Raw genomic sequence first — 576,716 nt, 5'->3', positions numbered from 1 at the left:
CCTGGTAACAGGCAGGTGGGTAGTCACAATGGAGCCAGGATGGATTTTATGTGCTGTTCTTGTGTGGAATGTTACCACCCACCACAGTTCTCACTTGCTGGATCATGGTGTGCTTCTGGAATTCCATTGGTTCAGATCCTTGCTGGAACCTGCACACTAAGATAGTTGGACTTACTATTTTTTTAATAATATGTTCTCAACTGCTGTTCCTGATCTCCATCTTGGCTCAGCATGCCAACTTCATAACAGTGGTGGTCCTGCAGCTAGGAGGTGGGTAACTGCCCATAAAAATCCCTGAAAGCTGAAAACACAGCAAACATTTGGAGGAGGTAGTATTTTTCCTCTCAACATGATGCTTAGTTTTCTCTTAGGGCTTACACTCTGTCCTTGATGCCCTCAAAAGTTTTCTCCTTTTTTCCCCCATTCAACTAATATTTATTTAATGCATGCCACATCAAGAAATGTTACATATGCCTCCCATTCTGTACATTGAGGCAAAATAAACAAAATTCTGATTTCTTTGAATTATAGATTTTTATCAAAGTGCTCAGCAATCTTGGAAGATTGACAGGAGAGGTAATGGTTGCCTGGCAGGCCCTTCCCTTTCAGCCTGTGCCCACTCCATGGACCATCACTTCATCTGATCTGTTACTAGAAACATCAGCTTGCTATGTCTTTTTCTGCCCTCATTCCCCAAACTTTCCATACCAAGTAAGTTCAGCCCCCTCTGTTTTTCTGCCCTTACATCCTGCCTGGTTTAGGGGGAGAATGAGAAAACATTACATCAAGAACATAGTTGGCCTACATATCTAAATTCCCAGCGCTTGAGAGGAGGAGGCTTGGAAAACAAGGGGTTCAAGGTTATCCTCAGCTACTAAGTTTGAGGCTGAGTTTTGTTGCATGAGACCCTGTTAAAAAAACAACAACAAAAAATCCAAAAGGCTATAGTGAGCCCCCAAGATCCCTTTTTCTGGGGACTTGAAGCTGGCAAGGATCCTTCTGACTAGGGATCATGAAGATGGCTCAGTGGGTAAATTGCTTGCTATGCAAACAGTTCGAACCCTTGGTGCCCACATAAAGGTCAAGTGTAACTGTGAGTGCCATAGCCCCAACACTTCGTGAGCAGAGACAGGAGGGTCCTTGGGGCTTATTGGTCATCCAGTTTAGTTAAATGATGGTTTCCAGGCTCAGTGAGAGACCCTCTCAAAAAATAAGGTTCACATTGATAAAGGATTTCCAGTGTCTGCCCACATCCCGTACACAGATCCTCTTTGGCATTCTGTGGTACATATCTAGAGCTCAGTGGGTCTACGTGAATAGACTGGGTTAAAAACTGTAGTCTAAAAAACAAAACCCAAAACTGTAGTCTAAAGTGGAGTCTGTCTTGGTGTCAGCATTGGTCAAAAGAGTAGAGTGGAAGGCTCACCCAAACATTGACTATAGGGCCAGTGAGATAGCTCAAGCAGAAAAACACTAGACCCACAGGATGAAAACAGAGAACTGACTCACAGACAAGCCTCTGGTTTCCACAGTTGTGTCATGACACACTGATGGCTGCACATTCACACACATGTGGTTGTATAATAAAGAAAAAAAAAACTAGACTTAGTTACATGGTGTTACTGAGACTAAAGCACTCATCAATACTGAGTTATAATACATTCTTCTTAAAGGAATGAAATTAGTGTTGGTTGTCATGTCTGGGATGGCAGAGAAGAAATAGGATAATGCTCACACCTGAGCCATGAGGATGCTATCTATAGTCGTCAGATATGCCAGTTCAGCTGATGAACCTTCTGATGAAAGTACTCAAAAGAGTTATACTGTCCCCAACAGTCATTTTCCAAGTGGGAAGAATCTCATTTTGCATGCCAACTCTTTTAGATGGTTTCCTGAAGGCTCTATGTGATGTAATATGTGCAAAGTTCTGCTTATTTAGTCAATAAAATATGTATTTGAGACCTACTATGTGTGAACCCCTTGGATTACAGTAAGACAAACATCTACAACCAGCTGATTATCATCTGCTCTTTTAATCTGCTCTTCTGAAGGTGATAATGATGCCACATTTGCTAACTCCAAAGATAACTTCTAACCCTCTGCTCTCCTTGAGGTACTCACTCCTTGGTTCTGAATGAAACACGCTGTAGGAATTCCTTTGTGCTATCCAGTCAACACCCTTTTTCATTTTCCAAGCTGCCTCCTCACTCCACCCCATCCCTCTAATAAAGGTTTTCTGTCTTTCTGTGATGCCTTTCCTTCCCGATGGCTCTAACCGCTATCCAGGAGTCAAGACTGCTTACCGTATCCATATGGTTTATCCTTTTCTCCCTCCTAGGCCTCCCCTTCTTTTCCCTCCTCTTCATTCCCCTTTACTTCCTCCCTCTCTCTCTTTCTGTCTTTCTCAAGGTGGTCTCATGTAACCTAGACTGGCCTGATTTTGAACTATTGATCCTCTTACCTCTAGCTCCCCAGGACTAGGATTACAGGTGTGTGCCACTATGTCTGTTGTATGTGGCACTAGGGATCAAACATGGAGCTTTGTGTATCCTAACAAGCACTCTAGCAACTGAGCTGTATTCCCAACTCTCTTTTCCTCTCCCTCCCTCCCCCTCCCTTTTCCTTCTCCTCCTCTTCCTCTTTGAATACATAGCCCAGGCTGATTTCATCTGTTAACTCTTCCTGCTGGCTCTAGCCACACTTGAAGGATTCTGCCTTGGGGCCATGATGCCATTTCCTCTAGAATGCTCTCCCATCATATAGCTGAGTTCTCCCTTACTTCCTTCAGGTCTTGACTTAAATGCCCTGAATGATGAAGTCTTTAAGCCACTCTATTCCATCCTGAGGTTTCCTGGTACCGACTTCTGAGCTTTGTTTTCTTTCATTTTATATGTGTGTGTATACATACATACATACATACATACATACATACATACAATACATACATACATACATTTATATGAATACAAATATACATACATGTATGTACATGAGCACACACACACACACACATGCTGATTTAATTTCCTTTTCTGCCTACTGATTTCAATGTTAAGACCGATGACGTTATGTTTTTGGAGCAGGGAGTTCTATTTGGCTCACTGCTATATCACCGCCCTTTAGAAAATAACACTTGGCTAGTAGCAGGCACTCAGGAAATATTAGTGGAGAGAATGAATTAGAATCAATGGTATTTTTAATTTAAATACTGGGGCCCCAGGGACTGGGATTTAATTGGCACAAGGTACAACTCAAGCGCTGATGTTTCTTGAAGGCTCCCCAGGTGACTATAATGTGGAGCTGGGGTTGCCAACCACTGCTTCGCGATATGAACTCTGTGTTATTTTTTGCTTTCTTAGAGCTTTACGTCTGTGGCATATGCTGTTAGATTCTTAGAAAACCCATTCATTTCAAAACATAAATTCAGTGAGTGGTTCTAATAAAACTGGTGCTGCACGGGGTAGCAAATGAGGGTTTTAATTGGAGCATCCTATTAGAGTGAGTGTTCTGGACATTCATCTCTGTAGAATCTTGGCTGAACTTGGGCTGGGAGGAACAGGTCCCATATTACAGTGTTCTCTGTGAACTTCACAGATTAACTTTAGATTTTTAAAAGAGAGAGGGGCTGAGGAAGCTGTACACGTTTTCAGCCCCTACCTCACGCCTGCCTGCTCACTGTCTAAATTCTGCCCATCTCTTGAGGTTCAGATCCTGACTCATCTTTCTTCTGTGCATGACAGCTCCTTCCAGGATGCTCGGCACAGTCACTTGGCATCCAGCCGGTGTGTTGAGCAGGTGAGCCTGCTGCCGGGGCATCTTATGTTTTGTTGTTCCTCTCCATTTTTCCTCTCAGACTAGAATAAACTTTCTCTAAGGACACCAGGGCCATGCTTTGGACGTCTTCGAGTCCCCAACAGTAGATGGTAAGAAGGTACTGATGGATGGCTTAAACTAGTCCTGTTTACGGTATGGACAGCATCATCTGAGAAAGTTTGCCTAGGTGAAAGGATGATGTATCCTTCATAATGAGGGATTATCTCTTTTATAAACACCCCAGCATTTTTCATTTTGGTTTATTGTTGATATGTATCATTCTCATTTTTTAATTTTTTTTTAAAAAAAGCAACTGAGTATATATCATATGAGATTTAAAACCCCAGGATTCCAGTAGTCTGTTTTAAAAAATGTGCTCAAGAAAGTCCAGATATTTGGCCTTATTTACAAAATCAGATACAAAGGGATAGAATTGTAATTGCATCGTAGGCCTACTAAGAGGACTTGGCCAAATGAGTCATTGAGGGGATTTTTAGGGTTTCCCTATCTATTCCAATGAGTTACTTTTCTCCTTTAAAAAATATATATATGTTTTGCTTTTTAAAGATTTATTTATTTAATGTATATAGGCATTTTGTCTGCATATATGTCTGCACACCAGAAGAAGGCATTGCATCTCATGTTACTATAGTTGTAGGGGGTTATGAGCCACCATGTGGGTGCTGGGAACTGAACCCAGGCCCTCTGAAAGAGCAGCCAGTGCTCTTAACCACAGAGCCGTCTCTCCAGCCTCCCGAGGTACTTTTCAAATAGAGCCACATTATCTCGGTGACATTCTTCGTTTCAATAGCCTTGGAGAGTGGGTAATGTGATATACTAGAGCCAGAGAAAGGCCTGAAACTAAGCACTTAACACCTTTATGTCCTTTTGAAGACCACTGCTTAAGGGAAAATGATATCATGGTGAGACGGGAAATGTTTCAAAGCTATAAAATGCCAGAACATGATCTTCATCTGGTTGGTGGTGAATAAGAAACCGCAAAGAAAAGTGTATTATTGTATTCTTACACTAAGGGGTAAGGTTATCAGAGCAGCTGTGGATTGAGATTTTTCAGCCGAGGGGGGATTGGATGGTTGAAACCTCTATCTTTTCATTGTTTTGTCTAAGACAGAGTCTTGCTGTATAACCTATATAAGTCTCAAACTTGCCATCCTCCTGCCTCTCCCAGTGGAATGCTTGGGTCAGAGGCACGTGTCACTTCACCCAGCCTTCACATGACCTGGCCAGCAGTGGTCACAGCTTCTCGGGAGATCTCTGGGTGACCAGCTCTGTACCCAAAGAGGTAGATAGATTGGCATCCCCTCACCCAGAGAGAGGGTTCCAGAGATTGAAAGTCAGGAGCAGCTCTGCCACTGGCATTACCCTGCTCCTATTCTAACATTTGTATCAACAACCTGAATAAAGGTGTGGGTGACATGCTTCTCCCATTTGCTATTGACCCAGATCTGGAAGCATAGTGACCTCATTTCACTCCAGGAACCAGAATGGAAATTGAGGCCAAGCCTCACAGAAGTCAGCCAAGGGCTCAACAGAAGATCCTGTACTCAGGTCTGGAAAAGCCAACTGTGTTTATTATGGGATGGCCAGGAGCCTGTCTCAACACCAGCCCTCATGGAAAGGATTTAGTGCGTCAGTGTGGTGTGCCTCTTAGTAAGGTCAGTCCCAGGTGTGTGTGGCTGGAAACACAGCACCGAGCCCCTGCCCTCACGCCCCACATCCAGCTTGCACTGCTTGGTGAAACCCGAGGTATAAGGCATCTTATCCAGAAGAAGGGCCCAAAGTAGTCAGTGGGAGAGAATTCCAGGAAAGGGACTTGCTGTCTTCCAGGCCCTTCCCCTTTCCAGCCTGTACTTCTTGGCCTCTGTCACAAGCTTCCTACCCCTTCTCAGGCCCACCAATGTTTCTCCACCAACTTCATCCACCTGCACTGTCTGCCCTTATGGTCTGACTGCTAAGCATTTCTATAGAAAAACAAACAAGCAAACACCTAGGCTGGGTGTTAGGGTGTATGCCCCCAAATTCTCGCACTTGGGAGGCAGAGGCAAGGGAATTCCAGCAGGTTCCAGACAGAAAAATCCAAGCTACAGCCAGATCCACCCAGGGGCTTGCAGTGATGTAACTGCTGTGGAGTAAATCTCTAAAGCCAGCAGATGTATAGGCTAATGCTGTAACTGGACAGTCTGGCCCTGGACCACACCAGTTACCATCCCAGCATCTGTCCTAACTCTTGCCATCCCCTTCAGCTCCTACCACTGCCTTCTCCTTCCCTCGTAGGAAAGAACCTTAGTTGGTGTTCAGAGAGAGAAGCCCTAGAAATTCCCCCACCAAGTTCCCTCTCATCACAGACTACCCATTTCCACACCCAGTCCCCATGCCTTCCTTCTCTCTCCTGTCACCAGATAGTTTATGGCCCTGGGGACTGTCTCCTCTGGCTTTACTCGGATCACATCTGACAGGAGGCTGCCTTTAGCCTTTCTGTGTCTATGGGAGTTTCCTCGCCACTCTTTAATTAAGACTGCTTTGCCCTTTAGCCATAATCACCAAGTCACTTGAAAAATTGGTCCCTCTTTGGCTGTTCCCACTTCCTGAATCTCTCATTAACTCCTCAGTATGCTATCAGGTCTGATTTCCAGTGTACACTCTAGTGAAATGCCCCTGCTGTGTGACTTGTGGGGACCAAACCTAATCCACTAGGGGCTTTCCCACACACCATGGGCTATGAGTCTCCGTTCTCCGGGACTCTGTGAAGCCACTTTCTTTGGGGCGCTCCTTCCACCTCCATCTTCTGCCAGAGCCCCTTTCTAAGGAGGCTTGCAGTGAACTTTTGCAACGACCTTTAGTGCCCCAGTGCATTTGTGGAGATAGGATCTCATTATGTAGTCCAAGCTAGTCTCACACTCCTGATCCTCCTGCCTCAACCTCCTGAGTTCTGAGATTGTAGGCATATGTCTCCTTTACTTGTTTTGATTGGGGTTTGTGCTTTGCTTTATAGAGTTTTTGTTTGTTTGTTTGTTTTGGTGCACACTCTGCCCTCCCCCTACAACCCCAGCAATCTGGGGCCTATCCTCAAACTTTATCTACTATCTGTGGACCAATTGATCACTCCTACATCTGTGCCATCTCTTGAGCTCTGACCTCCATGTTGTCTCCATCTGGGCAACCCTGGCTCCTCTAAAGCCACATGTCCCAAGCTACATTTATCACATTCCACCTACAAACCTGCTCTTCTTCCTCTGTCCCCTAAGTTGGCCAACACCCTGATCACATGGCACCCCTTAAATGAGGAATCTAGACTCCTCCCTCATCTCTGTATTAGTCTCTGTAGTGTGATGTGACTTGACTTGCTTGAAGCTATAATCCTTTGTATGACCAATTAAATAAAGTATTCCAGTTGGCTTTACTGTATAAGACTAACTTTTAGATTATTAGACGCAACAAGGGTCAAAGCTAGAGGAGCAGTTCAGTGCTGGGAATTTTCTTCTCCCTGTTCTGTCTTTTAAAAAGATATGGAGAGCTTGTCAGCCATCTTTTTCAGTAGGCATCAGCAGGGACTGGAGGACCAATGACCCAAGACTTTGTAGCATCTAATGGCTCTTCTAACTTGCAACTGACTCCAGCACTTAATGGGTCCCTCTATTTACTCTGTCTACACAACTTTACCCTAACAATTGCTAGACTCCTTGACAGCTAAGGAGTCACAGTCCCAGAGGCAAGTACTTTTCCTAAGGGGATTCAGCCAAATGGACAGGCTTCCATAGGAGACCTGCTATTCCCAAGGCCCACTTCTCTTAGGATGCCAGTGTCTTCCATTTGACATTAGAGATAAACTTCTGTTCAATTGGTTGTAACCAGTTGTGCTTCCTCATAACAGAAAGAAGCAATTCTGTGATTTGGAGCTTAAATTTGGAGTTCAGGTTCTCCACAAAGGGGTTCCTTGCTTACTGGATGCTACTCTTCTTCCATTTCTGCAACGCTCAGTCCACAACATCTATTTTTCAGAGGCACTGGAGAAACATGTGAGGAAGGGTTGGAAGGGTTTTAATTAAATGAAGGTCCTAGTGTCAGAGGATCCTAGCTGTGGCTAACATTTGTGGTGGTTTTGATGAGGCTCATCTTCAGTCATCCTTTTTAAGCTGGCAAGAAAAGAAAAAGACAGAGTATATAGGAAAGACTTCAAGCATAGAAAGGAGACTATATTATATAATATATATATAATACACATGTATATGCATATGTATATGCATGCAAATATTTATACCTCCTTTAATTTTTTGCCTTTAGACATTTATTGCCAGACACAGTACTGGTAGAACACAGAAGCCCAATTTAAACAGCATATAAGCAGCAACCTTGGAGACAGCATAGGATAGTAGCCAGGAGAAAGGACAAGGGGGGGGGGGGGACAGTTGAGTCTGGATCTGAAATGGAGGCTGCCAAGGCTGGACTCAGGGGTCAGCTATGAGCAGCTATTTTGATAGGACTCATTAGTGGCTGTTCTTAGCACTCAAGGAGGACTCATCCTTTTCCAGACTGAGTATGCAATTGCTTTCTTCTTTCCTCATCCCATCCTAACATCATTGCTGCCGTATACCGAGAGCTCGCTCTGCCCGTGGGCCTGAGGGACTGCCTTGGCCCAAGTAATTAAAGTTTGCAATAATTCCTTACCCTACAGATAGACAGAAATAACCAACTCCTCCAGCCTTCATTTTCTCAGAAGCCCAGGTAAAAAGTGTCAAGTGTAGGGGGGCGGTGGGCAGAGGGGGTTGGTAGAGGAATAGAATGGATACAGGGATAAAAACCTGGAGTGGATCAGCAAAAGCTCTATTCTCTCTCTATCTCTCTCCCTCTCTCTCCCTCTCTCTTCCTCTCTCCCTCTCTCTCCCCCTTTCACCCTCCCTCTCTCCCCTTTACCTTTCCGTCCCCCTCCCTCCCTTTCTCTCTCTCTCTCTCTCTCTCTCTCTCTCTCTCTCTCTCACTCTCTGAGTGAGGCCATACTTTCCTCACTCTCAGAGGGAAGTGATGATCGTTAGTAATTCCTGAAGACTCTTTTCTCACTTGGAAAAAAGTCAACAGCTGGGTGTGGTGGCACCCTTAGGAATGAGGAAAACCAGGAGTTCAGGGAATCTTTGGCTACAAAATGAGTTTGAGGCCAGCGAATTACATGAACACTTGTTGCAAAACTAAAGTGAGAAAAGAAAATGTATGTGCCAGGAATGGTATCATAACATGTACCTGTAATTCTAGCATGGTGAGAGTCTCAGGCAGGAGTTCAAGGCCTGGCTGGGCTACATAGTGAGACCCTGTGTCCAAACAGCAACAAAACCAAAATAAGCCAGTGTAATGGTCCATGCCTGTCACCTCAGCACTGGAGAGGTGGCAGAGGGATCAGACAATCAAGAGCTGCTTCAGTTATACAAGAAGTCGGGGTAAGTCTGGACCACCCTGTGTCAAACAACAACTAAAGAAAACATCCTAACACGGAGTTGTTTTTGCTTTTTTGTTTTGTTTCGCCATAATCATACCACTCACCTTAGTCCTTCTTGCTTCTCTGTAAAAAAAATACCATAACTGATGTGGCTTGGAAACAACACAAATACCTATTTCATGCTGTTCTAGTGCCTGAGACATTCATATCAAGTTGCCATGAGACAGGGATGGTCATGCTGGTTGGTGGATGGAGGTGTTCTTTTGTTTGTCCTCAGAAGCTACAAGGGATTCTCCTTGAGTCTTTCACAGCAGATCCGTGATTGTTGTGAATGTTCAGCTGTTAAACCCAGTCACCTCAGAAAAGGCCCACTCCTGTCAGTACCATGGGGCTAGGTTCCCCAGAAGAACTTAGGAGAGAACCACAAGCATTCAGACCTCAGCCATTGAGAATGTCCAGTCCTTTCCCGTCTCATGACTAAAGACCCAGTCACACGGGTAGTGGCTTGGATGTCACTGGTCCTGGATGAAAAAATTCTTCTCAACTTAGCTGCTCATGAAAATACCCCATTTGTGTTCAGGATAATTTCTATGGATAGTAAAAGATTTACAACATGAAAAAAAATATTCAGTTCCTTTCCACTAAAGCTCTCCTCCTCAGACCTTAGAGATCATCTCTTCTAATTTTACATTTTATAAGTGAACACATCCAGAAAGGCGAGGCAGCTGTCAAAGGGCCATACAGCAAAGATTCCTGCAAGATGTTTCCTCACTGCCCCAAATGGCAAGATACTTGGCACTTGGCGTCTAAAAAAAATTATAGTTTCATTTCCAAGAGGGCTATTTTTAGCCAAGAGATTCATTCACCTTGGAATTTTTTTAGGAGGGAAAAAAATAAACAAGTGCTCTAGATTTGTCCTTTTAAGCCAATTTAAAAAGTGTGCCTTCTCTGATGTTGAAACTGGCAGGCTGGCATCTTGCAGACAAACTGTTCTGGTCGGCTCGGTTAGTTGTTATCCCAAACGCCAATCTGACTCATGGGTGAGATCATGAGAAATCTGGACTATTTTTCTTGATGACTTTCTCTTTCCTACTCCAATTTTCTTTTTTGGTATTTGGCTGTGTAGGATATCCATGCTGGGCAGCAGGCAGTAGAACTTTGAAGAATGTTCTGAGGGTGGTCACTGCTGTCCTATGAACCATAAACGAGCCAGGGTAGGTGTGGCTGCCTTGACCCTATGTGGTTTTGGTGCAGGAACTTAAGGATGTGTGTGTGTGCATGTGGTGTTCCTGTGTGTGTGGTGATGAATTTCTGTGAACTCTTGTTTCCTGGGATTTGAGTCCTCCTAATAAAATGGACCGCTCTCATTTAACAAATGTGTATGGATGAGCTGGTGAGATATCTCTTTGTGGAAAGTGCAAGCATGAGGACCTGAATTGATGCCCCAGTACTATTAAAAACCTCATTGTAACAGTGCACATCTGTAATCCCAGTGCTGGAAGCAGAGGCAGGGGAATACCAACTGCCCACTGGCCGGGCAGCCTAGCTGAACCAGGTTCAGTGAGAGACCTTGTTTCACAAACTAAGGTGGAGAATGAGTGAGGAAAACACCCAGATGTCATCCTCTGGCTTCCACATGGCATGCAAACAAAAGTGTGAATACAGACATGTACATATATGCCTCCATCCCCAGTGTTTATTTAATGAATGCACTTCTCAGTGTTGAGACACCTTGGGAACGTCTATCAAAATAAATTAATAAACAGTATACCTACTCGGTTGTATTAGGAATGATGTTAGGTGTGGCAACCATTCGACCACCAAGTTTTAATGCCACTTATGTTAACATAACAAAATTTATTTCTCAGCTGGGCATTAGTGGCCCACAGGATAGTACTTGTGCTTATTGGACAGAAATAGTATGTGCCATAAACTTCAGCACTCAAGAGAAAGGCAAGAAAGTCTGGAGAGCATGAAGAAGAATGAGCCCTGAACCTTCCAGCCAGTGGGAGGGGCGCTCTGCAGCCCTCTGAGGTAGAGAAGGCAGGCTATTTGCATTTGTGAGCCCAGGCTTCTAGTCCTGTGTTTCATGAGTTGTTCAAGAAGGCTCACTTCTAGAGAGTAACTCTGGCGTTCTTGGCCTGCCACCTCCAAATCTTGAGAGAGACTTATTAATTTTGAATGCTCGGCCTTAGCTTAGGCTTGTTTCTAGCTGGCTTAATAAACTTAAGTCAACTCATTTCTATTAATTTATGTGCCTCCCTGAGGTTGGTTTAACTCCTCTATGAAGTGTCCACCCTGCATTCTTGCTTCCTCCATGTCTGGCTGACTGGGCCCTGGCTGCCCCCCCACCCCCATTCTCTCTGCACACCAACTCCATCTATCCCTCCTCTGCCTAGCTATTGGCCTTTCAGGTTTTTATTAAACCAATCAGGTGCCTTAGGCAGGTGAGGAGAACAAATGCAACACACCTTTACATAGTTAAACAATTATTCTATTCCACAACTAACTCAGGAGATTTTGTGCTGGTTAAGGAATGCAGTATTCCCATGGGGGGCAGAGGCACTGTTCTGCTACTGTCTGCTCACCCTAGTGGCCAGAAGGAGTTATTTACCCCGCCAGTCTCAGTCTGGCACTGAAGCTGAGGGGCAAAGTACGGAATCCTCTAGGGCTGAGGTGATCTTGGAATGTATCTTCATGTTCCCATGGTCCTTGATCTTTCAAAGGGACCTTACACAGGTTTTAATGTGGGATATAAAAAGTGAACCTGATTCTGCAGCTGAACTCATCTCCTTACTTAAAAACCATTTTCTTCTAGTTATTTTTAATGATCTCCAGGAAAAGAACTCTTTTGCATTTATGTTGACAAGTTCATACAAGCAAGTGCCTGCTGATCCTGCATTTACAAGGTGATGGCTGCTTTTACTGGCTAGGTTACCATTTGTGTTACCTAAAAATAGACCAGTGAACTGTGCTAAAACACTTGGCAGATTCCATTAGGAAGGGCACATGATAATGTCATTGGCTCTGCAGTCTGAAGGCTTGGCTCACTGAAGCCACTGTCTGGTTGTACCAGGAGAGATCAGTCTTCCTATGAGGACAAATGCAGATGTCACTGAGGGCAAAGTGTCAGAGCTATGAGGTAAAATTTTAAGGTTGGACATGTCAAGCCCTTCTTGATTAGCACTGTTTGTAAACCCTCAGTCTCTTGGCTACCCTAACAGTCCAGGCTGAGACTTTCTTCATGCACTAAATATTGACAGAGCTTCTACTCTGTGCCTGGGAGTCGGGCTGCAAGTTTCTGGGCCCTTGTGGAAATCAGGAAACCAGTAAAAGCATAGGCAGTGAAACAAGGGAGACTAAAGGCTTCTTTAAAAAAATAAATAAATAAAAATCAAAGCAGCTTAAAGACTGTGTAGCATGGTAGTGAACTGTGAGGGTTCACTACCGTGAGAACAGGTCACTGGCTCAGAGGCTAGGACAATGACGAGTAGTTAGACACTGATCACAGGAAAGGGAGAGCCGAAGAAAAAGGACAGAAGTTCAAGGACTAGGACTGGGGGGAAAGAGTACGCACTACAGTTGTCCTCCCCAGTCCTTCCACTCACAGCAGCAGACCTCTTCATCCCCATAGCATCCTCCTCATTGCCGTAGCAGACCTCCCCCAGACTCCATCGTTCTTCCTAGCTACTGCAGAAGTCTAAGCCACCATTATTACCTCACTCCGCCCCACTCCATCCCCACTCCCTGCCATTCCATCCATTTTCCTACTCACTTCATCAGTCCTCCATGGTCTTCCCACTTGCCACTTCAGTCCTCCCCGTCACTGCTGCAGCCCTCCTATCCCTATCACTCTGTTGGCCCTTCGCTGCCACTCTGCTCATTATCGAAGGGCCAATAGTGGCATCATTGGAAGGCACGAGCTGTGAGCTAATGGTATTTAGGTGGCACTGCCTTGGTTTGGAAGGTAAAAAGGATGTCTGTGTGATGAATCGCATTCTCCAGCAAATTAAGTTTCTCCTTGCTCTAACACATGCAGCTCTGGAGGGCTGCTGGTTGGTCTTTACAGGGGTTTGATTTTGATATAAAGGAGGCATTGATGAGCGCAACCAAACTTGAGCACCTGTTTACAGACAACTATTTGGAAGCTGGCAGAGCATCAGGCAGTCCTCTGTTCCTCCAAACCTCAGTGCTGCCCACTCCAGGCATGCTCTGGCCAGTGGGGGTGCTCTGGCTTTCATCAGATCACTGGGGGGCCCATGTCCCATTGTGCAGGAACCTTGACCATTGCCTGTCAGATCTCTCTAGTTAAGAGCAGCCCTGTTGTTAATAAATCTTTGAAGTCCTTTGCCTTTGCTGGGCTTTTTATGACGCATTAGCATGCCAGGATCATCAGGGTTGTGGAGTTTGGACCTCCTGCTGTTTCTGCTGTCATAAACAGACAGTGGTGACTGTGGTGAGGGCTATGTTCTGGGGTTGTGAGTAGAGGAGCTTTAAAAACAATTCTATTTGCAGGCAAATGTGGCTAATGATAGACTAGGGAAAACAAAATAACTCTAACTCTGCAACAAATGCTTGGTTGTTTCCTAAGGCCTGCACTTTAATGAAGTGTAGTAGGTAATGAAGGATGATCGAGAAAGGCAAGAGCTAGCTGAAGAAAAGGGTAGACGTGAGTAAGAGAATCTTAATATTCTTGTTGTTGTTAGCCTAATAAAAACAAAATCAGGCCAACCAAAGCAAAGCAGTACTGACTCCTCCCTGACATGAGCCTGGGGATGGCTCATGTGCCTGCACCTGTTGTTGGGCCTCCAAGGAATCAGTTCTTGACCACTGGGACTCTCCACTTGACTGGTTTCACCCCAGAAGACATTTGATGATGTCTGGAGACATCAATATTGGCTGTGCTGGGGTAACTATGAGTGGAGGCCCAATATGCTGCTGGCTGTGTGCCAATATAAAAGATGGCTCCCTTGAGCCCAAAACAACCCATGCTTTGTCAACACTGGAGAGGCTGAGAGCTGCCCATCATGGCCTGTTGCTCTGGCCTAACCTTCAGTGCAAACTGCTCTCCCTTCAAGTTGAGGATTTCGGCTTTAGTCAAAGTCTGGGAGGGCCCTAGAAACGGCCTGCTACCTAGGCTCATAGCTAGGCCTGCAGGTGGATAAAGTGACTTTCCTAAGTCCATATGGCTATTTAGTCACAGAGTAGGCTGAATGAACTGGAAAAGACACAGGTAAGCCTTTTACTGAAAGCCAGGATGGATCCAGGGAGCAGGCTTACTTGCCATAGTTGTTCTTTTGTTATAGTTATAGGAGAAAGCTGGAGGGGGGGGGTTCCCAAGTAAGTGGAGGTCCCAACGTAAGAGACCATGTGGGAGAGCATAGCAGGTTCCATAGTAGGTGAGGGTGCAGAGGAAATAACACGCCAGGCAGCAGAACTTATGTGAAGGTTATTTAGAAGGGGGAAAGAGGGGGAAGCTTAAGAGACATAGAGACACCAGAACAGAAGGGAAGAGAGAGAGAGAGAGAGAGAGAGAGAGAGAGAGAGAGAGAGAGAGAGGAGAGAGAGAGAAGGGGGTGGGGAGAAGAGCAAGAGCAAAAGAGAACTTAAGAGGCTGGGGTCTGTCTTTTAAAGGGATCCTTTACACCTGCCTGCAGACTAGTACTCATGGAACCCTGGGCTGACCAAGGTACTGCTTGAGTGCATTCTGCCAGGTGATGGGCAGGCCAGCATAATGCCTGAATCCTTACAATAGTGCTTGCAGCACAAGCATGAGAACCCAAGTTTAAACTCAGAACCTAAATAAAAACCTGTTTGTGGTGTGTGTTTGAGATCCCAGAGCCAAGGAGGTAGAGGTAGGAGTGTTCCTTCGGCTTGATGGTGAGCCAGCCTAGTTTACTAGATAAGCTCCAGGCCAATGAGAGACCTGCCTCAAAAAGCAAGGTGGACAGCTCTAAGAAACAGCATTCAAAGTTGATATCTGATGTTATTGGAGATTTCTTGTCCTGCCAGGTCCCACCACTGCTTCAGCCTCAAGTAAACACGCAGATGCCATATTAGTTATTAAACTGTTGGTCGATGGCTAGGACTTCTTATTGGCTAGCTCTGTCTTAACTACTAATTTATGTATTTCTACATGGCCTTATCTTACCAGAGAATGCCTGGCACATCCTATCCTCCCAGTCTCCAGGTTATATACTCACCAAGTCTGTCTTTAGGTTTCTATTGCTGTGAATAGATGCCATGACCATGGCAACTCTTATAAACATTTAACTGGAGCTGGCTTACAATTCAGAGATTTAGTCCATTATCATCATATAGGGGAACATGGAAGCACACAAGCAGACATGGTGGTGGAGAAGTAGCTAAGAGTTCTACATCTGAGACCTCAAAGCCTGCCCCCAGTGACACACTTCCTCCAACAGACCATGCCTCCTAACAGTGCCACTCCCTATGGACCTATGGGGGACAATTTCATTCAAACCATCACAGAATCTCACCCTCATTCCCTCATGAGTGTGCATTGCTTCTGGGGGGGGAGGGGATTCACTCCCTGGCACCTCCCAAGGCTGCAGCGTTCCCTGGAGAGATTGAAGAACCCCAGAGCAAATTTGGGAGCTGTGTTTTAGTGATCCCCAGAAGAGAGGCTAAGATCCATCATTTCTGCTACAGTCCTGGACTCAACGATTGTGTAGGCAGGAGGAACAAAGCTCACAGTCAGGGGGATGATAAGTACAAGTAATGCAGAAGGAAAGAAAAGATGATGGCTCAGGAAGAATTAAAGCAGGCCTTCCAGAGAAGGTGGCATTGAAGGAGCAAGAGATAGACACATCCCTGTCACCGGTATCTTCCCCGATCTCGTCTCTAGGATGGCGCATGTAATGCTATGGAGTGTTGTGTGAGTCCTTTCTTTCCTGTGGGTCATCATGCCCAGTTTCTCTTGTGGTCAGCATGAGGACCTGAAGACCAGCATGCTGTGCTCCTAGCAGTAGCACCCCTAATCCATTCATCTTAAACTTATGTAGCTAGGAGTCTTTTGCCAATTTCCGGGGCCTGCACATCTCCTGGAGCCTGCCCTTCTTCAGATGGCAGCCATTGCTGGTGAAACCTGGCCAACTTGGGCTTCCTGACAACCACCCATGGGCAGGTTCTCATGGTTTATACCAGTGCTTCTTACTGAGAAGTCTAGAAGCAAAAAGGCACAGAGCATTCTGGGGCTGCCGGGAAGACACCAGTCTTGCAGTTGAAGGTCATGTGCCTTCCTTTGGGGACTGCTGCTCTTCAGTCCCCACATGGAGCTCATTTTTCTCCTGGATTTGTTCTTTTACATCAGGATTTCCCATCCTGGACCCTGGTGATTTCTGGGGCACATAGTTTGCTCCCCTGGCACCCCTGGTTTTTTGAGACAGGATTAGACTTGGTTAGTTTTCTGTTATATTGGCAAGACACCATAACCAAGGCAGTTTATAAAAGCAAGTGTTTAATTTGGCTTTTGGCTTCTGAGGGTTAGAATCCATGACGGTGGGACAAAGGAACAGCTTGATCCACAACCCCTAGGCAGAGAGAAAGAAGAGAGGGAGGGAGGAGAGAGAAGGGGGAAGGGATAAGAAGTAATGCACTGGGAATCTTTTGAAACCTCAAAGCCACACGCCTCCCTCCAAAAAAAAAACCAAAAAACCAACAACCCCACACCTCCCGATCCTTCTCAAACACTTCCACCATCTTCAGACTAAGTATTCAAATATATGAGTATTATTCAAATGTATGAGCCTACGAGGGCCATTCTCATTCAGACCACCACAGTCTCCCTGCATTTCTCAGGCTGGCCTTGGCTTTGCAATCTTTCTGCTTCGACACCCTGAGTGCTGGCTGTATAAACATTAGCCAGTATACCTGGCCCCAGGTAGCTGCTCATTGCAGAATTGCCCGTGCCTTACCCTAAACTCTGCCCACCATGACTATGCTTCTCCAGGGACTCACAAAGTGTCTTCAGATAAAACCAGATACCCTGGAAGGCAAACAGATAAATAAATCACCCTAGGCTTTTACACAGCACTCAGCTGGGAGCCTTGCTTAAACACAGATTCAGTAGGCCCAGAGTCCATTGCTGTTGATCTCTAGGTAATGCTGGCATTGCAGTTGATTGGTTGGTTGGTTGGCTCATGCTCTGAGGAAGAGAGCCCCCCACTACTGAGTGGAAATCTTTGGCAGGACTCAAGGCTCAGAGGTGTCTGAGAGAAAGAACTGCTAACTTATTTAGTCTCCCTGGTTCCCTCCAGTTTCCCCAGATGGAGGACATCTGAGGCCCTTGCTGCCCATCCCCCGCTGACCCACCTCCTGCTGGATGTCTCTTGTCCTTTTTGTCTTGGGAAGGCTAAGCTTTTCTCCAGGGGTGACAATAAATCATTTTCCTTTGATGCCCATCAGGACCTCACTAGGATCTTCTCCAGAAAGCCCTGTTTGCTCTTTTGAGTCGTATTTTTTTTTTTGAAAGGGGGGAAATAGGAAGGAGCTTCCTTGTGGAAGACCAGAAAGCACAGGTGAACTCCTGGGAGGTCTAGAGCATCTCTGGGACAGAGGAGAACACTCGAAGATCCGGAAGAGCGGCCACAGCTATGCAATGGAATGGGGAAGGCTTGAAGCAGATGGGACTGGAGGGGAGGGCCCTTTTTACGTACCACTGAATCCCAGGAATTCTGCTAATGAAACTCTCTTCAGCCTTCTAGAAATGCTGTCACTTTGCCCATTGTTATTTTTAGCCATTGTCTGTTTCCTATTGTTAGGAGCAGTGAGAATTCTTCAGAGACTTTTTCTGTGTGCTTTAGCTAGAAGGTTGGAGGCACTGTGGGGAAAATAGAAGTGGCTAATGTCCTGAGAAACTCCCTCAAGAAATAACTCAGTGTTCAGAGCAAAGGGGACCTGGCTTCAAAGGTGAGTGGTGGAGTTCCTGATGGGGACTGTACGCTCACATGTGGTCACTGGCTCTGTGAGGCCTGTGCACTACACATCACTGTACGTGATGGCAGATTGTGGGAACTTCCTCCTTACTGTCCCTCTGGGACAATATATCCCAAATTCTAAAATGCAAACTGGTGTGTTGAGGAGTCCCATTGGCTGACTTGGGGTGCTATATCTTATGAGCCCCACATGCAACAAGAATGCAACCCCTTGAAGCCGGGCAGTGGTGATGCACACCTTTAGTCCCAGCACTTGGGAGGCATAGGCAGGCAGATCTCTGTGAGTTCGAGGCCAGCCTTGTCTACAGAATGAGTGCTAGGATAGGCTCCAAAGCTACACAGAAATCCTGTCTAGAAAAATAAAACCAAAACCAACCAAACAAACAAAAAACAATGCAACCCCTCTGTTTTCCATTAGGTATAGGTGCAGAAGGAGAGTTTAGACATGTTTGAGTGGGGTGGGCAGGAGGGAGAGTGGTCAGCGTTTCCCTGTTGAAATCCCAGGCCCCTCATGATGGCATGTAGAGATAAGATCTTTGGGAGGGGATTAGGACATGAGGGTGGAGCTCACACTAGTACATCATTGATCATATAAGGAAAGACATGAGGAAGTGGTCTCCTTTCCTCTCCCCTCTCCACCAGTAAGGGCACAGTGAGGAGGCAGGTTTTTACCAGGATCTGTGGGCCCTTTGATCTTGAACCTCCAGACTCCAGAAGTGTGGAGGAGCTGACTGTTGTCCTTGAGCCACGAAGTCTGTGGGACTGCTTTGTGATCACAGCTCCTGTGGATTAACACAGGCAGGAAGATGACAGGTCTCCAGGTCTCTAAATGCCATCTGTGCAAAGAAGGGTACTGGTCAGAGCTCTAGTGTTAGTCTGTTGAGAAACAAGGGGAATAAAATCGATATAGCAAAGTTTTTCCTAATGCCACATAGTTGTTTTATAGAGCAGCACTGTGAGCCTCATTGTGGTTTTCCTGCTTGGAGGAGATTAAACTATGAAAGAGTAGTGTTACTCAGTCGTATTTGTTTGGTATGTTTATTGCAAAAAAAAAAAAAAAAAAAAAAAAAAAAAAAAAAAAGAAAGAAAGAAAAGAAAAACAAATAATTTTGTTCCAACGATAATTTATAAAATTTATTTTATTGGCTTGCAAAATCCAGATGTGTAGAAATCATGCCATTGGGAAGTTGGAAAAATGGAAGGGAGACATGATGAGAACATGAACTTAGGTGTTATAGACTGGAAGGAACGGCCTGGTGGGGGTGGGGGTGGGGTGTGTTTGTGTGTGTGTGTGTGTGTGTGTGTATGCGTGTGTCAGGCTCTTTGTGGGTACCTCTGAATATGGGCAAAGCAGCAGTGACAGGAACTTTTAGAACATCTAGAAACTGTGGAAGGAATAGATCTGGCCACAGATGGAACATTTGGGAACCATAACCATAAAAGCATTAATGTCTGCTGTCTGAGGATCCGGTGCTATGAGCTCCAAGTCTAAGATTTTATTTAATCAGTATGACAGCCCTTTGAGGTTAGTGTTGTTGTTTTCTCTGGGTTACAATTGATGCCAGAAAGAAATAGGGTAACAACAGTGTCCTCTCACTGAGCTGGAGGGAGGGTTCAAATATGGGACTCTGGGAGCATAAAACTTGAGAGCACACTAGGTCATTCTGTTTTTGTATTATTTGTTTGTTTGTTTGTTTGTTTTGGTGTTTCAAGACAGGGTTTCTCTGTATTGCTTTGGAGCCTGTCCTGGGACTAGCTCTGTAGACCAGGCTGGCCTTGAACTCACAAAGATCTGCCTGCCTCTGCCTCGAGTGCTGGGACTAAACGCCCTGCTCTAGGTCATTCTGTTATGCCCCTATCTAATTTGATTCTGGGCATGGGTGAGATTTGTCTGATGAGAGAAATGGAAAGAGGGAGTAGGGCGGAGACTAAAACAATTTTTTAGAGCCTTCAGAACCTCCCCATATCCTGTTACTTACCAATCTTCGGAAAGGGAGAAACACTGTATATAGAGATCATTGACTGGTCAGGGAGCACTGTTTTGTGTAGGCTCCATTCCCATTGGACAGCCTAGGATCAGCATCAACACACACACACACACACACACACACACACACACACACACACACTGTGTAGGGGCAGTGCTCTGCTTGGGACAAATAATCAAAATGAAGTGATTTTGAGAATTGCGTAGATGGCTTGACTGATAAGAGCCAAAAGCTTAAAGTTTCCAATGCAATTAAGGGCCACATTACTGTCAAGCTCAGGGTTGCTTGGGTAAGTGGGAATGCCCTGCCTTCCCTGGTCTTGTGTTGGGCTTTGGAGAACTCCTGGGAGAAAATCAAGAGGAAACATGTCCATGTGGGGGAGTAGTACTCAACAATAAAAAGAAACAAGCTATGGATAGATGAAACAATATGGACCCATCTCAGAATGGTCATCCAAGTCAAAGAAGCCAAACAGAGCAGGTCCTTTCAGTATATACTCATTTGTATAAAGTTCTGAAAACTTTAGGCTAGGGCCTGCAAGATGGTGTGACAGGTAAAGACACTGCTGCCAAACCTGACAACCCAAGTTCAATCCCTAGAAACACTGAATTGACTCATTCAAGTTGTTCTCTGGCCTCCACAGGTGTAAACTTGGTACCCTCTCTACCAAATAAATGTTTAAAAATGAAAATTAATCTTTAGGAGCAGGGAGAAGGCAAGCATCTTCTGGGAGATGGGGTTGGGGAAATGGCACAGAAGGGGGTCAGAAAAGGAACATGGGGAACTTGCAAGGTATGGGTGGTTCATAAGTTTGTTCATTACCTTCATGATAGCTGCACTGATAAATACATATACTAAAAGCTAGAAGTTGGACCTTGGTGGTGGATACTGGTCTGTCATCCCAATTTGCCCCGGCCTGTAACAAGACAGAATTCTGATCAAGTCTCATTTATTGAATATTACCACAGGGTTTAAGTAGTGGAGAAATGAGGGAATGGGCCAAAGAGAGGATGTGAGGGAGACAGACTATCCTTCCAAGCAGAATGCAGGTGTTCTGCTATAAGACACATTGCTATACGATAAGCCTGCAGCTGGGACTCTTTCAGGGCCAGGCTGCATCATATGCTTAACAGGAAAACAGTCATAGGGAAATGGAAAATTACTAGTATGTTAGCATCTAAGGGAGTAGTAGGAAAGATGGCTGTTAAGATGCTAACTTTACTCTGGGGTTCCCCACACCAATTCTTTGGAAGTCTGAAAAAGGAGGCTTATAAGCTCAAGGCCAGTCAGGGCAACTTAATGAGAATCTGAAAGAAATAAGGAAAAACAGAAAGGAAGAAGCTGTCCAAGTTAGGGTGTGTAGTGTTGTGATAAAACTCCATGACCAAAAAGCAACCTGGAAGAGAAGGGTTTATTTTGCTTAAACTTCTGCATCACAGTTCATCACAGAAGGAAGTCAGAGCAAGAACTCAAGGCAGGAACCTGGAGGCAGGAACTAAAGCAGAGACCATGGAGGAGTGATCCTTATTGGCTTACTCCTCATGACTTATTCAGCCTGCTTTCTTATATCATCCAGGACTACCTGCCTAGGGGGTGGCACCACCCACGGTGGACTGGACCCTTCCATACCAATGAGTAATTTATAAAATGTACCAATGACTTGCCCACAGGTCAATCTGGTGGTGGTATTTTCTCAGTTGAGGTTCCCTCTTCTAAAATGATTCTTGCCTGTGTCAAGCTGACATAGAAACCAGCCAGCACAGAAACTGAGAGAAGAATTCAGTAATAGAATATTTGGCCTAGCATACACATGGCACCCTCACTTCAATCCCCATGAATGCAAAAAGGAAAGAAAAGAAGACACATCAAGTTGTGTGATTCAAGTTGGCTTTAATGCACAACAATGACACCTCAATAGAGTTCTTAATAAACCCCCAAACATGCTAGAAAGATGGCCAGCAGGCATCCCTTAGGACCTGGTGTGTGTTGATGGTTGGATTCCAGGGTGGAGAGTCTGGAAGGTAGGAGCAGAGGCTGGCAGAGGGACAGCACAGCACAAAACTGGGGTCTCTGGGCTAGGACAGCCCATAAGAACTGCCCTGCATTGTGCTCTGGGAGCCAGGATTTATATTCCCACATTGGAAGCAGCTACTGAAGGCTGTTCTCTGACAGACTGTGGCCCAGGGTTGTGAGTGGATGTGCTTCTGGGCATGGGTATCAGTTGGAACACAGTCTGAGTGGGTCTTCACCACCTCTCTGGAGTCCAAACATTGAGGTATTTATGTCTGTTTTTTGTTTTATCAGAGGGAGAATTAGATATGGTTCATTCCCACATGGTAGATATCACAACTCCCTTTAAGTCACTTGGTGATACCAAAAAATGTTGCCCTGCCAGGCTATCTGCAAAAGGTGGCATGGGAAAGGCAGCTATGTTGGCTTCTGAGCCAGCGTTTATTGAGCTAACCAAGGAGGACCCTCTTGTGTGTTTGGTGACAGGCAAGGGTAGTCATGGTACACCTTTATCAAGTTTCACCTTCTGTGATTTCAGTTACTCACATGTAACTTCTTGTTGAACATGTTAAAATTCATCTTTGGGGGTAGGATAGAAAAGAAGGGGGGGAGAGAGAGAGCACATCCATATAACTTTTAGTGTAGTTGTTATAATTGTTCTGTTATTAGTTACTACTGTGCCTGATACACACGACTCTTTACCAGAGGTATGCATGCATGTGTGCATGTATGTATGTGTAGAGAAGTGTATTTACTGGTACCACCTCCATGAAATGGTTGATTTGTAGATTCTTACTTCTTACCCTGCTGTTGAAATGGCAGGTACTTCTCCTTTTTCATAACTGAAAGTCCACGATGGCACAGATTGCAGATTGTCTGGGGGAAAGCACTCACAATATTTGTTTTTATTTCTGCAAAGCAGCTTATGCTTAAAAACATTTCCAGCATTGCGCGCCTTCAGAAGTTTGCCTCTTAGAAACAGGCTTTTAGAAAGTGGGCAGACAGGCTTGTCTTTCACCCATGAGATGTTGCCTCTAAGCCCCGCACCTGCACTGCTCTCCAGGTCCTTGTAGGGTGCTGTGACCACAAAGATGCTTGCCGCTGTACTCTCTTGCATGGCATCTAGTTGTATTCTTATGTTTCAAGCAGTTAAGTAGGGATTACCGTGTGCCAAGCACTGCCCTCTGTCTCAAACATATTAGCCCATTTAACTTACTCTTTCCAACAAGCTCGTGGAATACATACCTTTTAATAAATGAGCAAGAAAGACCTCTGACTTATGGACTTATGAACTATAAATTTGGAGAGTCACATACTTATACCCACTTAGCCATTTTTAATCTACCTTCAGGAACGAATATCAGGATTTTTGAAGGCTCTCTTATGATTGGGTTAGCTCCTATAATACCAAACCTGCATAAACTAAAGATCATTAAATTTACCTTCAAGGTGTCTGGGGAATACATAAACTTACATAAAATTTATCCATTTTTTTTTTGTCAAGTCGTTGAGTACCATGATTTCTCCAAATGTTCAGCTCCAGAAGGTTTAAGGACATTTTCTTTATCCCCCTGCTTGGGTACCAGGTCATTGTCTATGGTGTGCTTCATGTTATCAAATAATTTAGAAGGCTCAGGAAGTTTCCATTCTTCCACTCAGTCTTCCCTTTGCACAGAGTTAGAGTAGCGGTCCCTGAAAAGCCAAATGAAGGTGGCCTGGGAAGAGCAGGACCCCAAGATAGTTGTTCATGACCGTCTGTTTTCTGTCAATATGATGAAATACCTCAAGCTAGTATTTCTACAGAAGAGCTTTATTCAGCCCAAATTTTTGAAGATTCAAGGGTATGACATTGACACCGGCTCTGCTCTGGTGTGGGACTTATGGCATCACAATAGTGCTTCCAAGAGGGTGGTGAGAGAGGAAGCCAGGCATGACCTATCAGCCGGTTTTACTCCTTTATAACAACTTATGCTAAGAACTAACTCAGGGAACCACGAGCCTCTCTCTGAGCATTACCTTAATTCCATCGAATGAGTGTTCTCAATGCCCTGGGCACCTCCCAACAGTCTCTTCAAGTTTCCAACATGTAGATCTTGGAGGGACAAACCACATTTAAACCATAGCAGTGTCACCAGGATCCTAGGGACCAGTCTGATGGTGACAGTCACTTCCCTTTCCAGGAAAGGCTCTTGTAAGATGGGAAAATAGAGCAGGTGTGAGGGGAGATGGGAAACATTTGTTTTGTAGACATGGCAAGGGAAAGAGATCTAACCATCCTTCTGATCAGAGAAGAAATGGTTATGGGTCTAACTAAGAAGGTCCTAGGTCTTATAAATAAATCATTTTATCAACAGGAAGTGCATCATAGACATACAATGATCTGGTACCCAAGCAAGGTGGGAAAGAAAATGTCCTTAAAAACTTCTGGAGCTGAACATTTGGAGAAACCGTGATATAAAAACAAAAAAACAAAACAACAACAACAACAAAAAAAAAAAACTGGACAATTTCAATGATTTTATGTAAGTTTAGGTATTTAGGTCCAAATAACATCTCTGAGACACACTGCTTCTGGGAAGTAAGACCAAACTGGGTGTGGGACTCAGTCACCTGAGAGTTTGAGAAAAACTGCATTTGGAAGGTCTTTTTTTTTTTTTTTTTCCCACAGACAAACCAGCCTCCAGAAGCTAAGTGTCCCTATGCTTCTTAGAGAGGGGCTGGAACCAACCTGCATACGGCTCCCGAATGTGTGGCCAGGACCTGGTGTTGAACACATCAAGCCAGGAACAAATCTCTTCAGCCTTGCCTGCCAGCCTTCTGCCTAGACATGTGAGCTTAATTACTCTGTGGCTCTCTGGAAGCAATGCTGGCTTGACCTTGAAATCTCTGAGCAGGCGCCAGGCCCTGCTGGGTTTGTGAATGCCTCCTGTTGTGGGTACAGTGACCAATTGGGCAGCTTGTTTCTTGTAGTTCTACGAGATGCCCCATAGTGACAGGACATTTTGCTTGTGTCTCGTATACCAGCCTGGGCTTCTTCCTTAATGACTGATGGTGATACCCCTTTGGGGATTTGGCCAAATCTGACTTTCTTCCTCTGGCTCCCTGAGCCGCTTTTTCCTCAAGGTCATCACTTGTGAAATAATTACCACCATGTATGCAAATAGTCTGCTTTTTCCATGAATGGAGCTGCTACTTGGGTGGGAAATTGTTTCTTTTACCATGTGATAAACATTAAGGGCTTATGGATGTTCATTTACTGATGCTTCATGGCAGCTGTTTTAATTGTCATAATTTTTTATTCAAAAATTATTTTAGATGTACAGAACTCTCACCCAGATAGTAAGAGTTGGTCCTGGCCCCATTCTGTTTATTTATTTGCTCACCTTTGAGGTCCTGGGGACAAAACTCAGGGCTTTGTTGTGGTAGACTTAGTGCTGTGCCACTGAATGATACCTCTAGTGTGTTTCCACAGTGGTTAACACATTCGTTACACCCCATCTGTCAGAGCCGAAGACTGGTCTTGGTGCATTTTTCCAAACTAAATTCCATACATCATGCAGATTGCATGACTGTCCTTTATCTGTCCTAGAATCCAGTCCAGGATCCCACAGAGTTCTCTTCATGGTTTTATAGCTTAATTTCAGAGTATCTTACCTCAGAGCATTCAAAAGACAATAAAGATGGAGTAGGGGGATGGAAGCTTCTCTTGCAGAGAATACATCCTTAGAGTAACTATTAAACAACAATTAAATCTTGTCATAGAGTTTTTCATTGGGCTAATTGCTCAAGTTGGGTTTGATGCTATCACCTCTGTTTATTAATTTTATGCCCTCAAAAAAAAAAAATCTGAGTTTTGCTTCTCACTTCTCTCGTAGCATATTAGTGTCTATATTTCTCATATATGAACATTTCATGTTTGTGATATATATTCACACCTGTCAGTGTGCCTGAGTGCCCACACCTGTCCACACTAGCCTTCCCTTCCATTTTGAATCTTGAAATCCCATTTGGGTTTTCAGACATGTGGGGCTCTTCAAGAGTCAATCATTGTAATAAAAGGTTTACCTTTACAAAAAAGCTAGATTAGACATCATTTCTTATTTGCAACTGCTATTAGTACCTCTGTTGTTAGGTCTTACTTTTGAGGAATATAGAAATCTTTATGTGAAAACCTCAGCTTCCCCGAGCTAGTTTCTCCAAAAAAGCACATTTAAAAGAAAGTGCAGTAGAGAGGTGTTCACACCAACTAAATATATTGTAGTAACATAGTTTAGATTCCTTTTCCAGATGTTGAAAATGCTTAATATAGGACCAAAGGAAGGGTATAATTTTTTTCAAAACACCGTATTCTTTTTTTTCTCTCTAAGGCCCACAGAGATAATTATATGATTGGAAAATTATTCCCAGGAGGCAAGTTTAAAGGAACCAAGACCAGCTACACCAGAGGAGAGGAGAACAAGGGGTGGGTGAGATAATGGCCTACTCCTCCCTGGAGATCAGTGGTTCTCAACTTTCCTAAGGCTGTGACCCTTTTATACAGTTCTTTATGTTGTTGTGACTCCTCACCATAAAATTATTTCATTGCTACTTCATAACTGTAATTTTGCTACTGTTATGAATCATAACATAAATATCTGATATGCAGGATATCTAATATGTGATTCCCAAATATGTTGCAACCCACAGGTTGAGAATTACTGCTGTAGAGGAAGAGGCAGGGAGAGGTACATACATAATGTTTTGTCTTGGTCAGCCCTGGACATGACAAAGGCCAGCATTTGTTTGAAAAGCTTTCAGTTTTAAGGTTTAATATGCAAGGCCAATGCTAATAATTTGATTTTTTCCAAGATACTATGTCTGGAGTTAGGAGAAATGCACCCAGGGAAAATATCAACACCTCATGATAGCTTTGTGTTTCCAGAAGCCTGGCTTCCCATAAAGTCAGTTAATTAGGAGAAGTGGAATGATACACTCTTGCTTCCAATTAAAAGCAAGGCTTTATTACAGCAAATGACGTTAGCAATAACTGGTACTATTAACTTTGTATTTAAATAAGGCATAAACTTTTAAAGACTTTTTAAAAGTACAAATAAGGGCTAATTGGGTACCTCTCTTTCCCATTTACAGTTCTTGGCAACAATTTAATTGAGTTTTGTTTGTTTGTCTCCCAGGTTAAATAAAACTGACTCACTCTCAGTCTTCAGTCTATGTGTGTGCCTGTGTGTATGTGTGCCCGTGTGTATGTGTGCCCATGTGCATGTGCCTCTGTGTGTGTATGTGTGCCCGTGTGTATGTATGCCCATGTGTATGTGTGCCCGTGTGTATGTGCCTCTGTGTGTGTATGTGTGCCTGTGTGTGTATGTGTGCCTGTGTGTGTGTGCCTGTGTGTATGTGTGCCCATGTGTATGTGTGCCTGTGTGTATGTGTGCCTGTGTGTATGTGCCTCTGTGTGTGTATGTGTGCCCATGTGCATGTGCCTCTGTGTGTGTATGTATGCCCATGTGTATGTGTGCCCGTGTGTATGTATGCCCGTGTATATGTGTGCCCATGTGTATGTGCCTCTGTGTGCCTCTGTGTGCCTGTGTGTATGTGCCTCTCTGTGTGTGTGTGTGTGCCTGTGTGTATGTATGCCTATATTTATGTATGCCTGTGTACCGTATGTATGTGTGCCTGTATTTATATGTGCCTGTGTGTGTGCCTGTATTTATGTGTGCCAATGTGTTTGTGTTCCTGTGTGTATATATGTGTTCATGATTCACCCATTTTGAGATTTCAGGACAGCTAAACATTGAAAGCCTACAGGTGAATTTTCACATTGGGCCATACAATCCATTTCCACTACAAGCTGCCATATTCCTTTTCTGTCCTCAGGTCTTCTTCCCCTGGCCTTCTAGTCTTGGGTAGAGGTACAAAAACCTCTTTTCCCACTCCTTCAGTAGAGCATGGACCAGTTGTACGAGCCCCAAACATTCTCCCCATTCCCAATCAGTCATTTATCTTTCTACGGGTGGGTCCAAAGCTCTGACTTTATCTCTTCTAGGGGTCACCTACCTGACCCCTGCCATCTGGTGTTTACCAGTTATTTGCTTTCAGCCCTTAAGTTTTGCTCATTAAACACCCCAGTTGGCAGGCTTGTGGCTCCCCTGCAACTTTTACAGCTTGGCCTTGGGTACAGGCTGCTTCCAACAAAGCCTGAAGGTACAAAGTCTTGACATATTAAAAACAAACAAACAAAAAACAAAAGAAGGTCATACAATTTTCATTCAGGCTTAAAACAAGTTGTCCACAGTTCAGTGGGGGGTAGGACCATATTCGTTCTTTGACCTTTTTTCTTCCTCCCTGTCTTTTAATAGTACTTATGAGGATGCTTTTAAAAAATTACACAGGGCTAGTTAGAGTGATGACTTGGTGGTTAAGAGCTCTTAATGTGCAACCATGAGCGTGGGTTTGGATCCCAGCACCTATATAATAGATTCAGTGTGACCTTGCACACCTGTAAGCCCAGCACTATGGGAGATGGACTAGGGCTTCTGGGGGTCACAAAAGGGGGCCATCACATGTCTTCTATCACACTCAACTTTATTCCTTTGACACAGTCTCTCCCTGATCCTAGAGCTTGTGATTTTTTTGACAAGACTGGCAGTCAGCAAGCCCCTCTCAAGTATTTCGGTTGCAGTTATGAAAACACAAATAAAAACAGCAAGATTTTTTTGTCCATTCTGCTTGGTGTCCATTAATCAACATCTTGAATAGTGCCCGACAGCAGTAGGCACTTGAGCTAAGTTTTGGAAGTTTGCTTTGCATTGTGTCCTGTCTCTTTGCTTCCCACTGCCGAATTCCTTTTATTACTATAGTTTCACAACAAGCTTTATTTAATGGGCATAAGACCAGGCTTTCTCTTTCATACTTTTTTATGGTTATTACATTTTTCCTAGAGGATTTTTCTAAAAGCACTCCTTATTGGCATTTTAATTGGATTCAAACTGAATTTACAGAAGGGGAATTAGTTACCTTTAAATTTGTTTTATTTTGTTTTTTACTTTTTTTGAGACAGGGTCGCGCTATGTAACCCTTCTTGGCCTCAAACTCACTATCTAGACCAGATGGGCTCAGACTCACAGAGATCCATCTGCCTCAGTTCAGGTTGGCCTAGAACTTACTATGTAGCCCAGGTGGGCCTTGAATTTGTGGCAATCCTCCTGCCTTAGCTTCCTAAATACTGAGATTACAGGCATGAGCTACCTCACCTGATTTCAACCCTTTAACCTAAAAAGAAACCTAACTTAAAATTTTCATCCGGGGGCTGGAGAGATAGTAATCCTTTTGCCTTAGCCTCCTAAGTGCTGGGCTTAAAGACATAAACCTCCACTCCCAGAGCCACTGTAATTTTCATATCTATATCTATCTATATCTATATATAGATAGATATAGATATATATAATTAATAGTTTTTATATATTATCTAATCCGTGATTGTGTTAAAATTTCTATATATATATATATATATATATATAATACATACATACATACAGTATTTTATAATATATATTAGGCTGGCATACAGTACAGGCTGTGGTCTGGGTAGTCCGACAGTGGTTATCTCACAGTGGAAGGCCAAGAATCTGGTAGCTGTTCAGCACTTTCTGGTGCTGGAACATTAGAGAGTTCCTGGAGAGCTGCTGATCTTGGAATCCCTAAGAAGTAGTTCTAATGCAGGTGAAGGTACGCCCCAAGCAGCAGGGTAGATGAACTTGCACATAAGAGTGAGGGCAAACAGGTAAGAAGCAGAAGCTTCCTTCTTCCCAGTCCTTTTATGTGGGCTGCCACCAGAAGACGAGGCCCAGAGTTAGGTGGGCCTTTCTGCCTCTTATAATCCAAACAGGAAAATTCCTTACTGGCATGCATGGCAGCTTGGGTTTCAGTTGATTCTAGATACAGTCACATTGATGATCAAGATTAGCCACCACAAATAGTGATTGATGAGGAGTTGGATGTTCATAGCAAGGCCAGGTTGGTCCAAGAAGGCTATCTGGAGGTGATGCCCAAGTCAGGCAGAGAAGAACCAGAGCCTGAGCTCAGCCAGGTTCTTGGCTCCTCTCTGAAGATTGCCTTCCCTTTGTTTTCCAGGGATGTGTCCCTCTTTGTATCTGAGACTTGAACAGAATGATCTGTTTAGTGTCTGTAACTATTAGTTTTCTGTTGCTGTGGTAAAACACCATGACTAAGACCACTTACAAAGAAAATGTTTCATTGGGCTTATGGTTTCAGATAGTCACAGCCCACGATGGTGTGGTGGTAGGAACATCTGAGAGTCTGTGTCACACAAGCAGGAGGCAAGGAATGTACCTGCTAGGAAGTGAGTCCCTTGAAATGTCGAGTCTGCCCAGGATGGTGCACTGCCTCCCACAAGGCCACACCTCTTCATCCTTCCCAGACAATCCCACTGGCTGGGGGGCATGCTCAATCAATCCATGATCTCTCATCTGTGTGCGCACACCTGTGTGTGCACATGTGGAATTCAGTGTAAGAATCCTCTCTCACCAGTGGGATTCAATGTAAGGATCCTCTGACTATCTCTCTTCCTCTTAATTTTTGAGATGGGTTTCTCACTGAGCATGGAGCATGGAGCTTGCCATTTCATCAATGGACTCCAAGGATCTTCCTATGTTCTCCAGCACCACAGTTGCAGAGGTGGATGGCCAGGCATTTACATGGATGCTAGGGTTCCAAACTCAGGTTCTCAGGCTGTAGTCACATGGTAGTAATGGGAGTGGGCATTGGGATTTCAGCTTATGATCATGGGGATAGAAATGTTCAGTCATTTATTATTGGAATGACACATCCGAGTTTCTTTATTGGGAATCCCTGGGGCCAGATGTGGTTTAGAGCTCAGCCCTTGAGGGATCTTAGGAAGACCATGTGGCCGGATCATGTGCTTTTTTTCAAGTGAATTATGTTGCAGCAGTCCAATGTAAGATGACTATAAGGGCCAGGTAAATAGAGATTAAATGATCCAGCAGTTCAGATCAGATAGACCCAGCTTTGCTGCTAAGTGCCTTATGAAGCAAACAGGCCAAAGCTATTTGGACTGGGGAGTTGCAAACAGATGTGTGCACCTGCCTCAGTGAGGGCCTCAGTGATTCCAAGCAGATCTCCTAGAAGTGGGGGTGGGGGGGATCAAGCAGAACTGTGTGTGACTCCTTCTCTCCCCTGGAATTTGTTAACCCTTAAGATCCCAGGCCTTGAGGCTTTTCAGCTAGAGAATACCAGCACCTTGTACCAAACATCAATCCATGTTCCTAACACCCACCCCCCCATCCCCCACCCCCACAAGTCCTCTGCTAAACCTCTTTTCTGTTTGTCCTTCAGTGCTCCCAGGTGACCCAGGACAAAGGACTGGCTACACTTGAGACCACATAGGCTGAGAGCTCTTGGGGTGGGAGGCAGCTCTCAGCTTGCTATCTTCTCCAGAAAGCTGAAGAAAAGTACTTCAAAGGACTTCAAGGGACTTCCTAGGCCCAACTCTGTTTTCTCCTCTGTGGAGAGTGAATAAATGCTTGGACACGTTGATTGAATGTTTGCTCTACTTGAGAGAACTGGATTTCTTTAAGAAAAGGGTGGTTAGCCAGGTCACTATGGGGCAGAACTACCCTTTGTGAGCTTTGTGTTGAGTTTACAGACCTCCTGGAGGCAATTAGCATTTTCAGTTACCCAGCCCTGTCAAAGGCATCAGCTAATTGTTTCTTATGTGTAAGGACTGCTGGGACCTAGAACTCTCTGGGGTTTAGGATGCATTTGTCCCCTAATAAAGTTACACGTAGCCATGAGGTGTATCACTGTTCAAATGGGTCCAGGCTGTGTATAACTATACAGAGATATGTTAAAATTTTGGGGTTTAATTTAGTCCCTACATTTCTCCTCTCCTAGCAGATCCTGTAGAATGCTGTCGTCATGGTGGGTCTTATTTACAGATTTCTGGACACAGCCAGGTGACTTTACCCTGAAGAGGTTCCCAGAGAAACTTTAGGCATTTGTTTCTGGTGTAATGATCTCTGGGGCAGGCAGACTTCTGGGAAGTTATGTTTTCCTTGTGAGTCTAGTTTAGCATAGTCTCTGTTCAAAACTAAGGCAGGCTTGTGTTTTAATTAATTAATTGATAATTATTGAATTGCTCTGATAGTCAACACTGAGGCATCTCTGGGCAGTGACTTGGCTTCCATGGCTTTCCTTATGAAGGGGGACAAATGCCCCACAGGCCCATCAGAGCTATTTAGGTGATGGCAAATCTATCAGACACACCACTCAGGTCACTGGAGATCTTGTCTTCTTGTGCCCACAATTAGTCATGCCCTGACTTTTAGAAGGAGCCAAACCTCAGAGGTAAGTCTAGTAAAAATATCATTTGAGATCAAAAATAAGTTCCACTTGGATATGAACATTCCTGAGGTGGCTGCACAGAAGTAGGGCCCTTTCCAGGCACTTCTGGTCTTCCAGTTGGAGAGAACAGTCCATGTAGGGTTATGTTCCCTCCATCCCAACCCATTTTGGCCAGCTTTTCTCATTTAGTATCAGTTTACCCATCTGATAAATGGAAAAAGCACATGGGTTATTGGATAACCTTGTCCAATGCCTGATGCCTGGAATATACTAGATCTGTTCCAGAAATGCTTCCTGTCCTGCTGCTGTTCAGGATGGTCGGTGTTACCCTTCTAACAGATGACTGTTGGAATTAAACAATCAAGCATCTATTTTCTGCAGGCCTTAGAACCCAACACACACACACACACACACACACACACAAAAAAAAAAAAAAAAAAAAAAAAAAAAAAAAAAAAACAAAATAAACCAGCAGGGCTACAGTGCCGGCAATGACATCTCTCCCTCGCCCAGCTGCAAGGCCCATACAAGTTCTTAGCTGTGGCATCTCTAGGGCTGTCCTCTGGCTGCTGCCTCTGTCCTTGCTTCTGTGTCTGGTCTCTTTCAGCCTTTCTTGTCAGTGAATGTGGCATTGCATGACAGGAACACCTGGATGATACAAGCTAAGTGTCTTCTTCCTTGGTCCTTAACTTGAGGCCATCTACAAAGACACTTCTTTCAAATGATGGGACATTCACGGTTCTAGCAAGTAAGATGTGGGCACTGGAAGGGACCGCCATCCAGCCCTCTGAGTGCCAGTCCCTTTTGGAGGCCATTTTCTTTCAAACCACTACATTTAGCAACTAGAAACACCAAAATGCCACCTTCAGCCACAGCCTGTCAGGGCTTGTGTAAATTCCAAGGAGCCAGTAATCATTCCTTTTGTGTTATTCCAGGCTTCTAATCCTCTGATGGGAGAAAATGGCTCTTCTAGTCTCTTCCCAGACTGGGCTCTTGGCTTTTATTTATTTTTACTTCATATGTTGATTTCTGTTTATTCTCCAAAGTTCCCCCTCAGAGCTGCTGAGCCCTCAAGGAGCTCTTTCTGGCCTTATCTATAAAGTTTATCCTCTGTTCCAGGGTGTGTTCCTTCAGGGCCCACCTAGTCACAAGATTGAAGAGATGTCCAAAATCTCAGTTGTCAAGGTCAATGATATTTAAAAATGCCAGCATATTTTTTTTAATCAAAATAATGCAAATAGATTTCTGTTGAACTTCATGTGTATTTGAAACATGAGACCAAGGAGCTGGCAAGGCAGCTCTGTTGTAATTTAGAAAAGACATCGTGCAACAGAGCTTGTGTGTGGGGAGTGAATAGGAAAAGGGGGAGGGAAGAGGGGAGACTAGCCTCTGGGGACAAGAGCTACAGAAGAGTGGGAGAGAGGAAGAGGGAAAGAAAAAAAGAGAGGTGGGCAAGACCCTTTAAAGGGGAATGTAGTGAATGTGCACAGGTGGTGCTCTTAGTGCTGCAGCTGAGGGTGTATCCTGTCAGAACCCCAAGGACAGCACAATACAGGTGCCTAAATACTAACAGTCTCCGCTGGTAAAGCTGCTTCCTACTCAGCCTCACTCACTTATATGTTATCCCAGCTCTGCCCACAGCAAGTGAGCTGGGGAATGTAGCTTACTGGTAAAATACTTGCTTAGCATGCAAGATGCTCGGGGTTTGATCCCCAGTGCCATATAAAACTGGGTGTGTAATACTTGTCTATAACCCCAACACTTGGGAGGTTGAGGCTGGAGGATCAGAAGTTTGAGATTATCCTCAGTTATATGTTGAGTTTGAGTTCACCTTGTGCTAATTGGAGAGCCTGTCTCAAATAAAATGCAGAGCAAAAACATATAAACAAAACATTCATTTCTTTTTAAGACTTATTTATTTTTGTTTTATGTATTTGAATGCTTGCCCGAGTGTGTGTGTGTGTGTGTGTGTGTGTGTGTGTGTGCGTGTGTGTGTGTGTGTGTGTGTGTGTGTGTGTGTGTGCTGTGTGTGTAGAGGCTGGTGCCTAGGGAGGCCAGAAGAGGGTGTTGGATCCTTGAAACAGATGGTTGTGAGAGGCCATATGGATGCTAGGAACCGAACCCAGGTCCTCTGAAAGATCAGCAAGTGCTCTCTTAACCACCAAGCCATCTCTCCAGCCCCTTACTATTTAATTCTTTGTTTTCTTTCAACTTTTTGCTCAAGGTCCCTTTCAGTACTGGTCTTGACTCACACAACCATAGGTGTTTATTTATTTGCATGTTTTCCCTACCACTGCACCACAAACTATGCAGGCAGGGACAACCTCTTTTAATTTGTGTGGGGCCTCCATGCCCAGCTTTTGCTCCCTCCTCCTTGCTTGGAGAACAGAAATAGCGCTTCACTGGATTCAGCCCAGTCAGTCAGCAAAAGCATTTGCTGAAGGATGCGTATTTTACTGACGATTTCATGGGGGAAACGGGAGCACAGCATCTTTGGAATCCTCCCGGAGACGGTTTTTGATTCTCTTGCCCAGAGTTCTTCATTCCTGCCAGCTGCCTTATCTCCTCCTATCCTTCTTATTTCCACAGCCTCTTAAGATAGAAAAGGAGAGAGAGAAAAATCAGCATTCTAGGGCAGCGCTGGGTTTGTACAGCCTCTAAGCCAAGCAATTGTTCACCTACCCTTATTCCTCAAAATTCCTGAAAGGTGGCAGGTATGGCAGTGGTGGGGGGATGGGCTTAGTTAATTATACTGCCCCAATGGCTCAGTATTGCCCCCTAGACTGCCTTAGAGTATAAGTGGTGAATGAAAGCATGAAGGAAAGGATGAAGCCTGGGCAAACTGGATGGGATGGATGCCTGGGGGGAGGTATTTTTTTTTCACAACAGCTTTTGGTGTTTTTGTTGTTGTTGTTTCTTTTGTTTGTGTGTTTTATGTTTTCTGAGACAGGGTTTCTCTGTGTAGCCCTGGCTGTCCTGGAATTCACTTTGTAGATCAGGCTGGCCTTAAACTCACATAGATCCACTTGCCTCTGCCTCCCAAGTGCTGGGATTAAAGGGTGCACCACCTCGGCCTAGCTCACAACAGCTTTTGTTTGTCACTTTTCAGAAAGGGTCTTTTGATGTTACTCAGATTGGTCTCAAATCCACCATCCTCTTGCCTCTTCCTCCCAGGTTTTGGGACCACAGGGTATGTGCTGCTTCAGCCGGAACCCAGCTTCCTTCCCTGTGCTTCTTAATTGAACCCAAAGCATCTTCTGTCTCCCTACCCATAAATCCTGTGATCCATGAATACTGGCTAATAGAAAACCTAATGGTATCAGAGTAACCCCTACCTCCTATGCTGGGAGAGAAACTCCCAGCCCCACCTTCACAAACTCTCATGATACTCTCTGTGAGTCAATGGTTTCATTGTCATTGTAGCATCCCTGAACCCCAGGCCACAGAGATCTGACCTTCCTGTGTCAGTTTGTAGAACAGGGTTGAGGGTTACAACTTGATCACAATCACTGAGTGTCTTCGTTATGTTTCTACCACCATGGTAAAACACCTGACCAAGGCAACTTACAAAAGAAAGGGTTCAACATAGAGCTCATAGTTACAAAGGGTTAGAGTTGATGACTGTCATGGTGGGGAGTGTGCCAGCAGGCAGGCAGCTGTAGCTGAGATCTTACATCTGGTCCACAAGCATGGAGAGCTAACCGAGAAATCTCAAAGCCTACTCCCGATGATACACTTCCTCCAACAAAGCCACACCTCCAAGTCCCTTTCAAACAGTTCCAGCAACTGGGGATCAAGTATTCAAACATATGAACTTTCTCATTTAAACCATGACAATGAGCATAACTTACCTGAGGCCCTACCTTCTCCTGGCACGGAATTGGTCCTTTATTAAGAATGACATGACAATGACACCTCCCCAACCAATAAATAAATAAGTAAATAAATAAATCCTATCTCAAAGTATATTGTATGAAAATTTCAAAACATAACTTTTGAAAATTAAAAAAAAGAATGGCATGGACATTATTGTAGATGCTGTCAGACAAAGCTGAGAAAATAGGGCATGATGTAAGAAAGCTAAATAATCTGGAATCTTGCTCTCTGACAGCCTTTGCTAACACACGCATTCCACTAGTTACCAAAGGGTCAAACTTCTTTTAGCCCCAGTATTAAGGAGGCAGAGGCCAGCTTGGTCTATGTAGTGAGAACCTGGCTCAACAAAATTTCTTTACTGATGAGGGAGGGGGCTTATGAAATCTCACCCCTGTTTGAGGAATGATTGGCAGTTGCTGGTTTCTGGGCCAAGGAGAGTCAGTTTTCTTCAAGGATGCAGGGATACAGGCATCCTCTTCAACTTGTCAGACATTTTCATTTTCACATGTCTCTTTGCACATAAATAAATAAAGGGAGACAGAGAGAGAAAGAGAAAGAGAGAGAGAGAGAGAGAGAGAGAGAGTTCTTTTGAGTTGGGGAGTAAATTTCTGCCTATGCAACTGTCTAGGCTATTCTTTGGCCACTGAGCCAATGGGATTGTGTGAGGGGGTGCCAAAGGGCATGGGCACAAAGCCAATGAAGCTGCTTCTTGGGTACAGAGAGTCCCTCTGAGATACCTGTATTCTGTGTCAAGGAGCATGGTGACCTTGGGACCCAGTCAGGGTGCTTGAGACAGTGGTGTCATTCCAGGGTCACAGTCCAGAGCCAGTCCTTGTCTCCTTCCTCATTTCCTAAGTTGCAGGAGATGGGAGCTGCCAGTGAATGGTGGGGGATTTCCTTCTGTATATGTTTTTCTTATTGGTTGATGAATAAAACACTGTTCGGCCAATACAGGCAGGAAGATAGGTGGGACTAGAAGATGAGGAGAATTAGGCAGAGGGCATTCGGAGAGATGCCATGAAGCCAGAAAAGGAGTAATAGGTCTGAAATTCTCTGGTAAGCCAAGACCATGTGGAAATACATAGATTAATATAAATTGGTTAATAGTTAAGATAGACCCAATAAGAAGACCTAGCCATCAGCCAACAATTTATAAAAGAATATGTATCTCTGTGTGCTTATTTGGGGCTGAAGTGATGGCAGGACCAGGCTGGAAAGAAAACTTCAGCAATAAGTATATGGTTTGAATACATATTTTGTTAGGCTCTGACTCTATCTGGGTACCACAGGGAGAAAAGGGAGGAGAGCGGGACTAGGTGGAAACCAGTGCTAAGCACCAACTAAATGCTAACAGTTAACATAATAACTTCATTTACTCCTTGTGACATCAACGTGAGTCATTATTATCCCCTTATTATGATAGAAAGAACAGGGCCCAGGAGCTAGGGGCTTAGGGTGTCACCAAGGCTACCTGCAGCCCTGAGCCATCTGCCTCCAGAGCTCAGGCTTTGGTTTGTGGTGGGGCTAGAGAAGATGGTCTATCATTGACCTGCTTGGAGGCTTGGTGCTGTTTGGCATGTACGAGCCTGCAGGTTTCCATGTGTTCATCCCCTGCACATTGTAGTGTACTGCCCATGGGGACGGAAGTCGTGTTAGTGAGTTTCATTTCCTACTTGTATGATACAGTGCCCTGGCAAATGCAACTTATGGAAGGGTTTATTTGGCTCACAGTTCCAGTCCATCATGATTGGAGGCAGCTGGTCCCACTGCATCTGTAGTTGGGACGAAGAGGGGGAGATGAATTGGTGCCTAGCCCACTTCTATGCTGTCTGGGGCCACACAGCCCGTGGAGTGGTGCTGCCCACATTCAGGGTGGATCTTTCTACCTCCATTAACCTAATACAGATATTTTATCACAGGCGTGCCCTGAGGCATACCTTCTAGGTGATTCTAGATCCAGTCAGGTTGGCACCCAGTATTAATTAACTACTAGGGAGTATGAAGTCTGTGTGAAGGGGAGTTTTGGTGAAAGAGAAACACACATATATGAGCCATATTTTGTACCATGTTAAAGGTACAGGGGAAGGAAAACAGGGACTGAAATCAGAGCATTCTAAGGAAGGTGGGTAAGGAGTCAGTTCAGGAATGCTTTTCAGAGGAGGCTGTTTTCGAGCTGAAATTTGAAGGCAGAGAGGCGTGAAGCAGCTCGGAGTGTGCAAGGAATTCACTCGGTCCATGATAGCTGTAATGGAGGGGCAAAGGGCAGAGTAAAGAGCTCAGAAGTGTGCCCAGTTTGAATGAAGATGGGGCAACCCCTCCTCCGCTTTGCCAGACTTTGGTGTTGGGCAGTTTTAGTTCCCTCCAATCACATCTGTTCAGAAACGATTAAGTGGAAAATGTTGGGAAGGAATTTTTCTGCAGTCACAGCAGCTTACAGGATCCATGGTAGGATTCTGAGAATCAGCTGTGCAAGATAGAAAAAACATTTTTTTGGCTTCTGAGCCCGAGAACAGCCTGGGTGGGAAAAGAGGTTGCAGCCATGAGAAGCGATCCATGAAGTTGAATTTGCACAGCACTCTTAATATCGTGGTGAACCCTTGCACTGTCCCACCCTAAACCAAATCCTTCTTCATCCAGGGTACCCAGGCGCTACACACTGCCCATTACTTTCCTAATCTGTTTCATTTGACAGATGCACAGTATTGAGGTGCTTGTGGTAAGTCACTCTCACTACTTAATAATGAGTGGGGTAGGATAGCGCTTGCATTTAGTCCTCATATTCAGGATGCAGAGGCCAGCCTAGTTTGCGCAGTAGGTACTAGGCTGGCTGAGGCTACACAGTGAGACTCTTCTCAAAAAATAAGTAAAATAAAAATAAGTAAATAAAAATGGGGGGAGGGTTGGGGAGAGGGAGGAACTTATGAAGTCCCTCCTCGTCTGAGAGACTATAGGCAATTAATGGCTTCTGGCAGAGGGAAAATTGGTTTCTTCCAGGATGCAGGCACTATCCGTGTTCTGGTGGGTATTCCCGCACCCACACACATCCAGGCAGCACTAAGTAGAAACAGAAAGCACATGGAGTTGGGAGTTAGAGGTGGTGGCAGGAATGGGTGGGAATGGGTGGGAATGGAGCGGGACTTGATCAAAACACATTATATGCATGTGTGAATATTTGACAAAATATTTTTTAAAATAATAGGCCTGCGGCCTAACTGAACTTTTCCTGGGGGACACTACACACATGTCTGCTCCACCCTGGTGGGGAGCCCATGACGGACCAAAGTGCAGATACCAACAAAGTTCAGCTTGGTGAGCCATGAGTTTTACTGAGGTCACTTACAGGAGCAGGAATGACTTGAAGACCACTCCATCACCAAAACCCAACCCAGCATGGGTGACAGCTCACAGCCTGGAAAGCTGTTACACACTGCTCAAACTTTAGCGCCCCTTGCCAGGTTGAAGAGTGTCTGTTCTAAGTGACTCTTCAGTGGGTCTAATCCACTGGTTCTCAACTCACTGATGCTGTGACACCTCAGCAATCCCCCCTCCCCCACCATAAAATCATCTTCATTGCTACTTCATAACTGTAATTCTGCTACAGTTGTGAATCATAAGGTAAATATGTGATATTTACAACAGTCTTAGGCCAACCCCCGTGAAAAGGTCATTTGACCCCCAAGGGGCTCTCTACCCACAGGCTGAGAACCTGGTCTAAAGCTTTCCCAGGCAGGTTTCTGCTTCTTCTGGGCAGCTGGTCTAATCTCAGAGTCTTCTTTACAGCTTGTCTTAGGGTCTTTATAGCTTGGTTTGTCTGAGAGGGACGCTCAGCATTTATCATTTAATCTGGCCAGGAGGGGCCTAGTGAATCTGGCAAGTTTTCGGGACTTCCTGAAGCTATGTAGAGTTCTTTACCTTCCTATTAAAGGAGCTTCATGGATGGATGGAATATTTCAGTCATGGAGGAAAATGTTATGTAACACTCCACCTCTTCCTCTGGTTCCTAAGGTTCTATCTGGCCCCCTATTCTGCAGTGATCTCAGGGGGTGGGGGTGGAGGTGGGATAGGGATCCACCTGTGACTAAGAACTAGGCCACCATGCACAGTAATAGTCACTTCTCTGTAGCTGGAGTTTCTTTCCCATCTGGTCCTGCCACCACTTCAGTCCCAAATAAGCACACAAAAACTTATATTGATTATTACACTGTTGGCTAGGGCTTCTTACTGGCTAGCGTTGTCTTAATTATTCACCCATTTCTATTAATCTATGTATTTCCACATGATCTTGGCTTACTGGAGAATGCCCCGACCTGTTACTCCTTTGCTGGCTTCATGGCATCTCTTTGTAGCACCTCTCTGCCTACCTTTCCCAGAATTCACCTCGTCTCCTAGTCCTGCCTATCTTCCTGCCTCTATTGGCCAAACAGTGTTTTATTCATCAACCAATAAGAGAAACATATATACAGAAGGACGTTCCCCCATCACTTCTCAGAAGCTCCACTTGTGTTTGAGAATTAAGGCTGGTAACAGCGATCTATGGGTATGAACATACATGTGCAGAAGGCAGTTTGACAGGCATATCACTCCATTTAGAAAAAACCATAGAAGTTGCTTCCCTGTTTTGACTGCCCTATGACTTCCAAGCCATAGGGTTTTGTTCTGGATTACATACCAGGCTCCATCTCCCTCTGATGGAGCAGGCCTTAAATCAAATTGGAAGGTTGTTGGTGTTACCCAAGATAGGTGGGCCCCTGCTGCCCAGGCAGGCATATCCTTGCTTTGCATGTTGGTGTTTTAACAAGCAGGGGCCGTAGCCAAGCAGGAATGCTGATGACAGTTCTCTACCAGAAGCCTGGTGGCCTCTCCCTGCCAGAGTAAGCAATAGAAGTGGAGGGTCCCTCTCAGATTAGTGAAGTTCAGAGAAGTCTCTGAGCAGATGCCCGGAAGAAGCAGTACCAGCTGAGCTACCTGAAAGAGGCCTAGAGCAACTGGGGTGCGGGGAGAGGATGTTCCCCAGCCTGTTGAGCTCCTTCAGGCTGTGCAGTGCGACCCAGTTCCCAGCTTTGTGAAGTGTCACCCATGCTTGGTGGGCTTTTGGGTCATTTCTGCTCTGTAAGTACACCCTCACCCATAGTCCTATGAGTAACCCCACGGAATCCCAAGTTCTAAGCACAAAGGAGATTTATTTGCCCAAGAGGGACAGAGGGCAGAGAATAAGACACGCGGAGGAAGAGGGAGAAGGGAAGGGGACAAGAGAAAGAGAGCAGGGATGTTTGAACTGGGATGAGTGTGTGTGTGGTGGGGGGGGGGTGCAAAGGACTGACTCTGGATAGAGGAGACAGATGACAGATGTGGCCCATAGGAAAACGGCAGTTTATAAAGGTAAAATGGGAAACCCCATGTTAGGATCCAGTGTTTAATTTTAATTGGGCATTTTAAGGTGAGTCAAAGGGGGCTTTTGATTGTTGGACTTTAATCTTTGATAGCTGGACCTTGGTAGTTGGCCTCAGGAGGAGGGAGTGGCCAAATGGGGGAATAGACCTTGGTGGCTCCTTCTAGGAATGTAATCTCCCCCTCCCCCAGCAAGGCAGAGGAAATGGGGAGAAGGAAAAGGCCTATCAGGCATGTTTGCCATGCTTCCGCTAGTCAGAATCCCTTCAATCCATACTCAGGTCTGTTATGGGTTCCCTATCTGGAGTGAAGTGTGTGTGTGTGTGTGTGTGTGTGTGTGTTGTGTCTCCCCATACATTTTGTCAAACCCCCCCCCAAAAAAAAACAAGGCCCCAAACTTAAAAGTAGTGGGATTGGCAGTGCAAATGTGCCAGCAACATGAAAAGGTGGAGTGCAGTGCAACCATGGGAATGTAGCTATTAGGAAAAGCACAGTATACATAGGGCTCAGTACTCTTGCGTTGTTGACCATCCACTGGGAATATTGAAGGGAATTCTCTACGGGTGAGCAGATACTGGTGGAGCCCCAAGAGCTTAAAAGAGTACTGTAGAATTTTTAGGAGTTAGTTCCCTGCGATAGAATACCACTTCCTGACTTCCAGGGAGGTAGAGATAAGCCTATGGCATTGCAGAAGGTACCCATTCAAGCTGAAGGACAGCTGCATGGAGGCAGGAGGAATGGACTTGAGGGTGTGAGATGCCAGGCAGATGGGGAGGAGTGCTCCACACTGAGATGGGGGATGGGCCCAGAGGAAGTGAGAGCAAAGAAGATGCTGCCTGACTTCCGCCTGCAGAAGGGAACAGAGGAGGACTTGGAGGCCAAGGAAGGAGTTTGCAACCATGAGGGCCTCCTGACAGATGAGCAGGAGGGGCCCCTGGGTTAAATAGTTGGTTTCCTTTGGTTGTAGGTGTAGGATTTGAAGGCTCTGCCTAAGTCCCGCCCCCTTCCACTGGGCTCCTTGGGTCAGCACATGTCCACCTTGCCTTGCCCTGCAGCTCTCCCAGGGCCCATGGCAGGGACTGTTTGATATTCTTCCCATTTTATGAATGAGGATACTGAAACAAAACTGTTTAATAGTCATAGCAAGAGGTGGATGAAGACGGTTAGAGGAGGAAGGAAGCAAAGAGGGCACAGTCAGCTTATCCTAGTTTGCTGGTCTGGCAACGCCAGGGTGCCCTTTGGCCCTGGGGAAAGTACTGTTGATCTCCTAGACTGAGTAGGGAGAAGACACGGAACCACTGTGATGTGTTGGGAGTACTCTTGGCTTATGTCCCAGTCCCCCGGGGGCTGCTGTGTCATGGCTCCCAGCCCCTCTATCTCAGACAGTTATCAGGCTATACCTGGGTTTCCCTAGACTTTGCTTGAGAGTTGACAGGTGTTTGTCCTGGAATTCTCTGTCCTCTGTGCACAGACCCAGCACCGAGCACATAGTGGAACCCCCACCCCATAAATATCCAGTAGCCCTAACTTTTCTGTGGCCAAGTTGAAGCTTAGGTAGTTTACTTTCTCCTGATTTATTCAATAGCACACACACACACACACACACACACACACACACACACACACACACACACACACACACATCTGCTCGCACCCTTGCAGCTTCAATCAGTTTTATTTAGAAAATCCAGTAACTTTTCTAATCTTCCAAAGCCTATGCCCTCCAGGATAGGGGTGAGGAGGGGGTGTTCCAGTGCTCAAAGCAGCTTTGATGTCACACATTTGCATCTGGGAACGGAGCTCTGGTCCTCTCTCACTCTCTAAACCATTGGGGATGACAGGCAGATGTTTTTCTAATAATGAGAAGATGTGCAGGCGCCAACACACGAAAGTAGTTTCCAGTCCATAAGTTAATTAGCAAGCTGGGGAGCCCAGATAAATAAAGCTTTCTATTTCCCTTCCTGCAGCCTAAAATACCAGATCTGGAGGTTCCCTCCCTGTCTTCTCCTCTTCTCTGAGCATCAGGAATGAGGGGAAGCTTTTAAATACCTAGTAATTTGTGTGAGGGGGAACTGCTTCCCCCACAGCCTGTGTTCTGGATGACACATTGGCTCTTGGACGTCCATTCTTAGCAACTCACTGGCTGATTCTCCATACCCCCTTGCAGGATTTATTGAAGATTATAGGAGATAGGAGAGTACTACTAATAAAGGACTTAGTGGATAAAGATCCCCACCCCATTTCACCCCACCCCACCCTACCCCTGCACCCAGATATGATGCAGAAAAAGTAAATATTGAGAACAAATTAGTCAACAGTATTGTTTCTCTGTTGTACAGATGGGAAAATTAAGGCCTTGACAAATTAACTCCTATAGCTGTTATGTGAGGAAATGGGTTTAAAGCTGGGTTTGTCCAACAGCATGCTTCATATCTTTATTATTGAATGTATTTTACAGTTTAAGAAGAGGCATATCTTTGCTTGTGTTCACAGTGCTCAGGGTGGACTCTAGGACCCTGTGTATTCTAGGCAAGCACTCTACATGGAGTTACACCCTCACTCTACTTCTGCTATTCTAAAGGATCTAAGGATACTTCTCTAACAAAGGCAGCCCAGGAAGCCTCTCTCAGATGCTGACTTGAGATGGACTCAAGTTGGATGCTTAAGACAACTTTCTTGGTTTGTGTCATTCTTGCTATGATGAAACACCATGACCAAATGCTAGTTGAGGAAGAAAGGGTTTATTTGGCTTACACTTCCACATGGCAGCTCATCACTGAAGGAAGTCAGGACAGGAACTCAAACATGGTAGGGACCTGGAGACAGGAGCTGATGCAGAGGTCAAGGAGTGGTACTGCTTACTGGCTTGTTCCTCTTGGCTTGTTCAGGTTACTTTCTTATAGAACCCAGGACCACCAGCCCAAGGATGGCACCGCCCATAATAGGCAGGGCCCCCCTCCATCAATCACTAATTAAGAAAATGCCCTACATGCTTGCCGGATCTCATGGAAGCTCCCTCTTCTCTGAGGACTCTAATTTGTGTCCAGCTGACATACAACCAGTCTGTACAACAAAAACAAAAACCTTCCCACTCAGGGTCCCAGTTTGTCCTTTCTGGTTCATTAGCTGTCTCCTCCCTATACCTTTTAATGTTTCAAATTTTACCTCATTGATCTTTTGTTGTTGATGTTCTGAGAAATAACACAAATGGGCCCTGCTAGTAGTGTTTATCAGCAGGTAGCACATCCCCCCCCACCCCCAGATTTCAGAGAAAAAGAGTATAAGGAATTTTTCCAAATGTATTACCACAGAAAGAACTGTGTTTCTTCAGGAAAAGAAAGAAAGGAAAAAAAAAAGTCCCCAGAACTGCAGAATGGGAGACTTGGATTGAACTAGATTGTCCCCCTAGTTGATGGCGTGTTTACCAATCCTCAGTGTCTGTTGCTAACTGTGCTGTGAAACAAGAGACATGTGTTTTTAATAGAATTGCAAGTTTTATGCCTTGTTAAAAATACCCACATGGATGCTGGCTAGGACTCTGGCGGGATGCTGCGGAGGGGCTATGAATTCCATTCCCAGCCTGCTAGGACAGAGGAGAGGAAGTGGAAGGATGGCCTGTGCCCTTCCATTTGCTTGACTGTGTAGAGCCCTCCCTGTTCTCTTTGGAAATGACTACTGGCCTCCAGCCGAGCTCTGCAGCCCACCCCTATGTGGAACAGGATGACAGAATACTCATTTTTTCACTTCCAGACAAGCTTTTGCTGTAATTGGGAAGAGCATCCATTGGACTTTGTGGAAAGCTTAAATTACAGGGTTTATAAAGATGTGCAGCCATGTTATGACTTAACGGAATATTTTCTGAACACTAGGGATGAGGGAAAGGGCCAGAGCCCACAGTAATTGGTCATCCTCATATTTCCCAGTGTAGCACGTGTTACTAAAGTTCTTTGAAGGTGTTCCTTGACTTCAGTTGTTAATTCTCTCTCTCTCTCTCTCTCTCTCTCTCTCTCTCTCTCTCTGTGTGTGTGTGTGTGTGTGTGTGTCAACTGTAGAAAAAATATAAAAAATGAAGTAACTTTAATTTTACCACTTATAGATGCTGTTCACATGAAGTGATTTCTTTTCAATACTTGTCCTATGTGTCTCATATATGGATACATGACTAGAATGTTCCTAAAATTATGGTTCTATTCTATAATTTGTATACTGTTTTTCTCCAGTATAACAGTATATTGTGAACCTCTTCTCATGTCACTAAGGAATCTTTGAAGTATGTCTTTTAAAAATTAGTGAGGGCTGGAGTGCTTGCCTACCATGGCTGAGCCCCTGGGTTTGATCTCCAGCACCACATAAACTTGGTGTCCTGGCAGACATACCAGACAAATCAGAAGTTCAAGGTCATCCCTGCATTTGAAATCAGCTTGGGATACAGGAAAAATTTTCTCAAAAACAAATAGTGTGTATGCCCCTCAGTCCAGTGACTGTCTCACAGTGATTTAATGAGTATGCTTTTCCTCAAGTATTTTGTCGGCAAATTTTTACTCCTATAGAAAGTGTCTTAGTAGCCTTCTCCTTTGCTTCTAATAATGGGAAGTGTTTCTTTTGCTTGACTATCACTGCTGCCCCACATATTAAAATATAAACATGTTCTAGCAATGTAAGTCAGATTTCTTTTGGATGCAGAATTCCACATGTTAAGAGCCACATATTGTTTCATAAGCAGGACTGAATTTAAGAAATAATAGCAAGTAAAGATGGGAGAGAATGTTTGGGTAGTATATCACGTTGTGGGTAACACCTGGACTGTATCATGTGGGTGAAGAGTATAAGTCACATTCCTTCCAGAAGTTTACTATCTGTCCTGCAAGGAAGGATGAGAGCATAGCACATGGGAGAATAGTGATGAGTATGCACTAAGAGGAGACAGAAAAAAAAAAAAAAACAGCTGGCTTTAAATAATATCTGGAATTTAGGAAGATAGAAATCACCTTGTATTGAGTTCCAGCACATATCAATTAAAATTTCCTTACAGTAACTCTGCCTATGTTCCATTAATTGGGCTTTTCATATACACTATATCCACACACAATAAATAAATGTGAAATCAATTTTAAAAAGTGACCAGCTAGATGACTCATTGTCATTTACCTCCAATCTCGATGGCCTGAACTTGACCCTGGTATCCCATGGTGGAAGGAGAGAATAAACTCTTGAAGGTTGTCCTCCATAAGGTCTCTGTGACATGCATGCACACACTAAATCATAAAAAATTTTAAAATATTGCATTTGGTGTGTGTGTGTGTGTGTGTGTGTGTGTGACAGCACACACACATAGGTCAGAGGACAGTTGTGGGAGTGGTTCTCCATCCTACCATGTCAGTTGCAGTCACTGAGCTCAGTTCATCAGGTCTTGGCAGCAACCACCTTTACCAGCTAAACCATTTCATCGCCCCCCTAAAAATCTTAAATAGCAAATAGTTTAATAGGATTATAACATGTAATAAGACTGGAAAGCTGGGTATTGTGTCTTACATCTGTAATCCCAGCACGTGGGAGTCTGAAGCATGTAGATTGCTGTGAGTTTGAGATCAGCCTAGACTACATAGCCAGTTCCAGGCCAGCCTGGACTACAGTAAGACCCTGTCTCAAAGAAAGCAAGAAATACTGTGAGTTCAGTGTGTTTGCAATGGGAGAAAGACAGTATCTGTTGAAATAAATCAGTACAAAGGGAAAATATGGGCAGCCAGGAGAGATGGGAAGGGGTAAGTGTTATAAGAGAGGGACCTCTGGTGGGTTTGTTCACTGGCAGGTCCCATAGAGCTGGAGGGATGACTTCGTGTTCCATAAATATTTGCTGCATGAAGAATGAATGAATGAATGAATGAATGAATGAATGAATGAATGAATGGAGTGACAAGTGTATTTGCTGTATGCTCTAGAGTATTTGGGAATAGCTGATGCAGTTGTGACTCTCAGCTCTCTTGATGAGAAAGGACATAGTGTAACATATGAAGAAATAACCTCAATTAGGTGGAGTGTGTCAGTGCACGCCTTTAATCCTAGACCTAGGGAGGCAGAAGCAAGTGATTCTCTGTGAGTTCAAGGCCAGCCTCGTCTACTTAATGAACTACAAGCCACCCAGAGGATGGTGAAACTTTGTCTGAGAGGGAGAGAGAGAGAAAGAGGGAGAGGGGGTACTGACAAGACAGCTCATCATGGCATTCGTGTTTGCATTTATATAGTTACACACAAGTAAGTTAATACAGTGAGAAAGTTTTAAGGATAGAAGTAACCTCAGTCTATAAATAATGAATAAGGTTCATGGCAGCGGGAACAGAATCTGACCTGCTTGTGTATCTGTCCCAAGGGCTGGACCACTGTGGGTCCCACTGGAAGAGGTGGCACTGAGGAGAATCAGCCAGGTGGGCCATTTGGCAGGTGGGCATGTTGGGGGTCAGGAGCAACTTCCTGACTTGGGCAGAGTATATGGCAAGAACCTATGGAGAGGGTGTAGTGAGAAAGCTGACTTACTTAGAAGTAAAGCAACCTCCACACCCACTTCTCAGACCCGTGCTCCTTGCTAAGAACTGAGTTTGCCCTGCCACCTGTCAAGTTCAGGTGATAAAATGCTAATACCCAGGATGACTGAATTTGGAGGTCAGAAAGGTGGTGACTTGATCCAGCAGGACTAGGAACCTTGTAGCAGGAAAGGACACCAAGATACCCCTTTCTGCAGCATGCATGTACACACCAAGGAAAAGCATGGGACATTGATACTGAACTTCCAGCCTCAGAAACTGACTAAACGCACTAGTCTGTGGCAACTAACGTACACTCTGTAGGAGGACAGGAGGCAGACTCATTCCCACTGGGAGACTGCTGCCAGTGTCATATTTGGTCCCAGAAGCTTAAAGCATCACAGCGCTGATTATTATTATTATTATATATATATTTTTTGCAGATTTGAAACATGATTAGTCCCCTTTTGTGCTCCTACTTGGTGGCCCTATCTCACCTCTTCGTGGCAGTAACACCAGCTAAGATGCCCTCATTCTTAGATGGGTGTAACCCTGCCAGTATCGGGTGGCAGGAAAAGCCCTGCCCATATAGATTGTACTGATTGTGTTCAATCTCTTCAATTTTGGTCTGGCATTTTCTACCATATCTTTTGCAACTTTTTTATCTAAATCCCTGGCCCATCCCTGCCTGGCCCTGTTCCACTCTGATTTCAGATACTATTCACCCACAATTACAAATCAAAATTTCATATCATGGGAGTGGATAGTAGCGGGACAATCATGGTCACTGAATACCCTTTACTTTTGGCATCCCGTTCCAACCATAAATTCCCCTGGGCCTAGGGGAGGCCCACGTGGCAGGAACTAGGGCATTTGCTTCTCTTTGGCTGTCTTCTAGGCTTGAATTATGCTTATTTTTGCCCCTTAAGCTTCTAGAACCCTCAAAAGATATTTTAAAGGGAAAATTGATGCTTGGGTTTCAAGGCACAAGGAAGTACTGTCTCTCAACGTCATTTCTAAAGCCAGGCTGCCTTGTACAGTGTATGCAACCATCAGATTAGGGGAGTGAGGTTCCCTAAGTCTACTTCACAGACTGAGCTACTAGTGTGCAGTGCCGTGGCCCCAGTCTGGACTTGCAGCCTGCTATCAGGCCGACATCAGTTTGGAATCAATTATTTGTATGTTATTCCATTCATTCTCCCATTATTAACAAACAAAACAAAACAAAAACAGCAGTAGGGGAACCCCCAAGCTTTGGTGTTCTCCTTGGGTCTCCCTTCCTAAATGTCTCTGAGTCCCAGTTTCCTAAAGTATAAATACAAGAGCTCTGTGTGCCTCGCTTCATCACCACTGTGGTGGGGAAGTGGATGGCTTCTGTCGTAGTTAGGGTTTCTATTGCCGCGAGGAGACACCGTGACCACGGCAACTCTTATAAAGGAAAACGTTTAACTAGGGGCGGCTTCCAGGTTCAGAGGTTTAGTCCACTATAGCCATGGCAGGAAGCATGGTGGTGTGTAGGCAGGCATAGTGCTGTAGAAGTATCTGGTAGTTCTCCATCTGAATCTGCAGGCAACAAGAAGAAAATGAGATGCACTTCCTCCAACAAGGCCACGTCTACCCCAGCAAGGCCACAGTTCCTAATAGTGCCACTCCCTATGGGCCTTTGGGAGCCATTTTTATTCAAATACTGCAAATTGCTTGCAAAGTGGCCAGTATAGCATCTGGTATACAGGGACTTAGCATTTGTAATGAAAAGTATGAGTCACTAGCCATTTCCAGGGCTAGCCTGTGGGATTAACTATTGTCAGAGGAGCTGTTTTGATCCCCCCCTAGGTATTTAAGGGGAGGCCATAGCAGCTAAGGGTTTGTCCAGATGCTGGGGACCAGGCACACCATTCATCTGTGACAGACCTTGGCAGAAGGATCTGGACTGTTCTTTTTGCTAAAACAAACCCAGGAAGCCTCATGCCTTGTGGTTTTGCAACAGAACATTCTATCCAGCCTAATTAAAGGGCAGAAGGTACTCTGTCCTACTAAACCAGAAAATGTACAATTCCTGAGCTACTGTGTATGTGTATGTGAATGTTAAGGGTGGGAAGGTTTGAAATACTGGGGTGGGTCTTATGAGTTTTCTTAGGGTGAAATGTCATTGAGCTCTTGCATAAAAATCTGCATCACTTAGATTCATGTTACTATAATAAAATACCTGGGATGACTGAGTAAAGATAAACTGTTTATTTTTATTTATTTTTAAATATCCTGTGAATTACATTTAAATTTGTAGTGTGTGTGTGTGTGTGTGTGTGTGTGTGTGTGTGTGTGTGTGCGCGCGCGCGCGCGTGCATGCGCCTTCACCTTCATGTGAATATCAGAAGACAAATTGTGGAAGATTCTTTTTCCTGGTGAGCCCCACTGGCCCCAAAAATCATTTACTGCTCACAGTTTTGGAGGCTCAGGTCTGGAATGGAGCGGTCCCTATTGGTCTGGGCCTCTGGTGAGGGAAGCCACATACTATAAAGAGAGGCTTGAATGAAAAGGAGCCCCACAGTGGGCCTGGGGACTTCCCATTAGGCTCCATTTCTTCCAAGTTCACAACATCTTTCATACCACTTCCCAAGACCAGGACAGTCCCTGTGTTTAAATGGCTGTAAGACCCAGAAAAAAAGCAAGCCCATTGCTTGAATACATATGTGTCTAAACCCAAGGGGATCCTTAAGGACATGCACAACCAGTGCATGGCAGAGGATGCATTTTCCTGGTGTTGCAGCCTGCTTTCCCCGCCTTCACTGTCCATGCAGGGAGGGAGAAGCAGATCACTCCTAAACTGTGACTAAAGATGAGTAGCTACTGCTACTTGTCACTGTTTCCTTTGACCCTGAACTAGTCCTGTCTCATATATAAGTCTCAGTGTCTTCTAAAAAAACGCACCAGTTGGGCCCTTTAAGCTTTAGGACTGCACATGGTTTTAGCAGATCCATCAGGCATAGCTGTGGCCTGTGGTCACACTATGCCTGGAGCAGGAGAGGGCTATCTTATCTAAGGCAGCCTTGCAGCTTGACTCTCTGGGGTCTGAACCACTCCTCTCTAGTTCAGGCACTGGCTGCCACCCTCAGAATGAGGAGGTGTTTGCCCTTTGTAACCCTTAAAAATAGAACAATAAATAGACAACACTTAGAACCTTTGAGTCTTGAAGTCAGTAATTACCTTGTGTTCCTGAGGAATTGTACATGTCAGCCTAAGAGAGAGGTTGGCAGTGAGCAGAGGCCATGGCTGTGGGGGATCAGAACTGTAGTTTATCTTTCCAAATCCAGAGTCCAGTCCTGGCCTGGGTGTGGTAAGACTCCAGGGGACTTGCAGGGGAACCCATATCCCGGAGACATACTTTCATCTTCCTGTGATGTGGATGGTATCTGAGCACAGCTGATCCCAGGCAGCCCATCTCAAAAGTATGAGTTGCAAGAACCATTTTATATAAGCTCATGATTCCATGGCCCAGGAACTTGGTAGTTTGGCTAAGCAACTTTTTGCTAGTTGGGATTCAGCTTGTGACTGCAATGGTCCAGAGAGGAGGACTTGTTCTTATGTGATAGGTCCTGGTAGGGAGAAGTGGGCAGGCCCAGTTTAGCTGACTCTTCTGAGGTGGCTAAGCAGCTTTCTTCTTTCTCCCTGTGGTCACAAGGCTCCCTCCCCCCCTTGTATTTGCTTTCTTCATGCAGTCTCCTTAGCCAGGTCACCATAGCCTTCCAGGGCAGCTCAGCGCTTAATAGAAAGATGGGCTCACTTCTGCTCTGTTCCATTGATGCAGCTGTCACAGAGCAGCTCAGCCTCAAAGGGACAGAAAAGCCAGTTTTATATCTCTAGTGAGGAGTGATGTGTGTACACATAAGGGGAGGTACTGATGACTTCATCTTTGAGAATAAGGTACACTGGGCCATGAAAGATGGAAAAGTAGGAGCCAGTGGTCATATCATGGGTAATGAAGATGATGTTGCCCCAGTGCCTCTGAAGGACACATTTGATTTGAGGGTGATTTGAATGGCAATGGTCCCCATAGCTTCATATATTTGAATGCTTGGTCCCCAGTTGGTGGAACTGTTTGGGAAGGATTAGGAGGTGTGGCCTTGTTAGAAGAGGTGTGTCAATGGGGGGTGGGCTTTGAGGTTTTAAAAGCCAATTCCATTCTTAGTTAGCTGTCTGTCTGTCTGTCCGTCTGTCATTTGCTTGTAGATCAGATGTAAGATCTCAGCCACTGCTTCAGTATCTTGCCTGTCTGACGATTGCCATGCTCCCTGCCATGATGAGATATAGCTATATGAACTCCTTGATTCTTTTACCCAGGAAGTAATGTGGACACATCTAGCTCCAGAATTCTTCCCTTATCATAGGCTTACTTCATTCTCTCTCAGGGAAAGGAAGTTCAGGTGATTTTTCTCATGAGTGCTGATTGACTACTTGTGGCTACCAAGAGCATAGTGGCCAGAGAATCTCTGAGTCACAATTAAGACTCAGTGATCATCAGCACCACAATGTAAGACCCCTTGAGCATCAATCAGTGCCAAGATGTAAGATCCTGTGAGCATCAGTGGCATGATATAAGACCCCATGAGCTATGATGTAAGACCCCGTGAGCATCAGTGCTATGATGTAAGACTCCATGAGCATCCACACTATGATGTAAGACCCCATGAACATTGGTGCCATTATATATTGACCATGCCCCTCTTGGAAATGGGATTGTGATGTGCTATCACCTGTACTATTCAGATTTATTCTATACCTAAGTCTGACCAGGCTATTCTTGTCTCAGAAAGGAGGCAGGAATATTAATTGGTGCCTTAATATGCTACATGGTTTTTCATATTTACATTTCTTCTGTGTGTTTGCCTACAAACTGGTCTTCAAGGCCTGCCTCTTCCTTGGGCTTTGCTAGGCCCCTCCAGCTTCTAGATTACCACAACCTTAGGCTGTGTGGGGTTTTTGCCATTAGAGCCCACTATACATTAGTAATTATCTTTATGTCTTCATGATAATTATTAGTAATTATCCTTTTGTTTTGTTTGCTTGTTTTTTGTTGTTGTTTTTTGTTTTGTTTTGTTTTGGTTTGGTTTTTGTTTTTTGAGATAGGGCTTCTAGGTATTGTTTTGACTCTGGAACTAGCTATGTAGACCAGGCTGGCCTCAAACTCACAGAGATCCACCTGCCTCTGCCTCCTGAGTGCTGGGATTAAAGGCGTGTGACACCAACACTCAGCAGTAATTATCTTTTATCTGCATTATAATTATTCCCAGTTGGGCTGCTGGGCTATTAGGTTACTGAAGTCCAGGGTTGTAGTGAGATATTCACTTTGTCCCCATCTTTGGCACAGACCACATTCATTGCGGGGGGGGGCAGGGGGGGGATGTTACGTGGGGGAACTAAGTCTGAGGAAGAGGCACTGGGAGCTCTCTTGCTTGCAGCACAGGGACAAGAGACCATCCTGAGACATCCTTGGGACCAGGAACCTGCTGGTGTTCATCTGTCTATGTTGTAAGTTATTTCTCCCTGAATAAACATCTATTCGGTCTATTTGTTTCTCCTGATTCTTATTAAACTTCCATACAGGGTATTTCTTGGTATCCATTTTTCTTTCTTTCATTCTTTCTTTCTCTCTTTCTTCCTTCCTTTCTTTTTTTATGCCTATACAAGATATTTTTTTATTTAAATTTGAAACAAGCTTGTTTTACGTGTCAGCCCCAGTTCTTGCACCCTCTTATCCTCCCCGTTCCCCCCACCAACCCCCATTCCATCCCCTTTCTGCTCCACAGGGAGGGTGGGGCCTTCCATGGCGAGTCTTCAAAGTCTGTCATATCATTTGGAACAGGACCTAGGCCCTCCCCCATGTGTCTAGGCTGAGGGAGTATCCCTGTATGTGGGATGGGTTCCCAAAGTCCATTCCTGTACCAGGGATAAATACTTGCCCATTACCAGAAGTCCCATAGACTGTCTAGTACTCCTAACACCCACATTCAGGGTGTCTGGGTTGGTCCTATGCTGGTTTCAAACCTATCACATCAGGGTCCATGAGCTCCCCCTTGTTCAGATCAGCAGTTTCTGTGGGTTTCTCCAGCCTTTGCTCATCACTCCTCCCTCTCTGCAACTGGATTCCAGGAGTTCGGCTCAGTTCAGTATGTAGCTATGGGTGTCTGCTTCTGCTTCCATCAGCTACTGGATAAAGACTCTAGGATGGCATACAAAGTCATCAATCTCATTATCGGGGAAGAGATTTTAAGGTAGCCTGTCCACTATTGCTTAGATTTTAGTTGGGGTCATCCTTGTAGATCTCTGAACATTTCCCTGGTGCCAGATTTCTCTTAAAACCTATAATGGCTCCCTCTATTATGGTATCTCTTTTCTTGCTCTCCTTTGTTCTTTGCTTGACTCAGTCTTCCTGCTCTCTCATGCCCACCTGCCTTCCTCTTCCTCCTAATTCCCTCTCTCTTCCCCCATGCTCCCAATTTACTTGGAAGATCATGTCCCTTTCCCCTTCTCCAGGGGACCATGTATGTCTCTCTTAGGGTCCTCCTTGTTTCTTACCTTTTCTGGTGGTGTGGATTGTAGGCTGATAATCCTTTTCTCTATGTCTAAAAACTATATGTAACAGTATATACTGTGTTTGTCATTTTGTGACTGGCTTGCCTCACTCAGGATGGTTTCTTTTCTAGTTCCATTGTTTTGTTTTTGTTTTTTCTACTGAGTAGTATTCCATTGTGTAAATGTACCAAATTTTCTCCATCCATTCTTCAGTTGAGGAACATTTAGGTTGGCTTTCACTATTTGCAGATGATATGATAGTTTACTTAAGGGATCAAAAAAAAATGCTACCAGGGAACTCCTACAGCTGATAAACACCTTCAGCAAAGTAGCAGGATATAAAATTAACTAACAACAACAACAACAAAAAAAAAAAAAAATCAGTAGTCCTACTGTATACAGATGATAAAGAAGCTGAGAAAGAAATCAGAGAAACATCACCTTTTACAATAGCCACAGACAACATAAAATATCTTGGGGTAACGCTAACCAAACAAGTGAAAGACCTATATAATAAGAACTTTGAGTCTTTAAAGAAAGAAATTAAAGAAGATACCACAAAATGGAAAGATCTCCCATGCTCTTGGATAGGTAGGATCCACATAGTAAAAATGGCAATCTTGCCAAAAGCAACCTGTTGATTCAATGAAATCCCCATCAAAATCCCAGCACAATTCTTTATAGACCTTGAAAGAACATTCCTCAACTTTATATGGAAAAACAAAAGACCCAGGATAACCAAAACAACCTTGTACAATAAAGGAACTTCCAGAGGCATCACCATCCCTGACTTCAAGCTCTACTATAGAGCTATAGTCCTGAAAACAGCTTGATATTGGTGCAAAAATAGACAGGAAGACCAATGGAATCAAATTGAAAACCCTGATATTAACCCTCAGACCTATGAACACCTGATTTTTGACAAAGCAGCTAAAATTATACAATGGATAAAAGAAAGTATCCTCAACAAATGGTGCAGGCATAACTGGATGCTAACTTATAGAAGACTGCAGATAGATCCATATCTATCGCCATACACAAAACTTAAGTCCAAATGGATCAAAGACCTCAACAGAAATCCAGCCTCAATGAACTTCTTAGAAGAGAAAGTGGGAGGTACCCTTGAACAGATTGGTACAGGAGACTGCTTCCTGAACATAACACCAGTAGCACAGACACTGAGATCAACAATTGATAAATGGGACCTCCTCAAACTGAGAAGTTTCTGTAAGGCAAAGGACACGGTTGACAAGACCAAATGGCAGCTCACAGACTGGGAAAAGACATTCACCAACCCCACATCTGACAGAGTGCTAATTTCCAAAATATACAAAGAACTAAAGAAGCTAGTTACCAAAAGACCAAATAATCCAATTTAAATAAATGGGGTACAGAACAAAATAGAGAATTCTCAAATAGAGGAATCTAAAATGGCTGAAAGACACTTAAGAAAGTACTCCAACATCTTTAGCCGTCAGGGAAATGCAAATCAAAACAACTCTGTTTTACTGCCATCAGAATGGCTAAAATGAAAAACACTAAGGATAGTTTATGCTGGAGAGGATGTGGAGAAAGGGATACCCTCCTCCACTGTTGGTGGGAGTGAAAACTCGTACAGCCACTTTGGAAATCAGTATGGCTGTTCCTTAGGAAAATGGCAATTAGTCTACCCCAAGATCCAGCAATTCCACTCTTAAGCATATACCCAAAAGATGTGCATTCATACAATAAGGACATCTGTTCAACTATGTTCATAGCAGCATTATTTGTAAAGTCAGAACCTGGAAGCAACCTAACTGTCCCTCAACTGAAGAATGGATGGTATTCATTTTTCTGACCCAGTAAATTGTCTTATATCCTGATGCTAGTGACTTTAAACAAGCATTAGAAGATTTGTTTTTTTGAGGGAGGGTCTCATCTACCTGAGGCTGGCCTGAAACTCACCCTGAAGCCCTTGGGTTGGCCTCAAACTCATGGCAATCCTCCCAGATCAGCCCCTTAAGCACTGAGATTCTAGGCATTTGCCATTAACCAACCAAGAGAGGATGGAACTAAACATCTGGAATCTATTCTGCAAACAGGTGTTTATGGCAGAAACAGGTTTATACCCACAGGCTTGGCTCTGTGAATGCTGCCTGGAGTGTTTGTCTGGACTAGAAATAAGGGTCCCTGAGGTGGGCCAGTCCTTGGGTACTGGTTCTGGTTGAGGTTGTTTGGTGGCCACTGTGAATGATGTGTTTGTAATTTGTTGGTGGGTTTCATGTTGTCTAGGCTTCCATGGCCCTTGTTCATTCTTTGAATTACTGCTTTGAAATGCTTAACTCAGTGTTCTGGTATTAAATCAATACATGAAAGAAACTCCAGGCCGTCTGAGAAGGAAATAGTGTAATTGGGGTAGCAGGAGAAACTCAAAGGTTTCTGGTGTGAGAACTGATGATTAAGTGGCTGTATTTCCAACATCACATCTCTGAAGGAAAGACCTTGTTTCTTCTTGCCTCTGGAGCATGACTGCTTACTGAGTACCCACATTTTTGTATCTGGAACCCAGAACTGAGGAAGGAGATGTAGCAGTATTCTTTCAGGTCACGTGTTGCTATGTAAGGTTTCTCTCTTTGGGCATATAAAAACCTCAGAGAAGAGTGTAAACAAACAGACCCTACAGTTCATATTATTTATTCCTAATAAAGGAAACAAGTGATTCTGTGGAACCTGGGTAGCTCCAGGGACAGTGGGGCTAGGAGAGAAAGTCAGTTCAGGGCAAGGCTGTGGCCTGTAGGGAGCTGAGCACACACTCAGTTGGTGGTGTGCTTGCCTGGCATGAGCAAAGCTCAGGGTTCAATCTCCAGCATTGTGTGACAGGGTGTAGTGATATAAGCTCTTGGGGAGGAAGGAGGATGAGAAGTTCCTGGTCACCCTCTGCTAGTGTGAGGCCAGTCTGGAATATGGGAGACACTGTCTCAAAAACAAAACCAAATCAGATCTCTAGCAGAGGAGGACTTGATCATTTTAGTTTCAGATTTAACACTCACATGGCTGATACATTTGGGAAGGGTCATAGTTCGCTGGATGCTCCACAAACAAGTCATGCTTCATCCTGGTCCAGCACTGAGTGGGTCACTCCAAGTCTCTGCAGTGTCACCTTGTGTGCACCCAAGACCAAATTATAATCAGGATATACTTTATGATCATTAAGAATCATGGGCAATTAAGGTTATTCTTAACATGAGAAACTGCACAGAATCTTAAAAAATGCCATCATCGTCCAAGGAAGACGAACTTATATATAGCTCAGCCATAGTGTGGACTGAATTTCATTTTATTGAATCTCTGTAACTGGTCATCTCAAAGCTCTTGAAAAGCCACTTGGAGACTCTGCTTACCACTTGCCGAGAACAGCAACAACGCTGTTGAACACTGGTTTGTGAGAATCCACAGACACAGGGCAGCATGCTCTGTGCACATGGGATCTCATCTCGGCATCCTGGATTAATGGGAGCCTCTGATGTCATCATTAAGAAAACACATGAAAGGGGCATTTCCTTTGTCTCTTTGTTCTGTTGGTTTGATTGGATTTAATGAAGCCATTATTGAGAAGGAAGATATGACGTTTCACTTTGATGTAAAGAGTGTTGACTGGCTCATCTGGTTCTGTGTCCCTGGCCTGGGCAAACTCTGTGGGGCACAAGCTGAAGGAAGGATGTCCTTTGGAACATTGTTTATTCAACACTCTTGCCTCAAACACATGGCTGGGGACTGCCTGTTTGTGCTTGGCTCATCTTTTCCCCAAACTGGCTTCCCTTCATAGTTGTGTTTACTTTAAACACACACACACACCTACACACACACACACACACACACACTTACACACACACACACACAGAGAGAGAGAGAGAGAGAGAGAGAGAGAGAGAGAGACTATACACCTCCTTTCTTTTGAAGAAGATGCTTTTGGAAGGACTGACTAATTTACTGAATGCTTATGTACATTCAGTTGTCTGTTTTAAAATGCACCTGTGATTTGTTTTAATCAGATGTGGTAAGACCTGTAGATACAGAGCCGTCTGTCAAGAGCAAGTTTATATTCGGGCCCCTTGGAGGCACAGCATGCTTCTCAGAACTGTATGGGAGAAGTACCAGTTACTCAGAGAGCAGAAGGATGGAGAAGGGAATTATCTTTGTGGCAAGGTATGGCCAAGCAGCTGGCTCAGGAGAGTAAGGCTGTCCCTAGTACCTGGTCCTACAAGTGAGTAGAGCTGGAAGTAGCAAGTGAAAATTGAACAAAGGAGGGGTTATGGCCTCTTGACCAATCTCTTTAGATAAGAAAGAGACTGCTGTAGGCTAATGATTTAAGGTCTGTAAGGACTGAGGACAATGGCCTAGGGCTGAGACAACACAGCTGTCTCCTCACACCAAGGAGCCTTTGAGAAGTTTTCTCAGTCTTTCAGAGACCTTAACTCAGGCAAAACTGGATCCTTGGCTTCTATACAAAGAATCTTAAAGCAAGCCAATATGAAAATGAGTCTTGCTTTGTTTTAATTGCGCACGCACGCGCGCACACACACACACACACACACACACACACACACACACACACACGCGTGCACCATTAGAGGTGGCAGACAGTGGCAGATTCCTGGGAGCTGTAGTCACAGGCAGTTGTGAGCTGCCCAGCTTAGTGTTGGGAGCAGAGCTTGGGACCTCGGGAAGAGCAGCATAACCACTGAGCCATCTCCTCAGCCTTGAGTTGGCATTTATTTAAGGCATTTAAAAAAGACATTTTTAATATAGATTTTTTTTTTAAACACAAGGGTTAATAAACAGGCACTGGAAGAAATAAGACACACCTGAGACACGTGCTTGGGTTTTGAAGATTTATCATGAAAAGGCTGTTGGGGAGCCTAAGTGAGGTCACAGTGTGGCTCCTGACAGAATCACAGTTGGTGAGTCTAGCCCACAGAGATGCTGGAAGGCAGGAGATCTCTGTGTAAACAGCTAACTTTAACTTCTTTTTTGAGATTCCTAGAACACGCCTGGGAAAAGGAATGAGGGCCCTACTCAAGTCATACACTGGCTGGCCTTAAGCCTGGATATTGCTACAATAACGGAGTATCTATGTATGACAGGAATATTATCTTCATGCTAGTGACCTTCACTGCCAATGCTGTTAATGTTGAAATTCTCAGCCCGTGAGAGGCCTTGTTAATTCCAGGGTGAAGGGGCTCCTTTCTCTCCCATGTCCTCAGAATTTCCCCCATATTTCTGCTTACCTTAGAAGTGCCGCCAAGATGCCAGCCTTTAAGACAGTGGTTCTCACCCTGTGTGGGTCACGACCTCTTCAGGGTCAAATGACTTTCACAGGGATGCCTAAGACCATTGGAAATATCAGGTATTTACATTATCATTCATAACTAGCAAAATTAGTTTGAAGTAGCAAAGAAAACAACTTTATGGTTGGGGGTCACTACAACAAGAGGAACTGTGTTACAGGGTCGCTGTTATGATAAAGCGTGAGGAGCCTTGGCAGATTCCATGGCAGGGAGTGACCAAGGCCGGGGACAAACTTGCCAGGCAGACAGCGCTTAAGTGAGTTTTATCAGAAAAGGAAGGGGTGGGGGGTGGGGGAAGAATAGAGGTAAAGAGACACAGATACAGAGAGAGGACAGAAGAGAAGAGGGACAGGAAAAGGCCTGTCTATCCCAGGGGAACAGCAGGAAAGAGATCCTAAAGGAGAGGAGTGAGAAAGAGCCTAAGTCAGCAGAGGCCTTTCTTTTAAAGGGGTCCTTTGCTGATCAGCCTGAGTGCATTCTGGCAGGTGACTGGGCAGGCCAGCATGATGCCTGAATCCTTACAGTCGCAACATCAGGAAGGTCAGAAACCACTGCTGCATGCTAAGCAGCTGGCCTTTGCAGCTAGTCTAGTCACCAACCCTTCTAGGTCTCTGTGAATGTGTCATGCTGAGCCCAGACATGCACTCTCGGAACACCAGTGCTACCAACACAAGGGGAGTCCATCTAGGCTGGGAGAAATGTTTAAATGTATTATCACTTGACCGTTGCCATTGAACCCACAATCATCTCTAAACCTGTTTCTCATGAGGTCCCTGCTGAAGAGAATGGTTGTAGTCTCCCTGGCCACGGGATCCAGAGAGTTCCTCATTCCTTGCTACCACTGTATTAAATAATATTCTTTTAGGTGTCAGTAGAGAGAAGATGCCCTGAGACAGATTTCTGGTGAGTTTGCCTTTAGTTCCTCTCTCTGTGCAGAAACTGGGACTGGAGTTTACAAAGCAGATGAGCCAATCCTATTGTCCTCCCCACCCCTGGGGCTGCTGCGTGCTGAAAATTCTGGACTCTGATAGTTTGGGCCTGGGATCCTGGTGAAGCTACAGAGAGAGGGGCGTGGCTAATCACCTGTAGAATTTTTCCTAGATCCCTGAGCAATAGGTCCAGTCCTTTCCACCTACTACAGTCAAGGCAGTCTGTGTCCTGTTCCGTTCCTGTCCCGAACCCCACTTCTCTTCAGGAAAGCCATGGCCTCTTGGCTGCCCCAGGGTCTCTCCTGACAGGCCTGTCTTTTGTCCCTGTACCCAACAGAGCTCTGGGTGTTAATTTGGAGCAGCTGTACCCCAGCTACTGGTGGGCATCTGGGAGGGCAACAGTGTGGGAGGGATGCCTGACAGGAAAAGGCAGGAGCCCTCCAAGGGACTAAACCACCCAGAGAGCCCCTTTCAAAGGCTCTCTTTTGTCTAGAAACCACTGTCTCTGCAAGGCACCACAGCCAGCATGAGGCCTGAGACAACTCTGAGGTAGAAAGTGTCTCACTTTGGCTCCTCCCACCTCCTTGTGTCTTTTACTTTTAATATCCAATCAGGCCTTCTAAAGGCAGCTGGTGCCCACTGACTGAATGGCAGCCTGTCTATGTATGTATAACTTATCACATTAGTGGAATTCAAGGGTCACTGTTCCATATTGTATATAGGCCAGGAAAAAAGGCTAACAAGGAGGGCATAATGTGTGTACCCATGCCTCCCCTGAATTTGATCCTCCGTCTTTCCAGCCAGGGAGGGGGGGGCAAACTGAGGCAGGGGACTTGCTTAGGGAAGAAGGTCTGGTGTGGGAAGCTGTGGGTCAGGCTCTCAGGAGGCGAGGAGGCCTTGATGGATGTAGAATAAGCCACCTGTGTGGCTTGGCAGAAACTTTCTCTTCTCATAGTCCAGAGGTCAGACGCCTGAGATCAAGATACCCGAAGGTTTGGTTTCTTCTGAGCCCCCTTTCCTTGGCTTTAAATGGTCATCTTTTCCATGTGTCTTCTGTCACCTGTGTGAACGTCTGTGTCTCTTTCTGTGTCCACATTCCCTTCCTAAGGACACCAGTAGACTGGTACACTCTGTCAGGCTCTTACACTAAATTACCCTGAGAAGGCTCTGTCTCCCACATGAGTGGTACTATAGCCAGAGGTCCAGTATGATTTTGTTTGTTGGTTTGTTTGCTTTAGTGAGGGAGAGAGCACAAATTCAGCTAGAACAGGATAGTATGCTTGTATACACACACACACACAGACACACACACAGACACACACACGCACGCACGCACGCATGTACGTATGCACGTATGCACGCACACATGAGGGAGAGAGATAGAGACACAGAGAGAGACAGGCAGACAGACAGACACACAGAAGACAGACTAGAAGAGGAAGAGAACTCCACAGCAGGGAATAGTAAGGTAACGTTGGGGGGGCACGTGTGACTAAAGAACAGTGATGTTTGTGTGTGTACGTGTGTGTATGAAAATGTCATAAAACATTATTTTGTACACTCCCCCCAATTTCTTTTTCACTAAAAAAACGATGGCTCAGGTGGCCAAGAATGTGTGAGAGTGGCGTCTGTACAGCAATGTAGTCAATGGCCCCTTCTAGACAAACGAAGCAAATCTGCTGGAAGAGAACAGGAGGTTGCCTTGTCATCGGAAACTCCAGGGGCCAACAGCACAGGGAAGGAGGAGCTGGGGCGAAGCTGACCAGCCCAGCAGTGTGAGGTTTTCCTACTGCGTCTGCTTGCACAGTGTTCGCCCACACAGTTGCTTCTCGCTGCTCTTACTGGTAAATGGCTGGTGCCACTGTTGTTTGATTTTAAAAGCTTCTGGGTTGCAACTCGGAGCTGACAAAGTCCTTCTATTAAACACACTTCCCCATGTCTTTGAGGGAACTGTAGTACTCTGCCTTAGCCATGGCAACACCATAGTGTTCTAGGGAAATACAGTTTGAGAAGCACCATGCGATGCAATATCTCCAGGCTGACTCTCACTAACCAGAGACTTTGGGAAGAAGGGATGTTCTGATCACTGACAGAAAGAAGAAAAGAGAGGCCGGACATTTACAGTCTGGCTTCCCTGTTTTTCATTTATTTACTCATTATAATAGATTGTCTTCAAAAAATGCATAACCCTCCACCAGGCATAAGTGATGCTGGAAAGACTGGGCTTCTGTTCCTACTCAGGCTACTGAGTTGTTAGTTGAGAAATGTGGTTGAGGGGCTAGGAATGAGGCTTATACTAGAGTGCCCAAGGCCCTGAGTTTGACCCCCACTATATCAAGAAAGAGACTGGGGAAGAGAAGGAGGGGGAGAGAGAAAGGAAGTTACAAACCACAGAATATACTCTAGCTGTTCAAGCAGAGAGTCTCTAGCAGATGCAGAGGGGGAAAAAAAAAAAAAAGCAAAATGGCTGCTGTAGTTTGACTCTTGAATGTCCTTTAAAGGGCTCTGTGTTGACTGATGGCTTGGGCCTAGCCCATAATACTATTAGGAGGTGGTAGAACATTCGGAGGTGGACTGCAGTGAGAACACAGTGGTAAATGGGAAGATGCTCTTGAAGGGTGCGTGCGGTGGTTAGAATGAAAACTGGCCCCATAGTCTTGGGCATTTCAGCACTTGGTTTCCACTGGTGGCACTATTGGGGAAGTTTAGTGCTGTGGCCTTGCTGGTGGAAGTATGACCTGGAGGTGGGCTTTGAGGTGAAAATCCTTCCTCCGTTTCCAGTTTACTCTCCGCTGCTCCGTGCTTGGAGTTCAAGATGTGAGCCAAAATGGACTCTTTTTTCTACAAGTCTCTTTTGGTCATGGTACTTTATTAGAGCAAGAGAAAAATAACTAATGCAAAGGGGATATTGGGACTGCTACATTTCCTTTCTTTTTGGCTTCCCAGATGCCATGAGGTCAGCAGCGTTGCTCTACCATACACCACATTTCCCCATCATAATATGCTGCCTCACCCCAAGGCCAAAGCCTGTGAGCCAACTAAACATGAACTGAAACCTACAAAACAGTGAGTTGAAAAAAAAAAAAAATCTTTCCTCTTTTTAAGTTAATTTCCCGAGGCATTTTGTTACAGTGATGAAAAACAAAATTAATGTGATTGGCCCTACCTCGGATACCCTCATTTACCCCTACCCTCCACTCTGTTCCCATACGAACTAGTGCTGCATAAGACACTTCTATGATGGCTTGGTCTGTTTTCTGTTGCTGTGACGGACCACCTGAGGCTACGTAAGTGTGAAGGTTTGTTTAGGCTCATGCGTCTAGAAACCCCAGAGCATGGCTCCGGCATCTTACTGCTCTGATGATGTGTTCTTACTGTTTCTGCTGGTGGGTGAGCAGAAGGCCAGTGGACCAAGAGGTTGCAAGATGAGAGAAGAGATGAGAGAAAGCTAGCAACCCACCGCTCCCAGCCCAAACAACCCCATTATTGCTCGTTTCTAGGTCATTCCTCTCAGTGTGGCATAACAAAATTTTCAAATAGAAGTACCTTGCTTGCATAAAACTTCCCAATGCTGCTTTTCCATGCTGAGAGGAATTAGTGTTCCCTGTGTGACCTCATTGATCTGTTCCATAGAGCTCTGCTGGCCCATGACGGCAATGACATAGTGTCCCCCACTGCTCTGATTAAGTCTCAATAGGAGTTCATTGAAGACAAATGGTAGGAAAAGGTCTCAGCCACTGTTGTCTCAGAAGATTGTGGAGCGACCCATGCTGAAATGGCCTCCACAACAGACAACCATCTTCATACCTCTCACTTTTGATTGGCAGAGCCCAAGTCATATGACTGACTATAGTCAGGCAGTAAAGGAGGCTGGGAAAGCAAGTTTCTGGCTTCTACCAAAAGCTGTGTAGCTTCATGAGAAGGAGAACTTGCCATCACATTTAGGAGGAGTTGGGTCACCAAAGAGCATAGCAGGGACCCCACCAAAAGCACCCAGTCTGACTGAAAACCTAGTATGTGCAGAGCTCTGAGTTCGAGTCCCAGCACCCCATAAAACCAGTGTGGTGGCTTGTGGCTGTAGTCTCAGAACTCAGGATGTGTAGTCAGGAGATGTTCAAGGTCATCTTGGCCACTTAAGTTCAGGACAATCAAACAAACAAAGAAGATGGGTATGTTTGAAGGGAACAGAACAGACATTGCTGAGAGTTTGGGGTGACCAAAGAAAGGTTTCTGGAGGATTCTGATTGATGACTGAGCTCATCTTGATGGATGAAACTGTGTGTGTGTGTGTGTGTGTGTGTGTGTGTGTGTGTGTGTGTGTGTGTCTGTGTGTCTGTGTGTCTGTGTGTGTGCACGCGCCTGCGCACGTTGTATATTTGAAGGCCAGAGGCTGACATTAGGTATCTGAGCCATCTCCCTAGACACCCTCTATTTCATTTCTTCTAAAGAAATTTTATTATAAAAGTGTGACATTGAGGCTAGAAATCTCTCTACAATGAGTGTGTGCATATTTCTGTGCTGTCATTCAAAGGTGACCTCAAGTGTAGTCAGTCTGCCCAGTACTTTGCAAGCTTTTCCAATCTCCTTATCTGCAAATATTTAGAAAGTATTAATAGCAGTGTTTTGAAATAGTATTTGGTTAATAACTAGTTATTAATAGAATAATAATAGAATGAGAATATTTTTAAGACTGAGAAGTTGGAATCTGGGCCCTACCTCCATCCCTGTGGTAGTTTGAAAGAAAATGTCCCCCAAAGGAAGTGGCACTATCTGGAGGAAGTTTGTAACCATGGAGGCAGGTTTTGATGTCTTATATATGCTCAAGCACTCACTCAGTGTCACCCAGTCTACTTCCTGTTGCCTGCATATCAACATGTAGCAACTCCTTCTCCAGCACCATATCTGCTTGCATACTGCTATACTCTTCACCATAATGATAATGGACTAAGTCTCTGAAACAGTAAGCTACCACTTCAATTAAATGTTTTCCTTTATAAGTGTTACTGTAGTCATGGTGTCTGTTCACAGCAATATAAATCCTAACTAAGACAGTCCCTGTGTATGTTTCTTGGCAAGATTTCCCCATCTTAGTTCTGTCACTTAGGAATTTCTTCAGGTCAGAAAGCCATCCATCACTCTCATTCCCAACCTTACCCTACCAAGTGGCCATCAGTGAGTCCATGGGTCCTTCTTACACTTTCATCTCCAAGGTCCCCTGTCCAGGTCCACTTGTATTGCACCCCTGAGAGGTTCCCTTCCCACAGAGCCAAAATAATCCCCTTACTGCTCCAACCTAACATTCCACTCATGGTGACCAATGAGATTTCAAAGCAGTATCCTTATTGTATGAGACTTCCCAGTGTTTGTTTTCTGTTGCTGGCACACAAAGCTTAGCCTTGCTGAGGCAGCCTTGGCTACCTTGCACTGTGGACTCCTCCTTGTCACTGCTGGCTAGCCAAAAGCCACTATGACCTTCCAGTCATGCCTTGAGTATGGCTTTATGCACCTAAGCCTCAGGCCTGGGTAGAGAGCTTACCTTCACACTGCTGGTTTGTTCTTATCTGTTAGGCCTTAACTTAAATGTCACATCTTCTGAAAGACTCATCTTGTATCAGCCTGTACCCTACTTTCCTCAACCTGGAATTTCCTCTATGTAGTTTCTTGTTTATTTATCTTCTATCCTTATCACAATAATCTGTATGCTTTGGGTTCTGAGGAAGTTCACATCTTATCAGCCTTTTTGAATTTATACCTATCACATCTGGCCCAAAAGCATGTAATAATGCTTCCTGAAGGAGTGAGGCAATTTGGCCCCATGCCAGGACTCTGCTCTCCTTTGAGAAGCTCTTTCTCTGCCTAGAGAGGCTACCACTGACCTCAGACTTGGCCCAGGCTGTCCTATCCACAGTAGACTCTGAGGATCTATAGGCTATGAGTTGTGCTGGCCTACGCTCAGCATGGTGACCAATAAGGAATGACATCTTATGTGGGTAGGTGAAACCAGCCTGTGTCTACAGTTACCTCTTCCAGTGGTGAGGACCCCACTCTCTGCTGCATGGTGGGTAGGAAGTCAAACAGGCTTCCCCAGGTCTCTCCTGTAGATGTCTAATGGAACAGAAAAAGCATTGGCCTCCAAAGTAGGAGCATGGTGTTGGATCACTGCTTCCGCCCCTGCCTGTGTAACTTAGATCCTTCTTTTCCTTACCTGTAGAATGTGAGGGACAATCCCTGATCCATGTTCTCCAACAGGACTGTGGGAGTGAAATTTGTGCCTTCCCAGGGCCAACTATTAGTCCTGGGAGCGTACTCCCCTGCATGCCTTGTCTTCATTAAGAAAGATGGGACTGCCCTGGAGATGAGAGAGCCAGATCAATACAGTTGCCTAGACAAAGTTTCTGCATGACCCAGCAGATCAGAGTGTCCTGGAGCTGGACCTAGGGAACCATCTACTTGAGGATGTAGCTTGTATGCTCCCCTGTGGTCTAGAGCCTGGATTTGACCCTAAAAGAACCACCATTTAAATAATGGACAGAAGAAGAGCTAGCATTGCAAAGAGCAGGTGCTGACTCTGCCTGCTCACTCTGGAAGATGACTTCAGTGAGACAGCGGCTGCTGGGAAATTCTTTCCCCCAGTACCATGTATCGCCCTTTGCAAAAATGCCAGCCTGCTATTAAAGCTGGGCTCTTGTTTTAAGTGCAACTAGGACATAGTGGCTGGCTGGATAGGTCACAAAATCTAAAGGTTTTCTCTTTGTTTGTAAGGCAGAAATTTTAGAGCTCAAAACTAATGACATTTTGAGTAGGATTTTTTTGGGGGGTGGGGGAGGTCAGGAGGAAGAGAATTTGGTTTTGCCCCCTAAAGGAAGTTTAAGAGTACCTTCTAGTCTATACCCACAAGGTGCTAATAGTACAACTCCCGACTCTTTGTGATAACTGAATATATTCTCAGACAGTACCTCTGAGAACAATATCCCCTCCAGCCCAATATATACACTCATGGAGAAATGCTGCCCCAAGGGCAATGCTGTACAGGGTAGATGGAAAGAATTCAGAGGAGGAGGAAAGCAAGCAGGGTGCTGGGAGCTAAGTGCACAGAGAAGCACTTATGCAAGCCTCTGGGGCGCCTGGCTGCAGCGGAGCCTGTGCGTTTGCACAATGCTTGGGTGTGGAAAAGCTGATTGAGACCACACCTGATGTGATGCTTCTTCACTGACCTGGCCTGAGAAATTCTGAGGTCACTGTGCTCCTTGGCTGTGAAGATTAGTTTGTCTTAATAAAGGGGATGTCCATGAGCCCAGGATGGGTTTATAAAGTGAGTGGTGATAGGGGCCATCGGGAGGGCTAATACACATGCAGCATGCTCAGCCTCCAGTTCATAGCTCTCTAGGAATTATTCATTCATTTCCAAGTCATATGGTATTTATATTGTAGCTGTTATACAATGTGTCTCGTCATCTATGCTCAGTATATGGCTGTCGCTTTTGATGTTACAGATCTTACTTGATTTTTATATTTTAATTTATACTATTGCACCTTTATTTTTCTTTTGCGTGTGTGTGTGTGTGTGTGTGTGTGTGTGTGTGTGTGCGCGTGTGTATGTGTGTTGCAGTGGAAAGGTTTACAGGCACTTGTGTGCATGCATGTGGAGGTCAGAGAGCAACCTCAATTGTCCTCTGGAATGTTGTCCATCCCTCTCAGACAGAATCTTTCACTGGCTTGAAGCTCATGAAGTAGGCTAGACTGGCTGGCCAAGAGCGTGCCTGTCTCTGCCTCCTAGCATCGGGATTATAAATGCACACTGGCCAGGCAGTGTGGCAAACACCTTTAATCCCAGCACTCAGGAGGCAGAGATAAGCAGAGCTCTGTGAGTTCAAAGCTAGCCTGGTCTGCAGAGTGATTTATAGGACAGCCAGGGCCACACAGAGAATCCCTGTCTCACTGCACTGATCCCCCCCCCCAAACAGAAAACCATACATGATGTCAGGCTGGCATTGTCACATTGTCTGGAGATTAAACTTAAGTCCTTACAAGCTCTTTACTGACTGAGCTATCTCCCATCCATGTATATCTAAATATTAATTAACATATGGTTATATTTGTATGAAAAATTTGATGTTCACAAGCACTTATGAGACAGATGATATGATACCCATTTTACAGATGGGAAAAGTGTTATTTGGAAATATTTAGCGTCTTTCCTGGGTCACACAGCCTGTACAGGGATGGTGGTGGAACTCAGCTCATTAGACCTTCAGGACCATAAAGAGTGGTTAGAAAAAAGAGGTCTTTCTCAGAATTTTGCTTCCGTCGGCCAATTTAGCAACAATCTTTGCACCCAAGCATTGTTTTTATGGAATAGACACATCTGGTTTTTAATAGATCTGGTCTCACCCAGAGTCACTTAGACACAAGAGGACACAGTGTTTATCTTGCAACCCTTTGCACCTCAAGTGTGGTACAGAGAGCTGTGCTGGCTAACCACCTGCAGCTTGATTTTCTTTGTCGTCTCCTGCGTTCTTCTGGCAAGACTCAGAGTTTGAAGAGGAGGAGAACTCCTCATGCCTCTTAAGGAATGGAAACTCTATCTTACAGTTTAACTCTGTGGATGAATTATCTCTTGCCCTCTAATTTTAGACCCCAGGAGCAGCAGCTGGTGTGAGAAGGTGCCTGTGTCAGTACTGGCACTCAGTGTACACATCCCTCCTCTTTGTGCAGGGCCTAACTGGGTTAGTGTATGATTCTGATATGATGGGCAGCCCTCAAGCGCTGGGTCAATGCTCCATGCTGCTGTAAGCATGAAGCAGCTGACAAATACCTACTTCAGGAAACTGAGTGTGGTGTGTGTTTGTATGAGTATGTAGGGTGTGGGCACATGTGCTTGTGTGTGTGTGTGTGTGTGTGTGTGTATGAGAGTGTGGTATGTGTTTGTATGAGTATGTAGAGTATGGACACACATGTTAATAACATGTGAGTGTGTGTGTGTGTGTGTGTGTGTGTGTGTGTGTGTGATATGCTTGTAGGAGATCTCTGCCTGGTAAATGGGGGCTCTCACAATCAGCATCTTTAGAATTTGGAATGAGCCTCTGAGTGAGAAAGTCATTAGCTGTATCATAGATTGTATCTTGAAATTATTTATATTTGAAAATGTGCCATGTATTCTTACTCTAAAAGGGAATAGAGCTTTGAGGCAAAGAACAAAGGAGTGGATGTTTGGGTGATAGCCTGCCTTGCTGAGTCTGCTGAAATAGTTGATTAGGCAGCCTTCAAAGGCTGCTGTGTCTTCTCAAGGTTGTGTGTCTCATAATTGGTCGAAGGCAAATTCCTTTGCTTTATTTCCACTTGAAAGGAAAACGCATGCTCTCACCTGCTTGAGCTCCCAGGTTGTTTTCCAGCCTAAATTGCTTGGCCTTTTGGCTTTCAGACTGCTGCTGTGTCTCCATCACTGGTGCTGGTCTGTAGGTTTGTGCTCAGGGGCCCAAAAGCCTTCTCAGGGTGGCTTTTGCTACAGTTGCTGTTTTGTTTTACGTTTTTGAATTCAGAAAATGGCTGTGGTTTGGACATGCATGCCTGCTTAAGAGTCCCAGAATGATAGGGCTTCCTGGTTGCTGGGCAAATTGGGAGCCCATGACAGCATACAGCCTGCCAGCTCGGGATTGGCTTTATTTATGTTTTTCATTCTCATTGAGGGGAAATGAACCAATTTAAAGTATATACTCCAACAATGCTCAGCTCACTCATGGTGCTTTGTAACTGTCACCCCTGTCTGGTTCCAGGACATTGTCATGGTGCCCCAAGGGAGACTGTGTAAAGTAGTCACCTCCATTGGCTGCTTTGCATAGCCCAGGGTAGCTCTAATCTGCTCTGTCTTCATGAGATTCAAATAGTCTGGCTATCACGGAAGGGTACACTATATGACCTTTTGTGGCTGGCTTCCTTTATTTAGCATAGGGCTTTCATCTGTCATGCGGTGTCTGTTGGACCTTCTCTCCCCTTTTGGCCCAATTGTGCTCTGTTGTATGCATAGAGCCTATTTTGCCCATATATTCATTTGTTGCTTGGTGCTTTCATTGTTCCTACCTTTGGGCTGTAATAGACAGTGCTACTGTGAGCATCCCAACATGAACACGTGTTCTTTGGGTATACACTTAGGAGTGTATACCTGGTATATGCTCAGCCCCATGGTAGTTTTGTGCTTTAACTCTTTGGGGACTTGGAGCTGGTGTTCATGCTTTACACTTTGGTCTGCTGTCCAGGCTCTGTTGGAATCATGAATTCTAAATGTTGGAAAGAACCTTTTCACTCCTTTCCTATTGTAAGAGTCTGAAACATGTCTCTTAGAAGCCCCTCCATCCTCTCCACACAGTGCTAGCACAGAAGATGCCTGCCTCCCTTGGATGTCTGTTTCACCGATGGCCAGTCCTGTGATGGCTGACAGTAGCCCTGCCCCACTGAGGAGTTTCTATCTGTAATCTATAATAGACTTTGGGGATTTACTCACAGCTGTGTTTCAAGGTCAAGAAGGAGTGTGTAAGCTTCGTTGGCTCTTTAAAATTCTAGACTGACCCAATGTGGTGTCTTTGAGCATTTGGATGTTTGCTGGGATGTCATCACAGAGTGACTGTAGCCTTCTGCAAATTGTGGATACCCAGATACCAGGACAAGGAAAGGCCGTGTTTCCCTGTGTTCGCCTATGAGAGGACAGATTCGAGGCTGAAGTTATTTGGAAGAAGGTGGGAAGAAAGAAACATGCAGATCACTCCCACTGGCCCTACTTGTCCTTGGTCTTGGACATCTGTGGTTAACTGCAGATACCAGAAGAATTTGAGTGTTTGGTCTGGGGAGAAGGACACTTCTGAGGGAACTGAGAAAGCCCTTGATAGTTGCATAACTTATGGTGTTGATAGGGTTGGAAAAAATAAACCAGGAGCAGCTCTTTAAAAAAAAAAAAAAAAAAAAAAAAACATTTATGAAGTAACATAGAAATGTGCAAATCACAAACTTGTATCTACATATGAAATGTAAACTATAACAAGAGGAAGTAGGATATTGGTTACCTTTAGGTGGGTAGAGCCTGGAAGGAAGGCACAAGAGCTATCTATCCATGAGCTACTGCCATGCCCTGAAAAGCTCTTTGTAACGTAACTAAATCTGCAGCATTATTTAATATCTGTCCAGTCAAGGAGAGAGAAAACCTGAGGGCTGGAAGTGATGCAGTCAGCAAAGCACTGTGTTTGTAAATGGCTGTGGTGTGGGTCTCCTCAGCATCCTCTCCCTATTCTTTGAGAATTGAGATTGCCCTTGCTCACAGTCGGTCCATGTGCTGTGGGTGGTCTGTCTGGCATACTCTCTGGTGCCAGAAGCAGGCACAGAAGTCAGGGATAGCTAAGTAACCAGCATGTGATTCAACTCACACAAAAAGTCTGCCCTGAGATGTTTTCTAGAACCATTGGGAAAGAGATACCTGCTTTCGACACGTTTTACACACAGGGTTCAGCTGTCAGGGCTTCCTTTGACACCATGTGCAGAGTGCCGGCTGGGCTGGAAATGAAGCCAGTACTGAGACAGAAAGGTTAGGGTTAGGGTTAGAGTTAGTGTTAGGATCCCAGGTACAGGGTATCTAGATCCAGCTAGCCTGAGCATAAGCCAGAGTAATTGCTGTTTACTGGCTGCAGATGCAATATGAACTGCTGCTTGAAGCTCCTACCCTATAGCTTCTCCACCACAAAGAACTGTACCCTCAAAGTGTGAGCCCAAATAATCTGTCCCTTCCTTAGACTGTTTTTGTTAGTTTGCACATCGCTGGGAAGGAATACCTAACGCACCCTCACAGTCTTTCCATGTACATGGATGGGTGACACCCCTTCTCTGCTCTTGGGATGGGATTTCAAAGTCCTTGCCTTCAAGGGCTTTTGCTGGTTATAACAGGTTAGTTGCACAGGTTTTAGATACACTCAAAGGTAGCTTAGTTTCTTGGTGACTCCTGCTGGGTGGGCACGGTGACAGCTAAATGTAGGAAGCAGGTGGAAGGGAAGGGGAAGAAGGGGATTTTCAGAGTGACCACTGGCTCGTTGGAGAGGTGGTCTGAAGGGACCAGTCCTGCAAGTGTGCTGATGTGGCTCACACATCGGTTTAGCCTGCTGTGTTTATTCGCAATGATGGTGGGGGGGTGCTTGGGACTGTCACTGGGCCACTGTTCTCTTCCACTCTCCTGGCACACAGATCTTGATTCTTTTTAAATATTCAGTGTCTAGAACTTTCTGGGCGCTCACACAGCTGATGGTCATCAGGAAGCGCCTAGCAGTGGCTTTCCATGACCCACATCACGGGAACTCCGCATTTAAAAGTTCCCTGTAGTAAAGTGCACAAAGGTGTTCAGAGATGGTTGTTCAGAGAGGGACTGCTCTGATTGGCAGGGACCCTAAATCATGATCATGTAGATAGAGGTAGCGCTGACAGACGCATGTGTCTTGCTATATGGATTTTCAGCTATTTACGGGATGGGAAACAGTCTTCAGTAAAATATTTAGTGATTTATGAGCAGTTTGTAAGCCAACACGGAGGGTATCATCAGAATAATCAATATTCATCGTGTTTGGTGTATCCTGCTGTTACTGTATCCAGAGCTGCTGTATTGTGTGAGGACCTGTGCGAGCTCATGTTTGGCTGCCAGTAACCTGACCTAGTTCCAGGCAGAGTTTTTGTGCTGAATCTCACAAGTCTGCCAGCAGCTCTGTGACCTTGTTTCAACGTACTGTCCAGACTTCTTTGACTAGTGTGCTCACCCTGATGTCAACAGCTACAATATGACATAGAAGGAACTTCTACAAATCCACAGGGAGAAAAGAGATTTCAGATCTTGAAGTCACTTTGAGGCTAGGGTCATGTTATCTTGTGTGACTAGAAGGAACATGGAGATGAGCCTAACAATCACCTTATTTTATGCGGCATAGAAGTAACCTGCTTATACAGTGGTAAAAGGGGCCACACCCCAGGTCTAGGGTACTGTATAAGCAGAAGGTACACATAGCTACAGCCTGGCTTTGGGATGGTCTCAGCTGTTTCACTGAACTTCAGGGAAGATTTGGATCTGAGTAAGGTCCTTCTGGTAGCATGGATCTCTGAAAGATGCTAAGCAAAGACATTTAATAGTTTTACTTTTAGTTATGGTTTCAAATTCCTCCGCCCCATGTGGCTTATGGGAATGTAATACAGATGGGGCTTTTTAGGTTTTATCTCGTTCCTTACACATCCTCTGGCAGAGACTAGTAAGCAGTGAAATCTGAAAGAAAAGAGCGCCAATAATTTATAGCTGGATGTATCTTCTTTTGAACTATATCCCGACCAATAGAAATTAAAATCAGTACTTGCTTGAGGATCTATTTATATCAGGTACTTTATGTAGATGTTCTTATTAATTCTCACCACCAACCTGAGTGAGGCAGATATTGTGACGGGGCCAATGTTTCTAAAGAGGCAGCAGAGTGTATTATGTATTAGTTACTTGTCTCGTCGCTAGGACAAAATGCCTGATAAAAGCAACTTACAGGAGGAGAGGTTTGTCTTGCTTTACAATTGGGGCCACAGTCTATTGAGGTAAGGCCAGAACAAGAGGTAGCTGGTCACATCGTGTCCCTGAGAATGTCCCTCATAGGCACATGTACCTGAATGTTTGCTTCCCAGTTTGCTTCCCATCATGATGATCATGGATTAATCCTCTGAAACTGTAAGCAAGTATGTGTGTGTACATACATGTACACACAAATATATGGATATATGCACACACACATATATATGCATACATATGTATACACACATGTGTATATACACATATACACATACATATATATGTATATATATATATATATATACACACGTGTGTGTGTGTGTGTGTGTGTGTGTGTGTGTGTGTGTGTCATGGTGTTTGTGTGTGGAGGTCAGAGGACAGCTTTCCAAAGCCTATTCTTGACCCATCCACAGTGGAGGTTCTGGGGATTGACTTCACATTATGAGGCTTGGCAACAAGTACCTTACCTGGTAAGCCCTGTCTCCTCTTTATTCAGCCAAGGCCCCAAGCCCTAGAATGAAACTGCCCACATTTAGAGTGAAATCCTCCCACAATATTCAGTGATGTGTTTCCATAGTAATTCTAATTCCTGTCAAGTTGAGAATCAAGGTTAGCCATCACATTGAGTCAAGTAACTTGCTTACAGTAACCCAGGTCTACAAGGATGATTTCAGTTATCCTTAAGCGATAATAGTCCCAAAGAGCAGCAGTAGGGATGACATTCTTGGAGGTACAGAGGTGGAAATGACAAGGTATGACATCCACAATGAGTTTAGATCATGGGAATTTTTCCCGAATCATGTCATTCCAATGAGAAATGATAGTCCATGTGTACTAGTTACTTTTCTATTGCTCTGATAAAATACCATGACCTAAAGCAACTTATTTTGGCTTATGATTCCAGAGGGCTAAGCGACCATCATGCCGGGGTGTATGATAACAAGCTGTGGGCATGGTAGCAGAAGCAGGGAGCTGAAAGGCCACATCTTCGACAACAAACATAACATAGAGAGAGAGAGAGAGCCAGAAGTGGAGCAAGCTTATCAATTCTCAAAGCCCGTCCCCCAGTGACGTCCTTCCTCGAGCACAGTTCTACCACTTAAACGCTCTCGCCAGCCAATGACCCAGTATTATAATAACAGCCTATAGGGACAGTTGTCACTCACATCAGCACACCATCTCGCCCCAGAGGGTTAAGCTTTGAACTCTTTCTTCATGTCTGCAGGGTCTGAAAACAGAAGGAATTTACCTAAAGTGAGGAAAGATGTCACCGGGAGCGTTGTGTTCATGTTGGATTGTGCATTGTGTTGCTTGGGGCTGGGGGGGGGCGCACCTGTGTTGGATCTGTCCCTGTGAAGAACACAGGGAGGCTGGGCAGCTTCTGAAGGCAGCGGGCAGATTCCTGGGGAGAGGGTGACCCCATAGCTCCAGTTCACCTTACAAGCCTTGTTCTGCACTTTCTAAAAATACTCCTGACAAACAGCTAATGGGCGTTTTGGCTGAACAGCCCTAAACCGCCACTGCCATTTCGAATGGAATGCTTCTTCAGGCCTGCTCATTTCGATTTATATGATTAGGATGAACTCAGCCATTCCATAAAACTTCCCAGCAACCTAACTCACACGGGCCCTTCAAAACCAATAAAGCGCGTTTTTTGCATCTTTTAGCAAGTGCGCTTCGTTGCTTATCAAAAATGAAATGAACCAAAAGCTTCATCAGAAAACACACACCTGCAGTCACCATCTACCATGTGCAAGAGCAGGGACCCTACCCCTCTAAAGATCGGTTGGTTCTGGAATTGAAGAAGAAAGGATGAGTGATTTTTTGAAACTGTACAATTGCCACAGGATTTTATTTTGTTTTGTTTTGTTTTGTAAAGCACATTTACAATATATATGAAGAAACTCAAAGTGCATGCATTGTTACCCCCAATTCCATTTCTATAAATCCATCTTGAAGAACCAAGTGAAAATATAGTTTTATATTCATCAAAGCTTCATTTTATGGTATTACAAAATGGGCTATAACCTGAAATCCCAGAAATAGAATTAGCAAGATAAATAATTTGGTGGCTTGTTCACTGTAGTATTACCAAGTTACTAAGGTCTTTGAAAAATTATAGTACTATTAAAAAAATGTCTTCAGATAAAAGCAGTAAAAATACATCCTTAAAAATTACATTGATGGAAGTTGGGCGTTGGTGGTGCACACCTTTAATCCCAGCACTTGGGAGGCAGAGGCAGGCAGATCTCTGTGTGTTCAAGGCCAGCCTGGTCTACAGAGCAAGTTCCAGGACAGCTTCCAAAACAATAGGGAGATCTTGAAAAACCAAAAAATAAAAAAAAAAAAAAAATTAAAAAAAACTTACATTGATGGGGCTGGTGAGATGGTCCAGCAGTTAAGAGCACTGACTGTTCTTCCAGAGGACCTGGGTTCAGTTCCCAGCAACCATATGGCAAATCACCTGTCTGTAACTCCAGTTCCAGGTAATCTGACGTCTTCACACAGACACACATGTGGGCAAAACACTGATGTGCATAAAATAAATTAAAAATTCCAAAATCATGATTATCTCTTGGTTCATGAGATTAGGTTGTTTTATTTTGAATCTATCTTGTTTCTGTTCTTTCCTCTCTCCCTTCTTTTCTTCCTTTCCTCTATTCCTTTCTTCCCTCCCTTTCCTTCATTTAGCAATGAAAATTGACTTAGTTAAGAATATCTCTTTGTCTTCGATGAAAAACTACCCATCTCAGAATTTTCTTACTATCTTGTATATGGGCACCCGCAGCTGCATAGTGAATTCAAATCTGGCTCTTGCAGGGTCAGAAACAGCTGTGGGATGTAGCTTGTTGTAGCAGAGAAGGACCAGACCCTCATGCAGTAAAAGAGGCCTCAGAATAACAGACTTCTCAGGCAAACCTTTCTCCTTGATGGTAGAGCTGTGGGGAGCACACTAGCTGGCCCCAGTACCGCCATTTGTGGGGTCCCTTGGAAAAGCAGTGGGTCTGCCACTTTCTAGATCCTGGAAGATCTACAGAGCCCAACAAATGTGTCCCAACCAACTTCCCTTTCAATGTTTGCTGTTCCTTGCCACTCTCCCTCTGCCCTGGCATTCTCATGCTGTCTGTACTTCTTCCTTAAGGGAAACTTCAGGTTTATAAGGGACCTGGTTCATTCCCTCAAATACACAGTCATTAAATGAATGGTGTATTAACTAGTGAATACTGAACCTATAGCTCTACCCAGAGATTGCTACATTTTCAAAGGGAGGAGGAAATGACCTGTAGGTCAGAGGATGACCTCCCTCCTACAGCTACAGAGGTGGGGTTATGATTTTGTAGCAGTGAGACTCCAACGAGCCTAGTTTAGCTCCTGAGGACCAAGACCAAATCAGAGCACTCTTCTAAGTACAGGGACAAAGTCACTTACTTCCCCCTGAGCCTTCATGACTTGACTTGCTCATGCCCACACACATCCACCAGACACAATATAGTTTCTTTGGTGGACCACTGTGGAGGAAATGGTCCTTAGCAATGCATCAGGCAGAAGCTGCCCTTGAGAATCTGCGACTTGTGCTTGTTGTGGTGCTGTACAGAGTTTCCTTCCTTCCTTCTTTCCTTCCTTCCTTCCATTATTATTTCTCAAAATAAGACCTTTCTGTATTTGAGAATCAATTTCACATTTAAAAATGTGTGTGTGTGTATGCGCGTGCACGCGTGTGCACACACACACGCTCACATATATGTATACACTTACATGAGTATGCATATGTAGTGCCAGCTAGCCCCTGGAATCCTCCTGACTTTGTCTCCCTAGTCCTAGAATTATAGTCTCATGCCACTGCTCCTGGCTTTCCATGTGGGTTCTGGGGATTTAAACTCGGGTTCTCAGGTTTGAGCAGCATATACCTCCCCACTGAGCCATTTTTCTATCCCATAGTTTTTTTAAAAAGTATTTTCTTAATTTCCCTGGATCCTGGTATTCTGGCATAGCATCAGTTTGCCAAACCACAGTAGCAGCAGCTCACCCTCAAGGGAGCCCAGACCGGAGGACTCTGTGCTTCTGAACGGATTTCCATTCCAGGAAGTGGGAGGAAGCCTGGGTGTGACGTCAGAATTGCCTACCCTGAGTCCTTGCTCTGTCACTGGCAGGTTGTATGAGTTTGACAAATCCACTAAATTAGTGTTTATTCAGTTTTCCTTGTGATGATCACATACCTGAGAAGCAGCAGCTAGAGCAGTGGCTTTCAACCTCCCTGAGGCCACAACCCTTTAATACACTTCCTCATGCTGTGCTGACCCCAGCCATAAAAAATTGTTTCTGTTGCTGCTTCATAACTGTCATTTTGCTACTGTTATGTACTGTAATGTAAATATCTGTGTTTTCTGATGGTCTTAGGTGACCCCTCTTAAAGGGCTGTCAAATCCCCACAGGTTGAGAATTGCTAAACTTAAGGAAGGGAGGGTATTTTGTTTTTGTTTTTTTCTCATAGTATAAGGTGTAGTCTCACTGAGGGGAAGGCATGGCTGCAGGACTGGCTCATGCCTGTGGCTGCAGGTGTGTGAGGCTGCTTGTTCACATCTGGATGAATCATACCACAGAGACAGACAGGACAGGAAGCAGGGCTGGACTGTCATCCTCAGCCCAGCATCCTCTTTACCATCCACTTCACCCAGCTCTACCTCTTAAAGGTTCCTCAAGCACCTCAAGCAATGCCACCACCTACAGCACCAGTAAGCTGGTGAGGAGACAGCTTATGTACAAACCCTTAGAACTTGCAAATCTGTAGCCTACTGAGGCCTCTTTCTTCATCTGCACTATCTTCTCAGAGGACTTGGACAAGGACCAAAGTTGATGAGAACTGTGTAGTGTACTTAGGATAGAACTGGGGTGTTTGATCGGCATTTTATGCTGGTCTCTGAAGGCATTTGACTGTCTGGCTTCCAGCTGAAAGTTGTAAATCAAATGATGGCTATTCGTTCTGTTTACCTGTCTGACAGACATCCATCTGTGCATCCATTCATTTAGTAATTACTCTACATGCTATTTAGTAGTCCTGGGTTAAAAAGTGTGTGTGTGTGTGTGTGTGTGTGTGTGTGTGTGTGTGTGTGTAGACAAGGTCTCACTATGTAACTGTGGATGGCTTGGAACTCCCTATGTAGACCATGCTGACCTTGAACTCATGCAGATCCAATTACCTCTAAGAGCTAGGATTAAAGGTGTGTACCTTAATGAATCCAGAAATTCTTCCCAATATGCATTTATCTCTGTCCATCCATCCTTTCTTAGGAAGTAGTGAGTAGTTTTTCCCCTTGGTGAATTTCCACATATGTTCTTTGATCTAGACCTACTTGTTACCTTTAGCATTGACTCTATAATACATTTCCTGTTTGGTTACCTCCCACTGCCCCTTGTTGACTATCATCTTCTCAACTAGTGTGAGCATTGCTGTAGTTGTCTGATTTTAAATTCTGCATGATGCCTAGTGTATTGGAGATAATTGATGCTTTGCTCTTGGAATGAATAGCTAAAATTGTTTCTAGAAAAAGGTAACTCTTTAAAAAATGAGTGGGGATGCCAGCAAGTGGCATCGGAGTGCTTGTAGAGCAATTGTTGGCAAAAGGAGCATTTGCCTGCCCCTTCACCTAGGCATCTCTGTATTTTGAGAGGCTAGTAGGTAAGAAAATAAAACAAATGCTTCTAGGTCCTGCAAGAAGTAGGCTAGGCAACATTAAATGTGGAGGTTTAGGAGTGTGCGTGCATGTGTGCATGCTTGTGTGCATGCATTCTCTCTCTCTCTCTCTCTCTCTCTCTCTCTCTCTCTCTCTCTCGCTCGCTCGCTCGCTCGCTCGCTCCTAGACTTCTCATTTTCTTCTTTAAGTGTGTAGGGCTGGTCTCCACAGTCCCCAGGGTCTGGCTTGGCCTGGGGCTCTTTGGGATAGCTCTGTGCCCAGACTTCCAAGTGTTTTTTTCTCCTTGCCTGGGTTGAATTATGGTGTGTGGTCTCTTAGAGGCTAAGACTTTGTTATCACCTTAGGCAGTCCTAATCGTGTTCCTACTTTCCAGTCATTCCCATGCATTGACAATTTGATAAGGTCCCTGAGATTTGGTGGTTTGAGTTCTTTTAAAACTACCATCAGGGGAGATACTGTGTTCACGAAGGTGGTTTTCCCAGGCATGGCACATCTATAGCAGGCTGAACTTTGTGATGTCCCCAAATGTGGGGAACTTGGCTGCTTAGTTTGCATAGTGGGATACTTGGTTCCCTGTCTTGCCTAAAAAATTAAAGATTAACAAATAAAACTAGGCTACAACTTACCTCCTTCATGTTTACTGGCCAGTGACAGGAGAGTCATGAGGTGGTATCTCATGTTGTTAGGTGAACAATCACAGTGAAAATATCCTTCCTGGCCCAGCCAGTGCTCAAGGGAGAATGTTAATTCAGTTCCAAACAATAAGGAGAGAGAATAGCTTACCTAATGAGTATGTTTTGATATTGAACTCATTTGAATGAGTCATATAGTCTTTAGCTCTTGACATTTAATACCTCCTCCAATATTATCTTGATGTTAATTCCAAAAGAAAAAAAAAAGAAGGAAATATTCCACCCTCTGTAATTTGAATAGGAAAGGATCTTATTGTAAAGATACTGCATTCTCTCTTTTTTTTTTTTTTTTTCATTTTTCTATGTATCATTACTAAAGCTAAGAACACATTCAAATAATTTCAGAGGACTTTTTGCAAACTTATAGAAAAGATTAACAACGCTAAAAAAAATCTTAAGAAGTTTCTGGAGCTGGATATAAAGATACACTCCTCTAATCCAGCACTCAGGAGGCAGAATCAGGTGGATCAATGTGAGTTCAAGGCCAGTGTGGTCTACCTGTGAGTTCTGAGTTACTTTTTGGAAACCCTGTCTCAAAAAAAAAAAAAAAAAAAAAAAAAAAAGAGGAGAAGGAAGAGGAGAAGGAGGACAGAGGACTTCCTGGGCTGAAGCAGGTAACGGCACCTGCTTCATGAGCTGAGTTTGGTCCCTAGAGCTCACATGGTAGAAGTGCATAATGGCACATGCACTTACATACACAATAAATAAATACATGAAATGTAAACAGAGGAATTCTTAGTTTTTCTCTATTAAAGGAAGCAATAGATTATGAGTCATTTCTGTTTTTACCTTCCTTTCTACATAGTTGCTCCTGAGTCCACATGAGTCTACAGAGCCTCACAAGGTCTCTGTAGAGAGAGGAGTATGGCAGATGGCTAGGTTTCCCCTTTCCCAACTTCATATTCCATAGAAAATGTACTGAGGGTCCTGGACACTCCCATTGCTTTATATCATGTGTTGCTGTGACTTCGTTTTAATATTTATTTTTTGAAACAAAACTCTTTAACTTTTATTGTGTGTGGGGGGGACAGAAAGAGGCAGAGAGAGAGAGAGAGAGAGAGAGAGAGAGAGAGAGAGAGAGAGAGAGAACAATGTGTTCTAGTGTGTCTGTGTGAGAAAAGGCTAATTTTTGGAAGTCTGTTCTCCTGGTGTGGAGTAGGTTTCAGGAATTGAACAAGGGTCATCAGGGTTGCATAGCAAGTTCTGTTTTTATCTGCTGAGCTATCTTACTGCCCCTAACATTTTACTTTGATAAGTCATCTTTTTGATTAATAAAGAAATTCACACTGAGGGTGGTAGCCCATGCTTTTAATACTAGCACTCAGGAAGTAGAGGCATGTGGATCTCCATGAATTTGAGGCTAGCCTGGTCTACAAAGTGAGTTCTAGGACAGCCAGGGCAGTTATAGAGAAACCCTGTGGGGGGGGGGAGAAGGAAGGGAGGGAGGGAAGAAGGAAGGGAGGGAGGGAGGGAAGAAGGGAGAAAGGAAGGGAAAGAAAAGAAAGAGAAAAAGAAAAGAATTCACTTCGTTACAGAAAAATTAAAAATGTAATGAACTTCAAGGAGGGGGGTGATGATCAATAATCTCAGTGTCAAGATAAAAACGTAGTGAATACCGCCTTTACCTGTGTCTATATACAGAGGGAGGGAGAGAGAAGGAAGAATGTTTGAAAGCCATTTATTTTGCTCATTGTTTATTCTCCAGTTTCTAGAATGGCGCCTTATACACAACATGTGCTCAATAAAAGTTTGTTCAGAAAGTAGAAATGGATTCTCGAGGACACTGCAATGTCTCACAGATCCTTTCCCTGGGTCTGTCTCTTTATGCCTCTTGGCTTCCACACAACTTCTTAGTGTCTATTCAGTTTCTAGGAAGGCATGCAATTGACCTTTTAGTCTTCCTGTAACCGCACTCTCTCCTGTTGGGAGAGTGTTTTGTTTTTTAATAGAGAAAGGGTTGCTTTCTGTTTCATGTTATATACCATGTCACCGTGGTCTGATGATGCTCCTGATACATTTTGTAGTAGGATGTTCCTAATCATGCAAACAAATCTCTATCAGAAAATACAGTCTAGGAATCAGCAGCTAAACTTCAGTAGATTTTATTCGCAGTTGCATCTCCTGCCACTGCCAGAGTCTGAGAGAAGAGAAAAACCAGTGAAATTGGATACATAGAGGCAAAGCGGAGGGCCCAGAATTAAGCAAGCTGCCAGAGACTGCTCTCACAGCAGCACAAACAGCCAAATATAGGGTTCTAAATAGAGCTGTGCACTCCCGATGGGTTGGTCTGACTGCAAGTCAGAGGCGGCTGGTTGAATTCTGGGCATCCTAGGCAGACATTGCTGCCAATCCCCAAAGAAACGTGAGAGTGACAGCCGACACTTGGGCTAAAACAGACGCCTAGGTGCAGTGAGGACAGGATTTTTATGGCTTTGCCCTCCTGTCCTCTGGGCTTAGATGAGGTGTAGGCTACTGAGGGCTAACTAGCACTGATTCACGTGTCTGTTCCCTTAGCTGTTAAGGAAGTGTTTTAGAAGATTGTGTGGCTTTGACTGGGATCAGCAGGAAAGGTGGTTCATATAGTAATGTCTGTTGTGGGCATGGAAATGACTGCTGTCCGTTCCCTGCATTAGAGACTGCTGGAAGAATATCTCAAATGTCCACCTTTTGGGATACACTTTCTCAATAAGTGAGGACTCCCCCTCTCCCTTTGAAACAAGTCTCAATATGTAGTCCTGGCTGTCCTGGAACTCTCTATATTGACCAGGATGGCCTTGAACTTAAAGAAATCTAGTCCCTGCCTCCGAAGTGCTGGGATTAAAGGTGTGCACCATTTGTTTTCTTATGTTAGACCTTGAGGTGAGATACAGTATCAAAGTTGTTTTAATATGCATTTCTCAGATGGGCTAAGGATGGTAAACACCTTTTTATTTATCTAAAATTTTAAAAGTCACTTTAAAGTGGGTGTGGTGACATATACCTTCAATCCCAGTCCTTGGGGAGCAGAGGTGACCTGACCTCAGTTAGTGTGAGGTCAGCCTGCTCTACATACAGAGTTCCAAGCCAGCCAAAGCTACATAGTGAGACCCTGAATCAAGAAGGAGGAGGAGAGGAAGAAGAAACAAGATCATAAATGCCAAATCGGTTCAGACGGTGCAAGACCGAAGTCACCAGTTAAAAATGATGCACTAGTGGGGTGGCTGACCCTAGACTACAGAGGTTCTTCCTGGAGATAGCTCATTGGCAGTATTCCTGGTAAGTGCATTGACCCTGTTCAGATGTGCCAATTGAGAAATTTCATCCCTTTCCCAGACTGGGCAACAAGACATTAGCTTTGTTACGCCCACATCATGAGACCACCAGGAGTCCGAGTTGGTATGCAACAGCAAAGTGCCTTTATTGTAAGCTGGAGCTTGGGCTCTCTATCCGTTCCGACACAGCGGTTGAAACAGGGAGAGCATTTAGCTCAGCTATGGCAGGGTTTTTAAGGAGTAAAGGATGGGGACATGGAGGAATTCAGGGTTCAGATGGGGGTTGAACTCCTGATTGGGCAGGAGTGAGGTAACAGAAGCCTTGCCAAACAGGGATGGTACTGATGTTGCTGTAAGGAAATTAATTGGCAACTTATATACAAGTTAAGTAAGCTATTCTTAATGTTTTGGAGCATCTAGTACTCCTTGTTTGTCTCAATTCTGGTTGGTCCCCTGCAGGGTACAGTTTGTGGCTTTTCCTGGTTATTGTAAGGGTGAGGCCTTAACATGGCTGCACCGATGTTAAGTTAGGCCTCTTCAGCGTTTGACCTGTTACAGCTCTTTATTTATTGTGTTGGTTTGATTTAGCTGCCATCTTGAAATGAGAGTGTCTGGTTCAGGAGACTTCATGCAGGAACTGACCTCACACATTATCTGGCCTTGGTCACATCTGTTTGTGCTCCATTCTTCCTCTGGGAAGTGGCTGGATAGATCATGAAATAGTCATCAAGCTGTTTCAGAAGTGATCCTCTCCTTTTTCAAAACATAGCATGGGATTGCAACATCCATAGCTCAGGTGCTCCCAGTGGGTCTCAGGGCATCTCTTCAGAGGCCACACAGTGGGTCTTTTGGACTCCCTCAAGAACTGGCTATTGATCCCAGCTTTCTGCTCTCAGCCTGTAGGCCATCTTTCTGTGAAGGCTGTCCCTGCATATAAGCATTCACAGAAAGGCATGGTAGGTGGGAAAATACAGAGATGAAATTTAAATCTCTCCAGTTTGCTGCTTGCCAGCAGCTCTGATCACATGCTTGGCCAGGGTGGGAGTTGAAACCAAAGACTCAGAAAAGGTTTCAGGTTATGTGTGCACTGCAATTCCAGGTGTGGCTAATGCAGGTCCAGGTGTTAGGTTATCTGTACATGGCAGGGACAGACTGTAGGTGCTCTGTGCTGTGCAGCCCTGCTGGGCTGGTTTCATTGCCCCTGCGAGTATGTAGAATGAGTGGACTGCTCCATTTTTTATCATCTTGAGTACTCGTTCTCCAGGACAGTAGTTCCCAAGCCTGGAAATAGCGCTTGGAATAACCCTTGAGATGCAGCAGGCCCTTGTCAGCACTTATTAAAACAAGAAACAGCCCCAAGCAAGCAAACAAGACACAGCGACTCGTTCCTTTATCTGGGTCTCTTAATTTCTAGTCACTTCTTCAATCCCTGCAACACCCTTGGAGGAAGAATTTATTATGAAGATGCTTCCTTGCTTGTTTGTCTCCTGGTGGAACTGATTGTGCTTTTTCAATATCAGCCATGATGTATTAGCTCTAATCCCTTGGCCCAGATCACTGGCACATAGTAGACCATAATAGTGGGCAAGAGTAGCTTATTTTTCAAGAGCTGGATTGGCTAATGAATGAGAACATGAAGCTCAGAGGAATGGGTGATTCACTTGGTCCTAAGTCTATACACACCCCTCTCCATCCTGCCCAGCTGATTCCAGAGTAAAGAGAATAGCAGTGTGACCCTCCTGTCTTTCACCTCCTGGTTAGCATGGCCTGTGACCCAGGTTCCCTAGCTTGCACTATAGGCTAATTCTCAGAACCAAGCTGAGCGTAGCTCCTCCTGCTCAGTGAGGCTCTCACCTGGATGAGGTGAAGCAAAGCATTGGTTAGATAATTGCTGTGTTGGGTGTGGGGAGGTGGCTGAGTCAGCATAAGTGCTTGCTGTGCAAGCTTGAGAACCCTGGATACCTCACCACCCTCATCAAATGCTAGCATGGCACTGTGTGTCTGCAACCCAGGGCATGCTGGAAGCTTGGAGGAGACAGGTAGATCTCTAGATCCCAAGCCCAGGTCAATGAGCTCCAGCTCGGTAAGAGTCCTTCCTCACAAAATAAGCTAGAGGAGATGGCTCACAACTATCTATAGCTTCAGTTTTAAAGGTTCTGGTGCTCTCTTCTGACCTTCGTGGGTATGAGTTCTAACATATTTGCAAACTAACATGTACATACACATTCACACAAAAATAAATTTTGAGAAAAGGTGAGTGAAAAGAGACCAAGGAGGACACTTCTTGTCGGGCATGGTGGCACATGCCTTTAATTCAAGCACCGGGGAGCCATGGGGAGGTGAATCTCTGAGTTTGAGACCAGCCTGTTCCACAGAACAAGTTCCAGGGTACTCGGGGCTACACTGAGAAACCCTGTCTTGAAAAAACAAAAATAAACAACAAAGGGCTCATGCCAACCTCTTACCTCCACAGTCATGCACACATTCATGCATATGTACCTGCCAGCCCACATGCACACAGACACACGAATACATACTCCTACACAGGGGAAATGAATGAAAGAATGACTTTGTCCAGTTGACTGGGTTTGTAGCGTCCATTACCTGTTCTGTGGCTCACCAACTTGCTGTAGTCATCCCCGGGGCTGTACCTGCTTGCTCAGGATGAAAGGTCACTATAAACAACCAGCCATTGGAAACTGGGAAAAGTCATCTTGCCCTTTCTGTGCAATGGCATTGCTTGTCAAGAGGCCTCAGGAACTGACCTTTGGGCCACTTGGGCCAGTTTGCCATCATCAGCCCCCACTACAGAAGACCCTGCTTTTGCATTTCCAGTCATGGCTTCTCTATCACATGGGAAAGTTGCTGTTCTTGTTGGAGCACTACCACAGAGGGCACCAGAAACGCCACTCATCCTCCTCCCCTCCCCCACTCAAGCTCCCTCAGCTCACCTATGTATCCTCCATCCTGATCTCTGCTAACTCCTTTGCAGAAAGCCTGGGATCACCCTTATGTCTGTCAATGAAAAATGCTGAACAGCTGAGATCTGCAAAGCACTCACTGAGATGCAGGGATGCTCAACAAGAAAAGAGCATTGCTTATCCCCATGACACTCACATTCTAGTGAGAAAGACAGATAGCACACAAGATCTCCTAAAGAGGGATTCTGGGATGCAACCAGAGTGGAGTGAGGCGCTGCTTAGTGAAGGTTGACATTTATGGTCGTGTGCTTGGGGAGCTCTGTGTGGTTCTAGGTTCAGATAGAGGGAATAGCAGGCATGAAGGCCCTGAGGCTCGAGCAATTTCACTGCATTCAAGAAAGAGCAACAAGCCAGGGATGTTAGTACATATCTAGAATCCCAGCTCCCAGAAAGCTGGGGCAGGAGAATAGTGAATTTGAGGCTAACCTAGACAACATAACAAATTCTGTAAATTCGGGCTACTTATCTTCTCTAATAAAAAGTAAATAAGTGAATAGCAAAGGAGGTATTGTCCCAGTATATTCCTAGCCAAAGGGGATGTTTGGTTCCTGGTAGATGCCTGGTGGCCAACTGAAAGCTGAGATTGGAGAGTAGTGAGTGGAAAGAGTTAGTCAAGGGTAAGGCTACCTAGCTTTTTGAAAGCCACTATCAAGATAGCAGGTTTTATGCCAGGCAGGCAGGGAGGACACTTGGTGGCTTGAATGGTAAGAGAAATTATGTCACTGAACCTCTTCCATTGTAGAGAGCTCACTGTGTGGAGTGGCGGGGGCGGAGGAGGGCCTCAAAGAGGCTCAGGTAGGAAGTGATGAGGACTTGGCTTGGAAGATGTCAATAAGGATCATGAGACGAGAGCAGACTGAGGGTGCATTATGAAGGCAAAAGCTGTGAATTTGAACACTGGCTGGGATAGAGATCCTAGGTCACACTCCACGGCCTTCTGTGTAGGCACCAGACCACAGCCTCATTCTGTTTCTGCAGGGCCCTGATAACCTTGTGATGGCTTCATAAGCAGCCAGCACCACAGGTCAGCAGCACTGAGCCTGGCTTGGGTGCAGAAAGTCTTTGTGAGGGTGGGTGGTCCTTCATAGCACACAGCTGTCATCAAGTAGTTAAGATGCCACCCCTGCTTACCTGAAGCCAGGTTGCTGAGGAGGTGGCAGCAGCATGACATTCAAGCACTCCCCCCTCCCTTTCCAAGAATACTATTGGGAGAGTCACTCAGTGTTCCCTGCACACTCTGTGCCTCTCTTCCTCGGGAGGGTTCTCCCACTCTCTTGCTCTTTCTTTTCTTATCAAAAAACCCCTTCCTAGAAGCCAATTCCAAATACTCGCTATGCCTGGTAGCACACGACAGGCATGGCGAGGAAGGGCATTTCCCATGTCGGGAGGAAGTGGTGGAGGTTCAGGTGGGCAGAGAGCTTAGTGAAGTCCCAGCCAAGTCTTGCTTCCAATCCTTGCCACAGTGTTGCAGGACAGTTGCTCTGCTGAGAGAAGCTGCAAATTGAGTCTCTTGCATGGAAAGGGCTTGTGTCTGGGTGCTAATGTGTGCCTCTACCCTCCCCCTGCCGCCCCTGCGAACACTGGGAGGGTCTGGCTACCAATCCAAGATCCATGATTTCTACAGGAGTTAGACTGGGTTCCCCTGAGAGAAAGAAACAAATGCATTGTGAAATCCGTGCAGGTGCTTTTGGGTAAGAAGGGGATGTTTGCAGATAGTTTTCGTCCTTCAGCCTTCCGTGTCTTGACGCCCTGGTTCCACTTGAGTGGGAACTGCAGGGTTCCTATTACCAGTGTGTGCCCAAATCCCAGCTTCATGTGCCATAAGCACTTTGGAACTTGCCTTGAACTCTGTATCTCAGGCTTTTTATTTTCCTTGAGGAGGGGTTTAAATGGAGGCTGCAGTCTTTTGCAAACTATAATTGGTTTTAAATTGTAGGTTTAATAATGATGATGTTGGACTTAATGTGTTGCCTCTCAGGCTCAGCTTGCAGTCCTTGGCAACCAGCAACTCATTGATCCCCATGCTCCTCTTAGGAGGGGCCAGCTGCTAGGACCCAAATCCATCCCAGGATAGGATAGAACTGCAGGGAGAAGGGGACAGATGCCTGCCTTAGTCCTGGGACACTAGGCAAGGAGGTGAGGGCACTGGGGTTGTGCTGGCTGGATATTTGTGTTTTGGGTTGCCTTCCTCGTCTTCCTCTACCTTTGGGTCTCCTCACAGCTCATTAGGAATTCCAAGGGCAGTGAATAGAGGATCTCAAATTCCACCATGTGTTTTCTGGGCAGAAGACTTAATTGGGAGAGTGTATTAACTTTAATTGGGTATCATCAGGCTTCTGGCTGTTTTCTGTATTTTAAGGAACTTTTTCTCATTTTCTCTTCCTATGGCCAGTAGAGCATGCCTTTAAAAGATTAAAACTGTTCTCCAGTCTCTGTGAGTGAAGTGTGCTCTGGCTTTGAAGTCAAGAGCCTGGATTCTGATTTTGGTTTTTCATGGAACATCTTAAATTCGCTCATCTTTCCCGACTTCCTTTCCTCACTGGGTGGAGGAGTAGGTTAAGTTATAAGACCACCTAAGTCCCTCCCAGGGCATTCCATGGATGACTTCAGTGTTTCCTTGAGACAACACTAAGGACTCCTAGGATGACAATTGGCATGGTTCAGAAGCCAATCAAAATACCAATCTACACATGTTATACAACAGACTAACCAAGGCTTGGACGAGCAAGGGCTTGTTCAGCGAAAACACAGAGTTTATGTTATAAAAAGCATAGTAAAGGATGTGGATGTTGTGTGATGTGGGGTATCTTGCTGAAAATTACAGGCAGCAGAAGCAATGACCGGGCGGTGGTGGTGCATAGGCCACACCCTTGGGATAAACCACAGACATTCAGAACTTCAGGTCTGGTTCCCTGTAGAAGATGAGCAGATCCTTATGTCCTTGACTGCCTTTTGGTCCCACAGTGTTTCTGGATGGCTTTTGATTTTGTTTTTGTTTTTGTTGCAGATAGGAGTAAATTATAACATGGGAAGGATGAGTGGGAGGCAAAACAGAGACAATGAGCCTGAAGACGTTTCTGTGGGCTTTGAAGTCTGTGGTGGCCGTCATGACCGGCGTTATGGAGGAAATCGGGATTGTAGCGTTTGAAGGCAGCACTACAAGATAGCCCACTTTATACAGACGTGGTCTCCAGTAAAACTCATCATGGGCACACTTCATTCCTGAAGCCCCTCAGGCTAGACACCACTATCATGTCTCATTCATGGTGTTTGTTTCTCTCTAGACGGTGGGTTGTACATTTTCTATGGCTAAATAAGCAGCAGATGCTAGCAAGTTGTGTTCTCTTGAACATTCATAAAAAGGGATGGGATGTAACATAACGCCAGGTTCATCAGAACAGAAAACATGGCTCTTTTTCCAGAAACTCTGCCCAGTTCTCACTGAGATACGATCTCAGCTTCACAATGACAGATAGCTGTAGCTAGTGAAGGTGGCCTGCCTGTGACAGAGAATGGGGAACTGCAGCCTGCAATAGAGGCTGTGTATTTACTGCCTGTGAGAGTTAAATTTGGTTATAGAATTGGGTCTGAAAAGAAATGTCTAGGTCTTAGCTATAGAAGACTATTGTCTTTGGATTTTTAATTTTTTGAGGGGGAGGGGACAGAATCTCATTATGCCAGGCTGGTGTCAAATTTACTATAGCTAGGATAACCTTGATTTTCTAATCCTGCTTCTGTCTGCTAAGTGTTAGGATTACAAGTGTGTGCAGTGCTGGGAATTGGACCCAGGGCTTTGTGCATGCTAGGCAAGCACTCTACAAATTGCTCTATTCCCAATCCTTCAGACTTCTCTAGAAGGACAATGGAGAATGGCAGAAACAGCTTTTGAAGAGGGCAGATTTGGACCCACATGTTGGATACTTCTAGGTCGTGGGGTTTGCCTGTCTGTAGATTGTGATCGTGAATTCATCTCTGATGTGAGACACTGAGAATGAGGTCAGGAGTGAAGATGAGGCTGAAAGTATGTGAGGAATTTTCAGAGGGTTAGTTACATGCTGTGAGAAAGAGTCCAAAGCCGTCTTCTCTCAGAGGTTAGGACCACTTTCAGCGTGTTCATCCGTGCCTGTCCAGCATCCATCAGTGAATGTTACCACCACTCACAAATGTTTGGTTAAAGCAAAGGATTGGGAGTTGAGGAAGAACTCATGTTAGTGCTGCCCAGCCTTTCCCTTAGGTTCCTGTAGATCCTGTGACCACAGCAAAGCTGTTGGCACCATTAGCCCCGGGAGCACTGTCTAACAGAGCACCTCCCAGAAAAAGAAGGTAGCAGAAGGATACTGATGTCAACAGGGCCAGAGACAACACATAAGATGGTATAGCTGAGCAGAGGTGGATTGCAGGATGACAGTGTCACTCACAAGGATGGTCTTGGGACCACCCGTACTGACCTAGCATGGATAGTATTGCTAGGTACCACCACTGGGTGTCTATGATGCCTCATACATGAGACCCTTCCTTCCTCCCATGTGGAGCTTGGAAGTAGGCAGGGCAAAAGAAAGACAGGCATATCCTGCAGCCATTAGTAGTCTCATCAAGTAAAGCCAAAGAAAGAAACAAAGTCAAAGCACTGCTACATATGGTTTAGCATTTTCTTTCTACAAGTCACATTCTTTACTGAGGGGTGTGTGTGTGTGCGCGCGCACGTGCACGTGTGTGTGTATATGTGTGTGTGCCACGCGCGCTCTCTCACGTGCTTTGGAGCACGTATGGAGATCAGAGGACAACTTGTAGGAGTTGATTCTCCTTCTACCACATGGGTCCTGGGGATAGAACTCGGGTTGTCAGGCTTGGTGACAAGTGCCTTACCCACTGAGCCATCTCATCAGCCCACATTTTATTTTATTTCCCATCCAGTCACAGTGAAACAGCTCAGTAAGTTACAATCCAGGGCCCAAGACAGCTTAGTGGCCACCTAAGGCACTCTCAAATTCCTCCCTGTGAGTTCAAGTCTTCTTATGATGTAAAAGACAACAGCCAAGTTGGCTTTGTTATTAGCTGAAGCTGGAATTCTGCTGATGACCCTGGAGTGGGTGGGACAGCACCAACCATGTGTGTCCATTTTCCTGCCCCAGTGGCCAGCTGTTCTGAGTAGTCATTTTCCTGAAGGTCTGGGGGAGGAACCAGCCAGGACTGTGAGACTAGCCTCATTCCCTGTGAAGTTCTCTGCTCTCTGGGGGTTGAATTCTTGTTTTTACTGTGTTGTTAATTCTAGCTTCTGCCTGTTTCCCTAATTCACTCCACGTGTTGGGATCTCTCTGCCTGGCCAGGAGCCATCTGTTTGTCCTGTCTGCCCAGTGTTGGTAGCTCTTTGGGAGAGCTTTTAAAATTCTTAGGTGCCATAGTCAGGGTGGCCTCCCCTCCTCTCAATCTTCTGGCTTCTAAACTTCCAGGACCTTCACTGCCTGATGCTTTTGTCTCTCTTATCCTGACACCCATCAGGGCTCAACAAACTATTCCATCCATGAATGGCTCCATATACATTGGAAGGCCACCCACCATAAACCATACCAGCCAACACTGAAAAGAGCGGGGATGATATCATCCCAGCATGAAGACATGCAGTTAGGTTCATTTAATCCAAAGAGAAAGACCTTGGGGTGGGAAATCTCATGCAAATCCCAAATTGGATCTCAGCTAGCACTTAGTGTTGGGGAGGCCCATGGCACATTTGATGTACTTGCAATGGCTGAATAGGCTCCAGATCGAAGACATGAGAGATGGGGGCCTTGGAAGATATTTATCCCCACACTTGGGCCCTGGACAGTCCTGTCCTTTGCGAGTTCATAGCCACATGTTGTCTTCAAGTGGGAAGGAATCTCTAACTTGGGCTTTTCCAGAATGTGTTCTTTCCCCTCCAGTCCTCCTATTTCCTTCCTTCATCTTGACCAACTCCTTTCTCTTCACTCTTAAGGTAGAACAGTGGAGAAGGTGGGCAAAGAGGTCTGTTTCAGGATTCCTTTTGAAAGCCCAGACAGGATACGGCCTCTACCTTAAAAGCTGAAAGATAGAGTGAGTGCTGCTGGTCCTGCCTCCCCACATTCCATCATTCTCACTCCTTCTTTCCCTTCCTCCTCATGCTCCTCCTCCACTTCTTCCCCCTCATCCCCAACAGGTGCTCACCCATGATGAGCCATTAGCTTTGCCCCCATTTTAACCCCATTTGCAGTACTCCGAGAACCCACATGGTGAACACCCCCACACCAGCAGTCAGCAGAGTCACCCACCTCCCTTTGTCTGCACCCACCCACTCCCCCACCTCTATGGATACCATTGTTGTTATTTCTGGATGCCTGGGAGGGAACAGCATGATCGAGCTACTGCTGCGTAATGACAGTGTATTGTGACCACCCTCCTCACAACCTCAGCCGCGCCTTAAAAAGAATGCGTGCAGCAGCTGTCGTCACACGCTATCTCTGAAGAGGCTGGGGAGAAACAGAAGCTTCCCAGTGGGGAAATCAAAAGAGCCGTTCTTTATGCCTTCATCTAAAACCTTGCTGCAGCCTGATTTGCCAATGCTCTTCTTGAAGTTCATATCCGAATGTGTGGTCTATGAAAGTTAGTAGGTTGTTCTCAGAAGAGAATGTGATGCCTCCAAGTGTGCTCAGTGGCCTAGCATGTATTTAACATGAGGGAGGCACCTAGGGTCATTATGGAGACATTTGGGAGAAAGTGAGATGTGGGGTAGATGTGACATTGGTTGTCCCTTGATAGTGTGTATGCACACCAAGAAAGGTCTCAGTCTCCACTCTGTCCACACATGTTCCTAAACACTTAGCACTTGGCACAAAGTAGCCACAATATATACTTGGTGGGTAAATGACAAGAGAGAAGAGAGAGAATTCTAGAAGTGGGCTATAGAACAGCAGCCGCATGGGGGTAGGAAATGGGGTAAGGTTGGGGATAGGCACTATAGGGTAGACAGGTGGGATCAAAAGGTAGGGAGCCTTGAGCAAAAGAATGGAAAGTTCAGCCATGGGGTTGGAGGTTCTTAATTTAGAAGATAGTATGAGAACACAATGAAAAGCCACTAAGATGGCAAAATGGTCAGAGCAGGGGCGGGTGATGTCATTGGTGATGGGGCGAGAGAAGAGCCACATTCTTCCCTGTGGGGTGTTAGTGGTGTGAGCAGAGGAGTACCAGGGGTTAGAGAGATATTCCAAGCCAGGTAGAGTTTGTAGGAAAAGAAAATGAAGGAGATAGCGATAAGCAGAAGTTCGGCATCTTCGCAGAATGGGAAGGCATGTTTGAATGTCTAGATTTGGGGTTGTCATGGTCATGTTCATTGGCAGTGATGCCTGAATAACCTTCCTAAAGGTAGCTGGAAACAGTATGTTGAAGTTTGGGTGAGAAGCCTTAGAGAGGAACCAGGGAGAGGCAAGGGCAGTGGATTGCACTGGTATATTCACTCAGGTATCTGAACATACTTGAGATAAGGTGGGTCAGCTACAGGGATGCTGGGGTCTGTAGTTCTTCAAAAACTGAAGACCAAGTTCATAGACAAGTTAAAGTTTACCATGGGAGGGTTTGAGGAAGACATTAATGTATGGACCCAAATAATTCTTCATCCAGTGAAGCCCAAAGAAGCCAAAGTTAAGTCAAGTGTAAGAGCTGAGATGTTCTGGAAAATTTCTGACTCAGACTTCTGGGAGTCTAGACTTCTGGGTTAATAGGCTACTGATGTGAATCTGTGTACACTGTCTCCAATGTCCAGTTCTCTGCTGTACAAATCCCATGCTTGGTTAAAAAAAATCCCATTGAGTATTAATTTGCTAATTCAAGTTTTCTGGTCCCATGTGTTGCTTCTCCCCTCCTACAAGTAGCTAGATAAGTTAGCTACTTCAGGTTCCTGGTGGTAACAGATAGATGAGATGTCAGGAGCCATTGTTCCAAAGCGCCACAGCTCATTCCTGTTCACACAGAGCAGATGGGTGTCTGTCTACTGTACAACCTACTGACTTTACATTTGAAAATCATGATCTGAGTAATAGAATGGACTGATATTTTTGTGAAGATCAAATGGTGTTGGTGGTAGTGTTAATAGAAGAGATAACTATAGGGTGAATTCTAATTGGTCTTAATAATACCCAGAATCAGATATCAGATGGAGTAGAGGCTGAAAGAACAGAGAATTAAAGGAGCCAGTCACCAGAGTTCTTACCTCTACCAAATCCTCAGACAGAAAAGGATTGAGCTTTTATCTCCTCCCACCTTATAGTCCTCTCTACACCTGGCCATATCAATCACATCCTGTCTCCACCTCTCTAGTGCTGGGATTAAAGGTGTGAGCTCTGTTTCTCTTTTAGACTAGTTAAATCTCATAAAGACCAGCTTGGACTTGAACTCTGGATCTTCCTGCTCCACCTCCCAAGTACTGGGATTATAGGTGTGTGCTAGTGGCAACTCTACCCTCTGATCTTCAGACAAACTTTACTTGTTAGAGCACAAACAAAGTATCACCACAGATAACCATGTTCCTTTGGGTGTGTTGGACTGAGACCATCAGCTAAAAACTGTAACATGAGTATAGCCAGGCTTAGGCAGTCACAGTTTCCAGACCTAACCCTGGGAAATCCCTGCATGGCATCTGGATTAACTATGTAGAATCTAAGGAGTCCAGGCAGGGCTCAACTGTTAAGAACATTGTTTTTACTGAAGTTCTTAGCACTTATATTGAGTGGCTCACAACTGTGTGTAATTCAGACCCGAGGAGTACAAGGCCCTCTTCTGGACTCCACAGGCACCTGCGTTCATATGTACTACCCACATAATGAATAAGCACAAATCATAAAAAGGGATTCCAGCTGCATTCAAACATCAGAAGTCACCCCCAGCAGGCACAGATTAAAAAGAGTACTGAGGACAGGGCTGGTGCAACTGGACAACAACAACAACAAAGATTTGCCCATGGTACATGTGCTAAAATACAGGAGGCATAACATTTATCGTTTTGATCTACTCAATTCGGTGGCTTGAAGAAGCTTCACATTTCATACTGTCATTGCTATCTCATTCCAGAACTGTTTCATCATCTTCCAAGTGACACACTCCACAGTTATTAACTATTCTCTCTCCATGTCCCCTCTCCAGTTATTGGCAATCACTAATTTGCTATTTGTTCTGTAGATTTGTTTATTGTAAGTCCTTGGTATCAATAAGATCATACAACATGTTTCTTTTTATGTCTGGTTTCTTTCACTTGACGTATAATCCATGTTTTAGTATCTAAATATAACATTTCTTTCATGATTAAAATAGTAGTCCCCTAAGGACTAGGCATGTTGCTCAGTTAGTAGAGGGCTTCCTAGCATACATTTGGTTTCCTGCATGGCATCAACTGGACATGGTGATGCATACCTGCTATCCCACTGCCAAGGAGTAGAGCTAGGAAGGTCAGAAGACCAAGGTCATCCTCTACGACATATCAAAACTGCCTCAATATACAGACTGCCTCAAAAAAGACAATGCCACTATATGTAGTGCAATATTTTGTCTATCCACTCATTGGCTGGTGAATCTGTTGGGTTGTATCCACCATTTAGCTATTGTGACTAGTGTTGCTATGGGCTTAGTGTACAAAGCTGTGGTTTTGCACTTGTTTTCCATCCTTTGAGTAGGGAGCCAAGGGATGGAATTGCAGGGTTGTGTGGTAATTCTGTTTAACTTCCTGAGGAATTGTCAGACTTTTCCACAGTGCCTGCACCACGCAGTACATGCCCACTAGTGACATAGGAGGGGTTCAGTTTCTCCTCATCATTGCTGGCATTTATCTTTGTCTAAAAAGTTCAGTGCCCTGGGCTTCTTCTTTGAGGGACAAAGACCAGCCCCAGTTTGGGAGCAACATCGGTCTCAAGACCCAGTTCTGTGATGGACTACCTGCCACCACAATGGTGACTGATGGGGAGAGATGCCTTCATCTAGGTGCCCCACGTTCGGCTTCCAAGTCTTGATTCACCACCTCACCCATCATACTCCCAGCCCAGTCACACTGTTTCTTGCCCAGCTCACCATCTAGAAGGTTGGGAAGTACAAGCAAGGAATGCATATGGATGTTTCTTGTGCCAGAACAGAGCTTTCCTTCTCTTCAGTGTGACTAATCAATACCAATTCACCGTTGTCCATCAACTGTGATGGATGTGTGTGTCATGTGGCTGCTGAGGACAGCTGGCTGAGCCATCAATCAAAAGCTATCAGATGGGAACACTAGATAGTATCAGGGCTGGAGAAGAAGGGGTTTGAAATGGAGACTTGAATCTGAGAGCCAACCCAGACTTCCTTCCAGCTCCGTTCCCAGGTGGTAGCTCCCTCCAGATGTTTATACTTACTTGGCCTGACACAGGCATGTGTAACCCCTCTTCTGCCCTCTCCTCACCACTTCCCCTCAGCAATGCTCCAACTGGGGATAATTTGACTTGAAGTCAGGGTGGAGCTAGGCTGAGTGGATAATTAAGAATGTGATTTTTAAGAAGTGCCTAGGGGTTATTTGAAAGGAGAATGTCTATTTGGGTCATACAAGAGTTACTGGGTATATGAGGGAAGCAACTGACACTTCTCCTTGTTCGTGGAAGCTGGGGTCTTTAAGGATGGCCCTTAGTAGCTCAGGATGAACCTCGCCAGCACCAGTATGTCCCTGTTGAGTCCCTGTGTGCCAGGAGCTGCAGCTCTTGAGTCTGGCACCAGACATGCAGGCTGATGATTCCAATCATTACCCATGGCACAATCAAGTGTGCTGTGTGTTCTCTCTCGGCTATAGAGTGCTGAACTTAATGGCTATGCAGTTTCCTGATTGGAGTAGACCAAAGAGAGAGAGAGAGAGACTGATGAACCTCAACAAAACAACAACTGACCACAAAGAGCAAATGGTGTTTAGGCGCCACACTGGAGGGAAAGAATTTAGAGGGAAACCACTTTGGCAAATTCTTCACATAAGTTTTAATGATATGTGTATGATCTTAAATATAACTTGAAATTAGGAACATGGAAACTGAGGAGTAGAGACAGAGAAGGAGCAGTGTCAACAAGAAAAGACATGTGCCTCTAGCCCACAGAGACCTTGAGCCAGCAGTACACACATCATATCTATTGTAAAAGAATCAGAAAACAGCAAAGAAGTCCAACTCACACAAATACTTAACCAGTTGCACCCAACAACATTTGGCTCAGGGTGGAGGTAGCCAGTATCTAGCAGTGGTCAAAACATAGACAGCTAAAGGGGCAAAGCAATCCTCTATAACAAGAAACAAGTTCAGTGTGTGACAGGGCTTGTCAGAGTGTGAATGTTTGATCTGTAACCTCAAGATCAGGCCAGATCAAAGGCATCAGATTAGGTAATCTCAGAAGGTGTTCTGCCTTCTGGGGCACTCTGGCTGTGGGACATCAAAGAGAGGAGTATCCCGTGTGACACAGTGAATGTCAGTCAACTTCTGCTCAGGAAACACTCACCATCTGTGATAGTTAATGTTGCTTGTCGGCTTGATAGGATCTATAATCACTGTCTTAGTTACTTTTCTATTGCTGCAACCAAGGCAACTTAAAAAAGGCAATGTTTACTGGGGCCTCATGGTTCCAGAGGGCTAGAGTCCACGATCATTATGGCAGGAAGCAGGGCAGCAGTGAGCATGTATGGTGTTGGAGCAGTGGTGGAGAACTTATATCGTAACCTGAGAGGGAGGGAGGGAGGGAGGGAGGGAGGGAGGGAGGGAGGGCGGGAGGGAGGGCGGGAGGGAAAGTGAGCATACCAACTATGAAGGGATGGACTTTTGAAGCCTCAAAGCCCACCCCTAGTGACACACTTCCTCCGATAAAGCCACGCCTCCTAATCATTCCCAAACAGTTCCACCAATTGGGGGTCAAGCATTCAAATATATGAGCCTATGGGGGCAATTCTCATTCAAACCACCACAACCACGTAGAAGACAAATCTTTTGGCACATCTCAGAAGAGGGGGTTCTCAATCAGGGTAACTGAGGTGGGAAGAATTGCCCAAACTATGGGCAGCACCATCCAGGCTGAAGACTCAGGCTGAATTAAACAAGAGCAAGCTGGGCCCTGGCAATTCATCTCTCTCTCTCTCTAGCTCCTGATTGCAAGTGCACTTTGCCCAGCCGCATCCCATTCCTGCCACAATGATGGACCATACCCTCAAACTGGGAGCCCTTGGTTCTGTTGGGCATTTGTCATAACAATGAGGAAATGATCTCATGGTTATCCATCACTCCTTCCCTTCTGCTGGCCTACCTGGGGGTCACATTGCTTATGACCTCTTTTTTTAGTTTATTTCTGTGTTCTTGTCTATGTGTGGGTGTATGAACATGTGTGGCAGTGCCTGCAGAGGCCAGAGGAGGCTGTTGGAGCTGCAGTTACAGGTGGATGTGAGCTGCTGATGTAGGTGCTGGGAATTGAACTCTACTGAGAGCAGCATGTGTCCTTGGCCGCTGAGTCATCTCTTCAGTCCCACTGAACGAAGTCAGGTAGATGGGAAACAATACGACTGGTGCTCTTTTTGCCACTTTCCCCTTTGAGATTTCAAAATGGTTTGGGGACTGGGGTCACTATTCCTCGGTGCAGCTTCAGGCTGCCACTCTCTGGTTGCTGTCTGCTCTCACCCTCTTTATCTCTGTCTTACCCCTTCAACCCTTCAGGCCTGAGCCCTGAGGATGGGCTCATGGGTTTTTGCTCTAGACCAGATGTCTAAAACTCCTGGAATACTTACCTCAGGGAGAGAGGAGTTTCAAGTAAATCTCCTTTTGGTTTATACAAATTCAGGCATTTTGACGTTTCTGGAAGAAAGCTTTTGTTTCCTCTCAAATGAACTTTACCTTCTCATTAAAAATAAATAAATAAATAAAAATAAAAATGGGGTGGTGGTACAGGATAACTCAGCTGTTAAAGCCACTTGTCACGAAGCCTGACGACGTGAGTCTGATCTTCAGGACCTGCACAATGGAAGGAGAGAAATGATTCCCACAAGTTGTCTTCTAACTTCCACATGCGAGACATAGCACATGAGCACGCACCAAATACACCATAAATGCAATAAAAATGTACACGTGTCCGCATGCTCACCTGACCCACATTTCAGACACATATTCTAGATGGTTCTGCCTCTCGCTGTGTTTCATCTTGCATTCTTCCAGTGCCCTGGTGTACCGGTGCCCTATTTTCGGCGTCACCTTGTGAGATTGCTATCATTGCTTTAGAAATATCTGAAGGAAGCAGGCAGAGTCTCCTCTGGCTCATCTATTGATGGCTGTCTCTTCAAGCACCCCTCAATAGTGACATCTGGCATCCTTCCAAGCTGCCACGTCTCAGGACCACTGACCTTGCCAACGTGCTTCTGACGGTGACTGGAGAGGGAACTGCAACTGTTCCTCCATAATGGTGCCCATTCGACTCAGTGGTGGCCATGTGTCCCTGTGGATCTCAGTCTCTGCCTTCCACCTTAAGTCCCAAATGAACAACTGGGAGAGCACTCGTTGTATATTTAGTAAACCACGTTAAAAAAAGGTAATCTAACTTATAATGAGGACAAAAAGTAATTTCCTCCCCACCACTGTGTGTTCTCTTTGTCTCCCTCCCACCCCTCCTTCCTCTCTCCCTGCATCCTGCTGTATTCTCTGGAAAATACAGCTTGAGTAAATATGGCCCTGGGGAATAGTGGATGTGAGAAAGCTGTGTAGCCTGGGCTAGAAAGCAATTAGTTGTTCCGGAGCAGTCTCTAAGCAGGCAGAGGCACATCCCTGAGGCAAGGAGGCAGCAGTGTGGCTTAGTTCTGTGTTGGGTGGCTTGCTATCAGCATGCTGTGTGTGCTGCAATCCCAGGAAAAGTGGTTGGCAAAAGCAGAAGCCACCACTTACCTTCGCAGTGGCCCTGAGTCTGTGAGTAAGAAAGGGAAGGCCAACGTGGACTGGGACTGTGGATGTGTGCCTAACCATGAGCTGTCTGTCATTCAGACTTAAAACAGTAAGTTAATGTTCTGTATGCTTGGGTTTTGCTGGACACTGCTTTTTGTTTAAAATGCAAACAAAACCAAACTTTGTTAATGGCATTATTTCCCACACCTCGAAACCCCAGGTGTGCACATCTGAGAGATGCTAATAGGTAGGTATGAAAAGCAGAGATCTGTGTTCAGAGGCTCCGGTTGAATAGTTTAAGCCTTTAATAACTTTCTGCAGCACAGGACCTCCAAGAGTCTTCCCTCAGAATGATGGCTTCACAGAGACACGAAATATATAGCTGTTCTCAAGAATTATCTTGAAACATATTTGGTAGAAAATGTTCTGGTGTTGTCTGACATGTCCCTGCTCCCAGACTTTGATTTTCCCCCTCTTTTTCTCTTTCTTCATTACATTCCTTTTTTTTTTTTTTAATTGAGGTAGGACTCCATATAGCCCAAGTCTTCTGTCCTCTTGCCTCCAGAGTGCTAGGTTACAGGTGTGTGATCTGACTTTCACTCTCTGTTGTTCTTTCAAAGCAATTGACTCCTTGCTTTGTATTCATTTCTCTGTTACATTATTATTATTATTTTATTTGAAGAAATTAACCCCCTTTGCCCTATGGCTTTAGACAAATATACCCATCCTCTTGAAAAGAGATGAGGATTCTTTTAAAGTTTTCAGTTGGCCTTATCATCAACAGTACTAAGGAAGAGGAAACTGAGGCCCAAAGATATGAAGCCAGGGTCTGTGACCATTTTGCTGGCCAGGGCTGAGTCACTCAGCAGGGTTTCCCATAGGCTGGCTTAGTGCCCATCCTCAGGTGCTTGCTTTTCCATTGCAGCATCTTCTTTGAGCCTGAGGACTCCGCTCCTCATTTGTCCTTCAGTTTCTTCTTAATGCCCCCCCTCGTGTGTGTGTGTGTGTGTGTGTGTGTGTGTGTGTGTGTGTGTGTGTGTGTGTGTGTGTGTGTTTGGGGCAGGGTTTCTCTGTGTAGTTCTGTCTGTCCTGGAATTCACTCTATAGACAAGGCTGGCCTGAAACTCAGAGATCCCCCTGCCTCTGCCTCCCCAGTGCTAAGACTAAAGGTGTGTGCTACCATGCCCAGCTTAATCCTTAATTACTGAGAGGATTTGTCCAGGTCTTTTACGTCAAGTACTATTTTGACAGTTTTGCACTGTCCAAAATTAAGCTGAGAGACCCCCCCTCCCGACAAGTATCTTTTGGGTAACTTATTTGAAAGCAAGGCAACAAGATGGGAACAGGTAGACCATTGCTCTGAAGCTTCTTTGCAGCCTGTTTTCACCGGGTGTCCCACACCCAGAGGTTTAGCCCAGACAATAGCAAAAGGATAGGGAGAAGTGCCAACTGCACAAAACCCAGAGCTGGTCTGGAATTAGGCCTCGTCACAGGTGAGGTAGGAGGGTCTATAGTAGAGGGTCCTGGCACCAGCACATACAGCTCAGGTGAAGACTGCCCAACCTCCAGAGGCTGGTAAAAGTCAGAAGGGAAGGCCAGCAAGCAGCTTGTAGCACAGCATAGTCATCCACTCAGGTGACAGTGTGACATCCCAGATGTTACTGTGAGAGCTTTCTTGAGCTAGACGAGGCCTGGGCAGTTAGAACTAGGGCCAGGACCACCATCAGTGATGGGGCTATATTGGTGCTAAATTAAAGGGTATGTTAGAGTGGCTCTTCTGTCTTTCCCACCTAATGTCTCAATTGCACCAAAGGTCCTGGTAGTACTAAGCAAGGTCAGGTACTCAGAAGGGCTCCATGTAGGAAACAACGATGGCCAAGACCCAATAGCACACTGTTCCCCATCCTATCACTTGTATCTCTTATGTTCGCTGATGCTTTTACAAATTCTCTAACTGCTTAGCCCCATTCCACACAGTGTTAACAGTGCTGACCCAACAGCCTGGATATTGTGGGACTGGACTAACTGGGCTGAAAGTAAATGAAACTGGCTCTCAAGGATGCAGATGTGTTTCCTTTGAACTTTTTTGCCTGGCAAACACTGAGCAGGCTCCATTAGCCTCTCTGAGGGTAGAAGAGAGGCTCTGAGTCCCATGGAGTTCCAGAGTTCCAGGCCAACAGTGACATTTCCAAAGTCACTAGCAGCGAGTGATTCTCAATTACCACTTGTAATTTGGAGTTTCAGTGTTGGAGAAGGACACAGATCAAACATTGAAAAGTGCACATCCTCCAAGGTAAAAATAGGAGGGAAAGTCAATACTGACTTAATTTTGACTAATAGTACCAGGTTTCTGTCCAAACCGAGCACTTGAGTTTTATTTTTATAGCTTTCCTCCTTGTCCTTTAAAACCCTGGTGTATTCTGAGTCACTGAAGATTTGGAAGAGGGCAATTAATTTTTAATGCACAATGCAGAATTTGGAAGAGCCTGACTCCAGGCCCAGCCACAGTGGCTAAAGGAAGAGGTCTTTTGACTATTAGCGGAAGTTTGCTGTCACTGTGTTCATCAATAACATCTTGATTCATGTTGAACACTCTCAACTAAACGTGACCTCCCTCCAAGGGGCTGGATCTGGATTTTATTATTGTTTTGTTTGGTGTTGTCTCTCGTGCCTGGACTCATATGAGTCTCCGAGTAAAGTCTCTGTGACTCATCTGTCTTGGTTGGTAATTTCGCTGAGACTTATGAGTGCTGGCAGATGGATACAGGCTCTTCTCTACTCAAAGATGAAAAGCATGTCACTGAAAGTATTAGGCTGGAGAAAAAGCTTTGTGATCTCTGCATATTCACAAAGAAGGGGAAAGTAGGTCACGTTTGGAGCCTGTTCTGTTTGTGGGAGTAAAGAGGATGAAGAAGGAAATGTCAGATAATTTGGTTTTAGCGTAGCTTCTTAGGACAATCCAAGGGGTCACAGGCATGGGGTATGGCACCACTGTGGCTCTCTGTCCTCTTACAGGTTTATAGCAAACCTTTCCAAGCCAGGCTCAGAAACTGTCACACAATGGGCACTAATACAGCTGGCTGAATAGGATTCCCTATATATTTCTTTCAAGGAGAATTTCCATTGGCACTTAGACAGGTTTCTTTATTGCAAGAAAGGATCTGAAGGTGTGTCTCATTGGGCCAGGAGAACTTTCCCTACCCCAGTTCTAGTGTCCCATTCATTGGCTGTTGTTGACTGTTAGAGGGGATCAGGAATGAGTGACACCCAGAATTCTCAAGGAGCTCAGAGGGACTCTTACTCCCATTGCATTTGGGGTCATGGGATTTCTCAGGCTACGCCATCCTGAGGAAGATGCTAAGAGCAAGCAATAGTGGCTGCAGATCACCCTGCCCTAGACAGAGCCCACAGCTTGGAGCTGTTTGTATACATGTGGGGTTCGAGGGCCACTTAGTTCAAAGAGCACCAAATGTGGACAGTTTCTCAGCAGCTTTAGCAGAACCATCAAGATAACCCATGTTCTCTCAGCTCTAGGGTTTTTTCTAGTCTTTTCACTTATTTCAGTGTTTTGTTTTGTTTTTTTTTTTTTTTCATTTTTAATTGCCCCTCTTTTTTGTGGGAGTTGTGGTTTGAAAATATGCATGCTTTTTCTTCTTCTTCTCTCTCTCTCTCTCTCTTTTAAAAGAAGAGTGTGTGATTGAGTCATTAGGGAAGCTGGCTATTTATGGAAACACTGCAGTGATGTAATTTGTAAAAGGAAGAATCCTTTGGCTGTGCACATGAGCAGGATCTTGCTGCTTGGGGATGAGTCTAACATATTTGCTGTTCATAAGTGAAGAACTTTCATGACATTTTGTAGTTCTATGGCTCTGCATCAGACACAAGAGGAAACCGTGCTACAGGGGCTGTCTGTTACTACTTTAACGTGCATATACCTGCAGAGAGCTCTGGCAGACCCCAGTCTCTGGATGCTGAGGTGTGTTTTCTGGTTTATGCTATGCATAGCCGTCTGTCATCCCCAAACTCATCATCAGCATCGTTAGCATCATTGAACCTGTGCACACTGCTCAGGGAGGCCTCGGAGTGATCAGTCTGTTATATCCTAGGCTCACAGAAAGGAAGGTGTTGGCAGGTACCAGGGCCACCGGAGTTGATGTGATTCTGCAGTGTGGAGAGGCAGAGGAAGTGAGCAAGCCTGGCAGGTCTGCTGTTGGACTGGCCAGGGTCCACAGGCACAGACTCTAAATCAACAAGTGGGCGAGCACAGGTAGTGTATCCAGCTCCAGAGCCGAAAGCTATGACATCATTTCCTCACCATCAAGAACAAGAGTGGTAAACCAAATAAATTGGAGAGGAGAGCATCTCTCCAGGCCAAGGTCAATTGTTTGCCAAGATAAAGTGACCCTTTCACAGGAGTCACCTAAGACCGTCGGAAATATCAGATATTTACATTACGATTCATAACAGGAGCAAAATTACAGCTGTGAAATCTCAACAAAAGTAATTTCATGGTTGGGGATCACTACAGCATGAGGGACTATATGTATTAAAGGGCTGCAGCGTCAGGGAGTTTGAGAACCACTGCTTTACAGGGAGGCTGGCATGTCACTCATTGTCTGTGTGATCTTTGCACCCCCACTCTGCCTCAAGTTTTTTCAACCATTTAGTAAAAGTGTTAGAGTTTATGGGTGTCTCTCAAATGAGCTATTTTTAAGGCACCAGAACTCTTTCTTATGAAACACTGAGACAGAAGCCTGGTGTCTAAATCAACGAAGGTGGTTGCGCATTGTTCGGTTAGCACTGGGGAGGAGTAAGGTTGGGGCTAGAGCCCCTAGCTACTTGGTCTCTGTATTACACATCAAGGTGAATTTTGGACACCTTAGGAACAACCCTGGAAGATGCTGCATTGAATAACATGTTAGAAGTCCACCTATCTCAAAAGATTGTCAAACAAGCCTTTGGAATTAGTGTTGCCCTTTGCCATAGTTTCCTAGACCCCTTCTGGGTTTGCAGAATCCTCATATCTGCACATAGTCAGGCCTCTTTGTCAGTCAAGAGTGAGCCAGAGGAAGGAAACCACCAGTGGGAGAGGGCCCATACTACAGATGACTGTGTTATTTATCTATGGTCTGCTTGAGCAGGCCACTTAGTTGCCAGGTCTTTCTGCCTAGCTCCATTGTGTTCAGAAACGAAGGACTTGGGGGCATCAGGTCCTGAGACTCAGTCTCCTGGGTGAGAGAGTGAGAGCCACTGTGCAGCAACACATCAGTAATGCCAGAGCTCAGCCTGTGCTCGTACCTCTCATACACAGATACCTAGGAAGGAGAGGAAGAGGGAGGTGGGACTTGCCTCTCTCTGCCTGCAGAGACTGTAAGCCGGCTCCAAAAGCAAGTCAACACTGGAGGAGTTAGTAGACTTCTCTTTAGTCACAAAGGTTGTTTGGGGCTTGTGGAATCACAGGACACTAGGATCTCACTTAATTCTAATTGTATAGTGGAAATGTTGAGGTCTTTTGGAGTATTCTGTGTAGTTCATTGAAGAAAATTAACCCTGAAATTTGCTGTACCAGGTGGTGACAGCCCATGACCCCCGTTATTCAAGAGGCTGTGGCAGGAGGATCTGCTTGAACTAGCAAGTTTAAGGCCAGTCTGGGCAATTCAGTAAGACCATTTCTCAAAGATAAATAAATAAATAAAGCCTGCAACAAGGACTCAGTGGTAGAGTACTTGCCCAGCATGTGTGGGACCTGAGGCCCAGTCTGAACTTCAGTATTAAGTCTGGATTGTTGTCGAAGCTCTGTTCTTCCATCCATGTCTTTGGATAAGTCACTTGGGATTTCTGAGTCTGGGTTTACATGGCTGTTAGTAGGGAGCGCATCTAACCATGGTGGGGGCTACAGACAGAATGTTGGTGTAAAGGTGTTAACAGTGGCCATCAGCTAGACAGACAGACATCAGGAAAGGCTAGACTACTGCCAGGGAATGTGAGTACAGATAGGGCTGTGGGAGTGGCTGTGTTGAGACTCCTGTTTGGCTTAGTAGCCCTTGGTTAAATCCCCCTAACAGCTCTACTTCCAGGCAGAGGGTCTCAGTGAGTTCCCCTCAGCTGCAGAGCCTGCCATGAACTGCTGGGGCTTTGGGTGCTTGGAACCTGGAGGCTATTCACCTGCTTTCCTTCCGTTATGTGTACTTGGGAGGAAAGGGGTATGTGCTCATGTGAGGGCAGATGCCTGCAGTGTTCAGAAAGCATTGTACGATTGCCTGGTGGTTCTGAACTCCTGATGTGCCGGAAACTGAACTTAGGTTCTCTGGAAAAGGAACAAAACATTCAACTGCTGAGCCACCATTTTTTCCAGCCTGACACCCAGAAGCCTACTGGTCTTACACAGAGAAGCCCTGTCTCAAAAACCAAAACAAACAAACAAACAAAATACAAAACAAACAAACCCAGGAGACCATGACAGCAAGAAGCTAAAGGAAGAACAGAGGCAGGAGAGATGTCAGTAACAGACTTGGGGAGAGAAAGAGGCCCTTTGCAGAAACTAGTCTCTCTTTCTCTCTCTCTCTCCTTCCCTCCCTCCCTCTCCACTCCCCCAACCCCCATCCCCACCACGTGGAGATGAGAAGATGACATCCGACATCATACACAGAAGCCCAGTCCACTTTAGAGTCAGGGTTTCTCACCAGTTAGGCTAAACTGGCTGGCCCCTGAGTCCCAGCCGTCCTGATCCTCTGTTTCCACCTCCCCAGGACTGAGGCTACAGAGGTGCATGGACACACCCAATTTGTTACTTGGGTTCTGGGGACTGAATCAAGTCCTCATGTGTGTAAAGCAAGAACTTCACCGAGCTGTCTCTCTTTCTCAAAGAAGTAGTTCCTACAGGAAGAACCTGTAGAAAACACACAATAAAAGAACATTAAAAACAACCTGGTGTTAGTCTCTCCTCCCAGAATTAATGTTTTAGCTGCTTTGCTCCCTGACTTTTTGCACACATCAAACTTCATACACATAGACATTTAAACATGGAAAAGGACCCTCCTCAGCTGAATGCTCTTCCGTGTTTGAACAAATGGCTGATGATGCTAGGGCCGTCCTGACTCAAATCGTTTGCCAATTTCCCCAGTGTAAAGACTCCCACCGGTGCTGCCTTCAAACTACCAAAATGATGTCAACCAGCTTGGAAACTTCCTGCAGATTTCACAGTCAGCTCTTGGGAACCAGCAGGAGCCAGCTCCAGCCCGCTGCCAACTAAATTCTCCTTTCTAATTAGCCTTTCTCTCTTGCAAAAGTCTTTGTGTCTAAACTTTAAAAGTTGTCTTTTGCAAATTACTCCTTTTTTTTTTTTAAGTCAAAATTGCTTTTCTTTGGGGAATTTGGGATCGTGTCATATTCTGTTCAAATGAGTGTAAATATATCTTAATCAGAAGAGGAATAATTTTCTCGTTCCATTCCATAACTCTTTGCATGTGTGGGAAGGAACCTATACTTTTTAAATTAGATATCAGTAGTAGTTTACAATAAAACAAACAATAGATGGACATGTTCAAGGAAGAGAGAACGGGGTAGCCTGGAACGGGTTCTTTGGCCCATTATCTGAGGATATGTGACGTTCTAAAGACATTTCTCCTTCCTGGTTACTTCTCTTCAGTCCAAACACCTCAGTTGTTCCTCAGCTCCCCTGGCTTTCTGAGGAGCTCTGTCCCCCTTTCTGGTTTTTCTGGTGAGATCAGAGCTACAACTGTTTGGCCCAAGTAAAGCTTCCTAATCAGATCCACATTTTCCTGGTCAAATGGGAGCTGGAGCTGGGATTCGGAAGGAGTGGAGAATTCACTCACAGAGAAGTAATGTGGGGAGCCAGCTCCTCTTGGCTCTGGTGCGAGCTGTTGGCCTTACATGAAGTTGGTGGACTAGCTCATCAGTGTCCGAAGCTAGATGGAGAAGTTATTGGTGCCAAAGGTCTCCCACGCTGGGCTCTTAATTGGCCTCTGTGAGCTGAGCGTTGTGTGGGCCTCTGATAACGAGCCTGGCTCTCCCAGGGCCAGTATCCTCAGACAGGAGCAGCTGACTCAGGCTTCATGAATGCAGGGAGCAGCATGCCGCAGGCAGGCTTTAGGGAGAGGGTGGTCGATTGCCACATAAAGAAGAAAGACTTGGCCATTCCCTCGGTTAGTGTAGCCAATGTGCACAGAGAAAGGCACACATCTAATCTGAAGTCATGACAAGAAAGCAAAATTTGGACTTCTGGGGTATCAGAGAAAGGGCTGAGCCAGCATGGGTAAGGAACTTCTCTACCCCGGCCTCTCCAGTAACCCTGATCATCTTCGACTGATTTCCTTTGTCTCCTTTCCTATCAACCTAATCCCAAGAGGTCACCAAGGGCCTGGGCAACTTAGTGATGCTTGAGGGCCCCACACCCACTCTAGGTTATATATCACTGTCCTCTTATGTGCCTACTACCAAATGTATATTAAAACTCTTTAGTGTGTGGGGCATCATGTATATGTATATATGTGTGTGTGTGTGCTTATGTGTGTGGCAACCAGTGAGGCTTTGGATATCTTCTACTATTAATAGCCATGTTATTGTTGTTGTTGTTATTACTATTTGAGACTGGATCTCACCATTTCAGTTAGATTTATTGGCCAGCCAGCCAGTGATGGCAGATGTCATTCTGTAAATATGTTTCTCATACTGATTAATGAATAAAGCACTGTTGGCCAATAGGAAAGCAGAAGAGGAGACTAGGAGACTAGGAGGAAAGAGGAAGTAGTAAGGAGAGTGAAGATGGAGAGACTGGGGAGATGAGATGCCTGTCCCACTCCCTGGTAAGGTGACACCACGTGGAAATACATACATTAACACAAATGGGTTAATACTTAAGACAGAGCTAGCCGGTAAGAAACTAGTACCTGGCCAACAGCATTATATTAAATACAGAGTCTCGGTGTGTTATTTGGGGCAGGCGCGGTGGCGGGACCAGACAGCGACAGGAGGAAAAACCTTATTCCTTACAAGACAGTGCTGGGGTTGTAGACATGTGCCACCATGCCTGGATTTTACACAAGTGCTGGGGATTTGAACTCAGGTTCTCACTCTTATGCAGTAAGCACTGTATCCATTGAAGAACCTCCCCACCTCCTAAAACATTTTCTTAATAAACTCCAACTTTCTTTCCTAAAAGGAAACAGAGCTGGAGAGATAGCTTAGCAGTCATGACCACTAGCCGCTCTTCCAGAGGACTCATGTCAGAAAAAAACTCTAGTAACTCTAGTTCCAGGGGATCTGACACCCACTTCTGGTCTCTGCAGACATCAGGCATGCACATGGTGCATAGACATATATGCAGGCAAAACACCCCACACATAAAAAAAAAAAAAAAAAAAAAAAAAAAGAGGGGTGGAAGACAGAAACACACTGATCAACTGTTTCTGAAGTGGCCTGGAGAGCTACCCTCTCCCTTTGTCCTCAGCACCACACCCTTAGCTTAGAAGTATGTCTCCCCTTAGGCCTGAAGCTAGTCTTCCAGCAGGCTCAAGGCTGTCCTGACTTCATAAAGACATCCCATCTGACTCTCTGAATACTACCCTTTTGAGTCACTAAAGTAATATATGTTCATTTGTATCTACAAAATCCAGAAACACAAAGTGAAAAACTACTTCTTTGAAATGAAAAGTTATAGTAGTAAGTATTGTTCCAAGAGATTGCTTACCTTTTTAAGCAAACTTGATATCCAACCTAAGCTACTTGTTCTTATGGTGAGTATTTCCCTTACGGATGCTTATCTAAGACAAAGTCACAAATTTGGTTGTGTCAATCTCTTGTTTAAAACAAAACAAAACTATAGTACTACCAGCTCAAACCCCTTGTCTGTGTAAGAACAGCTGAATACAAGTATAACCTACCCCTCCACAGTAGGAGACCCTGCCCACTCCCTTCGTCAGCCTTCCTTACTTGGTGCACGAATGCACTGCTCACGGACTTCCCCTAAGAATCCCGTACCTTAGCTTGTGCAGTTACTCCATTCTCTACATCCTGTGAGGTTCCTATGTTATACATTTTAAAAATATATTTATCTGATTATGTATTATATATACATACATACATACATACATACATACATACATGCATGCATGCAAGAACTTTGTGTGCATATACAACTACACACAAGAACAGGGCATCAGATCCCATAATAGATGGTTGTGAGCCACCATGTGCTTGCTGGGAATTGAACTCAGGACCTTTGGAGGAGCAGTTAGTGTTCTTAGATTCTGGGTTACCTCTCCAGCCCTCCAGGTATACATTCTTTATGTGCATGTACCTAGGAAAACTGGCAACTCCTGAAGGTAAAAGCAGAACACACCAAGCCTGTACTTTTCAGTAGATTGTGGTCATGCCTGGCTCAAGGTAGTAGGCTGCCAGCAAGTATTTATAAGAGTGAATTGGCCTCTGTTTGGTATGTCTTCTTTCATCCTCTTGTACCCATGATTAATCTGTATTGCTTTCCCATCTTCTGTGGCTGGGGTTCATCCACTACTTGAGTTGTGCCTTTGTTGGAGGATTGAAGATGTTATTATTTCCTAGTGGCTTTTCTGTACTGTGTAGAAATCTGAGATGTGAGCTCACTCTTCCAGAGTCAGTACTGTAGAGATAAACTGTCATCCGTCGTCATCTCAACAGGTGACTTACAGGTGTATGGAAATGTATTCCAGAATAACAGTCATGGGTTCCAGGGAGAGAGGGCAGGGGAGGGCAAGCACATGTGGGTAGGGTGAGTATTAATGGGTGTAGATGGCTCACTGGTCTGCCCACAGCCTCAGGGATCCTAGGCTTAAAGGATGCCTAAGGGATTCTGGCCTGTGCCTTTTCCAATCTCTCTCTCTCTCTCTCTCTCTCTCTCTCTCTGCCCCCCCTCTCTTACACACACACACACACACACACACACACACGTGTACACAAAACGTGTAAGACAGTTCTAGACGCCGCACGCTGGTCTTGTGGTACTGAGGATATGTAAATGCGGGCTTTCTGCAGAGGAAAGAAATGGTACTTTATTTTCCATTCTTCATCAACAAGCATGAAAGTAGAGCTATTTTGACTTAAATTCAAAGAAAATGGAAAGCCGGTGTTTGCAATGGGCTGGGAATCAGTGCCTTGCATCCACCATTGGGAAAGAACTAAAGGCAGGTGGGCCCAGCTACAGTACTGCACACCACAGAGTTTGAGTTTCCAAGCCCATTATGGACATTCTCTTTCAAGAGCAGCTTTAAAAAGAGAACAACGTGGGAAGCAGGGTGTTTCTCAGATACGAGTTAGGGAAATTTAATCTTAAGGTGCTTTCGCAGCAAAGATATCAAGTGGTTCTTTATTGTTCACACATCATCAAAGTCCTAGCTTCATTTTCGTTCTCACTCTGTCACTCCCTACACTAAGCTACAGCTCAGACTGGTACCCTGGTGGCAGGAGCCATTGCAGGCATCTCACTCAAAGGTAGCCAAGGAGGGATCCATTGAAATATCGTGATGTTAAAGTTACTTTTGTGTGCTCTCGGCCTCATATGGGCAGTCAGCCCCTCTTGCTCTACCCAACCAGTGGGTTTGTGGACAACCTATGTGCCACATCAATTACCCAAATCTCCCATTAAGAGTACAGACGTCTGTCTGTCTGTCTGTGTGCCTTCACTGCTCCAGTTCTTGTTAGCCAGAATCTGGATTCTGAGGATCAGGATTGGATCTGGCCAATCCAAAACAGGCCTAGGTGATCCCGAAACCCAGTCAGGCTTCTAAAGACCATTTTAGATTTTAAGTTCCTGGGAATGAAGACATTGCTCTATTTATTGTGTTTGATAAATATTTGTTGGGAGAAATAATGACTCCCTGCTCTCTTAACCAGTGTTTATCTTGTGGAACTCAGGAAGACAGAGTCCCACAAGGCTGAGTCCCACAGAGGCAGAGGCGTTTCTTTCCATCTTCCTCCTGGTCTTGCGACTCGTGGGAAAGGACTTGAGTGGAAGGTGTGATGGAGAGTCTTGAAGAACAGTGGGAAGGCAGGCAAATGGCAGAACTAAGGAAAGGAGAGACAGTGCCTGAGCCTGCCAGGCAGGGCCAGGAGCATCCACACTGGGGAGGAAGCCAAGTTCTTAATCACCTCCTTAGGCGAAAAGACTAGAGATTTCTAGTTGAGAACAAGTCTTCAGGTATTTTCACATGATTCCTTTAGACTCTGTCTTGGCATGGTCTGCACTGCACATCTCAAACAGAATGAGGCTGCACTTGGAATGCTCCAACCAGGCACCTGAGGCACGTTGGAAATGCTTCAGTGGAACTCAGTGGGTGGCAGGTAATGGCCATCTTGCTAATCTTGTAATTCCCCAAATCACTGGTGGACCTAAAAGCATCTACTTCCCACAGCTCCTCTCTCAATAGGGCTCAGGGATGTTGGGGTTAGCCTTCTATCCATGAACTTAAACATAGAATGTACCAGGTTTCCTATATCCTTTCCCTAAAGGTACACCTGAGAGAAGGTACTTTCTCTAATGAAAGAGTGATATCATGGATAACAGGCTCTGATCGCTGACTGAGCAACAGGTCCCCTCTCAATCTGTCCCCTCATCTGTGTAGCCGGGGAGGCTGCCATAGGGCTGCAGGGCTCTGGAAAAGGCTGGTGCTTTCTAGAATTTCTGCAGCATAAGGCTTCTCAGTGGGGCTCCAGGTCAAGGGTGGAGAAGAGAATTTGCTTCTGTTGACTTTGCCCTTGAGACTTTGGTCCTGCCCCCTCGTGCATTGGCTTCCTCCGAGCAGTCACATGCACCACTGTGAGTAGATCAAACCTGCTGGTGAGTCGCCGCTGTGTGAGTACTCAATTGTCTCCTATAGTTACACCAAACCTGGAAGGTGTCAGTCTTGGTCCATTTGTGCTATACCAAAATATGAAGAAATGATGAATTGTTACTCTTTGGGAGGTTCGGGTACAAGTAAAAATGCCAGCAGAGTGCTGTGCTCTGTCACCATATTCTCTGGAAGAGATGAAGGCTCTCATCTGTAGGGACAAGAGTCCTAACCTAGTTCCATCCTGCCTTTTAATGTAAAGGGCACCACCCCATCCATGAGGGCAGAACCCTTAGGCACTAACTTCTTAATTCCACCCCAAGCAAGATTCACTTTCAAGATTAAGATAGGAATTTGGAAGGGATACTTTGTGATCACATAGTGTGTCCTTAATACTTTAAGAGCATACAACTCTGAACTTGGAAATTAAGCGAAAAAAAAATTTTAACATTAAAATTAAACTATAAGTATCACATATATGGTAAAACATACCACCCAATATCTAAGGTGAAGAAAAATACCAAGGAAAATATAGAGAATCTAAAGCTACAATCACGGTCATCTAGGGGTGGGGAGATAGGCTGGAGTGTGATTGTGCCGGTAAGAGATATAAACCAATCTTTACTGATTCGACCGACCGTATATGTGGTTTGGGAAAAGTGGACTGAACAGAAGGGGATGGTTAGTATGGCCCAGGAAAGAAACTTGCAGGAGACAGGAGCCAACTGATGTTTTTCTCTGTGGTGTCTCTTAAGAGAGAAGTCTCCACTAAGCAGACCGTTTGCTCCGTGAAGTGCAGGCTGCCTGAGCTGCCTGAGCTGCCTGAGCTGCCTGAGCTGCCTGAGCTGCCTGAGCCTGGGCCCTTCCTAGACTCCTTGCTCTGAGGTTTGCGTGCTCCACATCCCAGTCCTCAAGGGAAAGCTTGTGCGGATTGGGTCAATGCAAATAGTCTGCCCACTTGGTAATTGTATTTCCAATAGAAAAATCAATGAGTGAGCTTTCTTGCTGGTAACTGTCTACAGGAAATAGATGGGGTGCCTTTCAGAGTACCCAGAGAATTTGTGCTTTAAAGTTGAGGGTCCTGAATGTATGGGTGGGGCACAGTCACAAGGTGAAGTCAACTGATGGCATGACATGTCCTTAGCCTGTCCTTGGTTTTCTTCGGGGGTCTCTTCTAGTTATGCACATACATCTACATGCCTTAACAGGATGCTAAGTGAAATTAAAAGAAAAGAAAAAAACAAAGGAAAAGAGAGGAATATGACTGTTCTTAGGTTTATTATAGATAAAAGGGGGTAGAGACATCTGGGAGAGCCCAGAGTGGACATGAACGAACTGAGATGTGCTTTGTTGAGAGACCCAAATGCACACGTTACACACACACACACACACACACACACACACACACACACACACACACACACACACACACACAGGCCACCTAAACAGGAAAGGGCAGCCCAGTCTCTGGGCTGGAGCCAGTCAGGGCAGGGGGCAGGGTATGCCTGCCAGGAGGGCACTGTTACAGGTTGTGCCTGGGGGATGCAGGGAGAACCTGGTGGTCAGCTTCCACTTTGACATATCAAAGGCATATCAGCCTTTTGTCCCAGGTTTGAAACCTAACTGTAAGCTGCAGTGGTCCAGGCTCCTCACTTTCACTGACCCCTGTATGTTTATGGGAATGCCCTATGTGGAACATTTTTGAATGATTTTCAGCCTTGCCCCTCTGTTTATAAGCTCGCCTGCTTCATAGCGTCTCTACATACTTTACACACATTGTTTCTGCTACACTCCTGTTAAAGGCCAAGAGAGTGTGGGCATTCCCTGGGGGCCTCTGAGAGTCGAGGCTAGAGCATTGCACCTTCCACAGCCATTCCTTCTGAATCCTTCTGAGTTCACAACTTGAAGGGGTCAGATGGGGACTCATTGTGTACTCACTCCCGGGGACACTGGCTTGCCTTGTCCTTGTCTGAGGCCTTTCCCACAAGAAGGCCTGGGAAAGGGGCCTGCTTCCCAAAGAGCTGTTCAGCCGAACCTTTCTGCTCCATGATCTTTGGGTTTCCTATGAGGATTCTTTCGGCACCAGGCCTTCCGGCCCTGACCCCACAAGTGAGCAGTCTGGGAAGAGAAGGGGGTGGGGAGCTGGTTTCCACAGCACTTAGGCCCATGCCAAGGGGGAGAATTTGTGGGGCCTCAGTAGGAACAGGATTTCCTGTGGACCAACCCTCAGGCGAGTTCTTCCCCACTTCTAGAAACCTTCATTCTTCCTGCTGCTCCAAAGAGCTTTTATTCTGTGGGATATTTCTCCTTGTCTCCTGAAAGCACTGGGCTGGGGTTGTAGGCACATGGATATAAAACCACCCCTGGGGCTCCCTCCTCCCTCTCTCTTGGCAGATACTCAAAGTCTGATAAAGCAATTTGGCCCATCTCCTCTGTAGTTTAAAACTTCCATGTGTTGTGTATATGCTTCTTAATGAGCCTAGCAACTCTGTTCCTGCTAGCTCATCCCCATCATCCTGGAGGATGCTGCAGCTGGGAAGAGATGTCATTAAGCCACCTCATTTGTCGGATTAGGAAACTGAGGCCCAAAGATTTTAACTGACTTGCCTGGGGACTACAGTTAGCTAATAGAATGCATTGCTGGCTGTTAGAAATATTTGTGCTGTTAATTAACGATGAAGTCAGATCCTGTGTAGTTATAGGCTAAGAATTTAAATACGGTAAACAGGTTATATACCCAAGTTCCAAGGATAAGAAGTATGACAAATATGGCTTGGGAGATGACTCAGTGGATAAAGGGCTTGCTGTACACATGTAAAGACCATGGTTCATATCCCTAGGACACTTGGGAGTGGCAGCCCACCTGTAATTCCCCATTGCCTGGAAGGCAGACAGGGGACCCCTGGAATGGGATGCTCCAGTGAAGAGTGATTGAGAAAGACTGTTAACATGAGCCTCTGTCTACATATGCACTCACACGCACATATGCATGCATACATGTAAACAAGCATGCATGCACGTACACATTCACCATGTGCACATACACAAACTGGAATTAAAACAGAATATCTAAAATAGTCACTTGTATCAGAAGGAACTTGTAAAAGAAATGTCCTTTAAAATGAAGATGCTATCGCAGTGTGATAAAGGGAACTGATGATTGTGTAGTGTGTGCTGATGGTGGGGTCTACAGTGGGTTGGTGGCATCAGGGCTGTCCAGGCCACAAGATGAGGACAGCATGGTCTGATTGTAAAGCAGTTACTGTGGCCTCTGGATTGTCTGGCTATCAACACAGAAGTTGGTTCTATTCCAGGTCCCTTGCCCGGTCAGCAGAGTCACTATTTAAATGGATGGAATTGTCATTGCAAAGCTGTGCATGTGATGTCATGTATTTCCTCCTTTCCAGTCTTTATGTTCTTTGAGAACCAACATATCTGAGCTGTAAAGTAATTTATCCAGAACTGGCTAAAACCTGGTCTTCCAGGAAAAACAGCTTTGGACAAGATTCCAAACTCATTTTCAGTATTTGAACTCATGGCAGATATATTTTAGATGAAGGTGTGGAATGGTAATCATTCCTAATCTTAATTTTTATCTTCCACTGTTTATTTTATGTATGTGGATATTGTGCCTACATGTGCATCTGCTGTACCATATGGGAGCAGTACCTGAGGAGGATGGAAAAGAGCATTTTATCCCCTGGGCCTCGAATTTAGACAAATGTGAGCCATTATGACAGCTGGGAATTGAACTCTGGTGCCTTGGAAGAGCAGTGTGCTAGATATCTGTACATCAACTTGGCACAAGCTAGAGTAATTTTGGAAGAGGGACTTTCAACTGAAAAAATTCTCTTACCAGACTGGCCTCTGAGCATGCATCATCTTCTCAATTAGTCCTTGATATGGGAGGGCCCAGTGCTTTGTGGGTGGTGCCACCTCATGGTATAAGAAAGCAGGCTGAGCAAGCCATGAAGAGCAAGCCAGTAACTACTCCTCCATGGCCCCTCCACCTGCAGATTCCTGCCTTGAGTTCCTGCTCTGACTTCGGTGTTGGCCTGGGAAGTGGAAATAGAAGCAGACCCTGTCATCCCCAGACTGCTCTTTGTTAAAAGAAACCCTAACCAGGACAGGCAGTAAGCACTCTCTACCCACTGAGCCATCTCCCCAGCCCCCCAGCTGCTTTCTTACGCTCAACCTGGAGAGAAAACATTCATGAGCATACCTGATTTTCCCTCATCCCTAGTACTTCATTATATTTAATATAGATGGGATCTCCAACTATGAGAATCTCAAAATAGCTGCCAGATTATACTTTTTTATTTTATTTTATTTTTTTGTATTCCTTGAGGTTGATCACAATTAGAAATGGAAGGAACTTGGACCTGTCTTGGGGGCAGTTTCCTCGTCTGTGGAATGGAACACTGGATGAGGTACCTTCAAGATCTCTACCTTCTATGGTTTATATGGGAAGACCTCGCTCATCCCCAGAGCCCTAGCATCAATGGGGGAAAGTCTAGCCTCTCAGAATCTTTCCACTGCCATCCTTTGCACTATATGTGGCTCACTTGATAGTTGTGGTCTCTTCCTCCAATGGAGCCTACGAGTTCCATCTCTCCACACCAGCCTGGTGTCAGGGGCACAGCCCATCAGCCTGTCTCCATGTAGCCCTGCAGACTGATAGGAATTGGGCAGTAGCTTACTCTGCCAAAGCAGAGTTGAGAATGTCTTTGTATTTACTTTTATGCTAATTTCTTAATCCATTATGGACTTGTCGTAATATCCAAGACCACACGATGGTATGTGTAAACCAGCAGAGGAATTAAAACCCTCCTTTCTTTTCTTTTCCAGTGCCCCTCCCAGGCAAGGCAGTAACTCAGTAGCTGTTAATTGACAGTGAGGCAGAGCTGAAGTTGAGCGATGCAGGGTCACAGTCTATGTCTGCAAGCCTTGTGTTCACAAAGGATCCTTCTGAAGTATAACAGTATCTAATTAATGAGGGCTAGACAACGTAGAGACTTATGTCATATGAAGTTTGGGGTCTTTTCTCCTCAAACACACGTGAGTCTCTGGCAGGAAAGGAGAAGGAACAACATGTTGGAAATAGCGTTCTGTGTCATAGTTTCTGTCTTTTTTTTTTGTTTGAGACATGATCTCTATATGTAACCCTGACTATCCTGAAACTTGCCATGTAGACAAGGCTGGCCTGGAACTCACAGAGATTCATCTGCCTCTGCCTCCTGAGTGCCAGGACTAATGGAATGTGCCACCACATCCAGCATTATTGTCTTAAAAATTAATATTTTATTTTATGTATATCAGTATTTTGCCTGCATGTGTGTGTGTGTGTGTGTGTGTGTGTGTGTGTGTGTACCACATGTGTGCCTGGTACCCAAGGGATGGAAAAGAGGGTGTCAGATTCTCCTAGAACTGTAAGCTACCATGTGGGTGCTGGGACTCAACCCCTAGTCCTCTGCAAGAGCAGCCAGTGCTCTTAACCACTGAGCCATCTAGTCTCTGTCTTTTGTCTCTCAAAGATACCTTTCTTTTCATGTTTGGGATAGAGGTCTCATCCCCAAGGAATGGCATTCCAAGCCTCATTCAGTTGCCATATCCAGGTCAGAGCCCTGAGTATCTGCTGTTACTTAAATCTCTCCATCTATTCTAGATATGACTCCCTGGAGTCAGCCTATCAGATTCACAGATCATCCCAGGACAGGTACAAAATAATTACCATAAAACTTCAATTTATGAAAGGGAAGATAGGAATCATAAGGGCTGTTGTCTGCAGCAATGAGCAGATCTCCCTGTGCAAGCAGGGCAAGAGCTCGCACAGGGTCCAGATGGCAGCTCCCTTCTCAGGAAGGTAGTCACCTCTGTGCACTGCCATGACCCTCATCTCCATCTGTTCCTTATCCTTTATGCCCACCCCCTTTTTGGGGCCTCAGGAGGACACCTTTTCTGGGGACCAAATATTCCCTATGCTATTTTTTGTTAATGTAAGTGTTAATGTAAAGAGTTTCAAAACTACTCCATGGGCTAGAAAGCTATCAGTGGTTAGGAGCATTGGCTGCTTTTATAGAGGAGCTGGATTGAGTTCTCAACACCTACATGGTGGCTCACACCATCTGCACTTCCAATTCTAGGCGATAGGATGTCTTCTTCTGACTTCAGTGGGTATCAAGAATCATACGGTATACATGCATATATATATAAGCAGAACACTCATACACTCAAAATATATCTAAAACAAATTTAAAGAATGAGCTTCAACACTAACTAAACCATCACTACTCTGTGAATCATCACACACATGCCACATACACACAAATGCCACACATACCATACACATATATATACACACATACACCCACAGACCCAAACACCACATACACATGTACACACACACCAAATATACACATACCACACACATACCAAATATATGAAGTCTGGGGTCTTTTCTCCTCAAACACACGTGAGTCTCTGGCAGGAAAGGAGAAGGAACAACATGTTAGAAATAGTACATACCACATATACATAGGCCACACACACACACACACACACACACACACACACACACACACACACCTATAGGAATCAAGTTATTCCAGGTTGTTGTAAACCAGATTGGAGGTGTTTAAAGCAAACGATTCCCTCTGGATGTCAGTAGGTGTCTCTTCTGTATGCTTCTGGTTGGTTCTGATGGGCTGCATTCTTCCTTTCTGACTCCAGAGTTGCACCCATCTCCCTAAGTGGTAGCATCATGACAGGCTGTGTTTGGCGTTGGCAGTTGAAACAGCAATTTCTGATGTGTAATCTCATTTTTTTTTTTCAAATACTCTTAAAACTCTTGGCTAGTAGGGCCCAGCTCACCCCCTTTCAATAAGACTGGTTTTCATCACACTATAAGGGTCTTCAGTATGGGCATCTTTGGGAGTTTATGCTGCATGCTGAATGTCCAGAATGTCTTCCAAGGCAAAGTGATGTGTCTATCCATTTGTTGTATTATCTTCATATGGAGTTGACGTTCTCTAGATTTTACTACAGAAGACAAAGCAGTGATCTAATTTTGTTCCTACCATTTTCCATAACTCCACCACTCCTGTCAGCACAGAAATGGCCATCCATGGCATGGTGGTTGGTTTGTTCAAATATTTCACATTCCATAGGTAAGCCCAGCACTATCCAGTCTGGAGCCTCGAGTCCCTGACACCTGCTTCCTGGCCTCTTGCTCGGTCGGTCCCCTGGTTTAGGTTCTGCTACTTTTAGCTCTTCTACTCCTAGGTTCCTGTTGTTGGTTATTTTCACTCTTTATTCTTCGAGGGCCTACCACCCAACTCCCAAAGAAATACCCACCATCTACCTTTTACCTTTGGGAGTTTTCCTTTTCTTACTTCTGTATATCTTCCTTTCACCCTGGCTCCTGTCGCTGCTATTGTCTTCCTCTTCTTGTCCTTGCTCCTTCTCCCCTCCTCCCAGGTTTCTCTATTTATTCTCTCAGCTTGCCAGCCCCACCTGTCCCTCTCCTGCCTCACTGTGGCCCAGTCAGCTATTTATTAGAACAATCACGTGTCTTAGACTGGCAAAGTAACACAGTTTCACAGAGTTAAACAAATGCAACTTAAAAGAATGCAACACATCTTTGTATCATTAAACAAATGTCCCACAGCATAAACAACTGTTACACATCTTAAAATAATATTCCATAACAGGTACCAAATTCTGTTTCTTTCTTTCTTTTTTTTTTTGACGTTTAATCAAACTAATCATTGGGTTTAGAAAAAGCCAGATGAAGGCAATTTTGAAAACCTGGAGCTGGAGTTTTCCTTTCAGTTCTGATTCTCTTTCAAAAGGCCTTGGCATCAGCTACACCCAATGATTTCTTATTCCATTGATCAGCTTTATGCTACATAGCTATCCATACCCACACTCAGTGCTGTGTTTCAGTTGAATACTTTGCTTCTCCCATAAAATAAAGGGAAGGAGGGCAGATATCAGGTGGACAGCCACAAGCTTGTGTTTATTTGTCACAGGGAGCCTGTTGGTGGCCATGGGACAGGATCCCTCTGCAGGCTGGGTGCTGACCTGGGTGAGGACAGTGGCTGGACTATCAGAGGCAGGCAGCATGCTGATAGAGAAAGAGGAAAGTCAGGGCTGCCCGCCCCCCCATATTCCATCACAGCGAATTTGTAGAGAGGTCCTGGATATGTTTAAGAGCACACGTTCCTAACGTTGAGATGTATGCTTGTGTGACTTGGTGTACACACAGTAGGGTTCCCTGTGCTAGCACTCTTGATAGTCCCACTGAAAGGAGACGGTGACAGCAGCTGTGAGAGAGTCACCTCTGACCTAAGCGTGGCTATTGGTTTCATCTGAATGTGTAGAGTCACCGGCAATCATGAATCTGTGCAGTCTGTAACTATTCATTTATTTTTATTATTTCGAGACAGGGTTTCTCTATGTAGCTTTGTAGATCAGGCTGGCCCCGAACTCACATAGATCCACCTGCCTCTGCCTCCCAAGTTCAGGGATTAAAGGCATGCACCACCACCACCAGCTAGTATTCAATTTTTTAGGCCAACCCCAAAGCTGCCTTCTCTGGAGAAACATTTTCTTTTTCTTTTTTTTTTTTTTTTCCAGACTTAATTCACTTTATTTTTCTTGTATAAAACCCCTTATGTGGTGGCAACAGCTGAAGCCTGGGTCCTCTGAACAGAGACTCTGATATGGACTTTCACAAGATGATCAGTGAATTCCTGATAAGGAGACTTGGTGAACACAGTCTCTTTCCAGAGGTCAGGGGTCAGGTAGCTGTAGGTCTTAGAGATGGCATCAAAGGTGGCCTTGGCAAAGTTGCCCAGGGTGGCAGTGCAGCCCCTGGCTGATGTGTAGCAGTCATCAATACCGGCCATCATCAGTAGCTTCTTGGGCACAGGAGCAGAGACGATGCCAGTGCCTCTGGGGGGCAGGGATGAGACGCACCAACACAGAGCCACAGCGGCCTGTCACTTTGCATGGAACAGTGTGGGGCTTGCCAGTCTTGTTCCCCCAGTAGCCTCCCCTCACAGGGACAATGGGAAGCGTGGCCAAGATGATGGCCACTCGGATAGCTGTGGCTACCTCCTTGGAGCATTTAACACCAAGACCAACATGACCGTTGTAGTCCCCAATAGCGACAAAAGCCTTGAACCTGGTCCGCTGGCCAGCCCTTGTCCGTTTCTATACTGGCATGATCTTTAGAACCTCATCCTTAAGAGATGCCCCCAAGAAAAAGTCAATAATCTCGGATTCCTTAATGGGCAGAGAGAAAAGGTAGATCTTCTCCAGGGACTTGACCTTGATGTCCTTAACCAGGCGGCCCAGCTTGGTGACAGGGACCCACTCCTTGTCTTCGGCTTTACCTCCATGAGCCCCACAGCCTCGACCACGACCGCGGCCCCTGAAACCGCTGCCGAAGCCTCCGAGGCCTCCTAATCCTGGGCCCCCGGGTCCTCCAGGCCCTCCCACTGCACCAGCGTCATCCGCCATTTGGTGTTTTCCCGAAGTAGAAGAAGCTAGAGAAACATTTTCTAAGCTTCTGAGTGAGAAGATGGGGCCTGACCTTTGCTGATCACGTGCTACACTGTGGCCAGTGGCAGCAATTGTGCCTTCCTGCCAGGGTTAGGGTCTTACCCCCTCAGAGTTCTGCATGGTGCCTGGCATATAAGTCCCCTGGGGAAGGTTAATCGAATGCAATTGCCAACTGGCCTTCTCCATCAGAGAAAATTCTCACCTCCATCCCCATAAATCTAGAAAAATGATTCCTTTCACTCTCTCCTCTGAACTTCATTTTCTCTCTGAGAAAGTCAATAAAAAGCTGTGCCATCTAGGGTGGAAAACATTCTCCAGCCTTCTCGGGAAGTGACCTAACAAGGAATAATAACAAACAGGAGACGGTGTCAGTAATAAACGACCTTATTACTCGGTCCCCCAAAAGAGATTTCCAATACTGTGTATTTTGAGCTTCCAGAGAACCTGAGTGTCAGCTATTAATTGGTTCCAAATAAATCAAAAGCTTAGCAAATACCATCTACATAATCACATGGCTATTAAAAAGAAAGGTAAGATCAAAGATCATCCATCCATGTACTAAGACTGAAAGTCTTCTTTGGCCAAAGTAAGTTAACGCCTTTTCCTGCTTCTCACAGGCATATTAAAACCATATGAAAAAAATCAAAGCACTCCTACCCTCCCAACCTGCAGGACGTGCCTTTCTTCATCGTGAAAAGGAGAAAGATAAGCTAAACTTCTTCCACGTTCTCTCCATCTCTACAGAGATGTCTTCAAATGCGGGGACACTGTCCTGTTCATCTGTGTGTGTGCCCTACCTCTGCTCAGCGCCTGTCACACTGTAGACTCAATAATTTAAAAAAAAAAAAGTTGTAAAGATCCTTTAAATTAAATTTTAATGGCTTGTGATTCAAGGTGTTAGTCACAGTTCAGATGATTCCATATATAAAAATAGACTGTGTCATCAGCAAGACGCTCTTTAAATGACTGATTGAGGCAAGCCAAACTCAGGAGTGGAGGCTTTTTTTTCCTGGTGTCACTTTGCATCCATTCAGGAAGTATTCACTAAATATTAAGATCCAGGCCTTTAAGCCATTATAAGTCCTTTACTGGATATGTTTAAAACATGTGGATGTTTTATAAAGAAGGGCCAGGAGTGGGCACATATCTTTAATCCAGCACTTGGAGGTAGAGGCAGGTAGATCTCTATGAGGTCAAGGCCAACCTGGTCTACAGAGTGAGTTCCAGGACAGCAGGGTGGCACAGTGAAAGCCTCTTAATAATAATAATAATAATAATAATAATAATAATAATAATAATAATAATAATAATAAATTAAATTGTTGAACGAATCAGGCCTTGAACTTGGCACTGGGAATATATTATCAGTAAGGCAAATGTATTATCACACTATAGAGTAATTGCAGGTAAAAGATGTTGCCGTGCCCGTGGCGACCAGAGTATCAAGCTGGAAGAGGGTGTCAGGATTGAAACACTTAACAGACCACCATGAGAAGTGAAGAGGAAGCTGCTGCCATTTATTACAGAGTGATGGGCTTATATACCCAAGCCAGGGGATGGGGATGGGCTAAGCATAGGAGAAAGTCATGTACCACCCACACCTGGAGCCAAGGCACAGGCACTGCACACGGGAAAGTTATGAGAACAACCTTGTTTTATCAACCTCGAGAGCACGGGAGTTCTATGGCTGGGTGGGGAGGAAGAGAGGTGTAAGGGACAAGTGCTTAAATTCCCCAACAAGATGTTAGGGGCTGGAGGAAACTGAAGATTTGGGTATTGGGTTAAATTCCTTCCCAAAGCCATTCTAGAATAAATGGAAACAGTATAGAATACTTCCTTAACAGAGTCAACAGAAGTTGCTGGCAGCCGAGTACACAAAATAAACCATCCCCTAATCCAAACCATGGCTCCTCAGCAAAGCTGGGATGGTGTTTTTCCCTGAAAATTTAGCCTGGCTGGGGCCAGGAGAAGTGTCCTCCCTCCCTCCTCCTTTCCTTCCTCCATTCCTTCCTCTCTTCTTTTCCCCCTTTTTGGTTTTTCTGAGACAGAGTTTCTCTGTGTAACCCTGGCTGTCCTGGAATTCACTCTGTAGACCAGGCTGGCCTCAAACTCCTAGAGATCCACTTGCCTCTGCCTCCTGAGTGCTGGATTAAGGATCTGCACCACCACTGCCGAGCCTGGGTCCTACTTTCTGAAAGTGGCAAAAGTATGAATTTGGAGCAAGTATGCCGTCTGGAATTCTAGCTCCATCTTTTTGTGTTCTAACTTCCATCTTTTGTGTGGATTGAGTAGAAAAGAAACCGTCCTGCCACTAGATGGAGGTGATCACAGAGGGCAGAGGTATGGAGCCAGGAGAGAAGGCAGGGCTCGGAATCACATCTCTTCTCCTCACTTTAGCCATCTTACCTGATCCTGCATTCCAGTTCCTCCCCCATCAGCCTCCCCCAGCTTTTGAGACAGCATCTTGCTGTATAGCCTTGACTGGGTTAGAATTCTCTGCAGCCAGGCAATCTTCCTGCCTCTCCCTTCTTCCTGAGCCCTGGAACTAAAGGTGCACCCCACCAAGCCCAGCTAAATTCCCTTTAAAACATAACCAGGCACCAGCGAGATGGATTCAAAGGTAAAAAGCACCTGCTGCCTGAGCACGCTGGTGACTTCAATCCCCCAAACCCACAATAGGGGAGCACTGACTCCCTAAAGTTGTCCTCTGGCTCACACACATGCTTATATGTATACATGCATACAGAGGCACACAGGCAAGCATGCAGTGTATGCACACATGTATCAATACTGTTCTGGCAGGTTTTGTGTCAAGTTGACACAAGCTTGAGACATCAGAGAGGAAGGAGCCCCAGCTGAGGAAATGCTTCCATGAGATCCAGCTGTAGGGCATTTTCTCAATTAGTGATCAATGTGGGAGGGCCCAGCCCATGGTGGGTGGTGCCATCCCTGGGCTGATGGCTCTGGGTTCTATAAGAAAGCAGGCTGAGCAAGCCAGAGGAAGCAAGCCAGCAAGCAGCACTGCTCTGTGGCCCCTGTATCAGTTGCTACCTCCAGGATCCTGCCCTGTTTGAGTTTCTATCCTGACTTCCTTCAAGGTTTCTACCCTGACTTCCTTCAAGGATGAACAGCAATGTGGAAATGTAAGCTAAAGAAACTTTCTTCCTCAACTTGCTCTTTTTGGTCATGATGTTTTTTGATGCAGCAATAGAAACCCTCACTAGGACAAATACTAATACTAGCAAACAAAATAAAATTTAAATTTTAGCTACTTAGGCCAAGTGTAGTGGTCTACACCTATAATCCTAGTACTTGGGAGGCAGGAGCAGGAAGCCACTTTGAGACCAGCCCTCAAAAAAAAAAAAAAAAAAAAAAAAAAAAAAAGCAACACAACAAAAAACTAAAATGAACAAAAAGAAAACAAACGAACAAAAAACAACAAAGCTGGAGATGCGGCTCATGAATACAGGTTTGACCTTGGCCCTGAGGACAGTCCCCAATACTAAGACGAGCATAACTACTCAAAAGTGTGTGTGAGACAGGTCTCAGTAAAGAAACTAAGGTTACAGCTTCTTTATCAGGAAGAAGCTTTTGTTTGTTTTCGGAGACAGAGTTTCTCTGTAGCAGCCCTGGCTGTCCTGGAACTCACTTTGTAGACCAGGCTGTCTCTGCCTCCCAGGCACGGAGATTGAAGGCGTGCACCACCACACCCAGCAGGGAGAAGGCTTTTGTTTGTGACTATCCAAAGGCACCTGGAAATGTCCAGAGCAGAGGAAAAGAGGAAACAGACTGGACACAGCCAGGGCTAGGGAAGGGGAGAGTGGAAGAGAATAGGGGACACGGTGAGATAGGAAGAGGTAGAGAATAGAGCAAAACAGACAGCAAAGGGACAGCAAAAGCTATAAAGTGGGATGGGCAACCAACTGGATTATAAGGAGGAAGTAACTGAGCTGAGGGAAGGACCAGGATGCTGGCGTGTACTTTGAGATGTAGAACAGGTACTTGTGATACTAAGGGGACCTGGGGGCCAGCATGGACTTTGATATTCTGATAGCCACTACAGGTGTGTATCAATGAGTAACCAAAGGAAAGACTCAATGCTGGCTTTTATCAGCTTGTACTAATTAGACCAGCTTGGATTAATTTCTGGATATATGGCCAGCCTGAGACCAAACAAAAGGGAATGATGGTTGTAGAGGGAAAGAGAGAGATTGGGGGGGGGAGGAGAGAGAGAGAGATGGGGGAGAGGAGAGAGAGAGACGGGGGAGAGGAGAGAGAGAGAGACGGGGGAGAGGAGAGAGAGAGAGACGGGGGGAGAGGAGAGAGAGAGAGACGGGGGGAGAGGAGAGAGAGAGAGACGGGGGGAGAGGAGAGAGAGAGAGACGGGGGAGAGGAGAGAGAGAGAGAGACGGGGGAGAGGAGAGAGAGAGAGAGACGGGGGAGAGGAGAGAGAGAGAGAGAGACGGGGGAGAGGGAGAGAGAGAGACGGGGGAGAGGAGAGAGAGACGGGGGAGAGGAGAGAGAGAGAGACGGGGGAGAGGAGAGAGAGAGAGACGGGGGAGAGGAGAGAGAGAGAGACGGGGGAGAGGAGAGAGAGAGAGACGGGGGAGAGGAGAGAGAGAGAGACGGGGGAGAGGAGAGAGAGAGAGAGACGGGGGAGAGGGAGAGAGAGAGAGACGGGGGAGAGGAGAGAGAGAGAGAGAGACGGGGGGAGAGGAGAGAGAGAGAGAGACGGGGGAGAGGAGAGAGAGAGAGAGACGGGGGAGAGGAGAGAGAGAGAGAGACGGGGGAGAGGAGAGAGAGAGAGAGACGGGGGGAGAGGAGAGAGAGACGGGGAGAGGGAGAGAGAGACGGGGGAGAGGAGAGAGAGAGAGACGGGGGAGAGGGAGAGAGAGAGAGACGGGGGAGAGGAGAGAGAGAGAGAGACGGGGGAGAGGAGAGAGAGAGACGGGGGAGAGGAGAGAGAGAGAGACGGGGGAGAGGAGAGAGAGAGTTTAATGTAACAAGAGAAGCAAAGGCATTCTCAGGTGCTTGGCAGTAGTTTAAGATGACTTGGAGCAGAAGTTATAGTTTTGTAATAACACTTAAGAATCCCTCTTCCCTGGATGCACAGGTGGAAAATTGTGTGCCACAAAGTCTTCATGTTAAAATTGTTTGGAATACTTTATGAAGCTACTATCATAGGTAGAAGGCCTACAACAACCATAAGTCAGTTTTATTTGGGGATATAGATCCCATCTATTTCAAGTTGTACACTCATCTAAAATAAAAAACCTGTTGTGAACTATTTTAACTGGGCAAAGATGTATTACATTTGTTTATGCTAAAGGATATTACTATGTAAAGATGTGTTACTTTTATTCATGCTGCATTTGTTTAATGATGTAAGGATGTGTGTTTAATTATGTAAATATGTGTTACATCTATTTCTCCTTGCCTGCTTAAGGCACCTGGTTGGTCTAATAAAAAGCTGAATGGCCAATAGCTTGACAGAAAAAGGAATAGGCAGAGAGAATAAATAGGAGGAGAAATCTAGGTTTAAGAAGAAAGGATGAGGGAGACTCCTGGGGCAAGAAGCCAGGCAGATGGCAGACAGACACACAAAGGAGTGAAAGATATACTTAAGAAAGGTAAAAAGTCCTGAGGCAAAAGATAGGGAAAGAAAAATAGGTTAAGTTAAAAGAGCTAGCCTAAGCTAGGCTGAGCATTCAAAACTAACAATAAGTCTTTGGGAGCTGGTTAATGGTCCAAAAGAAAAAGCCTGGTACAAGAAACACACCCTGGCCTCAAGCATCTCTTGTGGGCTTACTCCCTGTTCTGCATGGCTATACTAAGTGTGGGTCTCCCACCACATCCAGTAAAACTATAGCATGTAAAATGTTGGCCCTCAAAAGATAGAGATCAGGAATGGCCATTTACAAAACACAAGTACTGTCACACTTCGTGGCTGCTCTTTGCAAGCTTCAAAAGCCTACTCTTTGGAGATCAGTTACCCCATCAGGGAACAGATATCGTGGACACAGAGACCAATCACAACAGCCCCATCAATTTTTATCTGTTATATATAGGTCTCCAATTAGATTCCCATCTCAAGCCAAATAGCCATGATAATTTAAATTAATTTTGAGTGGCTTGAAACTGACAGCCCTAGCATTAAACTAAATGCTTTTGTTACGGAGGTAATTTATTTACATGGTGATGGGAACTACCTCCTCTCTTGGATTCCCTTTCAAGAAAATCATTCAGTCTCAAAAGAGGTGACACACTTAGAAAGGGATGAAAAGTGGCCCAGAATCTTCCTGAGTCTTTCCTGGGGTCTCCTTGTGCAACTTCCTGGTTAGATACATATTTGATGGCATATTGAAGGGAGAAGTGGCTTTTTATTTCCCTATCGATCAAGGAAGTTTCCTGGAGAGGGGCAGTGTTCCAGAGGGTCTCTGTGTGTGTCTCTGTGTGTGTGTGTGTCTCTGTGTGTGTGTGTCTCTGTGTGTGTGTGTGTGTCTCTGTGTATGTGTCTCTCTCTGTGTGTGTGTGTCTGTGTGTGTCTGTGTGTGTCTCTGTGTGTGTGCGTGTCTCTGTGTGTGTGCATGTGTCTCTGTGTGTGTGCATGTGTCTGTGTGTGTGTGCATGTGTCTGTGTGTGTGTGCATGTGTCTGTGTGTGTGTGCATGTGTCTGTGTGTGTGTGTCTGTGTCTGCCTGTGTCTGTGTCTGCCTGTGTCTGTGTCTGCCTGTGTGTGTGTCTGCCTGTGTGTGTGTCTGCCTGTGTGTGTTCATGTTCAATCTGTGTGCTCAATGTGGGGGAGCTACACTAGGGATAAGCATGGAGAAAGGAGTTTATAAACTTAGTTTATAAACAGTCCCTGTATCTGACAATTATTCATGGGCCTTTCTCTCAAGGCTGGCTATTTTAACTCCAAGTTTTTGTTTTTCCTCTTCCTCTCCTAGGTGTGAATGAGCCCAGGCACAAAGCTGTCACTGCTGAAAACACATCTGATTTCCATGTCATTTGCATGACCCCTGCAGTGAAATGAACCAAGCAAGGACTTGTCAGATACTTCCTCCCCTCCCTTGCTGAGCACTCCGGAGCCATTGTTCAGTGTTGTTTAATTGTGTCCTGTCCTCTCTTGCCAAGGCAAACATCACTGTCTCTGAGGAGGGATCCCCAAGCTTGTCAGCTGGCCTGAACATGAACATGGGCAAAGCTGATGACTGTGAGCATTCCCAAGGGGCATGGACCGCTGTGGGGTCCAGTCTCCAGAAGCAGGACCTCTCATGATGCTGGTGTCTGGGAGTGTGCACCATGCCCATCACCCAGGACAATGCCGTGCTGCACCTGCCCCTCCTGTACGAGTGGCTGCAGAACAGCCTTCGGGAGGGTGGGGACAGTCCGGAGCAGCGGCTCTGCCAGGCAGCCATCCAGAAGCTGCAGGAGTACATCCAACTGAACTTGACTGTGGATGAGAGTGCGCCCCCCCCTGATGACAGTCCCCCAGAGATGGAGATCTGCACGGTGTACCTCACCAAGCAGCTGGGGGACACTGAAACTGTGGGGCTCAGTTTTGGGAACATCCCTGTTTTCGGTGACTATGGTGAAAAGCGTCGAGGGGGCAAGAAGAGGAAAACCCACCAGGGTCCGGTGCTGGACGTGGGCTGCATCTGGGTGACGGAGTTGAGGAAGAACAGTCCAGCAGGGAAGAGTGGCAAAGTCCGGCTTCGGGATGAGATCCTCTCCCTGAATGGACAGCTGATGGTTGGAGTTGACGTCAGTGGGGCCAGGTAAGTGGAAGATCACCAGCCAGCATGTGGCCCATTACGCCTTTTTTTTTCCCCCTTAACTTTTTATTTGGGTCTGAACCTATAGGCTTATGGGTTCTCTGGCAAGAGGCCAGTGGCTTTTATCCCCTACAGCAAAACACACAGAGTCCTAGGCTTCTGTTGCCTCATAACATCCTCGCAGTTACAGCAGATGACAAGGAGACTTGGTTTTTCAAAGCTTGCTTCCAAGAAATATTATTTGTTGAGCAGCATCTGCTGTAGTGGATATCTGTCAGTGAGTAGCTCGTTGAATACCTGAGTGGTTTGTCTTATTTTCATTTTTGGTCTATTCATTAAGAGCACCTAGATTCAAAACATTTCCCTTTCCACAACATTTGGGGTAAAAAGGTAAACACTGTGTGAAACTATAAGCAACATCCCATTGAACTAGACTGTGTCATTTAGCCCAGCGTCTCACTGGCAACCAGAAACCCAAGGCTGTGGTCCTGGATGTGTTTCCTCTGCTCATCACTGCACCCAAGATAAATGATAACATAGGTATTTTATTGGGGAACAACTTAACACAGAACAATAAAGAACCACCATAGCCTTTTCTCTGCCCTTCCAATGTGATCCCAAGAGAGCAGAGCGCTAGAGAGCCCACTCATGCTTACCTCTTTCTGTTCTGCACCTGAAGCCACGCCCAAAGGGGTGTGGCCACTAACACAAATATACTAACAAAAATGTCACAATTCCCCTTTTGGTCTAAAGAAGGTTTTAACCATTGCACTTCACCTATGACAGGCACAGGACTCCCACAGATTCAAAGCACAGATGCCCATCCTGGCATTCTTGTGTTTCCTACCTATGCTCCCTGCCCAATACTGTATGAAGTTAAGACAGGACAGTTGTGTTTCCCTGGTGAATCAGCTTCGTAGAACGATTGTCAGGTTCAGGGATAGGCTAGATGGACTCCTAGCATTCTGAACATCTATCATAGTTACAGTTTACCCCAGTGAAAAGATGAAGACTGAAATCGGCCACAGCGAAAGCTTCAGGGTGGAGTCGAGACCACTCCATGCCCGTTTTCAGTTGCCACCCAGTCCATAGTACTCAGAGGTCCCTACATGGAGTATTGTCACCAGGGCTTTTGTGGGGTTGGTCATGTGGGACTGACCTTGCTCATCTAGTCTCTAGTCCCTCTAGTGGCAAGTTAATAACTGGCCCAGAGCTCCCACACAAACCACATACAGTTAGTAGAAGCTGTGTGGCAGGTGTAACCCATGTCCCAGATACATGGGTTACATTGTCTAGGATGCACAGGGTATCCCAAGGGCTTATGTGTTGCCTCCCAGGGCTGGTCAGAAGCCAGTCTTTTCCTTGGCATGCATGTGGATTGAATGCCTCAGACCTTCTGAGTTCACGCTCTACAGAGCACCTGGAGTCCTAAGCACCCACTGCCTCATAACAACCCAGATGTTAACAGCAGAAGACAAAGAGAACTAGCTTGGTACTTTCAAGGCTCACTCCCTGTCCCTTTTTATTATTAATTTATTTTACATTTTAATTTCAGTTTTCCTTCCCTCCTCTCCTCCCATTTCCCCCACTTTTCCTCCTCCATACCCCCCAACATTCTACCTGTTCCTCAGAGGATAAGGCCTCTCCTAGGAAGTCTACTAAGTCTGTCCCATTGTCCCATTGAGGCAAGACCATGGCACCTCTCCACCCCACACACCCCTGTGTCTAGGCTGGGCAAGGCATCTCTCCATATAGAATGCACTCCACTGTCAGTTTGTGCATTAGAGTTAGATATTGTCCAGCTACACCATTGTCATCTATATTAAGGGAGTCTAGTTTTAGTTCTGTCTTGTGCAGGTTCCCCAGTTGTCAGACCTGAGTCAGTCATAACTCACTAGCTCGGGTCAGCTGATTCTGTGGGTTTCCCCATCATGGTCCTGACTCCTTTGTTCATATTATCACTCCTCTCTCCCTTCGATTGTACTCCAGGAGCTCGGCCCAATGGTTAGTTGTGGATTTCTGCATCTGCTTCTATCTGTTTCTGGAAGAGGGTTTTAGCTTCTCTGGTGTTGTGGCTTGTAGGCCGAGTATCTTTTGCTTTATGTTTGGTATCCACTTGTGATTGAGTACATACTATATTTGTCTTTGTGGTTCTGGGTTACCTTACTCAGGATTTTTTTTTCCAGTTCTGTCCAGTTGCCTGCAAATCTTAAGATGCCATTGTTTCTTACCACTGAGTAGTATACCATTGTGTAAAATGTACCACATTTTCTTTATTCATTTTTCAGTTGAGGGAAAACTAGGTTGTTTCCAAGATCTGGCTATTTCAAATAATGTTGCTGTGAGCAAATGTTCTTGTGTGAATGTTCCTCACATAAATGGAATATTTGATAGTTTGATGTCTAGTTTCTTGAGTTCTTTGTATATTTTGGAGATTAGCCTTTTGTTAGATATGGGGTTGGTGAAGATCTTTTCCCATTCTGTAGGGGGTCATTTTGTCTTGTTGATCATGTTCTTTGCTTTACAGAAGCTTCTCAGTTTCAGGAGGTCCTTTCTTAATTGTTGCTTTCAGTGTCTGTGATACTGGTGTTCTACTTAGGAAGTGGTCTCCTGTGCCTGTGCATTCAAGTGTATTAACCACTTTCCTCTCTGAGGTTCAGTGTGGATGGATTTATATTGAGGTTTGGGTTTTGTGCATGGCAATAGATATGGATCTATTCGCATTCTTCTACATGTTGACAGCCAGTTATACCAGAACCATTTGTTGAATATGCTTTCTTTATTCATTTTTATATTTTTAGCTTCTTTAACAAAAATTAGGTGTTCATAGGTGTGTGGATTGATAACGGGGTCTTCGATTCAGTTCCATTGGTCTACCTGTCTATTTTTATGCCAATACCAAGTTGTTCATACTGTAACTCTATAGTAGAGCTTGAAGTCAGGGATGGTAATGTTCCCAGAGGATCCTTTATTGTATAGTATTGTTTTGGCTATCCTAGGTTTTTTGTTTTGTTTTGTTTATTTTGTTTTGTTTGTTTTCCATATGAATTGAATATGCTTTCAAGGTCTGTGAAAAATAGTGCTGGGATTTTGATAGGGATTGCATTGAATCTGTAGATAGCTTGTGGTAAGATTGACATTTTTACTATGTTGATCCTATCTACGCAAAGGCAAGGGATATCTTTCCATTTTCTGGCATCTTCTTTAATTTGTTTCTTTAAAGACTTGAAGTTCTAGTCATACAGATCTTTCACTTGTTTTAGAGTTACCCTAAGATACTTTATGTCATTTGTGGCTATTGTAAAGAGCGATGTTTCTCTGATTTGTCAGCTTGTCATCTGCATATAGAGGGCTACTAATTTTTTTTGAGTTAATCATGTATCCTACTATATTACTGAAGGTGTATATCAGTTGTAGGAGTTCTCTGGTAGAATTTTTGGGGTCACTTATGTAAACTATCATATCATCAGCAAATAGCAAGAGTTTGACTTCTTCCTTTCCAATTTGTTTCCCCTTGATCTCCTTCTGTTGTCTTATTGCTCTAGCTAGAATTTCCAGTGCTATATTGTATAGATATGAAGAGAGTGGAGAGAGAGCCTTGTCTTGTTCCTGATTTCAGTGGGGTTGCTTTTTTTTCTCTCCCATTTAGTCTGATGTTGGCAATTGGGTTACTATATATTGCCTTTATTTTGTTCAAGTATGTTCCTTATATCCCTGTTTTCTCCAATACATTTATCATGAAGGGGTGTTGAATTTTGTCAAAGGCTTTTTCAGCATCTGATGAAATCGTGGTTTTTTTTGTTTGTTTTGTTTTGTTTTAGTTTATGTGGTAGATTACATTGATTTTTTTTGTATGTTGAACCATCCCTGCATCCCTGGGATGAATCCTACTTGGTCATGCTGGATGATTTCTCTTATGTGTTCTTGGATTCAATTTGCCAATATTTTGTTGAGTACTTTTGCATCTATGCTCTTGAGAGAGATTGGTCTGTGATTCTTTCTTAGTTGTGTCTTTGTGTTCCTTACCCTTTTTGAAGAACTAAAATGTACCACTTGCTGAGCAGCATCTACCAGAGTGAGCACCTGCCAGCCAGTATCTGACTTAGTGCCTAATCATGTCTATATGAGAAGCTTAACCCCTACCACATTTAACTTGCCCAAAATGATATAAGTAAGAGACAGAACTGGGGTTTGAACCCAGATAAATCTACCTCTACAGTTTGTACTCCTAGCACCAGGGTATTGCATCTATAGTCCTGTAGTCTGGTGCATAATTTCATGGATAGTTTATGGCTGCATTAAATACCTCTTTATTATAACCACAAACACCAGAGGAAAATAAAACAAACCAATAAAGGCCTCCTACCTAAACCAACAAGGAAATAAGCCTTTTGTCTTATCTTCTAAAAGGACTTAGACAGATGAGACCTGTTTTACATTATTATAATGAAATGCCTAAAGGAGACTACTTGTGAATGAATTTACTTAGTTCATAGTCCTTGAAGTTTAATATTAGGAAGCCTTGTCAGTTTAGGCTCCAGTGAAGGCCTAATGGTGGATAGTGTTGCCACAGGAACATGTTTGTCCACAGACAAGAATCCAGAAAGAGACAGAGGTCCTACCTTCCCTTTACAAGTTATACTCCCAACTGACCTAAGTACGAGCTTCTCATTTGGCCTCATCCATTAGTCCATAGCACCTGCCAATATTACCACACTGACCACAAAGCTTCTGACATATAAGTCCTTGGGAGACAGACCACACCCAAGCCATAGCAGAATTCCTTTGGCCAGTTTATACTGCAGCTTGGAGACCAGAAACAAGACTGGGATCTTGGTACAGTTGTTTCTCAGGATCTGAGAAGAATTGTTTCCAGGATTTTCAGTGAATACCAAAGTCCAGGAATGCTCAAGTCCTTCATATAAGTGATGTAATATTTGTGTCTAAAGAATGCACATCCTTGTGTGCACTATTATCTCTTGACTAATACAACGTAAATAGCTGTCAGCTATTATACCCTGTTGTTTACGAAACAGTAACAAGGAGAATGCTTGGTACAAATGCAAGTGTTTTTCCTGTTAGTACTTCAGTACACAGTTATTTCCTCTTCAGATGCAGAGCCGGTGTATATGGGATTTTTAAAGAGCTTTCGAGTGTTTTCAAGATGTTTTCCGCCACTCGTTATAACTGACAATTTCGACTTTGCTATATGGGGATTTGTTCTGAGAAGTGTGGAGTAGGAACTAGTGTGCTACTGAGATTCCCATGTACCTCTTCAGATTTTGCCAGCCTATTCACCCGTATGTCTATAAGCGAAGTGTTCCAAGGGCCAGTATACCAACTTCATATCTTTCTACTAACATTATAAATCATATATAATATAAGAAACTTTGGGACATCTTGTCTATATGTCTTAACTTTGCCTCTGACTTCCAAATTGTTTTATGTGGTGGTATAGGCTGAATTGTACCCTCCCACAATTCTTCTGTTGGAAGTCTTCGTCTCCAGTGCCTCAGAATACAAACGTGTTCAGAAGTAAGACACCTGCATATGTAGTTAAGATGAGGTCATACTGAAGTGGGGGTGGTTAATGCAATGTGATTGTTGTCCTTCTCAAAAGCTAATTTGGGCACAGGCATGCAGGGGAAATGACATGTCAAGATGAGTTTTACTGTCACATGCGAAGAATTACCAGGAGCTAAGACAGAAGACTGAAGCAGGTTTGTCCACAGCATCAGGGGAAGCTGGCCCTGCTAACCTCTCGATCTTGTACCTCCAGTCTGTGGAGCTGTAAGATTTTAAGTTTAAGGCAGGCAGTTTGTGGTATCTGGTTACAGCAGTGCTGGGGAGCTAACTTAGGCAGTACTTACTATTATGTAAAACTCTCTGATAACTTGACAGTACTGTGCATGTTTTAGAGGACACTTTTAAGAGTTGTGTGCTGAGTGTGGGAGGGACAGGTGCAAAACAAAAGATGAGGTCATAGTTGCTTATTTCAAAATTACACACGTAGCCATGTGTGGGTTTGACCGCCTTCTTGTATGGAACCACACATCCAGCATGGAACCCAGTCCGGGGAGAGCCTCCTCTGATGGCCGGTACTGCTGTGCTCCACAGCTTGCTTCTAGATGCCCCAAGAAGTTTTTGAGGGGTGACAACTTCAGAGAATATCCTGGAAGAGTGGGGTATATCAGTCACATGTGAGATAACCCCCCACCCTTAGGAGAGCCTCTGTTTATAAGATTCATTGTCCACCATTCTGGGAAAGATGGGGTTTTCAGAAATGTTCCATTTACTTCGTTGGTGCAGAAAGAAATGGGGAAGGTTTTTAGATTAGTTCCTAAAAGGAATGTTTTGTATCCCTAGTCACTCCCTCCACTAGCTCACTCTCAGTAAGTAAACCACATCTATTCCAGGGGGACAGATTATCCCAAATTGGTAACAAAACATGGAATTAATTAAGATGGAACCCACATACCCAAACAAAAATAAATGACTTTTCTGAAAAGTAAAAGATCCCATGTTTCACTTTTAAAATGTATTTTTTTCAGAAGGTGAACTTTGGAGAATTTTATAGGTTAGTAAATGTGAACAAAGCACAGTGCAGAGGACACAGGCCATCTAGGGAGTAGCTCTGGCTTCCAGAAGCCTTGGGACTGTAGGCAAGCTCCCTTGGCCCAGGAGGCTGACTCTCTTTTCCTAATAAGAGCTATGTGGTGGGTGAGAGAATGACTACAGAGCTGGCACAAAGATGATACTTTGTCCAGAGTATCTTTTAGCACCCCACCCATTTAGCCTTGAGGAACCTGAACCCACAGCAAGCACATGCCACAAGAGAAAAGGCCTTTGAGTTTGAAAGAATGGCAAACTCTGCCACAACTCCTCAGTCACAACAGACAATGATGGTGATGGCACGATGGTCCCCTTTATCCATGGGCAGTCTCTAACCCTATACTAATGGACTATTTCCTATACATACATATTCAAAAGTTAGTAAGTATTAAGTGTAGGAAGAGGTTAGTCACCACATGTCACATTAAAATAGAAGGATCATAACAAACTACTGTAATAAGTTATGTGAATGTGTTTTCTCTCTTAAAATATCTTACTATGCTGTATTTTTTTTAGCTTCTTGACCACAGATAACTGAAGCCATGGATTAGTGGTATTGTGTAGCTGCAATGGCCTGGGTGCTGGCCGCTTAACTCAAGGGGACACTGTCACATGCAGACACCGGATCTCCCAGTCCTCCAGTCAGATAGTGCCTGTGTGTTCTTGGAGTGTGAGGAATCCATATGGTACTGTTGGGCAAATGTGGCCCTGGCATACTTAGGGTAACTGACTATATTACACAGGAGCATGCCATGCAATAAAGACTTGCTGAGTGTCAGTCCTAGCCAGAAGCAGCCTTCAGTCCCCTCTGCCTCAAAATCGTGTGTAAAAATAAATTTAGGGTTGGTACAAGCTTAGACTCTGGTTACCCATGGCAACCTTGAGTTCTGTCTGGATTAAAGCAGATTTAGGCAATGTGTCAAGAGGCTACGAGATAGTGTTACTTGGAGAAATGACTGCAGGTGGTGATGTAGTGGGGGGGCATCTCCAGTTATAGCTTTATAATATGGTCCCTGGGGCCACTTACAGCACAGGGTCTTGTCTCCCTGCACATATACCCAGAGGCACCTAGTGTTCCACACAAGACTATATATATATATATATATATATAGAGAGAGAGAGAGAGAGAGAGAGAGAGGTGGTCACCTTGATGACCCAGAGATATTAAGGAAAGGTTAAATTATACTCAGCATGCTCTTTAGGAAGCCAGGGAAGCATGTGACACACTTTAGAAAGATTTCCATTGCAGAAGGTTAAAAGGAAAACAAGTTTCGGCATTTAAAATTTAATTATCTGGAAAATTCGCCATGTGGAACAGCCCATTTCCCCAAGGATACAGGGCGAAGAAAGTGGTCCATGACCCATGTCGGTGCTCTACTTCATTCTTTTCAGCCTGCTTTCTTCTCATGCTAGTTCATGGCATGACTTGGTTTCTGGAAGCCTTCTCAAGTTGATTCAAGTCCTATTTTCTTGTACCACAGAAGAAATTGAGGCTCAGAGAAGTGCTTTCCTGAGGTCATGGGTACTCCGATCAAATCTGTGTCTGATTGTAGAACTTTTTTCTTCAGTCTATGTAAATAATAACACATGGTGCTAGGATAGTTCTCTATGGTTTATGATCAAAACACACAGAAAATTTAAGTTTTTCTACATGATTGACAAGTGAGTGTTGATTTCATCTAGAACCTTCCATCTGAGTGTAGTTTGTAGCAGCTTCATGACAAGTGTCATTGAGACGGTTGGGGAGAAACAAGTTTGCTTTTCCTCAGCTCCCAACTGCCACCCTGTCAAGGCAGTGGAGAATCTGAGAGCCTTTGTCTGCCATCTTGTGGTTGACATCAAGCAGTGTGTGAGAGAGAAAGTGCTGGAGGTTATCTGAGCTGAGCTATGCTGTTCAGGTAACAGTTATGGCCGTCAGGGCTCTCTGTAGAATTGCACCATCTGAACCACTGAACAATGAGAATGTGAACAGGACACTGTTCTCCCAACATTCACTTCTGGCTCCCAGGTTTCCACAGAAAATGAGACACGGAGTCATGTGACCCACCCTGCTGGGCTCCTCAGGACTGATGGGGAGGGAGTTCCCCAGGTTTATTTTTAAAACTCCAGCCTCTGAGAACCAGTCTTTTTAAAGGGAAGTCGGTAACTGCAGTTTCTAGCACTACACTAGCTAATGGGGTGAGTTCTTAGTGAAAGCTGGCGGTATTGGTACATCTTCATCCACAGCCATTTATTGAGTGACCTAGGGCCCACTTTTTGTTCTTTTGAGACCACAAACTCACTATGTAGCAGAGGCTGACCTTTAACCTGAGTGCTGAGACCATGGGTGGGTGCTGCCACTCCGGCTTTATGTGGTGCTGGGGATTAGACCCAGGCATGCGTGCCGCATCCCCTTCGCTGTATCCACTTGCTTTTATGAAGGAAGAGATGCCATGAAAGGGGAGACTTGACATGATACAGCACCCCATCCATACATGCTTTCTTTCACCCTAAACATCAACTGCCCTGGTACCTGAGTCAGCCGCAGACTCCGACCCAGGTAGATGGAAACCCCAGTGTCCCGCTTTTCCACTGTTAGTCTGTCTTCTAGGAACTGCTGTCATTAGAAAGCTCAAAGAGAACCTGGCCTGGGGGACCATGGCAGATTCCATGGCCAGCCACTGAGGGTGACAGGGAACAAACAGGCCAGGGAGACAGAGCCTCAGTGAGTTTTATTAGAAAAGGGAGCAGGGAGGAAGGAAACAGAAAGGAGGCCAAGAGACACACAGAGGACAGGAGAGGGAGACAGAAAAAGTCGTTTCTGCCCCAGGGGAAGAGAGAGCTGGAAGAGAGCGTAAGTGAGCGGGTCTGTCTTTTAAAGGGATGCTTTGCACCTGGGCTGACCAGGGCACTACCTGAGTGCATTCTGCCAGGTGACAGGAGCCAGCGTGATGCCTGAATCCTTACAGAAAGTATAAGGGGAAAAGCATCTGGCATAACTGAACTGTCTGACATCAGATCCTCTCTCTCTCTCTGAGCGTTTCAGAGCCAAAAGCAAAAACAGGAATGTTGTCTTCTGCTTCATCTTTCATATTTGGATGTTGAACAGGTTTAAGCATTTATATTCTTTCACTTTTTGGTACCAAATGTCCCCAAATGACTTTCATTTTCCTTAGAGGGTCTTTGAACCCTCTAGGTTCAAGCTTTGGTACCCCAGTCACTTCCTCCCCTTCTTAGATACAGCACAGCCTTGCTCACAGAATTAGAAAGTCAAGACGCATGTCTTTCTGGGTAGCTTCACTAAGGGCAATGAAACCTGATGCTTTTAAGGACCCAGCTGTGTACAATTTTTTAAAAAGACTGGCCAGGTGTGATAGCATACACTTTTAATTCCTGTATTTGGAAGGCAGAGGCAGGTGGATCTGTGAGTTCCAAGGCCAGCCTGGTCTATACAGGGTGTTCCAGGACAGCCAGAGCTACAGAAAAACCTTGTTTCAAAAACCAATCTAAAACAAAAACAATTGAGCCTGTAACCTCTTAAGTACTTAAGACCCTGAATTGAAATTCCTACCCCTGTGGGGGGGGGAAAAAAAAGAAAACATGTTTTAAATACGTAAATGGATATCCCCATACAGTTCTTTGAATATGATTTTCCTCCAAAGATTTTTGACTATGAGTTTGACTTGAATTACTTACATATTTGAGAGACCATGACTACTGGTGACTTTTTGGGTAGCCCACTCTAATAGTGTTGAAATGTCCAGAGTAATGTAATATGGAGGCTTGGGCTTCTCCATGATGAAGAGGGATGGATGGATGCACAAGATCTGTGGTGATAGTCTCATCCCCCACCCCACCCCACCCCCAAACAGAAAAAGGATGATCTCATTTACATTATCTCCTGAACTTAAATTTACCCCCCCCCCCTTTGAAGAGGAGGACTATTTCCATGGCTAAAGTACCTTTTGACTCAGCCCTTGCTCTGGGTATGAGGTTAGACAGTGTTAAAGGAATTGGTACTTAATTAGAAAAGCCTAGGCCTTTGTCATCCCAGGTGTATGTTCACAACTGCCCTGAAGGAGACAAGGACAGCTGTAAGGGAGGGGATGGAGGATGAATATACTTAAAAGTCCAACCCATGTAGACCCAGTCTCAGTCAGAGGGGGGAGCCGTGGCAGTCCAGATATGACTCCTAAAAGAATTGAGTACAGAAGACACTGGGAAAAGGATATCCTGGTGGGAAAGCCACAAACAGATGACATGTGTGTCACCCCAGTCCTTGTGACCTCCCTGGGAAGAATCCTGACAAAGCACACAGAGTTCAGGGTTCAGGGTAGAGGAGAATTTATTGTAGAGCAGAGCTCACTCTCAAGGAATGAGAGTGCATGGTGGGTAGAGGCTGTTGTCCTGAGCTACATTTCAGGCAGGCTTTATATTATGTTTGAGACAGGGTCCCACTATGCAGCCCTTGCTGGCCTGGAATTCACTGTGTAGACTAGGCTAGCCTCAAACTTAGACTTTTCCTCCCAAGTGCTAGAATTGAAAGCCTACACCACCACACCTGGCCTATACTATTACGTTTTATCCTACATACATTAAATTGTAGTCATGCCATGCTTTTTCCCCTCCCCCAACTCCTCCCAGACTCTCCCCAGCAGGTTTTCTGAGGAACTTTGTGCTATTGAAGTGATTAACAGGCCTCTTTGGATTGTCTCTTGCAGAAGGGACAATAGTACATCCTCGTTCTTTATTAGAAAGCCTCCTGATATACAATAATCATGTAAGAGTCAGGACTCTTGGAGCCCTGTAGATGGCTAGCCATTAAGTCATAATGTCCTGCCCCCTTCTGGGACCACAGTCCTATCTGTGGTCCCATTTTCTACAAAACATTCCAGGCCTGCTGTTCTAGTCCTTTGTTTTACAAGCCCACTGTCCTCCAAGACTGCTAGTATCTAGTTATCTAACAGAGGGTCACCTGTGTCAATTAAATAAATGTGTAGAAAATGTGTGACTTTTTTTTTTTTTTTAAAGAAGACTGGTTTCACTAGCTAACCCTCTCTAGATTTCTGAAACACCCTACAGAGACCAAACTGATCTCAGAGAAAAACCTACCGTTGCTTCCAAGTGTTTAAGAGTTGAAGGCATATGTCATAGTGCTCTGCAAGGGTTTTATTTTTATTTATGCATTTGTATGTGTATTGCCCCGTGTGTTCAGGTGTCAAGGAGGCCAGAAGAGGGCGTTGCCCCTACAGCTGGAGCGGCTTGTCAGTTGTCTGGCACAGGTACTCAGAACCAAGCTTTGTAGTCACACTTGAGACCTCTGGAAGTGGCATAACTACTCTTAACCACTGAACAATCTCTCAGGGGAGCTTTTACTTTGAAAGATTTTCACTGAATCTTGTTTAGTCATTTTAGAGCATGTTCTCTACACAGTTCTCAACCTGTGGGTCGTGACCCCTTTGGAGGTTGCATCTCTGATAGATTCGTAACAGTAGCAAAATTAGTTAATAAATAGCAACAATAATTCTATGGTTGGGGGGAATTGTATTAAAGGGTCGCAGCATTAGGAAGATTGTTTTAGAACAACGTATTTTCAGAGTTATTAATTCATTCCTAGGATATCCAGTTCTACCCAGGCCACAGGTTTTTATTTATTCCAGTGCCAACATTGAGACAGCATTTAAAGAACAGAATCACGTGTGGTTCTGTTCCCCTGAACCAGATCGTTTACTGTTTCCCCGGCAGGCTAATCTGTGACCATGTGTATAGCTTTATCAAACTGACTCACTGACAGGCTTCATCTTCCTGATTCCATCTGCTCTGTCTTCTCTAGTGTGTATATTTCCAATTACCTTTCTCGACTGTTTGCCATTCCTCCTGCCTCTGCCTCCTAAGTACTGGGATTATGGTCAAGTACCACAGCACCTACCTTAATCTAGATAGGTATGGTGGTCAACGATTTAAGTGAACATGTTCTTTTGGTCGCTGACTGATTTCAGTGCTATACTTACCATTTCATTTGAAATGCCTTTGAGTCCGCCTCTTTGGTCATATTCCTTAGAATGAACATAATTGTGTCCAAAGACATTTTCACTAAGTTATTTTCATGAATTGTTTACTGGTTTATTCTACAAATAATGTGTGAGTGAGAGTGTCACGAGCATTTCTAGGTTAGGCACCCTGGTTTATGTGATGTCTCCTTAATAGACATGTGGCTTGATTTAGAGAGAGATTGAGATGGGATTTTGCTTTGTAGCCCAGGCTGCCCATAAATTCAGTACCCCCCTGCCTAAACCACTAGAGTTCTGGGATTACAGGTATGCCCCCTGGCACCGGCTTTATGGTTTTAACTGGTGCTTACTTGATCATGAGGTTTAACAATCTCCATTAGAAGGCTTTAAAGTCATGTTCCCCTGTTTGATTGTCTAACAGGTGATGTAACTGAACTACTGTCCTTTCCCCAAGGTCCTGAACATTGGGTAAGCATTTAGAATAGTTACTGGATTTAACCCTTGTACCCTAGATGGTTAAAATTCTTCCCATATTACTGCTGTCTTGAAGGTTTTATTTATGGAGTATACAACATTCTGCCTCCATGCCAGAAGAGGGCACCAGATTGTTGTGAGCTACCATGGGTTACAGGGAATTGAACTCAGTACTCTGGAAGAGTAGTCAGTGCTCTTAACCTCTGAGCCATCTCTCTAGTCTCACTGTCTTGAAGTTTTAAGTGGTTTTATGGATGGGAGCTGTCGGGTTCTGCTTGGTTGACTTTTCCTTTTGTTTTTGTGGTATTAGGTTTGGAATCCAGAGCCATGCTCATTCCAGACAACCCCCCCCCACACACACACACACATACACACTAAATTAGTTCCCCAACCTCAATCTATTTCCTCTGTGACCTTTCCACTTTACTCCTTACATTGATGCCATCTTCCTAAAGACCCGACACTCTCCTACCAATTTTATTTGTATTTTAAAATTCATCGTCATAATTTAAACTTTAACTAGCATTTGTTTAACTGTGGGGCAATAAAATTATGTTAACTCTAAATTTCAGTGTGATTATAAAAAAGATCACTTACTAGCAATCTCTTTCCCCACATGAATTTGTGAGGCTTGGTTTATTGTGACTATGTGTGTATGCACACATTTTACTTATGTCTGTCTCTGTGCTAGCCACACCATTTCTGTGTTGTGCTGTATCATTTACTGAAGCTGGTCTCCTCCACCATCTGATGCTGAAATTTCTCTTGATACTTTTTGAACTGTTTACCTTTTATACTTTCCAAATGTGGTCCCTAAGTCATGATGCTGAGTTTCCTAAGGCCATCCTAGGGGATTCGATCTTTTTTACCATGCTCCATCCTTCTAGGTTCAGTCAAGTCCCCCCAAGAGATCTTATCTCTCCCCCATCTTGTAAACAACTGCGCTCTACACCAGCACTTTAATCCAGGAATGGGGAAGAGGGGTTCAAGCAGATAGGCAAATTTCTAAATGTTTCACACGCCTCCTGTGCCCTCATACCCCTGAGACTGAATTTGAATCATCTCAGTCTCATGATTAGGTTGTGTTTCATAGCTTAGGTGACTTTAAGAAAGTGAGATGATCAGGGTGAATCTCACCAAATCACATGCACACTTCGGAAGCACTTGATCTAGAAGCAGAAGAGATAAGGAAAATGCTGCCATTCAGCCTGAAGGGAATGGAATTTTCCAAGTGAACAGTCAGGGATGGTACTTTAATCCTACAAGTGTGAATAACTGAATCCTGCAACAACCAGTGATGTTGGGGGATCCTGGGCTTTGATGACGACATGGTTGGCAGCCCTAGGCAATGTCCCACACTAACCTTATGCCATGCCCCACACTAACTTTATGCCATGCTGAGCAGACCCTGGCTACACTGTAACTTGATCTTTTATCTAAGAACAGGTACTAAGGACTAGAGAGCTGGCTCAGCACTTAAGAGCTTGGCTCCTTCCCCAGAGAACCCAAGTTCAATTCCTGGTACTTACATGGAGACTCACAACCATCTGTAACTCCAGTGCCAGGGGATCCAGCACCCTCTTCTGGCCTCTGAGGGTCCAAGCATGCAGACAGACAAAGCATCCATGTACATTATGTATATATTATGTACATCCAAACACAGTATATATTGAACACATTAATGATGGGCATTTCCCCCAAAACCTCCGCATGCATGGCATTTGTTACACAGCAAGAGAAAAGCACTGCGAGTCAGTAGCAATCCCCCTCCTGTCTTTACCCACCACTCTCCATGTAAGAATTCTGCCTCCCTCTTGATGACATCTCCCTGGGAATGAGATCTGTTCTGGTGTTTTCTCTGCAGCTGCATCACCTTCCATCCTGCTGTAAGGGCTACACAGGGGAAGAAGGCCATTAATGCTGACAGCCCAGCATCAGCATCAGAAGCTTTGGTTTAGACCTTGGCTCAACCTTGCTAAGCTTTGAATCTCACTTTTAAAATGGGAATAAAGCTTTGGAGAAAGCACTGAACATACAGTCATTGTTGCCAGTAATTCCTTCTGAAGATATGGCTGATGTGAGAGGTGTGGGGGGGGGGGTCAATGAGGCAATGCTTAGGGATCTCATGGAGAGTGATGCATGAGACCCTCTAGAAACAGTAGGCCATGGGTAGTAGAAAAATGTTCTTTGAAGCACTTGCCCTTCCTGCATGCATTTCCCAGTATTCTGGTCCTTTCTTCCTCCACTCTCCCCATTCCAACCAACCTTTGCCTGTTGGCCATTCCCCCTGGGGCAGATAACCTTAGTCCCACCTGTAGACTTGCCTTGGCATCCAGATTTGTCTCCTAGGAGTTTGGAGTTGAGCCAGTGAGGCCAGACTGTTTGATGGTATAAACAGGCTGAAAAGTCTCATGGAAGATGCCTGGAATCAAGTCCCAGAAGCAGCTGGAGCGAATCATGCACCAGTCACAGAAGGGCAGATGAGCAGAGAAAGCCAGCTCCTTTAGAAGGACACACGATTGGAAAACAGGGTTGAGAGGGTTCCCAGAAAGGACTCTGTGCTGTGACATTTCTGTGTCCCCAATAAAAGATGTTTTGCAAACAGATAAACCCCTGTCAGAAATCGCTGTGGAGTCAAAGCTGCTGCTTATTCAACCAGGGACACCGTGCCCAAGCGCTAAATCCACGTAAACACAAAAGAAAATTAAATTGCCTTTTCTTTTGGACTTTTTCCAGAATCTGTCAGCATAGTTAAATTCCCAGTGGCCTCTGGAGGGCACTATTTAATTAAGTTTATTTTGTGGTAGTGTGCAGGGCACCAAACAAATGTGGTAAGAAACTCAGGTTTGTCCCCATGCTGCCTGCCATGTGGTGAGACCCTGCAATCCCATGTGTTAGCCAGTTGCTAAGACTCCTCTGTTACTGTTGTACCTTAAACAATGGTGGTCCCTCTGCCATCTGGCACTTGTAGATTGCTTTCTAGAACAAGATGGCTCTTGTTTCTACAGGCGTCTTTTTAACAGGTGCTGAACAAAAGCTTTTCCTTCCTCTGAGTTTCAATGAATGGAGAGACACAAGGTTACAGCTTGGTCTTCAGTTGGTCTTCAGTTACTTGATGGAGGGAGACATAATTTGTGTGTTTTCTGGGCATGTATTCCTTTTTAGTTAGGAGAAAGACAAATTACCAGAGCATGGTATAAACAGAAGGAAGAAAGTGTTCGCTACGTGGGATAATTGCCTGTGTGCCCACCACCCCTCATCACCTCAGAAGGTGTGGCAGCTCCTGCCTCATACCTTTAATTCCCCAGGGCATTGTGCTGGTTTCCAACTGAGCTGATGGCTGAGAAATGGGAGCCACAGCAAGGGGTGGGGGTTGCTTTTTCCGTCTGTCCACTGCCACCAAGGCGGGAAGGTAGTAGTGAGGGCCCCTGGCTGTCTTAACTGACAGTTCTTCACTAATCCTGAAATAGCCAGCTCCCTCCTTCCCTCCTCAGTCCTCCCCCTTTTCTTCAGATTCTCTCCCTTTTTCTTTCCTCTGCTTATAATGTATTTGAGGAAAAAATTATGTTTGTCATTTGATTTGAGGTTTGCTGACCAGCAAGCCTCTGGGCTTCTCCTGTCTCTGGCTCCCATCACCAGGACTGCAGGTGCATGCTGCCACGCCCAGCTTTTTACCTAGATTCTGGGGATCAAACTCAGGTCCTCATGCTGAGCAGCAAGCATTTCACTGACAGCATCATCTTCCTCACCCTAGACAGCCTCTTAATCTCTATTTTTAATCCATGCAAGGATGTTTCTTGGCTACTTACTGTGTTTTAGTTTAAGAGCACATTATACCCTACTGGTGTTCCTGATACACTGAGCGCCTGATTTTCTGGGACATGCCTTAGAAAACTGCCTTCCCCTTTTAGAAACAGTAGTGATCAATAATATGAAAAAAATTTAAGGGTAAATGTTTGTTTTACACTAGCTTTATTGAGGTATGCTTCACTTCCTATAAAATATTTCCTTTATAATGTATGCTTACAAAAGTGAGTGTTGCATGTCTAATTTTAGGACATTTTCATACTTTGCCAAAGAAACTATAATAGCTATCACTAGTCATCCCCAGCTCCCTCCTCCTCTGGGTCCTTGGAAACCACCACTGTTTGTTCCTATGCATTTACAGTCTGTTCTGGAAGTTTTGGGTATGGGGTCTGCCCTAGCCTGGCTTTCACTTACTTTGATGCGTTTGGTGTCCATCTACTTACTCTTGAGGCCTTCATGTTTCAACTGTTCTATGGTATATAAGTGCATATTTGTCCACTCATCCATCAGTAGATGGATGCTTTAATATTTGGGTCATCCCCAATTTTTTTTCACTTTTTTTATTTCAAAGAGAGAGGGAGGGAGGGAGAGCACACACCACAGTGTACCTATCACAGGGTACACGTGGTCATCAGGATAACTTCTTTCAGCTCTCTGGAGTTGGTCCCCTCTTTGACCGTGGTTCGGTGATGCTCAGGGCTGTCTGGAGTGGCGGCAGAGCCACCTCACTGGCTGAAGTGTTAGTGTTATCGATACCACAAATGTGCACGTACATGGCTTCCCTACACAAACCTATGCTTTCGGTTCCCCTGTGCATATGTAGGATATATGGGAGTAGAATTTACAGGGTTTCGTGAGATGGTATCACAGGGCTCCCTTTCTGAAGAACAACGAAACAGTTTTGCAGGCTCACTGTACTAACTTTCCAGTCCCACCAGCAACAATAAGCACTCTCATGCCCCGTGCTCCTGTCTTAACTTGTCACTCACATCTTCTTCTAATTTTTTTTTAAGTTGGGGGGGCAGGAGCTAGTGTCTTAAGGCAAGATCCTGGTAATGTAGCAGAGGCTGGCCTTGAACTCAGTCCTCCCATGTCAGTTTCTCAAATTCTAGGGTCAGGGACAGGAAAACCTCTCTCTGTTTTCGATTTCCAGTGATGCTGACGTCAAGGCCATGTCTTTAGAGAAATGGTAATGTAAATTTTAGCCCACTTTTTAAAATTAGGTTAGTTACCTTGATGTTGCTAAGTTGTAAGGATTCCACCAGATGTATAATTTATGATTTTTTTTCCCCTCAGGTGATAGAGATTTTAAGCAGTTGCCTCTGATTGTATTCAAGAGTCACCAAAGGACTGTTGAATACAATACACAGTTTATGTGTGGGGAGGGAAGTAGGAATCAGAGGATGGCCTGTGAGAGTCAGCTTTCAGAGGCCCTGTCCTCATTTCTTCAGGTCACAAACTCATAGGACCAGCAGCTGAAGGAGCAGAGCTAGGTCTAAACCCTTCCTGTTACAGCTCATAGCACCTACCAGCCCTTGTATTGTCTCAGGAGTGAAGCTTTCCCAGATGGTGCACAGAGGCCTGAAAACAAGTGAGTGCATGATTGCTTCTCCCATCATGTGGGCTCTGGGGATCAAACTTAGATTGACAGGCTTAGTGGTCAGTGACTTTGCCTCCTGAGCCATCTCATCAACCCGGGATAAAGCTGTTCTTGCAATCTAGTCAGAAGGATGATATCTGAAGATGCTCTCAGAGAACTGCCAGACAGGTTGGAGAGAGCATCAGGGTAACCCTTCCCTGGGGATGGGTGAGCCTGGGGTCCTCCAGCACTGGTGGGCCTAGGGACTACTAGTGACAGCTCTTGACCTTTAACTGATTCCAGGTGTTCTCAAACAGAAAATTGATTTCTATCATTTTATCCAGCGTTCTCCTTGCCTTTCTAGAGTGGGGGATTGCTTTAGAGGCCTCAATCTTACCATTACAGAAACATGTTCGGAGTAACTGAAGTGCACATGCACACACATGCACGCACGTGCACGCACTCGCGTGAGCACACACACTCGTCCAAAGTAGGAAAAAGATCTCTGCATAAAGCCCTTCCCTATGGCCCTTATTACCTGTCACCCCAACCACCACAGGGAAGCAGTCTCTAGGTCTAACAGAACCTTGTTGCAGAGCCCTTCCCTATGGCCCTTATTACTCTAATCACCATAGGGAAGCTATACTCTCTCATCTAGGACCAATGAGGATTTTCTTGTGTGTATGTTTGAATCTATTTGTTCTGTTTACCACCAAACCACTCTCTTAAACCATTTAGTGCAATGGCTTTCTTACTTGTCAAACTGTTTTTAAAATAGTTTTTGTTTTGCTTTGGTTTGGTTTGGTTTGGTTTTTTGAGACAGGCTCTTTCTATGTAGTCTTGGTTGCTCTGGAACCTGCTATGTAGACCACGCAGACATCAAATCAAAGAAATCTGCCTGCCTCTGCCTCCTCATTGCTGGGGTTAAAGGCCTTCACCATCACACCTGCCCTTAAAGAAGTTATTTATTACCTATTTGGGGCACCCATTGGTCTTTGTTGGTCCCCTCCTAGAATCCCTGGAGCATTGATCCTAGTCCACTGTTTTTCCCAGGCTCTTTGATCAGCAGGCTGGAAGCTGCGAGATGAAATTGGAGGTTCTCTGGTGAGGCATCTGCACTGTAGCCAAATGTGCTATTTGTACTCTGAGGGCCGTGGGTAAAGCACTGGCCTCCTGGAGACCTCATTGTTTGTCCTGATAGGCCTTCTCAGAGACTTGCTGTAGCTGGCCTAGCCCAGCTGTGTGAGTTCATCCTGAAGTTGTATCTCCTGCGGAATTGTCCCAGGGGAAGAGGCCTTCCCTGGTGCTTTATGAGGTGTGAGGCAGTGTTCCCTCCCTGTGCTTTCCCTGGTCACAGCTCGTTAACCAAAAGGAAAGATGTTCTAGGGAAGATGACACTAGAGAGAGGAGGTCATGGTGACAGGAACAGGCCAGAGTGATTGCCTGGGAAGCGAAGAGGGGTCAAAGTGGTTGAATTTAATGGTATGAAGAATAAACAAAGGGTGAGAAAAACTGAAGATGGAATGAACATTTTGGCCAAAGATAATTGGTTCAAAATAATTACTAAAAATGAGTAAAAACTTTCAAAAAATAATTTTAATTTTTACTGAAAATAGATTTTTTTTCAAACTGTTCTGATTGGTTGACCCTGTCTTTTTTTTTCTTTAAAGTTTATTCAAAACACAGTCTTCAAGCTCACTGAGGTGGCTGACCACGTCCACGACCAAAGCCTCCTCTAAACTGGAATTCAGTGGCTGAGCCAGCCCCAGCCTCAGCTTTCTTGTCAGCACCAGGGGACACAGCGCTCCTCCTGTAGGTGTCCCTGTCTGCCTCCCCTCTTGTGAAGCTTGCAGGTCACTCACCCTCTGGACCTTTGGGCCGAGGCCTGCCAGGTTCAGGACTGCTATGGCGCAGGGTGGCAGGCACAATCTCCAGAGGCAGGTGGAGGTAATCTCGGAGATACTGGATGCCCTCATTCATAAGATACCAATAGAAGTGTCTCCAGGCAAACTGCTCCTTCACATAGCCTCGTGACTTCAGAGACTGCATGGCCTTCATTACATGAAGGTTGGGCACGTTTTTGTCTGCCAGCTCCGGATGTTTGGGCATATGGACATCTTTCTTGGCAACCATCACTCCTTCCATTAAAAAGGAGTTCATAGATGGCAATCCAGTTCTTCTTGGGCATCAACATCGTGGCGGCTACAGGGTCCGAGATGGAGGCCGGACTGGTTGACCCTGTTTTTTAAAGAAATATAGAAGACAATAATACTAGAATCAAATCCAATATACTATGCATGCATTTTTCTATATTTCAGTTTTTATTCATTTTCTTTTATACGTTCTCTATAATTTATTAGGATGATGAAAGCTCTAATGTGATGGTTCATCAGGAAATAAGTGTAGATTTCAACTATGTGATCTAGCAATTATAAACATATTCCCTAAGGAAATGAAAGCAGAGGATTGGATGTATAATTGTACACCAATGTTTATATAATTAGTCACAATTATCAAAAGGTGGAAAATGCCCAACTATCTGAGTGAATATGAAATCAGAATGTGTATAGACATGCTGTTATGGTTTGAACGTGAGATACCCATCACAGGCCTATGTGCTGAACGTCTAGCACTGTCTTGAGAGATTGTAGAACCCTGGCAACATTGATAGGAACTCACTGGCAGACACTGCCATTAAGGGCAGGCCTTGAGGATGTAGTCTAGCCTGTTTCCAGTCCTACTTCCTGATCCACTAAGATGTGAGAAACCTGGCAGCACATTCTCACTGCCATAGACAGTGCCACCCCAACCAAATCCAACCACCATGATTTTATAGCCACGGTGGACTGTGTCTTCAGAACTGTAAGCAAAAACAAATCCTTCTCATAAATTGGTGTTTTAGGTGTTTTGCCATAGCAAAGATAAAAGAACTGATGTGCATTCCTATTTAAAACATGTTAGTTTGCTAGGGTTTTTCAGTACCACAAAATGGGCGACTTCTTAAACAGAAATAGAATTTTCCTCACTCCTGCAGACTAAGAGTTTAAATGCCAGCTGTAGCACTGAGTTTCTTCCAAGGCCCCTCCCCTTAACTTACAAATGGACATGTGCGTGCGCACACACACGCACACACACACACACACACACACACACACACGTGTGCGCGCTTAAATGTGTTAAGCTAGATATCTATGACAAATACTATATGGTTTCATGTGTGAAAGAATTTGAATAGTAAATTATGGAAGTTAGAGTGAGGGTGGGCTGCAGTGGAGATTTACCATCTCATAGGCACATCTCTTAATAGCATGATAGAAACGTCCTGCAGATGGCCATGTGATGGCTGCACAGTTGTGGGAATGCACATATTGGCACTGAACCACAAAATTTGAGTGACACCTTTTTATGATGTGTATTTTACCCTAATTTCAGCATGTAAGGCATAGCGCCAGATTTAGCAGTTCATGCCTGTGACCCCAGCACACCAGAGGCTCAGACAATATTGTCAGGAGTGCAGGATTAGCCTGGACTACCTAATGAACCTCTATTTCAAAATAAAAGTGCAAGCCTGGTTGTGTGAGGGCTGGTTAGAAGCCCCAGGTGACTAAAGCCTCTGGGGATTGTAGGTATCATTACCCTCTGGGAGATCTCCCCCCACATCTCAGCTGCTCCTCAACATCTATAGGCAGGTCTGACTAATCCAGGGATTCAATGTTAATGACCTTAATAGCTAACCATCAGCTGCTATCAGTTTGATGTCCTTGAAAGTTTGTGTTTTAGCCTCCCAGGGCCTGCCTACCTGACTAACAAGGTAAGAGCTTATCTAGGGAAAGTTACATGAACCATCTCCTCACCTTCAGAGTTTAAGTTTTTATCAATGAGACTAGAGAAACAAGAGCTACATAATCTTGGGTTGGGTTGCCGTCTCTATCTAACACACACCTAATAGATGCAGAAAACTCCAAGCCGGTTATAATGGTGCACACCTTTAATCCCAGCACTTGGCGGACAGAGGCAAGGGATCTCTGAGTTTAAAGCTATCCTGGTCTACATAACAAGATCCAGGATAGCCAAAGGTGCACAATGTGACTCTACTTCAAGAAGAAGTAGAGAAGGAGGAAGAAGGCAACAAGTGTTTATTGAATAAAAAAAAAAGTTCCTTTTAAAAATGAAAATATGTTAGCTTTCTGTTACTATGATAAACATCTTAAAATGTCAACTCTGATAAATAGGTTGCATCTTTTGGCTCATAGTTAAGTTGGCCCTATTGCTTTGGACCTATGATAGTACACATTGGTGGGAGCCTGTATCAAAGAACACCACTCACCTCATGACTCAGAAATAGGGATAAAAAGGGGTGTGGGGAAGAAACCTTTCTGTAAATCCTACCCCTTGAAGTTTCACAGTAGTGCTATGCTGCAGACCAAGATTCATGGGCTTGTGGGGACATTTCAGATCCAAACTGTTTTTGGGTCTTAGTTTGCACACCCCTGTCATAGTCCCAAATTTTTGTTACACAATGAGAATTAAGTCCATTGTACGTTTCTTCATCTTCCCAGTATGCAGTAATGTGTATACTTTGTTTCAGTAATCATAGGTGTTAGGTAAGGTGGTTGCATACCTGCAACCTCAGAAGTTGGGAAGTAGAGACAGGAAGATCAGGAGGTCAAGGTTATCCTGAGCAACATAGTGAGTCTAAGGGCAGGCAGGGATACATGAGATTATTGCCTAAACTAAAAGTCTGGGTGGACTAGGTAACCCTGTTTCTAGGCAACCTGTACCTCCTCTATATTTCGTCCATATTTCTGGCAGGAGCATCAGTCACTGAGAATGTTTTCATAAACCCTCTTGGATTCTAGTGTGGCATACCTATAATTATCCACCTCAAAATAAGTAGAAGTATTGTGTTAAGTGAGTTTTCATCTGCTCTGGTGACATAAAAGGTTTGTCATTGGCACTGCTAACTCTGCAGTCTGACTTGTGCATTTGGAAATGGAGTAAAACATATCCTTAGAAAGAAGAGCTGGTGGCACTCCTATGTGCTCACTCCCTTTTCCCATATACACCACTAGTAATTTTATTGAGGTTTTTTTTTTTGGGGGGGAGGTGGACCCTCACAATTTTTTATAAATTTCCATAGCTTAGTCTATCTACATCCTTATTTCTTTCACAACGCCTTCTACCAAGATAGATCTCTGATAATCCAAGTAAGGTGTAGGCAAAAGCTTTATCATTACTTGTAGAAATTCTGTTTACAGAAGGTTGATTTTTTTTTTTTTTTTAAACAACTCATACCCACTCTGGGAAGAGGAGAGAAACTCTATTGGACTTAATTCCCATGTGTAATATAGATCTGTATTGGATTTTGAAACAGAATGCTGTGCCTGGAGCCCTCCGCATAGAATCCAAACACACTGTGCTGGTGTGTGCTCTTAAGAGTCAACTAGTCCAGCACTCACTCTTGCTGACTAGACTGTAGCCCCGCAGGTGAATGGTCTCCCTCTAGATAAATCCAGTAGGAGCACTCAAACCTGGAGCCCCTACGTGGGGGCCTTATTGTCACAGGACCATGAGCTCCCACCTGCCAACAAGTATGGTTTTTACGTTTTTGAAAGGTCACAGAAAACTTGAGGCAGAAACCATATATGGCCTGGAGATCCCTTTTCCAGGAAGGTTTGACAACCCCCTTCTGCATGTGTTAGACATCAGCTTTCACAGCTTTCCTCTGCATGCCCTAAGAACCCTTAACAAGAAGTCTGAACATAAAGCTGGAGGCTGAGGAAGGTTTCTTTTGGATTGATTAACCAAGCTGGAGCATGATTTCCAGAAGTCCTGGGGTTAGTGCAGCCACTTGAACTTTGGTGATGCCTGGGCTGTGTAAAGAATATGGCAGCCATCTTTTCTGCTCAGGAGGTTCCTCTAGGACACAGGGCATCAGTATCTGCTGACTCACTTTTGTGGAGTAGGACTGCAGCTGCCTGAGCCTCTTCCATGTCTTCTCCTGCTCTCTCCTGGTCCAGGGTCAAGAGAAGGCATGGCATCCCTGGGGTAGCAGCTGGGCCTGTGACTTCCCCATCTTTCCTGGCTCCTTAAACTTCTGAAGGTTCTGGAAGCCTGGAGGCTGTTTGCCAGGAGCCTGTTCACTGTGCCAGGTGTAGCTGAGATGGTCATAAATGGTCACAGCAGTACCTTACTGATGCCACTTAGGCACGTGATTACGTAGCTGCATCCTGCAGAGAACCTGATTGCTTTATCTTAGCAGTGCTACATGAAGGATACTAGCTACACCTGAAAGTCTGCGAAATCAGTGGGACTGGAGGCCGAGGCAGGGAGCTGGGCTCCTGGCTTTCCCCGGGCTCCAGCTTGTCCTTACACAGGTTGGATACTCCTGGCCCACCTCCATTTGACTTCGATTTCTTTCCAGTTGCCTGGCCCACTGACCTGAGAAGCAGGAGCCTAACACTGACTATTCACCTAGTTCCCACGATCATGTGGGATCCCTGTCCCAAGTCCATCACATGTGTTGTCCTCACTGGTTCTGCTTCTGTCATCACACCCAACTGACCAAAGCGAAACAGACAAACAACCTTCAAAATAAAAAGAGGTCCAACCAGAGAAAGTGGGATGAAGTACTAAGAGAAAAGAGAATGAGACTCTGCACATGGTGGTGCACGCTGTGATCCCAGCACTTGTGAGGGGGAGGCAGGGTGCTCAGGAGATCAAGGTCATTCTTAGCTGGAGATAGTGAGTTCAAGGTCACTGAGCTAGAAGTGAGTCCCCTGAGCACTCTGTGTGAGCACACATCCCACAGGGGAGCCAGCCTGCTCTCTGGAATCAGAGTCCAGGAGACTTTGAAAATTAACTCCTGTTTCTTGACTTTGAAAACCAACAAGAGCCCATCTGTTGATTCCCAGTACCTTCCATGTTAGAAGGAGGGAACCAACTTCCATAAGGTGTCCTCTAGCCTCCACACACATGTCACACATGACGAACACACACCATACATAAATGAAAAAAAATTAAAACCCCAACAGAAACAAAGTTCAAAGGACTAGACAGCCTCACAAACATGCAGATAAATATTCTACAACTTGTCAGGCATTCGTCTCTAAACATCAATTAAATAGAGCAAAGCCAAAGGGGCACAAGTTGTGTCTATGTCCTTCACAAGCCAGGGTTCTTGGTAGTTGGTTTTCATGGACATAGTACTCCATTATCAATGCAAATAGACTGAAAGACCCCTGCCGCTTTCATGTGCTAGCACAGTAGGGACCTTGTCCTCAGACATGAGCTGTGATGAAGGTAAGGCTGTGAACACCTGGAGGCCTTGATTATTTGAGCTTGCATCACTACTTCATCTTCCTCAGTTTGGGAAGGCAGGAATAGACAGACTCAGCAGCCCCAGTGTCTGCCTTGGAGATGTCTCACCAAACAACCTTCCTCCAGCCACCTCAGGTCACTTCACCTGAGGGGACCCTTGAGTGTTCTCAGCAGAAAGAGTTTGGGACCCCCTGCTCTGGGGACAGGACTTTGTGTACTCCCTCCAGTGGTATTTCCAGCTGCAGAAAAACAGGAACAAATCATCACATTTGAGTTCCTTCGATTAGCTTTCAATTCCCTTCCCCCACCCCCAACCCCAGAGGTCATCTTTGAAGACCAGTTCTGTTTACAACACTATTGGAGTCATCATTTATCATTGTAGCTCCCTTGAAGAAGACTTGGGAGTTTGGAGCGAACAGTGAAGACAGATGTTTGCCATTGTGTGCTTTCATTATTTTGACCTTAACAATGGCCAGGGAAGAGAGACATTGGCTTTTAAGTTACAAATAATTGAGCAAAGGGAAATGTGGTGAACAAAGGCCACAGGTTTTAAGAACCCAAGGCTGTATTAGGAAGCCCATGACTCAGAGGTTAATATTGATGCTGTAATCATGAGCAGCAAGTTAGAGGTTTATAATTCAGATCTACTGTCTAAAGGACAGAGCCATGAAACCTGAGCTTTCGGGAACAAAGAGAAATATGATTTATAGTCTCAAGAAGTTCATTTCATTATGATAGTTGCTTGGGGGCTTTGTGGTGACTCCTAAATGCTTAATTATAAGGAAGCTTGAATATACTAAGACTATTTGTATCATTCTCCACACTCACCCATGCATCCAAAGAATAGCTGTTTTCCTACTTTTTAAAGTGTGTGTGTGTGTGTGTCAGTCCATGCAGGCATCCATGAGTGCAGGTGCCTACTGAGTCCAGAAGTGTCCAATCCTCTGGTATTAGAATTACCAGCAGTTGTGAGCCAGCTGCGAATACCAGGAACTGAACTCAGGGTCCTCTGCACTGTTACGCATGTTCTTAGCCACTGAGCCATCTCTTCAGTCCCAATGTTCCTATTTTTCAAAGGATTTACTTGTCATATTTTGCCATCAAAATAGGAAATATTTTATAGATCTGTTGAGTTTTGTTGTTTTGTTAGCTTGTTTTTAGGTTGTTTGAGCCAGGCTCTCATACAGTACCCTGAAATTCTTTATATAGCCTAGGCTGGTTTCACATTTACAGCAATCTTCCTGCCTCAGCCTCCTGGATACATGGACTGCAGGTAAGTGTGCCTTTCATGCCTAGCTATTGAAATTTCAAATTATAAAGCAGTATATATTTGATTCAGGGAAGCAGAAAAAAATGTATCACCTGCCATTCCACTATCCTATGATCAGCACTGCTAATATTAGGTGAATATTCTTCTAAACAGGACACTTACATAGTAACAAATACAGCAATTCTCCACTTACAGGTAGGGCTTAATGGTCTTTATGCCTAAGGTCATGGACTATCACAGATGAAATGTGTGACTTTGGGCAGTGTTTCAACTCTAACTTTTCTAAAGAAAACACTATCATGATCAAAGGAAGATGTGTATGTGAAGACTTAACCACTGAGTCTGACAAACTATGAGCACTCAACCAATGTGAGCTGTTACTAACGTGTAACTTTCTCCTGTCACTTTTGAAAACATATAAGTTGATATGCCTTGTGGTAATCTGGGAAGACTACCAGTTTTCCTTCATGTCGTTTCTGTTGTAGCAAGGATTTTGCATATATTTGAATCTTTTACACAAGTGAGTTCTGAACCCACAATTGCACTCATTGTTCAAGCAAATGCTTGTGCACATTTACAGTTAGGTGCCAGCACATCAGAGCTCACAGCACTGCTGCAAGGTAATTGCATTATCCTCAGTTATAAATGAGAGAACGCAGACCAGCAAAGGAGATCAGAAACCCAAACCTCCTCCTGGGTAAGGCTCTCCCTGACACAGCCCAGGGCCCAGTCAGTAGCACATCCTTCCAGGGCATGGAGGCAAGTCTAAAAACAGCTTCCTCCACACGTGTCCATGTGGACATGCTTGTCATGGTGCATGTGTGTAGGTTAGAGGACAAATTTATGGGGTCTGTTTGTTCCTTTTACCCTTATATATGTGGGCTCCTGGAGTCGAACTCAAGTCAGTGGGTGTGTGCAGCAAGCACCTTTACCCACTGAACCATCTCATTGGCCCCCAAAGTTCCATCTTTTTCCACTGTATTTCCATCACTGTGAGGAGGGGGTATAATGATATGTTTTGTTGCTTCCTTGTGGGTGAAAAGATAGCCAGATGAAAGTGATGATACTTGTAACATGATAAAAGACTTTTATTAGGCGATTTAATGAGTGGCTACTCACTTTTACTAGCGATTACTACATCTTACTAATAGCAATGGTATCACTTAGGTTTTACTACTATGCTTTTAGCAATGTTTTCATGACTGATGACTCAAGGCGCTTCCACCTCCCTGGTACCTTAACAACTTTTCCTGGTTTCACTGATGTCCTCTCCCCCCAGTTCTCCATCCAGAGCTCCATCAGATGTTGCTTGCTACCCTGCCCCTTCTGCCCACAGAGCTCTAACTTGCAATCCTAGTTAACTTACATGCCCTCCTCCAGACTCTTTCCCTTAGACATGAATCTACACGTGAGTTCATCATCCCTTAGGTGGTGATATGTGGGTCCTTTGTAAAGGACCATTGGTCAACAACATGGTTTTGAAAGGTTGAGGTAACTCTGAGGCTTGGAGAGAAAACTGGGTTTTTCATTTGACGGAAATAATTCAAAGCTTTACCTGGTATTTTGCTCTCACTAAGTAGACGCCTCTCTAGTGGATAGAGAGTAATGGTGGACCTGACTGGAGGTCCTGGAGTTGGAGAACATGGAGTGATCAGGAACAGGAATCTGATTCTTGAGGTCAATTTGGAAGGGTTGAGAGTATTCCGTACCTATTCGATTATCTCCTTAATGTGGTTTACTGGCTTGTACCAGGAGACATTTTGATATATCATTGTAAGAGAGCAAGTCAAGGTGAAACACACAATTGAATGGTAATTGCTTAGGAAGGAGGGTCACAGTGGTTGAACTTAATGATGTAAAAGGAGTGATCATGGAAAGAGAATTGTAAACTTGGTAAGGAAGGTAAAGTGAAGGTGAGGGGGCTTCAACTCACTTGAAAAGAGAATGACTAACCCTACCCTTGTAGGAAGACATCAGTGAAAGTCAGGCCACAAGGCTATTTTCAAGGGTTCTGGTTTCTAACAAGGTATCATGCACACGTGTGTGTGCGCGCGCACGTGTATGCGCGTGTGTGTGTGCGTGTGCGTGTGTGTGTGAGTGATTACTTACCTATAAGTATAAAAAGAGGTTTTTTTTTTTTTTATAAAAACCAAATAGGAAGTACAAACTAATATTACCAGATTTAGTCAATAAAAAATTGCATGTGATATTAGGGAGTTAAAATGCAAATTATGCATTTGCGTTCATACTTTAAATGTAACTGAATCTCTTGTATTTTATTTTGCAACACTAACATGAACCCATGTGGGGGGGTGGGGCATCTGCCATGCTAGATGTGTCTGTAGGGAAATAGGACAGCCTCTGGGATAGTCTGTAACTTCGGATCTACTTATGAGTTTCTAGCAGACCTTTCTCAGTGATGTAGTGCTCACTATTAGAGCCACCTGGAAAGACTGGGCATGGGCCAGGCCTGCAGTCGCGCTTTGGCTGCAATGAGTTTTCTGTCAGATGACAATTCTCAAGGGTCAGTCGAAGTCAAGTAGCTCTGCAGTCTGGAACATGTTTTTGTTTTGTTTTGTTTTTGGCCCAAGGAAAGAGGAGCTTGAGTATGTGGTACAAGCAAGGGAGGTAGACATGAGAACAGGGACCCACACTGCCCAGGTGGGTCTGAAGAGAAAATCAAGTCATCTCCTATAGACAGGAATGCTTATCAGTGGGTTAAGTCTGGGTGAGATTCTGCATCAGGCCAGGTGTGATGGCTCACATCTGTAATCCCAGCACTTGGGAGGCTGAGGTAGGCAGGTCACAACTCCAAGGCCATGAGCTACATAGTGACGTACTGTCTCTGTGGATGACATAGTGAGACCCTGTCTCCAACAAAACAAAACAGATTCTATCGGGTTAGTCAGAGTCAGAGGGTTCCTTCAGTCAGGGGACTCATTAATTGCATAGTTAGTAAATAGTTAAATGGATTTAGGACATCTGGTAGCAGTGGGCAAACATTTCTCACAAGTGAAAGTGTCACTGGAAAACTTCCAGTGTGGGACATGAGGGGAAATTCTGGAAGCTAGAGCCCAGCTGAAGCTTTGGCAAGATGCAGTGATGGATGGAGTGAACTGGGCCATAGTGGGATAAAAGAGTGGGGGGTGGAATTTAGGAGATAATGATACCTGAGTCAAGGCTTGACATGGCAGGAAGTGGGGTACCCTATAAACCAGAGTAGCTAAGTATAAAATGAGTAGAAGAAAAGAGATTTGTAAGGAGAGGATATGGAAGGGTGGGGCAGGCTTTGGGCAGGGACCCAACAACAGGGAAAGAGCAAGAGGAAATGGCTTCTGTGCACAAGGAATTCTGTTATCCCATACACACCATTTATTGAATGCTTATCACTTGTGACTGCTGAAGCAAGAGTTAAGTACCACTCCAAATATACCCCCATATAAGATCTCTTCCCAGGATTTCAGTTTACCTGCAACTCTTAAAAGCTGGGGATCACTTACCAAGAAAATCTTTGTAGTGGTCGTGGTGTGGGGGTTGACGGTAGGCAGGGGTTTTCTCTGAGCTGAGCTGAGTGTTGAAAGGTAAATGAGTATTTTTCCGAGAGACCATGGTAGGTGACTGTCACATACCTGCCTGAGCTGATTAGCTACTTGTTGTTATCCAACATTGATGGCTTGAAACTGTTGGGAAAGATTGAGAATTGTGCATCTCTTGACCCATGACCCCACTACCAGGTGTTAAGTTAGTGTGAAAGCCAACCCTTGATGCCTGCCATATGTGTAGTGGGTCATAGCAAGCAGGTGCAGAGGCAGTCCTAGAACCTGCTTTGCTATGTTTGCCGTCATCTCCAATGAACCTCTTTCCAGCATACTCACTCAAGCATGCTCAGCTGTCCCCTGAAGGAAGAGTCACCAGACTTGGTCATTAGCCCCAGTAACAGGGCCGATCATTAGGGGGCCCTGGTCTGTCTGTATAGCCAAAGCTGGCTCTTGTAGCCCAGGTAGCTATAGAGATGTTTACTGACCTTTCTCACCAAGCCTCTTGACAATCTCAGGTTCCACAGATGAAGAAAAGACTTGTGACTTCCAGTTTGGTGACCATAGCACCTTCTGCTGCAAATTTGGATAATGATAGTTCAAGTGCTTGCTGCAGCTACCAAGGGTTGAGCCCTGACAGGTATCCGTCAAATGTTAGCCCACAGCCTCTGGGGCATAGAATGTGTGTAGTTGGCATTACTTGAGAAATCAGTCTGTTCCAAACCGTTTTAAAGAAAATTCCAGATGAAATGAGTGTAGGGGAATACTCCAGGCCATCCATGGGCTTTGGGGGTGGATGTACAGCTAACCTTTGCTTAGATAATAAGAATTAAGCCTGTGTAAATAGACTCTAGAAAGTGAAATTTCAGAGATTCTTTTACATTAAGGTATGTGAGTTGCTTGGTTTCTTTCTACATCTATACTTAAGAACTGTGGTACTGTCACATGGGTTTGGAGATAATTAAAAGAAAGTACAGGGTCTGGGCATGTGTGTAACTCAGTTGGTAGAGTGCTTGCCTAGCATGCACAAATCCCTGGCTACAATCCCTATCATGGTATAAACCAGGCATGGTGGTGCATGCCTATAATACATGGGAAGTGAGTAGAGTTCAAGGTCATCCTGGACTATGCAGCAAAGTCTCAGGCCAGTCTGGGATAGCTGTCTCAACAATAAGCAAGTAGAGAATACATCGGAGAGTTTAGCAAGAAGCCATGGTTCTTTCAAATTAGATTTGTTTGTTTTGTGTGTGATAGAGAATGGGGGGCATTCCTGAATTTATTGTGCTTATCTTTGTACCTGATTTGTATAGGCATCTAATAAATTCAGGAATGAATATTAAACAAAAATGGCTGGCATTCATTCAACCAAAAGTCACCAGAGACGTGTATGCACTAGGCCCAGAGATGGGTCTTTGGAATAAAATGATGAACAAGGCTGGAGACTAGTTAAGTTTTACACTTTGTCATATATAATACACATAAAGCACCCACGTTTTCTGACTGTAAAGACAGAAACAGAAAATGTTGTCATCAGATCTGGAGCATGGGGGAGGGGAACAAATCTCCCTCTCTCTGGTTTCTGTTAATGTGATTTATGCTCTATCTAGGAATGCAGCCTTTTATTTGACTGAACCAATTGAAGTCTCCAAGTCACAGCTGCATGTCCCTTTTCTCCCCTGCTCCATTTTTCATCAGCATTCTTACAAGCATTCTTTGGTTTGAAGGTGACTGAGACTCCAGGTTAGGTGGTTGCAGGAGGGGGCAGTGGACAAGGATTGAGACTGAAAAACCCACCCATGACCTCCTGGCTCTTGTATTGATGCCTTGGAATAGGCATAAAATGCTCCCAGGGAAGGACCACAACACAATAGAAATTGTCGTTAAGGAAGCCCCAGTGAGAAGGACCCTTTGTTCCTGTGCTTAAGTTCCCCTAAGGTCAACTTGGACTTCCTTTAATTGGCTTCAGGTTCCCATACCAAACTGGTTTCTCATCAAGACTACTTTCCATGGGCATAAGCAGAGCCACCAAATACATGTGCCCCTAAACACAGATCTGTTGTGGCAAGACCATATAGGTATTGGCAAAGCCATGCTCGTCTATCTCCTACTGTGTTTATGCATAGGTTTATACTACAAGGGTTGATGGAAACTCCTCCTGTTGGCTTTGTATTGTAGGAAAAGAGCAAAAGGAAGAGGCTGAATGCTTGGATTCTTAGTGGCCTTTAAAGGGCTCACAGCATAATTTCCTAGCTAGAGCATTCTTTGTGCTTTGAACTGGTAAGTCCCTGGGAGAGTCTGGTCTGCATTTAGGAGGATATATGTGGCTGCATCCCAGGTCCCATACCAACTAGATACCAGAAGCAACCCTCCTTGCAGTTACAACTACAGGAACACCTCCAGACATGACACATGTCCTTTGTGTAATAAGGGAAAGATGCAAAGTAGGTCCTAGGTGTGACTCCAGGCTAACTTTCTAAGACATCATCCATAAACACTTTTGTACTTAATGCCCCTTCTTTGTAAAGCCCACATGGAAGAGCTTGACTGTGAGAGTGGGAAACACTAAGTAACCCACTAGAATCTGGCAGGTAGTAGTTGTGATCTGGACTTTCTCATTCCCCAGTATCTCTAAAGGGACATAGAACCCTCAGAGATGAGGTTTGGAGAGATGTGGTGAGAGCCAAGTAAGTTACCATAAGTTTATTAGAAAATTAGTGATGGACTGCTCAAAAGAGAGGTAGCAGTGGGCTGGGGGCCAGGGTTGGGGGGTAAGGAATGCTTTCTACAGACACCAGAATGGTCTTTGCATGTTTGTGGGTAACAGGCTGACTCGTATAGCGAGTTAAGGTACCTCACCAAAGGTCTAGAATCAATGGGTCTACCTGATGATGGAAATGGCATAAGAAAAGAATTCTATCCAGAGCACTGTGTGACAACTAAGAACAAGCATGATTTTCACATGGGCTCTAGGTCCCATATCCTAAACTTACCAGTGTGTGGCAAGACTCCACACTGCCAATCTTAAGGCCCAGTTTCATTATCTAGAAACATAGATGCCAGTAATTGATGTTCCACTGTAGTTTAGATGGTTAAGTGGGGTGGAGAAGACTCATGTGTTAAAGACAATGGCCCTAGACACTAGGTTCTGTGGACCTTTAGGAGGGGCCAGTATGTAGGAACGTACTTGGTCATACCCCCAAATATTGAGAGAACGAAGCTCTTCTGTGCATGTGTCCTGGCCAGGAGGAGCTCAGTTTTCTCCAACTAACACTTCCCAGCAGTGCCACCCCCACCAAAGGCCTAAAAGCAACAAGTCTATTCAGTCGTGGACCAGTAAAACCAATCTTTTCTCTTGAGAAGATAATTCCATCAGTTATTTTGTTAAAGTGAAGCAAAATTTACTTCACCAGATTATGGATAAAGATTCCAAGCCTGGAATAAGACTTTAATGAATTAAAATGTGTGTGGGGGGCTCTAGGAGAGAGCTTGAGATCTAGAATACAGACAGTGAATGCTGTGCTTTTAGCATTTGGTTCTGTTGTACTTCACTGGAGATATCTTCACTGGAGATATCTGACCGGGCTAATCTCCAAAATAGACAAAGAACTCAAGAAACTTAGTCAGCAAAATATCACATAACCTTATTAAAAAGTGGGGTACAGAACTGAATAGAGAATTCTCAATAGAGGAATCCAAAAACAGCTGAAAGACACTTAAGAAAGTACTTAACATCCTGAGCCATCAAGGAAATGCAAATCAAAACAACTCTGAGATACCATCTTACTCCTGCCAGAATGGCTAAAATCAGAAACGCCAATGACGGTTTATGCTGGAGAAGATGTGGAGAAAGGGGAACATTCCTCCACTGCTGGTAGGAGTGCAAACTTGTACAGCCATTTTGGAAATCAGTATGGTGGTTCCTTAGCAAAATGGGAATCAGCCTACCACAGGACTGGCAATTCCACTCTTAGACATATACCCAAATGATCCACATCCATACAACAAAGACATGTGTTCAACTATGTTCATAGCAGCATTATTTGTAATATCAAGAACCTGGAAGCAACCCAGATGACCCTCAACTGAAGAATGGATAAAGAAGATGTGGAACATCTACACACTGGAATACTACTCAGTGGAAAAACAATGGAATCTTGAAATTCACAGGCAAATGGATGGAACTAGAAGAAGCCATCCTGAATGAGGTAACCCAGTCACAAAAAGAACATGGTATATACTCACTCATATATGGATTTTAGACATAAAGCAAAGGATCACCAGCCTATAATTCACACCACCGGAGAAAGTGTAGGATACAATGAGGAACCTAATTTCCTCCTGAGCATATTGGGAGCAGGGGGAGGGTGCAGTGAGTAGATATTGGGAGTTAGGAGAAAGAGAAGGGGAGGAAAGGAGAACATGTGGGACCAGGAAGATTGAGTCAGGGGGACGAATAGACAAGAACAAAAAGAGATGGCCATAATAGAAGGAGCCATTATAGGTTTGAAGGGAAAACTGACTCTAGAGAAATGTCCAGAGACCTACAAGAATGACCCCAACTAACAATCTTAGCAACAGTGGAGAGGCTACCTTAAATGCCCTTCCCTGATAATGAGATTGATAACTAACTAGAACCATAACTAACTAGCCATCCTAGAACCTTCATGTAGTAGATGTCCTATAGGCACCACAATTTCCTGTACTATATGCATGGAAAAATCCCAAGTTATCTTTGGATTGGTTACCATTGCAAATGGTTCAATGCCTCTCTGGGAATCTCAAAGATAAGTGTGGATGTCATCTTCCCGGGACAGTTTCTAAGGAAGAAAGAGACAAGCAATGTAGGCATCTCTTGAGTTGTCACTCACTCATCTATCCATATACCCCACACTGACTGAAGAACCTTTTGATTCTGGGCATCATGTTTCTATTGACTCTACCTAGAATGCCAGTGAATCACCACTCTGCCCATGTGTCACCTGACTGGGGAGGACTGGCATTGTTAGTTGATGGGCACTTCGTCGGAATCCTGAGGTTTCTTCTTGGGCTTTGCTCAGCATCAGCCGCTGACACTGGCTTTGTATCTATGGAGAACTCATGGCCTAGATGTGGCTGGGGATCTTGGTGATCTTCTGGGAATTTCCGTTTGCTGTTTCTCTCGGGCTTTTTATAGTTACATAAGGTTTAGATCTGCTAGCAAAGACTTGTATAATGATGCCTCTCTGTTTATAGACTCAGGATAAATTGTCCTAATGGGAAATATCTGTCTTTAGGAGTGATTTGGATCAAGGCTTTTTATTTTGTGTTTGTGAACAGTTCATCTGCCTTTCTAAAAATCGTTTTGATGTCTGCTTCATTCATGTGACTTGTCCCTTGCTGATAAACAACAGGACTCAATAAACCTTACAAAGCCTGTTTTGATCTGAAAGTAGCTGGCACTGGGAAATACGTGACCCAACCATGTTTGTTCCCATGAATGCCATATCAAACGACACCATTGGATTTGAAAACTCCTAGAGGATGTTGGATAAGAAGCCAGGAAAAAAATGACCATAGGGTTGTCCATCAGCATCCTGGGAATCTCCTTTCAATTCAGTTGTCTTAGGATCTCACAAGATGATAAAGTGATATTTACCCATCCACTATGTAATGTTAATTTTTTAAATGAATAATTAGCAGTTCTTCAGGATTGTTTATTTTATGGTTTTTGTTTGTTTGTTTGTTTGTTTGTTTGTTTGTTTGTTTGTTTTTTGCCTGTGCATGTATCTGCACTGTGTGGATCTGTGGTACCTCTGGGGGCCAGAAGAGGGCACCTGCTTTTGTGGAACTGAAATCAGTTGTGAGCCACCATGTGCTGCTGGGAACTGAACCCAAGTCCCCTTCAAGAGCATCAGGTTCTCTTAGCTGCTGACTCATCTCTCCAGCTCCCAGTTTCTTGTTAGGTTTGTTTGGGTTCTTGAGTTCTGTAAACTGAAGAATGACACCCTCTGTCAGGGAATGAATCCATCCCTTCCATGGTTGTGTTGAGAAGCACTGCCCAATCCTGCTCCTCCCATTCCAGATCCCACCCCTGAGAGAGCCTATAATGGGAGGTTCACCCCTGGAGGGCATACATACATACATACCTGTATGTATGTATGTATGTATGTATGTATATGTATATATAATTTTTTCTTTTACATATCGGATTGATCCCAGTTCCCCCTCCCTCCCATGCCCCCTACCCCCCTCCCATCTCATCCCCCCTCCTCACTCCACAGGGAGGGTGAAGCCTTCCAGGAGGGATCATCAAAATCTGTAAAGTCATTTGGAGTAGGGTCTAGGGCCCCTGGAGGGCATTTAAAGCTCCCTCTTCATGGCTTCTCCTCATGGTTTCTGTTTTGCCTCTTCCCCTTGAACCACCTGGGAGTGCTTTGCTTGGATTAAAACCTGGACTTTAATTCAGCTTGATTAGATTATTGTATTTGCAGAGTTACCCACTACTGGGCTACCAGAGAACATATTTTTTACCAGGTTGTACTAGGAAAAAAAGCTTTGATTCTCTAGACTGGGACACTTGTTTTTGTTGTCAGTATCCCCTCCCACTGACCGAAGATGACAGGAGAGTGTAGTGTGGTAACTGATCACACCCCTTTGAGTCAGAGACTAAATGGGTTTGAACTGGGACTCCAGCATTTCTAGCTATGTTACTTAACCTCTCTGTGACTCAGTTTGCTTTATGTTCTATAAAACTAGTAATTACTCCTACTTCAGAGATACTGCAACCTAAATGAGATAGACAGTATACATAAAGTAGAATGGGCACAGTGCCCACATAATAATAAGAGCTTAATAATTCACGATTATCAACTGCTAAGTTGATGAAGCAATGCTTTCTGTATGCTTAAACAGTTTACATATGAGTGAATCCATGAAATATACTTATGCTCAATAACCGAGGATGGGTGTATTCTTAGAGAATGCAAGGTCCAGGCTGGGTAGATCATGACATTTTCTCACGAGTTAATAATATTAACCATGCAAGCCTAGTACCTTTGCTCTCACATTTGATGGAATAACTGAGAAGCATTTTTGCTGTTCTTCAGTGTACCTTCTGCCTAAACATTCAAGACTCAGGGTGGTGGCTGATAAGTGAAGATTCTCAGTGATGTATTATGAGGCAGTTATTACGTCAAGCTGGTATTAGGATAGGCAAACCTTCTTTATATGTTACCCGAATTCTAATGGTGTATTTAGTCTCTTAACTCTCCTGTCCTCTGCAGAGATGAAGAACAGCTGGCCTGCATCCTCTTTATAGGAGAAGACTGTTATGTTTGCTTGGGGCCCTTTTTACTCACAGACTAAACAACTCCAGGTCCTTTAACCTTGCCTCATAGGTTCTATTTTTCTGCCTCCTTAATCATTTTGGTTCTCTTCTGGAACTTTTCCTGTGTCTCTACATCTTTTAAATAAAGGACCTCAGAAAGAACATACTCCCTTGTAAGAGTGTGTCTGCTGTCAAATTCGTTATCACAGACTTGGGGGGCCGCTGTGAGCTGGCATTTTGGCATTGTTCCACCATTGTGAACATTCTAGTAGTGTGTTGCCTGGTTCCCATCAATCCACCAGGCAGATTCTTAGTTGGCCTGTGACCTGCTTTGATCACTACTCTTTCAGTTTGTCTTGAATTGAGACACCAAGCACATTTGTGTCTGTCCCCAATGATTATCGCCCCCAAGGATACAATTTTGTAATCAGCCATCATGCCAAACCCCCAAACTGTATTTAATGAGCCATTTCCTTAATGTGTTGAAGCTGCTTTGGAGTTTCTTAACATACCAGCGAATCCCTTTTGGCTTCATGTTATTTGTAGTCTCTGGGTGTCCACAAAAAGATTTCCAGTATTATTGAATCCAGACCCAAGATAAAAATCATGGTGTACACTTCAAGTCTGCCTTTGTTTACTGGGCCATTGATCTCTTTTCCAGCCAGGAGTGGAGCCTGAAGAGGGAAAGACAGGCCGGTTCTTCTCTTTCTGACAGGCTGATGAGAATGTCATATGTTTTCCAAAGCTTTCCTGAAACTGAGACATTATGCAGATGTGGACAAATTGCTAATCCCCCAGCTCATACATGCTCTGGACTGATACTTAGTGGGGAAGAGGGGAAGAGGGTATTTATTTGCATCATCCTTGAAACTGTAGACTACTTTAAACAGCACTGACTTACCCATCGTAAATTCTGTACCAGATTGAAGCCATGGAGAAAGCAAGATGCTGACCTGTGAAACTCAACCAGAATGACACTCAAAAAGGGAAAGGCATCATTAGAATTATTATTAGAAAATTGTTCAAGTTGAGCTTAGCTCCCATGAAACGTCTTAGATATTGAGATGTCATGGAATGAACGCTAGTGGCAGAAGAGCTGGAAAAGGGAAGGGAGGGAGCATTAACCTCCATGATACCCCAACTTCTTACACTGTGGGTCATGACCCAATCATGACAGAATGTGGGGGTAGTGGAAAAATTAGAAATAGTAAAAGGTTTCTAATGCCCAGTGGCCAAAACCAAATTCAATATCAAATCTGTAAAGAATCTGAGGGGGTTGCCTGTGTTGCTTCTTGCGAAATCAGTGTATCTTTGTTATTCTCCAACCCTACTACTATGCCTACCCCCACTGCGTGCGCGCGCGCGCGCACACACACACACACACACACACACACACACACACACACACACATAACACAGTTCTTCTGGAGCTGTTCAACTTGGGTTTTTCTTTTTTAGAGGTCTTTTCCTAGGACCTGTGCTTGCCTATCAGGCTCGATTGACTGGCCAGCAAACCCCAGGGATTGCCCTGTGTGAGTCTCCAGCTCCACTTAGGCCGTCATGTCTGCTTTTTTTTTTTTTTTAACATAAAGGCTGGAGGTCAAACTTAGGGCCCCTTACTGGGACAACAAGTACAGTACAAACTGACCAATCTCCCCAGCCCCGAATTCTTGGTTCAGGTTGTACATGGTAACATGAGCACTCTGTGCTGTGTGTGTCTTCATGCCACACAGTGACGACTCTGCTGAAACACCTCCCCTCAGACTATTTATGTTAGGAACTTCGGTGTTTTGACTACACAAAGCTTCCTGCTTGTCTAGTAATGTAATGGTTTAATTGTAGAAAACAGGCAAAATTTTCCTACAGTCATTTCGTAGAATATAAGCATCAAATTAGTTCATCTTTGGATTGCATTCTATTAGAATATTTGATTTTAAAAAACTGCTGTTTACATTGCTAAACTGAGTTTCATACAAATCATTAAATGAACAGGGATTGGAATTAGGACAAAATTTCTAGCAACTTCTGAAATGGTCCTAAACTTACTTCTGTCATCTTATACTACATTTTTTGTTTTGTTTTTGTAGAGCCAGAGTCTCACTGTATAGCTTTGACTGGCTTGGAACTCAATATGTAGACCCGGCTGGTCCCAAGCTCACAGAGATCCACCTGCCTCTACCTCCCGAGTTGCTGGAATTAAAGGTGTGGGCCACCTTACTTGTCTGATTGTGAAGCAGCATTCTCAGATGACAATTATAAAATATCAGTTAACCCTGGAAAATTCTAAGGATGCCATGTCCTGAAATAGCAGATTTTCACCCAAAATTTAGTAAATAATAATAATTTGGTAAAATAATTTAGTTTATAAAAATAAACCAGCATCTCATGTCAATCTTCTTTCATTTTTCATAAATGATAAAATTACATGTATACCAAAGAGTGTTTTAAATCAATTCATTTATGTGTTATCAGTACATGTTTGGTTAACTTATCTAACATACACTTACATATCCAAGGTGTGTAACAGTTTCCCAGGCTAAAGAGTTGCAAATGGAAAACGTTTACAAAGTTTAATTGTCTGGAAACAAGATGACGTTTGTGTAGAGTGGAGATGCAGCAGCCTTTTCTGAAATCGTGATGTCTTTTTGAGGAACTGGTCTGCAAAGCTGGCCTCCAGGACACACACCCTGTTCCCGGGACCTCCACCAGGTGGTGTTGGCTACAGGAACTCCATTTTGAGATAAACTGTCAAAGGAGGAATGCCACAGCCTGGCATACTTGCCTCTTTCCGGTTTCTCTTGTGCTGTCCTGAATTAAGCCACTGGGGGTAATCCGAGGGCTGGTATTAGTGGCGATTATTTACTGCGTGCTCCCGGGCAGCTCCTGGAAGTGGGCAGGTTTCCAAACCTGGCTTGACATAGGCCGGCCTCTCCTAGGCTCTAATTACCCATTCCAGTGGAAGTAATGGTACTGGGAACTTCAGCCTTCTCTGGCTTCCCCCATTGTAATTAATTGCATCGAATTCCAAAAGATTTGACCGTTGCAAAACTCATTTACTTTCAGGGGCTGCCGGATATCCCCACACAGACTGATAGCTTGAAGACGCAGATTAAGTGGAGCTGTGCAAAATTCTGATACAAACCAAGGAGCTGGGAGGGTGTGTGCCTGTCTGTGCAAGTCCCAGGGGGAGGCATAGGGCTGCAAGTGAGCTTGTTTATGCTGACATTCCTTCATTTAACCTCAGGAGCTCTCTATCCCTAGCTCAACTTTCTGGGAGCACGAAGTTGGAGTCCTCCAGAGCCAGGTGAAATGTGTTTTGTTTGAGCAGAAGTTCCTTAATGGTTTGAGGTTTGGCACAGCAGTGCTTTTACGTTTCAACAAGTGTTAGGAATGGAAACTTAGAATAAAATACAATTGTAGTTTTGAAAAGCAATGGAATGACCGGGGGAGGGGGGCTCCCCTCAGCCTTCTCTCTTACTTAAAGAAAAGCAAACATCAATTTCCGAAGTCATTCTTGCATTCTCATTAGTTTAAGACAGGAAGCCTTCGGTGGGTGTGACATAAACAAGTTGGGCTCCTGGGTCGGGCTTCCTCATCAGTTTGCAGCTGGAGAGATGGCTGCGCCGCCCAAGCCCATTCGGGCCTCTCGGGGGATGACTTGTTGACTGAGGCCCAAGAAGGTGGGAGGGGCAGGCGAGCGAGCGGAGAAGGTATAAAGGAAATGCTTTAGCCGTGCAGTCACTGGCGATTGTAATTCAGGGGTGGTGAGTTTGGTTATTCCAGCAGAAGGAATCTGATTTGGAGTTTCTGGAAAGTTCTCTGACATCCCATCTGGTAGGATAATTGTGATTTTAGTTGGGGGCTTCGCCCGCCCCAACAAGAAGCCAGGCTTCTGATGGTGAAGCAGAGTGGTCATAAAATGAATGGTGTTTGAAGCTGCAGCTTCTTAGAATGTAGAACTTAGGCCGGGAGGTGGGGGTGTATCTGCGTGCTGGGGGAGTAGGGGAGCGTTTTCCCAGTTCACCGCAGGAAGCTCCCATGCACTAGATGTAAACAAAAGTGTCTGAAAGAGAAACCCCAAACTCCAAGCAGCCCTCGGGGCGGTTTCCTTTTCCCTGCAGAGAACAGGGTGAAAGGGAAAGGGAAAGGACTCTGAAATGCCATGGAGTTTTGACAAGTGAGGAATCAGGCTAGGATTGTGTTACAGTCTTTTCATAACCCCCTCCACCCGCCGAGCAGGGAGGGGTCCTCCCCGCACATCCGTAGCCTGCCCGGGAGGAGCGTTGGTGACGCCCTGCAGGAGCTAAGCCTCGGCACCACACCACCGGACAGCCCAGGGGACCTGGGGAGGGCAGTGTCCCCGTGAATCCTGCCTTGCCCCGCCCTGCCCCGTGCCCCGGGCTGCCAGCAGGTGCTCGGGCTAATGATGGGTCTCTGAGCCCCATCGGATTACCCAGAGGCCAGCTGCTGCTGCCCGCAGGGCCCCCGGAGCTGCGGAGGAAAGAGGTCTGAGAGAAAGCTTCCAGAAGTAACTTCGAAACCGGAGGTAAGAATCAAACGGGGAAAAAGCCCAGGCCTTGCGATCTGATCCAGACTGCGATGCACAGTGAGATGAGATTCGCCAGTGTGGGAATTTATCCACAGCCTCCCAGAATGAGTGGCCACCTGCCTAGCTTGTGGTTTTCTATTGGGAGTTTGCTTGCCTGCGATGGTTTGTATTCAGCCACGATGTAAGGAGGCAACAACGTGTGTGTGTGTGTGTGTGTGTGTGTGTGTGTGTGTGTGTGTGTGTGTGTGTGTGTGTGTGGTGTTGCGGTTGCATCAACACCTTCTGTTGGTCAGTACTACTGTTCTTGGACCTTCCTCCTGGTTTTTGGTTAGCTTCTAATTACTTTTGGTAGAGCAAATTTGTCCCCTCTCCTGAGGGATGTTTCCACACACAAAGCTGTCATCTCCTCTGGGGACAAATCTTTGCCCCAAATTACTAAACAGTGTGCTTGGACAATAGCCCTGTTCCCTGATGTGCAAACTCTTGTGACTACCCAGAAGTTAAAAGTTTTTTTTTTTTTTTTTTTTTTTTTTTTTTTTTTTTAAAGAAGGCTCATTGGAAAGAGGATAGCACTTTATTGCTGTTGTTTTGGTGTTTGTCTGACTTTATTGAGACAGGGCCTCCCTCTGTATGTAGCCCAGGCTGGCCCCAGACTAATGGCTATCCCCCTACCTTAGGCTCCAGTGCTGGATTCTAGATAGTATAGTTGTGAACTATCTCCAGCTGAAGATGTCATTATTTTGTATTGCATAGTCCTGGTGAAGTATGCTGTTTACAAGCACTAAGAGTGAAGTGACTTCAAGTGATAAGAGTAAAGGAGGGAGGAAACTGTCATCTTCAGAGAAGTGGTTCTTACTTTAAAGCAAGGTTTGTTTATTTACGTACATGCACACTCTGTCTCCGTGCACACCGGAAGAGGGAATCTGATGCCATCACGGGTGGTTCTGGGCCCCCATTGATTGCTGGGAACTGAACTGAGGATCTCTGGAAAAGAAACCAGTGAACTTAACCACTGAGCCATCTCTCCAACCCCAGAGAGCCTGTTTCTAAGAATATAAGTATTTTCTTCTATGCACAAAATGGGTCGAGTTGAATATGATAGGGATAAAAATCTATAAAATACAGTGCTATAACTCTTCTATAATCCTAAACTCACATTGTAGGTGAATTGTAAAGTAAAATAAGATGGCAAGATTGTCAGACCTCCAATTATATCTATACTGGCTGTAGGAACAGCTGTAGGACACTGGGGTGACATTCAGAGCTTTGTGGAAGGGGATTGTGTTGGGTTGTATAGAAATGAATTAGCCAGGTGGTGGTGATACATGCCTTTAATCACCATGTGGGAGGAGATATCTGAGTTCAAGGCCAACATGATCTATAGAGTAAGTTCCAGGACAGCCAGGGCTACACAGAAAAACCCTGTCTCATGCTTCCCCGGCCCCCTACAAAAGTTCCTAGATGGACAAAAGCTACAGACAGAAATGGGATATTGGGGGAAAAGTGATGGGGAAGCCAATATGGACTGAGTTCCTAAGGTTTGTCCCAACTTTCTCAGCCTGCTCTGCTGGGTTTGACTGTAACTGTTGGGAGGCCCATTTAGGCAGCCATCATCCTCTTACCTATAGTGAAAGGAAATTAGTATAGGAGGAGCAGCTATTCCAAGTACACTCCCATAAGTTACCCAGCATCCTATCACACATGGTAGATTCTCTTCAGCTCTGTTGCTAATATCTGGATACCCCAGGGCTCCCATTCCTCCCTGTCTCCCAGACATGCTCTTCAGCCCTGCCCTCACTGGAATATCATTTCTTCAGAGCTGTGGCCTGGCAAATGTGCCCTGCCTTCTTAAGTGGGTACCCACTCCAGAGTGCTGTTTGGGCTCTTCCAATTCTTGCATGGCTTCCAATTCTTATTCTGGCATCCATTTGGAAGCCTGAGCTATTCTTTATTGAAGTATACTCATCAGTAATTTTAAGTCACTGATTGATTGAGACTGGCTATCACTATGTCACCTTGGACGGCTTCAAAGTTGCTATGTAGACCAGACCGGTTTCTGTTTCCTAAGTGCTGGAATTGAGGCATTCGGCCACCACACAAGTCCAAGAGTCACTTACTTTCATAGAACTAAAAATTAGGGGCAGCAACCATTACCTTACCCCTCACCAGCTGTATAGTTCCTGTGACCCAAGGTCAGCCACTTTAAATGTAGCCTACTCATTTTAAGTGGTAGGTGCATCCTGCCCACCCTATGGTTCATCTTTTTTGTGGAGCCTGTCCTGCTCTGATTGTACTCTGGGTTTGCTGCCTTGAGGAAAGCTGGGCACATCAGTAGTGAGATTGACCTGCCAGAAGGCATGATGAACTGAAGGAGTCTGGGAAAGTTTTCAGTTAGGGGAAGGAAGTAAACCCTCAAAGACTACCACCATCGCACTGTCCATGTGTCCCTGACCATCACCATCGCAGTATGACCCTGGACCACCACCATTGCACTGTCCATGTGTCCCTGACCACCACCATCACACTGTCCATGTGTCCCTGACCACCACCATCGCAGTGTGTCCGTGTGTCACTGTACTGGGGATGCATTCTACCTCTTTCTCATGGGCATATCTTTATCATCTGAATTCCACCAAGCCATGCCTATGTTCTGTTCCATAAGTGCCCAAGAAAACATGCATATGAAGTCAGTGTTTTGATGGGAGCCTCAAGCCCTGACTGTCAGGGTGAACTAGGTTTGAACTCCACAGTAGAAATCCTTCCCCTTCCAACCTGGAAAGTGTTGTTCTTCCTAGACTCAGTATCTGGCACACAGGTCAGCTGTCATCCTTCTTCCTGGTCTTTTGAATCTATTTCCCCCTCTAGGATTTTCTCCTCTGTCCTTTCATGTGCTTTGTCTTTGTAATTAAGATTTATTATAATACATCATGACAAGATTCGATTGTCCATGTTTCTTAGTAGCCTTCTGATGAGCTATCTCAATCTGGAAAATCTGCCTTTTGGTTTCTAGAGGTTTTTAAAAAATAAGAGTCCCCTTCCTCTCTCCTGGAGCACCATTAATCTGGATGAAGTTTTTATGGACTGAATCATTAAACACTTACCCATTCTATTACATTTCCTGTTTCCTTTTTTTTTTAAGTTCTACTTCCTGGGAAATTTCCTCATTGTATCTTCCACACCATATATTCCATTTTTAAGTCGGCCATCAAATCTGTAAATCCCAAGGTTCTGAGTTGTCTCACAATAACCTCCCGTTATTGTTTGAGGGATGAAAAGCAACTCCACTCTGCAGGTCTCATGACAGCATCTTTGAAGTACTTCTCTCCTCCCTGCATTGTTTCTGTTTCCTCTGATTTCCCCTTAGCTGTTTGTTTTGTTTTTTAAGCTCTTCCATGGTAAAGGCTTTCCTAAGGAGTTAGATGATCCTTGACCCATTCTTGAAATGCTAATTGGAAAGTCAGAATGGATGGGGTTGATTCTGAGGAACATTTTCTTTTAATTAAGGAGACCAAGGGCAGTGTCTCTGAACACACAATGCCTGGCACAGTGCACTTTCCATATGTGTTTGCGCAGCAACTGAGCGAGCAGCATAGCATCTTGCCCAGGCTAGGAGCCAGTGATTGTTCATCTCTTTATGTGACTTGAGAGTGCATCCCTCTTGAGGTGACAGACCTTCTCTTCCTATGCTTGTTGGTCCCTCGTCTACCAGCTATGACAGGTGATTCCATGGCTGGAGCTGCTCTAATGTCACAGAAGAGCCAGCAGAGTGCAGGTCTTCACCTGCAATCTAGGATTAAGGAGAGGATACAGGGATCCCAAGGCTTCATATACTGACCCTCAGCCAGCCTACCTGCATTTGGGGGTACCCCTGTCTGGTTGATGCATGGGACTTCTACTTCCCAGGGTTCCCTGGGGTGCTGGGGATGAAGGCCAATAAGTAGGCTTCCAGGCTTTGTCCCCAGACTGCACTAGGATCAGCTTCTGGAAGTTGGGTACCACCGGTTTATTACTGCTGGTTTATGTGCCTGTCAGCTTCTAAAAACCGCTACAGGCACTCTTTCCCCTTGTTTGCTTCATCTTAATTCATCTTGCCCCCCATCTTACAAACTTTTACAGCAGTATAGTCCCCGCCTGATGTGCCCAGCTTCGCTCTGAGAGTTTCCTTAGTTCTTTCCCTGTGTGTATGTCCTACAGGTACCTGCTGGGGTAGATCCACAAACAGGCCACACTGCACATTGTACCTGAAGGTGCCCTAGGCTCTAAATGGGTTGCTTATTGGCTGTGTGATTTAGAACTGATCTCTTACTAGATGGAGCACAGAACAAATGGTTCCATGTTTGTGACTTCTGTGAAACATGTTCCTGTTCATTTGTATCTTCAGCACCCCCCCCCAGTCAACTGTGAGGGGTGGAAAAATCATGTGATCATGAAAGTGCTGTTCTCTGAGATGCTCAGCCTATCCTGTCAGGGTACCTTCATTCCTCAACCCGACCCAGAGTCAGAAAGAGGAAAGGACTCCCTGGGTGATGAGGTGTGAAAACAGATCCCGTGTGGAGTTTGTTCATTTCTTAAAGATACAAAATCGTGCTCTTTGTCATCTCCCACATGTGGCTGTTTGGAAACACTGGCCTCTAGCCTCCAACCTGAGGGCAGCATAAGGGAGAAAACCATTGCTGAGAGCTGGAGAACTTGGCTGGAACCTGCCTTCTCCTCATCCCCTGTCCTCTACGTAAGCCGTGGAGATTTATTGCTGCATCACCTATCTCTGAAAGGAGTTCAAATGGGAGCATCCTGTTTTCTCATCTCTTACATTGATTCCAAGTAGGGTTCTCCTCAACTCAGCCTCTTTTGTAGGTAGATGAGAATAACCTAATTCTCTTGCCATTCCAAACGTAACAGAAACTATATTGAGACACTTGGGAGTGGGGAGAAGTTGTTTGTTGCTTTGTAGTTGAAGTAAACCCTGCCAAGGGCCAGTTTGAACTTCCCCCTGCTTTCACACCATGTGAGTTCCTCTGTCTTCATGCTTGCTATTTGCTTTGCAGACTTGCTGGCATTTTAAAGATGAAATAAACTCTAGAAATGCATGGTGGTGTCAGGAAGAATAGAATGGAGAAGAAAACGACTGTCATTCTGAGTTTTCCGGTTTGACTCAAGTGGCAAGGACACTCTCTATTTTTATGAATGAAAGGCCTGTCTGAACAGTTCCATTCCTGATAAAACCTCAGCCTGAAGGGAAACCCCTGCACTGCAGAAGTCACTATACCACCATTGTCCTGTTTAACATCGTGTGTCTTGTTAAAGCAAGACTCTTAAGGAAGAAGACTGCTTCATACTGTAATACAGCTAAGATTTTTGAGAGTGCTAGTCACTGCCAGGCACTGTTATACTGTCACATGTATGGACTTGCCTCCTCTACATGAGGATCTTAGTGTGTTTTAATTTATTAATGTGTGTATGGGGGAGTAGAGAGGTAAACACGTGCCACAGCACACATGTGAGGTCAGAGGACAGGTTTTGGGGTGAGTTCTCTCCCACCTTGTTTCTGGCCCCCCATTTTGCTGTAGGAGCCGATTACAGATGCATGCTGTCCACTCTGGCTTTTAAAGAGGTTCTAGGATGGACCTAAGTCCTCAGGTTTGCATGGCAAGCCCTTTTAGCCACAGAGCCATCTTGCCAACCCTGCATTATGAATGATCTTGAGAAGATGTGCTTATCCCCATTTCACAAGGCGCTCATGCTGATGTTCAGAGAAATGGTTCAAGGTGGTCAACACTTCGGTGATGGTGTCGAGATCCCATTGTCAGCCTCAAGCAGAGCCCATCCCGCACTATGCCTTACACTGTGTAATTTGTCATATCCTAAACACTCATACTATCTGATGTTCAGCAGGAATTCCGCCACTGTTGTGATTGAGTAAACACCAGGATTTTTTGTTATTATAAACTCTTCAGTTTTAATGGCAGTGCATTTCCCTATGGAGTAAAAGGCCATAATCTAGCCTATCTGGCCCTTCCTCAAGAATTATGTAGCACTATTGTATGGGTTACAATATCTATGCTCTCTTGAGAGGTGACCATGCAACATTTTACTGGTTTAGCTGTTTTTGGTTTTTGAGACAGGGTCTCATGTAACCGCCGGGGTGGCTTCCAACTCCTGACCCTCCTGCCTTCACTAGCCAAGTGCTGGGATCACAGGCACATATGTACCCTTCTTTCCATCCTTCTGGCTTGTCTCCACCTCCCATATACCACCCTTAGCAGATGACCTCATCCTCATCCGAGATCCAGATTCCCATTGCTTGCACTAGAACCCCACATGAAAGCCTATGGCATCTGGAAACACAAATAGTTTTGGAACTGTTTCCAGGGGTCCCTGTTGAAAATTAAGCATGAATTGGCAGAGAGTTGCTGTTTGGGATATTGATCCCTGAAATGTGTCCTGCCAAGGGCCATTTTCCAGGTGTTTTCTCATAACATTTCTTATTACACTTTTTAATCTAAAGATAATATATCAAACTCATTCATTATTTGTGACTTTTGGCTGACTTCTGAGATTCTTTTTTTAATTGCCATCTGATAGAAAATACAAATGGAAAAACTCATTTGTGTGCAAACTTTGAAGTTTGAGATCTTTGGAATTGGGGGGCTCATAGAACTTGGAGGATAAAGGGAAATAATGAGATGATTTTGCTTCATCGATGGATATCTTGACAGTTTCACTTTTTGGTCATTTATAAACACTTTTTTTTGGTATTTTATAAGCAAACACACTATGCCATAGGCTATTAAAAGTATTCCCAAGTTACTTGCACTTCAAGGTCTCATTTTAGCAAATTTAGTAATCTGTGATATAATAGCAACTGTTAGGTTCATCATATGGTACAGTCCTTTCACACAGTGTATAATAATTTGAAAAAACCAAAACTGTGTTTATCTTGGGATAGAGACATGGCTCTGTGGGTAAGAGCACTTGCTCTGAAAGCATGTGGACCTGAGTTCAAATCCCCAGCACCACATAAAAATCTGAGCATGACTGTGCATTTACAACCCTAGCATTGGACAGTAGAATCAAAGTGTGTCCCCCAGAGCTCTCTGTCCAGCCAGCACTGCTGAAACACTGAGTTTCTAGTTCAGTGAGAGACCTTCTCAAGGCAGTAAAGCCTTGAGTATTGGGGACAAATAAAGCAAGGTAGCCAGCATCCTCCTCTTGTCACCACGTGTGTGCATGGATGCAAGTACTTGCTCACTCGTGTGTGGACCCCTCCTCCCACACATGTCCTAAACACATCTGAAATACGCATTATGCATATGGCAGACACGTGTGGCTTTCTTCTCCCTCCCTAAACCCCAAATTTATTTTCTGTTTCCCTCTGTACCAGAAGAATCGTGCTTACAATCTGTAACATTGGGATCCCTCACCTTTAGCTTCTGGCTGGATTCAGCCAATAGGACTCCAACTGGTAGAAGATGGGAAGCAAGAGGATTAATGTGTTTGCTACCTACTCATGGTCTTCTCCAACTTACTGGGGTTCTGACAACAGCTCATTTCTTTCAAGTCCTCAAGGGCAGTTCACATTCATGGCCCCAGCTCCCATCTGGTCTGGTAAAACGGATTCCTTCTCCCCATGACTTTCAGATCCGGAGATGCTCAACTTTGGATGCTATGCCCTGTCCGGCCCTTCTGTGAACCATCCCTGTATAAAACTGTTTGAATTCAACACTTTTGTGTGCTTCTGATTCCTGGACATTGACTGATATATCTCTCTTCCTGATACATACATACATACATACATACATACATACATACATACATACATATATTTTCTTTTTTCAAACACAAGGTCTCACTGTGTAGTCTTGTCTGGCCTGGAACTCACTGTGAGACTAGCCTGGTCTTGAACTCTCAGAGATCATCTGGCTCTGACTCTAAGGTGCTAGGATTAAAGGCACATGTCACCCTATGGGGCCCTACTGTAATCTTCATTATCAATTCCTTCTCTAAGATGCTGACATCATTGGCTTGACCACATCTGAATGGAATTGTATCTTTTCTGAGAGTTGCTTTGCATCATCTTATTTCTTATTCTTCTCTATTAGATTCTAAGTCCCAGGTTGGGTGGGGGTGAAGAGACTTAGAGAAGTATATCTAATATGCTGTTTGGCATCCAGTGGTCATAACAATTTATAACTCCTGAGGTCAAATAACATATGTAGAGAAGTGCATGATTTGTGGATGTTATATATCTGTGAGTGTTAATGGATTTCATAACCTGTCTGTGTATTCTTATAGTCATTGGTTCACTATGCAGTCATTAATGGCCCGGGGCCTGCTGGAAGTAATACAGTGTGCTAGGTATGCAGGCTCATGTCCTCCAGAATCAGGGGTCTTTTAAAGGACTAGAGTACTAGAAAATTCAAATAGAAGGGATTCCTACAGCATATCTAACCCTATTTCCTTCTTCCAAGTTGAAATTCAGGTTGAGAAGTTCAGAGCTTTTTGTCTGGAGCAGGTTTAGTAGATGGCAGAGATAATGCCAAATTGGGTATCTCAACTGCCCTGCTAGTCTTTCCCCACCTTGCCTGGTCATTTGTGTTTCTGCTGCAGCAGCTGACCTGCATCAGGTGTCCTTAAAGAAGCCCCCACTGCCATCCCTTATTGCTTTCCCTCTGTGCTGCAAATGCAAACCAGGCAGTCATGCTCTGAGCTCATAAACGGGCCTAATGGGATACAGACGGTAGATTCCAACCCAAGCTCTAGCTAGTGCCATATGCACACTGCTGGGAGAATATTCAAACTGATCCGTAGCAACTCTTGGACATACCTCCCCACTTTCAACTCGGAGCAGCGTTTCAAGTGAGTGCATGAGGTGCTGGGGTTGGATTGGGTGAGTTAGAGGCTCTGCTAAGGGAAGCCGGACTCCCTGCACTCGTCTGAAGGGGATATGGTCTCTTTCAGCTAGACCAGGGCTGCTGGCTGAGGCTATCCCTTGGGGGCAATTGTAAGTGCATGTGCTTGCACACACACACACCAGCTCTATAAAGGAACAATCGGATTTTTATGGGTCCAGAAACCATAAGGAATCTTAACTCTCACTAAAACTAGAACCTTGGATTGTGAAACTCATTGCTTCATGTTAGTTTAAGGTAGACAGGAAAAGCCTTTCCTAATAAACAGAAAGAAATCAAACTAGGTCAAACTAGGTAGGCCACTGTAGGAAAGCTCATGTCTGCAAAGGTAAGATTACCCCTCAGCTCTCCATGCTGCCCTTTCCCGTGTGGAAGTCAACCTCAGGCCTGATGGCAGCCTTGCCCCACACCTGTGAATCCTGAGTCAAGGAAGGCAGAGAAAGATGGAAATGTAAGGTTCTCATGTTTGCACAGCCTGGTGTCGCCTTTGTAGATCCAGAGCACAGGCTCCAAGGAACAGTCTATACAGTTAAACCAGAGGTATAAGATGGGAAGATACTGTATCCACATACAGTTACACTGGTAGCATAAGGTGGGATGACACACTGTATCCATGGGTTTATCACTCTGTGAGATGTGTGAGGCTAGGAAGTCCTGTGCTCCTAATAACTTAGCTGTGCCAGTAGACATTAGGGAAGATTGTGTAGCATTTCTGTCTTGGTTTTCTCAACTGTAGAGAAGAGGTTGGCCACTCCATGAGTTAGCATAGGAACTGAATTAGGGTACCTCATGTGAGGTCTTCAGCATTGTGTTGGCCATGTGGGTTTCTGAAAGTGTAAGGAACAGTGTGAAATGAAGTTAAGTCATTTACTGTGCATGCCTGGACATAACGGCCCTGCCCCAGAAGATTACCATGAGAAAAGAAAGAATTATTTCACGTTTTAAGTCTACACAAATTCCCTTCTCCAAAAAGAGCTTACACTTATTTTGGACATCAAAGTATTGTTTGGGGAGCACACATTAGTCTGAGGTGATCTTAGTCATTACTGTTTGAGAGGAGGCCTACTGAGGTAATAGTATTTTTAAAGTGTGAGGATGGTTTAAAAAAAAATCTAGGAGTATTTCCAGGCCTCTGACCTCACAGGAACAGGTGTTGGATTTCTTTGTAAATAAGACTTTTAAAGACCATTTTAAAAGGGAACGAGTTAAGAACCTTATTTAAGTACCTTAGATCAAAGTGAAAAGGGTATGTCCTGAGAAGTTCAGAATGAAACTGTCATCACAGGCATAGGTGTAAAAATGCTACTGACACTGAAGAATTAAATAAATGTCCTATAGTATGGCAGCTGGAGATCCGAGAGGCCAGCATCTCAGTTGGCATTAATTTATATGTTGATGTATTTATGCATGCACTTTACATGCATGTAATTTGTGTATTACTATATAAAGGTATTATTATAAATCTAACATAGTAGAACATTTATACCCAGTGATATTCTTTCATTTGCCTCATTTATCTTTAATCTATTTATCTCGTGGATGGGACACTAGAAGATGATGTATATTTTGAGTCACCTTCTGATCCAGTGGAAATGTCAAGAAATATTTGTATGATGTAGTACCGCTTTGGCTCATTGCTTCAGTAATTTCATTTGTTTCTCGTTTGAATTTTCATGGTTTGCAAAAGCCGAAGCAAAAATACAGTGAACAGAAGAATTAGCAAATTAAAATAACTCAAATAAAGCATTTCGAAAATTGGTGAGGGACTCTGTTCTAGGAGTGGGATTGCTGTCTGCGGTCACCTTGTACCCGGGTATGGGCAGCGTTTGGAGATGCATTGAGTGTTTTAGTTACTGTTGTATGTGGGCAGTCCAGACTGGCTGCTGCTGGTCACAGCATGGGCAAAGCAATGTCATGGGTATGCAAGTCCTCTATGGAGACAGCACAGGTTCATCCTGCCAACCTGTGCTTTCAGTGCTACAAGCAGGAGAATGTCCCCGAGGAAACATTCCCGTTTAAGGACAGTGCACACTGCGGCTCTTGTTCCTCCCACGTGGGAGTGTGGGCGTCTGTCCTCCCAAGGGCACCTTGCCAGTGAGTCGTCATGGTCAGGCAGGGGAATTTCAACTGGCGGGGTGGGGGGGGTGGGGGGATATGTCCAGAAAGGAGTCACCTCATTGAAGAATTTTATCTTCTCATTAAATACATTTTCCTATAGATAAACTCAAAATACATTAAATTCCAACATGTCAGTCTCAACTAATTTATCATGGACTCTTCCTGCTCCAAAGCAGTTTTCCTGTATCAGTGTTTAGAGGAAAAAAAAAAAAAAAAAGAGGGGGGAGCTGTTTTAACTAAACAGACTATGGCTGCCCCAAAGCTTATAATACTGGTATATAGTTCAGAATTCTCTGGAAGCAAAGCAAGAAGGGTCTACATAAAAATATCTTCAGGTTCTGTAAATGCACAACCACATGCACATGGGTACATTTTATGTGTGTGTGGCCATTGGGGAGATAGAGAAAGACTGAGATTTTTGTAATCACACTACATGATTGCACAATCTGTAGAGTAGACCAGAAGCTGGGGCTTCAGAACACGGATGGCACAGTCCTCAAAGCTCCATACACAGGGCAGAAGAGAAGAGAGAGGCTGGAGCTGTGCATGGTGTCTGTGTTGGGATCTCACGGACGGTGCCTCCTTTGGGGTGTCTCAATCCTTCCTCTTAAGATCTTCAACTGCTTTGAGGTCTGCCACATTCTGGGTAGAGTAGGGGAAGGGGGTAGCTTTATTAAGTCTACTGACTTGGACATTATCTTAGCCTAATGTGGTAGTACATTTTCTGTAATCCCGGGATTTGGGAGGTGGAGACAGGAAGAGTGTTGATTCCATGTGATTCCATGCCAGCCTGGACTACTTAGTGGGTTCTATGCTAGCCTGGGTTCATAGTGTGTGGCTGTATCTATATCAATAAATAAGTGGACAAAGTTTCATCTCATCTACAGTGTACCATCATATGAGCATCTGTACTGGTGTTGAACTAAACAGCTGGGCCCATAGCCTAGCCACAAGGACCTATAAGATTAACCATCACAGTTTAGATTCTATATGTTGAAGAATGAGATGTAAATAATAAAAACACTTTGTAGGTTGATAGAGGAAACCCTAGATTTAGCCTTTGAGGACTCTTAATGACTTAAAACAGAACATACAATAATAATATAGCATAGTCTTGGCACAAAGATCTAATGGACATACCCATTTTGTTATACTCCTTGTTGGCTCAAACAGAAAATGATAGTTGTAACTACAATACCTTCATCCTGGGAACTCTGTTCCATCTCCTTCCCACCGAGTGTGTCACCTTTCCATCCAGATTTCCAACGGTTCAGGTAGATGTGCCACCTGGTAATAAACAGAATTTTTGTGCATTTTAATTGACACAAATGTTATCAGACCATACCATATCACACTTCTCTGTTATATCGCTTTTCATTTTAGATCTGGATGTTAATTGTTTTTATTCCTGTTGACTTTTTTTAAATCTCTAATTTCTGTTTTTCTTGCTGTGATTTTTTTTTTTTTTTTTTTTTTTTGGCTTTCATGTAGAAAGCATATAATTAGATCTGCACTCTAGAGAAAAATTTGAGATGGATTAAACTATACATTTAAGTAGATTAAAAGTCATGGTGGGGATTAGCACATTCTTATTACATGCATATGTAATCCCCAAAGACATATAGGTCACTGCACAGTTGCTCTGTTGTTGTGACCAAATACCTAACAGAGATAATTTCTAAAGAAAGAGAGGTTGCTCTGCTTCATGGTTTAAGAGACACAGTCCATTAGGGCACAAAAGTATGGTGGCCTGGGATCCTTGTGACAGTGGGAGCTCGACCCACAGCTTGCTGTGACTTGGGGGGACTGTGAAGCAGAGAACTGGGGCCAGAAGTGGACTGGCTGTCACCCTCAAAGCCTTCTCAGCAACCCATGTGTTTCAGCAAGGCCCCACCCTCTAAGGTTACACAGCCCCCTAAAAAAATGTTGCTATATGCTAGAGACCACTCTAACAATCCTATAGAAGACATTTCACATCCAGATGACAGCTCACTGTTGGGCTTCTGTTCCCGTGCGATAGTTTGCTTCTGTATAAATAGCATCTTTTTGTTTCTTTAAGATCGGATCTCACATAGCCCAGGCTGGCCTCAAACTTACTAAACATCCTATGTAGCTATGACTGGCCTTGAACTCCTGCTGCTCCTGCCTCCACTTTCTACATTCTTGGATTCAAGGGGCATGCCAACAGGCTTGGCCTCTCACCCCCATCAATCCCTGTCTTCTTCCAGGCCCTGCAGTAAAGTCATGTAATCTCTCACCTGCAGTTTTAGACTTGTGCCTGCACACTTGACTTTGGGTGTCTGTAGCAGCCTGAAGAATGCAGTTCATCTCCAGACCCAGGCTTTTTATACCCAGCAACGTTGTAACATCCTTAGGTTAGTTCCAATTGTGTAGAAGTTGGAGTTGATAATTAATGTAAATAACTGACTATAGGCCTCCAGTACCTTCTAAATCAGTGGTTCCCAAACTGTGAGTCATGACCACTTTGGGAGTTACATGTAAGGTACCCTGCATATCAGATATTTACATTACAATTCATAATAGTAGCAGAATTATGGTTATCAAGTAGAAACAAAATAATGTTATGGGGGTGACAGGTTGAAAACCACAGCTCTAAATGGTAAACTGTAATTTTATTGTCTACAGTTGAGCAAATTTCCCAAAGTATAGAGGCTGGCTATGTGCCAGACCACAGTGGGGCAAACCAAGTGACATTCGGTCGTGGACAGTGACCAGGTATAGCCTCAAGTCTGTCTTCCTCCCCTCCTTCCCTTCCCCCTCCTTCCCTCCCCCTCCCTCTTCTCTCTTCCCTTCCATTCTCTTCCTTTTGTCCTTTCCTCTTTCTGAGACAGATTTTTCACTGTATATCCCTGTCTGGCTTGAAACAGTGTAGACAAGGCTGGCCTCAAACTCACGGAGATATGTTTGTCTCAGCCTCCTGAACACTGGGGTTAAAGGTGTGCACCACCATGCTTAACCCCAATCTTCTTTTACTTTTTTATTTTAAGGCAGAGTTACACTAAGTAGTTAAAGCTAGCCTTGAATCTATTCTGTAGCCTTAGAAGACCTTAAACTTGAGACCTATATCCTCCCAAGTACCTGGAATTCCAGGCTTGTGCCAACGCGTTCCTGCTTAGGCTTCTGGATTCTGTTGCCAGAATGTAGGGGCTCCGGCATTTTCGCCTGTCTGGGTGCAGTGATCGGTACCTCCCTGTGTCAGCTATGTAGCAAATTGTAATGCGTATAGGGGGTGGGGTGCTCAGTGAGTTGTTGTATGTACCTGGTCCAGCTGGAGTTTTCAATAGGTGTTAATTATTATTGTGGCGTGTGTCACTACATTTATACATTTCTGTCATTTTGAAACATCTCTTCTCCATAGTGTATGGTTGGGACCAGTTTGCACCCATTATTGCTTTATCAGAAAGTCAGTACCACTCTTTCATAATTTTAGAGTGCTGTGTTTTGTACATTGCAATAACACCACTTCTGGTCAGGTCCTGCCTAATGATCTCACCTCATGTCAGGGGAAAGGAAGAGTTGTCTCACAGAAACTTGTTTTGCAAACTATGCTGAAAAGCCTCCTTTAATACTGAGATGTCTTACAGCTATAATCTACCCTGGCCAACTGAACTGGTTTGTATCTTGGTTTTGAGTCAGAGAGAAAATACCATGACTGTGATGTGTGTGCTTGACAAGGATCCCAGAACCTCCCACATGATGGCTCCTGTATGGACTGCAATGGGTGCCTGGGAGTGATGCCCTTGCCCCTTCTCCATTTGCTGGAAGTGCTCTGGGCCCGTGCCTCCTCCAAACGGCTGGCTCCATCTCTTCCCAGTGTCTATCACCCAGCCTGTCTTCTAAGAATTTAGCTTGAAAAGCACCATTCTCCTATTCTGAGCCTTGAAAGAACATAATTATTTCAAGACCATGGGCAGAGTAAGTTAATGGTTGCATGGTGAGCAAAGAACAGGAAGTGCTTAGAAATCCAAAGATCTTGTCCTTTTATGGTTGAGGGGCTTTGGTTTACTGGAATTTGGTAGGTTTGATTGGAACTTGGTATGTCTATATTGTCAAGCACAGCTCTACCCTATTGGCAAACTATATTGACATGGTACAATCTAGCAATGACTACAGGCCTGTGATTGGACTGTACCACATAGACAGGCATTCACTGATGCTGGCTCGCTTTGTATTCTAATTCCTGTCGGTGCTGGTCTGCCCAAATACGTATTGAGAGTTCACAGTTCTCCTCTGAGATGACCTGGTCATTTTGATTGTTTTTTTCTGCATCTCTTTCCAGCAAGAAATGCCAAATAGTTGGCATCTCAAGAGCAAATAATTATTCTTGAGAATGGTTAACCACTGGGGGAAATAGCTCAGTGGTGGAACACTTAACCGGAAGGTATGAGGTCATAGGTTCTGACCCAAAACAAAACAAAGGAGAAAAGGATGATCAAATCAAGCCAGGTATGGTGTGCATAATTCTAGCCCCTGGTATGTGGAGGCAAGAGGGTCAGGAACTCAAAGCCAGCCTCAGGCAGACATGTCCAACTTCTTGACAAATGACATGATATTGTCATCTACAAAGCCCATAGTTCAAGAGCTACATGGTAGAGTTAAAAACTGCCTACAGAAATTAAATTTTTTTAATTAAAAAATGAAATGAAAAGTCCTCAATGTTTTAGGTAAATCTCCAATCACTCATCGCTGGTCTGGGCCACATGCCGCATGCATGCCACAGATTGGAACTTGGCTTCTGTGGTGCATTGGAAGCCAGCCTGAGTGTATACCAACAATGGGATGGTCAAAGCAACTTTGGCAATAGACAAACCAAGTCCATCTACTTGTCGTTCTTCTGACCCATTCTTCCTTGGCAAAGCCTACACCACACGTGCTAGGCCAGTCCTTTTCCTCTGCAATGTGTCACCAACCCGATACAGACTTTGCACATTGTCCCCTGCCTGCTTACATTTAATCTTTTGAGATCTATAAGAATTAGTGGGGTTTTTTTTTTCTTTTTTGAGAATTTCAGATGTTATCTTCTTTGTCTGTGTATCTTCAGTATGTATAGATTAGAAAAGCAACCCTTTCTGATAGGGTTAGAGGGTACCTTCAGTGCCTAAATTGAGATGATTCAAACCCTTATTTGAGTTTGGTTCTACTAAAGACAAGGTTCTAAAATTGTACATCACTTCCCCAGAGACATCTCATTTTAGAACACCAGTATGGTAATGAGCTTTTTGTTTTATACTAAACTCTATTGAGATGTGGCCAATTTGAGGGCAGACAATTACATGACTGTTTGAATCTCATGTGTCCTCTAACTCATCCGTGCCTCAGTTTTCTGCCTGACATTTATTTCAGCACAGCCTCTCTGGCCTTCTCTATTACCAGATGAAAGCAAAGGTTGTTCAAAATTCTATGCAGTAATGCTTTCTCTTTTATGATTTTCCAGGGTGGTTTTCATCTGTATCCTCATTTGCAAAGATCCAGATCTGATCAGTAGTGGGAACTGTATTTTGATTGGCTATTGGAGATGCATTGCTCTGTAACTAAATAGTTTGTTCCCTAGAGTGGTGGGCCTGGGCCAGAACATGGCCTTTATGATTTTATGGGGCCAAATGGAAGCTGTGAATGTCCTGACAACAGATTGAGTAAATATAAGCTCCCACAGTCTCAGAGACAGCGGTAAGTAGGTGGATTGCTGGCACATAGCTGAAGGTTCTCTGTAACCCCATGGTCTATCTGGCATTCACCATCATGGCTGGATTTAGTTTGCTTTGTAAATTAGAGCTATTCTCTCAAAAATGCAATTTTTACAATGCTGTTCCTATCATTTTATTTTTTTGTATTTAATAGTTCTTCACTGTGGATGTGCAAATACTCATCCTAAGAGCAGTTCTAGAACAATCTTTTCTCATCAGACTTTCTTGGATCATCAGTCCTCAAATGATGACACAGAGACTTTATTATAAAAGCTTTTTCACAACTAGATATTATAATTCAAATTAACTTTTTAATATTATTATTAATCGTACATTCTGCCATGTGGCTTAGTTACCTCTCCTCAATCAGCACTTCTGATTTGCTCTGAGTCTGCTGGCAAAAATGCACATCCGCTTACCTTGTTTCCTCCTCCTCTTCCTCTCTCTGCCCAGAAATCCTGCCTATTCTCTCCTGCCTCACTATTGGCCACTCAGCTCTTTATTAAACCAATCAAAAGGGGCCTTGGCAAAGACACACTGCTTGACAGAATTATCCAGTAACAATTACTGAGACCCAGCTTATTGTAGAACACTATTCTCCAAATGTTAATGTTGTCACCTTCACCAGAAAAGCTGTGGCTGCTTACAAGTGAGCCCCCCCAAGATTGCTTCCATTGACTTTTGATGTCCTTCACAGAAGATGGGAATGTGGGAGCCACAGAACTCTAACCTGAGATGCCAGGCATCCCCTTCTTCTCCAGGACAGCTCTATATGTGGTTTTGCCTAATCTCACATGGCCTCCTGGTCTCTAGAGGTGCCAGGATGGAAGGGTAATTTAAGGAGGCCCCATCTATGCTGGGGGAACTTTTTGGTGGTGCTCCTGCTTTGAACTGGATCGCTAGCTGTAAACTGTTCTTGAAGCCAGGAAGAACTCCTTTGCTTCATCCATGGTCTCTTTCCGCCTCCTTTTTCTTTTTCCTCCTCTCTGCCTACTTTTTATTTTTCTCCTCTTCTCCATAACCAGCTCAGTTCACTTAGTGTGAGGTTAACCATCCAAACATGGACAGACTACAGCAACCACACCCCTGCAAAGACAAATGACTCCCCCCACTCCCCCAGCCCCAGCAAGCACTAACTGCCAACAACTCTTGAGCTGGAGACTCCCTGAACATTTTTGATCTATGGTTTATGGAATCTATGGAACTGTAACCTGTGAGTGTGGCGGGCTAACTGATTATGAAATTACAGGTCATAGGCTAGAACATGCAAATGGCAAAATCAAAGGTTCATAGCCCTCAGCAGTCAGGGCAATGCCAATCCCAGCATTCTTTTGCTACTACACCATGCAGCATCTGTTGTGGACAGTGTTAGTGGTAAGGTTAGCCTTAGGTGAAAAATGAGAAAAGGTGATAGACTCAAGGCTAGTTAGGGGAGTGGGCATCTACATGCCATCAGTGAGAGTAAACTTTGTCACAGGTGTTTTGTCAATACATATTAAAATTATGCTTAGCCTTTGACCCAAGGCTCACCTCTCTAGATGTGTGCTAGTAAAATGCTTGAGTTTGAACACGGTCCCCCTGGAAGGGTTTGAAACAGGGCAACATGAAAATGAAACATTTACCAGTGAAGGAATAAATAAAATATGCTAAGCCTGAATTTCTGAATGCTGTATGGCAGTTGTCAGAGAAAGAAGTAGGTTTCCATGAGTGGGATGCTCACACAATTATCAGTGGTGGAAAGAAAAGCTAGGTGCAATCCGTGACTGGTTAATAACAGGTGAAGTTGGTGTTCTCATACGCTATGTAAATTTGTATCCAGAAAGAAGTAGGGGAGAGAATTCAGTTGGAAAGGAAGCATACAGACACGAACATATAATAATGCCTTTGCTTAATGCACATCAGTACACTAACCAACTGTGCTCTACGATTGGTAGACTCAGAGGTTTGGTTTCCAGATGTTTGCCTGCAGCACTCCCTTCTGACACCCCTTCCTCCAGCACAGGGCCTGTCACCCCTACTCCCTTCCTCTCTTCTCCTCCTCCAGTGAGGGTCTACCAGCAGGAGAAATCCCTCCCTTTGCCCTCCTACCCTTCTGGGAGCTATGGGTTGGCAAGTGCCCAATAAATGCCCCGAGGCAATCTTCCTTCTATGAAGGATGTTGGTAGATGTGGCCCTCTGCCACATCCTGGGACCTCCCTGTGGACCTCTTGTATAGTCCACAGTGGACTACCATTCTCAAGTCGGAACCAAGTAACACCCATAAGTGAGCCCAAAGGTATTTCTACACCCAGTAGACCTTGGAAACAATCTGCTACATGCTTCCTGGGTAAAGGATCCCATGGCTGCAATCTTTCTAATACTTAGAGCCACATCTCCCTTCTGTGCTGGAATCCTTAATGTGCCGGTATGGACCACGCTTGTTCTTAATGGGGACTGCTGTATAATAGCCACACTCATAAGCTCTGAAAAGTCTGCAAGGGTTCTAAACATGGACTTGGCAGGGTTTAAATAATCTGCACAGTCAAAGAAAGATTACACATAGACTGTGGTGTGCAGGGAGAGGCCCTAACAGAGTAGGGATTGTGTCAGAAAAGTGACTGGACCTTCAGAAATGCTCAGGGCATTAACCACCCAGAATCACTCTCTACACTCTCTAGAAGAGGGACTCAGGGTAGTCGGCAGAGGCCACCATGAGGTTCTCTTAGTGACCGCCAAGCTGATGCACACTTACACCATTTTGACGTGTCTTGCTTTTGCCAGGGAAGCAGACCCACAGTGGGAGGATGGCGTCGTTTCCGATAGGAAGGGTTTGGCAGCTGGGAGGCCCCACTCCTGAGCTCTGCAGACTCGGCCTCCCTCCCCACACTGTCCTTGCTATCAATTGCACATTGTTCTGAACAATGGAGGTGATTTTTCAGTAGGAATCTGACAAAATGTAGTTTAAAAAAAAATCAGTTCCCGTTAGGGGACGAAGTCAAGGCCACCCCAGGCAGAAATGCAGAGGGTCACCTGCACGTGCTGTGCCTCAGAGCCTCTCTCCTCTAGTTCAGTCATCAGTCTTAATTTTTCCCCCTTACATTGTTTCTAAAAGGAAACTAAAATAAGTTGGCCTACCAAGGGCTAGGCAGAGCTTTGAATGAAGGGTTGCTTGGCTGAAAGCCTGTGAAGGCAGGAGAGCCATTGTGCATTGTTAATGTTAGGCAAACGCTGGGTGTTTGGGAGTACATCAGAGAGAAAGCATGTCCACATCCAAGCCTGGGACCCAGGGGTGCAACCATGTCAGCCCATTGAGAACAGTGAAATCTGAATGGGGCAGTGGAAGCTTGTGGAAGCTTCTCTGACTAGGAACATAGGCATGGTCAGTGCAATATACCAATATACCAGCATGTGTGTGGTATGGGTTTAGTCGTTAATGTGGGGCGTTAAATGAACTTGTGGAGGTAGGCAGGCCAAAGGCATGGTTCTCAGACCATCTCCCCAGCACCTCATATACAGCAGGTAGCCTGTCAGAATTGTTGAGATGACTTTTCTCAACACTTTACCATTCACTCAGAGAAGCCACTGGCCTTGCTCTAACTATCTGATCCCTGGAAATCTTTATGAAAATCTCCACAAGGGACAAGAAGCTAATGTGGACTGATCTATCACAGTGCCTAGTGTCTCGCCATTCGGCAAGAGTGCTCTGTTTTCTTGCAGATGGATAAACATATGTCAGACTGAGTGGAAATATTCAGAGTTTGAGACCTTCATGCCTTGAACTTGGAGAACTTTAGACTGACCTCCAAGTGTGTGTCTCAGTCTCTCCTTCCTTGGCTTGTGTGACCCTCCTCCCCATGTCCCCCATTCACACACATTCTGTGAGTTGTTCTATTGTTTGTCTTTGAAAAGATTGAGTTATGCATCTGTACAGAAAAACCCCGGAGCTCTTTCCTCCTAGTGCTGTAAAGTTGCCATTTAATGAGGCGTTTAGAAGGCCACCCAGCCTCTTGAAATCTGAAGTGTCACACTGAGAGATTGTTACCAACAAGTATTTACACTGGAGCCACAGTTTTAACTCTTTTGGCAATTGATGAATTTACTACGAGAGCCAATAAATCCTTGGACAGATGAAGAACATATTGGAGGGGGGTGGAGCTTCTGTTTGGGCCATTTTCTTTTGGAATGCTTTTAACACTTGGCCCTGGGAGGGTTGTGTCCTTTTGTTAAATGTTCAAATCAGCCATTTCTGGGGCTGTGCAGAATGGCCTGTCAGGCCAGCATGGAGAATGTGGTTAGGTTGTCCTGGGCCCTGATGTGTGCAGGCCTAACACTGCCATAGAGAGAATGTTTGAAAATGTATTTTCTTAAAAGGTAGGAATCAGGTCCTCAAGGCTGAACTGAGTGTCATAGGCTGTGGAAGCTGAGGGAGGAAAGTTCCTCACATGCCCACATTGTCTTACATCTTAGGAAAAGATAGCACTTGTGAGAGTTTGGGAATAGGCCTGGCTGTGGCACTTCCAGGCACTGTGAAAGGCTTTTCTCTATGGACATAATGTGGAACATTGCCTTCTGAGTGCCGACAGGCCTGCTGTGTTCTAGTTGTTTGCTTGCTTGCTGGCTTGTTTGTTTCCCAATGGCATTACCCTGTATAGCCCAGGCTGGCCTCACACTCAGATACTCGGTCTCGTCTCCTAGGTGCTTGCTACCACAACTGACTTGTACCACCACAACCACTTTACATTCCATATTCAAGGGCAGAAATCCAAGGGGAACTTAAGAATGGCATCATTTGGTAGAACTTTCCAGAAGAGAGTGCTGTTTTCTCTCTGAGGTGGCCAATATGAGAGCCATTAGTCCCATGTGAAATGGAACTTGCTTGACCACGTAATTGAATTTTGTTTTTATTTATTCTGTGCATCGCTAGGGCTCAGACCCAGGGCCTCATGTATGTTAGACAAGCATTCTAGTGCTGGTGTCAGCTTCTCTGTCTGAGAAGGTGTTCTAGAGGAGGCATCCCTGAATGTAGGCCACCCCATCCAAGGGCTCCAGCAACATTACCACTGACCTACATCCCGCCTGATGATTGAATTCTGATTTAAATAGCCATGTTTGGCGATTATCAATTACTGTATCTGCCAACACAGTCTTCAGAGTATAGTGTTTTCTCTAAAGGTCTCTGTGATAATCCTTTGATTTTTCACAGCCTGCTCACGAAGGATACAAATTTGCTAAGTAGTCCACTCCTATTAGGGAGATACGGCTCCAGAGAAGACAAATGAATGGCTCAGAACAGAGACCAGCAAAGCCAGGAATAGAGCCAGGCCCCTCTCACCCAACTCCCACCTCTTTCAGCCCCTCTGAACTGACTTTCCACATTAATTGGAAGTACTACTTAGCAGGGGACCTCATCCACCCAGAGAGAAAGCTTGCCTAACATCTGGAATCTTGGCAGTGGGCCATGCATTTAATCTTCTGCTTTAAAAATCAAACAGGCTTAATGAGCAGCAAGAGTTGGGAAATCCCTCTGGACCCTTAAATCCAAGGAGGGGTTTCTCAGGAGCCAGAGGAAGTGGGCCAGACAGGTAGAGCAAGTCCCTTCCCCTCTGGCCTCAGTTGCACGGCCCTGTCTGTGGAGTTACAACAGAAATGGACCTGTGGTTCTACTCTGCTATCCCCAATGCCCTGTAAAGAGACCAGACCCCAGGTCACATGCCATATACTGGATAATCATGATTTTATCAGTGCCTCTGGGGCAACCCTGTTAGTGTGCCTCTCACTGCTACTGCTGCGGTCCAGGCCAGAACCCTCAACCTCAAGTGCTTTAATTGGTTCCAGCCCTCCCCTTACCCTCTCTCATTTTTGCTACTCCATCTCATGCTTGAGGACTGCAAGAAAAGCTAAGTGATGTTTCTGTTTCTGAGGTGCACCTGTAGCCCCCCAAAAGATGGCTTTATGGGCAAGATACTGGAGTGGTTTGGAACAGTGCCTATTTACCAGCACCATCAGTTCTCAGGAATCCCTGTGGAGATTTAATGCCAGGTTGGCTTTTTCCTCTCTGCCTCCAGTCACGGACATCCCCACTCTGGGTCCAGGTCATGCCAATATGTGCAAGGGAGCCAAAGACTGGCAAAGTAGATGCTGCAATTAACGGACTAGATAATTAGAAGAAAAGTTTGTCTATTCATTGGAGTTACTCACCATCCTTTAAAGTCCTTGACAAAACTGATTTCTCAATCAGCTCTCAGTATCTACCTACAAGGGCCATAACAGGTAATGGGAATATGAGCTTAAAACAAATTTCAAAGAGCCAGGTGTTGGTGGCACACGCTTTTAGTCCCAGCACTTGAGAGGCAGAGGTAGGTGGATCTCTGTGAGTTCGAGGCCAGCCTGGTCTACAGAGTAGGTTCCAGGACAGGCTCCAAAGCAATACAGAGAAACCCTGTTATGGAAAAACAAAATTTTTTTTTCAAAGAACATGCATTGACATTTATTTACTTTATTCATTATTTAGTAATGAGCAGTTACAGAATTTATCATACACACCAGGACACTTATGGGAGGGAAAGGAGGCACCAACAACTACCCTTGGATAACAGCAAGGCAAGCATCTCCCATGTGCTTGGGTTGATAGCAGAGGTAAAGGAGGCTCCACATTGCCTGTCAGGAAGCTCACAGCCTCTGGGGTGGAGACAGGCATAGGATACCTATCCTACTCCAGAAAACAGATGTGAAAATGATGTTCAAGGGACACAGAGAAGGGAGGGTTTTGCAAAGGGAAATTGACCTTAACAGGCACTTCTCTTGAATCTACTGGCTAGAAAGGACTCCTCTTGGAAGTTGTTTGTTAGAACTTGGTTGGATCAACTGTTGGTGAATAGATGAGGTCTTCCTGTATTCACACCATGCTTAGGCTTAAAACTGAATACACATTGTGGGGGTAGGAAGAAGGAAACACTCAACAGGTGAGTAATTGTTTTATTTTCTAATTTTTTTCTTTGATTATTTATTTGTTTATTTTTAAAGGCAGGGTTTCTTTGTGTAACAGTCCTAGCTATCCTGGAAATTCACTCTATAGACTAGGCTGACCTTGAACTCAGAGATCCTCCTGCCTGTGCCTCCCAAGTGCTAGGATTAAAGACAGGTGTCCCCACTGCCCAGCTAAAAATTAGTTGTATTATCATGTGAGTGTATGTGGGGGTCAGAGGGCAACTTCTGGGAGTTGGTTTCCTTCTTCTGTTACAAGTGATGGGGATAGAACCCTCAGTTGTTAAGCTTATTCAGCAAGCACTTAATCCACTGAGCCATCTCCTCAGCCCTGAGTAATAAGTTTTAAAGGGTCTAGATGACTTAGTAGTAAATGTGGTCAGTTATTCTGATCACTAATATGGCAGTGAGGTTGTGTCTGTTCTTACCCTGTGTCTGCTTTACACTGAATGCTGTTGAGAAACTGTGTGTGTGTGTGTGTGTGTGTGTGTCTGTGTGTGTGTGTGTGTGTGTGTGTGTGTGTGTACACATGTGTCTATCTACTGCAAAATTATGAAACAACCCCAAAAGTCTTCTGAGTAGTTCTGAGTAGTCTTGGCATTGGCCCCATGAACTTGTATAGACCACAAATTCTCAGATCTAGTTGGAGATACGTGCATTTGAGCTGAAGTTTTGACTAGCCTTTCATTCTCCAAAGTGCTGGACTTTGTGGCCTGCAGCTATGTCTGGCTCATTCTTGAATGGGTCAGAAGCCAGGCATCGTGTAGAGTGATTTCAACAGTGGTCTCTGGCCAAATACTCCTAAGGCCAAGATGTATGGAGAAGATTGGGCCTGCCTGACTTATGTTTTCCTATCTCAGCTTCGACTTTTATGCATTGTACTAATAAGGTCATAATAATTTTAAAATAATTTGAAGGGGAAAATTCCCCTCAGTCCTACCACCCAATACATATTAACTGTAGTTTGTTCTTCCAAGTTTTTCCAGACCCCTGTCTGCCTGCTCACTTATAATAACATGGTAATTATAGTGTACTCTGATTTTTATTTTGTTCTGGCTTTTCCATAGCCCAGTATTAAGTTTGGAGTGAGCTGGTGAGCTCAAAGTAGTGAAAGATAATGTTCTAAGTGTGGTTTTATCTTCAGCCCAGTGAATCTGTAATGATGTTTGAAAGAAATGTCCCGGAAAGGGAAATCAGAGGTCACTAGAATGCTCACTGCCTTTCTGGGGTACATTACCTCATTGCCCTTCCCTTGTTCTGCTAAGAGCAGTGAACTGAAGGTTTATGTCTCCAGAAGTCTACATGCAGAATGCCTGTCTTTAAAGGAGAAGAGGTCTTTGGGGAAGTGATAAAACCCTAAAGTGGGTTGATGCCTGTGGTGTTTTGAAAAAAAAAAATGGCCCTCAAAGGTGGGGGCACTTTTAGGAGGTGTGGCTTTGTTGGAGTAGGTATGGCCTTGTTGGAGGAAGTGTGTCACTGATATGAGGTCTCATGTATGCCCAAGCCAGTCCAATGCCTCAGCCCACTTCCTGTTGCCTTCTGATCAAGATGTAGCCAGCACTATGTCTGCCTACCTTGCCATGCTTGCTGCCGTGGATGATAATGAACTGTACCTCTGAAATTGTAAGAGAGCCACCCCAGTTAAATGTTGTCCTCTAAGAGCTGCCACAGTCATGGTGTCTCTTCACAGCAATAGAAACCCTAATAAGACAATGCTCTAAGGACAGCTGGTGAGAGACCTTTCTACTCTTCCTGTGACAATATAGTGAAAAGACAGCTAGGTAGTTAGGTGTAGTGGCGCATCTATAATCTAGCACTTGGGATGTAGAGACATAAGGATCAGGAGGTCAATGTCATTTCCCAGCTATGTAGACAGTTTGAGGCTAATCTGGATATGTGATACCCTATCTCAGCATCCCTTTAAAAAGAAAGAAAAAAGATGCTTATGATGAGATATTTAAGGCTAATTTTATTTGTCAACTAGACATAACTTAGACACATCTGGGAAGAAAGTCTCAATGAGGGATTCTTTACATCCATTAGCCTGTGGAAATGTCTTAGCTGTCTTAATGATATGGAGAGTGGGCAGTACATTCCCACTGGGGCCCTGGGCTGTATAAGAACAGAGAAAGCTAGCACAGTACTTAGCATGTATGCATTCCTTTCTCAGTGCTCACAACTGTGGACTGTGGTGTGACTCGATGCTTTGTGTCCCAACCCTGTCTTCCCCGAAATGGTGACCATGGCCTGGAATTGTGAACTAATGTGGAGCCTTTCTCCTCTAAGTGACCTCTTGTTGGGGATTTTATCACAGTCACCGAAATGAAAGGAGGATAAAGGTCCTCTGTAAGTGTCTTGGTCTTTGCAACTTCTAGAGCTGAGGGATTGTCCAAGGTTGATAAGCCCCCAGATGTATGGTATTTTGTTATAGCTGCTTAAATAGAACAAGAAAATGACTTTTCCTCATTTCCTTGCTTGTCTTCTGATGAGGTGAGTAAGACCAAATTTCTTCTAATATGACTAAACCAATGGGACAACTTTGATTTCTTTTTTTATTTTGTTTTATAAGACAGGGTTTCTCTGTATAGCTTTGTAGACCAGGCTGGCCTTGAACTCACAAGAGATCCACCTGCCTCTGCCTCCCAAGTGCTAGGATTAAAGGTGTGTACCACCACCACACAGCTGGGATGACTTTACATTCATTCTGTCACCTTACAGAGACATGTTGTATACTCTTCTTTTTACTCAGCCAAGAAATAAACAATCCCCTTACACACACAGATACACCACACACACACACACACACACACACACACACACGCTGACACATACTACATCCACACACAGATGCACAAACCACATAGACACAATCACACACACACATACTCACTCACTCTTCTTCCCTTGCCCTTTTCGTCCTGTATGGCCACTGTGTTGATAGCAGTTTGACAAGGACTTGTTGAGAGCTGTTTCTACATTCTGATGTTCAACTTTCTCCATAACTGTGGATCATGGGTACCGTTTTCATGCCTCTTTTAGGGAGCTACCTCTGTGGATCAGCCAAGTATTGGGAGCATCTACATAGTCACTATGACTCTGAGCAGCATCCTGGTGAGATAGAGGTCGGCACTGTTCTATCAACGGGACTGTAAATAACCACCTTTTCTTAAGTTCAGAGGCATGTAGCACATGTGGGACCAAGTAGCATCCATGGAAAATGGAGGGACTTGATAGTTTATGTCAGCTAGTTTCCTGATGGTAAATCTTGACTATGTAAGCCCATTCTAGGTGTTTTACTGCCTTGACGTAGTTGTAGCTGGTATCCGCATTTGGGTCTTTTCTTAAACCCAACTGCTTCAAGTCAGTTTGGCACCTGCTTAGGCTTGCCCGACTCATCCTTATTTTGTATACTTTGTATTTTACACAGCCCTTTACCCCAAATGAGTTCATCCATTCAAATGAACCTTGTGGAAACCTAGTGTATGACAAGCCCTGTTGACAGCGACTGGAAGAAAAAGAACAGAAACTCAAAATCATCCATGGCTACAGAGAAAGTTTCAGGTCACCCTGGGCTACTTGAGACCCTGTTTCAAAAAACAAACAAAAATAATCAGGGGAAATTATCAGGTCAGTATCATTCATTCAGTAAGGAAACATTCATAGAGTGCTTGCTGTGGATAAGCCTGATCTTGGTTGATGCTAAGAGAATAAGATAAATCTGTCATCTTAGAGCCTTTGAAATGGGCTTAAATCTGTAAGCATGCCTGCACCCTGCCTGAGAAAACTATAAGTACTACTTTTATGGCTTAGTCACTGAGCTGTGGAAACCAGAGTCTAGATAGCTCAACCCAGCATATCTGACAGCACACATCACTGGAAAGATACAGATAGGAATGCTGGAGACAAGCACACTGAGTATAGCTGAGATTTGCCTAAGTGCTTGAAAGCAGTAGCCCATCTGAACTGGATGCTGCCGGTTGCCTTGTAAATCAGCCTGTGGAGTTAGGAGAGTGAGTCCGCTTACACTCGGAGGGTCTGTTTGCATCAGCATGCCTTTCTGAGCATCTTATGGACGATGCTAAGGTCTGCCACCATCCTGAGAAGTAACTGGGTCCATTAGACCATGGCCTTGTTCCTCATCTGTCGTGGCTTCAGCTGCCCTAATGTATGTAGGGTAAAACAGCAGACATTTGCTTCCAGGTGGTCCTGGAATTGGGAGTGTAGGACAGAGATGCCTGCATGGCTGTTTCTCATGAGGACTCTTGAGGGTTTGCAGATGTTTGCCTCCTCGCTGTGCCCTCCTGTGCCAGGGAGGGAGCAAGCAGGTCCTTAGCATCAGCTCCCACAAGAAGCTCATCATGAAGTCCACCTCTGTAACCGCACCTAACCCTAACCCCCTCTGGAAGGTCCTCCAAATGCCCTCATGGTGGAGAGGAAGGTGTGGTCTGCAGTGCTGCATTTTGGATTTTCCTTGAGAGTCACCAGCATCCTGAGTCTCCATTCAGCACACTGCCCAGATTCTTGTGTTTCCTTCAGACCTCCTCCACACTGTCAGCTGTCTGCTCTCTGAGTGCCAGTCAGTCAGAGTCACCCATTAAGTTCTGTTGAGAGAGAAGTAGGGTTTCTCTAGCCAAACCTCCAAATCTTCGAGTTGGAGGTATAATAAAGGTATCTGGTAAATATAATTGAGTGACATCCTTTTCCCTTTTGAAAAATATGTATTTATAATACATGAAGATATTCTATATTTCTTTAATTTTATTTTCTTTGCTGTGATCCTTATTTCCCCTTAAATCTAGGCAAATACTAGGACCAGGAGTTATAAGAGTATTAATTATCAGAGGCATGTGGTTTGAGATGGCTTCTTGACATCAGTTTTAATTTTCTGTGAATATTAAAAAGTGAGTGAGAACACTTTCCCTTGCCATATATAGTAAGATATATAAACCCACTACCAAAGTAAGGTCTACAGAAAGCTTTGATGACATAATGCTACATGAAATAGCATAGTTAATGTACTAATGAGATGAGATCTAATATGCTACTAATAATATAGTAATATGTGAAATAACCATTAGTATTTAGCTTATTTAAGTTTCATACATATTTAAAATCACATTGAAGGGATGGGAAGATGGTTCAGTGATTGCTGCTCAGTATCTATCAACATTGGAGCTCAGATCCCAGCACCCAGGTTAGGGAGCTGTCAAACCCTGTAGCTCCAGCTCCAAGAGATCTGATGTTCCCTTTTGGCCACCGCAAGAATATGTACACACAGGTGTATTCATAACACACATACATATAAGATAAAGATACATTTATTTTTTAAAAAATCACATTGAAAATTTAAATGATATTAATCGTCAATATGCTTTCTCTATCCAAACTGAGAATTGATTTTTAAATATTATAAATCCGTTTTTCAGGGATTATGCATTTTCTTCCATCCTGATTACTTAAAAGATGGCAGCTTTTATGTCCTTGTGTGGTCCTGTCTTGGGCTTTTTATCCAAGACACACTCAAATAACCCTGGCATGGTTCTCTGTCATCTTCTGATGGAAAATAACTTCCATTTATGGATTATCACAGTTGTTTTTCACATAAAATTCACTTCCCCCTCCCCAAGAGCCCCTACAAGATAGATTCCTTTATCCCATTTTACCAAGAGAACTGACATCCACAGAGGTTGAGAAACTTAGTGACAGCTCATGAAAGGTCAGGTCAAGATTCCAGCCCAGCTCTGAAGCTCCAGACTCCCTAGTTTTAACCAACATGCCACTTTGTCACCAAGAAATCCAGCCCTTGAGATGAGACCATTTCTCTGGGAATAATTCTGTAATTTTGTAATTTTTAAATTTCACAAATCTCTTCTCCTTTAAATTATATATATTTGTACTGAATCAGAAACAATATCCTCCCCAAACATTAGTTTATTGCCCATGGTCATCAAGAGTTTATTCCTTGTTCTCAAATACAACAGTTGCCTCTTGGTTGTTTATTTTTTCTATTCTTTTGCCCTTTGGTCTTTTGGGGGGGCACCATCCAGCTTCCAAATTAGTCACACATGGAGAGACCTGTTATTACTTATAAATGTCCAACTTTAGCTTGGCTTGTTTTTTGCCAGCTTTTCTTAAATTAACCTGTCTACCTTTAGCCTCTAGACTTTTGATGGTGTACACCTTTAATCCCAGAACTCAGAAGACAGAGGCAGATGGATCTATGTGAGTTCAAGGCCAGACTGGTCAATAGAGTGAGTTCCAGGACAGCCAGGGCTACATAAAGAAACCCTGTCTCAAAAAGAAAAGATTATTCAGTATCTTTCTCTCCTGTAAACCTTAGACTCTTACTCCGTGTCTTGCTATGTAGCTGGGTGGCTGCCCCTGATGTCCTTCTCTCCTTTGCTATCTTGCTCCTTTCTTCCCAAGTTTCTCCTGTTCTTTGTTCTCTCTGCCTGCCAGGCCAGCCTATCCTTTCTCCTGCCTCAATATTGTCCCTTCAGCTCTTTATTAGACCATCAGGTGTTTCAGAAAGGCACAGAATCACAGCTTCACAGAGTTAAACAAATGCAGCATAAAAGAATGCAACAAATCATTAAACAAATACTCTACAGCAGCATAAACAAATGCAACACACCTTAAAAAAATATTCTGCAACACCTCTTTGTAAGGGTAATTTTAAGGAAGGAAAGCTGATATAGCCTTTCATTTTGTTTACCCGGAACACAAACCTAGTCAGTTGGTGTGCACTGGCTCGTTCTTTCTTTCTCTGGTTTTTCAAGACAGGGGTTCTCTGTGTAGCCCTGGCTCTCCTGGAACTCTCCATGTTCAGAGACCTGCCTGCCTCTGCCTCCCAAGTGCTGGGGCTAAAGGCGTGCACCTCCTCTGCCAGCCACTTCTTACTCTAAAGACTCATTCTTCGTTGGGCTCAGATTTTAGAAGTAGGAGCTCTCAGCCTACTTGTCTTGGCAACCTGTTCCTGGCATTTTTCCTTGGCTTCTTTCATTCTCTTGGTTGAAAATTTAGCATATCCAGCAGCCCCCTCCTTGATTTTAAGTGTTGTTTCTGCAGAGCAACAAATTAGTATTCTGCTGCAGGACAGGGGGGGTTAAGAGACTGAATTGTGGGCTTTTGTCTTAGGCTGCTGCTGTTGTTATAGCTGCTGTTGGTTTTTGTTTTTCCAAGACAGGGCCTCTATAGATAATGCTGGATGTCCTGACATTCACTATGTAGACCAAATGGCCTCAAACTTGGAGATCCATCTGCCTCTGCATCCTGTGTACTGGGATTAAATGTGTAAGCCAGCATATCCAGCCAGGTTCTGGGTTTCTAACCTCCTTTGTTAAGGGTTTTCTGGCAACATATTGGCATACATCATTTTCCTTAGAAAGCCTGAAAAGTTTTAGGGTTCTGATAGCTCTTTTGGGCCCCAACCACAAAAGCATGGTCATACCTGTCAATCAAGCATATCCTTCTCTCCTTTTATTACAATAACCACTACATTGAGAACATTCAGATTTGTGGTGATATATCTTACTTGAACAAGTATAGCCTGTCTGGGAGTCAGAGAATGGAGCTTGCCACTAGCTAACCACAGAGGTCTGTACAGATAGACAGGAAGTGAGGTAGGTGGGCAGAATCAGGATATAAGTAGGGAGAACAGGAACTTGCTCTCTTGTCTGCTAAGATGCTAAGGAGGTAAGGTGCTCTGTGGCTTGCTCCTTCTCTCTGATCTCTCAGCATTTCCCTCTGTCTGACTACAGGTTTTTATTATCTAGATCAATGAAGAATTCCATTTATATTTTGTGCCCAACGTGGGCATCCACAATGTATCTGGAACAGGCTTGCACTTCCTCGCTCCAGTTCTCCTTGGTCTATAACAAGAATGCTCCTTACTCAATAGCAGGTGCACTCTGTTGTGGATCAGGATGCCTTACTTCATGGGAAGACACTGTTTGTTATTCCCACCACTGATTGGGACCACATAACCCTTGTGCTCCTCATCCAGGGCACCAGCAGCTCTTCCATGGCCATTCGCTTGTTATAGAAGGTAAGAAGCTCCATCATCCACTTCAATGAGTTTGACAGCAGGTGGCAGGGAAGGAGATATTTAGCTTCATCTTTACACAGACAACAGCCGGGGAGGTGCCATGAAACGGCTTTCTTTTTTTTGAGTCATGGTCTCTCTGTAACCCAGGCTGTCCTGAAACACACTTGTATAACCAATCTCTCAGCCTACCAGATGCTGGGATAATAAGTGAGAGCAATCACAGTTAGTTAGATTCAGTTTCAGAAAATGTCTGGTTCTTAGACACTATACTGGGCTGTCTGTATCTATTACCTAGTTTCATTCTCTGTACACCCTTTAAGGTGCAGTGAAGATCTTCAAGTCAGGGTCTGAGAAACTTGCCCAGAACAATACAGAACATACCCAGCAGCTTGAAGATCTGCCCTCTGTGCAGCCAGCCCTGAGGCCTGTTCACATGTGGCCCCCTTGGCTGCAAGCATGGAGCCTGGGAGTCCCGGATGGACTGTGTGCAGGCACCGTGTTGCCAGCTGGCATCTGCCAAGGTTCCAGTATCCTTTCGTTTCTTAGTGTTCTTTGCTAAGCCTAGCCAGGTCTTTCAGCTGCCAATGACAAAAATTCCTAGAGCCATTTTAGGCAGAAAAGGTTATATTAAAGGATGCCAGGTGGTTCACAGAATTTCTGGGAAGGGCCAGGGACTGGACTGGTATATTGTGGAGCCAGAAAAGGAGCCAAACCATGCCATTTTAGTAGGAAAAGCATGCCTTGACACTGTGCTCAGTCCTCAGGACTTCATGGAGAGATGGCCGTTATCTCCAGCTGCTACAGAAGGCCAGGGTCACAGTAGGAACCATCTCCACTCACTCCCTTTACATTCATGTCACATCAGAATGCAGTGCATCAGATTGGCAAAAAGGAGAGTCTCTGCCTGTGTTGTGGCTGCAAAGGAATATGGGAAATGTGGGGTTTGGGGCTAAGTAGGGTTGAGCTACACTTAATTCACCCCTGTCTGGTTCCACAAAACCAGATGGGGCTTTTCCGTGTTTGAGATGCTCTGACAAACCAGCACAAGCAGACCTACTTCCTAGATGTGGGCATCTAGGAAGCCCACAATCCTGACTCAGAGATTGTACTATCTCACTGTGTGGATGGTGAAAAGGGCAAGGCAGCTCTTTCTCAAGGTCACCCATCCCATCCATTCATGAGGGTTCCATCCCTGATTCTTAAACCCCTCTCCAAATCTCACCTCCCAGGGCTATTCACCACCACCAGGGTTAGAATGTCTGTATTTTGTCTCTTTTGAAATGAAGATACAGAGTATAGATCGTTGCAGGCAGGTGATACTTGTGCCTCAAGGTCTTGGCCCCAGTGGCCCTAAAGTGCCAAGCTTACATGCACTCATCCTAAATGCACCAGACATCCGTTTTCATGCTAGGCTAGGTTGTCCTATCTCAGCTTCTCTGTACAGGCAACAGAGGTCCTAAGCTAATGGTCCCTTGCCACTTCATCATGGTAGCATTTTCTGGAAAGAAGCTTTTGTCTCAAGTCTGGTATGCTAGCTGGTGTTCAGCCTTAGCTCTCTCTGCTCTCTGAAGTTCAAGCTTGTGTTTGCTGGGTCCTTAATCTGAGGACAAGGATAACAAACAAGTGATGAACAGGCCAGCATCTTTGTTACTCATAAGAAATACATTGTATCCTTTAGACCAGTTTCCCTGGTGGTTTTGAGCAAAGCATCACTGGTAAGATTCATGGTCTTAGAGTAATAGAGACAAGAGGGGAATGCGTTTGTTAGAACACAGGAAACGAAGGAAGCAGAAGCTAGTCACCCAGGACTCTGCTGCTTAATGAGTCTTTCCAACCAACTCTGCAGTCAGTAAAAGAGAGAAGACTACAACCCCAGGGACCTAAGAGTTACTGGAAGAAATAAATGCCCAAACTTAGGACATGGTGTCTGATGTGTAACTTTACAGTGTTAACCTCTTATCCCCTTGAGAAACCGCAGCTCCCCTGGGTGGGGCCTTTTCCATCCCACTCCCATTCCCACCCAGGTCCTGCTGCCAGCGTGGGTTTCTGCCTCTCACTTTGGTCATTTTGTGGTAGTTTACATCCCTGGGTCAGCCAACAGATTAAAGTTTTTAAGTAATTCAGAACGGGTTGGGGGGGGGGATACTTCTATTTCTTTAACACCTTTGATGGCTACAACTAGAGTTTAGCGCTTACGTAATATCAGAAATAAAGCCATCATCAAGGATTTCAATTTGCATTTTCTGGATGCCTTGAAATCTTGATTTTTGCCAAGGGCTTGCAATATGTGTATTAATTTTCCTTCAGGGTCCACTTAGCAGCAACAATCTGCAGACTCATTTGCATTTTAATTGGGTCATTCTCCATCCTCTCCCTGGCTCTGAGCTTCTCTCTGTACTGCTGAGAGCTGGAGCCAGATGTTGTCACTGCATCTGGGTGACTCAAATGCCAATGTCTGTAACTCTTCAGTAGCTTCCAGCCAAAGGATGCCTGAATTAAAAAGCTGAGGAAACTCTAAGCTCAAATGTCATAGGTCCAAGCAGCCCTGCAGAAGTAAAAAACTTAGGCTTCTTTTTCAAATTATGATTACTAGCAATAAGGCTTGACTGCATGGTCCTTCCCAGTGAGCCATACTCAACAACTCTAACTTGAGGATCTTGCTTTGAAAAGGAAAATTAATACCAGGCGGTGGTAGCCCACGCTTTTGATCCCAGTGCTCAGGAGGCAGAGACAGGTGGATCTTTGTGAGTTCAAACCAGCCTGGTCTACAGAGTGCCAGGACTACACAAAGAAACCCAGTCACAAAAGGAAGAGAGGAAGAAATAATGAATGAATGAATCACAAGAAGAGGGTGCATGTCTCAGAGGACAACCATAAGACTTTGGAAGGACAGACTATAAATGTGAGAAAGGTGGATGGAACGGAATAGGTGCCATTTCCCCAGATGAAGAAATCAGACGATAATTCAGCCAAGGTCCTATTGAAATCGAGGCTGTGACAGGACCACTTCCTAACACAGGGTTGACACAGAAAACTGGTGAAGCAAGCCTGAATTCAGGCTAGCAGCCTCAGTGATTCTGACATTACTGTGCTTGTAGGGAGTGGGGTAGCATGAAATATTTATAATAATAAGCCTGGAGGGGGTTGGTGGACCGGGAAGTTAAGATCAGCAAAATGTAGGGCATGAAGAAGGCCTTGAGTGGCAAATACTCCCCTAGTCCTCACTAAGAGTCAGCACTTCTGAGATGAATTGCTGTTTGTTTTAGGAGCTCCGATGGGAATGTTCACTCGGCAGCTCACAGGACACACTTACCCCGAATAGGGTAGGAATGCTGCCCCACACAGAATTGTAAACACTGGCACAGTTTTGCTTTCCTTTTATTCCTCAGCATGGATCTCAGGTACAACTTTGCAGATGATGATGTTGTGGTGTTAAAAGGTTGGGCACACCTGATTGGGGGTGGGAGGCATCCTTAACCATTTCTTTACAAATAATAAAAGGCTATAAAGGTACTGGGTGCTTGTAGGGCTCTGTAGTGATAGCTTTGTTGTGGGAAAACATGCTCTGAACTTGATTGCCACTTGCATATGTGTGTAGGTGACAGTAGATGCCAAAGGTTCATATTGATGACTCAATACCTTAAATGTTGAGGCAGGTCTCATTGAACATGGAGCTTTCCATTTGGACTAGTCAGGCTAGCCTGCCTGTGCTGGGTTCTGGGGATCAGATTTCCAGTCCTCATTCTTACACAGTAAGCCCTTTACCCGCCATCTGGCTAGCCCCACAGATACATTCTGACCACTAGATAGCAGTTAACCGGTGTGCAGACAAGCTAGTGGGACTTACACCTCCTTCTCAGAGCTCCATTCTGTCTTGAGAGCAAACTTGACTTCTCACAGTGCGCCTTCAGATCAGGGCTTTGTTCCCATGCTTCCGGACACAGCTTTGTTTTTGGTTTGGTAAGGTTTATAGGACAGGATTTTATGTATCCCAGGCTAGCCTCAAACTTGCTGTGCAGCTGAGGGTGGTTCTCCACTTCTGATCATCCTGCTTCTGCCTCCTGGAGCTGGGATTTCAGGTGTGCGTAACCAGACCCAGTGTATGTGATGGTGAAGAACACACACATGCTGGGTGAGCCCAGCCTTTGTGTTTAAGGAATGTTTGTTGCAGGTTGGTTTGCTGGGCTGGGTTATCAGAAGGGTATGCTGGGGAGCTGTGGAAAAGCAAATGAGAGCTTTAGGACCTCATGTACTCCCCAACGGCCATAAGTGTTCATGAAGTCCAAAGACTGAACCCAAGTACCCGGAGCTTTTCATGGTGGAATTTATGTATGTGTGTGTCTATCTTGTCTGTCACTGTTTGCACTTAGGGTGTTTTTCAGATGTAGAATCCTGGTTTGCAAAATATAAGGCCTTAATTGTTCTAGAGCAGGGGGTTGACTGTGGGTGCTCTGCATAAGGCACAGAGCAGTTTTGGTGTTGCTTATCCAAGGCTTGGTTCCCTATGTCACCCTCCATAGTATGACATGGCTTATCAGTCCAAGGAGAAGGCCTTTGTGTGCCCTCAGTCAGATGAAGAGGCCTGACTCCTCCCACTGACTCCGCAGTTGTCTTTGAGTCAGAGGTGTGTACACCTGTCTTGTGTTGCCTCATACCCGGGGTGGGGGTGGGGTGCTAACTGTCCCAGCCCTGCAGTCAAAGCCATGTGAGCAAGGTGTGGTGGTGTTTGAGCCCTTTGGATGTCCTAATCCAGGTGCATCTATTTTTAGGCTGGGTAAGGGTCACTTTTGCAAGGCCAGGACCTGCATGTGTTCAGTTGTTTTCCTAAGAGATCCATGGGTGTTTGTGGGTTTAAACATTTCATTCAACCTCAGATAAAAGTTCCCTGTTCAGGGCCTCTGAGTAAGGGAGGGGCTTCAGGCTTGATGGGGGCAGATTACATGACTGAGAAATAGTCTCTTACCTGAGTGTTCATCAGAATAAACAGAGGGCTTTCTGGAGATTGGCACCATAGCAGATACTTGATACTTGGCCGTGTGTGTGTGTGTGTGTGTGTGTGTGTGTGTGTGTGTGTGTGTGTGTGTGTGTGCATGCGCGCGCGTGTGTGTATATGCGCGCGTGCGTGCGCGTGCGAGAAGATTGGCACCAGCGTTTGGGCACAAAGGGGCACAACAGCCAGCTGTGGAAATCGGAGGATACCGGGGGAGGTAGCAAGGGAAAGTGGAGTCCAGGTACTTGGTGGCCATAGTCAGGGTTGCTTAGTCCGTCAGGGCTATGGGATGGGGTAAGTAGGGTATGTGTGATTGTATCTGGCTCTAGCCAGGTATATAGAACATATTATAAACATATGACCACATGGAATTAGGAAGGAAATAAGAAATATGGTCAGTCCCACTGGAGAATATTCATAGAGATAAGAAAAATGATGGGAGGTTTTCTTAAGAGTATAGGGTAAAGGTGCCCAGGAGTGATAGGGGGCCTGTACTGGCTGGTTTTGTGTGAACTTGACTTAAACTAGAGTTATCAAAGAGGAAGGAGGAGCCTCAGCTGAGGAAATGCCTCCATGAGATCCAGCTGTAAGGCATTTTCTCAATTAGTGATACATAGCGGGAGGGCCCAGCTGAAGATCATTTTACTCTTGAGACGGAAGATGCGGCTCACTTCCTCCCTGCTCTTGAGGGTGGACTGACCCAAGAAAAGACTATATGTCTGTCTGTGCAACTCTGGGCGAGTGTTTCACGTCTCTCTTCCAGGGAAAGCTCTGGTGATGTGTGGTTCTGTTCTGCCCTTGTCAAGTACCCAGTGGCCTGATTGGAGCTGGCAGCCCCTCTGGGAACCGCTCAGTGCTGACTTCTGAGTCCTTTAACACTGCTGCTCACTGAAAGTTCCGTTTCTCTTTCCCAGTTTCCCTGTTGTCACTTTCAATTAAGCCAGGAACTTAGAGAGCCAGGAAAAGCCACGTGCAGTCTGGGTAGTGAAGTCCGTAAGTTAGAATGGCAGAGAGGAAACGGAGCTGTAGCGTCACTTGATCAGTGCATACAGTGTAACCACAAAGAAGTTCTAACAGTTTTGTCTCCTTGTCTCCGAAGCTCAGCAAAATGTTAGTTACCATCCCATAGCTAATAAGCAGGGCCTGTTCAGTCACTCATAGTCACTTGGTGAAGCTCACCCTTGTCTGTTTTGTTTTTTGTTTTTTTTTTTTTTTTAAGAATTTCTAGAGAAGTTATCCTCTATAGTCTTAGCAAAATTAATCATCAAGCATGTATTTCCAATATTCACCCTTCCCTAACACTGTTTACCCCTCCTTCATGAATACCCTTCACGCACCCGAGGGTTGTGTTTGCTGCTTGAAGGCCTACATGGTCCTTTTGTTTTTGTTTTGACTTTTTTGAGACAAGAGATTGCTCTGTAGCTCCCACTATCCTTGAACTCACTATGTTGCCCAGGCTGGCACTGAGCTAGGTCCCTTCTGGGTGAGCCTCAAGGATGGCTGGCATTGTAGTGGTGTCCCCCAGCACACCTGGCTACCCACATTCTCAGTTGAGTACAAACCAGAGTGGCTTGATCCTAGGTCCTGCCCTCCTCCTAAAGACTAGCAGTCCCAGCAGGTTCACGCCTTGGCTGCAGTTTGATTGGCAGAATTTGTATTGTTTCTGGGCAGCAGGCACACTGCTAGGCCCTTTGTTTTCCAACTGTAGATAAGGTTTAAGACCTGGAAGCCACTCTAGCCTCATTCCCATGGGAAATTGCCTCCACTTATTTCTAGAAATTCTTCTTGTGGGAAGGAAAAGGGGAGAAACAAATAAGTGATTGTTTGGAGGTCTATAGAAAGAAGTCGAAGTACACAACCCCACTTCCTCAACAGCTTTAGAAAGCTGCAGGTTCGTGAGTCAAGTTCCCACAACCACAGAAACATCCGTGATTCTGGAAGAGTCTTCAGAGGAGAGATGCTAAGTACCTTGAAAGTACAGCTCTGAGCTCAAGCATGTCACGAAGTGGCCTGTAGCTTTAGAAAGGGTTCCCTCCACCCATCCCCACTTGAGAGAGAGAGGCTCTGGTACCTTTTGATCATAATGGAGCTGTGGTAAACTCAGAAAGTTGAATTAGCTTGAGATCTGGAAATTATAGCCTGCATGTGTCCATAGGCTGAAGGTCTTGAGTTCTGCCAAGAGCGGTTGCTTCTCTTGGACTTGTGGAAGAGCATAGGAGGTGTGGGGGTAAGGAGCCACAGAAACTGGTCCAAGACAAATTATTTTTTTAAATAATTTATTTTGATTTTATTTGCATTGGTGTTTTACCTGGATGTATGTCCGATCTTAGAGTTACATATAGTTGTTAGCTGCCATGTGGGTGCGGGGAATTGAACCTGGGTCTTGTGGAAGAGCAATCAGTGTCCTTAACTGCTAAGCCTTCTCTTCAGCCCCAACAAATTATTTTTTCACTCACAGAGGTTTCACAAGCATTTTTACCACCCATTTGCAGCAGTCATAAGGGAAAGGGACCTTATTGAATGCATGTTCTATGCAGGTTCCCAAAGATGTTTGCTCCCCACACCCCCTACAGTGTATAGTTCCTCCATCTTCTACTTGCTTCACTTCAAATCTGGTAGAATGTCAGATATGTGTTGTTTGTGGGGAGGAATGCTGGGGACTAAGTAGGGCTGCTCTTCTGAAGTTAGATGTCTTTCTCCTTACCTAAAAGAGATTGGTCCTCTTCAGCACAACTGAAGGAATCCCACCTATCTTTGCTGATCTAATCTTCATGAATGGGCCTTGGTTTTGAAAATCTGGCTTAAAGATGGCCAATAGTCCAGAGGACAGCTGTCTTCGTCAAGGACTCAGGTCCGTGGGTCACAGTTCCATTCATTTCCTGCTCATTTACTCTCCGTGTGCCTAGTGTGACCCCTGTTATGTCTCTGTCTTCGCTCAGAATGGATTCTTGAATGAGGGGAGAAGGCAGAGAGGAGCTAACAGTCAGAGAGGTTGAGGGAACAGGTGCCCGAGGGACTGGGTGGGGCAGGGCTTTTCTGAGTATAGTTGATACTGATGTGGGCAGGTTGGGGCAGGCTTTTCTGTGTACAGTTGAAGTTTAAACTAAGTACCGTGTGCAAATGAAGGAGAGGTCCAACAGCAGACGAGGATGTGGGAGAACACTGGGAAGCTCTCAGCGTGCTTGCTCCAGGAATATTAAGAAGCACTGTGCAAACAGGCGGCAGGAGTGGGAACTAGATGGCAAAAGGAGGTCTGGGAATAGCAGTTAACGGATGAGCCAGTCAGCAGCACTTTCCAAACTGATGTGTTCCCAGAGTCTTTCTTGCATAGAGGATCTATGATATTTTATAGAATCTATTTTTAGAAAAACTAGATTAAGATCATTAGGAAAATGAGAGAGAGGCCTTAAGACTGAAATTGAAAAAGACAGCAAAACCAGGGTGGATGAAATGGCGAGGGAAGCACTTGCCACCAAGCCTGATGACCTGAGTTTAATTCCTGGATCCCATGTAAAGGTAAAAGGAGAAAATTGACTCCACTGAGTTCTCTTCTGTTTCCATAAGCACTCCATGGTGGGTGTGTACCCAGGCACTTGTTCTACAACCTCGATGTGCATGCCATACACACACGTGCGCATACATGCACACACACACGTGCACACACACACACGTGTATACACACACGCATGTGCACGCGCGCACACACACACACACACACACATATACACACTAAAATTTAAAAGGCAAATGATGAGTTTTTTCTATATTCTTAGGAATATGCAGAGTCCTGAGGGAAAACAGATGAGGGAATGTTTTCTTAAATGTTGCCCCAGCATTTCCATTACAATGAATGCCAGATGGCCAGTGAGATGGCTAAGCCAGAATGCATGTCACCAAACCCGAGTTCAGTCCCCAGGACTCACATGTTGGAAGAAAAGAACCGATTCCTGCAGGTAGTCCTCTGACCTCCGCATTTGCACTTCAACACATGCACACATACCAATAAACACACAAACGTAATTTTAAATTTTTTAAGCAGATGTGTCAGAGGAAAGCACTTCCCACCCTAGTGCAGAAGGCATGTAGAGGCTGCGAACCTGGCCATGTACTGGGTGACTCAGTGAGTGTTTGGGGAGTTTGAATCTCTGTGTTAGAAACTGCCTACAGTTCCCTGGTGATGTCTGTTGAATTTGTACGGCCCGTGTCACTCTTTCACTTGATTTTCTGCACCTTGTCAGCACTGATGCTCATAGCTTCTAGAGTGGGAAGCAGTCATAGTGCAGTGTACTGTAGAGTTCTGAGAACCCATGTGGCATATGCTGTAGACAAGGCTATGTTGTTGGAAGCTGCCTTGTGTGTTGTGAGATACTTAGCAGCTTCTTTGTCTTCTACCACTACATACTAGTAGCAACCTCTCACTCCATCCCAGTTATAACAACTGAAAAACATTTGCAAATGTGGCAGTCAGAGTGTTCTTTGTTAAGGACCACTAGTGATGAGTAGTATAACTTAGTGATAGAACACTTGCCTAGTGTGTGTAGGTTTCTTTTGCTCAAGATTTTAGTTTTGTGTGTGTGCATGCATGCACATGTTTGCACATGAGAGTGGGTGCTCATGGAGGCCAGAAGAGGGCATTGAATCCAGAGCTGGAGTTACAGTGGTTTTTAGGAAACAAGACCAAGTCCTCTGGAAGAGTGGTATGTGGTTTTAACCCCAGGGCTGTCTCTTGAGCCCCAGTGTGCATGTTTCTGAATACAGGAGTTGGGCTAGATCAAGGATGGTCTTAGTGCTGTGTGAAGGGATAGAGGCTTTATCCTTCAGACTGTGGTGTATCAGTAGAGCATTTCAAACTGATCCCATGATCACCATCAAGTACCTGAGGAAGTGAGGATTATTAGGAATCAAGGCCCTAAAACATGAAGAGGTACAAGGAGGGAGGTAGAGCTGACAGGATTTAACTACCAGATACACAGAGGGAAGAGTCAAGGTGACTCATTGCTTGAGTGACAGGAGTGGCAATGATTAGAAGAGGGAACAAGGAGCAAGAACCTGCTTGAGGAAAAACATGGTGGATTTCATTTTAGAGTATGATGAGTTTTGATATCTAGTGGCAGGAGACAGAGGCTGGCCAGAGCTTAGATGAGAGCTGTGAGGGTCAGTGCTCACTCTTAGATGCTATAACTATGGAGACAGAGGAGATAACTCTAGGCAGCTGGAAAGAGGGCTGTGAATGCTGGTCAGAGTACTGAACACATCCACAGCTGAGAAACAGATCTGTGTCCAGTGAAGGACCAGTAAGATGGCAATATCAATCTGCCAGATGCTGCCAGATGTGAGGGGAGGCAGGGGGCAACATGCTACTTATGGGCTTAAGGAGAAAAGGAAGACTGGACAGATGGATTTTTTTCCTGGGTATTTGTAAACTCTGCATTAGGGCAGTAGTTAGAAGGGAACTGAGCCTAAGATTGCAGGCCAGGGTTCTCCCAGCTTACACAATCCAGGGTGTTCCCCAACAGCTTCTACATTATTGCCTCCCATCACAGAACAGGGAAACAAACAGAACTTGCCTGCTTACATATCATTCTGTGAGTTACACTGGGTTGTAGTGTAGAGAAAAGATAGGCAAACTTCACTGCTATTGTTTCCAAGGCTCTGAGTTTTATTTTGTGACACAGGATAATTTTTTCATTTTACAATTTTCATAATAAGCATGACAGTTCTTCTAGAACTGAGAAGAACAGCCATGAAAGCGTTAGTGAAGAACTGTTGTACAAACATCCCTAGCAGCCATCTCCCGAACTTGGTTTCTCAAGACTGAAACTCTGGACAAGACTTGGGAGATACAGGACTAGGATCCCAGTACTTGAGAAACAGAGGGAAGAGGATATGTAGTTTGTTGTCTGCACATAAGCACATTCTGTTTATCCATTCATCCAAGGATGGATGTTCCCACCATTTGGCTGGTGTGATCAGTGCTACTTTTATGTAAGTGTGTTGAGGTATGTTAGTGTGGGTGCAGATGTATGTGCACATGTATGCATGTGAATGTGAGGCCAGGAACCCTCAAGTGTTGCTCCTCAGGCACCAATCACCTAGGTTGCTTTGTTTGTTTTTTGGTGTGTGTGTGTGTGTGTGTGTGTGTGTGTGTGTGTGTGTGTGTGTGTTCCTAAATGTATGAATATAGTCATCTCATTCCATTTAGTGTTTGTGTATATGTGATTTCAGGGCTGATCACTTGGTAGTAGATGAGCAGTTAGGGGGCCAATCCCCAGGGAAGACTTCCTCCCCTCTCAGCATCTCTTAGTTGCTGTGGTCCTGTGTGTGGATGAAGCTCTGAGATGTCCCCCTTCCATGCTAAGATGTCTATCAGTGTTGTGCTCATTTGGGTCATGTTTAGGCAGCCATATTGTTGAGGTATCATGAATGCAGCTTCTATGTCAACTCTAGGAGATATCACATGGCAAATCTCCCAGTCCCATAGCTCTTGCAATCCTTTGAAGTCCCATATTATAATTTCAGTGTTTACACCAGGCAAGTTTTCTTACCTCCCTGGGCCTGTTGTCATACTACAGTGAGAAGGCATGAGGAAGTGGTCTTTAGGGTCCCTCCCAGGTCACTAAGGGTGAGAATACAGTAGTTCCAGATCTCAGGAACCAAGGTAAGTTCCACACTACTATCACAGGAAGTCAATGAGGACTCTTCTCAGAAGCCAGGAAGAGCAAGGTGTCTTGTGTATGGTTCTTGCACTTGCCACAGGGGCAGTGTTATGAATAGGCACAGCACAATTCCCTTGGGAGCAAAGTTGCATGCTATACATTATCCAGTGTATGGTGAGAAAATCTGAAGAGGTAGGAAAACTGGTTTTACCATAGATTTTTGGCAGTCCTCACAAAATGATAGAATATTCAACAGACAGAATTTACTCATCAGTGTGACTGAAGAACACGCTGACCCCATTTCCTCCACTGCTTTAAAGCATAAATATAAGGACCAGGTTTCCTTCTTATAGTAATCTCAGTGTGGGAGAGAGGTGCTCCCAAAGAGGGTGGGAAATCCATCACAGTCAGCTCTCCAGCCCCTGGGCTGAATGTCAAACTCAGGGAATTAGATGTTTGTCACATCTGACCCACCAGTGAAACAACACAGGCGATCCTGATGTGGGTATGTCTCAAAGATTGCTGGGCTATGAAGAGGACCAGGATTTACTTGAAGCATCTGTAGAAAAAATAGTGTCTTTTGGAGAGACTTTTGTTTTTAGATCTGGTCTCTATTTTGTTGATCTGGCTGTCTGGAAATCACTACGTAGTCCAGGTTGGCCTCAAATGCAGACATCCACCTTCATCTTTTGTTGTTATTACTAAAATATTTTTAAAATTTATATATATATATATATATATATATATATATATATATATATATCTGCACGTAATGGGCATGGGGTCCTCTAGAACTGGAGTTAAAGACAGGTGTGAGCTGCCATGTTGGGCTCTGGGAATTGGACCCTGATCTTTTAAGAGAGCAAGTCCTCTTAACCACTGAGTCATCTCCCCACCCCAGCCCCCAATATGCTTAAATTTTAAAAGTAGTTTTGAAAATTGAAGAACTTCTGAATTGATTAAAAAGGTTATGACAATATGTAATTGTAGTGGGGGTGTGTATATTGAGTAATACTCTAAAATAAATGGATACACTAAAGAAGATGGAAGCTGCAAGTCTTGACTTTCTGGAAGTGTAGCACAAGAAGAGCAGCCAGTAAACAAAAGGCTCCTTCCTTCTATCACAGCCTCACAGTGTGGCTGGCCAGAGTTTTGTTCTATTGCATTAACAACCTGCCACTTCCTTTTGAATGGTTGGTGCCCCCTTTCAAATCTACCACTAAGGTCTTGGGGCTACCAATATCTTTGACTCTGGGTGGACTACTAGAGACCCCATTACAGCTAATTTCCATATAGTAGAAATCATGTTATGTATGTGTTGGTTTGGGGGAGTTTATCTTTTAAAGTTTTTATTTCCTGATAAAGTGGGGAGGGGGGAGACTTGCCACTGCTGGTTTTCTAGAAGATACACGAGTGTTCTGATAGGCCATCTCAGTATCTGATAGAGGGTCTGTGATAGAAGATGGGCTGAGCTGGATTAGAAAAGTGGAGATTTGTTGTCATGGAGACAAGTAGTCCTCCTTTACCAATGAATTTCATTATAAAATAAACTCCACTTTCATATCCATTTGAACACAGGATTTTTTTTTAAAAACTCCTTTCTGTGTGAGAGTGCATGTCTGAATGTGTGCACACATGTGTGTATATGAGGTCTCTCACTGAAGCCCAAGTTTGCTGTTTCAGCAACACTGGCTGGGCAGTGAGCCCCAATACCCACCTGTCCCTGCCTCCCACCCCAGCTCCAGGAGTTTACAGATGTGTACCACTGTACTGCCTTATACATGACTGCTGGCAATCCCAACTCGACTTCCCATGCTCACCCAGCAAACATCTTACCCACGGACCACCCCCTTAGTCTTTTAAAGCTCAAAATATAATTAGCTCCTTGGGAAGCCCTAGGTCACTGGATGGAAAGTTTCTCAGCTCGTTTCCTGGTGTCACATTTTTAGTGGCTGTGAAATACACACTTGGTATATTTTTGTTGTTTCCTGCCTGAACTCTTGACTCTTACCTCTGTGGTCTGCATCCACCTCATAAGGCATCCTTTGCTGAGGGAAGAGCTGACATCCAGTAACTGCTGCCAGGGACTGGTTCACCCCTGGACCAGTGGTTTTAAGAAGCCCAGGGTTTCACACACTGGCAGAGAGCCCCTTGTGGCTCGTTCCCTCACAGCCATAATTTAGCTGGATGCAGTCATAAATGAAGAATGATCTGAGCGCCGCGGGTGGGTGGGGCTCCGAGCTCAGCAGGTGAAGCCGGAGCAGACAGAGTCTCTCTGAGCTCAGCAGAGCATGGAGCTCTGGCAGGAAGTCGGAGCATGCAATGGCTCAGCTCATGTTTTTGTTGATAGTTAGTAACCCTCCATGAAGACCTGAATGGAAAAGGGAAAGAAAACACGGCGAACTTTGGCAACTGGCCTGGGCAAGTGTCTGCTGGAGCCCAGGGGAGAGTGTTCACCAGCTCACGAGGCAGGTAGGACACAGGCATGAGAGCCCGTGTGTGTCTCATTCCTTCCCCAGCCACAACTTTTGACTCCCAGCGGCTTATGTATTTAAAAAATTATGTATTGGAGAAACAAACAAGAAATGACATGAGAAGACGTAAGCTAAACTGTGCTGATACTTGCCCACACAAGTATTTCTGTTACTTGTCTGATAGTCTCAGCCTAAGGATAACTTTTAAAAATGAATCGCATAAAATCATGCAGTGTTAAAGTTAAAAAGCCAGTTTTTAAATTGGCAGGTGATAAATAGCAGGCAAGGGTTTTGAACAAATACTTGGAAGATAGTTGACCAGAAATAGATTTTCAGGCTTTAAAAAAAAGAAAAAAAACAACTTGCTACATTGTCATAGTTCAGAACCAAAGAGGGGCTTGCTAATTCCTTCTGGCGTTTGTACTCCAAGAGGTGAATGGCTAACAGCTGGGGATATCCAGAACCTGCGATCCAGAACAGAACTCCAGTGAGCAGGAGTTGTGGAGGCAGTCCCCCTCTGCCTAGACTCAGAAAGGGAAATGGGTGAGAAGATACAGTGTGGATCCTGGATGTCTGTCAGAGCCAGGGCTGGATGGAGGGCTGGCAACTGTCGCAATGAAGTCCTCACGCTCAGAAGCAGGGAATGATCTATTGGGGCCAGCCAGCCTTGGCTGCAAACCACACAGGAAGAAAATTGAAACGTTTGATTTGTGCCTCCTGTGATTGTAGCCGAATTTCAGAACATCCTCTGTGGGGTGGAGGCATGTCTCTGGTGATAAAGAGAAAGAGAAGGAAGCAAAGCCCAGGCCGGCCTGATTTACAGAACCATTTCCAGACCTTGCTTCTCTGGAGTCAGGGCTGAGCTGACCTAGGTCCCCTCCAGTGAAGAGGAAGGAATGCCATGAAACTTAAGCTGACCCCGGGTGGATTAGAGGAGACCTGAGAGGCTGCTGTGAGGGGAACCTCCGGGTAGATAGAGGGCTTCCACCTGGACTAGAAGCTCTTGGCTTGGAACTTTGAAGGCCTATGAGCCACCAAGCTGAGTCTGAGAGGAAGCCTTGTGAGTTGCTTTGGTGGCTGCTGACTGACAGGCTACCCTCCATGGCCTGTAGTGGCCATGTTTTGTAGTTTTGCATTTTAGGCCCAAGGAAGCTGGTTAGCTGGGTAGGCACACAAGGCACATCCGATCACTGTCCCTTTCTCGTGTCTCAGCATACCACAGCTAGCAAATATGGAAAGAGGGAACAAGGAAACACTTGGAGGCTTGCTTCCAAGTCCTACCTTCCTGCCATAGCCTTGCTCTGTTGTGCCTGGGTTTTTCTTTCAACCTTACTGCAGCCCAATTCTGCCCCAAGTACTGTGAGGGCTAACTTAATCTGAGCTGGGAAGCAGGCCTTTTCACAGGCCCCATTATGGAAGCAGTTGAGCCAACAGCTGTGGCCCAGGGGCCAAGTCCAGCTTGTTCTAGCCTGTTTTGTTTTTTAATATGGCCTGGGAGTTAAGAATGTGTTTGTACATTTTAAGAGTTGGAGAAACAAGAGAGATGTATGGGCCTCAACACCTGAAGTGTTTACCCTCTGACCCCTTAGGGGAAAAGCCTGTCTTCTTATGCCCGTGTTTCTCGCTATTCTTGAACAGTGTGTATAGCTGATCAACGTGGCTCGTTATATGTTCAATACTTTGAAAAGGCTGTTTGGGAAGCGGTTTCTTGGTCTGTGTTAAATGGCACCACTGCCTCCAAAGGGGGTGTTCAGGGGTCAGAAAGTTGAATGTTTGGCAAGGAATCTAATCAGTGGCAAAGCATGTCAGTGGAGTGTGTGACAATGACTGGATTTCCATCTCTCTGTGGTTTGCCAGCCATAGAATCAGCCACGTGTTGGCTGAACTGTGGAATCCCAAATCAGTGCTGGCCAGACTTCATCTCAGGATTTGGTGCTAGCACTTAAAGGTGCTTACAGAAATATTATGTGTGTGTGTGCGTGTGTGTATGCACTAGGTGTAAGAAGTTAGCTGCATATGGTTTCCCCTTTAGAACAAGGTTTCCTTAGGAATCCCTAAGAGCACAGTGTAAGCCTGCCAGCCTTCCATGAACGTTCAGTTGTCTACGTCATACAGTATTTCATTGTTCCTCCCATTTCTAATAAGGGAAAAGGAAAATCCAGTGACCTTGCTTATGTTCAACTTGTGTCAAATTGCAGGCGGGGATCCAGAGCTGGCCTCTGTGACTAGCTCATTGTGCACTGCAGACACATAGGAAATCTTTCATTACGAGTTCCCAGTGTGAGAAGGAAAATGAAATGCCTGAGATTAAACTTTTTTTCACCAGGACATTTCGGTCACCCAACCCTCTCTGGCATCTGAAAACTGAATGTTGTCAGTAAAGAAGGGCAAGGTTGGGGCTTGGCTTGACAGATGAAAACAAGCGAGGAAGCGTGAAAATATGAACAGGACGGTGAAAATATGAACAGGATGGTGCCTCTTAGGAGGTCAAGCCTGGAAACAAGATGGCACCGAAACCCCTGAGGAGCAGGTTGTTGGAGCCAGGAGGGGTGGGTCATTAATCCGCCATGGGAGCCCGCAGAGCCTCGCCTGTGTTTAGCAAAGGGGTTGGCTCTGAGTCGGGAGATTAAGCAACCTGCTGTTCCTGTATGCACTGGAATTTCAGACAGCCAGAAACCTATTTGCAGAACTGTTGCAACCCAACCTGGAAGCCAAGCCACTGAGTCGGGGTGCATGAGGGTTAGCTCAGAAAGGCAGCTGCTGTATGGCCATTCTTAGTGGGGCAGGAGGAAGGGTCTACTCCTATTCCCAGAGGGCCTCCTTTGTGTGGGCGACCCTGTACATGCCAGAGCCTTGGTCTGCCTGATTCCTCAGGGTCAAAAGGGGCCTCTCCACTTTCTGTCTTAAAGACGAGTAGGCCCTGGAAGCCATGAGTGGCTGAGCCAACTTCCTTCACGGTACTGAGTGTTCAGCTGAGGCATCTGTGGCTTCTCTTTGGCTATTTAAACAGGACTGAAATCTGACATCTATTTAGTATCATATATGTATAAATAATAAAATCCTCTTTGAAAAAGATGAATAAACCTACAGGAGAGGAACAACCAAGCCAAATAAAGCTGATTTTTGAGTTCATGTAAATTTGTAATCTGTAAGGGAATCAGCAATGTCACAGCCCAGTGGCTGGCTTTGTGTCCCCCAAACACATGTCATCCTTTTAAAGATGAAGACCTCCCAATGTATTTCTGTGTTTTTCCTGCAGTAGGGATGAGAATACAATGTGAGGCCCTCCAGTGGGGAATCCATGACAGCTCTACCTTCTCTTGGGAGATGGAGAACAAGATGGCAGCCTTCCTGCCCTGACATCCACGCCATGACACAAAGGGGAAGGCACTGTGTCGTATACCACAGGCTAGATCTTTTGGTGATTCTGTGGCCTCCACAGGCATGTCTGCCCCAGGTTGTCTTGTTTACTCCACCAGGTGAGACTGAGCACAAGGGCACACTGACATTACCTCTGCAGTGAGTCAGGCCCTGAAAGCAGGTGACCTGGGACTCTGGATCTGCCTTCTCTGTCATGATTTCTCCCTGAACAGTCAGTTCATCTGCATTTCATGTGACAGGACCCAAAGTGACTCCTTTTGTCTAAGAAGATCAACCCAGCATCAACATTTTAGTAACACCAGGGTTCAGAGGCTATTGGGTAGATCTGATATGGGGTACAAGAGGACCTTTCTCTTTTGCCTTTCTGATTTCAACACTAATTCCCCTCCCAATGTAGAGGGGAACCAAGTTGCAAGGTGACTTGGAGAAAGACACAGAATGACCTGTGATAGTCGATTTGGTCATAAGCCTCTCTATTTCAGTCAGACTTGGACCATGGGGCAGATGGAACACAGTCACAAGCTGCCTTTACAGGAGTGGATGGGCCTTTCTTACATTGTATTTTCTCAAGCCTAGATCTTACAACAACAACAAAAAAATTTAGGCTTTTACAAGCTCTCTACCTCACTTCTACAGTTACCAGTTGATAATCTCTATACAAACCAGATACAAGTGAAGTCACCGAGGTAGGGTAAGCCAGAGGAAACACAATCGTAGCAGACTTGACTCCCCTTGAGTGCCACTCACCCCAGAATCTGTGGTGATATTCTTAATGGGACAGCAGCCTTCACTCCGCCTTTTCCACCTATTTCTGTCCCTTTGGGGGGAAGTGTTCTTACGTTGTCCTGCCCTCCGGGCCCACCACCAAGAAAAGGGTCTGCCTTCCAAGGGACACATTTGTCTAGCCAAATTCCACTTTTGCCTTCAGCTTGTAATGTTTAGGCTTAAGTTAGACCGCTGCCTGTGGGCAGAGTATTAAAGCATTGACGGTATCTTGTAACAGAAGCAAAAGCAGTTTCAGCAAAAGAGCAATAAAGGCATGGAGGGGAAACACAAAATGACGCCTAAGTGCTGCAGAGAAGGTGGCAGTGAGAAAGGATGCCACTCCAATTTGTAACACAGCCTGCAGCTTGCTGGGCTTCAGCTGGTCCCTCGGGCGAGCCAAACAGTTACAGAGTAAGGGAAATGAAGCATGGAAGCTGACAAAGAGCCCTGGGCATCTTGGTTGGGGGGGCTTTCATTGGGATCCCACTAGCCTGGCAAACTTTGCTTCCAACTTCGTTGGCAATCCTACTGTTTTCATTGAATCATATACAAGATGTTCTATTTTATTATTATTATTCTTTGAAACTCTCATAGATGTGTACAATGCATCTTAGTCATACCCATCCCCTCCTGGATCCCTCGTATATTTCTCTTCCAGATTTATGTCCTCTTTTTTTTTCCCCAGCCCACTGACACAAGAAATTCTTTTTTAGTTTATTGGTTTGCTAGTTTCTTTGGCCAGATGTTTTGTAGAGTATAATGTAGCCCAGGCTGGCCCCAAACTCCCACTATAGCTAAGGATAAACTTGAACTTCTAGTTCTTCTGGCTCTACTACAAGAGCTAGGATTACCCAAAGATACCACCACACCTACCTATAAATAGATATTCTAAATGAGTTTGTTAGGGTGGCAGTAATTTAGTGTCACATCTTAAGTGTGAGTAGAATCAATTATTTCAAAATCTTAAGAGGAGAAATATGCCAGGCCTGGTACTTAACTTCGAATGACTTAAATTTGTTGCCAGTAGCACTCCCAAAGAGGAAGACAGTCTGTTACCAATTTTAGTTCTTTTTTCCAATGGGCTCTTCATCCAGAAACAACCTCTAGGTCATGCTAAAATGAGAGAAGTCTCAAAGCCAAGGTACCATGCAAATAGTCACCTTTCTAAGCCAGTGACAGTGACTCCTCTGGTGCTAATTGGTGTAGTGTGACATACCATGCCACGCTCTTGTTATATACACATTGACTCTCCAGCCACTTCCAACTCTGACTGTTGTCAGGTTATATTGTAGAGTGCTCTAGAAAAAGAGAAACAAGAATGGGTATAATTGTAAGAGTGAATTTGAGATGGGCACATGTGATCAGCCACAGTAGCCATCTGCAGCATAGAGCCAGGGAAACCATCAGACAAAACAAGAGTTCTATAACACAGCCCACAAGCTCCAATAGTGCTACTGGTGCAAGTCCTCATCCAAAGGTTAGGATCTGGAATCTGAATCCATGATAATCGAAGCCAGAAAAGAGAGGGAGAAAGACAGAAAGGGAGAGAGGGAGAGAGATAATGGAAGGGAGAAAGGCAGACAGACTGGAAGAGAGGCATGAGCAAATGTCATTCTGTTATTCCTCCTACCCCTGTCATGGAGTCAGAAGAGTATCCCGAGATCCAAGATATTTTCAGTCATCCTGATCCCACATCCATCTTCCCTGGCGGAGAGGGGGACCACAGACATTTGTAGCTGCATGCTTCACTGATTCTCTAGGTGACCCTCAAGCCAAATATGATGACCCAAATTAACCACCCCAGGTTATTAGCCCTAGATAATATTATCATCAGTAGAGAACTAGATAACAGTTTGTAACAACTCTGTGATGAACCAGCCACAGGGTGTTCATATGGTATGGGTTGGAACAGCTGGTCTTTTCATAGGGATCTCCTAAGACTATGGGAAAATAGATACTTATATTACAGTTCATAACAGTAGCAAAGTTACAGTTATGAAGTAGCAATGAAAGTAATTTTATGGTTGGAGGTCACCATAACATGATGATCTATAAAAGGGTCACAGCGTTAGGAAGGTTGAGAACCACAAGTTTAGAAGTTCTTTCAAGTGAGCAAACTTGGAAAAGGCTAATGTGAACACTATCATCCTCTGTGTGTGTGTGTGTGTGTGTGTGTGTGTCTGTCTGTCTGTCTGTCTGTCTGTCTGTCTGTCTGTGCACATGTGTGCGCATGTATGCGCATACATGCACATAAATATGGAGAGAGATGAGCTAGAGCCTGAGGCTATTTCACAGTACTCCCATGGACCTGGAGCAGGGCTGTTATCATATGTAAAAACCTTTACGTAAGTCTGTGTCTAATCCATAGTTCTTTCTTCTCTTTTATAAACATATGGCCGAAGCACCCCTGTGATGTACTTTTTGTAGAATGTCTTTTTGTAGCTGCAGCTTGTTCTGTGGGAGTTCAAACCATGTGTCAGAAGACTCCCTGAGGCTGGTGGGCTCAGTTCTCCTTGGCTTCCATGGCACTTGGGGGGGGGGGGCGGGAGTAACCGACAGAGCAGTTTGAGATGCCATGGGTATATGATTCTGAAACACAGAGACAAATCAATTTGGCTTTCCCTGATAACGAATCATATTTTGAGAACCACAGTTGGCATGGCTAGAGGGAGAGTCATTTTCCCTTGGTGAGAAAACCACCTAGAAAGGATGCTTATGGTCTATGAGACTGGGAGCCTGTCAGCCATTGCTCTGTTTGGAAATGACTATGCCAGAGGACCAGCCTGCTCCTTTGAAGTGGGATTGTTTGGGTTGCTCTGTGTAATGGTGTTCTGAGAGCAGCATGGCATCTCTGCTTCAGAAATAACTAGAAGCCAACTTTGGATTCTTGATGCTCATTAAAACACACTAGTACTCATCTGTGTTATAGGCTCTTGAAGAGTGAGCCAGGTGACCCAAGTCTCCAGGGTTAGTGCAGCAGCTCTCAAAGGAGGAAATGGTTGGATGAACTGATAGGGGTGCTGATCAAATGAAAACAGGGGTAGCATTTGCTTCCTTCCTTTTGTACAAGATCCTAACCTTCTAGAGTCTATTAAGAATCTTAGAGGTGCAGGGGTGGGAAGTGCTCTGAACCTAGAAAGGGGACTATTTGTTTATTGTCATCCAAACATAGCTCAAGTATAGTGTTTTTTGAGGCAGAGACAGGCACATCTCTGAATTTGAGGCCAGCCTGATCTGGATAGTGGTGAGTTCCTAGCCAGTCAGGACTACACAGTGAGGCCCTTGTTTCAGATAACTGTTTCCACTTACGGTAGATGCAGGCAATACACAGACACAGTGGATGCAGGCAATACACAGAAACATCGAAAGTGGTCACGTCTTTTGTCACCAGTAGTTATGGCACATAGTACTTAAAGCAAGTGTCTCAGTACCATCTATATTCATTCCTACTTTAATTGTCAATTAGGTCAGGGTACCTGTAATCCCAGCACTCTGGAGGCTAGGCCAGAGGCTCTCAAAGTTTGAGGCCAGGCTGTATATACTGGAACCCTATTGCACAGGGGTAAGGAATCTGCTAATAAACTTGCTGCCATATCTTCAGATTTAATGTGGGAACAAAGTAGCACATTTGGGTGATATATAGTACTATACATTTTTAAAGTATTGGTGGCATTGTATTTCAGTTTAACTGGTTTTCTTTGTAACTCTATGTATTTTACATGTTTAAATATATCCGTTGTTTCAAGGGGACTGGAGAGATGACTCAGCACTTACGAGCGCTTACTGCTCTTCCAGAGACCTGAGTTTGGTTCCTGGCATCCACATTGGGTGGGTCACAACCATCAGCTAACTCCAGCTCTAAGGGCTCAGACACCCTCTTGATGACTCTTGTGGTACACACACACACACACACACACACACACACACACACCCTTTTACATACGGTTTTGAGACTTACTAACCAGAGAATTCAAAACAAAATGTGGAGGGAAAAAAAGAAGGCTCCTATCTTTAGCACTAAAACTGTTTGATGTGTGCTTAGATTTTCATTTGTGGGGCCAGAAAACAACCGAGGACACGGTGTTGGGTCCTAGCCTATCAGTCACCTGAGGAGCTTAAAAAATAAAGCATGCAGGTTTGTTTAGTGAGTCTAGGGTGGGGCTGGAAATTTCTGCTTTTCTAAGAAGTGTAAGTAGCCATGGTATGGCCTACAGCAATCCAAATGAAGGCCTGGCTTCCAGAACTTCAGTCCCAGTAACTTTAACGTACTTCAGTGTGGGTAATAGATCACTTTTAAGTGGAGATGTCCTAGCATGGGGAAACATTGGAGGAAGCCCAGCAGTTGTTGTCACCTACTTCAGAGGACATATGTTGCCTCATTTGGAGCCCAGGGCCATGGCCAGCCTGAAACACTGAGTGACTGTGCAGTTTGTAAGGTAGGATAGCAATGTGTACACGCGTCTCCCGATGTGACCCATGAAGCCTACATTCCCTGCTACAGCTGCAACCTCAGGTTTCTTGAGCTTTTCTGGACAGGTGTGGGCCACATGAGCTGTGAACCATGAAGCAATGCTTTTCTGCAGCTGGTTTCCTCCACCCACCTGCCTGGAAGAATGCAGTGTTACCACTAAACCTGCTACATGTGTGCTGGCCAGATGCTCTTCATAGGCCTATGGTGCATGGCTGTTCTCCTGAGGGGTGTTTGATTAACCTTGTCCTTAGATGATACAAGCTGTCTGTCTCTATATGATATAGACTTAAGAGTAAGGTCCTTTGGTGGCAGGGAGTGGGATTGAACTTCCATACCCCAAGCAGATCTAATAATACCCCAGAGTTCCCAGATATGATGAGCCATCTCCCAGGGGTGTGCTACTGGCTTTGGTGAAACTACTTAGGTCTTAGTCAGCTGTGTCTTCACAGTGTGGCTATGGATGCAATTTTGTTTGTACACCAGAAGTTCTCAGCCACCTCAAGACAGATCCCACAGATACTAGCACCAGCAAATCCCAGCCTGGTTTACCTACAGAGACCTAAAAGAGAGGAAGACTTTCCTGTGACTACATGCTTCTACCGCCTGCCTTTCTCCGTTGTTAGTCATCTTTAATTTTTTCTTCTCTGGAGAGAGATCCGTAACTATAAAGACTACACATGGAAAAGGTCTTCAGGTTTGTTCCAGAAATCAAGATTTAGTGTCTGTTGGTATAGCTAGGGCTGAAGAATCACACCAGGATTCTCAGTGCTTAAACTGCCTTTACTTAGAGTCCCTTGCGAGTTTCCGTCCTACCCAACCACATTTCCTTTCCCCTTATTCTTCCTTCCATGTGGATTGCTCTCCTGGGTGGGTTCTGGGTGTTGCCTGGGCACCTGGACACCCTTATTGTTCACTTGATTCATTTGTTTATTCATTGATTGTCTCTGAGGGAAAGGAGTTGGGGAGATGGGGCCCTTATAATGTGATCCTTACTATTCAACCATTTCTACTAATAGGGCAATTCCGCATATCTCCAGGAGACCCCACAGCTGAGAAACACAGGAAGCCCACTGCCCAGCAGATTGTCTCTGACAGATGTGCTGTTTTGAAACCATGTGCCACATAACCATGTTTCATTAATGACCTTATCACATGTATGAAGGGGTCACTGAAAATCATATTCTCTAGTGACATAGTAGCCACCTTACTTTGAGTAAATAATGATGTCCACACAAATACAGAATTATGAAATGATGTATTGCACAGAACAAAGACAAGTTAGGTGATTTTTTTTTATTTTCAACATTGATTTATTTTGTGGGCATATGTGTAGAGTAGACCATGTGAAGGTCAGAGGTCAGCTGTCAGGAGAGTGAATCATCTCCTTCATTTACGCAGGTTCTGGGGTCATATCAACCTCAGTTGTCAGGCTTGGAGAACTTTCACACTCTGAACCATTTTACTGGGCCCAAGCAATTCTTGACTGTACAGATCCCTGCAGGAAGAGTTCTTAGGTGTCACATGTCCCTAGTTCCCAAGAACTGTTCTGAGTGTGGTTGCCCTCAATAGGCAGTTGATGAGATGGTTTGCTGGCCCTACACTATGGCTCTGGGTGGGTCTAGAGCCCTCACTGTGCAGATGAACTCTGCAAGAGACCATTTCCCAATGTCTTTATGGCACTGTCTACTTATCCCCAGTGAGTAATGGGTTCAGGGGAGATTTCATGTCTTAACTATGCTTTTCTGTTTTGCTTCAACATTTTACATAGTAAATGTATTATTGTACAGTGATGGTTTTTGTCAGTTAAGACTTGCCAAACTATTCACTTAATTAGCCAAATCTGGAAACCATTAACTGTAGCTTCATTAGCCCAGATGCAGATCCCTGTTTCTATGGATGAGGAAAACGGGGCTTTGAGGGCGAACTGTCACTTGGGAGTGCCAGGATGAAATAGTAGAGGGTATGGGGTTAATATATGAAGAGTGTGAGCCTTGGGGTATCTTATTCCTGAGTAGTATAGTAGAATTGTGATGGTCAAATGCCCACACATGCAGGTGGAGTAGACACAACCCAAGCTTAATCCTCCATTCTAGACTCAAACTCAAGTAACATTAACCACCTTGACGTTCCTGCAGCTGACAGGCTGTGACACTTGAAACACCCATTGGGCTCTTCTTATATGATTGTTTTACTCTTTAGTACCTAACTTCCTCAAGTGAGAAGGGGAGGAATTGTCCCATGTGCATCACCTCCCATAAAAGATAATGTGAAAAGCAAAACAGTGGCAAAATTACAGTCATGAAGTAGCAACAAAATAACTTTATGGTCAGGGGGGTCATAACAGCACAAAGTCAAAGCATTAAGAAGGTTGAGAAGCATTGCTCTATATGGAATCTCTGAAGTAATACTTTCTTAGGACTAAGAGCCTGCAGGGGGCAGGGAGAAGGAGTCAAAATTCCCATGGAAACATTGCCTTCTTATTTCCTGGTTACATTGGCTTTGTCAGCCATTGATGAATCATTTCACACCCTCTGCCCTTTTTGCAGTCACTTTCCCACCACACTCTAGAGCAGATCCTGCAGGTGAGCAAGTACATACAAGTCCCAGGACGTTGTTCTGTATGCCGGAAGGCAGTGGCTGTCTTTCTTCCTACCTCTTCTCTTGCCATAGGTGGCAAAAACCTTCCAGACCTAGCCTTTTGAGAATGAGAGAGGTTTGGACTTTGTGTCCCAAGTCTGATTTGAAACCAGACACTTTTTAACATCTATGCCAACCTGATGCAGATGTTCAGTAAACATCCCCCTAAAATAAAGCTTTATTCATCTCTAGAGATGGCCAGGATCTCTAGATGCTAGTTCATGGTAATTAGCCTCAGGAGTTGAGTATCCACTGTCTCCACAGAGTTGCACAGTTTAGAGAGGCAAAGTTAAAAGAGAAAATGTGCATAAAAGATGAGGAATGAATTCAAAATGAAAGAAGATGTGAATTGCTCACATAATAGATGCACATGCTGATGTAGCCGAGGTCATCTGATGAGCAGCTATAGGTTGGAATGGTTGGGAAGGAATTCCTGAAGGAGGATGTTCTGAGTTGAACTGTGATTGTTAAGCGGGTGAGTGTGGGCAGTGTGAAAGTGTGGGACACAGGAATGGTGCTACCTGAGTAGCCTAAGCACTGAGGAGGAGAAGGTGCCTGAGAAGACAGCATCCTATCACCTCGGTGCTCACAGGTTGGCCGGATGTGTCCTAAAGGGGGAAACAGGGGAGACTGAAAAGACTTCAGCAGAACCAAACAAAAGATTGTATTAATATTTTAACACAGGAGAATTGTGTTCTGGGTTTCCATCATTTTCAGTGGCTCTAAAGGTTCATAGGAGGAGCCAAACTCAGAGCTCATTGATAAGGCTGGTCCTACCAGCCAGCTTGCTCTGGGGATCCCCATTTGTATTAGTTATGTTTCTATTGCTGTTATGAAATACCATGACCAAAAAATGCATAGAAAAGTTTATTTGGACTAACAACTCCAGAGGTTAGACCCAGGCAAGCAACAAGAGCAGGAACTGATGGCCTACCATCGGGGCTCACCATTGGGGCTGAACCACAATCACAGAGCAAAAGGAGCACACTCAAGGCTTGGAAACCTTAACGCCCACCCCCAGTGGCACAGTTCTGCCAGCAGGGCCTCTCTAAGCCTCCTCAAATAGCACCATCAGTTAGGGACCAAATATTCAAATACCTGACATTATGGGGGTGGGGGCATTTATCATTTAAACTACCACACTCTGTCCCTATCTTCCAAGACTGGAACTTTAGGGAGGCTCACCCAGCATTCATGTGAGGATCAGGATATCCAAACTCCGCCTTGTGTTCACACCAAGAAACACGTTACCTGACAGTTTCACCCTCATGTGTTACAATGTACAACAGCAGGTCATAACACAACAGTTTTGAGGTTACAAGCATCAAACGATTAAAGGAAAGATATGACTGGATGTTATAGATTCAGGATTTGAGACCTCAACACATGGGCAAAAGGCAAGAAAGGTTTGGTGGCTAAAAACATGGTCGAGGTCATTCTCTCCAGAGTAAGCGGCCGTCATCACTTCCACTGCACCCCACAAGATAGAATGTGTGAGGCCAGAATGGAGGCGAATTCTGTATTATTTTCAGTCCACTAGTGACATGTGGAGCTTAAGTCCTTAATTCAGGGAAGGATTGGAGTCTTTGTAGTTTGAATCTCTCGTCAAGTTGTCAGTGAAGCCCTATTGCTTAAGCCAGAACCGCCTGAACCTCTGAGGGTCTTGTTTAATACATCCTGGAGGATAATAATCTAATCCAAGAGCTTGGGGCCATTACCAGACTCCAGAAAACCCTAGTCTTGTGGTTTTCTTGAAAGAATGTTCTAGAATCTCTGTGGGAGGATTGAGAACGTGAGCTCCAGGTGGTTGAAAAAAATTAGTCACACAAATCAGCAAAAACAACTCCATGGAATACAATTGGTTCTCATTAAGTGGATCTGGTACATAAATAAGGACGCAATGTGCCATCCATGTGTGGAACCCACTAGAGGGAGGCCAAAGTGAAGCTTCCATTTACGGAACTTTAAGAAAATCATTATTAGGATATAACTTAAATTAAGTTCCTAGGCGGCATCAGTTCCTTCAGTTATATAAAAGATTAAATAGGGGAGAGGAACAGTGGCTGAGTGGGTAAAGGTGCTTGCAGCCAAACCTGACAACCTGAGTTTGACTTTCCAGGACCCCACATGAAGGGGATAACTGCCTCTGACCTCCACACGGGCAACGTTGTGTACATGTGTCATGTATATGTGTGCCCACATACAACTAAAATTTTAAAGCTTAAATGGGGGTACCTCCAAAACTGAGATGATATGCTTCCAACAGGAAAGAAATGATAGCAACACCTTTCTAGCTACATTGTCCTATAACTTCTGACTGGTACAAGTCATGTAAATTTTCCTCCACACATTTCCATGATACACATGCATCCAGGCCACAATATTGTATGGTATGCAGCCATTGGGAATCTTAATGTTCTAATTAATTCCTATTGCTGTGGCACATACAGCATAGAAAAGGGTTTATTTGGTTTACAATTTCAAGACCATGATTTCAGGGAAGTCAAGGCAGAAACTCATGCCACAATCAAAAGTAGAAAATAAGCACACCCTTGAGGGATTGTTCTGAGCTAGGTATCATACCTCTTGTACTGTCTAGGACCCCCTGCCTCGGGAATAGTGCCACCCACGGTGGACTAGGTCCTCCCACATCAGGTACTAATCAAGGCAGTCCCCCCATAGGCATGCCCATGGCATGGCCTACCTGTTGTAATTGCTAATGGAGAGTCTCAGTGAGTCTAGGTTGTGTGAAGTTGATAGTTAAAGCTAGTACTTAGAACAATGCATTTGCAATTTGTCTGTGTGGTTTTATGTATCGAGTCTGTTCCACTGTACTGCTGTGTAGTAGTCTTGTGTGTATACACATGCCACAGTTGGTTTGTCCATTGATTCTTTGAATGTGTGATTACACCATACAGATATCTGTTGTGATTGCAAAGAAGGTATTTATTCTATACCTTTTCTCTTCTTTGTCTCTTGGACAAAGATAGGTTTTCTTTCATATGTGGTCTCTGCATTTAATTACACTAAATTGACATTTGCTTTTTGTTGTTGATTTTAATTGTTTTTCAAGACAGGGTTTCTCTTTATAACAGTCTTGGCTGTCCTGTCCTGGTACTCACTCCATAGACCAGGCTAGCCTCGAGCTCACAGAGATCTGCCTGCCTCTGCCTCTCAAGTGATGGGATTAAAGGTGTGTACCACCACTGCCCAGCACTTTCTTAATATCTCTCAAACACTGAAAAAAAGTAAAGTATTTGGATGAATATAGTTTATTTTTGTTTTTGTTTTTTTACTTTGCCTGCAAGCATTATTAGATTTTTGTCTGTTTTGAATGTAGATTTTATTTCTTTCTCTCACTACACTTTGAGCCAAGTTTACACTCTCCTTGATTTTTATTTTTAAAGAAAGTGCTAGTCAGTATGAGCCACTGTTCTGACATTATACCCCTTTATTAAGGTGTAATTATTAACCAGAGATGCCAGAACTTCAAATCTTTTTAAACAGTGTTCAGTTTAAAATTGGACATGTTCCATTGAAAGTCTATGGTAAGGGTTTTGAAATATTGACACCCACACAGTTATATTGTGAACACAGCACTCGGAAATTCAGGTTAGAGCTGAGAGCGGGTATCATGAAAGAGGCTGATTTAGAATAATTACGTGATGGGAGCGTCTGAATTTGTACCCTTTGATTTATGATCTGACAGACGTAACGTTTAAAGAAAACCTCGGATTTCACAACCTCAGCTGCGGGCTTGTGGGATGCTGATCACAGCATAAAGATCCTCTCTGAAGACTCAACGACAGCCACAAGGGCTGGTGAAGTGAACTGGCTGCTGCTTTTTAATGAGGAAAGCCTTACATTACAGCAAACTTAATTTAAAAATGGCGGTTCGTGTTATATATAACCACATTTCTTGCAATTGGGGAATGGATCTGTAGACTTTTTTTTTTTTTTAGTTTTTGATTCTCTCTCCCCCCTGCACATGTGTGTGTGCACATGCATGTACACACATCTCTGTGCATGTGTTTGTACATGCATGTGTGCAAATGTGTATGCTTGTGTGTGTAGGTGCTTGTGTCCACATAGCACACATGTGGAGGTCAGAGGACAACTTTCAGAACTTAGTCCCTTTTTTGTTTGTTCTTTGAGACAGGGTTTTTCTCTGTAGCTTTGGAGCCTGTCCTGGCACTTGCTCTGTAGACCAGGCTGGTCTCGAACTCACAGAGATCTGCCTGCCACTGCCTTTCGAGTGCTGGGATTAGTGGCATGTGCCACCACCACCCATCCACTCAGTCCTTTCTTACCTTTGTAGGTTCTGGGGAATGAATACCAGACTATCAGGTTTGCAGAGAATAACTTTTACCCACTGAACCATCTCACTGGCCCAACATTCTTTTACAAATACCAGATTTTATTATACTCCATTATTACCCAGAAAAATGCAGCTTCATCAAAATATTCTAATTTTTTTTAAAAATTCACAACACAAAAATATGAAAATAATTATTTTGGGACTTAAAAAAGTTAAAATTCCTCTGGAAGGGAGGAAAGTGAGCAAATTTCTAAGAAATGTTTTAAAGCTAAAAAGTGAGGAAGGATGTGTTCCCATCAGTCTGTGAATTAGATGTTAAAGCTCTAGTAATTAAGACAGTATGGCACATGGCTCAAAAAACAGACCTATGGAGTCAAGACAGGCCCATGTATATTAGGAAATTTAACATATGGAAATTCCATAGATTGAAATGAGTATCAGTGACAGAATAATGAGTAAGCGTTACTGAAATAATTAGCTCTAAAATTTTGTGGGGTGGGAGTATAACGTTCAATACAGTCTTAAAACCTACAGAGAAATAAATTCCAGATGGACTAAGTACTAAACATGAAGCAGTCTGTAAAAGGAGGAGATGGGCATGTGTTTTCTTTTCCAGGGCTGGGCGGTCTTCTTCAGTGAGGCTGTAAATGCAGGAGGCATGAAGTATGGACAGCTGTAAGAGGTTGGCAGTGCACATGGCAAATCGGGATGGTTTGAGGTGATGGAATGAGTGGCTCCTGTTGGACTCAGTACATTACCCCCCACAAACATCTTTTAAAGAGTAGTTCCCAGGCTGTGTGGTTCTTCCGATGCTCGCCATCATGTGTTGGCTCTGGTAAACACACACATAAATATAGCAGCTACAATTATTTTAAAATCCATTCCTTTCTCACTGTGATTTGCATTTGGAAACTGTGCCCTCCCCCAATCTCAAAATGCTTTTGTGATATTCTCTTTGTTTTAAAACATGTCACCTCTTTATTATGGTGGACACTGTGACTTTGTCTTCCTGTCACTTTTAATTACTGCCTGGTGTAGAAGGTAAAGAATTCAGTTCTGTTTTTAAATGACCAGTGACTACTGACTGACAATGCCTCAAAGTACACTGCATTCCAGGGAGAATGTGGGGGTGCACATGCACATACTGGAGGTTTCCAGAAGACCAAGAACTCTCCTGAGGTGTTCCCGGTCTTGATTAGCATGATGCATGTATAAAACCTACTGGCAGCTATGTTGTGTATGTTGGGGGTAGAGGGGACTCCATCATCAGGGCCAGGCACCAGGTATGCTACAGAGGTTCAATCTGCACAGGAGCCAGATAGCAGTGGCATAGGAGCCCAGCTGTGGTCCAGAAGCTTATGGGAACTCCTGCTGAGCCCAGCATGGGGTTGGTTCAATGTGTGAGCCTGCAGAATGCCACCTCACAAGTGGCTGGCTTGGTAGTTGCCTGGCTTTTCCCAGCCCTGTCACAGAGTTGCTGCTCTCTACCATGTGGTCAACTGCCCAGCATTTCATCCACTCCATGTAGGGTTGGATGAAGAAGTCACTGTCAACCATTCTTAAGAGATGCAACTTTATACTGTCTGCTTTCCGTCACTCATCATCACTGTCACCCATTTGAAATGAAGCAGCAAAGGCCAAAAGATACATAATTTCTTTCCATTTGTTACAGTTGTTTTCCTAATCACTGTTTACATATTTCTGCTTGGTTGTTGTTATTTCCTTCCTTCCTTTGGCTGATGTTGAACAGTTTGTTCTTTTCATAATTCCTTAAGGTTTTTTTTTGTTTTGTTTTGTTTTTGTTTTTTTTTTGTTTTGTTTTGTTTTTTGTTTTTTGTTTTTTGAGAACCCCTCTGTTTTCTGAATTGGCGTTATCACAGGAGTCTCTCTGGTAGAACTGGTTTTTTGTTTCCACAAGTTTGGATTGGTTGAAGTTCAAACTTTTAATTTCTTTTAAGATATTTTCTGATCATCCTTTAGATTTCTTCTTTCTTTTGTCTTTGATTTTTGAAACAGGATTTTTCTATGTAGCTTTGGAGTTTTGTCTTTGTTTTTTTAATGGCCATGCATTTGTGAATTTTCCAGTTTCCTTTTTTCTCAACATCTGGCCTCATCCCTGTGTGACTAGATAAGATACTTGATATGATTTTAATCTCCACAAATGTGTTAATACTTGTTCTGTGGTCTGACACTTGTTTCTGGAGAATAGTCCCCATGTTCTTGGAGAATATGCATGCTGTAGGAATGTTGGGTGTAGTTGATTGGGTTTGTTTGGCCCATGGTAGTGTTCAGATCTGCTGTTTTTTCTTTGACTGATCTGTTGTTGGAAATGGCACATGGAAGTACTCTATTGCAAAGCTGTTCAGTTCTCCCTTTAGAGCTATTATTTATATAGTAAGTGCTCTAGTATGGGGCAGGGGAGCAAGACAAAAGAACAATGAAACTAGGAGGGTTTTTTGTTTGTTTTTTGTTCAATTCCCAGAACTGACATGGCAGCTCACAACTGTCTGTAACTCTGTTCCAGGGGATCTGATGCCCTTATACAAACATACCTGCTGGCAAAACGCTGGTGTATAGAAGATAAAAATAAATGAGTAATTTTTTAAAAAGATAGAGAAGAAAGCCAGGTGTGGTATCTCATGTATTTAACCCCCAGCATTCAGGAGGCGGAGGCAGGTGGATCTCTGAGTTCAAGGCCAGACTGGTTTATATAGTGAGTTTCCTATTAGCCAGGGCTAAATAATGAAGCCCTATCTCAAGGATGGGGGTAGGAAGAGAGGCAAATTCAGCAAAAAAAAAAAAAAGAAAAAGAAAGAAAAAGAAAGAAAAAGATAAAAATAAAGATTCTAACAAATGTGTGTGTGTGTGTGTGTGTGTGTGTGTGTGTATGAGAAAGAGGAGACATTATCATTGATATCACAAATAGAAATAATACAAAGATAAGAGTATGAACAGTCTATGAACAAAGCCAGGCTGGATAGTTGTCTCAGCATTAAGAGGGCTGGCTGCTTTTCCTGAGATCGGGGTTCAGGGTTCAGTTCCCAGCACCTGTGTTGTGGCTTAAAACCATCCTTAACTCCACTTCCAAGGGATCCAGTGCCCCCTTGTGGCCTCTTCTGGTACCAGGCACACAAGCAATACCTATACATACATGCAGCCAAAACACCAAGATAAAAATAAGCAAATCTATTTTTAAGTGTCTATGTACAATTCTGTGTACAACAAATTGGAAATTAATTTGTGGAAGGTGATGTCCATGTTCTTTTGTTTACAAGAGCTTGACTCATTATAGCAAAGATAAGGAATCACACCCAGGTATCTAACAGTGCATATTGTCAATGTGCTATGTTTGTATACAGTGGAACACTACTCAGCCTTTAAAAAGAAAGGAAATATGTCACTTACGACATGGATGAACTTGGAGGACACTGTTTTTAATTAAGCCAGACAAAAGGCAAATAGCTCATGATCTCATATGTGGAATTAAAAAAAAAAAAGTTGAACTCACAGCTGCGGAAAATAAAATGGAGTTGCCAAGGGCCGGTAGAGAAAACATTGGGAAGATGGATGTTAATGGAAAAAGAAAATACAAAATTTCTTTTGGATAGAAATAATAAATTCTGGAGCTCTATCTTGCACCATCGTGAGTACCACTGATGTATTTTATAGATGGACATTGACCAGATAATAGATTTTAAATGTCTTCTGCTACAAAGGTTATGACTCAGTGGACTACTCCATTAGCATGGGTTTCCCACATCACGTGGGAATCACGTTGTTTATATAATATAAATACAGTATTCATCATGCCTTTTAAAAGTTGAAAAATAATAGGAATCACAAAAATAAAAAAAAGGAAGATGAAGCTGGGAGGTGGTAATGGCAGCGCATGCCTTTAGTCCCAGCACTTGGGAGGCAGAGGCAAGCAGATCTGAGTTCGAGGTCAGCGTGGTCTACAAACCTACACAGAGAAACCTTGTATTCAAAAACAAACAAACAAAAGGTGAAATCAGTTCATTTTCCCATCACTCATTTAGTAAACTAGAGGCCTTCTGTTCATTCGGTTGGCTGGATCTCGACTGCCCATTCCCCCAAGGAATATCACATACACTTCCCATCATACAGAGAAAATTCTCAAAACTGTCAGGGTTCAGCAAATTCCTGAAATTGCAGCTTTCCCATCTTTTAACACTCCCTCCATGGGTGTCTCTCTGGACCAGGTGCACAGACTCCCCAGAGTCTCGTCCACTCCCAGTGTCCCACTGATAGACTAGGGATAGACAGTTTTTTGGTCTACCTCCCAGATTTCACGGTTGGATAACGATACTGCTAATAATGACACCCAGTCTTTCAGGCAAGGTCTGGGCAGGACCAGTGCCAGAGTCTGCCACACTTAACTAACAATATTAGCACTTCAAATGCTGTGAGAAAATTGGGGAGTTGCCACAGTATTAAGAGTGCTCTGATAACTTGTCAAATATGGTAAAACAATGGACAAAGAAAGGACAGTCACAGCACAGTTTAGCTCCCTCAGTAGCCTGTAAAGGCAAGAAGATAGGCTTTCACACCTTCATTGCTCTGCAGCAACTTCTTCTGCGTGTTTGGTGAGGAGGCTAAAATAACAGCTCCCTCAATACCTCCTGACTCTCTGAAGCAATCAGCAATCACTGAGTGGGCCTCACTCTAGGCAGCAGACAGCACAGGCTCCCCACTCTTGGGCAAGCGGTGCTGGTAAGTTGCCAGGGGCTGACAAAGACCTTCCAGAGGTTTGTGATACTGTTCAGGGTGATAATGGGCCACACCTTCATTGTGTGAATGAAAACCAAAAAATAAAATTACGGCTTAAAGATTTCCTTCTGAAACAAAATGACTTGGGAATCGAGGACTGAATGTAAGAACAGATGGTCTTAGGACACAGACATCTGGTCATATGATCAGCTCTGTCCTCCATGTGTGGGGGGGGGGTCTCTCATTGTCTGATCTCAAATAACCCCACCCACTTAGAAACTTTCACCTACTGAACATATTGGGGGGGGGTGGTCAGCGGTTAGACAAGAAGTGCCCATGATTAAAGTTATTGAGGAACATGATGATGTCTGTACATCATCTCTCTCAAGATTCTCCACCCCCAACTACACATGGGAGTGCACATAAATAATCCTATTACTTAGGGTATAGAGACAGAAGGATCAGCAGTTGAAGGATAGCCTAGGTTAAATGGTGAATGGGAGAGTAGCCTGGGCTACATGAGGCCTGTCTCAAACAAAAAGTACCTCTAAACATTTAAGTTAGACTCACCTCGTTAAAAATTTGGACTGCAGGCCATCATGGTGACTCAGTAGGTAAAGGCACTTGCTACCAAGCCAAGCCTGACAATCTTTGTTGGCTCTCTGGGACCCACACAGGGGTAGGAAAGACCTGATGGTCATAATCTATCTTCTGACCTCTGCATATACCCACACATTCATGCACATACACTAAAGTAAAAAAAAAAATGTAAATAAAGTTGAAATGTTCTCTATCATAGCCATCTCTTCTTCTGCTCAGTGTAGCTGCTGGCTGTTGAAATGGAGATGGTACCCCTGTGTAGTGCTAAGATCCCCGCTTCCCTGATAAGGAAATGCTTCAGGACCCCCAGGAGATGCCTGAACCACAGGCAGCACCAAAGCCTGCACATGCAGTGGGCACATACACATTTAATGCTTGTTCCATCATACACACTTACCTTTTACTCTCCCAGTTCAGAAAATGACAGCAAAAGTAACAGCTGTCTCACTCTGTCTTTGTAGCTATGTGGATAAAAGATTCCTTCTTAATTAGGATCTTAATCATATTTTTATTTCTTTGAGGTGAGAATATTCACTGTCTTGTTTGTTGCTTTTGAAAGAGGATTTCTCTGTGTAGCCCTGGCTGTCCTGGAACTCACTATGTAGACCAGGCTGGCCTTGATCTCTCAGAGATCCACCTGCCTCTGCCTCCTGAGTGCTGGGATTAAAGACGGGTGCCACCACTGCCCAGCTTTATATCTAAGAATGCATGTTGCAGCTTTCCTTTGGAATTGCTGAATTTCCAGCCACTCCTTGAACACTTTGGAGCCATTAATTAAAATAAGTGCTATCCAAACACAGCACTTCAATGCTACTAAGTCTAATAACTGGGGTGGCTAAGCCACCACTGGGTAGGTAGCATATGCGGCCTAGATAAACCAGACAAAGGGGTGATCTGTATCCTGAGCAGGACAGAGTAGGGTGGCTAGAGATTGCAATTCTTAGAACAGTGAACAGTTAAAACAAGCAGTTCTTTTCTAGAACTTTTCATTTAATATTTTCAGACTGTAATTGAATGTGAGTAACTGAGCCCATGCAAAGAAATCACAGATAAGGGGGGCTGCTGTCTAATTTGAGCTTTGATTACACATCACAGCTGGAAACTTTCTCTCTCATCTTGTCATTTAGACATTGGACACGATCATTTTAAAAACAAACCAGAAAATCTCGCATAATTAAAGTTCAGAAATTCCTGACATGGAAGAATTACGACAGCAGGCGTGGGTTTTCTGCTATTCATAGTATAATACCTAAGTAATCTTTTTTCATTATAAAATACAAACTTCTAATGTGTTCAAATGTTACATATTTAAATCCCAGACCATGTATCATTTTTGCCCCTATAGAATATTCTCAACTCACTGAAGCTCAACTCAACTCAGTGTACATCATTCATGAAAGGGGGTTATGTCTGTGTTTTAAAAGGACTAAAAAAGAATTGACATGTTCGTAGAGTAATACATTTAAAATGGTTTTGTTTCCATATAAAACACGACAGAATCGTGTTAAGCAGGTGTGCATCTTGTTGTGTAAGCTCCAGTACACACATGTTCACATCTGGAGATGCACCACACACTGGATAGAAGCTCCTCTTCTGAACACAAGATCGGCTTCTTCCAGAAGCTCTGAGGGAAGCTCCTCCTCCTGCCCCGTGCCTACTGGTTGGTGCACGTTCTAACCTCCCCCTTTCCTCTCTGTGACCCCTCTGAGGACACTCTGCATTGAGTCCAGCCTCATCCAGATGATCTCATATTGATCCTTAATTACAACTTCTGAGACTCGGCTTCTGTCCCATTCTTTTTCTAAAAGCTACATGTATTAATAATGGGTTTTATCATGACAATGTCATACATGCATACAAGGTATGCATTTCACTCTTGTTTACCCCTATATTCTCTAATTTTGTTCCTCACTCCTACTAGCTGCACCCTGCCTCCTAATAATCCCCCATTCTATTTTCATGTCCCCCCCAAAAATATCTGGAGTCCACATATGAAATATTTTTCTGAGTCTGGATTATTTTTGCTTACTATAATGAGTTCCATCTGTTTTCCTGTAAAGTATTAATTTCATCTTTCTTTATGGCTAAAATAATACTCCATTGTAGATGATACCACACTTTTACCTGTCTCCTGATAGATACCTGGGCTGATTCTGTAAGGTGGCTCTCGTGACTAGTGCTGCAATGGCTTACACCCCTACACCTGCTTATGCCTGTGAATCTGGGTCATCCAAAAGCAGAGGCGGCGGCTGCCCATGCCAACATGGGTTTCTTCTAGAGCTGAAGTATGACGTGTCTGCAGTTGTCTTCTCTGAACACACACTGTACTATCTGTCCATTGCAGTATACTGAAGTATGTACTATGAAAACAACGTTTTGGAAACCCTTGCCTCAGGAAAATTTGGGAAAGGCCCTTTTGAGAGACAGGTAAATCATACAAGGCAAAGTTCTGAGAACAGTTCTGACTGTAGGTCAGAGGTGGGTAGAGGTGCTAACTCCCCACTCCTACATACACACACACAAACACACACACACAAGTGCACGTGCACATCTGACTGGTTTGTGGCAGTCACCTTTGTCAGTGTAGGTTAGGCACATAGGTTACAAAATACCCTGGCTGGGATGGCCAGCCTGCCAGACCCCACCTTGGGTTCTAGGCCAATGCTAATACATCTAGGACCAGCCTCAGAGTTCAAGTGAGGCCAAAAGGCTTGTAGTTTCTCTGAGAGTTAGGAAATCAGCCTCTGGCCAAATGGCCATGAAAGCAAAACCAAAGGCCACTGTTACTCTCTTTCTCTCTTTGGCAAAGAGCAAAGCTGCAACTAGCTTTACCGTGTGCTGTTGTCTGCAGTAGTCATCCGCCACACGTGTGCACACACAACCCTGTCATTCCAAGCACTGTGACCAGCATTCATACAGCCTTAGGACTTCCGGGCTTCAAGTGTATTGTTAAGGTCTCTGTCCTATGGTGCATTTGCCTCTTAAACACTCTAGGTTTGAAACCCTCTTCTGACACTGTCCACTCTTGTGAACTTGATTTCTCCAGACACCTTTTTCCTGAGATGTAGTCCCCTTTGCCCAGTTCTTGCTATCTTCTGGGAGGTTCTGGCCTGGACAGAGACAGCAGATACATTGTTGACTTGTGATTATCTACTACATTTCTGTTGGCATCAATGTGCTAGGCTAGGAAACAGTTTAGCCTTCCAGCATCCCCATTGCTAAACCCTGAAAAGTTGATCTCTGGGGTTAAGGTCTTGCTCAAGGACCCAAGTGACATTGCTGAGACCCAAGCCAAGGGCCGTCTTGCTCCAGATGTTTTATTTAGATGAATTTTCATAAAGCCAACTTTTTGTGTGTGGTTCTTGGGTTTCATATATGTTGGGTAAGCTATCTACCATGGGGCTATAGCCCCAGCTTTTCAAGCTCTGTAGGAGCGAAGCATAGTCCAGTCAGAAGCAGCCCTTTGCTCTTGAATTTTTCTGGCTACATAGCCAGTGAAGGAAACCCCATTGTATTCATCCAACTTTTCAAAAATGCCTCTGCTACTGCTCAGGTTGCAGGGGAGACAACCCTTTATATGGGGTTGGAAACCATGATGCAGGGTTCTTTGCATGCCCCAGCTATCCTACTCCTGGGTATCCACCCACGGGAGGTGACTGTACGCTTGTGTTCTTTGCAGCGCCTGTGACAATAGGTGAGATGTGGGATCAACATGTGCATGGAAAGCATGGTGCATTTTGACAGTGGGATATCGGCCATAGTGAAGAATGAATTGTGATGTTTTCAGGAAAATGAATGGGACTTAGAGGTCATCATAGAAAGCAAAATAAGTCAGAGACAAGTATTTATTTTCACTCAAGCATGGAGTCTGTTTGATTTTTAAAACAAATCATAAAGTAGTAGTTGGGCTGTGAAAAACAGGATACAGGGATGTGGGGGAGGGTATGAGCTAGGGTAGTTGGGAGGGGGAATACAGTCGGACACGATAATACATGCATGTACAGAAGTGTCACAGGAAACCCAATTCATACATACACTCATTTTGTTAATTGGCAAGTATTTTCAGGGTTTTTAAAAAAATTTTCATACTTTTTTTTAATTCATTGAAAACTTCATATGTGTACATATATCTTAACTTTGTCCTCTACTAACTCCTCCCTACCCAGAAGTTAACAGTGCTGGCTGCTCCTCCAGAAGACCTAGGTTCAATTCCCATTACCATGTAGTGGCTTACAATCATCTGTAAGTTCCGTCCTAGGGGATCTAATACCCTCTTCTGGCCTATATGGACATTAGGTACACACTGTACAGGTTCATTTCCATCATTTGTTTGGAGTTAGGTGGGTTTGCATCCTGGCTAAATGGCCCTGTCAATCTTGGAAGTTTTGGTTTTCTTCTCACATTGGAAAAGTGAGCCATAGTTTTTACCCGGTAAGGTGTCATAGATTAACCCAAGGCTCTGTGTTCATAGACTTAACACAGGTCATGTTGTTTGATGTTAATCAGTTCTGATCCCTACCGGTTTCCATGGTTAAACTCACTGTGTGGAGCACGTCTAATGCAAATACTGGCAAAAATGAGCTTTGTCTCTTCAACATTGGTGCCCGCACATCCTGCCATTGAAGGCTTGTGTGCTCTGTGTGTGTGTGTGTGTGTGTGTGTGTGTGTGTGTGTGTATGCACGCATGCATGCTCATGCATGCGCTTCACACACAGTTGCTTTAAAAATCCCAATAAAGAGGGAAAACACAAAGACATTTATATTCTGTGAACAGAACTAAGACCCAGAGGCCTCCAAGATTTGCACACTATCAGAACACAGTTCCAGCTACTTGGTGGATGCCAAGAGTTTACCATCATTCTCCCCACATCTGGAAAGACATGCTTTATCTGTTTTTCTAGGCCAGAGTTCTGTTGACTTGGCTTTCTTGTAATCAGAGGCCTCTAAACCAGCAAGAGTCCTAATGGATCACAAAGATGGATGGTCCCACAGGGAAGGGGTCCAGCTTCATAGTGGCATCCTTTTCCCCAGGGAGGAGGACCACAAGCTGGCAATCAGTCTGTGTGAGCCTTGGTAGATTATAGGACCTGTGAGCCTAGCCATGCCTGCTGGAGAAGAAATGAAGAAGAAAACAGAAGGTTCTATATGTGCAGAAAGGATTCAGAATTAAGCGGGATGTCAGCCAGAACATGTAGATAAAGAGAGTGACCTTGCTCTTCTTTTTGTATCTTTTCTGACTTCAAAACAGTGAAAGCTATTCTGAAAAGCAGCCTGCAATATTTGATGGAAGTTGTTTTGACATAAGTGAAACCAGGCTTGGCACAAGGAGAGGGCAGACTCAGGCCAAACCCATGGAGCGGACCCTGGAAGGATGGAGACAAGCTGGAGCAATTGTTTCAAGATGGCTCTGGACCCACTTGAAAGCCAGGGAGCCAGAGGGTGCAGACATTTCGTCAATGTCTGAATTACTGTGTGAGAAACCTTGTATGGCCCCCTGAGACATACAGGCTCGTGAGGTTCCATCTTCTCTCAACCCTGAAGAAGGGAGAGGGACAGTGTGGACTTGGGAGGGAGGTCGTCTGCTGGCTGCCAGCTGTGGCTGGTTGGGAAAATCCCAGCAGAAAGGGAGATTGTGGCACTTGGTCACAGAGTTTCTAGCACCTTTTAAGAATTTGATAGATGTGGCAGGGAGAGCATGGGACTCGTCTTCACATGAGGGGGTAGAAGGGGGCGTGGCTCTACACTAGAAGATAAATTGGATGTCATCTCTTAAAAGTTTAGTTGTTCTGGGGATTGATAGCAGCCTCTTGCAAGGGAAGATCAGGGACAGCATCCTATGTGGAAAGTCTAGGAATTAATATAGGATGCAATGCCTCAGGGCCGCAGATTGCACAAAACCCTTTGAGAAAAGCAGTCTTCACAGGAGCTCATGGGTGTCCTGGAAAGGGCCAGGCTTCCATTCCCTTCCTGAGAAGTTGACTGGAGTCACAAAGACACACGGCATCTATGTGAAGTCAACTTATCACTGTGGGACGTGGGCCTGTGAGATAAAGACCAGTCACGACCTTGGGCTGTGTGGACTCCCACGACTGTGCTGCTCTCCTCCAGTTGTTTCTCTGCAGTGCCCCACCCCTTTATTTCTAAAAGATACAAAGGGAATTGGGAGAACACAGAGTCTGCTTTGGTGGAATGTTACAATGTCTCTGAGTTTGCAGGGGATAGAGTCGAAGCAGAAAAGAACACCTCTATACTCGATGCTGAGAGCCACAAATGTCCCAGCTATCTTAAAGGCTGATGCCCCCAATTTAATCAGGACACTGTAGACATTGCATATTGAATAGACTTCAGATACACATTGACTTACGTTTCTAGCCACTGGTGCCCCTAAAGTGTTGAGCTTTCATAAGCCTGGTGTTAGGAACAAAACCAATTATCAACCAGCTATTTTGCCCATTGTTCTGCTGTAAGTGAAGAGCTGTGGTTTTGCCTGACTGGTGGGATACTGGTTAACCTGCTGTAGGCTCATGAATGATGAAGACAAAAGAAATGAGGCTTCTGGGTCAAGAATGACAGACAGTTCATTGTTCATGGGAATAATAGTATACTAATTCTTACTCTGTTTATACTCACTCTCGCTTATTGCAGTTTGTGTTACCCACGGCCACTCGTTCTGAGAACAGTAAATGGCAAGTTTCAGATATAATTCATAATTTTAAATTGCACACCATTCTCAATAGCATGAGGGACTCTTGAGCCATCCCACTCTGCTTTACCCAGGATGGGGACCTTCCCTTTGTCCAGGGTGATCATGCTGTCTCTATAGCCAACTTGCTAGTCATTTAGCTGACTTGGTCAGTAAGTCAACTATTGTGCTAAACAATTGTGTTCATATAGCCCCTATTTCCCTTGATGGTAAACAAAAACCACCAGAGCAAAATTAGTGATAATTCAGATGTGTCAAAGAGAAGCCTTAAGTGAAGAACTAATAATGGGGAAATGTATGTAGAGAGAGAAAAGCCTATAGAGCAGGTACCGTCCCTTAGTTAAGCATCCACTGGGAAGTCTTGGAATCTAGGTTACCATAGCCAGTGTTAGTGCATCTCCCCTGTTTTCCCAAACCCTGGCTTCCCTGTGGGTAGCATACGCCTTCATCCATAGCTGTCACTTAATTTCTACTTCTTAAATGTGTGATGCTGGTAGGTTTTCTTAGAGAAGGTTGTGGAATCAGTGAGTCTTGTCCCTCAAATTCAAGCTGTCTGACAGGGAGTACCTAAGACAGACTACCACGAGCAACTGTGTCCCTTCCCCTCTGTGGATCTGTCTAAACTTGCCTCCCTGTGTTTCCCTGCCAAATCTTCCCCGGGAAATTAATTACTATGTATTTAACATTTCCTCCCAACCTACATTTCTTCAAAGCCTCTAAACAACCTCAGAGAGTCCTCTGGAATAACTAGGCTTTAGCACGTTTCCAAAGAACCTTAGGGTGACAACTCAACCTCCATTACTTCTGAGGAGAAAAACAACCATGGGCAAAAACAATTGATCTCCATTTGTCTAATATAAGAGTGGTTGTTAGAACCCAATTTAGGGTGTGTGTGTGTGTGTGTGTGTGTGTGTGTGTGTGTGTGTGTGTGTGTGTAGTCTTACTGTGTCCAGAGCTAGCCTGAGACTCACTTTGTAGCTCAGCCTGGCCCAAAGCTTGTGCCAATCCTCTTGTCTTGGCCTCCCAAGTACTAGGAATACAGATATGAGCCTCTGCTACAGGCTTCTACTATTGTTCTATGTAAGTCATATTTTACACTGAGGATATGGCTCAGTGACAGAATGCATACTTAGCAAGTACATGGTCCTGGGTTTCATCCTAACTCCAAAGCACAAAAAGAAAACACATACCCTTTAGACACTGTCATAGTAACTCATGTATGAACAGCCTCCTTTAGTCAGGACTTGCTTTCATCTACATTGAGTGTCTGGCATTCTGAGATGAAGTAGGAACTTCTGCTTTGTTGAAAAGTATTGAGTTATATAATTGCTCTAGAGTTCTTAAGTTACATGATATTTCGTGAGCAGTGTCCATTCCTGGATATCTAAGTTACTATGGAGAGAGAGAGAGAGAATGTGTGTGTATGTATGTGTAAACCCATAGCTACCAAATACCTAAGGTGATTTTCAGGGGTACCTGGAGATTATTCCTTCTGAGGGATTGAAAAACCATCAATATGTCCCATCCTGATAGTATCACTATCTCCAGGATAGGGGATGGTTGGACAATGTGTGACTTCAGCCTTCTAGTTTCTGCCTATATTTGCCTGTTTTACCCATATTTCCTCATATTTCTTGTTGAAACTCCAGGCACCTTTATTAGAGTGTCCAGTCTCTTACTTGACCACTCTTCCACCATCCCCATCTACCAAAGAGCAAAGTCTCCAGAACTGGACAGTGTCCAAGCTTCAGTGCATAAGACACCTGTATAGATAAGGGGATGAGGAGGTGACTTCAGAAAAAAATAAGAAGGGAAAGTTCTAGAATCAGAACTTTGTTCCAAGGGAGCTAGATATGGGCTGTTCTTAAGGTGCCCATGTCAAAAAGTCACAACTGCCTGTAACTCCATCTCCAGGGAGTCTGATGCCCTCTTCTGACCTGCACCTGCACACACGCACACATGCACAGACACACTCACACACAGATAAACACATACACATTTTTTTTGTTTTTATTTTTCAAGACAGGTTTTCCTTATGTAGCACTGGCTGTCCTGAACGATCTCTGTAGACCAGCCTGGACTCCAACTCAGAGATCCGCCTGCCTCTGCCTCCTGTGTGCTGGGATTAAAAGCTTGTGCCACCACTGCCCAGCTACACACAGTTTAAAATCAAATGAAATATAGTAAAACTTCATTATCAGATATTGTTGGGCTTTCTTCATTTTAAAGTCATCCTAAGAAAGTTAAAATAAAATTTTAATTGAATTAATACTTTTATTTTCCAAAAGAAAATCTAAATTTGGGGAGTGGAGGATCAAGGCACTGTCATAGAGAAGTGCCTGAAAAGCCCCAGACCTTTTTTTGTGAAGAGGAAGTCTATTTCTCTAACCCTCAAACGTCACTCATCCCAATCAATTTATCCTTTCTCAGCTGCAGCACCAGAGTTTGTTCCCAGCAAAGCTCAGGCCCAGGCTGGTTGCCCCACACAGCTGTGCTTGGAGGTGCAGACTGGTGGGAGGCACTTGAGCTGTGAGTGTGTGGGTTCATGCCTTTGTCACTGATGATTCTCATGGGACCAAATCGGTCACCTCCAGAGCTGACTGCTACACAGTGAGACCATTCCCAGCTGTCTCCCTCTCCATATGCACTCACTGGCCCTTCTGCCATGAGTTAAAACAGCACAAGACCCTGTGAGATGGGCCCACCCAACCTAGAACTCCCCAGCCATTAGTATCCTGAGCCAAAATAAACCCTTTTCCTTTATGAAGAGCCAGGGCTCAGATTTCTGTTAAAACAACCCAAAGCTAAGACCAACTGATTTTGGAGTTCAGTGTAAGGTTTCTAATGCCTGAAATGGAAAGACAGCTAGGTCAGTAAAGGGCTTGCTGTGCAGTACAATGAAAAGAAAATTATCGGGCCTGGTGATACCTGTACTAGTAATACCTATACTAGGGAGATAGGCCTCAGTGCCTACCTAGCCTTCACAGTGACGACCAGGCCATGAGACTTCCTGCGGGGAAGAGGTTGGAACATCACCTAAGGTTGTCCTTGGTCCTTCACATGTACACAAACACATATGCATGCCCAGCTACACACACACACACACACACACACACATACACACACACACACACACACACACACCTGTAATGTAATAGAGGAGGCTTGAATGCTTGAATTGTGGGAAAGCACTGGAAAGACTAGGTAAGTCATCTGGATGCATATAGATAGAGAAGATGGGTCTGTTAGATGTAAGGTGATTTAAGAATTCTAAGGAAATTACCCCCTAGCCAAAGTGTCTTCCTCACTGCCTTTTTATGGGATCCATAATTCATTAATTATCCATTGTCTTTGAGATGACCTTACAAAAGCCAAAGTCCAGGAAGGAATAAAACAGCCTGTCTCTCAGTTCCTTTACCATGTCAAGGTGTTATTTATTGCTAGGAAGCCAGAAGAAGGCAGAGAGGTGTAGCAACCCTGAAGATAAACTATTTTTGGACTTACAGTTTCGCCCAGCACAGACTCTGTAGAACAAGTGAAATGCCGTGTCCATCACCACAGATCCATGAGACCCACCATGTCCATCACCACAGATCCATGAGACCCATGAAAGCACAAATGGAAAAAAAGATATTTTAGCTCTTGTACTTCAAAACAATGGATCAGCCTTTTTAGCACTAAAGGAAATATCTGTGCATATCACACACACTGTGTGTGTGTGTGTGTGTGGGTGTATGTGTGTGTGTGTGTGTGTGAGAGAGAGAGAGAGAGAGAGAGAGAGAGAGAGAGAGAGAATAGGGTTGAACTCAGTGCCTCACACATATTCAGTGAACATTCTACCATGAACAATATCCGAAATCCTCAAGGCGCTGATCCGACTATTAGGTGTTGGGAATCCTTTGGGCTAGACTCTAGCATATTCCTAGCAAGCTAGCCACTGTGTCTTCACTTTCTGTCCCCAGCATGTTGCTGGCATAGATGCCCATGGTGAGATGAAAGATGACCTACTCTCCTTCCCACCTGCTGACAGCTCAGCTTTCCCACCCAGTTTTCCCTGGTGACAAAAATCACAGGAGGGCATCTTAACATCTGCTTACCCAGCATCCTCTTCTCTTAGGAGCCAATACTGCCTAGTTGGGGGGGGGAGGGGGGACAGGTGGCTTGATACACTTCCAAAACCTCTTTCTTATTTCTCACTTACTGAGGATGCAGGATGCAGGTCACAGAGCCTCTGGCCCTTGTTGTTGTTGTTTGTACACATAGGAAGGCCAGAAGCAGGTTGGGTTTATGAAGGATTAATTGTTGACACTCTTTGCTTGGAAACAACAGTGTGTAGGATTTTCCCCAGGGTTCTTTGGGGATCTGTACATCTTTATCTTCTTGGGAAGTGGAGGGTCCAACCTGTCTTCATTTCCTGACTTTGAGGAAGTCTTTACTGTAATGATCTGAGGTCCAAATGCCAACCAGTACTTACTTCATCTCTTCATGTCCTTTAAGCTCTGGAGCAGATGCTGTTTCACCCTTCACATGGTTCTCTAAGATTTATTGTCTCCTGCTTCTTCATGTTTGTCAGCCCTCAAGTATATGAGAAGGTGACTGGATATGACCTGCCTTCTCTATTTCAAGGGACTCCCTACTCCTTCAACTCTTCTTGGTTGGTGGTTTTCAACACTTTTCTTTGTCCTTGTCAGCTTTGTTGATGTCTTTTTCTCCTCTTAATATGATGCCCTGGAAATGCAAGTCCATGTATCATGTGAAAAGCCCAAACTAGGGCAGTTAGCAAGGAAAACCCTGCACACAACTGCCAATGCTTCCTTAACAAGCCACGTATTAATACCCCGTCCATGCTCAGCCTTGGGTCTGTCCTCACTTCATCTGCTACTAGACAGAAGTCCTTACAGTACTGCTCATTTCCTTTTCATTCTAAGACCAGAATTCATATTTTCTCCAGCCTGTTGTATTGCTTTTTTTCAACCCACTTTATTTTTGATGTGTTATGAGTGTTTTGTCCATCTATATGTATGTAAATCATATTCATGCCTGGTGCCTTGAGAAGTCAGAACAGCATTGGATTCCCTGTAACAGGAGTTATGGATGGTTATGAGCCACCAGGCAGTGCTGGGAAATGAACCCAGGTCCTCTGCAAAAACAACAAGCGCTCTTGACGACTGAGGCATTTCTCCAACCAGCCTCCACTATCTGTTCCATACTTTAGGAATTGTTACTCATTGGCCACTACAGATGGAAGCCTTGTGTAATTCTAATGCAAGAAATTGCTAGAAGAGTGAAGAATATTTTTTGTCCAGCCTCTTTTCCTGCTTAAATACGCATAATCATGTATACCTAAGGGACATAGAGTGACATTTTCAATATGCACCATAATGATCAGATCAAGGTAACTGGCACCCATCACCTCCAGTATTGGCCATTTCTCTTGGAACATTTAGAACACTCTTCCTAGCTATTTTGAAACCTACAACTAAATGATGTCAACCATAGTTGCCAGATTATGCTACAGAGTAGTAGAATTTACTTATATTAGAATTGTCTTTTGATTTTTTTTTTATTTTTATGTGTATCAGTGTTTTGCCCGGATGTGTGTCTGTGTGAAGATGTCAGATTCCCCCATAATTGGAGTTGGTTGTGAGATGCCACATGGGTGCTGGATTGAATCCAAGTTCTCTAAGAACAGCCAGTGTTCGTAACTGCTGAGCCATCTCTCCAGCCCTCAAGAATTTTCTTTCTTTTTTAGGGACTGGACGTAGAGCACAGAAGTAGAGTGCTTGCCTAGCATACATGAGGCCCTGGATTCATTCATCAGTGCTGTAGAGCAAACAACACACAAAGAATCTTGGTTTTTTTTTTTTTTTGTTTTGTTTTGTTTTTTTTTTTTAATACTATGTTGGGATTGGCTTTGTTATAGAAAAATCTGTTCTCAGGCCACTGATTCTAGGAAAGATAAATTAGAAGTTTCTAGTCCATGGGATCTTTTTGCTTGAGGTATTGGCAATCATTTCAATATCCACAATGGGATATAGTGGAGGCTGGAACTGCTCCCTGGGAAGCCCAGTGCCTCAGTCCCTTAGCCAGGTTTTTGGTTACCAGGCCCTGGCTGGATGCTGACACTGTACAAGGAAGGGTTGGGGTCTGACCTCGCATGTCTGTGTGTTGCAGTTACCTGGCTGAACAGTGCTGGAATGGCGGCTTCATCTACCTGATCATGCTTCGGCGCTTCAAGCACAAAACCCACCTGACTTACAATGGCAACGGCAGCAACAGCTCAGAACCAGGAGAGACACCTACCTTGGAGCTGGGTGACCAAACTTCCAAAAAGGGGAAAAGAACAAGAAAGTTTGGGGTCATTTCCAGACCCCCTATCAACAAGACCCCTGAAGAACCCAAGAGCGGCAGTGGCTGTGATGCTGCTGATGACCCCAGCTCTGAGTTGGAGAATGGCACAGACCCTGAACTTGGAAATGGCCATGACTTTGAGCTAGAAAATGGCCCACATTCTCTCAAGGATGTGGCTGGACCCCATCTGGAGAAGTCTGAAGTAGACAGAGGAGCAGAACTCAGAATTCCAAATGCAGAGGCTCCTCTGGGTACCAGCGATGACAAATGTCATGTCTCAAAGAGTGGGAAGACAGACTTCCAGTCCAGTGACTGCCTGGCACGGGTAAGGTGCAGTTGGGTTTAGAATCGGATCTTTTTTTTTTTCTGAATATGCATGCCTGCCTGCCTGCCTGTCTGTCGTCCATCCGTTTGTGTGGGTTCATGTGTGTGAAGGCCAGAGGACAGTGAGAGGTATCATTCCTCATTGCTCAGGTGCCCTCCACCTTGTGTTTTGAGATCAGGTCTATCAGCAGCCTGAAACTCACCAGACAGGTTAAGCTGAGTAGCTGGCAAGCCCCTAGAACCTGCCTAATTCCCATTCTCCAACATGCTACCATGTCCAGCTTTGTATGTGGATTCTGGGCATTGACTCTGTGTCCTCGTGCTTGCAAGGCAAGCACTTTACAGCTATTTCCTTGGCCGTAGAATCTGAATTTTAACATGAATATTGTTGAAACTGCCTTTCAACTTCAAAAAAAAAAAAAAATAGACCTAAGATAGCCTTGTACTTAGAAGCCAACAAACTCATGGAGATAAACGATCAGAGCCTTACCAACAACAGAAAAAGTTCAAGTTGTTTTACCCCACTTAAAGAGCCGGTGAAGTGATCCTAAGTGGAAAACTGAAGCCTTCTGTGGTAACATTTGAGCTCTCTGAGGCCCAGATAAAGCGCTGTACTGCCTGGCTGTTCATCACCACGGTCACAGAGAAATTGCTACTTGAAGGCCAAAGATTCCTAGTGGCAGTTGATAATGCAAACATCCAGGCTCAGCGTGACACAGGAAGGGTGGCCGACACGGGGAAGCATCTGCTTTTATTTTTAACAGTTCAAAGCCAGTGCTATTTTATGAGATCATGTTATTACACTGGTAAATTCCAGTGGCACACAGAAGTGTCTTAGTGAAATCTCATCTCAGTACTTTCTCTGTCATGGCTGAGGTCAGTCTTTGTAGAAGTGAGAGTAGACTAGGGTGGGTGGACTCCATCTCAGATTGTCTCCACCGGTATCCTTTCTTAAGAGTTGGGTTTCTGTAGGGCGGACATGCCTGAGACATGAATGCTCCTGGCAGAGGGTGCTATGGAAGTAATAGCTTCCCGAGTGGGTGCCGACGGGCTGCTCTGACTCGGAAAACACCCGAGGGATGAAAGGCAAAGGCGGAAGAGAGGTGTGGAAAAATCGTGTTGGGGTTTGGCTGCCGAGGAAATGTACCCTGGGAGTGAACAGGATGCCTCATGAGGCTATTTGGTGCAGTTACTTCTATAGTTTGAACCAATCCGTATGCAGGATTCAGAAGGCATAACCACTCTCTCATTCACAGAAAGCCCTAGAGGCAGCATTTTCTGTGGATGAATGGAGGGACAAACGAGAAGAAAGGCCATGTTTCTTTCTATCAGTGCTTTCTCTCCATTTTATGGGGCTCCCCAGGAGGTTTAAAGTTTAAATATGAGTATAGAATATATATATATATATATATATATATAATCACCTGAAGACTAAGAGCAGTAATAGCACTAATACTCTGGATGCTCTGACTTGCTGAAAGTCCCTTCCCACATCGTGATTAGACTGAATCCACCCAAAGCGTAAGATGAAAACTTTCAGATAGATAGTGTTGGCCTCCTGGGTCATTTCAAGTGTTTGAGTTCCAAATGAGGTTGAATCTCACAAACAGTTCAAAAAAATAAATGGTTTTAGTATCCTAGGACATGATGGGAATAATTGGGGATGATTTGTAAAGAAGAAGAAAAGTGAAAAAGAAAACGTATAGCAAGTCCCCAACCCCCACTCACTTTAATTGAAAAAGAGACATAAAATTGAATTTCTGGGTTAGACTGTGTGTCACAGTCCCTCTTGCCTACCTTTTGAGCTCAAGGTCAAATGACCCAGAAGGTGTAAAGATTTTAAAAATGCAAATGCTCATCTATTACTATAGGGACATTTTTAAAATTACATTTTGCACATTTTTTTTCACTTGGGATGGGAACTTCATGCCATGGCACAGGTGTCAAGGTCAGAAGACACTTTGAAGGAGTCAGATCTCTCCTTTCCACCATGTGGCCCTGGGGATTGAACTCAGGTGGTCAGCTTGGCAGCAAGCACTTTTGCCCACTTTGTCGTCAGCCCTTCAGCTGTATGGGACCATTGTTTCAAACCACACCTTTTCTAGAAGGGGAATCTGTCACCTGCAATTGGAGCTTTTTCTAGGGATCATAAGGCACAGGATGATGGTTGGCTCTGGTGGCACTGTAGGTGTTGAAAAGTGAGAATGGACTACACCCCTTCTGGGATCATACTGTCTATCACCCACCAACCCAGAAGTTTCTTTGCTGGTGTTTTCTCAGGCTCAAGGATTGATGAGCTCTTCACAGCTCCCCCCACTCCACAGCAGCCCTTGACATAACCCTCCATAAAGGCTGACGGGGTTCTTGGGCTGTAGTGAGTGGGGTTTTATTTTTACTCCAGCATAGTTGAGACCAAGGTCACACTAAAATGGAATTTCCAGAAAATATCTACTTACCTCTTAAGTCTTTGGGGAGGGGAATTCCATTGCGTTTGAATAATAGGAGATTTGACGTGTCATTGTAATTCCGTTTCTGCTTTATTAATGATTTAATATATCCACAGAGACTTAATAGGTTACTGGAAAGGCCTACAATGCCCAGTCAGACCATTTTGTTTGGCAGTTTCTTCTTTTTTATTTATTCTAAGAAAATATGACATTAACATAAATCCCAAGCCATTGTTTTCCCATTCTGCTCTCTTAGTAGAGCAATGGGAAATACTTCCTTTTAATAATTCTGGGTTTTTTTGTTTTTTTTTTTTTTTTTTTGAAACAGGACTTGTTACACACCTCTAGATGGCCTGGTTCTACATAGCTCAGGTTGACCACGAACTTCATAGCAGTCCACCTGCCTAAGCCTCTCCAGAGGTTACAGGTATGAGCCACCATTCCTGGCTGCAAACATTTTAATTTCTAAAAAAGATATATTACCCAGGCCTTTAATCCCAGCACTCGGGAGGCAGAGGCAGGGGGGTCTCTGAGTTTGAGGCCACTATGAGCTAAAGAACTAGTTGCAGAACAACCAAGGCTACACACAAAGAAACCCTTCTTGAAAGATTAAATAAATATTAAAATTGGTATGTTTATATAAAATAGTAACTCAAATAATACATATATGAGCAGATTATTCTTTATAAAATGCAAAACTTGGGCCTGTCTTCTAAAACACAAGAAAGTCCCAGCACATAAGACAAGCAATTGTAGAGATAAGTTCAGGGTAATTTTACAGAGCAAAGTCATTCAAGAAGATGGTTACTTGTGTCTGTTTACCTAGAGCATGTCTTTTTGTAAAATGCCAAAATGCATACATCCAGAGGCAGGTTAGGTGGAAATTCTACCAGGTCAGCCAGTTTACTTACGACTACTAGATATGTCTGTGGATACAGTGACGTAACCCCAGTAATCATTATTTACCCTATGCAGCATCAGACCTCAGGCAGGTACCCCAGATCTGCGTCTGCAGGAAGAGTGGGACATCTCCCATGTGGCCACTGATTGGCACTGACCAAGATTCTCTTCTGGTAGCCTCCAGTGTCACTGGGGGTCATATTGTCCTTTGTGGTCCTATTTCATAAGCCCAGGTCTACATCTCCCCTCTCCTTCTCCAGCCTTTCCACCAACTGCCTGCAGTATGACTCCGGTGTAGATATTTCATCTTGTGCCAAGATTTAATGCAAGCCTTCCCTGAACCATGAGGTCCACCCCAGTGGTCCAGTCTTGCTTAGTCTTATCCAAGATTGGGCGACCATCTATTCTGGGTTGTCTGGGATGTCCCTGTTGTCACTGCACATGCTAGGAAAGCCCTCTTGGTAAAGTCTTCTGAGAGGCTTCCCTCCCTCCTAACATCATGTCCATCCCAATTGCCAAGTCCTGTTAACACTGGTTTCCCTGAAGCTCTCCTAGTCCCGGCTACTTTTTATCCCCGCTGCTAGAGCTCATGAGTTCAGGCAGGTGTAAAAAGTTGTCTCCTACCCACTACCACTTGACCACTCTTCTTCCCATCACCCAATATATCTTTGAGGGACCTTTCTCAAGAGCAAATCAAGTACACATATACACCCACACTTGCACCATAGTTAAGCCCTTTGGGTGAGTCCACAGTGATGTCCAGATACCTTAGTATAGCATTCAAGGTTCTTATTCTGATTCCATACTTAAATCTGTGCCTCAGACTCCCTTGTTTTGTGCATGTATACTGTATTTTATAATATATATTTATACATTTACATTTATATGACATATCATTTTATGTAATATTTATATATTATATGTGAAGTATAATAGTGTTGTATATTGTATTCTATAATACATTAAAATATATAATATATAAATATATATTATGTTTACTGGGTTTTTAAAAATAAGGTAAAAGGTTCACATAGCCAACTGAAGAGGTTCAAAGCCCTCAATGCCCCACCCCCAACACAAGAGTTTCCATTTCTATGGGAGCATGTGCACCCTGACTTGGTTCATGGATACATTCTCCAAGCCAGAGACACTTCAAGGCCCATACAAGGCCCATTCATCTCGCACAAAGGCTTCATCTTGAATGTGTGATCCTTTGTGAACTCAAGCTTCTACCCTTTCTTGGTGGATGGGGTGCAACTGGAAATTCCAAGCTCCTGGTGTTGTGGTTTCCAGGGGCCAGGCCTGTGCTGAACTTATTAGGGTTTCTTAGTACATCTTGCCACCACTAAGCTGGCTAGGATTTTCAGCACAGGTGCTGGCTTTTGCCTTAAGTCATTGTGGATGCTACACTCTCTGCCAGGTATCTCTTCCTCTTTCCTCTGGCTCTTAGATCACACCTTCCTGCAAGAGACCTCTGTGGCCTTCTCATCACCAGGACACTCTGCTCTGGGCTCCTGCATCGCCCCACTGATCACCCTACTGCCTGCCCATTGGCACATCACATTTAAACACAACGTATTCTGATGACTATTTAGCCTGTGATATCCCCATGTTCCTATTTTACTCTGAAGGACGGGGCCTTATATGTCTTGCTGGCACCAGTTTAGTTCAATGACTTGTAAATGAAGTGCTCTGTATGTCCTTATTAATGAAGAGGCCCAGGGATGGAATGATGGCTTCCATTTCTGTCCACATCTCTGTGACCTCCCAGCTGCCTTGGCTCTTCCCTGGACTGTTTTCTTGCCTATACACTGAGCACTGTGGTCTGATGACTAAGCCCTGACACTGTGATCACACATTTTTTATTTCTTACTGATGGTCTCAAATAAGTAGGGATAAGCAACTGGTCTCAGAATAGGTTTGCAGTGAGGGCCAAGACATTTACTGCAGTGAGATTCTGTTTCGATGATGTGTCTTCTCACATTTGGGGCAAAGATGCTGTTTTAAAAGGCTGTTTTGGCTTCCAGGAGAAATTAGGACAAGATGCCACATGGCAGCTCTCTACTGTGCCACCCTTTTTTAGTAAATAAATCTCCATGCTGACCTCAGGAACAGTACTGCATGTGTGAACTCACACAGAAGTTGTGGTTCACAGGAGAGGCCAACACTCCGACATTGTTACAGAGGGCCACAGCAGCCTATTTTTCATAGTTCTGCTTTTTCTCCATAAACTCAGAGTATCATTGCCCTTTAAGCAATTATAATAGAAAGCTAATGCCCAAGCCATGTGTCTAGATGGGGCCTGTCTTGGAATTCTAACTGATTCTAGAGCTACATTTGTATCTATGTGCTGATCACTGGCAAACAACAGTCCCTTCTGGAAGAACCTCTTAATGTTTATCTTGGTGGTGCCCAGAGAACCCTAAGATTTGTGGATAAGCACTCCAGACTGATGAATTTCTCTACTCTTAAGGAATATTGTTGTTCTAATTGCTAGAGAATCCTCTTGGTAAGTGAACTAGACTGGATTCCCATCTCAATGGCATTTACAGCATAGAATGGGCTATAAAGCAATAAAGAAACCTACAGAATACCAGATAATGACAAGTACCATCAGTGAACCTAAATGAAGGTGAAGAGAGAGGTGGCAGGACAGGTCACTGGCAGGGATAGTTGATATCAGGTGTCAGCAAAGGCAAGCTCCCTAAAGAGGTGGTATGTGAGCTGAGCTGTGTCATAGAATAACAGCTCTGCAAGAAGGTCCCAGGAGAACCAGCAAACACAGCTGCAAACAGCAGGAGCAATAGGGTGTTCCAGGAATGAAAAATGCCCTGGGAGAGGACACAGGTTAACAGGCTAGCTTCCAAAGGTGTTCTGTACAGTCCAGAGGATGATCTATGATAACAGTATTATTCACTTTTCAGTAAGTGAGTTGGTTAAGTGCATAGCCAGCCAAAGTAAAAGCCCGCATAGCATTAGATGGAGAGTAACAAAACATCACTAAAGTGAGCTCTCAGAACTTCCAGCAGAAATGAAATGGGGAAGCCCTCTTAAGGCAGCTAACTGGAGTTCCCAATAAAGAGAATTCAGAGGAGATTAGTGTAACGAGTACGGTTTTTCTGCCCGCCGCCTGGTCTTGTCCTGCCGCCATGCCAGCCCCAATTAACACACAGAGACTCTGTATTTGATATTATACTGTTGGCCAGTTACTACTTTCTTATCGGCTAGCTCTGTCTTAAGTATTAACCCATTTGTGTTAATCTATGCATTTCCACATGGTCTTCTTACCCGGAGCCAGCTGCAGCATACTGCTCTCTCCAGACTCTCCATCTTGACTCCTCCTTCCTACTTCCTCTTCCTCCTTGTCTCCTAGTCCCTCCTATCTTCCTTTCCTATTGGCCAACAGTGCTTTATTTATTAACCACTATGAGAAACATATACAGAATGACATCTCCCATCAGATTAGTGGTCCCCCAAGAAAAGAAAAAGTGGCAACAGATAGCAATAACCCCCTCAAATCTGGAGCTCACAGTGTCCTGTGGAAACTGGCTGGGGAGCGTTGAGAACCTCTGCTGGAGTCGCCACGGCTGAGCTCCCAATGCCTGACCTTTTCAGCTTTCCCTCCCTGCTGTAGGCATTTTCACCCCCATGGGTAGACAACATTAATGGTTTTTGGAATGGGTTCACTTTCTAGATGTTCTGCTACAGTGGTAGGGTGGCCATCCTATCCTCAGACAAGGGACCATGGAAGACACTTGGAGATAAACCTGGTTCTAAATAGGGTGGAACAAATCCCCTTCGAGGACTAGCTCCTCAGTAGGCTCAAACCACCCATGACAGTTTACCAATGTAATGTATACTATGGAAGGTCCATCCATGTCCACCAACACAAAGCGTGAACCTCATTCCCAGCCCAGGGCTAGCTTAAGACCCTGAGGGGACTAAGCAGTGAATGTCATGACCTGTCCTTCTAAAACATTTCCCCTGGCTGTGTAGTAATGAATGTTCCTGAAGAATGGATAAGCAACCAGATGATGAGCTTGTGACCACTCAAGCCAAATATGCTAGTGGCTTTGAGAGATGGGGAAGAGAAGGTAATTATGGAGTCTGCTTTGGAAGTAGACCCTACATGTCTCTCACGTGGTTCAGATGTGGGAAATGACAGTGAAAACCACACATAGATTTGGATCTGATACATCCTCTGCATCAAGCAGATGACCACCCTTTCCTACTGAGATGGGAACTTGGAGTAGGAAGGGAAGAGTCTGGTTTTGACCCTACTGAGGTATGAATTAGATACCAGAGTAGAGTTGTAAGCAGGCAGTTGGAAATACATTCAGTATTGTTTTGTTTAAGGAAACCTGTTTGCTTTTGACCAGTACTGACTCTCAACAAGAAAAATTAAAGATACTTACTTTCTTTTTAACTAAAGCATTGCTTTAATCCTGGACAGCTAAATTTCACAGCAACAAGTGCACAGTTAAACTGATAGCATTTTCTTCTTTTGCTTGTCTTCACCTAAACTCCTAGAGTAGACTGGAGGGGGGGGGAGAGCAAGGAAATGTTGATTAATTTCATTGGATAGCCCCTTATAATTTCTACTTTTGATTGTGGGGAAATGATCTTATTGAATAAAAGTGAAGGAAGTGGGAGGCAGTAAGATAGTTCCATTGGTAAAGTGCTCGCTAGACCACATGAGGACTTGGGTTTGGATTCGCAGCACCGTGTAAAGGCAGTCATTGTACGTGTCTCTAACCCAGCGCTGGTGGGACAGGCGGTTCCTAGGGCTCACAGTTCAGTGAGTCTAGCCAAACCAGTGACTCCAGGTTCATTGAGATCCTATCCAAAATATAAGGTGAAGACAGCCAAGAAGATACCCAACAATGACCCCTTGATCTCCACATGTATAAACAATATACATCTCCTTCCAACATTCACACCACACACACACACACACACACACACACACACAAACACACACACACAAACACACACACACACACACACACACACACACACACAGAGTGAAGAAGTCTGGTTTTATCTAGACTAGTTGAAGTGGGGCAAGAAACAGTTGGCCTCTTGTACAGACTTTCATTTATAATCTGTGAACCATTTGTATTTGTTACATGTTGCATGTGGAGGTCAGAGGACAATTTCTGTGGGGGAAGGGGATCCTTGCCTTCCCCTTTTGAGGCAGGATCTCTCTTGCCTCTGCACTGACTACTCACATTAGCTGACACCTGAGCTTCTAGCTGATTCTCCCATTTCTGCCTCTCATCTCACCATAGGAGTGCTGGAATTACAGATGCACACCACCGTGTCTTTTTTTTTTTTTTTTTAACATGGATTCCAGGGATCCAAAATTGGTCTTACACAGCAAGCACTTTAACCCACTGAGCCACCCCTTGCCCTTCCGTGTTCTTAACTAGATGTGTATGCTGGGTTCGAGAGCTCATGGAGCATATGAATGGTCTTCGTGAAACAGTCAGAGCTACACGTTTAGGCCACTCCAACCTCTGTGGCAGTTGTTTCATATGTTTGTTTTTTAAATCATGGGTCCTACATTTTGAAGCATTTAAAAATGAGAAGGCACAAATCTAGTATCTAGTATTCTCTGCTCTGTGAACCATAGCTACATGATCTCTTAGCACAAGGTCTGCAAGATGGGAAAGATGATGACATGAACTAATAATGGGGGTAGGTAGATACATATTTACAACTCTGGGCTAAAACCAAATGAGTTTTACTTTTGAGTCCATTACTCTAGTAATGCACCCCATTGCTCTCTGAAAGGAGAGCCACAGGTTTCCTTGGCTGGAGGAGAAGGAAGGGTGTCTCACCTGCTAAAACCCAGAGAGGAGGAAGGAAAGCCGCTGTCTTACTCTTCTGAGCCTAGGGAGGCATCCAAGAGGACTGATGGGATGCTGGCATGGGAGACGCAGATGAACAGTATAAAAACTGACCAGCACATCCTGAATCAGTTCCTTGCACACAGTGGTGTGTGCAAGGATGTCAGATCTCCTGTGTTGGGGCTATTACAAGCTGCTACCTTGGCAGTGACTCTGATTCCAAGGATGACTTTTGAAAATAGCTGGGCTATGGGAGATGTGAAAGCCAGGGAAGGGTGTTTCTGAATGGAGAAGAGGAAGGTGTTCCAGAGGTCAGAGGCAGCAAACCAAAACTGTGGCGTTCGGAGAGCAACAGGGCCTATTGACAAGTTCATGAACTACTGTGGTAAGCCAGTGACTTCTGAAGTTGCATTTGGCCAGACAGGCTGCATTTGCCTGTGGTCAGTGGATAAAGGAAACAGTTGGCACCGCGGCATGCTGCTGGAATGGTGACGCCCCACCAGGCAGTCAGCACTGTACAGAAGTGTAGGACCTACCAGGTCTCTGCCTGGTAATAATTTTCCCAGACATTCCGATTGCTGCACATCAGTGGTTGCTCAACATCTGGGCCTTTTACTATTCATACAGTTTCATTTCAGTTTCTGGCAGTGTGTATTTTGGGTTTTCGTAATGCTCAACATTTTTTCTGTTTTGTAAGCAGCTATGGTGGGCAGGTTGCCTGTTTTCCAGGGGGATGAGAGTTTTGTTCGTACAGGATCCTAATTGTTCCCCTGAACCTTCATGATGGGTTAAAAAGGTAACCACTGGGGACTGGCTGTGACTCATGGTCATAATGCTAGCAATAATAATAATAATAATAATGACAATAGTAATAATAGTCGTACATACATTCATACATACACACACACATACATAACTGAGCCTAAACTTTAAAAAATCACTTTTAAAGATGTTTATGGGTCTAGAGAGATTGCTTATTGGTTAAGAGGGCCATAGCTCAGTTCTCAGAACCAACATCTTGCAGCTTACAACTGCCCGTCTCTCCAAATCCAGGAGGTTTGACACCTTCTTCTGGTCTCTGTGGGCACTCGTATATATGTGCACCCAGATAGACGGCAGACACACACACACACACACACACAAAACCTTTTAATCTCTTTTAAGATCTTAATTTAATATCTCTGAACATTGAAGTGTCTCAAGAAATGTAAACATTTTGCAGGGAGCATGTTCATGTGTTTAGCATGAAACAGGGATTCCAGTGGAGAATGAACCAAAGCTAAAAAGCAATCAGCAACACTTACAATCAGGGCTTAGAGAAGGTGTCAGCCTTGGATGAAGGACAGATTTTGATACGGGTTGAAGCATGATTTAATGACTAAGTAGATTCCAAATTGATGCTGCCATCTGCCCTGTTGACCAACACTCAGTATTAAATTCATCAATCTTCTGTTTGGATTTTCATGTGTGTGTTTTAAGGAAGTGTGAGATTCAATTCTGTTTGTTCTTACATGGTTGGTTGTTTTATATGATTAAGTGATCCTGGTCTGAACATCAAAAATCCAAAGTACTCTTGAAATCCAAAAGTTACCATGACACCATAAGTGGAAAATTCCACACTGTGACCTTTGCGACAGGTCACAGTCAAGATGACAAGCTAGATGAAAAGTATTGAATGATTACCTTTAGTCTACATAAGGTACATATAAAGCAAAGGAATTTTGTGTTTAAGTTTGGACTCCAATCCCCAAATGTCTCATTTTTCATGTGTAAATATTCCAAAATGTAAAGAAATATGAATCGCTTTTGGCCCCATGCATCTCTGAAGGGTAGTCCACAAAGTAGTATATGGTTCCCTGACAACATCTGTCATGCATCTATCTGCTCAGCCTCACCTGTTGCCATGGATGGGTCCTTGAACACTCTACAACAAACCTCAAAATAGTAATGGCTCTCAACTTAGAGCCAAGGAAAGTTATTTATGTATTGGGTGGTTATAATTGACAGAGTATCCTTCAAACTACTTGAGGTTTCCTGGTACCCAAACCTGAGCCAAGCTTTCTTCCTTTCACCTTTCCAGTATGCATTTGCAGCTGTACATAAGTAAAAGAATCCCAGATTAAAACAGTGTTTGTCTACACTGTGCCACCTGCATCCCAGATGGAAGATGTGTTGCCCACAGGAGAGCGCCAGTAACTGGGATGGCTGTTTAACCAATTAGAATTCACTGAAGCTAAAAACTGGATACTTGACTGCCACCACACATTTTCACTCCATAGCCACATATGGACAGTGGCTCCCTATAGAATGACAAAGGCAGAGCATTTCTATTATTCTAGAGTGTTCTATGGGATAGCACTGACAGCTAGACTTTGGTCCAGTCAACAGTGGCCTTTTCTTGTGTACTGACTTGTGATAGATGCCTGGCCTGATGTGACAGGGCCACCCTCCTATGTCAGTGCTGTATGTGTGTCAACATCCTTCATGCATGCACTTTCTCTTCCAAGGAGGAAGTTGGCCGGATATGGAAGATGGAGCTACTCAAAGAAACAGATGGGCTGGGAATTCAGGTTAGTGGAGGCCGAGGATCAAAGCGCTCACCTCACGCTATCGTTGTCACCCAAGTGAAGGAAGGAGGTGCCGCTCACAGGTGACTAGATCCTCTCCCCCATCCCTCTGCCTCTGTCTTCCTCTTCCCCCTTCCCTTGGTGCTGGGCTGGGCACTAGTGCTTTTCACTTGATCAAAGCTCATCCTGCTGGAGCCTAGGAGGGAAACGGGCAAGAGCGGTTCTAACTGAACACATCTCTGAGCACAGGAAGTGGCTCGTTAGGGAGGGCACTTCAGGGTAGGCCCAACCATGGAGCAGATTTGATTTCCTTGTACTCCCTTTTAGATTAGTTACTCATCCCAACTCTTGGAATGCTGGCACCCACTGAGGTAATGTGTAGTTACTTATCAAGAAAATGCCCCTGAATGAAGGAACATCATGTTCCTGACATCTGAAGTCCTGCGAGTCTGGGACAAATGACTCAGGAAGTGGTCCTGGTTCAAAAATGCAGCCACCATGCAAATGTGTCAGATCTATCCGGGTTTCCCACACACTCACGTGTGCTTGAAGTCACATGTCTCTATTGCACAAGAAGATGGGGAAAACTTAATGTGAATCTTCTCCATGTAACCTAAAATGTATTTAAAAGGGTACTTTTTGATCTGAACAATTGTGTGAAGTATGTGAGGGGCAAGGTTCAGCTGGAGCACCCATGAAGAGAAGGTTATCTGAGTATGAGGGATATGACCATCCTCAAATGTCAAGTGTAGTGTTTGCCCTGCTATTGCTTCCATTCATATGGGGTATCTACTATTTACAAGGCATGGTAGAGCATGCACACATGTTGCCATGGCCACATGTGTACATACAGTAAGAGTGCAGAGAATTGCACGGATAGGGAGGTGACTATCTTTTATGTAGTCTGGAATTTCTTCAGGCAAGCTAGCCAGATTCCAAGAGGGATATGATGGGCCAAAGCAAGTATCAAGTCCCCAAGACTGGGGGGGGGGGTCTGTCTCATTAGGTGTAGTTGAAGGAGCTAGAGTTGTGTAGACTAAATGACAGAAAACCAGCAGACTGCTTCCTGCCCTTTAGCAGGATGCTAAAAACTATGAGAGCAGTAACATTAACTACAGCTGTCAATTATCCAAGTGTTACGAGAGTAAGACCTTGGATGGTTTTAACCCAGAGGAGCATCATTAAACTTCCTGAATGGCATTGCTGATAGGCCGTAAGGAACTCTTAGCAGCTAGCTGTTTTCTCATTAATGCTATGTCTTATGTTCTGCTCAGGTTGGTAATTGGGAAATTCCTGTGCTCAGAGAGAAGCTTTACATGGGAGATGCTCTTGTCACTTTCCCATCGGGGCTATGGCTAAATCAGTCCCATCAATTCCTTTTCACTCTTAGCCTGGAGTTGTATGTGTCTCTCTCTGTGGTATATGACTCATCGGTGGGGCATTCTAATTAATAACAGGAAATGAGAGAAATGGAATTAAAGGGCAGAATAAGGAGAGGAATGGGCTGGGACGTTGTGGTGGTGTTGTGAATAAGTAACCCAGAACCAGACTTGTCTATGCCTGGTCCTCCTCATCCCATAGGATCAGCCCCCTACCCATACACCTCCTTGAGACTGCGGTGCGTCTCTCCCTCGTGACTTTCCTGTTCCCTTTCCTTTTCACTATGCTAAATCACTAGTGGGACTCTAAGCATTGCTCTACTTTAGGGACTTTTGAATACGGAAGGCAGAGACTGCCGGGAGTCCCTTGTACCTCTTGTCTTTTATTAAATCCTACACTCATTTAAAAAAAAAAATATATCGTGTGATCCAAACAGGGAGGAGGCAGCAAGAGAGATGCTTTTGAAGGCAGAGAGAGGGGAGGTGGAGATGAAAGGGGAAAAGCTGGTGGGTTCACTGGGAGGAAGCACAGAAGAGAGCCGAGTGGTCCTAGGAGGATGCAAGACGTGCAGGTTTCATGGCAGCACCTGGGTGGTAGTGGCAAACCACTGAGCCATGGTCTCTGCCTCACCATATTTTCTGTCTGGGTGTCAGGCTCCTTTTCGGTCATAGGGAACCAGGCCATCATCGGGCCATCTCAGTGGAGCCCACTGCAGAACCCGCACAGTGTTCTAGAGTTGTGTGCCCTGAGAGCCATGACTTGCCCTGCCCTGAGGGGACAGTCCAGTGACAGCAGAGTCTCCTGCCAGCCAATGAGAGGAAGTCCAGAACCAGCCCCAATTTAAGTGAAAAGAGTTTTTATGGCCATAGAACTGGGCCAAGTCTCAAACCTCTAGCAATAGCAGTTGGACAGTTTATTGTTGTGACTGATCCTTCTGCTTATGTACTTTGTCTGTGGGGACCCCAGGGTGAAATCAGCATTGAGAAACTCTGTTCAAGGTGCTGGTGGGGTAGGGCAGTACCGACATTCACCACATAGCATTGGTCCCCAGTTTCCCAGAAGGAATCCTGCCTCTGTCTGATGAGAGGCGATAGACCAGTGAAGGGCTGCAGGTGGGCTTAGCGTGTCTTGGCTCTGTCTATGCTTGGCTTAGCCATGGCCCTGAGCTGATGACAGGGAAGATTAGGGAAAGAATGACTTGACTCTCTTAAAACCCGAGGGTCTTAGTTGCTTTATCACAATAATCATCCCAATGAAGTGTCTTTGACACTGATGTCAGAGATGCCTAGGAGTGAATGCATTACTAAGGGGCCATCAAGAATCCTGGAGATTTTCACTCCTCTCCTGGGAGTCGGAACCCTAAAGTTAAAGCAGCCCCACCCCAAACCATCTTTGGTTGTCACTGCTTCCTGTTCTACCCAGTCCTAATTGTCCCTTCTCATGACTTTGCCTAGCTCCTAGAAGATGACCCTTCTCTAGCCCCGAATGTCTTGACAAGGGGTTTTCCCCCCCTCTGCATTTCCTCAGGGATGGCAGGCTGTCCTTAGGAGACGAACTGCTGGTGATCAATGGTCACTTACTGGTCGGGCTCTCCCACGAGGAAGCTGTGGCCATTCTGCGTTCAGCCACTGGGATGGTCCAGCTGGTGGTGGCTAGCAAGGTAGGTTGTTTTTGTCATTCTTAGTATTTATAATGATGGTATGAAATTGGGTGTGATTGAGCCTTTCCTGTGACACACAGATAATATGCATGCTTACAGCTTAACCTTTGGGCTACGTGGTGGCCATGATTCCCCAGATTAAGTACATGTGAAGGCCCTTCCCTGAAGTACAGTCAATTATTTAAGTTATTGAAGATGGCTGTTGCTAGAAAAGCCATGGTAGAATGAAGAAGAAGGTGAAGAAGACAAGGTACAGATGCATGGAGAGTAGCATGGAAGGAGGATACTGGATGGATTCCCTTTTTCATGACTGTAATGAAATACCTGAAATAATAAATAATTCAGAAAAAGACAAAAAATTATTTGGACTCATGACTTGAGTCTGTGGTGAGCTGGATCCAGTGCTGGCATATGACCAGGCAGAAATGTCCTGGCAGAAGTGTGGTGGGGAGAGGAAAGCTGTCCACCCCATGGCAATTAGGAACTGAAGACACCGAGGCCTGAAGAAACCTTTCAAAGGTTCACACCCAGTGAGGCCCACCTTTCCGTTTCTCCCACCTCCTGGTACTCCAATCATGAGCCCATCAGTGGACTCGTCCATTGATCAGGTGAGAACCTGCAGGATCTAACACAGCCCTGACTCTCACCTCTGACCATTGCACCAAGCACCAGACCTTCGGCATAGCTTGGGGTGGGGTGGGGGACAGACATAGGACACTGGACACTTCATAGCAGTGGGGATGCTTCTTCTAAGGCCAGAATGAAGGAAGTCTTGGGGATGTCCATGGGCAGCACAGCGGCCCTGGTCCTATTGCCCTTACAATGCTGCAGCTGGAGGAAACTCTGTGCCTTCTTTGTCCAGCCCCCTCCATCTTCCCTTTCCAGCTGTATGGATAAGACAGTAAAACAGATTGTCCATGGTGGCTGCCATCTTGCAGAGGTCATGGTGCCATCATCGGTGCCTGGCACACAGCCCTCTGTCTGTCCCATTCTGCCCCCCCTTCCTGGTTTTCACTGTATTCGTGGGATCGTGAAGACCCCTCCCCCCAGTTGGGGCTTTGTTCACCTGTGTGTGTTAACATGATGGACTGCATCTTAGGCTTGCGGCATCTGCCTTCAACCGCTAGAGAAAGGCTGCTGATGCCACAGCTGTGCTGAGGGCAGGAGGCAATCACTCCTTTCTGCTATATCCTTTGTCTGCTGTTGAGACTATTAAAGAGGCTGTATGACTCAGGAGTGAGTGAGGTGGACCCTTGCGCTCTTTCTGCCTCTGATTGGCTGGCCGGGAGAATCGGTGTGAGGCCACACATATCTTAACTCTGCATAGATGCTGTTGCCAGTTCTCTAACTCCTTTTCCAGCTTCCCCATTTTTATTTGGAGTTTGGAGTCTGTAGGTTTCCATATATTTTTTCTTCTTAGGTTACAAGATCTATTGCCAGTTTGAGCACAATCGGTTCTCCATATCCATGAGTCTCTATCCATAAGCTCAACCAATCTCACATGAAAAGTACTTACTGTAACAATCACATCTTTAATGAGCACAGACTCCTCCTCCCATTATTGTTCCTTAAATGATACCGTAGCTATTTAAAGAATATTCTCATTGTATTGACAACCTGGGGATGATTTAAAGTGTACAAAAAGATGTATATAGACTTTATACAAATACTATACCACTCTGTAGGAGGGATTTGAGCACCCTTGGGCTCTAGTGTCTGTGGGAAGTCTCTCACAGGTAACAAAAGTATATATATGATTCCATTTTTAGCTATCTGAGAAAACTGCCTGTCTTCTACCTTTTACCACAAACCTCTAACTAAAACATTAGATTTGCATAGGCACAGCCTTGGTGAAGGCTATGAGCCCCAAAGACAGCTGTCTGGTAGTCCTTCCCTCCCTATAGAGGTTCCATGAGCTCTGGGAACTTCTGTAGGATCCCTTCCTAGGGACAAGGGAGAATAACCATCCTGGGGGGTCCTATCCCCCTGCTGACCACGCCTCAGTGGGGGAAGAAGTGCTTCAAGGGAAAGAGAGACCACCTCCTCACTTTGCCAAGCAGATGGGGAGTTTGAACGCATCCCTAGGTCTTGCACACAGTCCTGTGTTTGCAGCATTTGCATAGTCCTCGGCCAGGGAGCAACTCGAAAGTGTGGGTTTCTGCCCAGGATTGTGCCATGTACCATCTGTCTTGGTTAACATTTCTATTGCTGTGAAGAGACGCCATGACCACAGCAACTCTTTTCAATTAAATACATTTAATTGGGGTGGCTTACAGTTTCAGAGGTTTAGTCCATTATCACCATGGTATGACACAATAACATGCAGGCAGATGTGGTTCTGAAGGAGCTGAGAGTCCTGCATCTTGTCTTAAAGGCAACAGGAAGTAGTCTGAGTGTCACACTGAGTGAAGGAGACCTCTAAGCCTACCCCCACAATGACACAATCCCTCCAACAAGGCCACACCTACTTCAACAAAGCCATACCTAATCATGCCACTCTCTATGAGCTTATGGGGCCCAATTACACTCAAACTACCATAACATACATCCTCATTTCCATGCTGCCTCTTTCCCCTACTAAATTTCAAAGGTGAAAAGGTGGAGTGTCTTTTCCTATGCTAAGCTGTTATCCACAAACACAGAACAAACAGGAGATAAAGATAAAATACGGTCCACTACTGACTGGCTGGAAGAATCTGTGAGACCACAGATATATTAGCTTTGCAAAGAGCTATGCTGTTGCCATTCAAGGGACATTCACAGGACCTCAAAGGTGGTTCCCAGTGATGTCACACCCTCCACCCTGCCCTGCACCTTAAAAGAAGAAAGGTGGAGTGTATAATGGTTGCCAGATACTAAAATCATCTCACTAGATTCTAAAGCAATCCCTTAAGGCACATGTGTGTTCTTTATATTCAAAGGTTTCCATTTAAATCCCAGTGGTTCTTTAACTTCCCCCAAGGACCCAGGCAGTAGACAAAAGCAGGTTTTCTGCCAAGTCCGGTGGATTGTGAAATGTCTGCTGTTTCCATACATCCAGCTGCCCTAGAGGTACAGAAGATAAAAAGAATAGCAGCATGGTGTCAGAAATAAATAGCATGTTCCTCCCAGAGGCTTTGCCTTTTGCAGGGCATGTGCTGGAGTCCTGCAGGGCTGAGCAACTTTCAGGAACCAAGTCTCAGTTGACAGGCTCTTGGGCACCTGACCCAGACCTCAGGGAACACCTTTCAGTTCGTGCCATGTGTCCTGTTTACACTCAGGTTGTCAGCTGTCCAGCCTGCTGCTGCTGCTGCTGCTGCTTAACCTTGTCCCCAACTGTCTGGAAGGAAGGAAGGAAGGAAGGAAGAGGAGCATCCATCTTCAATCTCCTCCTGGCATCCAGCTGTTCCTCCTCTTTATCCAATCAGAATAGAACAGCCAGAAGCTTTGTTTTGTATTCATACCTGGGGTATGAAGAATTGGAGAGTTTCTGTCATAATTATAAATAGTAATAAAAAAATGTAAAATCTTACTAATCTAGAGCTAGGGAGCTTGTCACAAGACTTTAAGGCATTGTCTGGAAGTGTCATTACTCCACATGGAGAGAGTACCAGTTAAGTGCTGCCACAACAAACAAGTTGTTAGCTAGTATCACAGAAAAGGCCTGGATGTCTGTGCTGCCAAGTCAGGCTTGCCAGTGTCCTGGTTAGTGTTCTGTCAACTTGACTAAGTCAGGGTGCTCTGGGGAAAGAGAGCCTCACATGAAAAAGAAAATGCCTCCATAAGATTGACCGGTAGGCAAGGCTGTGCCAACATTTTCCTGGTTGATGTGGTAGGGAGTGTCACCCCTGAGCAGGTAGCCTTGGGTTCCATAAAGTCAAATTGAGCATGCCATGGAGAGCAAAGCCAGGAAGGGGCATTCTGCTATGGCCTCTGCTTCTGTCCCTGTCTGCAGGTCCTTGCCCTGGAGTTCTAACTTCTCTTTGTGATAGACAGTGATAAAGACATGTGAGCCAAATCCTTTCTAGCCCAACTTGTTTAGTCCTTTTTTTGTCTTTGTTTTTCTTTTTCTTTTTTTTTTTTTTTTTTTTTTTTTTTTTTTTTTTGAAACAGGTTCTCTATATATAGCCCTGGCTGTCCTGAACTCCATCTATAGACCTGGCTGGCCTCTCACTCACTGAAATCCACCTGTCTCTGCCTCCCAGGTGCTGGGATTAAAGGTGTGTACCGCCACACCAAGCTTTTAGTTAATTTATTATCACAGCAATAGAAAAGAAATACCAGACCAGCCAGGGTGATTTTGGTACTTTTTATTTATTCGTGTTTGTGTGTGTGTGTGTGTGTGTGTGTGTGTGTGTGTGTATACGTACATATGTGCAGGTACCCGTGTGTGTGTGTGTGTGTGTGTGTGTGTGTGTGTGTGTGTGTGTGTGTGTACGTACATATGTGCAGGTACCCATAGAAGCCAGGGCATGTACCCCTGGAGCTTACAGACAGTTGTAGGCCACCTATGTGGGTGATGGAAATTGGCCTCAGATCCTCTGAAAGAAAAGTGTCTTCTAAGTTACTGAGCTGTCACTCCAGCCCCGTTTTGATATTCTTAATGGCATCATGCAGCCAGAAAGTTCGCTTTCATACTCTTTATCTTCATTCTTGGTTTTAATTGCAATAAACTGTAAACCAGTGTCCATTAAATCTTACATAGAAAGCACAGAGGTGATGATGCTTTAGCCATGCTGCTAATAATAGTATCCACTCACTGTGGTGTCCTTTACCTAGAAACGTGTATGTGTATGTGCAATGTGCATGCCCATGTTTCCTTTTCGAAGAGACAGAGTGCATATTGAAGGCCATCCCACCTGGACTTATATGCCAGCTCCACCCTGAGAAAAGCTGTGTTGTTCTGGGCAAGCCATTGCATGTTTAAATCCTAGCTTCCTGTCTGCATGAGATCAGGAACTGCCTCTAAGGATATCACAAAGCTTGAAGGAGGCCATGAAGTCCTAAGCAGTGCCGCTGGCCAAGGGGGGCAGCAGAGGAGAGCCTCCCTGCCTCTTTGTCATATAAGAGCCCATGTAGTCTCTTATATGGCTATTCCACATGTTTTAATTTGTCCGTTCACCGGGCAGCATACTCCAGACTCTTTCCCAGGAAAGGTACCATCTCAGTTCCATTTTGCAAAGCCATGACATAGTCTGTCCCACAGCTTCTCTGTAATTTACTCACCTGCTAGCTGCTCCTCCTCCTCCTCCTCCTCTTTCTTCTTCTTCTTCCTCCTCCTCTTCCTCTTCCTCTTCTTCCTCCTCTACCTCTTCTTCCTTTTTTCCTACTCATCTTCCTCTTCTTCCTCCTCCTATCCTTTTTCTTTATTTCCTGTTGATGGTCCAACTGAGCAGACAACATAGAAGAGAAATAGACTTACCTTTTCCCTAATGACTTAATTTCCTCAGAGACAAATGGTACAGTGTTCACAACTACTTGGTATAAAATGATTGTTCTAGGCCTAATGTGTTTGCCTAAAGTGAATGTTCTTTACATCCCTCAAGGTCGAAATGTTATCCATTGAGCTGGTGACAAACATTGCTGACTTTAGATGCCAGATCACTAAAAACTGGTCACGTCTGTTACAACTTGATAACTGGTTTTGCTCTCTTGTCCTCTATTCTATGGATAGTCAAGCAATTTGATGGTTTAAACTTTGCAGTACGTTCCACTCCCTGTGAAGTGGCTACAATGAAGAGATGAGGAGAAAGCCATACCATCTTTCTGGGGGCCCAGGGCCCAGCTCTTCAGCGCTGCCCATCGCTGGCCTTGGTGTCTGGTAGCCTTTGTAGGAAGTGTGTCTGGCTCCCGAGTGTCACAACCATCTCACCTGTGTCCACACCTATTCTACCATCTCTACACAGGAGCAAAGGGCACCTGTTGGGATCTGAACATAATAGAGACTGCGTCCATGTGCTAGTATTAGTCTTGAAATATTGTTCAGGGACTGCTTTCATTGAAAAGGTATCATTGTGTCTTCAAGTTGGCTTTTTGATTCTGTAAAAGACTCTTTACTGACCATATGCAAGTAAGATAGCCAGCTGGGCATCAGAGCTTTGTGTTAGGCCTGAGGATAATTAGAAATGGTGGGTGGAAGTAATAGGGACATGGTGGGGGTAGGGAGAAAGACAAGTGAAATTAGATTTGTTACAAGGTTGAAAGAAACAGCCAAAGCCTGGAGACGAAAGGGCAGTCCAGTGGTGTATGTCAACCGAAGCAAGGCCCTCCCACATGCTGGGTGAATGCCCCACCATCAGGCTGCATCACCAGCACTAGGCTCTCCAGCCCTAAGAGGGGCTAACAGAGTGCATCCCGAGATGGTCCTTATGGTGCAAATGAGTGTATACACTCTCCTGAGTAGGCCACAGTCGTGAGTGGTCCAGGGAAAAGATGGTAGGTGACACCAGGACTAGAAATGATTTGAATGGAGTATGAGGCTAGAGGAGAGTTCAGGGAGGCTTGGAGCACTAGGTGGAGGCCAGTTCTTTCAGCTGTGGAGCTGCTCATAAGAGGACTCGAGTCTCCTGAAGAGTGACAAGAGAGGCTCATGGGCGCGCTAGCCTCAGAAACACAGATTCTTTGGGAACCACAAAACTTCTCTGGCTTTAAATTGTGTCATCAGCCCTGACATTGATAGTGGCACCACATGTGTGGGCCATAAACCCCATGAGCTCTCTGGGTCAGAGCTTGTGGCTGGCCCTGTCACATTGCCTTCCATCAGCAGCTGGTACCCAGGGGGTAATTCCTGGGCCTTTCGTGTATCCTCTTAGGAGAGTTCAGCAGAGGACCTCCTGAGGCTCACGTCGAAGAGCTTACCTGACCTGACTAGCTCAGCGGAGGACATGTCCTCCTGGGCTGACAAGGAAGACCAGGAGGCAGACGTGGAGGATGAAGAGGGGACTGGCTCAGGAGCTGTCCAGGGCATGGTAAGTGAGCCTCTGGCTGTTTGCAGCACTATGATGATGCTCATCTGAAGACATGGGTGACAGAATCAGAAGAATGTGGCGCCTTCCCTTAATACTTTTCTCAGAGTGTTCTGGAAACGTCTGGAAGGGAGATGCATTTCATTTAAGAAAATTGAAACTGGAAACCACAGGCTGTTGAGTTGTGTATGTATTTCGGCCTCTAGAATGCTCTTTCATGTTGACGAAGACAACTCTTGCTACTTCTTGAGGGTACTTGAAAACAACTGAGGGTTTAAATACAGACTTCCAGATTTCTACTTGAAAGTGGAAGAAACCACTCAGATGAATTAGTGTAGAACACACCTTTGAATTTTAACCACACCAGGTCACCCTCCCAGCTTACAACGCTTCTGTACATGAGACTGCTCAGTTACTACCTGGCACACACAGGAAGGCATCCTACGACAAGGAAGCAATATGGATTCCTGGTCTCTTTCTGTCTCAGAGGTGAAGAATGTGTCATTAAATGAGTTCTTTCTGCTCTTGAGCCAATCTTTCCGCCCTCTCTGGGCCCTCAACTTAGGTATCATGGATAAGGAGTAGGTGTTGGAAAATGAGATCTGCTGGTCCTGAGGCCTTCAAAAGTGAAATGAACAAAACCCTGTATTACTCGTCATAGTTACTAGAAAACGCTGTTGCTTTTGAGGGGAGGAAAAATGTTGCTTTTTCCTAAAAGGAGAGCTTGCTCAGAAGGCCCACCCATGCAAGTGGGTAAGCTGACCCTCAAGAACCTGGGTTGAGGATTGGGGGGCAGGTTAAATAATCCTGTGGCTATTCCTTCCTCTACATAGCATGGTGTCATTTGATGGCCTTCCTTGGCTTTCAGCAAGAATGGAAAACGAACTGCTTTCCGCAGCCTCCACAACTCCTCTGCCTGCCTGTCAACTCTTTGCACCAGCTTCGTCATTAAGTCTAAGCAACTGTGTTCTGCCTTTCCATCACCCCTCATGGCGGCTTTCTGTTTTCATGCCCCAGGACCTGTGCAAGTGCTTTTCTGTCTGTGGAAGCCTCCATGTCCAGTCGAGTTGGGCTCCTCTCCTAAACTTCTGACTTCCTCAGTGGAACCAAGAACACTGTATTCACACACACACACACACACACACACCCCGCCTCTGAGCTTACTGTGACTGTCCATGTGCATCCTCTGTGAGCTGCTGGTCCCAGATTTTGTTTGGCAAATACCTGTTGTGATGTGTTTCTCCTGAGAAGCTGTATGAGGCAAGGGAACCTGACAACTGGTCTGGCGAATCTGTAGGTCATGCATCTGGTTTAATTCTAAAGCATTAAATAGTTTTAGAGGGGAAGCTGGGGTGTGGCTTTGTTGGTAGAGGCTTGCCTATGTGTGTGAAGCCCAGATTCGGCTCACCAGCACTACATAAACCAGGAATGATGGTACAGTCCTGTAATCTCAGCACTTGGGTCAGAAGTTCAAGGTTATCCTTGGCTATATAGTGACTTTGAGGCTAGCCTGGACTACATGTTTTGTTTTCTCAAAAATAAAACAAAATAAGTTGTAATACAGTACAAGGTGAAGCCCAAACACCACTGGCAACTCCATGGCGTGGCACCCCAGGAGGCTGAGCTTTCCAGAACACACATTCATAGAAATCCTGCCATTTGCTACTCTGTATAGGAAAAAAAAAAAATGAAAACAAGATCTACCTAGACTTTCCACCATTACATTGTATATTTGTCCAACAGTTGACCCCAGCACAGCAGTCTCATAGAATGGTGATGTAACAGCTGGTGTCATTGGCTTGGGAATAAGTCTGGGGCCTGAGCATCCCACACCTTGTCTGTGTCCAGTGCACCCACCCTCCAAGGCCAGACTTCTCCCTGCGATGCCTCCCTTCTTGAGTCTTTTTCAGCTGTGCGCTCACAGTAGTGTCCCAAATTTCTTGTCACCATAGTATATGGGGAATGGCATGTGTGGCTGTCTGCTGGCACACTTCCAACCATAGTCCAGCTCCCATGTTGACACCTGTTTTAACCACACATCCTCCTCTAGAGAACATTCCCCATGCTCTCTCCTCCCAAGCCCACAGTCCAGACTGGAGCCCCTGCTCAGCAGGTATCCAGGAGCCTCTCAGCCAACTTCACTGGGATCCAGTATACTCAGCCTAGGCAACAGGGGACTGGTAGCTCAGCACACATCACCTTCGGATAAAGCCCCAACCACAGTGTCCATAGTAGTTCCGTGTGGGAGGTCACAGTCGCTTTGATGCCCTACACTTCTATGTTGTATTCTCTTGAAAAAATCTCCAAGTAATTATTTGTGACTTTTTCCTTTTTTGAGTTTTTCAAGACAGGGTTTCTCTGTGTAGCCCTGGCTGTCCTGGAACTTGCTTTGTAGATCAGGCTGGACTCAAAATCACAAAGATCTACCTGCCTCTCAAGTATTGGGATTGGAGATGTGCACCATCACTGCCCAGCCCTATTTGTGAATTTTTATACTAAATATTGCTATGCTAAATGACCCTTTACTTATGTTTAATATATTATATTACATATTTTTGAATTTTGTATAACATTATGATACTCATAAAAGTCCTTTTCTAAATGTAATGATTTAAGTCATTACATGTCATTTACATGGGTCTTTCTGATTATCAAAATAGCATGTCATCATATGGCTGTTTTTTACCAAAAATAAAAGGCAAGTAGGCATAGTCATGGTGATCAAAGACAGCAACCTTACCTTCTGTTATGACTTTTTTAATTGACCTGTTTTGCTTAAGTCTATATGGATCTTAATTAACTTATACAAACATGCTTATGAAATTATTGTGGTCACAAACCTAAAAGTGAGTGTTTCCTGTGTCATTAAAGGGTCTTCTAAAGCATGGCAAATGGCAAATATTCCAAAAACATAAGCATGTCTTATTCAATTCATATTTCTCCTATGTATACTTAATTTACTTTAAAGATAGGATCTCACATGTATACCTCCAGGCTGCCCTTAAACTCACGGGGATCCTCCTGCCTCTGCCTCTGACTGCTAGGATTAAGGCATGCACTACCATACCCAGCTTCATGTTCAGTTTTTAACACAGGGACGAAATCTATGCAGAACGTATTTACCACAATTTTTTCTGTATATTATGATTCTTCTTTACGTAGCATGTAGCAGATAATGCTAATCCACAGGGTTTTCCAAAGAGATTACACACTCAGCCATACACATACACATTAATAAAAACGTAACCTAAGCCTCCGTGGAGACCTGAACTCTCGGGCTTCTGGAAGATGGCACCACCATTGTTCTGGTGTATGCTGCAATCTGTGGAGAAGAAAGCAGGCACTAAAAAGAGCCAAGATGACTCCTTCTGGATGTGCTGTACTTGTGCCTTCTTGTGAGTTATCTATACTCCATTGTTTCTTAAAGACCAAAAGTCATCCAGGACCTCCACCCGCTGGGGGCACCCCAGTTATCTATCGGTCTGCTGAGTCCAGCTCCCCTAGCAATTGACACCTCTGTCATTTATTTTAGTGACTGCTTCTGACTCTGGGGAAGGAAAGAAATGCATTTTTCCCCTTATTTTTAAGCCATGGGTAGAGCTCCTGGGGTTTCCTCTGTCCAGCGAGCTACCTTATAGTCAACACTTAGCTTGATGATGAAGAAATAAGTACTATCAGCAAAGTAATGGTTCATGGTGTGGCCCCCAAACCAGCAGCATGAGCACAATCAGGGAACTTACAGAAATACATATCTGAGGGGCCCACACAAAACAATCATTCCACCAGTGCACCACACCCAGCCTCCCACGAATCTGTTTAAAATCCCATTGATTTAGATGAAAGTTTCAGGACCTCGGCCTTGACATGAGGACACACCCTTGTTGCTATGACTACTACTATGCCATGCCCAAGCATAAATAATTACAGTTCATCTGGAAAAGGAGATCGTCTAGAAGTAGAGGATGTCCATGCTTGAGCCCTCCAGCAGAGTGGATCTTTCTGGAACCAAGGAGAATGAACAGTGTCATCAACATGACAAGGCATTATGGGGATGGTGACTTGAGTAAAGTTTATCTCCTTCTTGTATTTTTTAACAACAACAAGAAGAATTTAATGGAAGTAATCTCTGCCATATGCACAGTTGTCTCAGCTCAGCTGGGAACATCCAGCCTGTCAATCAGGAGACCTTGGATCTGGCTTCTCTTGGCATTGAGGGAGTTGGTTCTGGGATGGCAAGTTTGGAAGCTCTTAGAGGTCACTAAGGTGATCAGGGCTTGGGAAAATTGAAGAACCTCACTTAGCAGAAAAGATCGAAGAAGGCGGCTTGACCTTAGGAGCCTATAAGTCAGGCACAGCATTTGATTCCTTTTGTTACTGGAACAGCTGTAGAGATGAGACCCTAAAATTCTGTGTCGTAGGTAGCTACTTCTCAAGAAAGAAGTGGCTGTCCTGAATGCATTAGGGCTGGACATTTGGTGAGGTGTCTGCTCTAAGTGTCCCAGACATGTCTGGACATTCAGAACTTACTGGAGCATCTAAGTGTCATTCCTGGTTGACTTAGGTTGCCATAACTGGTAAACTGTTTCATCTTTGGGACCTGAGCTAATTTTTTTTTTCTGGTGAATCTGGAGTCTCAATAAAATGATGAGTACCATGTGTGTGAGGCTGAGCTTAAGGATGTCATAACAAGGAGGCGTGTTGTCAGACTAGAAGTCAGAGCCTCACAGAGTAAGTCTGGGAATGTGGAAAAACCTAGTCCAGGCTCCCTGGGCTCCTGTAAGAGGAGAAAATGTCCTCTTCCTACAGCCTCGAGGGTCATATTAAGACTTGTTTCTCTTATGAACAGCAGCAGGAGGTGTTCTGCTCCCAGAGTCCCTCTAAATCCATGGCCTCTGCAGGCAATGCTTAGCAACTCCCACTCTGGTCTTCCTAGGCAACAACTTCCCACTTCTGTTGCTTTGGGATTCACCTCTTCCAGGAAGTCTTCCAGAATGCACACGTAATACCCGTCTGGGGCCTGGCATGCTGTATGTCTGCATTATCCTTCATGGACCTTAACACAGATTGTCATGACACACTTACTCATGCATGGGGCAGCTTTCTTAGTGCCATTGTCCCTCTTTAGTGGCAGACCCTGGAAGTGGCTGTGCCAGGTTTGTCACTTGTCTGTTCCTCGTGCTTACTCTAGACCTTTCCCGTGTAGAGAGGACCTAGATGGGAGGAGAGATGGCACACAGGTGGCCAGTCCCACATAGTAGCTGGAGTTCCCACAGTGCCCCCTAAAGACCTCTGATCAAAAAGACTGCTCAGCTCCACTGGCTTTGCCAACTTCTGCAACCATCTGTGAATTTAAAATGGGCATGGCTCAGTGAACATCTGTTTGTGTCCCAAGACTGGAATCCCATCTGCCTTCTCTGTTCTGGGAATTTCTGCCTAGACCAAGCATGCAGGGAGGGGAAACAGGGATTGTGTAAGCATCCCTTCCATTAAAAGAGCTAGAGTTTTGGTAGACCCCTTTCCTTCTGCTTGGTTAAGAGTAGGGGGAAAGCAACTGGGCAAGTTAGGACTTGATATTTAACATGTTAACAATAGCGATGAAGGAGTAAGCAGTCTGATAGAAATGGGTGATGTCCAAGTGAGTGTGGATGAAAAGACTAGCCAAAGGCCCCAGGAGTGCAAACCTCCAGCTGTAGAGGACGTGGGCTCTGGGAAAGAAAACAGTAACATGGCATGCCTCTGAGGAGCCTGGAGATGAGGCTGGGCCATACCTCTCACGTTTTAGGCTAGAAATTCTTGATGAGAGAGACCACAGATACCAAGCTTACCCTCCACCCCACCCTCACTTGCCTCCTCCCATCTCCACCTCCCCCCAGCTAAGGCAGCCAGCCAATTGGGAAAACACAGAGCCTGGGAGAAAGGGGGCCACAGAGTGTTCACACACTCTACAGACATGCAGGGACAATGCTGGGGCCCAGGACTCTGGGCTTCCTGAAGTTTGTAGAAAGCAAAAGTTCAGGGCTCTATGACCATGTGGTAGAGTGGCAGGAGCCTCCCTCCCGAGCCCCCTCCCCCCCCACCACCTCCCTGTGTGGGACACACAGTCTTGAGGAAAAGATTTTAGACCCCTCTCCTTCCTGCAGTTTAGGGGTCAGGGAGTAGAGTGTTTGCTGTGTGCATGGGGGACTTGGAAGCCTGATTCCTTCAGGGGCACACAATTACACATTGTGCTCCTGCTGTCTTTGCAGATACCTGTCCCTGCAGATAGACTGGCAGTGTGCTTGTGGAAACTACTGTGCCAGCTCCAGCATGGGCTGGGCCGGATGCACAGCTACCCGGATTGCATGTTTTTCTCTGTGTTCCCAGCTATGAGCTATCCCACCTCTCCTCCCAATCCTGGACTTCCCCAGGTGGGCCTCCGTTTACTCCCATGATGTAAGGAGTACTTCCACTGGCTCAGGCACAGATAGAAAGCTGTGTGAAACTCAGTGCGCTAGGCAGAGCTGCCAAAGCCAGATAAGGAAAAGAAGGCTGCCATTAACACTGGCCTAAGAAAATAAGAGTTAAATTTGGGGGTGGCTTTGGTTTCATATTTAAAGAGATGAAGCGATTAGTGGAAGAGAACAGAGATAAGAATAATTATTTGCCCAGGATGAATTGCCCGGAAAGCTGCTCGTGTTTGGAGTAGACTTGTTCTTGTAGCAACATTTGCAGGGACATGCTGGAACTCGCTACCTGGCTCTGTGCCTCCTTCCCGTCCATGCAGTTTGCACTTCTCAGGAAAGTAAGCAGCATGTGCTGTTCGTATGTAAAAAGTGAACGTTGTGCCCTGTATATGGGGCTTATAATATAGGGGTCTCCAAAGGGGTGTGGAAATACCAAGAGGAAAATATTAGGATGTTTAGATTGTATGCTTCTTGAGTTTTGATGTTTTTATCTTTTGTTGTTGTTGTTGTTTGTTTTTTGTTTTTTTTTTTTTTTCATTTTGTAGTAGTGATGTTTTTGCCTTTTGAGAAAGGCCTCTCACCATGTAGCCCTGGCTAATCTGAAACGTGCTGGGTAGATCATGCTGGCCTCGAATTCATTCTTACCTGTGCTTCCCAAGTCCTGGGATTAAAGACATACACCACTATGCTCAGCCCTCATTTTGTTTTTTAAAAAATTTTATTACATTTTATTTGGTGTATGTCTATGTGTATGTGTGTACATGTGTATGTGTACTGTTAAAGAAAATACCATATGCAGTCAGCTTTAGGGATGATAACATAATGGGCCACTAAGACCTGTAATATATATATTACATGTTATAGAACAATTTATAAAATAGCATAATGGGCCACCAGAGTGATGTATACATATATAAAACACATGTTATAGAATAATCTATAAAATAACGGACCACTAGAATGTGTAATAAATATTATATATTACATATTATAGAATTTGTAGAAAGAAGTTCTGTCCCACCCATTCCTGCAGCAATTTAGTCCCAAATAAACACACAGAGCCATATAATATAAACTGTTTGGCCAATGGCTCAGGCTTCTTCTTGGCTAGCTCTCTCTTAATTATTAACACATTCTAATCTGTATATCTCCATGTGGTCTTGGCTTACCAGTGTTGCCTGGGTCTCTTGCTTCCTCAGTAGCTGTATGGCATCTCCTAAACTCTGTCTACTACCTTTCTCTGTCCCTGTTTGAATTTCCCACCTGGCTAAATCCTGCCGACCATTGGCAGAAACGGCTTTATTCATCAACCAATAAGAGAAACATATATTCAGAGCATACAGAAGGATAGCTCCCATCATAGAATAATCTGTAAAATAACATAATGGGCCACCAGAGCATTAATTAAAGTGTCCATGCCCGTCTGTTAATTTCTTTTGTGAAAATTATATTGTAAAAGTCAAGAGTTTTTATCACTTTAGAGAAGTGGCTTCTTGTGTTTGTGTGCTCTAATACGTGGTTTAAAGACACCTTTATTACACACCTTTTCAGCATCAGTACCACTGCTCTGTTTGTGTCTGCTGAATTTAAGCCCTCTGGGAACTTAAGTCTTTGGTCCATACATAGAGGGGAATATAGACAGTAAAAGGAAGGGGGCAGTTCCCAAGCAGAAAATGATAGATGGAAGAAAACATAACTCATGTGAGCTTTGGGAAGCACCTGAAATGTACATTTTTTTTTTTTTAAAACTGCTCATGGATGCAATCCTGACATAGTCTAACCTTACCCCAAGACAGGAGATCCCTTCTCCGCCTCCCTTTCACTTACTGTGATTTTGTTTTGTTTTGGTTTGGTTTGGTTTTGGTTTTTTGGTTTTTCAAGACAGACTTTCTCTGTGGCTTTGGAGTCTGTTCTGGGGAACTAGCTCTTGTAGACCAGGCTGGTCTCCAACTCACAGAGATCCTCCTGCCTCTGCCTCCTGAGTGCTGGAATTAAAGGTGTGCACCACTACTGCCCGATTTACTGTGATGGTTTTTAAGAAAGTGAGTAGTCTTAGGGTCAGCAAGATGGCTCAGTGAGTAAAAGCCCTTGCTGCCAAGCCTGAGGGCTTGGGTTCAGTCCTGGCGCTCCCACGGTGGGAGGAAAGAAGTGACTCCCCATGAGCTATCCTCCAACTTCCACTCATGTGCTGTGACACAAGCATCACACACACACACACACACAGGCTTACAAAATAAGTACATGTAACTAAAAATATTCTTAAAGTGACAACATCATCTTTGATGGTTCTTGGATGCATTGGATAAATGAGACATGGATGCTGGAAGCACAAACCTCACCAAAAGCTTCTCTGGGAACCAGAAGGCAGGCAGAATTTCTTGATTTTTTTCTAGTTCTAGCCCCATCTTATGCAACATGGTAGCACAGAGCCTGGGGAGTCAAAACAAAGCAAAATAGCAAAAGGTCAGAAGGTCTGCTGTGGAATTCGGGGCAGAAATTTCTCAAAGAAACAAAGATGCTCAGGACCAATAGAGTTCCCCCACCCCATGGTGAACTTGTGTGGCTTTTTTGTTTGCTGTTTGTTGGCTTGTTTTTCTGGCCTTGCTGTTTACATAAGTGGTGGTTTAGCTCCCTGGATGACATTTGCAGAAAAAGAAGACCATCGTCCTTGTTCTTAAGTTAACTTAAAGTGCTCCTCCTCACATTTCCTACCTTCTAGGATTCTACACCCCTCATTCTTTGGAATTATTATTGTTCCTCTTGCTGTCTATCACCTCTGCTTTTTCCCATTGCTGATTTTGAATATTTGTTGGCTCTTAGCACTCCAAGTCAGAAAAAGTCCGCTTCTGATTCATGACTTGTCAGTAAGGTGTTCTCACTCTCTAATACACATGTGCGCTCTCTCTCTCTCTCTCTCTCTCTCTCACACACACACACACACACACACACACACACACACACACACTTGAAATGATTTCCTCTTGAAAGATATCTATTTACTTAGCAAATAGTTGTCTCCCTGGACAGACGTCTCTAATTCTTCATAACATTCCTCCCGCCCATACTATGCCCAACCACAGAAGTGTATCACGTGGCCTGGCAGGCGCCCACAGCCAAGCCATCGTATGAGTCACCCTGCTCTAGCCAGCTCTGCATCTCCATCCACACAGTGAACATTTTCTGGTGTGCTTCTCTCCTCTTACAGCATTTGTTATAGCCCAGCGTGAATTACTGTTATTTATGTACATTTTACAATCTCCACTTCTGCAATAATAAATACCTAGGAGCCATATGGTATATTGACCTCAAGAAGACAGATGTAACTTTCTTCTTCTCCTCCTCCTCCCTTTCTCTCTTCCTCCTCATTCCTCTTTCTCTCTCTCTCTCTCTCTCTCTCTCTCTCTCTCTTTTTTTTTTTTTTTTGAGACAGGGTCTCCCTATCTAGGTTTGGCTCTCCTGGAACTCACTATAAAGAATAGACCAGCTGCTTCAAACTCAGAGATCCCCACTTGCATCTGCCTCCTAAGAGCTAGGATTAAAGACATGTACCAGTATGACGGCTATAACTTTTTCCAAGGTGGATGGAATAGTATTTGATTATTTCATGAGATTTCCACAAACTTACTCACAGAAATGAATGGCATTCCAGTGTAAAACTGTAACACAAACTGTCCAAAGATCACCAAGAAGTCCACTGAGCCAAATACTCAGGCTGGGCCTTTAGTCCAGTCCAAGGAATAGGACTTCTTTTATGAGAATTGTAGTCATAGATAGCTTTGCAGTTGAGTGACAGATGCGGTTTCTGTGCTGGAATCCTTGGGCAGTGAAGGGGAGGAGGACAACTGGATATGGAGGTCTTTGCTGGCCTCACTGAAAAGAAGAGACCAAGACAATGGAAAGGTAAAACCTGAAGTGGGTAGAGGTGGTTGGTGGGGTGGTGTCAGCCTGTCACTGAGAGGCTGGGTTCTTGCCACAGTGGCCCCTTGGTGATAGGAGGGTTAGGGAGGGGGGCAAGATGAGGATGAAGTTTCTGGTCTTCGGTTGAAACTTAGAAGAAGGCAGGGTTCCTCCTGCGCAGTATTGTAATAGGGTTTTATTCACCTTTGACAGGCTCCCATCATGACCTTTCTCATTGGCTGCACCCTCTCCTAGAGTCACTGTTCTTAAATGCTCTGTACTCACAGCCTGTGATACCCATAGAATTCTCTGTCATCACCCCCCTGCCCCAAGAAACTTCAGGTCCACAAGCTGCCTCTCCTTCCTTTGTCCCCAAGCCATTTTCTCTCCCATCACCACCAGGGCCAACACAAGAGACCAAGGACAGACCTTTCCCTTCCTTCCAGGCAGTGTGCTTCTTAGTAAAGCCCTGACCTGAAACCACCTTTAATGATGCTGAGAAGCCCCATGATATGTAGCAAGCATTCCCTTTCAAGATACGTAGGCTTTACAAATTCATGGGAGTCTCTTATTAGTGTCATTTTAAAATGGAATTTTTGAGATAAGAGCAGGCAGTTTGGGTAAGTCTATGGCCTGCTCAGCTATCTCCACACATCAGTTCCTCCCTCTACTTGCTGAGGCATGTTTTCTACAGATGCCCACGTTTCTTCAGAGCGGTAGGTGGAGAGACGGGGGAGGGGAGCAGAGTGTGCCTATGCCACCAGATGTAGAGTCAGCAACTATGAAGGCCAGGTGACTGACACTTCCAGCTTTGAAGACCAGTCACTGTTCCTCACCTTTGCCTTTGTAACGTCAAAGCAGCCACAGGCAGTAAAGAGACCAAGGACAGGGAAATGAGGAATCCATTGCTGAGCAGCCATAGATCTCCAGCAGGAGTTCGTTGAGCCCTGGGTGATAGCTGGAGGGCCAGAACCCAGCCTCTCTTGCTGTTTCCCATGGACTCCATAACATATCTACAGTTTCCTGTCAGATTCTTAAAGACATGTCCTTAGGACTCTGGGTCAAGTCATGTAAACTCACAACTCTAGGAAACAAAGAATTTGGAATACAACTCACATTGGTCAGTAAGGCCCTGAGGGTGTTATGCACGGAACCTAACAGTGAGCCAGCATTGGACCACAAAGAAGCCCTTCTCTTTGCCTGAACCTTCTGGATTGTATTCCCAGTCAGAACCAGGCTTTGTGTAGTATCGCAATCCATGGGAGACTGGGAGGTTTGTACAGGAGCGTGTTCGTGCAAACTGACGCTGCTGAGCTAGAGAGAGACCTTTCACAGCTCATCCACCACTTTCCTACCAGGCTGCTTGTCCCCCTCTCATGTCATTTGCTAATATATTCATCCATTTTGTTTTGTTTTGTTTACTTAGTTTTCAGTGCTGGGGATTGAATCCAGAATCCATGCTCTGCCTAGCCTATGCCTTTTTTCTTTTATGTTTTTAAATCAGCACTTCCATCATGCTTTTTGAATCTCTAGACTATCACCTGTATGTATACACACACACACACACACACACACACACACACACACACACAGTTCCCACTGTTCTTTTGCTCTGAGTTCAGGGTAAAGCTATCATGGTTGGGTCAGATCCCGCAGTGTGGGAGCTGTCCACCTTTCACTTCCCAGGCCATAAATCTAGAAAAGAGTTCCTGACCCCATGGGTTTCTCACCCACAAGGTTATAGGGACACAGCAAGCCAGGAACAAAGCTTGTTTGACTGAGAATGTTGGTATGCTTGTGTGCTACCATTTGAATTTTTTGATGAGAGGACATGCCAGTTCTCCCTGCCATCATCGATGCACTTAAAGAATTGAAAGTCCCTGAGAGCACTGCCCTCTTTATAGGCAGGTCATACAGACATACCATAGGATCACACAGGGCTAATGACTTGATGACATTCCAGGGATCTTAAAGGTGACTTCCCTACCACAGGTTTCTATGTAACCAAGAAACTTATTGAATTTGTATGCATAAAATCATCTAAATAATCCCCAACACAGTCCTTTAAACCCGTTCAGATTTGCTGGGGTATGAGGGAGGTGGTGAATGGGCATAAACAGGCTCGTACAGAACAAGGGCAATTTTATTTCACTCACAGAGCCACAGCTTGGATGTCTCCATGGACATCAGCTGTAGCCCTACCCCCAATGCATCTGAGGGTTTCTGAGCTGTGCACACTCCCTGTGCTCTGCACGTACGAGAGCACATGGGGATGACAGATTTGTCTCTCTACATTTACTGCTTTTCTCATCAGTCCCGGGCTTTTCTCTTGGATGGAAAGCAATGGTCCAGCAGAGGGATAGTCATCTTTTAATTTCTGTATGCAAGTCACAGGCTCCTTGCCACTCCCACCCGGTGCTGATTAAAGTGTGTGCAAGCGCACACTGTTGCTCTGATTTCCTCTGTATGAATGGTAATTCATTTTCAGCCCTGGCCTCTTGGATGGCCATCTGGTTCTCTTTTGGTCACTCACACATCTGCCCCAGAGATTTGGAAAATGGGCTTCATTTAGCAGCCTTCAAACCATCTTCCTGTGACTGAAGCATGAAAGGGAAATCATGTTGTTCAGTCCTGTGCAGCCTGGCCAGTGGGTGAACCAACCCCACTTCCCCAGGGATCTAGAGCTGAGATGTCTTCTGTCACATCTGCAGATTCCTTTTTTGTCTCTCTCTCTCTCTTATGATGGGAACATTAAAAACCCTTTTTTGTCTCTCTCTCTCTCTTATGATGGGAACATTAAAAACCCTAGTGAGAACTGAAAGCGACTATTTCTCCTGAGGCTTTCCTTGGGACCAGATATGCTTCAATGGAAAAGCTGGAGATAAAAGTCATGTTGTTTGTTTGTGAGGCCTCTGGAGCCAGCTGAGGAAGACAGATGATGTCTAGGAGCCAAACATTAGATGAGTCACAGTGTGTTCAAGGCAATCTCATAAGTGCTTCACACAGCATCTACAGAGCATTACTAAGTGATAGACTTCAGCTTGAACCCAAGGGCTAGTTCCTGGGTGACACTGAGTAGCCTCCTCTGCTCCCACAAAGGAAACCGTGGTGCCCTGTTTTGTCTTGGTCAAAAGGGAGACTTTAGGCAGTTTTACAGTAAGAGAAAAATGTCAATGCAATTGTGATAATCAGGGGGAATGCTGACAGACCTAGATTCCCTTTTGCAGATTGTAATCCCAAAGAGGCTAAGAATCCATTGGAAGTAATTGTCATCACCTTTGAGTCAAAAACAGAAACAAAACATAAAAAAAAAAAAAAAAAACACTTAATGCCCTTCTTTGGTCTCTCCTACATCTTATTTTGTTCTGTCTTAGTAATGAGGTTCTTGATGTTGTATGCAGAAAAATGATTGGTTTTCCAATATCTATCTGCAGATAGGGCCCTGAGCCAGCCCTGCCCTGGTGGTCCTTCAGTGCCTGCCCTCATGCCCATCACCTTCTCCTGGAGATTGATCTTGCCTCAGATTTCAGTGTTCTGGGGTTTGAGCAGAATCACTTTCTGCTATACACTTTTAGTCAGTAATCGGCGGCCTCCGGTGTTTCAGATCCTTCCCCTTTAAATTTCTTTTTTACCTCCTGCTTCAATTTCTTTTCTTCTTTCCCAGCCCTGCTTTGCCCACATTCAGATGCCTTTTCAAATATTTCTTCTGTTCCTTTGGCTTTTGGCTCAGATGTTTTGTTGCCAAATACTGATCTAGATTCTACCCTGCAGGGTTCATTGTTGTGGAGAAGTAATCAGTGAGTCCTCCATTTGATAAAGCAGGCATTGCTCAAATGCATTTGAACATCACTACCAGTAGAGAGCTACAGCCCTGGAAATAGCCCCTGTCCACCAACATCAGGTCTGTCCTAGGGACACCCTGCTGATTCCCCCTGTCCCTTTCACTGCCTTTGGGGTTATAATTGCATGCCTTTTTTAGGCAGCTTCCATGAGGGCAGCGTCAATAACTGTATCTCTCTTTAATTTACTCAAGTTGTTTCATGTTCTGAACATCTGTGTAACTCCCTTGCAAATCTACACATTCTGGTCTCTGATAAAGCACACATCCCAAAGCTTCTTCCTAAAAACTTTCATCTCCACTTTTCCAATTTTCTCTCTACTCTGTGTATATGTGTGTGTGTGTCCGTGTGTGTGTGAGTGTTTGTCTGTGTCTGTCTGTCTGTGTGTGTGTCTTTCTGTCTGTGTCTGTGTGCGTCTGTGTGCGTCTGTCTGTGTCTGTCTGTGTGTGTGTGTGTGTGTGTGTGTGTGTGTGTGTGTGTCTGTGTGTGTCTCTGTGTGTCTGTGTGTCTGTGGTTTCAGGGTGTCGGAGATGGAACCTGGGACAGTGCTCCACCAACCCTAAGGCAGATTCCTTTTGTTGTTAATTATTTAGATATATGGTGTTCTGCCTGTATGATGCCTGTACCACCAGAAGAGGGCACCAGATTTGTTGGCAGCCAACATGCGATTGCTTGGAATTGAACTCAGACCCTCTGGCTCTTAACTGCTGAGCCATCTCTCCAACTCCCAGGCAGACTCCTTAAATCTGTTTTTCTCACACCTAGGAATATCCAGAGTGAATGCCCCCTTCAGATGCCTGTTGGAGAATGATTAGGCACTTATGGGGGTGCTGCTTCCCACAGTCCCAACTTCCCTCACACCTGTTCAGTCTGTTCTCTTAGAGCTCATCTTGTCTTCAAAGAAAATGTCTTTTTTGCTGTAGCTAATCCTCATGTCTTTCTTTTGGTTTCTCTTTTCCATCACCACTACTATGAGGGAACACCACAGTGTGTTTTCAGGTCGTTGGAGTACAGTGCAAACCTGGCTGGCTCTACCTAAATGTTCTGGGATTTAATTTATAATAAAAATTGCTTTCTTTTATTGTACAGGGTTGTTTTGGCTATCCTGGATTTTTTTTTCCATGCAAGGTTGAGGATTGTTCTTTCAAGGTCTGTGAAGAATTGTGCTGGAACCTTAATGGGGATTGCATTGAATCTTTTTATTGCTTTTGGTAAAGTGGTCATTTTTGCTATTTTAATCCTATTGATCCATGAGCATGGGAGATCTGCCCATCTTCTGATATTTTCTCCAATTTCTTTCTTCAAAGATTTTTCTTGTCATATAGGCCTTTCACCAAAATAATTTTATATTTGAGGCTATTGTAAAGGGTGTTGATTCTTTGATTTTGATTTCTTCCTTGGCCCATTTATTGCTTGTATTTAGGAAGGCTACCGATTTCTTTTCTTTTTTCTTTTTTTTTTTTTTTTTAATCTTGTATCCTGCCACTTGACTAAAGGTGTTTCTCAGCTGTAGGAACTTCCTGATAGAGTTTTTGGGGTTGCTTATGTATACTGTCATATCATCTGCAAAAAAAATGATACTTTGGCTTCTTCCTTTCCAATTTGTATCCCCTTGATCTCCTTTAGTTGTCTTATTGCTCTAGCTAGAACTTCAAGAGCTATATTGAGTAGATATGGAGAGAGTGGACAACCTCATCTTGTTCCCGATTTTAGTAGAACTGCTTTGAATTTCTCTCCATTTGGGTTAATTGGAGCATGTCCGGATGTCCTTGGGAAGGGAAAATAGAAGAGATTTTATGAGTGGACTGAGGGACAGGTAGGGATGGAAACATAAGTGATCAGGTTCGGAGGTAGGGGGAGAGTGCTGAAAGAGACTGCTGGAAATAGGGGGGAGCGTTTGGGGGTCAGGTAAAAACCAGACACAAGGGAATCTCCCAGGAAACTACAAGGGTGGCCCCAGCTAAGACTCACAGCAATAGTGGATAGATAAACTGAACTGGCCATCTTCTGTGACCAGATTGGTATCTAGCCTGATTGTCATCAGAGAGGCTTCATCCAGCAACTGATGGAAACAAATACAGAGACTCAGAATCCTCAAAAGAGGGGGAGGAGGGATTATAGTAGCCAGAGGAGTCAAGGACACCACAAGAAAACTCACAGAATCAACTAACCTGTGCTCAAAGGGACTCAGAGTTTGAACTGACAACCAGGGAGTCTGCATGGGTTTCATCTATACACTCTGCATGTTTTTTACAGCTGCATAGCTGGGTCCTCTTATGAGACTCCTAACATTGAGAGCAGGGGCTGTCTCCAACTCTTGCTGGCTTTTGGGACCCTACTCATATTGGACCACCTTGTCCTACCCTAGTACATGGGGAAGGGCTTAGTCTTACTGCAACTTGGTATGCCATATTTTGTTAATACTCATGGGAGACTCCTAAACAGAAACAGGAGTGGATTTGGGTAGGGGGTGGGAACAATGGAGGAGTCTGGGAGAGTGACTAGGAAGAGAGGAGGGAGAGGAAACTTTGGCCAGGATGTTAAATAAATAATTTTTTAAATTGCCTTTTTAGCTCTTTAAGTTTGCAGTAATTTGATGGCAACCCCTGCCTCCATGTTCAGTCCCCAAACATGGCAACTTTCCTTTTGGCTTCCAACTTGGTCACTGTAAGGAGTATGGTTTTTCTGCCCACCGCCTGATCTGGTCCCGCCGCCACGCCAGCCCCAATTAACGTGCAGAGACTCTGTATTAGATATAATTCTGTTGGCCCAGTACTAGTTTCTTATCGGCTAGCTCTGTCATAAGTATTAACCCATTTCTATGTATTTTCACGTAGATCAGATTATTCCTGTCACATTCCTCTCTTACCAGGGAGAGGCGGCTGGCGGTTCTGCCTTCTCCAGACTCTCCATCTTGACTCCTCCTCACTACCTCCTCTTTCCTCCTTGTCTCCTAGTCCCTCCTATCTTGCTTTCCTATTGGCCAACAGTGCTTTATTCATTAACCAGTATGAGAAACATATACAGAATGACATCTCCCAGCAGGTCACTACTTAGTTTGAAATTAAACTTGCTGTGTCTGTAGATGTGAGGCTGAAATGAACATTACTGCCGTCTAGAACTTGTCATGTGCCATAATCCATCAAATCTAGAGATACTCTGAGGCCTACCGGTGTGTGTTTTGTCCATCCAACTAAAACTTCCCTTTACCATCCCTGAGGAACTTTTGGGTCCCTGCTAGTGTACATGCTGAATCCTCACACTAGTCCTAGCAGTCATCTTACTCCTTTCAAAGTAAATGCAGTTCTTTTTACTTTCCATAATGAACAGCCTTGAACATCAGCACTTTATGTCAGCCACAGTAGATGCCACATGCTTCTGCTCATACACTTGTATATTGAATGGGAAGGTATATATTCTTCGAGTGGCATTCTAATGGTCCTCCCTCCCTTTTGTCTGGTAGACACCCAAGAAGCTTCTGCTTCCCTGCTCTATCTCAGGCGTGAACTGGGAGGGAACATGGGAATGAATGCTCCAGCTTGGTCCATTTTCCTTCCAAGCCGCTTCATCTGACGTAGGGCAGTGGGGCATTCCAAAGGCCCTGCCTTGCTTCCTTAAGCCTGGCTCTTTAAGGACCCTTGGAGCTATCCCATGACTTTGATGGACACAAAGTTAGGCTTAGTCATTCCTTGCCCTTAGGAATCTTCTTCCTCAGAATCGGCCCATGGCAAAGACATACAACCATCACTTTGTCCTTGGTACCTGTACCCAGCTCAACCTTCCTTTTGTGTCTCTTGCCAGGGATACTCTGTGGGAAGCCTGACTTGTAGGGGTTCTGTCAAAGTGGGTTGCTGCTCAGCTTTCTCTAGTCCTCATCTAAGAGTCACGTAGATCAGATTATTCCTGTCACATCCGATTGCTTATCGCTTTCCAGGGAATGTTCTCATATTCATTCATATTCTTTCTCCATCCCTCCACTGGTTAGTGTGCTTTTGAGAGGGAAGCCTGACTCCATGAATCAGAAATCTACACAGTAGATTCACTTCTCTCCTGCAGCCCCATATTTCAGATGTGGACACTGCTTCTCACAGTAATTGACATTAACTACTAATAAAATGACACACCAGGATGGGTACCTCAAGCTGGGTTCTCTGTCCACCTCCCTCCCTGCAAAACCTGAAGCTAAAACTGCTTTTTCATTAAGAGAATTTCTCAGATGCTAGGATAGGTGAGGGTCTGAAAGTTGTGTTAGGTTCCAAGAGTATAACGGAATTGCCTTGCACGAATTAGAAATTGCTGGAGTGAAGGGAGGGCTTCCAGAAGAACATCTTGCTAATTTATTTCTAGAACAGCTACAAATTTCATTTTTAGAGTGGGATCCTTTGTTATGTGAATTTAGAGCAGGGAATATGTCCAGAAAAAGGATTCTCTTTACTTGGGCATTTTCATACAATAACTCAAGACTAAGGGAAGGCCCATTGTAGTCAAAATTATACTTTGTACACTGCTTCCTGCTAGAACATGGAGCTAATGTGTCTCCAAAGCCTACTTCCTTTTCATTGAATCCCAAGCCATATAATCTGACAAACAATTTTCTGTTAGGGGAGGAAATTACTCTATTGAAATCCAGGACCCATTTGCTTTGGTGTAAATAAAGCTTGTGTTGGAAATTTAACCCGGCCATGTGGTATTGGGAGAGAGTGCCTGATTTTTCATGAAAGGATCATGTCATCTTTTCACCAGGCTATTTACCATGATTCAGGCCTTCAGAAGGGCAAGTTTGGCCTTTTTGGTCTTTTGTCATGGGTGTGACCCAATACACATTGGCTCCTCAAAATTGGATTCCTCAGCATCCAAAACAACCAAGGAGGACCTTGGATTCCTGATGCCCCCTCCCTCTACCCGGCAAATGTACTAATACACCCAGCTAGGTTTTCTTTATACAGACCAGCCCTGTAGTATCTATGGCAACACAAAATGGACTAACATTCCTATGCTAATACTTCCAGAAAGTCCTGAAATAAGTCTTCATTCCTGCCTTGATCTCAACCCTAAGTCCTTTAAAGTGAGTTGTGGTGCATCTAGATCCATTCATGTTTTAGCCATAGTTTACCATAAGATTTCTTTGGCATCAGATATATCACAACTTGTAAGTCATAGAAACTAAATGTCATTTCATTCTTTGTTGCATTGGGAGGGGGGTTGGGTAACATTGTTCTTTTGAAAGCTTTGATTGACCATCTCTACTTTGAAATTGCCCTCAGCTTCTGCAAAGACATGCTCTTTGCATCTTTCTGGCATCTCCAGACTTTAGATCTGACTTTGTACATGTATGTGGTCTCCTAGAACTCAGGACTCATTTCAGATTCATCTTCACATGCAATCTGTTGTGGACCTTGAACATTATGAGCAAAATAGTATTACTTAATAGTCTCTGTTTTCTTTCCTCATCTGTTAGAAGGGCACATTACTGCTTGCCTTGGGAAGCATATTCAATGGAAAAATGAAATGGTAAAAAAAAATGGACTGAGGGAGCCACACACTTATGCATCTTGACTGTCCAAATTATTGCATTAGCTATAGTATCTTAGGATGGGAGGAGCAATATCCTAGTAAATATGAAGCTGGAAATTAAGGACATGGGGTCTCTGCAGTGCACTGGGCAGCCATGAGCCAGCCCTTCTCATGAGCTCAAGAGTTTGTGTGTCATTTCCAGAATCACTCTGATTCTGTGAAAGGCCTGGGAATGTGTTGGAATGATGGAGGAGAGCAGAAGAAATGTACTCCTAACTCCAGAAATAAGGCCTTGGGGGTGGTGGGGGGAATCCTTCTTTGACATAAGCATCTCTACCCAGCTGGCTGTTGCTTTGGGTACTGGCCTCCACCCATCCACTAGCCCCAAAGCCTTCATGGACTTGCAAGCAGAGAACACCTTTCTCTTTAGGTGAGCCATGAGCCTGAGCCTGCTCTGGGAATTGCTGTTCACAGTGGAGATGGCCACTTTCCATGCCTTTTTCCTCTCTCTGAATAATTCCTGTCTGCATGTTTCTTGGTTCCCTGTTGTCCAGATGGTTCTTTGTACTGGGTTTGCACCAAGGTCGGGATTTGAGGTTGCCAAAGGCATTCATCCCTCTGGAGAGCCTATAAAATAACCTTTAGGATTCCCTTCATAATCTAACCCTGGACACCTGCCAGTCCCTGACATCGTAAACTAGTGAGCCAAATTTGCTATCGTTGTTTATTATGGCAGGATTTGTTTTCCTTCCCAAAGCCCCTTCCAAAACTTTGCCCACAACTTTTTATTCTCTCATCCTATAATTCATTCTTATCTGAAAAGATACTTGAACCTAAAGAAGGGAATTTGCAAACATCAGATTAAATAAATCAGATAATTAAATAATCAGATAAAGTCAATATAAATAACCACCTGATGAAAGAGGACTCTTTTGGAAGATCGCTCTAAATGCTTTTTTTTTTTTTTTGATGATTTACACACTAAATTAGATATGTGCATGCCCTTTGCAACTTTGTGTGCAATTCTTAGCATTGAGCTTATCTATTTTCATGTGAGGCTTTTCACACACCCCCTTTTAGAACCTCGAAGGAAAATAAAATTGTAATGTTATTTGATATAGCTATTACATTTTAAATTTATCCCTTGAATTTGGTAGGGTCGTTAAATGTTCATGTGCATGTGTATACATATACCTACAGGCAGGCGTACATGGACATGCATGCTTGCAGGGGCCAGGGGTTGCCACTGGCTCTCTGTTGAAGAAGACAGCCACTTTTTGTTTGTTTTAGAATTTATTTTGATTTACCTGTTTCTGAATAGTTTCTTGAATCCATTCAACTTATTTCTTGAGACGCCCTCTCTCAGAAAACTCCAGAGACCTGTCTCTCTCTCTGCACACCCCTTCCCTCCCCCTTTCCCAGCCTCTCCTACCCTTTCGTGCTCAGGCTACCACTCTCTGCTCTTCCCATGGGCTCTGGCGATCTAAACTCAAGTCCTCAGGCTTGCATTAAGGTGCTTTATTGATTGAGCCATCTCCCCAGTACCTTCCCCCCCCCCCAAATTTTAACAAATACTCTCAAATACCTGAGTCTCCTATTTCAATCCACTAGTGTATTTTTTAGCACGGTTAGCTTTTCTGGAATGCCTAACACTACGACCTATGGAATGATCTTTCCTAAATCGCTTTTTGGAATCAGATGCACAACAAGACCTACAGACATCTGGGCTGACTGATCCTTCCACAGAACCTAGATAGTTCAGAATCCGGCGTGTAGCACATAGGACACTGGGTGGACTGAAGGAAATACACTCAAGTGGCACATAAGATTTCAGACGAGCCCCCAAATGCAACCAGTGCTGATTCCGACAGAGCCTGTGCCAGTAGATGTAAACGCCAGCATACGCAGTCCATACACAGTCCATAATACTTGATAATAAAGGACTGTATTACTACTACTCATTGACATATTGTCCACACTACACTTTTTATCTTCATTTTAGAGTCAGTTTCTTATCTTAGCAGGTGAATGTAAAATGTTGTACCTTGCACTGGCCTCTCGACTATCCAGAGCACCCCATCCCACCCCAGCCCTAGTGATTGGCCTAGATCATGTAGGTCTCACACTGTGCTCTTTGGTATTTCCACAGTGGCAAGATTGCCTTAAACTGCCATTTTCAGAACATAACCCTGACTGTCACTGACACAAATCACAATTTTAGAGACAGGTTTGGATTTTTGGTTTAATGTTTCCCTGTGGTAACCTGTATCCTACAAGACGATCTAACCCGTAAACCAGGAGTCCAGGATTCTCAATCTAGCCTTGCCTCTGGCTACCCTGGGGTGACCTTCACCAGGTAAAATGGGAGCAGAAACAGCCTCAGGGGTCCTTTCCAGCCCGAAATCTCCCTGGTATCTCTGAGGGGACACTTGCCTGCTGGTGGCACACTGGTTAATCTAAAGGATGGGGCCTTCATCCTGTTAAGACATTTCTCTCACATGACATCTGTATGGCTGCTTCTCCATCCTGGCTGAGGTAACTCCTCGGAGGCCCAGCCTTTCCCATCAGCTCTGTGCTCTGCCTTCTAGATGCCGGAGTCAGAAGAATCCCAGGACGTAGGCAGCTCTGAAGAGTCCAAGGGGAGCTTGGAAAGCCCCAAACAAGGCAACAGTAAAATGAAGCTCAAGAGTCGTCTCTCAGGTAAGCGGCCACCGTGCCTGTGGAGAATGAGAGGAGCTAGCATCCTCAGGAACAGGGAACCACCCTATTAAAAGGATGAACACTTTGGGGAGATAGTGGTACGAGGCTCAGGCTGGCCTGTAGCTTGTCAACTATCCCAGGCTGGCCTGAAGTCACCATCCTCCTGCCTCAGCCTCCTAAGTGGAGAGTTAACAGGCTTACACCTAGGGAGATGAGCCCTTTATCTCCTTAAAATTTCAGAACTGTTTTCCTCCAGTGAGGCATACTCTGGCAGAGCAGCTACGTTAAGCCTAGCTGCCCACGTGACTATTTCTTTTGTGCCATCACAAAGTGTGTGTCAGTGTAGGTGTGTGTCTGCTGAAGCTTCAATTTCCCGAATGTTTAGCTCGTTTATCTTACGAGGGTCCAGACGACCCTTTCAGTATCAACTCTGGGGTGGCCCATATTCTCAGCATGCACATGCCCCCAAAACTCCCTCAGCTGCCTAGAACAAGTGGCGAAAGGATTTTATCTCACATCACATTTGCATCTCAGCTAAGCACGAGGTGAAATGGCAGAAGAGGTTGCAACCTTCAGAACTGATAGATTCCATAGTCTACGTGTCCTGGGTACCTCCCTTGATGGCCTGACCTGGGCTCCAGGGGAGACAGCAGAAGAAGGCACACATGACTTTCATGGGTCCTTTGCACTCTGCCTTGTCAGATACTTTTTCCATCAAAAATTAAATTTCATGACTGTGTTCATATGCAGATGCACAGTGGGAACTGGGAATATCGCTCAGTGGGTAAAGTACTGAGTTCAGATCCGCAGTACCCACTCAAAAGCTGGGTTTGGCACTTCTGTAATCCCAGCACTGGGACAAGGACAAGGGTGTGGCACACACAGGTGAAACAGCAAGCGTCAGGTTTAGCAGGAGACCCTGGCTCTAAACACAAAAGTGAAAAGGAAGAGCTCTGGCCTTCACACGCATACAGAGATGCAAGTGAGCTGCATACACACCAATACACCACACACCCAACAGGTTTCACATGCACATAGCTCCACACACATGCATACACTGAACTCATGTACACATCTACCACACATGCATTTATGTGCACATGCATGTAATATATTCATGTGCACATCTACCACACACATGCATATAATGTATTCATGTGCACATCTACCATACACATGAATTCATGTGCACATCTACCACACACATGCATATAATGTATTCATGTGCACATCTACCATACACATGAATTCATGTACACATCTACCACACACAGTAAGTTAAATAAGTAAATAGTGCACAATAACAGAGGAAGACGCAGATTGTCAACCTCTGGCCTCTACACACACTGCATGGACTTGCATCCTCCCACACACCTGCATACACACATGCATATAACACATACTGACATGGGAGATATGTACTGAATTGCTCAACTTTTCCTGCATTTTAAAAATGTATGAAAGTGCTTTTATGGTCTCCAAATGTAGCATGGGTTCCTGGCACAGTGCCTCCTGGCCTAGTAGATAACTTGGTTCCAGCTGCCACTCACGGGCGTTGGGAAGGGGAGGCAAAACTTAGCTTTGAGCCCTTAGCAGTTGGTAACATTGCATCCTTAGGCTGTTTTTAAACCTCCCTCAACTTGCATTCTAACAGCTGCCCAAGAAAATTGATACCCTGACTTTGAAACATTAGGTAATGTTTTTGTTTCATCATGTATTTATTTATTGCTACAGATGTGTGTGTATGTCATGCACAAGCGGTGAGTAGACTTGCGCATGCCATGGCACATGTATGGAGGCCAGAGGACAATTGGGAGTTGGTTTGCTCCTTCTACTTATAATTGAACTCAGGTCATCCATCAGGACTGCACAGCAAGTGCTTATACCACTGGGACCCCAGTCTTAACTCTCAGAAAATTACCCAACACAATGCATAGTGTATTAACGTCTCCTATCCCATCATTTTCTTCCACACCCAGATCCCAGGCAAGGAAAGGGATGGTGCTGCCAATGTAGAGTATCTGGCCCCCATCATCTGGCCCTCTGCTGTGTTTATTCTCAGAGAAGATAAATAGCTTGGGACCATAAAGTACATCTCTGCTAAAGCTCTATTTACAAAAATTAGTTATTTTGGTTGACAATTGGGAATAATTAGGCAGCATCATGTTAGGTTGATTTTTTTTTGGGGGGGGGTGGGCAGGAAGGGATGGTATCGGGTAGAGGCTAGAAGGCTCCATGGCATCAGGTAGAATGCTCTTACATGGAGGTAGTAAGCAGGTCCCCACCAGCTGAGAGAAATGCTTTAAATCCCATGTGTACAAGGGCAGACAGGAGGTAGTGCTTGGCTTGGAAGAGTTTATCCACTGTACTCAGTCCCCAGGGAGGCTCTCTGAGTTCTCAGGAGATACAAGGATCTTTGAAACCGACTGCAGTTACATTCCTTATTTTATAGATGAGATCAGAGTGGCTAAGGAAGTCCCCAAAGGTCACTGGGTTGGAGCCAGGAAAAGAGCCTATGTTTCAGACATTTCTTCCCACCACTGACTTCCTCAAGACAGTGAAAGGAATTCTGTACCCTACAGGGAGTATGGGAGGGTGTCTAGATTCGAATGGGGGTGGGTGTAGCTCGGAGACCTTCCAGATGTCTGATTTTTTTTTTCCTAACCATACTGTCAATTTGGAACCAGCCACACCTTTAGCTGATAACCAGTCCAAGGCTGGCCACTGTTTGCCACAGGGGAATCTTCCCTTCTTCTCAAGCCATCTAAGCCTGTGATAGGGAAATGTGGAGCTGCGGAAGAAGTGTGCACAGGCATCAGTTGAATGTGTTCAGTTTCCAGCTCTGCCCCTGGGACAAGTGGCCTGGGACCAGTGACTTCTTTATCTGTGAAGGGAAGGTTACACTATGCATTTATTCTCTCCGGAGATAGGAGAGCCTTCCATGCATCTAGCCTTCTGGAAGACTGATGAAAGAATGTGGTTGGCACTGCCACTCAGAGCACGACAGCAGTGAAACCTTCCCTCAGAAGCACCCATTCAGTGTTTCTACTGCTGATATCATTAGTTACTATGGTCATTTTCATTTTCATTCTTATTGTTCTTGCCCCTTTCCCAACTCCAAGGGAAACAAAAGTTTGAATGGCCTCAGACAGGAAGGCCTTCATGAGAGCCTTTAGTCCCTAGGGAAGGCAACCCACACACACACATGGTGATGGCCTGGACAATGGCACACAGTGGCAGAGTGGCTGGGAGTCTCTCTGGACTGTGGTGCTATTGGATGCACCCAGATCCAGCAGGATAAAGGAGGGCTGAGATACGGGTAGAAGACAGGAGGCCAGGAGGAGGAGAATGGGAAATTTTCCAGGCAATGGGGGCAGTGGGGTGGAGGGAATGAGAAAAATGGGGGCAACTTTTAATCCTCTCTCTTTGAACGGCCTAATAAAGTCCAGTGGCAATAATGATTCAGTCCAGTAAAGCTTAGAAAAGATTACATTGGGGAAAAACTGCAGGCTGCTGAGTTGAGAGATGATGGTATACACAAGGCTGGGTGAACTCACGATAATTACATCCCATTTCTGGAAATGGGTAGAGAAAGGAGCACATGAGCATAGGGCAGATTCATAGGGGAGGGTGGGAAGTGATGAGACTGGCAGCTAAAGAATCTTGGGGCTTTGACAGCACTGTGGACCGGCTGGCTAAAGACTCTTTCGTATAGGAGTTTATTTCTAGTGGGAATGTGTGTGTGTGTGTCTGTGCCCAAGGAGCAGAGAGAGCTGTGGGCTCTCTGCAGCTGGAGTTCCAGGCACCTGTGAGATGCCTAATGGGAGCGCTGGGAACCAAGCTCTGGTCCTCTACAAGGACAATATGTGCTCTAACCGCTGAGCCATTTCTCCAGCCCCACATGGGAGGTCTTAATGCCATGGGATCCACACTTGTCTGCCTTCCAGACCTGGTTGTTGTTTCATATTCTTGAATGAGTCACTGTGGTATTCACATATCAGGGTATTATCAGTGGAAGCTACTGTGTGTGGTTTCTCTCCTGTTGATGACAAGCGCCTCCCTGTTGACCCAAAAGGAATTTTCTTCTACTAAATCTTACTCAGATGAGTAAGCATGCCAAGAAAGATTAATCTGGCCCATGAATTACTAAATTATGAATTATTTAAGTGTGTGTATGAGGTTCCAGCCATTTCCATGAGGGCTTTGCCTAGTCTGGCTCCAAAATGACTAAAGCAACATCATTTGTCATTTCACAGAACATTTTTCTAATTTTCTAGCCCAGGCTTTCCTTCCTGACTACCTCTTTTCTTGCCAGCAGGGATCGCCTTTAATTTCAGTACTTTTGATTTATCCGTGTTAACCTCTTAAGTTTGTGATCTTTTTAAATGCAAAATTTCCTTGGTTGCATAGGGATTTCAGATGTTTGAAAATCTACTTACAAAGTTAATGTGTAGCTTTTGAAAAGTTCAGCCTTAAGTGGCATCCATTAATTGTATCAGCACCCTGTCATTATTAAAAACTAAGCAACATGTGACTTTGTTTGTTTGTCTGTTTTGAGACAGGGTTTCTCTGTATTGCTTTGGAGCCTGTCCTGTCCTGGAACAAGCTCTGTAGGCCAGGTTGGCCTCGAACTCACAGAGATCTGCCTGTCTCTGCCTTCCAAGTGCCATGATCAAAAGCATATGACACTAACGCCCAGCTAACATGTGACTTTTAAAAGTCTACCATTATCTCGTCTTATTACATGAAAAACTTAAGAGAAATTTCTAGGTGGACATTGGACCCCATCAAATGAATCAATTCACAGTCTAGGAGCTAAAGATGCAGTGTATGGAGCTGGAGAGGTGGCTCCGAGCTTCAGGGTACATACTGATCTTCCTTCCGTTCAGTTCCCACTGCTCATGTAAAGTGACTGACAACAGTCCATAACTCCTCCAGGGGTTGCAATAGCTGTCTCTACTGGCTCCTTCACATGTGTACATCTACCCACACACAGACACACCCAAGTACACATAATTAAAATTAAATCTTAAAAAAACAATCTGTAAATAGAAGGCTTTTTTTCTGTCTAGCTGGGTCCCTCTTCACCGGTTTCTCTCTGCCCACTGAATCTCCAAAGCCACTTATAAGATGACCACACAGAGTCTTAACCTATATTTATAGTTGTTTGGCCAACCATGAACTAAAATAGAACCTTTGCCTCTAAATTGTCAGGATATTTTATTAAAACAAACTAAACTTAGACTATATAATATCTAAAATGATAGAAAAGAAACTACGACACCATCTTATCTTGTGTAAACATACTCCACACTCCTTAAAGCAAGCACCCTGCCATTAATTCATAGATGACTACATCATACTGTTAAAATTATGACTTTCGTATTTGCCAGAAAATACCATTAAAACAACATAAGGCATAGATGTGGAGACATAGTTATAATTCATAGTTCCAACAAAGGATTCATAATGTCACATATTAAAATTTAAAAACTTCCTAAAATCAGTGAGAAAATCTAATAAAAGAATGGACATAAAATTTAGGCAGACACTTTAGAGAAGGGGTCAACCAATGCCTATGTATACAGAGGTGTGAGCTCTTCAGCTGTCAGTGGAAGGAAAATTGAAAACCACATTGTGCACCCAGGAGAATGACTGACATTAAGCCTGATGGAGAGCAGAATGACATAGGGAAGACAGGGTTCATCCTGCAGATAACAGCACTGTAGAAGGAAGCGTGCCAGGAGCCAGCACTTCCACATCTGTGTAGCATTGGGAAGACCCTTCACAGGGGGCATGCGTGAGAACACAATAGCTGGAGTCTTGATCCAGATTCATCAAACTATAGCCCACAGATGTATACGTGGCTCAAAATGCTTTCTACATTTCTAGTGGGTTGTTTAAAAAAGAGTAATGTGTGAATAAAAACGTACTACGTGTACCAACACGTACACACATCACTACTCTTTCACATCCAAAGCTGGAAAGGAGCCAGTGTCCTTCAAAATAGAATGCACAAAGTGCAATGTGTGTTTATACAATGAAATGTTATGTAAAATGGAAATGGACAAACTGTTGACCATAAACAGCATGGTCACATCTCATAAATGAAGTATGTTAGGAATTGGCAAGATGGCTCACAAGTAAAGGTTCCTAACCATAATGCTAATGACCTGAGTTCCAATCCAAGTACCCAACTCATGCAAGCTGTCCTCTGACCTCTACATTACATACCATGGCATACATACCAACACATACATACATTACACAAAATAAATAGAAATATAGTAAGTGTTAAGAACAAGGAGCTCTATACACAAAAAGTACATAATCACTAATATAGAGTTCAAAAATAGGCAGAGGTGACCAGTGACATTTAGATCTTAGCATTGAGTGAGGAGCAGTCAGTAAACCAAGGGGGTTTTTAAGATTCTGGTTAATGTGTCTTGATCAGTGTGTTAGAGGCCATGTGAAATTTCATTGATGTGCTTTTGTTATACTTAATAAACATTAATTAGAAATGTTATTTAGAAAGTCACTACTAAGCCAGGCACAGTTGTACATACCAATTATTTCAGCACTCAGGTTGGAAATCACAAAACACAAGAGAATTCTGAATTCTAAACCAGCTTGCCTGCAGAGCAAGACCTATATCAACTGTATATCTCAAAAAAAAAAAAAAAATCAGTATTGTATGTGGAGAAAGCACCCTCCCAGCAGTGAAACCATGGCAACCAAAGTGATGCTCCTCCATCCCCCAATGACCACCTGCTCACAGCTCCCTCCCTCACTGATTTATCACTGTTCCCACCACCCCTGCATTGGACTCAATGCACACATTGCTCCTTAGGTAGTCTTGTCACTTCAGAAACTCCTAGTTTCTTTGCAGCTCAGCATCACTTTCTTTGAGCACAACAGGCTAATGCAGAAGCTGGTGGCAGGGCCTGGGCAAACTTGGTCCTTTGTGCATCTTCAGCTCCAGACCTTGTGAAACCATGTAATGATTGTAAATGTGATGGTCAGGCCTCTCTGTTCAGTTAATATTCTGTTTGGTTCTCATGCCATATCAAGCCCTGCCTTCACCATTTTTTGTTGCAGGAGGTGTCCACCGCCTCGAGTCTGTTGAGGAATATAATGAACTGATGGTGCGCAATGGGGACCCCCGGATCAGGATGCTGGAGGTCTCCAGAGATGGCCGGAAGCACTCTCTTCCCCAGCTCCTGGATTCTACTGGGACATCACAGGTTAATCCCGAGCTGTGGGGCCTTTGATTCACTCAGTCACCATTGCTTGGTTAGAGACCAAAGCACAGATTTGCAAACCCTGTCTCCAAGATTGTGTGTGTGTGTACATTTTATCTTTCCAAAGACCTCTGTGGACCTGTGTTCAGAAGAGCTACCCACTGATAATGGCTATGAATATTTGGACCTAGAGAGAGCGCTAGACCTTTGAAGAGAATGTGGGGTCTACCCAGAAAGATTAGAAAGAAGTCAGCTCCAGGATTGAAGAAAGTAGGAAATATCTCTTAATAGATCTCAGCATCTTGGTTCTCTTCATGCTGTGTGTTTTGGAACTAAGAATTGTTCTCAACTGCCAGGAGACAATGGCGTCTCAGAGTCTGTGGCAAACCACCATTGCTTATTTAATAGGAGCATCATGTGTCAGAATAACAACTATGTTGATGAATGCAAGCATGTGTGCCTGTACCATGCCTAGGGTTCCTACCTACTATCTGGTGATGACTCCAACAGCCAGGATCAAGGTCACTATAGAAGGCTAAAGTAGGTGGTTAGCATTAAAGAGCCTGTTCCTGTCAAGAGCTCTGTCTCTACAACCCTGAATAGGGGTTGGGGTTCATCCTCCATTATCTTGTACCTGATTCACTGGAAACTAGGTGACAGGCTCACAACTAACTTGGAAGGAGGCTCAGTCTCTAGGTAACTTGGGGTTTCTTTAAGTCCTGGTACCATGAGCCAAACAGGAAATAACTAGTGTCCCCTGCCCCTATCAGAAAAACAGGGCCAGAAGAGGAGGTTCCAGTAGCAGTGATATCCCCAGTATCACACTTGGAGACTCATAGGTGATGGGAGTCCAAGGGTCTTGGACCCTTACTTTTAGTGTTATGATTATTCTACAGGTGGATCAACGGAAGCTCAAAATGGCTAAATATTTTACTCAATATTGTCAGAATCTCTGAAGAAAAACTCTAGTCAGGATCAAGTATTTATGGCCTTTGTTTGTTCTGTCAACTCTTACCTGATGGGGGTGGAATGGGTAAGGCCATGTGTCAAAGTGGGTGCTGATTGGATTATTTTATGTTGAATTCACTCCAAGGCAGATTGAGATGGGAGAAGTGTTGAAAGAACAAGGGATAAAGAATTTAATAGGATCTGTTCAAACTCATCTAGACCAACAACAGGAAGGAGTCAAGTCTGTGGCTTCCTTGGAATGACCCATTGGGCCAAGGGAGCAGAGGAAGACCAGGAAGTGGTTGTAGAACCTCAGTGTTGGGCTGTTGGAGGGTGAGGGAGAAGCCAGGGTTTCCTTCCATCATGACTGAGTCCTCACACAGGTTCATGTTTATAGCCCAGAAATACCCATCTAGCCAGGCCCCCAGAGTCAGAAAACTCATGATGGAGTAGAAAGTCTTACCAGAGAGTTTTCCCATCTTTAGTTTGTCCTTTCTCTTATCTTCGGCCCTTCTCTTTCTCTCCCAGGTTTTATACACACACACACACACACACACACACACACACACACACACATTTTTTCCACCACTAAAAAGAGCTGCCCAATGTAGAGTTACTCTGTAAAACTTTGGGCATAGGTGTAAGTAGTTTGTGCCTGTAGCATCCAAGATGGCAGCTGCATATGCCTTAGCTGGAGCACACACTGGTGGAGTTGAATTGAGTGCATTTTAATCATAGTGAGCCTTAATCCCAACATAGAGCCACTGGAGGCCAGTGGGTAGTGCATTATTAGATAGCACAGGTCTACACGGTACAGAGTGACCCGTTGGACTCTCAATCGGCCACCCGGAGCACGTAGGCCTTTGGCTTCTGCTTGTTTCCAAGAGTGGTAGCATGAAACACAGCTGAAGACTGGTGGTCAGAGAATGGGGTCCCCAAGGGGATCATACATGAACCTCTGTGTTCGAGGGTTGGCTGGCAAACCACAGGCTGTGTCTGGCGTGCTCTGCGGTGGTTTCAGTAAATGGGCGGTAACACTGCCAAGCCCACATCATTTATTTAACGAGACCAAGTCTGGGAGGCCCAAGTTACTGGCAGATATTCTGTCAAAATGCAAGTCTAACTCTTCTAAGCCGACAGGGGTGGATGCAAAATACCCATGGCCAGAGGGAACATCTCATTCCTACATATGAATGAAGCAGATACAAATCAAGGGGGAAAAGTATTTTTGTGATGGCTCTTTTCTCCTATTAAACATGAAATGCTATTTTCCCCTTATGGTATGATATCTGTGCCACATAAGACATTTATTATTCTAAGAGAGAGTCGGAAAACTAAAGACTGGCTTTAGCAGTAGTTACTTAATCTCTTGATTATGTTATCAGTATGAATTCTGCTGACACACAAGAATATCATGGGTGAGGGCATGAAAGGGGGGTTGAGGTTGGAGCTGCTGGCCAGAAGGGGGAAGTGTGGCTTATGGGAAAGTATTTGATTTTTTTCCAAATACGAGGGATTAAAGCTGAAATGGCTGCTGTTTCTCAGCAGGGTATTTTATGTGGAAAAAACGGTTGTCTGGGTTTGTGGTTTATAGTTTATAAGAAACATGGGCTTGCTGGGTTTTTGAATGAGTAAATTAACCTTAAAATGATGAGATACATTTTAAACATGATTTTGAACTTGAGTTGGGGGTGGGAGAGATTTTCAAGAAGAGCCCAACCCTAGGGTGGTGGTCTTTGTTCTCCTGACTCTATTCCAGAAGGACCTGTGACATATGGCCGAGGACAGAGTGACACAGGTGCTTGGGGTCACTAAGCAGCCCTTTGTGATGGGGCAGGTATGGCGAGACACAGCAGTGGGAGACCATTAGAGTAAACTTTCTTTAAGTCAGCAGCCCACAGATGGGACCAGTGGCGAATCACTAATACAAAAGACAGCTGAGATTTTTCAAAGTTTCTTTGTATGCCTACACCTGCAGCTGGGTGAGTGAAAATACCTGGTCTTGCCTTGTGCTGGCTTTCAGGAGTACCACATTGTGAAGAAGTCGACCCGCTCGCTTAGCACCACTCACGTGGAATCTCCTTGGAGGCTCATTCGGCCATCCGTTATTTCCATCATCGGGCTGTACAAAGAGAAAGGCAAGGTGAGCTAGTTTCTGCAGACTTTTGCCTTCCAGGTGAGTGGTAGTGTGTTCCTTAGGTAGTTCATTTTCGTTCTTATTTTGGTTTTGTTTTTACATTAAAAAATAACAGCTATGAAGAGGGATAATATAACTTCCCTGGTGTTCCTTCTTGTGACCTTCACAGTGAGAGGCTGGCACAGCCTTCTTGCCCTATTGATATAGGGAGTTGCCAGCCCCTCAGGAGATACTGGGTGGAAGGCAAGGATGGAAAGAATGACCTTCCAGTCTTTTTGGTTCTACTCCCAAATCTTTTCCCCATGGAAAGAAATATACCACCAGCACCCTTAGAGAATGTCCCCTCTATTATTCTGAGTGAAGCTCATTGCTTTGCTGTTATATAAATGTAAAAATAACTTGATGTTATATCAATATTAAAATATCCACATCATACAAAATGGAAAGACTGACATAAATATGGCAACCACAAGGTGTAAAAGAGCTTACAGAGCCATTTTGCTCATCAGTAGGAAACTGATTCTTGGAATCAAAAGACTGACAAATATTAGAATTTGATGTTCAACCTAAATCCCTTCCTTAATATGGCACAAGCCTAGTGCACTACAGCTTGATCTGAGGAGGGAAATGGAGAAGGAAAACTTGAATTTGAAACTTGTTGCCTAACTAAACTCTAAGCCTGAGTAGAAAAGATACCTTGGTCAAATACTACAGTGGGAATGATTTTTGCAGTTAAAGTCTATAATGTCAACTTGGACTCTTGTCCACTGTCTGCTTTGAACATAGGGCCTTGGCTTTAGCATTGCTGGAGGCCGAGACTGCATTCGAGGCCAGATGGGGATTTTTGTCAAGACCATTTTCCCAAATGGATCAGCCGCAGAGGATGGCAGACTCAAGGAAGGTAGGCGGGAGTCTCCTGGTGATCTGTAGTGACAGCCTGAGTCCTGAGTCCTTGAAAGTCTGGCCCCTTGCCTGGGTGCCATGGCAGCTGACGTTGTGCTCTTGAGAGTGTGCTAGAACTGGCTGAATCCAGCACCTCCTCATCAGGATCTTGGGCAGACCACGTAACCGAAGCTCCGCTCTCCTGGGCTACTTGGAACAAATTTGGAATGCTAAAACCTACCTTGAAGTGTTTTTTTTTTTTGTTTGTTTGTTTGTTTGTTTTTTTTTTTTTTTTGTGGGGATGAAAAGAGATGTATATGAGAAGTGGCTTGATGTTTGTGTTGCAGTCTGTATATATTAACTTGGCTACGTGGTTAAATACTGGTCCTTGCTCAAATTGTGTTCCTTAAATATTGCTGAGAATTTGACAGTTCAGTCTTACCTTAGCACTGATGGGAAAACAGAGCACTTTAAAAGCTATTTAATGTCTTGCTGTTGGAATCAATACTGTGTAGCTGGATCCTAACTGGATGCCTTTCCATTCTCCATAGTGTCTACCATGTTATCAGACATAAATATAACTGTCAAGTGATTTTGGGTGTAGATTAAAGTATCACTGAGGTTTAAGTTACACCTTTCAAATACAATTTTGAAATATTTCACTATACCTTGTAGTTTTTGGTCTTTTAAACATTTACAAAGCATATCTATGTATTTAAGCTATTTCATTAACTGTATTACAAACCTATAGAGTGGGTATTTTAGAGTAAGTCTTTTATAGGCCAAGAAACCGGCACTCAGAAATGTTCAGTAACTAGAAACCTGTTCCCTCACTGTGCAACACTGGCTGGCTGGAACTCTCTGTGTAGACCACGCCTCTAATTTGCAAAGGTCTGCCAGCCTCTGCCTTGTACATGCTAGAATTAAATGCATGCATCACCATCCCCAGTTATAGTAGTTTCTTACAATAATGATACTCTTCTCATTGTATATGTTTGCATATCTTAGAAAATATTTATCTGAATTAAGACTGTTTACTTTCATGAAGCAAAATTGCCAGTAAATTGTGAACATAAATTTGCATAACCCATTTTCCCCATTCCTTTTAATGTGCATTTTTTCATCTATAAGAGACATTTATTTATTTTGGTGTATATATGTGTATGTGCAATTGGGTCACAGTGCATATGTGGATATCAGAGGACAAACTAGACGAGTTAGTTCTCCATTCCCACACTGTGTGCCCCAGGACTCAAACTCATGTCATTAGGCTTGGCAGCAAGTTCCCTCACCCATGGAGTCATCTCACTGGCCCAGTATCTGTCTTTCCTGAGATGATTATCAGGATATTTCTCTTTACCTTTATAAATGATATGACTTTTCTTCAATTCTGTTGACTCAAAGTGTAGTGACCACTGTGTTTTACAGGTTTGCTTCTTTAAAAAAAAAAAGAAGTGTCCTGGTTTTAGGCAGAGCTGTAAAAGCCTTCCTGTAACAGTATGATTTGACTACTTCTTGGGCAAAGTATTTATCTCTATCTCTCTGAGGAAAAGTTACTCCAGGCACTATTGGTATCTGGTTTCAGAGCAGTGTAAAACTCTAGTAGAGCAGTCTTAGGATGGATGTACCACCATACATTTGCTGTGAGATTGGTGGAATGAAGCAAAATAGATAGGGGAGAATCAATCATCAAGAAAGGTTGACGAGTCTCCTAAATACTATTTCTTCGTATGTGTTCATTTATGAGAAAAGTAAGTCCCTGGGCTGGATTTCTAGCCTGTTGAGTGATGCGCCTTAAAAGCTCTCCTATAAATTACAGGGGTCATTTCAGAGTTTCTGCCCTGTGTCCAAGTAGATACACCTTCCAGATAATTGAACAGTTGGTGATGCCAGGCAATTTTTAAAGGGAGAATATTTCACTTATAGTATGTTTTGTGCAGTTGCATTAAAGAGAATGCATGGGGCATTGCTACATTTCTGTACCTCATTTAGAGGGTTCCCAACCGCATGACATGTATGATTTTCCACTGTTTGACCTGTCTTCTTGTGCACAGTCTCTCTCCCCTCCTGCACTGCCAGGCAGAGTCTGTGTGGGTTTTTTTTTTGGGGGGGGGGACATCTTTTAGTGTTTGATGAGCTGTTATTCCAAAACACAGCCCATATCATAAGAGTACAAATGAGAAACATGTTCTCAGAAGCCAATACAGTGTCCACATCTGCTGACATTCCAAGAAGGTACTATGAGCATCATGGAAAATGAACTGACTATAGACAGTCACCATTATCTGAGTTAAGGAGAAGCCAGTGGGCATTGCACATACATTCCTCACAACTTAGCATGCCCCTGCAGTCAGTTGTCATCAGCCTGCAGTAATGTCTGAGGCATCCTAAAGAAGCAGCCCCCAGGACCTGCCCCAATAAGACATCCAGACTATTGCTGGAAGCAGGTTTATCAATTCTCAGTCATATCTCAGCAAGATTTTCTCCCTACTATTGATTTAAAACCTATTCCATGTTGAGTCTCTGGACTTGGATAGCTTGTCTTTCTGCCAATAGGGAAAAGTGGCTTCCCAAGCGTGCCTATGTTCATGGCTTCTTTGCCAATCATTTGTTTTTAAATAAAACTACTTAAAACCTAATACTGCAGTTTAGACTCTGAGCATAAGATATTTCTTGTCAAAGGTGCCAGTGGTTAATTATCAGGTCTTCAAGTTTTCTATGGTTGATTTTGGCTTCTGGTGTTGGTTATGATTGGTTAGTTTGTTGGCTGGTTGATATTTCATACTTGTTTTGTATTTGTGTGTGTTGTGGTTTTTGTTGATTGATTAGTTTAGTTTGGGATTTTGTTTTCTTTGGTTTTGGTGATGATAGTGGGTTTTGGTTGACTGGTTGGTTGGTTGCAGTCGTTTTTGGTTGTGTTTTTAGTGCCGACAGTCTTATTTGGTAGCCCAGGCCAGCTTTGAATATTATTACCCCAGAGAGCCTTGGTCCTACTTTCTCAGCCTGTCCAAAGCAGGGATCCCAAGTGTGCCCTACCAAATACAGCCCCACAATTAATTAAATATTGATTATAGAATTATTCCTGAATAATACAAATTGTTTTTTTTTTTTTTAATTTGTCTTCATTATCCCATTTAGGGGACATTCCTGGGAATGTTAGTTAAAATGGATCAAGACCATAAGAGTTAAGTTCGTAGGGTATGCCATTGTAGTTCAAGCCAAGCAGAGTCCAGTAAATTAAAGCTTAATGTACTTTCTTGTTCGGTCTCTAGGAGATGAAATCCTAGATGTAAATGGCATACCAATAAAGGGCTTGACGTTTCAAGAGGCCATTCACACCTTCAAGGTAACAGTGTCCCCTTGGATCTCCTTTGACCTCTTCCTTTTCTTCCCTTCTGGATTTTGACTGTTCCCACTCACTACTTGCTTTGCAGCAAATCCGAAGTGGATTGTTTGTCCTCACAGTGCGCACCAAGTTACTCAGCCCCAGCCTCACACCATGCTCCACTCCCACACACATGAGCAGGTCAAGCTCCCCAAGCTTCAACACCAGCGGGGGACCCCCAGCAGGAGGAGGCCCTGATGAAGGTGGTTCTTCATCTCTGGGGCGGAAGGCTCCTGGACCCAAAGACAGGATTGTTATGGAAGTCACACTCAACAAAGGTACCATTGAGCGCTCCTCACTCCCTGCTTCCTCCTGAATAGCAGTCCAGGATCTGTTCTTCTGTTCATTTTTTTAAATCAGTCGTTCAGAACTCCCTGCTGTCAGCAGCAAACACCGATCTCTAAGCAGCAGGGGTAGTCAAGAGGAGAAATGTTTACTCTTTTTACAAAAGGGGGAGGGCATGCCACCAGTCTTAAAAATTGTCCCCAGATGAATCACGGTGTGTCAGGGACTTGTGTTAAAATGAGTACTTTAAATCCAACCTTCCAAAATTGTAAATACTAGTCAACACTAGTAACTACAAATCACAGGTTCCCAGCAAAACCTGTTGCTTTTTCTCATTTCTCCCCTCCCCCACAAGTACTTACTGTAGAAAGACAATCCTCAATTGTAAATAACCAAGAAATTAGTTGAAGGCCAGCAAAATCTAAAAGGTTTTATATTCTGGATAAAAATATTAGTCATTCTCCAGCTATTTCCAGAGACAGATTTGAGGAAGTTCTTTAGACTAAGCAGAGAGTAGAGCATGTGATAACTTGAAAAGCAGGATTTACATTCTCGTCTGAACCACACTACCAGCTTATTGGTCTGGATAGCTATTAGCACTGTGTAAAATGCTTGCACGTTTTCTGATTACCATGTAATGTTTGCTCCTGTTATCTTCTGTGTCATACCTCTCCCAGAGCCAAGAGTTGGATTAGGCATCGGTGCCTGCTGCTTGGCCTTAGAAAACAGCCCTCCAGGAATCTACATTCACAGCCTTGCCCCTGGATCAGTGGCCAAGATGGAGAGCAACCTGAGGTTGGTTACATCCCTGGCATTACACAGTTCTGGTGTGATCTAGAGTTGTGAAGACACACAGTATTATTTGCTTAGACACTGGCAGGGACAGAGAGAAACATACAGCCCAGATTGGCTTTGAGCTTAATATATAGCCAAGGATGACCTTAAACTTCTGATCACCCTGCCTCTACCTCCCTAATGCTTTATAGGTGGTTTACTTAATTTTTTCTGTGGAATTCTAATATTATGTCCAAGACTAAAGTTAATAACATCTCCAATGATGAAAAGCTCACATAAATCAAATTTGGTTGAATCATAGGACTTTGAATCTTGGTTTCTCTGATGGTTTTAATTGTTAATTTGACACAATCTAGAATCACTTGAGGGTCTCAATGAGGGATTGTCTAGACCAGGTTAGCCTGTAGGCATGTCTTGGGGGAGGATTATATTATCTTATGTTAATTGTGGTGGGAAGTCTGCCCACTGTGGGTGGTGCACCATTACCTATGAAAGGGATTCTGAATTGTAGGAAAGTGGCGAAAGCAAACCCAAGTGTGTGCTCTTGACAATAGATATGACTAGGGGCTTCCGGTTCCTGTGTCTCAGCTTCCCCAGTGATGGAGTACAACCTAGAGTTGTGAGCTACATAAGCCCTTTGTCATATATTGTTTTGTCGGCATTTTATCACAGCCGCAGACAACAAGATGAAAGCAGCTTTCTGCCCTGCTTTGTTGTATTTGGACTCAGAAGTTCAGGGTTAGAATTTTGACAGACTATAACTCTATATAGACTATCTACGGCTACTTCAATATACTCTTTCACTCTTTATTCATTTATGCGAAATTCATCCTATAACCTAGAACTGCTTATATTGGTTCAGTGACTGGATGCAAAAAAAGCCTTGGAATCCTGTGCGTGTGGGAGGCCTTGTTAGTGGTTTATGAACTTTTTCAATAGCTTTCTTTCATTGCCATTTGAGTGACGATGACTAGAGTCACTATCTGTTGTCTAAAATGATGGACCATCAGATTTCTTGACTCAGACAGTTGAGTTATATAATCAGCACTCTGTGTACACAAGAAATCTTAATAGTCTTTTATACAGTAATTGCAGTGGCTGGTGCCCACCTAAATATCACAAAAATGTGCACATGTTACACAAAGCACTCTGTATAAACAGTATCACCTTTCTCCCTCGTAAGCATCTAAGTCCTTTGGCAGTTGAAGAATCATCAAAACAGCATTCATTGGTTGCCATTTTGGAGGCTGTGTTAATAGATTATATTACATTTTTCGTTAATCATCAGAGTGAACTTCCATATGAAAAAAAAAAAAACTTAGCAAATCATCCAGAGTACATTAAAGAAAATATACTTTTAGAACCCAAGGGGGAAAAAATCCTTTAATGACATCCCAAGTTGATGTTTCTTTCTTGAATGGTTCCATATGCCTGGGGCGAGCCAAATGAACATTCCTCAAACCCCATGTAAAGGGTCTTTGTTCTCTCCTGCTGAGCACACTCGCGATAATTTCAACTCAAAATAGGCAACTTGTCCTAAATTTCTCATTTGTTCAAATTTGAAATATTTTTACAAATTCTTAGGTAACCTTGGAGCTTCAGATATTTCCTCCTTTGACTATATTACAATAATCATTTCAAGATGGTAGGAAGAAAGATGAAACTGATGGTGATCAAGAGGCTATCATGTGATGATTACACAGACCTAAGCTAACTCAAGTGTGCTGTATGTGTGTAGTCTCTGAGCCTTTCTGAAGTGTAATTATATAAACCTCTCTGTACAGGACCTCACATACAGTAGGTGCTCAATGAGTGGTACCCTTCATTGTTGCCTTTTCCCAGTTTTATTTAAGTTTACTATTTCTGATAGTGGCCTTGGTCAATTTAGAATATGATGTTTATATGAATGTATTGCTTTTTTTAATATGTGTATAAAGATGAGCGAATGCCATGAAGTATTCAGAAAAGATTTCATATTTTAAACCCTTTCCTGAAAGAAAGCTATCTTAGCTTTTATAAATCTGACCGTTGCCACTATGTGTTATTATATCTCCTTCTCTAGCCGGGGAGACCAGATCCTGGAAGTGAACTCAGTGAATGTGCGCCACGCAGCTTTGAGCAAAGTGCACGCCATCCTGAGTAAATGCCCACCAGGACCCGTTCGCCTGGTCGTCGGCCGACACCCTAATCCAAAGGTGAGGAATCTGTCCCTGCTTTGAGTATGGGACAATGGTTTAACTGCTTATTCAGCCAATGACAGCATTCATATCTGAGCCTCTCTGCCTTAGTGAGAGAGGTCACCATGTTTGGGGCTGGGTGTCAGCCTGTGACTCATGTACAAGGGAAGTGAATCTTGGATCTGGATTTCATCTTTACTCTGGAAAATTTTATTGGAAAATATTGTGGAGGTTATTTGGTGAATGTAAAATCTGATCTTGTGGAAAGTAGGACTCTGAGTAACCTCCATGGCTTCTTAGCTGCTGGTAAGATATTTAAACCTTTAATCCCAGCACTCTGGAGGCAGAGGCAGATGGATCTCTGAGTTTGAGACCAGCCTGGTGTACAAGAGCTAGTTCCAGGACAGCCTCCAAAGCCACAGAGAAACCCTGTCTTGGGGGGAAAAAAGAAAAAAGAAAAAAAAAAGGGGGGGGAAGGAAGGAGGAAAAAGAAAACAAACCTGAACATGCCAGGTTAGATCATCTCTGTAACCCTTTGAGGTTTGGAGTACTTGGGAAGATGGTTCAATGAACAAAGCAATTGCCTTGATGTGAGATTAATTACCTAATGGCTCATTGAGCTTCTGCTACATTGATGGATGAGATTGTAGTTTCCTGAGAAGAGGCCTGTTGCCTGAAGTTCATGGAGTCTAATGAAGATTTCACAAATATACCAGTTTGGGAGCATATTTGTGTTTGGGAGTGACAGCAATCGCTTATGTCAAACTTTCAGTCACCCATGCCCCTGCAAAGACAACTGTTGTGTTAAGGTGTGAGAATGTTAAACAGATGAAAGACCTGAACTATGTTAAAGAGATGCCCCCTCCTGACCTCAACAGACGCTGCTTCTGTGTAATTAAGATCTGAGAGCTCACTAACATAAAAAAATAAACAAAATCACTTTTCAACTGTTGACCCACAAAGACTATTTGGTCATCTCTCCTCTGTACAGTTACTTTTAAAAGTTTTAAGTAAACCATAGATACCTCAGCAAGTTCAAAACCCACCGTATCAGATAATTTTTGTAGAATATATTAGTCAATGTAAAAAAATTAGTTTCTAAAATTATGACCAGATTGTATATAAACTCAAAAGGCTCAGAACATTAGCTCTTCCTGAATCACAGCACAGGAGATGTGGTATTATTTGTAGTATTGTCCTGAGTGGTCCCAGGCTCCCGAGCATCTTAGACTTTTATGACATTTTATACCTATGAAGGCCGCATCTGCAGCAGCTGCTTCTTCCTTCCTCCCTCCCTCCTTCCTTCCTTCCTCCCTTCCTTCTTCCCTCCCTCCCTTCCTTCCTTCCTTCCTTTTCCTTCTGTTGTTCTTGTGTTCTGTCTTTTTGTTTTTTCAAGACTGGGTTTCTCTGAATAGCCCTGGCTGTCCTGGAACTCACTCTATGACGGCTGACCTCAAACTCAGAAATCCACTTGCCTCTGCCTCCTGAGTGCTGGGATGGAAGGTGTGTACCACCATTCCACATCTGCATCTTCATGATGGCATCCTTTTAAACACTGAGTGGTCTGAGTTTGTAGTATTGGTCCTGCCCTATGAAGATAAGTGCTGACAAGCTGTAAGTCAGTGTCTTGGTCTAGGAGTGCGATGGCAGTGGTGATGCTAGGACAGAGATCCCTTTGGACTGATTCAAAGACAACTGCACTGGTTTTTTATTTATTTTAGTTCTTTTTCTGGATTGTTTTGTCTACATGCATTCTAAAAATGTTGTGTGTGTGTGTGTGTGTGTTGATTTAGAATCTGTTCTACTTTGTAAAAATCTTTCTGCTGCTGTCCCTGTGGTTCTCTCTGGGTCACATTTAATGACTTTTTGCTTCGTGATTCCAGCAAGTGAGGGAAGTTCCCAGCTCCTTCCTCCACTTAAGACTCCAACATCCTCATCATCTCTTTTCACACTGTCCAGCGTGCTGTAGTCACCCAATGCCTGCCACCCCAGTGACATTAGAATGTAAGCCACTATCCTCAAGGCCCAGCTATCTCCCAACATCATGTGGGTGGTGATTTGCTCAGAGTCTGCTTCATCTCAGCCCAAAAGCTATTTTGCCATCACGACCCATATCAAAACACTATTTCAGTGCGCAGCCGAATCGTCCATGTAGATGGGTGGTCTGAGACCCCCATTGAATATAACAAATGGATTTGTTTTCCCAGCCACAGTGTAATGGCCTGGGATATGCCAGAGATATGTCCAGCAAAACCACACTTGAGTGTTGGAACCGTTTTCATGTTTCTTCCTAGGTCAACATGATGTTTTTGGTCGTCACATGATACTATATTTTTCTTCTGGTCAAGATTCCATCTTCGATTTAATATATTTTCGTACCACTAATTCAGCATTCCATGCCAGGAAGACATTTTGATACAGAATATATACGCTGCCTTAGGTTTTGTGTGGTTCCAAAAGAAACACCACAGCATTTTCTTCTCTCCTGCCTCTCATGATGTGTGGAGCAGTGGCTGCCCGGCTGGGATATTCAAACCTTCCAGGTCTAGACGGCTAAGGTTTGGACTTGTTAGGATAGCAGCTTCCTGCTCATGTTGAGTAGGAAAAAAAAAAAGTGGGAGGGGGTAACAGAAATCGGCTTTTCTCCCACTCAGAAAAACAGTGGCAAATATTGAAAGTTTGTTTTCGAGAAAAACGCCATCGTCGATGCTGACATTTTCCCTGGCTCATTTGTCCTATTTTTGTTTTGTGGAGGAGTGTATGTGTGCCAGCCAGTGTGCATAAGTGTGTGATTTTATTTCCTGTGAGTCCTACTCTAAAGTATTACATAAAGGCCACGGTATGATTATGATTCATCTATTAGGGTAAACCCTGCATTTATTAAGACAAATCTACATTCTTACCCGAATAAGACTTACGTTAAATATTATTTTAGTATACAAAATTACCATCCTTAATTTAAAATATTCTTACCTTTGAAACAGAAACTATTTTAATTATCTTTTGAAATAGGATCATAGTTTGGTATATACCAAGCTTTATAAAGAAATTTCCCCTGTCATACAGGCACAGGACTTGATTTCAGATTCCCACCACCCACGTAAAAGCCAGGTACTACAGTATACCTCTGTAAACCCAATGCTGAGTGGGTGACGCCAGACGGGCCCATGAAATGAGGTCATTCAGCCTAGCCAATCATTGAGCTCTGGGTTCAGTGAGACTCTGCCTCAAAAATAAGATGAAGTGACAGAGTAAGACTTGCAGTGTCAGCATCTGGCCTCCACATGAACACACATGTGCGCATACACAGGGATTTTTATCCCTTTTGGGTGTGTGTGTGTGTGTGTGTGTGTGTGTGTGTGTGTGTGTGTGTGTTTTGCTTTTTTGAGACAGGCTTTCTCTGGCTATCTTTGCCTCTTGAGTGTTGGGATTAAGGGGGCATGTTCCACCAGCACCAGGCCCATAGAAATATTTTTAAATAAGAATAAGTTGAAACATTTTTGAAGAACAGAATAACAATGGGGAAAGAACTCCCTGGATGTACCACTGCATTAATAAATACAGAAAGAATAGACTACAATAATCATTTTTAAAATCTTCAGAGTAGTGATTATTTCAGCAAAAAGAAGTAATGCTAAAGTCAAAGATGGTGAGAAAGATCCAATACTTTGTATGCTAACTAATTAATTAATACTATACATACAGGCACTCTATTGCACACACAAGGGTGAAGGATGTTTTCGTAGTCCCAAACTATCTCCATAGAGATTACTCACTGATGACAAAAAATTCCAGCAGAGAAGTCTAGCTCATTCCAACATAACTAAGAGATCAAAGTCATCATATCCAGTTGTGGGGTGCATGGCCCCTGAGTGACTGAAGGGGAAACCACTTCTGTGGCCTTTCTGAACAAACAGCCAAGAGTGAGGCAACTATTGGACAGATCCTAACAGAATCTTCTGACTGTCTCCTGGGCTCCTTCCCAATACCAGTATCTTGAAAGACAAAGACTCTGTAGTGAGATATTCACTCTGTCTGCACCTGTTGCACTGACCACACTCACTGGGGGTGGGGACAGGTGCACACATGATCTGGGGGAACTAGGTCTGAGGCAGGGAACCAGGAGAACTCTCTTACTTTACCAGACGGAGACAGAGAGCATCCAGAGGCATCCTTGGGACTGGAACCTGCTGGCGTTCATCTGTCTCTGTTGTAAGTTATTTCTCCCTGAATAAATATCTATTCAGCCTGTTTTTCTGGATACTTATTATTCTGCATTAGACTCAGTCTAGGTTCAGATTTTAGAAGGTGGAAGAACTTGGGAAGCAAAGGCAGGCCAATCTCTGTGAGTTTAGGGCTAGCCTGGTCTACATGGTGAGTTCAGGATATCCAGAGCTACACAGTGAGCCCTTGTCTCTGGGGGGAGGGGGGAAGCAGCTGGAGATGCATGTCAGGTGGGTCCTGGATGGCCAGAACCCACCCTCCTACAAAACAAAGAAACTGGGACACAGGGATTCACAGCAGGTCCAGAACAAGTTCAGTGGCATGGCTCCAGAGCCTAAGTCCTTTGTTACTGTGCACACTTAGTGCAGAAGGAAATTGGAAGGGAAGTCCCAGCCTCTGCATAGGCTGGTGTCACACTCTGGGAGCTAGTTGCAGCCTATAGAAACTTGTGAGTAGGACTTCAGAAGAATGAGGTTAGAGCGATAGCCAAAGCTGGAATATGAAATGTTCTTGAGTCAGTCAGAAGCCCCATGGTGATTTGATAGAGCGGCTTTGCTCCCAGGAGATTCATAATTACGAACTTACAAGCAAAAGATCATCATACCTGCACCCTGCAGGTGACTTACCAGCAGGAGAAGGAGTACTTCACATGTAGTGAGGCATTAAAAGTTAACGGATTTAGGGGCCTGGAGAGATGCCTCCACGGTCGAGAGCATCAGTTGCTCCGGCAGAGGACCCAGGTTTGGTTTCAGCACACGCACACCAGTTCACCACTGTCTATAACTCCACTTGTAGGGAATCTGGTTTGAGGGCACTGGGCACACACATAGTGTACATACATACATGCAGGCAAAATATCCATATGCATAAAATCAGTAAATTTTTAAAAATAGTGAAGGGCTGAAGAGAGCTCATCCATTGAAAGCATACAATGTTCTTCTGGAGGACCAGGGTTCAATTCTCAGAACCCACATGGTACCTCACAACTGTCTGTGGCTCCGGTTCCAGAGGAATCTGATGCCTTTAAACCAATAAGTGTTAAATAATTGTTTTTAAAAATTTGTTTTTAAAGAAATAGTGAATTTAGGCAAATAGTATAATAGTCTTATACTGTTCTTACATTTTATAGATGTTTTGTTTTCTAATATATATTTTTATTTTTGTGTAGGTGTGTTGTGTATGTATACATGCCAGGGTTCACATGTGCAAATTACAGGCCAGCTTGTGTTAGTTGATTCTCTCTTTCCACCACACTGGTCCCAAGACTTGAAACCATGCTCTTAGGCTTGTGGCAGGCATCTCTATCTGCTAAGCCAACTTGCGATCCCAAGGTTTTTTTGTATCTATTTTTAATTTTTAAATTTTATTTATTTAGTGTGTGTGCATGCATGCACGCATGTGTGGGCATGTACATATCATGGTACTGTGGAGAAGTCAAAGAAGAGCTTGCAGGAGTCAGTTACTCCCTGTCATGAGGGTCATCAGGCTTGGTGGCAAGCCCCTTTATCTGCTGAGAAATAACACTGGCCTCACCTTAAGTTCTTCACTAAGGATGAGAACTAAGTATTCTAGAGAAGGACAGATACAGTGAGTTTGATAATCTTCGCATATAAGTGCAACCCGGGACCAGTTGGTGGGCTCGTTGCATATACACTGTTTGAGGCAACCCCTCAAGCAGCTGGACTTACATGTTCTGAGTTACTGTTTCTAAGAAGTTCCCAGTCTCTGACCTTCTGGTCCTAACGCCTTTTATTGGGATAAAAGAAATCCATAAATACATCTAATTTGTACTTTCTTCTGAAAATCAGGTTTCTGAACAGGAAATGGATGAAGTGATAGCACGCAGCACTTACCAGGAGAGCAAAGAAGCCAGCTCTTCACCTGGCTTAGGTATGGTAACGCCACATTCTCATTCACAATTGAGAAGAGGTTCTCTGAATTCACTACCACTCCCAGCACCACCACCCCCCACGCAGTAGCATGAGATTCTCTGTAATTACTAGGGCTAGCGACAGTTGCTGTCAGACAGATTGTATGTTTCTTCTGGGTTCCTCCTTTTGATTTCTGCACTTATTTAATGTGCTTCATTAAAGACCTAACCATGCATGCTGCTTATATGAGTTTCAAATAGTTTGAAAAAGTAAGTTAACAACCATTCACAAATCTCATTTGAAATACACAGGAAGAGGAGATTTGACACCAAACTGAGTGATTTGATATCAGAGTATTATCCATCCAAAAGCTGAGGTTTCTTTGTGTGGATTTAAAAGTTTCAATGCAAACTGCCTCCTGTTTGCTGCTGGAGGCAGCAAAAAATTCTGAAGTTTTTTCTCCTGTGGAAATTTTCAGGCAGAAAAGAAAGGACTGCAAGCCTCCTCTGCATTTCTTGCTAACTTAAAGCATTCTTTCAAGTTTTAAGACAGTTTCCTCGGTGCACAGACCTAGGAGGAACTCTACAGACGTTGCTGGATTGGCTAGAGACTTCTCTGACATTTAGACTGATACTCTGGAGGAATAGGCACTCAAAGATATGAGTTACTGGATGTCAAAGGAAAAGGAACAGGATTTGGGACAACCATGAAATCCCTGATGATTTGCATCCATAATTAATATATTTAAAGTGGACTGAGCCATAATAGGCTCTTTATTTGGCCCGAGCGCCGGGTTCTCTTATCCCGACAGTTCTACTTGATCAGTCAGCAAAGATCTTTTTTTTTTTTTTTTTTTTTTTTTTTTTTTAAAAGCCGGAATTCTCATGCCCTAAATCTCTTTTGCCTGTGACATGTAATTTAAAGTCTACAGGCTGAGCTCTTCACCCTTCAGCTAAAAAGTAAGATCGACATCCAACCACTTCCCTAGTTCTTTCAGGAGTTTCTTGGATGGGGTTCATTGGTTCATTCATCCTTTTGGCCATTCGCCAAGCGCCGAGTACTTAGCCAACACCAGGTGCGATGTGCAGGCAACACCACTGCTTGGTGGGCTGTGGAGCAGTGGGGAAGGGAGATACAAAGATCACTCACATTAAACTGTGCTGTGTGCACGGACACTGAGGTGTGAGCCAGATAAGACCCTCGGTGATACCACGGAGGAGGAGGAATCATAGCCAGGGTCCTGCAGTGTGAGCAGTCTTGAGTGAGAGAAGGTGGTAAGGTGGGAGGGGGTGGACAGGTACCCAGATAGACGAGATGTGGGGGTGGCTACCCAGGTAGGCCATATGCATGCTTTCACCTATGCATGTAACACTCAGGCAAAGAAATTCTGTTGAATATGTTTGCTGTGTCTCCCCCACATCCCTGTGTGTGTGTGTGTGTGTGTGTGTGTGTGTGTGTGTGTGTGTGTGTGTGTGTTTGGGGGTTTCCTTAGTAAAATATGTGAGCCTGCTTGTGACTTGAGATTAATGGTTTTGTAAATCCCTCCCACACAGGTACTCCCTTGAAGAGCCCATCTCTTGCCAAAAAGGTGAGTCAAAAGGCACTTGGAAACCACAGACCAATTTTTAGGAACTTCTCAGTCAAGTCCCAGACCCCGGTACTTATTTCTGCAAATGAACCTTTTGCCACTTTGTGGCAACCACACCAATTTGAAAGCCAACACCCAAAGCTATGTTTCTCTTAGTAAGTATTCATCCAAGAAAAGAGCAGAGCAGAAAAGTAAAAGCACGAACCTTACAAACTGTTCCCTATGTAATAAAGACAGTGTGGATTGAGAGAACCTGCAGCTGTCAGGACTCTGTGGGACATTCCTCAGCCCCACTGGATCAGGATTCACTCTGGGAAGCCCCCACCATCACCCCACCCTGCCCCGCCCTGCCCCACCCCACCTCACCCCATCCCACCATCGGATGTTTCTTGAGTTGGCTGGGCCATATGGCTTAGTTTTTCCTTCTCCTTTCCTATCCATTCTCTCTCGCACTGGTTTTGTTTTGGATTTGCTAAGATGATTGATAAACTACTCTTGTGGAGGCTGGAGAGATGGCTCAGCAGTAAAGAACACTGACTGCTCTACCAGAGGACCTGAGTTCAATTCCCAGGACCCACATGGCAGCTCGTGGCTGTCTGTAGCCCCAGTTCCAGGGAGTCAGAGACCCTCACACAGACACACATGGAAGCAGAAGACCAACACACATAAAATTTTAAAAAGTAATTAACTAAAAAAGACAACCTACTATTCTGTTTTTTCCTGGTCATTGCTAAAAAGTTCCTCCATCTAAAAACAGTATCTGCCTGTGTTAATGCACTGACTATTGCTCTAGCCACCCTACAGTAAATGGAGATGGGTGGTTACTATCACAGCCGTTCCCAGTGATCAGGGATTAGAACAAAGTGCCCCTGGAAAGCTGGGAAGTCACTAGCATTGCTATGCTCAGCTCTGGTGTATCTCCCTAGACTCCAGCCTGTTGTTTTTCCAATAGGACTCTCTCCTCTCTGAATCCGAATTCTCCCAGTACTTTGCTCATGATGGGCGGGGCTCCTTGTCAGACTTCGTGGTGGTTGGCTCTGAAGACGAAGACCATCCTGGAAGTGTTTGTGGCATCTCGGATGATGGCAGCCTGCTTCCTGGACCCTCCGGTGAGCACAGAAGCTCTAGGGAATCCTGAACTAACAGCGCAGTAAGCAGTTGCTAGTCCCCCATCCCTACTGGAGGCCTTGCCCAGGATAACAAGGAAGCAAGGAGAGAGAGCTGAGTAGAGGCTGCATCTACTGGGCAGTGGTGACCAACTGCTCAGGCAACAGTGAGTTGCTCCACACACATTCTTAGCACCAGTGGTGAAGATAGCTTATCAGGTCCCCTCACATGCTATTTACAGCATGTCGCCTCAAGTTTCATGGCATCAAATCAGAGTAAGCAACCTGAGGCACTCAATTCAGGGAACCCCCAGCAAATCCCAGATCTATTCCCTCCCTAGGCTGTAAACTTAATTCTTAGAAAACAGCAAGTTATATATGTGGGACTGGGACTATTAGCAAAAGGTCACTTCCACCCAAATGCCCTTGAGTTTCTCCTCAAATGAGATCATCTAACTATATTGAGCTCTCAGACTTCTGTCAAGGTTTCTTTTCATTCCTAATGTTTGAGCTTCAGAGAGGCAGACAATGGCAGCTGTGACTTATGGGAGCCGCCGCTGGATGTGCAAATGGCAAGCCTGTACTTTCCACTGTAGTGTGAACATAGAGCATGCCAAAGATCGGCAGAGTCTCATGCATGCTGTGCCTCAAGCATGCCCTTCAGAAGCAGACAGCTTGGGCTATAGATAAGGAGGGACCTCAGGTGTTGAGGGGACACAGGAGGAGCATGCTGCCTGTGTTACCTGATGGACAGGAGTTCTCAGCATTTGGGCCAGACCCTCAACAACTTGGGAAAGAAAAATGAAGCTAAACTGTAGATTCTCCATCCCTAGAAAACTCGCCATTCAAGTTAAATAGCCCAGGGTGAGGAGATGGGTAAAAGATGACTCAGTAGAAATAAGGATGAGTTTGGATCCTAGAAGCCACATAACGGCAGGAATCAGGAATCTCAGTACAGACAGATGAGAGGCAGACAGGAGAACCCTTGGGTGTTTCAGGTCAGCCAGCCTGCCATGTGCAATGGCAAAACCAAGGCACCCTGTCTAAAATGAGGTGGAAGGTGAGGACCATGTATAAACATGTGCCTACTCACCCACACTCACACTCAAACACACACACACACACCTCTCGAGCACAGATATGCATGTGTATATATGTATCAATATGTACATTTACCTGTATAAAAATGGGAGTGAAGAATAAAAAGAGAAACAATAGGCTGGCTGCCCTCACTGTTTGTTTGGACCACAAGAAACAATGTTGTTTACATGGATGTCCAGTACCAGAAGTTATGCCTGGCATGTGAATTCAGAAGTGATGATGTACAGTGATGGGATTGTTTTGTTTGTTTGTAAGTAAAGCAGACTTTACTCTTGATCAGGAGGTTGTGCTTGGAAGAGCAAACAGTGAGATTTATTTCTTTAAGGTTATAAAGTCAGGCCAGATTGGAAAGCTGTTTTTTTGTTTGTTTGTTTTGTTTTGTTTTGTTTTGTTTGTCTGACTCTTCTGTCTCCTCCCATTGTAGTTCACACAGGGAAAGCCAGGGCCAACAGCCTTGTGACACTTGGAAGCCAGAGGACCTCTGGGCTCTTACACAAGCAGGTAACAGTTGCCAGGCAAGCCAGTCTCCCCGGAAGCCCACAGGTCCTCAGGAACCCCCTCCTCCGCCAAAGGAGGGTACGCTGCTATGATAGCAACGACGCCAGTGATGAAGATGACTTTGATGGTGAGGATGACTGCATTTCACTCCCAGGAGTCCTCCCAGATCCCAGCAAGCCTCTGGTAGAGGATGACACTAGGCCTGCCTTGACAGCCTCTTCCAAAAGTGTTGATGTGAGCAAGCAGGAGGAACGACCCCAGAAATCACTGGTCAGCAAGGCCTGCTCTGTGCCTCTCCTTGGCAGCTCACTGGATCTAGAACACAGCATCCCTGATGGAATGATGGGTACCCCTCCAAAGGCAGCCAGCCTGCCTGGCTCTGTAGAAACTCCCAAGAGTGGGCCTGGAGGTCCTGGGAGAAAGGAACTGTCAGGGTCAAGAAGTTCACCAAAGCTGGAATACAGAGCCACCCAGAGCCCAAGGAGCCCAGAAAACCCCATATCCCCACCACAGAAGAATGCAAATCTGGTGTCCAGACACAAGCCTGTGGCCAGGATCAGCCCACACCACAAGAGGTCTGACACTGAGGCCCCAAGTGGAACAGCCAATGGACTGTGTGGTCAGGACTTGAAAGGCCAGGCTCTGTCCATGATAGATACTGTCACTGGCCATCAGCCAAATGGGACTGAAGAAAAGGTAAATGACTCACTTCTGTGTTAAGTTTGAATATTGTGTGAATGGCTACAGAGTGCTTTGTAAGGCTCAGAGTAAACTGGATGAAAGGGTGATGGTGATGGCAGGATTATCTTTCAACGGTCACTTAATGGGTGCCCATTGCTATGGTGGCAGGCTGTTAGTCATGAGATCACTCAGCCAAAGAGATGTGCGCACTCCCTCGCAGGGCACAGAGCCAGCAGTGATGATGGGAAGGCACTGTGGAGTTGCGGGGGGGGGGGGGGTAAATCTCTGGGCCTGGGGCCAGCTTCCCTGACTAGTTGCCACAAGTTGGGTGATGGCATGCCAAGTCATTGAACCGTCCTGGGCCCATGAGGCAGGGGTTGCTTTCTGCCTTGGTTGGTTGATGTGTGTGACCAGCAGGTGTCAGCTGTCATTCTGTCCAGCTGATGAGGTCATGAGGAATCCTTGATTACTTTTAACATCCTTACAAGGTTCTGCGTGTGATTAGAGCTACGTAGACCTTTCATATCATGTGAAGCCAGGCGTGACAGAGCATGCCTGTAATCCAACACTCAGGGTGGAGGCTGGTGGTTTGAGTTTGAGGCTAGCTCCAGCTACATAACTAGGCCTGTCTCAAAGGAAAAAAAAAGAAACTGTCACACTAAATAGCAAGGCCATGTCCATTCCAAACTTACAACCCACCATGGTGGACACAAATTAATTGGTATAACTAACTGTTCATATGTTCATTATCTAATTGGGGGATTTGTTTGTTTGTTTTTGTTTTTTAGTATGTCCCTTCTTGTTCAGTCTCTGAACAAAGAGTCTGAAATGATTTTAAGGCCTCATTAATGAAGATAGTTCATTGTGATTTAATGGGCCTAGAAAATACAAAGTAGTAAAATCTGTATGAGGTAGAAGTTTTTTGTTTTTTGTTTTTTGTTTTTTTTTTTTTTTCTTAACCTTACACATTCACATTTTCTCCTCTCCTCAAAAATTTTATTATTTTATTTGCTAGGGCTGGAGCGTGGGTTCAGCTCTTCCAGCTATCCCAAGTTCAATTCCCAGCTACCATAGGTGGCTCACAACCTTCTATAATAGGATCTGGTGCCCCCTTCTGGCGTGCGGACAAACCTGCAGAGTACTCATGCATTAAAATAAATCATTTTTTTTTTTTTTTTTTTTTTTGAGGTTGTATTTACCTCCAAGCAGTGCATGCCATTAGTGTATGTGTTCTTTCCCTTTAGAAAATACCATCTGGGCAGGAGGCGTAGCTCAGTGGCACAGTGCTGGGCCTGCACAAATACACGGTCCCAGGTTCCAGCCTATCCCTCCCTACACACTAGATCACCATCAAATTTTAGACAACCGTAGAAGGGCCAGGTTAGGATTTTTATTCATAATTATGCATATTTATTACAAACTGTTCTTGCCAAATATAGTGTCACTTATCTGTCGTGCTAGCAGTTCTGATTAGACAGTGATCCTTGGTTAACACAAACACACAGATATAAACGGGGGGGGGGTATTTTTTAATTTTATTTACTGGGGGCATATCCTGTCTCTGTCTCTCTCACACATGTTCTCCCTCTAGCTCTCACTCAATCACACATGTGCCATGCTGTCACTGTAGCAGTCCAGAGGCCAGCTTGTAGGACTCAGCCCTCTCGGGTCTGTGTAGGCTCAGAGGATCAAACTGAGGCTGTCAGCCTTGGAGGCGAGTGCTTTTACTCACCAAGCCAGCCCAGCCTAAGATTTCATAATTCTGAAGTATCTGCAGTAAGAACCTTTGAGGGGCTGGAGACATAGCTCACTGGTTAAGAGCACCAGGTACTCTTCCAGAGGTTCAATCCCCAGGACCTGCGTATTTACTCACAACCTTCTGTAACTTCAGTCCCAAGGGATCTGATGCTCTCTTCTAGCTTCCAAGGGTGTGAGGTGCAGAGACATACATCCTGGCAAACACTCATACACATAAAACAAAAATAAATAAAACCTTTAAAATGGGCAGGAGAGAGAGGTGGCGGTAGGGACACACCTTTAATCCCAGGAGGGAGAGGCAGGTGGAACTCTAGAATTCAAAGCTAGCTTGGTCAACAAAGCAAGTTCCAGGACATCTAGGGCTACACAGACAAACCCTGTCTCAAAAAAAACAAACAGCTTTTTAAAATGGAGTTGGAGGGCGGGGGCTTGAGCACTATTTTTATGTAAAATGTTTTTCTTGTAAAAATTTTGGTTCTAAGCTTTGATTTTATATATATATATAAAAGAATACCTCTCACTATAAGACATCTCAGATAAGAGAGGCCAGTATCTTCTCTTCTAAAATCTTTTGTGATGTGGTGGTTGTTGGTGCGTGCGTGCGTGTATGTGTGTGTCTGTGTGAGTCTGTGTGTGTAGGTACTCCCTTCCACAGGCCTATACATAGGTGAGGGAGGGCATCAGCCCCCCCCCCATATCTGCCTGTCTCACTACCTTGAGACCGAGTCTTTCACTAAACTGGAGCATTTTCAGCCAAGGTGGCAACTGTGAGTAACAGTGACCCCCGCCCCCATCCCCCAGTCCAATGCTGGGGCTACAGGCATGAACTACTGGCCTTTCACATGGATGCTGGGATCTGAGCTGAGGCCCTTGTTGTGTGCACAGCAAGCAAAGCACACTTCCGGAGCCTTCTCCCGGTCCTAGTCAGAAGTTTGTATTAAGGTAAAATTCATATATAACAGAAAACTGTTTTAAAATACACAATTGAGGGGCACCCCCACCCCCACTTCTGTCCAGCTGCCACTCTTCTGCTGCTTTTGTTTCCTTCCTCCCTTACCAGTAAACAGAAACTCAGTGCTTCCCTTAGCCGATGACTGACACTTTACAGAATGAGTTTAACAAGAGTCGTGAGAGACGTTATACCTTCCCACACACACTTGTGTGCACGCATGCACACACACACACCTACCTATCTCCCTAGCTACCTTTGGGCCACTTTATGATGCACCAACTCAATGGATGAATTTTGAATAAATATGACTCGGCTTCTTAGTGAGTTTTGTGCTGAGTATTCCATAGACAAAGGGAAGATAAAGTAATTGGCACTTGGCCTGAAGGAAATGTAGAAATATCACAACCCGTGTTCATTTCATCCAGTTTGCCCTCTCCCTCACTAACAAACTAAGGCATTGATTCTATAGTCTTGGCTATCCTAACAAAATCTTAGAAGGTACCTCCCACCTTATAAACCTTACCTGCTGTTTTTATAGCTATTCTCATTTATCCATCTTTTCTTTAAAACTTTTGAGATTTGGAAAGTCTTTTTATCCCCATTTGAAAGCTGAAAACACTGAGGCTTAGGGATGAGAATCCAGAGCCTGGATGGAGCAGCTCCCAGTCTGATTTCCCTCCACTGACGATGCTGACTGAGGCACGCTCCACTCCCAGACTGATCCTCCTCTACTGTCTTAGGATGCAGAAACCCTGAAAAGCTATTAACATGGCTTCTGCTTCTCATTGTGCCAGGAACTTCGGGGAAATCCCACCCCGGGGGACAGATCTGTCCCCACCAACTGTGGACCAGCCAGTACCCCATGCCACCCAAACACTGGACTCCCCACAGAGAGCCTGCAGGGAGCTGCACCAGGGTGCGGGCCACACCCTGAGACTGGTAAGACTGTTATTGTCGGTTCCATTGAGGCACAGGTAAACACAAATCCTGAGGAGAGTATTGCAAGAAGATCATTTTGAGAAGGGAAGAAAAACCACTGAAGGAAATCAATATTTAGATGTGGACTTCATGATGTGGACATCACTGTCCCCAATCATTGTGCCTAGCACCCCCCCCCAAAAAAAAATGCATTCCACCTTGAGTACATCCATGTTTGGTCTTCATTTTGTGACATAGATGAGACATAAGAAGTGCCCCCCCAACCTCCATAGTCTGCTTGTATGAATCAAGTGTGCTGAGAAACGGCAGTAGAAACCTCCACAAGGAAAATAAGAAGAAAATAAATATGTAGGGAAAACTACCCAAGTGTGATAGAGACTGACTGACAGCATGGAAGCAGAAATCATGGCCACTTACATCTCGAGATTTTTTTTTTTTTAAAGTCAAGCTGAATTAAGTGATGTTCCTGCTTTCTCTGTGGAAGAGGAAACTTTTCTTAGTGGCTGGTAATTACTGTAATGGCCTGATAGCTGCTGAAGTGTTGGTGATCTGTGGTAATCGAAAAATTGGAAAGCTCCCTGGTCAATCAATGCAGTCCCATAAAAATTTTTATTATGTTTTATTTATTTTGTATGTGTGTGTGTGTGTGTTTGTGTGTGTGTGTGTGTGTGTAGATAAGGGCATGTATTGGTATATACACACACCGAGGTCACAGGACAATTTGACAACTTCCCATAATCCATTCTCTCCTGGGAATTGAACTCAGGTCTGAAGGCTAACAGCAGGTGCCTTTACCAACTGAGCCATCTCACCAGTTCATGGATGTCCTACAAACTTAAATTTGGAGCTGTAGAATATCTACCTCATGCTTTTTTTTTTTTTTTTTTTTTTTTTTTTTTTTTTGAGACAAAGTCTTACTTTGTTGCCTTCACTGACCTGGAACTTGTAAGCACCACAGTCAGTCCTGGGAGCATGAACCACAGGCACACCCACCACACCTGTCTTCTACCTACACACTGTTGACTACTCCAGGAAAAAAAGGCAGACCCCCACCCAGAAGCACTAAATAGGTCCTCCTTCCTCAGTCAGTGATGAGTCCGTTACCATGGTTTCTGCTCCATCTTTCAGGTTCAGTTCACAATCACCCACTATTGAAGACATGTTAAAAGGGCAATTTTCATTAGCAATTTGACATTACTGCTAAGCTTGTTAACTTAAATGGGGTTCCATTTGCAGAAGATGAAGTTACATGGAGACAGTTCAGAATGTCACCTGTCAAAATAGGTTTCATTTGAGACCGTGCCCATGTGCATCCTAAGAGAGCACATTCTGTAGCACGATTGTCCGGATGTTCTCCTAGGATCCTCCATTGCCTTCCAAATCGAAGAGGCAAAAGATTACTTTAATGCCAAAATCAATCTCCTCCTAATTTGAAACAGTATAGAAAATCTATCCACTCAAGGAATTACTCTAGACAGTCGAATGTTCTTAGTCCTGAGGGTTTGTGCTTTGAAGAGGTGTTTATATAGGCAGGCTTTTTGGACCAGAGAGGCATTTAGTCTCCCAGCCAGAGAGCCAAAGATAAGACATCTGTTCCGTGTTCCCTGGTGCTTATCCACCTGTTTGTCTGTCTGTGCTTCCAGCCCTCTGCAGGTGTTTGTCTCTTCCCTCTGGACTTCCCACCAATAATAAGCCTTAGGGAAAGGAGCAAACAATAAATACAAGTGCCAGGAACTGGTAATGTTTAATATGTAACAACACATGTGCTATATTAACGTATAAATCACCTTGAAACATACCATTCTGGTTATCATTTAGTTCTCACATGCAGAGCCTGAGAGAGTTGAGGTGATAATGCTCTGGCGCCCTCTAGGGCTTTGGAGGTATACCTGAAGTGTTTGACCCACATTGTTACCTGATTCCTACAAGTTTAGCGCTTCTGTCTTTTTGTATAATTTCCATTCTTTCTCAGTTCAAGGGGACAGCAGAGACCCTGACTATTGGGCATGGCCTTGCTTCCTTCTAATTTTATCATAAATAGCTTAACCGCTTTCCAGTGTACAGGAAAGATATTCTTCAAAATCTAACTTTTTTTTTTGAAGGGAAAGATCCCAAAACAGGTAACTCACAAAAGGAGGCACTGTTCACCTTTAAAACAAAACAAAACAAAAAAATTTGTGGGGCTGGAGAGATGGCTCAGTGGTTAAGAGCACTGGCACTGGTTGTTCCTCCAGAAGACTTGAGGATCTGGGTTCAATTCCCAGCAACCACACCATCTCACACCCAGCTCACAACCATCTAAAATTAGATCTGATGCCTTCTTCTGGCATCAGGCATACATGCAGAGCACTCAAACATAAAATATAAATAAATATTTTTAAAAGGTGTATGGCATGATACTCAACCATTTTTTTAATTGTGTTTTTTGGGCCCATGAAATGGGTGCATGCTGCCAAGCCTGAAGACTTGAATCCAGTCCCCGGGACCCATATGTAGGAGAGGACTGGCTCCTACAGGCTGTCTGACCTCCACATATGTGCCATGGCACCATGTGCCCACACATAAATAAATAAGTCTTTAAAACCCTCCCTCTCAGAACATGTCTAAAAATGATACAAGAAGCACATGGATGTCAAATCCAAGCTCTGATAGAAGCAGTAGCTCCTAGCAAGTCACACAGATGCCTGCCTCATGGGCTGGATTCTTAGGCGTCTATGGAGTTTCTCAGTGTATACAGTTCAAAGCACTGTGTATAAAACAGTGTGTACTGTGTGTGAGAGAGAGAGAACATATGTGATTTTCCTAAAAAGAATCATATATGCCTGTATATACCTAGCATGTAATAGGCATTTGGTAAGGTCTGTATAGACAGTTTTCCTGAGATGGCTCAGGAAGGAAGATTGATGTCGTTGTATGCAGGATCACACCACCTGACTATAGCTACACTAGCCATGAGGGCTGACCTACAGCCCAGGCAGCCATGCCTGGGTCTCCTAGTTAACCACTCTCAAAACCAGGAACAGAGGCAAAAACCTCCAAGGGCTCACCAGACCTGCTGTGAGAAACGCCCTGAAGAGGTGTGGGGAGTGTAGATACTCTACTTGTTGCTAGCTCTATAATGAAATTTAGATGTCTTCATTACAAAAGTTAGGAAGTTGTTGACCCAACCAAGAAGGAAATTTTAACGTTGCCAGAGCCCACAGAGTATATCTCCATTGCTATTCTTCTGTGTGTCCTGTTGTATGTACAACAGGTAAAGTGTCACCTGTAGTTGTGTGCTTTTTCTTTTCTTGGCATGCTACCTAACACACTTCTTAGCCTGAGATGCCCACAGAAGACAAGCAGCTACCATGGTAACAGTGCTCCTACATGACAGGTGTGGCATGGCAGATCCTGCTGAGCCCTGTTGACTCAGTTACACTGCAGCCTGCTCTACGATGAAGCTGCACCCACATCCCAGAAGCCTTCCACCCTGGGATGTGCCCATTAGTGGCCATTTGATGGGGGTTCCAAGTGAAGCATTATTCTGAAAGGCAGTGCAAGGGTTGCCTACAGATGAGTTCCTATCCCTCAAATAAAACCGTCTGAGGGGCTGGGGATGTGGCCCCTGTTGGTGGAATGCTTTCATGAATGCTCGAAGCCCTGGGGTGCATCCCCAGCACCCCATAAATTGGTTGTGGTGACTTACACTTAGGTAATTTGAGCACTTGAGATGGGGATCAGGAACTCAAGGTTGTCCTCTGATATATAGTGAGTTCAAGGTTAGCCTGGGATACATGAGAACCTGTCTCAAAGCAAGCCTCTGAAGATACACCATTTGCAGTAACTCAGCTCACCAACAAAAGCTGCACAAAAATTTGCCTGTTAGTAAGTGAATCTGAAACTGTTCAATGGCCTTTGACAGCCAGAGAGACATGGATCACAGGTTAGATCCCTGAGCTCACATAGTGAAAAGCGAGAACATATCCATCCCTACAAGTTACACACACGCACACACACACACACACACAGTGTTCTTTTCAAAATAGCCTTTGAGTCCCTTCCTCTTGTCACATTGCCACTTTCCCCTGTGTTTGGTGTCAGTAGAAATAAGGATGTTATGCTTAAAGGTTCATAAGAATAGGTATGGTGCTTGCCACCAAAGACGACTACCTGAATTCACTCCCAAGTACCTACATGGTAGAAGGAAAGAAGTAACTCCTACAAGCTGTTCCTCTGTCCTGCACATGTACACCATGGTCTACACACACACACACACACACACACACACACACACACACACACACACACACAAATAGATGTACTACCAACCTTTAATCCCATCGCTCAAGAGACAAAAACAGATGAATCTTTGAGTGTGAGGCCAGACTGGCTAGTCAAGGCCTCATAGTGAAACCCTGTCTTAAAGAAAAGTGAGAGCCAGGGATAGAGTTCAATGGGGAGTGCTTGCTTGGCATGTTCAAGCTCCAAGGTTCAAACGCTCAGTGCCACCAAAAAGGGAAAGAAATGTAGTTAAAAATCCTATTATTCTGTATGTAGCTGAATTGGTCGGTAGAGTGCTTGCCTAGCATGTACAAGGCCCTGGATTTGATCCCCAGTTCCACATAAACTGGGCACAGTGATGCAGACTTGTAATCTCAGCACTTTAAAGGGGTCGAGTGACAAGTCCAGATGTTCAAGGCCATCCATGACTACATAACAAGTTCAAGGCCAACCCGAACCTGACTTTATCACAAAAACCAACTGATAGCTGGGCGTTGGTGGCACACTAACCTTTAACTCCAGCACTCTGGAGGCAGAGACAGGTCGATCTCTGAGTTCCAGGACATCCAGGGCTACACAGAAAAACCCTAACTCAAAAACCGAATTGATGATTTCATAGGGGAAATGTGAGAGGAATTTAACATTTGGGGTAACACTTCTCAAACCAAGACTTCTTATGGGTGTGAGCCTGTTCTGCCACTGCAAAATGACACATGTCAACATGAGATTACCCTAAGTGAGTGCACACCGCAAGGCTTTCTGAGGGAACACCTCCAGGACGGAACAGCTCTCAGAACTGCTCTGGGACTTGACTTCCCTGTACCTCAGAGCTTCCTGTTTTATGTGCCTTTGCTTTCAAATGTTCTCCTCCTAACTTGGACCAGACTATTCCTCTTGAGCCCCTCTCAAGCTCCCGCCACTGTTGCAGTTTCCTGGAATAACTGGACTTCAGATCTCCGGCTTCTCTGAGCCATGTCAAAGGCAGAGCTAGAGCCCCATGTCAATGGAGTCCCCACCTGTTACATTCTGTCACTCTCCTTAGCTCCGTCTGCTGTGTTAAAAAGCAAGCCCTTTGGCTAAGTGTGCAGGCACAGGCCTGTCTGTCATGGAGGCTGAGAGTCACGAGGGTCAAAGTGGGGGAGGTCAACCAGGGCTCCACAGAGAGACCATCCCAAAGTGCAAGTAGAGAAAGTAACCTTCTTGGGTTCAGTGGTTTGCCTGTTGGTGCGTCTGAGGCTGAAGTCGCTCATGATTGGACAGATGCGAGGATGGGACAAGACAGGAAGCCTCTGCCCAGTCTAGGCCAAAGCTAAGGAATAAGACCTCTCTATTTCCCGAGCTTCCGCCACCAGAGGTGCTCAGGATAGAAAGCCAAGCAAGGGGTTTCTGGTATCTCCTGTGTGAAAGCAAACAGAGAGAAATGGGCAAGTTTAAATGCCTGTCCTGCCTGTTTGTCTTGAGTTATTTTAAGGCCAATTAAATCAGGGTGGTGGTTGTTAGCTGTGATCACTCTGCAGTTTGAGAGACAAAACCAGAAAGACCAGAAGGTCTATATATAGGCTATGGAATGTCTAAGAAACAATAATGAGATTATTTATACCTTTTTAGACCTCTAGAGGGTTTCTGTTTGCTTACATTTCCCCTTTCATCTCCCCTATCACTCTATACAGAACGGGATGGCTCCTCAGCTCCCCCTTCCCCAGGGAAGAGCAGGGAAGTTTATCATGACTCCAGGGAGACCTCCACCTTCACAGAGCAAGTCAACCAGTCTGTGTCTCCCAGGACCACAGAACCTGAGTCCCAGGGCATATTTAAAGTGAAACCAGCTAGCAAGCAGAGCCTGTCTCCCAGGGAGAAGGCCTTGGCTCCTCCTGTCTTTAGAAGGACTTGGGCTGCACCTGGGGACAGCTCTCCCGAAACCAGGAGAGCAGCTGTCCCCATGAGCACAGGAGCAACACCAGCTACTGCCATCTCTCATGTCTCCCTCGTGTCCCAAGAAAGGAGTCGAGGTCCCAGCAAGGCCTTGGAAAAGACGGGACTCTGTATACCTAAAAGCTGGAAGGACGGTGCTCTGCTTGAAGATACAGCTTGTGTGTCTGGGAAGACGTCACCTGTCAGCCCCTCTCTGCCAGTGGCTACTGACAGCACCCTGTCAGGGAGCAGAGAGAGCCCTGTGACAGACACTGACAACTTCATCAGGGAAGCGTCTGAGGCAAGGTCACAGTCCTCTCAGAAAACCGGCTGCAGGGCTCACCCAGGCATTTTTGAGGACCAGCCACCCGAAGGAGCCGGGGATGACAGTTCCCACCATGCCCCATCAGTCGGGAGTGAACAGGCATCCTCCCCAAGGAAGGCTGGGGACACAGGCCCATCCCCGCCCCCACAGTGGGCCTCCCAGCCTTCCGTTTTGGATTCCATCCATCCTGACAAACATTTTGCTGTGAACAAGAACTTTCTGAACAACTACTCTAGAAATTTTAGCAATTTCCACGAAGACAGTATCTCCCTCTCGGGCCCGGGGGACAGTACAGAGCCATCGCTCTCATCCATGTATGGTGATGCCGAAGACTCGTCTTCAGACCCTGAGTCTCTTGCTGAAGCCCCACAGGCAGCTGCCAGGAGCAGCTGGTCACCCCCCCATCCCCATGGGTCCTCTCATCAGGAAGGTACCAGTGAGTCTGAGGATGAGCACATAGAAATTTGCTCCACAAGTGGTTGCCCTGAGACCCCAGTGACTGCCCACCCCCCTGCCCAGGCTTCACTGTGTCGAGTTCTACCCCTACAGCACAGTGCCCTGAGTGAGCCGGTGGGGGCCTCCTGTGAAACCCAGACCTTACAAATGTCCGTCCCAAGCTCTTCTCAGCCAGTTTCCTTCCTGGATGTAAGCTCTCGGGAGCACGGGCCATGGGTGGGCCCGAACACTTCACAGAGTCACAGACCCTCATGCACGGAAGGAATCCTGGCCACCACCTGCATGAGCTCAGTCATGGCAAACAGCCAGCATTCAGACATGATCAGCCCTGGTCACAACCTGCCATTTGCACTTAGGAACCCAAGTGTGGTAAGTGGCTTGGAATGTGACCTGTCGGCTGAGGGAGTCCCTGTCGAAGCAGCAGCAGCTAATGTGACACACAGTGTGTATGCTGTGGGTGCCGAGGGCCCTAAGAATAGAGAGGCTGTTTTGGCAAACCTATGCGATGCCAAGAGTAGCATCCTGGACGACTTGCTACAGAAACCAAAATTGACCTCCAGGAGGCCCATCATGGCCTGGTTTAAGGACCTGAATAGAAATAGCCAGGGTACACATTTGCAAAGCAAATCTGAGAAGGAGCAGTCCTCAGCGCTGGCCACAAGCCCTGGATACAAAGCCCAGATAATGAGCGCCAGCCACAGCAAGGGGGTGGCTGTGCTTAAGAGTCCTCCTCCACTGCACAAGAGTCAGGAAAATAAAGACCTGCCCAAGAAGAGTCCAGTGGAAACACTAAGTAACTGTCAGAAACCCAAGTGCGGCCCTAAGCTGAGGAGACTGAGTGGCAAAAGCAAAGCTGGTCCCGAGACTCCTGTGGCCACTTCTGCTAAGGCCGGTGGGACTGAGCACAGGAAGAGCTTGATTTCACCCCAGGCCTCCCATAAAACGCTCTCCAAGGCGGTGTCACACCGGCTCCACATAGCTGACCAGGAAGAGCCTACCAACACTCTTGTGGACAGCCCCCAGCTTCCCCAGTGTGTGCCCCAGGGCAAGCCACCCCTGGCTGCCTCTGGGTCACCCAGGACCTCAGCATCAGACACAAACATCAGAGCCTTCACTTCATCCCTGACCTCCCCCAACACTGTCCCTGAGCACAGTTCAAGCAGTAGGTTCCACATGGCTGTCTACTCAGAATCTGACACAAGTTGTCCAACCACCTCCAGGTCCCCTAGGTGTGGAGCAGAGGGCAAGGTTCCCCATGGTGACTCTGGGTCAGTGAGTCCCACAGCCCCAAGGAGCAGCCTGGCCTTGGCAGGGATCAGACAGAGCAAGCATCCCACACCCAGCCGAGTGGACTTGGTGCTGTCAGAAGCAGCTCAGCCCAGGGGAGTCAGTGAGAAAGGAAGTGAAAAAGTTGATAGTGATCTTCTAGAAAGGACAACCCAGCTGAAGATAGTTAACATTTCTCCTGAAAGAATGCCAAAGAATGCAGGTGGTGACAAGCCACCTGATGGTGACAGACACGGAGGGTTCCTGACCCCGAGCAGCTGTCAGGAAAAGAGTGGAATCAGTCTCCGGCAGTCAGCAGGGTCAGTCCCAAAGCATCCACCCTCACCTCCCTCTCAGGCCTCCCAGGTAGAGCAGGAAATGCCTGGGTCCTTCAGCATGGCCAAAACAGCCTCCTCTCCACAGCTGCCTGCTAAAATGCCAGATTCCTCCCAGGGCAGATCAAGTCAGATGCCAGCCTCCCTAGGGATGCCCAAGAATGGTGTACCCATAGGCCCCGGGGGAGAGGAGCAACCCTACTTCACACCAAGGCCAGCCACCAGGACTTACTCCATGCCAGCCCAGTTCTCAAGCCACTTTGGACGAGAAGGTCATTCCCCACATAGCCCAAGCCACTCGCCTCAGGACCCGCAGGTCCCTGTGATGACTGTCACTGTCTCTGAGGCAAAGGCAGCCAAAGGTGTATCTAACGGACAGGGTGTATACAGTGTGAAGCCTCTGCTGGAGACATCAAAGAACCTGCCACCCACGGGTGGGGGGGATGCCAGTGCGGTCCCTGGCATGAGTTGCCTCATCACAGACAAAGGCAAAGCCACCAGGAGACTTCACTATTATGAGCACAATTGGCCCCATGAATCTACCTCGTTTTTCTCTGTGAAGCAGAGAATCAAGTCTTTTGAGAACTTGGCCAATCCTGACCGGCCTGCAGCCAAGTCTACCACATCCCCATTCTTATCTGTGAACTCCAAGCCTCCCATTAGCAGACGGTCATCTGGTAGCATCACTTCAGGGAGCCTCAGCCACCCCAGTGATGTGACAGCACGGTCACTGAGACGAAGCTTGAGTTCCTGCAGTGAAAGCCAGAGCGAAGCCAGCAGCCTTCTCCCACAGATGACCAAGTCCCCGTCCAGCATGACACTGGTGGCCTCCAGGCAGAACCCACCAGAGACCAGTAACAAGAGCCCCAGTTCAGACCCAAAGAAATCACTTGTCCCTGTGGGAATTCCCACCTCCACAGTGACTCCAGCCTCACCCACAAAGAGGAACAAGTCCTCGGTGCGCCACGCCCAGCCTTCCCCTGTATCCTGTTCCAAGCTCCAGGAGCTGAGAGCCTTGAGCATGCCAGACCTGGACAAGCTGTGCGGTGGTGAGGATGACTCTGCCAGCCCAGGCTCTGTGCTCTTCAGAACCCAGCTGGAAATTATCCCCAGAAGGTCACTCGGTTCCCCGGCTACCTCTCCAGCTGGCTCCCCAGCTAGAGGCCAACCAGGCCTTGATGGACCAGCCTCCCTTTCATGTCCTATGAATGGTAGAACCAGAGTCTGCCCAGGAAGAAACAGCCCTCCAGCCAGTGAGCCTGAAGTATCTCCTGAAGCCAGGGAAGGGGATGAAGCTGTGCCAGCCCTGCCTTCTGGAAGAAGCTGGTGGGTGAAGTAAGTATCTACAGTATCCTCTTAAACTGGCCTGCATTATAAAAAAGTTGCAAAGGTAATAATCATTTTACACATCCCTAGTCCATTAGTAAGAACTAAGGACTTAACCCCAGATTCAGCTGAATTGATTCCACCAATGTTCTTTTCTATTTCAGAATCCAATCCAGACGACATTGCATTTTCTTTCTTATGTTTCTTTGTTGTTTTTCGAAATGGGGTTTCTCTGTATAACAGCTCTGGCTATCCTGATTCGCTCTGCAGACCAGGTTGGCCTCAAGCTCACAGAAGTCCATCTGCCTCTGCCTCCTGAGTCCTGAGATCAAAGGCATGCACCACCACCATCCAGCCACACTGCATTTTCAGTATCAGTTCTGGAAGCATAAAAAGCCCCAGAAGCCACATAAGCTGCCAGTGTGTGGCTCTGAGTAAGGAGTGAGGGGAGGAGGGGTGGAGCAGGCTGTGCCTCAGGCAATCCTGGGCCTCTAGATTGTGGGAAACTCTGAAAATTTAGTATGTTTCACTAGGCCCTCTGATTTCTAAACGTGTAAGCAATTGTCTGCTAAACTCCTACCCTGGTCCCTTAATATCCTAGAGGGATCCCCAAACTCACTTCCCACAGTCAGTGAAGCATATTCATGCTGGCTATGGTTACTCTGGAGTGGGAGTTTGCCCAACAGGCTGGAAGGTCAAAAACACCCACAACACAGCAAGACCTTTCAGATTAGTCCTTCCTTAGGAAATGGAGATGTTGTCTTTTAACCTTCTTCAAATGTATTTTTCACTTAGTTTGAATCAACTCCTTGCATCATCGAGGGACCAGCAGAAATTACAAGCCGTTTTATCACTAGTGGGGTCAAAATCTACCATCTTCACTCTCATTCAGGAAGCGAAGGCACAATCAGAGGTGAGTGGATACCAGGGATGAAACAGCAGGGAAGTATCGCTGGTGTGCTGGGGACAGGTGCCGGGCTCAGTCTGTTGCCTCATGTACTGCCACTGGCTTGAGGGGCTGGACCATGCTGCGATGTGAAATGTTAAGTCCCCTGCAGCAACTGTTGACCAGCCTCTACCCCTCGACAGAGCCTGTAGGAGAAATGCTGGATGACCCTGTAGCTCTGTCCTTTTCAGTGTGGACATAAACTAGTAAGGGGAGCCACCTGGTGGTAAAAGGCTCACACTATTATAGCCCTGCTTGTGCCCTGGAGTTTGAGTTGCTAAACCCCAGTCTACAGGACCAAGATACAGAATTTAAATGAACCAAAAAAGAGCATGAGTTCCCATCTAAAACACTTCTCAAGGTAGTAAGAAAATGAACCTGGACAGATGAATGTTTATACACAAAAAGGCAAACAGGAATGACTGATAACACTGTGGGTTACTAATGACATCTGCAAACATTATTCCAGCAATTCCCTGCCCCGACACCTGGTACCATCTGGCCTTACCATCTACTGGACCAGGATGGCAAGGAGATGGGGCAAGGGAGGGGAGGAGGGGTAACCGGAAACAAATACCTGTTAGTTCCTACTGTATTCAGATCCTCAACCTACTTGTTAAGATAAGTACAGTTGGGACCAGGGACTATCGTCAGTTGGCTGCTACACACCCACACTTCGGAGGGAGTGCACTGTTTATCTGGTTTCCCAATGCAGTCCCAAGTTCCTCAGGCAAAACCTGACCTGACCATCAGCCATTAGTATACTTGTTTCCCACCACAAGTTAATTTAAATAAATGAAACTTTTGATGACAACATGCCCATTTTAAAATATGCTGTCCCAGCCTGGCGGTGGAGGTTCACACTTTTATTCCCAGCACTCGGAAGGCAGAGGCAAGCAGATCTCTGAGTTTTGAGATCAGCCTGGTCTGCAAAGCTGCACAGAGAAACTCTTGTCTCGAAATACAAAACAAAACATTAAATTAAAAAAAAAAAGGAAGAAGAATAAAGAAGAAAAAGGCTGTCCCTGTTCTAGGAAGAATGGACATTGAAGAGTGTTCACACCCAGAAACTGTGCCAAGAGCATTCATTAAGCCACGTGCTTCTGTGTTTGTTTAGAAAGCCTAGGGGCCAGGGTCACCTTTCTGTCCACTGGTCCAGGTGGTGGAAGTCTTCATGACTTAACAACAGAACACTTGTCCATCAGATTTCCCATCAGCTGAACCCACGATGGTTTTCTGCTCCCTTCTCACCCGTTCCTCAAAGGTTATTGTTAGCTTTCTCTTGTATTGGTGTACTTGAGAACATGTTGAAGCCCTTGATGATAACTTCATGAAAAATCAAGCAGTGTAGAGCTTTAAAATGTTAATAAACCATGTCTAAAATGGGATGAAGTCAAATTTCAGAAGTTAGCCCACTTACATGTAATCTGTCTCAACATCTTTTGACTGATGTTTGAACCAAGACAGTTTAATTTTTTAAAATCTATTTCAAATTTTCAAAAAAGATCAGAAGTAAACCATCACTTTTGAGAACATAGCAAAATTTGAGCCCAGCCTGGGCTATATGAACCCTATCTCAAAATAATATATAAAATTAGTAGACTTAGAGAACTATGGCATAAAGCATTCCCTGTGCAACAGAGTAGTGTATTGTGGTCAATTCCGGGAAGGCAGCAATCTTCCTTAAATGGCTTGAAGACTTGGAGACCCAGAGAATCTCCTGCGTCTACCCTCATGTTCCGCAGCTGTAGGGTGGATCTTCAAGACCTTGCACAGAAGCCTGCCTGGGATGGACATGAGGAGGATATGCTACCTCCTCTGCCATTTCTGGATTAAATGGAGAACTACTAAGGGTTCATGTCAAGCACCTCCATGAGACTTAGATTGAGTTTCTCACTTTGGGTACAAGGAATACAAAGTAAACTGTCTTGTTTTTCCCCTTTAGAATAAAGAAGACACTTGTTTCATAGTCTTGCATAAAAAAGAAGGCTCAGGTCTGGGATTCAGTGTGGCAGGAGGGGCAGACGTGGAGCCAAAATCAGTCATGGTAAGTGGTCATGTTACAAGGCTCTTGGGGTATCCATCTATAAGCAGCAGCATTTGATCAAGACACAACAAATTCCAATCCGACATCACCAAGTTTGGGTGGAGCATGGAGAATTATATGTTGTGTTTCCATTGTCAAAGATCAGTGTTTTTACACATAGCTAATGTGATGTATAGGCCAAATGCAATATATGTCAGCATAATTGTCTATCTTGTAGTAATTTGTGTTGAAGCACTAGAAATGAGTCAAGTGCTCACAATAGTAATAATCTAGAAAATCATTTGGTGACCTTGAGGCCATTTTTACTGGGCAAGCCTGAGTCTTATCTGTCTTTATTCTTGTTACCCTATGGACATGAGTAACAAAAGTGGACATATGGGTAGATGCTGCTGCAGAGATTTGTAATCCCAGCCTGCCCACTGATGAGTGAGAACTTTTTGAATAGAAAGCTTGGCATGAAGCTCCCTGACCATGGATTTGAGGCTACTCTCTATCAATCAGTTACCAGGGTTGTGAGTGAATTTGTTCTTTTCCTTTCTGACCTAGGTCCACAGGGTGTTTTCTCAGGGCGTGGCTTCTCAGGAAGGGACTGTGAGACGAGGGGATTTCCTTCTCTCCATCAATGGCACTTCCTTAGCTGGCTTAGCCCACAGTGAGGTCGCCAAGGTTCTACACCAGGCACAGCTGCACAAACACGCCCTCATGATCATCAAGAAAGGGAATGACCAGCCCAGGCCGTCCCTCAGGCAGGAGCCACCCTCCACCAATGGAAACGGTCCACTCCCCAGAAAGATCGTGCCACTGGAGCCTGGGACTGGTAAGTCCTCACTGATAGTGAGCAGAGTGTGAGAGCAGCAGGCTGATAAAGCAGACTGCACGAGGACTAGACTGAACCAGCAAGATCAAATAGGCTAAACCACTCTTGTAACAGGATTCAGTGTTGAAGATTTCTGAACAAGGTGCGTCCTTGACAAACATCAGTTGGCACTGTCACTTATTCTTAGTGGAATATAAGGAAATGAAGGAGTAAGCATGTTTCTGTGCTTGAAAATAGACGCAGCCCTCAAGTGCTTAGGAGGGGCTCAGAGGAGATTCCCCTTCCACTGTCCCCGCTAAAACTCGTTCTGTCCCAAACCCAGGCTCCCCAGCCTTCTGATAAATCCTACAAATTCCCTTAGCATCCTGTCGCACTGTCAGTCTCAAGCACAGATAGCCCCCAGTTCAAGGTAAGCGGGCCTTTGTTTCCTCTTATTATCTGTCCTGACAGGGCGGCCAAATGCCTCTGCTCAGTTTGGTTTGGATGTGGCCTGAGCTATCCATAAAGGCTTTGCTGGAGATGCTTTAAGTTTGATTCTGTTAAGTACACAGAAACTTCTTTTGTGTAGATGCTGCTGTAGTCCTCAGCCACGGCCATGCTCACCTCTGTCCAAGCAGGCACCATCTGAACCTCTTGCTGTGTTCAGTGGGGAATCAGCTAGCTTGTCCAAGGAGACCCTGAGCGCTCAATCCTGATGGCTTCCAGAATGTGACCCACATGAGTTCAGTTACCAATGACTGTCCCACTGTCACCTAAATGCAAGATTCCTGGGGCACTCAGGTGCATCTAGCTTGAGTCTGAGCAGTGTCCTAAAGCTGCAGCACCTTGAGGGCTTGTTTCCACTCACTGCTATTTCATATTGCATTGCAGCCTCCCTCCACTTTGCAGTTAGCCCATGCCAGACTGACAGGCATCTATCAGATAAGGGTCTATCTGGACACTGGAGGCACCTGGACAGCTGTTTAAAAACCCTACTGACCAGAAAGTCCCCTGCTAACTGAAAAGTCAGGAGAGTAGGGACAAGGCATGAGTAGATCTACAATGCTGCCAGGTGATTCCAGGCGAGAGGCCAAGTTCATTGTGAAAGCCTCCTCTCCCCACTTTTAACAGCAAGTCGCCCATTAAAAAATTATACTGCTCACTGTGGCTTATGCCTTTAATCCCAGTATTCAGGAGGTAGACTGAGTTTGAGGTCAGCCTGGCCTGCAGAGGAAATTCCAGGGCAACTAGGACTACATAGACTGTATCTCAAAACAAGCCAAAAAACAAATGTATGTGTATACATATAAATATATGTATACACACACACACCACTTCCAGTATTAGTAAATGTTTTTCAGACCATGCAGATTGGCATTAAACTTGTATTAAGGAACTGGCAGTGAGGCTGGCTCAACTGTAATCCTAAGGATTACATTAGGTAGTTTCATTTGTGGTCCCTCTCCTACCTTTGAAGCAGCTAAGTGCACCTTTCCACTCCACTCCATAGTAGACATAAGGGAACTAAAAGGCAAGTATACAATTCCTATTGAGTCCCAGCCTGGCCTTTCCAAACAAGCCACAGAGCTGATATCACCATGGAAACACTTCTCCCCGCCACAAGAGCAAAATGCCAATGAAGGACGCCAGTAGGAGGGAGGCAACCATGCCCCCCCCAAGGATGTTGGGTTTCCTCTCATAGAAACACAAAGGGTAGAGGGCAAGGAAGGAAGCCCCACCTGGGTCCAGGGAGCTTCCCAATCAATTATGACAGTCTCTCATGAGCCAGGCACTTTAATGCCTTTGCTTTCAATAGCAGATGGTGACATTCCGTTGCTATGGTAACCAAGGTTGGCAGGAAATCGAACTGATTCACTGAGTGTGACTTCCACCCTCACCGGGATGTGTGTCTCCAGAATGTGAGGCTTGACAAGAGCAGTGTGTCCTCTGGGCATCTCTGCCTGGGAGAGGAAGCATTCTCTGCCCTTGCAGGAACACATAGAAATCAGCAGATGTGAGTCCAGAAGGCCACAGCCAGGCAGGGGGCTCCCTCCTGGGAGGTCAACCCTGATGCTGGGATCACAGATTGTAAACAAGTTTCCAGCAGACAAGATTCGGGTGACCAGAGTCCAGGTGCCCGAGGCAATGCGTTGGTGGTGGGGCATCGGACAGGCGGCGTGTTGAGCAGCCTGTCATTTTCCTCATGACAAACATCCTTGCTGCAGGGAGAAACGGAGCTGCTCACGACGCTCTGTGTGTTGAAGTGCTGAAAACGTCTGCAGGGCTGGGACTGAGTCTGGATGGAGGAAAATCATCCCTGTCTGGAGATGGGCCCCTGGTAATTAAAAGGGTGTACAAAGGTAAAGTATACGTCCGTGGAAACCCATCCCTTCTGCATGGGAACTGAACGGTTTCCCAGTCTGCGGTGCTTTCGCCACGCTGGGACACTGGGTTGTGTTCTGTGTGTATTAAAATTTCCAGGACCAGGTGGGTACTGAGGTGAGCACTTTACCAAATACGCCAGGAAGGGCACCAAGTACTAACCAGGATTTCCAGTGATTTCAAATGCTAGACTACAAGAAAAGAAAGGGGGTGAACAGTGTTGAATGATTTCTTCATGAACTTGAAATTTTCATTTTATGACCTAGGGAAACTGGGCTGGGGGGGAATTCTGTTTTGGATTTTTTGCAGATGTGTAAATGGTATGTGTATTGATGTGCATGTTTGTGTGTGTACACACATACATGTGAAGGTCCAACACTGATAGTTTTATTGCCCCCTTTCTATATACTGAGACAGGGTCTCTGACCGAGCCCTGTGTCCCCGGTTCTGGAAATCTAAGCTCTGGCCCTCACACTTGCTTTTATCTTTAATCAATCAGAAATTACATAATTGTATGACTGATATCAGCACATAAGTAAGGAATCAAGTCAGGAGTATGGTTCTTAGTTTAAGATTGGTTGGTGAATGTATCTACTTTTTTGTTTTGTTTTGTTTTTCGACAGGATCTCTCTATGTAGCTCCTGGCTGGCCAGGACTCCGAAGTCTACCTGCCTCCCTGATCTCCTTCAGTAATTATATAGCTACTCTGTAACCTCTCCCCACTCCAAACACATAGAATTAATATGAATTCTGCTTTAAAAGAAAAGGTTGCTAGGCGGTGGTGATGCACACCTGTGAATCTGAGTTTGAGGCCAACCTAGTCTACAGAGAGTTCCAGTACGGCCAAGGCTACAAAGAGAAACACTGTCTCAAAAATATAAATACAAAATAGGGAAGAGAGGCAGAGGCAGAAGGCCAAAACTCCCAGTTTGTGCACCCCCTCCCAGACAGAAATAAGCAGGGAATGCTGGGTTGTTCCTTTGTAAAATTTCTCATCTGAAGCAGAACCTCCATCATCTGGTCACAAGACCATCCCTGTTCTTAATCCTTAACCTGTTACACTTTGTTCTGGTTCTATTCTCAGTCTCAGTGGAACAGTTGTAAAACATCTCCAGTCAGGCATAGTGGGCTCACATCTGCAGTCCCAGCACTCAGGAGGCAGGAGCTGTGGCACGTCTGAGGCCAGCCAGGACTACATACCAAGACCCTGCTGGCAAACAAAACAAAATCAAATTTCCATGCAAAGTAGACATGAAAGAAGACATGTACAGAAATGAAGTATACAAGCCCAGGAGGAGCTGCGCACCTCCTGGTTCTGCAGGCTGCAGATGTAAAAAGACTGGGGCTTGTGCCCTGACAGCGTGCTTGATAGTTCACAATAGCATCCAAGACAAACTGTCTCTTCCTCTGACCCCATGTGCAAGCAGAAAACAGGCTTGAATGGAGTCAGCTCTATTATATGTACTACACAGGCTTGGCAGTACTACGGTACAGGAAACCCCCATACTCACCCACTCATTACACTGACAGGTAGAACAGAAGAACAGGGAAGCACGAAGCCAGTCAACTGTAAGAGTACTCACAAGGAACCGCTCCCAGGGGAGGAGGGCGAGATGTGTAAGGCCATCTGTGAACTCATACTGAGAGCCCATTAGAAACTAATGACTGTGCCCAGCTGCTAGCCTGCTTTTAAATACCACATCCGCTGGCACCTTGATCTTGGACCCGCCCCATCTTAAACCATGAAGCTCGCACTGGAAAGCAAATAACCAGTGACCTGAGATTAATGATTACATTGTCTGTGCCTTAAAACAAAGTGAGATAGTGTTATATATACCTACCTCCTGGATTCCCATCCTCCCAGGTACAGACCAAGCAGTGAACGGTGTGTAGAATGGAAATAAAACATACCTCAGGCCATCTCCCAGAGAACCTTGCCAGCCTGACAGATGGGCATTTATCTCTAGTCCTTTCTCTCCTAGGCTGTATCCTCAGTGTGTGTGTGTGTGTGTGTGTGCGCGCGCACGCGCGCGCGCGTGCTCGCATGCAGCGTACAAGTGCATGGGCCGATGCTGTTGGAACATCTGAAGCTATAACATCCAGTTATTGGTGGTTTTAAGCCACCAGACATGGGTGCCAGGAAGTAAACAAGTCTGGATGAGCAATAGCAGCACTCTGACTTCTGAGCCATCTCTCCAGCACCTTTTTGTAACAGTTTGTGTGAGTCATTTCATGAAAGTCAGAGCACAACTTTCTCAGTATATCACCTTTACCCACTAAGCCATCTTGCCAGCCTTAAGGACCAAAAATGGCTTTCAGAAATGTACATCTGTCCAGTCTTTGGAGCTGAGGTTTCTAAGAAAGACAAGGTTTGCTCTCATACTTCAGAGGTTTTCTTTCAATGGTGACATTTCTTCCTCAGTGTGATCTAGGTATCTTTGCAGCAGGGAGGCAATGGAGGTGAGTGTTAAGTATGCTCTAACTTCCACAAAGTTGAAATAGAAATGTGGAAAGTTCTGCAGGGAGGTGAGCCATCAGTTAAGCTGTGTCCATACTCTCCACAATCTGGTAACCAAGTAACCACTGGAGCTCAGAGGGTGACACAGACAAGTTCAGCATGAGGATGTTGATGCTCTAGTTTTTCGTTTCCTTTGGCCAACTCTGCGTTTCAAGTTTGTTGTTTTTAAAGTGATTTTACTGATTGAGTACACAAGACTTTATGCCATTATCGCAGAGGCTTCGAATGACTCATTTGAATGAGTAAATGCTACTCTATTCCAATCAGGCAGAATTTAGCATCCTTATCCTTTCTGTGTCTCATATAGCTTGTGAACAATGACTACTTTTTTTGTTTTGATTTGTTTGATTTTCAAGACGGATTTTCTCTGTAGCCTGTCCTAGAACTTACTCTGTAGACCAGGCTGGCCTCAAACTCAGAGATCGGTCTGCCTCTGCCTGCCGAGTGCTGGGATTAAAGGTGTGTGCCTGGCACAACTACTCAGGAGGAAAAAAACTTAAGGATTTATGCAATATCAGGAGTTCCTCAGGGTCACACCAATTTGTGAACCTTCTTGGCCAGTTCATAAATCTGTTCCTTCACAAAATTAGACATCAACTTGAGCTGGTGGGGATGCACTGGAGAAGGGCAGAACCCTCTGAGGCAGGCCCTTCCCTGGAACCTGCACGTAACCCATGATGGCAGTGATCTGGTAGCAAAAGCCAGTGGTTTGTGGTTCTTCAGTCTAGAAACTCCATTTGAATCAATGCATTATATCCTCCCTGCTTATATGGGAAGGGACTGCTCTACAATTATCATGTATTATTCAACTTAACAGCGAGATTCTCTCACTGAAACTTGTAGATTCTCTCACTGAAACTTGTAGTTGCATTTTTGAAAGGATGCAAGTGCTAACAGTTGACTCTGCACTTGTGGCAGGCGGTGCAGCGGAACAAGCTGGAGCAATAGAAGCTGGCGATGAGATCCTTGCTATCAATGGGAAACCTTTGGTTGGGCTGGTGCACTTCGACGCCTGGAATATTATGAAGTCTGTTCCAGAAGGGCCTGTGCAGTTAGTGATTAGAAAGCACAGGAATTCCTGAGTTTTAACAAGAATCTCCTTCCCCAGATACACTTCTAGCCAATCAGAGAGACCTCTTTTAATGAGTTCTTGAATCAACAAACAGCTTGGACAGATATCCACGACTGTACTTTCACATGAAGCCTGAACTCTGGAAACCTCCTACCTGGACCACCAAGGCTGGGCCGTGTCACTTTGTTCCGTGACTGCCACTCCCCTACATTTGCAGTCAGGTGAAGAGCTAACCTCTTCCCCAATACCTGTCTACACCTTTTCATCCCTTTTGCCACCTCCCAGCATCAGTCCTGGTAAGCAGGGACCAGAAGGGTAACACAAATGCCCCAGCTAAAATGATGTATGTATGTATGTACATTTATATAATTTTATAAGTAAATGACATAGTGCTTTTAGGTACGTACATGCAGTGGAAGGCAGAGCTATGGGTCTATGTATGTTACCCTGAAAAAAGAGAGACTTAAAGAAAATGAATTTATGACCTAATAGTTAGGCAGCGCTCAGGAATTATGCACCAGTGAAAAAGATGAGTTTTAAAAAGTGCTATTTTTTAATGAACGTAATGTATGGTGTGGACTAGGAAGTTGTGCTCATTTTCTGTTTGAGAGCGAAAGTCATAAGGCTGTTACAGAGTGACAGTTCTGGTGAACTGCAATAAATGGCTGTGAGCTTCACTGCTCGGGAGGAGGAGGAGGTTCTAGCCTGAAAGCACCTTGCATCTAGTTTTCAAACTTGCATATATGTTTGAATTCAAGACTGGTCAGCACACGAGCAGGCAAAATTGTCAGTGTTTCTGTTTGCACACACATGTGTCACCACCTTCAAGGAAGTTTTGAGAGTTAAAACCTTCAACTAGCAAAAGTAGGCAGGCATTCTGTGGTCCAAACTGAGGAACTTCTAAGTATCCTCTATGGAGATTTCCTTGGATTTTTCCTTTTCCCCACCAGACCAAAAGCAGTATAGAATTTGCAATCTGGCTCTCTTCCCCAACGAGCTCTGCAATGGCTCAACTTTTTGCTAGTTTGGTTTTTACTGTTTTGCCCTTTGCCAAAAGTGGGGTCCCACAGACTGTTCTGACTCAAGTTGCCTATCCAGAGCCTTCCTCCTCACAAAGCTGGCTTTTTCTTCCTTTGCACTGACCCTTATTTTCTTAAATCCCAAAGCCTCACCAGCTTCATTTACCAAACATGGAGAAAAAAAAATGGAAAAACAGGGTGAGTCACTCTCAAGGAAAAGGACTATATGGTGTTTACCACCCAATCCTCAGGTGGTGCCACCCAGTGCTGGGGTCTTGAGGGCTTGGGTGGAAACTGCATTTGTCAATCCCACATGCATGATGCTACAGTTTTGTTTAACCCACAGCTGGGTCTAGGGAAGACATCAGAGGTGCTTGAGCTGTTGCCTTTGTACATCATTTTTCCTGCTGGCCATCTGTAGAGTAAACCCAGAGAGGGTCCTCAGATGGGCACAAAACAATTGGCTCACTTTCAGCAGGTTACACAAAGATAACTACAGTCCAGGAGTTAGCTAGAAAAGCCTGATTTAGCATCTACTTTTCATTACAGTTACAAGTAGCATACTATAAGATGTCAGTGCAAGGTGCATGCTAAGTTGTTGTTTAAGTCTCTGGGGTCCGTTTCTGTTTTCTTACTTGAATGATAATTTTGAAGTCAGCACGAAAAACTTTTTTTTTTTTTTTTTTTTTTTTTTTGCTCCACTCCTTTACAGTCATGCCTATTAGAAAAGTCCTCTGTGATCAGAATAGGACTTTCTGAATGTTTCCAAGGAGGATCTATGGCTTACCACACACTGTTTAGTCAGCTTCCTGGCTAACAGTGGGAATGTAAAGGGACGAAGCAAATGTTATCTTCGACCCTGAACTAGAAAGGTAATTATTTGTCTTCAGTGTTAAAGGCATGATGAGTACTGCTAATTAGTTTAATAAAGCCCCACACAGTCCTACAGTGAACACTAATGGTATTGTTCTGTCATTCACAGTAAGCTATGAGGGTAAAAAGTCATGACATGTAAATCGTAGTCGTAAGAAAATACCATGATGGCTCAAGTAGCTGGGTTCCATTTCCACCCTCACACATACTGCATTGTATGCTTGACTTAATTGGCACCACACCTGTTGTACATTATACGTTATTCTTTATTTATATAAAATGCCTTATATATTAAGAGTAAGTGCAATAATATGAAATGGCCTGTACATTTAAAAATGTTGTCGCCAAGTTATGTAAATCCACATCTCTATAAACAATTTTTTAAGTAATTTTCAAAAAATAAACACTGCTTACTACTTGATTTTGCCTCATTATTTATGCAATGAGTAACACTAGGTTTTTAAAATGTGTTAATTTATCACCTACATTGGTAAGGGGTACAGAGGCAAGGGGCCTTGGCTAGCTGTAATATCTGTTTATGTCTACTCTGGCCACTTATTCCCACTACATCTGGTCTTTAACGATCCTAGTGACTGCCTCTCTCTCCCCTTCCATCCACACTTCCTCACACAACAGACATGCTAACACTAGACCCTGCTGCACTGGCCTGTCCTGCCAGCCAGTTCAGAACCTTCCAAATGGCCATAATCATGGTACCTATGCCTGTTACTACAGACAAATCCCAAACCCACAATGAAAATGGCCACAAATCCCTGATTTCCAACATTCCCTGGACCTTCTTTGCAGCTCAGCAATTATTTGCCAGCTTTTCTTCATTGTTCAGGAAAGCATTCTTTTCCTGTCTTCCCCCTCATACCTTCATGGGGTCAAATAAAAACCATTTTATTGAATGCCTACGAAGGAGGCGAGAATATAGATCCTCAGAGTGTAAGGTTCTGGTATGCAGATACTCCTCCTCTCTTGGCCTAAGGGATGAATTCAACAATGCTGAACAAACTACACAGAATCCACTGCTGACAAGTCCTGGGCACATGGCAGGCTTAGAATTCTCCTAATTTTGCTAAATTAGGGCGAAAAAAAAATAAGCAAACAGACACAAACACACTTGAGAACACACTACACACTTGAGAACACACTACTTCAGAGAAGTTTATTGTTTGACTCACCACTTTAGATGTCTTGGATCTGTCAGCTTAGGTCTGTGGCAGCACATACACCATGGCCAGGGATGACTACCACATGGTAGCTAGGAAGCAACAGATGAGAGGACAGGCCCCAAAATTCCCTTCAGGGGTATGCCACCTCCCAACAGGGCCACAGTGGCAGCACGCCTTCAGAATATAGGCCTCTAAGATTCAAACCAACTGGGCGTGGTGACAAGCAGTGGAGGCAAAGGAATCAGGAGCTTTAAGGTCATTCTGGAGAATGTCACACATCATGCAGAGTGTGGGGCAGCAGCCCCACACAAGATCCTGTCTCAAAAAGAGATTGTTCAGGTAAAAGCAGACCTAAAGACCTCAGACCCACTCTGCCAAAACAGAAAGATGCTAGCTAGAGAAAAGGTGCATGAGGCTTCATCTCTTCTCTACAAGAATTCATATGTTAAAATAGCAGAATATCATGCACATTAAATCCTGTACAAAATCATAAAGCAGGAGGAGCAAATACAATCCCTACAGACAACGGGCACACATGAGAACTGTGACTCCAAACCTCAAAATGAGTTCAAATACATTGAAAAATAAGACATAACACATGGCTGAATAACCACACGAAAATAGAAAAGTACAGTGTTGGGTGGCAGCCAGGCATGACGAGAGTCCATAACCTCATCACTGCAAGCCCGAGGCCAGCCCAAGCTACATAGTAACATCCTGTGTTAAAAACAACTGGGGAGCCGGGCCACTGGTGGAGGCCCACGCCTTTACTCCCAGCACTTGGGAGGCAAAGGCAGGAGGATCTCTGAGTTCAAGGCCAGCCTGGTCTACAGACTAACACTGCCTTGAAATATAAAAACAAAACTGGAAAGATGTAGCAGTCCTAAGTGCTTGCACATATGTGGTCCCACACTTGTAATCACAGCTCTGAAGAGGTGGAAACAGACAGGAGGGTTCCGAGCTTCACAGCAAGGAGATCAAAGATGATAAGTGCTCCTGAGGATGACAAAATAAATAAAAATAAATAAATAAATCTACATAGCTCAGAAAAATGTCAGGAGAGTCATTTAGAAGCACCCATTCCCAATGAATAAAAATGAAACAATGCCTTAAAGAGACAAAAAGGGGAAATGTCTAAAACCCAATACAAAATACAGTAAAGAAGAACCCCAGGGAAAGTTGCAAGCATAGCTCACACCAGTCAAACTGGAAAGTGCCGGGTTCAAATGGAAGACCTTGCTTCAACAGAGATGGTGGAGAAAGATTGAGGATGACAACGGGTCCTTCATACACACAAATGCACACACCTCCATGCAAAAAACAGAAGCTACGTGGTAGGGCTGCAGTATACTAAAAAACAACCTGCCTGAAACTGAACAGAGAAAAAAGACTGAGACACCCACCACTTAAAGGAACTTACTATGTATACCCAGAACCAAAACACTCTGTAGTAACACTGGGAGAACTATCCAGAAGGCATTCAGACAACGCATTACATGGAACAAAATATCACCAACTGCCAAGGTTTGACAAAAATGCTTTATGCCAAAAAGAACATTCATAAGTTACTAAAAAAAAATTTTTTTAAATTCAACTGACTTGCCAGTAAAGGCCACAAACTCCTCCATATAAAGTTAGTTTGGAACTACATACAAACAAGTTTGGGACTACATTCTACAGGAAGCCCTAGGAAGACATGAGCAATTGAGAACAGGTACAATGATGAGTGGTAAGGGTATGCACCTGGAGAGAGAGTGCCAAAGTATGAGTGGAAAGAGAGCAGTCTTATAACACAGATGCAGCAATTTCCAAAAGTGAGGGGAGAATACAGCTACAGTACATCTTGACCAATCAGTGCTAGACTAGCATATACAACAAGGTCCCTGGTTCAAGACTGCCAAGAAACAAACTCTGCTCTAAAAAAGACGTAAGTGTCAAGAGAAAAAAGCAAATAAATACATACTACTTTAATTTGATCACCACTAGCCTGGACCAGATTCTTGATATAGACAAGACAAAGAAAAATCCTACAGCTCTAGACATGAAGCAAAGTATCAATAGAAAGTCATGAAGTGTTTTTTAAAACCGTTGGTCAATGTAGTAAAATACACATAAAATGTACCAATTTCACCACTGGAAGAGTACAATTCAGTAACATCAAGTGTATATCTAAGAGTGTTGACACCATCACCATCTCCAGAATGTCATCATGCTAAACTCAAAATGTTGTGTTTTACACATTAAACACATATATATACAAGATTGTTTTTTCCCTCTAAAAGCAATAAATCACAGTAAAAGAAGTTAAGTATGTGAATAAAAGTACAAATTGTGGCCTTGAAGTACTATTTCATGGAAAAAGAATCCATGGCTTGTTGGAGACACTGATGATTCCATATAAGGGGTAGGAATGTACAAAGTAAACCTAGAATCTCTTGCCACACCAAGAGGTCATCAAAAGACTACTGGACTAAGCAATAAAAACTGAAGATCCAGGTTTGGAGAGATGGCTCTGTGGGTAGCATTGTTTGCTTCTAAAGCCTGTTGACCTGAGTCTGACCCCAACATCTAAGGAAAAAGACAACTCCTAAAGCTGTACCCTGATCCCCACATAAGGGTGACATGCAGACACCTAAGTTCTCTCCCCTCCCCCCCCCCCCCCGAAATAGTAACAGAACTGTATTTTTATTTTTTTTAATCCAGGGTCTCACTATGTAACTCTGACTGTCCTAGAAATCACTATGTAGACTGGCCTCTTGCCTCCTGAGTGCTGGGTAGAAGGCATTTGCAACCACATCCAGGCAGTGTTTTTAAAAGATCTTTGAGAATTTAACTGTATAAAAATAGGAAACTTGAGTATTAATGAAGATAACATGTCTGCTGCACCATACTATAAAAAACAACCAAGAACTAAAAAATAGTTATGATTTCACTTATATGTGGCCTCAAAAAAACTAATTTACTAGGACAGAAAATAGAAAAGCAGATAGAAGGCTGAGGTAAAATTAGAAGTGATTAGTGAAAGGATATAATGTTCCAGAAGTGAGTTTTATTGCACTGTGATCAGAGTTCATAGCAAGAATGCAGTTCAAGGGCTGTAGATGTAGCACAAAGGAAAACACAAGGTAGCATGCACAAGGAACTGGGTTCAATCCCCAGCAGCAGGAAAAAAGTGTTTCCAAGCCACTGAAGCATTCACCATTCTCACCAGAGGAAAGGAAGCTGCTACCTTAGGTTCATTTACTCTTTCCACAATGTATACACAGATCAAAACATAACATTACACCCCACAAATACAAAAAGTGCTTGCCAACTACAGGTATATAAATAGGTACACAGTTCATTTCCAAAAATAGTTTTTTATGAGCACAGGTAATGTACCCATGGAGGCTAGCACTGAATCCCCCTTAGTTACAGATGTTGTAAGCAAGCGCCCAATATGGGCTCTGTGAACCAAACTCTAGTCCCCCTGCCCAGCAGCAAGCACTCTGAAGACCTAAACCATCTCTCCAAGCTTCTGCCGCCATAACTTCTTTAGTGAGTATCAGAAAACCACTCTTCTTGAAAATAGGCAAGGAAACTCTAAGTGTGTACCCTACTCTCTGTGAAGCGTGCTAGAAGATAATGGAGATATCAACCTGAAACACATATCCTAGCTCATGATGGCAAGAACAACCCAGGCTACACACAGTTTCAGGGAAGCCCTTTTGCAAAAGGAAAGAAAAGATTAGGGGCAAACCTTCAGATGGGGCCCAGAGTGTTGCCTAGATAACGTTCCCACAGGGAGAGGGGAAGGTGGAGAAGAAGACAACCAGAAATCCAAAGGTAGCATGTATGTGCCTTCTCATGGAAGTACACACCACCACTAATGAAAGTCTCACCAACACAAGGAAACCAAAACCTGACAGCTTCCAAAGCAGTCCCAGTTCCCAAGATGCAAAAATCAAAGCATGTTAAGTTACACCATGTAGATGCTATCAGCAAAATCTAAACTTCGGAAACCTCCAAGGACAAACATTTCAGTTTCAAGAACAACTCTTTTTCAAGAGAAAAATGGGAAACATTCAGAGAAGAACCTATAGATTTAAAGAAGTTAAAGATCTAACAAGTGGAAAAAGAAAGTTAAAGACACACCAGATAGAGCACTGAACAGCTTCTCCCAGGGCTATCCCCTGACCCAAATGACAGTTTTAAGGGTATCTGCCCAAAATTAACTTATTTTTAAAACTTTAACCTTATCTTTAATAAAACACTTGGATATAGGTATGTTCAAATCTGGCATCCAGGGCACCAGGCACACATGCAAACAAAACACATACATGATACACATTTTTTTTTAAATTAAAAAAAAAGGAAAAAATTTTCAATGATTCCATAATCAAGCACTATATACTTTCCTGATATTAATGAGAGCTAAAGGAAACACCAACCACACCAACTCTAAACTGAGAAAATCGCCTGGTAGTACTGGCGCACGCCTTTAATTCCAGCACTCAGGAGGTAGAGGCAGGTGGTTCTGAGTTTGAGACCAGCCTGGTCTACAGAGCGAGTTCCAGCACAGCCAAGGCTACCCAAAGAAAAAGCAAAAAGCAAACCCTGAGAAAACCAACTGTATCAAAGACAGGGTTATGTCCTGGAAAATGAACACAAAACAAGGCTCATTAGAAAATATGGGTGAAGGAGAAACCAAAATTCACAGAAAAAAATGCAATCACCAAAAGACACTAACAACACCCACACCCACAATTAACAACTGGTTAGTTCTGCCCTAAGAGCTAGGCAAAGGCCAAGACTGATGATGCCCTCTACCTAATGAGTGCAGAAGCCAAAATCCACATTACTGGTGGGGGTGGTATATCAGCAAGGATCTTAGAAACAAACCAGCTGGACTTGATATATTTCTGATAATTATTCTTCCATGCAGTATATTTCTGTGAATTTCTCCTACAAAAAAAAAAAAAAAAAAAAAAAATCAGAGAAATATAAAGATGTATGTATGCACAAGACTATTTCTAATAACCAGACATAAGAAAGAACCTCACTGACAGAAGCTAGGCAACACAACAGAACCACTCAAAAAGACAATGTTTACTTGAAGTGCATTACACACAGTGATACCTGGTGTCTACCCACTATTCTATTCTGAGGATAAATGCACAGTAAAGTCTAACATCAGACTGAGAATGTGGGCACAACCATGTTACCATCCACACCTCCCTGAAGAACAGCAGGCAATGTTAAAATAAACAATACCACCACTTGTCTATGATGAATTTACTAAGATGGGCTTAGAACTCCAGGCCTTGGTGGATTAGGATGAACTACAAAATGAAAACAGAATGTAGTGCTTTAACTGGCAACAGCTTTAACTTAATACATGATGGAGGTGCCAAGGTTGGAAATTAAATGAACTTCATAAAGATCTCACATAACTTATGACATACTTCCCAGGCTACTGGGGCAAGTCTGGCTATGCCTGGCAGACAAGAATCCCATGACCAGCAGGCTGAGGGACTCCATTCAAACTAGTCCCATGCTTCCTTTTATGGGAGTGGGAGTGAGTTGAAAAGGTACTTACGATCATATATGCACCTGGGTTGGAGAGACACTTCAACTATAAGGACACTGGCTGTTCTTTCAGAGGACCGAGGCTCGATCCCCAATACCCACATGACAGCTGACAAACTGACTGTAACTCCAGGTCCAGAGGATTCAACACCCTCACACAGACACACATGCAGGTAAATCAATGCACATAAAATAAAAACATGTAAATCATTTCTTAAAAATGTTCTACCCACCTACTCACAAATAATAAAACTCCCTATATGACAGAATAAATCACAAGTCCTACCTCAGCAGAGCAGTGGCAGTCTTGGCCCTCTAACATATTCATGCTTCTTCTAAAAACAGCCAATTTCTCACATCCCTGTAATTTAAATAAATTACACCAGCATGTCCTTTAAACTGCTTTGACGACTTTTTGGATATCTGCTACTCTGGATCTGTCTCTCAGAGAAAAACAGCCTCCTCATAAGTGCCCAAGTAAAAGAAAAAAACTTCAATTGGACGCCATCCCTGTTTGTTCAGTCACTTTGGGATCAAAAGTTTAAGTAGCTACTAGAGGCTGAGACAATCATCTTCTGAGCACTAGGGATAAGATGTCACAAGGGCTCCCCACACAGCTTAAGACCACTGCATTGGTTCATCAATTAAACACTGAATGCATGATAAAGCCAAAAGGAAACAACAACTGTTCATTCTTAGACACAATAGACACACAGGCCTTATGAAATGCCACTGCCATTGGCATCTTGGGCTAATAGCTTTTAATTTGTTACATTAACCGCAGGAATAATTATTTTCATTAAAGAACCATCATTCTTGCTTTTAAGAGGTTTGTAAGAGCCGAACATGGGGTTGCACTCTAATCCCAGCATTTAGGAGGCAGAGGTGGGTAGATCTTCTTTGAGCTCAAGGCCAGCCTGGTCTACATAATGAGTTCTAGGACAGCCAGATGCAGAGATTAAAAAAAAAAAAAAAAAAAAAAAAAAACCATACAAAATATAAAGAAAGCAAGTCTTTGATGGGAAAATTTTCCCTTCTGGATCTGAAGCCACTCACAGGCTGAGCCAAGTATAAACTCTACCCTAAGATACACACAAATGACTGTTCTTGGGATTATCTATATTAATGCTGAAGCAAGTACCTTAGAGATTATCTATTCCTTCTATTTCTACTTCTAAAATCCTTCAAGAAAAACAGTAAAATCTTCACCAAATGTGGGGCTAATGAGCTGGCTCAGCAGGTAAGACCACTAGCGGCTCTTGCAGAGGGCCTACCCCCATTCAGCTCCCTACACCACATGGAGGGTCACACCTGATGTACTCACTCTTCTGGCCTCTGGCAGGCACCAAGGACTCTACATCCATACATGCAGGAAAAACATACACATAAAATAACAAAATTATTTTTTTAATTTATTATTTTAATTTCAGTGTACTAGTGTCAGTTTTCAGTATCCATGTTTAAAAACAAACAAAAAAAAAAAAGCAAAACAAAACAAAAAAAAACCTACCTTTATTGCTAGTAACAGTGTCACTGGGAGGGAAATGGGTTATTTTAATGTCTTTCCTCATGCATCATCATAAAAGGGATGGCAACAAACTATTACCCAGAGTCAGCTGTGTTTCTCTAATATTTTACTGCCACTGATTTGTATTGTCAGTGACAGCAGACTGAGTTTCTGCAACAAACACCATCTGTGGCTTGCCAAGTTTAAAGTACTTCCTATCTAGCTCTAAAGACCGTGTACCAAACTGTACACTTGAAATGTTGCTATGCCCCACTTCAAGCTTCACTTGAAGCAAAGGAAATGACAGATCAAATGACATGCTCGCTCTGATTCAGGCACTTTCAAGATCATAGTTTATTTATTACTTCAGATAAAAAGATAGTATACATATTAGGGAGTCCCTTAAAATTCAACTCTAAAGTTAATATGCATCTAGTATTTTTGCATCAAAGTTAACCAAAAGTTTCTAGACACCTGAAAGCCCCACTATTAACATGAACTATGGTAATAAAAAATTTGACATTTAATTTGTTCAATGTATAGTATTTACATTATGAAACCAATGGTACAGAAACAGTGATAAAGAATAAAATCAACATTAAAAAGCAGAGGTTTGTAGTCTTACGATGTGCTAATTATCATAATTGTATATAAAATTAAAACATAGCAGAGCTTTCTGTTACAAAATTCTTAATCATCTGAGTTGCAGTCATTACTTGCTACCAATTTACATGCAACATCTGCTAGGACTGATATCTGATTTTTTATTTTTCCCCTCAAGAAAGGATAAGTGGATAAATGATATTTTGGAGCAGACATTAATTTACTTGAAAAAGTAAAAGAAAAAAGAAATGTACTCAAGATTGGTACTGGTCACAAGCCTCTTTCCTACAGAAATCATAAAAACAGGCCTACAGAAATCATAAAAACAGGAAGAGTCAAAAAAAAAAAAAAAGTTCCAAAAGAGATGCACAGGCAGAGTACCATGAGGGGCACAGCTTAGAAAGAGCCCTGAATGAATCACACATCATCTATCCTTCAATGATGAGAGGTCTATTTTGCCATCAAATAACAATGAATGACTGAGGCAAGTGAGGGGCACCAGGTGCACAATGAAATTTTGCAAAATACTAAGATGAGGCAGAGGTGGCCAGAAGAAGGGGCGATTCATATAATTCAAACTATATACAGCATAAATGGAATGCAGCCCATCTCAAACTGGCTTTGTGAAACAACTGGACCTTTATGATTTAATAGCTAAAATTATAACAGGTGCAATCATACAATAGATTTACACAGGAAACAAAATCCAAGGGGCATTTTATATTACCTATTTACTGTGCTGTTTCAATTTAAAAATAATAATTTTGCTAAGTATACATCTCAACTGAGGTCTATGTATAAAATGTCCTAATAGATACAGATATTTACCTTTGGTGAGTTGAAGGCCTTGTTGTGACTTGTCTGAATTGTAGGTAGGATACCAGGTGAATGTGCACATGTGGGAAAACTCAAGCTGAGGTAATCCAAAAGCTGTGCAATGAGGTGACTGGAGGTACTCTGATAGTCAAAGTACACCAGAAACCCCAACAGGTAACAGTGAGAATGGCAACAGGGAATGGAGTGCCAATATGGCAATAAAGTTGATTAGAAACAGAAAGAGGAAGGCCTCTCGTACCAGCAGAATCCTGCGTACATACAAAAAGAAATAGCCACCCACCATTTTGTAGAACAAAAGCCAATTATTAGTGTGGGAAAGTACAAACTACAGAAAACCAGAAGTCAATAGAAGAAAAGCTACCAGTTCACATGAGAAAAAGGAAACATTCCACTCTGACAGTTACTTGGTAAACGCAGCTACCACAGCCCATAGAACTTCATTGGTATTGGCCTTCAGACACTCCACTTCTGGGTCTAAGTCAAGAAGCTGCCGTACTCTCTTGGTGGCTAAATCATACTGCTCGTCCAGAAGAGGGGCAAAGGCGTTCTCCAAAACATCTGAGGCATGAGCTAGGTAAATGAGGGCCAGCAAGCGCTTGTCCATTCGGTGAGGGTCATTTACCCATTTGTCAAGAACTGCTTCTTGTACCTTCTTGATGAGGCGCTGCTTAATGTTGTTATTGGTGAGAGGATGTGTTGTCATGTCAAACAGGAGGAAGTTCTGTTTCTCTGTCGTCAGTACACCCTTTTCTACCAGGTTTTTGGCTAATCGTTCCCGTACATTTCTTAACTGATAGTGCAATTTTAATGGATTCCACGTCTCACCTAAATAAGAATGTTCCAGAAGTTAGAATTATAGGTATTACTTTGCTGAACTATAACATCAAAAAATGAACTACTATTATGAGCATGTTTTTTTGCTGGCCTGGTCCCATAGCCATGCTAGCCCCAAATAACATATGAGATGCTGTATTAGATATAATGAACTATTAGATAAGCAAAAGAACTTTGATTCTTGCTCCTTCCCCACTAGATCATCAAGTCCCAGTCTGGACCACTGCATTCCAGGCACCTATCCCATTCCCAGGCAAAACAGTAATGAACCAAATATTTTGTTCCTGCCTGCTCTGGCAGGATGTGGGGCACAGACTCGCCAGGCAGAGGTGGAGGCGAAGGCTCTCAAGTGTGGAAGCATCATCAAGTGTGGCTACATGTAAAAGATGGTCCTACAATATAAAAGCAGCACAAAGCCCAGAGCAACCCTCAATACTACAAAACAAACAAACAAAAGGGCCAGCCCTTCCCCCCCCCCAAAAAAAAAACAAAGCAGCAACTTTATCCCTACAAACTACCAATGATCAACAGACAAAAGGGAAATGGAGCCCTGTGACTGTATGTTCTCCTGACACTGCCACCAAAACAGTCTGTAAAGACGGCAAAGTTTATGTGAACAGGGATTTTTAAAAGTATATAAAGTTGACCCCTGAAAAGAAAAAAAATTTTCTAAGTTTTTTGTTTTGTTCTGGAGATAAGGTTTCTGTGTGTAGTATTTGCTGTCCAGGAACTCACTCCATATACCAGAGGCTGACCACCAACTCAGAGATCTTCTGCCTGCCTGCCTCTACCTCCCCAATGTTGGGATTAAAGGCACATGCTGCCACCACCACCCATCATCAGTTTTAATTCTTAAGTGTGTCACCTAAAATCACTTCCTTTTGAGACAAATACTTAGTTAAAATAGGCATTTCCCATTAAAAAATACTTTATTTTCAGCCTAGTATGGTGGTACATGCCATTAATCTATAACCTCCTCTACAGAGTAAGTTCCAGGAGAGCTAGAGCTACACATAGAAACCCTCTTTTTTTTTAATCCTTCACAAAATTTAGTAACTTTGTCTATCATTCAGATTATATGCAACAAGATTATATGCAGTAACTGTATTTCCAAATGATCACCAATGAACACAGAACTATTTCTGCAGTTTGGGGGGGGGGGGATACCAAAGTACTTTTCTAAACCACAACACATTAAAAACCAACCCTAAGCACCGTCCTTCAGTGTAAAGACTCAAAGGCTGAAGTTTTACAACACTAAGAGAATGTATATCACTGAAATCAGTAACATGGAACTATTTAAATTTTCAGTTCCTCAGCTTTGCAAGCCACATTTTAAGTATGAAAAGCCTTTAAGTGGCTACCCATTAGTTACTCACTAGGCAAAACAGAACACTGTTATATGAAAGACTAGTGAACTGTGGCACCTGGAATGTATTTCTGTTCAAATGGCCACAGAAATTATTTTGTCACCTAACAGTAAAGAATATCCTTGACAGGAGCTCAGTAACAGTTTAACTCTCATATTAAGAGCACATGATGCTCACACAGCACTGGAGTTTGCTCCTAGTATCAGGTACCTAACAGCCAGCTGTAATTCCAAATCCCCAGGGAGAGGGATGTCTTATCACCTCCTTTTCCAGGCACTTGGTATACATACAGTCAGGTACACACACACATAAAAATTAAAAGACTATCCTGGACAGCAAAGCAATCCTTGATGTTTATTATTAAAAAAATATGGGGGAAATTAAAAGACTCTTCAGTTACTGGTCATAAAGCATTAAAAAATATGACTTTTGGATAAAACCTAATGAGATACAGACCTGCCCCAAGTACACTCCCTAGCATGTCTTAAGGAACAAAAAAGCACAGCACAGCAGTCACTCTGACTCAGTCACCCTGCCCAGTCAATGGTCAGAGATCAAAATGGCTAAAGCAGCTGAAAGATACAAGGCAGAGTACAGAAGGTCTAGAGACCTGCACAATGTTCTCAAGTCTCAGAAAACTAAGCCACACATGTTGAAGTAAGAAACTGCAAAGCTAAGCAAAAAGCTAAACAATGCCAGGAGTTTTCAGAGAGCTGAGTAACCTTGAGTACCAACTAGCCTGAGGGGAACACTTATTTGACTGTCCAGGACACAAGAGGACCTGAAAAACCACACTATAGGAACAAGGCTGAACTAGCCTCAAGGCCTGTACTATCCAAGCTTTAAAGCACAATGCACAAGTCATTTAAATGTCTGTCTGACAAAGCAAAAGCCAACACTCCCCCCACCCCAGGGGGAGGGAGACAACACTGAGATTGAATTCAGGACCTCCCTCATACTAGGCAGGCACCCTGAATTTAAATCAAACACTCCTTGAACAAAGACAGCAAGTTCAGAATTTAACCTAATATTCACAATGTTGAATGTTTAATTTTAAAACAGTAACATGTTAGATTTGCAACAACAAAAAAATGGGTCCCAAAACTAATGGAAAATGGAAATGGCCAACCAAATCAAACATGAACAAAAAATAACAAAGACGAGAAAATCAGCAGACAAGGATTTTAAAGAGCTAATATAACACCTACATAATTTAAAGGAAATGAGCACAAAGTGGGAACTACTTTTTAGAAAGAATAAGCTATCTGAGACAACCTTTTATTACATTATTTGGCATGTATGTGTATGCACACATGTATGTGACTCATGCCACAAATGTGGAGGTGAGAGGACAGTTTTTGGGTTTTTTTGTTTGTTTGTTTCTTTCTTTCTTTCTTTGAGACAGGGTTTCCCTGTATTTCTTTGGAGCCTGTCCTGGAACTAGCTCTGTAAACCAATAGACCAGGCTGGACTCAAACTCACAGAGATCCACCTGCCTCTGGCTCCCAAGAGCGAGTTCTTTCTTCCTTTCCATTGGGTCATCAGGCCTGGCAGCAAGTACCTTTAATTTCTGAGCCATCCCATTGGTCCATAAAAGAACCATTAAAATGTAGCAATTTACTTTGGAAAAGGACTTAATGAATATGATTAAAAAGTTAGTACTATGAATTACGAATAAGTAAGGCCATTTTGTTCATTTAAAGAAAAACATTTCAAACAAAAAGTCACAACAAATCAGTGCCTGCAAGCACATATGGTCTTAAGCATGCACACACAAAAGCAAGTTACTTCATAAGGTGGTATTTACAATGCTCTTGGGAATCACAGTACCAAGAATATAAACATTAAGACTTATTTCTAACCTTTTAGGAATTACAATTAATTGAGAGAAACCTTCACAATTTAGTGGCTAGAATAAAATGGGAATAAGGTACTAAGTACAAAATGAAGCATTAGAAATGACTTAATATTAAGGGTTATCTTTAAGAAAATTAGAGGAAGAGGCATTTAAGCTACATCTAGACTTCCAGAAAGAATAAACATTTAAGAACAGAAGAAACAGCACCAGTACACAACAGCGATGATCTTCTCTCAAAGGTCTTGTAACTTCCAACTTTTAATCAATCCCTCATCTCCCAAAGTGCCTATTTATCACCTGATAGTTTGGGGTTTGGATTTTATTCTGTTTCCTAATGCCAGTGTCAGGAAGACAGACAACCCTAACCTAGAATCATACAACATGTATTAGCTAACTGTGGAAAATTCAAGCTACTATAACATTAGATGATAGCCACATTATGTAAAATACTTAAAAACCTACACTTTAACTCTACCATTAACTAACTATGCATACAGTAATCTGGAAGCTATCAACAAAACACTTTCTCCTAGCAACACTAGCTAATTCAGTATTACTGACTGAATAAGCTTACATTTTCTCAGAACTGCAGTACAACACAATTGTGTTTTAACAGTATGTCCAACAGGAGAGGTCTCACACTCACACGACATCTTGACCATCTCAGGGAACCAGGCTTGGCAGCAAGTGCCTGGTTATCTGCTGAGCCTTCTCACTGGCCCACTCTAATCCTTCTGAAAAGGTTTAATACAAACTCTACTTCCTTTCAATTTCTAAGTTTCCTCAGATTTTTTTCCTTAACCGCCAAACTTTTAGAGTTGTAAGTATTAAATTATTAGACACACACACAGGTGGTCTCCGAATATACTTTAAAACTGCTTCATCTGCAAGTATCTGCTTAAGTTCCATAGCATCTATGTCAGTATCATGCAACACTGGCATTCACTCAGTACACCACATACTTTTCTGTTGCTGATACTTCTACAGTGCAGGATAGGTGTCAAATCCAAGGTTTTGCACATTCTAGATCCTTTAGGACTATACCTCTGATGTGGACCACTTTGAAACAACTGAAATTTGAAAAGGAAAAAAAAAAAAAAAGTTCTCACCACCAAACCGGCCACAGACCTACATCCTTAAATTCAGACTGGGAACGCAGCTCGATGGCTCAGCGAGCAAAGCCACTTGCAGCCAAGCATGACAATCTCAATGCACCCCAGGAATCACATGGTGAAGGAGAGAGCTGACTCTTGAATACTGTCCTATGACCTCTACCCTGTTATACTCACCACCACCATCCCACCCACCCACACCCTCTCCCCCACCCCAAATGAACAAAAAAAAAAAAAAAAAAAAAAAAAAAAACAACTCATAGTTAGTAGCTGGCCAGCTGAAACCTGGTCCATTTGAACAATAAGGAGCAGGTGACTGTTTTTCCCCTGGGCCTTGCACATGGAACCAAGCACTCCAAGCACTCCATCACTAACCAGAACCACCGTTCCCATACCAACAATGTGCTTTGTTTCCTCCTCCCAAGCTGGATCCCCTTCTTTCATGTCAACATGGAAGCTCATCCTAATATATTCCTGATAATAAAATGTTAACCACAACATCTGGCATTTATAGCCAATCTAAAAACATGGGGCATTGTCTAAATATTTTCTTCATGGATTCTGACCTAATCCAATGGATAACCTACTGTACTGGGAGAGAGCTTATAGACTCTCATGGACTCTGACCTAATCCAATGGATAACCTACTGTATTGGGGAAAAGCTTATAAAATCTCACTCCAGTGAGAAACTCACAACAGCAGTTCAAGTTGAAAACCAAGTTCAGCCAGCAGCCATACAATGTTAACTAGTTAAGTACAACCACCTTAACCTATTAACCCAACCCCTTAGGATAAAACTAGTTTGGGTACATGCATTGTCAGAGGATATCCAGTGATCCAAGACACTGCCGGACTAGACCAAGCCCAATGAGGCCCTGGTATATATATCAGATCATTTATAAAGTTTATAAAGACATTCTCACAACTTGGCCTGCTCTAAACAGTAAAATGTAACAACTCTGATAAAGAATGATTGGCAAACAGCATAGTGGTGTAGGCTTTAATCCCAGCACTTAGAAGGCAAAAGCATGTGGATCTGAGTTGATAGCTCAGCCATGACTACAAAGTGAGGAGACCTTGACTAAAAAACAATAGATGAGAGTTTGAAGGAAGAACATTCCATCTCATTTAGTATCTGCTCTCTTTTGTCAAAGGAGATACATTTTTTTTTTTAATTATCATCCCGCCACCATTTTCCATACTTAAAAACTTCTCTAATCAGAACTCGATGTTTACTGTTTAATAGATCAGCTTACCGCTAAGTAACTCAATCCAGTTCTGGACCGTCTCTGGAGGCTGAGTCTCCTTAACATGCTTTAGAGCTTCATCAAGAAGAACATCCCCTGTTGGAGCATCCGATTTACAGATCACCTAAAACACAAGCAGTCAGAAAGATCAACTGGTACCATCTTCCCTCAAACTCATTAGATGAAAAACAAAGTATGCAAATATTTCATGCTCAGAGCCTTTACTGTAATTTCATTTGTTGCTGAACCTTGAGCTATTTAATGCAGAAATATCATTCACTAATCACTCAAAAACAGATTCAACTATATGGAAAATTTCATCTAGTAAAAAGATATTTCACATAAGTAACACAACTAATTTTCTCAAAAAAATATCTTTAAGGAAACTTTGACAAGTTGGAGCAAAAACAAAGTCAAAAAGTATCTCCCTAAGTAATGAGAAAGAACAGGCTGGAGAAACGCACAGAAACAACTGACCTAAACAAGGGGGAGTTCATGAACCCCAGACTAATAGCTGGGAAAACAGCTAAGGACCCACCCAGATCCCCTGAACGTGGGTCTCAGAAGTCCTGGGCAGTCTAAGGGACCTGTGACAATGGAACCAGGATGTATCCCTGGTGCACTAACAGACTTTAGGAGCCCATTCCCTCATGGAGGGATACTCCCTTAGCCTACTCCAAATGACTTGACAGATTTTGATGATCCCTCATGGAAGGCCTCACCCTCCCTGGGGAGTGGATGGGGATGGGGTGGAATGATGGTGCATGGCATGGGAGGATGGGAGGGAGAGGGAAGTGGGATCAATATGTAAAATAAGAAAAAAATAATAAACAAAAAAGAAAAAAAAAGAAATGGCTCCCTTGAGCTTATGCTTAATAATAAAAGATATGAAGGGGAAATACAGTTTTAGGAATAAGTTTTATTTTAAATGACAGTGCTAACAGAAGCCTTAGTGACTATAAAAACTCTATCTCCAGCACCAAGAGGGTAAGGATTGGAGATGGGCAGGCCCAAGGACAGACTCTCAATCTATAGTTAAAACCTGTGCAGGCTAAAATCTTAATAGTGAAAAGTGGCTCAAGAGTTAAGCACACTGGCTGCTCTTCTAGGACCTGAATTTATTTCCAGTACCAGCTACAATCATCTATAACTCCAATTCCAGGAAATCGAACACCTTCTTCTGGTCTCTGCAATTACAGCATGCCTGTGGTGCATAGACATACATACAAACAAAATATCCAGACTCATAAAAGAAATAAACCTCAAAAAACAAGATCCTGGGAAGTGATTAGGAAAGCAACCCATACTGCCACACTACTCAACCACCTTAGATTCCCATAGGCTTCACTCAGGTTATCACCTAAGCAACACATTTCTACCTGAAACTTTATAGTACCAAAATTCAACCCATTACAGTACCTTGGAATGGATACTAAAAAATGTTTAAATGCGACTTTTCTCTGATACCCAAAAAAGGTGCCCTTCATTTTTTTACTCAATGTCACTAAAGATTAAAAATATATATATAAGACCTTATTCTTCAGGACTACACAAGAGAAAATATAACCATAACATCAACCACAAATCTAGCCTTGAGGAAAGGAAAATGAAAATTTTAAATATTGATTTACCCCAATATAACCAAAAACTGGTCCATAATAGATAACTGTTTGAAAGCAGAGATATTGTTTCCACCAATACGATTTTTAAAAATCCAGTGTTTTTACAGCACATATCAATTTTCAATGGCAGCCTCATTACTAAGCTGGACAGTGCAGATACAGAAATACTCAGAACATTCACTCCCTGGTGCTTAGTTAGACCAGGATTTATAAAGGAGAAAAAGAATTTCAGGAGAAAAGAGTACTACATCTGTGATGTTGCAGACATGTGACCTACACTTCCTCTCCTTCCCTCTCTCCATGTGGCCAGAAGCTGGTGTCAGCCACTTTTCTCATGCACCCCACTTTAAGACAAGTGATTTATCAGTACAAATAACCCAGCTATGTTCTCAGTTCTGCTTTAAACCTTCTTCACATGTGTCACTCACTCCCTCTATTATCTTTGCCAGGATTTTAGCCCCCAAGTCTGACCATCTTTCACTAAGAATAATTTGTGTCTTGACTTCAACTTTTTAATGTTTTAGGGATCCTTTTATTTGATACTTTCATAACATATATACAATGTAACGTGATCATATCCAACCCAAACTTCCAAACCCCTCTCCTTTCACTTCATCCCCCTTCCCCCCCCACACACACACACGGATGTGTGAGGCATCCACCATAGTGCTGGCAACCTACCAGTGGTCACATACACCAACCTCCCCTGCAGCCATCAGTTGCTCCTCAACTGGAGGGTGGGAGTCTCGTGAGGCCTCTCCACTCAGCCCTGGGAAGCTACTGGCTTCATCTTATACTGGTAACCACAGGTGCTGTCTGGGAGTACACAAGGCCACCTTTTGCCTCTTTCAGTCCCATGCTCCAATTTGAGCTCTTCAGGAGGAAAATCTTACATTTCATTGTCCCTGCTCAAAACGAATCACAGATTCAAACAAGTTTTAAATTGCTTTTAAATTTTCAAGAATAGCCAGACTTTCATCTCAGCACTCGGGAGGCAGAAGCAGGTGGATCTCTGGGTTTCCGAGGCCAGCCTGAACTACAGAGTGAGTTCCAGGACATCCAGAGTTACAGAGAGAAACTCTGTCTTGAAAACCAAAAAAAGAAAAATACTTCAAGAATATGTGTGGGTTTGAAATAAATATCCTCTATACTTCAGTAAATTCTTGCTACGTCCAACATAGAAGAGACAGAAAGAAGATAAAACCAAGACCTCTGAGAAAATGTATTATATAGATGAAAGTTTCAAAAGGCCTCAGGGATTTAACAATAAATATTAGATTCATAAAATAAGAAACTCTGTGGGAGCTCCAACCTTAGAGCAAAGTGGCCCAAGGTCAGTAGTGGAGCAGATGCGACACAGTGGTGGGCAATGAGGACATGTACGTGGGTAAATGCAGCCAGAAGCTAAGGAATCAAACAACCCAAAGCCAGGGGCTATAAACAATTCTTCTTAGAGTCTTGGAGAAAACACAACACAACTAACTACATCTCCTAACTCAAACCTCCAAAACTGAGAGAATTCTTTCTTGCTTAAAGCCACTATGGCTATGGACCTTTGCTAGGGTGGCTTTAAAATGAACTAAAGACAGAGTGGTGACACATGCCTTCAATCCTAGCACTCAGGAGAATCTCTGAGTTTGAGGCCAGCCTAGTCTACATACTGAGCTCCAGGACAAATGGGACTACAGAGACACACTGTCTCAAAAAAAAAAAAAAAAAAAAAAAAAAAGACTAATACAGTTGGCTTCCAAGAACAGAAGTAACCAATGAGGAAAAACAGCTACTTTTGGTCTTCTAACTGTATCATTCTTAATTAAACCAGCAATTACTTTTAAAATTTAACTCACTAAGTCATATAGAATATTTCCCAACAACCTTATCTTCTTCACATCATCAGAACTAGACTGACTTATGTTTCACCACTGTTTCCCAGAGTCTAACACAGTGCATGATGTACTTAAACACTGAGTGCACAATGAATAAAGGAACAGACAATCACCAGTTGACAGCTCTTGCTCATTAGCACAATCTTTTTACTTAGGTCAGGACTATAATAAGTTCATCTATGTACACATTCTATTGATAGCTACAATGACAGCTTCCTCGGGTAATTTCCCCCAATAAGTTACTACAGTCACTGACATAAAATTGTAGCCTGCTTTATGATATAGTTATCCAACAAAGTACTTTGTTAAATTCTCTCAATGCCAGCTCACCTGCCTTGAAGGCAAGCGGCTGGATTTACCATAGAGTTGCCACGAAAGCATCTCTCTGGTGTCAGCCTGTAATCTCAGCAGTCCAGAGACTCAAGAGATCTAAATTCAAAGCCTGCATAAGCTGCACAGTAAGACTGACTCAAACACGTCCACATTACTCCACCCATCCAGTACTAAGCTCAAACACGGGCCCTCACACATGCTAAGGGAGTACTCATCCTGACCTAGCTGCATTCACTCCAACCCAGCAATATTACTTCCTGCATGTAACATTCACCAACACATTAACGGCATGTCTCCTTACAACACTATCATGTCGGAAAGTTCAGAGCAAGGAATGAAGCACAGGCTTGTGTTATTAATGCCCTGCAGATAGAGGCAAGAGACCTCCAGGTCAAGGCCAGCATGAGCTACATAATGAATTCCAGGTCAGCCTTGGTTAAAAGGTGAATATTCTTTGTTAGAAGACTTTGTCGTTTATTACAGAAGTAGCAATTAATATCCTAGGTATCAGCTCCAGAATATTTGTTACTATGAATTTGGCTGTATATAGAATACATATGGGTGCTTTGTATTCTCAAATAGGCCCTGGAGAATGGAATTGCTTCTCACCAGGGTGTCACGTGAGCTATGCAGCCTCTAGATCTCACACTACATAACCTTAGTTTTCCCTTTGATATAAAGCACTGAGAAGCCCCCTTTAACGAATTAACAGCACATGATACAAGTCACGTTCCCCCAAGACTTAAGTTTGCCAGGACATTTTGCAAGTCATGTTCAGGGAAAGAGATGTGAAGCACCTGCTTTTCTCAAGATCCCACCCCATTTACCTCTAAGAGGTAGGCATGTTCTATTGTCATAAAGTTATCAAATGTATGGTACCTGTGGCTATAAAAATTAGAAGCCTTGTAGATAAAAGAGATCTCAGGAGAACTTTTAGAGGGAACTTTTGGATATTTTTTAGAAAGAACTTTAGAGAATTTTTAAGAAACTTGGAGAAGCAAGCTTTTAGAGAGAAATCTTAAGAGCTTTTGAGAGAGATCTTTTGGGGAAGCCTCCATCTTTGAAGAATAGAGAGCCATGAGAGGAACGCATGTGTGTGCCAGTTTATCTCCCTCTCACCCTCAGACTCCTGTTAGAAAACCCTACCTGCCTGCTGCTGTCTAGCCCCCAACCTGAACCCTGAGAGAGCACCAAGGCTGGAACTTGAGAATGTTCTCGTTAATTCTTGTCTTAAAACACTAAATGGCAACAAGATGTTTGGTTCTGGCCCAAGCTTTGGATTTATACATATAATACAATTACTACAAAAACAAAACAAAACAAAAAAACAACAACAAAAAGAATTTGAAATACCATGTTCAAAGCGTAAGAACAGACTGGAAAAGAAATAGTCTTGCATACCTGAGATTGATGCTAAAGTTAAAAGTCTGAAAACTAGCATATATATTTCTGTCCTACCGAAGTAGTACCTAAAACTTCACTGTGGAGAAGAGGGATGAAAAGCAATCACATTCTCCCAAAAAGATAGATGCTCTATGAGTAATTAATCTCCACAAAACTCCTGGACTGTCAAAGTTGTCTCAAGGTCTTCAGAAGCAAACAAAATTGAGCATCTTCCTAAGATGCAATGGTCTTCAATCCTAGTAGTGAGTGACTGACATCATTTGTGGCGTATGCAAAGAACCAGAAAAACCAAGCTTGCAAATCCAATAAAGACAAATTTAAACTATTTAAACATTTTAAAGCTATTAAAATATTCACTTATACAGAACAAATTCTTGCAAAGGGGAGTATTATTTAGAAGTCCTCTTACCTTTCTTGTTAAAAGACTTTTTCTTCTCATTCCACAAGCCTCTAGTTGTAACCTTCCTCTCAAGGCTAATTCAATTAACATACAGCCACGTAATCCAGATGATATACAGTCATTCCAAAATGATGTGTAACCCTATTTAAAAAGAACAAGGAAAACAAAACAGCCAATTCACCTTGACTCAAGAGAAGTAGCTTTAGTCAAAGCAACTGTGAGTACTTTTCACCACAGACTTTTTCTTTTAGGCCACCAACCGGCTCCCAAGTCATAACATGGAGACTTATTATTAGTTTTGAATGCTCTACCTTAGTGTATTTCTTTCCTTGCTAACTTTATAACTTAACCTGTTTCTCTTCATCTATGTTTTGCCTTGGGGCTTCTTGCCTTTTCTTTCTATATGTCCTATTCCTGTCTTGCTGGCTGGCTGTTGCCGGGTTTTTAACACCAGATGTGTGTCTCTTTACTCCTTCATTCTCTCTCCTCTTCCTTCTTCCCTCATTCAAGCCTAGATTTCTCCTATTTATTGTCTTCCAGACCCACCCATGTCTCTCCTGCCTAGCTATTGGCCATTCAGCTCATTAGACCAATCAGGTGCCTTAGGCAGGCAGGGTAAAACAAATGCAGCAAAAAACAAATGTAACACATCTTTATGTCATTAAACAAATGTAGCATAAACAAGTACAGCACACCTTTATACAGTTATAATAATATTCCTCAGCAAACAAGTATTTGCCTAGTTACATCTTTTTATAACAAAACACTAAAAATGTACTTAGAATATTGTTAATCTAGGATCTGGGGGAGGGCTGTCTTTTTATCACATATTCTTATGTATGGATAAACAGCAAGTAACTTTAGAGTCAAGCTGGGCAGAGTAGCATGTGTCTAGCACTGGGGATATGGGGCATTCTAATGGCTCAAGAGTTCAATCAAGGTCAGGGGGAGAAATGGCTCAGGGACTGAATAATTACTGTTCTTGCACAGAACCCACATGATAGCTCAAAACTTTAACTCTACTTCCCAATGACCCAATGTTCTCTTCTGGACTCCTTGGGCACCAAGCATACACACAGTGCAGGCATACATGAATGCAATATCCATACACACAAAATAAATTAAAATTTTTAAATAAATAAAAATTCAATCTCAGAATGGTGGCTCATACCCCTAGCAGTCAAGCTGCTCTGGGCTACATAGGGAAGGCTTCCTGGTACTTGCTGGTCAAAATGACCACCCCATATTTAAGAGGATAGCTGACCATAAGAGTTCATGGAACTTTACTAATGATATGGGGACTTAAACAACAACCCCCATCTACCGCTTTTTGTTATTGTTTTTGGGTTTTTTGAAACAGGGTTTCTGGGTGTCCTAGCAGTCCTGGAATTCACAAATATCCACCTGCCTCCATGCTAAGATTAAAGGCATATGCCCGCCACCACCAGCTGGTTCAAACTACCACTTTTAATAAGAGTTTTAGAAAGAGAGCATTAGAATAAAGGGAACTAAAGAGGGAAAGCAAAATAGTTTTGTCAGGCATGACAGCACATGGCTTTTAATCCCAGCACTTGGGAGGCAGAGGCAGGTGACCTCTGTGATCTATGTAGACCAGCGTCCATCTACACAGGGAGACCCAGGGCAGCCAAAGCATAACTGAAGCAGTAATTGATAGAAACCAAGTAAGATTTAGAACAATTAAAGCCTTGGGAAACCTGGGAATTGATTTCACATGAAATTATGTTACAGCTGTGTAGTTCTCGCACACAAAATGGGGTTCCTAGATGAAACACCACAGTATAGGAACTTCATGAAGTGGGGTGGGTGTGGTGAACACACTAGTCTGAAAATGTTAGCTGGACAGATTTAGCAGTTTACCTTTGATGGTGGATAGCAGAAGGCTAAATGTTATTGTCCCAACTGTTCTCATATTATGAGCCACCCAGAAATATCAGCAAAACAAAGTCTTTACTTTGGAGTTCAGAGTTAAATTTTATAAGAAAACTGGGTAACTCACACAGGAAAGTAGATGAATGGGAAAAAAAATGTGCCAAGTTTCTGAAGTTTATCAGAAATAAACAAGATAGATGAAGCCAGCAAAAACAGAGAGAGCAAGCAACAGAGTAGCCTAATATTTTGATAACCTAATAAAACCCATCTCACAAAAGCATCATCAGGAATTACCAGAGGAAGTTTTTGTTTTTTTTAAGGTTGAGTAAAACAGACCCAAAAGAACAGTGGGATAGTATAACTGACCAGATAACAATGCTAAATGGGATGAAGTTATCTTAGGGAAAAAGTAAATCACGAGAGTACCAAATTACTCTCAGCCCAGTTCTCCAAGTAATGCACAACATGGTCTAGACCACAAGTTCACAAGGAAGCACTTAGTCAGGAACTAGAAAAACTTGGCCTTGCTTCTCTAAAAGAAAGAATTACAAGAGCCTATTAGAGGATTACAGTATGTCTTATGTGTGACCCAGCAAAAACCTTTCCTCTCTCTAGAACAGTAAGTCACCCACTTTTTAAAAAGTACCTGAAATCCATGGAAAAGACTAATAACTGGCATTTATCAAGCAGATACATTCTTATGTGTGTCCCAGCAAAAACCTTTCCTCTCTCTAGAACAGTAAGTCACCCACTTTTTTAAAAGTACCTGAAATCCATGGAAAAGACTAATAACTGGCACTTATCAAGCAGATACATTCTTAGTTCAAGAGGTAGAACTAACTAGCTGTGTTTACATATACAGCTACTAAAGAGAATAAAGAATCAATGATGTATCCAGGTGGTAGCCAACTCTAACTCCTGGAAACCAAATGAACAATTCAACCTTGAAGGGGTTTGAAATTCTCCAAACAGTAATGAGGCATCTTTGAGGCTGGGTCCTGCAACAAAAGGGAAAGGGAGATAAAAGGTCAGTGTCACACTCAGGAGGGAATTGGCTAATCAGATAGCTCTTGATGAAACATCAGCAACTGCCAGAGACCAAGGGCTGTAAGACAGTGTCTCCCATCTCCCTTACCATGTACAAAACAACAAAGACGAGCTCAGTAAGAGGACCACAGAACAATTTGAGGCATTACAACTTCAGAAGTGTGATTTAAAATTAGTATTTTTTTTTTAAGTCCCTATGTCCTAATATTTCAAGACCAGGAAGGACAGGCATTCCAAGATAAAGTAGGTTATGTACTACCCCTCAAAGAATCCAGACATGGCCAGGGACCAAAATTGGACAAAGTATACAATAGTGTGTGCTGATAGACCCCAATATACAGCACTGGTCAGGAGAGATGCTATCAAATCAAAAACAGGCATATCCAAAGTTTCACCACACTGTCCAGTTTTCTTTAATAACTACTAATTCCCTGACAGACGGCAACTATCTAACAAGAACACCAGTTAATGGACTGTATCATCCTAGCTGATCAATCTTCTGCTGCCATGGATCCTGAGGCAAAAGCAAGCCAGGTGTGGTGGCACACTTGGGAGATAGAGGCAGGCAGATGTCTGAATTCAAGGCCAACCTGGTCTACATAGAAAATTAGGCCAGCCGGAGCAACACAGTGAGACCTTGTCTCAGTTTTGAAGAAATAAAAAGACAGGAAAGGGGGAAGGGGGAATGAATGCAAATCCTTTGACACAGTTCTGTAGACCTTCAGTTACATTACAGAATATCATGGATTTAAAAAAAAAAAACAAACAAACAACAAAAAAAAACCCCACTGATCTTGTCACTTATAAAAAATCTAAAAGTAAATAAAAGTAAACTCAGCCATTTGCCAAACTTTTTGACACTGGTTCACTTATTTGCCATATGCACGTCACAACTTGCCAAATATTGTAACTGCCTAGGAAGCAGGTTTTTAAATCCTAGTACAGAAAAGTTGAGGAGATGGAACAGTGCTGCTCTTTCCAAAGGACCTGAGTTTGGTCCCCAATACCTACATCAAGTCACTCACAACTGACTGTAACTCCAGTTCCAAGAGTATCCAATGCCTGTAGCCTACCAAAGGTACCTGCACTCAACCTACATAACATACAAAGAGAGACAAGCACATTTAAAAATAAGGGCCAAGTGTGGGGTGCACTTCTTTAACACAGAGCTATGACAGCAGAGTAAGGTGGGCCATCCTGACCTATATAGCCAAGTTCCAAGCCAGCCAGAGTTACAAAGTCAGACTGTCTCAAAAAAAAGTAGCCTTGGCTTCTCTACCCTGGCAACAGCTCTCCTGCCTTGGTCCTTCACCCTTAAAAAATATAATGCCGGCCCTGAGGTCACCTCTGCAGGCTCCTGAACTTACATGAGACACAAATGAGAACCTCAGCAGCCAGACAGTCCCATGTCCTCTGACCTCACTCAGCCCTCATGCCACAGCTTCCAAACCAGCAAGTTTGCCATTTCAAGAAACATCAACACAGCAGCCAAGTTCACTGGGACAGGGCTGCCACAGTTAGGGTGGCTGGCTCTAGAGCTGGTTTGGAAATATTTAAGGGAGCCTCAAACAGCAGCTTCTACTCAGAGGACATGGGCTCCTTTGTCTAATGTTAGCCTTTGCCATCCTCCTCTCCTTGAGAAGCAGTTGTCTCCACTTCCACCTCCTATAGTTCTTTCTCCCAAGCCTCACCTGCCCTGTACCTCCCTTTTTCTGTACCTTCCCAGGAAGTCTGGGAAAAGTGGCTGGCTCAAAGATTGCCAAGGAGGAGACAAATAAATGCTGTATTAATTTGGGGGTGGGGGATAAATAAACAATCCTAGTGCAAAGATTATTACAAAACTGGGAAATAAATTCATTTTTATATAAGCATGCACACAGGTATATTCCCCTACCCATACACACAAAATGACCCACTTTGTAAGTAGGTGAGGAAAGTATTAGCAGTAATAACAGCTGACAGTAATGACTAGCTTCACTTTAGAGTTTTCTGTATACATCAGAGAAAATGGAACAAGAAAAAGATGTTATTCAAACTTTTAAGGTAACAATTAAGATGCTATCAATAACACAATAAAGGCAAAGTACTAGAAACACTAAAAATTTGGAACTGACATACCAACTTTCAGTTTCTCAAGGCCAACACAAGCCTCTGAATATAGGCTATCATCACTAATCCTGGCTCTTCCAATCCTTTGAATCTCACCAAACAGCATTTCTTAGAAAAAGTCTCTACTGAGCCCAACCCCCCAAATTCATTCTCATACAGCATCCTCTAAATTTTTTCTTCACCACAACTATCACAATTATTAACTCTACACATGTACACACATCTTTGTATATGTATCCTTTAGCACAGTAGCTAGCATAAAGCAATTACCACGAGTAAAAATTTGAGGGAATTTTTTAAAAATCCTTCCAATACTAAGGAAATATGGAGTGTCACACACATCAGGCAAGAGTCTTTATCAATGAGACACTCTGCTCAGACATGAGCGCGCGTGTATTTTAAATATACCTTTTAATCTTCACCCAAGACTGGCAACAAACTTCACAAGTTCTAATAATTTCAGGCCAGTGAGATAGGTGCTTGCAAACCTGATAACCTTGGACCCACAAGGTAAAGAGAACCCACTTTCACAGGTTGTAATCTGACCTGTAAATGCAGTAATTTCAAGACCCCCAAGGGTCGTGGTGACTCCACATTTTCCACTCCTTTCTATAGTCACATCTTTTTTAAAAACCCTGTTTATAGTAGTATTGCTGTCTCTAAAGCGCACAACTGCTTCTAATATCAATCTCAGCTTCTTACCATCCCATGCCAATAATTTTCACATTCTGTATTCCATACATAATCTCCATCATAATTTATCTTGACACAATTTTTATTTGCTTTTATAATCGAGTAAGACTGCTTATTTTCAGAAGAATAAACTTTCTCATATAGATTCTTCCTGTGCATCATGTCTAAAATGTTTGTTTCCTAACTGCTACATCACAGCCATATTTCACTGTGCTCAAGTATCATCACATACAGGAGCACAGAGCACCTGGAGCCTAAACACTTGAGAGCAGAGGATCACTTAAACCAAGGAGTTTGGGACCAGCCTGGGCTACACTGCCTCAAGTAAGACATAGAAGAGGAGCTAAGAATGCAGCTCCATGATAGGGATTCACCTGGTATGTTAATACCCTGGGTTCAACCCTCAGCATTGTCAAAAAATTGAGAAGTACGGAAATAGGAAAAAAAAAAAATTAGAGACCGGCAAGATATCTTAGTGCATAGCACTGCTTGCTATGAAAGTACGAGGATGTGAGTTTACACATCTAGGACCTGATAGCCAGGTGCGCCCGTTAGCACAGGTAGATCCTGGGAGCTTGGTGACCACCGGATTACAGGCATATGCCCCTCCCCACCACACACAAGTTACATTAATTTTTAAAATTATTTGAGATTATAATACATTATTTCCCCTTTCCTTTTCCTCCCTACAAATCATTCTATATACTTCTCCTTGTTCTTTCAAACGCACAGCCTTTTTTTCATTAATGGTCTTACACTATATGTATGCATATATATATATATGTACACATGTATATACACACACATACACTACACACACACACACACACACACACACACACACACACACACACACAATGAGTTTTAAAGGGCTATGTACCAGAGGTAAGAGATTTAGCTCAATTGGGAGATTTGCCATCCCCAGCATGGCATAAACCAAGAATGGTAGACAGTGCCTGCAATTCCAATACTCCAGAAGAGGAGGCAGAGGATCACAAGTTCAAGAACCTCCTCAACTACACAGAACTGGAAGCCAGTCTGGGCTACATGAGACCCTATCTCAAAAATAAACAGTGGATAACAGCCCTTGCCACCTACCTGGTAGCCTACTTTGATCCCCAGAAACCACATAATGGAAGAGAGTCAACTCCACAAGCTGTCCTCTAGCCTTCATACAGTGGCCAGTGCTGCACACCCACACACAAATAAATATAAAAGATATTCTTTTAAATAACTTTTAAAGGTTGTAGAGTTCTGACCTAACCACCTCCTGTGAAGATTCTGGCCTTGAAGGTAGTAAGGCTTATTTTCTTCCCCTAAAACATCAAAGCACCCCAAAGAGGAAATGAGAAAAATCAAGATGTGGGAAGTGCTGATTAAAACAAGAGAAGAAGAGGCCAGACATCTCACAAGCTTTCTGCTAGAATCAGAAGGCATAAGGAAATAACTACACCTGGCACTTAGTACAACACAGCTGTCACAAAAGTCACTGATTTGGGAAGTTTGGGGGCTCCTGGTATCTCAGGAGAGGGAATAGTATTCTGGAGAAGAGAAATAATGAAAACAATGAGACTCTGAGCTTACATTTGGGGGGGGGGGAAACACATAAACTTCAGGTTTCCAGATGGTCTGAGCTTACAAAAAAAAGGGTGGGGGGGGATAATGGGAGTTTCTGTGAAAAGGCACAGATAAAGTGAGCATTTGACTCATTCAGATACTTATCAAATCCAGGATGATCAAGAAATAGCGACAATAAGGAAGCTGGGCTCAGTGGTAGAGCACTTGCCTAGCATGCTCAAGGTCAGAGTGTGATCCTCAGCATTGGAAGGGTGGGAGGAAGGAGAGAAGGAATTAATTAACGGTCACTCAACAGCATTTTTTAGCCTAAGTAATATAGCAGCCCTTAATTCCTACAACAGGTTATGGGCCAGAACACAAAAAGAGGCCTATTTTACCCAGGAAACAAAGAGATCTAAGAATTCAAAGCATTTAGTTTAGCTTTCCCAACTGGCAGTCAAAAAAGGCAAAGCATGGGTATTTTGTGTTGGTTAGTGTTTTTTTGTAAACGATACAAATATAGAATCACCAGAGCAGAGAGCCTAAACTGAGAAAAAGCCCCCCCCCCAAGATCAGCCTATAAGCATGCCTGTAAGGTTTTTTTTGATGATTTATGTGAAAGGGTCAGGCCCAGTGTAGGTGGGACCATCCTTGGGCAGGTGGTCTTGGAGTATATAAGAAAGCAAACAGAATAAGTCTGGAGGAACAAGACAGAATCCTCCATGGGGTCTACTTCAATTCCTGACTCAAGGTTCCTGCATACATTTTTTGTCCTGACTCCCTGTAGTGACGTAAAGACTACAACTATAGATTGAAATAAACTTTCTTCCCAAGTTGCCTTTGGTGATGGTGTTTATCACAGCAAGAGAAATATAAGTAGGGCAGGACAGGACAGTAAGTAGTCTTGTGACTCCTCAAATGTGACTTCCTCCCTAGTCCCTAGTCAACACCCTTTATTTCCTCCAAAGTCAGTATCCAGACCCACTGAAATTATCTGGAAATCTGTATCCTAAACATATTGAATGTCCCTTAAAAGTTTAGGAAAAAAAAAAAAAACTTTGAAGCATCAGCACCTAGCAAAGGGACTAGACTGACATATGGGTTCCACATTTGGATTAACTGGGAATACAAATACCAATTAAACCTGTTTTAATGTCAGAAACTGGCAAGCCCTATTCAATGATCAAACTTAAATTCATGTAATTTCTGGTTGTTTTGTTTTTCAAGACAGGGTTTCTATGTGTTTAAAAGCCTTGGCTCTCCTGAAACTTGTTCTGTAGACCAGGCTGGCCTCAAATTCACAGATCCGCCTGCTTCTGCCTCCCAAGTGCTGGGAGGGGGTTTTGGTTTTTTTGTTTGTTTTTATGGTATAAAGCTATTTAACCCTGTATTTAAGAACCTGGAACTAGGGATTTGGGGGTGGCTCAGTAGTTAAGGACACTTTTTTTTTTCCAGAAGACCCAGGTTCACTTCCTAGCATCAACATGCTGGCTCAGAACCATTCACAAAAGTCCTGATGCTCTCCTGATCTCCTAGGGCACCAGGCATTCACATACTACCCATACATACATGCAGCCAAAACACTCTTACCCATAAAAAAGAAAATGGAACTAGGGCAAGGGCTCTCATCTAGAGGTAAAACACTTAAAAATATAGCAGGCACAAGGTCCTAAATTCAATCCCAACCAAGAAATGGATCCCAAGTGACAGTAACCACCAGAAGCTGACAATTAAACGCTTCAACCGCTAGTTTTTCTCAAAAAGCCAGGGGTTGGACAGATACAGATAACCTTCAACCGCTAGTTTTTCTCAAAAAGCCAAGGGTTGGACAGATACAGATAACCTTCAAATGGTCACCAAAAATAACTTTTCCCTTAAAATTTTAACACATAATTTTCTACAATTTATATGCTAGTGTTCCTTAACCTACTAATCTCAAATTCTATTGTAAGTAAAATTCCTCTCAATAAAATTTGTTGTTCTTTACCCAGGGGTTGGTGGTGCACACCTTTAGTCCCAGCATTTGGGAGGCAGAGGCAGGCGAATCTCTGAGTTCAAGGCCAGCCTGATCTACAGAGCAAGTTAAGTTCCAGGACAGACTCCAAAAAACAATACAGAGAAACCCTGTCTCGAAAAACGAAAAACAAAAAATTTGTTGTTCTTTGATAAGGAAGTTCACTGTGTTACTGTACAGACTGACCTCCCAACTACTGAGATCAGCAGTCCCCCTGCAGTAGCCTCCCAAGTCATCAGGCATGCCCCCCACTGCCCCTTTCCAGGCTAGGGATGTAGCTCAGATCATGCAGGTAGGATGCCAAGGCCCTGGGTACCAACCTTACCACTTACACCAAAACCCAAAAACATTTCTGAAGTGAACTCAGTGAAAACTCATGTAGGACTTATTTCACTGTCTCAGATGAACTATATATTTACATGTTGGATGTCTAAGCTTTAAAACATGAAGGGAAGAAGCACTACCTCCAAGATCAGTGTTCATACTCTTGGGAATAATTTTACCTTCATTATCCATATGGTTTACTTAGAATATTTACTGAGTCATGGATAAACGTCAAGGAGAGATGGTCAACTGTAGAAACTCTACATCTGTTGACACTGAACAATTTCTCCAATAAAGCAAGTAAATCACATACAACTTATTAAGTTTAAAAATAAATTAACTTTAGGGATGGATACGTAGTTTGCCTGCAGAGTGCTGCTTGTTTAGCAGGTACCAGGCCCAGCACTATCAAAACACTAGGAGGAAAGGCGGTGCTACTCTGTTTTCTATCCCTTTCATGTATGCATGAGTGTGTGGGTGTGTGCACATGCATACACGTGTGAATGTGGTTGTGCCAGTTTCGTGTAGTTCCAGAAGCAATCTCAAATGTCAATCCTTGCTTTCTACCACGTAGATTTCACTATATTTACTCATTCATTTATTATTTTCAGGGGACTCACACTACTTAACTGTAGGGCAGAGCACAACTTGCTGGAGTTGATTCTGTCCTATCATGTGAGTTCCTGTGATCAAACTCAGGCAAACACCTTTATCAGTGGAGCCATCTTCACTGGACCCTTTCTCCCCTTTAAGACAAGGCCTTTCTTTGTTCATTGCTGCACACACCAGGCCACTTGATTCAGGAGCATCAGAATCACAGAGGGTATGGCTCTATGAGCACTCTGGTCATCCAAACTGAGATCCTCCACTAGCACAGCCAGCACCTTACTCTAAGCCATCTTCCAGCCCCTATTAGCTGTATTGTAGCTCTAATGCTTATGAAACAAGCATTCCTTCTTTTTAAGTCTATGTATTACTACATGCTACATTGTAATACTGTAGTGTATACACAGGTTACGTCCCAGTAGTGCAGTATACTAACAGGCTGCAATCTTTCCACCTTATTTTTCATATAGGCTATAAATTTCATACTTGGCTTAAAGAGATGAAAATTCAAACCCTTCAAAAATATTAAGGGAAGGGCTAAGAGCACTGGCTGCTCTTCTGAGATCCTGAGTTCAATTCCCAACAACCACATGGTGGCTCACAACCATTTGGTAATGAAATCTGGTGCCCTCTTCTGGCCTACAGGAATACATGAAGGCAGAACACTGTACATACAAGAAATAAATAAATCTTTTTAAAAATATAAGGGAATTAGTATTTAAAAGGGAATTATAAGATTCAAAATTCTTTTTAGATTTTAATTACTACAAACTTTCAGCACATCTTAAAATTCTGAAAACATGCTGAATTAAAACTAGCTTACAGATTTGAAAGAGCTGTTATACATTAATTGCATATATAAAGAGGTAATTTCTATTTCTGAAAAGCAGTTAAACATATTGGTAAGTACTGTATTCCAAAGATTCATTTCAAAAGGAACTCATCTTTGGACACAGTGTGAAAAACCACATAAAGTCACTTCCATCTTTTAAACTTCCAAGCTAAGTCTGGTAGCACATCCTGTCATCTCAATACTGGGGAGGCAAAGGAGTAGCAAGCAATTCAAGAAAAGGCCTCAGAAAAAAGAAAAAGAAAAAAAAAAAAAAAAAAAAAAAAAACTCAGATTCAAGAACTGCCCAGGCTATACAGTGTATTTGAGGCCTACCAGATGATAATCTTTTCTCTAAATAAACCCACCTAATCACTACTCACATTTCAAGAGTTACTGCAGTAGAGCTGCAAGCATCAGACGTGTTATCTTTAAAACTGATGTTAATAAAGGTTATTAAAACTTAGAAAAATTAGGGCATTGAAAAAAACAAAACCACACTAGGAAGACTGCACCAGTAAACCAGGAAGAAAAGTCAAAGAACCATGTTCAAGAATGTGATAAACACAAGAACACTGTTCTGTAAAGGTCTACAGAATACCCACCCCCTCTCCACTCCTACTCTTTCCTCCGAAGGCTCCAGGGAAAACAACTGACTGGACAAGTCTAACTATAAGGCAAAAGACCTAGAGAAGACATGTCAAGAAGACATCCTAAAGCTGTCAGTAACCCTAACATTTGGGAGGTAGAGGTAGGAGGATCCAGAGAGAGTTCAGAAATCAAAAAGAAGCAATCCTAGCAGGGTATGGTGGCACACAAATTTAATCCCAGCACTCTGGAGGTAAAGGCAGAACGATCTCTGTTGAGTTCAAGGCCAGCCTGATCAACAGAGTTCCAGGACAGACAGGACTATGTAGAAAGAGAGACCCTGCCTCAATGAGGGAGAGAGGGAGGAAGGGAGAGAGAGGCAATTCTAGGGCTATGGAGAATCCCATCCCTCCCCCAGCAAAACAAAAGCAGGAAAGTGTTAACAATAAGCAGCACAAAAGTACAATCCCAAGCATTTAAAGTGACTGTTTTCCCACTTTTTATGAGAATTCTAAGACTTTTGCTAGTTCGTAAAGAAAGCCTCACTTCTATTCAACAACTTTAAAAAAAAAAAAAAAGTGTTCGCAGCCGTCGCCCCGCCACCGCCTCTCGCTTGCCAAGCTCCAGCCGAAGAAGGGGGGTAAGTACGGAGGTGCTTATATCATGGCTCGTACAAAGCAGACTGCCCGTAAATCCACCAGTGGTAAAGCACCCAGGAAGCAACTGGCTAAAAAGCCGCTCGCAAGAGTGCGCCCTCTACTGGAGGGGTGAAGAAACCTCATCGTTACAGGCCTGGTACTGTGGCACTCCGTGAAATCTGACGCTATCAGAAATCCACTGAACTTCTGATTCGCAAGCTCCCCTTCCAGCGTCTGGTGCAAGAAATTGCTCAGGACTTCAAAACAGATCTGCGCTTCCAGAGTGCAGCTATCGGTGCTTTGCAGGAGGCAAGTGAGGCCCATCTGGTTGGCCTTTTTGAAAATTACCAACCTGTGTGCTATCCATGCCAAACGTGTAACAATTATGCCAAAAGATATCCAGCTAGCACGCCGCATACTCGGAGAACGTGCTTAAGAGTCCACTATGAGGGGAAACATTTCATTCAAAAATTTTTTCCCTCTTCTTCCTGTTATCAGTACTTCTGAATGTTAGATATTTTTTCCATGGGGGTCAAAAGGTACCTAAGTATATGATTGCGAATGGAAAAATAGGGGAAATCAGGTATTGGCAGTTTTTCCATTTTCATTTGTGTGTGAATTTTTAATATAAATGCAAGATGTAAAACATTAATGCAAGCAAAATGTTTCAGTGAACACTTTCAACAGTTCAACTTTATAACAATTATAAATAAACCTGTTAAAATTTTCTGGACAATGCCAGCATTTGGATTTTTTTAAAATAAGTAAATTTCTTCTTGACGGCAACTAAATGGTGTTTGTAGCATTTTTATCATACAGTAGATTCCATCCATTCACTATACTTTTCTAACTGAGTTGTCCTACACGCAAGTACATGTTTTTAATGTTGTCTGTCTTCTGTGCTGTTCCTGTAAGTTTGCTATTAAAATACATTAAACTATAAAAAAACTATGTGCAGGTATATGCATATATGATCATGTAAATGCCAGAGGTCAACTTCAGTGTTGCCCAGGTCTCACACTGGTCTGGAAATTGCGGAGTAGGCTAGAGTGCTTCAGCTAGCCACTTATCTCTGCCTCAACGTGACACCACTCTCAGCTTTACACATGATGCTGGAGAGTGAACCCAAGGCCTTTGTGTGGAAGCACTTTACCAATCCTGCTATCTCCCCAGTCCCCATACTGCAGATAAAACAGTCAAACTGGAGCTGGAGAGGTAGCTTAGTGGTTAAGAGCACTGGCGGCTACTCTTCCAGAACACCAGGTTCAATTTTAAGTACCTACGTGACAGCCTACAATCATCTGTAACTCTAATTCCTGAGGATCCAATGCCCTCTTCGGGACTACTCAGACACCAAGAACACATACTAGATACACACACACACACACACACACACACACACACACACACACACACACACACGAACGAGCAAAACAGTCATAGCATAAAATAAATAAATCTTTAAATAGGTAAGTAAAGGAAATAATCAAATCCAACCTCAAATCCACCAATAAAGAAATTCAAAAGTTATTTAAAGGATCGGTGTTATACGAGACCCTTGAGCTTAATCATTTAAAACCAAAGAAAAATTATCTTAATACAACTTTTTGATTATTTAAGGAAATTCTTACTGAAGTATCCTAAAATTTCTCTAGTGGAGGCATCTATGGCAAAAGCACAAATAATTAAACACAAATACCTACCACTTGCCCTGCCCCGGCCCACACCATCCAAAGTCTTGCTAACTAATTACTTAATTTGACTTTATGGGTGAACCTATGTGACATCCTAGCAATGGCATCTAAATATCAGTACCAGAACCCCTTTAAGGGCCCCCAGGTAATGGGTGTTTCAAGGAAAGAAAAAAAAAAAAAAAAAAAAAAAAATGAAGACAGGACTGCTGCTCCAAGATACAGGCTGAGGAAAAGGGAAAAGGTTTGTTGTAAATATGAGGGAGAAAACAGCCAGAGGCATGCAAAGGATCCACACTGAACAGGGCCATGTGAGGGTCCCCTGAGGAAGGGAGAACAAGGAGCCAAAAGGCTAGGAGTGAGCCAGGTGACAAAGAAAAGACAGCAAGTGGCCAAAGTGGCAGGGTTACATGGGAAGAGCAGCTAGGGGAAGGCGGTGAAGCTCAGGGGCTGGAGAGGATGAAGGTAGGGGACTGGGTGACAAGTGCTGGGAGGAGCCAGGACTCTGTAACAAGTACTGTCGATGCTGAGAGTCAGGAGGCCATCATGCACTTTAATAGGCACCCAGGTTATCCATTTGTCCTGAGTTTGAAACCAAACAAGTCTTTAAACAGATTCTGTGTAAGCAATCTGAAGCCAACTGCTTCTCATGTAGCCCAGTCTAACCTCCAACTTATTATGTAGGTGAAGACAACCCCAAATTTCTGATAGTGTTACCATCCAAGTGCTAGGATTATAGACATGAGCCACCAAGCCATTTGTGCAGAGCTGGAAATCAAATTCAAAACTTCATTCAATGCACTCTACCCACTAAGCTATACTCTCAGCACCTAGAATGTTAGTTAATCAATTTAACAAACAACTCTAATACAGCTTAAGTGCCTAGGGACAAAGTAAGAAAACTCTTGGCCCTTGAAATGAGTATAAAGCATTCCTATGATCCTAGCACTAGGGAAACATAGGCAAGAAATGAGGAGTTGGAAGCCAGCCTAGGCTACAAGAAAGACCCTGTATTTATTTAATAAAAAAAAAAAAAAAAAAAAAAAGGACAAGAGTGAACCTCCCAAAAAAGAGAGTGACTGTTTAGTTTATAAGACTGGTCATTAGTATGATGGATGAGATGAGAGAAGAAATAATAATACAAGGAATCTCTAAAACCAAGAAGGTAATGCAAAATCCTAGACTCCACCACACTATTACTTCTTGGACTTGCCTACATTTTTTTTTAAACAAGCATGGATGGATGGATGGATGATGGATGGATGGATGGATTTTTGAGAATGCTAAAGATTAGCTAGGGTCTGGTCACAACTCAGGCAATAGACTATTTACGAAAAATACCCACAACAGATGGTTTCAACTACCTGGCATCAAAGCACTTCAATTTAAAAAAAAAAACCTATGTAAATGTTGTAGTACCATTAAATTTCAACAAATCCTTCCTATTATCCTTATATGACCCAATCACATAAAATAAGTACTGACAGTCTTAGCTTACACATTTAGAGTAATGCCTCTAAAATAAAAGACACTTTCTCACCATTCTCAGTGACAATACAGAAAAACAAGTTTTCGTTAAGTTTTAGCTTGAACAAAAAGCTCTCCCAGGAATGTAGTCTTTGTTTTGCTTTTCTTACATTTCCTAAAAATATCTCATAATGGGTTTTGTTCCAGAGGGACAGCACCAAGAAGTCTGCCTTCTCAATCTAGTATTTTCTAAGTGAATACTTCCAAAATTACATTTTAATTTTAAATTTTAATTTAAAATTTAGCTTTTAAAACCCAGGACAAAAACAAAGCACACCATACCACCTGTTTTCCTCGTTGTAACTGTAATTAAACAGGTACTGCGCCCCTTTACAGCCAAAGGGCCATCAAATTGTCTTCAAGCTGAACGCTATTAAGGCACGTGACCATTTCCATTAAGAAATCACCTCCCTGGACAGTACCTAACATCCAAGGAACACAAACAGTCCGTGAAAAAACTCACCTTTCTACCACTGTTAAGTTTGGGGAACTAGAACATTTTTTTAATAGAAAATAATTGGGTTTTTTGCTCTCCTTCCCGAATTCTGAAAACTTACTTAAAAACAAGACCCATACCTTTCTGACTCTCAAGACATGTTGTCTAGAGTTTCCACACTGAAACGAAACAAGCTTCCGGGCCACCTCATCACACATGATTTATGAAATATCCAAACTTAGTCTGTCTTTAAAAATAACCACTTTTTTTATGGATGGGTATGTAATAAAATGAAACGTTAAATACAGAGTCCAGATGTTTCAAAGAGACCGCCATTAGCATTTCTTCTTCTCTGTATAAAATCCCTGGATATTTGGGGGGCGAATGGCCTTTTTAAAAGTCAGAATACAAAACTTAAGCCTACCTAAACCTTTTCGGCCTTTCACCAAATCGCAAACTTAGTATTCTCATCACTTCACGACAAAGCCTCCTTTGAAATGGCAAAACTGAGGGCGACAACGGATGAACTAACCGCAATACTAACTCATCTCTCACTCAAACCAAGTTCACTCAAAAAAAGTTACTTCCTAGGTTTTTAAAACAATTTTGCATTGACTTTTTAAAAAATACCCAGCAAAGTAAATTTGCTAATTCTCAACAGCATGTCCTAACTGAAGTTTTACATAAAGTAGATCCGTGAATGTCTCTTAAGTCTTAAAACCTGCAAAACAAATAACCTCAATAGCTGGGAGCGGTGGTAGCTCCGAGTCTTTGGGTCTGCCGAGCTGTCTCAGGCTGGAATTGCAATTGTTGGAGCAAGAAAGCGATGAAGAAATGCAAAGACTGCCAAGATTTCGACAGGAAGAGGGCTTGTGAATAGAAGGAGGAAAAATCCCAGCACTCGGGGTCGGTACCGGCAGGATCTGGGACGCACAGGGCCCCTCTGGAGAGGGCTGACTCCCCACACTTCCCGGGACAAGTTGGGCGCTCCAGGACGCTGGGCTCCCGAGCCAGCGCAGGTACGGCCTCGGCCGGGGCCCACCGGGACCCACCTGGAGTCCGCGCCCCCGCCGCCACCCGCCCGCCCGCCCGCTCGCTCGCACGCACCTCTCGGTCCTTGAGGCCCAGCAGGAGCACCTCCTCCATCAGGGTCAGCCGCGTTTCCTTGGAGTCGCCCTTGTCGTCGTCGTCCTGCTCGTCGCGGCGGCTCTGCGCCTCATCCTCGCCGCTGCCGCCGCCGCCGCCCGCCGCCCTCTCCTTGTCGGCAGCGTTCCGTGAGGCCTCGGTGCGCCGCTGCACCAGGCCCGAGCTCCGCTGGGTCAGCGAGGTCATGGCTCCGGCCGAAGCGCCGCGCCGGACCGACAGGGACGCGGGACCGGCCGGCTCTCGCTCACGGCCCCTGCCCCAGGCGCTTCCGTGTTAATTCTCGGCACGGGGGCGATGTCCGTGGGCTGCGGGGCCGAAGGCAGTCATGAGGAGCCGGGGCTGGACGAAGCCGGCGGCCCGGGAGTCGGCGGCGTACACAAGGCTGCCTTCCGCCCGCGGCCGGGCCCCACACAGCCCAGGATCCCGAGCGGAGGCGGCAGCGGCGGCGGCAGCGGCGGCGGCGCTTCCCAATATGGCGGCGCGCGCTGACGTCAGCGGAGGATGTGGCAGCGCCGGCGCGGGGCGGGGTCGGGGTACCGGAAGCGGTGCGAGCGGGGGGCGTGGCCGGCTACCTCCCACACCGGCGATCGGATCGCGGGGCTCCTGGCCGTCCCAGTGTCTCTCGGGCTGGGGATCTGAAGTCGGGGTCGGTGACGGACCCCACTTTCATCCTCCTTTCCCTTCTCCATCGCGATCCGGTCTGGCGCCAGCGACCAGCAAGGCCTCACCTAGATCCCGGAAGCCGAGGCCACGGGAGGGCGGACCCCGCCGAGCCCTTAGCATCCCTGTCAGTCCTCGGGGGCAGCTCCTGAGCCAATGTGGCCCGGGTCCCCACGACCTACAGGAAAGACTTGACTCTGCCTGTGGGGCTTCCTGGCTTCAAAAGAAGCCATCTACACTCAGGCGTTTAAAAGCGTTCACGTACCGTGTTCTAGCGTGGAGTGCTACGAATTGTGTTTTGTACAACTTTTTTTTTTTTTTCCTGGCTCAAACGGGGGCTGTAAAGTAGCCAAGGCGCAGGAAGCACTGTACAGATAGGACAGCTGACCTTAAGATCCTTTTATGGCGACACTAAACCTCTTGAGTTTCATGCCACGTCTTTGTATCCCTAAATCTATTTCGATGTAATTACTAGGTTAAGTCCTCTTGGCGTGCTTGGCAGTTTGTGCAAACCAAGTTAAAAGGAAAGCTGCCAAACCCGAGAGGGGTTTGAGGGAGCAGAAAGGTGGAACTTGTGAGAAAACATTATCCAGAAATGGGATCGGAGAGCCATCCAGTGTTATTCAAAATAAACACCACAGGTAGTGAGTAAGTGAAGTTTATTAGACAGATTCTTCCCCTCCATATAACTACATTGTCTCAACTCCTAAAAGGACAGTAAGTCCCAGTTGGCCTTTCCACCCACAGCCCCAAGCTACCTTCCCTTTTCCTGCAAAAAAACAGTTTGTCCTCAGCCAGTTTCTCCCATTCACATCATCTTTATCTCTTTGTTCCTTCGCCTCTCTGCCTTTGCCAAATGAATTTAAATGTTTCTTTGTAAAATAACTGATTATTTAACTCATGAGGATAAATCCAAAAGGTACAAAGCTGTGTGTACAGACTGTGCCTGTTTGGCTAGTTGCTCCTCTCCCTGTATCGGTTTTAAAATGAAAAAATGTGAAGCCTCGCTGGGGAGGTAAAGGGCTTGCATACAACTTAGAAACTCTGGGGCAGCAGAGACAGAATCTTCCTGGAGCCTAGCCAAGTGGGCAAGCCCCAGTCAGGAACCTTGTCTCAGAAACAATGTGAGGCCCAAGTTGATGTTTCAGTGTGTAAACTGCTTGCAGGGCTAGCATGAGTACCAAACTTCAAATCCCAGCACTAATGGGCACACACAACAATGCAGTCTTGTAACACCAGCCTTGGAGAGCCTAGAAAGACAGACCCTGGAAGCTTATGAAACTGTAAAGGAGAACACCTGAGGTCACCCTCTGACCTCCACAAGTGACATGGGCAAGGGAAATATATATAGCACACATGTAGGAATGATCACATACCGTTTTTAATTCTTTGTTTTTGTAGTTTGTTTTTTAATTTTCGAAACACAGTTTCTCTTGCCTCTGCCTCCCAAGTGCAAAGGGGTGCACCACCACCACCAGGCCACAATTTTTTTTTTTTTAATGTGATGCCTAAGCACCTTCACCTTGAGTGTGGCCCAAATTTCAGGAAACTTCCAATGAATAAAATGTGGTATAACCTACATGCCTTTTCAAGTCTCAATTGCTTCCCTCCCCCAACAACCACATCTCTCATGTTCTTGTTCTGTTTATTCATATGCCAGTACTTAATCTCCTAATTCAAACTTCATATCCATTTTGCTGCTTTTTTTCTCCTTCGTGTTTGTGGTATTTCTCCACTGATTTTCCTGTGGGCCCCAGAATCACCTCAGTAAGAGAAAAGAAAGAAAAGAAAGAGGAAGGGGAAAAAAGGAAGGGGAAAAGAGAAGATTTAAGAAACAAATATTTATTGCTAATAGGGACAGTGACTTTTTGATTGACTGATTGCTAAATATGGGTCAGGTATGTGTGGTAATCACACACCCCCACCCCAAGGTAAGTCTGCCAATTCTTTATGAGCACCATCTATCGAATTGCAGCCTGGGGAGCCACACCTGTGACTATCTGAGGCTCTAGAATCATGGAGAGTTGATGCCTGTTTGTTACCCTTCCTTCCCCAAATGAGTTTTATTTTGTTCCCAGGCTGGCTTGGAAACTCTCTGTGTAGCCCAGGCTAGCCTCAAACTCACATTCCTCTTCCCTTGGTCTCCCCAGAGCTAGGATTACAGACACACAGCACCACGGCACCTGGCTTCTCAAATGAATTGTTGGAAAATAGGTTACATAACTTCTCAGAAGCTGAACTATACTGATCCCCAGCCCCTCCTTCCTATAGTTAGTTACTATACTAACAAAACTGTGCCAGGAAAGCATTTGCTTCAGCATTGCTTTCTAGGGAATCCAGAGTGAGACGCCGGTCTCGCTGGAGAAAAGGGAGCTCCTAGGAAATTAAGAAATCTGAACTACATAGCACATCCAGCAAATTGCAAGCAAGGACTTTTATTTTCCATTTATTTGGTCATCAAACAAGTATTTATACTTGTTTTCTGTAGGCAGTCATTGTGCCAAGCTGGGGGGGTTTGGTAGTGGGCCAGGAGACACATAGTCACAGTTTTCATGAAAGCTGATGAGTCATGGGTACTAAGTAAGTCAAAACATAATGAAATTGGCCTGGGGGTGTAGTTCATTGTTAGAGAACTTTTTCTTCTTTTTTTCTTTTTGAGAACTTTTTCTTGTTAAGGAGTTATTTATGAGTTTTATGTATATGTCTTTGTCTTTCATCTACATATACCAGCACGACAGAAGAGGGCATCAGATGTCAGGAGACCAGTTATAGGCAGTTGTGAGCTGCCATGTGAGTGCTGGGACTTGAACTCAGGACCTCTGGAAGAGTAGCTAGTGCTCTTACCCACTGAGTCAACACTCAAGTCCATGGTAGAGTACCTACATGTGCAGATACCTGAGTTTGAGGCCAACATGGAAGAAAAAGAAAATGAAACACATTACAGAGATATTACTTGACAACCACCTATGGTGGCTTTAATAAAAAATTATAATGACAAACATTACCAAGATGTAAGGAAACATAAACCTTTATATAGTATTTGCAGGGATTAAAAGATGGAGGCATTTAGGAATGGCTTGTCAGTTTCTCATAGCATTAAACAGGATTCCCACATGATCCAAATCTTCCACTTGTAGGTAAATACCCAAATGCACAAAAACTTACACAAAAGCAAGCATACATGTTCACAGCAGAACTGTTTGTTAAAAAGACAGTGAAGACAACTAAGTTCATCAACTGATGGATGGGTCCATAATGTATAGTGTATCTATACCACAGAATATTGTTAGCTGTAAAAAAGAATAAGGTACTGAAACAGACTATGTCATGGATAACCCTTGAAAACATGCTGTCACAATTACATATTGTGGGACTCTATTTATGTGAAATATCCTGAGTAAGAACATTTGTACAAATAAGTAGTAAATAAATGTTTGCCTAGCATTGACAAAATAGGCAGCAAATGCCTCATGAGTATGGGTTTCTTTTAGGGATGATTTTTTTTTTAAAGTCTTGAAACTGAGGAGGAGACTGACACTATCTGAGGGTGAATCGGGTTGGCTGCCTCAGGGAAAAAGGTTACACCTTTAATACTCTGTAAGTGTGCAGTAGTTTAGCCACAGGCAAGATTGAAAGCAGGCTCAAAGATTCAGGAATGAAAGAGGCCATTAACTTTATTGGAGCATTTTTCCTGACACAAAAGCAACAAGTTCAGCAAGGATCTAAATGCCCATTGTTCTCCAGGGTTCACTGGGTTCACTGACTCTGCCAGTTCCTTCCCACATCAGTGGAAGGGCCACAAGTTCCACAAGAATGGCTCCCTCAGCAAGCAGGAAGTTTCCTCGAGGGAATGGAAGCCCTTGTCCAAATGCCTGGCCTTTGGACAAGGGCTTCCTCTGGGGAGCAGAGTTACTACAATTTTTGTTTGGCTGTTTTTCAGACAGGGTTTCTCTGAGTAACTGCCCTAGCTGTCCTAGAACTCACTGTAGATGGCTGGCCTCGAACTCAGAGATCTGCCTGCCTCTGCTTCCCGAGTGCTGGGATTAAAGGCATGTGCCACCACCACCCAGCTAAAATTATTGTTTAAAGTATAGCACATACCAGCCAGGCAGTGCTGGTGCTCTCCTTTAATCCCAGCACTCGGGGGGCAGAGGCAGGTGAATCTCTGAGCTCGAGGCCAGCCTGATCTACAGAGCTAGTTCCAAGACAGCTAGGGCTGTTGCACAGAGAAACCCTGTCTTGAAAAACAACAACAGAATAATATACACCATGTTTGGTACTTAGCCTGTAAGAGTACCCAAAAACATGGTTTAAAACTGAAGTGTCTGGGTAAGACAGCAAACCTTCAAGGAATCACACTTCTTGCTCCATTTAAGGATTTACTTCGCATTGAGAATGTGGCACCTGGAGTATAGGGCAATGTTTTACTCTTTTGGCTTTTCAAGGGGCCCTCTGTCCAGCAACCCCAAATAAATCACACATGGAGGCTGATTCTTATTTACCAATGCTCCACCTTAGCTTGGCTTGTTTCTAGCCAGCTTTTCTTATCTTTAAATTAACCTATCTACCTTTTCCCTCTGGGCTTATCTTTCTTCTGTATATTTTACTTTCCTTCTTGCTCTGTGTCTGGCTGGGTGGCTGGGTGGCTGGGTGGCTGGGTGGCTGGGTGGCTGGGTGGCTGGGTGGCTGGGTGGCTGGGTGGCTGGGTGGCTGGGTGGCTGGGTGGCTGGGTGGCTGGGTGGCTGGGTGGTTGGGTGACTGGCCCCTGATGTCCTCCTCTCTTGTTCTCTTGTTGCTCTTCCCTCCTTCCTTATTTCTGTTTCTCTATGACTGTCAGCCCCACCTGTCCTTGCTCCTGACTCGCTATTGGCCATTCAGCTCTTTATTAAGACCACCAGGTGTTTTGGACAGGCACAGTAACACAGCTTCACAGAGTTAAACAAATGCAACATAAACAAAAGTCACACACCTTAAAATAATATTCTACCACACTGTAGAGCACATGCAAAGGACTTTTACATGTGAACTCATTAACAAGCACTTTAATTACCTCTAATTACCCTTTCTTGGTTGGAGTAAAAAGAAGAAAATGAACTGACCATCAGCATGCATCTCTCTCTGCTTCCTGACTGCAGAAGCAACAGTACCGGCTGCTCCAATACTGTTGCCATGCCTTCCTTGTCAAAATGGTCTGTATTTGCTAGAACTGCAGGTGGAAATAAACCTTCCCGTCTTTCCTCCCTTAAGTTGCTTTTGTCAGATACTTTGTTGCAACAATGAGACAAGTCATCAATGCAGAATAGTAGTGTTGGGTTTCAGGTGCTCACCAGTGTGCCTATTTCAACTGTTAATTTTAATAAATAATTCAAAGTACTCAGTAACTAAGTCACAAATGGATGACAGAGCAGTATGACTGGATTGTTTTATAACCTTAGAGCTGCAAAGTCTTGGGTTAGTGTGATGATTCAGTAGCTAAAGGTGCTTGCCACAAAAGCCTAGGAACCCACAATGGGCTGGGCCTTCACCATCAACTAAGAAAATGCCCTGCAGGATTCCCTACAGTCCAATCTTATGGGGGCATTTCTTTTCTATTTTTATTTTTAGGGGTTTTGGAGACCATTCCCTCCTCTTAGATGACTTTAGCTTAGTTGACCAGCACTGCAATCTACAGGCAAGTGAACTCACCTGGCTTCTAACTATAAAAATACTCATCTTTACTACTCATAAAGGAAGTACTTTAAAATCATATCGATAATACTCTTCCTCCAGTTACATTAAAATTTGGTAACACGTAGGCAAAATAGCAGGAAATGAGAACTGTTATACATTTCAGGTAGAAATATAAAACACTGCTGTGACTGTCCCTCTCCTCTGACTTCATACCCTGAACTTATCTGCCTTTGTATAAAATGGCATATAAATGTGATTGATGCCATGTCATTGTTTGATGAAGTAAAAGGCTGGAAATAATCATCAGAGAAGCTTCCTCCCACGGCAGATGGGAACAAATACAGAGACCCACAGACAGACATTATGCAGAAAGTGAGAAAGAGATCTTGGAACACAGCTCTAAATGAGACCGCTCCATCAAATCAACATCCATCAGAGCTCAGGAGACCTCAAAGTAGATGAGGACAAAGAGTGTAAGAGCCACAAAATAAATATTTATTTAACAAAATAAATAAATATTTATTTATTTATTTATTTATTTATGAGTCAGAGGGGTGGAGGTGGAGGTCAGCAGGAGAACAAGGCCTCTGAATTAATACATGAAAAGCTCGTAGGAACTCGGACACTGAAGCAGTAAGCAGGGATGACACAGGTCTGCACCAGGTCCTCCTCTATATATTAGAACTTTCAGTTTAGGGTTTTATGGTACTCTTGAGCATGTGAATGAGTGGGTCTCTGAATCTTCTGCCTTCTCTTGGGCTCTTTTTCTTCTATTGGGTTGTCTTATCCAACTTTGATGTGATGATTTTCATTTTATCTTATTATAGTTTATTTTGTTATGTTTTGTTGTTATCTCTTAGAAGCCTGGTTTTTTCTAAAGAGAGACAGAAAGGGATCTGGATTGGATGAGAGGTAGGTGGAGGGCCCTGGGAGGAGTAGAGGAAGAGGAAACTGATATATATATATATATATATATATATATATATATTATTTTTAATAAAAGGGGGGGAGAAAATACCAACTCACAGAGAAAAAAAAAAGCAACAACCAAACAGCTCAGCATCTCACCCTGTTGTATGAGGAGGCATTTATTGTACATTTAAACTATCAGGTTCCCTTTGCTAAACATCCTCAAAAATTCTTTATGCTACCAAGGAGAACTTAGATTGAAGAATTAAAGCTGAAACTATCTTTAATAAATATAATCAATACAAAAAAAGGAGCAGAAATATGTTACGAGCAGTTTCCTGCCATCCTGGTTCCAGTGCTTTGTCAGTCCCAAAATAACAGAGACACTGTATTAATTATGAAACTATTGGCCAGTTACTAGTGTTTCTTATTGGCTAGCTCTGTCTTAAATATTAACCCATAATCACTAGTATATGTATTTCTACATGGTCTTATCTTACCAAGAATGCCAGACTCGAGTCATCTCTTTCCAAGATCACATCTAGACTCCGCTACATTTCCCAGAATCCTCCACCTCCCCTAGTCCCACTTATCTTACTTTCCTATTGGCCAAAAGGGCTTTATTCATTAACCAATTAAAGAAACATATTTACAGAATTAGAAATGCAAATGATATACTACAAAATATACTTTAGTAGGACCTTGTAATTATAGCCTACACAAGGTGAGAGTTTTTTTGTTTGTTTGTTTGTTTGTCTGGTTTTGTTTGTTTTGTTTTTCAAGACAGGGTTTCTCTGTGTATCTCTGGAGCCTGTCCTGGAACTTGCTCTGTAGATCACACTGAACTCGAACTCACAGAGATCCACCTGCCTCTGTCTCCAGAGTGCTAGAATTAAAGGTGTGCACCACCACCGCCTGACTTTTTTTTTCTTTTCTTTTCTTTTTTTTTTTTAACTATTTATGATGATTAATCTTGTCAACTTAACTGGACCTGGAATCAGCTGAAAGACAAGTCACAGGGCACCCCTGTAGAGGTTATCTGAAAGCGGAAGATGTCCCCTCAATGTAGACAATGCCTTCTGGAGGTCTAAACACCTTAGTTTTTTTTTTTGTTTGTTTGGGTTTTTTGTTTTGTTTTGTTTTGTTTTGCCTGCTTTTCTCAACTCTCACTCTGATGCTGCTGCTTCTTCACTGATCCCAAAATACAGCATCTTTGGACTTCCAACACCAACTGCAGAACAATGGTTCTCCATGAATCCTCTGAGCTGGTGGTGCCAGACTGGCATCTAGCCTCAAGGAATGAGCAACTATTGAATTCTCCACCTAGCAGGCACGAGATCGACATCTTTGGAAGACCCTAATTGTGTCATGTGAGCCGATCTAATAAACACTCTTGTAATATACATTCACTTTATAGGTTCTGTCCCTCTGTAGAACCGTGACTAAGACATCACCTGGAAGATGCTTTATTAGGATTCAGGATGTAGCATAAAGGGAAACAGCAAACAGACTCCAAGTTATAAAGGTACATGCAAATCAGCAATATTCAGTTTTGGATTACCAACATGATTAGCAAGAGAGACCTAAGTTTCAAAAGCATGGTTAAGGTAAAAGACACATGAATCATAAAAGAGGATATAAACCTAATTGTTTTTCTAGTTTTAACTTTGAATGTTTTGCCATGTTGGATAAATACATCCAAACATAACTGATAAGTGGATATGTAAAACTCAGTGTGAGGCCTCATAGCTTGAGAATAGCTATCCTAAGTGTATAGAACTTTGTTGAGATGCATACTTTGGATCTGGCTAATCTTGCTAGATGATGTTTTCTTAATTTGCAAATTCTGTATAATAAACTTTTAATTAAAAAGAAAAGACTGGAAAGAACTCAAGACGCTCATCGGTACAATGGAGGGTTAAGTAAACTGCAGAAATGCCTGCTTGATGGAAACCTCTGAACTGTGAAGGTGAATGAGGAAGCTCCCTAATATGGAACAGTCCCAGCATATGTGGTATAGACAAAAAGACAAAGAATGACAAAGAACAGAACTGTTTGCGGTGTGTGCTGTTTTATGTAATATGGGGGGCGGGCACAGACATGACATGGATGAACACACACTCATATTACCTTTATTTATACATGCTCTTATTTTTCTGTTTTTGACAGGGTCTGAACAAATAGCCCTAGTCTGGCCTGGAACTGATTGTATAGACCAGACTGGCCTTGAACGCAAATGCTAGGATTAAAGGATGTGTCACTATGTTCAGCCATATATGCCTTTAAAATTTTCTAGAAATGTAGGAAGCCCTGAGCAGATAAAGTTCTGAGTGAATGTGTGTCGTTGAGATGGGCAACAGGAATGTCAATGACCCTAATGCTTTAGACCTATGGGAAATGGCAAAGCCTTCCTTCCTGGTCCGACTGCCAATGTTGATAGTATGTGGAGAAAATGTCCATGGTAGCTTTCCTTCCTACACGCTCACTTCCCACCCAGTGATTTTAAGGCCTGAAGATGACTCTCCCCAAAAAAAGACTGCCAACAGAGCCTACCTCTATGAGCTTAACGACACCTGCCTCCTCATTGAGCTGTGTGTAAACATTTCCTAGATTCCACTTGCCTTGCTCAGCTGTACGCAATATTCTCAACTCTGTTTAACTATATATAATAAACACTCTGAGCTTGTAGAATTGGTCTTAATAATAAAAACCTGGAGTCAGATATAAGTGTAAATGCTGAAAGATCAGAGAAGCAGAGCAGTCAGCCACTAGTTCTTACCTCTACCAAATCCTCAGACCAAAGGGGCGATCCTATCCCCATGAATGCTCAAACTGAATGCTCTAAGTATTATATTCCTCTCTGCACAACCATATCACTCCTGTCTCTACCTCCCTAGTGCTGGGATCAAAGGTGTGAGCTCTCTTTGTCTTTGAAACTGGATCAATCTAGCACATCCCAGGGTAGCCTTGAACTCACAGAGCTCTGTCTGCCTCTACCTCCCAAGTGCTGGATCAAAGGTGTGTGCCACCACTGCCTGGCCTCTATGGATAATCAGCGTCTTAGCTCAGCACTCTGCTCTTCAGGCAAGCTTTATTTGTTAGATCACAAACAAAAGTCACCATGGTAGAGTGCTGAGGTTTCTCCATCAGAGAGACCAGGCCACCTGATTGCAGCTTTTCTGTGTTTGTTTGTTCTTCATTCCCTCAACTCCCCAGTCATGTCCATCCCTGGAGTCATGCTGGGTGAGGCATAGAAAGACACAGAAGAAATAAACAGGGATCACATGGTGTGGGGTAGACACAGGGATATAGATTGTCACTAAGGCCTTATGTTATTTGTTCTATGGAGCAGATTTTAAAAAGTCTGTACAGGTGTGTGTTTGTATTTGTATTCAATCTTATGTTTGCCTTTTGAAATGTCAGTTCTATTGAGACATAATCCATATACCTCATAGTTCATCCAAATGGCACAAATGGCTTTCGGTATATTCACAAAATTGTAAAACATCATGCCAAACAATTTAGAATATTCTCATCATTCTACCTTCTCCCAAAGTGCATGTCCACTAGCAGACATTTCTCATTCCCCCACCCACCTGGCACCCCCCCACTCTACTTTCTGCCTCTGTGGATCTGCCATTGTATGAGGTGTTGGTTCCTGCTTTCTCTTCCTGTACAAATTAATCCACGTGTTCATTTACAGCTACTTCTGCTTACTTTGCAGCAATCCAAACATCTCCAACTGTCACCATACTTTATTTAGCTTCACTTCTATAAATGTCCTATGGCAGTAACAAACGACATCTGCCAACTTCCCCCATGGCCACTGTCCTTAGCTGACGTGGGATTTCTCACTAGTTTTCTGCTGTTTCCCTTCCGGCTCTCTGGCTCTCCTGATACTTCACCTGCCACAAAGCAGTACTCCTCAGGGCACAATCCTGGGACCACTACCTGCAGGCCTCTCTCTCTCTCTTTCTCTCTCTCTGTGGGTAAATACACCTATGTGTGTGCATGCTATATTACATGTGTGCATGTCAGGGACAACCTTGGAGAGTGTGTCTCTCCTTCCACCATGGGTTCCAGAGATCTAATTCAGGTTGTCATGTCTGGCTGGCCACCGCTTTTACTTGCTGAGTCATCCAACTAGCCCTCTGGTTGTTTCTAGTGTATCATAAAATGTAAACATTTCATACTGTGTATAATGTGTAGCTGCCATAATGTATTTGCCAGGGAATAATGACAAGGACTTGATAGCTTTCTAATGTTTTTAGTTGGACATTAGCTAAATTTGCAGGTTCAAAACCTGTGAAGGCAGAGAGACAAATGGATTTGCCTGTTTTCAACTTGAAGCTTACTAACCAAGCCTGTCTGAGCTACTTTGCAAAACTGGAGTGTGACCAAGAGGTGGTTTGTGCGCTTAGAATCTTTCACTCCCTTCCCAAATCAAAAGCTGATATCAATTTCTCCATTTCTTAAGCTAGAGCAGGCCCTGAGACAGCATCAAGCCATGGGGTTTTATGAAAATTAGCTGCACAACTTCTGGGGTGAGACTATAAAAACGAGAAGGTCTGCTTTGTTATCTTGGAGTGCTGACTCTAGGATGGCACCCAGCAAGTTGTGAGGAAATATGGTGCCCTGTGGGAAGCTCCTGTAGACAGGAACTGAGGTCGGTGGACTATATCCCTAACTGAGCTCTCAAGTAATTGGACAACCATGTAGGTGAAGTATCTTGAAAATGAAGCCTTTATCCCTTGGTTGAGTTACCCCTGCTGATGCCCTGTGAAGCACATATGACCACCCAGTCATGATAAACAGAGAGCTGGAATACTTACCAGGAATAAGTCATTGGTGCTAGAAATATAATAGCTCTGTGGTAGAGTGCTTGCCTATGTGCAAAAGGCTAAAGGTTTGATCCCCAGGGATGCAAAAATGAGATAAAATACATAGAATTGAATCAAGATGAAGGAGGAAAGGGAAAAGGAAGAAAGGAATAAAAGGTGATCTCTTGGTTCAACCTTCTCCAGAGCAGGGTCTGACACTACATTCATGTTCTACTTAACCACAGGACTGTTCTGAGAAAAAATGTCTTGTTTGGAACGGGGTTAGTTTGGGTCTGGTACAGTCCAGGCTGGCCCTAAACTCTCTGTGTAGCTAAAAATGGCCTTAAAATCCTGATCCTCCAGCCTCCACCTCCAAAGGGCTGGAATTACAGCTGAGAACAGTGTCATAACTGATTTCATCTCTGTGCAACTATCACAGTGTGTAACCCTGTAATATAATACAGCTAAGATGTCATTAGAAAATATATTCTTAGGGGACAATCTGTAAAGTCATCTGTGGGCCAGGTTCACTGAATAGTGTTTTACATTGCTTCATTCCTCTGGAAGCCAATCCATGTCAGTAATGGAGAATTGTTATGAATTGCCTATAGGGTTCATAACTCCCCTACCAGCTTTCAGGTAACTTAGCAAGGTGGATTCTGTAACTCATTTTGTAGGCTGGAGGCTTTGGGAAAAACAGTCAGCAGTGGACACCAGGGCCAGGAGCCATTAGGCTGAGAAAAATAACTGGATGAATGCTATTCACTAGAGTTGTAGTTGTTGTAGGCTGGGGAGATGGCTCGATCAATAAAGTGTTGCTGCACAGGTCTGGGCACTGGAGTTCAGTAACCAGAACCCACATAAAAACCTGGGCAAACTGGGTTGTGGTGGTGCATGCCTTTATCCCGGCACTCGTAACAGACAGATTTCTGAGTTCCCTCCCAGCCTAGTCTACAGAGCAGGTTCCAGGACAGCTAGAGATACATAGATGTCTCAAAACATCCCCCCCCAAACAAAAACAAAAACAAAACCATGGGCATAATGGCATAGCACTTGTGATCGCAATGCTGGGGAGGCTGAGATAGCCGGATCTCTGAGGCTCACTGACCAGCCAGCCTAGTCTAATTGGCCAGCCCTAGGACCTGATGAGAGATCCTGCCTCAAAAAGCAAGGTGAGGGCTGGGGAGATGGATCAGTGGATAAGGCACTTACTGTGGAAACATGAGGACCTGAGTTCATATTCCCAGAATCCACATAAAACTTAGAGCTCCTACTGGGAGGTGGGAGGTAGAGACATAAGAATCCTCTGGCTTGGAGGCCAACTGGCCCGGCTTCCAAAGGAGTTGAGTTATCTCAACTGTTTGTTCAGCCAGTCAGTTACAGACTGAACAAAGCATGAAACAAGAGACCCTGTCTTAAACAAGGTAGAAAAGCAGAGACCCACATCTTAAGTTATCCTATGACCTCTAACACATGTGCCATGACATGTACATGCCTGTATTCTTAGAGGTATACATGTACACACATAGACGTGAAAGAGAGGAAGGAACAGGAAGGAAGGAAGGGAGAGAGGTTAGGGAGGGAGGATTGACAGCTCCTAAGGGATGTTACCTAGGGTTGACCTCTGACCTCTGCATACATCTCAGTACATAAAGAGCTCATGAATCGGGGTCTGAAGAGATATCTCAGCAGTTAAGAGCAGTGTTTGATCTTCCAGAGGACCCAGCTTCAATTCACCCATAGGGCAGTACATAACCATCTTTAATTCCAGTTCTAGGTAAGTGATCTGATGCCTTCCTGTGGCTTCTGTTGGTATTAGGCATGCATGTGGTGCACAGACATGCAGGGAAAACACTCATACACCTAAAATTAAATAATTTACAAAAAGAAATAAAAGAGGATACTCTTAACATGACAACATATAACTCATGAACTATATTTTTTTTCAATTTTCTTAAAGTTACATTTACTCTGTTTGTGTGTGTGTGTGTGTGTGTGTGTGTGTGTGGTGCTTATAAGTTTGTGGTATATGTGTGTATGTGTACACCTGTAAGTTTGTGGTATATGTGTGTGTTGTGCTTGAGTGTTTGTGGTATATGTGTGTATGTGTGTGCTTGTGAGTTTATGGTAGTGTGTTGTGCTTGTGAGTTTGTGGTATATGTGTGTATGTGTACACCTGTAAGTTTGTGGTATATGTGTGTGTTGTGCTTGAGTGTTTGTGGTTTATGTGTGTATGTGTATGCCTGTGAGTTTATGGTATGTGTGTGTATTGTTGTACTTCTGAGTTTGTAGTGTGTGTGTGTATGTGTATGCCTCTGTGTGTGTGTGTGTGTGTGTGTGTGTGTGGTATTGAGGTAAACACACATGCACACATGTGCATGATGCTAGGTCTCAAACCTAGAACAAATGGCTGTGGTACTTATTTAACACATCAAAATGGACCTGGCCAACCCACTCTCCCAACACCCCTCAGTCCTACCTGTTACAGGGTATGGCTGGCATACCCCATACCCTACCCTAAACTTCTCCAGCACAGAGGCTGGGCTGCCTTTCCCCAATCTGTCTTTCCCTGTATAATCCAGTCACTTTGGTTACCCTGTTCTTTGTCTGCCCTTTACTCTCTTGTCTCTCCTCTCCCTTCTCTCCTCATGTGGGCCAGCTTAGGGTCATGTTCACTCTGGACTTTCCCAGATGTCCCTGCCTGTGGCTACGCTCTCCCTTTTATCTACAATAAATCCTCTTCTCCACCATACCTAGGAACAGTCATGTCCTTGTATTTTTATTTCTTTTCTTCATTCACAAACCACAAGTCCAGTGTGAAAGTCAGAGGACAACTTGTGGGAAGCTGGTGTTCTCTTCTGCCATGTAAGTCCCAGGGATTGAACTCAGGTGGCCAGGCTTTCCAGCAGGCAGCTTCATCCACTGAGTCATCTCATTGTCCTTCATCTTCACAACCTAACACAGTTCTTCAGCCTTTCTCTCTTTCACTGTGTTAGCATTTGAAGAACTTGAGTCAGTTATTTTAAGAAATGTTCCCTATCTGTTCCAGCCCCAAGGCTCCTCAGGCCTTGATTGAGGTTTCAGGTTCCCTGGGAGGAGATAAGCACAGTGGTGACTACATAACCACTTCTTGAGGTATCTTAGCTGGAAGTGCCCCATCAGTCAACCTCTGGGGGTTGAGGTTAGCTAGGCACCTGATCCATGTTATCTGATTTCTCCATTAAATGGCTATAATTTTCTCCTTGCAAATGGCAAAGTTCTCTCTGAGACACACTTCAGGACTGAGGAAATATCCTGCCCCTTAGCAGACATTATCTCTAGATTTAGAGATCACTGCTTCCTGCCCAAACTTTTTTTTTTTTTTTTTTTTACTATGAAGACTGCATGTCCTCCCCTCTCCCCTGTTTATCAATTCTCCAGTGAGAATGAATGGATGGGTTTCATGTATGTACATACAGATACGTGAATCAGATTTAGTTTTAAGACAACCCAAGGGAATTCTAGCACATCCTGTTTATTCAAGTTTTTTTGTGTCTGAAGGATTTTATTTTGCAGTTTTCTTAACTGTAGAGTTCTTGAGGATAGAACTCATTATTTATTTCTGTTTGGTCCTCCTATCAGGCATAGTGCTTAGACACCAAAGGTGCCTAAACTATGAGTTAACTGAATAAATGGAGGGCTATCTGGGGTTCTTGCTGCTCTCAAACAAAATCCACCTGCTTGGCCTCCAACAGAGTTCTTTTCTGTGTGTGTGAGAGAGAGAGAGAGAGAGACAGAGAGAGAGAGAGAGAGAATGTGTGTGTGTGCGTGTAGTGTATATATGAGTGTGTGAGTGTGTGTGTGTGCATATGAGAGTGTGTGAGTGTGTATGTGTATGTATGAGAGAGAGAGTGTGTGTGTATATGTGTGTGTATGTATGTATGAGAGTGTGGTGTGTATGTGTATGTGTGAGAATGTGTGTGTGTATGCATGTAGTGTATATATGAGTGAGTGTGTAGTGTGAATTTGTGCATATGAGAGTGTGTGACTGTGTATGTATATGTATGAGAGAGAGAGTGTGTGTGTGTATGTATGTATGAGAGTGTGGTGTGTATGTGTATGTGTGAGAATGTGTGTGTGTATGCATGTAGTGTATATATGAGTGAGTGTGTAGTGTGTATGTGTGCATATGAGAGTGTGTGAGTGTGTATGTGTATGTATGAGAGAGTGTGTGTGTGTTTGTGTGTGTGTGTGTGTGTGTGTGTGTGTATGAGAGTGTGGTGTAGGGGGGGATGAGCCCTTACACACACAGAGGCCAGAGGAGGAACACCCTACATCTTGCTTTCATTCCCACAAGACAGGCTTTCCCTCTGAACCTGGACCTAGGCCAGCTATCAGCCAATCCCAGGGATCCTCTGCCTCTGCCACCCACAGCACTAGAGTTACAGGGTTGAATAGCTACACCTGGCTTTTTTGCAAGAGGTTTAGGGTTTGAATTAGACTCTCGTGCTTGTACACACCTGCTGTACTATCTCCCAAGGCCTGCTGTATCTAAAGACTTAGGTGGATGTGGAGAGTGAAAATAAGGATCAAAATTGTCCTTGTTTAAGGCTGGGGATCTCCAGGCACTTGTCTCCCATCACAAGGCTTTTGGCTTAATTCCTAGTGCAAGGGGCAGGGAAAAAAAAACAAAAAACAACTGGGCAGGCAAATTCTTTATCAAAGTATGCAGAATAGTCCTTAGGGAAAATAAAACAACCAGCACCCGGAGTCAGATTTAAATAATTCCTTTCCATTAGTGTGGTGGTTTGAACGAGAATGGCCCCCATAGGCTCCTATATTTGACTGTTTCGTCCCCAGTGAGTGGAACTTTTTGGAGATGATTAGTAGGTGTGGCCTAGTTGGAGGTATGTCACTGGAGTGGGCTTTGAGGTTTCAAAAGTCTGAGACCCAGGCTGTCTTCCTTGGCCTGCAGCTTAAGGATCAGATGTGAGCTCCCAGTTCCTTCTCCAGCACTATGTTCTAATGGCTGGCATGGTCCCTGCCACCGATGATCATGGACTAACTGTTATTCTTTTGCTGCAGCTATTCCTATGAAACACAAACTCGAGACTCAGCACCCACGTGGAGTTTATTGAGAGAGGGGAGAGAGAGGGGGGTAACTGGTGGCCAACCGAAAGCAGGGGAGAGAGAGAAGAGAAAGAGCAAGAGAGAGAAAGAGCAAGAGAAAAAAGGCAAGAGAGAGGCGTGTTTGGCGTGCTTGCTTTAAAAGGGAATCTTGCGCATGCGTAACTGAGTCCCCCGGGCAGCCAGGTAAAGCTTGAGCAGCCAGGTAAGTCATGATGTAGAGGAGACATGGACATGAGCATCCCACCCACCATCAAGGGGCAGGAGCAGCAAACTGCTGGTTCCCAACACTAACCCCCCTGAAACTGTAAGCAAGGCGCCAATTAAATGCTTTCCTCTGTAAGCTGCCTTGGTCATGGTGTCTCTGTACATCAATAGAACAGTAACTAAGACGCTTAGCATACATTTGTCCTCCAGCTTTTTTATGTCATGAGTGCCGATGTTAGTTGGCTGGTGAGAAGAGGTCAGTGCAGCAGAGTGCCTGTCAGGACCGAGACACTGATGATACTTCCAGTCATTGTCTACCAGCACAGCCTTGCAGAAATCTATTTGTGATGTATATAGAAGTGACCTAGAGAAGACAACCTCAGACAATCTCATCAGTGTGTGTGTGTGCGTAGCTGCACATGTATGCAAGTGTGAGTGCAAGTGTGTGTCTGTGCATGTAGAGGCCAGCGGTCAACCTCAGGTGTTGTCCCTCCAGAGCCATCCTTCTTGTATTTTGAAATAGGCTCTCTCATTGGCTTGGGTCTCTGCAGGTAGAATTCCTGGCCAATGAAAAGCAAGGCTCTATCTATCTATCTATCTCTGGCTGTGATGAACTGGGATTATAAATGTTACCACACTCAATTCTTAAGGAGGTGCTAGGGAGTGAACTCAGGCCCTCATGCTTTCTTTACATGGCAAGCACTTTACCTCACTCCCCAGATCCTCGTCTGAATTATAGCCACTGACATCATGAAATTTTTATGGTATGATTTATGGCTTTTCAACCACATTTTGGCTTGTATGACTAAGTAAAGCTTACTGGTTTATTATACAAAATATAAACTTAGCTGTGCAAGAACATACACTTGCCATATATAATTGGACTTAATGGCTATTCTAAGCCTTCCTTCTGCATTTGTCTGAAAACATAATCCCTATTTTGGAGCAGAACTGCCAATTTACTTGATTTAGTTTATTTTTCCCCCCACTTCTCAGAGTTGCTTTAGAGGGAAATAGGCTCAAGTCCTACAAAGGGATAGCCTGGAGGTAGAGCTAGGAGGAGTTCCTGGAATAAAATTCCATATGCATTTAAAATGTAAATTGGAAAGGCATATACTTCAGGGGAAGAACATTTGCCTAGCTTGTGTAAAACTCTGGGTTGAATATTCAACACTTCAAAAACTAAACAAACAAGGAAACAATTAAACATAAGCTGGACTTTCTTCAAACTGGCAGCAGGCTTTGGTGTCCACTCTATCTCCTCCAGATTCTTCACCGTCCTCAACTCAGATATTGGTTTTAGGTTACTCTCCTGGTGGCCCTTGATTAGGACTGCTGATCCCAGATAATGAAATGTTTTTGAGGGTAAAGACGCCTGCTACCAAGCTTGACAACCTGAATTCCACATGGTGGAATGAGAAAACTGGCTCCTGTAAGTTGTCCTCTGGCTTCCACACAGACACTGTGGTACATTTGTGTCTTCCTCCCCATAATACAATAAATAAATTAAAATGTAATTTATAAAGAAAAAAAAGGATTATTCACATGGTGGCAGATGTATGTTACAAGACTTTTTCCCACCCTCCAGCCAGCTCCCAAATAACAACAGAGACATATTAACAAAAGCTCGGCCTTAGCTTAGGCTTGTCCCACCAGATCTTATGATTTGGATTAACCCATTTAATCTACATTTTTGCCTGGTGGGTTTTTAACCTTATCTCTTTACTGCCCATCCTGCTTTCTCTATTTGTCTTGCTTCTCCTGAGCTTCTAGATTCCTTCTCCTCTTTCTCTCCACCTGGAAGTCCCACCTACACCTCCTAGCTATTGACCATTCAGCTCTTTATTAAACCAATTCCAGCAATATATCTCCACAGTGTACAAGTAGTACACAACAGATATGTGTAACCCCAACTTTCTTGATAAGCTACAGCATTAGGATGAGTAAAGTTGAGGCTAGCTTGGGCATAAACTTAGCAAGATCCTACTTCAAAATAAAAAGGTTTTAACAGGTTGGGGGTGATCTCTGTAGAATCATGCTTACCCAATATAATCAAGGCCTGGCTTGATCCCAGTATTTCAACCAGCCAAATAAATTGATTCCCTAAAAGACCCAACACAAACCCACATAGTGGAATCCCCCCCCCCAAATCTGCTACAGTGTTCAGGTACTTCAGAGAGCACTCAAGACCAAACCGAGAACATTTGTGATAGGAAGGCCCTGTCTTGGCCTTTGAAGCTCTTCTTTTTCACAGAACTCTTCAGACACCATGGCCTTCTTTCTTGACTCCTCCAGAGTGCTGAGAGGGTGGGGAGAATACCTGGTTGTTTTCTTCTTCCTCTCACAGCCCACCTCACCACCTGTTCTGTCACCTCATGCCCTTGGGCCACAAAGGGAAAGTGAGACTAGTGTGGGGTAGCCACAAGAAGACTGCTCAGAGTCTTTATTAGCCAGCTGGCAATCACACTGGGTCGGATCCCAGTGTAGCACTGAGTCTTTCTCAAGGTGAGCTTTTAAGTGCAAAAACCGTGTCCTAGGTTGACATATTTCAGTTAACAAGAACAGTTAGCCAGAAGCAGAAATATAGAAGCCAAAAAGCAAGGTTAGTACATTTTGGGACTTTCCTGGAACTATGTTTTTTGATGGGTTAGGTCTTTGTTTTCTGTTTGGCAGGTGGTATCATCTATGTGCTGAGTGTCCTGAATGGAACTTCCATTATGGAGTCAGTTGTACTAAGGTCTTGGCAGGGGGTGGTATTAAAGCAATAACCCTCTAATCTCAGATTTCTCAGGTCCTAACATTCCTCTATTCACTCCTGGAACTCTTGGAGCAGAGGGAGTAGAGGTCAGACCCTGCCTTTGCTCCCTGCAAACTCTTGTACAATAAAAGAACTTCAGGAGGCATCACCATTCCTGACTTTAAGCTCTACTACAGAGCTATAGTCCTGAAAACAGCCTGGTATTGGCACAAAAATATAAAGTAGACCAATGGAATCGAATCAAAAATCCTGATATTAAGCCACACACCTACAAACACCTGAATTTTGACAAAACAGCTAAAAGTATACAATGGTGGGGGGGGGGAGGAAAGCATCTTCAACAAATGGTGCTGGCATAATTGGATGATGGTGTGTAGAAGACTGCAGATAGACCCATGTCTATACCATACACAAAACTCAAGTCCAAATGGATCAAAGACTTGAATATAAATCCAGCCACACTGAACCTCTTAGAAGAGAAAGTGGGAGGTACCCTTGAACAAACTGGTATAGGAGACTGCTTCCTGAACATAACTCCAGGGGCACAGACACTGAGATAGACAATAAATGGGACCTCCTCAAACTTAGAAACTTCTGTAAGGCAAAGGACACAGTTGACAAGACCAAACAGCAGCCCACAGACTGGGAAAATATTTTTACCAATTCTACATCTGACAGACTGAGGATATTTAATCAAGACTAGTGATAGGAAAAGGGGCCCTGATGCCTTCAGAACCTTCTCTGGACATTTACACTGACCTGATAGCATAGAAAAAAAAAAAAGCTAACTGCAGGAGCAAAGTAACACACCCATTAAATGTGTGAAGTACTGACAAATTTTCTCCAACAAATGAAGCATAGTCTGTGTCCCATGTACATGATCTATATCCTTGTAAAAGGCTGGGACTGTCTTTTTAGCATCAGTTACAGGGATCAATGGCCTTGGAGGTCATTGAGGACAGACACTTACTGCACACAGTTGGCTTTGTAAGAAATAAAATTTGGGGCTGGAGCAATGGCTCAGTGATTAACAGCACTGGCTGCTCTTCTAGAGAACTGGTTCAATTCCCAGCACCCACATGGTAGTTCACACCTGTCTGTAACTCTAGTTCCAGACATAAGTGCAGGCAAAACACCAATGCACATAAAATAAAAATAAATGAATCAATTCTTAAAAAGGGAAAGAAAATCTGATATTCATTATCAAAATAAAGTACCTTGAGTTAGCTTTGGTTTAATTACAAATAAGCCCCACCAAACACTTCTAGCCTGCCCACCTCAAAAAAAACTATGGATTTATGGCAAAAGTTACTGTAGCCATGCTTACCCATCAACCTTCAGATACAATATGATCATGTGCCTAATACATTAAAACAAACAGGATGTAGAACAGAGACAAACCCATTATGCTGGCTGGTGTTTTGTCAACATGACACAAGCTATAGTCATCTAGGAAGAGGAAGCCTGAACTAAGAAAATGCTCCCATCAGACTGGCCTGCGGGCCAATCTGGGAGCATTTTCTTGACCAGCCCATTTTGGGCAGTGCCATCCCTGAGTTGGTGATTCTAGTGTAAGAAAGCAGGATGAACAAGCCATGAGAAGCAAGGCAGGAGAAACATTCCTGCACAGCTTCTGCTGAAGTTCCTGCCTCCAGGTTCCTGCTTTGAGTTCCCTTCTGGACTTCCCTTAGGGATGGAATGTGACTCTTGAGTTAATAGCTGAAATCCTTTCCTCTCAGGCTGTTTCTGGTCTTGGTGTTTTATCACAGCATGGAAATCCTAACCATGATACACAGGTGCAGTCTTTGTTAAGAAGGAAACGTGGTGTGAGGTTCCACCCTTCTGGTTACTCAGCCAATGAGGAAATCTAGGATGGGACCTGAGTTGGGGTTTTAAAACTGTCCTCTGCCCTCAGTCAGCAGGCTTGCCATTCTGTGCTGGCATCTGGCTTTGTACAGATATAAATGTAACTGCCCTGTTATCATTACTCTGTCCCTGGTGCTCTCATTAGGAAGTGAGGGCTCTTTTACTGGAGGGTGAAAGTCTTCGTTTCCCATTGTACGTTCTCAGGTTGGCTTTTATTCTGTGACACTATTCCTCGAGAGATGTAAGCAAACATCCACTCAGCCCAGATAGGGAATCAAAAACAGATGAAAATATGGTTACCACTGAAAACTAGTTTGGGGAAAACAATAAAGGATTGCTGAGATTTCTTACAGCAATATGGGTGAGAGGTTACTTGCAGGACTCAAAGAAAGCCATATCACCAAAGTTCCACCCCAGTGTGACAGCTCACTAAAGCTGGAAACTTGAAGTGCACTGCCCAGGCACAGGCAGCTCAACAGATCAAAGAGCATCCCTCCCGGGCAGTTCAGTTGATGTGGACCTCTTCTACACTGCTCAGCTCTCAGTTCTCTCAGCAGTCCTTACTGCTTATGCATGCTTGGAGAGCGAGGAGCCTAGTGTATCTGACCAGTTTCAGGGACTTCCTGAAACTACTGAGTTGTTTACTTCCTGAGCTCAATGAGCTTCCCTGCAGCATGGTATCTCACCTCCCAGCAGACATCCTGCTGTGTTTTACTGAGCTTTGCTCCAGTAAATAGGAATTTTAATTTTGGGAAAAAAATGATATATGGTAGCTTTATTTTTCTAAAGACTTTGGAACAGACAGTAGTGTGCATGTTCATACACATGTGCATATTTGTGTGTTCACATGAAAATGGTATCTATATTCCTTAACACTATCCACCTTGGCTCTTTTGGGCCGCTCACTGTCCTGAGACCACAGGCTGGAGCTGAGCAGCTCAGTGATCCTCTTGTCTCTGCTTGTCCAGTGGTAGGATCATAGATGTCCACCATGCCTGGCTTTTTAAATTTATATATATATGAAAATTTTGTCTGCATGCGTGTCTGTACACCACCATGTGTATACCTGGTACCTGGAATCAGATCCCCTGGAATGTGAGCCATGCCATTTCTCCAGCCCCTTGGATTTAAATGTTTGTCTTAATTCATTTATTAATGTGTCTATTTGTTTAGGATGTGTGTTATGTGCTTTTCTGTCACAGCATTAATGTGCAAGTCAGACAACATCTTTCAGAAGTCATTTTTCTCCTTATGCTGTGTGGGTCTTAGGGACCAGACTCAGATCAGCAGGCTTGTGCTAAGCACATTTGTTTACCCTGGGAGCCATCTTGCTGGTTGCCTTCTTTCTTTTTTATTTTCTTTCTTCCTTCCTTTTTTTTTTTAATGAGGGACTACAACTCAGGTCCTCCTGCTTGCTCAGAAGCACTTTTACCAACTGGGCTTCTCTCCCCAGCCCCAGACAACATTCCGTGTTTGTTTGCTCTGTATCCCTGGCTGGCTTAGACCTCTCTGTAGCTCAAGCTGGCCTTTAACTAGCAATTCTCCTGGTTTTGCCTCCCATGTGTTGGAGTTACAGGACTGCTGCACTATACCCAGTCCATTCTAATTAACTCTTAAGAGATCTGGCAACTGTATGCCTTTGTTCCTTGCCACAAAACCTCCAGCTAGATAGTAATTTTGTGCTCTTTTGGGTAGTTTGGGGTGTCATGTCTCCGTACAGGACAGGGAGATGACTCAGATCCATTCTTTTGACCCCAGTCCTGCAGGTTCAGAACTAGTTTTACAAGCTGTTGATTATGAAGGAGGGATAGCCCCAGTGACCCGCTAATAGCTGACTAGCTTCCTAATGCTGTTGGCTGGCAACAGGCCCAGAGTGGGCCACTCTGAAGCCTTACTCTGGTGTCTTGGATCTGGAAACAGGTGAGAAAGTCAGTCTTTGTTAGACCCAGAACTGACAACTAAGGGGTAAGTGTCTTTCAGTGCCACATTTCCTTCACCTAAACCAGCAAAGACCAAAGAAACAAAGTAAAGAAAGCCTGAAGATGAAGATCCCTGAGATGAACAGGCATAGGCAGCATTTGCATTTATCCAGTAACTGCTGGGACAGTTGAGTTCCTGGTTCAGAGCAGATGTTCATGGTGACTTTTTCCTTTGGGAAATGCATAACGAGTTGGGTTTGTCTCCTGCAGTCAAAGAGGTAGAGCGAAATATAAGTAAATCCTGAGTTCACTGTAGAAAAAAAAAAAAAGCTGTTTCAAACTGTATGAAGAGGTTCCTGGGGGCTGGAGAGATGGATCAGTGGTTAAGAGCACTGGCTGCTCTCCCAGAGGACCCAGATTCCATCCTCAGCACCCCCATGATGGCTCATAGCCATCTGTAACTCCAGTTCCAAGGGACCCAGTTCCCTCTTCTGGTCTTTGACAAGTGGTGCACAAACAATACATGCAGGCAAAACATCCATACACAGAAAGTAATAAAACAAAAACAGAAAGTAATAAAACAAAAACAACAACAAAAAGAAAAAGTCATTGAAAGCCATCCAAGACTACCTTTACTTTCTGGTAACATTTCAACATTTTGGAATATTTTTCCTTCCTATACCCTACAGATATACATAAATTAAATCATGATTTTTACTTGTGATTTAAAAAAAAAACACCCATGCCTTTATCTCTTACAGATTATACTGTAGACATGTCTTTCTTTCTTTCTTTTTTTCAGCTGAGACAGCAAGAAAGATGGTTTATTGTACATGAGTTACACTTGGCCACAAACGAGAACAGAACTAGTCCAGAATGTCATAGGTCCAGAACAGAGGGCCAGTGGGACTGCTTTGATTTTAATGAAGGCAATCAATTCTCCAGGTGGTGTCTATGAGCAGATGGTGATGATCCGGGTCCATTGTGACAGTAGCACAGAGCCCAACAGCTAGTACCAGTGTCCCGGCCTTCCTTCGGCTCCTCAGCCTCGCTGGGACCTCTGCCTCATCTTTCTTCTCTTCAGCCTGCGCATTCACGTCTTCCTCCACTTCTCTCTCATGGTGCACGAGTTTAAAGGTAGATGGTGGTATGGCTTAGAGCACCATAGGCATTTCTATGTCAATGTCCTTCAAAATGTCACTATTACCCATGGTAATTAATGTCTTTGATGTGGATCCAGCTGTGTGTGTATGAGTGCAAAGAATGATTCTACTTGACTCTTTCCATTTCTAAGAGTAAGATCTGTGATGTAATTAATAGGAAAGAAAAAAGTTGGTCAACACAGAGAGGCAGCATTGATCTCTGTGAAATGGGAGTTTTCAGTTTCCTTAGGAAATGTCTCACTGGTAAAAAGGGCCAGGGTTTTCTTTCTTCTTCACCAGTGACCCAAACAGAGGGAAGTGGTTCTAGAAAGAAAATGTCAACATTTGCTAAGCACCCCTGTAACAGGTACTGAACTGTACACCTTACATAGAAGACTCCTTCAAAAGTACTCAAATATTTATCTGTAATACTTAGTTAATAAATGGGCATTTCTAAGTCCCTTATTGATACTGTAAGAGAAAAGACACAAGTATAAGCCTGTGTAGAGTTTTACAGAAGATGAAATGAGCATTATGTTAATATAAAAGCTACAGTGAAGTGTCCAGGAGGCCCCAGTCTGCACACCTCATGTGTGGTAGATATGTAGCACATAGATAGCTTCTGTCCTAGGAGCCCTTCTCAAGACTCTGGGCATTACTTTCACTTTGTGAAGGCAGAAAAGGCTAGTGATGAAGGTCCCAAAAGGGAACTCATGTCTTTGTCTGAAGGTAATCAGAAGACCCTGTACAATGTTTTATGAGCTGTTAAGCTGCTAAGCTCTCTCTCTCTCTCTCTCTCTCAATCTCTCTCTCCCTCCCTCCATGCCTCTCTCTCTCTCTCTCTCTCTCTCTCTCTCTCTCTCTCTCTCTCTCTCTCTCTCTTTCTGCTGTGGTTGTTTCCAGGCTGAGAAAACCTCTAAACAGGTATAGTATAATTGGCAATGTGCTTTGATGCCAAAGAAAGAAAAGAAAAGGGGTAAAGAATGTCATAGAAAAAAGTTTAAAAATAATAGTCTTTAAAGAAAGAGCAAAGTAATGTACAAAGACAAAGCCACATTAGGATGGGAAATACACATAGCATCTGTATTGACTTTGAGTATTTTGAATGCTAATGAATGAAGGACAAATACTGGTGAGACACATAGGATTGTAGGGAAAAAATGCTACATTAAACCAGCCTATATATTTTAAGGATGCCTTAACTTCAGAATGGAAGTCAGGGAATGTGTTGCATTGGAGAAGAGGTTATGCCTTTGTTTCCATAGGAAACAGAAAGCTATTGGTTTCTTCAAAATTAATACAGACAAGGTTTGACCAGGAGAGACAGCCTGAAAACCATGGCTGCAGACATGAAGAAAGAAAGAAACCAAGAAAAACTACAAGATGGGTAACATATGAGCTAATCCCTCTACATGAGAACAACTCTGAGACTGGATGAGACATGATAAATCTTGTTGGCTACAGGGTCTTCATGACTTATTATATACCACCCTTTCATATGGCATGGACAGAAATTCATACTACAGTTTGGTTATACAATCCAAACAGACTTATAAACTTGACAAATGCTTTTACCTATTCAAACATAGAACAGATAGTCACCTTTAGCTGATTTGTGCACACTGCACATTCCATACTTCTGTTACTGCAGATATGCATATTACCTTTAAGAGTTTGTATGTTTTCAGAACAAAAGGACCAGACACCAATGAAGAAGACAAGTAGCCCAGGTGATACAGCCTCTCAGACTGCCTCTGTTGCAGTTTCCTCAAAAGTCTGCATCCAGAACAACTTCAAAGCTGCTAGCTGAGATGGTCCGGTTTCACAGACTACTCCAGACAGGACTTTAGTTAAGCCCTGCACTTTCTATCACACAGAGTCTTGACAACAAATGATACAGCTAGCTCCTCCAGGGCTTGGCCATTATCCCAGTTTTCTCAAAGTCCTCCAAAATGCCATCACCTCTCTTTGGGACATGAACACGCTGGAGCTGGACTCCAGCAGGAATTCATTTTGCTAGCATCAACCATTAGCTGTTTGGGGCCCAGCACATAAGCCAGAAGAGCATACTCAAGGATCTGTTCACTGTTGGATACACTGACTTCCAATTCACTAACTTTGGTGGGAGGAGCGGCAGGAAGCGGTGAGCAAGCTGGTGAGTGTCCAGATGTGGAGCCATCCCAGAACTTCTGGGGACTGTGGGCCCAAGTCCAAGTGAGTTCTCCTGGTGGTCATGAGCAGAGACCCAAGCCAATGAGGGATGGGTACAAGGCTGGTCCCTGGGCGCGAGAGAGGAAAGAGACCTGGGGGATGCTGGGATACCGATTGAGGATAGACTGATGGGCTTGCCTGGCTTGAAGGAGGCTGGGGAGAGGCCATGACAGCAACTGAGGGGTTCTCAGCAAATAGGGGAGGCAAGGGAGGCAGAGCCCAGGACTCAGAGCAGGGAAATGGGCTCCTACACACATCTGAGCCCTGGGGTGTAGGAGAGCCCTGCTGGCTGCTCAGAGAACAGGACAAGGTCTGTGGCAACTCTGTATTGGGAGCGAAACTTGCAAAGGCTGGGCCTGGAAAACCACACAAGAACAGCTACTAAGAGGCCTGAGGAGAGAAGGAAGCGCTCCAGCAACCCAGGAAATGATGGGGTACAACCTCTGGAGACTCGTCTCCACTTTTGCCCTTTGGTTTTACATAACCCTGCGTTTTTTGTCTCCTGCCTGCAGTTCTGGGGATGGAAATTAGAGCACTGTGCATCCATGCTAGGTAAGTGTTCCACCTTGGAGCCACACCCTAAGGCACACATCCAGTATGCTGCTTCAAAGAAGTGCCAAGTTCTGGCTTTGACCCCTCAGTTGGGTAAACCCCTCCCACCTGTGTGGGTCAGGTGAGAAGTCACCTGGCTTGACTCCCCTCCTGACGAGAGACTATGAGCTTCTGGCTCCCCTTTCTACATCTCTCTGAAGTGGTATGTGCTGGGTGGGCCCACAGTCTAATCCAGCAAAAGCCTGTTGTGTTAAGTGCTTGGCTGCCTCCCAAGAACAGAACTGAGATCTTCTTGTACCTCAGAAGGACAGCTACTGTCCTTTTACATTGAAATAATGGCATTCCCATCAGGCAAGTCCTCATAGTGACAGATGGTATGGGTTATAACTGAGGCAGAATTGGGGACACAGGGAGCAAGGCTTGGGGTGAGGGGGGTCCATTATGTTTCCCCAGGAGAAGTAGCTGACCTCAGCCAAACATGGAAAGGCATGCCAGTGATGAACCCATGAGGACAGGAACAGAGACCACATAGCTCTGCTCTTTGGGACACTTGCTGTGGCCCCTGCTTTTGTTTGTCTCAACTGACTTTTCCAGTCAACCACAAGGATAGGGTCCTTCTTCCGAGTTTCCAATTCACTAACACCAGCAGCAACAGTCAGGACCACACAACCTACCTATTTGTGTCTGTAATGATGTTTTTGGAAAAAAAAATCTCTGTATCCTGGAGGATCAATGATAGTGACGTAACTTTTGCTGGTCTCAGATTTCCATAGGGAGATGTCAATAGTTATACCATGCTCACGCTCAGCTTTCAGTTTGTCCAAGGCTCAGGTGTACTTGGAGGAGCCTTTTCCTATCTCAGAACCCTCCTTTTCAAATTGTACAATGGTTCATTTGTCAACCCACCACGGCACTATAGACTAGAAGGCCAGCAGTGGTGGTAGACCAGATGTCCAGCAGTGGTGGTAGACTTTCCTGAATAACAACAATGTTGATCCATGTCTTTTCCTTTCTGGTTTTGGCTTCAAGTTAGAAATCATGGTGATTTTTACAATGCCTGTATTCAGAGGAAAACCCATTGCAAAGACAAAACAAAACAGACATGGTTTCTTCATGTGTATTTACTAAGTTGAATCAGACAGCCTGGTTATAGTGCTGAACCATTGTTTCTGTATCCTGTAGAAGGCCTCATGTTCAAGTGAAGCTTGATAGCCAGGAGCCAGAATGCGAAAAAGGACCCAGAAAAGAAAACCTGGTCCAAGTGGAGAGAGTCTAACAAAAAAAATGTGGGACGCTGTGATCCAAACTCAGGATTCGTCATGGACTGCATGGCCATTGAGTGCACATCCTTGGAGTTCCTGTGTCTCAGTCATTCTTCAGCCATGGGCATCCATTGGAAGTCCTGTGTCTCAGTCATTCTTTGTCTTGACAGCTTGGCTGCTTTCTGCCTGAGTCAGATCTGGATAAGTTCGCCTTGTGCCGGGAGCACACTGAGCCTTTATTCCCTGGCATCTGGTATGTTGTTATTAAGAAAACCAACAATTTTTTAATCTGTTCACACAGGAGATGTATGTATCAAACTGGTTCTGCACAAAGCAGGAAATGGCTTGTTATGTTTTCCTTACCACCTACTGTAAACAGATGCTGTTTAATTTCTCAGCTTTTAACTAATCTTGCAAAAGTCACAAGACATTTCTAGTGCTCCAGAACTTAGAGGATTTTGGGGTGGGGCAGGGCTGCCTCTCATGATTCAAAGGTTGTTAGAGGTTCTTAAAATCAGATAACAGCTATGGAAGAACTCTGTATTTTAAAAGAATTATTAAGATATTTTATTTAAAAAAAGCTCAAATTTAGATTAAGGACTAAATCCCTTACTCATTCAGCCAATGCAGTGTGTTTATAGTGTGCTTATAAAGCAAGGAACAGTGTGGGTCAAATGTTCAATTCTGGACAATTAGCCCTGTTACCAGAATCCTGAGGCTGGGTACAAGTACCTCTCTGGTAGAAACAGGACACACTGCCAAACACCCACTGGGCCTTGAGGATGTAGAACACTGCTCCTTTATGAAGGAGGGGCTGCCCTACATTCCAGACTGGGCAGAAACCAAGTAACTTAGATGAAAGCAGGAAGAAACTGGCAGTGCCTGTGAGGCCTGGGCGTGGGAGGAGGCTGCCATGGCACCCCATGTAAGAACATTGGCTCTTTACTCCTGACTCAGTGTGGTGAGAAAAGCAAGAAGAGTGGACCTAAACAGCATTTGACCACTCATGTTTTAACAGAAGCAACCTGAAACCACTGTAGTAGACAAATGTCGGCGATCTCCTATTGTATCAATGTACATGTATTTGTATGTGATTATAGAAGTATAGTGAGAATTCTAAAATAATTTTGTGATGATTTGATTGACAATAGCTCCCATGGGCTTGTAGATTTGAATGCTTGGCTGGTCTCCAGCTGGTGGAACTATCTGGAAAGAATTAGGAAGTGTGGCTTTGTTGAAGGAGGTGTGTCACTGAGGACGGGCTTTGAGATTTCAAAAGCCCATGTTAGTTCTCTGCCCTGTGCTTATGGATCTGATGTAAGCTTTCAGTTACTGACCCAGTGCCATTCCTGCCTGCCTGTTACCATGCTCGCTATCACAGTGGTCATGGACTTAGTCTCTGAAACTCTAAGTCCCCATTAAACACTTTTCTTCAGTCACGGTGTCTCTTCACAGCACAGAAAAATGTACTAAGACAGAGAGAAGGGAGAATAATAAACAGAAAAGCAACTTTAGAGAGAGCTCACAGGAGACACAGTACCAGCATATACCATATGATCTTAACTGTGAAGGCAGCATGCCTGCATAAAAGGGGACACATTTGAATGTCTAACCCAGTTATAGCACCAGCTCCCCTCTCCCAGGTGGGCCTGCATCACAATAGGCTCCCTTTGCACACACTTGCCTTGTTCCTACAGTACTCTACAGGTATTCTCTCGCTCACCAGAGCATCATAGGACCAAGTCAATTTGGAACTTGCTGGGAACCAAAAAGTCATCTGTCCTGCATTTTAAAACTCTGCCTTAGCTGGAGGATGCCACTGAGGTCAGAGGCCATAAGCATCAGTTAGAAGTTTGATAAGGGGGATAGGGGAGATGGCTCAGTTGCTAAAGTGCTATGCAAGCAATTAGATCTGGCTTGGAGACCCAGCATCCCCTTTCCCAGATCTGGGGAGGCATGAACAGGAGGATCCCGGGGGCTCTTTCACCAGGCAGCCTAGCTGAATTGTTGAGCCTGAGGTCCCAGTGATAAACCCTGTCTTAAACAGCCAAGTGGATGGTGTCTGTGGAAAGATAACCATAGTTGACCCTGGTCTCCACATATACACGTACTCACATACCTGCACACACATGACACACAAAGAGGTTTGATGAGAAACCTTAGAGAATAAAAGACTGGTGGCAACATTGCTTTGAAAAGACAAAGTCCTGTCCCAGCCATTATGCTTTATGAACAAATAGCTAAAGCACATGTTAATATCTGCATGCATTATAAAATCCAGGTATGTCTGTACCTATTTTTGATTATATTATCATAAATCAGTTGCCCTAAATCTCTTATTATGAAGGAGAAAGTACTTTCCTATAATATTGAAAGTCTGGATGTCTCAAGGACCTTTCAACTGTAACGGAGAACCTAAAGCCATGGGAATGAATTCAGACCAGTTTTTCCACCTTGAGCTGTTGGCACGCAGGGTTAGATACATGGTGTTGGGGGTGGGGGCTGTGCTGTACACTGTGGGATGTTTGGCACCAACATAAGCCACTAGAGGCTAATAGCATTCATCTTACCCCCCGCCCCAAGTTGTGACAAATATTCCCTGCAGGTGGGAAGGTGACAAACTGAGGAACAATGAGTTTATTGAACCTCATTTGTTGTACTAATAGAAAATACTACAGTGAAGCATGACAATAATCACAGCATTCATCTTAGCCTCAAGTTGTGACAAAAACTCTCTGGAGGCAGGAGGGGACACACTGAGAGAGAATGAATTTGTTAAACCTCTTTTGTTGCATTAGTAGAATGGTGAAGCATGCCTATAATGTTAAAACATATGAATTAGAAGGGAGATATATATCCTGCTTGGATAGATAACAATGCTTCTAGAGTCAGTATATGAGATACCCTCTTATGGACTATTGGTCAGGGAGGCCCCAAAGGCTACTAAAACAACATCGACTGTAGCCATCCCTCTTCCATGTGCACCACACACTTTGAAAGATAAAGAGAAATGTACCTGGAACTGAGCTGGGAGCTTCATCCTGGCTAAACAGTGTTCACAATGCTGGAAGGTGCTATGCAGGCTGCTAGGGAGAAAAGGCATGGGTGATCTTACCAAGACGAGAGCTTTATGAACTATGATACCAACCTACCTAGCAAGATGTGCCCACAGTTGTCATAGTGGCCTGACTGTTATAGAAGCAACCAACTGCTTTGTGAGTGGATATGGCCAATGTGCAGGAAGGACTTGAAGTTTGTTACTGTAAACCCATTAAAAACATCATGGTTAGCTGGGCTGTGGTAGCGCATGCCTTTAGTCCCAGCACTTGGGAGGTAGAGGCAGGTATATCTCTATAAGTTAGAGGACAGTATGGTCTACAAAGAGAGTTCCAGGATAGCCAGGGCTGTTACACAGAGCAACCCTGTCTCTAAAAAACAAACAACAACAACCCTCATGTTTGAAGGCTGTAGGCCCAAAGGGGAAACTCACTATGACTCCTTAGCTAAATTGACTTGGTGTCAAACTGTCTTCTAAACTTCTGTTTATAGCCATGAACAAATGCTTCCCCTAGCTTTAATAAAAGAAGCTTCTCTTTACAATGAATGGAAGGGATTGCAGAAACTCTTGATTGAGGTGCTAAGAAAAAGGGAGAGCTGAGTACTCGTTTCTGAACAGCAAATTTATACCACCCTCTCAAAGGAACACTGTGGCAGAAGGGTGGCAATAATGTAAGAGCCAGAAGACAGGGAAAGGACTAGAACATACTGTCTTCTGGGTATAAGGCAGCAATTAAGTCATGAACACAGAGTAGCTGTGGTTGCCCACAGCCAGTTAATGGGGGAGGGACTCATGGAGCCTTACTTTCCCTGCTGAACTATGGGTTACTGAAGGATTCTAGAGGGGTGGTGATCAGCTTTATATGTGGGTCCACTGTTGAGTCTACTAGGGATAGTTGGATAGTGTCATATTCAGGTTGCATAGACAGTTTTGATTGAAATCATTAGGTCACAGAACAAAATAAAAATACATGAACATAAAAACAGAACTTGTAGGGAGGAGGGAGTGTTGATAGGTTTGGGAGAAAGCCAAAAGAGAGTGTGGATGGGATCAGAAGGCATTACATACATGTATGAAATTGTAAAGGAATATAGTTATTAATTTTTTTTTTAAGTAGAAAGGCTCTCTTCCGTGCAGGGCAGAACAAATGGCTTTGACAAGGCAGTTCTGAGCAGGGACAAGGAAAGAGCGGGCGGGTTAACACTGGGTTGTTTTCCTAGTGAGGTTTTAAAGTGCAGGGACCTTCCCTACATTAGCTCATGTTGCCTGGGCCCCTGCAGCTCAGGTGCTGTCTCTTGGCTTAGGAATAATGGCTAGTCTGTTGGAGATTTCTGTCCTTCCTGAGGACTGCAGTGTAATTACATGCTATGAATGACTTCATTTTGGTCTTCTGGGGCCTGGTGCAGAAACTCAATCTGGAATAGTGGCCTCCCCGAAATTCCACTGGACACTGATGAATCTTCTGACACCAACCAAGGCCTTTACAGAAAAGGAATATACATGCTGGTTTCACAACACTGAGAGAAGTAGATTAGACACCCAATCCACAGGCCTCCTTGAGACTACGAAGAACAACTAAATATTTGGGGATTGTTTCATGTTGCAGAGGCTTGGACACCTGGGTTGCAGGGGCTACTAGTGTGTTAATCTAAACTAGACTATGCTAGTTAAGTGCCATGCTTAGAAGCTTTGGCAAACCTGCTGTCCATGGAGGAAATTATGTCCATCTTCTAAGGGGCCCTTCTGACGGCAGCAAATGGTGCCCTGACCACATCTCTGATGGTATTTATACACACCAGTGGTATAAGAATAAGCAGGCCTCAGAGAAGAAAGAACTGATGTGTCATCTTCCTCTGGTGAGGTAGCTCTGAGCATATGGCACACACTGCTCAGAGTGTGCCAGGGCTTTTTAAAATCCTAGATGGCCAGAGCAAGTGCTCATGTATATACACACATGTACACAGGCACAAGCACCTGTGTGCCTGCACACATGTGCATGCATACACACACACACACACACATACATACACTCACTCACATCTATTTTGAAACAAGGTCTCATGTATCCCAGGCTGGCCTCAAGTTTACTATGTATCTGCAGATGACCTTAAACTTCTGATCCTCTACTTCTGCCTTCCAAGTGCTGACATTGGGAGCGTGCACCAGCACTCCTGGCTTTCATTCACACACTTACATCTTTTATTTTTATTTTACACATGTGAGTGTTTGCCTGTATATGGTGCTCATAGAGGCCAGACGATACCAGGTCCCCTGAAACTGGAGCTACAGACTGTTGTGAGCCACCATATGGTGGTATCTAAATCCAGGTCTTCCGCAAAAAAAGCAGCAACCGCTGAACCAGCTTTCCAGCCCCTCACTTGCGTCCTTTTTGTCTGTTTTCTCTTTCCTATCTCGATCCTCAGTCCCTTCAGTGTTGCATAGAAGTATTGCTTTCACCCAAATTGCTGTCTCAGAGTCAACTTCTGATGGGACCAAATTAAGACATCTGGATATTAAACAAAGCCTTTCTGCAGCAGTCATGGCACAGGAGACCACAGACTAGGACTCTCATGCAATTCTGTCTTAGTTACAGTTCCTATTGTTGTGATGACACCCCATGACTGAAAGCAACTTGGGGAGGAAAGGGTTTATTATGTTTACACTTCCACATCACAGTTCATCATCCAAGACAGTCAGGGCAGGAGCTAAAGCAGGGCAGGACCTGGAGGCAGGAGCAGATGCAGAGGCCATGGAGGGGTGCTACTCACTGGCTTGCTCCTCATGGTTTGCTCATACTCTCTCTCTTATAGAATCCAGGACAGTCCAGGGATGTTCCTCGGCACAACAGGCTGGGCCTTCCCATCAATCATTAAGAAAATGTTCCACAGACTTGCCACAACCTGATCTTACAGAGGCATTTTTCCCAACTGAGGTTCTCTTCACTCAGATAACTTCTACTTGTGTCAAGCTGACATAAAACTAGCCAGGATCAACTCTAAGGAATGAGAGGAGGCTTGCAGACAGAACTATGATAGAACATCTAATAACTGCAATCCTGAGTGCATTCCTTGTAGATTTTATAGCATGTCACAAACTGACCTAAGTGAAGGTGATGCTTAACCTTCATTATCCAATTGACTAGACTGAAAAGTGCCTGTAGTAACATATACTTGTAGATGTGTCTGGGAGGTGTTTCCAGATATAATTTACTAAGAAAAAAAATCTCACAGACAAAGGCCCAGGTGGAATTCAAGGGGAAAAATGAGAAAGTCCATGAGTGCAGGCATTCACTCATATCCTCCTCCCAACTCCCAACTCTCCTCACTTCTGTGTAACAGTCTCCTCTAAGTTGAAATATTTCACCCCAGAAGGAAGCTTCCTAGACTCAGGATGTTCTTTTTTTTTTTAATTAATTAATTTTATTTTATATAACAAAGTCCAATTAAATGAAAACAAACATTTATACACAATATTTGGGAATTTGGGCGTCGTTCTTTCCAAACTACTTCCTGCTGGTAAGGGGCGCTGTCATGGGGGATTCGAAGAAGATTCAGATATCCTAGCTGTAGTCTGTAGGGCTGTTTTGTCCAGCTGTTTTGAATGTAGGATCACCTTGTACTCTGTTTCAGGCGGTCTGGCGTGATCAAACCACATTAGTCTGGAAGGAATCCACATCTTTTCATTTTCTGTGGAAACAAAAATAGAAATCCTTTTCCCCAGTAACTTGTCCTTCAACTTAAATTTTGGAGTCAAAGCATTTTTTTTAATTTATTATTTTACATGTCGATCCCAGTTCCTTCTCCCTCCCTCCCTCCATCTATCCCTCCCTCCTTCCTTCCCTTTTACCCTCTCAGGAAGTTCTAAAGGAAAGTTTCTTAAGTCTCAGGAAAAAACCAGGAAGTCCCTGAAATCGACAAAATAAATACACATGGCTAGGCTGGAGAGATGGCTCAGAGGTTAAGAGCACTGGCTGCTCTTCCAGAGGTCCTGAGTTCAATTCCCAGCAACCACATGGTGGCTCACAGCCATCTATAATGAGATCTGGTGCCCTCTTCTGATGTGCAGGCATACATGCCAGCAGAATACTGAATACACATGATAAGTAAATTAAAAAATAAATACACATGGCTCCTCCATCCCCAAGGTTAGATAAGCAATAAGCATTGAGGAGGTGCCTGAAAGACTTCATCTCTTGAGCTATCTGTAAGTAATGCAGTGAGCTCCAGGGCCCTCACTTATGCTGGGGTGGGCTTTTATTTATGCAACTGCTTTTGAGTCATCCCTGCTTCTACAAGTAATGCCTCACCCACATTCCATACTAATCCCAATAAATACATTGGTTCACCAAGTTAAACTTTGGTAGTAGCACTACTTTGGTCTTTCACTGGTCTTGGCATGGAGAAAATTATATGCTGCACACATATTACCTTTGAGATATATATACATACATATATATGTATATATCTCCCTAACACATCTGATTTATGTGACATATAACATGTGATATAGATTATGCCTATAGTCACACAGTCAAAATGCTATTTTACATTATGAAAGCCTTATTTCTAACACAGTCAAGAACAAGGAATGTTAAGATCTGCTCCTGTATTCCTGCTTGCTGTTATAGTTGGGAAAACAGTCACTTAGAGAACCATCTTAAAACTTCTGCAGAAAGTTTTATCAAACCAACCCAACTTCCACAGACACATTTAACAGCAGAGGAACTTCACCTCGGTGGTCATGAGATACTAGGAAAAGCAGTTAAATCTAGCAATGTTGTAACAATGTTGAAGCAACCCTGCTCAAAACTATGTTACATGGATTTGCAACAAGGGGGCTTCCCCAGAGCACTGGGTCAGCTGAGTGACTGGCCTAATTCAATAAAGAATTTCTCCTTTGCAATCTCCAGTTACACAGAACAAATTTTTGCTGTAATTACTCCAAGAGCCAATCTGCCATTAGTCTCCCCAGGAAAAGTGTCACAATCCAGCCACACATCCCTGCTGCCATGATGTATTACTGCCTCACTAGATACACACACTAGATCCATACACAAGGATCATGGACTGAAACCATGAGCCACACCCATCTTCCCCACTTTCAGCTCTACCTGGGAGATACTACATCATGGTGACACAGTCTGGCTGATATGGTGTGTCTGGTCATCCAGCCATTCCTGCCATTCTTCTGGCAAATACCAGCAGCTGATAGAGGGTCCTGGTGGGCAAGGATGGCAGCTCCTTAGCAGGGGGTGCCCTGCAGTGGAAGCCAGCCCTAGACCGAGGATTACAAGTATACAACATTTATTAACATGTTCCCAGCTTGAGTGAAGGCCCACTCTGTCTCAGGTCTCTGTACATCTTCTGGGGATGCTTTACTCCCAAGACCATGCAACGGCCAGCGGGCGCTACAAACTGTGACATGGACAGTTTAAACTTGCTCTGTTCCTTAGGCGGCTGGTCCTGTATGGGTTTGTGACTTCCAGGAATGAGGATGGGGTCTCTGCTGTTTTCCCAGCTGACCATACTCCTCCAGTACTTGCTCATCCCACCTTTGACATAGTTTTAACATACCATGTTAAACCCTCTGGGACCATTTTTAAATTTGTATTATTATTTTTTTTAGTGATGTCTGCATGTGGGTGTGGGCACAGGAATATAGGTGTCCTCAGAGGCCAGAGGTATTGAATCCCCTGGAGCTGAGTTACAGAGGGTTGTGAGTTATCATACAGGTGCCGGGCATTGAACCCTGATCATCTGGAAGAGCAGCAAGTACTCTTAACCACAGAGCAAGTCCAGCCCCTCACTCCCCCTGCACAGGGGTAGATTTTGAAGCCCTCAAATTTTATAGCTGCCTTTGGAATTTGTGTTTCTGCCCAGGACACCAGGATACATCAATGCTAACTGTTCCTGGAATGGAAATTTTTATGAATATACTCTATAATAATAGCTAAATTTATTGAGTATTTACACCACAATAGACATTTTACACAAACTTATTTTTAATCCTCTAGAACTTCCCAGAGGTCAGTTCCATAAATGATGACCTTTTACCTAGGGAAAATGGAGCTGGAGCAATGCTAAGTGAAGCTTCACATGTTACAAATCAGGGGGCATTGGGCTTAGGAAGCCCAGGTCCTCATCAACTGAAATTTGTGGCCTTTCATGAGGACAACAACTTGGAGAAATAGGAAATGTTACAAAATGTGAGCATGGCAGGGGGAGCGGGTAACTTGGTGATAGTAAAAGGTAAGCTCTCAGAGTCTGTTTATGGATTCAAAAACATGCAGACACCTTCACTGGGAACAGCAGCCTCCATGGAAACTGTGTCCCAAATGAGCACCAGCCCAGACTCCCATCACCAGGAATCTGAGATGAAAATGATCTCTGTTGGAGACTGGGGAGGGGAGAGACCTGTTCTGCCATTCAAGACAGCAAGAACCCCGTAAGGAAAGGCCTCTCTGCCCACGAGCACTGAGAGCAGGTAGCATCTCAAATGTCCTACATGCAAGCACACACATACACACAGAGAGAGAGAGAGAGAGTGGGAGAGAGACACAGACAGACACAGAATGCTTTCTACCTTAAATAACATCAATTCTGGGTTTTTAAAATATCTTTAATTTTTTATTTATTTGCATGAGTGCTCTATCTGCATGTACACCTTTATGCCAGAAGAGGGCATCAGATCCCACTATGGATGGTTGTAAGCCACTATGTGGTTGCTGGGACTTGAACTTATGTCCTCTGGAAGGGCAGCCAGTGCTCTTAACTGCTGAGCCATCTCTCCAGCCCACAATCCTCCAAGAAATATGTGTGTGCCTCAAGAAGAATCATGGACAGCATATGAGATGTGACAAAAGAGGAGGGACCAGAGTGGAAGGCTGAGGACAATGATCTAGAGGGCAGATGATGACACAAAGACCAAGAGAGCAGGGGAAAGGCTGGGGGGGGGGGAGGTGGACATAAGCATGCTAGTTCTTTCTTCAGTTTCCCAAATGACTACATGAACCACTTTCCTCTCCTCCAAATCCTGTGGTGACATATTGTTTATGATCTAATAAAGCCACTGGCAATCAGCTTGCAAAGCCAGCCACACTAGTTAGCTACAGAAACTAGACAGTGGCCCGGTGTTGGTGTTGTAGCTCTTTTATCTCAGCACTCGGGAGGCAGAGGCAGGTGGATCTCTGTGAGTTCAAGGCCAGCCTGGTCTACATAGCCAGTTCCACTGTCTCGAAAAAAAAAAACAAAAAGAAACTAGACAGTGGTATTGCACACCTTTAATCCCAGGACTCCGGAGAAAGGGAGATGAATCTCAGTCCAAGACCACCCTGGGATAATGGAGAGTGAATCAGAGCTCACACCTTTGATTCCAGGGGTTGAGAGGTATAAAAGGTAGAGGCATTCAGTCTGAGAGTGAGTCTCTACCCACACAGAGAGCACAGCAGTCTGAGAGAACCTGCGGAGCAGTGAATTCAGGAGCAGTTTGAGGATCATCCCTTTGGTCTGAGCATAGGTAGAGGTAAGAGCTAGTGGCTGGCTGCTTTGCTTTTCTGACACTCAGTTTGAAGCTTGTCTCTGACTCTTTTTAAAATTTATCATTCTACAAAATCCCATTATATCCTTCTGGGGCCAGGTAGCTTTCTTTATAAGGTTGGGACATCTCCTTTAAATGATCAATAACTCCCATTTATTACTCCTCCTATGTCCAATTCTTTCTTGGAGGATTTAAACTTCTTCCAAAATTAGTATAAAAACTATAGCCAGGCATGGTGAATACACGCCTTTAATCCCAGTACTTGGGAGGCAGGGTAGACAGATCCCTGTGAGCTCAGTCTACATAGTGAGCTCCAGGACCGTGAGGGCTATATAGTAAGACCCTGTCTCAAAGGAGAAAAACAAAATGCCTATCAACACAGGAATATAAAGAAAGTGATAAACACATATATTGCCTAATTACTACTTCTAGATAATTTTACTGTTGCTATTTTTTTTTAATCTAGCTGGTAGTCTTCTACAGATCCATTAACCCAGCTTAATTTTAGTAGCATTTCAAAGTAACTATAGACATCACACTGAGAATCATCAAATACCTATGTAGTTGCTTTGCTACTTTTTCCCCTTTCATTTTATTTTCACTTCAGGAGACTGACTTGAGCCTCATGCATGCTAGTTGGAGTACTCTACCTTGAGTTATATTATCAGCCTTTTTGTTCTGTTGTTTTGATGTAAAATTTCACACTCAACTCCTTAGTGTACACTTGCTAGGTTCATACACACACATTCTGCATAAATCAGCTGCTATGAGGATACATACAAACGAGTCCTCTTATCTAGCCCGTCCTCACCTGCACTCCTTGGGAATCTCAGCAGACTGTAAGAGACAGTTTCGGCACAGGTTCTTTTTGTTTCTCTTGTTGAAACAACTGTAGTAGATTCCAATCAAGGTCCGCAGGGATAAACGTGGTGTGCCTGCATCCTTTCCCTACCCAGGAAAGGCATGCACTGTGCCTGTTTTGCTGCAGTTCAGTGAGCATGGCATATTCACCAGGCCCGAACTGCTGGAAAGAGGGGCTTTTCTTTTTTTCTTTTTGTTTGTGTTTTAAGACAAGGTTTCTCTGTGTAACCATGGCTGTCCTGGAACTCACTCTGCAGACCAGGCTGGCCTTGAACTCAAGAGATTCACCTACCTCTGCCTAAAGAGTGCTGGGATTAAAGTTGTACACCACAACTGTGAGGAGAGGTTGTTTTGACCATACTTTCATTTAGGCTTCCAAGACAACAGTTTCTTGTTTGCTTTCTTTATAAAACTAACTTAAAAAAAAAAAAAAAAAGAGTAAGTGGCCAAAAAGCCCATCACCTTCACGACTATACACTTCATACCCTTTAATTGCTAAAGACAGTGTAAAAGACAAAAGGCCAGGCCTACACCACAAAGTAGGCTACCAATGCCTACCACCAACCGAACAAGATACTTTCCTCTTGAATATGTAAATAACATGTAAAACACTGACTGCATTATCCACGCTGGTACCAATCTCACATGTAAGCACTAGGACAGTTTTCTGGTAAACTGGAATCCACAGCAAAACAGGACGCCTCTCCTTTGCCTATCCTAAATACTTTTCAGGGTGGGCATGGGGTATGGCAGTGGGATGGTGGCAGATTTTTGATAGCTTGCTTGTTGCTGTTACAAAATACCTCACCAAAGTGGGGGGGGGGGGAGGAGAGAGGAGAGGAGAGGACAGAAAAGAGTTTGAGGCTGCCATCCATCTTTGCAGCAAGAACATCAGGTGGCTGGTCACTTGTGTCTGTGGTAAGAAAGGGGAGATGGCAGGTACTAAGCTGGCTTCCTTTTATTTGGCCTAAGTTCCACCAGCCCACGGATTAGTGTTGCCCACGTTCAGAGTGGGTCCTCCCATCCCAGTTAAACCTCTCTAGAAATGGCCTCACACATGAGCCCTGAAGTTTGTCTCCTAGGTGAATAAAGAAGTTGACGGTTAAGATTACACAGCACAGAAGAGTAAATGTTGGGGTAAAGACCACACAGCACTGCAGATCCTATCCTGATAGCAGGGTACGTGTGTGTGTGTGTGTGTGCGCGCGCACACGCGTGTGTGCGTGTGTGTGTGTGTGTGTGAGTAAATGTTGGGGTAAAGACCACACAGCACTGCAGATCCTATCCTGATAGCAGGGTGTGCGTGTGTGTGTGTGTGTGTGTGTGTTCACACGTGCATGATTCCAGATGCTTAGCTCCAATCGGTCCTGCCCCAAGGATGGCATTATAAATGAGTCACCGTGGGGGCATAACCTTAGCTCTGGAGAGCCACTGCAACCAGAGGGGGAGCTCTGAATGTGGGCTTTAGTCAGGTTCTTTCTATGGTTTGCCCCACAAAAGGTCAGGAGTAACAAAAGCACCCAGCTCATTCTCAACAGGAACCATTTGCCATTGTGTTTCTAACTGGACAGGAAATACTCCATTTTATTCCCTCATTAAGTGTCCCCCACACCCTTGGCCAAAACCAAGAAGGAAGCAAAATTGAGTGAGAGACCACAGATTGCACAAGATCAAGAGAGGGGAAATAAGGAAGCTGTGATTCTCCAGGGTCTTAGCCAGTTAAGAATATAATACAACTATTTAAGCAAGGAGTCTGGGAGGGAGACACTGGAGAGATGGCTCAGTGGTTAAGGACACTGGCAAAGGACTTGGTTTAGCTCCCAGCACCTACAAGGCGGTTTCACAGCCATCTGTGGCTCTAGTTTCAGGGGATCCAATGTCCTCTTTTGACCTCTGCAGGAAACTCTCATGCACATAATATAAAAATGAAATAATCATTAAAAAATTAAGTTTAAAGGAGTGTGGCAGCAACAAGAGCCTATTAGATTCCTGGAGAGTCTCAAGGCTGGCTTTTGGACACAGGAGAGGAGGCCGGCCAGACAGGGAAAGGTGTTTCAGGATGTGGACAAAGGCATGGGAAGCCTAATCTGCAGGTAGGACAGAACTTCTCAGAACAAAACAAGCAACAGCTTCCAATTTGATACATTTGCTTTGTTTTGTTTTGTTTGTTTGTTTTGTTTTTTGAGATAGGGTTTCTCTGTGTAGCTTTGGAGCCTGTCAAGGCACTTGCTCTGTAGACCAGGCTGGCCCTGAACACACAGAGATCTGCCTGCCTCTGTCTCTCATGTGCCGGGATTAAAGGTGTGGGTCACCACTGCCCGTTGGTAGTATTAAACCAAATAGATGACATAAAATCCTATTCTACTAGGTCATTTTCTCTGGGCAAGCTCACTTTTCACATCTGGTAGAAAAAAAATAAGACGATCTCTCAGCTTTAAATGAACTGAGATCCCTTCCAGCATGAAATAAAACTAACATCATAGATCTCCACAGAACAAAGGTGCAATGTTAGCTAGTTTCGAGGATACAAAAAAGCCCTCTCTTTTACTCTCCCTGGAGGGCTCCTGGCCCTATTTACTTTTTCTTCATAACACTAGAAATTACATTTATTTATTTTGTGTGAAGAGCACAGACCAGAAGGGTGCTTGCCATGTGTGTGTGTCAGTTTTTTCCTTTCACCTCTTGGGTCCCTGGAATAAACTAGAGTCATCACAGTCAGGGTGAGTTCCTTAACCTGCTTGCCATCTCACCATCCCTTTTCATAGCATTTTGTTACCATCTCGGATTTGAAGTATTTGTTCAGATGCTGGTACCCCATTTCCTGCCAACCACATATGAGTGTACACATACAGAGAGGAGAGAGAAGGGGGGGGCAGTCCAGAAAAGCACAGCCTTGAGCTTCCCAGGGCTTTGTGTCTGCTGCAGGCCAGGCATATCATGTCCTGAATGAATGAGAAGGATGAAGCAGGAGTCAGAGCACGCACATCAATCATAGTGCTGCTTCTAAGTTGTGCTTTAATCTCTGCAGTCAGCTACAATGCAGTGAGACAGGAGAATAAACCTTCATTAACACCAGAAAATAAGCTGAATGTTTATACTGACTCAGCCTAACTGCTTACGCCCTTAAATTGTTTGAATGTAATTAAAGCTAGTTTATCTTCAGTGTAAAAACTTGGAGGTATAAACAAATGCCAGGTATAAATTATTAATATACACTTCCAAACATGCACAGTACATTTTAAACAAATGGTCTTATTTTATCTTTTAATGTTAAGCATAATCCACATCTCAATCTTGGATAAAAATTCACAATATATAAACCCATGGAAAGTTCTATACACAAATACAAGTTATAGAAATCTTGTTTCAAATATAAATACATAAATGGTCATAAATCACACAGGTGACAACAGCTTGCTTACTTTTTCTATTGTGATTTAAAAAAATAGAAAAATATTCAATGCACATTCAACTGCTATAACAATGGACATGACCTTGTGCCTTTAAACTATACCTTGTGAAGGATAAGACATCACATGAGGCATTTTTGGAAAGGAAATCATAAGACTATAGAGACTACCATATAAATATTCCCGTTATAATATGGTAACAAAAATAGTTATCTACTGAGTTTTTGGGAAGTAGTGGCAGAGAGGAAGTGGCGGTTACTGATAGTTTAGAACGCTTGAAGAACTCGTGTGAAGGTAGCTAAGAATGTGTATGCTTTAAAATTCCCTATGACAAGCCGAGCACGGACCTGGCCTGAAAGACTCTTAAGGCAACCAAGACTGAGTGCATCTGGCCCTCGAAACACAAATTCTCGCCTCCCCTCAACATGCCATCTCAACACACCAACCTGACTTTGTGCATTGGTGTGGAGGGGAGAAGAAGAAAAAATGGTCATTGTGTACAAAAGATGACTCAGTGCAAATCAGAAAGAACTCTTTGTAAAGTTTCAAAACGCCTTATTGCCCATGAGCAACAAAGATTTCCTCAACAGGATCTCTCCAAAACAGCAACTGTAGAAAGGCAAACACTTGAGACATTCTCAAATGAGGTTCCTCATCCCATCCTACTCTCCACGCTCCCTGCCTTTTGAGGGGTTGCACAGGGTTCCATTAAGAACAACAGGAATGATCCTTACAAAGTATACTTTCAAACCCTAAAAAAAATATATTATCTTTAAAACAGCAGATCCAAGGTGACCAGGCAGAGCTGAGTTTCTTCTATGGCTTTTAAATTACTGAGGCATCCCGTGATAATCACATGTGACACAATGGCTTTCCTGTGAAAGTGACCTGCCTGCCCTAGTGTCCATGACAGTAAGGGGGAAGGAGTGGGGAGCAACTGAGGGGTTGCGGAGAGGCAACAGTCCAGGTGCCATGAGCCTCTGGACATAAATAGAAGACCAAATGCATGCTCAAAATGGAGGGATCCAAGGAATGGAAGCTCCCCTTGGAAGACAGAGGGATTCCCCAGTTTAATCAAGAGGTCAGCAGCAAGACACTGGGACAATTTGCACCAAGGTGGGCAGTGCAGATGGCAAGGAGCAGGAAGAAGGAAGTTAGGAATGTCGGCCCAGGAAAGAGGAAGGGTGGCTGCCACCACCCCACCTTGTTACAGTCAAGGGAGAAGGGTCTGAATGTTAGGATGAATGACACCAGTGGAATTTTCCAGCTTTTCTATGGAAAATTCCATAGAAAAGGAATATTTTTCCGTCTCTCCATTTACAGACACTATATAAAGCTGACCTCGCTCTTGTTCCCAAGGCTACATAATTATCTTGGCACAGAAAATAGAAGGAAGATTTCACAGCAACCTGGCCGTGAGGCATTTTGTGTACATGTTATACAGGTGTCAGGAAATGACTCCAATCCTATGGCAGGTCAAGCAGGATCTGTTCTCTGAGTGCTGGAGACACAGCTTTAATTGCATCATCTTTTAGACTGGGAAAGAAAGAAGAACCAGCTCTCTTCCCGGGAGCCTGGGCTTTCTCCTCCACAGTACTGGACTAACACCGTGACACCAGTCCAGGAACAGCTGTCCCACCCTCTGGCATGCCTCTTTCACACAGTCCCTGAGGAGACAGGTCACACATCCCCTAGGTCCACAAACTCGTCTTCTCGTTTGGCCAAGTCATCTTCACCTCCCAGAGCTTTCCAGCCACTGGTGGGTAAGACAGGCTTAGAGGAATGTCGCTGGAGCATTGCAAAAGGGAACAAAGAGGACAGGCGGGCAGAGTTCCTGAGCAGACACGGTGCCTGTGTGTGCGCCTCCTGTCTGTGGTGCTTGGCGTCGATTTTTTCCTGTAAGCTCTGTACTTCCTCCATCATCTCCAACAGTTTGCTCATAGTGGCCACTCTGCCACCACCCAGGATTTGGGCTTCTGGAATCCAACGTAAGTAGCGCTGGGCCCACACCTTGATTTCTGGCCCCTCGATGTGAGGCAGTAACAAGCCGTGGTAGTCTGTGGGCTTACTATGCCAGTTGTCATAGAACTCTCGAGAGTTGTCCTGGAACTCGTCAGAAGAGTTAATAAGCTTACTAATTCTCTTGCCTAAAAGGTTTTTGATTAAATGATCTGTTTCTTCTCTGAAAAATCCTCTTTTGGGAGATGACTTCGACTGGGTGAGTGGCAAAGAAAGCTGTCGCTGATGCTTTGAAAGAGAACACAAAAGGGGAGAATACCTGGTTAACAGGTGAGGTGACAGTAATAATGATGATAATAGTTATTTTTATAATAATTAATAATGATAATAAAGAGCATCATCATTCTGCTTCAAGCCGTGTCAAGAGACATCAGATCTGCCATTTCATGTGCATCCATTAAAATGCTGTAGTACATCGATAGAAAGGACTTCCTGTTCCTGGTGACCCTGGTGTATTATCAACAATGAAAGAAACCAGGCACACATGGGGCTGCACAGAAAGGCATGCTGGGACAGACTAGTCCTTCTGGTAGGAGGGTTATCAATGGAACAGAGTACCTCAGAGAAACTGGTTTGGCACAGTTAATGATTTACCTCAGTCTCGGGGGCTTTTTGAGACAGTCTTTTACTTATATAGCTGGAACCCGCTGTGTAGACCAGGCTGGCCTGAAACACTGGGCTCCTCCTGCTTCTGCCTTCCAATCACTGGCATTACAGGTATGTGCTGCCACTGTTAGCACATCAGTTAAAAGGAAAGAAATGTTTCTTTTCTGAGAATGTAAGAGCTCTTAACTGCAGTAATAGTCTGAACATCTTCAAGGTATAGTACTGACCCATAGGCAGTGGGAGCAGAGGCAATGGCTAAGAGGAACAGGCTAACTTGGCCAGACATTCTTGTTTGGCAGGCTGCACAGAATAGGAAACACGAGAGCATTTAAGTTTTGTTCCTGCTTTTAAGCTTTCTCAGTAGCCGAAGCAAGGCACACCGTGAGAAGGTAATGAAGATAGGTCAGAGGTTGTGGGTTTCATAGATTCCCAAAGGAAAAGGTCCAAATGTGAGGAGAAGCTGTTTCCTGTCAACTGTTCTGCTCTTAATGTGTTCAAGCAAAGGAGGACCAGAGAGCCATAAACAGTGGCTGACTCCTGGAATCCCATGCTAGGAGACTGAGACAGGAGACTGCCAGGAGCTTAGTGCTAGCTTGAATTACATAATGAATTTCATGTCAGCCTGAGCAATAGTGTGAGACCTTACCAAAAAGTAAGACTAGAGTAAAAATATTATCTTCAGACTAGTACTCCAATTTTCAAATATATTTCTACTAGTATAAAAATTTTACAAAGGAAATATTTCCTCATTATGGAATAAGTAGTAACAATAAAAAATGCACACACATAGGCAGTTATCCACAACAGCACAACTCAGAGATGACCAGAAGCTTTGACTCTCCATCCAGATATAGATGGATGAAAGAGGCCAAAGATGAAAACCAAGCATCATTGGCCTCTCTTCTTCATAATGACCAAGGAGAGTCAGGCAGGAATGTGGGACCAAACAAATAAAAACCAAAAACCAAAACAAAGAGCCAAGGGAATCTAACTGTCTCCAAATGTTGCTAAGTGTTGAAGCCTCTGCTCCCATGTGTCCTCTCAGCATGGTACCCCAGCTGGTACCTTGTGACCACGTCCCTTGTCGCTCACCTCCAGTCCTGCTTCACTTACACAACCTCAATCCTCCCGCCCCTTGGCTTACATCATCTGCCACAGTCTATAAAAAGAGACAGCAAGGACAGCAGACAAGGGGTGCTTAGCTGTCTCTGTGGCTTCATGCCCCACAGGTACCTGGCAGCTCTGAGACTCTAGTGCAGGCTGCCACCAGGGGGCATGGCACACCAAAGAAAAGCTCATCCCTGGCTGACTTGGGCTGACACTGCAGAAAAGGGAAGCATTTGCTTTGGGCCTGAGGACAGCTAGAAGGGCAACATGGCAGATGGAAGTGCTCAGAAGCTGACTTGGTCTCCAAGTGCTGGCCTTGGCTCACTTGAGCCCAGCTTCCTTAGACTAGAACCCTGTCCCATGCCTAGGGCCCCTGAGGATCAGGCAGGTAGGAAGGACAGTGGTGGGAAAGATGTTGACATGCATGGACTTGGATTTTCCATCACTGTCAGAGACATTCCAGGCCCGGTGACAAAGCTGTTTTAACTGTATGTCAGTTAAGTGAATTTCAGAGTATGATCATTAGTAAAATCAGGGAAAAAAATCTAAAAGAAAAGTAGACTTGCTGTTTGTGGTTTAGGATACAGGCTGGCAAACTCTAGTTCATGAGCCAAAACTGGGATGACACTTATGTAAAACACTGGAACACAGCTGTGGCCACTGTATAACATTCAGGACCACTGTTTTTGCCACAACAGTAGAATAGGCAGAGCTGGGACATAGTACAGACCTTGACATAAAGCTTGTCACTCTCAGTTGATAGGTTTCTAAGTAAACTCTTTGTTCAGTGTTTAACAGCACTGACTTCCAGTGGATACAGGTTTGATTCCCAGCACCCACAGAGGTTCATAACTGACTAGAAATCCAATTTCAGGGGATCCAGGGCTCTTTTTTCTGGGCTCTGTGGGTACCAGGCACACATGTAGTACACAGATATATATCAAATAAAACACACAAACTCATAAAATAGCTGTTGTTCTTGTTTTTCGATATAGAGTTTCTCTGAGTAGCTTTGTAGACCAGGCTGGCCTCGAACTCACAGAAATCTGCCGGCCTCTGCTTCCCAAGTGCTAGGGTGCCCAACGAATAGTGTTTTTAAAAAGAAAAAGAAAAGTCTTGCTATGAAATATACAAACTGGTATATGAGGAGTAAAACCTCCACAATCAATGTTCCCTTCACTCTACCAGCCACACAGAGAGGGTAAGAGACATAATTCCATGCAGCACAACCAGGACAATAGCAGCCTCGGTGGCATGTCTCATCAGAGCAAAGGCAGATTAGCTGAAGGCATCACTAATGAGACCCATTAACCCAAGTGCCACAAATCCCAACTGCACACTGTGTTGGAGGTCACACCAACAGAGAGATCCATAAAGATCCATAAAGTAGCCTTTGTCCTCACATGCATGGGATGGAGGAGCCAATGCGGGGGGAGGGTAAGACATGCATATCTTACTTTGAAACGTGATCCTTTCCTCTGGCCTTTGTCCAGTTTTGGCTTTTCCACATAGAGAGGGTTTCTAAGCAATGTCTGTGCTTTGGGTTCAAACTGTACTGACCAATCCCACACGGTGAGCAGAGTCAAAGGCTTGCTTTGTGTATCCAGGCTTTCCCTACCCTGCCAAAACAAGCACAGGTCACCACGGTTTCCAGGGACGGCTGGAAAGCAAACATACATTTTCAGAAAGAGGCTCCAGGAACAGTGCTCTGCTGGGACCACGCATGAATGCACACAGGCTTCATTTCTTAAGGCAGAAGCTCTTGGTGGGGAGGGTGACAAGGGTCCTTATTTTCAGTGCCCTATGGAGGCTACATGGCTGGGCACAATCTTGTGAGTTAACCCCTACTTTCCCAATTTGACATCTGAAGAAACTGAGGAAAACAAGTGAAGTGACTGAGGGTATGAAGCTGGCAAGCTGCAGGGCTGAACCCAGGGCTGTGCGCCTAAGATGCCAGGTTCCATTGTTTCCTTTTCCTCGTGCAACTTGGCACTCTGCCAATTTGAAGTCAGTCCCAAGGCAAGAGAGGCCTAGATGAAGTCATGGAGAGTAACAGAGACACTTTCCACCTGGGGCACAGGCTGAGCACAGCCAGAAGGGCTTTTAGGTGTAAAACCAAAGCCTGGCAACTCTGTTACTTTGGTGTCCATTCTTATCCCAGAGTTAACTCTAGGTATTAAGGTAATGAAGAGGAGCTTAAATATTTACTCTACATAACCTTGGGCTAGATGATTATTGTGTTTCAGACTCCTCAGGGATAACAATATATAACTAGTGTGCTACAAGGATTAAATACTGCCCCAAGTAGGAACAGCTAGCAATCACTTGAAATAATGTCTGATGCTTAAGCAATGTTGAATACATGTCACTTTTAGGGCCCACTCTTAATGCATCAAGTTTGGAAGATGTAACTTTTTTGGCATAGGGGTCTCTAAAAGGGACTCTTACCACGTTAGTATCTTTTTGATGAGGCGAATTGAAGAAGAAGGTGCTGAAAATAGGTATGTATAAGCTATCTGACAGAACAGTCAGGAAAGTCTCTGTGAACTCAAATGCTGGAGGGTGCTGGTGCACAAGCTGCCAGACACAGTCTAAGAAAAGCAGGAACACTGGGACCTATGTGGAGACAAAGCACACATTATTTAGGAAGTCTAGGCCTAGCATGAGCTGCCCTGAGCTCATTGACAGCCATTAGAAGTTTCTGAGCCCTGCCTCTCTGGGAAACAACAGATAACCCTTTCCAAGTAACAATTATTCTCAGGGGAGACCACTCGCCGTGGGTTAGCAGTACCTACTTGTCAAAGACAAGTATCTAAAACCTCATAATGGATGTGCACTAACATAACAGCTTTGGTGATAGCAACACTGTAGTGGGATATTCACTTTGTCTCCTTCTGTGGCACTGACCACGCCCATTGGGGGTGGCGCCAGGGGCGGAAGTGACCTGTGGAAGGAGGTCTGAGGAGGAGCAGGGAACGCTCTCTGGCTGGCTGGTGGGTCTCAGAGATGAGATGGAATGCTGAGTTTGAAGCCAATGTAGACAACATAACCAAAACTCCGTACCCAAACAATGCAGCAATGACATCAAACAGAAAAGGCTGTGACTCAGAGCACACCTCTCCCAGCACTGCAAAGGCTCCAGCAAAGCATGGCACCAGCACAAAGAAAATTTACTGTTAAGTATGTTTTCTGTAGCACATTTATACACCACACATCACTAACTACAACAGAGTTTAATTTAGCAAGATTTGAAGGATTCTTTCTTCCTATTTTGTAAATAAGTGTTACAAAACCAGTGTTTCTCCTAGTATGAAATGCATATATAGCCTTACTCTTCACCAGTTACAAAACTTTGAACATGCTTATTGATATCCTTAGCCCTTGGAAGGATTTCCATTTTGTTCAGAGCATTCAAGTCATCTGAGCTGAGCTGACCAGTTTCCTGATATCTGTCAAGTATGGACTTGACAAGGCTACATCTGAGGACAGTGACCAGGAAAGAGGCAGTCTCTCTCCCCAGACTGCAACAATCTGCAGTGAGGACACTCACTTCCTCTTTGTCACTCTGTCGGAGATGGTTGCAGCGATCCAAGAAGGAGTGGCAACCCATGACCCACTCCTTTTGGATGAGGCTCTGGAACCCAGTCCTGGTTCGACAGTGGGGGTCCATCATCACTTGCACCAGTGAGGACAGGAGGCAGCAGAGGTCAGATGCGTTCTCTTCTAGAAGGGTCCAGCAGCAGCATCAAAGAGAAAGACAGAGTGTTACAACGAGGCAGTGTTCTCATCCACACACTTAAAAGCAGGGTTCCCAGCACCTAGGTCTGCTGTTACTTTCTATAGACAACAGCCAACTTGGGAGAGACAAACCACTTCTGGCTTGTTAGGACAGGCTCAACTCACAGTAGCGCTGAGCAGGGATCTGCTTACTGAACAAACACAACACTGAAAAATCCACACATGGCATCCACAGGTGCCTTAAGAGAGGAGCAACACTCATGCACTGATGGCCTGTCTGCCTGTGGATGAAGTCTACTTCCCTTTCCTGGAGAGATAGCTTGAGTCACCGTTCACTGCTCTAGACTCAGCCTATTCACCTCAGGCCCTTCTCCCCTTTCTTCACAGACTGCTCAGTCACAAGGCTCTTTCCTGTTCTGTCTGAGGAACACAGAGGCGCCTGCTTCTCCTTGCCAAGCCTACAGGAGGAATTCTCCTTGGTACTCTTCCATGTGCCTGCCCACTTGGAGTGCACTTTATTCAGCCCACAAGGCCAAAGTCCTTTCACAGACTTAACACTGCTAACTTAGAGCAAAGGCAAACACACAGCCACAGCCATGCTTTCTTAGAGTTTGAAGATAGTAAAGTCAGTTCTACATTTCCCACAGCTTCCTCTCTATTCCCCTTCCAAAAGGGTGCAATTCATATGCTTTTATAAACTGTCCTGAAGGAAGATGGTGATTGTATCGTTAGGGTTAGAGAACTAGAGGGACATTCATGGTGCGAGCACTCTGTCTTCCTATGCCCTAGAACTACAATGTACTACTAAAGCTCAGGTTCACACTCAATTACAGCAAACACACAGAACTACATGGAATTAATAGAGAGATTTGTGGATGGATGTATGCCTGTGAGTGTGCACCTGTGTGCAGGTACATGCAGAGGCCAGCCTGGAGGACAATTCTGGGTGTTATTCCAGATACTGGTGAAGCTAAAGCAGGAGGATCACTTAAGCCCAGGAATTTGAAGCCAGCCTGGTTAGTGCAATGAGACTTCATCTCCTGAAAACAACTGAGATAAGAGCTACCGAGCTGGTGACACTTTGGCTCCTATCTAAGCACTCACAGTACTCTCTGCTGCAGGTAGTTTACAGGGTCCTGCAGCACAGCAAATAGCTCACTGAGGAGAGGAAAGCCACAGCCCAGCACTTCATCTCCCAAGGCAAAGCACAAGGCTGCCTGCATACAGGCAAGAAAAGCAGATCTCCTGTATAAAAGGGCATCTCAAAGACTGCTGGGTAAAGACACCAAACAATTTCTTCTTGGGCTGTGAGTGGGCCTGCCAAGTTCCAAGAGAAAGGATTTTGTTTTAAACTGTAACAGTGAAAATTGGGGCAAAGGATTACAAGCCAAGGAAAAAGAAGAGGGAGAAGAAGAAACAAATATACTCCATAAGTTACATATACGAAAGTTACTATACGAAAGTTACTCTTAGCCTGGTGGTGGCACACACCTTTAATCCCAGCACTTGGGAGGCAGAGGCAGGTGGATGAGTTTGAAGCCAGCCTGGTCTACAAAGCAAGTTCCAGGACAACCAGAGCTGTTACACAGAGAAACCCTGTCGCAAAAACCAAAATGACAGGGAAAAAAAAAAAAAAAAGCTGACTTATTGAAGGAAACCACCCCAACTACCCATGTGCTTTCTTACCCAAGAGGAGGACATTCATGCTCTGAGCTTCCAGGCATTCTGTAATCTCTATTGCTTTCTTTAGGCAGCGTCTAAACATGGGAGATATGAAAACAGAGCGTTAGCTTTTGAGCTTTGTGCTATAGACAACAAGTTTATAGGCAGTTTGAATTGTTCTTCAGTTCTCTATTCATGTTAAAAGGCTGGAAAAGGAAACAATCAAGGAAATAATCACTATCTACTCATTATGGATATACCAGAGTACACATCACACACACACACTAATTACAGGGATAGAAGAAGTATCTTAGATATCTACACCTCCACATGCACTGCAGCATTATTGATGCTAATCAAAACATGGAAGCAACCTAAGAGTTTACTGACAAATAGAGAATAAATTTATGTGTGCACATATGTGCATGTTGGAATATTATTTAGCTGTGTAAATAAAGGACACTGTATCATTGCAGCAATATGGAAAAGTCCCAGCTGAGGTGAACCCGGGCTACAAAGAGACCCTATCTTAAAAAAAAAAAAAAAAAAAAAAAAAAGAGGGTAAAAGAATGTAAGAGAGAGCTGCATCAAGGTGGGTGAAACAGTGTTTCCTTGGTGTGGCACGGGGTGGGCTAGTCTCTTGCACTGGTTTGTATCTGCCTTTGCTGTGTCCTTTAGTTAATGGCAACACAGCTGTGGGTTAGAAAAGGTAATATAATTCTCTGAGATTCAATTCTAAACCAAAATGATGCATTGACATTATTAACAGTGATTTTTCTTTAAAAAAAAAAAAAAAAAGTAAATAATAGGTACAAACAAGATACACATAAAGTTCAGTTCAGGATAATTTGCAGTTGGAGGTCAATGTGTCATCATCGTTCCCCCCACCCACCAACAGGCTAGCACTACTGCCTCAGTTGGCTTTGAACAGTCACAGCTTTTCTTGTAGTCTCAGAATGTCTGGCTTATAGAGTGCACTTCTTTGTTAAGCGGTGAGTGTTACACAATTCTTATCAAATGTACAAAGAAATGATAAAGAGAAAACATAAAAGGCAGCCCAACTCAGAGGGTGGTAGTGACACACACCTTTAATCCTAGCACTCAGATCTCGAGTTGAAAGACAACCAGGGCCACAGAGAGAAACCATGGGGGTGGAGGGAGAGAACCTCGTGCAGCCCAACCCTGAACCAAACATATGATCTCAGAATAATTAACTGTGACAGGCTAGGTATTTGCCAATTCCTCTACTATTCAGAATTAGAAAACTGTACAATTCATGTGCAAAACAATGGGTTGAAATACCTGATTATATCAAGCCAGCTGCTGCTTTCTAACAGAGAAAACCACTTTATATCTGTGTCCCAAAATTCCGTACTGTTATCTAAAAACAGGAAAAAAACCAGGAGACTTCAGGTTATTGACCACGGCCACGCCTCCCACACCACACCCACGAGCCCCCAGGCTGTACAGCTCAGGGTTCCAAGTGAATGAAATAAAATACAATTGTCAGTCCTGAGTTAAACAGTAAAATCATCTACTTCAAATCTACCTTACAACATGTATCACGTTTTGGTTAAAGGTATACAGTGGTGTTTCTTTTTCCTTTCTGTGTCAGTCATATTTAGCACAATACCAGCAGTTAGTATATGCAATGAAAATTCAATGTCAGCTGAACAAACCCTAAAATAGAGAGTATGCTTAGCTTAGGAGTCAAAGTTAGGAAAAGCTATCTCTAAACAAGACAAACCCAGAGAAAAGGCTGGTTTAAGAATGTGAAGAATTCAGTTAGGCATGGTGGTGCACACCTTTAGTCCCAGCACTCCAGAGGCAGAGGCAGTTTGAGGCCAGCCTGGTCTACAGAGCAAGTTCCTGAACAGCCAGAGCTACACAGGGCTACAGACAGAAACCCTGTGCTTCAGAAAACCCAAAATCAACAGATCAACGTGTGTGACTAAGTCAGTCATGTTTTCAATTGTCACTAATAGGATGGGAGGGAACACAAATGTAGCAAGGGGAGGGTGGGAGCTGGAGAGGTTGGAATGTGTTTGCATATCTTATTAACAAAACTGTTTTGCACTGGAAGAAATTGTACATGCCCAATGAAGGGAGAAAAGTCCACCAGGGAAAACCAACAAATCATTCACATTAGAAATGATTATGGAGGTCAGTGGCTCAAAACCTTTGAAAGGAGCTAAAATGTTCACTACAGAGGCTGGCATGCTGTGGGGAGAGGGGCAGGAGATGGCTATGTGACCACTAAAACAGAGGCCACACTGAGAGCCTAGAGTGCTGGGCAGGAGTCTCAGTGGCAGCTGAAACCCTGGACTTCTGCCATAGCCTGACACTGCTTGTCAATGATCTGGGCTCAGAGCGAGCCGCTGCACACCACCATTGGCTTTCTCCACGTGACAAAAGATCTCACTTGTTCTTACCTATCAGAAACAGCTGCTTAAATTTACAGTATGCATTCTGGATTTCCTGCAGGGTCAGGAAGTTGCTTGATAAGTCTTCAGTTTTAACAATTTCATAGGGTGGCCTGTGGATGGTCTTGTAAATTCTAGGTGTCAAAAAGTAACACGAGATTAGAAGAGCAAACATAAATGTGAATAGTTTGTTTGTCCTGAGCACTTGCCACAAGCCACCATCTGTGTTAAGAGCCCTGTAGCTATCACCTCACTTAATCCTCACTCATAGGGCCAGTGGATGTTGAAATGGAGGTCATGTTTAAGTCAAAGCAATTTAATGACATAACCTACTCCTTTTGTTTATTTTTGAGGGGCTGGGGAGATAGCCCAGTGGTTAAGAGCACTAGCTGATCTTCTGCAGCAGCTAGGTTTGCCCACAGAGGCTCACAGTCTTCTAGAATTTCAGTTCCAGGGAATAGGCACACGTGCTTCCCAGGCAAAATACCCACATACATAAAGTTAATTAATTAAATTTAAAATTATCTTGAGAAACTTCTACCCCATATATAATAGAATAACAGTACAGTGATATACCCTATTGACTTAGATTTGAAAGCTGTTAACATTACAGCCATGATGCCAGTCCCCTACCCCCTGCCCAATACTTCTGTGAATCTCTGAAAACAGTGATCTTGATCTTCCTAGTGAGTATTATTACTGGTATTCCTCCAACACAAAGCTACTGTGCTAGGTAAGCAGAATGGACACACAGGAAGAACTATCCTACCACCTGCCTCTTAAAGAACAACGGCTAAATGGAGCACAAGAAAGCACAGTGTGAGTACTGACCCGTCCAAGAAGTTCTTCTGGATCTGCAGAGCGCCATCATCTTGCTCTTTGGGCAGTGCTGACATTTTCAAAAGGGCGCTTCCATTGTGGCAGGACCAACACCAGATCTACAGAAAGGAAAAGAAAAGTGTTTGTCAGATGCAGATGGAGGAAACTTAGTCAAGATTGGATGACAGTATCCAAGAAATAAATTGCTCCTAATCATTTTAACTGCTTATACGGAGCAAAAATGGCGGGCCTTTGGGGATATATAGCTATAACTTATTTTTCAGTTGGGACAGATAAAATGATAATCTTTAATCAGAACTGTCACATCTCCTCTGAGGAACAAATAGACAACTTATTACTACTCTTTATTTCAGAGTAAACCAATACAAGCAACTTAGCAAAGTGGCAAGGATTGGAATGACCTGATACGGTGGAATATTCCTGTACACTGTGTAAATTATGCTCTGATTGGTTAATAAAGAATCTGGCTAACCAATAGCCAGGGGGATAAGGTTAAGCAGAAAAACCAAACTAAGGAAGGAAAGAAGGGAGGAGTCAGAGAGACTCAACCCAGATACCAGGGAAGCAAGATGCTAGCAAACAGGTAAAGCCACGAGCCACATGGTAATACATAGGTTAATAAGTATGGGCTAATTGAAATGTAAGAGCTAGTAAATAATAAGCCTGAACTACCAACCCAGCATTTTGTAATCAATATAAGCTTTTGTGTATTTATTTGGGACTGGGTGGTCCAGACAAGAAAACTCTGCCTCTGTAGTGATATCTTATTTATATTCTAACAAATAAAGCTTGCCTGAAGATCAGTGGGTAAAGCTAGCCACTAGTTAACCATCCAGACCAGGTCTGGAGGTCTGTATAGACAGACAGGAAGTGATATGACTGAATGGAGAGAGGAAATGATGAGGTGAGAGAAGACAGGAGCTCTCAGTCTCTTTTTGGCTGGAAAGCTAAGTAGGTAAGGTGGCTGTGGTTTTGTTCCTTCATCTCTCTGATCTCTCAGCATTTGCCCCTCTATCTGACTCTGGGCTTTTATTATTAAGACCTATTAGTCAGGCATTGGTGGTGCATGTCTTTAGTCCCAGCACTTGGGAAGCAGAAACGTAGATCTCTGTTTGAGGTCAGCCTGATCTACAGAGCTAGTTCCAGGACAGGCTCTAAAGCAATATAGAGAAACCCTGTCTCCAAAAACAAAACAAAAAGGACCTATTAGAACTCCTGTTGTTTACTACCTGACTAATTATACAGTGATCTTTGAGGAGTTAGTGAAGAAATAAACAGAAGAGGGTCTAGAAGTTCAGGGACAGAGCACCTGCCAAGCATCAAGAGGCCCTGGATTTGAGCCCAGGTAGAGAGGGGAGAGGAGAGGGGAGTGGGGAAGGGGATAGTCTGCTCTGTGTCCTGTGGTAGACATGTGAGCTCCAGCCTGTGTAATTTCTCACTGCTGTCCATGCACTGAAAATGTTAGAACATATAACCGAGGCAGATTAGGGAATACACATCCCTAAAGCTTCACTCATTCCTCTCAAGCAAATGTGCTTTTCCAAGTGTACCACACACTGTCCTGAGACCCAAGACCCTTGTGGGTGGCCTGCATACCACCACCATTTTCCACTATGCTGACATGTGCACTGAGATGCAGTAGCAGTGGTGACTTTGCCAGTGGCAAAGTCCAGTACCAGTCAGCACCAGTCCAGGTACAACCATACAACTACACAGCTTGTTACTAAGTTACTGCTTGCAGGAAACTAGTCCAATTTACTTGAGAATGTCCTTAACAGAAGGTTAAAAATGGCTAATTTTAAGGTTCAAGTGATGGCTCCGTGGGTAAAGTACTTGTTGTACAAGCCTGATGACCAGAGTTTAATCCCCAGATCATGAGCAAGGTGGAAGGAGAAAACCAACTCCACAAGGCTGTCCTGTGACCTCACACAAGTACAACAGTATCCATGTCCACAGCCCTCACTAATAATACAATTTTGTAAATGGTCAATTTTATAATCTTGACTATGATTTACCATAAAGTATCTGTCCTACTGAGTTTAGAGTGACTTTAACAAAAGATGTGCATATTTAGGCTTTGGAGGACTAGCTCTTGTAATAGTAGAAGGAGCTAGGCAAGCCATCATGGAAAAAACAGCCACCAGTCTGTCTAGCTGTGATGCCTATAGACCACAAAATGACCAGCCCAGAAGACAGTGTCAGTGATGCAACTGTGGCACCTGGGGGTAACCAACAGTTATCTAATTGGACTTTTATTCTAAATACTTATTCTTATGTCCATAGATAAGTGTAACTCTCACTCACCCCTTAATCTAAGAAGTCTCCTTTTAGAGACGTTGGTAACTATTACTGAGATCCACTGCTGATTAAATGCAGGAAACAAGTGGAAGGAAATTGGTGTGCTCAACCCTAACTGATACATTTACAAAGATGCAAAGTTCTTAAGAACCAGAGGATCAGAACACCTGCTGGGAAACAGCTGTACTGTGACACCTCAATAGTATGGTTGAGTAAAAAAGACCTGCATAATGAGAATACCAGTTGACATGCCAATGTGCATAGGGGAAATCTCACAAGGCCCCTACCCTAGATAAAGAGCTATATGCAATTTACAGCTGCTGAGAAAGGGGGAATCATCCCCAATGATCCCTGATAGGTTATCTAATTCCAAGGGGTCAGCCATCAACACAGTACATATAACCAACACTAAAGGACTCAGTGGGTTGTGTGTGTGTGTGTGCATTCATACATACACACACATTTAGGTGTATGTGCATACATATATGCATACACATATGTAACAACAATAATTAAAGAAGAAGTCATGAACTTAAGGAATAGGGAGGGACATGGGGAAAAAAATGTAAAAAGTGAGTACAGAGACAGCTTATCATTTCAAAGAAAGCAATATACAAAACGTTGCCAATGACAAAAATGAGCAAAAAATAAAGCAAAAAATTAGAAATATCGAAAACTAGCACCTGACATTACTTGAATAGCTGCCCAGTTACTCTTCTTGTGAGAGGATGGTATTGATGGGCCAATATTTAGATGTATAACCATGAACCCGTATGCTTTATGTTATGTGTAATAGAAAAAAAATTTTCTCTAAATTCTATTAAAAGTATAAAACAGTTGGTGGATTTTAGTTAACTGTTCCTTGTGTTTTCAAATTTCTTACTGTGGTCACAGACCATGTTCTGGTACACTGGCAAATAACAATATTCTCAGTCCAGCTACCAACAGTGCCTTCCTTTCCAAATACACATGTCTGAAGTTGTAGTTTCTCTGTGTTCTTTAAGATCCCCAGCATACCACAACAGACTGAATAAAAAAAAAAAAAAAAACCAGCTGGCAATTATTTCCCATAAAAGTATGTTACTTGTGCTAGCACATGTTACTTAAATTTTTTCATTAAAATTCAGTTTGGAAAAAAAATTTAACAGGGTCTCACTCTACAGCCTATGCAATCCTCAAACTCAGAGTAACCCTTCTGCCTCAGCCTCCTGAGGCTGGGGATTACAGGCACGAGCCACCACTGCCCAGCCTCAACTGGAATTTCTAATACCACACAACCTACATAAACAAAACTCTCCCACAGACTAATTTTAAGAGTGTAAAGGTAAGTATGTAAACAGCAGCTGTCACCTACAGGCTGAAAACTGGTGAAATGTGATCCTGCTATATCCCAAAGACAAAGTTTTTAAAACTTTTCAACTTTGCCACATCTAGTTGGGTATGGAAAACTCACGTAAAAATCTGTGTCTCTGGCTTCCTCTGGGGGGTGGGTGGGAATCGGTCATTTGGCAATACTCAGCCAACAGTGCTTCAATCTGGTGCTGCAAAGCTGCACTCCTAGGCCAGGCAGAGGGACTTTGCCCCTCTGCAAGGGCCACATTCATATCTGTCCAGCCTCCATGGGCTCTGGATGTGTGATGAAGCTTCACCATGGTAGCTCACATTAAAGATTCTTCTGGCAAACCAGCCTGTGTGCTGCACAGCACTTTCTTTATAATTCTTACTTCTTTCTAAAGTCCCACAAGCTGGGTAACTCCCATCCAATAATTAGAAATAGGGGTGTCACCTAGTCTTGCTTTATTTGATCAGTGACATACTAAATGTGGCTCCTAACCTATTCTGTGAAAACTAAGGTGTGCTTCATGTTGTTTCTAGCAAAAAACTTGACAGACCCATATCAAGACTAACAGCTGGCCAAAACAAATTAAAATCTACTCTTTGTAGTGCCAGCTCAGGTTCAAATGAGTTAAGTTTTAAAGCAGGTGGACCCATTATGATCCCAAAGCTTTTCAATGTCTCTGCTAAAATTGTTAAGAGCATTTGTGACAACTTTAGACTTGTCCCAGAGAGTCTTGTGTTCAGGAGACTGATCTAGGGGGGGTCCCTGTGGTGTTTCCAGATTTCTCTTAGACAGTAGACAGACCCTGGAGCACCAGAGCTAAGGGCTTTACAGGGACCACTGCTAGGATGACTGAGCTGAGAGTTGCTGCTGTCCCCTCTCCCAGGGCCCCAGATGCACTTACTGGTATGCCATGGCCCTGAAAACGCTGCACATCCTCTTCGAGAAGGGGAGTGGGAACAACAAAGTATGCTGGCAACCTAGAAGAAAGAGGTGGCATCAGCTGTAACTGAGTCTTTTTCTGTCCCACTTGCCAGCTCCCAAATAACAACAGAGAGACTCTTTTATTAATTATGAAAGCTTGGCCTTCAGCTTAGGCTTACCTCAACTAGCTCTTATAACTTAAATTAACCCATTTATATTAATGTATGTTGTATCATGTGCCATTACCTTCTGTTTCCTCTTCATTTCTCCTGACTTCTCCTAAGTGCTTAGATTCTTCCTCCTTTCTTTTACTCCCCAGAAATCCCACTATACCTCCTGCTTAGCTATTGGCCATTCAGCCTTTTATTACAATACAGCAATATATCTTCACATAAGAGATATAAACGTTTATAAGGCTGAGAAGCATAAAAGCTTAAGTTGTTTATCTAAGATGTTTTTAGGCCTAAGAAGATAATTTTAGTATGGGAATACAAGTTATGATAAAAAGTGATTTAGGTATAATACTTTGGATCAATAACAGGGTAGGTAACAGAGTAGTTTCTCTGAATTTGTCAAATCCAAATAGACTGAACATTATGAATGTAATTCTTACCTGATAATTATTCTTATTGTATTGTTTTACTATGTTAAAGTTAAAACCTTTCCTTTTCATTTAGCCCAAAAGGGAACTGTTGTGGGGCATTTGTGCACTGTGTGAAGATGTATTTGCTGTGATTGGTGGAATAAAAAGCTGAACGGCCAATAGCTAGGCAGGAAGTATAGGTGGGACTTCTGGGACTTGTGAGAGAGAAGCTAGGAGATGAATCTAGGTATGCAAGAGACACCAGGGGACATAGAAGAAGCAGAGTGGGCAGCATGTGACAGAACATAGATGAATAGAAATAGATTAACTTAAGTTACAAAAGCTAGTTAAAAACAAGCCTAAGCTAAGGCCAAGCTTTCATAGTTAATGAAGAGTCTCAGGGTTGTGATTTTTGAGAGATGGCTGATGTGATAGGAAAGACAATCAGCTTTTAGTTCGACAAATTCACAGAACATGAAAGGTCACATCAAGGAATTACCAATGACTACAAAAAGACCACACTTCCCTGGTAAGAACCAGAGATGAACTGCCACCCCTAGGTTGGTGACAAGAACACTGACAAATAGATTAGGAATCCAAACTCAAACTCTAGCTCTGCCTTTGGCTCTGCATAGCCTTGCCTCTGCTGGCAAGGAATGTAAATTGGTCTGCCTTTCTGGGTCTGTGTCCTATTCTACAAGATGAGGGAGGTAAGGGAGATGAGGGGTGTGGGTACAGCTCTGCAACAGAGACCCTGCCTAGCATGCACAAGGCCCTTGGTTTAATCTTCAGCACTGAAAAAGGTAGAGACTGGAAAATGCTGTATCTAAAAGTATATGAAGTCCAAAATCTCGTCCAACAGTAACAACATAAGCACCTGTGTTGTTTATATAATTATACTAATAGAAAAATCAGTAACTATGAAGACTGTGGTCCATTTTATCACAAACTCTGACAGGGGTATGACAGCACATGACTTCAATCCCAGCACTTGGGAGGTTACATCTCAATGAGTTTAAGACCGGGTCTCAGTTAAGGCCATCTTGGTCTATGTTCTGAGTTCCAATAGACAGACAGAACTACATGATAAATACTCTTGTCTTGAATAAACAAACAAGTTCTGCCAACAGACATTTGAGGTGTGCTCCTCTGTGTGGGATATTGCTCTAATTCATCACCTAAGTGACTCATTTAATCCAAAACTCTAACAGATATGTAGTATGATTATTGTCATTTTATAAATAAAGAAGCTAAGAAACTGAGACACCACACTGATTGAGGCTCTTCCTGGATTATGCCAAAGACCTGGAGCCACTGTGATTTCAGTGATCTACAGGAGAAATTTCATCTCTACAAGAAAAACCTGCTGAACTGTAGGACATAGGGAAGCTGAATTTTTCAGAGAGATCAAAAATACATGGGCACATTGGCTCCTAGTCAAGAGACCTTGTTTACAGACCCTAGCTTATAGGTTCCTAGTTTACAGACCCTACAGAGCTGTAAACACCTCTCCCTCAAAGAGTTTGAAATAAAGCCTATAGAGACAGAAGGCGCCTGAGCAACTAAGTTGCACAGATGTAAACAGAGGTGTTTACAGACCCACTGCAAGCTTGACCTCTATCTGATAAGCATCAAATCAAGGGGGGAAAAAATTCAGAAAAGAAATTTTTATGTGTAGGCATGTGTACCTAAGTTTATATCTATGCACCATGTCCATGAAAGTGACCTCAAAAGCCAGAAGTGGGTATTGGATTCTCCAGAACTGGAGTTACAGACAGGTGTGAGCCACCATGTGGGTGCTAGGACTCAAACCCCAGTGCTCTGCAAGAACAGAAAGTAGTCTTATCCTCTCTGCCATCCTCCCCAAGCCTCATGGAAAGATGGACCTTTAAAGTACAAACACAAACAACTGTTCTATCCGTCAATCTACAGAAGGTAGACTAAAAAACCAAACTATCACCAGGGACCTGGTCATCAAACACCACATTGTGGGAAGCAATCAGCAAACAGCTTGATTTCAAGAAAAATATGATGGTTTGAGAATCCACACATAAAGCAACTTAAGAAACCCATCAAGAAATGGCAAAATGCTACTCTGAATCATTAATAGTAAGATTAAAAAGATGAAAGAAAACCAGGCAGTGATGGTGCACCCTTTAATGCCAGCACTCAGGAGGCAGGAGCAGAGGCAGAGGCAGAGGCTGGTAGATCTCTGTGAGTTTGAGGACAGTCTGGTCTATGGAGTGAATTCCAGGACATCCAGGGCTACAAAAACAAAAAACAAAACAAAACAAACAAAACACCCAAAACAAACAAACAAAAAGGATGAAAGAGAAATTTTTCAAAAATGAGTTAAGAATTGGTGACACACTCCTATAATCTTGGCAGTTGGGTGGCCAGCCTGGGATATATGGTGAAATTCTATCTCAAAACAGACACACACATAAAACAAAAAACTTCTCTCCACCCCCAAGCCAAACCAAATCATGAGGAAATTTTTAAATACTAATTAGATATCAAAGAAATAACGTGAGGCTGGGCATAACACATTCCTTTAATTCCTTTAATTCCTTTAACTACAGAATTTGGGAGGCAAAGATAGGCAGATCTCTGAGTTTGAGGTCTAGCAAGTTCCAGGGCAAGTGCTTCACAGGGAGACACAGTCTCAGAAAACAAAACAAAACACAAAAGTGGTATGAATTTGGAAAGTATGATAATGGTTTCATTGTTGTGTTTATTAAAAACAATCCCAGACCTTTGCTCTTTGTAATATATATGAATCATATAGGAAATGAACTTTGAAATTCATTTCTAAGCAATCCAAAGGGGAGACAAGTAGGTGGGGTACAGAGAAAACAGGGTTAGCTATAATTATTCATTGTTACACCTGGGTAATGGATAAAAGGAAATCCGACATACACTTTTTCTATATTGCTTCAAAATTTGTATAATAAACCTTATTAATCATTTTAAGTGTGTGTGCGTGCGTGCGTGCGTGCGTGCGTGCGTGTATATGTGTGTGTGTCTGGGTGCTGCTGGCCAGAAGAGGAGAGGGCTAAAGTAATAGGCAGTTGTAAGCAGCCAGACACAGAAACAGAACACTACATTGGGGTCCTCTAGAAGAGCAGGAAGTACTCTTAACCACTGAGTCATCTCTCCAGCCCCCTTACAGACAATTTTTAAAGGACAAAGATCCTATGAGACTGTGTTCTATATCCATATCTATGAACCACTGGTGATGGCTAAGGCCTTCAAGTCGGTAAGGGTTTTGTGTGTGTGTCTTTTGGGGAAGGGGGGTATGTTGAGACAAGGTTTCTCTGTGTAATTTTGGAGAATGTCCCGCAACTCACTCTCTAGACCAGGCTGGACTCAAACTCACAGAGATCTGCCTGTCTCTGCCTTCTGAGTGCTGGAATTAAGGCATGTGCACCACAGCCTGGCAATTCAGTGAGTCTTAAGGCTCTAACTTCTGAAGAACTCAGATTTTCTTAGGTACCTGCCTGTGTGGACAGTAAGTTAATTTCTCTTTAGGGATAATCACTAAAGTAATAACATTTTCACATATCAATAGTTTTAAAGTTCAATATGCCCATTAAAAGCACAGGGAAGGATTAGAAAATTACCAAAATCCAGGCTTGACCCCGTCATTCCAGAGCAGAAGTGCAAAGCTCTAGGGGAATACAGTGGGGATTAAAGCTGCTGCTCTGGGACTTCAAGCTATGGGAGGGGGTGGGGCGGGGTACAGCAGCATCACCTGAGCTATTGGGGTGTGTGGCAGTATCACCTGAGCTCAGAATACAGACTCAGCCCCACCCCACCTGCTCAGTCAGCACCCGAATTCTGACAAGTTCCTGGGTGACTGAGGTTCCTAACTAACTGTGGGAAGCACTGACTGGCCAGTAACTTCCCCACAGATCACCACTGTAACCCCATCTCAGGAGCTCTCTGGGGAGTCTTCGTGTCCCCCTGTTCTGAAAGGCTTGCATGTCTTCCCCAGCATTCTACAATGTTAGCTCCCTGGTTAATTTCAGCTTCTGTCCCTGGGCAGCGAGGAAAGCACCACACCAGGCAAAGGGTGGAGGGTGTTCTGCCCTGTCCCACGGGCAGTCTCTCTCCTCAGTAACTGTCACTTTAGGCAGTGGGATGAGTTCAGAGAAAAGAGCCATTCTCAGGGCAGCTTCAGTCGTGGGAAGCTGGGTGACCCACTCAGACACAGCTATAGTCTGGGGAAGTTAAGCCCAGGCAGAGCTACATCTTGCTGTGTCAGCATTAGCTCATGGGCCCCTCTGTGAAGAACATACCCCATGGGCTACATACCTTCTTGTACCTCCACAAGGAAGGAGAGTGAAGTAAGGATTCTAGGAGTGAAGTGAAAAAGAAAGCAATAGGCCTGTGGCACCTGAGCAGCCAGTTCTGACAATGTAGTTTCTCATTCTTACCCAGACCAACTGGGGGAGTGGGGTCATCTGAAACACTCAGATATAAAAAGCGCTATAAACCCACAGTATTTTATGCGGCTGTCAGCAGAGTGCTAGGAAGCTATGTTCCCAAATGATAAGACTCGAATTTCTAAAAACAGATCCACAGAGTCATCCTTTAAAAATGTAGGCCAGATCATTCCCTGCCTTTCTCTGCGCAAACTCCCCTCATTGTTCTCGGATTCAAAAAGAGAAATTGTTCTGGAAAGCATCCAACCATTCCTTTTCTTTGCCCTCTACTCCCTTTACCCTGGCTTGCTTCTCTCCAATCCCTGGGCTCCTCTGTCTTCCCTTCCCTCTGCTTTCCAAAGGCTACTTACTTCTTCCTGGCCACTTGTCCACGCCTCCAGCTCTTCTGACCTTTTGCCTGACCTGTTTCTCCAGTTTTCTTTCTGATGCTGGTCATTGAACCTGGGGCTTCACACACAACAGGCAAGTGCCCTTTCTCTCTACCTTGAATTTTTCTATGTATTATTGTGTGTCTGGTGTGTGAGTGCATGTGTGGTCAGGGGCAATCTTCAGGAGTCAGCTCTCTACTTCTACTAGAGGTTCTGAGAAACAAGCTTAGGATCATGCAGCAATCAGTTTTACCCGCTAAGCCATCTTTTTTTCAGATAGGTCTATCCCTGAACCTGGAGCTAACCAACTGGCTACAAGGACTAGCCAGCAAGCCCCAGGGATCATCCTGTCTTCACCTCCCCAGCACTGGGGTTAAAGGCACATACATTTCTTTACAGGGGTTCAGTTCACAGCACCCACTTCATCAACTGCTCACAGACTCTGTGGGATCTGTGATAGCTCATCTTGGTTGTCAACTTGACTATATCAACACCAACAAAAACACAAGCTTCTGGGTACTCCTGTGAGGAATTTTATTCATCACATTTGAAGTAAGAAACCACACTAAACATGAACAGCACCTTCTAGTAGAAGCCTGGACAAAAGGACAAGGAAGAAGACACACACCCCCACACACACTTTTTTTTTGCCTGCTTGCCTTCACTTTTGCTGACAAGATCATCTATCTACTGCTGTGGTATTCCTTAGCTGGTATCAGAACCAACTTCTTCAAGAGTTTAACATAGACCAAAGATCAGCAGCTCTCCAGGAATCCTCCAGTCCTTTAGTGCTAGGCTGGGACTACTGAGACAGCCAGTCTTGTTGACTAAACAATTGCTGGATTCTCAACTTCTCTAATATGAGGCAGCCATTGTTGGACTACCCAGACAACACCCCATAAGCCAATCTAATAAATCGTGTGTGTGTGTTTAGATTTGCTTCTTCAGAGAACCCTAATATATGATTTGAGGCCCTCTTCTGGCCTCCAAGGGCACCCACAGACGCATATGCACATACCCACACACATATACACATGACTAATGTTGAGAGCCAACATGGAGAGCTTACCTGTCACAGATTCTGTAGCCTTCATTTACACGCACTGTTTTGTACTTCACACTACCCTTAGTCCGCTCCAGCTCCCAAGACCAGTCTTTAGGTGTGTCAAACATTACAGTATGGTTCCTGGGATCAGTGGCTAAGAAAACAAAATTAGCATGCAGTGAAGTCTTTGCATGACACTGATATTTTGTTCACGTAGACACACAAGCTCTGAACCCAATTCATTATACTGAGTCTATTTTTATCCAAGAAGGATAAATCCACAGCTTAACTGTTCCACTTTTCTCCATTTTTCTATCATTAATCCAAAAACTGTAATGGAATCTTTACTGAAATTGTCATTACATTATTTACTTTGTGTAGGAGGAGGGATCATAGCATGCCTGTCAGAGTGCACATATGTTGGTGTGAGGACAACAAGCAGGAGTCAGCTCCCCTCCCACCATGTGGGTTCTGGGGGACAAAGCTCAGTTGTCAGGTCTGGAGGCAAGCATATCTACCTACTGAGTCCTCCCAGTGGTCCATGCTCTCTTTACAGTGCAGGAAGGGAGTTTTATTTTTATTATTTTATGTGTATCTGTTTCTGTATGGGAAGAGTGTATGGGAAATTGTGGAGTCCTGTAAATGGTGCTTGATCCCCTGTAGCTGGAGTTACAGACAGTTGTGAGCCACCCAACTGAACTGAACTTGGGTCCTCAGGAAGAGCAGCATGTATTCTTAGTTGCTAAGCCATCCGTCCAGCCCCAATAGATTATTCTTGTTCCATTCCTTGCGAAAGTAATTTCTAGCTCTATTTTCAGTCATCTGTCCATGAGATAATTTATATAAAACAAAAATTCTGTGAAGCACTAAAAGATGGGTTTGGCACAAAAGCTAAAAAGTGAAGTATTTTTAGCCCTACCACATGTGTATAACATGGCACACTGATTCAAATAGCATTCTGGAATGTAAATCCTTCTTCAGTGTGATGCTTTGCCTGTGAGAGGCCTGTCCAGGATGGCACTCAGTTACTGAAGGCCATTAACAGATGAAAGAGTCACAGTGGAGGAAATGGCCAATGGCCAAGGCCTGCATCATTGTGACAGGAACTTTGGATACTAAATCAGCACTGTTAGAACAAAATGTCTAAAAGCACTGCCCAAAGCTCAGCAGAAATGGCTATGGCCTTTCTCCAGGTCATCACTGATTGCTGGAAGCGACATGCACATAAAAACACAAGCTTCCCAGAAAAAAAGCAAGTGTTTGCTAAAACCACCCCACCTGCTTCTATTAAAGAAAACAAAAATATAGTAAAGAAAACAAAATTAGAACAATGACGATAATAAATGTTTACATAAATTGAATATGCCTAATCAAAAATATAAAAGAAAATCTGAAACTTCTTGACTACCAAGTGGGAAATTCCACAACTGACCTCATGTCACAGTCAAAACACAGGCACATTATATTCTATAACCAGGCAGTGGTGGCTCATGCCTTTAATCCCAGCACTTGGGAGACAAAGACAGGTAGATCTCTGAGTTTGAGGCTAGCCTGGACTACAGAGTGAGTTCCAGGACAGTCAGGGCCCCACAGGGGAAAAAAAAAAGAGTGTAAGTGGCATAGAAAGTGCTCTGTGGTTATAAGCACTGGCTATTCCTCCAGACTACCAGGGCTCAGTTTCTAGCACCCACATAGCAGCTCCTAACTGCCTCAAGCTCCAGTCTCGGGAGATTCAAGGTTCTCTTCTGGCCACAACAGGTAACAAGCCCACAAGTCGTACATGCATTCATGTAAGCAAGCTATCACATACATAAGAATCAATAAATCTAAAAAGATACATAAGATAGGAACAGTACTGATGTCTACAGTGTGTCAACATTTAGAAGCTAAAGTAAGACCTTGAGTTTGAGGGCAGTCTGAGCTACATATTGGGAACCTGCCTCAAATAACACCATAGACAAACAGATACCGTATCTATCTAACCATCATAAAACTACTAGGCTGAGGGAGAAAGCTCAGTCAATAATGTGTTTGACTTTCAAGCGTAAAGACAAAGGTTTGGTCCAGGCAGATGCTTATATTCCTAGCAACAAGGAAGTAGAGACACAAGGATCCCATACTCAAAAAACTAATGGCCACCAGGCAACGGTATTGCACACCTTTAATCTCAGCACTGAGAAGGTAGAGGCAGCTGGATCTCTGTGTTCAAGGCTAGTCTGGTGTACAAAGTGAGTTCCAGGATAGCTAGGACTACACAGAGAAACCCTGTAACAAAAACCAAAACAAAACAAAGACTAATGGCCAATTAGAGTTATAATCTTTACTACCCTATTCCTCAATGAAGGTTAGAAAGAAGATAAGAGAAGGGTGGAATTACAATAGAATAAAGGTTCTATACACTTGGGTACCTGGTACAAAACAACACAAAAATCAAAGACAAACAGAAAACTCACCAAGGATCATGAAACTGCCAAGGTCTGAAAGGTAAGTGCTTAGAACACTGAGCATGTGTTGGCAAGCCCAGAAACTGTCCTAGCAAGTCCCAGACCAAAACATCAGAATCAATGGTACAGACCTTAATATCAGCACTCAAGGAGACAGAGAGGCCTGCCTTTTGTACATAGTGAGTTCCAGGCCAGCCAGAGTTACATAGTGAGACCTGTCTTTAACACTTTTTTTTTTTTTTTATCGTCAGGATCTATGGAAGAAATATAATTCATAAAACTGAAGTGTGAGTTTTCTAATGTGAATCCAAAAGATGCTTATATGTAGCTAGTCAACACTGCCTAAACTACACACCAACATCCAAGAAAGAATCAGAATTGTTGTAGGCTATTTGGTTGCATTGTGAAACTCCATGACTGTTAATAAAATTAAAATTAACCTTGGATTGGGAGCAAAGCCAGCAACTAGTTAACATGAATTAGCCATATGAGAACAGAGGAGCCAGGAATATGGATAGATACATGCAGGAAGGAGGGAGGGAGGGACTTAGAGATTCTCAATCTTTTTGGTTTGGGACAGGTGGATAGATGCTCTCTTGAAGGGTCTCCAGCCAACAAAAAAGGGAGGTCAGATAGTTGCTTCTCAGCTTCTCTTATCTAGCAGGGTTTCACCCCAACATCTGACTGCCAAGTCTTTAGCGGTAAATAGAATAGCAAAGACTTAGTTAAAAATCTACATTTGGTGGTCATAGCCTAGCTGGTGCTGGCAGGACCAGAAGTCTGAGCACCCCAGTATGAGTGACAGGGTGCTGACTGCAGGGCCATAGGATACATGATAGAAGTTAAAATTTTCAGGATATTCACATGCAGCCACTAAGCCAAAAGAAAACACTACAGAATAAAAAGAGGCAAAATTTCTAAACACAAAAATGATTATTTTTCAAGTATGAGTCCAAAAGATTTTTATATAAACTGTAGTAATAAAAACAACAACAAAAAGCCATTTTATGCCTACCATACTGTTACAACAGTATAGCTACAATACAAAGATCTGTCTGTAACAAAGATGAACTACAGGGACCTATTTCCATCTAGCTTAGTAATTATTAATGTGAACCATAATTCTCATGCATAGCCCACAATGCATGATAGGTATCTTTTCTTTTCTTTGAAACAAGGTCTCTGTATGTAGCCCTCACTGGCCTGCCCCTGAAACCTAAATCAGGTTGGCACTGAACTCAAGAGAGATTCACCTGCCTTTGCCTCCAAGCACTGCATATAGTTGTGTACCACCATGCCCAGATAACAGGCACTTTTATTCTCAATTAGCTCTCATTTAATGATTGCATCTTATATATCATGAATTTAATGCTTAATAATCTTCACAGGAGAGGTGATGACACTGCTGTTTTTAAAATGAGAAAACATAGACATACAAGACATTTAGAACCCTAAATAGACATCACCAAGGAAGACCATCTCTACAATATATTATAGTCAAGATGTCAGAAATACAAAGCAGAAGATAGGAAGATGGCTCAGTGGGTTAAATGCTTGGTATACAAGCATGAGTTTGGATCCTTGAACCTACTTAAAAGCTGGGCTGGGTATAATGTGGCCCCTGACTTTAATCCCAGCAGAGGCAGGGAGATCTCTGTGAGTTTGAGGCCAGCCTCGTCTCCACAACAGCAATGACTACATATAGAGCCCTGCCTCAAAAAGCAAAAAACAAACAAAAAAGCTAGGCACAGCAGCACACATCTGCAACCCCAGCAACAAGGGAAAGCAGGCTAGCAAAGATAGGTGCATCAACAGCCAGTTGGCTCAGTCAAAAAGCTCTAGGTTCAGTGAGAAACCATGTCTCAAAAAATAAAGTGGAGAGGACATGTAGAAGATACCCAATATCAACCACTGGCTGGGACATGTATGTGCATCTACATACAGAACACCGACACACAAAATCCACACAACAATAACTAACAAAAGCAGAAAAAGAAAAAAACAAACAAAAACCCCAACCAGTTAGGTATAATTGTTAGCATCTATAATTCCAACATCTGAGAGGTTAAAACAGGATCACCCATTAGTCTGAGGCTGCCTTTGGGCTACAGAGTGAGTTCCAGGGCAGGCCAGGCTGGACTATAATGAGACTGGGTCTCAAAAATTTATACAGACAGACACAGAATAAAACATTATTAAAAGCTCTAAGGGGAAAATGCCAATTCACCAACAAAGGCCAGCAATCAAATTAACATCAGCAACCCTAAAATTCAGAAAAGCATGGAACAATAATATACTTCAAGACCTGACAGTAAATAATTACCAACCTAAACTGCTAAAAACAGCAAATCTATCTTTTAGAATTGACAAAGAAATAAGGATATTTCTAGATAAGAACAAACTAAGGCAGTTCATGACCATACAGCCAGCATCAAGTTAAAATCATAATAGTGCATAAAGAATGAACTTCATACCAGTGATCATAAACAAAGAACTAAGAAAAAAATCTATCACAGCCAACATACTAAACTAGCAAACCCCTATACTTCCAACAAAAAAAAAGACCCACCAAACAATAATCCATTCAACCAGAAAAACAACCAATCAAATCACTAGACTTGGTAAATATCTCTCAATATTAGCCTTAAGTGTAAATGGTCTCTCCCAATTCACAAACAAACTTTTCAAAAACCAGCTCCAGAGACTAGCAAGGCGATTAAGAGCAAGTACTGTTCTTCCAAAGGAGCCATATCCATCACCCTTGTCGACGGCTCACAAACACCTACAACTCCAGCTCCAGAGACATCTCATACCCCTGCTCTCCTCAGGCAATACCCACAAATAACTGCATAGTTTAAAATAATGAAAAGTAACAGATCCAATCACCTACCATCTCTAGGAGACAACTCACTGGCACAGAGTGAAAATTAAATAGAAATCAATCTATCAACAAATGAAGCCCAAAAACAAGCAGGGGTAATCATTCTGTTATCTGAAAAAGTATACTTGAAACCAAAATAAGAACAGATAAAGAAGGCCACTACATAGTAATAAAGGGAACACTTCATCAAAGACAACATAGAAATAGTAAACATACATGTGCCCAATGTTAGGGCTCTCAATTTCATAAAACAATCACCAATGGAGCCTGGTGGTGGTGGTGCATGCCTTTGATCCTAGCACTTGGGAGGCAGAGGCAGGCAGATCTCCAAGAGTTGAGACTAGCCTGCTCTACAAGAGCTAGTTCTAGGACAGGCTCCAAAGCTACACAGAGAAACCCTGTCTCAAAAATAAAAGCAATCACTAATGGGCATTAAGGTCTGATAGGTCTTGATAACACAGGGTTACTTCAATACCCCCATCTCATCTTTAGATCGGTCATCCAAACTAAAATAGGATAAGGAAACCACAGAGTTAAACTACATCCTAAATCAAGTAGATCTAACAGATATCTATAGGATGTCCTACCTGATAAAAAAAAGAACACACTTTATTCCCAGAGTCCATGAATTGTCCTCTAAAATCTAGGCTGCAAAGCAAGTACAAAAAAATTGAGATTGTTTGTGTTCTTCATCAAATCATAGTGAATAAAACTAGAAATCAACAAAAACTACAAACACTCAGAGACTAGACAATACACTCCAGTGGCCAGTAGGTAATCGAAGAAATCAGGAAAAACAAAATACACAGGCTGGGGAGATCGTCCAATTGGTAAAATACCTTCCTTACAAGTAAAAGGACATGAGTATGATCCGCACAGCATACATTAAAAAATAAAAAAGCCAGGTGTGATGACATGTACTTGTAATCCTAGCGTTGGGCACTGGAAAGGGTGGAAGGGGCTTGCTGGCCACCTAGCCTAGCCTGCTTGGTGAGTTCCAGGCTACCTGGAACTGGAGACCCTGTCTCAACAAACAAACAAAACCAAAAGCAAAAGCAAACAAAAAGGAAAAGAAATAAAAGGGGACAAAATGCAGACAGTGCTGTTGTAGAATATCAGCTTAAATGTGTTACATTCATTTATGCTGTGGAATATATGTTTAATGATACAAAAATATCTTTCATTCTTTTATGTTGCATTTGTTTGACTTGGTAAAGCTGTGTTACTTTGCCTGTTTAAAATACCTGATTGGTTTAATAAAGAGCTGAATGGCCAATAGCCAGGCAGAAGGAAGGAGAGGCAGGGCTAGCATGCAGACAGAATAAATAGAAGGAGAAATCTAGGCTTAAGAAAGGGGTAGGAGTGAGAAAAGGAGAGGACACCAGGGGCCAGCCACACACAGTCAGAAGGAAAAAGATATATAGAATAAAGAAAGGTTAAGCCCAGAAGTAAACCTAGTTAAAGAGAAACAGGGTAATTTAAAGTGGAAAAGCTGGCTAGAAACAAGCCAAGCTAAGGCTAGGCATTCATAAGAATAAGTCTCCATGTATTTATTCAGGAGCTGGGTGGCAGACCCCCCCAAACAACAAACAAACAAACAAACAAATAAATAATTAAATACACAGTGCTTGAAGAATGACACCAAAATCTTTATCCTTTCATCTAAATCACAGAGTGTGGCATTCTCTCTGAAATCTGCACATCTACAAGTCTACCACATGCTGCTACCAGCCACACTTCTGGCTGGGGTGTAGCTCACTCCTTCAAACAGCCGCCTCTGCCCAAGAAAGGGAACTTCTTCACAGATCACATCAATCTTACATTCCTGAGTCCTGTTTACTCCTACCTTCCACAGAGTCAGGCCCACAGCAAGCACTCAATAGATGTTTACTAAATGAGTGGTTGGCAAGCTCCAAAAGTTTTCTATGTCTGTGCCCTTAAACAAGCCAGACATCTCTGACATGGGAGCCACTAAGCACCCACTAATGTGGAGAATCATGGGCAGAGCAGACACACAAAGGAGAGAGAAGTGAGGGGAGATGACAAACACTGAAAACACATCCGTGATGGACACTGTTCTGCTTGCTGTAAATTACATTTACACATGTGTTTTGTATGTGTGTGCACACGAATGTGGAACCACAAGCAAGCCCAGAGGACTCGAGTTTTCTCCCCCTACCATGTAGAAAACACTCAGAATTTTAAATAATATTCATCTCACCTCCCCCAGATATACACTATATGTGCACTGGTAGGCCTGGCATGTTTTCTCTTACCAAGCCAAACTACAGGAGTGCTTTTCTTATGAACAAATGTCATGTGTCCAAAATCTATATATTATTTTCTCTTTATTTCAAACTTTAAATACATCCTCCTGAATCTTACACTCAAGTATATTTATGTAGAAAAAAAGAACCCAGAGACAAATAGGGCTATTTTAAATTTTGTCTCAATTGTTTTTTTCAATAGTTTCATATTTCCAATACAACATTGATTTTAGATTTCTTTTTTAATTCATAAGAATTAAAGTCCGCCTGTGTGTATATGCACTCGCCTATACATACTCATGTGGGCTCCAGAGGTTGACGCCAGATATCTTCATACTGCTTTCTGACTTATTTTGGGGGCAGGGTCCCTCACTAAACCTAGACCTCCCTTTTTTGGCTTGACTGGCTACCCAGAAAGCTCCCACAATCTACCTGTTTCTGCTACCGGCACTAGGTTCCAGACATGCACCTGTCTTGCACATGGATACCAGGGATTCAAACTCAAGTCCTCATGCCTGCCCACCAAGCCATCTCTCTAGTCCCTGATTTTACTTTTTATAAGGAACCATGTAAACAATTCATTGCAACATGAAAGCAAACGGACCTAAAAATTAAGATCACAGGAAAAGAAAAAACTCCCAAATGAATCAATGTATTGGATGCGTGATTTCAAATGCATGTTGTCAATTGGGAAATGTCCTGGATAATTTTATGTCAACTTGACACAAGCTACATTCCTCTGAAAGGAGGGAATCTCAGTTGATAAAATGCCTCCATAAGATCAGGCTGGAAGGCATTTTCTTAGTTAGTGATTGATAGGGAGAGTCCATCCCATTGTGGGCACCGCCATCCCTGGGCTGGTGGTCTTGTGTTCTATTAAGAAAGCAGGCTGAACAAGGCATGAGGGGCAAGCCAGTAAGCACCACCTCTTCATGGCCTCTGAATCACATCCTGCCACCAGGATCCTGCCCTGCTTGAGTTCCTGTCCTGATTTCCTTCAATGATGAATACAATGTAGAAGTGTAAGCCAAATAAACTCTTTCCTCCCTAGCTTGATTTTTGGTCATGATGTTTCATCACAGCATTAGTAACCTAACTAAAAAAAGGGAGGATGCAGACACTTTGAGAGATCGGGCATTCCCGGAGGAAGCAGGTCACTGGGATGTGTCTTTGAAAGTTATATCTGGTTTCCAGTTCCTTTCTTTTCTATTTCCTGTCCTTTTCCAAGAGGTGAACAACCTACCCATCCACAGACAGGCACATGGGCCAAGCAACCATGGAGTAAACCCTCTTAAACGGTGAACCAAAATAAATCTTTCCTTTTCTGACAACTATTTGGTCATAGCAATACAAACTCACTAAATGTTTCCCCTCTATTTTATAGGTGAGAATAGAAGGAACCTTAGGGGATGGGAACACTTACTGGGAATCCCAGCATTCAGGAGACAAGGCAGGAAGTTCCTGAGTTTGAGATCACCTTGGGCTAAAGAGAGACAAAACCAAAAATGAATAGGAAGAACTTACCTGTGCTGTGCACTGCAGCTGCATAGGAAAACAGAAACAGTCTTTTCAGCAGTTTAGGAGATTGGGTATGATGGATTATGCCACAGACAATCTAGAGAAGAAAAGACCAATGGATACTGTTATACTTCTGATAGATCAAGGCTAAGAAAGGTAGCCAACTCTGTTTTCTATCACACTAGTGGGCTCTGGGGTCAACACAACCCTTGCTGAACTTGGATCTATGAGTTAGCTCTTAGAATAGTGCCAAGGCAACAAAATACTGTTTTGTCATGCTTTCTAAGACTTCTGGATTTCTAGGGAAAATTTAAAACACAGTCTAATTTCCCTGAACCAAGAGTTAAACATCTCAACTGCCCAATTAGGTCAGGTCCAAATATCCAACATGTCGAAGATTCACAACTGATAACAGACAATAAGAAGACACTTAGTGAACTCACTTGTGGGTACTCTAGACAATGAAGGAAGGGGCTAGGCATGTAGTTATGTCAGCAGTATGCTTGCCTAACACACACAAAGTCCAAGTAGCAAGCACATGCTTACAGTCCCAATACTCAGGAGGTAGAGGGAGGAGGAGCAAAGCTCCAAGGTCATTCCCGGCTACAGAGAGCATTCAAGGCAGCTGGACTATGTAAGACCTTGTCTCAATACGAAAGAAAGGAAAAGAAATCTGTCACTGAGCTTTCTGGCTATTGAACTAATCAGAAGCATGTTTGGATAAATGACTAAAATAACTGTTCAAAAGGAAATGCTTTGTTTCTCGGGGAATTTTCTCTATCTACAGCTTTCTTTGCCTGCTCAGAATAGATACTACAATAACATTTACTACTCTAACTGAACTACCACACTATCTCAAGAAAAAATTAGGGCATTACCCATAATTCCATGATAATTGTCCTAATTACAGCTAAGACAGTATCAGCAAACTGGCTTCTTATTGAACACCATGAAGTGAGTTAGAGATCGTCACTGTCTCAGCAAGAAAAACCTTGGAGATTATAATGAATCGCAGAAAACTAGTACAGCATTTCCTGACTGCAGCTTGATGTGTCCACTATGAAATGATGCTTAATCTTTACAGGTGTACTTAGTAACCTAACTTTGCTCATGGAACAACTGCTATTTCGTAAAGGTAAACACCCAGATTCTCAGGAATCAGAAGATGGCACTCCTGTGTTAGACTTACTATGTGGGAAGGACCAACCTTAGTTGTCCTTTCCTCCCTAACCCCAAGCAGACACTGAGCTCTTACTCATCAACCTCCCACCCTTTAGTAGTTCTCGGTAACTGGCACTATGAATTGAAGGACTCATGGTAATACATGCCAAGTCAGAACATTCATGCTTATCCCAACTCTCTCTCTCTCTCTCTCTCTCTCTCTGTCTCTCTCATCAAACCAAGAGTGAGATTACAGCTGACTTCAGTTTCACAGAGTGCAAACACTCCCTTCCACCTTCAGGCAATACAGGCAAAACCTACAGTTAGGGGAAACCTGATAGGAAATAAACCTAAAAACACATGCAACTAGTTACCCTTTTGACTTCCTCTTCCTTTGTGTACCTCAGACAAAAGTGTAGCACCCGCAGATCTTTGCAGTGAATAACAAGCTTCTCGGGGTATTTCTTCAGTTGTCCAAACAGAGGTTTTTTTTTCTCATCAAATACTACAGATCAATGACAAAATCATGAGTAGAAATGAATATTACATGGCAACAAATTAACACTAAAGGAAAAGGTAGACTGTTAGTTTCTAAGGTCAGAAGTCCCTCTCAAAAGTATTTTTTGATTGTTTTTAGTTTTTTCATCTAGTTGTTTTGTTTTTGGGTTTTGGTTTTTTGGTCTGTTTGCTTTTGCTTTGCTTTTTGTTTTGTTTTGTTTTGAAGACAGGGAGGGTTTCTCTGTGTAGTTCTGGCTATTCTAGATCTAAGTTTGTAGATCAGACTGGCCAGGCACCTGCCTCTGCCTCTAAAGTGCTTGGATTAAAGTTGTGTGCCATGACATCAGGCTTCCAGCAGGATATTTTATTCCTCTGGAGTAAGACTCAAATGGACAGACCAGATTCCAACAGTCTGAAAAAAGTCAAGCTCTGATGGGCCTGAGAGACAGCTCAGCAGCTATGAGCACTTCCTGCTCTTTCAAAGGACCAGAGTTCAGTTCCCAGCATCCATGTAGGTTGTTCAAAACTGCCTACAACTCCTATTCCAGGGGACTGAATACCCTCTTCTGGCTTCTACTCACACAAGCACGCACACACCCACACAAAATAAACCTTGTGTCCAAGGGTTAAACTTAGTGGTTAAGAGCACTTGCTTGCTGCTCTTGCAGGTTGGTTTCCAGCACACACATGGAGGGAGGTTCACAACCATTTGTAACTCCAGTTCCAAGAGATCCAACACCCTCTTTGGCCTCCTCAGGCACCAGGCATGTATGTGGTATACACATATACAGGGAAACACTCACACACATAAAATTTAAAAATAAATACTTAAAAGGGGAAAGCGGCAAAACTGCGAAAGTTGAGATCATAAAGGATGGGAGAGAGAATATTAGGGATATACTTTTATGCTAACCAACTCCTACATTTATGGCTAGAATCCCTCTTGACATGTCCATCCCTGCTCCAGAGCCTGGACTCACTCAGTTACCTACTCGTATTAAGAATACCACAGATGACTAAACAATTTCTGAAAATGTCCTGAACTCCAAAATGGAGAACAGAAAACAGAGCAACACTTGGAAGGACAGTCTTATTAAGCCAGCAGAAAAGACCTGATGTTATACAAACAAGCTTTTTTTAGATAAGGTTTCTGTTTCTGTCCTGGAATTCACTCTATAGACCAGACTAGCTTCAAACTCAGAGATCCACTTACCTTTCCCTCCTGGGATTGAAGGTGTATACTATCAAACACAGCTAAAGTTATTTCTTTAATTTTCATTGTGTATACTCACTAAACATGGTACTATGTCTTCTAAGAACACTGTCATCCAAGCATTTAATGTGTGTCAAATATATCACCATTACCTGCATACAATGAACCATAACCTGTCAACATCTGATAGGGGATGTCCTTCTGTATATGTTTCTCTTATTGGTTGATGAATAAAACACTGAATGGCTTGTAGCCAGGCAGGGAATACAGGCAGGGCTACCAGATGAGAAATCTGGGGAGGGGAAGGCAGAGAGAAGCAGGCAGAGACCATGTAGCTGAAGAAGGAGTAACATGCCAGATTACTGGTAAGCCACAACCTCATGGCAATACATAGTTTAATAGAAATGGCTTAATAACTAAGAGAGAGCTAGACAATAAGAAGCCTGAGCCATTGGCCATACAATCTATAATTAATATAAGTGTCAGTGTGTTTATTTGGGGCTAAAATGCGGTGGGACCAGGCAGAATAGAAACTCAGTTTACAAACATCTAACAGAATAATTTTATATTAGAAAAAACAGGTTTCAGGCTAGGTATGATGGTGTACACCTGAAAACAGCATGCAGGAGCAAGAGCCAGGGGCAAAAATATCATAAGTTTGAGGCTAGTGGGCTATATTAAAACAAGCAAACAAAAGAAAACTATCTCAAAAAAAAAAGGTGAGTCACTTAGATGGTTCAGTAAAGGGGCTTTGCCACTAAGCCTGATGACCTGAGTTTGATCCCCAGGGCCCACAGGGTGGAAACCCCTGCATGCTACCCTCGGACCTCCATACGCATAGTCATACAAATACATACACTCACACACAAATATAAAAGAAAAAAGAATGAGATAGAGAGAAGAGGACCCAAGCCTAGCTTGGCTCACTTCTAACCCTAACTCTGAGTGAGCCACTCCATGCTGCACTTACCATTCCTCAAGCTGCTTTACACAACAGCCATCAGACTATAAGAGCATCATCATTATTGCTGCATACTCTGAGGCAGGCAAAGCAACAAGGGAAAGAGACACTCACCTCCATAAATCTGATCCACACAGTGAAGTGGAACATCATTTTCTCCTACAATCTTATTCTTAAACTGAGTTTCCTAAAAAGGAGAAACAAATCAAAAGGAAGTAAGTGTGACTCGTTTCAATGAACTCAGATGTTCATGGCAAAGCAAATCATTGTTCTCCACTGCACGTGGAGAGAAACCACCCTCCAAGAAAAGGATGATGCAGTACATGCAAGAAAATTCCATGAGCACCAACTGTTTGAATCCAGGGAGAACATGCGCTGTACCTAGAAAACCCACTGTTCCTCTGAAAGCAAGTGAGAGGTGATGGTTAGCATTTCTGCAGAGACAAAGCTACCTAGTCTGCTCAGGGAAGCAGGGGAGAATCAAGTGTTTGGCAAAGCTGTCTTTGCTTAGGACTAGGAGCCACACCCTGTAAGAGCCAGTGGTGCAGGAGGCCAGCCTGGGGAGTCACAACAGTGCGGCTTTATAGGAAGTAAAGGGGTCCAGGGCAGCTGCCACATGGGGTCAGGCGGGGCCTGTGAGGTTCCCACTGGGATACAGTGCTGTCCCTCTCTAGTACTCCCTCCTAAGCAGAACAAGTCTCACAATGATACTGCAACTAGGTTCAGATCAAACGGAAACAATCCAAGCGCAAAGGCTGCACTCCAGACTTCAGTCCCCAAATCTGTGAAAGAGCTTAGTAGAGGGAAACATGAGGAACTGTACATGGGAGAGGTTGTTCCACCATGTGACTCAGGCTGTGCTGAATTCAGAAGAAATCAGGAAAAGTTGATGATGTCGCCTTAGGAGGGCAAAAGCAAGCGAGTGAGTATGAAGCACAGGTGATTTCTAGGTGGTCCTCCTGGTAGAAGGAGCCTCTGAAGGGCAAGAGTAGGCCACTAATGGGAGAGATGTCCTTTGCTTGTGTTGGGAGGAGGAAGAAGCTATGTGGGCAGCATTGGAGTCAGAGCCGCGCACTTTCCCTACTACTCAGCAGAGCAGTTCATACGTACACCTCCATTGTCCAAGGCTGAGTCATCATCCCCCAAGAAGGCGATCTTGAAGTCCGTACAGACCAGTCTCCCATAGACGCCCCGCTGACAGGAATCTTCCTGCACATACTTCAAGACTGTGCTGGCTTCACAGAGCAGTTGTTCACCTGAAGGAAACCAAAATAAGCTCACCTCAGAGGCCACAGGGGTGCACACAACTGCAAGCACTAAGTTTTCTCACTGTTTACATAAGAACAAATACACAGAGCAGCATAGCAGCACAGCAGCGCAGTGCAGAGGGGCAGGACCTGTAAACTGAGGAGAGAGAGTGAGGCCCAGCAGGGAGAACCATGGCTCAGAGACACTGCTTGCCGGGACTCCTCTGACGTCTCACTAAGTCAAGCCTCTCCTCCCGCCTTTGTTTGAAGACAGGGTCTCACACTATATTACACTGACTGGCTTTGAGTTCACTATGTGGCCTGGGCTGGCCGCCTTAACTCATAGTAATCCTCCTGTCTCAGCCTCCCAAGTGCTTGGATTTGAGTTGTGCTCCCTTTGCCTGGCTTTCAGCTACCTTCTCTAGTGTAGATCTTGGTGTTTTCATTACTTTGACCCAGCAGGTGTCCCCCAGTAATGACAGGAGAAATGGAGGAGGGGCATGCAGGCTGGCCAGCAGGGCCTGGGTTCTGTGTAAATCAGGGCGTCTGTGTAGCTTCCTCTCAGATGACAGAGGTGCTGGCTCATGTTGGAGGAGGAGAGGGAAAAGGAGGTCATGGGGGAGCATAGTCTCTCTTCCTTGGTTCAAAGCTTTTCCTCTTGCTGTGTCACCCACTCCCCACCCCTCCACTCCCACCCCCACTCCATCTGCTGGCACCCAGCCCACATTAGAAGCTACAGTTCCTGAAGACAGACTCCACAGCCAAACATCAGCAGGGCTGGAGCTCTGGTGAACATCCTCTGCTCCCTAGGAGCAGAGAACACCTGCCGGTGTCTGGGTGAGGCAGGAAGAGAAGGACACGAAGGAAATATGACAGCCAACTTCTCAACAGCAGCAGCAGCATTTTCTTCCCCACAGGGCCTCCCTCTGGCTTTCTTTACCTTTGAATTCTTCTGTTGGATAAAAATTCATTTAATCTAGCTTTAAAGAAAAACAGGAGGGTGCGGCTCAACCTTTAATCCCAGCACTCAGGAGGCAGAGGCAGAGACAGAAGGATCCTCAAGCTTGGTCTACACAGTGAGCCCCAGGACAGCCAGGGCTACACATAGAAACCCTGGTGTGTGTGTGGGGGGGGGTGGCCGGGGGAGGGAATTAAAAAAGTCAGGTGAGCCCCAGGACAGCCAGGGCTACACACAGAAACCCTGGTGTGGGGGGGGGCGGGGGAGGGGGAAGGAATTAAAAAAGTCAGGTGAGCCCCAGGACAGCCAGGGCTACACACAGAAACCCTGGTGTGTGTGTGTGTGGGGGGGTGGCCGGGGGAGGGGGAGGGAATTAAAAAAGTCAGGCATCCTCGTTACAGGAAAATACACATTACAAGAAAAACAAAACCCTTTTGAAACTGGATGCAGCAAGCACATTTGTGAGCCCAGTATTCAGGAGACAGAGGCAGAAGGGCCACAAATCCTAGGCCACCCTGAACTGTGTGAAACCTAGTTTCAAAATAAACAAAACACTTATAAAAGAAATTATTTTTATATAGTTGGCAACATTTTCCACATAAGAGGGAGATGAACACTTAACATGAGAGTTAGCCACTCTCCTCTGTCTCACAAACAATCAATCCAGGCTCCTCACAATGAATGACTTCAGAGCAGATCCCCAGTAGCCCCAGTTTCTCTGTGCTGAAATACACCAGCAGACAGATATGTGAGCCCTCCCCCTCCACCAGCCCTGGGAGGTCCAAGCAGCAGGAAGAACATGCAGACTATAGGATTCTTCCAGGGATTAGGATTTCCTTGATTGGAGACCAGAAACACCAGACACAACCAAGTAGGAGACCCTCAGAAAGGGTTCACTCATTGTGAAAGAAGTGTGTATTTCCCATTCATTCCCATCAGGTTAAAGGGAAGGGAAACAAGGAAAATTCTTTCCAAATGTTGTAACACTCTGAGCCAGGTGTGTAGTTACTGAAGACCTTGACATCTTTGTTATGATACACCATCACTGTTATGTGTGTGCCAGAGGATGAAAACAAAAGAGCTTATAATAACAACACTAAGGATGATGTAATCTATCTTTGACCCTGAACTATGTATGTGAGATGTGATGCCAACATGAACGTTACCTGGCAACAAGTGAAGAGTGACTTCCTTCTCTGTTACTTCCTTTTCATTTGCATGAATTTCCTAAAAATAAACAAATAAGCAAATGAATACAAGAGCAAACGGTCACGATTTTCTTTGTTTAAGGGCTCAAAGTAACAATAAAGGCAAGCTTCGAGAATATATATTTAATTATCACTTTAATTATAAGGAAGTTTGTTTATTTAATAACCTACTGTTATGACACTTATTTACTTATTGTGTCTATATAGACACACAAGCATAGGCATGTGCCACAGTGTGTGTGTGTGGTGTGTGTGTGTGTAGGTGGTATGTGTGTGTATGTGGGGGGGGGCATGGGTGTGGGGTCAGAAGGGGATTTCTCCTTCTACCATGTAAGTTCCAGGGATCAAACGCAGGTCATCTTTTAGGCTTGGTAGCAAGTACATTTATCCACTAAACTATCTCACTGCCCTTTAATAAGCTACTTTTAAATACATGTTCAGGGCCCTGGAGCTGTTACCTAACAGGCATAAATCCCCAGCATGAGAAACAAGCAAACAAACAAAAAACAGGATGTGGAGAGAGGGCTCTTTCAGTAAAGTACTCTGCAAAAAAGAGAGCATGGAGGACCTAAACTTAGTTGCCAACACTCATGTAACAGCTGGCACAGCAGCATGCACCTGCAATTCCAATACTGGGAAAGCAGAGACAGGAGGACCCTTGAGGCATATTTGCTAGCTAGTCTAAACAAACAGGTAAAGCCCAGGCTCAGTGAGTGACTGTCTCAAAAAATAACATGGAGGGCAACTAAAGAAGACACCCAATGTCAACTTGTGGCCTCCACAAACACACACACATACCTGTATACATGTGTACATATGCAAACAGGACTTGGTAGAACATGTCTGTAAAAACAGCACTCAGGAGGTGGAGGGAGATCAAGAGGTTCAAGGTCATTCTTGGCTATAGCAAACATGAGGACAGCTTAGGCTAAATGAGAGTCTCTTAAAAAAATAAAAATAGAGCCTGGTGGTGGCACATGTCTTTAATCCCAGCACTTTGGGAGGCAGAGGCAGGCAGATTCCTGAGGCCTACCTGGTTCCAGGACAGCCAGTGCTAAGGAGAAACAACAACAATAATGGAACTGAATGGTTCAGTGTAAAAGCACTTGCTAACAATCCTGATGACCTGTAGTAGAAGAGAACTAGGCCTACCAAGTTGTCCTCTGACTTTATTAGTGCTACCACATGAAAACACACACACACACACACACACACACACACACACACACACACACACACGAATAAATAAATGTAATCTTTAGACATTAAAAATAAAACGTGTTTTTAAGAAAGGTTGTGGTGGTCCTAACTGTAAACCCGGCATTTGAAAGGCCTTCACTGGATAACAGTGAGTTCCAGGCCAACCTGGGCTATAAAAAAAAACCAAACCAAAACAAACAAAAAAAAAAAAAACTCTGTCTCATAAAACAATAAAACTAAAATAAACAAACAAATACATCTTTATATAAAGGTGGACAGAAATTCCAGTAACTTATAGTGACAGTTAATGTATTAAACTAAATTTTAAGATTTATATCTATTATCACTTAGTAGGCAGAGGTCAGGATGGTGGTGGAAGCCTGTGATGCAGGTCACTCGGGAGGCTGAGTGACGCAGGAGGACAGAGTTCAAGACCAGCCCAGCAGACCTGATGAGACTGTCTCAAACTAAACAATACAGAGGCTGGATTTCCAGAGTAGTTCAGTGGAACAGCACTTCCCTACCATGTAAGGTTCAGGGTTCTACCCTAAATACAACAAAAAAGGAAAGAGAACAAAACAAAAACAGGACACAGAAACACATTAAATGACACCATGGGATGATGTAATCAGTCAATTCCTGACTGGAAAATACTAAACGACACAACACTTTTGTCAGCAAATAAACTGGGTAGAATAAATGTCTGACTGAACTATGGCATCAGAATAAACATGGGTAAGGCTGAGGAATTCGCACCGGGGGTGAGGGGTGGGAGGTAGAGGGGCAGTGAAGGGGTGGCAGTGTGAGGACAGTCAGCTGACTAAACATGAGATGGTACCCTGTTTCTGTAGAACTCTTTCAAGACAGCCTATTTTGGAGGTAAATATGGTTACTATCCAGGAGATGCCACAAACCTGGGGACAGGCTTCTTAAGCCTGGGGTTTGTTAGGGAGTCCGGGGAGCCTGTCAGGGGGGCTGAGTCTGTTGCAGCCTTCTGAAGGCTGAGCAAGCTATTCAAGTACATGTACAGGTAAGTATTTGGTAATTTAGGAATTCTTACACAGAGTTTTCATTCTCCATCACAGAGGAAGAAATACACTAAAGCACAATTATTTTGGTCAGGTTCTATCACACTTTGAAAAGAAAGCAAAGGGAATCACAAAATTCTACCAGCTGGTGAAGACTGTAGCATTTGTCTTGACTAGTGCTTAGAACCCTGTCCCAACACTGGGGCCAGCTGGGTAAGGACTTCCCTGCTCTCACATCAGCATAAGTACCTGCCTTTTAAAATAATACACTATGTAGCCCAGGTTGGGATTCTCTTGCCTCCGCCTGCTGAGTGCAGGGGTTACTGGTGAACAACACTACACCAGATATGAAATTCTTTCTTTAAATTCCAGAGACAGTCATTCAGAGAAGCCTTGTAGTATATTGCCCATCACAAATTCCCTTTCCCAGACCAACTCCTGGTCCCCAGCCTCCTGGAAGGACCCACTTTTTCCCCATTAACTGCAATGGGAACTAAAAGGAAGAATGGTTTTACAAACACAAGATAATCATTTTATCTCTCCTATTGATTTCCCTGAAAGGCTCAAAGATGCTAATCAAGCTGGCAGCTTCAGCTACAGACTTCAAGACTAACTAGGCCACAAGCATGGGGAAGCAAATGAAGTCATTCTACAGATAGTGAGACACATGAAAAAACTATAGGGAGACCGGGGAGGTACAAATATGGCTCTTAGAAGTTGACAGCTCTTTGAGTCATCATACCTGTGCCACCATGACCAATTCCCTTGTTGGCATACTTTTGCCACAGTGGAATTCTGTTCATTGTCAAAGATGCTGATTCTAGTGAATTTTGTAACAGTGAGAAATCAGAGATGCTAGAATAGTATCACCCAACACATCAATATTACAAAATTCTTTAGAGCCACAGGATAAGGATCTAACGTCATAGCCATCACCTCACGAGATTAGCAGAGAAGAGTCAAAAGTAGCATCTGCAGTCTCAAATACATGTGGTTCTCCAGTCTGTAAAGCCCTCACAGGATATGACATTATTCTGCTGGTATTGATGCTGCTTGAACGGGTTCCCTTGGTGTAACCACATTCCCATCATGACTGAATGTAGATATAGGCACATCTGCTCTCTTACCCCAACACACACCAGGCAGAAAAACACTTAAAAAAAACTTAAAACTCCACAGGTATGGTGGTATTCCATACGTAATCCCAGTACTCAGAGTCTGAAGTAGGAGGAATATTAATTTGATGCTATTATCCCAGGCAACAAAAAGCAAGCAAAAATCTTAAAATTTAAGAAAGACTGGAGAGTTGGCTACCTATCTGTCTGAATAAGACCTGAGCTCAATCCCCAGGAAGTATTAAAAGACTAGGTATAGTAGTTCAAGCTTACAATCCCAATTGTGGGTAGGGATGGTGCCTCAGAAGTGACACACACTGACTTCTGTCCTCTACAGACAGAACACTTAACAAAATTTCCATTTTCTCAAACCTGTCATTTCCAAACTAACTCCTACATGTATACATATACACAGAGACACATATATTTTAAATTTTTCTTAAAGTAGAATATACTATAATTCTTAGGGTAGATGAAGTATTTAAGTACACAGGAAGCTCATTTAAAGAAGACTGGTCATTTAAATGAGTCCTTGACACCCAAAGAAAAATAGGCACATGTAGACCAGCATGTGCCAAAGCCCTTTAGGATGCTCACCTAAGGCCCTGCTGCAGAGCAATGGGATCATGAAAGGCACAGAACTGCAAGGAGACCAACAGAGGAGGTAGAAAAGAGACTAGCAAACATCTTTCTAAGAAATGACAAATGAGGTATACAAGCAGAGAGTCATTGTAGAGAAGGCACTAACAGTGGCAGCTAACACCATAAGAAGTGAGAAACAGGCTGGGGCTGGGCCACTTAAAAGAATCTTAAGGGATTTGGGCCTCATCCCATGGGCAACAAGAGGGGGGGGGGAGTGTTAAGGAGTAAACTGAGCACATAGTTTTTACCATCTTGAATAAATGTCATTCAGAAAAAGTTCAGGGCTGAATCAGGAACATGAATGGTCTGTAGCTGGTAAGGACAAATGCCCCACTCTCAGAGAAGGGTCCAAAGGGAAGGAATGAAGAGCTGTCCTGCCTGCCTGCCTGCCTACCTTATGACACCAGTATCAAGAGAGCCTGTGCAAAGGGCAAGTCTGACTATCTGCATCCAGAATGGAGGTGGGGTGCTTTGGCTGAAAAGAAAAGGCTGGGGTATAGCTCAGTGGTAGGCCTCATTTAACATGAGATCATGGGTTCAAGCCACAGCAATTAAAAGAAACAAAGGAGGGGATGTGGTAGAACATTATTTTAAGGTGTGTGACTTTTGTTTGCACTGCATTTGTTTAACTCTGTGAAGCTGTGTTACTTGGCCTGTCTAAAACACCTGATGGGCCTAATAAAGAGTTTAAGGGCTAATATCAAGGCAGGAGAAAGGATAGGCGGGGCTGGCAGGCAGAGAGGATAAATAGGATAATCAAGAAAGAAGAACCGGAGAACAAGGAAAGGAAGACTTCAGGAGCAATCCACGGAATAAGAGTATGATTTACAGAAGAGAACAGGGAAAGCCTAGAGGCAAAAGGTAGGAGGGTTAATTTAAGAAAAGCTGGATAGAAATAAACCAAGCTAAGGCCAGGTATTCATAAGTAAGAATAAGCTTCCATGTGATTAATTTGGGAGCTGGGTGGCAGGCCTCCCAAAAGAGAAAAACAACTCTACTACAAGAGGAAGAGGAGGAAAAAAGAAACTGAAAAGGAAGACCTACTGTCTCTATTCGGAAAAACAGGTCACACCTAACATGGTGTTCACAGAATGCTCTCAACCAGTAGAAAAGGCTATGTTTACGCACAACCTTTTACTCTAAAGCACTGACTTCTCCCTTGAAAGAATTTTAAATATATTTTAAAGTCAGTACCAAGCTGCTAACTGAAAATCTATCTTGTTTCAGTCTTGGGAAAACCCAAAAGTAATAAAATCATCCAGGAACCACACATTTTAAGGAGCATTCAGCGATTTCAACATCAGAAACACGTAGCTGAGAAGTCAAGGGATCCCTAACCTGCTCAACTTCCTACTGAAGCTGCCACTATTCATCACACTTCCTCACCGCTGGAGCCAGGAAAGGAAAGGTCAGAACACAGTAAGTGGCCTCCGCTGCTGCCGCCTCTGCTGCTGCTGCTGAAAACAATCTTATCACCAAGTATATGCAAAGTCCTTGTCTCAAATGACACTAAATTAACTACACCAACACCCTGCTCAGCCCTCATCTAGATCACACAACCTCCTCACCTGTTTGGAATACTGCCAAAAGTCCTAAATCCTGAGCAGTAACAAAGAAAAAGAGTAGAACTTGGACTTAGTAATGAAAGTCCTCCCTAGTGATTCTGACAGACTCACCTGCATGCTTTAACAATAACAGACAACATCTAATACGTTTTTCTTCTTACCACATTCATACTCTCCATTCACCCACAGCTCCAATACTGTGTCCACTTCACCCACAGAGGAAGAAACTGAGGTTTAAAAAGGACCAGCAGCTTAAGTTTCAGACGAAAATGGAGCATCAACGTGGGCTAAAGGGGATCTTACCTCAAAGAAAATCCTCACATGTGCATTGTCCTCCCAATCATGCATGTTCTGCCAAAGCTTTTGTCTGGAAGTGAACCCCTTGAACAAGTGACCACAGGCTGCACAATGTGACCTTTACCAATACATGAATAAATCCAATCTCTTCCTTAGTACAGTAAGAGTTACTGCGTCACAACCCAGTAGACACTATGGACTCAGAGTGTCTTTGAATCTTTGAATGACACTATTTTACAGTGAGCACAGGGCCAGCCTCACTGAGAAAGGTGGATGGTGACAAGCATTTCTTGAGCCCTAAGCACCTGGCTTGTTTACAGGGCTTTGTATTTGTTAGCTCATTTAATCCTCACAGCAAGACTCTGAAATAATCATCGAACCCAAGAATATCTTTTTATAGATGAAAGCACCAACTGGCGTATGGAGCAGTAAAATCCGTGCCCAAATACCTGTCCTCACCATTCCGTTCTTCTGCAAAATGCCACAATGTCTCTCTCTTTTATCAAAAGGAGAAATGGAAGTTTAAAAAAAAAAAAAAAAGACAGGACAGGTGATCAGTCAAGTAGCTCTTAGTCCACCTGAAGTCAGGTCAAATCAAATACCACAGAGAGTGCCCACAGAAGCTGGATGTATGGTGCGTGCCTGTAATCTCAGCATTTGGAAGGTAGACAGGTTTAAGAGTTCAAGGTCTCAACTATGCTCAGTTAGTTCAAGGTCAGCTAGGGCTACATGAGACCCTGTCTCCAAAAAAAAGGAGGTAGGGGGCAAGGAAAAAGCCTCAAAGAGTACTGAAGGGGAAACAGAAAAGACCTGTATTAGTCAAAATTTGAGAAAGTCAAGGGAGAATTTATTTACATCCCCCACAGTCTAGTATCACTCCATCATGGAGAGAAGGTATGGAAGAGCAGAAGAGTTCACATCATGACTGGCAAGAAGCAGAGAGAACAGTATACTACAAGACACCAGGGCAAGACCTAGCCCTCAAGAACACACCCCAGCTACCTATTTCCTCCAACTAGATCCAACTTCCCATCTTCCACCACTTCCCAGAATGCCAGCATATCATAAATCTATCTAGGGATTAATCCATTCATTAAGTCAGAGCTCCCATGACTAACTGACTCTAGAAATTTTTCACTACCACACCCAAAGTATGCCTTACTAATCTAGGCATGTCTTAATCCACTCAAACCAAAATTAACCATCATACCTACTCTACACAAGTAATAGACCAAAGTGTGACACTGGCCAGCTAAATGGGGAAGAAATCTTGGGCTTCGTTCACACCAGCTGATGAAATAATCCCTTAGGACATACTCTGTTGTGCATCTGTTGTCTTTATAATCCATTCTCCACCCTCAAATCAGAAAGATCTTTTCGGAACACAGCCTGCTCTGACTTAGGTATGGGATAGCATCATCCCAAGACTATGAAGTTCTCTTTCACCTTGCCCACACCTACTTGACCAGTCTGGTCTTCTACCATTTCCTCATCACCATATTAGGCCCTCAGTCTTCTCTCAGCCTCCTGTGTCTCCCTCACACCCTCTCATCCGGAGCTGTCTCCACAGGCATTTCCTCTTGCTTTGAATGCCTTTCTATCCCTCTTTGGCACTGAGACTTTTTTGTGTGTAGCTCGGATCAAGATCATTTCCTCAGGGAAACCTTCTCTGTTGTCAGGTCCTTCCAGCTCCCTGTGTCTCCTCTCCTAGAAGTATCTCTTTGAGGTCAATAAGCCCTTTGGGGCAAGTCTTTGTTCCCAGAATCCAACACAGCTGATACACAGGAAATACTCAAAAATTTGTTGGATTAACTAATAATTAAAAGTAGACTTTACACTTCTTATATTTCATTTTTAATTTCCAATCAAAGTGGAACTAATTCCAGCACTTAGGAGGGAGAGTCAGGTGGATTACACATTCAAGAGCAGCCTGGACTATTGAGTGAGACCCTGTCTCAAAAATTTGAAATAAAGGGGTTGGAGATACAGCTATCTGATTAGGAGTGCTTGCTGCTCTTGCAGAGTACCTGGGTTCAGTTCCCAGCATGACAGCCCACAGCTGTTTATTCTTACAGTTCCAAGGGATCTAACATCTTTTTTCCCAATCACTGTGGGTACTACATGTACATGCTACACATACACACAACCAAGACACATACACATAAAATAAAAATAAATTTAAAACACATATACACACACAAATTTGCATTTTAAATAAAAAACCAAGCATGGTAGCTCATACTGGAAATCCTAGCCTTTGGCAGCCACAGCTAGGCAGGAGGAACAATGAGTTTGAAGACAATATGGACAATGTGGTGAGCTTTAGGCCAGCCCGGGTTACAAGTGAGATTCTATCTCAACTAACATCTAAAAATTGAAAAATAACTTTACATTTCCTACTAGATTGATCTTGTAATCAGCCAGAAACAAAGAAGCATATGGGAGATTAAGAAACAACAGCTAGCTGGGCGGTGGTGGTGCATGCCTTTAATCCCAGTACTCAAAAGGTAGAGGCAGGCAGATCCCTGTGAGTTCGAGGCCAGCGGCCAGCCTGGTCTACAAAGAAAGTTCTAAGTCAGCCAGGGCTTGGAAAGGGGTTATTTAAAAAAAAAAAAAAAAAAAAAGCTAGAGGTGACCATTAGTATGGCTGGCATCGCCAAATGCTCTAACCATGACACAGCATGCAAAGGAAAATCCATGCCATGTGTGGCACTAATCCAGACTGTCACTCAAGAAGCTCATCAAAGTCAGTAGGGTGGACCTGCATCATTTCAGGACCCCACAACCATTTTATCCAGCAGCCAGTGAACCAGTTCCTTACATGGTAGAAGCCTTTAATCCATCTTGGTTCTCAGACAGGCCCAGGGTTCTTCTTATGCCCCTGTACCTTCTATCACCTTCAAGTCTGACAGTCACTGTCAGCTGTGTAATCAGCAAATTGTGAGCATCTTATTCCTATAGTTATGAACTGTGACATAAAATTCCTCAAGGAAAATACATAATTACTCACTGACCTTGTTATTATGGGTGTTTAATAATTAAGCAGAAATGGTTCTGCCGGTTACATGACAGATTTTTCAAAAGCTAACCCATTTCAAAGAAAGACAAATTTTCAACACATTTAAGTTACAAATGGCCTATGTGCTCTGGCCCACACCTGTCACAATTCCACTTGAATAGAGACAAAGCTTGCTATTATGCTATTTAAAAAAAAATGCAAAACACTGTTATTACTGGGGTCACGGTTGTCTAGGCTCTTAAAGCTAGGCAGTGTCGATGGCATGGACCCATTTAAATGGCAGCAAAACACAAACCAAGATTGGTTCAGCCAGAGCAGCAGGATCAAAGCTGGGCTTTCTTCCTTTCCAATTTCAATGGTTACCACGGTGTTTTGGGGCATTCCTTCTGTTTTAATTTGAAAACAGGACAAAGGTATGAAAAATAAGTCTGCCAAGTGTTCCTCCACAGATTAAAAGGAGTTTGCTGCATCTGTTCTGGGTCCCACTTCAAGAATCAACAATCCTAGGGCCTGCAGCTGCCAGTACCCCATCTTCCAAGATACCCAACCATGCTCAGCCAGAAGCATGTTCTGTCTAGCAATGTCTGTGCCCGGCAAGATGAGAGAGAGCTTGAGAACTGTCACCTGAAGACATACCTACAGAAACTCCCAGCACCACAAGGGCTCTCAATCTGATCTCTCCTTGGATCTGTTTCTGAGGAGTGGCCCTAAAATCACAGGGTTCCAGTAAGGATGAGTCAGTACTACATGCTGTATATCTGATAACAGTTGCAAAATGACCATCTCTAATATGTGGCAACTCTTTTTAACAAAAACTGGATGTCCTAAATACCAAGTGCTTGGGATAAAGATGAATAAACTGGGGATGGGGAAATGGCTCAGTGATGAAAGCATTTGCCCCACAGGGATGAGGGTCTGAGTTTAGATCCCAGAACCACCAGTGGGGTGTGGTGGCTCACCCTTCACTCTAGCCCAGCAAGGTGGACACGGGATCCCTTGAGCAAACAGGCTACCAAGACCAGCTGAACTGGTGAGCCCTTGTCTTCATGAGTAAGATGGAAGAGAAACCATCTCAGTCCTACACATACATACACATTAATACTAACACATATGCGTACAATTAAACACACACAGGCCTACACACGTGCAAATATGCATAAAATCACGTCCTAGTTAGGGTTACTATTGCTGTGAGGAAACACAACCACCAAAAACAACTTAAGAAGGAAGGAGTTTATTTGGCTTACACTTTCACATCACTGCTCATCACTGAAGAAGTCAAGACAGGAACGTGAACAGGACAGGAACCTAATGCAGACAGAGGTCATGCAGGAGTGATGCTTTACTGGCCTGTTCTCCATGGCTTGTTCAACCGGCTTTCTTTTAGATCCAGGACCTCCAGCCCAGGGGTGGCACCACTCACAGTGGGCTGAACCCTCCCACATTGATCACTATTTAAAATGCCCAACAGTCTTGTCTACACCCATGTCTTATGAAAGTCTTGTCTCAACTGAGGTTCCCATTTCTCAAATGACTCTAACCTCTGGGAAGTTGACATAAAACTAGCCATTATAACACACTAAAAAAAAGGGGGGGGAGATAAATTGATTTTATTATGAAATTCAGACAAAAAAAAAAGTCATTGGCTCCTTGGATAATTGAGGCAACAGTTACTGAAAGCCACAAAAAAATTCTATCAGCCATTTCATTTAATTTTCATGACTCTTAATTACCCTTACTGTTCTCATTGTTCAGATTTAAAAAATAATAATAATAATAATAAGGAAACACTGAGCCAGGAAAAATACAGTGGGCCTTTAGCCTCAGATAAACAACTAAAGCTATGCTCTGATCTTTAATCCAACCTGCTTGTCTTCGGACTTCCTCCCCAGATGCTATCTCTGCCCATCAACTCTCACCCTTTGAGTTACCAAGCAGCCATTATAATCTACTCTAGTCCAGGCATGGCAAACACAGTCTTTACCTGTTTAGAATACTCCATGACCACTGCAGCATTAACACTTGAGTGCTACGGTAAAGCAGATACAAGGGAACACTGCAAAAACATCTTACTACATTTGGAAAGGGCCAAGCACCTCACAGAGCCCAGACCGGCCTCCATCAGACTGTGCAGCTGATGACCTAGAACTCCGATTCTCCTGCCTCTGCCTCCAGAGATCACAGGTGTGTACCTGCCACACCTGGCTTCAGAAAAGGATTAAAGAAGACAGTAACCCTCAGAAAAATGTCATTATCCGAGACCTGAACAATGGGCAGAGGTGACTTGTATATACTGAGACCTGAGCAATGGGCAGAGGTGAATTTAATGGCCAGCACTCTTAAGTACATCCCTTTTCTGAGAAGGCCAAGCCCGGTACTCCTTAGACAAGCACTCTCATGAAGTCTTCTGGATGATGATCTGCACACACTTCCTCACACAAATCTGTTGTCAGAGCTCCAGATCTAGATATCCCAACAGCCCTGCTATACTCACACTGGAACATCCCTCAGTCTTTCCAGCTCACACTTCAAAGCCACACCCATCCCAGATTCTTTTGAAGCTGCCTCCTGAACAAACCAGTCCAGGAACCTGGGGGTCATTCTCTTATTTCTTCCTGTTCCTCAGGACCCATGCTCTGCTTTCCCAGTATATCCAGATCAACCCTCCCCTATTACTCTTATTCAGGTGATCCTCTGTGTGAGCCCCAGCCTCTATGCATGTACTGAGACTACCCCATACACACAGGTCCCCTGTCCATCCAATACTCTGTGCAACCCATTATCCACAAAGAACAGCTCCTTTGTAGAGCTTTCCCTGACCCAGCCTGCCTCACAAGACTGTCAAGGGGCTCTTTTCTGGATGCCCTAGACACTCTATACATGCTTCTGTTACAGTACTTCCCATACTACTGCAGTTATCTCTTACCTAGTCTGTCTCACCAAGAAATGATGGCAACTTGGGGCTTAGATTGTACCTTCATGGGGTTTTAGCTTCAACTCCTACCCCTGACAGATAGTAAATTGTCAGTGAAAGACTACTGGAAGAGCATATACATCGAAACATACAAAAACAAGTAATTCCTTCTTCAGGTAATAAATATTCTTCAGTGCTAGGAGGAGTTATTGAAGAGTAAAACAATAGCTCTATTTGAAATTCCTATGTGCTATAGTTAGACTCTAGACTGTCCACCAAAGTTCCTTATGTTAAAGTCTGACTGCTATAGGAAGGCAATGGACTGTTAAAAGAAAGTGAAGAGAAGGGAAGAGAGTAGTAGCACAGTGGAAGTCTTTAGGCCTTCCCTCAATGCAGATAATAGGACCACGGTCCCTCCTGCCATGAGGTCAGCAGTTTGTCCCACCACACACTCCCACAATGATGTACTACCTCATCACAGGAAAAAAACAAGGTCAACCAATCATGGACTAGACCCTCATGAGCCAAAATAAACCTTAGCTTTTTACTATTCAGATAATTGCCTCAGGTATTTATTACAGTGACAGAAAGCTAACACACTATAAGAATGGCTAGTACCAGTTATTGTCAAATTATCCCTGACCTGACCTCCTGAAACATGGTCAAGTTTTACTAAGACAATAGGGACACATTCAAGTTTGGATTTTAAACACAATTTTTCTCACTGATGATACAGATCAGAGCCTGCATGAACCCACAGTTAATCAATTCTAGGGAGCTAGATTCTTCCTGGAGATGCTTACAGACAGACTAGCTCCCTCAGAGCCTCCCAATTCAAAAAGCAGGACTTTGCTGCTTTGCTGCTGATCACAGCTATACTCTACTAGCTACAGACACAGCTTTTGGCCATTGCAGGCACCAATTACTCTGATAATAAGCCAACAGAAGAGCATCTGAAGGCAGACAGTAGACAGGCAAGACATGAAGTAAGAAACTGACTGACAATCTGTCTGGTTCAAGATAACAATACCTCACAGATAACTACATACCTAGTCTTTAAGGACTCTCCTGTCCACTCTTTATATGAATCAGTTTCAGCCAGATGTCTTCATTTAAGAGGCTGGCTGCAGATTTCCAGAGTAAGCATCTGCTGTCTACAAACATGTGGGTGCAACTTGATGGTGTTTACAATCTCCACTCATAGGTATCTTGACTATGCCATTTATTTTCACGTATGTGTCCAATTTTTTGACACTGATACTGTCATCTGCAAATGTGTTGAATAGCATTTACAGTTATCCTGGAACACAGTCCTTGTGTTTCAGGTTGGATACACCTGTGAGTGTTAAGTTTTCATCTCCACTTTACAGATAAGGCCAATAAAACTTCAAAAGGTTAAGTAATATCCTAAACAGATGAAATTAGGGTTCACCATCACACACACACACACACACACACACACACACACACACACAGGCTCCAGGCATATAACAAGTCACTGGCTTAAAAACTAACAAGCTCTTCTAAATGATTAAATGATTACCTTCGGGCAGCTGCCTTCTGAGGCCCTATTCTAGAACCAACCTCATGCATCATGCTCTTTCTGAAGCCACCAGAATGCAAGAAGACCAGTGAGAGGATGGCACAAGAGCTCAACCTCAAGCGGCTTCTGGCTCTTCTGGAAACAGACACACAGAAATTAATATGCAAGACAGAAAAGCAGTCAACTGCACTAGCAAGAACCAGAGCCACCTGCTTTCTACACCACAGGTGAAAACAAAGGCAGGTGCTGCCAAGAACAAAGACTGAAGAACACAAAGGGGAAAGGGCTTGGCACTCCCCTCCAGGAGCTTTACAAAGGACACCTCTCCTTTTCTCTTCTCTCTCTGAGTTTCTCATTTAGTTGTATTTGAAAGTGCAGTAAGAAAGTCCCTCAAAGTTTGAAGTTTAAAAAAAAGTCTCCCTTCCCAATCCACGACCTTCCCCACCCCTGGGGCATATTTGAATCTCTTGATTTTGTTGCTGTTGTTCTTTTATATTGTATATGAGTACCAAAAGTGTCCCTTGGTAGTACATGCCTTTAATCCCCAAATTTGGGAGGCAGAGGCAGGCAGATCTCTAAGTGCAATGCCAACATTGTCTACAGAGGAGTTCCAGGACAGCCAGGGCTACATGGAGAAACCCTGACTCAAAAACAAAACAAAACGCCCTCTAAAATCAGGAAATCAAATTCTCTAAAACCAGGAAATAAAACCTTGGGTCACACAGAAAAAAAAAAAAAAAAAAAAACAGGCCTACAAAGCCAAGCTCAGGCTTTAATTTTTTTTTTTTTTTTCAGCCAAAACCACAAGTATTTGGGGTTCTGAGAGGGCCTTTACTTGGCCCGTTAGATGTAGATGAGTGTAAAGGCTGGATAGACAAGGCTCTGAGGTGGCAAATGCAAACTGCACTAGACAGGACCCCTCCTGCTGGGACATGCAGAGATCTCAAGGCAGTGCAGACAGGAAGCAGAAGAAGAGGCTCCAGACAAGGAGGTTGGTAATACAAATGAAGACAACTGTGACAGAGGCTCCCACAAAGGGCACTCTGGGCTGTGACTGCTTTAGCTACGGCATGATGAGGGAAAGAGGAGTGAATTTGAGAGGCTGACTTCAGAGAAGGAAACCAAGCTGGACTAGACCAGTACAAGACTGCTCATGCTGCTCCAATCCCAGGCCTTCCCCCAAAGTCCTGGACATGATATGGATGCAGAAAGACATCAAAGAAACCCTGAATTCTCTCAAAAAGGCCCAGGTCCAGGCAGGGAGGTCTGGTGGAAAGTGAAAACAGTCACAGAGTGTATACTCCTACTAGACAGAAGGTACCTGTCAGGTCCTGATCCGGGTCTTCAAAACAAGCCTTCATGTAAGACACCTGTACAAATTTTACTGAGAGAAGTCTCAAGGAAGTGGCAGTCCTAAGTCTAAGATCACCATCAAGTAGTTGAATCCGAACAGGAAACCTACAGAATCATGGGCTTGTCCACAGTATCAGGGCACCTCCTTCCCATCCCACTTCCTGACACTCAGCTTAGGAAAGGCAAAGGCATGGGCAGGTTTACGTGTGCTCTCTCTCTCTCTCCTCTCTCTCTCTCTCTCTCTCTCACACACACACACCTAACTGCAGCATCTGAGGTAGTGAAGAATAACTACAATTAACAATACAGGCTTGGGGGGGTGTAGCTCAGTGGTAGCACACTTGCGTTATCATGAGGCAAGCCCAGGTTCAATACCAGCGCCAAAAACATAAAAGTAAAACAATAAAAATAAGACAGAAACAATTAGCAGTATCTATCAAGTATTGTGTTAACAGCTTTCTTCATGTAAGACTAACAGCATCCTTTTGAATTACACATTATTATTATTATTCCCATTCATGGGTGCTAATATGTTGAAAGTCATGATGGTCCTGATTGAGTGTGCACAAGTGCTGGAAGAAAGGTGACAGGTGGCAGTACTGGGCTGACACTCCTTTACGACCTAAGCTAAGGGATGTGATTAACAGCAGCTGCAGAGACATATGGTGCTGCCTGCTGTAGCTCACTCTCTATCATCTTCCCCAGAACTGCTCTATGCTGCTTAAATATCTGGGAGGAGTTAAAAGCCTTGGAGCAAGGGGCAAATAGAGTTTGCCTGTCTGAATTCTTCCAGAACTAGATGTTCCTGCAGATTTATTCCTTTTTCACTGTCATGCAGAGACGCATATGCTTGTGTGGGGACAGATGCTCCAACCTCGAATTCCCAACACACCTGTAAGCTTTCAAGCTGTCCCTCTTGTCTGCCTGTCTTATTAGCCCCCTCCTTCCCACACCAAATCCCACTCATGACTGACCTTTCTGAGTCCCACACAGCCTGCACATCAGCCCAACGCTGTTGGAAGAGCCTCCTCTGCTCTAGGCATTCTGGGCATGCTTCTCTCTTAGGCAGACAGCTCCTACCTCCGTACTTTAGAGCCATCTGGAGACCTGTTGTCCCTCCAACACAATGTGAAACTCCTACATACACAGTTTCTTTGGATTCCTAATTTTAGCCAGTGTTAAGCAATGTAGGTACACAGAGATGCTGAACAAATGAACCTTCCAGATCTAGCTAGTATTAATAATAAGAGCATCTATAAGCTGTCAGGCTTCTGCCACAAGGCCAGAATATTCAACATGTATTTCTTCTCATCCCGAAAATAAGCCTATAGGGAAGACATCCACCCATGTCACAGAAAAGTAAAGAGACGGAAAGATGAAGTTCACATCTAAGGTAACCATCAAGTAATTGGACCAGAACCAGAAACCTCTAGAATCATAGGCTGAAGCTCTTCTGTGATATCATGGCACCTCCTTCCCATCCCCAAATTCCCATTATAACCAGTTCATTCCTCAGCTGTCTGTCTGTACTGGTATGTCACAGTAGCAACCTTACCCACAACACTTTGATAGGCTTCTAGGTATCTCATGGTAGCCCTGCCTTCCATCTACCACATACTGAGTGTTTGACATACTGAGTTCTTAGGCACAACACCCAGGGACACTGGGGTTTCTCTTGTTACTCTGGGCCACATACTACTTACTCAGCAGGTAGAAAACAATGATCACTAAGAACAAAAAGGGAATGCTGAGCATGGAGGTGCACACCTTTAAGGCTAGCACGGGAGGGGGCAGGGAGGACACATACGCAGAAACAGGTGGATCTCTGTGAATTTGTTGGTCTACAGAGTGAGTTCTGGGACAGCCAGGACTGTTAGATAGAGAAACCCTGCCTCAAACAAACAAACAAACAAAGGGAGGATATCAGTCAAGAAGCTAAACTAAGCAAGCTGAGGTGGAGCAAGGAGGCTGGGAGGCAGGACACACAAAGATGACAAGTAGGCAGATGGGTCAGTAGAGGTGAAGAAAAGTGGTCAAGAGATGCTATCAAAGGAAAAGGCATAAGTAGAAACAAGAAGTCCAAACAAGGAGGCCAGCCCTGGAGACAAAGCTGAGGCACTTGCAAGGGGCTTATCCACAGTCAGAGCCCCAGATTCTCTTCTTTAGCAGTACCCCACCATGAACTGGGAATGTGCTGCAGTAGCAATCTGCTTACAGAGTGAACATGTGCTCACAGACCAAGAGAGAAGGAATCAGTCTCTCTCCCAAGCACAGGGTCACAGATGACCTTAAGGGACTTGACTGTATTTATAGAGAAGGCATCATCTTTTTTATTTGAAAAACTGGGTTCGGCCAGGTGGTGGTGGCACGCACCTTTAATCCCAGCACTTGGGAGGCAGAGGCAGATGGATCTCTGACTCAAGGACAGCCTAGTCTACAGAGTGAATTCTGGGACAGAAAAACCCTGTCTTGGAAACAAACAAACAAACAAAGGAAGGGAAAAGAAAAGAAAAACAGGGTTCATTTTTTTTTTTTTTTAAGGCTGTTTTTAGGTTTTTAGTTTGTACTGCTTTGTTTTTTGAGACAGGAATTTACCATGTAGTGAAGGCTGGCCTTGAACTCACTGTATAGCTGTGTGAGACGCCCTCAAACTCAAAACCCTCTCTTGCCTTGTCTACTAAGGTGCTTAACACATGGGCTTGAACTACAACACCATGTTCTTAGGCGGTTTTTAAACTCCTAGCAAAGGTAAAATATCAACACCCAGCAGTTGAGGACTATTGTCTGAAACAGAGGCTGGTAACCTGACCCACTCTAAACAGGGCTTCCTTGCCTTCACCCATACTTAAGCCCTGTCATTTTGGCTCCCTTCTCCAAAAGCAAGCAATAGAACAGGTAAAGGCCACCTGTGAAAGGCTACCTACCAACCCAATGATACAGGATGGACACAAGAGACAAACTGATATAATCTATACTACTGAAATGGTAAGCCAAAACAGCACGATCTTGGAAATTAACAGAAAGCATTCATTTTTCTTAAGCTAATATGATTTCTTTTGATTCACTCATACCTTAAATGAGTCATTGGACACATGTGATGACTGGACAAAATTTGGCCTTTGACAGAAAAGCCTGATAGAAATGAGCAAAGAGGAAAAGTCAATCTCTACCAAAATGCCAAAGGCCAATGTTAATAAAGAAAAATGCTGATGACTGTGTTCTCATTAGGTCAGAATTTTAAATATAATCAAATCATTCTCAAATGTATAAATAAACAAACAAAGGAAAAGGAACTTTCAGCTCTGTCACCACAGTGAGCTTCCTTCTCATGGCACTATGGCAACCACCACAACAAAACACTCCACTTATTAACACCTTAGCCAGAAAGAGTTCTGTCCACTAAGATGTCTGAGCAAGCACTGTATGGAAAACCCGAGTGGCATAATAATAATGACAATATTAATAATACACCTACACTTATTAATGCTATGTGACAATTCCACCAAGGCCTTCCCAAGAGCAATCAGTAATGATCATGAATGATCACACACCTATAATATAAGGGTCTTACTATCATTCCAACTCTCCAGCTGGAAAACAAGAGAGGCTTAATTAAAGTAGTAGCCTCCCTGCTAGCACAAAGAGCCACTGACAAACATTTGCTTTCTATAGTTTCTGCAGGGGTTGGGGGTGGGCTCTGGTGTCCTGCTTCATTACTCTCTGTCTTCCTCTCTGTCTAACCAGAAGATTAGAGGTTAAAAGATTATTCTAGTTCAAAGCCAGGCATGGCCTTCCAGTACCTGGGAGGCTAATGCAGGAAAGTTACCAAGGGTCTGAGACCAGCCTGGGATACCCAGTTTGTTCCAGGTCAAGTCTTGGCCAAAAATGGAGAGATGGCTCAATGGTTAAGAGCACATACTGCTTTCCCTAAGGACTTGAGTTCCATTCCCAGCACCCACACCAGGCAGCTCATAACAGCCTGTAACCCAAGCTCCATGGGGACCTAACATTTCTGACCTCTGTGGACACTTGCATTCATGTGCAAACACCCACACACATACAGATAATTAAAATAGATCTTAAAAATAAAATACATTTTGCAGAGCATGGTTGTGTACAACTTTCATCCCAACACTTGGGAAATAGAGACAGACAGATGTTTGTGAATTCAAGGTCAACCTGGTGTATATAATGACACCCTATCTGAAATAAAAATCTTTTTTTTTTTTTTTTCTTTTTAGACAGAGTGTCATTATGTAGCCCTGACTGTTCTAGAACTATGTTTACAAACCAGATTGGCCTCTAAGACACAGAGATCTGCCTGCCTCTGACTCTGAGCTCAACTAGCTAAGATAAGTCTTACAACAACAAAGTAATCACATTCATGCCATGAACACCTACCTCTGCTATTTCCTAACCCTCACATGAGTCCCCGGGTGCCACCCTGCCCATAACTCTAGCAAACTGAAGAATGGAGAAACAAGGGCGATTTCCTGCTGTTAAAACAGCTTGTCAAACTTGACAAAGGACACACACATTCACTCACACGCAGACACGCACTCACAGACAAGGCCTGGACAGACACCTGAGTGGAACCTCTGCTTTATTTGTGGTACTAGGTCTACTGGTAATCTTATTTTTATATCTTTCAAACTGTAAATTTGTTACATTGATTCTTTCATAATAAGATATTGTGGTTTTTTGGTTTTATTTAGAGGGGGGAAAGAGTCTGCCTGTAAAATAGATTCTTTCTGAAATCCACTTGTCACAAGGGATGATCCATCATCCCATGTAGAACAGTCTGGAGGCATCAAACATCCCTCTGCAGACATGCAGAAAAAGAATAACAGTTTTAGCCTTGTAACTGTGGGCTTCCTGCATCCTATGGTTCTGACAGTAGCCCTGCCAGTTAGACTCAGGGATGGAATCCTGGCCCTTGCACATCTACCACTGACTAAGCTTCACTGCAGCCCTGGCAGTAACACTGGAGATGACAGCAGGATGTTCGGCTCTAGGAGGGTGGCAGCATGTGGCAGCTGTTTGGTCAGAATGCAGGAAGTGCAGCTTGGCAAAGCCTTCGGATGCACCATCTGCAAGTTGTATGGTGTTGGATCTGACCCAGGGAGATGCCACAGGAAACACATGTAGGAGAGAAAAAAAGCGGAAGCTTAGGCAGATCATCAAACTAAAGCCACAGCTAAGAAAGTGATTATTTTAGGAAGAACTTTTAATTGTCCTTCTATGACCTATTAAATCACTATCAGCAACCACCAACGTCAAGGTAATTTGGGTGGGGCAATGAGGATACAACACAGTGCTAGAGTGCTTGCCTAACATATGCAGAGCTTGGGTCCAATCCCCAGCCCAATTAATTAATTATAATAAAATAAATAAATATTTGCCATTAACCAAAGAAAAACAGTATGTTTCATACTTGCAGATGGAAAGCACTGAATACATTGAAAACCAAAAGGGGCCAGGCATTGGTGGCGCACGCCTTTAGTCCCAGCACTCAGGAGGCAGAGGCAGGTGGATCTCTTTGAGTTCAAGGCAAGCCCAGCCTGATCTACAGAGCTAGTTCCAGGACAGACTCCAAAGCAATGCAGAGAAACCCTGTCTCGAAAAACAAAAACAAAGAAAACAACAACAACAAAAGGGAAAGTTTCTAAGATTAAAAAAAAAAAAGTTGAAAATGGAGAAAACACTGTGGAGTTATAGATTTTTTAAAAAAGCAGGGCCATTAAGATACTGATGCTGAGTAAGTCTGACAAGATGAGTTCAATTCCTGGGGCCTAATGATAGTGCCTGCCTTTAATCCTAGCACTTGGATGAGGCAGATAATTCTCCGACTTTGAGGCCAGCATGAACTACAGAGCAAGTTTCAGGAGAGCCAGGATACAGAGAGAAACCCTGTTCACCCAAGAAACAAGAAAAACAAAGAAACAAAAAACCCAATAAACAAAACAAAAACCATGACAAAAAAAAAAAAAAAATTCATCTAAATTTTGCCTTTAAAGTATGTTTACTACCAGGACTGAAGGAGAATGGCTGTTCTAGGATAAGTTAATTTCTTCTCCACAGTATTTACCCATCAAAATCATCAAATAAGTGATCCGTTTCAAGCTGCTCATGTGGTGGTATACATGAGGCTGAGGCTGAGGCAGGACCAACCCGTCTTGATGTCCAGGTCAACCTGTTCAAGGCTAGCTGGGACTCCATAAGTAGGCACTTTTTCAAAATATACATAAAACAAAATGGTTTTAAGTTCCATGGTGTCTATTTTGTAGACCATAGGCTGGCTGGATGCCTGGAATGCCTGGGACAGAGAGCAGATGCTGAGTGAACATCTGCTGGACTGGAAAACGAGGCCTCTAGAGACTAAAACAGTCACAAGATCCCTGTACCTGCTCAGAAAGTCTCAGAGCAGCAGCTAACAAAAGTCAAGGAGGAAACTGTTATGGAAAGACAGCAGTGAGAAGGCGCTTTAGCCTATTCTGCTAATGAAAATTCCAAGTCGACAAAAATATGGAGAAGAAGGAGACACAGAATCAGACCATCCAAGGTTAAATACACAGGACAGAATCAAACTGTTAGAAATAGAGGGTCATAGATTGTTCCCTTCTCACCAAAGAAATGGTCTTAAGGAAAGACTAGGAAGTAATGTATTTGTTTCCCTGGGGAATAAAAAGGAAATGTACATACAGTTCTTACAACTTTTTTTTTAAAAAATCCTTTTCCATTTCCATCTCTCTTCTTGTCTTTCCTCCCTGTCTTAGTGTTTCTGTTGCTGTGATAAAACCACTTTGACCTAAAGTAACTAGGCCCACCCTTATGGGTCACAATCACTAAGGGAACTCTATGGAAGAAATGCTGCTTCTCGGCTTGCTCCTAATGGCTTGCTCAACCTGCTTTCTTATACCATTCAAGACCATACAAAACAAAAGTTCCTATGGGCCAGGTTGGACCCTGTCACTGCTGGCTCTTTAGGAGACAGTTCTTTGTTCAACAATACTGCTGGGCCTGTGTACAAGGGCATTTAATCCTGCAGGGTCTTGGTTTACATATCTGTAAAATGGAGGACAAATTATATTTTCTTTCCAATCTAAAAAAAAAAAATCCACAAAATAAGTTACTGGTACTATTATTAGTATATTCTAACCAAACACTGACTGAACTCCATGAGCAAGTACATTTTAACCATATTTGGAATGTCATGTCAAAATGGGTAAATGGGTGTTCATGGCAACACTTTGAGAGCTAATACTTTCCAGATTGGTTTTAAAGAACACATAAGCACACTACCACAATGGAAGGCTAGTACTGCCTAGTTGTCCTTTTTGTATAAGCTTCTAGGCCCAGTATATCTAATTATTCAAAATAACCAAAAGGGCTGGGGAAATGACTCAGCAGTTAAGAATACTTGTTGCTCTCACAGAAGACCTGGATTCAGTTCCCAGCACCCAAATTGTGACTCAGAACCATCTGTAACTCTAGTTACAGGGGATCTCTTTTGACTTCCTTGGGCACCAGGGAAACATATGGTACATCTTCAGGAAAAACACTCATACACATAAAATCAAATGAATAAATCTTTTTTCAAATGTCAATGCAGCTTAGCAAAGAACTGGTAAATTTAAAGAATCAGAGCTGTTGCTCAGCATCGCTTTCTAAGCACAGAATCGTCCCATCAGAAGATCAATTACTTTAGCTGTTTGTGCTGTCCGGCCTCTCCCATCACTGTGTCTCCACTGAAGAACAAAGGCTGTTCTGTAGCTTAATAACTGATATGGAGAGATGTACAACATGCATTTTTGATGGAAAAGTCAGCTGAAAATATGATTACTAATATTAATTCCATTTTGGTAAGCCCCACTCACACCCACACATTGTACACATTTACCTAATAAGTAAATTTGCTAATAAGTTAGCGGGTTTTTAATTTTAGAGAGTGTGTATACATGTGTGGGTGTTCACATGCTACAGTGTGGAAGTCAGAAGGCAACTGGTAGAAAATGGTTCTCTCCTTCCACATTATTTGGGTCGGAGGAATGAATTCAGGTCCTCGGGCAACAAGTTCCTTTAGCTAGTACATCATCTCCTCAGCACAAGTTTATTACATGATGGCTAACACCACATCCAGTCATGTCTGCTGTACACTGCCAGGCACTCTGTGCAACATGTGCCTAAGGCTGGGCTAGGGTAGGGATGCTGAGATGTTTCTAGGTATCAGCTATCACATAGTAAGGTAGTCCCAGATTTCTGCCTCTTATACACCTCAACTTTCACAACCACCAGCTTTCCATTTACCACTAACCCTCTGAACAGTTTACAAACATGACCAAAGGTGCCAAGCTATGGTTCTGGATTTTACCTGCCATGGTCACTTAGGAGAACTGATGACAAAACAACTCAGGTTACTTTGGCAGAGATCCAAAAGCTGGAGTTAACTATTATTCTACACTTTAGGCTATCAAATGTAATCCCTTTGGATCACAAGGGGAAAAAAGAGATCTTATTTAACAACTTCATCATCAAATACTTCAGTGAATGCTTTTGAACAGAAAGTGCTGACCCTTGATAGTTTCTATTTTGGCTTACTGAAGCTACCTTTGCAAGTTCCAAGATCTGATCCACAAGCTTATCTCCAGAAGAAGGCATCATTACACTCCAAGGTGTAAAGGTTCTGGCAACTTAGTCATTCACAGACAAGAAAGCTCTAAGAAACTGCAAATTTGCCAACTAGGAAAGGCTGGTATGAAGAAAGAGGCAGTGGGCTGGAGATGTGACTCGGTGGTAGAACACCCTGGATTTTCTTTCCAGAACTGCACAACAGGGGAAAAAGTAATACCAGATGGGATGGGGCCTCTTCAGAGTAGTGTGGCTCAAGGTGGTAAAGATGAAGATCAAAATTAAATAAGATGCACACATACCCCTCAGGACATACAAGAAAGACAGTAAAGTAGGAGGAGAGTAGAAATAGTGGGTACCAGTCTTCACAAAAGTGTTATGAGGCTCCCACTGGGTGAACCAAGAGGGTGTCAGACTTGAAGTTCCCAGCCACATACTCAACACTCTCAGGGCTGCTCATCCATTTCTGGTAGTGTGATGGCTAGCAAAGCTATCTACTTCCAAATAAACTGCTTTCTCACCTCCTCCTACCATTATCTTTTAATAAACCATGCATAGTTGAGTTGAGAACATTATCCAGTATAAATTACAACCAAGATGACAAGCCCCTCACAAGACTGTTTTAAATGCAAAAGCACAAAAGTGCCTTCTAAAAAGACCCAAAAACTATGACCACGGTGAGCTCAGCCACTCACTACCTTTCCTACCACCTCTCAGAGGAAATACAGCAGGGCCTGTGGGCAGAGTGCACTTTCAAATGAAGGAGTTGAGCATTTTTGAACTCTGGCCACACTTCAGAAGACTTCTCACTTGTAGTTTATATTAACAAAACAGGAAAGGTTAAAATCAGTTATCTTTCTACTAGGGTGCTATCAAAGAAAGACAATGAGAAACTGACCACATTACCACTAGGGAATACAGGGAGAGACTGGTGAAAATGGAAGACAACCCTGCCTGTCTATCAAGTTCTGACAGAGGAAGTGGTTTTTATTTGAAAATTAAGACTAAAACTAGGACCCATTTTAATACTGTCCACTAGATGTCTTGATTTCCAGACATATATGCAAACACCGCCAAGGCCCCAGGGATACCTTAACAGGTGAAAAGTGGAAGACATTGGGAGGCAGTGAATTTGGCAAGGCCATCTACCTGCATACTACTGATCAAGCTGCAGAAGTTGGGCATAGTAGTTCTGCCTTTAAGTCTCTGGAGGCAGAAGCAGGCAGATGGATGCTGAGTTCCAGGACAGCCAGGCTACATAAGAGAGAGACCCCATCTCCAAAAAACAAACAAGTAAACTTGCATAAACAGAAAAAAAAAAAAAACACAACCTTCACAAATCCAAAATGAGAAGGTGTCTATTAAAACATAAAAAAGTCCCAGAAGTCTTCAACATGGCTAGGAGTTCTGATAGCTCTAACCTCCTCCCTGTGTCTTCTCATCCTGCTCATCCTGAAAAACAGTCAAAGGGCAGCGTTCCCTAGGCTGTCCAGGACCCCTTGCCTATACCACTCTTCCCAGGTACCTAACATCTTCCCGGTCTTGACTGAAATACCACCTTTGTAGGAATGAAAAGATGCCTCCCCCCCCCACCCACCATTATCTTCTAAATACCATACAATTAACTTATGTATATCGTTTATTCGGTTTCTCATTTTACATAAGCTCCCGGGGAACACGATCTTTGTTCTGTTCACTGATACTTATCACAAGCGTTCAGAAGCGTACCTGGCACACAGTAGGTGCTCAGAAAGTATTTCCGGAATGAATGCACTTCTTGACTAAAACTGCACAGATTGGAAGGGGTGAGCGTGAAATGGGAAGAAGCGGGAAGAGGATTCTCTGGGGAGAGACCGAAAGAGGCCACGGCCGACCCACATTCTCTACAGCAGCTCCGATGGGAGGCAGTGCACCAAGTCCCGCCAGCGGCATCAAATGGCACTAAAGGCGGCAGGATCCGCGACAGACGAGCTCTCAAAATTCACGGAGAAAAGTCCAGAGCAGAGCAGTACCAGGCTGCGGGCTGCTGGAAGAACTCCGCAGGGGTCACGACCACGCAGCCCTTCGGATACCTGAGTCGCCCCGGCCGCAGGACCTCCCGGACTCCCGCTCCCGTCCATAGGCGCGGTGACGAGCGACAGGGCCCTGCCCCAGCACCTGCACCGCCAGCCGCAGGGGTCCGGGCCGCGTCCCTCCCGGAGGCCCCAGGGCATCCAGCCACCTCGCCCCGCCCGGCACCCGGGCAGGAAGCGCCCCTGCCCCGGCCGCTCCACCCGCCGCCGCGCTCGCCCCGCGCTCTCTCACCTCAGGGCGCACATACGATACGAAGGAAGGCTTGGGCGCCTTGGTGCCGCCGCCACCGCCGACTCCCCCTTTCCCCAGCATTCCCCCGCCTGGCGAAGCAGCGACGCGAGGCAGCAGAGGCGGCGGTTCAGCCTCGGGCTTCGGCAGCGGCGGCGGCCACCAGCACCAGCGGCCGGGGCTCCGCCCATCCCTAGGGCCGCGACGGCCGCGGTACAGCCCGCATCCGGCTCCGCCGCTGACACTGTTCGCTCCGCCCAGGTCGCGCGCCCCGCCTACCGACCGTGGGGCCCGCCCAAAGCCCCGGATCAGGCCACGCCCATTCTCTTGTTGGCCGGAACGTCCGAGCGCCTCTCCTGTTTGGCTATCGGAGGCAGAGCCCGCCCTCCGGGCGATCTGATTGGCACGGGGACCTACCTGATTTGCTCTGGCCAATCCTGAGAGCGTTCTCTCCGGGCTTCCCCACGATTGGACAGCGAAAACGTCGCCGTTTGTCCAATGATCCTGCGGTCACCAAGTCGTTGACTGACCAAGTCAGTCAGTTCTTCAAAGCTCCTGCTTTATTAATTTGCCAGCCGCTTTGAAGTTCAGCGTCCGAGAAGCTTGCTGAACAGGATCCCATCGTAGAAGCTTCAAATCCACATCGACGATGTTCAGACTTTAACTTTAGACAAAAGAGAGACACAGAGCAGACAGAAACTAAGTAGTAGACTGAAGTGACCATAAAGTGTTTTGTCACTCCAGAGGCAGAGGCAGGTGGATCTCTGTGAGTTCAAGATCAGCCTGGTCTACAAAAATAAGTTTCAGGACGGCCAGAGTTGTTACACAGAGAAACCCTGTTTCCCTATCAGAAATAAACAAAAAACCCACAAAATGTTTTGTCAACTTCAAACTTCTTTTGTTCGTTGCTTTGTTTCTAATTGGTAAGATATCAAAAGCCCTTAAGATTTATCTAGTCTCAAAAAATAAAAAGATTTATCTAGTCTCCCAAGTTATGGTCAAACTTCTAATTTTACGTCAAGATTGCAAATAAAACACACACAGTTCGTTTAAATTCCACCTTTGGGGCACCTGCCTCGCATGAGCAAGACCAAAGTGAATTCTGCCTCTGGAGTATTGCGTTAGACAGAAGACTGGATGCAGTTCGCTACAAGTCAATCTACTGGGACAAGCCAAAAAACATTTGCAGTTAAATTTTCAAGTGCCAGGCACCTTGCTGAGCATTAGTCTAACCAGTAGGCTTGGTTTGTTTGTTTGCTTGCTTTAAATCCCAGCTGAGTACGACTCCTTCCCAAAGCTCTCTGATATAAAATATAATTGAGAAAGTAAAGTGGGGGCGGCAGTGCACACCTGACATCGCAGCACCAAAGAGGCCAAACAATTAGATTATTAATTTGGACTCAGACTACTTTGGAAGTTTCAGGTCAACCTGGGCTACAAATAAGACCATCTCAAAAACTAGCAAAAGATTAACTGAATTCCTCCAGATCGGTTCCCAGGAAGAAGTCAAGGGGCCCCCAGTTCAGTTGTGAGAATTTACCAGAAAAATTCTATTGTTTTAGTTTTCAACATCTGGCACAATCCATGAACAGAAATACTGGCTTTTGATGGAAAGTTACCAAGCAAGTGTCCCTCCCTTCATGCCATCGTGCATTAAACTTTACATTATTACCCTGATCTTTAATATCTGCTGATAGTCAAGCCCAGTTGTAGTTTGATGCTGTAATTTTCACACTACCTCTAGAGCTATACACTTCTCAGGAATTAAAGCCAACAAATCAGAGTTTTTTAAATACCAAAAAGCCAGTTGATTTGCCATCTGCTGGATGTGCCCTCCCCTTCCCCTTTCCACTTCATATGTTAGAACATAATCCCATGTGATACTGTTAAGAGATGGGGCTTGAATTAAGTCTTGGAATGTCCTTGTTACAGAGATCAGAGGGTTCTGGTTAGCCTTTCCCCATAAAAGGGCTCAGCAAGAATGTGTCATTGTTGAACAGGGGCACTCCTCCCACTTTGGAATCTACTGATGCCTTGTTCTGGACTTCCCTAGCCTCCACAACAGTGAGGAGCAACTTTCTATTATCTATAAATTATCACCTGTGAAGTACTCTATTACAGCAGTAGGCAGAGACTCATGCTTCCAGAGTCAATTTTCACTCACTGATAAACACTGGGGGTTTTAAGTGTGTGTGTGTGTGTGTGTACTCATGTGTGGGTGCCCATGGGGATGTCTTGTATTCCCTGGGGCTGGAGTTACAGGCAGTTATAAAATACCCAGTGTTGGTACTTGGAGCCAAATTCAGGTCAAGAGCAAATGCTCCTAATTCCTGAGCCATCTCTCCAGCCCTGATAGGTAATCTTGATTGTCAACTCTGGAATCTGGAATGAACAACAGACACACCCATCAACAGGTCTCTGAGGGCATTTCCAGAAAGCCTCAACTCAGGCGAAAAAAACATCCCTCAAGAGCAGGCTGACCTCAGAGCAGGTGGCCCAAATATAAACACCCAGAGAATGTCAGTGCAGCTCCCTTGCCTGTCTTGGTTCTGACTGGAGAGTGTGGCTGACCTCGTAGCTGCAATTGTTGTCATCCTGCACTGACATCAGGTTCTAACCTGGACCTGTGGCTCTCCAGGAATCTCCCAGGCCTTCGGCACCACACTGGGACTGCTGAGGTGTGCAGCTCCTTGGATTGAGATGCTATCAAGGTTCTCAGCCTCTCCAGACAGCCATTGTTGGGCCACACAGTCCATATCAATTGTCAGCCTTCCTGGTAAATTCCCTTTTAGTATAATTGGTTCTACTTATCTAGTCCTACCTATCAGACATACTTTCTTTAATTAAGGGACAGTAAGAAAGGGAATAAGAGTGGAAAACAAACTAAAAACAGTTTCTATCTTGCCCTTATGGTTTTCCAGCTGCAAGCATAGTTTTATCTTTAGCGTGTGGGTCAAATCTCATGAGAAGAGTCATCCCCCCTAACTGAAAAACCCATCCTACTGAGGTCAAACTATTCTTTATCTATTGGTAAACAGCTGGGCCTGGAGACGACTCCGCAGATAAGAGCACTTGCTGCTCTTCCAGAGGACCCAGCACTTACATGGTATCTCACAACCACCTATAACTCCAGTTCTAGGGGATCCAATTGCATTTTCGGGCCATATAGGGCACAAACACACGCGTGGGATCCATCAAAACAGGTGGAGGCAAAACATTCATATAAAATTAAAAAATAAATATTTTTAAAGGAACACACAGATGGTAATTTGGAAATTGTCAAATGATTTTATTTTCATCTAAGAGTTAAAGGGTTAACCTTTTCTCCCCTTGTCATCCTAATTTCTCAGTGGCTTTGAAACAGGAACATATCTTAGCATGCCTAGCACTAAACACCTGACACATGCTCCTCCCAGATGGCACCACACTTGATTATGGCACACAGCTGCATGAAGCTTAGCCATTGACATTTCTTCCTCTCTGGAATTCCCTGATGCAGTCCATTTATGTCTCCTTCACATTCAGTAAATTCAGTAAATATTTGCACTTGAATGGGTGAAGTTGCTTTATGTGAACAACAGATCAGTAATCAAGGAAGCAAAATACACAAACGTTTCTGTATATATACATGTGTGTAGAGGCCAGGAGTCATTCTTGGGTGTTATTTGTTGGGTACCACCCACCTTGTTTTTAGAGACAGCATCTGTAACTGGCCTGGAGCTTGCCAAGTGGGCTGCATTAGCTGGCCAATGAGACCCAGGCTCCACCTGTCTCTGCCTCTTCTTTTTGCTGTTGCTGTTTTGTTTTTTTCTTTTTAACTTGTGTTCCTAACAATAATTTCTCCAACTGAATTAACTTCCCAGGCTTTGTGTGTATGATTTCGTGACCACTATCCACATTTCAACTTTACCAAATTGTCTGGTGTCTTCAGGCTTCTTTCTTTATCCTGGACGTTGAGGCAGGAAGATCACAAATTTAAAGACAGCTGTGTAACATAGCCAGACATAGCCAGCCAGCCACAGAGGGAGATTTCTTATCTTCTTGCTAGAACGAAGAGTTTTTCTACTCTCCTCTGGATATGATGAAGCATTTGACAGTCAGTAGGTGTCAGTGGCGAATGCCTTTAATCCCAGCATTCAGGAAGCAGAGGCAGGCAGATCTCTATGAGTTTGAGGCCAGCCTGGTCTACAGAGTGAGTTCTAGAATAGCCAGGGTTATACAAGGAAACCCTGTCTCAAAAAACCAAAAAGAAAATAAAAGAAGTAGTAGCAGCATTTGGATTCTTCATCTTAAAGCATTGTAATGAACATAGTGAAAAAGTACCTTTTAGTCAAGTAAAACTAGCTTAACCAGGAACCCCAGTACACCAGAACTCAGTGACACTGCTCACTCAAGATAACCAGACACAGTCCTGTAAGCTAGTGACAGTATATAAGCAGAGGTCAAGAGCAAACTGTGCTCTGCACATCTGGAGAGACATCACCTTGATCTGCCCCGTGGTTGCAGAGTCTCCCCCAGGATCCTGACCCTAGAGTCGGAGACTTCTGGTAGAGACTGGATCTGACCTTCAGCTAAGATATATGTCTTAGGCTTAGGACTAGAGTCAAGAATTTAGTGTGTGAACCTAGTGAGATGACCCTCAGCATAATAAAATATAACTTGTTATACTAACCATGGGTGTCTACCTTTTTGCTCATGACAGGACAGCCTACTGGAAATGTTTAATTTTTTAAAAATGTTTTCTGTTGTGCTGTCCAGGCTGGTCTCAAACTCCTTGGCTCAAGCCACCAACTTCTGCAATAGCTTAGACTACAGTAAGGGACCAACACACTCAGCTCAGTTTTTTGATCACAAAATATACAGCCTAAGCTGCTCATATGGTTAGAAGCCTAATGAGTCTCCTTATTGTATACTGCCTTCTTCAAGCCAGTGGCTTGTTTTATTCATTAAAAAAAGGTTGGCCAGTGGTCCATTGTGACTCACTCCAACCTGTCTAGTGCAGAGGATTCTTGAGAACAGTATGCTCTCCGTGTCCTTCACAACAAGGCCAACACTAGCCACTGAGTGCTACACTGCTAAGCAAATCCACAGCAAGGATCAGAGGCACAGGGGTTCTCACTAGCTGTGGATGTGAGGATAGATTGAAGAGGCAGGAGATGGCAATTCTATAGTCCCTATTAAACATTTTCTTCAATGTAGGCATTATAGCTCAGCTCAGATAGAAAGGTATCCTGGCAATTGGGAGCCAGGGAATACCACAAAGTCACACTGTAGGATACAAAGGACACCCTGGCCCTGAGACCAGAGCCAAAGAAATACACCCTGCCCCTAACCAACTCAAGATTTGGAATGTACCAGTTTTTGCGCATGAAAACCAACCAATCCTGGAGCACAAAATCTAACCCATCTCTGAGCTTGCTTTAAGCTCAGAGATCCTACTAATTCCCACCCTGAAAATCTTCACCCTGGAAAGCTCCATTCCTAAGAAACCCTATGTACACCCTGTTCAGTTTAGGACTACCTTTTTCCACCCTGGCAGAGGCAGCCACTCGACTAGATCCTTCCCAATAAATCTCGACTTTCTTTTGCCAGAGTGGAACAGAGCTGCAACAACTCTTGCCAGAGCCAGAGTGGAGCAGGAACCAACCAGAACTGTGATACTGTGGGTGGGGAAACTGTCTTGCTGGAGCATACTTGTTCTACCTCAGAGAAGCTGAGCAGCCCTGTAACACTTCTGAGCAAAGCTTTAACAACCTTGCTGTGGGGGATAGGGGAGCAAAGTTGTTATACTTGCATTAGGGAAACCTTTCCTAGAGCAAGGACCTAACACTTTGCTGGGGAAACTGTCATGCTGTCCACCCTACCCCACCCCCTCTGGATAACTTTCACTTCAAAGCTGTAGGTATTCCTTGGCTTCCAACTGCCAAGATACATTCCCTTCAGAGCTGCTTCCAACTGCCAAGATACTTTCCCTTCAGAGCTGTAACACTTACAGGTATTTCTTGGCTTTCCACTACCAGGATATCTTTTCCTCCAGAGCTGTAACACTTACAAACAGAGCACAACAAACCTCACGCAAGAGATTTATCGGGAGGGAAAAAACCAGGAGGGTGGCTGCTTCCGCTTAAGTGAAAAACAGCAGAGAACTGGCAGAAAGCAAGACTTTTATGGAGTTCCTTGGGGATGAAGGGTTTGGGAGAAATTTTTCAGGGTGAGCTTTCCAAGGTGGAGATTGGTGGAATTTCAAGTCCAAGAGATTGGGCTTTTTACTCTATAGGGTGGGGGCAGGGTCCAGCCGTGAGAGCAGTTAGAGTGTTGGAGGTCTTTGCGGGAGGGGTTAGCCACTCATGTGGCTTGAAGGGCTCACAATGAGGAGGTCGGGAAGGAGATGGTTCAGCAACTAAAAGAGCATTGCTGCTCTTGTAGAGGATCAGTGTTTGGTTCCCAATGGCCTTGCTGGGTAGCTTACAATAGCCTACAACTCCATTTCCAGGGAACCCAACACCCTCTTCTGGCCTCCATGAGCACCTGCACACACATGTGCACAATACATACACAGAAATACACAAACACATACACAAATGAAAAATAAACCTTTTACAAATTGTCTCAAGAACTTCAATTCTAAAAATGTCTTAAATAAATGATAATAATAAATGTGGTGGTGCTCTGGAGCCTGTCCTGGAACTTACTCTGTAGACCAGGCTGGCCTCAAACTTATAGAAACTCACCTGTCTTTGCCTCCTTAGTGCTGGGACTAAATGCGGGAGCCACCAATGCCTGGCTATCTGTTTGTTTTCTAATGGGAAAGAGAAAAAAAGAATTTGAATTTGGGGAGGTGGGGAGGATCTGGGAGGAATTGCTGGAGGCAAAACAACCAAAATATATTGTATGAAAAAAATGTATTTTCAGTAATATAAGCCATATAAGATTAGCCATTTTATAGTAATTCAAATAATTTGGATTTAAGTAAAAAGCAAGGGCCTTCATGAAGACACTTGTACTCTGTACGCATTAGCATAGATTAAGGAAATCAGGAGTTGCAGGTCTCTTGGCTAAATAGGGAATTTCAGCCAGTCTGGACTACCTGAGACAAGTGTCCCCTCAAAACCAACCAACAGCCAAACAAAAACAAAGAGCTATAACAATGTCTCACCACTTTCTGTCTCTGCTTGTCTAGGCATAGTTCCCCTAACCATCCTCTCCAACAAATCCCGTTCCCAGCGTCAACAGGGCTTATGACAGCTCCAAGTCCTTTCACCCTCCTGAGGTGTCTTTTTTCTTCTCTCCCTTCTCCTTTCCTCCATCTTATCATCAAGGTCTTACTACGTAACCCTGGATGGCTTGGACTGTAGCATGTAGATTAGCTAGCCTCAAACTTGCAGACCATCCTCCTGCTTCAGCTTTCTTCATCCTGCCCTGCTGAGGCTTCATGATCCTTCCGTCCAACACAGTCCTCACTGTATTGAATACTCCCTGAGAAGCCTTCTGAGGACGCTTCGGGATGAGGAAACTGCGCCCTCTACAGGACTGACTAAAACATGTTGTGCTAATCTGATAGACTGGACCAGGTCCTGCTGATTGCCTCCCAACTTGCTCAGTACCACACAATATCTCCTCTGAACACATCTGCTGTGGTGTAACCACATGAAACTTGTAGTACAAACTTAGCCTAGGTCAGCTTTAGGGCACCCCAGGAGTTACAGAACTGAACAGTCTTCACCCCAGCTTTCAGAGAAGGGTGTCACAAAGTGGAGTTGGAGCTCACTGGCATAAAGTCCTGAGTGTGACTCCCATAAACCAGCCATGATGGTGCAAGCTTGACCAGCTCGATGTCTGAGGGCATTCATGAGGCCAGGGTGGTGGAAACAGGAAGATCACCGGGACTTGCTGGCTTCCAACTTAGCTGAGAAAATCTGGCCCTGGGTTTTCTCCACCAAAGTGGAAAAAGCAGAGACTGGAAGAAAAGGACCCTCAGCCAGGTAGTGGTGGTATACTCCTTAATCCCAGCATTCTGGGGGCAGAGGCAGGAAGACCTCTGTGAATTCAAGGCCAGCCTGGTCTACAAAGCAAGGTCCAGAACAGCCAGGGCTACATAGACAGACATTGTCTCAAAAAGCCAAGGAAGAAGAGGGAGGCATGGAAGAAGGAAAGAGAGCGAGAGGAAGAGAAAGGAAGGAAAGGAAGGAAGGAAGAAGAAAAAGATACCTAAAGTTATTTGGCACACGAATACATAAATAAATAAATAAATAAATAAATAAATAAATAAATAAATTTTGGTCAGGGCTACACAGAGAAACCTTGTCTCGACCCCCACCCCACCAGCCTTAGCGCCATCTTCCTTGACTCCTGCTCCATGAGAGCAAAATGGAGGAAGAAGCAAAAACGCAAGCTGCAGAGGGCCAAAGTAAACCTTGGCTGGTCCACCCAGAGAGGCTGAGGAGCAGAAGTGAGGGATGCTGAAGGCTGGGACATGATGCTGGTACAAGCTGTTGGGCTGTGTGCTACTGTCGGCGTGAGTCTCTATGGACCTGGACCCTCACCATCTGCTCACAGAGACACCAACCTCCTCGGAGACTTGCCTGCCTTCCTTACAACCCAAACAGTCCCGCTGGCCCTGGCCCTGCAGCATTCTGGATTCAGCCTGTTCTCTTTGTGGCCTGTGTACAATAAACCATCTTTCTCGCTGTTTCAGAAGAATCGAGAGAGAGAGAGAGAGAGAGAGAGAGAGAGAGAGAGAGAGAGAGAGAGAGAGAGAGAGAGAGGACCTCTCCCCCCAAATCCCAAAATGTCTTTAAAATGCAAACAAAACTGATTAAAAAAAAAAAATCAATCTTCCCAGAATCCCACTGAAAGTCAAGACCACCTCAGGAGCCATTAAAGACAATGTGTATCTGAATAAAGGCAACTTTAATGTGAGTTCATTTTTAAGTCCTCCTGTGTTTTCTTCACCCTTCTGCCTGGACTAAATAGAAGCCGAGGTGATGGGAGATGTCATTCTGTATACGTTTCTCATACTGGTTAATGAATAAAGCACTGTTGGCCAATAGGAAAGCAAGATAGGCGGGACTAGGAGACAAGGAGGATTGGGGAAGTAGTAGGGAGGAGTCAGCATGGAGAGACTGGAGAGAGCAGACACTTGGCCTCACTCTTCGGTAAGATGAGACCACGTGGAAACACTTAGATTAATAGAAATGGGCTAATAATTAAGACAGAGCTAGTTGATAAGAAACTAGTAACAGGCCAACAGCATTATATCAAATACAGAGTCTTGGTGTGTTATTTGGGGCAGGCATGGCAATGGGACCAGCGGCGGGGGGGGGGGGAAGCTTACTTGTAACACTGGGGGGTACCCAGGACCCTGTCCAGTATGGAAGCATGGGGACACAGACCCAGGTGCTTGTTTGTTTCCTGGAAGGGGAAGTGCTCTATTCCCTGGATGCTCACTGGTGTGGGGGGGTCCCCATCACCCTTTTCTGTCCCAGTGAGCCCATGGGCTTGGTGAGCATGCCAAGGTACAACCAAGCCATCATCTTTTGGCTTATGCTGATTCCTTGAGTAGATGTGTCTATTTCTTGTTTCCTTAAGTAGGTGTGACCAGCAGATATGGTGACTCTCTTCCCTGATTACCTTCCTTGTCTCACTTGAGGACCATGGGACAACTAGGAAGACAGGCAAGTAACTGAAAACCATGTCACCCTTCCAAATCTTCTGTTGCCCACACAAACTCCCACACAGGGGAGCTGGGGTCAGGCCTCCTCTTCTCTTTCATGCCCCCAGTCCTGGGGGAAGGCTATGAGGCAAGTGGCAAATGCAGGGGCAGGGTCCACCCTCACTGTGTGCATGTATATGCACAAAGTGCACACAAAGGGAGAGCTGACAGGAGACAGCAGCCCGAAAAGCCTGTTCTTTTCATGGCTCTTTACTTAAATGTCTCTTGATTCCTTCCTGGATGATATAACTCAAGATCCTGTATCTGGCCAGGCGATGGCGGTGCTCGCCTTTGATCCTAGCACTAGGGAGGAAGAGGCAGGCATATCTCTGAGTTCGAGTCCAGCCTGGTCTACAGAGCAAGTTCCAGGACAAGCTCCAAAACAATACAGAAAAAGATCCTAGAAAGGCTGTACAGGAAGGAGGGGTCTCAAGTGATGAAGATTTGCACAATGTAGTGTTCTTATGTGTCATCCAATTACATGAATGCTGTCTAGCACAAGATAAAAATAAATGTAAGTGGTACGATGGGCCATGGGAAAATGAGGAACCAGTCATCCAGCTATCTATTCTCTTATTTGACAGAAGTTGGACCCAGAGAACCTATTTTCTCTTCCAAGTTAGAGACAGGGTTTCTCTGTATAGCAGGCTCACCTCAAACTCACAAAGATCTACTTTCCTCATGCCTTACAACTGCTGGGATCAAAGACTTGTGGCACTGTTGCTTGGCCTCTCTCTCAAGTTTTGTTTGAGAGTAGACACAAAATTTGCAAGTCTGAAAGCACAGTGGGAGGAAGAGCCAAGACGGTTTGGAGTTTAAAGATCCTAAAAGGAAGCACTGGCAGCTTCCGGGTCAGGAGAACCTTCTCGGGTAAAATGTCACATGTTGCCCTGACTCCTGGGGATTTGATCTTTGCTCAAAATGCAGTCAGGCCTGTTTTGAGTTTGGCTCACCATCCCACTTCTGAAAACTTTGTGAGCTTATTGTTCAGACAGTTGTAGAAGAACACAGTGGTCGAGGACACCCTCATATCCCCATTTCCTGTTAGAAAGTCACCTGTTCCAAGGTTGAAAATGCAATTTTTGGCAATTGGAATTGTCTTTTATCAGCCAACACTGAGAATCACTGAGCAGCAATGCAACCTCTCTGTGTTTTTAGCACACTAGCTTTTTGGGTGGAGGCCTGTTAATGATCAGCCACTTTCTGGCTCCTTACCTTTCTCCAGAACACTGAAGTCTATTCACCATTCATCCACCTGGCCTCAGGAACATGTTCTCAGGGCAGCCAAGGAAAGCAGGCAATGCTGAACTCTGCAAATATCTCACATAGGCCACAGAAATCAGAACAGGAAGAGCATGGGGGGGGGGGGGGCAAGTTTCCACTGCCTGTGAGGAATCAGCTGCAGAGGAAAGTTTGAAACCACATGCCATTGGAGAAGTAATCCATTCGTGTGTAGAAAGAAGGCTGTCTGCTCTGCTTTCTCTTGCTCTCATTTCAGTAAGGAAGCACTGTTCACCTTTTCCCACTTCAAAGAAGACGCCCCCCACCCAAAAAGACACACTTCACATAGGCCAAGAGGCCGGAAAGAGCAAATGTGTAGAGAGATGATGACAAGGACTTGGCTCAAGGTTACACTAGGGTTACACTGGGAGACACAGATGAAAGGACTAGTTTTAGACACATCTACAAGCCTTATAATATCATACAAGGAAGCCTGGGAGAGTGGTAACCATGTTCAGACGGGTACTTTCTCTGTAAGGGGCTCCTCTTGGCTGGCATCTGGAATTGCTCAGCCTTGGGGAGTTTGTGAATTCAAACACTCCCTGGAGCTGCAACATTTTACAGACCTGTAATGACTCTTGAGAGCATCCCACTGCTACTGAGAGTTTGAACCTCTTTGATTTACATCTGCAGCATGGCAACCTGTTTTGTTTTATCCCATTTTAAAGCTATTAGTCCCAACTTGTATACTTCATTGTCTGCTTACCTCATTCTTGGAGAGGACAAGAACCCACAAACTGTCCTCTGACTTCCACACACAGTAATAAAATAAATGTAAGGAATTAATAATTTTGCAAACTTACTGAATATACTTAATTCTTTAGGACAAAATCTTTGATGTACAGTTGGTGAGTCTAAGGCTCTCTGTATTAAAAAATAAAGATGCTACCTGAAGCTGAATATGGTAGTGTATGCCAGTTATGCCAGTACTTAGAAGGCTAAGGAATAAAGATCATGGGTTTGAGGCCACAGCTAGTTACAAAACAAATTCCAGGCATTATGCACTGGACAGTGAAACAGTCCAAAGGTACAGCTGTAAGAACTAAAATAAAGGTGATAATAGTAAGGTAGATTGAGCTGGTATTCATCAACTTTGGCCTGGTCTACAGAGTTCTGAGAGAGCCTCCAAAGCTACTGAGAAACAGTCTTGAAACACGAACAAAACAAAGAGATCTTGGTATTGATAGCTCAGACCTTAATATTTCCTTCTGTTTTTTTGAGATCACAGGCTCTCCATGACTCCTGGCAACAGCATGATATTCAAGAACTCTCGGAGATGGCCCAGTATTGAGGTGTGCCAGAACCATAAGTCATTGCAATTTACAAGTAAAGCTGTTTGGGCAAAAGGTATAGTTTATGACACCCTGCACCTTCCAATGCCACTACAATGAACATGTGATGAGGCAGCAGAGCAGCAGAGTGAACTGGAGACGCAACAGCTGTGACTGGTGTGAGCAAAGGCAGCAACTGGTAAGAGGAGCAGGCCATTGGTCAAGAGGGATTAGAGATTTTTTTTTTTTTTTTTAATTTAAATTTACTTTCTTTTGGGGGGAAGTTACAAGGGCAGATGTGGAAGGCCTAGGAAATGGCTAAGATTGGGGTATATGTCAAATTCCCATAGAATCAATAATTATTTTTAAAAAAATATTCATTTGAAGGAAGAGCTTAGAGTACCTCTGGAGTGATCTGACAGAAAATAAGCTGCCTAGGTGTTTTCCCAGATTCAGGCAGGAAGCCACATGGAGCTTGATGAAGCTGTGTGGTCCAAGGGGGGGGGGGCAATTTACACATTGAGATAGCAGAATTTGGCATCCTGGCACAACAGTTACCATCATGGAGGTTTGAAACAAGTGTCACTGATGCTGGACAGTATAGCAGGGTCAGATTCCCTACATGGGACCCCTCAGTGGGCTGTGCCGGAAGCCAGGAAGGTGAGATCCAAGTGACATTCTAGGGTTTCCGATACCATAAATGTGGGAAGTCCACTGAGGGAAGCTCTACATTGAAGGGGGTGGACTGAGAAAGAAGCCATGTAAACCATGATTGGCAAGGTGCAGGGGAATAGGGCTGCCCAGTCTGATCACATCATGACACACACAACTTGGACACAGCCTTATTTTTGATATGAAGTAGTCTGTGGCTCCCCACAACACTGGTTCCCAACTGATGGCACCATTTCGGGAGGTTATGAAACTTTTAGGAGGATAGGGTCTAGGATGACAAAGTCTTGTCTCTGCATCCTGCTCTTTCTGCCAATATGTGGAGTTCCAGCCTCACCCTTCTGTAATGAACCCACCTGCTGCCACACCTTCCCCACCAAAATGGTTACCCTCTAAAACTATGAGGTAAAAACCCTTCCTCTTCTTAAATTAAAAAAAAAAAAAAAAAAAAAAAAAAAAAAATCTGGATATTCAAATACCCATAGCAAAAATACAAACATAAAAAATAAAGGTGTACTGAAGTCATACAGACACTATTAAACCTTCAAGAATGCCCAGAGTCTTCTATTCTTTAGTCTGGGGGATGGTTCTAACCTTAGAAAAATGAACCAATATGGTGGCGAAAATTTAAAAACTTTCAGAATTATGTGACCAGCCAACATACATTTGGTGGGAGTAACACATCTATACACAGTATATATTAATATGGTTTTACTGAAATGTAAGTAGTATCAAGGAACAGGTATAGTCATGAAGTCTACTACATAATACAATGAAGTCATTATATGAATTTAAATTTTTATTTCTTTATCTCACTGTAGTGCTGTGACAACAAAACAACATCTGTGTACCAGAGCATACATACATCAACAGTAAGATGTAACTTCACATTACACCACTGCTAAGGGTATTAGCATTTTATATGAGACATAAGCATGTAAGATGGCCACACCAAATAATTTTCTGTTTTTTTTCCTTAGATAATCTTATTTTTTAAAATCAGTAATACTTTATCAATCTCACTGTTAATAGACCTATAAATGATCTGGATGATGGGATGTGTGGGGATCATTCAACTGTGTTACGCTGTAAGAGCTGTTAGAGTAATTGCACACACATTAATAAGGAACTGTCACCATAATTAAGGGCTAGTTATTGTTGCACAATGATAAAGTTCTTTTGAAAACAATAGCTCACTTATATGTGAAAAATGCCCTTTCCACTTGTACAGAAGAAAAAGTATTCAGAAAGTTATTTTTGGCCTTGCTATGTCAAAAAGTCAACTGTACAAAGATCTACGTGTTAAACCTAAAATGATAATTTTAAAAGTCTATTAAAAACAAAAATGTCATGCATTTTATTATCAGTTATGCAGAGGCTTTAAAACTGTTGCAAGACCATATAGTATATATTAGCTTTTATAATGCTAATGCACAACTATCAGCAAACTTGATTAGATTAACGAATTTGTCTTAATTACACCTTTATATATCACACTAGATAGACAAATGCCACAAGATCTGCAGAAACACCCAGTTCTGAGCACTCAAATGGCAGGGTAGCTTTTTGTATTGTAATCCTTCACATAAAGAAAAACAAAAGGAAAAAAAAAAAAAAAAAAATCCTGCAGTTTCACGTTACCAAAAACAAAACAAAACAAAAAAACGTAACTTACAACTAGTGTCAAAGCAAACAAAACTTCTAAATAAAAGTATCAAAATACATGGAGCAACTGAAGCACAAATTCTGCATTAAATACAGTAAAGATTTAATAACACAATGCACTAGTTAAGTAAAGGACACAAAAATACAGGGAGCAAGGGCAACCAGTAAATAAAATCAAAATAATGGGGAAAAAAAATGCAACCACTATTTTTGCCCTATTGAATTTATTTTTTGGTCTTTCCATCCATATAATAATACCTAACACTGTACATTAAGTTTTTTAATGTCACAGAAAAACTTGGTTCTTCTATGAAACTCTTTATATTCTTGATAAATTTTTAAAGTAGACATTATTATGAATGGAAAACAGCCAATAAACCTGCACCTATTTTTAACACTGAAGATTTACAGAAACTTTTTAAAAGTTATCATAATCCTTCTTGTCTTTTTTCCCCTCAGCTTCAAATCCGTCTACTCCATCACTATCCCTTCTCCGTTTCCTGTTGTTGTGGATGTTAAAACGTTGATTCATTTGTGGTAATGGATCCATTCCTAGAACCTTGTGTATCTGACGGAATGCGAGGAGTCTCAGGGCAAACTGCAGAGTTAGAATATAGAATTAATTTAAGAAACAAACATTCTAAAATTTGCACTTCACATTTATTTATTTATTTATGTGCATATTTATGCCACGATCAGAGTACAACTTGGGGGTCATTCTCTCCTAACCCTGTGTGTTCTAGGAACCAAAGCTCAAGTCATCACAGGAACATGGATTCTTATTAAGTTTAGTTCCCTACAAAATGAGACAAAAAAAGAAACATCATTGAGTTACATCTCTAATCCCTTGAGGATCATTTAATTAGTTAGTTCCTCTTTGGGGTACAGTGGCTGGGAAGGAAGAGATTAGTTTTGTAAATGTTACCTTGATAAAAGTATGTTGCTCAAGTGGACACAACTATAGGAAGTGATTAGAGTAATGAACAGAGGGTCCATCTGACAAATTAACTTAAAAAAAAAAAAAAATCACTAAATGGTCAAAAAACTGTAGGCTAGCCTGGCCAACACTGGAAGGCCTAGTCTCAAAGGAAAAAGAAAGAGTGACACAAAAGCTCTCTCAAACCAATCACCGAAACAAGAGAAAAACAAGAATGAAGGTGAACATTACAGAAGAAATGCAAACATAGTGTGGCTAGAGAGAAAGAAGAAAAACACTAACATGAGCCAACGTGACAACACACAAAACTGAGACCCTAAAAATAACACTGGTATACTGTAGAGCTACTTGGATTTCACCAGTTATGCATGTGCTCATTTATGGAGTTGGACATACAAGGCTGAGATCCTACTGTATTTACAGCACTTCATAAATTACTGAACTACATCACCACCTAACGGGGCTCCTCCTCTAGGAGGAGGAGCCACCTTTCTTACTCCCAACTTCTCTGCAGTCCTCCTCTTTACCTTGTAACTTCATGGATGCCATATAAACAGGGAAGTTATAAAATCAGTAACTTCTTCACTTTTTGGAGAGGAGCTTTTTTGAGAAAGGGTCTCTCAGCCCCAGCTGGCCTTTTTCAGCTCTCTCCTGCCTTCATCCATTTCCCTAGTGCTCAAGAGTACAAACTTGTGCTGCCATGCCTAGGCTCCTTCACTTTCAATAAAGGCTAAAATTTTAGGGCCAGGCAGTGGTGGCTTATGCCTTTAATTCCAGCATTCAGAAGGCAGAGGCAAGTGGATCCCTGTGAGTTCGAGACCATCATAGTATACAAGGGCAAGTTCCAGGACAGGCTCCAAAGCTATACAAGGAAACCCTGTCTCAAAGAGAAAAAAACAAAACAAAATAAAAACACAAAAAGGAAATGGACATCTTATGAGCCTGAAGCCTGTAAGATATGCACAATGCTCTTATACCACCGTTCCTCTCCTAGTTCATCTTCTGGTATTAACAATTTAATCCTGGCACCTCCTTCAAGACAGGGTTTCCCTGTATAGCTTTGTATCCTGTCCTGGAATTAACTCTTGCAGACCAGGCTCAAATTCACAGAGATCTGCCTGCCTCTGCCTCCCAAGTGCTGGGATCAAATACGTGGGCCACTAACACCCACCCCAAATTATTTTTATTAGTACAGACAACAGCTCAAGTCTAACAACTCTTGTTTACCTTGGAATAGAATATCACCACTACTAGACGGTACATCATTTCTTCTCAAATTCAGTATATTCTAGATGATCAAAGCAGCTACCAAAATTTTATAGAAAACTCATTAAGCCCATTTCCCCCTAATTGATAACAATGATGATATTATATAAGATTTATAAATCATGTGCTGATTGAGATGGCAGAGTTGACATAAAATGCAGGGAAGTCTGACTCTAGAGTCCAGTCATTCTCAATATAAAGAACAGTGCCGAGAAAAGGCAAAAGTTCAATAGTTTCTAAAACGCAGTTCACTCCTGCATAGCCAGAGACTTCTGGACAATCCTGACATATAACCTAATTGCCACACTTAATGAGGTGTTGAGGTGTTTAATGTTGATTTTTTTTGGTGGTATATATGAAGTATATACACAAAATTATGTAATAATCAGATTCCATATAATGAAAATATTTAAAATACTATCAGTGAAATTTAAGGTAAATCCTTTTTTGTTTATTTTTTTAGAGACAGGGTCTCATTGTATAGCCCTGGCTGATCTCAGACTTACAGAGATCTGCTTGCTTTGGTCTCCTAGGTGCTAGGATTAAATGAATGTGCCCCACCTACTCTGTTGAGGTACCCCCCCTTCTCTGGGGGGGGGGGTGGAGGCTAGAGGGTTGGGGGAGTTTGAGACAGGGTTTCTATGTGTAGCTTTGTAGACCAGACTGGCCTCGAACAAGAGATCTGCCTGCTCCTGCCTCTGGAGTGCTGGAAGTAAAGGCATGCACTACCACCGCCCATCAAGGTCATTTTTTTACTATCCTCTTCCCAAATAAGTATCACAATGACTAGTATGCAATACTTCTTGTAAATAAATAATTATAAAAACCCCAAGTCTTAAGGACAGTAATCCAACAAAAATTCAATTACCTGTGCACTGGATGTAATGTCTTCACGTTGTTGGTCAGTCATTGTTGCCAAAGTATCAAAGGGATCCTTTTCACAAGGATCCAGAAGTCCAGGACTGCCTATAAGCGATCATTGTAAAGAAATAAAAGCATTATTAGCACTATCTACTTGGGAAAGTAGGCCTTTTATTCAGTAAGGAAATAAACTTAAATTTTACTTAATAAAAACACTGAACTCACCTTTGAGAATAATCCCTGAAGAAATGCACTCAAATACTCTTCTCAGGGCATCTCCAGGGCTTTGAGGACTGGAAGCACTACTAATTGCTTTCTCTACCAGTAACTCCATAGCCTAAGATTAAAAACATAAAATACATTCAACATCTTAAAGACCATTTTCATACACTATCAGAATGATAGACACATTCAAGTGTTGTTAAAGATTTTGAAGATTATGGAAGTTATGATAGTAATGGGCTAGTGAGATGGCTCAATGGGTAAAGGGCACTTAATGAGCCTGATGGAACTTCCACGGGAGAACTAATTTTTCCAAGTGGCCTTGAGACAGACAGATACAACTCTGATGGAACCTTAAAAGGTAGAAGACTTTTCCAAGTTGTTCCAACACATAGACACAAATGTAAAATAATAATTTTTATAATATGAAGCACAATTATTTAAGTCCACAAATTGGTTGAGGTCTAGACAACATAGTACCACCTCAATAAAAACAAAACAAAACAAAACAAAACAACAAAAAAAAAAAAAAAACAAAAGAACTGGCTGGACCCCAGGGGCAGAGTCAGGAGGATCTATCTCTGTGAGTTCAAAGCTAGCCTAGTCTACAGAGTGAGCTTAAGGTCAAAGAGAACTACATACAGAGAGACCTCCATCTCAAAAAAAAAAAAAAAATCAAGGCAAGTGTGGACTTAATACAATGAAGTCCCCAAAGCAGAAAAGTTAAGGGACACAAACTTTACATTCTAAGATCTGTGCTTAATGAAGAGAATAACCACAGGTTAGTAACTACAGACTGAAGGAATCTGGGCAGCTCAATATGCCACTATTTCAGTTCTTTCTGTACTATCTCTTTTTCAAGACAGGGTTTCTGTGTGTAGCCTGGCCTTTCCGTTTATTTGTTATTTATTTATTTATTTTTTAAAAAGACTAGGATCTCACTTTGCACTCCAAGGCTAACCTAGAGGTCACTATAAAGCCCATGCATACTTTGATCTCAGTCGTCCTACATCTCAGTCTCCTGTATACTTGATTACAGGTATGAGCCTTCACTCCTGGCCTATTTCTAATTTGGAGATACGGTCTCACTCAGCAGCTTGAGATCTCTTATTTTACTTGAATGCTGAGATTACACAGGCCTGAGCTATCTCATCTGATCTGTTTTTTTTTTTTTTTTTCTTTACAAACAATGGGTATTATCTCAACTTTCATTACCCACAAGGAAATAAAACAATAATAACAATACTTTCACTGTATTGTACATTTAAGAGACTAAAAACTCTTAAACCAATGAAAGACAAAGATAAAAGGCTTAAAAAGTAGTCAATCTGGGATTTTGGGAGAGGTTTTATTTAGAAAAGTTTGTATTAAAATTTTAGCAATGTTTATAATTTATTTGATTCATTCTTCCAAACTTACAATTCAGTGGTCACACTCCAATTCCAGATCCCCTTCTCCCCGCAGGACTGAACCCAGGGCCTTGAGCTTGCTAGGTAAGCACTCTACTACTGAGCTAAATCCTCAACCCCCAGATTTTTTTTTTTTTTAAGTCACTGTGTATCTACTAATAGATACCTCTTCCTTTCTGCCCTTTCTTCTAATCTACTTTCAAGTTCAACAGATTTGCCTACTCTTGACATTTAATACAAAGTGAACCGTATGAAGGCCATCTAGTATAAAAGCTTTGGATTCATCCAGTGTAGCTTTTGGGGAAAAAAAATTACTTTTTATTTATTTTTACTCATGTGTATGCTAGGTGTCTGCCACATGTATGGAGGTACCCACCAAGGCCAAGAGGTGGTGTCGGATCTCCTAGGGGCTGAAATTACAGAAATTTGTGAACTGCTAGAGGCGGGTCCTCTATAAAAGCAGTCGGTGCTTTTAACTGTTGAGCCACCTTTCTAGCTTCTGTTTTAACTTTTATTTAAATTGTAAATATGAACTCCAGGATCTGTCAAATGGCTTAGCAAAGTATGGCATTACTGTCAAACCTTATGTCTTGAGTTTGATGCCTGGAAGTCATGGCCAAGGAGAGAACAGACTACTGCAAACTGTTCTCTGACCCACAGAGGCACACAACACAATGCTCAAAATATACAAACAAAACACGTGAATGCAATAAATAGGAGCTCCAAAACAATTCAAATAAACCAATAACTGGAAACTACAACAAAACCCTAAAATGGTTCAGAAGCTGAAAAACTCATGCTCAGTTATAAAAAGGTCAGAAAGATAGTGGCTGAGAAATGGCTCAGTGGTTAGGAGCACTCGTTGCTCTTACAAAAGAGCCAGGTTTAATTCCCAGTATCCACCCAGTGGCTCATAACTGTCAAACTTCAGGGGCTCTGAAATCCCATTCTGACCTCAGGTAGCAGGCACGTGTGAACACACACACAGGCAAAATATTCATACCACCTATAATCTTAAAAAAAAAAAAAAAAAAAAAAAAAAAAGAAGGATAAAAGCCAAAGATCAAACAATGTCAGAACAATCCAATCTTAGGGTGAGGGCACAGAATCAAGCCTCAAGATCTCTTACTTCCCCAAAACATAATTAAAAAACATGTTACAATGCACTTGGCTACTGCCTCCAAGCAAAAATGTAATAGCTTGCACCAAACAGGAAAGGACAAAAAGACCACTCCCAAGAAACAGTGACTATGCTCACATAGGTCTTCCTGCACTCCCCATGTAAAACATGGGGGTGGGATTTACAAGTGAGTGAACACTTTACTAATAACTTCTAGTTGAAGTTAGAATGGATTGTGCCATAAGACATTTTCCTAAATTTCCTAAAAGTAAAGATCCCTTCTGATCACTCTCACCTTCCTGGAGGTAGGAGGAGAGAATTGGAGCCAGCCTTTAGAATACAAGGGGTATGCACACTTTACCCACATCTAATGACCCAAAAATAAACACACATTTTAAAGTATAGGTTAAAAACAGCCTTTCATGCTGGGTGTTGGTGGTGAACACCTTTAGTCCCAGCACTTGGGAAGCAAAGGCAGGCAGATCTCTGTGAGTTCAAGGACAGCCTGATCTACAGAGCGAGTTCCATGACAACCTCCAAAGCAATACAGAGAAACCCTGTCTCAAAAAAAAAAAAAAAAAAAAAAAAAAAACAACAACAACAAAATAAAAACAGCTTTTCAAATTCTATTTCTTTCTATGAGCAGTCCTTAAAGCATTTCAAAGTGGCTGCTAGAAGACTGAATGTTACCAGCATAAAAAAATTATGTTACCTGATAAACATAATTATGTCAACTAAATATATCAAAAATAGATGGGAACAAATTTGCGTGGCATACACTCATGTAAAGAATATATGAAAAGTCTATTTTGTATATACTTTTCATCACAATTCTGTACTAAAACACTTTATTAATAACAAATGTACCAGCTGGGTGGTGGTGATGCATGCCTTTAATCCCAGCTTCCGAGGTAGGCGGATCTCAGTGACTTAGAGGCCAGCCCGTCTACAAAGTGAGTTCCAGGACAGCAAGGACAGTTACACTGAGAAACCCTGTCTTGAAAAATCAAAACAAACCAAACCAACCAACAAAACCCAACTGTATCTCTCTGGTACAAATGTTGACATCATGGCTGTGCTCGTATAGAGGCAAAATGTGTATGGAAACTATTTTCAATCAGTATTTCTGTGAACAAATCATAAAACCTAACATTAAAAAAAAAAAAAAAACCTGTCTAGATGAGTTTAACGTCTAAGACCAGTAATATAATGTAAAGTTTTTAATTTCAAGAAAAACTCAATGACTACATGAAGCCAATAAAATAAAGTCAAAGTTCAGAAAACAGGAAGGTTCTGAGATACCATACTAAGCTAAAATCCAAAACATCATTATGGAACTGTGGTGGTTTGAAGAATGGCCCCCACAGACTCATCATTTGAATTATGAGTTGGTGGAATGGGGAAGGATCAAGAAGAGTGACCTTTTGGAGAAGGCGTGTCACTGGGGGTTGGCTTTGAGTTTTCAAAAACCCATGCTATTTATTCCCACTTAGCCATTCATCTCCCCCAGGTTGTTTTTCAACATGGAAGCTCTCTAGCATGATACCTGCCTGCCTACCACCATGCTCCCTGCCATGAGTGTTGCTGTGGGATAATCCTTTGGTTTGCTTTAAGTATGTATCCCACTCATTGATTATTAATAAAGAAGCTGTTTGGGCCTATAGCAAGGCAGAATAAGGCTAGGTGGGAAAGCCAAACTGAAGACACAGAGAGAAGGAGAGAGTTAAGGGAGACATGAGCTAGCCACCCAAGAAGCAAGATGCCAGAGGCCTGGTAAAACCACAGAAATGTGGCAATATATAGATCAATAGAAATGGGTTAATTTAAGTTTTAAAAGCTAGTTAGTAATAAGCTTGAGTTATTGGCCAAACATTTGTAATTAATATTAAACCTCTGAGTGAATCTTTAAAAGCAGCTTTGGGACCAGGCTGCATAGAAAAACCTGATTACATAAATCATGGACTAACTTTCTGAAAGTGTAGTAAATCCTTATTTTAATAAAGTCTTTTGTTTTTATTGATTGATTGATTGAGGCAGGGTTTCTCTGTGTGGCTTTGTAGACCAGGCTGACCTCAGAACTCATAGAGATCCTCCTGCATCTGCTTTCCAAATGCTAGGATTAAAGGTGTGCACCACCACCACTACCCAGCTTAAAGTCTTCAATAAACTGCCTGGTCATGGCATCTCTTTCATAGCAACAGGAAAGTAACTAAGAACTAATAAATAGCAAAGAATAAGACAAAGGAGAAAACCAAATTAACTAACTTCTCAAACTCTGTAACATAAGTGGCAAAAATGAAAACAAGCGACAGAAAAGATAGCAAAAAGTCTGGCAAAATTAATCTAACAATGCGATAGTTTCTAAATACAGATCATATTAATCAGACATAACGGAAAACTGCTTCCCTTTCTGGGGGTGTGGTGGAGGGAGAATTCTGCAGGACAAAATATATTTAGAAAATATAAAGCTGCATTCATTTTTTTATTTATGTATTTTTGTTTTATTTGGCTTTTCTGAAATAGGATCTTACAATGTAACTCACAATTCCCTGCTTTAAGCTTCCTAGTGCTATGACCACAGGTGTGTACAATATACCTGGATTCCACACATAAAGATTTAACCATACTAGTAACAAACATAGGCATCCCTCCTTCTTCCTCCAATAAAAAAACAAACATTACAGCTCTTTATCTTAATTATTTCTTTCTCCCACTCCCCTTAGAAATAATCACTAAAACATGGAACACATCCTTCTAGTGTAATTTGTATTTATATTTATCACAGGGTGGGGGCTGTGCATGCCTTTAATTCCAGCACTCGGGAGGCAGAGGCAGGTGGATCTCTGTGAGTTCAAGACCAGCTTGGTCTACAGAGCTAGTTCCAGGACGTGCTCCAAAGCCACAGAGAAAACCCTGTCTTGAAAAACAAAACAAAACAAATCAGAGAAATTGACCCTACAAGTCCTAAGTCCAAAGTCCAGGTTTTTGTTTGTTTGTTTGTCTTCTCAAGACAGGTTCTCTCTGTGTACCCCTGGCTGTCCTGGAAACCAGGTAGACCAGGTTGGCCTTGAACCTGTTTCTGCCTCCCAAGTCTGGGACTAAAGGTGTGCATCACCACACCTGGCAACTCTGGCAACTTTCAATGCCCTAACTTAGAAATCAATAGATTAAAATTTCTGAACAAATTTCTATATGAATTTTACTGGGTCTTTTTAAGATAGGCCCTTACACACTTAAAGCTCATTACCCCATTTCCTTGAGAAAGGAACTTTCTCTGAACCAGGAGCTAGGCTAGTAGACAGCAATGCTGCAGTTTTAGACAGCACTATCAAGAGTGTGCACACCCATGCCCAGTATTTTATGTGTGGTCTGGGGACTTCATCTAAGGCTCTTAAGCTTGCACAGCTCAGCTGACACCTAGTCTAGTATAATTCTTTTTTTTAAACAAACGTTCATTGGATCAGTCATTCACTATGTGTCTTCCCACTCCTCTGTGTACTGTGGTGTACATACTAAGGTCAAAGGACAAGTTTTAGGAGTCATTTCTCCTTCTACTGTGAGTTACAGGGATGGAAGTCAGGTTTTCAGGCTTAGTACCAAATGTCCTTACTCACTAAGCTATTTCACCAGTGCAAGAATAATTTTTTAATTAGTAAATCCTAAGAAAGTATCCCCAAGCCCCTAGGATTCGTCATCAGAATAGAAACATGATATATAAATAAAAATGTCAGGTCAGAGGACAAAAAATAAATGAGAAGTCCTTTCTAAATGCTCATCATCTTTCATATGGTGCTGTCACAAGCTACTTACCCAGCTGGGAAAATCAGACCAAGTTGGAACTCGTTGACAAAGGTCTCGGAGAATACGTATGATAATCACACAGGACTGTAGACCATTAGCTCTAGCCTTGAGGGCAACACAAAAACCAACTGAATTAATCTTAGAAATATCAAAAATATCCCTTGATGAAAAAAAGTTAAAAAATACCACTGTCCAATGGAAGCTCAAATTAAAAATAAAAATAAAAATAATTACATTTAAATTGAGTTCAATGAGCTGCCATTTACAGCAGTATTTTATGCCAGAGTTAGTATTTAAAAGCTAGTATTTAGGTCAAAGTAAACAGATTATGCAAGAATAATATTTCTTGATCCCCTGTGAACCTTGACCTGTGTTTATACAAAACAGTAAACTGAAAAAAAAAAAATCTGCCTAAATTAGAAATAAAAAGGAAAAGTAAAGAGCTAAAAAGTTTGTCTAGGGACTGGAAGGCTAAGGAGATCTGTTTGGTTTCCTGTCTGTGCCTTTGCACGTCTGCAAAGTCACTAAACCAAGCAGCTGCTTCCTCACCTTTCATTCCCTACACTCATGAACTTAGAGAAAGAGGGGGAAATCTTAAAACTATACACAAAGCTTTAAACACATATTCCATTATTTAAAGCAAAGTTAATCTGCAGCCTTATGGAATATAATATATATACAAAAACATGTGATGTTCCTGAAGAAGTCAACTTTAAATAAATATAGCCACTAAAAATAAAAAACCCGGAGCACTAACACCCCCAAGCCTGTTTATTGTCAAAATAATAGTAACTGCAAAATGCAGGTATTTATACTCAACTTCCTATTATACCTTGTTTTCTGTGATTTAATTTAAAATAGTGTTGCTTAGGCAATTGTTTGAAATGTTTAAGCACAGTTAAACATGTACTGAACTACTCTCTCATAAGGCTACAAGAAAAAAGTAAAATGATGTTCCGAACCTGGAACCACTTAGCGTGGCGTAGAGCAGCCAGAGCGTCAAGGCATTTTTGCCTGTCCAAGACGTCCGGGGGGTCTTTCACCATACCCGAGGTTACATCTAAAACGGATTGAATTGGCAAAATGCAGTGAGGAATGGGTGTTTGACCAGGTGAGCGAGACACTTCCTTAAAGTAGCATCAGTGTCACATGAGCCATTTGAGAGCTTTTCAGTCTAATTCATCCAGGGAGTAATTTTCAACAAAGTTACATAATACAGTATGAAGAACAAAAGGAGAATTAAGATAAACTCCTCAGTGATACAGTAATTTTCTGGAAAAAGAAACCTTACTAAAATGAAATCTACAGGAAAGATTATTGGACACAGCGCACCAGCACAAAGAAGACAAAGACAAAAGGGAACACAAAAATCCACCTTAAATGGGAATGTACAATAAACTACCAAGTTGGTAAAGTATTCTAGGTTATTCTGGGGGCTAATGTAAGGAAGAACTTAAATAAAATAGAATGGTCAACACGACAATTACAAAAGCCCCTGAAAAAAAAATGAAAGGACTAAAATGAGGTTTAGTTCTATGAGAATTCAATTCTTTATGTTCAATAGGAGATTTAGCATGTCATAAGAGAATATGAAATACTTTCTAAAATAAAAAAGATTTCATTAAAAGTACTCCAAACAGGAAGCAGAGAGAAACAATGAGTAAAGCAGAAAAGGGCTACAGGAACTAGCACAGTGAAATATAATTAAGTACAGAAAAGAAGCCATAAGCAGCTTTCATAGTAAATATGTAGGGTCTTTTTAAGTTGGTTAAAATATGTTACTTTAATAAAGCTTGAGAAAATAGGAAACTAAATTAGGACAAGAAATTAACTTTACATTAACAAATACCAGTTTACATGAATAAATAAATCATTCACAAAAGTGAAGATCCAAAGGCCAGCTACATGTTTATCTGAAATATCCACAAAATGTGCAGAAGATAATAAATTTGCAGGTCAAATTATTATAAACAAAATAGTAAATACTTCAATCTAATTTACAGTTGCCATCAACTTTACCGTATATTCTGCTTCTCTGGTTTTTGAAACAAGGTTATCTATAGCTCAGGCTGGCCTGGAAGTCATGGTTTATCCTCCTCCTTCAGCCTCTGAGAGCTGGGATTAAGAGTGTCAGCCATCATGCCTGGTTTATAGTGCATTTTTTTTTTAAATGCAGGACAATTATAGAAAGTAATCTGTTGAGTGTTAGCAGTAGCTAGAGAGCACCAAAAACCATAACACATTTAGGCTACAATAATTTACAGCATATTTCAAATGAGCATGAGTGACAGAAGAAGAAATATAAAAACTAATGAGTACTGTAAGTCTGAGTAAAGTGCTTAAACGTCCGTCTTAAAGTCCAGAAGGCATCAGATCCCCTGGGCCAGAGCCAGGAATCTAGTTGGTTGTGGGCTGCCTGACTCTGGGTGCTGGGAATTGAACTGTGGTCCTCTACAAAATCAGCAAGTGCTCCTACTCCATGAGCCACCTCTTTGGCTCAGAAATTTACAAGTCCCAGGAGGTAAGTTGTCATTCTTATAAATAGATAACATATGCAAAGGTATCCAACCTCTTCCATTCTCCACAACATTAAGAGTATGAGAGGAAGGACCTCTGATTACTGCTCTTATTTAAAGTATGTTAAAGACAGAATGTAAACAGACAACTATGGTCAGTGTATAGGTTTCTAAATCTAATGTATTTCAGAATCTTAAAAATTCTTCCAGCAATTTTTTGTAACACAAGTATAACTTTGTAATTTTAACCTACAACACAAATTCAATGATGCCAGAAAACCAATTATAAGTTAAAAAAAAAAAAAAAAAGAGCTATCTATATAAGTAGGAAATTTTTGTTAAATTTAGAGTGTGGATTTTTGTACCCATTTTTAAATTTTAAGTAGATTAACCCCTTAGATATATTGTGCTAAAATCACACTTGTTCCTAACAGTCAATGAAAAAAAAAAAAAAACCTATTAATTTATTAAAACAAAATACAAATTCTGTTCCTATATGAATATATTTCACAAACTTTAAGGGGTTAATCACCAATTAGAAGACATGCTGTGTCCACACTATTTTGTGATTAAAAGTTAATGGGAATATATTAATTTCAATTAACATGGTTATGTAAAATATAATTCACCCAACTATTTAAAAACTAGTGTGAACACTGCTCAATTCTAGAAGAGACAAAAGACACACAAAATAGCCACACAAAGGACAAAAAAAAAGAAAAAAAGAAAAAGAAAAAAAAAAAAAAATGCCAGACTCTGCATCCAAAATCCCCCCTTAATCAAATGGCAGATGTGACACTGAGCTTTTGAAAACCTTGGTCAAAAATCCTTCCGATGTCTTGGCAGCAACCCCTGACAGGAATCAATCCCTTCTGCTAGAAGGCTTTGGACCGGGCCTGATAAGCTACAGGTAGAAAAAAACACACACAATACTTGATTTGCTGCAGAAAAGACTCTGTAGCAATGGTTAGAGCATTCTGAACATTTCAAGCTTAAAGTCAATTAAATGTTTACTGCATGTTAACTGTCAAACACAGTACCAGAAGACATCTGTCATGTGTCTAACAGTTATTTTGACAATTTAGTCATTTCTTTTATTAAATGGTTTTCATATCAAACAGAACTACTACATATTAAAGAGGCTATCACACTACGTGGAAATATAATAGTCAAATCTCATGATTTACAATGTTCTTCCGGCAAAGCCTTCCTTAAAACCCTGTACTAACTCCCCAAAGCAAGCTATAGGCTTTAAATGATTTTTGAAGACACAGAGCACCGGGAGCTGCAGTGAGAGAGGATACATACCGATATTTTGCAGCTAGAAAGAAGCAATCTTCATGATAAAGCTAAAAACATGGGTTTACTGCAGTCATCTGCAGCAAGGAACAGTCTTAACAATGTTTCTACACTTTTGTATATCCAACTTTCCAGCTCAGTGTCATGAAGCAAAATCTTTCAATTTTAGACCATTTCCTTCATGAAGATCATATTAAATCCAGAACTGCAATTCTATCTCAGTCTGGGTCAGACAAAAATATAATTTTGTTTCCTTTAGAAAGGCATGTTAAAGGATTTACTACAATAGGACACTATTAACTTATAAAATGGCTTGACAATGAACTGAGGCTAAATACACAGAAGCATTCTGAAATAAAGCTAAATGGCTACATAAGCATAACTTTACATTAAGTATAGAAACATTAATTTATAAGATATACTAGATTTTAAAATCCTAAGTGAAGGATCATATGCTATATACAACCTGGCCAAATTGATTCCGGAACTATTTTCTTCAACAACATGGAAAGCCAGACCTTCCAGGGGAATTCATGTTCAGGTAAATCATCCTTTACATAAAATTCACCTATTTTTTAGGGTGCAAAGCTTAAGATACAACATCTAAAAATTCTAATATGGTACACATATGAAATATATAAAAAAAAAAAATCAGACATGCCTCCAAATGAAAATTTGACTAAAGCATTTTTCTCTTGGGCTATGGAAAGCCCAGTTTCTTAAAAAATAATTGCTTTGCCATAAGAAAACAAATTTAAAAGAATAGAATTGATAATCTTTTCCTCCTCAACACTCCTCAAACAAACACTGTGAAATTTAATTCCACTTTTAGTAACTTAAGATGGATTAAAAACATCAGGAAAGGAAACAAAGTAAATTTTATCTGACCCATAAAATAAGAGAAACCACATTACTGCAGACACTGATCATGCTTTTGGCTTAAACGCTTTGGAAGCTTTGAAAATGTTACAGAACAGTCAGTCCCTAGAGCAACATTGCTGGCACCAGGAGTTTTATGTTCTATAAATGCAAATTCAGTTAAAAAACGAAAATAAAAAGGAAACCCCTCAACTGTACTGTAACTCACTTATCCATATCATTTATTAAGAGCTCTAGGATGGTATACAGGTCAAATGCCCAAATCCATGTGCATTAGCATGTTCTGCACTTATCAAAGTACGCAAAACCAAAGCGCAACCTCAGAGAACTAGAAATATTTACTTCAGGACAGGCCAGATCCATTACCATATACATAGCAATTGTAAGTAAATATTGTAGATAGTTCGCCAATTTGTGAAACTTTTCATTAAGACAAGGCAAGATCAAGATTGTCTTAGCAAAAGTTAAATCGTGGCCTTAGTTATTAGTAAGTATTTAATTTTTTTCATGTGTCAACTATATAAAACACATTTTTTGAAGTTTTTTTCCAGAAATCTGAGGTTTGCAAGAAAAAAAAAAACAATCTGTCAAGAAAACCAATCACATATTATGTTTTCTATAATAGTACATCACTAAGAAAAGCATTCACTTTGTTAGAAATGATCTAAAGCAAAACTAATTAATTGCTGAGTAAGTTAAATCTATCAAATTCATGTAATGCCAGCATGTTGCCTTCTAGGGCTTAATGCCATCAAAGGGTAGGTAAATGGGAAAAAAAAGTTAATAGAAAAGTAGAATGTTTAATTGGCTTTCCAACCTCCTTCCCTCATGTTCTCTTCTCGAATAATTGGAGATGTCAGGGTGATAGTGACTTGCATTTTGGGCTCCACACACGAGTTCAAAATTATTGCTGCTTCAGACACAGCACATTTTATGTCATACTTCTCAGGACTTATAACCTATGTAATGAAGAGTATAAGAAATTAGTTGAATCTTTTGCATTAAAAGACAAAAATAGTTTTATTGTGGCTTTTATTATATTGACCATGACTATTCTACAAACACTTGATTTTATTCCTGCTAAAACACACACACAAAAGATTATCCTTACCACTAATCTCTTGCTTTTCCTTACTTTCAGAATTCTTTGTGGAAGTAATATTTTCCACTATTTTTAAGTATTTTTATTGACTGATTATTATTATTATTTTCTAGACAGGGTTTCTCTGTATAGCCCTGGCTGTCCTGTAACTAGCTTTGTAGGCCAAGTTGGTCTTGAACTAACAGACATCTGGCTGCCTCTGCCTCCCAAGTGCTGGAGTTAAAGGTGTGTACCACCACTACCACCCAGCTTTATTGACTTATTTTTATGTGTTTGAGTATCTTGCCTGCATGTATGTCTATATACCATGTACATGCATGTTTTGTGTCCACAGAGGAAAGAAGAGGGCTCAGATTCCTGAAACTGTAGTTACAGATGGCTGTGAGTCATCATGTGGGTGTTCTTAAATAATTTTTCCATTATTTTTAATAGGAGTTATTTGTACATGTGTATGCATATCTCCTTTAACTAAGAAATTAAAAAAAAAAGCTGTGGTCACCATTTATTATAGACTTTCATGAGAAGTAAAATAAATGACTTTTTAATTTATTGCTTACCCAGAAGCAGCCAAAAACTGATCTACTGCAATTTGGTAGACATGAATTCAGCTCCAGTTTAGAACAAATGAAGCCTTTATACAGACATTACAGGGGATGGAGACACAACTTAGTTGATAAACCACTTGGTGTGTAGAAGGCTCTGGGTTCGAACCCCAGTACCTGCCCATGCCCACCACTAAAAACAAGACAGAAATGTGCAATTTTTATACAGTACTATTTAGGCTCAAACTGCACATTACTTTTTACTTGTGACACCATACCTAACACATGCTGGGTTGCTGGAAAATAAAACTAAACAACAAAAAACCACCAACAAAAATGTTTATGATGATGATGATTGGTTTATTTTACCTGTTTATGCACATACACACAGTTAAGAGCAAGTGATGTGGAAAGTAGTTTGCTTTTGATTGACTTAATTATTTAGCACCATTTCATCATTTTCTTTCATTTTAAAAAGACTGTATGTGCATGAATGTTTTGCTTATATATTATTTGCACCACATGCATGCCTGGTGCTTGTGAGGTTAGAGAGGGTGTTGGATCTCCTGTAACTGGAGGAGCACTAGGACTTAATCAGGTCCTCTGGAAGGACAACAAATACTCTTATCCGCTGAGACAGCTCAACAGCCCCTCCCATAGAAGACTCTATTCTATAGTGTGTTTGTATGTTTGTAATGTGACTACCGTCCATACATACCACAATATAAATGAATCGAAAGACAATTTTTAGAAATTAGCTCTTTCCTTTACACAGCTTCTGGGAATGAGGCTTAAGGCATCAGGCTCTATAGGCAAACCTTTTACCCACTGAGCCACCTGGATGGCTAACTTAAAAAAAACACAATTTTTTTGCAGTATAAGAAGTGCTAAATAGCATCAAACTATTACTTAAAAATTTTGTGATTCCCCCCTCCCAAAGCTTACTTGCCACTGTCCTACCCATATCAAAAAGAAACCCAAAGCTAATTCTACTGGCTCCTAATACTTAGAAAGCTGGGCAGTGGTGGGAACGCCTTTAATCCCAGCACTTGGGAAGCAAAAGCAGGCAGATGTCTGTGAGTTCAAGGCCAGCCTGGTCTACAAGAGGGAGTTCCAGGACAGCTTCCAAAACCACAGAAAAACCCTGTCGCGAAAAACCAAACCAAACCAAATTAATTAATTAAGAAAACTGAAAATATAGTCTATCTATGGACTCACCTCCCAGAATTTGTACTTATCTGTGGTCAATTACAATAAGAAAATATTAAATGGAAAGTCACAGAAAAAAAGCAACTTATACATCTTAAACTGTATGTTGATTGGAATAGCACAATTAAATCTAAAGCAATCCTGCTCATCTGGCCTGCTTTGTGAATCATCCCTTTTACAATCCACTATCTGTTCATTATTTACTTACTGGATCAGTTGTTATGTGTGTGATGCTGGCATTCATATACAATTACCAACAACTAAAGAGAAGCTTTAGTGAAAACGTGAAAGTTCTCACCCTGAGGAACAATGGGATGGGGAATGTAGCTTTATGGTACAGCACATGCTTAGCATGCTCAAGGTTTTAGGTTTATACAGTATTCCCCTGGTGTAGGGGTGCGGACATGCTGAAGTTGTTGCTACTAAGACATACGGTGGAGAATCTGCCATTAAATCTACTATGCTTAGTTATAAGTATTTACCCAATTTATTAACACTTTATCTCAGGTGTGCAGGAGTAGGAAAAACATGACATATATACTGTCTGAGGTTTTAGGCATCGTGGGGGCTTTAGGGAATCTCCAGACATCTTTCCAAGGGTACAGAGTGACTACTGTATTAATAATAAAACCAGACAAATTCAAATAAGATACAATTTCATTATATCAAAAACATGAATTCAACTAAGAAACTCATGAATTAAAAAAAAGATATATCAAACTTGCTATATATGAGCTTTTTATTTTTTGTTGAGATGATCAGTGGGTAAAAGACACTTACTGCCAAGCCTGATAATCTGACTTTGATTCCTGGAACCCACACAGTGGGAAGAGAGAACTGACTCCTACATTTTGTTCTCTGACTACTATACACACACTAAATAAAATAGGGAAAAATATTCTCTGCTATATCTTCAAGAGTCCAATTTTGGAAAAACTGGCATATGCTAATTTTTTTCTATTTTTAAAATAAATTAGCAAGATGATGTGCTGCCAAATTATAAGCACTGCAAAATCCCCAAAAGCTTAAAAAAATAGTTTTCTCAGTGTGCACAATGGGGGATGGGGGGAGTAACCAACCTCTTTTCTATGGAGTTCTGCCAAAAACTTCTCATCTGGACAAAGGGTAAATTTAACATTTTCATAATACTTACAGCAAGCTGTTTGGGTAGGTTTTCTGCAATACGGCTTAATAATGTCTTTGAAGGTTTTTCTGAGCACAGCAAAACAAGGTTGACATTTCTGTCTCCTCGGAGAAGTAATCCTTTTGCCAATACTCCTACTCGCAATACCCCTTTTAGAGCTCTGTAGCAAAATCAACTTACATTAAAATATGACATTTCTCAACTACAACTATAATTTCCTCTAACATAATAGTACACTAGATGACTTTTGCACTATTGAAAGTTTCTTTAACTACATTGGAAAAATACACAGTATTTTAAGCTCTATGTTATTTAGATAAACAACATACACTAAAAACAAATCAAGGTTGGACACATGGCTCAGTGGTTAAGAGTGACGGTTCCTGAGGAACAGGGTTCAAACCCCAGTACCCACATAGTAATCTCTATTCAGCAAAACCTGCAACTTCAGCTCCATGGGATTAGATGCCCTCTTCTGGTCTCAACATGCACATATACACATACACTCACACAGACACACACAAAAAGAAATATTTGTAAAAACCCAAAACTGTGATCAAGGTCTAAGTTTGCACAGGGACAACTAAAACAAATACCGTCTTTCTTACAAAATCTCACTATCATACAGGCTGGTTTCAAAATTTGTGATCCTCTTGCTTCTGCTTCCCGTGTGCTAGATTTTAAGTGTGGTCTCAAACACTGAGCCCCTTGTGTTTTATTTTACAAGTCAGAACTGTAAGGGAAAGGTTAATACAAAAAATACTCCCCAAATTAGAAAAATCATAAATTTAAAAGGTGTTAAAGCCTAGCTAACTTATATTTGTTTTATGGTCAATGCTTTTAAAAGGTACTATAATATAGACAAATTTGTGACAGATGCAACACATAAACAAAACCAGAAAAGAGAACGTTAATATACTTGAAAAGTTGTAAGGGTTACTTTCAAACAGATTTAATGTTTTTGCAATAAATATTTGATAAGTTAAAAAAAAAATTAACAAAAAACCTGTGGTAGATGGGCAGTGGTAGTGCACAACTTTAATCCCAGCACTCAGGAGGCAGAGGCAGGAGGATCTCTGTGAGTTGGAGGCCAGCCTGGTCTACAAGGGAAGTTCCAGGACAGACAGGACTGTTACACAGAGTAACCCTAGCTTGAAAAACAAAAAACAAAACTGGTTCTGGTAGAAATGCATTATATTCATTGTAGCAAAAATACTAGTATAGTGGGGATTAACACCAGAAATTGAGTTTCTCCCTCCCCAATTTTAATGTACATGTAAATACTTAATGTCAGCCATCAGATCCCCTGAAGCTGGAGTTATTAATGGTTGTTAGCTGTGTGATGTGGGTGCCAGGACCTCAACCTAGGTACTCTAGAACTACAGCAACAAATATACTTAACCACCGAGCCATCCTGCCAGACCCTTTTTGTTAATGTTTAAAATAAATTTAAATGTCCATGTAAAGGAAGTAAGTAATTTATAAGCTCACCTGTCTTTACCCCCCTCTTTTTTATCATCTCCCTCTTTGTTCTTGTTCTTCTCGTGTTCAGACAAACTGTCTGACACGAGTTTTAAAGCACGTTCAGTGATAGAAACGATTTTCTGAACTGCTTGTAACTCTTCCTCAGTTGGATAAATAGTTGCATGCTTTGTCATTACATAACGATCATCAGATGAATCAGGGCGACGTAAGGGCTAGAGAGAGAAAAGGTTACTTTTCTGAATAAAAGAAAACTCTTAATTTTCAATTATAGTTACTAAGCTTTACAATAAGAAAGTCAATTAAACAAAATGTCCACTTTATTTATTTTCCCCTTTCAGCTGGGCATTGGTGGCACACGCCTTTAGTTCCAGCAAATGGGAGACAGAGGCAGATGGATCTCTGTGAATTCAGGGCCAGTCTGGTCCACAGAGCTAGTTCCAAGACAGGCTCCAAAGCAATGTAGAGAAACCCTGTCTCGAAAAACCAAAATAAATAGTAAATAAAAAATTTATTTTCCTTTTTCAATAAAATGAGAATGCAAACATCTCTGTCCTAAACATGCGAAATTATATGGAAAGATATAGATATGTGTGTATATTTATTTATATGTATACAAAAACCCAAGGCTATGAAAATGTTTTTTAAAGTTTGTAGTCCTATACTCAATCCTGGGAAATAGAATACAAAGTTGTTCTCTACTACTGACCTAATCTCTCTCCTTGTAAACACTTTTCAGTGATTTGAAATTCACCTAGTTTTCAGTAATAGTAGTAAGTTTGCATACAACTGCTCAGACACTGTCATGGGAATTGAGAAAGAACAGGTGACAGAGTTACCTCTAACGTTAAAAATTCCTCCCAATCTAAGGAAAAATGAAGGCAGCAAAGTTTTTACAAAATATTTATCAAAAGTAGCTCTGCAGCTGGGTGGTGGCAGTGGCTCACATCTTTAATCCCAACACTTGGGAGGCAGGAAGATCTCTGGGTTCAAGACCAGCCTGATTGACAGAGAGAGTCCAAGACAGCCAGGGCTACAAGGGGAAACACTGTCTTGAAAAACCAAGACAAATAACAAAAAAAAGTAGCTCTACTTCTAGAATTTTGCAAGTATTGAAAATAAAGAAGTGCAAAGGAAACGTGGCCCAGTTCTTATGTATAAGACATTAATTAGCATTAAGAATCTTTAAGAGAAGGACTGGAAATACAGTCAAGATGAAACAAATGATGTTATTAAATCTCAAACCAGTTGAAAGAGGCTTAAATTTTCATCCCTTCAATAAGCAAAACAGATACTCACTGTGGGACCCTGTGGCTGGGGAGGCATGCCTGGTCGAACTCCTAAAAGACCCAATGGGCCTGGAGGACCATGAGGGTAGCCTCCATCAGGCATTCGTCGGCGATCATCCCAATGATGCTGTTCTTCCTCCATTCTTCTCCAGTACATGTCCTCTTCATAACGTCTGATGCACAAGCGATACATCAAAAACAAACAACATAACCAGATTAAGAACTTCCATCAACAACATAAAAGCCTACTTACAAAAAAAGTATATAAGCCAGCAAAACTCAGCAGGAAAAGGTGCCTGTACCAGATTGATGACCTCAGTTCCATCCTTAGGACCCAATGAAGCAAAGAACAGATGCCCTCCCTACAAGTTCCTCTTTGACCTCTGCTCAAGCACAGTGGCACACATGTCCGTAACCATTCTGACACTGGCATTAAATACACTCAAGCACGCACACACACACACACACACACACACACACACACACACACACAATGATAAAAAAAACAAAACAATCCATTCCAAATTACCTTACTATCCCCCATTTTCTCTGACTTCCATTGTTTTTTTAAATTGAGAAGTAAATGGAGTGAAAAGTAAAGACAACAATAAGAACAAGACCTCACACCTAAAGAACAAAGTTAAAACAGAAAACAGACACCTCAGTTTAGTCTAATCATTTAAGGTAATGACTGTAAATCCAAATACCTATAACTGAAAGAGCCTAACTGATAATAAATTGTGTGTGTATGTACATATCTGTGAACCTGTGCCATGGTGTCCGTGTGCAGGTCAGAGGATAACCTTTAGTATTGGGTTCCCTCTTTCCATCTCGTTTGAGATAGTCTTTTTTTTCGCTGTTTCACATGCCAGGCTAGCCTGCCTACAACTTCCAGAATTCTCCAGGCTAAGCTTCCCATTACAGACATAGGATCACGGATGTTTAGATTAGTGGTCCCATGGTACTGAGATGGGAAAGGAAACATGGAAGACAAACTGGGAGCGATTGTTAAAGGGGCTGTGATTTCTTTTACGAGTGGTAAAACATTCCAAAACTGATGGTGACCCAAAACCTTGTAATTGAATTATACAATTTAAATATGAGATTTCTGCTGGTTCTAAACAGAAGCACTTAATAAAGTATGACACTTCTTCAGATGTCTCATTTTTTTTATAACCTTAAATTATATGTGTTTGTCAGTGTTAAGAGTATATACACATATGATACACATGTGAGTCTAGGATCTAGAAGACCACTGGAATCCTGAGAGCTGGTATTATGGGCAGCTATCGGTGTATGAGATATTACAAGAGTGCTATGTGGTCTTAACCAGAGCTACCTTTACAATCTTCAATTTCTTTATATGTTTAACATATATGCCACCATTCCACTTTTTTTTTTTTTTTTTTTTTGTGGATTCTTGACTGGGCTTTTAACTTTGACTGGCCTTGAAATCATATGCCTTTGCTGGGATTGAAAATGTGAGCCGCTGCCACCACCACCACCACAAAATTCTTCATACCAAGTTAATAATCAAATGTATGTATACTAAGCATTCTAATGTTTATCTTTCTTTAGGATCTTAGTGAACACTGAAAGTACATTAAATCCGAATAAGAAAGTCATATTCACAGAATAGTTAAGTTTTTTTCTTACTTAAGGCCAGCCTGGTCTAGAGCCAGTTCCAGGACAGGTTTCAAAGGTATACTGAGAATCACTGCCTCAAAAAACAAAAAGTTAAAAACATTACCTCATTTCCATCCTCCAGCGCTCTTCCTCTTCTCGTCTCCGCCAATATTCTTCCTTCTGCATTTGCTTTCTCATTTTCTCTTCTTGAATCTTTCTTGCTCGAATACTGGGTTTTACTTCTACTTGCAAATCTGGATTTACTTTTTTCTGTTAATTCCAATAATATATCTTTAAAATGGAGCAGGCCCCTTCAACAAACTTAATTCATTACATGAAATTTATTTTTGTATTTGTCTGTGTGGATGTATTTATGCATATTTGCAACAATGCATGTGTGAAGATCAGAGGATAATTTGAATGAGTTCTCTCCTGCCACATGTACTCCAGTGATCAAACTCCAGTCAGACAGGTCAAGTGCCTTTACCAGCCTAAAACCATTTTAAAGTACAATTTCACATGGTCTTTCATCAGAGGTGTATAGTTACAAATTTCATTTACCACAGGTATGTATTGGTTTCTTGTTTTCAGTTGTAACTTCAAACTAGATTTGTAACTGATGATGCCCTTAAAATGTTTCATGCGTCTTTACGTGAAATGTTGAGATTCTAACTATGCACTACAATACTCAGTTTATGCAGTGCTGAGAATCCAATCCAGGATCTTGTGCGTGTCAACTCAGCACTGTCCCGGTTTTTTTTTTTTTTTTTTTTTTTTTGGTTAAATGAAGGTATATCACATATACTATATAGCTCAGCTTGCCCTTGAACTTGTGATTAATCTAGATTAGGTGTCAGAATACTTCTGTTAAAATTTTCTACTAAAGAGTACAATTTAGTAACTGTACTAATTTAGTAATTAGGTTCATTCAGAAAAAAAATCTTTTCATATGAAACTAATGCCCTATAACTATCCTTTTGCTAGTGTGTTCATTTATTACTTATTCTAGTTGGAGACAGATATGAGTGAATACAGCCTGGGACATGTATTCAAGTTACCATGAATGACATATTCCCATCCCATGTCTAAAAGAAAACTCACACACCTACTCTACCAGTCCAGGCATTTTAGCAACTTCAATATATTAATATCTGAAGGTAGGCAATGATGTATTCCTTAAATAAAATAAATGAAGAGATTTCCCAGTAATATCTCTAAATTAATTTTACCAACATAAAGAAGGTAGGTGAAATGGTACTCTGTAGATTCAATGTAAAACAACTGTCATTAGATGACTTCTTGACCCAACCAATATTTATTTTTCTAGATTCTACTTTTGTCCAGTTATTACAATTATGAAGAAAAGGATTATATTATTATTACTTATGTATAACTAATATACCTGATTCTATGAAAGTGAATGTTGTCATCATTAGGACATGCTAATTTTAGGATGGGAGTAAGTTGTTTAGATGTTTTATTTTGCATACAGAATGCTCTAGTTGTTTTACAAAAGGACAATTAAAGGCTGTAGAGATAACTGGCTGAGAGGCTAAGAGCACTGGCTGCTCTGACCTTGGTTTGATTACTAGCACAAAATGTTCCCAGTCTGTAATTCCTGTTCCAGGAGATCCAACGCCTTCTTCTGGCCTCTCTGGGCCAGGAGGCAAACATGTGATGCACAGACATATATGCATGTAAAACACTCATATACAATAAAAACGTTATGTTTAAAAAAAGTCTTGGAAGGACAAGTTTAGCAGTCAGCATTTACTTACTTTATACTGGAGTCTATGTCTTCGTCCTTTTAAGTGCATCTCTTTAGCATTGGGGTCATTAAAGCTGCATTCACATAATTTACAATGGAAGCGAATGACTTTCCCTTCATCATTTCGTACCTTGGTGTAGAAAAATACAATCTCTGATCACGTTAGGAGCAAGCAGAATTTGAAGTGGAGTAAAAAACAGGAACATCTATAATTTTTCATTTTTTCATTTTCAATTCATTTATATTGTTTTTCCAGCAAGAATGGCCTTAACTCCTGATATCCCACCTTCCCAATACTGGCATGCACCACCAGGCTGGTGTATTTTCAAATTTGTTTTAAATTCCAACCTCCATCTCCTCCTCAAGCCTGGAATTCTCTATATAGACTGGTTTGACCTTGAACTCACAGAGATCCCCCAGTTTCTGCTTCCTAACTGCCCAGGCCCAATTTTTAAAACATAAAACTGGGATGAGTACTGGGATATACATGAGTTCTGGGGTATACTTGCCTTTGTAAAATATTTTTTACTTCAACATCTGTCCGTGTATAAGCATTTAATTTACTTTTGAAGTATTTCTATTAATTCTTTGACTATTTCATAAATGAATATAATATATTCTGATCATATCCCATCCACTATTATTCATACCCATCTTTATCAACTCCCCCTCAGTAAGAGTCTTTTTATAATTTCATGTTTTTTTGGTTTGTTTTGTGAGCTACCAGATTTAACTGGGACACCTGCATGGCTACATGTATGGATTTATTTATAGAAGCATGGGCGATGTGCCAGTGTCTATAGTATTGAAGATAATGACCCTTTACTCCTTATCAGTGAGCAAATGCCAACAAATCTGCAAGGAGTGGCATGGCTCCATGAGGCCCTGCATCTCCATGACTCAATGTTTATTGGCTTCATTTTAAGCTGATCCTGTATAGGTTAACCATGCTTCACTAATGTAGCTAGATGTCTTAAATTCACACTACTGATCATCTGTTTCTTGGAAATGAGGATGATATACAAACTTCTCAAAGATCAAGATTCTGATGCATATGAAAAAGATGCAATTTTTTCCCCCCTAACTATTCAGTGAGACAAACACTGAGAAGTTACTATCAAGTTCAAATTGTGCTATGAAGGCTGGGTTTGAATCAAACTGTCTAAAGATTAGATTTAATTAACCTGAATCATTAAAAATAAAAGTGAGCCAGGCGTTGGTGGTACACACCTTTAGTCCCAGCACTTGAGAGGCAAAGGCAAGCAGATCTCTGTGAGTTCGAGGCCAGCCTGGTCCACAGCAAATAGGCTCCAAAGCAATACAGAGAAACCCTGTCGGGGGGTGGGGGGGGGGGGGGGAGGAAGTGACTAAGAACACATTTTAATGGGTAATCAAATCTTACCTTTATAAGATAGCCATTTATAAATTACTTATAAACTAAATATCCTAGCCATATACCTCACAAACAAGGAGTCAATATACTACGTAATCTCTTTTGATAGAGAAACAGACTAAGGAATAAAGTTACCAAAGCCCTACATGTCACTCACTCAATTTTACCTAATTGCCACAACTTTATTGGACAAACATCCCAATAAACACACACCAGAAACTTAGGCATGCTTTCTAAAAGAGTGAAACTGGACTGCAGTGTTACATCACACCACGTGATCTTTCTGTTAATAGCAACTATTTATTCAAGCCTCTGTGATGTTCCTTTGTTCCTGCATTTACTGGACTCACTTGACCTGTAAAACAGGAAGTGTTCCAATCATCTCTCGAAACCAAATGAATGATACCCATTAGATCAGCAACCTTAATTTTATAACTGAAATCTAAACTATAACTGGGTACAGTTTCATTTTACACATCAAGAGTGCAACATTTTTTTTTTTTCAGCCTAATTTCAGAGCAGCGGTTTTCTCAGATCAATACCTCTTCCACATAATCATGTCCCACTGGTTGTACATCACTCTGCAAGGCAGCAAGGGATGCAGGTGTGACTGGTTCTGACACTGCATCTTGCTTTACTTCTGGAATCTGCACAGTAGAGGCAGCAGGAGTACTTTTAACACATTCAGTTCCTTTTAGGTCTTCAGTTTTATTTCCTGTTGACTGTAGCTTATTACCACCTAAAAAAGCAAATATTTACAGTAATTTTATTTTGTAAAACTTGTTATGTTACACAAACTTGTTAAAATGAAAACAGTTATCTTTACTATCGCTGGTTAAACTTTATACAGAATAGATTAGAATTTCTTAAAACTATATATATTACATTGCTTTTGTATCCCATTAATGAACCACATTTCTCGTATTTTTCCCTTCTCCAGCTGGTAACATACAACCCTATCTACAAAGCCTATCTTGGTTCTTCTAACATTTAGCACCCAAACCAAACAGAAGAAACCTGAAAAGGGAGCATATATAGCCTGTTTGTACTGAGTTCCCTAAACTGTCATTAATAAGAAATAGTATCTACCTACCCCACAGAGGCTTTTCTTTTACTTATCTACTTATTTACTTTTTTATATATCTCTCAGATGGGGGTTTCTCAGGCTGTAGATAAGCCAGATGTGGAATTAACTACCAACAACCAAGTTGGCCTAATTATTTTGTGAGTTCTCTCTACCTCTCAAGTGCTGGAATTATAGACATGCGTCACATAGTGGGTTTTATGTAGGGACATGGATTAAACCCAGGACTTTCTGCATTCTATGACATAACCACATGTGAAGGTCAGAAGAAAATCTATAGAAGTCAATTCTCTCCTACCACATGGGAACCAGGGATTGAACTCAGTCATCAGGCTTGGCAAGTGCCTTGTACCTACCATGATCTTTCTAGCTGAGATTTGTTTTTATTCTAAATTGTGTGAATAACCTCAAAAATGAAAAAAGAAAACTACAAATCACTACTTTCATTTTAACCAAATTAAACACTTTACTCAAGAGAATAACATACTATCAACGGTCTACTCTTAAACCTCTTTCAAATATAGTCTAAGAACCATCTACAGCAATAATAAGACAATTACACAATCATAGGAATCTGTCAAAGAACAAATTCAGCAAAATTTTATTAAAAATTCCAAAAACGTAACTGTCATTGACCTGCTCATGATTTAAAGGAAGAGGTAAGTATTTATTATAATTTGTGCTAGGCAGGAACTGGATGGATATTGTAGGAAAGAAGCAGAACAGAGTCACAAGCCTTTACTTCATCCAGTTAGAAGTGAGTTCAAAAAGGGTATATCATTTGAACTGGGCTTTGAGAGAAGATTAATGAGAATGAAACAGTCAAGGAGACAGCAGAGAATAATGTCTAATCAGAAAGCACAGCATGTATAAGAGTTAGTAATATGGACTTAAAAGACTGTAGTAAAGTGAAGAAAGTCAGTAATTTAGTATTAACTACTACTCCCCAGGTAAAGGTGACATGAAGTAAGAAGTTAGAAGTCAGTTATGAAGGCTTTTACATGACAGTCATAAACAAACTACATATAAAAGCCAATGAAGATTTTAAAAGAGATGACAGGTTGCTATTTTTTCAAAAAGTGACTAAGAACAAAGAGTATAATGAAGAGACCAGATACAGAAATTGAGCTACAAGGAAGAAACTAAGTGTCTAAAAAACAAGTCATAACAATGAAAGCCTTTCTATCATAGAAGCACTGCATAGACGATAGGGAAATAGCAGGAGGCAATTAAGAAGAAATGTTAATGAAGCTTTCCCTTAAAAAAGAAAATCATTTTTATATATGAGTATTTTGTAGTATTTTTGTGATGAGAGACAGTAGGGAGTAGCTATTGGACAACTAATAAGCAACCAAAATGATTCTCAAAACTCAGGTGGGATTTTGAATTTGCCATATTTTATAGTTGCATACAGTAGAATGCATAAAATCATCTAGGAATACGCTGCAGAGATAAGATGCAGAAATGATGTCTTAGAAATAATGACATATAGGTACAAAAGGATGGGTAGACATATATACTACAAACTAAAATGCACCTTAGGTTTTACAGTATAGCAGTCAATTATGCCAAGTCTAAGTTAAGGCAGTCAACAGGATGAAATTAAAAACTGACCAATTTGGCAGGGCTGTATTTTGTCTTTAAAAATGTTTTTGAAATAATGTTTCTCAGCTTAATCTGGCCTGGAATGAAACCCAGGCTGGCCTCAAATATGCCAGCCTCCAGCTTAACTGTTAGGTACCTGGTGAGTCCTGCAACAAGTTTCAGAAAAGGGTAGTTAGAAGTAGAAAGCACAGAGGCTGATCAGTAGTACAATGTTTGCCTGGCATATGGGAGGCTCTGATTCAATAGCCAGCAACACAATGGAGAAGAGAAACCACTCTGACAGAGTTAGAAGGAACACAAAGAATCAATCTTTAGTACTTGCCAACAAAATTTATTTTGGGTGTAGATGTTTTCTTGGCAGCCATATTGGTAGGTACCGCTGACACCTTAGTGTTGGATGTGTTATTAAGAGACGAGTTTCCTGGAGTTGAAAGACCTTTCACTGAAGAAGTTGCAATTGATGACGTATTCAGAGTACAATTGCTTGCTCCAATACTTGAAGGAGAGGCAGTTGACTTTGAAGCAGATACAGCTGTTGAAGAAGTAGCTTGGCTAACAACATTTGGTTCCGTTGAAGGAATAGGTTTACCAAGTTTTGTGTGTAATTTAACCACCTACAAAACAAAAAGCACACCTGTCAAGAAACTCAAATGTGTTGATTTTTAAAAGTTTGTCTGAGTGAGACTATATAATGAAAAATCAAAACTGTATTTTCTTTGTTATTTTTTTCAATTATGGTTTTACAGACAAAACTATTTTTAACATGATCTTTGTGAAGCAGATATGGGTTCCGTAGCTTACTGATGAAAGGACTTGCCTATGAGCAAATCTGTCTGTACTTAAGCAAGACATATGAATTAGTCCCAAATCGTGAAGTGGTTTAATTTAATTTAAAGGTCTCTAGTGATTCTCTTTTAAGCAATGACTATTTGATGTTACCTTGCTATATGTTAATATATAAGCAAAGTTTATAATACACTCAAAGGTTTCAAAAATTCAAGTCATCTTTTCAAACCCCTGCTGAAAAAGTGAAAGTAAGTAGAGTAAGACATAAGGCTGTGTGTGTGGGTGGGAGGGGGGGACCAAAACACCTACTTTCTGATGCTTAGCACCACGAATGTGGGCAGCATATGCATCTGCTCCTGTACAAGACACATCACAGAGCTCGCAACGTAGCTGATTTTGTGTCCCACGAGTTGAGTTGTTGCTGCTGCTGGTATTTTGAGAGGCTTTCAATGCGGCTTCTTTTTTTTTATGTTTCTGTCCTTCTAAGTGCTCTTTATAAGTCTGTTTTGAACAAAAAGTACAGATTTTCTTTCTATAACATTCTATTCAACTTTCAGACTTCTAACACTCATTTAAAAATGAGATTATAAGTTGGGTGTAGTGGCACATGCCTTTAATCTTAGAGGCAAGCAGAACTGCACTGAGTTCGAGGCCAGCCTGGTCTACATGGTGAGTTCCAGGCCAGCCACAATTACATGATGAGATCCTCTCAAAAAAACAAAAACAGACAGACAGAACCCTCCCCCCCACCCCCACGCAACAACAAAAAGAGAACGCAGCAAATGTGTGGTGGTGCAGACCTGTAATCTGAGCACTCAGCAGGCTGAGGTAGAGGATCATTGAGTTCAAAGCTATCCTGGGCTATGTAACAATATATTGTCTCCAAAAAATGGGGGTAGAGGAATGAGGGAAGAATGAACAAGAACTGCTATTTAAAAGCATCTACGAACACAATTCTGTACATACGACCTGTGGTTTTCTGCAGTTTATTTAATAAAAAATACTCTACTATTTGGGTACCAAGGACTGAGTTCAGGATCTTGAGTATGCCAGACATGCATTCTACTATTGAACTACACATCCAACCTCCTAAGAATTTATTCAATACTCTGTACATGGATGGACATGAGTGAGTGGGTATGTGTGTGGTGCAGAGTGCAGGACAAACACAACCTAGGTTTCTGTTCCTCAAGAGTTAGCTCAGCCTTTTTTGTAGACAAGGTTTCCCAAGGAGAACATCCAGGGAGTACCAGGGATCTGCCTATCTCTGCTCGGCCCACATTGAGCAATTTTTCATATGCTTTCTGGGGATTTAACTTATAGTGGCATGCTTCAAAAGGCAATATTTGCCAACTGAGTTTTTCCTTATTTCTTACCCAATAGGTTGAATTACAAAGCACTTTTATGTAGTTAGAAAATAAGATAAACTTCCTGTAGTTTCAAGAACTTGTGTCTTTTATTGCGTGTGTATATTAGGCAAAAAAAGGGCAATGGATAGCAATCATTACATACACACACACACAAAAAAAAAAAAAAAAAAAAAGAAAGAAAATCTAATTACAGAGCTAAATGAGGAAGAAACTGTACCTATATTATTAGGAGGGGGAAAAACTGCATAAAGAATTCTTTATAAAAAAGGTATATTTATAAAATTTAATTTTTAAACTGAATGCATTTTGACACTTAATCTTCATTAGGATCTATAGTTAAATATATTTCATAAGAACAAAAGTATGAGTACATTTTAATACTCTCTAATTAGGGATCAACAATTTAGAAAACACTAAAAATTGAAAACATCTTAGCATTATGCATTAAAAACTAACCAGTAAATTAAGAAGTATACAGATGCCAAGTATAGTGGGGCTCAATTAAAAAGTATATATACAAGCCAAGCATAGTGGCTCATGCCTTTTAATCCCAGCACTTGGGAGGCAGAGACAGGCAGGTCTCTGCAAGTTGAGGTCAGCTTTGTCTACACAGTAAGTTTGGGGCAGGGGTGGGAGGGGGTCCACAGGACATACTGAGACCCTGTCTTTCTCTCAACAACAATTAAAAAAAAAAAAAAACCCAAACAAACAAACAAAAACCCCAAGCTCCCAAAACAAAGTATGTACTGGTAGCAAAGGGCTAGAAAAAATAGACATAACGTCAAGAGTCAAATTTCATCTGCTCTCCCAATATGCTTTCTATACACCAAGCTGCTGGTTTAAATTTTTCTTAAATCTAAAAAATAGTAATTATTTACGCTTGGAACCCTCATGTTCTCTGAACTGTAGCTATGGATGAGTAATTATGTGTACTGGAACACAGGCACTGAAGATCCAACCCAGGTTCTCTCCAAGACCAAGTACTCTTAACCATGAAGCCATCCCTCCAGCCAACACGTAAGTTTTATATAAAAACATTCTTTTTAAGATGAGAGACTCTTGTTATGTAGGCCAGGCTGGCCTTGAATTTGTAATCTTCCTACTTCTGCTGTATTGGCTGTTGGGATTACAGGTGTGTACCCCCATACTTGACAAAAATTGGACTCTCATAGTAAAAACAAGTATGGTTTAGGAAGGGATGATCATTAACAGACCCATACTTGAATCACTCATTTTAAGGTTTAGATGGCAGGATCATAACAAAAACAAACAAAATTAATAAAGGACTCACATTCTTCATAGGTTGATCATTTCTAAGTGAGTAGAGAGAGACAGGGCCTTTAACCCAGACTGGCTTCATACAGACAATATAGCCAAGGATGACAATGAACTTCTATTTTTTTTTTGCATCTATCCCTCAGTACTGGAATTACAGGTGTGCAGCAACTGCCATGCCTGATTTATCTAGTTGTGGGGATTTGAATCTAGGGCCTACTGCAACTGAACTACACAACCCCAGCACCATAGTTCATCTCCCTTATACCTTTCTAATTTCTAAGTTCCCAGGCCCCTCATGGACAAGGTTATAGATGTTACATTCTGTAAAGCATGTACAAAAGTCTCATCAGAAATACATAATACATTCCTTAAAATTATAGATTAATTTGAATTAAAAAAATCTTTTAAAGTTATATATAAAAAGCAAAGGAGGCTTCCTAAAAAGAAATGGGGGAAGGAGCTCAATTTTCTCATTTTTCATACATTTAAAATCACTTTTACAGTTTTTCTGATTATCACCTTTATGTTACAATACAAACAATTTTTAAAGAAATGTTTAGAGAAATATAGCCATTGCTCAGTACTTGCAGAAAATTGTTTACCAAAATCCAAGCATGCTCAATTTCTTTAAGTAAAATAGCAAAAATTATTTGCACACAATCTAAGCATTTTACCTGCATAGATTAAGATCCCTAGATTATTTATAATACCTGTTATAAATCCTACAGAATAGTTTTACTGTATGGTTTAGGAAATAATGGAAATTTAGAAATGCAGGCACTCTAAACTGATGCAGTCTTCCACATGCATGTTTTTGATCTATGGTGAATCACTGGATGTAAAATACACAGATGTGAATGTGCATCAGCCCTACTCAACTATGAAAAATCATCACTGAGACTCATGGTAAATACACAATATAAGTACCTGTGGTCCAGCACAGCTGATCTTACAAACATCACAATAGTGAATCTGGGGTGGTTTGGGAGGCTGTTTTGGTTTCAGTTGTTTATTTTGGAATGGTGTTTTTTTAGTAAAGGTGGTCCCTGTCCAGGCAGCTGTTGCTGCTGCCGCAGCAGCTGCTGCTGCTGCTTGCTTCTGTTGCTGCTGCTGCTGTTGGTAGTAGGAAGACGCAGCTGAATATACGGCTGCTTCATAACCTGAATAAGATGTACCTTACAAATAAAACGAAACAAAGATTTATGTTATATGATTATAAAAGGACAAGTTATAAGTTTAAATTCAATAAATGCCAACAAAATGTCCACATTTACAGTATGTATAGATCTTATCTCATGAAATCTTCCCCAACTCAAAACTTACCGGTCTTCTATACCAACTCACTAAAACATTTACTTGACACATATCAGATGTTACAAAGGTGTAAGAAAGTATACGATTTAATCCTGCACTTAAAAGATGCTTACTGTTCAACTGAAGGTTGTGTGACAACTGTAGTTACAGAAACTACTAATCCTCTGAACACATTTTATAAAGTACTGAATTTAAAGAACTTCAAGTAGGAAAAAATTAAAAAAAAAATTCACTTCATAAGTTAAGATTTAGGGCTAAAGAAATGGCGCAGCCCTAAAGGCAAGGTTCACAACCAAAAATAAAGATTTGAGAAATTAAGAGAACAGAAAAAGAGATAAATGGTACAAAGATCTTAAGTTCCAGTGATGAATTTATGGATCGTACAAATAGTAACGGAAGAAACGAACAAGATAATTTGGGAGACAAGGTAATAAAGCTTAATTAAAGGACAAGTCACAAGACCACGAAACTAGATAAAAATAGATAGGGCTCTTTCATCCAAAATATGGTATTTTCTGGTTTAGTGTATAGATATAATCTATCAATTTACAAGGTTGGAAGTCTATACTGAATAAACACTTTATACTAATGACTAAGATACAATGATTTTCAGTAACATTCAGGCTTTAAAATTTGTAAGACTTAAATTGGAAATTGTTTATTTTCTTGAACCCCAGTGCACTGCATATTCACCATACCCTGAGTTGCTTTAGCTTCTTAAAAATATGTAACAGGTGGGCAAGAAGTGAAGGAGGACCAAGATGGCATCAACAGCACAAAGCTAAAGAGAAGTGGGACTCAATTATTGCTCAACAGTAGATGGCCCAAGGACATAGGTCCAATCCTCAGTACAGAGAGAGTATGGGGAACGGGATAGGTATAGAGAATGTGCATGAATGTGTAACTTTTTGTTCTTAAAAGCTAGTCTATTATAATCAAATGACTCTAGCACATCTTCACACACAGAAAAAAAGATGAACTGGAAAATGATAGCTAAGATATGAGAGTAACCAGAATCATAAGAATCTCAAAACTGACAAGGTTAACCAAGATAAAGAAATCAGGTAACTTTTTGAAAAGAGTCTTTTTAAATTTTTATGTCAAACTGTCACATTATAAAATGCATATGAAATTTTATGATAGGAAAATGTAGAAGGCAAGAAAACACCCAAAAAGAGGGAAATGTCAGATATACCAGTGATGACTATATGATCAGATAAGAGAACACTTGGTGTGACTGTTTTTAAGAAAAATTCTATAGTTCAATGAACTTTATTAGTTCTATTATAGCTTCTACTCAATAAACCAAATCAAAAAATCCAAAACTGACTTCAAATAAATGTAATCAAAGAACATTAGCCAAATGCTTTCAAATTATAGACAGAATCACAGTTTAAATTTCATTGTAAAAGAACACAATAAGGCTAGCAAGAATGCTCTGAGGTTAAAAGCATTTACTGCTCATGTCTGACATCTGAGTTCAATCCCTGGAATCCATGGGGGAAGGAGAGAACCACTCCTAAATGCTGTCCTCTGACTTCTACATGTAGCAAGAGTGTGCCTGTGAATATTTGTGAGTGCATGCACACACCCACACCCCAAAACCAAACTCTCTGACTAAAACCAATAAAGATATATGCATGGAGTCTCATCTACTTAAGAAGCTGAGGCAGGAATAAGACTTGAGCCCTTGGAGCTCAGGCCAGTCTGGGAAACATGACTAGAAGTGTGTGTGTGTATGCGCATGCGTGCACACATTAAGCTAAAAAAAAAAAAAAAAAAAAACCCAAAAAACAAACAGAAAAACTTCTATGTTATTAATTAAAACAATTTGGTAGGCCTATCTTTTATACAGAAATTATAAAAATGGAACTTATTTGGGGTGTGTGTACACGAGTGTGCTAGAAGACAGTGTGCTAGAGAAGTTTTAGAAGCTATCTGTAAGGTAGGAATCATCATCCTTAGAGACAAAGATGCATACACACAATTTAAAATGTATAAAAATTTTAAAGATTTATCTATCATGTATAGTGTTCTGCCTGCATGAATGACTAAACACTAGAAGAAGGCACCAGATCTCATTACAGATGGTTGTAAGCTGAGAATTGAACTCAGGACCTCTAGAAGAGCAGCCAGTGCTCTTAACCTCTGAGCCATCGCTCCAGCCCTAAAAATGTATTTTTTAAGTTTACAGCTTGGTGGCAAGCATTTTTACTCACTGAGCAATCTTGCTGGCCCATAAATTTACTTTTGACTCACTTTGCTACTCTGTACACTAGTCTAGTATACAAAAGAGTGTATTTATAGGATACAGTGTGGCATTTCAGGTACAGGAAGAATATCTTCTAATGTTTAACAAAACATAGCTGCTTGCTGAATCAAGGGCAAGAAAATCTTAAGTGCTCAATGACTAATCTGTAATATCAAAAGACTCAGGAATAAAAGGATCTCATTGGTCAAATTCATGAAAATCTGTGTCAAGAGACACGCAAGTTAATGGATCACAATACTCTGCATAATAAAAGGAATCACAGTGCTGAAGTGGGAGAAGAATCCTTAAGGATCTACATGTTAAAAACAACACAAATTCCAACAACCACCAAAGAAATGTATTTACTTATACTTTCAAAATATGACAACCTGCAGTTGGTAGGTGGACAACAGGCCCATAGGCTACTTAATTAAGGAGAAAAGGAATTTTTTAATAGAGATACCTGACAGGCAATATTTGAACCAGTGATGGAATCAAGGCTTAGAAACAACATTCAAAAGTAGTTTTTCTTACTTAAATAACTGGCTGACCCTAAATATTAAAAATAAATAAAACAAACAAAACCCCACAATACTGACATATGTCATGGCAGGCACATTCTTTTTTTCCCCCAAATAAGTAAATGTACAAAAAAAAAAAAAAAAAACAAACAAACCAAACCACAAAAAGAAAATAGAAATCAACACCAGGTTTGATGGTACATACATACCTATAATCTCAGCACTTAGATAGCAAGGCAGGAAGATCACAGTGAATATAAAGTTTGCCTAAGCTATACTCCAACTTACGAACAGTAAAACTATGTCTCAAAACCATACCACCCAGATTGTTAGACAATTCAAAATTGAACTGTCTACATCAGGGGAAAATAAACAGATTGTTTACCTTGAGAAGTATAAGCACTAACATTTTACTGTCTGCCAATCTCAACCGTTTTAATTTTACATTTTATATAAAAATGTTGGGGGGAAACCCCCACCAAATTTAATCAGTAATTCACATATTTTGATTTCCATTATTAAAACTGTGGTTCAATTCCTGCTCTTAAAAAACAAAACAAAAACAAACAAACAAACAAACAAACAAAAACCCAAAAACCGGTTGATAAGGTACTGCCTTTAACCTGAACAAAAAAGAAAGTTGCCATCGGGGGTGGGGAGTTGTAGGCTTTACAGCCAAATCTGAAAATCTGAGTTCAATTTCTGGGATTCACATGGCAGAAGGAGAGGGCCAACTCTTGTAAGTTGTCTTCTGACTTACACATACACTCTCTGTTATGTACAAACATTAATAATTCTTTTTAAAGAGCTGTCATTAATGTATATAAAGTATAGTTAACCTGAGAGTTCTTGACATTGTGACTAAGTAAAAGAGTATCTTTATTCTTAGGAAATATTTTCTAAAGAACTTAGGGCAAAGTACCAGATTATATGATTACATCTTACAGAACATATATAAGAAGGAAACTATGATCAAAAGATAATGTAGACATTTAAAAATATAACCAACAATAGTCCATTGCAATAATCCTGACTACAACTGTAACTAATCAACCAAAGAAGCAGATAAACTTAGCCAGGAAGTCCTATTTGAGTAGAAATACTAGTATCTTGAAATTGAAAAGATTCATTCCCTAAGTAAAGAAATCCTGGACCATGTCTTTACTCTTAATAAAAAATGATTCTCAACCCAACTTTCTTTAATCAAGTTCCTATCATTCATCAATTTGGTCAGGATTCTCAGACAAGACCCTTTTCTCATTCTAATCTGTTTCTACATGTTGCCAAGATAACCACATCAGTGTACATAAGGCTTTATATATATATATATATACACACACACACACAGTCTCATCTTGCAGTATCATAGGTTGCTCTCCCCTAACAATTTGCTTGCTTAGTTCCACTGTATTCCTAGAGTGAGGGCTAAGAAATCTGAGAAACATGTTATCTTTAAAAATTCATTAACTAGGATTCTGATACTCAAGACACAGTAAAGCAGCAAAACTGTCTATGTCATCTTAATGTCTCCACAAAACATGATAGGGAAGGGTATTAAATATAAGCAATATACATACAGCAGTTCAAAGTCAAGAGACTACAGAAACATACATGGAATTTTCATCCCTGAAAAATTAACTACTCAGTCAGAAATCAAAAGTCACTGTGACAGGTGTGTCAGTCATATAACCACAATCTCATGGATATTAAAAAAAAAAAAAAAAAAAAAAAGTTGCCAACATTTCCATGAACTATTTATTTATGACAATAAATATAAAGAATTAGTTCACCAAGAACCAAAAGAAACAATATAGGTTAATTTGTCTATCGTAATCTCCAAGTGTGAACCATGAATTTTCAAATTCACTATCAGAAGATTGTATGTTATCGCTTCTAACTAAAAGGTTAGGTCAGAACATATGACTAATTTTCAAATTCACCCAAGAGCAGTATATTCTGCTAAGGGCTTCTACTACCACTATCACCACCACCATCAACAACACTGATTATAATAATATGGATCTTTTGACACATTAGGTACAAATACTTATAGTAACAATCATTAATTAGTTCAATTATTGCTACAATAAGTAAAATAATCCCAAAGAAAAATCAGCGGAGTCTCTAGTATTTACCATTTAAATACACTTGTCAGTCTTACCAGAATAAGTAACTGCTGTGGTACTGTAAGTAGCACTCTGAGTATAGGACGGTACCACAGTAGCCGCAGCTGCCACTGGCTGTACAGTGGAGGACACAGGATAAATGGAGAACGTAGTGGTAGCTGGACTTGGTGTGGCTGGTTTTATGGCTGTCACTTGTCGAGCTTGCTGGGCTTGAGTATACTGTGTTGCACCTTGACTATAACCTGCTTTAGGAGCTAAGGCAAGAAAGACATCAGAAAAAGGAAGTGTAACTACAGTCACTGTAACAATATATTTAAAAAACTAAAAGCAATAGCTATCAGAAGTCCAAGCAATTTCCTCTAACTAAAGAATACAATTCTTATTACTAATATGAATAAAACATGTAAATTCATTTACTACCTTTCCCCAAATGTCTCATTTTTGGCAAGACATCAGAATTACAACCTGAACAATAGTACTATTTATTTATAAATGACAGATAAAAAGTTTTTGTATAACTTGTGGATATGTGAATATTTAAATCAGTCTACTTGATTAATGTTGCAAACAGAACAAAAGAGAGCTAAATTTGTATTTCAATTCATATTAAAATTTTCAGTTTAATCCTGAAACTTGCTAATATACCATCAACTACATTTTGCTGATTTATTCAGTGAATTTAACTCCAACTCACAAATGTCACTTACTCTTCAAATATCTAGGGGTGGGGTGGGGTGAGGGGAGAGAAGCAGCCATTCTTTTTTGTTTGTTTTTTCAAGACAGGGTGTCTCTGTGTCCTAGCTATCCTGGAACAAACTCTGAAGGCCAGGCTGGCCCTGAACTCACAGAGATATGCTTGCCTCTGCCTCCCAAGTGCTAGGATTAAAGGTGTGCACCACCACTGCCTGGCTGGAAAAAAAAAGCTATCCTTAAATGGCTACTATCCATGTTTTACTAAACTTTGTCTTCAACAACTCAAAATGTGAAAAAAAAAAATCTTATCAATAATACTCATTAATTACTAGTCACTCATTAGTGACTTCATTTCTGAGAAATGCCCAAATTCAAGAGTAAAAAGTTAATCGATGCTCAGTTAAGATAAACTTATCTATATCTGATCCAAACAACACAGATGACGACAGTATTTTATAGGAAAACCTAATATCCAGGACTTATATAACTAAAAAGTCAGTCAATGTCAAAACTTAAAAATCAATCAAGATCATTTGACTCTACATAATTCCACACTCTTAAGCACAAGACATAGCTTTGGAATAACTAAGAAGCTGGTTTATTTATATATGCAAACAGAAGTGATCATAAAAAAGCCAACCATTGCAACTTAAAGACACACATATACATTCTGAGACAGGGATTTACAATTACTAGAAAGCCCAGTCTGGCCTCAAACCCATGCCTCCCACATGCTAGGTTTATAAACATGTGGATGCCCAACCCCAAAACAGTTTTCAATCACTTTTAAGAGATTTACAAAATCGAGACACCAAAGAGATGTGGGCACTACCTCATGTATAGATATGTATAAATGAAGAGAGACAGAGAGGGAAAAGAAATCACTTCCTGTGATAATAATAAACCCAGTTTGACCTTTTTTAAGCAAAAACTCTAATCCATCTTCAAATATAAGGTATTGCTCAATCTTCAGACCTCAGCCTTATTTATTTTTTGAAAGGGTATAATATAGACAAGGCTAGCCCCAAATCTGCTATGCAGCTGAATGAAGATAGTCTTGACCCCTTGATCCCCCTACTTCCACCTACTAAATACTGGGATTACAGACATGCACCATCATGCCTAGTTCATATGGTCTTGTAGGGTTGGACATAGCTCCTCATGCATGCAGGACAAGCACTCTCCCAACTAAGCTATATTCCTAGCCCCTCAACTTTAAAATAAAGCTCCTTAAAAATGGTTATGTTGACATTTTATTTTGGGTCAAGTTCTCAAGTCTATATAGTAAGTCCATCCTTTAAAGTCTACAAATATAGAGGCTTCTACAAAGACAAAAAAGAATTTCCACATTAACTATTATAGGTACTGTATTACACATTATGGATGTTCAGTGGATGTAGCTGGCTCAGTGCTCTGGGCATAGTAATGGACTGGAAAAGATTTGTGGGGGTGTTTAACAATTAGTTTTACAAACTGGGGAAGTGAAACCCATTATCAGTGGTTGGTAACAGAACCACCTGTCATTACAGATGAAAATATGGGCCCATAAAAAAGTCCCAATTGTTTATTAAGACAGTCAGCATTGTAAAATGAGGCATGTCTGGTATAGCATGCGGTTATGTTAGTGTCACAGCATCTTTTGTACAGCTAATTTCAGCTACAGGAATCTCATGCTGTAAACCACAAGCAGCATACACTTCCAGAACAAAAGGACATTAACTTATCTCCTAATCATCTCTCTTTGTGACTCAATGGCATTACAGTAGGAAAAAACAAGACATTGATAAGACACTATAGATGAACTCTGCAGTTTGTTTTCATTAGAATACCCCAAATCTTATATTTCAATAACTTATAATAAACTGTTCATGTTCATAAAGCCCACCTGTCTGATAGTAGGTTTCTGCAACAGAAGGCTGAGGCTGGGCAGCGGCAGCTACAGCAGCAGCAGTTGCTGTTGGCTGCTGGTAGTACTGCTTACTATCATAAGCTACAGCAGGGGCCGTGGATCTTACATATGAATATGAGTCCTAAGAGAAGAAATAAAAAACAAAAACAAAAGCCTTAAATGGCAGAAAAAAAAAAATCCTTACTTTGTAAAAATAAAACAAAGAAAAATAAGAGTTAATTTTAGGCCTAGCATATAGTTTTAATACAACTATCAATAAATGATTAGTTTATAGTAAGGAAGCAGAATATTAACAATAAATATAAAAGTAGTAAATAGTAATACAATCAAGTTTCAATACAAATACAACTCATTTTTAACTTTTTAAAATAAAATCAAAAGCACTTCAAGCAGTATGTTTTACTTCAATAAGAAATGTTAAAAACATTTAAATATATTACTTAATCAAGTCACCCAGATTCCTAAAACAAAACAAAAACCAACTGACTGTAATTTTGCCTTTAAAAATGAATCCTATAATATTAGAGAAAGAATCTCCATGGGACTAGGTGACACAGCATAAAAGTACAAGCAAGAGGACCAGCAACTTTGTTGAGTTTCAAGAAGAAAACACATGATATTTATTTAATGTAGCTTATGACCTTGAACTTCAAACTACCCTGTTCCAAACGGACAAGTAATGCCCACTTGTATAAACAAAGGGCATTTTTCCTATGTAATTTCTTTTCTCCATAAACTTATGGTAAACAAACATTTGTGTAAATATTAAACACACACACACACACACATAGTAGATTAAAACTAGCAAAGGGGAATTAATATAAAATCCACTGCAAAGAAATCAAATGCTCGGATTATACCTTTAAACACCCAGGAAATCATTCACTTTTCTCTATCACTCTAAGTATATTTAGAATTACTTTAGGCCTTCTATTATACCTAAAGCCATTAAGTGCATACATTGAGGCTACTGAAGCTAGTCGCTTTCTTACCTGGTAGTTTTGTGTAGTAGCTGGGGGCGGTGGTGGTGGTGCTTCTTGTTGCCTCTGGGTGTAACCATAGTCTGTTGCTGTGTGTGCAGTGGGGTAGCCTCCATAAGCAGCAGCTGTTGCAGCCGCTGCAACAGCTACTGGAGCGGGCCTGGCAACTGCAACTGTGGCGGCTGCTGGTGCATAAGCAGCAGTAACTGTGTGAGCAGCTACTGGAGCCTGATGGACAGTGTAGCTAGCAACTGTAGTTGGATGAGAATAGGCTACACCCGAAGCTGGCTGCTGGCTATATTGTGAAGTAGAAGAATAAATACAATAATTTAATTTTAAAATCAAGCAGTTAGTATCTTAAAATCATCTATCAACTTAAAAACACAGGAAGTATGATTTTTAAAAATCAAGGAATCATCTTAAAACTACCAATTAAAAGCACATTTTTCAAGTAATGTAATTACTGACTACAGAAGGCAAGTATTTGAACTGAATACTTGCTACAATACTTTTGATTAATGTTTTTTAAAAATTAAATTTCCAATCAATTATAATACTTTATATATTCACTAATGCATCAGATCATGAATCACATGGCCAAGCAAGAGTAACAGAGATATGAAATATCAGTAAAGAAAATTTGAACGAAATTAGGAATTTTGAAAAGCATTTGTGTGTGTGTGTGTGTGTGTGTGTGTGTGTGTGTATATATATATTCTTTTATTCTATGTAATTAAAAATCTCAACAAAAAGACCTTATACAACTTACAGTGAAATATAGGATTAAATTTCCAGCTTATAAGTAGCATTTTATTAAATAAGTTCTTTTAGAAATTTAATAGGGGTTGTTATAAAAGGTAAATAAATGATTTGAATCATTCCCATATTTAAGCCTCAAAAGGCCAAAAACATTTTTCAAAAATAGTAACCAAATGAATCCACCTAAAATTCTTGTAGACATTTTCCTCTAACTTCTAAAATAAGAATTTATGTCACATAAAACTCAAGTCATACAGATGCTATCACAAGCCAGCACAGTTGTCATTAAAGGTTCACTTGCTAAGGCTTTACTTACTACCAAGGTACACACACCTTCTACAAAGCAGAGACACCCAATAGCTGAAAGGCTTTGGCTGACAACAAGGTTTAGTATGAGCCAACAGTTATGAACAGCTGGGGGAATGGGGGGGGGGGTAAGCTGCTGATAGCACTAACAAATTACAAGTATGTGATTTGCGGGTTATAAGGTACAATGTATTCTATATTGATGTGCAAAGCAGCATAGGAAGGCTGCATAGAATTAATATTTTGGGCCACCATATTTAACCTGCATTATGGAAAACACAGACCAACTAAAATTTGACCAAAAGGAATCAATAATGAATGGAAGAGTCTAGAAAAGATGATAGCTGCCTTCTAAAAGAAGACACTTACTCCATGCTGCTCCAGAGAACAGAACTAGAACCAACAGATGGAAGTTACAGGGTGCCAGATTTCAGTCCAATATGAAAAAGAAAACAAAAAACAAAAAACAGAAACAAAAAACTTAGAGTCCAAAGAAACTCACAATTTCTATTTGGCTGAAGTCCCCACATTTTAATATAAAAAACTAGGAAATACTTTCTGCATAAATGACAATTACAGAATAAGAAAGATAAGCTTACATTTTCACAATGGGAAATCTGCCTAAATAACACTTCATTTATTATGGATAATGTGGCATCTAAAAATTTTTTATTCATTTATTTACTATTTTGCAGTGATGGAAATTAAAATTAGGACTTGACACATGCTAGGTAAAGGCTCTACTAATGAGCTATATGCCTGGCCTCATTTGACACTGTTAAAAAAAAAAAAAACAAAAAAAAAAACAAGGAAACGTACGTGTGTGTGTGTGTGTGTGTGTGTGTGTGTGTAGGTCAGAATAAACTCTGTGGAGTTGGTTCTCTCTACCTTTATCACCTGCACTTTTATCTTCTTGATGGCCCACAACTGAACATTCTTGAGAACAGACTCCCATAAGTTCTAATTTGACATCCATATCAATGCTGTGGCAACGTGCTACTTCCCTTCTAGCCCCCACAAAAAGTAATAACGAAGTTGAGGTGGGGGTGTAGTTCAGTTGGTACAGTGCTTGTCTACTCAATGTACTGAAAATCAGGGGCTCAATCAATACTCAAATGTGTGTGGAGACACACAACTGTAATCCAAATACTTGGGAATTGGAAGACAAGAATCAAATATTCAAGGTCATTGTTGGTTACATGAAATCTAGTTCCCAAAAACTAATAAAAACAAACCAGGTCTATGAAATTTGTATTAAACATTTAATTACATTTGATTTCACATATACAGACCACACTAAGAAGGAATTTTGTTATGTTAAAATTAATATGTAGTCTTGTATTCTTAAATAATCACCCTATGATATATGTAGAAAACTGGCTCCAGGTCAAAATAAAATAAAATAAGAAATAACAAAATCCAATAATGCTCAATGCTCATAGTATGTGTCTATGTGTTTGCATAATTGTCAATTCTTTATCCATGATGCAGAGCCTGCACATACAATCAACTGTGTTTCCATTAATCCCATCATTCCTTTTTCAGTACATGTCAACATTTCCTGGCCCCAAAAGATGTTCTATAAGACCAAAAGTAGGTGGGAATGGAGTGGAAACAAGTCAACTAGGTAGGCAATTTGACTTATACTGCCTGATCCTACACCTTAGAAATTTGTATGACTCAGGGAGAAAGACCATATGCTTTCATTTATGCCTCCTGTCTCAGTGGAATTACTCATATTATTTCTGTCACTCTTCCAAAGTATCTTAGTGTGAACAATAAATTACAAATATTCCCAAGTACCTTATAAAAATGATGCCAGGACAGTAAACAATTGTGTGCGTGCATGCATGCATGTGCACACAAGCAAACACACAGACACATACTATTCATACATATATTCATTCATTCCCAGGGTTTCCTAACACAGTTCTGTTTCACACAGTCAGGTCCCTACACTCATCATCTGAACTGGAACCTTAACTTCTTTTTGTTGCTGTTTTGAGACAGGCTCCTGTATCCCAGACTGGCCTTAAACGTACTAAGTAGCTAACTAAGGATGACCTTGTATCCCTCACTTTCCTGCTTCAGTCTTTAGAGTGCAGGATTAGAGGTGTTCATCATCTCACCTAGTTCCTATGTGCTGGGGAATCCAACCGAAGTGCTCCCCACAGTGCAAGCACTCAACTAACCCACACCCACAACCCCTGGAACCATAACTTCTACCAAAAAGTCTCATAGGGTAGCTGAGTCAATTTTCATTCAAATTAAAGTCACCCAGAAAATTCTTTAATTCCAAACATGCACCCGTCCCCCAGGATGCTATGATATAGATGACCAAACTAGCTTACACTAATCCAATCAAATGCACAGGGGCCAATAAATTTACCTTAAAATTTCAGGTCAAAGGCCAGGAGTGAAGCCTATTATGAGAGGCCCTGAATTTGATCCCTAAGCGTCGAGGATTCAATTGCAGAAATGACAGTTTAAGTCAATATCAAGTTCAAAATATCAAGTTAAAATAAATGGTAATTGCCTATTTTAGAATAGTAAAATAAAAGGTGTCATTTCCCTGCATACAATGTAAAATTTAACTGACTTCAATCTAGAAAGACAAGAGCTTTTGAGTAATGATCCTTGTGAATACCAAACAGAATCTAGTCAGCTTTAAATAGAGAGAAACTAAGTAGAAAATAAAGAAGTGTGAGCTGGCTATGGTGGGATCATGCCTTTAATCCCGACTCACAGGAGATAGTCAGCAGCAAGTAGATCTCTGTGAGTTTGAGACCAGTCTGGTCTACATAGAAAGTCCCAGTACATCTGGACTACACAGAGACCTTGTCTCAACACTTAACAAACAAACCAATTCCCCAAACATTAATAACAGTATGTATAATAAAGTTTAATAAAAAGGCTGGAGAGATACCAGAGGACCTGGATTTGATTTTCAACATCTACATGGTGGCCTGCAACCATCTGTAACTTAGGAGATGCCTTCTTCTAGCTTTGGAGAGCACCAGGCACACAAGTAGTACATAGATATAGATGTATGCAAACCACCCAAACACATAAAATTTAAAAATAAAAATTTTAAATTAAAAAAAAAAGAAAGAAAGAAAGAAACACTTCAAGAGTTAGACATAAAAGATGTTACTTCCTTCAATGTCAAACACTGAAAAGAAATCAGGCATGGTGGTATAGATCTGTAAAGCCAGTATCTGGGAGGTGGGGGCTTCTAGAATAACCTCAACAAGATGAGATCCTGCCCCAAAAGATCAAAAAAGTAAAAATGTAATATAAAGTATCCAGAGAATTATTAATGTTACACCATAAAATTACTCCACATTCTTGAATTTACTCTGGATGGTAGTAATGACTAGTTTCTTACCTACCCACTTATCAAAAACTAAGCTAGAAGCCTTGAAATAGTTCTTTAGGGTAGTCATAATGGCACATACCTTAAATCCCAGCACTCAGGAGGCAGAGGCAGGAGGACCCTTTGCTCTGTGAATTTTAGGTGAGTCTGACCTACAAAGTTCAGGCCAACCAGTGCTACGTAGTAAGGGCCTGTCTCAAGATAAATAAGGGTTTTCAGGCAGCCTTGCTATTTCCTTAAAAACAAAAACAAAACAAACAAATAAAAAACCAAACAAAACCCTGAAGGGTGACAGGCAATTCATTATCAGGTATTTAAAGAAAGCATATTCTCAACTGCAAAGCAGTGAAGTCTGACAGTGCAGGAAATACATCAAAGATATATTTTCAAAACCTCTAATCTGCATCATAAAATAACTTTACACTAGTCAGGAGGTAAGCCTAAGGAATATACATAAAATAAAGACAAAAATACGAAAGAAAAAGAGCTCCAATATCTAAAAAAAAGAAAAAAATGAATGAAATGCAGAAAAATTTCAGTTACTAAAGGGAATCATATTTTCAAATTCAATCAGCTGACCTACTACAAAAGAACCAAAGAAAAAAAATGGAGACAGTTTTCAATTTTTTCAAAAAGAAATCCTTCAATTTTTCCAAAGAGGTAAAGAATAGTGTATTATTTTTACCATAGACAGTAGGCTAATGTCTTTAAATGGTTATTCTGTAGAATTCTGTGCACAACTTAACTATGGAGAATAAGTACTTTTTAAAGGCACCCGAGGCAAAGTTTTCCTATTACATATGTACCCAGACTAAACAAAAAGTAAACAAAGATAACAAATTCTGCAAACCATGGAGGAAGATGAAAGCCTAGGTCTACAGCTATGCAGCAGGCTAGCGATCAGAGTAAGGTCAATGGTTTAGAATCAAACAAAGTACAAAGCCTTTGACAAAAAGATAAAGACAGGAAACAGAAATAACAAGATATAATCACTAGGCCTGGTGACCCATGCCTATAATCCCAGTTCTTAAGATCATTAGTAGTTAAAGTCATTCTTGACTATACAGTAAGTTTGAAGACAACCAACCCTTTCATAAACAATGATAATCATGGCAACAAAGGTATGATCTCAAGTGATCTTACAGTTGGACAGAAAATACAATAAAAAAAAATCCCACCCTAACTTAGATTTTCCATTAAGTGGTACAGGACTGCAAATGGTTTCTAGTAGGTTTTAGAATTATAGCCTGGTATCTGACTCCACAGTGGCTACTATTTACTGTTAGGATAAGGCAAGTTTTTGTTGTTTTTAAAGTTTTAGAATCAACCTAAATTACAGAAAACAAACCAGAGAACAGTAAAAACTGTAATGGGGGGGGGGGGCGTATATGAAAAGAGGAGAAGCAATGCACAAATGTTTCAAGATTACTTATTTATCTATTTGGTTTTGGGGTTGTTTTTGGTTTTTGAGAAGGGTTTCTGTGTAGTCCTAGCTGTCCTAGAACTTGCTCTGGAGAGCAGGCTGGCCTCAAACTAAGAGAGATCCACCTGCCTCTGCCTCCTGAGTGCTGGGATTAAAGGAGCACACTACCACCACCTGGTTATGTTTTAACATTCTTAACGAAGAGAATAAGATGCTGTTATCTTCAAAGGAACTAGAAATGCAGTACACTATCAGAATAATCAGTCTATCACTGAATTCAGGAAAAGTACATATGACATATGAAACTGAGTGCAGAAGATAAAAATAATTGCATATAAAGTTGATTAGGATAAATTATATAGTAAAATAGATATTTAGTGATATAAAATTGATACTAAAATATAGAATGTATTGAGTGTAGGCATCTAGAAAGTGCAAGTCTTTAGTGTTTTTATTTTTTTTCATACCAATGAATGTTTTGCCTATATGTATATCTGTGTACCATGTGCATATTTGGTGCCCATGGAAGCCACCCTGGGACTGGAGTTATAGATGGTTATGAACATATGCCACCAGTGCTCAACCAAAAAGTATTTTAAAATATTAATTTATGTGTATGGGTGTTTTTGTCTGTATCATGCCTGGTACCTGAGAAGGTCTGAAGAGAACACTGGATCCTTGGAACTGGAATTTGGGATGGTTTTAAGCCACTACTATGGGGCTGCTGGGAACTGAACTCAAGTCCTCTATAAGTACCTTTGAACTGCCAAGCCATCTCTCCAGCCCTATTTGTTTACGTATGAGCGCGCGTGTGTACACACCAGTTATGTGTGGGTACCTGGGAAGCCAGAAAAGGATGTTGGATCCCCTGAAACTGGCCTTATACGCAGTTGTAAGTCAGCTGGTATGGGTCCTAAGCACTAAACACTGGTGCCTCAACTACTGAGCTATCTCTCTAGACTTCCATAAAAACATTTTTAAAGTGAGAAATGGTGTCTCACACCAGCAAATACTTTGAAGGTGAAGGTAGCAGGATTATCTCAAGTTTGAAGGTAAATGGACTACTTAGTGAGTTCCAGGCCAGCCTGGACCACAGAAAACAACTGTCTTCAAGTATAGTAATACTTTTTAGTCAGATCCTCCAATTTCCTATTTTAGTATTTCATGGAAATACTAAATGGGGGGCTTGAGAGATTGCTCAGACATTAAGAGCAACTGATGCATGCTCTTCAAAAGGATCCAGGTTTGGTGTACTCTCTCAACAAAAATTAGTGACTGCTACACAGCGTAGCTATTTATATGAAGCCACATTTGTCTCTACCTTTGAGCCCCACAAGTATAAACTCTTTGAGAGTGCAGACTCCAAAAATCAAGTACCAGTATTACACGAATTATACCTTTCAAATGTCTTTTAACATACAGAATATTCAAAGAAACAAAAAGCGCATGTGTATTTTATTGGCTTGACTTCTATGTATTAAGAGTTACACTTCACTGGGCTTTATCAAACATTAAAAGATGCTATACCTGAAAAATTGATGTTAACGTTGTAATATAATGGTACCCAAAACAATTTATTGGATAAGGACTGTGTTGACCCTTCAACCTTTACTAAGTAGATTAAAAATGTATCTAAGTAATTCTAACATTGTCAGTTATTGCATTTTTAAGTAATGTAGTTGACTGTATGGAAAAACAAATACATACCTTCAAGTATTTTATATGCCATACATTCAACTCAACTATATAAGCATAGCTCTCTCTCTAAAAGTCTTTATCTTAATCTAATGGCCTATCCATCCTTTTATTTTTTCCAAATACTTCTTAATCATTTCTTACAAGATGTTCTAACACTTTTAGGATAATCCTTGTTTCACTACAATCATTAAGATCCCTTTAAAAACTGAGATTTTCGCCAGGCATTGGTGTTGCATGCCTTTAATCCCAGCACTCGGGAGGCAGAGGCAGGCAGATCCCTGTGAGTTCAAGACTAGCCTGTTCTACAAGAGCTAGTTCCAGGACAGGCTCCAAAGCAATACAGAGAAACCCTGCCTGGGAAAACAAAAAAACAAAAAGGGTTATTTTTCTGCCTACTGGAGAACAGAAATCACTTTATAATAATTTCATTACATATTTATATATGCCATAACCCCTTTAAAAACTTTACTGCTGGGAGTGGTGGTGCATGCCTTTAATTCCAGCAATAGGGAGGCAGAGGCGGAGTCAGCCAAGTCTACCAAGTGAGTTTCAGGACAGGGACAGACCATGACTATCCACAGGGAAGCCCTGTCTTTAAAAAAAAAAAAAAAAAAAAGTGTGAAAGATTTCTGTTAGGAAAACATTAGAAAATCCCCACCCCATCCCCTATTAAGAATTATCTTAGCAGGTAAAAGCCTATAAGCCTGATAACCCAAGTGTGGTGCCCAAACTACATGGTAGAAGGATAGAATTAATACTGAAAATAGAACTCTCATCTCCACACATTTAACTGGACATGCCTAACCACCCACACAAAACAATATACAATAATAAAAAGCAAATGAAAAAGAAGCATGCTAGCTAGATAATAAGGTGAGTTTCTATAGAAGCAACTGCAGGTCATAAGGCAGGAGGATCAGAAGTTTAAGGTTAACTTTGGCTATATAGTGGGCTCAAAGTTAGCTTGAGATATGAGATCCTGCCTCAAAAAAAAAAAGAAGAAGAAGAAAAAGAAAAAGAGAGAAAATGGACTTGGCTTGGTAGCAGTGCTATAATCCCAATACTTGGAAGGTAGAACCAAGATCTAGCGTTCAAGGTTGAGTTTAAGGATAACATGGTCTACATGATATGTATGTGTATGTATGTACATACTATATATGTGTATTTTAAGAGCATGGTGTTTGAGTGTTTCCTCAAGCAATAGTCCTCCCTAAAGTTTTTCTTTTTAAAGTTTTTGTTTGCTTGTTTTTCGATACAGATTTTCTGTGTAGCCCCAGCTGTCCTGGAGCTCATTATGTAGACCAGGCTGATCTCATACCCAGAGACCCACCTGCTTCAGCCTCCCAAGTGTTGGGATTAAAGGTGTGCTCTACCACACCCCTGCCTTTTTTTTTTTAAGAACAATTTATGATGGTGGTAGCTCACACCTTTAATCCCAGCACTCAGGAGGCAGAGGCAGGCGGATCTCTGAGTTCCAGACCAGCATGGTTTACAAGAGCTTATTCCAGGACAGGATCCAAAGCTACACAGAGAAACCCTGTCTCCAAAACCAAAACCAAAAGAAAAAAAAAAAAAAAAGAAAAAGAAAAAGAAAACTATGGAGCCATTGCTCCAGCCCCCTTTCAAGTTTTATGTGTCTAATAGTGTATCTTTTCAAACACAAGAATTCTCCAACTAAGCTCACTTTCTGCCATGAAACCATCTTGGTTATTTTCCATGACAGAACCTGCTTATAAACACATACAAATTAAAAAAAAAAAAATTTTCTAATAGGAAGCAATTCTTTCAAAGACAAATGGCATTTTTAGGTTTACTTGTCCTTAAAAAAAAAAAAAAAAAATTACATAAAACAGGAAAATAGAAAGTGGGACTTTGTAGCAAAGACTGAATAAATGCTCACCATAGAAATGTTTAATATGAATTATCACAAATAAAAATAATCTAAAAGCTACGTGAAACTTGTATAATTCCTATAATATATCCAACTAACTCTTTAGTATGTTTTTACAAATAGCAAAGCTAGGGCTGGGGATGTAATTTCCATTTCCAGCATGGAAGAAAGGTGAATTTAAAGTAAATTTAGTGAAATATATTGTATATAGCTGTGACTAAGAAAGCTGAGAACCAGAATTGAGATTTCAGACGTTCCCTCTGAGTTATCAAGTCAATGACAATGAAACAATTTATCTACATGTAAGACTTAAAAGATATTTCAAACTAAGAAACATATACATGAAAACTAAAACTCTTCCACTTCTTTAAGTTCCATTTTAACTATTTCTAGCCAAAATTAACATTGCTAGTATTAATATTTACTCACCTTCCTCAAAACATTAGCATTACTGGACATGAATCCTTGTTTTTTTAAATGCCAGTAACTTTTATAAATGCCTATGTAAATAGACAGAGTCTTAGCAATTAGTTTTGGTGATATATGCATACTTATCAAGACTAGATCAACTCAAGTAAGCTCGATGATCCTTTTACTCAAACCGGGATTCAATATTCTAAACAATACTGGCTAGATTCGAATTATTAAAAAAATCTATAGGCCTGCACTTAAAAAAATCCTAAAAACTGCATCAAAACTACCAATTTTCAGTAAACAGTTAATAATGCAAATGTCAGTCAATGGATACTAAGAAAACAGAAAAATTCTGTACCAAACGAACAAGTTTTTAATAAACACATCTTCTAGAACACATAGTACTGGCTAGCAGATTTACAACCATAGATGCCATCAGCTTTTTCATCCCCCCCCCAAATAGTTTGACTATGTTCTCTTCCTTCACAAAAGGTTTTCTGAAACTGTTTAATACAAAAATTTGTAAAACAAATGACTTGTTAATGTTTGCAATGTCTCAAGATTTGGCTCTGACAATACAATTTCAGTCCCTTTTCTCAATACAGGCCTCAAGAGATGAGACTTGTAAAACGCCACGAAGGATTATGGTTTGTAACAATCAGTGTAATACCAATGTCAGCAATATAATACATTTACAAATTTTAACGCTTCTTAAAAAATATCAATAAGGGCACTGTGTTTATTTTGATTGGCAGAGATTTTCTTTTTTGGTAATATATAAAATGGTACCACTTGCAGTAAATTGCATCTTAGGATTCCATAAAATCAGGTAATTTTTTTTCTCCTTCCGAATGTAGAGCCCCCAAACATTAGCCAGTACCCCATTTTACAGGTAAGGCAACTGGAAACTCAAAAATACATGTCCCAAATGTCACAAAAATCAAGAAGATATTGTTACTCAAATTTCCTGTTTTCCACTGTGCCCTTATAAATACACAACTCGCCTAAGGTAAATAAGAGGAAAAACAATACCTGGATTTAGACATAATGAACCTAACATGCAAAGATACTCAATGTAATACATACATAGACGATACTCAAAAGCTGTGTGCTTATGGCTTGAACCAAGAGTGTCTTACTTTGATCCATAAATAGTGCAATAAATCCATCATCTTGTCTTTTTTTTTTTTTTTGCGATAAGATGTACAAAGAATTACAGCTACTTTAGTAGTGACAGCTCTCTGAAGGTATAAGTTTCATCCCGTGCATCACAATGACTCAGTATAAAGTCACTCGCATTTTCTTTTCCCCAAGGGGTGTGTGTGTGGGGGGGGAGAGAGACCCCAAAGAAAAATCACCAATCCACCTGGAACCGTACCCAACGGTTAAAAGGGCGATGCACTAGAAACTTCGCACACCTTTCCCAGTCTCACAGCTAAACAATTCACAGGTGGTTGGCGTAATTAACCTCCTCTTGGTGCAAGAAAACCAAAGGGAATGGGCATGGACCGATGGATGGATGGACGCGGCGACACTAGCCAAGGGGCAGTCACTCTGAGGGACTAGCGGGGGAAGAGGGCCGGGGACTCAGGACCTAGGGGAAGGAGCCCACAAAGACACGTTATGTGGGCTCCGGGGGCGTCGCGGTAGAGGCCGCAGCGCCTGAGACTCGGCCCTCGGCCCCTTCGCTCACTCTCTCCATCGCCCGAGCCAGAGGAAGATAAGAGGCGGGGGCGGGCAGGGCGGAGGCGAGGAAGGCGAGGGGCCGGGGAAGGCGAGGGGCCGGCGGCGGGCAGCTGGGCTCCGCTCCAAGGCCGCGGGAGGCCATTTTACCTCCGGGGCCGTCCAAGGCCCCAGCGGCCTTCCACGTCCTCAACCTCCTCGGCAGTCTCTCCTCCTCCCCCCCCCGCCCCCGGGGGCCGCCCCCCGCCGCCGCCGCCGGCGGACTCGGCAGGGTGGAACAGGGCCGGGAAGGGCGGGAGTGGGGAGGGTGCGGGGCTCTGCCGCGGGCTCGGGGCGGGGGCGGGCGCGGGCCGCGGTGTCGGCGGGATAGGGGCCGCGGGCGCGGAGGGACAGGGCCGGGAGAGGGCGGGGAGCCGTTACCTATACTGGGCCGCAGCCGCCGCCGCCGCCGCCCCGCTGTGGGTGAATCCAAAGTAGTTGCCGGTCGCCATTTTGGCATCTTCCCCCAGCCGGCTGGGCACTGCGGCGGGCACGGAGAGTCGGGTCCCATGGCGGGAGGACAGCCGTGAAGGGGTCGGGGAGCCGAGGAAGGGCGGGGGAGAGAAAGAGGGCCGTGAGAAGCCGCCCCGGCCGGCCAGGCCGCGGCCGCACCGCCGTCCACCTCCCTCCCCGCACTCCCTCACTCACTCGCACGCCCGGGTGGCGGCCGCCGCCTCCTCCCCAGCGCTGGCCCCAACCCCCGCGCCTACCCGCCGCCCGGGGATGGGGAAGGGCAGGGCAGAGGCCTCCACGGGCCACATTAGACTCACCATAGGTGAAAGACACTACAGGGCATATGGGAATCATGGGCTCGGGCTGCTGCTGCTGAACTCTGAACTCTCACCCGCTGCCTCCCTCTGCCCCACTCCTCCTCAGCGGAGAACAGACCGCCGCCTCCGGCCGCACTGCGCAAGCGCGCTGGTGCGCTGCATCCTGGGAAATGTAGTCCTCACGGCCCGCGCCAACCTCCCTTCCACCTCCCCAGCCCCTCCCCCCCTCGGGTGGTGGCGCAGGGCCCCCTGAGGGACCGATTTCTGGGGTGTCGGTGTGGGGTTCCCTCGCGGGATCACGGGCCCGGCCTTCTCCCAAGTGGTGGTGACCCGCATCCGCTGCGGCGCGGCTACCGGGCGGAGGAGGAGCGCCTCGCCCGGCCGCGGGGGAGTCGGGGAGCGTGACCAGATAGAGTGACGTCTGTTGGCCTTTTCGCCGCCTTACTTTTTCACCCGTTTCCTTTACTTTTGCGTCTGCGTTTGTTCTCTGTGTTTCAACCCTCCTCTAATTTCCTTTAGATTTTGAGCTGGCCTAATTCCTGTTGCTTGTCACTAGCTTTTGAAAAGGGGAGAGGGGAAAATAGCAGAGGAAGTGCTGCACCAAGCACCTGCCCAGAACCCTCCCTGCCACAAGAATCACACGTCTTGCCAAGCCCTCCGCCCAACCTCACGTATTCCTTCAGTTTTCAGGGTCCTGTAGCGCCCCCTCCACCCACCCAAACAAGGTGTCAACAGATGCTAGTGAGCAAAACAAAATACCTCTTCACGTGCAAATCTTATTCTGGGAAGGTTTATGAGAGACTAGGAAAATGTAATGGGTGGTTATTGGAGCTTTAAGAAAAAAAAAAGGCAATGGAGATAAGGGGAACAGTGAGGTAGGGCAGGGCGACCACTGCAATAGGGACCTGACAACAGTGAGAATATCACCCAGGTGGGTACCTGGAAGAAGGACAGCGGAGGGAAATGCAAGAGCATCAAGAAGGCCAGTCTGGCTAGAACTGAGGGAAGGACCACTTAGATTTTGTGAGAGTGCTGTATGCTGGGTGTGGTGGGTACCTACAGTCCCTGCATTGGGGAGGCTGAGACAGGAGGGTCTCTGAGTTCTACACCCACACTTTGAAAGTCTGCACTACAGAGGGACCCATCAACCCACCCACTCCTACCTGTGCTGCCAAAAGAGTGCCAGCTCTCTCTGGGTAAGGATCAGTACATTGTAAACAGTTCTTTACTGCATGCAACCATGTCTCCTTGCAGCAGCTTTACTGTTATCTCTTTGTTTTCATAGGCCATTTTCTGTCACCGCCCCTCTCCCTCACCCTTTCCTCCTCTTCTGTTAGAGACTAGAGCTCAAGGCACCCTGCAAAGGCAGGCACTCTGACCTGAGCTACACGTCCCTCCGTCCCTCCGTCCCTCTCTCTCTCTCTCTCTCTCTCTCTCTCTCTCCTTACAGTTCCATTTATTATTTATTCTTGAGGCAGGGTCTTGATGGCTGCTTCCATGACTGGCACTCACTCTACTGCCTCTGCTGGCCACCATTTCCCAGTAATTCTTCATCAGTCACTGGAGTGCTGGGATTAGGAGTAGGTGCCACCTCACTGCTCAGTCCTCTCCTGGTCTGTTTTTTTCCTGTCACTTTGCCTTTTCCCTGCCTCCACCAAGGCATAAGAACTCCACCTCACCACCCCCTTACCTTCTCATTGCCCTTCCACCAGCCCCCTGCTGTTATCTCTTCTCCCAGTCAGATGTGAGTCTTAAAATATTCAGTGAATCAGAACGCACCCATGAAATTCAAGGCTTTATTCTACCTCTCTCGCAAAGCAGAAACAATGCCTCCATTCTTGTTTGTGCCAACCCCCACACCTCCTACAAAAGCACAGGTCCTCAGAACCTGTCGGATTTGTCCTTTTAAAAGAGAAAATGTAGAGCATTTGGGAAAAATCACTGTCATTGTTTTTGAGAACACCGATGTTTCTCTCTTGTGTTGCTAGGGGAGGAAAAAAATCTCCTACTCATAGGGGTATTAGAACTGCATTTAAAAAGTGACTTGCCTTGAACTTCACAGAGCAATTGAGCCTCCAGACAGACTGCAGCTGCTTTCATAAACTCACTACTATTAAGCTATTTGCACGAAGTTGGAAGGGAAAAGTCAGGTGATAATTGCTGAGATTCTGTTGAAGCTGCCTTTCTGTTTGGCTGCTTGGCAGGACTTGAGAGGATGGAGTGTGTTGAGAGCACTGAATTATAAAGTAGAAGATGGCTTTTTTATGGTGATTGTCCTTAGAGGTGTGGCAGTGGTAAAATTGTTTGCAATAGTGCCATTGTGAGAGGTGTAGCCTACAGGAAGTCCATTAGCTTGCCCTCACCTTGAACTTGTTTAGGGAAGATGTTTTGGAAAGGACTGGGATAAAAAAAAAAAAAAAAAAAAAAAAAAAAAAAAAAAACCTGGGTCTTATTTGGGGGGGGGGGGTAGCTAGCAGTGGAATGTTGTCCTGATTAGATTTTACTTAACATTTTGGGATCTCTTAAGGTAGGAGTAAAAACAGTATCCTCTTCATGGGGGCTAATGAGATGGCCAGCAGGTAGAGGTGCTTGTCACTAAGCCTGATGACCCCAGGCAGGCAGAAATTCTCTGGCTCCACATAATTGCCCACCATGTACACAGACATACACCAAATAATAATACAAAGTGTTTTTCATAGAACTGTGGTAGGAGTTAAATGGGGCATCTAACCTTATTAAAAAAAAAAAAAAAAGGACAGGGACCTCGAGAGATGGCTCAACAGGGTTACAGTGCTTGCTATGCAAGCACAGACGCTCATTTGACCTGCTAAGCAGGAGAGAACTGACTCTACAAGGTTGTCCTCTATCCTCTACAAATGTCCATGGCAAATGTACCAAAATACACATCATGCTGTGTAAGACACATACACAAACACACACCTCAAACAAGGCCACATGTTCCTTTTAAAATCAACCTTCTAGTAAGTAAATACTCCATGAAGAATATTCACTTACAATCAAAGAGCCTATGGATCAAAGCTGGAGGAGTATGTCCCAGAAGACTCAGGCAGGCAATATGGCAGCATACAATCCCCTGGGCCAACAACAGAAAACAAGTCTTGACTAGAGCGGGGGATGTAACTGAGTTGGTGGAGTGCTTGCCTAAGCTAGCATGTGTGAAGCCTTTCACCACATAAAGTGAGCACAATGGACTACCTCTACTTGTACTCCCAGTCCTGGAAAGACAGAAGCAGGAGGATCAGAAGTTCATGGGTACACAGGAAGTTTGAGACTTAAACTTCAGGTATGTGAGACTCTACTTCCAAACAAAGCAACATCGGCAGCAAACAAGCAAGCTGGAGAGATGGCTCAGTCCATGATGTGCAAGCATGAGGACCAGAGTTTGGACCCTCAGCACCTGTGTGAAAGCTTGGTGATGTGGATGTTGCACACATCTGCAGCCTCAGTACCAAGGAAAGGGAGGTGGGTGGAAGATCTCAGGGGCTCTCTGCCTAGCCAGTCGAGCCAAAATGGTGAGCAAAATGGTGGTAACAGACCTTGTCTCAAAAAATGAGGGGGCAGAGCAACTGAGAAAGACATCTGACATCTACCTCTCGCTTCTACATGCAGACACATACATGCACATATGTGTACAGGCACCCACAAGCATACACATACATAAATACGCAAAGAAAAGCTTGACTGGAGGCAGCTAACCATATTATCTAGCATCCTCATTAGGGAATGGTTTAAAATGCATATCCGGTCAAGGTCTTTCTCAGGACAATGCAGAATTCTTCTGAACAGCCTTAAAGACTTGACATGGATTAGCCTTCCTGCCTATTCACCACCCTATTCCATATCCTCTTCATTCCAACAACTTTGATCTGGTTACTGTGCCCTGCACCCCACCATAGTGTATTTCACATTCTCCTTTCATAGAATTCTTGTTTCTGTCTAGTTAATCCTCTTATGTGGAAGACTAAACTCAGTCAGCCCCTCTACATCCCTCCGTGGTGTCCCCTTTGTGACCCTTTCAATCGATCAGATTGGTTTTGGTTTTTTTATTTTTTGAGACAGATTTCTCTGTGTAACTTTGAAGCCTGCCCTGGCACTTGCTGTGTAGACCAGGCTAGCCTCAAATTCCCAGAGATCCAACTGTCTCTGCCTCCCTAGTGCTGGGATCAAAGGTGTGAGCTACCACCACCTGGCTGATCAGATTTTTTTTTTTTTTTTATGCTCTCAGAAGACAAGGCAAATTTGCTTAGTTGCCTCCTCACATTTACAGTATTATACTTATTGTGTGATGGTTTGATTGATGTGTATTACTCCCATCACACTATGTTCTTTCTGGGGGGGGCAGAATGCTGATGTTGAATGCATAATGACAAGTCACCAGAAAGTACCTGAAGATGATCAAAGCAGAGAGTGCACAACTTAATCATTCTTTGAAGATTCAGATTGCAGTTCTAGACCCCCATAGTTCCTGGGGTTATAATTCTGAACCTCAGCATTTGAAGGCAAATTAGGAAATGTTAATTGACAGTTCTGTTAGCCACTAGGTGGTGCTAGTCTGAGAAAGCCTGTCTTCAACTGTACCTTTGAGTCAAGGCCTGGTGTCCTGAAAGGCCTTATTGAATATGACATACAACAGCCAGAAAGTAGGCCACATTAGCTACTATATGCCAAGAAGAATATATAGAGGTGTGTTGGTTGGCTTTTGTCAGTTTGACACAAACCTACACATGTTTGGGAAGAAGGAATCTTAGTTTAAAAAAAAAAAATGGTTCCATAGGATTGGCCTGTAGGCGTGTCTATGGGCATGTATGTAGATGTCTCATCTTGATTAATGATTGATGTGGGATGGATGCTCCCAGCTCTTCTGGGTGGTGCCATCTCTCACTGGTGGTCCTGGGTACTTGCAGAGGAAGCCACAAGGAGCAAAGCCAGTGTGCGGTGTTTTCCATTTCCATTTCTGCCTCCGTGTTCCTGCCTTGAGTTATGCCCTGATTTACCTTAGTGATAGAGTGTGATCTGAGAGTTGTAGGTGACATAGAACTTTTTCTCCCCACGTTGCTTTGGGACATGGTGTTTAATCACATCAATAAACACTCTAACTATAGTAAATAAGGACAAGACTTGTGGCCGCCTGTACTAAAACATAGTGAGTTTTGGACTACTTTGGGCTACAGAGTAAGACTGTCTCAACCTACCTTCTCAAAAAGAAGGATGCATTTCACATACTGTAAGAAACCCTCTTTTAGCTGAGTGGTGATGCCCCACGCCTTTGATCCCAGCACTCAGGAGGCAAAGGCAGGCATATCTCTGTGAGTTTGAGGCCAAAGTACCAGGATAGGTTCTGAAGCTACACAGAGAAACTCTGGCTTAAGAAAAAGAAAAAAAAAAGCATTACTACTATTATCTACCTACAGAATACTTCTGTCACTGTAGTAATGAATTCTATGTCCACTAATAGCCATTTGTCTTCACTTTCAACCCCTAATGGCCATACAAATAATTGTTTTCAGTATATTGTTGATTTTTCTTCAAGTGCTAGGATTGAATCCAGAGCCTTGAATTTCAGCTACCCCTCTTTGCTTTACAATGTAGCCTTATCTAGGCTGGTACTTACAATGCAACACAGACTGGCAATAATCCCCCTGCTTTAGACTCCTGAGCTAAGGGATTACAGGCATATACCACCAGGCCTGCTCACAAAAACGCATTCTGTCTCTATGGATTTGTGTATTTTGGACATATGAGTGGACTTTAAGGATATCTCCTCTTTGATCTAGTTCTCTTCACATAGCATAATATTTTCAAGTCTGTTTTTGAGAGAGTCTTGTTCTCTAGCCCAGGTTGGAGATTTTTCTTTCTCTCAAGTTCTGGGGCTGTGAATGTGCACTACAATACTTGGCTGACCCAAAAGTTCTTGGGAGGAACCCCTGTTTTCATTTCTGCTGATATATACCTAGGAGGAGAATGTTGGTATACCTTGTTGTTGAGGCAGGGTTTCATGATGTAGCCCAGGCTGGCCTCAAATATACAATTCTTCTACATCAGATTCTTAGGTGCTGGAATTATGCCACCATGCCCTGAAGTAAGTTTGTTTGTTTGTTTGTTTGTTGAGTTTTGGGGAGGTTTGGGGAGGTTTTTTTTTTTTTTATCTAAAGTTGGTTTCTCTCCCTGTCAGCTTCTTTCCTAGTTCATCTCTTTCCCAAGGCTACCCCAACAGTCTACTGATCTTTTTTCATAAGGATCAGATCCCCTAAACCCATATCTATAGAGATATAAGGAATCTATGCTTTTAAAAACAGCAGTATGTGAACAATATGTACATTATAATACATTCTCTTAATTGGTTCTTTATAAAACACCTGTGGCTAGATAGAGACAGAATTTAAAGTAGGCTGTGTCCCTGAAATCCACCTGAGGAACATCTCACTACGTGTCTAAAGTGAGAAGTGTGCTTTTGATAACAAGTCACCACAGTTACATTTGTTCCCAGTTCTAGTGCCTGTGACTATTTCTCATTTATGGACTTCTATAGCATTCAATGTGGTGGTTTGAAAGAAAATGGTCTTCAAAGGAGTGGCACTATTAGGAGGTATGATATTGTTGGAGTAGGTGTGGTCTTGTTGGAGGAAGTGTGTCACTGTGAGGGTGGGCTTTGAGGTCTCATGTGTGCTCAAGCCAAGCCCAGTGAGACAGACCACTTCCTATTGCCTACCTATCAAGATGAAGGACTCTCAGATTCAACACCATGTCTGCCTGCCCTCTATCATGTCACACCAAGATGATAATGGAATAAACCTTCGAGAATGTAAGCCACCCCAATTAAATGTTTTACCTTATAACTGGTTAGTGGTGGCACACTGTCTGGAGACAGAGGCAGGTGGAACTCTGTGAGTTCAAGACCAGCCTAGTCTACAAGAACTAGTTCCAGGACAGCCTCCAAAGTTACACAGAGAAATCCTGTCTTGAAAAACCAAACCAAAACAACAACAACAATAACAAAAAGTTTTTCCTTTATAAGAGTTACTGTGGTCCTGGTATTTCTTCTCAGCAATAGAAACCCTAACTAAAACACTCATCAAACTTGTAATTCCTAGTTCGGCATCTTTGTCTTCTTAGGAAAGACCATAAACTCCACAGGGTCAGAAACTGTGTCCAATCACTGAGTTTCTGATGCCTATAGCCATGCCTAGAATCAGTAAGCACTTAAATACTTGACAACAATGGCATTCTGACATGTCTTTGATACCTTCCGCCCTCTAGCTGCCACCCATTGAGATAATAGACATAGAAGTAAATTCCAATCTATTTTAGTCCTCCCAGCTCCCTTGACATTCTCACTCACAGTGTTCCCTGCCAAGTCTCAATACCAAACACCAGCATTCTAAAGGGTTTCATTGTGTTAGTAATACATTCCTAAAAATTTGAAGAACTTGTAGAACTCAACACAGTCACAAGGAATGACCACCTAGAAGCATGGATGGCTGGCCTCTAACTAGCATATGCATGGATTCC

At 43.3% G+C, this 576,716-nt stretch overlaps 5 protein-coding genes and 1 pseudogene across 11 annotated transcripts; 2 read left to right on the top strand and 4 right to left on the bottom strand.

The window, feature by feature from the left end:
- The first annotated feature begins 130,848 nt into the window (after positions 1-130,848).
- Positions 130,849-352,705, top strand: Pdzd2 (PDZ domain containing 2). 3 transcript variants are annotated; one of them, XM_051182564.1, is made up of 24 exons: positions 130,849-131,458; positions 253,538-254,039; positions 265,745-265,887; positions 268,712-268,844; positions 275,636-275,791; positions 298,070-298,181; positions 305,280-305,425; positions 308,394-308,513; positions 309,294-309,408; positions 312,662-312,735; positions 312,824-313,052; positions 313,737-313,854; positions 315,917-316,049; positions 322,064-322,145; positions 323,680-323,714; positions 324,667-324,823; positions 326,346-327,115; positions 330,605-330,749; positions 336,683-340,640; positions 341,427-341,544; positions 343,523-343,624; positions 344,171-344,441; positions 346,646-346,780; positions 350,239-352,705. In XM_051182564.1, the coding sequence occupies exons 1-24, from the start codon at positions 130,983-130,985 to the stop codon at positions 350,400-350,402; spliced, it is 8,394 nt and encodes a 2,797-aa protein (XP_051038521.1). In that variant the 5' UTR covers positions 130,849-130,982; the 3' UTR covers positions 350,403-352,705. The 3 variants fall into 3 exon arrangements, with proteins under 3 accessions (XP_051038521.1, XP_051038522.1, XP_051038523.1); XM_051182566.1 differs by lacking the exon at positions 130,849-131,458 and adding an exon at positions 173,714-173,895; XM_051182565.1 differs by lacking the exon at positions 275,636-275,791.
- On the bottom strand, positions 151,567-152,139 carry LOC127220658 (40S ribosomal protein S10-like; annotated as a pseudogene).
- Positions 352,706-360,867: 8,162 nt separating the features above from the next.
- Golph3 (golgi phosphoprotein 3) lies at positions 360,868-391,325 on the bottom strand. 2 transcript variants are annotated; one of them, XM_051182570.1, is made up of 4 exons: positions 391,101-391,325; positions 374,054-374,185; positions 368,409-368,523; positions 360,868-362,802 (listed from the first exon to the last, which is right to left on the bottom strand). In XM_051182570.1, the coding sequence occupies exons 1-4, from the start codon at positions 391,323-391,325 to the stop codon at positions 362,378-362,380; spliced, it is 897 nt and encodes a 298-aa protein (XP_051038527.1). In that variant the 3' UTR covers positions 360,868-362,377. The 2 variants fall into 2 exon arrangements, with proteins under 2 accessions (XP_051038527.1, XP_051038528.1); XM_051182571.1 differs by lacking the exon at positions 374,054-374,185.
- LOC127220659 (histone H3.3A) lies at positions 386,317-387,075 on the top strand. Its single transcript, XM_051182572.1, is given in 3 exon segments — positions 386,317-386,428; positions 386,431-386,684; positions 386,686-387,075. Coding segments are annotated over 3 exon segments (408 nt in total). The 5' UTR covers positions 386,317-386,364; the 3' UTR covers positions 386,776-387,075.
- A 43,349-nt stretch (positions 391,326-434,674) lies between the features above and the next one.
- On the bottom strand, positions 434,675-500,605 carry Mtmr12 (myotubularin related protein 12). Of its 2 annotated transcripts, none has more exons than XM_051182568.1 (16): positions 500,451-500,605; positions 474,801-474,861; positions 472,540-472,685; positions 471,544-471,616; positions 469,132-469,262; positions 467,603-467,693; positions 458,511-458,640; positions 452,023-452,098; positions 447,473-447,579; positions 446,651-446,775; positions 445,521-445,599; positions 444,243-444,313; positions 442,369-442,541; positions 441,267-441,434; positions 440,276-440,437; positions 434,675-437,333 (listed from the first exon to the last, which is right to left on the bottom strand). In XM_051182568.1, exons 1-16 carry the CDS (start codon positions 500,529-500,531, stop codon positions 436,767-436,769), a joined length of 2,241 nt encoding a protein of 746 aa, XP_051038525.1. In that variant the 5' UTR covers positions 500,532-500,605; the 3' UTR covers positions 434,675-436,766. The 2 variants fall into 2 exon arrangements, with proteins under 2 accessions (XP_051038525.1, XP_051038526.1); XM_051182569.1 differs by lacking the exon at positions 500,451-500,605 and adding an exon at positions 500,159-500,179.
- Positions 500,606-514,161: 13,556 nt separating this feature from the next.
- On the bottom strand, positions 514,162-569,369 carry Zfr (zinc finger RNA binding protein). 3 transcript variants are annotated; one of them, XM_051182563.1, is made up of 21 exons: positions 569,187-569,369; positions 568,798-568,897; positions 558,262-558,285; positions 556,840-557,122; positions 555,824-555,968; positions 553,281-553,499; positions 547,961-548,208; positions 544,695-544,886; positions 543,922-544,213; positions 541,453-541,649; positions 539,528-539,647; positions 537,874-538,019; positions 536,134-536,296; positions 534,844-535,049; positions 533,362-533,512; positions 530,173-530,314; positions 525,624-525,721; positions 524,671-524,766; positions 518,335-518,446; positions 518,117-518,214; positions 514,162-515,643 (listed from the first exon to the last, which is right to left on the bottom strand). In XM_051182563.1, the coding sequence occupies exons 1-21, from the start codon at positions 569,221-569,223 to the stop codon at positions 515,464-515,466; spliced, it is 3,249 nt and encodes a 1,082-aa protein (XP_051038520.1). In that variant the 5' UTR covers positions 569,224-569,369; the 3' UTR covers positions 514,162-515,463. The 3 variants fall into 3 exon arrangements, with proteins under 3 accessions (XP_051038520.1, XP_051038518.1, XP_051038519.1); XM_051182561.1 differs by lacking the exons at positions 543,922-544,213; positions 544,695-544,886; positions 547,961-548,208 and having other exon boundaries at positions 569,187-569,368; XM_051182562.1 differs by lacking the exons at positions 543,922-544,213; positions 544,695-544,886; positions 547,961-548,208; positions 558,262-558,285 and having other exon boundaries at positions 569,187-569,367.
- Between the last annotated feature and the right edge of the window lie 7,347 nt (positions 569,370-576,716).

Source organism: Phodopus roborovskii, unplaced genomic scaffold, assembly GCF_943737965.1.
Source record: "Phodopus roborovskii unplaced genomic scaffold, PHOROB, whole genome shotgun sequence".
NCBI classification, from domain to species: domain Eukaryota; kingdom Metazoa; phylum Chordata; class Mammalia; order Rodentia; family Cricetidae; genus Phodopus; species Phodopus roborovskii.
Note: the sequence above shows the minus strand (reverse complement) of the source record. Positions and strands in the feature narration are given on the sequence as shown.

Coding starts and splice junctions, on each gene's coding strand:
- Golph3 (XM_051182570.1), bottom strand. CDS start 391,325: ATGACCTCGCTGACCCAGCGGAGCTCGGGCCTGGTGCAGCGGCGCACC. Junction 368,524..374,053: donor AAAGTCTTTTAACAAGAAAG/GTAAGAGGACTT, acceptor CTTGTGTTTTAG/GTGATCTGTAAATCGGATGC. Junction 362,803..368,408: donor CTGGATTGAGTTACTTAGCG/GTAAGCTGATCT, acceptor ATTCTTATTTAG/GTGAGACGTGGAATCCATTA.
- Mtmr12 (XM_051182568.1), bottom strand. CDS start 500,531: ATGCTGGGGAAAGGGGGAGTCGGCGGTGGCGGCGGCACCAAGGCGCCC. Junction 458,641..467,602: donor AGCTGCAGTGCACAGCACAG/GTAAGTTCTTCC, acceptor TTGTTTTCTTAG/CCACTGATCCCAGGAACCAT. Junction 446,776..447,472: donor CAGAAGAACTTCTTGGACGG/GTCAGTACTCAC, acceptor TTTGACACCTAG/AATTTACAAGACCATCCACA.
- Pdzd2 (XM_051182564.1), top strand. CDS start 130,983: ATGCCCATCACCCAGGACAATGCCGTGCTGCACCTGCCCCTCCTGTAC. Junction 254,040..265,744: donor CCAGTGACTGCCTGGCACGG/GTAAGGTGCAGT, acceptor TTCTCTTCCAAG/GAGGAAGTTGGCCGGATATG. Junction 343,625..344,170: donor TGGAGCCAAAATCAGTCATG/GTAAGTGGTCAT, acceptor TTTCTGACCTAG/GTCCACAGGGTGTTTTCTCA.
- Zfr (XM_051182563.1), bottom strand. CDS start 569,223: ATGATTCCCATATGCCCTGTAGTGTCTTTCACCTATG. Junction 557,123..558,261: donor GTTCTCTGGAGCAGCATGGA/GTAAGTGTCTTC, acceptor TTCACAATATAG/CCAGCAGCCAGCTTCGGGTG. Junction 518,447..524,670: donor GGTCTGATTTTCCCAGCTGG/GTAAGTAGCTTG, acceptor TTTTAATCTTAG/GCTATGGAGTTACTGGTAGA.